Source organism: Lissotriton vulgaris, chromosome 2_1, assembly GCF_964263255.1.
Source record: "Lissotriton vulgaris chromosome 2_1, aLisVul1.2, whole genome shotgun sequence".
NCBI lineage: Eukaryota > Metazoa > Chordata > Amphibia > Caudata > Salamandridae > Lissotriton > Lissotriton vulgaris.
In genome coordinates this window covers 1,704,620,554-1,705,197,269 of record NC_141687.1, presented here as the reverse complement: position 1 = coordinate 1,705,197,269, position 576,716 = coordinate 1,704,620,554, and the positions used below count along the sequence as shown (strand labels likewise).

General features: G+C 45.9%; 1 protein-coding gene across 1 annotated transcript; it reads left to right on the top strand.

The window, feature by feature from the left end:
- Positions 1 to 203,538: 203,538 nt before the first annotated feature.
- Positions 203,539 to 535,026, top strand: LDLRAP1 (low density lipoprotein receptor adaptor protein 1). The gene is made up of 9 exons (XM_086957685.1): positions 203,539 to 203,812; positions 308,883 to 309,025; positions 385,021 to 385,133; positions 386,658 to 386,772; positions 390,072 to 390,144; positions 394,804 to 394,896; positions 470,714 to 470,841; positions 518,609 to 518,643; positions 532,813 to 535,026. Exons 1-9 carry the CDS (start codon positions 203,728 to 203,730, stop codon positions 532,955 to 532,957), a joined length of 930 nt encoding a protein of 309 aa, XP_086813811.1. The 5' UTR covers positions 203,539 to 203,727; the 3' UTR covers positions 532,958 to 535,026.
- The last annotated feature ends 41,690 nt before the right edge of the window (positions 535,027 to 576,716 follow it).

The following is a 576,716-nucleotide window of genomic DNA, read 5'->3' as shown; positions in this document are numbered from 1 at the left end:
ACGAATCCTGTCCTTGGGCCTTGTTTCCGTGAGCACATTTCATTCAGGCAAAGTCTTTTTATTCAGCAAATATTTCCATTACACAACGCAAGGCTCCACTCTGGACAAGGTTTCTTTCACGTCTGCATCTCGGTCAGCCATATTTTCCAGAGGCAAATTAGGTCTCATTTCGAAAACTATTTATTAAACAAACACAAGACATCAATTAATTAAAGAATTGAGACCCATTCTGTTACCCCCCCCTTTGCTAATTATCATGGTTAATTATGTTACCTAGCTTAGCACACAGAGCAGCATCATATTTACGTATCCTTAACGATTCTGGAACTCTTTGAGCATTTTGTCCCAAAAGACAAAACGTAAGCAACATAAAATAAGCACATGCCATTATTATAAAAATGCCGCATTTAATACTGACGAGAACAATAGACAAAGTTAGTTTTATTATTTTTCTTTTTGCAGTTGTAACACAAAGCATGTTAGTCCCTCATGTAAACCCATGATGAATGTATCTTTTAACTAAGTTGGTTAATGATCACACCACAAACTTATTAATATTATTACATTATTTGCAAGTCAGAACAAAATTTTGTTCTTCATCTTGCTCCATCAACTCCCTCATCTGGTGATTTCCAAATCATCAAACTATACCCAAAAATTTATGATTCTATCAATTTTCAATCAAAGAACATGTTTTGCACTTTCTTAGTATTAGTATTTCAAAATTTTAGATTCAGCTGTTCTTCTGCAACTATCATATTGAGCTCTACGAAACTCTTCTAATTCTATTTCTTTTCCTCTCTCCTCCCTTAGCTTGTAAATACTCTTCTTTTCTGCAACATGCTTTCTTCTTTTGTGTAACATACAACTGATTTTTAACAAAAGTATCACTAAAGCTATATTTATCAAAGGAAAAACTATTTTACCTATAATTGAACTACCTATCTCTTGAAACCAGTGTTTAATTGCTGTAAATCTTTTACTAAGACGTTCTGAAAAACTCTCATCTTCTAAAGGTTCTACCTCTTGGTGTAACTCAGTAATATATTTAATGTACATCTCTATATTCTTGTTTTTATCTAGGAATGTATGTGCAGCAGTGTTGAACATGTAGGATCCCACAAAATCCTCCCTCCTTAGCTAACAGGATATCAAGTGCAAGACGATCTTGCATTACCATAGTCCTCATGGCTATAAGTTCGGTATTCACTAATTGAAATCCACTTGCAGTGTCAGTTGACAGTCTGTCTACAATTGTTGACATTTTTCTGATTCTATTTGCATTCAGGGTTATTCCCACCATAGGTATTATTGCACCAAATATGTCTCCCAGAATTTCTGAAAAACTTTCTCTTTTGTATCTTTTTACATGTTTGCTAATTTCAAATGAACCTTCAGCATTTCTATCCACATTAAAAATTTTCGGAAAAACTAAACCTACATAGCAGGTTCCGTACCAGTGGTCCGGAAGGCTGTAATATGCTTTATCCCCACAAACAAAATAAATTCCAGGAAAAATTTGATCTTTCCCTCCTTTAAATCCCCATCCCCCTATAATTTGATAAATATCTTCACATTGACTAGCTCCTACAAAATAATTGTCATAAAGAGAATTATCTCTTCTTATACAAAATGTTCCACTAACAGGTTTATATATATGGATTGCAATATTTACATTTCTACCATTGAGCCTCTCATCCTCGATTTGCCAAAACTTTGATTTAGCAGTTTTCATTGCCTCATTCCGTTTGTTAATTGCCCTTCTCTCTTCCACCATACTCAAGAAGGATTTCTCCTCTGCTCTCAATTTGCATGTTAAATTATTTCTATAAGCGTATTCATAGGTGAGTTCATTAATTACTAAGAAAAATTCCCTCATCTGTTTAGCAGGTCTCACTTTATTCAAGTTATTTTCAACTTTTAAATTTGCAAAAATCTCATAAAAGTCAGAATAATAAAATTCTAAATGACCAGTTTTATAAAACAAACTAGCTATTACACTACACGTCACACCATATGTAAGAGGGAGCATGTTATAGGTTATTCCCTCAGAAACAGAAGCAGGTAATTTTACGCAGACATAACAATCTTTAGCATCCATTACTTTAACATATTCAGATAAAAGTCAAGAAAATGTATTACTAGAGAAATCTCCAACGGATCTATCTTGATGAATTTCTGGTTTATGACCAATAATTTTGCTAGATTTGTCAGTACTATCAGGTTTGACCTCAACTTTACTTGTCATGTTAGCTTTGTACATTACTTTATCAACACCTAAAGGAAAAATGACTGCTAAAATTAACCAGACTAGAATAATTAGTACCACACACATTGAAGACATTTTGCAACACCTCTTGAGAATAGAACATCTCGAATTTTTACTAGTATATGAGTAAGCCATTTCTTCTTCTCAGAGAGAAAAATAAAAATAAAAAATACAAATTGAAAAATCTATATACACCCTCCTTATTTTTTTGTTTTTTTTAAGTATCAGGTAAATCTATTCCCTAACAGCTTTTCTTCGCCCTTATGTCATACATAAAATGTATTTTTCAGCTAACACAATTTCTTCGACCTTGTGTCTCCTAACACAGTTTCTTCAACCTTGTGTCAATTTATTAAATTTCAATCATTGTCAGTGTCATTTGCTAAATCCTCTTTGCTACTATTAACCTCTACAATTGGTGGAATGATAATATAAGCCCACTCTGGTGACTTATATTTTTGATTTGGTCTGATTACTCTCTTTGCTATAGTACTTATAACTTCTATTTTCTTTTCTGCTTGTTTTTTCTTATCTAAATCTTCTTCTTTTTGACTTGAGATTTCATTCACCTGTTCTTTTGCTCTGTTTACTAATTTGAATTTTATGCCTTCAATTTCTTTCGGCCAATTATCTCCTTTTCTTGTCAGCTTCTTTTTTGGTCTCTCAAATTGTATTCTAGTCTCCAAGCTCTTTTTCTTGTTTTCTTCAAATTTGATTAATCTTCACTGTCATCTGTTTCAGTTGCTGATTCATCAATAAACAGTTTTTCTGAGTCAGATTCTTCATCAGATTCAGGTATTACTTATTTACTCGGCAGCTTCACTTTGTTAGGAACAGCATCCTTATAGCTGGTACTTGGAATTTCTTCTTCTTCTTCTTCTTCAATTACTTCCAATTCGCCAGTTTCAGAATCTTCGTTCCTTCTTTCAAAGTTTCCAGACTGCTTTTCAATACTCTCCTGATCTTAATCTTGAATCACCTCTTGATCAGTTTCCTTTTCTGCTTCTTTATTCATCTGATCTTCGTCATTTTCTTCTTCAGAGACTTGTATCTCAATTCCATCATTTTCTTCATTCAATGCTTCATTCGCATTTGAATCTTCCAGATGTCGACTATCTTGTCGATCTTCAGGATCTGGATTTCTTTCAGGTTCTTCTTCTGAATTTGAATCAGCTGTTGTATCACCTTCTTCGTCAGGATTCTCAGGTGGTGGTACTCTTATAGTATGACTTGCATGTATCCACCTTTTCAGTCCCTTACACTTAACTGCATTTGTAGTGACCAAGATCACCTGTCTTGCCTTTTGCCACCTTGGTACTAGGCAATTTCTTCTTCGATGAACTTTTGTCCTGACCCAATCTCCAGGTAACAGATCATGAGCTTGTTCTTTCTCTTTTGAGAGCACTTCAGTTCCTACATGATGTAACACAGAAGTCACTACGTCAGAAAGGTTCTTGCAGTAGTCCATAATGATACTGTCATTAATGGTCAGTAGCTTTTCAACTGGAACAAATGCTTGCCTCATGACCCTGCCCATTATTATCTCATGAGGGCTCAAACCTGTTTTTCTATCTGGAATGCTTCTCAAAGTCATCAAAACAAGTGGGAGTGCATCTGTCCACTTCATTCCAGTTGCTAAACACATTTTGCTTATTCTATTTTTTATTGTACTATTTACCTGCTCAACAACACCTGATGCTTCTGGTCTGTAGGCGCAATGCAATTTTTGTTTAATGCCTAATGCTTCACAAATTAGTTTCAGCAGTCTGTTTTCAAAATGTGTGCTGCGATCTGTTTCTACAGTCACTGGGAAACCATATCTTGGTATGAACTCTCTCAATAGCAATTTTGCCACAGTGATTGAATCATTGTGACGAGTTGGAAATGCTTCCACCCATCTCGAAAACAGACAGATAATAACCAAAACATATCTCAGTCCATTGTGACGTGGCATGTCAATGAAATCAATCTGTATTCTGGTAAAAGGACCACCCTCCCGTCCTATGGTTCCCATGCTTACATAGGTTTTTCTGTTTGGGTTCATCTGTTGGCAGATCAAACATCTCTGGCTAAAAGATTCTGCAGTTTTCAAAAGAGGGGAGGGTGATCAATCGATCAGCGGGGCACTCTTTACCACTTAGCAAAGTGGAAGGTCCAGTGTCAGCCAGTGCCCCCAACAAGTCAATGGAAACAAAGTGGGTAGCTGAACCGTTCCTGGTAGAGAGAATTATGTGTATTTGGCGTGACCGGGGGTGTACATGTGGCACCCTTGGGCATCCATTTTGTTGGATATATTTGCCTCACACACCCGAATGGGTGTCATGCTTCATCATTGGCGTTGCTCTTCGTTGGGGAGGCGGTGCAATCCCCGACGGGCTCACCTCAAAGAGGGGCTCTTTATCGGAGATCTTTTAATCCAACTGCCTTATGGTGAAGTGCGGGTATGTGGGAAAATAGAGCAAAATAGCCTAGAGAGTGATTAAAATGTAGTAGGGAGTACCAAAAGTACTACTTTATTCTGAGGGTCTCCCGCTACAGTTAAAACGTGAATCCAACTCACTGGGTACCACCTAGTTAGGTATGATGGCACTAGGCTATTTTGCTCCATTTTCCCACATACCCGCACTTCACCATAAGGCAGTTGGATTAAAAGATCTCCGATAAAGAGCCCCTCTTTGAGGTGTGTCTGTCGGGGATTGCACCGCCTCCCCGACGAGGAGCAATGCCAATGATGAAGCATGACACCCATTCGGGTGTGTGAGGCAAATATATCCAACAAAATGGATGCCCAAGGGTGCCACATGTACACCCCCGGTCACGCCAAATACACATAATTCTCTCTACCAGGAACGGTTCAGCTACCCACTTTGTTTCCATAAAAGATTCTGCAATCATTCTGAATGTTGGGTTGTACCATGTTTGTCTAAATAATCTGATCATGGAATCTCTGCCTATGTGTCCTGGACCATGATACATTCTTGCCATGTTTGAAATCATGCTGTCAGGAATTACTGCTCTGTCATCTTTATAAACCCAGATTTCATCCTCTTCTCTCTGTCTGCATCCTGCCTTTAACCAAGTGACTTTTTCCTCTTTACTTGCCTCATCTTGTAACTGTTTTACTCCCTACCAAGTTTCAACTACAGATATAAGCATAAGTGAGTTCAAAACATGTTAATTTTCTTTTTCCCGATTGACTGCTGCATTGTGCTTTGCAAAGAATTTTGCAATTTCATCAGCATATGAATTTCCTTTTGTCACATAATCATTTCCCTTTTTGTGAGCTGTGCACTTTACCACAGCAATTTGTTCTGGTAATTGGATGCCATCGATCAGTCTTTTGATCAGTTTAGCATTCCTGATTGGTGATCCCGCAGAAGTTAAATAACCTCTTTGAGACCAAAGCTGGCCATAGTCATGAACTACGCCATAGCCATACTGACTATCAGTCACTATGGTAATCTTTTTTCCTTTTCCCCATTCACATGCTCGAATCAAAGCAATCAATTCCGCTACTTGAGCTGAACGAATTCCTCTGAGACTCGAAGCTTCAATCACATTTTACACTGTACAAACAGAATATGCTGCACACAGAAAACCCTCGTCTGTTCTCAAGCATGATCCATCAACAAACAAAACATAGTCTGACACAGGCAATGGAACATCCTTAATATCCTGCCTTGGTTTTGTACAGTACTCTAATACATCCAGGCATTCATGATCAATAATTTCATCTCTGATTTCTGTCTCAGGAGTATCAGGTAACAATGTAGAAGGATTTAAATTAACACATCTTGCAATAGAAACATTATCTGATCCAAGAATAATTTTCTCATATTTGGTCAATCTGTTACTTGTCAAATGTTGAGTCTTGCTTCTGGTAAGCAGAATTTCTACTGAGTGGGGCACGTATACTTTCACTGGAAATCCCATTATTATTCCTTCACTTTGTTCCAAACTTACACTGATTGCAGTGACGGCTTTTAAGCAACCTGGTAATGCTTTTGCAACAGGGTCAAGAACTGCCGAGAAATAAGCTATTGGCTTTCTCATTCTTCCATGCCTTTGAATCAAAACTGACAATGCACAACCTTCTCTTTCACTGCAATACAGTTCAAATTCCTTCTCATAGTCAGGCATGCCCAATGCTGGAGCTTCACACAAACTTCTTTTTAACTGCTCAAAAGCTTCCAATTCAGTTTTTGTCAACACAATTGGGTCCTTTATGTCTGCTTTTGTTAGTCTTTGCAATGGTTTTGCAATTACTGAGAAACCACTAATCCATTGGCGACAATAGACAACCATTCCTAGAAACATTCTAACCTGTTTATGTGTTTTTGGGGGTTGCATTGCCTGGATCATTTTTATTCTTTCTGTTGTCACTTGTCTTGATCCTTTTGCAATTCTGTGACCAAGATATTTTACTTCTTGTTTGCAAAACTGTAATTTTGCAGGAGAAACTTTGTGACCCTCATCTGCCAGATGATTTAAAAGAGTAATTGTATCTGTTACACAATTATCTCTTGTTTTTGCAGCAACAAGGAGATCATCAATATACTGCACTAATGTAGATTTTCCAGGTAAATCCACATTTTCCAAAGATTTCTTTAAAAACTGATTAAAGATAGATGGACTTTCGGTGTACCCTTGAGGGATTCTACACCATGCTAGAATACGATCTTTGAATCTGAACGCAAAAATTTGTTGGCTTTCTGGATGCAATGGAACGGTAAAGAATGCATTGCACAAATCAATAACCGTATACCATTCTGCATCATGAGAAATCTGGTATAAAATTACCGCTGGGTTTGGAACAACTGGGCAACATGGGACAACAATTTTGTTAACTTTTCTCAGGTCCTGAACTATTCTGTAAGTTCCATTTGACTTTTTGATTCCCATAATCGGTGAATTACATGGGCTACTCTCAATTTATTTTAGAACACCTTGTTTTATGAATTTTTCAATTACAGGAATAGCTTCTATAATCACATCAGCTTTCATTTTATACTGTGGAATGTTTGGGTATTCTACTCCTTGTTTTACTGTAATTTGTACTGGGTATACATTTTTCATCAAACCCATTTCATCACCAGTGAAATCCCAAATTTTAATATTCACTGTGTCTTTTAATTATTCAGGCAAGTTATTTTTATCAAACACAGGAAACAATCGTTTTTCTTCTGCCTCAACCATTGACATTGTTAATTTGTAAAAACCATCTTCTTCTGAGGTTTGCAGCTCTATACCATCCGGTGAGCAATAAATTGCGCAATTCATTTTGCACAATATATCCCTGCCTAATAGATTTACTGGACTGCTATCACAAACTACAAATCTATGCATGTCTTTATATTTGCCAATTTCAACTTCAACTGGTTCTGTTAAATCTGTTCTGACATGCTGATTAGCTACACCTACTACTTGGATGGTCTCTCCAGAGAGAGGAAGGTTTTCTATTTCCACTGATCTAACAGTAGAACGGGTAGCACCTGTATCCACTAGGAAAGTAATTTCTACATCATTCACTTCACCATTTACAAATGGACCAGATTGATCTACCTCAAGAGTGGCTCCAATAACACACTCTTCTTCCTCTCTCAGGCACCGTCATAAGTAATCATCAGATTCACTTCCACCATTCAGGCAGAATTGTTGAGAAACATTCAACACATTCACTCTTTGTGATCTGTTTACCTGCGCACCTCTGCTGAATCCTGATTCTGTATTGTATCTCTGCAAATTTACACAGTTTGGAAGTGGCGGCTGTGGTATCTGTTGAGTCTGTTGTGGTAACTGACTTTGCTGAATCACTACCTGTCGCTGTAGCTGTTGCTGCTGATTTATCTCATTCTGCATCTGTGGATTTAATGATTGATTTTTAACAACATTTCTGTGCGGATTATTACATTCACGCTTCCAGTGTCCAATTTCGCCGCAATTAAAACATGGGAGTTTCTGTTTTAACTCCTCTATATTTCCTGTCAACTTTGGCTTATTATATTTACCTTTAAATATTCCTTGATTTTGATCAACATTTTTGTTTCCCAAATTTGTAATTGATTGCTCAGCTACTTTCACTTGTTCCCACATTGCCTTTTCTTTTAACTTCTTTTGTCTAGCTTCTATCTCATCACTACAGTATTTTGCCTTTCTCAGGATTTCATCAACTGTATTTGATTGCCAACCAACTATTCCAGTTCTTATCATTTCACTAATTTCAGGTCTCAAGCCATATACAAATCTGTATATAAAATGGCTCATATCCTTCTCACTCAGATGCTCATAACTACTGTATTGTTTAAATACCAGCAGTAACCTTTCATAGAATGAATGTACTGACTCTTTTGTTTCTTGTATTGTTCTGTCAATTTTAACCCAATCTACTTCTTTTGGGGGAATCTTGTTTTTCAAGAACACAATTACTTTATCATACATCTTCATTACATCTGATGAAGGAGCACCTGTTACCTTGTCTCATTGAGGCTCCTCTCTAGGCCAATCTATATAAATTTTACATTCTGTCCAGAGATCTGATGGAACAATTATGTCAAATAATCCATCTAAATCTATCCACAGAACTTTTGAGACCTTCACAAATCTTTCTACCTGTCGATATCATTCTACAGGTTTCTCTCTCAATCGGGGAAAATCATTTGTGAACAACAGAATGTCCTGTCTTGTCCAAGGAACATGCACAAAACCTCCACCTGCTATTTCCCTCATTGGAAATTCATTTGTTACCTTTTCTTTTTCTTTTATCAAATAATTTAGACTTACACTGTCTTCATCTCTTTTCTTTGTTCATTTTGCTCTCCATTTACTTAAATCACCCCATTTTCTTAAAACTGCAATTAAATCTTTTATGTGTGTAATTCTTCCTGATTTGTTAAAATTTTCAATGTCTTTATCAGAGAAATCCACCCTGTAATGTTTCTGCAAATTCTTTTGTTTATTTAAATCTACATCAAGTTCAAAAGCAATTTCCTCTAACTTTTCATTTCTGTTTTTTGTTTTCCATGTTATGCTTTTACAAATAAATAACAATTCATCATCCTGATATGCCTTCAGACTGTCAGTTCCAATTGTACCAATTATTAATTCCTCTAGATCTGTTTTTAATTTACTAACATCAAGTAATTTACATTCTGGAGAACTCTTTTCTGGGGTTCCAGGATCAGATTCTGCACCAACTGGAGTTTTACATGCTAGGCTTTGATTAAAAGTTAAGTCAGGCATCACTTTTTTCTCGATGCAACTCTGTTAAATCTAAATAAAATTTTTCAGTCACTCTGTATTTCAGTATTTAATGGGACTGTTAAAGCTGTATGTCTAATTTCTTTTTGATCAAAAACTGGAAGGACAGGTCCAATCGTTACTGGCACTGTAACTGCTTCCATGCTTTTAGTTAACTGCTGTATTAATTCATTTGCAGAACGGATATATTCTGAAGCATTTGTTAACGGCAGACCCTCACACCTTTCTGTTCTGAATTCGCTTCTCGGGGTTTCATTTCTTCGTATAGGAGTTTCAGAAAAATTACTATTTACTGGAGATACACTTGAGTTTCGTTCTATTTCTACTCTTTCAGGAGATTTACTTCTTTCAGGAGTTTTAACTTGATTTATTTTAGGAGATTCACCAATTATTTCTCTGGGTGGGGCACTTGGGGAAGTTGGGATGGTTGAGGTAGTCGGGGTTGTTGGAGATGTCGGAGCTGTTGGGGAAATCGGAACAGTTGGGGCAGTCCATGTACAAGCTGGACGATAAGGTGATGGTTTCTTAGTATAAATATCTTCTAAGACTACATCTTCTGAATCACTCTCTTCTTTAGTATTATTTTTCTTTTGGGAATGCCTTTTTCCAGAAGCCTCTTCAATTTGTCTCATTGGGTACAAGCCATTACACATATCTGCATTTCGCCAATGACGCATTCTATCCTGATGTGTTTCTGAATTTATTCTTTTCGGAATTCCCCTATTCTCTCGATCTAATTCATGCATCTCATCTTCCCACTCAACCAAAGCTTCAAATTGAGTTGGTCTTGGATTTGGTACAAGATCCATCATTCTTTCTCTCAAGTTTTTCAAAACTGCCGTATTAAATGAACCATCTTCTGGCCATGCTAATTCTCCATCGTCTTTTGTATATTCCGTCCAATTTTCCATCCAGAGAAAAGTATGGTAACCATATTGACCTAACATACAAGCTGCAGGTGTTTTGTACTTATGAATCAATTTTCCGCGACGCGTTTCAATTTTCTTGTCTGATTTAAATGTCTTTTTTAGTTTCTGAAACCATGTAGGCTTCTTTTCCCGTCTCATATAATAATATTTCATGTTTCTAAACATTTTCCTTTACTTTACTTCCGAAAAGACCAAGCACCCAACCTGGGCTTCATCCTGGACTCCTCCCTCTCCATGACCAGACAAGTCAACACCGTCTCCTCGTCGTGCTTCAACATCCTGCGCATGCTACGTAAGATATTCCGGTGGATCCCCACCGAGACCAGGAAGACGGTCACCCAGGCCCTCGTCACCAGCCGTCTGGACTACGGCAACTCCCTCTACGCTGGAACCACCACCAAACTCCAGAAGAGACTCTAGCGGATCTAGAACGCCTCAGCACGACTCATCCTGGACATCCCCCGTCGCAACCACATCTCCGGACACCTGAGAGACCTGCACTGGCTCCCGGTCAACAAGAGAATCACCTTCCGTCTCCTCACCCACGCACACAAAGTCCTACACAACCAAGGCCCAGGATACCTCAACAGCCGCCTCAACTTCTACGCTCCCAAACGCCAGCTTTGATCGACCAGCCACGCCCTCGCCACCGTCCCCCGCATCTGAAGAGCCACCACAGGGGGACGGTCCTTCTCCTACCTCGCCGCCAAGACATGGAACTCCCTCCCGACCCACCTCCGCCTGACCCAGGACCACCTCGCCTTCAGGAAGCAGCTCAAGACCTGGCTGTTCGAGCAGTAGCGGACCCCCCTCCCCTAGCGCCTTGAGACCCGCCGGGTGAGTAGTGCGCTATACAAATGCTTAGATTGATTGATTGTAACAAGGAAGTTGTATTTCCACAACACCAACCAATCCGTGCGCGAAACTCACCAACAAGCCAATCAGGTTAAGCTAGGTCAGTGCTTTGCTCAACCAATAGAATTTACTGTTTTTCTGGAAGAGCCAATCAGCTACGAGCTTGTTTAATCACGTGAGCCAATCACAGTGCGGCACTGATGACGTATGCTACCGCTGCAGACTTCTCTGCTCCGTTTCTCGCTCCTTACTCTGACCCCTCCCATACAAAAACATTTTTCACAACGCCATATTTACAAAACTTTCGATGTAATTCAGTTAATAACTTCACAAATAACAAACCATTTATCTGTTTCGATAAAATAAAGTGATAGTAAATGTAAATGTAAATGTACAGGAATTTATATAGCGCAAATCACCGAGCGGTTTCTAAGCGCTTGCTTAGGGAACCCGTCCTGGTATACCCCTGTGAGATAACCCCTGCAGGGTATCCGCAAGGTGAAAGCCAGGCATCCCGCCGCGAGGGGCCGTTGTGGAGATTAAGCAAGCTATTGCCCAGAGTCTCAGAGTGTGAACCCGTGAATCAAGTAGGCACCGGAGCGAGAATTGTCGAGTCCATGGACATTTTTTTTTTATAGGACTCAAGACCCCGCTGAGCCGGGAATTGAACCCTGGTCCCGGGCTGACCTCTGCTTCCAGGTCTGCCTCCTCTAACCAGTGAGCCACACTCCACTAGTTTTCACAAACACACAGGTATTCTTTGCGTGAAATAAACAACGCTATTCTCACAGAATATTTTATTTGCCGATAAACTAAGTAACTTACCCTACCCTTCTAGCAGGTAATATCAAACTCGTTTCCCTCCAAATGCACATACAGAGATTTTTACACCTCCTTAGAGTCACTTAGAGTTTCACTCGATCGAGTATTACAAACTCATTTACGCACTTTCATACAGAATCCCTAACTATGTATACATGAATCTTTAGCAGGACTCTAACCTACCAGAAGAAATCCTGTTTCGTCAGTAAGGTAGACAACCCTTCCTTACCCTTCACTCAAGCTCGGATAAAATTCTACTACTCTGTTCACAGTGAGTTTTAGAACGGAACAAAAGTAGTTCCTATACTCGAAAGCTACAATTTCATAGACAACCCTCACTACGCATTCTATCTTTCACACCTAAATTCCCAAAATTTGTGCTGTACGACCACAACACTAGTGATATACAACAATACCACTATTTTGAAACAGAACAAATGCACTGTGTAACTTCACCTGTCACACTATTCTCATGCCGTCACAACTAGGAGTTTTCACACTGCTGGAAAAAACCTTTCGACTACATATGACAACGAGACTAACTTAACATGTTTTAGACATGTAATCTTATGCAACTACCATGTAGCATGCCAGTTACCATAGAAACCGTAACTTTGCTACCAAGGAATTGATCCAGCGCTCCTAAAGAAAAACTGTCTCACAAACACCATCTGTCACCTCGATACTTACCACATATTTCTAAACACATAAATCCAGGCCCATAACACCAATGAGACAATTTTAGAGCGACTGAATCAGGTGGTTTTATTTAAAGACCTATTCGCAAAATATTTACATTTTATATTTACATACTGCAGTTTAAATCAAGCCACATAAGGTGGATGGATCAACTAATAGTAACTCGACCATGAACAAACAAGACCAGCTTGTCACTTCAAATCTAATTTTTATTAACTTTATTCTCATAAAAGAAAGACGTTTAGAATGATTTAAGATTTTATTTCAAAGCAAATGAGAAAGCAGCATTTTAATAAAGAAACAAAATTAGAACTGTCATAAAGAAGAAAGCTCAGAAACATGAATTTAACAATAAAAGATTGTTTCCATTTCCTTCAATCTATTTCCCTGTCTAACTCAAACTTCACCTAAAGGGAAGATTAATAAGTCTGCTGTCCTTACATGCGCCAAAAGTCCGACAGCATGTCAGCGTCTCAGGAATTCGAAAGCAAGAGTTTTTTCCATAAACGCAATGTCAGACTTTATACCTTTTTTACTAGCTTTTCTTTCTATATTTTGTATTTCTACTCAAAATTCTCAATCCTTATTGGCTGATCCAGGTCAGTCCACATTAGCTCATACGGCTTCTGACCACGTTCAAGCGTTACATAAGCTCCATTGTCTTTTCCTTCCGTGACATTCGGCTTCCTTCAAAATGTTACTTAACTACGAGCACTGTTCTTTTCGCTTCCTAACCTTGGCAAACATACACGAATCCTGTCCTTGGGCCTTGTTTCCGTGAACACATTTCATTCAGGCAAAGTCTTTTTATTCAGCAAATATTTCCATTACACAACGTAAGGCTCCACTCTGGACAAGGTTTCTTTCACGTCTGCATCTCGGTCAGCCATATTTTCCAGAGGCAACTTAGGCCTCATTTCGAAAACTATTTATTAAACAAACACAAGACATCAATTAATTAAAGAATTGAGACCCATTCTGTTACCCTCCCCCTTTGCTAATTATCATGGTTAATTATGTTACCTAGCTTAGCACACAGAGCAGCATCATATTTACGTATCCTTAACGATTCTGGAACACTAGAGCATTTTATCACAAAAGACAAAACGTAAGCAACATAAAATAAGCACATGCCATTATTATAAAAATGCCGCATTTAATACTGACGAGAACAATAGACAAAGTTAGTTTTATTATTTTTATTTTTGCAGTTGCAACACAAAGCATGTTAGTCCCTCGTGTAAACCCATGATGAATGCATCTTTTAACTAAGTTGGTTAATGATCACACCACACACTTATTAATATTATTACATTATTAAGAGAGGTTAACTTTGCAAGTCAGAACAAAATTTTGTTCTTCATCTTGCTCCATCAAGCTCATCTTGAAGGTACTGCAGAAAGTGTGTAACGATGGCGCATGGCTGATATTCATCACCTTGTGCTGGACGTGAAGGATGAGGTACACTGATCTGTTGGAACCCATTGTTGGCTTCCTCTTCCTCTCCAGGAGAGTGCTGGTCTGCTTTTGTAACAGGATGATCAGTTAATCCACCTCAATCCTGTGATGCGCATATTCCATGTGTGGAAACTGAGCAGTGCAGAGGTTTTTGTTTTTGTGTTGAAAATAGTAGATATCATTTTGGCTGCTTGAGAACTCCTCAACTACCTTGATTTATAGTGGGAAGTGATACAAAGTTCACTTTTTGGTGCCAATCTGTAGGTTTAGAACCTTTTTGACTCGCCTGTCAGATGTTCTGCACTTTGAGCTCACCCTCGCTCAGCAGGGTTTGACAGTCTCTACACTGTGAGGAATATTTATGAGCCCCTTGCGCTGCTGGAGCATCGCTTTTTGAGATGCTTGCAAAGCAAACTTCAAAATAATATCTATGGGTACATGGCTTTGAATGACCTCATATATATGGAGTAAGGCAAGGCTGTCAGAAAGTACCTGTAGTTTCAGAGCTCCGCGGGGGTACCAAACCGAAGGTGAAGCTAGCTCCCAATTCCCTTTCGCCACTGAGCCGGATTTCTCTTGCTACAGGGACGTCAGGGAAAGGGGAAGTGGATAAGACAAACAGAGAGACTGCTCACACAGATATCTTCTCCCGCTCTAGGATTAGTGAAGATTCATTCTGCAAAACATAAGAACAACATTACTAAGTTCTGACCTTCAATATGCTAATTCCTCAACTAATCACTTTAGACCTTATCCCAAGTACCTGTGTATGTGTGAGATTTAGCTGCTCTCTAGTAGGTCTCAAAAGTATCTGCTGTGTAGAATAGTCTTTGGAGCTTAGCTGGCAAAAGCACAGAGAATGCAGTATAGGTGGTACACAAGAATATATATATATATATTATTATCTACTTGTAGACTCTGTATGTAAGATTGATGAAATGTAGCTCCGGTTCTCTACACCAATAGAAGCCTGCCAAATGTTCAGTTCCAAAAGCAGTTGAGTTTAATGTCTTAAGCTGGCAGTGAATTAGATTCAAGGAATTCCACTGAGACTCCAATTAAACATATGAGGCTGAGCAACAGTACAAGTAATTTCCAGACAAAGATACTGGTTCGAGCTCACCAACTTCTTAGCTGCAACTGCCACTGAATGAAGAGCTGTCAGTGAAGAGTGCCGCTGCCGGTTGACAAGGGATTCAGCTCACGCCAACCAAGTTTTGTGGAGCTGGATATATTCGTGTCTGACGATAAAGGGGAATGATAACTAGGGAAGGAACCGCAAGGAAGCCTCGCTGAGGAAGTCCGTGAGGCTAGCGGGACTTGGAGGGGTGACAGACGCGGCCGAAAACTGCAGCTGGAGCTTCGGGAAAATGAACTGAAAAGAGGGGACAGGACTTAGTTACTAAACCTGACTGACAACCACTATAAATGTCACCAAAATAGCTAACTATGAAAAGAGCGCGAATGACACGTTCGCCTCTCGGAATATCTTCAGTTGAAGTGGGACGTTTGACAAACGCTCGAGCTCCAAGTACACAGAGCCAGCGTTCGAAGTAAACACTAGAACGCTAACTGACTAAGCTATCTCTGGCAACAGGGAAATGCCTGCTCAGTGCGAAGCGATAATTAGCAACCAGCTGAGTCCAGCTTGTGGGAGTGGGTGAAGACTTAATCCAGAAGGAAGACTTGGTAGTGGAGGACACCTGCAAAGAGCGGTCTGCAATGGGTTCAATCCTGACAGTACCCCCCACCAAAACCCCCTTCCTAGGTTTGTGTGGATAAGTCTTGTGAAACTCCCTCACCAATCTAGCAGCGTGAACATTAGAACTGGGTTCCCAAGATTGTTCTTCAGGACCGAAACCCTTCCAGTCCACTAAATAGAATAGTTGTCCCTTCCTAATCTTAGAATCCAGAATTCTCTTTACTTCATATTCCTCCGCAGAATCTACCTGCACTGAAACTGGTGGAAGGACCTTACGAAGATTAGGTGGATTTTTCCGAATCAAGGATACATGAAAGGTTGGGTGGATTCTCAAGGTTTTTGGTAATTGAAGTCTTACACTAACGGGATTTATCATTCTGTCCACTGAGTAAGGTCCCACAAACCTGGGTTGAAACTTTCGATTTCCCCGCAAGCGCATATGGCGCGTGGAAACCCAAACTTGATCCCCAGGATGAAAAACAGGATTCGCCTTGCGACCCTTATCAGCTTGTTTCTTGAAAGCAGCCTTTGCCTTGACCAAATTTGCAGTGGCTAACTGAAATGCTAACTGTAACTTTTGAATGATTTCCTCAGCAGCTGGGACGTCCCCTACAACTCTACCCACCAACATGTTGGGGTGCCTACCAGAATTCAAGAAGAAAGGAGAATAACCAGTGGCGGAATGCACTGAGTTATTGTAAGCAAATTCAGCTGGAGCTAGTAAAGAAGGCCAATCTCCCTCCTGATCCATTAGATATAAACGCAAGTACTGCTCTAAATCTTGATTTACCCTCTCAGTCTGTCCATCGGTCTCGGGATGATAACCGGTGGACAAACGAGAGTCCACCCCCAGACCTCTGAGAAAGGATCTCCAAAATCGGGACACAAATTGGGAACCTCTATCTGAAATCACAACCTTCGAGATCCCATGCAGTTTAACTATGTGCTGCACAAACAAGGTGGCTAACTCAGTGGCATTAGGAAGGCTTTTGAGAGGAATAAAATGACTCATTTTAGAAAATTGGTCGACCACCACCCAAATGACTGACTTCCCTTGAGACGATGGTAACTCAACAATAAAGTCCATGGATACAGTGTGCCAGGGATAGGGAGGTACAGGTAAGGGCATTAAAAGACCTTGTGGAGACTGTCTGAGACTTTTCCCTTTCAAACATTGTTCACAAGTGGCAACATACTGTCGAACCTGAGCTTCCATACCTGGCCAAAGAAAATTTCGCTTTACCAACTCCAAGGTCTTCAAGACTCCTTTGTGGCCGGCCAAGGGCTGATCATGGAACCTTTGTATGGTCTCCTCTTGAAGTTTCTCTCCGGGGACAAACATCTTTTCTTGAAAATAAGGTTTCCCATCTTTCACGGAACGGTCAGGACCTTCGTTCTCCCAGTTTGAGTAATCTTTCTTTTTGAATTCCAAGACAATCTTTTCTTCCAACTCATCCACTACTGTGACTGCCACAATCTTATCCGTGGGAATGAGAAATTCTTCTGTCTTCGCCTCAGGGCTCTCGCCCACATTTAATCGAGAGAGGGCATCTGCTTTTCCATTGGTTACTCCAGGTTTATACGTGAGGACAAAGTCATAATCTGCAAAGAAAAATGACCACCTGAGCTGTCGTGGAGTCAAAGTTCGCGCGGACTTAAGGAATTGCAAATTCCTATGATCCGTAAATACGGTTACCACATGTCTGGCTCCCAGCAAGTAATGTCGCCATTCGAAGAACGCTACTTTGACTGCCAACAACTCCTTGTCAGCTATGGCGTAGTTTATTTCTGCTGAGGTAAGTTTTCGAGAATAAAAGGCTACAGGATGAAGTTGTCCCGTCTTCTTATGGCATTGGGACAAAACTCCCCCAATAGCAAGATTGGAAGCGTCTGCCTCTACAAAATATGGTTCCAAAGGATCTGGGTGTTGCAAAATGGGAGCTGTGACGAAGGATTCTTTGAGGAATTGAAAAGCACCTTCAGCCTCGGGTCCCCATACAAACTTCTCGTTCTTCCGCAACAATCGAGTAATGGGGCTCACCTTTTCTGAAAAATTCTGATTGAATCGCCGATAAAAATTGGCGAAACCTAAAAAACTTTGGATTTCTTTTACTGAGCAAGGAGCTGGCCAATCTCGGATTGCCTTGAGCTTAAATTCATCCATGGAAACTCCCTCGGGGGAGAGTATGAACCCCAAAAACTCTACCTTGGTTGCGTGAAATACACATTTCTCCAATTTCACAAAAAGTTGATTCTTCAAAAGACCTTCCAAAATGGTACGAACATGCTGGATATGCTCCTCAGTATTTTTGGAAAAAATTAGGATGTCATCAATATAAACTACTGCAAATCGATCCAGAAATTCACGAAGTATGTCATTTACAAAATGTTGGAATGCCACAGGAGCGTTGCACAACCCAAAGGGCATGACCTGATACTCAAAAAGACCATAACGTGTTCGAAATGCTGTTTTCCACTCGTCTCCTTCAGCCATCCGGACCAAATGGTAAGCACCCCTAGATCCAATTTGGTGTAGATCTGAGCCTCCTTCACCTGATCCAAAAGTTCGGAGATAAGTGGCAATGGGTAACGGTTCTTTCTGGTCACCAAATTCAAAGCCCTGTAGTCAATGCAAGTCCTCAGGCTTTTGTCTTTCTTCGGAATAAAAAAAAGAGGGGAGGAAACTGGGGACTGAGAAGGGCTGATGAATCCATTAGCCAAGTTCTTGTCAAGGTATTCCTTTAAATGCAAATTTTCAGATTCCGAAAGAGCATATATGCGACTACAAGGCAGCGAGGCCCCAGGTTCCAATTCAATTGTGCAGTCATATTCCCGATGGGGGGGAAGTCTTTGCGCCTCTTGCTCATCAAAAACTGATTTCAAATCTTGATACTGCGCAGGAATTTCTGGGAGTTCCACCAAACAAATTACTTGCGGTTGATTTGCCAAACAGTAAGTTTCACTTGACTCTGTCTTCCGTGAGGGAGGATGAAAACAGTGTTCCAAACAAAATTCGGAAGTCAAGTCTACAGTTTTCTTTGCCCAATCAATCTTCGGGTTATGTTCTGTTAACCAAGGCAGGCCCAAAATGAGTTGGAATTGAGGAGCATCAATTAAACTGAATCGAAGGTAACTATAATGTTCTCCAGGCCCGATCACCGAGATTGTCTCTGTATCAAAAGCTATCGGACCTGAAGATAAAGGAGTTCCATCAACAGCTCGCACAGGCTCAGGTTTGTCCTTCCTCACAAAGTTTATTCCCAAACGCTTTGCAAACAAAATATCGCAAAAATTTCCTGTAGCTCCTGAGTCTATCATGATTGCTACATTAGCACTTTGATCTCTTCCAAAAATAATTTGACAAGAGAGTATGAGATGAGGAGCTGAAAACTGCATGGTGTTAGACAAGGACTGGATTAAAGGAGTTGACTTAGATTCGGCTTCCACCAGAGCAACTCCTTCTACTGGTGGAGCTTGTCTTTTACCCATGACGCTGTCTTTGGTCTACGTGGACACTCCTTGACAAAATGTCCCGAACCTCCACAGTACATACACAATTTGCCTTGCCTTCTCTTTTCTCGTTCCTCTGTACTAAGAGGTCCACGGACTGTCCCAATTTGCATTGGTTCTTCTACTGTGGCTTCTTCCTTGTCCTTAACACTCTCTGAACGCATACGGTCAAATCTTGGAGGAATAGGTCGAGTTTCCTTTCGCCGCTCCTGACGTCTCTCAGATTGTCTCTGATCAATTTGAAGAACCAGGTCGATAAGTTCAGAAACATCTGTGGGTCTCTTAGGGATCTGAGAGAGACCATCCTTCAATTCATCTCGCAGACCTCTGTAGAAAATTGCTGCTCTTTTTTCTGCAGGCCAATTTGTTTCAACTATAAGCTTGTTGTACTGAGCTAAATACGCCACCAACTCTCGATTCCCTTGTTTTAAATCAAGAAGCTCATTGTCGGTGGTTTGAGAGATTGCTCTCCGATCAAAAATTCGTAAAAATTCTGTCTTAAACTCCCGGAAGTTGTACAGCACTGGATCATTAGTAGACACCAAAGGCAATGACCAAGATGCGGCATCTCCACTCAGGTACGACAGCATGAACGCCACTTTGGATTGATCCTCTTTGAAAATTATTGGTTTACACAAAAAATGTAACGAACACTGATTGACAAAAACCTGTGCTTTGTTTGGATCACCCTGAAATCTTTCGGGAGGGGCAAGAGGAATTGTGGGAGACATAGCATGCACTACCTGGGTGGAAAACTCACTGGTGGCTGGAGAAGGATTAAATGTTTGGGACTTCTGACCCCTGAAATCTGGACTTGGGCTAACCGTGAGTTCATTAATCTTCTGACGAAGAAAGTTAGTCTCCTGATTAGATTTCCTAACCTCCTCTCTTGTTTCTATCAATTGCTTTTGTAAATCTTCCAGGATGGATCCCAGGGCTTTCAAATCTAATCCTTCGGCCATGATACTCAAGCGGAGGGCAACAGCGGGCACTTCAATCTGTCAGAAAGTACCTGTAGTTTCAGAGCTCCGCGGGGGTACCAAACCGAAGGTGAAGCTAGCTCCCAATTCCCTTTCGCCACTGAGCCGGATTTCTCTTGCTACAGGGACGTCAGGGAAAGGGGAAGTGGATAAGACAAACAGAGAGACTGCTCACACAGATATCTTCTCCCGCTCTAGGATTAGTGAAGATTCATTCTGCAAAACATAACAACAACATTACTAAGTTCTGACCTTCAATATGCTAATTCCTCAACTAATCACTTTAGACCTTATCCCAAGTACCTGTGTATGTGTGAGATTTAGCTGCTCTCTAGTAGGTCTCAAAAGTATCTGCTGTGTAGAATAGTCTTTGGAGCTTAGCTGGCAAAAGCACAGAGAATGCAGTATAGGTGGTACACAAGAATATATATATATATTATCATCTACTTGTAGACTCTGTATGGAAGATTGATGAAATGTAGCTCCGGTTCTCTACACCAATAGAAGCCTGCCAAATGTTCAGTTCCAAAAGCAGTTGAGTTTAATGTCTTAAGCTGGCAGTGAATTAGATTCAAGGAATTCCACTGAGACTCCAATTAAACATATGAGGCTGAGCAACAGTACAAGTAATTTCCAGACAAAGATACTGGTTCGAGCTCACCAACTTCTTAGCTGCAACTGCCACTGAAAAAGGGCTGTCAGTGAAGAGTGCCGCTGCCGGTTGACAAGGGATTCAGCTCACGCCGACCAAGTTCTGTGGAGCTGGATATATTCGTGTCTGACGATAAAGGGGAATGATAACTAGGGAAGGAACCGCAAGGAAGCCTCGCTGAGGAAGTCCGTGAGGCTAGCGGGACTTGGAGGGGTGACAGAGGCGGCCGAAAATTGCCGCTGGAGCTTCGGGAAAATGAACTGAAAAGAGGGGACAGGACTTAGTTACTAAACCTGACTGACAACCACTATAAATGTCACCAAAATAGCTAACTATGAAAAGAGCGCAAATGACACGTTCGCCTCTCGGAATATCTTCAGTTGAAGTGCGACGTTTGAAAAACGCTCGCGCTCCAAGTACACAGAGCCAGGGTTCGAAGTAAACACTAAAACGCTAACTGACTAAGCTATCTCTGGCAACAGGGAAATGCCTGCTCAGTGCGAAGCGATAATTAGCAACCAGCTGAGTCCAGCTTGTGGGAGTGGGTGAAGACTTAATCCAGAAGGAAGACTTGGTAGTGGAGGACACCTGCAAAGAGCGGTCTGCAATGGGTTCAATCCTGACAAAGGCAAGGCAGAGTAAATCGCTGCGTTCCCTAAATCTGTTTCAGGGAGGTTTTCTTTGGGCTTTGCAGTGGGTTTTCCCAAGCACCACCCATGGAATTTGATGCTTTCCCAGATATACAAAACGATATAAACATGGGGATGTGCCAAAACCTTATGCCTCCCCATGGGAGGCGCAACAAGGAGAAATTACTTTATTTCTCCTTTTTTTTTTCCTCTTTCCATGCGTGCTGCATTCTGCAGCCCACATACAGGAATACACCTCCAAGGATTGTTTTTGTGCACAAAAACAATCCTGCCGACAATACTGGCACCCTTGTACCATAGGCTGCCGAAACTGTGCCAGGGCAGAGGGAAAGGACAGGAATGCACCGTATTGGATAAATAAGGTGCACTCCTGCCCTTTCACTTTGACGTAGGGCAGCACAGCAAGCTGACTTGCTGCGCTGACCTCGCCAAAGCCCCATAAATGAGGCCCTGAAAGTGTACTTGGCTACATTATCTACTTTCCTGTCCATTCCTAACCAATCTTCTTTTGTCGTATCACTATTGATGGCGCAATTCTTGAACGGTTTGCATTACACGTTTCTACATCCATCTTTTGTTGTGTGCCATGGGAATTTAATTTAATCATGTAGCTTCTTCAAGGAATCTCAATTTAAATTGATGCTCAGCTGTTATGTTTTGACTCTTTTGGCTCCCAGAATTTACTTTCTGATGGCAATTACTTAACCGCATGCGCGCTAGTGGTTTTCCCGCTGAGCGCTGCGATTTTAAAAATCCCGTGTTACGTGACAAGGTCAACTCGTCACACGCACAGCGCAGGTAACACACATGACGAGCTGACCTTGTCACACGCATCGAAGGGGTTAAGCTGGTATGGTCGGAGGGTTGCAGGCTTTGCTGGATGGTCACAGTTTGATATCTTAGACAGACTTGTTGGTGCTGCATACTTGCCTCTGGTTTTTACCAAAGGTACTATCTGCCTTCTGTATGGGCCGGTCTATAACTCACCCATCTTTATTTTCTCCCTTTAGTGGAAACTGATGAATTACACTGGCTGCACCCTGAGTAGGCATTCACCAATTTAAATATTATTATGAGAACATTAAGCTTCACAACAAAATGAACATTTGCATCAATACATGCGTACTCTGTAATGTGTCACAGCCACTCCTCAGTCTTTCACAGCTGATGAGAGATAAAGAGACACTTTAAAAGAAGGAAGAGAAAGAAACAATCAGACTTTTAACGCAGGATGTACAGAATATTAATTAACAACAGAACAAGATTGTATCGGGGTGAAACTATGATTTAATTGGACCCTTTCAAGCGTCTATCTGACCCCTAGCACAGTCATACTGATAGTTTAACATATAGTTCCCATATATCCTTTAATAATTGCAAAAGGCCATTCAGGTTATGGATCTGTCGTTCATCGGTAGCCATCAGTGTAATGGCTTCTGTCAATTTTCCAAAAATCTAAGGTAGTCTTGACTTCCACCTTTTTTGTCCACGTTTATCTTAATTATTTCCTGTATTTCATGAAGGTGCAAGTTCCTATGTTGGGGTGATCGGCAGTTAACTTATTTCCTTAAGCTGCAGCTGGATGGAATCCTAGAAAGTTCTCCGAATCGAGCATGTCCATAAGATAGGCAAGCAGGCTGTTAATTAATACATCAATCAGACCGGACTGGATGAAGTAAATGATAACCTTTAGCTAGTATTGCTGCAGCGAAGAAGGGAAGCAGTAGTCAGGTGCACCATTTCTCATTGGCTCATTCTTTCTATTAAAATCTATTACACATTGATGAAGACCAGGCTCCACTGTCTCACCGCTCTTACCTACACGGGCCACTCCTGCCTGTATGCTGCGCCCGGGGCCTGGATTCCAGGAGCAGGCAGTGCAGTTGAGGGAGTTGTAGTGTGCGGATGTTGGACTGTCCTGCAGCCCCATTGAAGAGCTGCTGCGGGGATACAGCTGGGGTCCCAGCAGCATAATTCTGTCTCCAGATTCTCTGACAAATATCCAGCTAGCACCACCTACCACCACAGCCACAAACCTGTACTCTGAGAACCTACAGATGCAATTTCAGTGCAGAGATTTAGGAGTCCAGGTGAGATGGCAGACCAGGTGCAAGTGGGGTAGGAGAGGCTGGAAGGCAAACTTGAGGGGATCCGTGGGTGCTTCAGTCTCAATAGGGACCACTCTGCTGCTATCAGAGGCACCTACAGTCTGCTCTGTGAGCTCCAGCAATCCCTGGCTGACATTGCTGGTGTCATGACACAGAGGCAACAACAACTGTCCTGCCGAAGTGGCACCAGCGATGTGGCCAAACAGTTGGGGTCAATGAGGAAGATCTTGGAGAACATAAAGCGGAAGCAGGATTCCCACGTGGCTGCAATGGCTGCTTACCACAGTGATGTTGCTGGAGTCCTGCAAGCCCTGCAGCTCATCCTTGCTGCAGTGAGGCCTCATTTTGTGGCACAGATTAATGCTGCTGCACCTACAGCATCCACATCTTTTGCCCCTGATGTGTCTGTGTCTCCCTGGGCTGCCGCTGATCCAACATCTCCCTCACGGGAGATACCATACACATCAGAGGAGGAAGATGTGGATGAAACATCTCTCATAAGGAGAAGCCAGCGGTAGCATTCATATGTGTCAAATGGGCAGTTTTTGTTTCATATCATTTCTCGGAACATCACCATTCGCTGAACTCATATTGACTATGCTACGTTCGCCTTTTATGGACTGCCAATGTGGACATTCATCCTCAATGACACTGCAATCATCCCCCTGACTGAAGATTCCTGATTCCTCGACATGTCTCATGATAGGTTCCCCCAGAAGGACTCTGTCTGGCCATACCGTGGCTATGTATACAATTTGGTGGTTGCCATCAAAATAACTGTTCCAGTCTGACGATTCCAAAATCGCACATTAATTTTCCAGGATGTGTGTTATCAGTGACAATCAAGCTGGAGAGGTATCAACAATGCCGAAGCAGTGTAGCTACTACAACAAATACCTAGGACATTCTAAAAATTGTGGTCTGCTGAGTCTGTGTCCCTGATAAGCAGCGAGATGACAGAACATGTGTGATTGACACAATGGGTCAAATCTCAAAGGCACCAATGCCACTGGAATTTCACTTTTCCCAATCTTCATGTGTTGATAGGGCATTGGATCAATAATCAAGTTAGCGTAAAGCCATTTGAAGTGGCTTAACTTTGCCTTGCCAACAAGGCACAATTTGACCCTATACTTAGTGTCAATGTCTTGAACAATGGTGGTGTGATGGGTGTTTAGCCAAAACACATTTTAAGATAGATCTTTCACCCTATGCCCAAGGATGATGTACAAATGTTGCTGAACCATGGGAAATGCCCTGTAAACAAAATTTGTGTTTATACACATAGTTGTGCAGCATTTTGCTGGACACATCCAGGCAGGAAAACACCATGACTGTCAGTGTATGTGCAGGAAGGGGCACCTTACAGCACCTGACCCTACATTTCCCCTTTGCAGGCACTCTTGCATTATGGTGCAAGTGTGCCTGCATTTGCGCTATGCATCAATATATTACACACATCCATGGAGAAAAACAGTGAAGGTCTGTAATGTCTGAACTACCGCACAGCCCTGTGCTTCCATAGTGAGAGAACGCAGCGTTAGCCTTCTAGCTCTAACGCTGGCCTACTCCACTGTAGTTGTAAATATGCACAAATGGCTCACTTTCATTGACTTAAAGAAATAGTGGTACAATACATTGATGTACTGTCAAATTCTCATTAAAGTATACACACAAACAGTCCAACACAAAGTACAATGTTTAAACATGTCAAACATTTATCTACTTAACTTTTTGGTGAGAGGCAAATGTGGTGACTGACAAAGTTCAAGACGCAGGCAATTAAGTATCACCCAACATCGCTACATCAGGGAATAGATGCTGTGGGAGCTCAATGCCTCCATTACCTACAGTGGTTTTCTACTCAGAAATTTTGAAGATGGCAACTTATTCAGCACACTATCCCTATGCATTGGCCGAACTTACCTTTGCTAGCCCACATATCATGGATGTCTGTGAATCCCAATCAAACAGCAGTATGACAGTAACCTGTCCCTAGAAGATGACGTAAATCCATTTTTTTGATATCAAAAACCTTTTGGGGAATTAAACTTTTGTTTCAAAATTCTAACTCAAAAGTTCTTTGATTCACATTAACCCCTTTGCTGCGGGGGGCGGGGGAGGTGAGCATGGTGCTGTGGTGCTCGTGACGAGCCCAGCTCGTCATGAGGCACAGCTTCACTGTGTCATGAACACCAAAGGAGTTAAACATCATTAACACCAAAAATCAATAAACACTATACCTTTATTTTTTTTTAAATAGTACCTAAGCTAAGCGTACATGTAAAAAACTATACTAGCCTACACTATTCTGATTTATGCTAATTATAATGAACATTAACCTAAATACCTTAGCGTAACCTATACACATAACAACACATATGAAACATCAACCCCCTCTCCCCTTAAGGCACATCTGGAGATGGTTTTGTACGAGTGAAATGTCCTACTAACTATAACGCCCCAGAAACCTATGTTTTTTTCCAGTGAATTTCTAAGGTTTTTTAAATGCTCATTTCTAACTATAATGTGCCTGAAACCTATGTTTTTTTCAGTGAATTTCAAACGTTTTTTAAATGCTAATTTCTAACTATAACATGCCTGAAACCTATGCTTTTTAAAGTGAATTCCTTAGGTTTTTTTAAATGCTAATTTCTAAATATAACGTGCCTGAAACCTATGGTTTTAAGTGAATTTCAAAGGTATGCCTAGAGAGGTAGGACATGTGAAGAAAGAAGAAAAAAATTCACAGAAAGAAGCAAAAGAAATGCAGAAAGAAGCAACAGAAGTCCACAAAGACGAAGAAAAGTGCAGGAAGAAGCAAGACGTGTGGAAAGAACCAACAGAGGAGCAGAAAGAGGCCTTGTTGCAAAATCATCCTGTGCCCACAACTTTTTCAGAAGGGTACTGGTGGTAACTGACTGACTAACCAGGCCTAGAGCCAGTGCTATGCTAAAAGACACTTAGAATACAGTGAAAACACCTACATATGCTAGGGAACACTATGTGTTGGGGTACCCCTGTGATTAGCATGACCTCCTCTGTAAGGCAACTAGGACATAATAGGGCAGGGGAATTCAATCTACCTCTAAGTCAGAGGTCCAGAAATATGCTACTTTAACTAGTAGTCGCATTTGCAGAGTGGTGTAGAAAGGGTGCTGGGCGTCCAACCAACGCTCAGGAATTGCACTGCAAAGGACTTACAGGAGGCATCAGGAGGGATTCTTGGCTCCCAAACTCCCTCAGGACTAAATTGGACTTCAACCCCCATCCTGTAGTCTGTCACAAGGCACGTTTGCAGAGTGGTTAAGAAAAAGGGCCATGGCCTCCGAAGATGTCTTAGCAATCCCGAATCTATGACAAAATATCGACTACAAAAATATCTACCTACCAAAATATCGCAACAAAAATATCAATTACATTAATATCGAGATCCTATCTCTAACAAGGTAAGTACAAAAATATCGAAAAAATAATATTGATGTCAAAAATATCATTTTTTTAAAAATATTGTTTTTTTAAATTAAAAAACATAGAATATTAACAAAATAATACTTATAAATGTAATCAACATAGTTAAATATATATTATAATATTTAAAATTAATAAATAATGTAATAAAAACTAATAATAATAAAGATATAATACATAGTATATACTTAATTAATAATACCTCTAATAAACTATTTTAATAACTTATAAATAAATAAAAATATAATAAATTACAAATAAATGTATGTACATCAAATAATAATATAAATAACAATTAATAAAAATGTAAAACAAAAAAAAAATACATTTTGGATAGCGTACGGGTACAAATTACTATTCCCACTCCAGAGAGTGCAACAATAGGGAAAGTGTTGGATAGCGTAGGGGTAACAATTACTATTCCAACTCCAGAGAGTGCAACAGTAGGGAAAGTGTTGGATAGAGTAGGGGTAACAATTACTATTCCCACTCCAGAGAGTGCAACAGTAGGGAAGGTGTTGGATAGCGTAGGGGTAAAAATGACTATTCCAACTCCAAAGAGTGCACAGTAGGAAAAGTGTTGGATAGCGTAGGGGTAACAATTACTATTCCCACTCCAGAGAGTGCAACAGTAGGGAAAGTGTTGCATAGCGTAGAGGTAACAATTACTACTCCAACTCCAGAGAGTGCAAAAGTAGGGAAAGTGTTGGATAGCGTAGGGGTAAATATTACTATTCCAACTCCAGAGAGTGCAACAGTAGGGAAAGTGTTGGATAGCGTGGGGGTAACAATTACTATTCCCACTCCAGAGAGTGCAACAGTAGGGAAAGTGTTGGATAGCGTAGGGGTAAGAATTACTATTCCCACCCAGAGAGTGCAACAGTAGGGAAGGTGTTGGATAGCGTAGGGGTAAAAATTACTATTCCAACTCCAAAGAGTGCAACGGTAGGGAAAGTGTTGGATAGCGTAGGGGTAACAATTATTATTCCCACTCCAGTGAGTGCAACAGTAGGGAAAGTGTTGGATAGCGTAGGGGTAACAATTACTATTCCAACTCCAGAGAGTGCAACAGTAGGGAAAGTGTTGGATAGCGTAGGGGTAACAATTACTATTCCCACTCCAGAGAGTGCAACAGTAGAGAAAGTGTTGGATAGCGTAGGGGTAACAATTACTATTCCCACTCCAGAGAGTGCAACAGTACGGAAAGTGTTGGATAGCGTAGGGGTAACAATTACTATTCCAACTCCAGAGAGTGCAACAGTATGGAAAGTGTTGGATAGCGTAGGGGTAACAATTACTATTCCAACTCCAGAGAGTGCAACAGTAGGGAAAGTGTTGGATAGCGTAGGGGTAAAAATAACATACTTATAAATAAATGTATTTTTGTAAATAATAAAAATCTTAACTATTAAATAAATATAAACCATTTACAAATATCAATACATAATTATTAAAAACATGATTAGCAAAATATATTCAAATAAAAAAATATTAAAAATACCATTTATTAATATTTAATTACCAATTAATAATTAATTAACAATATAATTAACAAAACAATTAATTACATTTTTTTCCTTAATTACATTTAAATTACTTCCCACCCTATTCCTCTATAAACCCACAACCCGCTACAGAACATAATTATCAATTAATCAATTAATTAAAATGTTATTACCAATTAATTAAAAATAATTACCAATTAATTAAAATTAATTTATAATTCCTACTAATTATTAATTCATTTAACATAATTAAATTACTTCTCACCCTATTCCCCTATAAACCCACAACCCGCTACAGAACATAATTATCAATTAATCATTTACTTAAAATTAATTACCAATTAATTAAAAATAATTACCAATTAATTAAAATTAATTTATAATTCCTACTAATTAATAATTAATTTAACATAATTAAATTACTTCCCACCCTATTCCCCTATAAACCCACAACCCGCTACAGTACTAAAATACAAAATTACATAAAAATAAATTAAAAACATTATAAATACATAATAATATACACAAAAATAATATAAAAATCGATATTAGTAACATCGAAATTATTAACATTGATATTTAACACTTCGATATTACTAATATCGATATTAAATCTATTGATATTACTTACCTTCTATATTATGTCCCTTTGATATTTAAACTTCGATATTATTGTATATCGATATTTAAATATCAATATTTTGTCTGCATACCAGCAATCCCACTGTGTGGGACTTACTGGTGGTAACAAGAGGGGTAGTTGGCCCCCAAGGACATCCCTGGGGGCCAACTTCCCAAACTGTTACCTTCAGTCAGTCCCACACAGCAGCATTGGTAAGTACTCGTACCAGGCCACTGCCACTTTGCCCACCACTCTACAAACACACTCCCTGGCACGCTCTTGGATGGGGATTGAAGTCCCCTTTACTGCTGGGGGTCCTTTAGGGGCCAACTAGCCTACCTTTTACCTCATATAAGCCCCACGCAGTGGGATTGGTGAGAGGTAGACAAAGGCCATGCCCCCTTGAGGAAATATGAATTTTTATGATCAATTGTGTCCCCTATCTTAGACCCCAACGACTCCGTGTACGCGCTACAAGTACATGTATGTTCCCTCCACTTCCAGCTATGAAGACGCAAATACATTTGCGTCCAACGTTAACATGTCCTCTTTCAGATCCACCATGAATGGGTCGAATATTCCGTTCCTAAGTATGCCTTGCCAACGTCTTTATGTGGTGTACTTTACACGTTTTTCAGCTCTGGCGAAGTAGGCCCTGAATTCTGCCATCGAGCCTTTCCCTGCCTTCTGCCTCTGAATGTTTCAGCCGGGGCCTGCATCTGTATCCGTGACCTTTGTCTTACTCCCTGCACGGCTAACGGTGCTTGGCTCGGCCTGTTGCCTGCCAAGACTGTATTCAGCCTTCAAGTTATCTGCTCCGCTCCTCGAAAAATACATTCCTGTCTAGTAGTTCAAGTAAACATCCTTCCAGCTGCAGAGCAAAGGGCCCGGCCTCGCTGTCTCCGTGCAAATAATTCATAGCTCCTGTTACCATGGTAGGCCCATGCCCCCTCGCATCTCATGCAGACACGTAGAGGCTTATACACGCACTCACAGTTAGTATAGAATAGCCTCTGCCCGAGAGACCTTTCCTTCCAGATAATACAGTTCCTCAAACACAAGATATTAGATATGATTTGGGATTAGGTTGTTCTGACATCCCAGACTTCTGTCTCCTCATGTAGGGCTAAATGTCAAGTCCCCTTCACCCTCCAGTTACACGTCAATTACACGTCATGCTGCCTGCGCGCGCATCTCTGCCATGTATTTCTGCTAACACTGCAGGATTCTCTTATGGATCCACCCACTTGTGACATCTTCTTAATGACGTTTCTAGTACACGCCTTCATGCACGCCTATTGTAACGCCTTTTCATTACGTATGTGTACTCTTATCTCTCCTCTCAGCTGTTACACCTTCTGCATCTGTCTTTACTGTAATGCATTGACTATATATACGATTAACTGTCAATAAAGTATTGTCTGTCAGTCCCTTCCCGAACCTACATGGTGACGGAATGGTATGCTACCTTGGTTCGAACCAATACCAATTCCTTTTCAAGGAAAAAAACCCCTTTATAAACCTCAAATATCACGGATTTTGCCTCTTCTTTTTGACTGAGTTATTCTTATTGAACTTTACCGCATAAATTAGGTATAGGTAATTTAAATTTACCACACCCTTTCTCCAGCACCCTGCAAACACGCCCTCTTGGTGTGTTGTAAGTTGGGGGATTAAGTTCCCTTGAATCCTAAGGGTCCCTGGGGTCCATCTAGCCCACCAGCTACCTCCAGTAAGCGCCACAGAGCTGGGTTGCAGAGAGGTGTAAAAAGGGGCGTGGCCTGGACCACCTCTCTGCAACGCAGGCCTGTGGCGCTTACCGGAGGTTGTTATCAAGAGGAGGGAGGGTGATCAATCGATCAATCGGGCACAATTACCACTAAGGGAAGTGGAAGGTCCAGTTACAGCTAGTGCCCTCAACAAGTATGGGTCAACAGTATGGGGTGCTGGACTGTTCCTAGGAGAAAGGAGTGTGTGTATCTGGCGTGACCGAAGGTGAAGATGTAACACCTTTGGGCATCCATTTTGTTGGATGTATTTGCCTCACACACCCTTACAGGTGTCATGCTTCATCATCGGCGTTGCTCCTCGTCGGGGAGGCGGTGCAATCCCCGACGGGCTCACCTCTAGGAGGGGCTCTTTGGCGGAGATCTTTTAATCCAACTGCCTTTTGGTGAAGTGCGGGTGTGCGGGGTAATGTAGTATGTAGCCTGGGTGGTGATTAAAATGTAGTAGAGGGTACCGGAAACCACTTTATTCTGGGGGTCCCCTACTGCAATTAAAAACGTGAATCTAACTCACTAGGTGCCAGAAGGTTAGGTATACTGGCCTCTTGGAAGGGGATTGAAGTCCCCTTTACTGCTGGGGGTCCTTTAGGGGCCAACTAGCCTACCTTTTACCTCATGTAAGCCCCACGCAGTGGGATTGGTGAGAGGTAGACAAAGGCCATGCCCCCTTTCTCCAGCACTCTGCAAACACGCCCTCTTGGTGTGTTGTAAATTGGGGGATTAAGTTCCCTTGAATCCTAAGGGTCCCTGGGGTCCATCTAGCCCCCCAGCTACCTCCAGTAAGCGCCACAGAGCTGGGTTGCAGAGAGGTGTAAAAAGGGGCGTGGCCTGGACCACCTCTCTGCAACGCAGGCCTGTGGGCTTACTGGAGGTACCTGGTGGGCTAGTTGGCCCCCAGGGGCCCTCAGGATTGAAGGGGAATTAATTCCCCAACTTAAAAAGCGCCACAGGGCGTGTTTGCACACATGTCACCTCAGGCCCGCCCCCTCCCTTCACCACTGTGAAAACGCTTGAAGTTGGGCGATAAAGTTCCCTTGAATCCTGAGGGTCCCTGGGGTCCAACTAGCCCACCAGGTACCTTCAGTAAGCGCCACAGAACTGCGTTGCAGAGAGGTGTAAAAAGGGGGGTGGCCTGGACCACCTCTCTGCAATGCAGCCCTCCGGCCCTTACTGGAGGTACCTAGTGGGCTAGTTGGTCCCCAGGGACCCCCAGTGTTGAAGGGGAATGAATTCAATTTAAAACAGAGTGCAGAGTGTTGCTGGGAGGGGTGGGGCCTCCGGCATGATCGTGTGTTTTTTAATTATTTTTTTAGAAGGGGGCTGTATGGCCCCCCTTATTTTCACTTCTATTGGGTACTGGGAACCCCATCCCCCAAGGCCTGACCCTCATTTAAAAAAATATATAAATATATGAACGGGGAGGGGGCCGTGTCGGCCCCCCTCCCAAGCCCTATTCCAGTCCCGGGGACCCCATCCCCCGGGGCATAGCCATATATATATGGGTTTTTTTTATGGAGGGGGGCTGCGTGGCCCCTCTCCTGAGGCTCGATCCCTGCAGTACACATCTTGCACTCTCTACAATCCTTGGCAAGAAAAATCTTACCAGCCAGAGGAAAGCCTCAAGTGCCTCCTCTGACAACCTGATATCCCTACCCTCACCCAACATCTCCCACTACACAACTAACCCCACCATTCAATGAAAAACCCAATTAAATACCCAACCACTCTATAAATATATAACAAATGTACCCCATAGACAAAGACCCGACAAGATAATCACTACAACACAAAAAACACAGAAATTTAGCGACACAGGAGTTGACTGGGACAGAGGTTAGACACCAAACTACTCTCTCCCACCAGAAAATCAGCAGACACCTCCAATTACCTCCTCAAATCTCAATAGACACTAACAGTGTGATAACAAGTGAAAGTGAAAGTGTACAACACTCCTCCATGAAATAGGATGCATGCTGACATCATTTCCTTGCTATTTGCGGCCCGTTTTTGGAATCAGCATGAAATGTTTTGCCGCAAAAGCTTTAGCGAACATTTTCCATTGTCAACACAGGTACTTTGTAAGTGTTTTCTATAACGGGTAGGGAAAAATTCATGCTTACCTGAAAAGTGTTAAAAAAAATTGACGCGAAGTGCTAGGTGATCAGTAAATGTTCCATATTGCAGGATATTGCATGCCTAAAAACAGCATATCGCTATGGCATGTGATCTGTGTTGTGTAGGTGACTTTATTTATTCTGATATGTTCTGATATTAGAACTTCTGAGCTGTCAACATGCACTCATTCCTCACATGTATGCATATCCATATATTCTAATGTTTGTTAGTTAATGAATGCTTCAGTGGTAGTTATACTGATTACCATAGGTTGTGAGTGTGGCTATATATGAGTCTGTTACATAACACATTGCTGTAAGGTGTGTGTCACTGTAATGGCCTTACGACACACTCTAACTTGTACAACAAACATACACAACTTGTATTGAGGATTTATAAGAATGCATACAATGCAAATGTTAACTACAGGTTCTCATAGGAATATTTCTTAGGTGGAGGCAATGACATACGCATTTACACTGGTTTGTGCAAAGGCAGTCAATGTGGCTTAACGCTACATGGTCAATGGTATCCGTGCCACACCATTCAAATACAGTAACTGGTTATGACATAGGTGTGGATTAGGACAGTACAGCACAACTTTCATAAAAGTTGAGGCATGTCTATAATGATACCTCTGGGCCTGTGTGGACTTTGAAGACAATTCAACAACTGAAAGCCAAGAAAAGTTGACATTTAATGTTTCTTTGTAATCTACATAGATTTCCATGTATGCTGCATTATGCATCATACATTGATCTTGAAAATCTACTTTCATCACAATATTGCGCTCGATGGGGTCCCTCAATGCAAACACAAAGATAAAAAAGGCAGACCGTTCACCCTCTGTAGATGACACACATGTGCCGGAACATGGACTAACCTGATGGTTAGACATCACCACAAGGGAATACACATGCCAGCTCCATATATCTTTGGTACACATGCCTCATTCGGTTTTGTTAAGCCAAGTTAAAGTAATATGTGAATGAATGTTGCCCAACACCTGACTAAGACCTTTCCTCATAACTTGCCCCTAACAAAGTTTAATCTTAAGTTGATGTGTCACTGTGTGCAGCAACACGCATTCGCCATTGTCTCAGAATACTGAAAGGCGAATGCAATATTTTTTGTATTATATCACCATTCTCAAGACTTCTTATCTGAGCCATTACATATTTGGGTGCAGTCGTAGATGACTACATCTGCTTCGGCATCATCAAGCAAAGTATGTTGGAGCGCAAGAGCCACTGCAACACACTTTGCATCCCCCTCTCATTCGTATTGGAGCATGTGCATGTGCCTAACATTGATTCGAACATTATGTCACATTGGTTTGCTTAACGTCACTTTTCACTGGAAAATGTTGCCGATTGTTTTAGACAAACATTATTCCTGACCCTTTACATGTGATTGGATTTGGATAAATGTCCAGCATGCTTTAGCTATTTTTGGATTAGGTCTCACTATGAGTCTGCGGCAATGTGTGAGTAGATGGAGGGTTAGGATGATGCGACATACATGTAAAAGTTTAGTGTGTGTTCATGTACATTCCTAGAGAGATACAACTGTATGTGGCATGATCGTTTCACGTTTGATGTATAGTTGTATTTGTGTTCAACTGTGCTTGCAAATGTAGAGCTATTTTGACATGAGTAGTTGTAATGAATACATAGATTACACACATTATGCCATCTGCATCTTAAATGTTGTAGCGGTTTTCCAGAGGGAGGTCCTGTCACTTCATTGTGATACCATGTTTTTTGTCGTACATCTTGCACAGATACATTAACATTTGATGCTGTGATTCGTTGTGTGTTACTTGCATGTTTTGGACATACTTGTTGGGATTCCTGACACACTTTACTCATGTTTCTTTCAGCCTTTTTTGAGGGAGGGTTGTCAATACACAGTAAGTGTGATAGGATGAGGATAGTGGCAGTTCTCACCATTAATTACCATGCCACACTCATGTTGGTGGACATGGGACATTCACACATTATTGTCATTGGATTGCCATCTCAATTGGCCTATGTGCACAATAGTAAATGCTGATGCTTTCACAGTTGTCCCATGGCACGCCTATTTGTCAGTGTTTGTGATGCTTAAATTATATCAATGTAGGGTCAATGCAGTGTTGAAATATGAGTCATACACAGAGTTTGTGATCCAAGACATTTCCAAATTTGTCATCACAGTGACACATGTGTCAAATGTGGAGGGAGTATCACATGCAAGTGCAGAATATATGTGTATGATCATGTAAGATGCAGTCCCTACACTGTATTGCATTCTGGTAGTCTGGCCAACTATCCTTTGATTCTTCAGCCTCCCCACCGTCAAGTTAATCCTGATCACCATTGTCATGTATCTTTGTGAGTTTTGTCAGAATTGTTTTTCCAGTGCACAGTTTACACAGAGAGACTTTTGGTCTAAACTTGGATTTGAACAGTGTGGCCCCAGCTACATCAATGCAACATACACACATTGTTTTGACTCCTAAACTCTTATGAGAAGATGGACTTAGTCGTGCTTGGGGCTCAACACAATAAGCACATTGTATATCACAATGATGGACCATATGCATTCTGTCCTACCGATGCACAACACATTTTAGCAATCCCGTCAACAAGAGGATAACCTTCAAGCTCCTCACCCACGCACACAAGGCGCTCCACAACACCGGACCAGCGTACCTCAACAGTCGACTCAGATTCTACACCCCCACCTGCCAGCTCTGCTCCACCAGCCGCGCCCTTGCCACAGTCCTCTGCATTCGAAGAGCGACCTCCGGCGGCAGATCTTTCGCCCACCTCGCCGCCAAGACCTGGAACACTTTCCCCACCCACCTATGGCAGACCCAAGACCTGCTGACCTTCAGAAGATTCCTCAAGACCTGGCATTTCGAGCAGTAGCAGAACTCCCCACCCCCAGCGCCTTGAGACCCTCACAGGTAAGTAGAGTGCTCTACAAATGTTATGATTGATTGATTGATTGATTGATTGATTGATTGAATCCAGACCAGGGTTTAGTTAGTGTCATAAACCATGCTAGGTGATTGCTCTGTGTGACACTATTGGATGTAGCACATAAGTTTTCCAGATTGTCCACCTTCTGAAGGCACAAAGCAAGCATATTATATTTTGGTGAAGTGATAGTTTATTATAGTACACCATGATGTGAACATATAGGTGTCAAGCTATACATAAGCAATAAAACAGTGAGGTGACATTAGGTGAAGAAGTTGTTGATGATGATGTCATGCCTCCTCAATGTTACAGCTGAAGAAGTGGAAGGTTGGCTCGGATCCACTTCTTTCTCCTGCCCATCCTCAGGATTTTTCATCTCTTCTTGGTCTTCAGTCAGAGGTGTATTTGTCCTTACACAAATGTTGTATAATATGCAACAAACAAATATAATCTTGCAGACCAAGGGCAAGCTATACAATTTCAGGATGTAAAAGTTACAATTTGTCAGGAATGGACATGAAAGCAGATGTTTTTGACCCTGTGAGTTTTGATCTTCAGGTGTTAGTGATAACTGTCCATTTTTTGAAGAGTATACATTCTTTACTATGTGTGTATGGAGATTCGACTTTGACAAAGGAACAAGTATACTGCATACACTGAAAGGTAAGACACCTTGGTGCAAGTGTATACCATATCTTTGCCCGTGATTGTTAGCCATTCATTGTGTGTTTGTGTTGCCACCAGCAGTGCTGTTTACCATTTTGACACACACAAAATGCCCTTGTAGACGTAGATATTAGTCGTGATGGGAGATGTGTTGTGTGTATGCAATGCAACGTGTCATGCTGCACAGTCTGATCCCTTGGATGAGAGCTAAGGTGATAACTTTCTCTAAAATATTTTCTGGTTGTTTGCATTGACTGCTATTTATTTAATTATTTGTGTTGTGTTACGCAGCATTGTGTATCAGGACTATTGGAGTACTAGTGCCTGTGAATCATTTGCTTACTTATAGACGTGTGTAATGTCATTTCTCCTCTTGGCCATGGGGAAACCTCTGGGCTACTGAGTTCACATCAGGGAAGAATAGCTTTCTCATTGCCTAGTTGTAGCTGTTCAATATGAAGTGTGCTTACATAAATGTCCGGGACAATATCTAGATGTGCACAGGGCTGAACTAACCTGAATGTAGATGAAAGTGTCGGTATGTGCTTTTGTTTGACATACACAACATCCATGTTGTTCATGCTCAAACATAATTTATCAATGACATGTTTGCATGACTGAGCTGAACCACTTTGCAAATTGTGGACATGTTATTTTTCAGTGTTAAGCTGACATTAGGTTATGTAATGCATATGTCACAAACCTTGAAATGTAAGCTAAGCTACTCCCTCTCTCAATATGTGATAGAGGTTACAGGGAATAACAATGGTGTATATGAGGATGACCCCTATGCTTCTGTTTCCTCAGTTGGGATTCTGGAGGGTGGCACACCACTTGAAAACAGTGAACTGAAGGTAATGCATAGGAGGGTTATGTTGAGGTTGTGGTCTCACAATATCTTGAGTGTTTGAGGGTAACTAAATGTCCATGGAAGATAATGTTGCCATTTGCAAAGTGTACGATGTCCTTTCTATTGGTTTGTCTTACTGAGTATCTATTTATATTTTAAATGCTCAACATTATTTCTTCATATGACCAGGTAGTGGGACAGTGACCATGTCCTCCACCATATCATCATGCTAAATGACAGTCAGATGAGACACAATGTCTTATTGAAGTACAACATGACCAACATCGGGGCATATGGTAGCAGATGCAATACATAATTGAGCATGGGAGATTGTGACAGATGTGTTTGATATCCCCTTCTTAAGTTTCATATGTGGCAGGACTGGAATTGTAAAGGTAAAGGGACCTAATGACAGTGGCAACATTTTATATTAGGCTACGATTGTGAATCAGAGGGTTTGGGAACTATGACCAACAAAACAGAAAATACGAATATTTTGATATATAACCTTTTGTTAGTTACAAAGCCTTTGCAACAGCAGAGCAGAATGATGACAGACTGAAAATGAGTGTGAAAGTTAAGGTAATTGAAGCAGGATGGACCTTGAGTGCACATCCAACATAGGTTGGCTTTGATAACAGGGTTGTGAGGGATGTAAAGACAAACATTTTGAAAAGGGTTTAGAAAATCCACATCTTAGTGCAATTATGATTGTATACGATTACCAATCAAATTAGACTGAGTAACTTGGAAAGAAGACCAATCAGATTTAACATGGAACCGAGTGATGGGTGGAAAGGCACGGAAATGAAAGTAGGCAAAGTAAGATTGGATGAATTGAAGAAATACCAAAGTTGATGAAAAAAGGTAAGAAGGGACAATGGAAGGGCTGGCGGTAGATTATCCGACACAACAAGCCAAAGTGTCCAACAATGATAAATTGTGAAGCAGCTTGTGACATTTTTAACGTGTAAAATGAGCAATGCCGGAAGGTAGAATGTGAACACTATGTTGAGGGAATGTACCACAGTGAGGAATGACTTGAAAAGACATTGCGATGCACATCGAATTTAAGGACATACATATTTAATATAAGTGAGGTATGTAGTGACCAGATGTCACTGCTGAATGTGCACTTTTAGCACATTACTTAAAATGTACATCTGTAATATCCATCATTGTAAAGCAAACACAGGCACTTGCATGATAAATGTTGTACTCAATGGGGCTTAGTTACAAGCTGCTTCGCCTCAAAGGTGCATTACTTTTTGTGATGCAACGGCGGCACAACCTGCTGCTCTATACTTACATGGACATGTAAAGCCAACCCGCGTGGCTTTTCATGTCCTAGTGAATATGGCACATTTACATGCAAAACCTTTATGTGGAAGGTGAATGCCATGGGTGTTGCTGTGGGTGTTCACACGTAACACACATGGCTTCTTCCGCATTTCCAGATTTACAAGTAATTGCAAGCCTGGAAAAGCATCAGAATGATACAGCTCACCAGGTGCGGCGTAGGGAGGCACAAAAAGGATATATCTTGTCAAATGTCTGCTTTTGTTTCCTCTTTCTATATGTGCTGCTTTTCTGCACAAACACCTAGGAAGGTTTTTTTTCAGGAAGGTGACCCTTCATCCACAAAAACAATCCTCCCTGTGACGCAGGCACCCTTACACCATGGTGCAAGGGTGCCTGTGTTGGTGCATGGCAGCTAATTGGGTGCCAGTTCAGGGGAGAGCAGAGAGATCCATCATAATATTGTACATTTGACGCATCCTTCTGCTTCGGAATTGCTGCAGCATGGCACAGCTAAATAGCTTGATGTACAGCGCTGCATTAACTGATAGTAAATTTAGCCCAATTAATTTTGGAAGATATGTTTTCCTTGAGTGACAAAGTGCATTGTAAGTACATTTCCAGGCTACTCCCTTTGTGGAACAAGTTACATATATGTTGTTCTTCGACATTATATGATTGCGTATTACAGTTGGACCAGAAACTTTATGCACAATGCAAGTTCCTAGATGTGCAATTTAAATTAGTTGACCTACATGATTGAGCGGCTTGAGGTGTATGGTGTGTTCTTACCAACAAGCAGACCATTTCCATAGGTGCCAATCTGAAAGAAACAGGTTAGTATTAGATTCCTTATCTTAGAATATCCCCAGGCGTCAGACTGGATCCTGAAACTTTCGCGTAGCAATACCCTTGCGTGTCGGTAGGCGTCGTCTGCGGCTCCGCGTCCGTCGTCTGAGTCGTTGGCGCCGGGATGACGTCGCCGGAGAACTTAGACGCCACCCTCGCGCGCTGACGTCAGTTCTTCTTTTTTCCACACCAGCAAGCGCAGATCCGGAAAAAGTTGTACCCTTAGTCAATTTTTGACTAACTTTTTTGATCCTTTTTGATCATCTTTCGAAGTCGCTCGACTCCGACGGTGCCGGTAGGGATGAGTGGGTTCAAACCCTGCGTCGACTGCAACCGACTGTTGTCGGTTACCGACCCCCATCGCCGGTGCCTTCACTGTCTGGGCCCCGACCACGACGACAAGTCCTGCTCCGACTGCCGGGCCCTGACATCCACAGATAGACGGGAGCGGCCCCGCAAGCGACTCGAGCTCCGGCAGTCGGCCCCGTGCCGCTCGAGGTCCCGGTCCGTGAGGAGGTCGAGGACCAGTCACGGGGTCGGAGTCATCATAGCTCCGGGAGTCGTCACCAGTCTTCGGGCTCGAAGTCCTCAGGTAAAAGGCACAAGAAGTCAAAGAGGCGTCATCGCTCTTCTGACTCCCCCCCGGCGCACGCCCGACGCGGCAGGGGATTCGGGCGACACCGCCGCCGCGGCTCCACCGGAACCGCCGGCGTCGCGGCCTGCTCCATACCCGCCAGTCCCTGGGCAGAACGCGACGGCGGAGGAGATCAACGCCTTCCTCATGGCCATGAGGTCGCTCGCTCCTCCGTCGGGTTCCGCGGCGCCTTCGGGCCAAGCGGCCCCGTCTGGGTTCCCAAGCGGGCCGGGACGCCTCAGTGTCGTCGGATGCTTCGGCCCCGGCGCCATCGGCGACTTCGGTCCCGACGCCGCAGGGCCCCGCTGGATCTGGTTCCGGATCTGGGTCGTCGCCATTCGACCTTACGACCTCGCCGGCGCCGGCCCCCAGGGTGTCGCCTCCAGCGCCGTCCCAGGATGACGTTGTCCCTGGTCCTACCGTCGATTCAAGTCCAGCGTCGGAGCGGCGCCGCTCGGCGCTGCTCTCGACGCCGATGGGAGATTTCTATTTCTATGACCCGGCCCCATCCTTTGACCCTGAGTATAAGGAGATGGGTGGCGAGGAGGATTGGGAGGGGTCCGAGGACCCTCTGGCACGTGAGTGCCAGTCTTCTCAGGACTGGACAGGTGAGCTTGGGGAGGCCACTGGTTTTGTCTCCCCTCCTACCGTGGCTAGGGAGGAGGGGCTGCCTATACTGTGGTGTTGACGCGGGCTGCCAAGGCCTTGGGCCTTGATCTCCCCGTCGCGGCCGTGAGGACTAACCTCCTCACTGAGGTCCTTAAAACGCAGGCAAGCTCGGCCAAGCCTCTGCTGTCTTTTAATGAGGCCTTGTCAGACGCTCTTCTGGGCACTTGGTCCAAGCCCGCTACAGGTCCGCCTGTAGATAGGAACGTGGCCAGGCGCCACCGCCCGGCTCAGGGTGACCCTTGCTTCCTGTCCACCCACCCCACCCTGAGAGCCTAGTCATTCAAGCCTCTAACTCTCAGACCGCATTCCCGACGGCTCCCCCTGCTCGGGAATCCAAGAGGTATGAGCAATACGGGAAAAAGGTATTCTCCTCCCTGAGTTTGGGGTTGCAGTCAGTCAACACTGCATGCCTCTTGGGCCGTTACACCCACTCTCTGTGGGACACGGTCACGGACGTGCTGCCACAATATCCGGAGGGGGTCCGGATTAAACTTGCCCAAGCCCTTGTGGAGGGTCGAGATGCGGCACGGTATTCCATCCGGTGTGGGCTGGATACCACGGACTCACTGGTCAGAGCGATGGCAACGACGGTGGCGATTCGTCGCCACGCCAGATTGAGGCCCGCCAACTTTTCAGCTGATGTCCAAAACACCCTTATGGACATGCCGTTTGATGGCCGTTGCCTCTTTGGCGACAAGGCAGACCATGCGCTTGAGCGCTTTAAGGACTCCAGGGCTACAGCCAAGTCCTTGGGCCTCTCGGCCCTGCACCAGCAAACAGCTGCCTTTCGCTCCTTTCGTGGCCAAGGAAGGGGCGCCACACACATCCTGCCAGCCACGGGCTGCAGACTACCATCCAGCACAGTGGCGGACATGGAAAGTCGGGGACAACGGTGAAGCCAGTCCACACCTGCCCCTGCCGCATCCGCCTCAAAACCTTCCTAGCCCGAGCTTTCAGGCCCATGTGATGCCAGTGGGGGGCAGGGTATGCCATCACCACCTCCACTGGCGCACTGTCACATCGGACAGGTGGATGCTGCAAATCGTCTGGAGGGGCTACTCCCTCCCCTTCGAGGCGACCCCTCCAACCATGCCACCGCACTACCACCGCGTGTCGGGGGATCACTTGAAACTTCTACAAGAGGAAGTTATAGCCCTCTTGGCCAAGTGGGCCATCAAGCGCGTTCCTGGGCCAGAAGTAGGGCGTGGTTGTTACTCCCACTACTTTCTGATACCCAAGAAGGGCAAAGGGGGCCTACGCCCTATCTTGGACCTGCGGAACGTCAACGGCTTCCTCCGGAAGGAGAAGTTCAAGATGCTGACACTGGCTCAGGTCTTAGCTGCCCTGGACCAGGGAGACTGGATGGTAGCGTTGGACTTGCAGGACGCTTATTTTCATATCCCCGTCCTGCTGGCCCACCGGCGTTACCTGTGGTTCATGGTAGGCCACAAGCACTTTCAGTTTACCGTGCTCCCCTTCGGCCTTACTAGCGCCCCACGGGTGTTCACAAAAGTGATGGCGGTGGTCGCAGCTCATCTGCGCAGGTTAGGGGTTTCAGTCTTCCCCTACGTCGACGACTGGTTGTTGAAGGCGGGCTGCCCCAGACAGTCGTCAGCCACCTCCAGACTACGGCCGACCTCCAGCACCTGCTGGGGTTCTCCATCAATGTGCCGAAGTCACACCTGTGTCCCTCTCAGAAGCTCCTCATCATCGGAGCGGTTCTAGACTCTGCGCAGTTTCGGGGTTATCCTCCCAAACAGCGGGTTCGGGATATTCAGGCTCTGATTCCGATTTTTCAGCTGTTATCCCGAGTCTCGGTCAGGTTGACGCTGCGGCTTCTGGGGCTGATGGCCTCCTGCCTCCTTCTGGTGCATCACGCCAGGTGGCGGATGCTGGCTCTGCAGTAGGACCTGAAGTTTCAGTGGACCCAGCATCAGGGCAACTTGTCCGACCATATCTTGATCTCGGAGAGCACTGCAAGACAGTTGCAGTGGCGGCTTACGGACCGCGATTGGGTCAGCGGCAAATCCCTCTCCCTACCCCAACCGGAGCACGTAGTTGTGATGGACGCGTCCCTCCATGGCTGGGGGGGCCAAATGGGAGAGGTGGAGATCAGAAGCCTCTGGTCTCCGGCGGAGTCCCGGCTCCACATCAACCTTCTGGAGCTGCGGGCGATCCAGCTTGCACTGAAGGCATTCCTCCTCTCTGTCCGGGGGAGTGTAGTGCAGGTGTTCACGGACAACACCACCACCATGTGGTACTGCAACAAACAGGGTGGGGTGCGGTCGTTGACCCTATGTCAGGAGGCTCTGCGCCTCTGGCAGTGGCCGGAACATCAGGGCGTGACCCTGGTGGTTCAACACCTGGCAGGATCCCTGAATGCCAGGGCAGACAAACTCAGCCGTTGGTGCATGATGGAACACAAATGGTGTCTGAACTCTAATGTGGTGTAAGGCCTCTTTCAGCAGTGGGGAGAGCCTTGGTTGGATCTATTCGCCACAGAAGAGAACGTGCAATGTCATCAGTTCTGCGCGTTGGATTTTCCAAGGCGGCACTCGCTCGAAGACACTTTTCGTCATGAGTGGAGCTGCGGTCTGTTGTACGTTCTTTCTGCCTATACCACTTCTGCCCAGAGTGCTGAAGAAGATTAGACGCGACCGGGTCCAAGTTATCCTTGTGGCTCTAGACTGCGTACGAAGATACTGGTATCCCGAGCTACTCAGCATGTTTGTCGATCCCCCGATTCATCTGCCTCTTCAGGAGGACCTTCTGTTGCAGCAGCAGGGGACGGTCCTCCACCCGAACCTGTCCAGTCTCCACCTCCATGCTTGGAGATTAAGCGGCAACAGTTGAGGCCATTTGACTTGCCTCCTTAAGTTTGTAATGTGATTCTGGCAGCCTGGCGTCCCTCCACAAAGTCGGTATACGCCTGCAGGTGGAACAGATTTGTGGCATGGTGCACAGCAAAGGCTGTGGATCCACTCTCTACCCCCCTTTCTGAGGTTCTCCTCGTCCTTATTTCTCTTGCCCAGCAGAGCTCTGCTCTGGGCAATATCAAGGGCTACCTTTCTGCCCTTTCCGCCTCCTTAAGGCTACCTGATCAGCCTTCTTTGTTCAAGTCCCCTATTGTAAATAAGTTCTTGAAGGGCATCACTCATATGTTCCCCCCTGTTCCTTTCGTGATGCCCCAATGGGACTTGAACCTGGTTCTGACTTACCTGATGTGCGCTCCTTTTGAGCCGCTTCATAACTGTCCTCTCCGTCTTTTTACGCTTAAGACTGCTTTCCTGGTTGCCATCATCACCTCTGCCAGGAGAGTGAGTGAGCTCCAGGCTCTTTCCTCCAAGCCTCCTTTTCTTTCTGTCCATCTGGACAAGGTTGTGTTGCGGACAAGACCCTCTTTCCTGTCCAAGGTAGTCCCAGCCTTCCACATCGGGCAGTCCATCACCTTGCCCACCTTCTTTTCGCCTTCGCGTTCCTCTAAAGAGGAAGAGCAGCTCCACCGTCTGGACCGAAAACATGCGCTCTCATACTATCTGGATGGCACACGCCAGTTCCGGGTGGATGACCAACTCTTTGTTGGTTACGTGGGCGCAAAGAAGTGACGGGCGGTGCACAAACGGACCATCTCTCGGTGGGTCATGTTGTGCATGAAGGCATGCTACTCTTTGGCTAAGAATGAGCCTCCTGTTGGGCCGAGGGCCCATTCCACTCGGAATCCCCGTGCAGGACATCTGTCAGGCAGCTACGTGGGCCTCGCTGCACACGTTCGCAAGACACTACTGCCTGGACAGCCAAGTCCGGAGGGATGGCTTCTTTGGCCGTTCCGTCCTCCAGGACTTTCTGGTGTGATTATTGGTTCGCAGACCCACCACCGGGGTTGGTATTGCTGGGGTATCTATTCTAAGGTAAGAAATCTACTACTAACCTGTTTCTTTCAGATGCACAAGTTACTTACCTTCGGTAACAATATATCTGTAAGAAACAGTAGTTAGTATTAGATTCCTTACCGCCCCACCCATCCTCCCCGTTCTGCGAATCGATATCTAGGGTTAAGGTCATCCGCTTTCAGGGCCCTAGTTTCATGGCACCAGTGTTGGTTTTTATCATGGCTCTGCGTTTCTGGCGCGGAAAAGCTGTGTATAAGAACTGACGTCAGCGCGCGAGGGCGGCGTCTAAGTACGCCGGCGACGTCATCCCGGCGCCAACAACGCCGATGACGGACGCGGAGCCGCAGACGACGCCTACCGACGCGCAAGGGTGCTGCTACGCAAAAGTTTCCGGATCCAGTCTGAAGCCTGGGGAAATTCTAAGGAAAGGAATCTAATACTAACTACTGTTTCTTACAGATATATCGTTACCGAAGGTAAGTAACTTGTGCTTCTGGAACGGCTGGTTAATGACAGATTGGCGGAAGATAAAAGAATCATAGGCACTGCCATTGTACTTGGCCACGACATTCAGGAACACACCAAGATGGTGAAGTATAGCCTGCACATTCATGGAGTAGGTGTGCTTCCTGTTTCTTTAGATGTGTGCAGTGTCCACAGGAGGCACAAGTTGCACATGGGTGCAGTCCATTGCCCCCAAAACATGCGGAAAACCACCAAAGACATAAGAGCCTTGCTTGTTGGTGAGTTGCTCTTGCGTAGTGTTGGGGAAGTGGAGATACTGCGGCTCAGGTTCATCGTGGCAACCAGGAGTGTGAGGAGGAACCTGGAGAAGTATGCCTGGGAAACTCCGGCCACTCTGGCGGTGGTCGGCTGAAAAGTCCCTGAGGCCAGCATGCGCAGCAAGTAGCTTTGTTTGTGGAGGGATTTGGGTGCTGCGCTGGGATGTGGCCTGCAGCCATCTGTGTGAGGAGGCGGAGAATGGAGCCTTTTTCCAGCCTGTAATGAGCTATGAACTCCTCTGGCCTGAGGTGTAAGAGGGTAATCCTCTGGCAGTAGACCCGCTCTCTTCGGCGGCGCTGCCTCTGTGGTGGTGTTGGTGGTGTTCTCGGTGCTCCGAGTTGCAGTAGCAGAAGCTCCATGGCGTTGTTGAGGTTGTCAATGATGATCTAGGATTGTCTTCCTTAAATACAGGTGTTTTGCATAATTTTTAAAACCAGCTAAGTATTGATGTTAGAAAACTGCTGCTATTTGGAATTCGATGCAGTTGTTTTGGTTTTGCGATGTACAAGGGAATCCTTGTAAATATTGTGTTGTGTGTTTTACTGAAGTTTTTATGCAGGAACACCTACCTTGCATCTAATTTTCAGTAAGCCACGCAAACAGAAGTGGCGATATTGAAAACTCACGTTTACGCTACAAAAATAATGCTATGTAATTTGTTTTAATCAAAAGAATGTTTGTTTTAGGTGTGGTTTCTTTTCACACATCTCCAGTGGATGTCCTTGTTCTTCCAAGTCAGCAACGTGTCATATTTGTGGTATACAAGGGCATTTTGACAATGTTTTTCAGAGCAGTACATGAATAAGTTGTGTGTTGCATGAAGAAAATGACATGGGTTCAGATGAGAGGTCTACTAGAGAAGTTATTTTAGTTATTAAGGAAGATTCTGGTAAATGTGCTGATCCGTCTACCATAATTTCAGTGAATGATAGGAATCTAAGCTTATTCATTGATTCTGGTGCTAGGGTGACTATGATTGCAAAGGAGCTGTTTAAAGAAAACTGGAGCAACAAGGAGTTAGAGCGACCAGATAGAAGTCCTGTTTCATACAAAATTAAATTGCTGGGGTATTTTGTTGTTAATTCTAGAAAAGGTTTATGTTGCTAACAAGGGTTTGAACATTCTGGGTTGGTATCATCAAGGAATGCTTGGGATGACATTCATACCAGGTAGCAAAGAACAAGTGTCACTTGTGTGTGAAGAAAAAAAAGTGTGAAAACAAATGGGATTGACACTTACAAGGTTGTATTGTTAGACTGGCACAGAATTAAGGTTGAAGCTGGTGTCACGCCAGCCAAACATAAATTGAGAAATGTCCTGAGAGTAAGGAGAGATTGGGCAGATAAATTGAAACAGATGTGGGAGTGATGGGTATTGAGCCAAGTGAATTATCGTTGTCTCCATTGGCTGTGGCAAGAAAAAAATGGAGCTTTGAGAGTGTGTGTTGATCTACACAGTCTAAACAAAGAGAAATAGATTAACTCACATCCTCTGCCAAGGCTCTATGGTATTGTGACCACATTTGCTGGAGCCAAGTATTTTTCTTGACTTCAGCATACCATCAAGTAGAATTAGATCTTGTATCTAAGCATCTTACAACTTTTGTCTCTCCAGTGGGCGCTTTTCAATGCAAGAGTTTGCCTTTTTCACAGGCATCTGCTGTTTCAGTTTTTCAGAGGATTATGGAAAATGTGTTGTATGGTATTAAAGGTGCAGTGGCGATTTAGGATGACATCTGGTTGCAGGAAAGGATAAGTTTGAGCATGATGAAAACTTGAGCAAAGTCATATTTAGGTTGATATATATCAAAATATGTGTTTCCGAAAAACTACATTTGATATTTGGGACATGTTATTTTTCAGGATGGGGTTGAATCACGACCAGGATTGGTAGAAGCAATTGTTGAAGCACCCAGTTCTGCCAACATGGAACAAGTTACATAATTTTTGGGAGCTTGTGAATTTTACTCCAATTTTGTCCCAAATGTTGCTACAATAACTGAAAATCTGAGATATTTGCTGAAGAAAATAAGACTTTTGAATGGAGTGAAGTATGTGAAAGAGACTTAGTACAACTTAAAAAAGTGATCTTCCAAAAAATGTACTCTCTCCATTTGAACCTACCAAGGATTGTATTGTTTCCGTTGTTGCGAGTTTGTGTTGTTTAGAACGGATGATCACTTGAGTGTACCATTGTGAAGAGCGCACTGAGGATTTGCATCTAGAGACATTCGTCCCAGTGAGAAGAACTATTCTGTAATAGTGAGAGCTACTGATGTGTTGTGCTGTTGGAGGATTTAAGAGTTTTTTTTGTGGGGTATGCCTTTTCTATTGTTGATAGACCAGAAACCTCTTGTGTAAATACCAAGAGGTAACGTCATTAAGGATCCCACACCCAGAATTGCTAGTTTGTTAACTAAATTGCTTCCATATAATTTCAAGGTAGAACACATACTTAGAGGTAAGAATATTAGAGCAGATTTTTTTTATCAAGCTCTCCTATGCCTGCGATCAGGAACAATGATGTTAATGATGAAGAAGAATGTGTAGTAGCTGCCATTGATGCTTGTATAAGTGACGGATTTTCAGAAGAAGAATGGGTTACTGAATTGGGAAAAGATTATGTTTTGAGCGTGGTTGCTGACTAAATGTATGACTTGTAAAGGCATGCATTGTGAAAGCATGCATGAATAACACAGCAATACAACAAACGTGGTTACCATGAATTCCATTACAATGCAAGTCGTTACAACGACTTGCCTTAGGGAAGCGCTGGAGTTTGGAATAGTATATTTTACTTTTCCAACTCCAGTCTGTGCAACAGTAAGGAAGATGTTGGATTTAAAATCCAACAATGAGTTCCCTAAAGCAAGTCGTTGTAGTGGAACGTATGGTAACAACGCGTTCGTTATAGTGCCTGCGTTGTAATGGCACTGCATAGTTCTGTCTGCATTGTAAACGCTGTTTCCCTTGCTGAACACATAGTCAATGGTTGGCCAAAAGAAAAGTGTCTTCCATATGATATCCAGTCATTTTAAAAATATCTGATAAATTGTCCTTGGGGGAAAAAAACATGATAATGTGTGGCAATAAATTTATTCCAGCAATAGGTTTGAGAATGTGCACCATTAAGGTCAATTGGTCAAACTGTTACAAATAGAAGAATTCACAATGTATTTTGAGGGCCACCTATGGATACTCAGATATTGGAATTGGTTAAAAGGTGTGTGATTGTTCAACCAGTGACAAGCCTATGAAGACATACACTCATCCTGGTTAGCCAGTAGAGTTACCGGATGGTCCTTGGATGAAATTAGTAGTTGCTTTTGAATGGCCGTTCCACATGTTGCCAGTGAAATAAAATTTGCTGTTGGGTTGGCAGAATCTTATAGTAAATGGTGGTAAGTTGAATTCATGGCCAATCCCAGAACCAAGTGAGTGATAAAATGTTTCCAGCAAACATTTATTAGAGAGGGATTTTTCAATAGAAGTAGTGTCCCACAATGGAGTACGGTTTGTGTCAAGAGAAATGGTTGAACTTTTGAAACAGTCCCATATTGTACATCATAGAATTGGCCTTTAGCACCCCAAAGTCAATGGTTTCATGGAGCGGATGAATCATATGTTAGTTGAATGCGTACAATGGGCGGTGAACAGCAGGATGGATGTGGTAGAGGTGAAGGGGAGCATGTTGTGTGCACATCACACTACACCTAGGCACATAACAGGTAAGAGTCCTTTTGAAATTTTGAGAAGGTGATTTGCTACTTGTGATAGGTGTCCAGCCTGGATGAAAAAATTGTGTTTAAGAGTCAATTATAAAAGGGACATTGATGCAGAGATTAGGCCACGGGTTAAGGGGTTTCAGATGGATTCAAAAGAAAACTTTGATTTTATGACTAATGTAAGAAGTAGAATGCATAAGGAGAAGGTGGGTGATTGGATCAGAATTAAACATCGAGCAACAGTGCCCAAGGGTCTGTCTAAATTTGGTGCCCCTGTAAAGGTGGGTGCTGTCAGTAGTCAATAAATTAATGGGAATGAATGGTAGAATTTGTCCAGAATCTGCAAGGCGCTCTATGAGGAACCAGTTTCTCAAGGTCTGGATGAATGTACTGATGAGAAGGAATGTCAGCCTGATGGTTTCCGCAGGAGTGCCACGATGGCGAAAGTTCCCTAAAGGTCGCGTTGGGTTTGATTAGAATGAGTGTGAAGATGACAACTATTCCTTTACTGCGGAATGAGATGTATTTACCCAGTTCGTTTTTTCGGGGTGAATGGTTTGTGGTATTTATTTTTTCTTGCAAATATGTAGTATGCTTTGGGTTTTTATTTAGTGCTTGATGGATAGTGATATTATGTTTGTAAATATATCCTTTTTCTATGTTTAATAATCATAAGTTGTTATGGTTATATTATATTCTTGTGTAGATTGTTTTAAGCAGTTGCTTGTTCTTTAAGGGAAGGGGAGGGAGATGTTGTGGATGCAGGTTGTGGTGAATAGATAGGCACTCCTCCACTTGTTTTTGTGTGGCATAGTGTATTACTACAATAATTTAGGAACCTTTTGGACAACTTCAAATTTCAAATGGTGCCTCTCTCAGGTACTCTATCTAGGTACTCCATTCTTTTGACTCCATCAAAAGATGCTCACTTAATTTATTCTATATACACTCTATGAATGCTGCCTCTGCACCTCACCCCTAACTTTTTTTTAACAAAATCAGAAAAATGCCTAATTTATTTCCCTGGAAAGGGATGAAACCAAACATTCCACAAACCAAACTGCAACTTTTAAAAATATGAGTGGCCTCAATTCTCCAAATGTCAAAATATTCACTTAGTCATAGACTATTGCAAGCACAACTTTGGTTCCTTACCCCCTTGACACCACTACGAAAATCATTAATAATAACATGCAATTGACTGGGAACTTGTAAATATGGCTCCTTTACACGCATCACTTTACGTGAAAGGGGCGTCCAATTGGTGTTGATGTTGGTGTTCCCACGCAACACCCATGGCTTCTGCCATATTTCCAGATTAAGGAGAAATCGTAAACCTGGAAATGGGTCAGAATGCTACGCCTCCCCAAGGCAGGCATAGGGAGGCGCAACAAGAAGAAATGTATTCATTTCTCCTTTTTTTTTCCTCTTTCTATGCATGCTGCACTCAGCAGCACACATAGATCGAGGAAATCACCCCTCGTGATTGTTTATGTACAGGAACGTGTCCCTTCTTGAACATAAACAATCACTGAAAAAAATTATTTTTCAACTTCTATGTGTGCAGCATTAAGCATCACACAGAAGTTTAAAAACATCCATTTCAGATTGTTTATGTGCAGGAAAGGATACCTTCCTGCACATAAACAATCATTACCCTCAACACAGGAGCTCTTGCACTATGGTGCATGGAAGCAAATTGTGCGCCAGTGCAGGGAAGAGCAAAGGGATCTGTCATATCGTTGTAGATATGAGGCATCCCTGTACTTCATAATTAAAGCACGACTGCACAGCCAAATGGCTTGCGGCAAAGTCCTGTGTTAATTCCTTGTAATGAGGCCCTAAATACGCAATTGGCAATTTAATGCCCATGATTCACAAACAAATGACAGGCACATACACAGCTATCATGAAATCGAATCCACTTGAATTGCTGGCAAATTCCCTAAACATTTAGCTTTCACTGGATATGCAAGAATCATTCTGGAGAAGAGACAGTTGATGTGCAAAATCAGCCTCCTTATCATAAACCATTTTCTTTGTTTGGCACAGATCCCTATGGTCCTTCAAAAATGCACAAAGCAGGTCTTTCACCAAACAATAGTTGCTGTTGGTGCCACAAAGACATTGCCAATTTAGAACACATGCTCCTTTTTTGTGGAAAAGCTAATAACAGTGTTTTGGAACAAAGGGGGATGTGTACAAGTGAAGTGGGGCAGTGAGGTGTTAGCCATCATGGCTTAACGCCTCACTCCGCCACTTCTGAAACGCATGGCTGCAACATATTTACGAGGATATGGTGTAGCCTTGTGTTTCCCCCCTGCGCTGACGCTACACTTAGCAGTGTAGTGTCAACGCATGCACCCTTGCACCATAGTGCAAGGGTGTCTGCGTGCAGGGGAGGATTGTTTATGTGTAGGAAGGTGTCCCTTCCTGCACATAAACAATCCTAAAATGCCATTTTGTCACTCTCATGTGTGCTGCTTCATGCAGCACACATGCAAGTCACAAAACAGCATTTCTTTACAGATTGTGTATGCACAGGAAAGGGGACCTTCCTGTATATAAACAATCCATGGCATTTTGCTCTTTCCATGTGTGCAACAGAAGGCAGCATACATGAAAAAAGCAAAAGCAAGCATTGGCATAGCCAATAGGTCTCACTTTTGGGACCTTATAAGTATTTAGCTATGCAGCACAATGTCCTTGGTGCAATAACATCAACTGTTACATGGCTAAAAACGTATAAGGTGCCAAAGGTGAGACCTATTGGCTATGCCAATGCTTGTTTTTAGAGGCCTGGCATGCAGTTTTAAATGTAGGCTGGTAAGAAAAATGCCAACCCGAGGGGCAAGGTCTAGAGAGAAATAAGATAGGAGAGTAATAATGAGATAGCACAAATAGAAAGGTTAAGCACAGAATAACAGGTCAGGTAAACAAAGTAGTGAGGCAGAGAGGCAAGTAGAGCCAGTGGGATGAAAAATAGAAAGATATGAGAAGTAGAGAGAAAAAGGTGCCGATGAGGTAGAGAGATGAGGCTAATACAGAGGAAGGGAGAGGGAGAAGTAGAGAATGGTGAAATAGGGAGAGAGAGACAGAGGTAAAACAGATGTATTAAACGAGCGAGACATTAGAAGCAGAGAGAGTGAACGGAAACACTGAAGGAGATAGAAAGAGAGATGAAAGCAAAGGGAGTGATAGATGGAGTGGAAGAGGTTGAGAGAGCATTGTAGAGAGAAAGAAATAAAATAATGGGAAAGGTGAGGGAAAGAGGACACCAATAAAAAAAGAGGCATAGAAGGCCAATAGGTGAGATAAATTGTGAGGCTACATAGTGTATAAATTTAAATTTAAATTTCGCGATACTTATATAGCGCACGGCTACCCCTAACGGGGTGTCCCGGCGCTTTTGCATTGGGAACCCGTCCTGGCCTTTCCCTGTGAGATAGCCCCTACAGGGCATCCCCAAGGTGAAAGCCAGGCATCCCGCCGCGGGGGGCCGTTGTGGAGATTAAGCAAGCTAATGCCCAGAGTTGCAGAGTGAGAACCCATGATATAAGAGGTGGTGAAGAGAGCGAAGAGGCAGTGAGTTGTGAGGCAGAGAGAGAAATGTTAATAAGTGTTCAAAATAGCCCGAAACTGTTCAAGTAAACATGAAATGAGGCCTGGGGACATACCCTTTGTTTATCTAATTTCCCACTGTGCCGTCTAGTGTTCTCACGCGTTCTGAGTAGGCAGCGCCGTAACTTTTGCCTCCCCTACCCCTGTCGTCTTTTTTAGCCTCACACAGGTGACGTCACAATATGCAGTGTCGGCTTATACCGATAAAAAAGGAGTTTTGGTTGACATTATTATCCACCGCAAGCTTTTCTTGTTGCAAGTTGTTGCTTTTTAAATTTTCTAGTACTTAATGCTGTTTTTATGTAGCTGCTTAATAATAGAATGCCTTAAAATTGAATATGAATTTTGTTTGCTAGAAAGGCAGCCGCCTCACAAGCAAATAGTGTTAGTTTCTTCTTTTTTTCCGAAAGTGCAAATCAGTTTGATTAATAAAAACAGTGCTCAATGTCCTTTTTTTTAACGAGCACTTTAAGTGCTGCTGCAACGACACATATTGGATGTGGGTTATATAGAAAAAAGGCTCGCGCCATAACGCTCGCAAGCTTAAATTCTAGCAAAGTGCATCATGGGACTGAGTAGTCTTAATTCGCAAAAAGAAACTATCATGGGCTGTGAAAATACGTTCCTAATTAAGTCACAAACTGCCAGATTCATCAAAGACCCGTTTTGCGAGTCTTTAATAGCGATTCATAAGGAATCTCTATTACAGACTCGCAAAACGGGATTCATGTAGGAATCGCAAAATAAAATGCGATTCCTACACATTCCTTATTTGCGATTAGCAAATTGCTAATCGCAAATAAGGAATAACTCCCCATTCATTCCTATGGGCCTAAAGGCCAACATTGTTAAAATATCACAAGCCGCCAAAAATTATATACATCACCTCTTGGGACTGCTGTGTAAAGAAAACCCTACTTTCGAACTTTTGAAGTGTGTTCTAAATTTATCTCGGTGAATATTACCAGAAAAATCGTCTATGGCTCCATTTCTTGGCACTCTGAATTTAGCATGCAAGCCAACACATCTGATGCAAGTTGAAAACTCATAATTTATGCCTGGTTCTGTTGTGGTGTGCACGCAGGCGGTGACGCATGGTTCTATTGTGGTGTGCACACAGGCAGTGATGTGTGGTTCTGTTGTGGACACAGGCAGTGATGCGTGGTTCTGTTGTGGTGTGCACGCAGGCAGTGATGTGTGGTTCTGTTGTGGTGTGCACACAGGCAGCCATACCTGGTTCTACTGTGGTGTGCACGCAGGCAGTGATGCGTTGTTCTATTGTGGTGTGCACGCAGGCAGCGATGCGTGGTTCTAGTGTGGTGTGCACGCAGGCAGTGATGCTTGGTTCTGTTGTGGTGTGCACGCAGGCAGTGATGCTTGGTTCTGTTGTGGTGTGCACAGTTCTGTTGTGTTGTGAACGCAGGCGGCAAAGCCTGGTTCTGTTGTGGTGTGCACGTATGTAACCCTGCCTGGTTCTGTTGTGGTGTGCACGCTGGCAGTGATGCTTGGTTCTGTTGTGGTGTGCACGGTTCTGTTGTGTTCTGCACGCAGGCAGCGAAGCCTGGTTCTGTTGTGGTGTGCATATATGCAGCGATGCCTGGTTCTGTTGTGGTGTGTATTTGTAAGAAAAGCACAATTAGCACCGGGTTTTGTGCATAATTTTACACATCCTCAAGACGCATGATTTTATCTAATGTAACTCAAATGACAATTATGTTTCTGATTGTATTTTACTTTATTAAATATCTTTTTATCCTTTTTTCTTCTTTTTATATATTATATTTTTTATGTGCAACAAATCGAATCTTATTCACATTTACAAAATACAGTGATCACTTGATACAACAGTATTATTCATAGCTATATACAGAAAAATTTCCTTCAACGTGTTTCCGCATGGCCTTCCTCAGGAATTCTGTATATGTTCTGTACCAGTGATAGCTATAAAATAAAGAATGATTTCAATTCATTTATTGATGCTTATATACATAATCAGCGTCGATTGGATTGTGAGTTTCTACATCTATATCTACTATACATTATTTTAGAGCTCGACAGTTAACAAACTAAAAGGTCTGTTGTGGTGTGCACACAGGCAGCCATACCTGATTCTAATGTGGTGTGCATGCAAGCAGACCTAGTAATAAAATTAACAAATGTAATATCTTACTAAGAGAACCTTTAAAAGGATCTGCCTTCTTAAGTGCCACGAAATGTGCAAAACGGATGACTCATTACCTCAACTTTATTCCTGTTCTCGACTGATGAGCTGTATTCATTGTTAGAATGAATTGTTAAAAAAAATCATTCAACTTATTATTGCCAGAGAATGTGCAGCATAATGCTACATAATCAAGTTAATGCTGCCACATAATTTGGTCCTTCATTGCTGCATAATCCTAGTAACCCTGACAATAAGGAAGATCAACTGGGGCTAAGCGCTATCAATATAATGATGAAACCTATATTTTAAAGAGACATGTGAAATATTTTCCATAGTTCATGGAGGCCTATGAAACATCGATTTTTTTACAATGAATGTTGTGCAAAAAAAAACACACCCAAATGTGTAAAACCGTATCTATCTATCTATCTATCTATCTATCTATCTATCTATCTATCTATCTATCTATCTATCTATCTATCTATCTATCTGTCTATCTATCTATCTATTTATACACACACACACACATACGAATATTTAGATCGAACTAGTTATATATGTGTGCAAAGCAGAAAATGTTATTTAATGCCATTGCTGAGTGTGTGAAAGGGCCATTACTCAAGAGAAGCCTTGAGTGGGTCATGAGGCCCCTTCAGTTCCCTAAAATTGTAACAACTGGTATATTACAGTCCATGCATCTGCATATATAGTTTATGCCATGCTGTTTCGTCAAGAGCCAGGATACAAGAATTAAATGCATGTACTACTATAAAATCACACTGAATAGGCCGGCTGCCAATTAATAAAGTTGTTTCCCTCGGTTAAATCATTCAAAGGTGTATTGTGTAAGATGGTAAGAAGAGTTTTTTCATGCCTGTTAAGCTGTACAGTGGTAATAATATCGAATTCGAACTTTGCAAGGTAATAACAAACGTGCCAATGTATGTATATTAGGGCACTTGCTCTAAATAATATGTATTACTGTGCCTCTTACTTGTGTGATTTAGTATAATAATTTCAAATATATCATGTAGCATAACATTGACGTCGATGCGCAGAGGGTACATTTCTGTTAATATATTCAATATGTTCGAATAGTATACACAACTCTGTTGCTAACAGGAATATATTGACAGTAATTAAAAGTTCGTAATTATGAGAGTGATTTACGATCAGGCCAGATAAACATAATGACAGCTGTTCAGATCTCAATCCTATATTTCAGCAGCCAGTCAACATAAGTTCCACGACCGAAACATACCTTTAAATCACAAAATATCAGGCTACAAATCATACCGAACTAGTAAACATTTGTTTAGTAATATGCAAGTGTACATGACGAAAATGAACACAAACATCTACATAAACTAAGAAAACCAGCCCAAATGACATGCACGTTGATTCTATAGGATCGTCGAATCATTAACGGCACTAAAATTATTTACACTACTTTGTGTTCTATTTATGCACATTCTTTTCTCTTTTCGACGTGTTATCATACATGCTTAAAGCTTGAGTTTCGCACCATTATGTAGCATATCCTGGTTTGATTTCAGACTTTAGTGGTACTAAAGTTTTACTGTTTTGAATGGCATTACAATGCTAAATGTAAATGCATGGCATCCATCCATGCCATTTATTTTGAATACAATTCATGTGAAACGCTGAGTAATCGGGTCATTTGTATGTTTGCATATAAGCCTCGAGATGAATATAATGATGGTGGTTTACATGCCCAATTAGTTCATTCCTTGAGCTCTTGCTATGTAAGTGGGACTCTTTTGCTTTTGATTGTACCCATTAGCCGCCTTTCATTGTTTTGTGCTGCTGAGGCAGAGGGTGTTTCTCCTGTGCAGTGATAGACACGTCTGGAGTTTTAGAGGGTACTGCTGAAGTACCCACGTTAGTAGGCGCATGCATATGTGTAGGGATAGTGCAAACATCAGTGAACCTGAAGCACACTGCATATGACAACTCCTCCACACCTAATTTTCCCTACTGCATACCATCCCCATTCCCCACTCTTTCTCATGTCAAGACCACGTCTCTTGCTGAGCTTCGGGCCTTAAACCATTCCATCCCTAACAGCAATTTCCCCATATCACCATTCCGGTCAAACCTTTTTTCCGTGTTGGTCAAAACGTAGGTTTTTTTTTCATACAAGCATTTTAAGCACCTTCCACTATCTTGGACAAGAGAATTTTCTGAATTCTTTCACCAGGAAACCGGGGGGCAGATTTACAATAACTGGTGCATCCCTGCGCCAGTTATTGTGCGCCCCAGCTCCGCCACCCTGGATGCGCCGCATTTATAATGCGGCGCACCAGGGGGCAAAAACAGCACAGATGCGTCACGCATCTGTGCCATAAAATCGGCGTATTGCTGGAGTTGCGTCGCAAGCGCGACGCAGCTCCAGCAATGTTCTGGAGGGCTCTATCTCCACAATGCTGCATCAATCCTTACGCCTGCTTCAAGCAAGCGCAGGGTTTTGGCGCAGCATGGGCCCAAACGTGACTGAGTGAAATCTTGTAGGCTTCACTCAGCCACTTTTGGGAGGCGTTCCTGCGCCGGAACTCCCCCCCATGCGATGGAACGCCTCTTCTGGCGCAGGGCTTTACAACGTGACGCATCTGGGAGATGCGTCACGTAAATACCCTACACTATGGCACATCTTTTGCGCCGCCGCTGCGTCACAAAAATGACGCAACAGCGGCGTAAAAGAGGTGCAAGGGGCATGTGAATCTGCCCCCAAGTACTTAGCCTTACAACAAATCGAAATCCTTCCCCTCATTTTCAGTTCATAGTGTCAATTTCTCCAGTTCCTTCTCTGTGTAGTCAGGTCTCTGGTGTTCGCAGTCTATCTTTTCCCCAGTGGGATACAACCATTGTTTGGCCTTCAGAAGCTGCTGCAGGACTTGCTTCCCAACACAGCTGGAATTGATCCGTAATTGGGAAATCCAGTAAGATGACTTCTGAGGTCTTTAGTGGTACAATACATTGATTTCTTCTATATTTCCTGAACCAATTCCCAAAATGGCCCCAACTTAGGACATTTGTTGAACATGTGAAGCAACGTCCTTCACCTCCAAATCCTCTCTAGCATATGTCAGACTTTCACCTCGCGTAATCTTGCGAGAGTGTAGTACCAACAGTGCAACCGTTTAAACAGGGATTCTTTACCAGAGACAATATTGCCCATGTCCTTTGCCCTCAAAATTATTGTGTTTTGACGCTTCCTCAGACACATTTTCCCCAGTGGGATTATAAAGCCTTTCATGTTGCTCCTGTTGTCTACTGTCAGGATATTACATATTTCGGAGACCAGTCTGATGGTATGATCAATCACATGCAATCATTTCTCGATCTGCGTCAAGGATCTAATTGTCTACTTCTTAATGATACAATGGAATGTCAAGTGGCATATCTGGCTTTGCCCAACTGGCTTTGTCTCCAGTAGCCATAATTTTAATTTCACTCATACAAAAGGGTTTAATAGTCCATTCCTTATGTTCTCTATTTCTTTGCACAATTCCCTGTTCCATTTCTCAACTCCATTATTTCAGTTAAGCTTATCTCTGGGCTGGTGTCAGGTGAAGTCTAATGAGAGGAAAAGGTTGTTAAGCCTCTCCTCAAACCCACGGTATCATATATTGCTATTTTGGCTCTAGTTATATGTGAAATGTACAACCCTCTGTGATTACAATTTCCAGTAAACCACAGTATTCGCCATAGGGAGTCATCTGCTATTGTTTTCTCAATAAAGCACAGGTGCTTTTCAGTCTCCTTCTGACACCACCCAGTCAGAAAGAATAGTTGCTGCTTGCTAATAACAACTTAAATAAGGCACCCCGAACATGAACATTTCCGTTGCAAAATCATCTGTCTATGGAGATTGCCAGGATCTTTCCTTCCCAAATAAAATCAATAATTGCTTTCTTCAAGCTATTAAGCAGCCTCTGGAACCGCAAAATGGTTTGCGTAAAACCGGTATTCAGTTTTCAATAACAGCATCATTTAAGTGCACCAATCTTCTAACAACATACCCCAGCGTGCCAAGGCTGCATGTTTCTCATTAAGTTGTGCCCTAGAGCAGAATAAAAGTAATGCATTGTCTCTACCACCTGATTGGATATTGCGTGCCAAGGTCAGAGGAGCAAGAGATTTAGTTCATGTGATTTTCTTTATTCATTTTGATCTCCAATGCCCTTTGCTTACATTCCAAATCTCCAAAAGTGCCTATGCTGCCTTACCTGCCAATGAAATAAAAACATTGTATACATACCTTGCAATCTTAAATTGGTCCAGGCCGAACCACTAAAGGTAAAAAGTATAGAATTTTCTATAAAGATTTTGTTTGATAATATTGTTGTTTTCACTTTCCAAACCTTCTAAGAGCATGGCCTAGCTCACCAAGTCTGGAGGTATATGTTTAAGCCATACTCCACTTGGGCATGGGGGATAAAGCAACCTGGTCCTGTTATGTAGGAATGTGTAATGTTAACCCCAAAAATGAAATACATTGTCCCTGACACCCTATGAGGTACTGCAGAATATGGCCCCTCACAATCTTCTTGAGGAGAGACAAATTTAATACAAGTGTGTTAGAACCGGCTGTCTCTAGTTGGCAGAGGTATACACTTCTGACAAATAGGGACACTCCTTTTCTAGTCAGGGCAAGGGGATCACACCCTTCGATAACCCCTGCTCACCCCCTTGGTAGCTTGGCAGAGCAGAACAGGCTTATCTCAGAGGCTGTGCGTTAAGCAATTATGACCACATACAGTAATACAGTGAATACACTACAAATGGACACGACACCGTAGTATTATAAAAATAAGTATTTTTATATAAGACTTAGCACAAGACCAAATAACGGCAAAACTGTACACAATCGGAATAAATACGTTCGGGAAGGAAAAATGATAGTTCAAAGGTAGTTTCTTCTTTAGCACAAGAGTCTTTTATATCAAGCAAATCTTCTTCTTGGAAACACAGTTTTTAGCAACAGGGTAACTCACACGGGAGCTACACAACGCTGGGGCAAAGATAATCCACAGGTTCGGCGTCGACCGCGAGGAGCGCTGCGTCGGGCCTGGAGTCACACGGACCCCCAACAACACAGTACCTTAGGAAAATGAGCACACGATGATCAGCGGCGTCGAGCAATCCGGCGACGCGTCTTCGGTGTCGATCAGGCCACAGCAGGCGTTGTCGATGATGCAGTTGCACAGAGTGACCAGCGCTCACGGCGTCGAAGGGCACACGGTTGATGCGATCAGCAGCGGGGCAGACACGAGGTCCTCTGGAGTTAGAGCCGTACTCCTACTCACTGGCGTTGCTGCTGGCGTCGGTTGGGCCCAGCGTCCGATCGTCGTGGTCGCTGGTTCTTTCAGAGGTGCTGGATTCGCACTTCCAGCGGATAGCACTTTGTAGTAGGTGAAGTCCTTTAGCCCTGTGACTTCGGCAGGAGACTGGCACTCTTCCAGTCCTTGGAGATTTTCTTAGCAAGCGTGAGAGTACACACAAAGTTCCTCTCTCCTGGTTCCTTGGCAAAAATAAAGAAGCACGGCAGGATTCCCCCAACAACAGCACACCGGCAGAAGGGGTAAGCAGTCCTTTAGATCAGCAGGCTTCTTGTCCTTGGTTACAGGGTTCCTTGTCAGAAGTGATCTGATTTCCTAGTTCAGGGGTCCTCCTCTTATACCCCTTTTCGTCTTTGATCCCTTTGTCTATGCCGGGGATTTCCCAACATCCTGGGTCTGTGGTGGGTGGAGCTAGGCAGTCGCACCTGGCCTATTCATTGAGCCGGGCCGGGTCCTCAGACACCCCGCAGGAGGTGGAGCCAGCATTGACACTGGCAGGAGCAGAGCTATCGCCCTCCTGGCAGGAGGTGGGGCTAGGATCGTCCATGGCAGGTACAGAGCCATCAGTCGCTCGGCAGGAGGTGGAGCCAGCATTGTATCAGGCAAGGCAGGCTATCAACAACTACTCTCCCCCTACTCTCAACGTAATGTCCCACTCATCCCACACTGACTCATCCAGACCTCTTGGAGCCACCCAGCTCCTGTCACACACACGTAAGACCAGCAGAGACCAGATATGGTTAGACAAGAAAATAGACACTTTCTAAAAGTGCTATTTTCGAACCCAGAGTCCAAAAACCATCCACACCAACGGATGCGTAATTAAACCCCGAGTTCAGGGATACCAAACTCGACATTGCACCATGCTCCCCGAGCCAGCTAGGATTATAGCGTTAATAATCCCGGCGGCCCATTCTATCCAACGGAGAGCAGGCTACCTCGCAATAGTGAAGCCCTAAGATGGCGGCACTTCACTATCAGGACATGCCAACTTGGTCAGGCTTGTCCTACCTTACACTTACAATGCACCCTGCTCATGGGCCTACCATAGGGGTGACTAACATGAAGTTAAGGGAAGGTTGGAGGGGCTGGCAAGTAGGTATACCTGCGCAGCCGACGTGACAGTGCAAGACTGCACGTGGGTCTCGCAATGACCGACCCGTAGACATTCTTTTACAAGGCCGCTCCTGTGGGTGGCACAACACGTGCTGCAAGCCCACGAGCGGCATTTGTATTTACAAGCCCTGGCACTCCTGGTGCACTAGACTAGGGACTGACAGTAAACCAAATAAGCCAAACATGGATACAATAGATACATCATTTTAACAGAGGGAGCACTTGCGCTATGGCACTGATCAGCAGTGACACGGCGCCCAAAGCATATACCAGCAAAACATCGTAAAACAGTAGAGGCACACAGAAAAAATGGAGGAGAGACTCAAGCCAATGATGTCAGGTCTAACACGTGTCCCCTCCAGCTGAAATGTGGGGAGAACTACCCTTAACCTAGGGAGTCCTCATCACTAAGGCGGAAAAATCTGGACAGACCATCAGCATTGGCGTGATCTGTACCAGGGCGGTGTTCCACCGTAAAGTCCATCCCCTGTAGAGCAATGGACCACCTCAACAGTTTTGGATTCTCACCCCTCATTTGCATTAACCATCTGAGGGGCCTGTGGTCTGTCTGAACCCGGAAGTGAGTCCCAAACAGGTAGGGTCTTAGCTTCTTCAGCGCCCAGACCACAGCAATTGCTTCTCTCTCTATCGCACTCCACCTCGTTTCCCTGGGAAGTAACCTCCTACTGATGAAGGCTACAGGCAAGTCTCGGCCCTCTTCATTCACCTGAGCTAGAACAGCCCCCACGCCATGCTCTGAAGCGTCCGTCTGAACAATGAATTCTTTCGAAAAGTCGGGTGCTTGGAGTATAGGTGCTGTGCACATTGCAGTTTTCAGGGTGTCAAAGGCCGTTTGACAGGCATCAGTCCAGATCACGTTTCGTGGCTGCTTCCTGGAAGTCAGCGAAGTCAAGGGGTGCACAATGTTACCGTAATCCTTGACAAACCTCCTGTAATAACCCGTGAGTCCTAAGAAGGCTCTCACCTGTGTTTGGGTTTTGGGCGGTGCCCAAGCCAGGATGGTATCAATCTTGGGTTGCAGGGGGGCCACCTTACCGCTCCCTACTTGGTCCCCCAAGTACACCACAGAACCCTGCCCAATCTGGCACTTACTGGCCTTGATTGGGAGGCCTGCTCCGCGCAGGGCCAACAACACTTCCTGGAGGTGGCGCAAGTGTTCCTCCCAGCTGGCGCTGAACACTGCGATGTCGTCCAGGTAGGCGGCGCTGAATTCCTCCAGTCCAGCCAAGACCTGGTTGACCAACCTCTGGAAGGTGGCGGGGGCATTCTTCATCCCAAAGGGCATCACCCGGAACTGGTATAGCCCATCTGGTGTGGAGAATGCTGACCTCTCTTTTGCCCCATCAGTCACGGCGATCTGCCAGTACCCAGACGTTAAGTCAAACGTACTAAGGTACCGGGCAGCCCCCAACCGATCGATGAGCTCATCAGCTCTGGGGATGGGGTGCGCGTCAGTCTTCGTGACCGAATTGAGTCCTCGGTAATCCACGCAGAACCGGAGTTCTGGTGAAGCACCAGGCGCTGCAGCCTTCGGGACCAAGACCACTGGGCTGGCCCAAGGACTGCTAGAGGACTCAATCACCCCCAACGCGAACATTTTGGAGACCTCCTCCTTAATGTACGCTCGGACCTTGTCAGTCACCCTGTAAGCCTTGTGCTTCACAGGAGGGCTGTCTCCGGTGTCAACGTCATGGACACACCAATGCGTGACACCCGGAACCAAGGAAAACAGATCCGGGAATTGTCCCAACAGTTGGCGACAATCCTGTATCTGCTCAAGGGTCAGTGTGTCAGAGAGGACCACACCATCCACTGACCCGTCTTGCTCTTTAGCATACAGGAGGTCAGGAAGAGGCTCACTCTCCTCCTCCGTTCCATCATCTGTAGCTAAGAGCATGCCCACTTCGGACCTTTCTAAGTGGGGCTTCAAACGGTTGACATGCAGGACCCGCAAGGGGTTCCTGGGAGATTTCAAGTAGGTGACATCGCTCTTCTTCTCCACAACCTTAAACGGTCCAGTCCACCTGTCCTTGAGCGCACAAGGTTCCACAGGGGACATGACCCACACTTCCTGACCAGGCTGAAGCTCCACCAGAGTGGCATTCCGGTCGTACCATCGCTTCATCTCCTCCTGGCTGGCCTCCAGATTTGCCTGAGCAAGTTCTCTGAAGCGCCGAGTCTGGTTCCGAAAGGCCAGCATGTAGCTGTATACATCCTGGGGAGGTTTCCTGGGAGATTGCTCCCAGCCTTCCTTGACCAGACTCAGAGGTCCTCTTACCGGGTGACCGTATAAGAGCTCGAAGGGACTGAACCCTAGAGCCTTCTGCGGCACCTCACGGTAAGCAAACAACAGGCATGGCAAGAGGACGTCCCATTTCCGCCTCATTGGTTCTTCAAGACCCATAATCATGCCTTTCAGGGTCCGGTTGAATCTCTCAACCAGCCCGTTTCCTTGAGGGTGGTAAGGAGTGGTGAACTTGTAGGTTACCCCACACTCCTTCCACAGAGACTTCATATAGTTCGAAATGAAGTTGGTGCCTCGGTCGGACACCACCTCTCTGGGGAACCCCATCCGGGAGAAAACACCCATCAGTGCCCGTCCCACCACGGGGGCCGTCACTGTCCTGAGAGGGATGGCTTCCGGGTACCTTGTGGCATGGTCCACCAAGACCAGGATGAACCTGTTGCCCAGGGCTGTCTTGGGGTCCAGGGGCCCAACAATGTCAATACCCACCCGGTCAAAGGGGGTGCTGACCACCGGAAAAGGTTGGAGGGGAGCCTTCTGCTTCCTTCCGCTTTTCCCACTTGCCTGGCAAGTGCGACAAGTCTTGCAATGGATGTCTACATCCCTACGCATCTGAGGCCAATAAAAATGGGTGACAAGCCTGTCATAGGTCTTGTCCTGCCCCAGATGTCCAGCTAACGGTACGTCATGAGCCAAACCCAGTAGGAAGGCTCTGAAGCGCTGGGGTACCACCAGCACACGGGCTGACCCAGGCTCAGCAACCTTAGGCTCGCTATACAGGACGTCGTTCTCCCAGTACACAGAATGTGACCCTGACTGATCACCTGAGGATTGGGCTGAGGCCTGCTGCCTCATGCCCACAAGAGAAGGGCACTCTTTCTGTTCCGCACAGAATTCCTCCCTGGAGGGACCACCATCCTGCTGCCAGTGGGTCAGCTCGGGCAGATCTCCCAGCTCGGCAATTTGTTCCCCTGTGGGCTCCAGGGCATCCCCCTCAGGGTCTACCTCCTTCTGGACCACGGGAACAACGGGGGCCGGTTTCCCGCGCCTCCTGCCTCTTCTCTTCACAGCTGGGTCCTGGGCCGTACTTTCAGGCTCCGGGACCCCATCAACACCCTTACTTGCTGTCATGGAACAAGTGGTTGCACACACCCACTCTGGCACACCCAACATTTTCAAGTGCGCCTCTCTCTCCACCTTAGCCCAAGGGGAGTCTTCCAAATCATTGCCCAGGAGACAGTCGACAGGCATGGCGGGCCTCACAGCAACCTGAAGAGTACCTGAAACTCCCCCCCATTCAAAGGAAACCTGAGCCACCTCACACTCTTTCTGGGAGTTATCGGCAGCTATCACGGGGTAGAATGCGTGGGGAACCACCTGCTCTCTGGACACCAAGTGACACTTGACAGCTGTCACACTCGCTCCGGTGTCTCTGAGGGCTTCCACTCTATGGCCATTAATGGTCACCCACTGCCTATATTTACTAGTGTTACTAGGCAGAGGGGGTGGAGGGACCATTTGCATATCTCCTAGCGAGACCAGGGACATTTCTGCGGGACCCCTCCCACCATGGACAACCATCTCCTCCCCTCCCAAGGCTACACTTGCCAACTGACGAGGGGGTGCACGCGGCGGTGCATTCGAATCCTTCTTGGGACACTGGGGGTCATAAAACCGGTGTCCCACCTGCCCACAACCGTAGCAGGTTAGGGGGCCCCTATGAACAGGTTTACCCGTCGGGGCCCCTGACTTCTTCTCAGGGGGAGGCTGGGAACCCTTCCCTTGGTTCCCTTGGGGATTACTTTGGGGCCCTTTCTGAGACTCCTTCTGTTTACCCTTGTCCCCCCCACTCTTCTGCTGGGGACCCTGCCCACCTTTGGCTGAGTCTCCCACTGGACCCTTGTGGACCCTGGTACTGACCCAGCGGTCCGCCTCCTCAGCAAGTTGTCTAGGGTTAGATATCTTGCTATCAATCAGGTGCTGGCGCAGCTCTGGAAAACAGTTATTAGACAAGTGCTCCCACGCAAACAAATCATAGAGAGCTTAATAACTTTCCACTTTGCTGCCCTTTACCCAACCATCCATGGCTCTGCAAAAATAAGACACATATTCAACCCACGTCGTACCAGGCAACTTCTTACATTCTCTAAAAGCTTGTCTGTACTGCTCGGGGGTTAAACCATATCGCAACATTAAAGCATCTTTCATATGAGCATACGACATCCTATCCGCAACAGGCATGTCTAACAGGGTATCTCTTCCCTCATTCACAAAGCGACCCCACAACCCCGCTCCCCAATTCTTCTCAGGGACCTGGTGGGCCAACAATGCTAACTCATATGCTTTAAACCATTGACCAATATCTTCATTCTTATTGTAATCTTTGATCACATCTTTCGGGAAGTAAAACTTACTTTCTGCAGGCTCGGATGGAATGCTGCCACCAGAGGGATTCAACTCTAACTTTTTAGCTTGGATATCCAGTTCCCTCAACCTGGCTTCACGCTCCAAAGCTAACTTCTCTCGTTCAAACTCCAACTTTTTGATCTCTAAATCAGCTTCCCTTCTACCTCTTGCATTTTCTAACTCCAACTGCCCATTTATCTTTAGCCTTGCCATCTCCATGTTGTAAGCTCGCTCTTTCGCCCTTTCTTCTCTTTCTTCAGGGGAAAGACCTTTGGAGGAAACACTGCTTCCGGGAGAGGGCACAGGTCCATTCACTGGCACCTCCTCATCCCCTTCCTCTGTGGGTACCACCACCACATCAGAGGGATTTCTGGATTCCCACCAGGCCTGTAATGCTTTATAAAAATCATCTTTTCTCGAGAGGCCGGTGGTAGGAACTTCAAACTGGTTGCAAAAGTGTTTCAGCTCATTTTTCTTGTATCTTTTTAGCTTACTCCTCTCGAACTCTTCAACAACAACGATAGCAGGGGCAGTGACTCCGTTGTCACTCATGATGAAACTGGCAGTGTTCAGAATATCACGTTTCAGAAAAGCGGAGAACAAAAATAGGATCCTTCCGAATCAGATTGTGACTGCGTTATGGTCTGCTTTCACTACGTAGCGCACACTAATCACTGTACATGGGTCATAAATGCAAAGTCCAAATCCTCACCGCTGACCCACCAATGTTAGTACCGGCTGTCTCTAGTTGGCAGAGGTATACACTTCTGACAAATAGGGACACTCCTTTTCTAGTCAGGGCAAGGGGATCACACCATTCGATAACCCCTGCTCACCCCCTTGGTAGCTTGGCAGAGCAGAACAGGCTTATCTCAGAGGCTGTGCGTTAAGCAATTATGACCACATACAGTAATTCAGTGAATACACTACAAATGGACACGACACCGTAGTATTATAAAAATAAGTATTTTTATATAAGACTTAGCACAAGACCAAATAACGGCAAAACTGTACACAATCGGAATAAATACGTTCGGGAAGGAAAAAGGATAGTTCAAAGGTAGTTTCTTCTTTAGCACAAGAGTCTTTTATATCAAGCAAATCTTCTTCTTGGAAACACAGTTTTTAGCAACAGGGTAACTCACACGGGAGCTACACAACGCTGGGGCAAAGATAATCCACAGGTTCGGCGTCGACCGCGAGGAGCGCTGCGTCGGGCCTGGAGTCACACGGACCCCCAACAACACAGTACCTTAGGAAAATGAAGCACACGATGATCAGCGGCGTCGAGCAATCCGGCGACGCGTCTTCGGTGTCGATCAGGCCACAGCAGGCGTTGTCGATGATGCAGTTGCACAGAGTGAGCAGCGCTCACGGCGTCGAAGGGCACACGGTTGATGCGATCAGCAGCGGGGCAGACACGAGGTCCTCTGGAGTTAGAGCCGTACTCCTACTCACTGGCGTTGCTGCTGGCGTCGGTTGGGCCCAGCGTCCGATCGTCGTGGTCGCTGGTTCTTTCAGAGGTGCTGGATTCGCACTTCCAGCGGATAGCACTTTGTAGTAGGTGAAGTCCTTTAGCCCTGTGACTTCGGCAGGAGACTGGCACTCTTCCAGTCCTTGGAGATTTTCTTAGCAAGCGTGAGAGTACACACAAAGTTCCTCTCTCCTGGTTCCTTGGCAAAAATAAAGAAGCACGGCAGGATTCCCCCAACAACAGCACACCGGCAGAAGGGGTAAGCAGTCCTTTAGATCAGCAGGCTTCTTGTCCTTGGTTACAGGGTTCCTTGTCAGAAGTGATCTGATTTCCTAGTTCAGGGGTCCTCCTCTTATACCCCTTTTCGTCTTTGATCCCTTTGTCTATGCCGGGGATTTCCCAACATCCTGGGTCTGTGGTGGGTGGAGCTAGGCAGTCGCACCTGGCCTATTCATTGAGCCGGGCCGGGTCCTCAGACGCCCCGCAGGAGGTGGAGCCAGCATTGACACTGGCAGGAGCAGAGCTATCGCCCTCCTGGCAGGAGGTGGGGCTAGGATCGTCCATGGCAGGTACAGAGCCATCAGTCGCTCGGCAGGAGGTGGAGCCAGCATTGTATCAGGCAAGGCAGGCTATCAACAACTACTCTCCCCCTACTCTCAACGTAATGTCCCACTCATCCCACACTGACTCATCCAGACCTCTTGGAGCCACCCAGCTCCTGTCACACACACGTAAGACCAGCAGAGACCAGATATGGTTAGACAAGAAAATAGACACTTTCTAAAAGTGCTATTTTCGAACCCAGAGTCCAAAAACCATCCACACCAACGGATGCGTAATTAAACCCCGAGTTCAGGGATACCAAACTCGACATTGCACCATGCTCCCCGAGCCAGCTAGGATTATAGCGTTAATAATCCCGGCGGCCCATTCTATCCAACGGAGAGCAGGCTACCTCGCAATAGTGAAGCCCTAAGATGGCGGCACTTCACTATCAGGACATGCCAACTTGGTCAGGCTTGTCCTACCTTACACTTACAATGCACCCTGCCCATGGGCCTACCATAGGGGTGACTAACATGAAGTTAAGGGAAGGTTGGAGGGGCTGGCAAGTAGGTATACCTGCGCAGCCGACGTGACAGTGCAAGACTGCACGTGGGTCTCGCAATGACCGACCCGTAGACATTCTTTTACAAGGCCGCTCCTGTGGGTGGCACAACACGTGCTGCAAGCCCACGAGCGGCATTTGTATTTACAAGCCCTGGCACTCCTGGTGCACTAGACTAGGGACTGACAGTAAACCAAATAAGCCAAACATGGATACAATAGATACATCATTTTAACAGAGGGAGCACTTGCGCTATGGCACTGATCAGCAGTGACACGGCGCCCAAAGCATATACCAGCAAAACATCGTAAAACAGTAGAGGCACACATAAAAAATGGAGGAGAGACTCAAGCCAATGATGTCAGGTCTAACAAAGTGTTTTTTTTCTATTTAGTAATTTTGGACCCCTTTACCCTTTAGTAACCTTCCAATTCTTCAAAAAGTACTGATGCTGCCTTACCTAGCAAAGTAATACAATTATCATCCACATCCATGGAGATCTTCAATTCGTCCTGCCTGATTCATGGTTTTCTGGCATCAGGGTTTGGACCAATATCACCTGCGAATAATTCCATTGTCAGGACTAACAGGAGGATAAAGAGCATCAATCAATGATAAACATCCCGCTTCATCTATCTGCATTCCTAGATGAAATTGATCCAAAGTAGTCTAAGGCAATACATGTATTCAACATTATTTTTATTTAATAGTTCATAAATAATTTTTTCTACCAATTTTTCTTAGTTTCATATATTTCAATTTTTGGTCATCCTTTTTTTTCATATTATTCTGACAACCAGAAACTCATTCACTTATCCCACCGACAATAATAACAAAATCAAAACAGTACAATAAAATAACTAATCCACCCACTTGTAAATCAGTCTCCCATTCATCACCACTCTCATACCCATTCCATACACATATTCCCCATGTCCCCCAAAACAAATTTCTTCCACAAACAAAAAAGGAGGCTACGCGTCATTAATCTTACATTGTTGTGTCTTGAACTGGGGGTCTTCAAACAACATTGGCAAACACAGGTTTTGGTGGATAATAAAATTCTTTTAACCACATTCTTCAGGACCTATCACCCATACTTTTTCTTTTTTGACCCAATACAAGTGGGGTAAATTTGCTTAAGTTAGTCCTATCTCCCTGCTATATGGTGAGTTTTCAGTGGTGTTTTTTCTATATCCCCAAATTACTCATCCCCTGTCCTGTGGATCACAGAAGAGGAAATCTAACTCTTGATATGTTCCAACTTTGAGGATGCTGGTAGGCAATATTGCACAGTGGAAATTAGGCAATTTTAAGAGTATTCATCGTGAGAAGTCATAGAAAAAGATTCACAACTTTTTATGTTGATCAATGTACTAAGGGACTTGTGTAGTGTCATTTTGGGAAGGTGGGCCAACTTTTCGGGTGACTAGTGAATTGATTCCTCCTACTGTGATCAACTGGACACGGGGCAAGTAATTTGGGGATATAGAAAAAAACAGCACTCAAAACTCGCCATATAGCAGGGATATAGGACCAACATATGCAAATGTACCCCACTTGTTGCAATGGGTCAAACAAGAAAAAGCCTGGGTGATAGGTCCTGAATAAGGTGGTTAAAAGAATTTGATATCCACCGAAATGTGCGATGACGAACTTGTTTGAAGATCTCAGTTCAAGATGCAACAATCGGAAGATTAATGAGGACGGGCCTCTTTGTTTGCTTGTTTGTCAAATACATTTGTATTGAGTGATATGGGAAATGTGTGAATGGAGTGGGTATGACTGTGGTGATGAATAGGAGACAGTGATTTACGAGTGGGGTGATTAGTTATGTTATTGTACTGTATTGATTTTGTTATTATTATTGTATTATTGGTGGGATAAATGAATCAGTTTCTAGGGCTTGTTTTACAAATAATATGAAAGGGACAAAAAGATGGTTAAAAAATGAAATATATGAAAAGAACAAAAATTGTAAGAAAAAGTAATTAATGAACTATTAAATAAAACACATTCTGAATGATTTTTTTGTGTCAGACTACATCGGATCAATTCCATCTAGGAATGTAGATAGGTTAAACAGGAATGTTTTGTATTGATTGATGTCTTGTCCCACCTTTTTCTCTAACCTAAAATAGTATGTGCCCTTCTCAGAAGAGGGGGATAAAGAGCAACCCTGCCTTTTTCTCTGACAATGGAAAGCAGACCTGAAAATCAGCTATTCACTTGCACCTTAACACTAGGAGCTTCATCGCCCACCATTATCCATTTCCTCAAGTCTTGTTTCAAACCTACAATGGCCCTCCTTAAATCTCCACCTGGCTACATAGCTTTTTGTCACTTATGAAGTTCTAAAGAATCCATTCCTTTACAGGGAGCGACCATATTATCAATTAAGGTCACAATCGTCTGTTGCTATCCTGCTTGCTCCTGATACATCCAAACTCGTCTGGGTGAACCAGTGTTGGCATCAATAAGTTTTCACACTCTGACAATATTCCAACGAACAGCATTATGTCTATGTTGAGCAAGAAAAGCGGTCTGAATTAGCCACACAACTGCAGGGCTTTTTTGACTTTCTAAGAAGCCAAGTCACTGCCCCGGTATAGATGGTGTAATTGCTATTGACAATTGGAAACAACTGAACAATTGGATCTGTGTATATACAAGAGCGATGCTAAAGTTTTTACATAAGGCACCTGTAAATATATCCGGCCCTCCGACTTTGGCTGTCTTCAAACTCCGAATAGTGACCCCCTGCACAAGTGTTTTTGTTGAAAGTCTCCTTCCTCATGCCTTCCATATACTGCTCGGAGACATCCCACAAAACAGACGTGGCTTTTCAGTTCTGGATATGGGTCGTGCCTGACTCTATGCTTCACAATTCTGTCACTGTCATAGTTCTATAATAGCAGATATATGAGGTTGGGGAATGGTCTGCAGGAGCCTATTCAACTCTATGTGCTGCACACGTCACCGACACACATCTGCCCTGTGAAGCTTCAGACCGCAGAGTATTTGAATACAGATCACAGAATGTCGTAGAGCACCAACACGGCTGCTAACACTGCCTTCTCCATTCATCTTCATTAAGCTGAAGTTACAATGAGAGTAGCCTTTATGGATACCAGACACGCATGGGCTGTAAATCAAGAGAAACATTCAATCATTAGTATGCTAATTAAAAAATAAACATTGGCAACGCCTCTCTGCCAGTTTCTTGGCTTTATCAATGCTTGTTGTATCATGTTTTTAGGTCTCGCCTTTACCATTCCGCAGGAATGGGAAATGGGGAGAATTCAAGTCGGCTATTTTCTCTTCAAACCAAAGGGCTTTCAGCCCCGCGGTTTTCATGCTGTTCACGTGAACCACGTGATAACATGCACGCGCATTCAGGGCCAGCCAGCCCAGCACATCAAAGGGCTTCTCCTCCCCTAATTATTCATGGCCGGCCACCGGCCGCCGTACTTTCAGTTTTCCGAAAGGCTTCTCCTCACCTAATTAGGGGAGGAGAAGCCCTTTGATGTGCTTCACACCCTCATCTGCCTGAAGTGGGAGAGCATATGTCATAAGTACATATGTCCTGTTCTTTTGCCTCTGAGTTTTAAACAAGCAAAGCTGGTCCTTCTGTACTTGCAGCCACTCACACTACGCAACGCCACTCACACTACGCAACGCCACTCACACTACGCAACGCCACTCACACATGCAACGCCACTCACACATGCAACGCCACTCAACTACGCAACGCCACTCAACTACGCAACGCCACTCAACTACGCAACGCCACTCAACTACGCAACGCCACTCACACATGCAACGCCACTCACACATGCAACGCCACTCACACATGCAACGCCACTCAACTACGCAACGCCACTCAACTACGCAACGCCACTCAACTACGCAACGCCACTCACACATGCAACGCCACTCACACATGCAACGCCACTCACACATGCAACGCCACTCAACTACGCAACGCCACTCAACTACGCAACGGAACTCAACTACGCAATGCCACTCAACTACGCAACGCCACTCAACTACGCAACGCCACTCAACTACGCAACGCCACTCAACTACGCAACGCCACTCACACATGCAACGCCACTCACACATGCAACGCCACTCAACTACGCAACGCCACTCAACTACGCAACCCCACTCAACTACGCAACGCCAATCAACTACGCAACGCCACTCAACTACGCAATGCCACTCACACATGCAACGCCACTCACACATGCAACGCCACTCACACATGCAACGTCACTCACACATGCAACGTCACTCACACATGCAACGCCACTCAACTACGCAACGCCACTCAACTACGCAACGCCACTCAACTACGCAACGCCACTCAACTACGCAATGCCACTCACACATGCAACGCCACTCAACTACGCAACGCCACTCAACTACGCAACGCCACTCAACTACGCAACGCCACTCAACTACGCAAGGCCACTCACACTTGCAACGCCACTCACACATGCAACGCCACTCAACTACGCAACGCCACTCAACTACGCAAGGCCACTCACACATGCAACGCCACTCAACTACGCAACGCCACTCAACTACGCAACCCCACTCAACTACGCAATGCCACTCACACATGCAACGCCACTCACACATGCAACGCCACTCACACATGCAACGCCACTCACACATGCAACGTCACTCACACATGCAACGTCACTCACACATGCAACGCCACTCAACTACGCAACGCCACTCAACTACGCAAGGCCACTCACACATGCAACGCCACTCAACTACGCAACTACGCAACGCCACTCAACTACGCAACGCCACTCAACTACGCAATGCCACTCACACATGCAACGCCACTTACACATGCAACGCCACTCACACATGCAACGTCACTCACACATGCAACGCCACTCAACTACGCAACGCCACTCAACTACGCAAGGCCACTCAACTACGCAACTACGCAACGCCACTCAACTACGCAACGCCACTCAACTACGCAATGCCACTCACACATGCAACGCCACTTACACATGCAACGCCACTCAACTACGCAAGGCCACTCACACATGCAACGCCACTCAACTACGCAACGCCACTCAACTACGCAACGCCACTCAACTACGCAACGCCACTCAACTACGCAACGCCACTCAACTACGCAAGGCCACTCAACTACGCAAGGCCACTCAACTACGCAAGGCCACTCAACTATGCAACGCCACTCAACTACGCAACGCCACTCACACAGGCAACACCACTCACACAGGCAACGCCACTCACACACACAACGCCACTCACACACACAACGCCACTCACACACACAACGCCACTCACACACGAAAAACCGCTCACGTTGCCAATAGGTCTCGCAGTACGAAAGTTGGAGCCATTACAATTGCAAATAACAATGCCTTTCACTTTGGTTATCATTTTAAATACATAAAGGGCTTTGTCAATTACAAAACCAATAGCTCCAACTTTCCTACTGCGAGACCTATTGGCAACGCCAGTGCTTGTTTTATAAACCTATATTGTTCGTGGAGCCAGCAGGCCATCATCAATATAAAAAAAAAAATGAGCAAAACAAAACTTTTTTTGTATAAAAAAAATGCATTGTCATAGTGGTCCCCATCTAGGGAACTACTTTATATGCGGATGTGCTCCTTGTAAAAGAACAGAATGCCGCCACTCCCAGTGAAGTTAGCCAATGGCTGGACTGGGGGGAACCTTCACATAACATTGGATGAAGTGGGCTGGCTGAGAACCGTTTAAGCAAGTCCATTATATGTACAATTGTAGTAAAATCAAAAGGTATTAGCTAGCAACAGACCTAAAGATCATTGATGTAATATTAATCCACAGCTCAAAGTGCTGGACGGCTGTGCTCAGGAACAGGTACCCCTGTGAACATTGGTTGTTACGCGCCAGGATACTCGAGAGTAATAGAGCGCGCTATAAAATATTTTATATACATACATAGGTGACTGGGCCCAAGGGGAGAGAGGGTAGGCAGGGCCACAATAATGCGAAAAAAAGAATTTTTGCCTATGCCTCCAAATTTTGAATTAAACACTGATTAGTTACAGATAAACCACACTTTATTAGTTTATCCTGACAATGATTTATGTCTTTAAATCGTTATTTAATTTACAACAATTATCTTCATTCTACATCAACAGACATAAGATCGCCATCAACCTCATATCTGGCCATATACAGTTCGAGAAACAATTTGTGCATATATACAGTGCAGAAAATCAATAGTGAACAATTAAAGAAAAAGCCATTAGTCATAAATACATGATCATGGCATGGACAGAATAAGTCATAAACATAGTGAGAAAAATACACATTTCACAATAGAAAATCACAATCGTGGGGAGAGAGAGAGCAAAAGTTTTTTTCGAAAATCAACTCCCAACTCCTGAAACAAATTAGCTCGTTATGAATCAGGAAAAAATGCCCATTTTTTGCATCAGTAACGTGGACCCTTAATGTCAGAAAAAGTGCCGACGCGTTTCGAATCCTGTTGCATTATTTGCAGGATTCTCATCAGGGCGGTGTGATTCTAGTCCATGGGCTAGTGTGCCGGTATCAGGAATTCAATCTCTTTTCAGACGATTCTTTCGGACGATTCTGCTCGAGCGGGAAGGTCCTCGCTGGTATTGGAAATTTTCTGGTGATTTTAAATCAGAGTGTGCCGGGATGCAGTAGGATTGACAAGCGGAGCCCTCCGCACAGATTCAAGATCTGACACCAGAAAATTTCCAATACCAGCGAGGACCTTCCCGCTCGAGCAGAATCGTCCGAAAGAATCGTCTGAAAAGACATAAACAAGCCAGCATTGAGATTGAATTCCTGATACCGGCACACTAGCTGAAAGGTTGAGAACACTTAAGCCCAAACCCGTTTGGCATAGACGATCCTTCATTCAAACAGGAGCGACTTTGGGCAATACAATATAAGTTCCCATGGACTAGAATCACACCGCCCTGATGAGAATCCTGCAAATAATGCAACAGGATTCGAAACGCGTCGGATTCATAACGAGCTAATTTGTTTCAGGAGTTGGGAGTTGATTTTCGAAAAAAACTTTTGCTCTCTCTCTCCCCACGATTGTGATTTTCTATTGTGAAATGTGTATTTTTCTCACTATGTTTATGACTTATTCTGTCCATGCCACGATCATGTATTTATGACTAATGGCTTTTTCTTTAATTGTTCACTATTGATTTTCTGCACTGTATATATGCACAAATTGTTTCTCAAACTGTATATGGCCAGATATGAGGTTGATGGCGATCTTATGTCTGTTGATGTAGAATGAAGATAATTGTTGTAAATTAAATAACGATTTAAAGACATAAATCACTGTCAGGATAAACTAATAAAGTGTGGTTTATCTGTAACTAATCAGTGTTTAATTCAAAATTTGGAGGCATAGGCAAAAATTCTTTTTTTCGCATAAAATATTTTATAACATAACATAACATAACATAACTTACAAATGGAATAACAATTCCCTGATTCCTGGAGATTAAAATTGTTCTAGCAAAGACCATCACGGGGCACCAAAGTGCCTGATTTACGGATGGAAGTAAAGTGACATTTACCAAACATCAGTGGATACAACCCTGTTATTCTTCAAGGAGCCACCTGGTCCACCTATCAAGAGGAAAACTCAGGCTGTGGCAATGATACTCCTATAAATGGCATCAACCGGCTGCTCGCTTCAGGGCAACCTTTCCATTACCATTTTTGGGAACCTCACTTAAGTAACAAATTACGCTGGGATTAGTGCAAATGGGGGTCCAGGAAATGTAGCCCCAGTATCGAGATTTGTTCGCAGGATCAAAGTTTGGTCTGTGATATGGGAAAGGTGTACTAGGTTGAGGACATCAACAGATCCCAACCAGCAAGGGGGGACATCGAGGAGCAGGATTCCGCAAGGGTGTGGCAGAATGGAAGCGATGTATGGTAGTCAGCAGGGAAGAGGGCAACTGGAAGAAAGAGGCAGGAGTCCACAGAGCAGAAGTGGAGCCAGGCTAGATAAATATGCCCCCCCCCCCAATGTAACAAAAACATTAAATGTGGTTGCTGTTGTCCCACCACTGTGTTTCCTCTGCCACAGTGGTTGGAGAATGACTCGTGTGCAAATAAATAAATCAGGATAAAAGTGCTTGCAAAGATAAGCTTCTAATCTCGTTGCCAGCATATCATTTGCTACTTAAAAGGAAGTGTCTGTAGCACAATATTCAAGTTTACCACTCAGGACACTAACCTAGCCAGGACGACATAAAAAGCAAGAACACAAAAGATCTACAGAACTCTCCACAGTGTGCAATGGATACAAACTGGGCAAAACACAATGTGCACGGTTCTCCAACATTGAAAACAATTACTCTCCTTCATATAACAAAAGTTTATTTGCACGTGAGACCTAAAAACAGCATGAAGATGGCGCAACACTTTACTGCCCTGTAGCATATGGTATTCGGACAAAATGTCGAGTTAAAAATATTGAGGCACAGAAATATAGAGGGGCATTTTACCAACAAGTAGCGATATTTATCGCTAAATAGGCTTAGGGCGATTTTTTTATCGCTGCCTATCGCTGGATATGTTTGCGGAGAAAACATGCTATTAGCAAAGTTTTTCTCCATTGTGCACAAATATCCAGCGATAGCGGTGAAATGTGTGAATATCGCTGAGAATTCAGCGATATTCACGCATTAGCGACGAAATGCTCTTAGCCATGTTATCCACCTCCCATTGGGTAACATGGCTAAGAACTGGTGTGAGCAGGTGTTAGTTTTTGGCGATAGCGGGAATATTTCCATTGCTACGCCTGCCTTGATAATAGGTGATAGCGACGTTAGCGACTGCTTTCAGTCGCTAACAGGTTGGGTACGCCCACTTTGCATGTCATTAGCGATAAATATCGCTGACATGCGAAGCGGGCCCCAAACCGCTCGCTATCGCCCAAAAGCTGTCGCTAACATCAGTTAGCGACAGCTTGCTAATAGAGCCATAGAATTATCGCCGCTTAGCGTCCGAAAACGTCCTCTAAACCGGCGATAATTGCCTATCGCCCCCCTTGGTAATATGCCCCAGAGTTTTTAATATCGTGATACACAAATATTGTGATGCATGAATATCGTTGACAAAAATATCGTTTTTTAAGGTAAGCAATATCGATGTCAAAAATGTCTATGTTGTTAATATCACTAAAAAAATATTGTTTGTAAGGAATATTATTTTTGTATCATCTTTATGTATTTTAGTATATGTTTTACTTGTATATATTATAAATTGTTTGTATAATTATTGTTAATGTTTTTTAATATATATTGTACATTTTTAGTTGTTTTCAGATTAAATGTAATTGTTAATTGCAATTATTAGTGTTGTAGTGGGTTGTGGGGTTTGTAGGGTAATTGGGTGGGAAGTAAATTAATTGTAAGTAATTAATAATTCATTTTAATTATTATTTATTTAATTAATAATTATATTCATTGTGTAATTCATTTGTTTTTTAAGTTGTAATTGAGGTGCAGGTTGTGGGGTTTGTAGCAGGCGTGGTGCGTCAATTGGGGCGTGGGTTCGTAGCCACCCCGCACGCCCACAGCTCCCTCGGCGTTTCTGAAATTAAGTAAACTGAATCAGTTCAGTTTACTTAAGTTCAAAGACGCCAAGGCGGGAGAACCGACATTCCAGTCATGTCAGTCAGCATGACATCACATCGCCCACCCCCTTCAGAGTCTGAAGGGGGTGGGCGGGGTGGCGTCATGTTAACTGACATGATGATGTCACCAGGGCAAGCAACACAAGTGCGCATGAGTGGAGACGGAGGGTGAATTTTTTACCCGTGCCCACTCATGCGCACTTGCGTTTGCACTTTTTTGCGCATGCCCATTAGGAGCCCATCGGGCTCCTAATGGGTGTGCTGTGGGCGAAGAGAAACCTGTGCCCCAAGCCAATCCTGGCGCTGCAGCAGCGCCAGGATTGGCTGCGAGGGGCTGCCAGTCCCCATTTGTGACGTGAGGCGCCAAGGGGTCGGGGAGCAGAGGTGGCGCGGACCCGGACCGGCGGTGACTGAGGTAAGTTTTGTTTTTTTATATTTAACTAGCAGCCCGTCCCGACCTTGTCCGGGAGCAATCAGGCTTCCCCGACCCCCGCCTGCCCCGACAGTGGCCAGCAGCCCGGGCCCCCGTCCGCCCCGTCCCGCGGCTGCCCCGACCCCCGCCTGCCCTGACATTGTCCTCCGAAAGCTTACCTCACACAATTATGCCAGAGGCCCAGTGTTGCAGTGGTGGCCAGCAGCAGCGCCTGAGGCACTGGGGAGCTTTCTGGGTAAGTGGGGCTCTGGCGCTCTGTTTGCAGGGAGGTGAGGATGAGCAGAGGTTGCAGGGATAAGAGTAGGAGTTCACAGAGTATGGAGCGGCCGGCGGGAGTCGGGAGCTTAAGCACACTTATGCCAGAGGGTCCCCCACCTGTCCCGACCCCCGCCTGCCCCGACATTGTCCCCCAGAGCTTTTTTGTTGTAACTCCCCGTCCCCCGCGTGCCCCGACATTGTCCCGCGGAGCCTTACCTCAGCCGCCGCTCCTCAGTTCAGTGCTCCTCGCCGCTCCGCTGCTGCTCACCGCCTGTGTCCCGCTCGTCAGTGCTCCTCCCCCGCGCCATGTCCGCCGCTCCTGCTCGCGTTCCTGGGCGCCGCTCCTCCTCGCTCTCCTGGACGACGTCAGCACGCAGGTCGCGGCCGGCGCTACTTCGAGGGGACTACTTTTTTTTTAATGTAATTTTTTTAAATATAACGTATTTTTTAAATTTATATAGCCTATGTCCATCTGCACAACCTGAGGATTCCAACAATATATCGGGAATGTGGATTGGCGCTGTGATTCCCGAGTTTACCAGCCTCAAAGTTCTTCCTTTATAATAGTAGTATAGATTTTTCTAGCCCACTTTTTAGGTCTTGCTCATATTGCTCGCCAGAACCTGGAGAAGAGAATGATGTTGTTGGTAGGCATGACCTGCTTTTTGCACATGTTTATTCACGCCTTTTATTTGTCCGAGTACTTTAGGCGTGCCTAGTTCTATATATAGCACAACTAGAAAGGGTTTGGCACCGTGCTTCAGAGCATGGAGAAAAGCGCAAACCCTGAGGATCTGATTCATAAACTTTTTCGCACACCTAAGTTGATCTTACATGCTCAAACAGCAATTTCATTATATAAATTCCAGATTGATGGAATTTTACGTTTGAAATGTTTACGAAGGAATGCAGAAACTACCACTGTGTGGCGCAATTGCCACATTCACAGGCTTATGGTAGATAGCAGTATTGTGGGTCTTCTTGGGTGTAGCACCGTGCTAAAGTCATAAACACCTCTCAACTTGTAAGTGGATGTGTTTTCCGAACCTTGAGTCAATTTGAGTGATTGCTTTCCTAATTAATCTTCAAGGAACACCCCCACATTTAGTAGGAATTTATTTCTCCCAAGCAAAAATCACTTCCCCAGGCAGAAAAATTAAAAATAAAAGTTACAGCTGCCAGTGAGCATCTGTTTCATGTATATGTGCATGCAGAATTGTCCACTTGTTGGAAACACCATATGCATAATTTGCATGCATTTGAGCCCCGCAGGACAGGTACAACAATTGTAGTTTCCCTGAAGTAATCCCGGACATACTTTGTCAGTTCCAAAGCAGTTACCCATTTTACTCCAAGCATAAGAGTAAGCAGAGGGCAAGAGTATGCTAGTTGTCTTACTTGACTGTTTTTGAATCAGGCCCTTTCATTATATGAGGGGTCGAACATTGAGGGAAATACCTACCTTCCGAAGGTGGGCTTTAAAATCTAGGGCGCTGTGTTATACATCTAAACATTCCTGATCTACAGGGATATTGTGAGTTAGTTGGAGGATCAGTAGGGCACCCAATTCCGAGGTCACGCTTTAGAAGGCAGTTATGGTGGCAGTTATACGTTTCTCATGCGACCCAGACAGGTACAAGTTAAGGCATTGCGCAAGTCTCAACATGTAAGGCTGCACTGTTAGGACCATGTTATGTCCCTTAGTTAGACCTTGCAAAAGCCCCTTGTAGGTTGTTCGAGCTCGCTTGCTCGCCGTACTGCAGTACGACAATTTTATGCCTCACCACTTTTAAAAGTCACCAGCCACCACTGGTTTGTAGGGGTAAACGGTGGGCAGTTAATGCATTTTAATTAATTAATAATTTATATTAATATCAATCATTTATTTCATAATTAATTATGTAACTTGTGCAATTAATTTGTTTTTCAAGTTGTAATTTAGGTGTGGGTTGTGTGGTTTATGGGGTAAAGGGTGGGAACTTAATTAATTTTAATTAATACACTTTTAACTAATATCAATTATTTAATTGATAATTAGTTATGTCAATTGTGTAATTAATTTGTTTTATAAGTTGCGATTTAGGTACGAATTGTGGGGTTTGTAGGGGTAAAGGGTGGGAAGTTAAATAATTTGAATGAATTAATAATGTTAAATCAATATTAAGTATTTAATTGATAATTATGTAAATTGTGTAACTAAGATATTTTTTTTAAGCTATATTTCAGGTGTAGGTTGTTGAGCATGACCCGTTGATATGGAGGGCTTGATGTGTCAGACCTTTGTACATAATATGCTTACGGACCGGTAACCAATGCAGCTTTTCTCGAAGCAAAGATACCGAAACATGCTTGAGTAGTTTATAGAGTAGGAAGACTGCCACTTTCTGGACTACCTGTAGATGCTGAACCAAATATTCTGGGAGACCTAAGTACAAAACATTGGAATAGTCCAACCTAGAAAGAATCAGTGCCCTGACCACAGTGACTTGTGCATCGTGAGGCAGGAAGTTAAGAAATTTACTAAGCATGCAACTGTTAGTAATTGGGTTTCTGGATGGCTAAGGTATGCTAAGATATGTGCCTCTGCCAGGCAGAGCCCACCAGTCTAGTCAGGGTAAGCTAGACCCACTACGGAGATAGCCTGTGCTCACTCTCTGGTAGCTTGGCGCAGAGCAGGTAGGCCTATCAAAAGAGGCAATGTGTAAAGTATTTGTGCAACACAAACAGAGTAACACAATGAATACACCACAAAAAGACTCCACACAGGTTTAGAAATATATCTTATTATATTCTGAACAAAACAAGACCAAAATGACAAAAATATGATAAGTACTTTTCAAGTTATCAACAACTTTAAACAATACAGTAATTGCAGGGAAAATTACACAGCAGCCTCAGAAACACCTTCGCTTCTATCAAGCTCTTTACGGTAGATAGTCTGTGTGAAAACAATGATGCGGGTGCTTCCTGTAAGCGATTTACAGTAATGTCCCACTGGGGGTTTCTGGAGTGAGCACTTGAGGTTCTGGGCCTTGGTGCAGTCTTTCCAACCAATAAGTGAGTACCAACAGAGTTGAGAAAAATTACACAGGGTAGATCAGAGCTGCCATGCGGGGCCTCGCCGGGCACAATCACACACAGCTGAATAATACACGCGAGGCGACACAGAGCTGATGCACAGGGCCTCACCAGTATCGCTACCTCAGTGACAGTACCTGGGCTGGCTGGCATCTCGAGGGGCTGTGCTGACTCGTCAAGCAGCGAAGGGCTATGTTTCTTCTGGTGGCAGGACCCCACCCACAGCTGACTTCGGCGTAGTTCTCCCATTGTCAAGCAACTTTCTGGCTTCTCTAGGCAGGGCTTTCCTCTGTGCCACGGCTTTGTTGTTGGGGTGAGACACAGAAGCACTCCACATGTGCTGATCTCACAAAGTACAAATGCACTTAACACGCACTGGTCGTAAGGGAATTAGAACACCCTCAACATGCCCTGCAGAAACACGAAGTTCCCCACACATGCTGGCCTTTGCAAAATTGGGGAATATGAACCGCTCAATGCGCGCTGATCTTGGCAAAAGTCTGAATGCACTGCTGCTAGACTTAAGATTGACGGAGTCCCACAGCAGTGGTTCTTAGGCAAAATCTTTGCTGGCACTGAGATTTGAAAACAGTTGGCAAGCCAACAAGCCCTTATTAGTGACCACAGCACAGAGGTACCAGGCAGCAGGACAGCACAGCAGGCAGGTTGCAAAGTGGCAGGCCCCCCTGGCAGCACAACAGTTTATTCTGGCAATTGGCAGATTTAGAGCCAGCAATGTCTGGTTACAGATCTAAAAAGGTCTGATTAGATGGGGTCAGAGACCCTGACTTATATCCAAAATGCCTTTGATGGAGGGGGTGACTTCAAAGGGATTCTCTAAAGTGCACAAACAACCCTTTCAATCCAGCCCTGGCTGCAGACCTTTGTGTGAGGGCAAGACACCACATATTCAAATGTAAGTGTGAACCACCTGTCACTCTCCCTGCCTAAGAAGTCTATCAGTATGCAGATGAGTGCCCTATCACCCCGGCCCTTCCTGTGTTGTGGCGGTCTAGAGGGAATCCACATAGTGTAGCTGTCACCCAGCCCAGACGTGTACTCGAGACAGGCTGTCAGGCACACAGAGTCATAAGCACAGAGAAATGCCCACTTTCTACAAGTTCAAAAAGAACAATTGATGGACAGAAGCAGAACAATGTCATACATGCACCCCAGTACAGAGATCTGGGCCTAAATCCATTGTTATTTTGCTTTGCTTGCCATTCCAGTTTGGACACAGCCATATGCAAATCAGTCCAGCCCGAACTGCCAGGCCAGGTCCTTCCTGACACTTTCTAAAAGTGACATTTCTAAAATAGCAAGGTGAAATTCAACTTTACCAGTAAGTAGCATTTATTACTACCATTTTAAACATACCAAACATGGGAATGCTACCCCTTTCTGATAAGGAATTACCACTTAAAAATATATAAGGGAATTCCCAATGCTAGCCTATGAGAGGAGAAGCCCTTACAGAAGTGAAAAATGAAATAGGCTGTTTGTCACTACCAGGACATGCAAAACATCAACGCCCAGGTCCTACTTTTACCCTTAGTTAACCTACTTTTAACTAAGGTGAGCCTAAGGGCTCACCTTAGGGGTGACTTATGTGTAGTAAATGGGGAGTTTAAGACTCAGCGACTAGTTTTAAATGCCAAGTCAAAGTGTCAGTAAACTGCACATACAGACCCTGCAGTGGCAGGCCTGAGGCAAGTTTGAAAGGCTACTTCTTTAGGTGGCACAATCAGTGCTGTCGACCCACTAGTAGCATTTGAAGTACAGTCCCTGGTTAAATAGTATACCACTTTAAAAGGGACTTATAAGTAAATCAAATATGCCAAACAGGTGTAAACCAATCATGCCACCATATCATTCAGGGGACGGCTCCTTCCTATCTGTCTGAGTTACTCACTCCTTATCTCTCAACACGCCAACTGAGATCATGGGGGAGGGGTTTGGTGTGCCTTCCCGCTATTAAGAGAGCAAGGATGGGTGGGATCTCCTTCCGCTTTCTGGCTGCCCAGCAATGGAACAGACTCCCCTTGAGTCTCCGGGTGGAGATCCGGTAGGGCATCTTCAGGAAAAATTTGAAAACGCCTCTTTTCCCCCCGGGATAGTTATGACTGGCTAGGTTAGGCTGTGGCAATCTGAGCAGTTGCACCGCAGCGCAGAGACACACTGGCGAGTGTAATCATGCGCTTGATAAATGTGCCTATCATTATTATTATTTTATGCCATGTTTAGGGTGAAGCAGTACAAAAGGGGGTGGTGATGGACGGAGCATCTGAACCAATCAAACACTCACACCCAGTCAACAGATCTGGGTTTAATCCATCACCGTTCTTTAGCCCACTGTGCCACCCCAGTTCAGACATGGCCTTATGCAAATCAGTCTGACCCTGTGCCTCATGGGAACAGTCCAGCCTGAACTGCCAAGCCATGCCTTCCCTGGACTGGAAACAAGCTTCCTAGGACCGGTTTCTGGCATTACAGCCGTCTTCAGCCAGGCTTGCTTGAATCCAGTGGCAAAGTGAGCAAGGGACTCACGTCTGAGCATACCCTGCCAACTTATGGCGAACAAAACGGTACAAAAGGGGGTGGTGATGGACGGAGCATCTGAACCAATCAAACACTCACACCCAGTCAACAGATCTGGGTTTAATCCTTAACCGTTCTTTAGCCCACTCTGCACCCCAGTTCAGACATGGCCATATGCAAATCAGTCTGACCCTGTGCCTCATGTTTAGGGTGAGAGCACATGCACTTTTGCACTAGTTAGCAGTGGTAAAGTGCGCAGAGTCCTAATGCCAACAAAAAGGTCAGAAAAAAGGGAGGAGGAAAGTAAAATGTTTGGGGTAGCCCTGCAAAAAGAGACTTTTCCAACATGACCTCCGTCCAGCCTAAAGCCAGAGTAGTCTGAACAATATCTTGACGGTACGCCCAGAAATCAGAACTGTCAGGGTCCTTGTGTCAGCCGTCCTTCATAGTTCTCCCACCACTTCAGGGGTGCCTTCCTGCAACTGGTCATCCAACCTAGGATCTGTACCCGTAGGCTGAACAGGAATCAGGAATTAGTCTTTCCTACCCCTACCCCTCGATCTGGGCTTCTGCACCCTCCTCTGCTGAGTGGAACACCAGACACTAGAACTAGTTGGACACTTGTGCCAGCCGCCCCAAGCTCTCCTGACACTATGGGATCCCCCCTCAGTGGATAGTCTTCCAGTACAGACTAGACTCCCCTCCTGGTGCTCTCTCTGGAAACTATCCAGGCTCTGGGACTGGGTATAGGGCACCCTGGGCCTCTGCTCAGCCCATCTCTTCTTCCACTCTGAGAAGGAACATGGGACCCTTCACCCCCCTAACCTGCTCACTACACTGGGATCTGTTAGGGCTACTGTTGAACCTGAGCCACTCACTTTAGGATCATTCAAATGCCTTTCCAGTCTTTACCATGCTACCCTTCACCCAACCATCCAGTGCTCAGCAAACATACTCCGCAAATTCCTCCCAAGACTGGCGAGACTGTTTTCGGCTGCCCCTGATTTTAAACATACACTCTTCAGGGGTGAATTCATACTTCTTTACCAGGGATTCCTTTATGGGGGTGTATCTCTGCCTGTCACTCCTTTTTAGAGCCAGGAGCGCATCCCTCCCATCACCAGGCATATGACTCTACATGACAGTTCCCCAATCCTCCTCGGGGATTCTGTGCACCTCTAGAGATGCTTCATACTCCTGAAACCACTGATGTACATCATCATCCTCTTTGAAGCTAGGCACCAAGTCCCTGGGTATGTGGGTGGAATCTTTAACACTAGACACAATAATTTTGCTGCCCCCACTGGACTCGACTTGCTGTGCGTGTAAGTCCAGAACCTTCAAAATATACTCATGAGCCAATTTTGTCTCTTCAGGAGAATGTTTTTCCCTGGTGAAGGCCATTTATGCCTTTGCCATAATCTCCTCAGCTGGGGCTATGTCAGCCTCAGACCTTCTCTCCTCTACAGCCAGCTGCAGTCTCTTGTCCCTCTCAGTCTGTCTGTCCTTGAGCTCCTCAGGGAGCAGGGTGTGGGAGGAGACACTGCTCCCAGCAATAGAAGCAGCATTGAATCCCCTATCCATAGGGTCCCCTCTCTCCACTGGAGCCTCTGCACAGTCGTTTTCTTCCTCCTCCTCTAACTCCTCAGGGCCTCTGCCCTATTGGGGTTCTGGTTCGGAATCCTCCATGACATTCCAAGGTTTCGCATCCTTAAGAATTCAACAGGGGTTCTCCCCCTCAAAGCTCTCCCAAGAATAATCACTCTCTAGTAATCACTCTCTTGGTCCTCTGTGAAGCTGTTTCCCAGATTGCCCTTTCAAAAGAATACAGGACTTACTGAGGATCCAACTTGGTCGATTCCCCATTCACCACTATCCTACTTCCCTGCAGAAACCCTTGACTCCTCCCCATTGGGAAACAGCCCATACTATGGGAAGCCATTCACGTCAAAATTACAGATCTCCATATACCACACCTTCTGAAATGCATATCGTGATGCAAAATGATTATGACACACACCAGAATGAATATAATATGTGTCAGGGTAAATATGATATCTGGCAAAGTGAATCTGACTTGAACCAAAACAAATATGATACCTGGCAAAGTGAATATACTACTTAGTGATTAATATGAATAACACACACTCTGAATTGAATAAGAGATATATTGAAAAATACATCAATGATACTTTAATGAGTATGGCCCTCACTATAAACAATATAGCAATCAGTGAAACAAATACAATATGCATAAAAAAGAATGGGACATTCCTTGAAATGACTGACATATGCCAATAGGAATATGACCTACATTAAAATGAATATGACAGATTGAAATGAATATAAGTTACTGAAATAAATAAATTATATTCTGAAAAGAATATAATGCATATTGAAATTGTAATAGCATACATTAACATGAAAATAACACATGTTGCAATGAATATAAATTGAGTTGAAATAAATATTACCTAGATTGCAATGAATATGAGATATATAGAAATGAATAGGAGATGATTTCAAATGAATTTGGCTTGTGTTGAAATAAACATAAGCCACATTGAACTGAATTTGACATGCCTTAAAATGAGTTATAACATCTCTAGGTAAAGTGGCTGTGTGGCTGGTGCTAGAGTCCTTAAGCAGTTTGAGTTGGCAGTTGGAGGTCATAACCTGGCCACCATTCTCTGCTACTGGTATTGAACATACAACTTGCTTTTGTTGGGATAAAATGCAATTGAGACCCCTTCCGATGGCCTCCAACTGTACTGTCAATGAGGAAAGTTCTTTATGTAGATATTCTTTAATTTTTCCAAAACCGGACTCCATGAGGTCTACAGCCCAAGGAGGTGTAAGCATGGTCCCCTCTAGGCTGGAATTATAAGGGTCAATAATGTTCAAGTCAGCATATGGGCTAGCAAGGGCTAGAGGGAACTGAGATGTGTGCTGCTGTTTACGTCGTTTGGTGGCTCAAGAAGGTCGAGATGTAACTTTAAGGTGTGCCCCTGTTGGATTAGAAGACGAAGTTGCCTCCTCATCACTGGCTTGGTTCTTACCCAACCCCAAATGGTCCACTGCACTATTTGTACCAATTGTGCTGTATAATAAGGAGCCATCTAGCTTGAATCATTTGGGATTCCCAGAGACAATGTCCTCTCAGTGAGGGCTATTTATGTGGAAATTATGCCCATAGCCCTCTGCAACATTTTATCGATGCTGGTATTCTTAGACGGAGAAGGTGTTTCCGCCTCAACCTCCTGGTGTTTGGGTTTGCCCATTGTAATTTGGCGTTATCAAAACCTCAAGATCACCAGAGGCAGCATCCAAAGAATAGCAACCAGGATAGAGCTATACCCAAACATGTTAACAGATCCAAACTATTCAGCTCTCCAGTACAATATGAGAGAGCACTGACCCCAGGATCACGATGTCAGAGGGTGGTCACAGCCTCCTCCGGGCTCTGACTAGGCATAGGACATGCCCGTCCCCGGCCTGCGCTGCGGGAGTTTGGGATTGCTTTAAGCGCTAGATAGGCTCCTACCCCTAGTCGCAGATAGAGGTGCGCGCCTCCTGGAGCGATGGCAGCTAGGATGTGGAGTCCCCAAAGAGTAAAATTGGGGAGGGATGGAGGCATTATGGGAATGTGTATACACACTGATTCCAGGACAAAAGCTCCAAATGTAATAGTATCTGAAGTGCCATCTCGGCCCCATTTCAGCTTTCATGAATGCAATTATGCTCTGGAGGCGCCATCCTGATATGAAAAAAATAATTCTGAGTATGGAGGGAAACTGCTGGACTGTTAATCTATTGAATATATGCTGCCCCATGTGTTAAGGTGCTGTCATTTACTGTAGGCAAGTGTACTGTTTTGTATAGACTTGATATAACGCAAAGGCTCATTTAAAAATAAATTAAAAAATGAACATTCCAGAATGGTTTAAATATAAGAACTCTTGAAATTGATATAAATAACAGTGAGGCAAATAACACTGTTCTTGAAATGAATATGAGCATCACTGAAATTGGATATGAATCACATTGTGATACATAGAATGCTGAATAAACTGGATAAGGATGTGAATGAATTGGATACGGTGAATTGTGTGTATAACATGCACTGAAAAGCACGTGACACTGACAGCCAATCACAGTGGTCCTCCTCTGACGCCGCTTTTTGGCGCAGGGAAGGTACTGTTTCTGCAGCCGTTGGACGTGGGGTGAGGCTGATCCAAGGCCTTAGGCACTGTGGCCCATGCTCGCACCACATACCACAAGCTCCGCTCGCATTTATGAACTGCAGGGAAAGGCTGGAGGCCTGGGGTGTCCGTGACCTTTATCGCCACTCGGTGCGGAGCCTTGATGACTGTTGCTGTCAGCGGCTGGAGGAGTGAGACGGGAGTCGACCGGGCTTGCTCAGTGTTTGAAGTCTCTTTGGGCCCGTCATTATGGTGGTGTGCCTCTCACTGCCTTTGACACGGCGCATGCCCTATAAATTGTCATACGAACTGCACTTCCCACGGCTGTGAAGCACAGTAGCAGGAGTTGCGGGGCTCTCAGGTGTCCATCAGCGCCCCTCCACCCTCCTCACACCTGAGATCTAGCTGCGTGTCGCTGCTGCCTCGTATCGAAAGCCACAGCTGCCACCCAAAGATTCATATTTTTTGAAGGAGTACGGCTGCGGTGATGACCGCGTCTGGGGCTCAATCGAAAGTAGGGCAAGCATTTCTTTAAAAAATGCTCATGAGTAATTTAGTACAGCTAATCTGCCTTTAGCGATGAGCTTGACAAATGTAGACCACACATGAAAAGGTCAGAGTTCTCGTAATTTGTAAGTTTTAACTTTCTTCTGAGCGTTTTCAGGGGTTCGTGATTGCCACTGCCTTATATCTGGTGTCCACGGACAGTGTGACACAAATATCCTGTGTTCAAGCTGTGCTTGTTAGGTAGTGTTGCTTGGTGTGTGATTGTGATGTGTGTTTTGTTTTATGTCCTCTTGGAGCTTTAGGTTCTCGTGGACAGGCTGTGGTTGTCGGGTCACCTGACAGAGGCCTGGTGTGTGAGAGGAGTTTTCTCTTTGTGGCTGAATCACACTGGTAATATAAAAGAAACGTCACTGAAAATATTAATCTTATGCCATTGAACCAAATTCTGAATTGGAATAGAAAATAGTGTAAAAAAACATAGGTGAGGCCACATCGAGATTTGAACTCGCGATCCTGGCTTACAAGACCACTGCTCTAGTCCCTGAGCAATGGAGTCTGCTGTCTGCACGTCAGGGAATATAAAGCGTGTACAGAGCACGCGTCGAGGTGGCATGTGTGTTCATTGTGTTTCACTGAGGGAGTCACCAGCAGAGAGGCTCGTGTGAGTCCAGACGTCTCAGAGACAGTGAACAGAATGAACAGACGGCCCCACCTGACTGCACAGTGATTCACTCACTAGAAAAACACCCTGCTCTGTGCTGTGCAACCACGATGCTCTTCATTAAAATGCACATTTAAGAGTATTACACATTCGTACAGAAAAAGTGCAAGGCACGATCGGATGTACTTCGCAGTTAACAATAACAAGAATACATTATGTACCACTGAACAACCCTATTAAAAAACAATTACCATAAAACATGTCTTCTGTTATTTTTGACTTTGTAATGCTGGCAACCTCTTCCTGCCTGTTCTAATGCTTGTTATAGGAAGGTATAATACAGAAGACTGGCACAGTGAGGGAGAGATAGTGGGGACCGAAATTGGCAGTTTCGCGCAAGACCACAGCAAATAAGAAGATAGACAGATGACATTAAGCCATTTCGAAAAGTAAAACAGGCAGCAAAGGTGGAAAGTGCACATGGAGAGAGTCACTAACTAAATATACAGAAAGGGGTGACATGAAGGAAGATGCACAGGCAGATAGGCAGGCAGGGAGGAAGTCATGCATACAGCGAATGAGAGAAAGCCTGGCAGGCAGAGGAGGGAAGGACAGACAGAGGTAGGCAACAACAGTCACAGAAAGAGCAGGGACAGATTATTGGAGTGGCGTGAGGGACGCCCTCAAGCGGGTCTCGGGTGGGGGTTAGATTAAGTGAGGGTGTGCATTGCATTGCAACAGCATTGCATCATGTCTGAGCCCTCGGAGCGGCGCGGACTGCTGCGAGATAAAGCGTTTACACTTGTATAGCACCAAGAGGTGCTTTCAAGACGCACCCGGCACTAACCAGCACGGTAATAACTGAGCAACAAGTAACCTAGTTACCCAGTGGGGGGGGGGGGGGGGCACTGGTATCCCGAACCAAACATAAGTGGACAGCTACAACATTTATGCAAGGACGGGGTGGGGAAAATAATGAGGTCAGCAGTGCAGCACGTCAGATCATAAGGTTATACTTTATATAGCCATACGCTAGGGTGCAGCTGCTCCTGCACAGCCAAAACCCACTTTAAGAGCATCACTCTGCACGGCATGAAGGAGTTATTATGCTTCCCTAATCCATGAACGAGGGTGCCGCTGTCCTATTGTCACCAGAGACTTGTAGTTAATGCATGGCCGGCACTCACACAACAGTTAAACAATACAGGTCTCTTTACAACATGACAGAGCGAGGCTTCACAGGCCTGTGGACAACGGGCTGCTGTCGTGTGTCACTAGAGATTGTGATGAACGAATTTGAGGCTCTTCAAGGGGCTAAACATGAGACAGGCCTCGGCTGAATCAAACCGGCTTACAAAGGGTGGGGGTGCTCTGTTGCCTCCTGCGAAGCGTTAAAGGCATGCACAACAGAAGCCACGTAGTACGGCAGAACAAGCGTCTACCTCAGGTGTGTACCGAGAGGCGCCGCAGTCCTGTGTATTTATGTGGACGGCAAGGGCATGGGGGCATATCTTCAGATGTTAATGCACTCACATGTGATACACGTATGGAGCGAATGAATATCCCATCAAGAAAATCCTCTGAGATATTGCAGTGATGAATACACCACATTGTGAATGTACCACGGCAAACTTCTCTGTTTACTGTTGTTAGTTGCTGACAGCCGCGAAATTAAATAAATAAAAAAACACGAGTGGGTACGCGCGTGGTGTGCACACACGTCACCGCACGTGCTGCCTTCCCCACGATCAGCTTGCTATAATGCACATGCACGCTCGCGCTCTTGTGCGCGTTCTAGCAAGCTGATCGCCGGCAAAGTAGCATTTCTCAGAGCCCCAAATGTCTCGGCCGAGACCAGAGCATTAGCTGGATCAGGCCGAGACCTAAAAAGCACGATAGTATTTAGAGGCTAGCCGAGTCCTGCAGTGTGTACCTAATAAAATAAATCAGCAATTTGGAAGCCGTTTTTAAGAACCTCTGAAGAGAATAAAAGTAGATGCTTTGGCACCAAAGCTAAGAAAACGTATATTGACATGATGCCCGAGAACTATATTTGTGGTCTGGTAGTGGACTCTTGGCATACACTTTTGTAATGGTCCGTGGAGTGAAAAACGTTCAATGTGATCCTAATCAGCTGTTGTCCTTATTTCAGTTTGTAAAATGTGTACGGCAGCTCTGTGTTCAGAAAAGAGGTCTTTTTAAACCACTGCTTACGTTTTTTAATTATATAAACAGTGGAAATTGAAACGGATCCCTTCCAGGCTAAAACATTAATTAATTTCTGAATAATGAATGTAAAAGGGTAAAGGTAGCCATGTTGTTTTCGTTTCACATGCTTTACTTAATCTTGCATTCCCAGTGTGTGCTTTTTCCAAGATGGTGGTACTTTTCTTTTCAGGCAGCATATTACTCTTGTCTAGTGCATAATTTGAATTGAGTCGCATCCAGGTGTTTATAGTGGGGCACAATTGGGTTCTAGCTGAAAGCAGTGCGAGTTTTTCTGTGGGGCAGTATGGTGTTCAGTGGGGGAGAGGATGTGGCACTATGGCCAGAGCTGCCAAATTTACCTTCATAACCAGTCCACCCGACCACTCTCCTGTGGGAGCACATTCCCGTGCTTGACTTTAGAAGGCCCGCTAGACCATAGATGCCCTGGTGTCTTAGCACCAGCAGGGTTAACCTAGTGGTGGCAAGTGTGGGTTAACCTTGATGGCCTGTCCACCACAACCCACACTGAATTTAAGCCTCCAGTCTTGCGGGCAGTCCGAAGCATCAAACACTAGAGCAACTGTGACTCTGTCACTGAGGTCACAGGACCCTTGAGGCCAGTCCGCCTCACACATTGATACTTCCATTGGCCTTGTTTTATCAGTATTAGTGCAACTTGTCAGGGATCAGCACTGCAGGATTTGCACGCACACCAAACTAGGGGGCATATTTTCAAGCACCTATCGCCACCACAGCGTCACTCTCAGTGATGTTGTGATGGCGATAGTGGCCTCACCTTATTTACAAGGTAGCATTAAGCCACTTAACGTGGCTTAACGCTGCCTTGTAAATAAGGCACCCTTTCACACTGTATTTAACGTGAAAGGGGAGGGCAATGGGTGTTGCGGTGGGCGTTCCACCGCAAAACCCATTGATTTGGATGCTGCCCCCTATTTACAAGGGTTGCATAAATTGGAGGCAGCGCCAAAATTAAGACCAGGTAAAACCTGGTCTTAAACAGGCAAAACAAGACAAAATGCTTTATTTCTTCCAGTTTTTGCTGTTTCCATGAATGCTACCTTGTGCAGCACACATGGGTACAGCAAATTGCCTATGGTTGTTTATGTCCCTTCCTGCACATAAACAATCATTAAAAAAAATACATTTTATAACTTCTATGTGTGCCGCATTAAGTAGCACACATAGAAGTTACAAAACGGCACTCAAAGATTGTTTATGTCCAGGTCCCCCTTCTTGCACATAAACAATCTTCCCCTCAACACAGGCACCCTTGTACTATGGTGTAAGGGTGTCTGCGTTGGTGCTAGGCAGCTAAAGTAGGTGCCCACGCAAGGGGAAACACAGGACTGCACCCTATTCTACTAAATATGGTGCAGCCCTGCGTTTAATAGTGATGAAGCGTGTCGTTAGCCTTCTTGGCTTAACGATACGCTTCACCACATTATTGAAAATATGCCCCTATGTGCACAAACTTCATGGTCTCTCTGCTTCATGTACAATGTGAAATGCCAAACAAATACTAGAAATTGGGATTTTTTGCTCTTTCTGGCCGCACCCCTGACTCCGCCCACTGACCCAATCTTCAAGTTATTTCCTCCCTCTGATTCGCCACAGATCTACTTTTTTCCCACTTTGACCACTGCATAAACCCAGAACTCAGTGGCAGCTCCTCCCTGGCAGAAGTAGTGGACTGAGAGTGGGTTATAAAAAAGAAATCACTTATCTGCCGGCTGCCACCTCTCCTCCCTCCTCTTCCTTCTTTGTGAATCGCAAGCAGGACGCACCCAGGTTTCCCTATGCCAATCACAATGCTACTGTCACCATGACAGCAGCGTCAAGATTGGTCTGAGCACCATGGTTAGGTGCTCAGACAGTGACTGGGAGCCCAAGCATGTTCTTCACCCAGGCTGTAGAATACAGCTAGTGGAGAACATCAATCAATCAATCTAGGAATTTGTAGAGCGTGCTACTCACCCGTAAGGGTCTCAAGGCGCTGGGGGGGGGGTCGCTACTGCTCAAACAGCCAGGTCTTGAGTTGTTTCCTGAAGGCGAGATGGTCCTGGGTCAGCCGGAGGTGAGTGGGGAGGGAGTTCCATGTCTTGGCTGCCAGATAGGAGAAGGATCTTCCTCCGGCGGTGGCTTTGCGAATTCGTGGGATGGTGGCGAGAGCGAGGCTGGCGGAGCGGAGCTGGCGGGTTGGAGTGTAGAGTGCAAGGCGGTTGTTGAGGTAGCTGGGGCCCGCTTCGTGGAGGGCCTTGTGTGCGTGGGTGAGGAGTCGGAATGTGATTCTCTTGCTGACGGGGAGCCAGTGCAGATCTTTAAGATGGGCAGAGATGTGGCTGTGGCGGGGGATGTCCAGGATGAGTCTTGCCGAGGCGTTCTGTATGTGCTGTAGTCTTTTCTGGAGTTTAGCTGTGGTTCCGGCGTAGAGGGTGTTTCTGTAGTCCAGGCGGCTGGTGACGAGGGCTTGGGTGACCGTCTTCCTGGTTGCGGTGGGGATCCATCGGAAGATTTTTCGGAGCATGCGCAGGGTGTTGAAGCAGGATGCTGAGACGGGGTTGACTTGCTTGGTAATCGTGAGGGAGGAGTCCAGGATGAAGCCCAGGTTGCGTGCGTGGTCTGTGGGTTTGGGGGCGGTGCCCAGGGCGGGTGGCCACCAGGAGTCGTCCCATGCAGAGGGGGATGGTCCCATGATGAGGACTTACGTCCTGTCTGAGTTAAGTTTCAGACGGCTGAGCTTCATCCATTCCGCGACCTCTCTCATCCCTTCCGGGAGGCTGGCTCTGGCGGTGTCCGGGTCATTGGTGAGGGAGAGGATCAGCTGTGTGTCGTCGACGTAGGAGATGATGTTGAGGTTGTGTTTGCGGGCGATGGCTGCGAGGGAGCTCATGTAAATGTTGAAGAGGGTGGGGCTGAGCGAGGAGCCTTGTGGGTCACCGCAGATGACTTCGGTAGCCGCGGACGGAAACGGGGGAGGCGGACTCTCTGGGTTCTTCCGGCGTGGAAGGAGATGATCCACTCCAGGGCCACGCCTTGGATTCCGGTGTCGCCTAGGCGTTGTATCAGGGTGTGATAGCATACCGTGTCGAAGGCTGCTGAGAGGTCCAGAAGGATGAGGGCGGTGGTTTCCCCGTTGTCGAGCATTGACCTGATGTCGTCGGTAGCTGCGATGAGGGCGGTCTTGGTGCTGTGGTTTGCTTGGAAACCAGACTGTGACGGGTTGAGGAATCTGTTTGTCTCGAGGAAGGCGGAGAGTTGTTTGTTGACCGTCTTCTCAATGACTTTGGCAGAAAAAGAGAGGAGCGAGATGGGTCGTAAGTTCTTGAGGTCCATGGGGTCCGCAGTGGGTATTTTCCGGAGGGCGCTGATCTCTGCATGTTTCCAGCTCTCCGGGAAGGTGGCGGGTGTGAAGGAGCTGTTGATGACGTCCCGGAGCTGGGGTGCGATGATAGAGTCCTCTTTGTTGAAGATATGGTATGGCATGGGTCGGTAGGGGAGCCGGAGTGGATGGTGCTCATTGTGCGGGCAGTATCTTCGGTGGTGACCTGGGTCCAGGTGCAGAGGGTGGCAGTTGGATGCGCTGGTTCGGTGGTTGTGTGCTTGGTCTGTGCTCCGAAGCTGTTGTGAATGTCGGCGATCTTGCGGTGAAAGAACGAGGCGAGTGAGTCGCAGAGGTCTTGCGAGGGTGTGATGTCGTTGTTGCAGGCGCTGGGGTTGGAGAGCTCTTTGACGATGCTGAAGAGGTCCTTGCTGTTGTGGGTGTTGTTGTCCAGACGTTGTTTGTATGTAGTTCTCTTGGTGGTGCGGATCAGTTGGTGGTGCTTGCGGGTGGCGTTCTTGAGGGCTGTCATGTTCTCTGTTGTCTGATCATGGCGCCAGGTTTTCTCCAGGGAGCGGCAGGTTTTCTTCGAGTTTATGAGGTCGTCGGTAAACCACGAGGCTTTCTTGCTGTGGGGTCTGCTGGGTGGTTTCCTCAGTGGTGCGAGTTCCTCGGTGCAGTTGGCGAGCCATTGTGCGAAGTTGCAGGCCGCATCGTTGGGGTCTGTCGTGATGTTGGGAGGGTTCTGGCTGAGGGAGGTGGTGAGCTGGTCGGCGGTGATCTTGCTCCAGCTTCTGCGAGTGGCCTGTTGCGGGTGGTGGTGGGTCGTGGTTTTCCTGAAGGAGAAGTGGACGCAGCTGTGGTCTGTCCAGTGGAGTCCGGTGGAGTGGCTGAAGGAGATGTACTTGCTGGAGGAGAAGACGGGGTCAAGTGTGTCGCCGGCGTAGTGGGTGGGGATGTTCACCAGTTGCTTGAGTCCAAGGTTCGCGAGGTTGTCCAGCAGGGTGGTGGTGTTGCTGTCATTGTTGTTCTCCAGGTGAAAGTTGAGGTCTCCTAGGAGGATGTAGTCTGGGGAGGTGAGGGAGTGCGGGCTAATGAAGTCTGCGATGGCTTCGCTGAATTGACTGTGTGGTCACGGGGTCTGTAGATTAGGGTGCCTCTGAGGGTGGTTCTGGGGTCGGTGTCTATCTGGAAGTGCAGGTGTTCGGCGGCTGTGAGGGTGTCTTCCGAGTTGGTTGTGATGCGGATTGTGTTTCTGTGAACGATGGCGATGCCTCCTCTGGTTTGGTTGGTGCGGTCCCTCCGGGTGATCTTGTAGCCGTCGGGGATGGCTATGGCGATGTCCGGGGCTGAGGAGGCGTTCATCCAGGTTTCCGTGAGGAAGGCGACCTCGGGTGCAGTAGTGTCTAGAAGGTTCCAGAGTTCGACTGCGTGTCGGTGGACGGAGCGGGTGTTGAGCAGGATGCACTTGAGGTGATTCTTGCTGGTGGTAGGCTTGGCGGGTGCCGGCCCGGGATGGGTGCAGGTGAATTTGCATTCTTGGCAGGTGAAGGGTCCGTGGGTGCGTTTCGGGGTGGCCAGGTGGCAGGCGGGCTTCCGGCCGGTGTTGAGTGCGCGGAGGGTGGCGGCGTCGTAGGTTCGTCGGGTGCGTTGGCATCGTCGAGATCCAGGGTTCCTGGCGCTGGGCGCGGTCCAGGCGCGGACGGGCGCAGACGGGCGCGCCTTTGGCGCACAATCGGCGAGCCTGCTGCACGTGAACGCTGCGCGTACGCGCAGACTCTGCCATAAATGGAGAGTGGGAGGGAGGAGCAGCTGGGGGGTGGCGAATGGGAAGGGGAGAGGGTCCAAGAGAAAAGGGGGCGGGCCGCAGGGGAGCAGCGACAGGGAGCGGGGTGCAAAGGCGGGAAAAGCAGAAAACAACAAAAATCACTCAGTCAGGGGTACCACACGGGGAGAAAACAACAACTGCTGGCACAGAGAATGAACGAAAAACGGAGACACAGGAGTCACAGCCTCAGGGGCGGCGGCGAGCGGGCGGTGGTAGCAGGGAGACCTGGTGCACTCAGGAGGAGCCACGCAGCAGGTGGAGCGACCGGCTCTGACAAGGTCAGGTCAGGTCACCGCTCCCCGTCGCGTGGAAGCGCCTTATATGTCCAGTAGGAGGGAGGAGCAGCTGGGAGGCAGGAGTGGGGTGGTGAATAGGAAGGGGGGGTCCAATAGAAAAGGGGGCGGGCCACAGGGGAGCAGCGGCAGGGAGCGAGGAGCAAAGGCGGGAAAAGTGTGGCTCAATAGTATGACGTCATCCGCATACAATAAATTTGTAAGACGCTTATCAGTTAGTTTCGGGGGATGCGCATTCTCGTCATCCAATATTTCCGTTAGGTCCGCAAGAAACAAATTAAAACACAGCCTTGTTTCAGGCCTTCCTTTGCTGGAATCTCCTTTGATAGCGTTCGTCCATCCCCCATCCTCACACTTACCCATGTCTCTGTATATAAAAGGCGAATCAGCTTGAGGAGGGGGCGTGGGATATTCATTTTTTTCAGTTTATTCCACAGAAGGTCTCTTTTGACACAATCAAATGCTGATTTAAAGTCTATAAAACATAGGTACAGAGGTTGTTTGAGTCTGATTGATTTATCCATTAGTACTGCAAGAACCATTATGTTTGTTGTTGTTCCTAGGCCTTGAATAAAGCCTGTTTGGTTTAAGGGCAATTTCTTTGTTTCCCTCACCCATTCCGATAGTTTTGTTAACAAAATTCTTGCAAATAGCTTGGCATCCGTGTCTTGAAGAGTAATCAGACTGTAGTTTTCTGCAAGAGCTTTAAGGATAGCAGATCTATGGCCAGCTTCTCCATGGCCCCTTCTCAACCTCAGTCAACCTTCTGCCACAGAAGGGGTTTATAACCGCATTCATACCCCCCCAGCCTTTTCGTAGCCTTGGACACGGGTCCCACAGACCCTGTGGGAGAGGTAGCCAAAGTACACTGCCCCTAGCAGCTGCAGCCTCCAAACCCCTTTAGATTGCCCTAAGGCATCTAGTGGGAGGCAGGATAGGCCATCACCTCCACCACCGGAGTTTGGAAACATCCAATTGGAAAAAGGGGTTACTCCATCCCCTTTATGACAACTCCTACACCCGTGTCACCCTCTTACAAACAGCTGATGGAGGACCACCTCTCCTTGTTCCATATTAAAGTGTTGACTCTCTTGGTCAAAGGAGCAATCAAGAGGGTGCCGGCATCAGAAGTAGGTCACGGTTTCTGTATTGCTACTTCCTGGTGCCCAAAAAGGACAGAGGCCTCCGTACTTTCCTAGACCTGCGCCATCACAATTTATTTCTGATAAAGGAGAAATTCAAAATGCTCATGCTACTTCAAGTCCTGTGTGCCCTGCACCCGGGATACTGGTAGCGTTTGACTTGCAGGACACATATTTCCACATCTCCGTCTTGCATGTCCACAAATGTTACCTTCCATTCACGGTGGGCCAAGAGGACTTTTTAGTTTGCAGTACTCCCCTTCAGCTTTACAAGCACCCATTGAGTGTTATCCAAAGTGATGATGGTGGTTGCAGCACATCTAGGGAGGTCAGGGATAACAGTTTTCCCTTACCTCGAGAATAGCTGTTAAAGGCAGGCTCACAATAGGCAGTTGTCTCCCACCTCAAGACTATGTTGAACCTCCTGCACTTGGTGGTGTTCACTATCAATGTGCCAAAGTCACACCTGACTCCCTATAATGCGCTCCCTTTCATTGGAGCTGTTTTGGACAAAGTGCAGTTTTGGTGAGTCTAGGACATTCAGGCTTTGATACAAATGTTTCAGCCTCTATCCTGAATTTCGTTTTGAATGACACTGAGGCTGTTGAACCTCATGGCATCCTGTATCCTGCTTGTAACACATGCCCATTGACATACACAGACTCCGCAGTGGGACCTGAAGTTCCAGTGGGCACAGCATCAGGTGAATCTCTCCAACATGGTCCACTTCTTGGAGGAAATTGTGAAAGATGTTGTGAGAAGTTGGCCTGATATGTAGTGCTCACTATTCTAGTGATCTCTGTGTATCATTCCAAACGACCCTTATTGATGATTGGGTGTAAGTCAACCTTTTAGACCAGCTATCCTAGTAGCATGGACAAGAGCAGTCTTTAGGCTAAACGCTAGAGGGCGTGTTAAGCCAGCTGTTATGCCATCACATATACCCCTTGAACACCAAGTGAAAGGACACCACACAAGTTGTTATGAACATAAAAGGATATTTATTTAGAACACAACAGCCCTGGACTCTTTATGAGGACAGGGCGCTAAGCACAATACAAAGCTCTTAAAGAAATTCTGAAAGTTGCACAATTTACACCAATGCCCGAGGGGCACGGAAAACCATATACTACAAAAGTGGAATGCGAAATACTAGCAGGTAAGTAACTAGTCTCAAAGGCTTTAGGATCGCTAGGACTGGACTACTGAACCTTCAGATTACGAGCAGGAGGCCTAGGGAGATCGGGTGCAGAGTGTGCACTCTCACGCGGGATGCAGGACAAAGTCTATGGATGCTAGATTTCGTAAAGTTAGTGTTATCGGACGAATCCGACTAGGTAGAGCTGAAACGAAAAAGGATCTGGACACTTAGATAGTTAAGCTATGCTGGAGCACCGAAATGCTCAGGTTACCTAGCCTAGGGGCTGCGGCTGCATAGGGCTGAAAAGACGTCGGGAATCCTCGTTGCAGTCTATGGAGCCTGAAAGAAGAAGTTGCTGGCAGGCGACCAGTGATGAAGTTCGATGTGATCCAAGCCTGGATCGGTGATGAAGGATACCTGTAAGCAGAGGGGACCAAGTTCTGAATCACTAGCCAGTGATTAGATGGGCACCAGGATGGCACCGGGCGAAGTCACCTCGACCAGGTGAGTGGGCGACGCTGGGCTCTGCAGTCTCTCGGACCAGGAGGCGTTGTCGGCAACCAGGATGGAGGTGCGAGCTGTCCCACGAAGGTATCTGCTGTCGGCGATGCTGGACCCAGGATTGGGGCAACAACTCTTGGCAAATGCAAGCCCACACGGTGAACTCAAAATGGCGTCTGGAGTGGACCAGGAGGGTCCGGGTTGCTCCTCTGTTGGAGGGGAGCAAGGGCCAGTCTGGAGCAACCAGACCAGCGATGGAAGTGTCGTCGTGCGTCGTCGAGAAGGCTACAAGCCAGCAGGCAAGTGGCCGGACAACGCGGTGAGCAGCAAAGAGCAGAAGGGCCCCAAGCAGACCTCGTGGATGCTGGGGGGCTGTACTTCGGTGCTGGAGCTGCTTAGGGTTAGGGCTTCTCAAACCCCAAAGCACTCACTCGAGGATCCCTCGGCGGTCGTGCTGGATAAGCGTAGTGCAGTTCTGAAGATGGCCGGTCCCTCGAGGTCTCGTCACACCCACGAATCTCAGCTGGGCTGATGATGCAGGTAGAGGTCAGAGGTGCCAGGGAAGGCGGGTCTCATCGTGCTGGTCGGTCTGGTTCCGGAGGAAGGACGTGCAGCAAACCGCAGTGTTCTTAGTTGGTGCCCGCAGATGCAGGGTGACTACTCCTTAGTCACAAGGGAGAAATCTTAGGAAGAAGTTCTGAGTTCCTTTCGTAGAAAGTAGTTTCAGGATTCAAAGATGATCTAATTTGGAAGGGTCCCCGCTCCCACCTTTATACTAAAGAAAGGGGCTGGTACGGAACTAGGTCCTGCCCATGGGTGGGACCAGGAAGGGGGGTGGTTACACCCCTCTCCCATGCCGGACTTTCCCCAGCTCAGGGGCTGGTGTGCCCCTGGAACTGGTTCAAACTGGCAGATGCACAGTGAGCACCGGGGTGCCACTTGCAGTCACCTTCCTATTCAGCCCTGCCTACCTAGGATACACAAAACCCTGTCTGGGATGGTGCTAGCACCGCCCCTGACAGGAAACCCTTTGTCCAAGCTCCCCTCGCTGGAAGGACTCCCAGCTGCAGGGGGTCAGACTTGTGTCTGTGGTGGCAGCATCCATTTTGTGATGCTGATGCTCGAGTTAACTTTAACCAGGGTTTATTTATTTATTTATTTATTTACTGACATTTATTGAGCGCGAACGAATACCCATGGGTGTCTCGGCGCTAGACTGCAGTAATGTCTCTCCTTAGAGGTGAGTTCATGCGGGCTGGTATACTGTATTATTGGTTGAATAACCACGTCTTCAATCTTTTCCTAAACTGTAAGAGTGAGGGGCTGGATTTGACGTGGTGTGGTAGGGTATTCCAGATTTTGGGAGCCGCAACTAGGAAGCGGCGGTCGCCCCATGTGACTGTTCTGCTACGTGGGACCACTATTTGATTAAGTGATGAGGATCGGAGCTTTCTGGCTGGGTTGTAAGGTATTAATTGATCTTTTAGGAAACAAGGCCCCTGATCCTGCATTACTTTGTAGACTGTGCACATTGATTTAAACTTTATCCTGTTTTGGATAGATAGCCAGTGGTAGGTCCTCAGAGTATCCGAGATGGGTGCGAATTTAGGTTTTTTGGACAGCAGGCGTGCGGCCGCATTCTGTACCGTCTGAAGCTTTTTTGTGACTGTAGTTTGTGCATTCACAAAGAGTCCATTACAGTAATCTAGTGACCAGGGTCTTAGCGGCCGTGTCAGGCAGAAAAGGCAGGATTTTCCTTATCATTCTGAGTTTAAAATGGGCCGTGGACGCTACCTTATTGGCATGTGCCATAAAGTTGAGCTGGCCGTCAAAGGTAACTCCCAGATTTCTAACCTTGGAGGTAGGACAAGGTGGAGTGCCGAATGCTGATGGCCACCAAGTTGTCGGCCAGGATGGCGAGAGATTGCCGAAGATGACCACCTCCGTTTTCTCGGAATTGAGCTTCAGGCAGTTTCCTGCCATCCACTCACCGATAGCTGTCATGCCTCTTTGGAACCGTTCGGCCACCTCCTGTCCGTCACCCTTAATGGCCAGCACCAACTGCGTGTCATCTGCGTATGAGGTTAGGCTCATCCCATGTGCTTTGATGACACTAGCAAGGTCCGACACATAGATGTTAAATAGTGTCGGACTTAGGGATGAGCCTTGAGGAACCCCACACGGTAACGACAGATTGGCAGATTGGAATGGTCCCAGTGTGACCGCCTGAGTTCTATTAGCCAAGAAGGAGGCAAGCAGGTTTCTCGCAGTGGACTGGATACCCATTTTTTCGACACGGTCGACCAAGGTCTTGTGGTCAACCGTGTCGAATGCTGCTGAGAGGTCTAAGAGTACCAGCAGAGCTGTCCCTCCTTGGTCCCGGATGAGTCTGATATCATCCGCTGCTTTGATGAGAGCGGTTTCCGTCCCATGGTATTTATGGAACCCAAACTGGGTATCATCAAGCAGGTTGTTTCTCTCTATGTGTTCCGACAGCTGCTGGTTCATGGCCTTCTCCGACATTTTGGCTAAAAAAGGGAGACTTGCTATAGGCCGGTAGTTTTTCAGATCTTGTCTGTCAAGATTAGGTTTTTTAAGCAGAGGTTTAATCAGCGTGTTTTTTAAGGAGTCCGGATAAGTCCCAGAACTCAATATTGTGTTGCAGATGTGGGTGATAATAGGAATAATTGTGTCTGAAACCATGGCTAACACCGACGTGGGGCAAGGGTCCAAGGCAGAGCCTGATTTGATGGAACTCAGTATGATCTTTGTTTGATCGGTCGTTAAGGGTTTAAAACTCGTCATGGTATTGCTCAGGACAGTCTGAGAGGGGGGGGCAGAACTGATATTTGGGGTTCACAGTTACATACATGTCGTGTCCCTCTAGAAGGGTGGAATGCTAACCCCGTCGCCAGAATTGGCGAGGGGTTAGTATTCCAATTCGTATGACACCTTACTCGACATGTTTTGATAAAGCGATACCAAAGTTGGCAAATAACCACGAGGATTATAATGCACTTAAGAGTATATGGTACGCGTTATCATAGAACAGCTATTAGGACTTGGTTCCGCAGGCTGCAGACGGGCTCAGCTCATGCCAGAGCACCATCTCACATAATTCCAAGCACTCTGCCTTTAGGATTGTTAAGGCCTGCCATAGGAGTGACTGATAGGAATACATGTGTCTTTTTTTGGGTTAGATATAGGTATACTATATCTAAAGCAAAGGGTGATTACACCACTTTGCCCCAGCTGTCGTGCAGCCAGTTGTGTCAGATTTAGATGGCCAGCCAGGGGTGGCATAATACATGCTGCAGCCCCTGGTAGGCCCTGGGTACACCTATGCCCTGAGTTACAGGGTCTGATAAGGTGGCCCAGTACCAATTGGTAAATGCACCTAAGGTACATGGAATCCATTTTACAGAGAGAGCAGTAGGCCTGGGGTCCTGATTGGCAGGGTCCCAGGCCGACTATGTCAAAAACCAGCTAAAACACAAGGCAAAAAGTTGGGGGCAACCATAGTCAGGATCTACTTTCCTACAGATGTGCAGTGGTGTGTGACAAACCACGATTGGGTCAGGGGCAGATCTCTCTACCTTCCTCAAACAGAGCTGACCATAGTGACAGATGTGCCACTACTTGACTGAGACAGTGATGGAGATCAGAGGCCTCTGGTCTTCACATCAGTATGTTAGGGCTACGGATAATCCACTTGGCATTGAAAGCCTTTCTTCCTTCTAACAAGAGAAGACTAGTACCTGTGTTCGTGGACAATACAATTGCCATCTGGTACTGCAACAAACAGGGAGGAGTAGGGTAGTGGATCATTTTTCAATAGGCTCTACATCACTGGACATGGCTGGAACACCAGGGTGTTTTCCCTGGTGGCTCAACACTTAGCTGGCTTCCTAACGGTCAGGGTGGACAAACTCAGTCGAAGATGCCTAGTGGATCAATAATGGCATCTCCATCCAGAGGCGATGCAAGGTCTCTTTCAAGACTGGGGAGAGCCTTAGCTAGATCTGTTCGCCATCGCCAAGAATTTGCAATGTCTGCAATTTTGTGTTCTGGAGTTTCCAAGGTGTCTTTCGCTCATAGACCCTTTTAGTCTTGAGTGGAGCTCCGGCCTCCTGTATGTCTTTTTACCACTTCTGTCCAGAGTTCTCCAGAAGAAAAGGAATGGCTGGGTCCAAATCATTCTTGTGGTTTCAAATTGGGCATGGAAAGTCTGGTATTCCGAGCTGTTGAGTGTGAGCATCAGTCCCCCGATCAGGCTGCCTCATCAAGAGGATCTTCTGTTGCAACAACAGGGGAGGGTCATGCACTCAAACCTGCACACCTTTCACCTTTATGAGTGGAAATTGAGCGGTGACAGTTGACAGCTTTCAAACGTACTCATAAAGTCTGTGATGTTATTCTAGCACCAAGTCGGTATACGCCAGCCAGTGGGATACATTTGTGGCATGGTGTTCATATAGGAATATCAGTCCTCTATCTGCTCCCCTTTCTCAGGTTCTTCAGTGTGGTCTATCCTTGGCCCAGCAGAGCCTTGCTCTCAGCACATCTACCTCCATTTCACCATTTCATTATTTTTGTGGTTGCCAGACCAATCTTCTTTGTTCAAGTCACCAGTTGTGGTTAGGTCACTCAAAGGTTTGCAACATATATTTCCTCGCAGGCCTTTTATGATGCCTCAAAAGGACCTAACGGGCACATCATGTGAGCCACTGCACAATTGCTCTCTGTTAGAAATTGGGGACTCTAGTTGGCAGAGGTAGGTACCTTTGTCCAAGTATGGACCCTTGCTTCTAGTCAGGGTCAGGGAGTTTCATCCTTAGACAATCCCTGCTCACCCCCTTGGTAACTTGGCTTGAGCATGGCAGGCTTATCTCAGAGGCAGTGTGTAAAGCATTTGTGCACACATACAGTAATACAGTGAAGACACTACAAATGGGCACTGCACCAGTTTAGAAAAATAAGTAATCTTTATCTAAACCAAACAAGACTAAAATGACAAAAATCCAACATACAGTTATCAAGATTTGACTTTTAAAAGGTAAAAACAGTTTTTTCTATAGCACACTATAGATGCAACACTTTTAACACAAAGTGCCTAGGATGTGTCAAAATCATAATCAAAAATAGACGCAGGGAAGGTGATGCATAGGTTCCTTATGCACAGGAAAGGTGATGCGTTGATTCCTTTCTCCAGGGGAGGTGATGGGTCCGTTCCTTACAATGCGGCCCCGGTGTTGCTGTGGACTTGGCTCCCTGGTGCGATGCGTTGGTTCTCGATGGGGCCCCAACCGTGCTGCATTGATCTCTTCAGCCGCGGTCCCACAATGCGTTGGTTCTTGCAGCCGCACAGCAGGGTCTGTATCAGAGTCGGTGCTGTGATCTCGGACTTCAAGGATCGGTACACGAGACTCGGCGTGCTGCAATTTCTCCTGCCGTGGGCAGGTGCTGTGTCGGTTTCTTCAGCAGCACGATGGCAATGCGTGGAAATTCTTCCCGCACTACGGTGTTGCGTTGGAAATGGATGCTTCACGCTTCCATAGTTGCTTCTCTTTTCCCAGCTCCAGGCAGCAAGAACAACCCCCAGAGGCCCAACCCAAGAACAGACACCTCTTATCAGGTCAAAACTCCCAGCAAGGAATATCAGGAGAGCTGGTTGTGAAGTCTTTGTGTCCCTGAGACTTCAAAACAGGAGGCAAGGTCCACTTCAAGCGCTTGGAGATCTTTTTCAAGCAGATACACAGCACACAGCAACGTCTTTGTCCCCTCCTTGGCAGAAACAGCCACTGCAGGCCAACCCCAAACAGCACACAGCAAAGGGGCAGTACTTCTCCTTCAGCTTTCCCAGTTCTTCTCCATGGCAGATGCTCCTTTTGAGTCAAGAAGTAATCTATAGTCCTGGGGTCTGGGCCCCAATATTTATGCTCCATTTCTCTGTGTTCTCTTGTGGCAGAGGGACTCTGTGCTCAGTCAAAACCAGTTCTGTCCTCTCTGGACCAGCTTCTCGGCAGGAGGTGGAGACAGCATTGTCCAAGGCAGCCAGACCTTTTCAGTTACAGTGAAATCTCCTCCCACTACTCTAAATGCAACCCAGGTCTATTCACCCCAGCCCTGACTCATCCAGGAAAGGAAGGCCACACCTCACCCCCCTCCCCAGTGGCTGTCTGAAAAGAATGCACATCCCCAGCCTCTGTCACTCCAAGACCAGACAGTCAATCCCCAAACCAGCAGAGGCACACAGAATGGCTAAGCAAGAAAATACCTATTTGCTGAAAGTGGGATTTTCAAACACACAATACAAAAATCATCTTTACCAAAAGATGCATTTTTATATTCTGAGTTCAGAGATACCAAACTCCACCTTTCTACCTTGTCCCAACGGTAAGTTATACTTATAAGATATTATAAATAAACTCCAATTTTATCCTATGAGACAGATAGCCTTTCAATTGTGAAAGACGAAAGTCACTGCATTTCACTATCAGGACATATCACACATATTAGTACATGTCTTACCTTTCACCTACACTGCACTCTGCCCAAAGGGGTAACTTGGGCCTACCTTAGGGGTGACTCAAATGTACTAGAAGGGAAGGTTTGGGCTTGGCAAATGGATGCACTTGCTAGGTCGACAAGGCAGTAGAGACTGCACGCAGATGCTGCAGTGGCAGGTCTGAGCCAACTTTTGAAAGGCTGCTTGTGTGGGTGACACAATCAGTGCTGCAGGTCCACTAGCAGCAATTGACTTGCAGGCCCTGGGTGCACACAGTGCACTGTACTAGGGACTTAGTAGTAAGTCAAACACCAATCCATATGCACAATTTACATAGGGAGCACTTGCACTTTTGCACTGGTCAGCAGTGGCAAAGTGCCCAAAGCATCTAGACCAGCAAAAACAAAATTCAGTACACAGCAAAAAATACAGGAGGCAGATGCAAAAAGACAGGGGGAAACCGTGCCAAGATGCCAGGTCTAACATTTAATGCATTTATTAACTATGAAGACTGCTTTATTAATGCCTATTACAAATTGGCCAGAAGGGTCAGTGAATTGCAGGCACTCTCTGTACACCCTCCTTAGAACATCTTCGATCCAGACAATCTGGTACTCTGGACACATGATTCCTTCTTCCTGTAGGTTGTGATGCCTTTCCCTATAGGCCAGAATATTACACTGCCAAATTGTTTTCTCCATCTCATACTTTAAAGGAGGTGAGAGTCCACTGTCTGGACCCAAGGAGAGAGGAGTAGCACTACCTTGATCGCACAAAATAGTTTGTGGGGTGCTTAGGGCTAAGAAAGGTAAGGCTCTACTGAAATGGACCATCTCAAGAGGGATAGTGCTATGCATGAATATCTGCTATGCATTAACCAAATAGCAACCCCCTGAGGGCTTACGTACTCATTCCGCTAGAGCCAAGGTGACGATCACTGCGTTAGCCCAAGGAGTCCCTGTATTGAATATCCGTCAGACAGCAACATGGGCATCTCTGCACATGTTAACCGAGCATTACTGCCGGATGGACAGTCAGGTCCATTGTGACGGGCACTTTGTCCATTTGGTCCTGTTGGATATCCTGGTTTAAATCAGCTTTGCTACCCACCTCCCTGGAGGCATTGCTTGGGTTTTTTATTTTAAGATAAGGAATCTGTGGCTAGATGTCTCTATCAGATTAACAAGTTGCTTACCTTTGGCAACGCCTTATCTGGTAGAGACTCTATGTAGCTGCAGATTCCTTACAGGCCATCCCATCCTCCATGCTCACAGAACTGATTACAGTGTGAGGGTCACCCTTATAAGGGCTTTAGAATTTCAGTCTAGTTGTCAGTCTTCATTGTGGACCTGCATTCTTGCTGTGGACAGTTGCAAAAAGAACTGACATCAGTACTCCGGGTGGCATTGATATAGGCACCGCACATTCAAATTGCTGGCCCAGACAACACTGACACAAAGCTGAACGACGCAACCTATCGACACACAGGGGTACTGCTTGAAAACCTCTGGATCTAGTCTGATGCCTGGGGAATATTGTAAGGAAAGGAATTTGCGGCTAGATCGAGTCTCCAAAGATAAGTACGTTATTATTCTGGTAAGGAACAGACTACAATGGTTAGAGGGGCCAGGTAAGCAATTGCACAAGTAGAGGGGTGTGGCAGGGGAGAGATAGATACGGAGGCCAGATCTCATTGGGACCAGGTGATGAAAATTACATTATCATGAAAAAGGAAGATAGGAAGCATGAGAGTGTCTAGGTGTCTAGTCACAAAAACACAGCAAAGTAAGGACAAAGCATGAAAGGATATAGGGAGAAAATGGCACAAGCAAAGAATAGAGAAGGGAAGGAAAAAAATATACTGCATGCACAGAGCAACCTTGGCCGATGCCCGGTGGAGCTGTCCTATACAGCTATAGAGGAGTCTGGCCCCTTGGCCGTCACCTATCCAGCCGGTCATCTGACATTGTTTTTCCTCGTCTCCCCATTTGTGTCTCCTTCCCTCCCCCTCCTCCTCCCCCTGTGATTCTTTGATTCAAATTGATGTGACTATGTAACCTGTAACTCGCTGATTCAACTGATATAACTGTATCCTGTAACTCACTGATCCTCATGTAAAGCGGTCTGATACCTCCGGGTCTAGCCAGCGCTATATAAAACTTTGCAAATAAATAAAATAAATAAATACATACATAAAAATACCCAGTGTGTGCAGGAGAGCGAAAGAAAGAAATTACCCAATATTAACTGGAGGCCAGGAAGAGAAGTCTACTAGAGTTCATAACCTGTTGAGGTGGGTTGAAGCAACAATACCAGGCTGGGATACACATGGGAAGGAAGAGGACTAAATGCAGGGAATGGATCCAGGTAGGAAAGGGATCCAAGTAGAACTGGTACATGCAAGTGTACAAGAAAGCGGGGAAACGGACAAGTCAAAGTGGTCAAGGCTCTGTAGGACTGAATGGAAGAGGTAGCCTAAGCATACAGAAAACTAACCACAACACCAGGGAAGCTGGCACAAAAGAAACAACATGTTAAATTCAATGCCGGAGGCTGAAGGAAAAGGATACTCCCATAGGTTCCCCTCAAAATTGTCTGCAAAGCCTATTAACTGAATTGTCTTTAGCAAAGATGTGGGCTGTTTGCCCTTGCAAGTAAATTGAAAACAAAAATGTCATAAGACCTAGATGGATACAGGTAGTAGGAGGCACCTTCCAGTCATCATCCCACCCCACAATCCATGGTTAAAAAGGGGAAGAGACAACTGTGCCACAAGATCAGCAGGCTCAGGTCTAGGGGCAGATTTACTAACAATTTATGAATCACACTGCAGCAAGGCAAGATTCTATGCTGTTTATTGTGAATGAGAGAGAGCTGAGAAGGGCCATATTTAAACTATATGGCACTCTTAAACTCTCAAGTGCTTGCACACTTGTTGCTGCTTAGCAACAACGCAGGCACCCTTGCATTATGCTAGAAGGGGTGTTATGGGCAGGAATATTTATGGGCAGGATCCTAAAAAAAAACTAATCTAAGAGGCATTTTCTTCTTTCTATATGTGAATATGTGGGAAGAATTTGGTCTCGTTTCTGTTCTCATTGAAGCAGGAGAAAAGGACATCTTCCCTTGTCCTTTGCTCTCTTTTAGCTTAATCACCTGTGGAAGAAAAGCATGGCCCGTTTACAATGCCAGCATCAGTGCAAACAATGCCCTTATGACCTTACAAGAATTACACTTTCCCCTAGCTAGCTACATACTCACTGCATAAGTAGTACAGGGCATTGGAAGACATATGTGACTGTGTTGATTTCTAAATGCAAAAAGAAAAGATTCAGAACTATGATTGCTAAAGAAGTCTTTTCTGTCCCTCTCTTACCTAAAGTACATAACAGTAGACCCACAGAGAGCAAGAGATGGATGTATGATGTTAGAACGCGCGCGTTACCACGACCTACTATTACAACGCGGTCGTAACAACGAAAGTTGTTACCACGCATTGCGCTGGGGGGGCGCAAAATTAAATAATTTAATTTACTATTCCAACACCAGTCCCCGTGGATAGTAGGGAAGGTGTTGGGATAGTAAATTAAATCATTTCCTATCCTTGAGCGCCCCCCAGCGCAATGCGTGGTAACAACTTTCGTTGTTACGACCGCGTTGTAATAGTAGGTCGTGGTAACGCGCGCGTTGTAAGTGTTGCATACCGCAAGAGACTAGCCAACTATTGACAAACAGAGGCCTTCACAGGAGGGCACTGCTTTAAAAATCAGGGGCATTTCATCAGATAAAAAAATGTTGTACATTTTAATATCAGGGCCGCCTCACCAAGTTGGATACACCAAGTGGATTGGCCCTGCTCAGGCCTGGAAGTAGGGAAGTTTGAAACAATTTCCAAGTCCAAGGTATTTCGTTTTCTGAGGAATTTTAATATCACACTGTGGAACTGCCAATAAAATACTTTTTGCCGTTGGTCCCCTTGAAGCTTTGGAGCAAAGTTCCCAAACTTCTTTGGTGCCTGAACTACTACAGGAGGACAATTATAAAGTCCACAGGACCCCATGTGGAGTAGTTTTAGGTTCTCAGGGGCAGATTGATCAATGGGTTGCATTGCCTTTGCACCATGCAAGGGGGCGCAAGGGCGACACAACTACTAAAACAGATTTATCAAGCCATGCAAGGTCACCTTGCGTGGCTTGATAAATCTAGACTAACAAAATGCAGCAACATTTTCTGTGTTGCATTACTCTGCCCTAAGGAGGTGGTTCATGGCTGTGGCATGGGTTTTCCCATGCATCCACCCAAGGATGTTAGGACATACCCAGATTTACCATTCCTGGTAGACCTGGGAATGGGGCAAAATGATATGCCTTCCCAGGTCAGGCATAATGAGGATAAATATCTTTATTTCTCCTCTTTTGTTCCTACATAGAAAGAGGAAATGCCTCAGAGGATTGTTTTTGCGCAGGAAGGTGTCTGTTCCTGCACAAAACCAGCCTGTCTGCAAAGCAGGCACGCATGCACCATGGAACACGGATGCCTGCATTGAAGTTTGGCAGCACATTGTGCGCCAGTGCAAGCAAGTACAGGAATGTGCTATATTATTTTAAATATGGTGCAATCCTGCCCTTTCTCTTTCACCCAGCAAGGTAGCTTGCTGCACTGCTCTGCATAAAATAATGATAAATTTGCTGCTCAGGGTGACTGGCAGATGGAAACAGCAAAGTCCAGTTCAGGTCCAGTTGCCACTGGTCAACTAGCATTCTTCACAGGAATGTCCTCTTCAGCTTTTTTAGGTTCCTGGAGCCGCCCAGAGGATCAGCCTCATCATCCTTGGATACCTTTCTTAACTATTATTTCAAAAGGAAGGGGGTCCAAACTACTCAGGTCCTTCTTGCCGGTCACAAAAGCCAAGTGCAGCAGATTCCGTCTGCCAGGCATCCTTTTGCAAGTTCAGCATTTTTCTGAGCAATGACTAATGATGAGGGTCCAGACTTGTACAATTCATCGGCCTGAGGGGGGGACACCCTATGACACTCCTAGTTCCTCTATGACCAATGGAGTAAAGGATCCCAGGTCGTGACAAATCTATTTTTACCATAGTTCCTGTTTGCGTTACTCTAATAAGGCCAAAAATGCATTGTGTCAGGACAAATCCACTATGTCAAAGGTCTTTGGCCACACATAACTTGGGCTCTGAGGCTGTGGATATGAGTGGGGAGTGTACCATGGTAATCCTAGTGCGTCCCACATCTAACACTAAAATGCAGTTTGAAGCACTCTCTGTACCCACAACAAACCCAGAGACTGAGGCCTGATAGGTCACAACAAAGCACGGTCTTTCAGTAAAAGGCATTAAATACACAAGAATTGTCTTGGCATCTTGTTCTCTCTCTGTCAAGTGTTAGATGTGGCTCAACAGACCTGTAAAGCAGGATTGGACACTACAGTGTCAACAGGATGCTCACAGCCTCCACTGTGAATATTCTGTGGAATTCCGAGGGGTCATCTCTGCCCATTCAGGTCAGCCTATTGCTTGCTTCTGGGATGCAGTTCACACATTTTGCACACCTATTACCAGGCTTGAGAACAGTCTAGGAGTTGTCAAAAGTGAATGCTGTTTAGCCTGGTGACAGCTTAGGCAGATTAATGGTAATTTCTATTTATTATTTCTATTTAATAAAAATTTGAAATCACTATGGTTTTATATCGCGGACAGCAAGACCTGCCAAACCAAAAATAGCTTTTAGGGATTTATGGCTTTAGGGACTTTGTCATGTTTATTTTCAACATGTGACACTTTTAAAGTCTCCGAACCTTGTTGACTGCAACGCCAACATAGTAGTGACTAATATTTAAAAGGGAGGTTTTTACCGATTAAAAAGGGTTAGTTTAACAATTTGCTCGGCCCGCTTTACACTGCAGCAGTCAGGCTACAATGGTAGCCCTGATGTCATGTTTCCTTCTCGTACTGAGTGGAGTGTAGATCTCAGGTGACTTTTCCATTTCCATGCCTTGGATGCAGTTTCTGCATCATACACAATGGCCTTAGCATGTCAATCAATGATTAGCCAATGACTGAAGGTTTTAGGGTTCATAGCACATACACTGTGCGCTGACAGCAGTGCCATGCTGAGCCATGCCATCTTAGTCAACAGGCTTTCAGAGATAGGAATCAGAGGCACAGCCCTCAAACTGTTATCCTCTTTCCATTTGGATAGGGCTCAATCGGTAAAGGCCAGAACCTTTCCCTCAGAACAATTCACGCTCCCGTGTCGGGTACCACAGGGCTCGGCTTTAAGCCCTACGCTGTTCAATCTATATGTTCCCCTCTGGCTAAAATCATCAGGAAGTTCGGCTTCTCAGTGGTCTCATATGCTGATGATACACAGCTAGTCGTATCAATTTACAGCAACATTGAAGAGACAGCAGATGGTTTCAACCGCTGTATGAGTAAGGTCCCTCAGTGGATGAGTCAGAACTGTCTGAAATTGAATGGGGGAAAAATAAAGGTTCTCCTGTGTGGTTCGGACAACTCAATTTGGACACCCAGATGGTGGCCGTCCTGTCTGGGAGACCTTCCTGTCCCGGTGCAAAAGGAAAAAATCTAGGCTCTATTTTTGACGATAAATTGTCCTTTAAAACCCAAATCAGCTCCCTCACCTCTTCGATCTTCTTCATCTTAAAGATGATTAGGAAAATTCACCCCTTCATTCCTCAGATATCCTTAAAAACCCTGGTGACGGCACTAGCCTTGTCCAGGCTGGACTACGGAAATGCGATGTGCGTAGGGATCCAAACGCAGCACCTTCAAAAGCTGCAGCGTCTTCAGACTGCGGCTGCCAGACTGCTGCTGGATAAACCAAACTTTCAGCCAGTCTCGCCCAAATATTTAGTACAGTGTTAGTCATATTCATTTTGACACTAATCATATTTATTTCAACGTATCTTATATTTGTTTGAACATGTGCCATAATCATTAGACCATGGCTTGTATTCATTGCTGATTGTTTGACATTCAGTTCATGTGTGTCACAGTCATTTGAAAAAGTGTTGCATTCAATTTAATATGTATCATATTCATTCCAGTGGATGTTGATTCAGTTCAAAGCACTTCATATTCATTTAAGTGTAGGCCATATTCATTTTAATGTACATCAAATTAATTTCAACTGCAATCATATTCAAATAAGCATGTTTCATATTCAGTTCAGTGTTAATCATATTCATTTTGACACCAGTCATATTTATTTAAACGTATCTTATATTCATTTGTACATGTGTCATATTCATTTGAACATGGCTTGTATTCATTGATGTATGTCTGACATTCATTTAATGAGTGTCACAGTCATTTTAAAGAGTGTTAGATTTAATGTAATGTTTGGCATACTCATTTCAGCACCAGTCTATATCATTTCAATAAGGGTTATATTCACTGCAGTTTTTGTTGTATTCTTTTCAGCAACACCATATTTGTTTCAACATAGTTACTATACATCTCAGTATATATTTTATCCAGTTCAGAGTGTGTGTTATTTCATTTGCCTACTAGATAGTATATTCATTCTGCCATGTTTCATATTTGCTTTAACACATGTTACATTCATTCTGGTGTGTGTCAAATACATTTTGCCGCACCCCATGCATTTCAGGAGATGTCTTATATGGGGATCTGTAATTTTGACATGAACGGCTTACATCGTTCAGCTTTTACCACGCATTTTTAACAACAAAATTAGTGTTGGCATGCAAGTCTTCACATCGCAAGACTTTACCATACAATTGATCAGTAGGTGGCAGTGTTTCTCCTTGTGACTGTGTGGATGGTTTTTACGATTTAGGATTGGTGTGGGCTAGGGTCCCTGTGTTTAGGGATCAGAGTATGTGTTTGTTTAGTTCGTATAGGGGTTGGCTTCTTTGGGTGTGATTTGGTGTGTTTTGGCGCGTTTTTAGGTGAATATGGCTTGTTTTTTAATGGGTGGGGTGGTGTGTGTTTGCACTGTTTTTGCAATCTTTATTATGAGAAATGAGGAAAATAATTTTGCCACAAACACACTCCTATCTTGCAGTTCCGATAAGTTCAGATTTTTTTTTAAATTCTTAATATGGAAACAGGTAAAAAAAATAACCTGAAATCGGTTGGTGTCATCCGTTTCTTCACGGTTATGAAAATAACATGTGTAACATTCCTTTATACACACAACCAACAAAAATATTACAGTATCCTTTTTAGGTCTCGCCTGGACATCGCATCCGAAGGATGCGTCCAGGCTGGAGACTTAAAGCTGTCTGACACGGGGGAATGAGGGACAAGAAACTGTGACGAGCTTATCCTTGGCTGGATTCAGCTCCGTGCACGCGCACCAACATTCACGCATGCGCACATCACAGCCACACGCATACACAGCACTCACGCATGCGCACATACACACGCATACACAGGCACACCCCCGTCACCTACACGGATACACAGAGACCCCTCCACACACACCAGCCCCTCTCCTCTCGGCTCCACGCACACGCATTTACACTTACACAGACACGCAGGCACCCAGACAGGCAACCCCCCCCCCGTCACACACACGCATACACACAGACTCCAGGACACATACACATACACACACACATGCACGCTCACACACATACACAGTCCGCCGCCGCGCGCGCGCACACAGATGCCCCCCCAACAAGGCAAAGCCCCACTCACCGGCATCCTCAGTGCAGCGGCTCCCACCGGCAGCAAGACTCTTCTTCCCTTCTTCGGCACCGGGGCGCAGGGTAGGCTCCTGCCTGCCCCGGTGCGCCAAACAATCGCGGCTCTTCCGTGGGAGGCGGGGTAGGCTCCCGCCCTCCTACTTCCGGTTGTCCCGCCCGGCCTGCCTGACTTCCTGGTCGCAGGCCGGCGCAAAACGCTGCATAAAAAATGCGCGCGTCCCCTCCAGCAGACAGCAGCTGTCATCACATTGGAACAAATAACTCGGATTGCTCCATGTGAATTATTAAAACTGGTTCAGAACTGTTCAAGCCAGCAACTGCTCAAAATACCAGCCTGGTCTTAGTTCCCCGATAGTCCACTCTTCTACATGCATGTAGAGAGAAGATTTTATACAAAGTGGGGCACAAGACTTGATTTTTTGTGATCTCGCAAACGAATTTACAACACTTAACCCTTCTAGACCACTTAAAAAGTGTAATTTATAAGTAACAATTCATGAGATTAGCAACAGCCCTTGAGTTATTAAATATACTAAAAGTAAAAATGATGTATTCCCCCTTGGCAATAAAGACAATCCTATTTTAAATTCAGGCCATTATTCCAAAAATAATGAAGCAGTCCATACAGAAAGCCACTCCGCCAACAAGAGGCAAGACAGGTTTGAAGAATGCTGCTAAAACACAATCTTTAGCCCTAGTCCCCAACGGTCAATCACCCAGGAATTAAGTTGGATGAGTACTGACAGTACTCTGAACTGGTAATAATAAAAAACGGATACTAAAAAGGTTTCCTAAGGGGCTGTATGTCCATGTTTTAGCAAGTAAAAAATGAACCGAAACACAAAAAAAACCTAGAGTAAACTTGTCTGCAAATTATTTGGTGAATTTGTTCTCTAGAAAATGGAATATTAGTCGATTTTAAACGCTAACCTTCTGAGAGTCAACAAACCTCTGTGTTAAAGGCAATGTCCATATGTGCCAGGCACTGGCTACAATTCGCTAAAACTGAAACTAGGTCTGTGTCCTCTATTCAACAGCAATTACCATTGTCTCCAGGCAGGGATTGTTGTAGGTTGAAGGGAATTATGGGTCATCCATTTGTTTTTGCTTTCAGGTCTTAAGTAAGGAGGAGCCATTGCTGAGTGGAGGTGAAATGATTACTTAAGGGACTGCATTTGAAAATTGCTGGACACCAGATGCCTTACTCAGACTTCTCCAGCTTGGGGAGAGGATGTGGCCTAATGGTTAGAGCTGCTGACTTTGTAACTGTTTAACCAGATTTGAAACTCAGCCTCTGCACAAAATCCTGTGATACTGGGCAAATCATTTAATCTTCGGCTACCTCAAAAAATGTATAATGTGTGTTTTCATGTATAGGGCACTGATGCCCCCAGACAAGTTCCAAACCAATTGCAAAAAGTAAACTATCTAAACTCTCAGTGACATCTTTCGAATTTGAAACTGGTTTCTCATGCTCACCCTTGTTTACAAACAAATTAGTAAGAAATTGCATTCCATTGTGATATAAATAATTGCAAGCAATGCCCGGTTTGCCAAGACACCACTGGAGCTACCCTTTGGTGCTCATGCACATGACACCATAACAGGCAAGCAAGCCCCGGCTTGCATCAGAATGGACAAGGGCACACATCGTGTCAAGCCAGCACAAGTAGAACCACAGTGTTCTGTAAATGCCAATACAGTACAGCACAGCACAACACTTGAGACATGAGCTCAGGGCCCACATGCAAAAAAAATGGATCTATGGTCACTCTATTGAGGGCATCATTGTTTAACCCTCTTAATAAGGTGTTGACTGCTGTTAATCACTCAATTCAAAATTATGAGCTGAACAAAAAGCAAGGATGTTTAATGTGGTCAAAGGGCAATTAACAGTGGGCAGTGCCCATCAGAATATGGACTGCATGACTGTCCTGACACAATCACACACACTATGAGTAACAGAGACAATCTATCTGTCCTCAGCCTGTTGCAGATCACTGTTTTTGACTTTCGCATGATATAACAAAGGCTGCTTCTCAGTTTCCGCGACCGCGCTCCGGTTACCGGCGTCTTGTGTTTTTTCTTTTTTAATTGCGAGCCTTATATTTTCAACATTTTTCAGTCTCAATTAAGTGCATACTATTATATAACTGAGTTAAGCAGCATTTATTGAAAGTAATATTTATAACTTCAAGCATTCAAGTATCACCCCATGCCCTGGTGACATTGCCGCATGTTGCTCAAAATGTGTCAGTTTGCCATGTTCTCTGTTTACGCAGCCTGTATTATTCTTATTATACATGAATCAAGATTCGTTTATTTATGCTAACCTTCTATAACTGAAGTTTTTGTAAGGCACAGATCCACTATTGAATTAATTCAATGTGTTCTCAAACGGGATGGCTAAGGAAAAGTGAAGTGAAGCAATGGGCCGTGGAGAGTGCGTGCAGAGTGAGTGCAGAGTGACAGTGAGTGCGGAGTGACAGTGAGTGCGGAGTGACAGTGAGTGCGGAGTGACAGTGAGTGCAGAGTGACAGTGAGTGCAGAGTGATAGTGAGTGCAGAGTGACAGTGAGTGCAGAGTGACAGTGAGTGCAGAGTGCGTGCAGAGTCAGAGTGAGTGCAGAGTGACAGTGAGTGCAGAGTGAGTGCAGTGACAGTGAGTGCAGAGTGACAGTGAGTGCAGAGTGCGTGCAGAATGACAGTGCGTGCAGAGTGACAGTGCGTACAGAGTGCGTGCAGAGTGACAGTGAGTGCAGAGTGCGTGCAGAGTGACAGTAAGTGCAGAGTGCGTGCAGAGTGACAGTGAGTGCGGAGTGACAGTGAGTGCGGAGTGACAGTGAGTGCAGAGTGACAGTGAGTGCAGATTGACAGTGAGTGCAGAGTGCGTGCAGAGTGACAGTGAGTGCAGAGTGAGTGCAGAGTGACAGTGAGTGCAGAGTGACAGTGAGTGCAGAGTGACAGTGAGTGCAGAGTGACAGTGAGTGCGGAGTGACAGTGAGTGCAGAGTGCGTGCAGAGTGACAGTGAGTGCAGAGTGACAGTGAGTGCGGAGTGACAGTGAGTGCGGAGTGACAGTGAGTGGGGAGTGACAGTGAGTGCAGAGTGACAGTGAGTGCGGAGTGACAGTGAGTGCGGAGTGACAGTGAGTGCAGAGTGACAGTGAGTGCGGAGTGACAGTGAGTGCGAAGTGACAGTGAGTGCGGAGTGACAGTGAGTGCAGAGTGACAGTGAGTGCAGAGTGACAGTGAGTGCAGAGTGACAGTGAGTGCAGAGTGACAGTGAGTGCAGAGTGACAGTGAGTGCAGAGTGCGTGCAGAGTGACAGTGAGTGCAGAGTGACAGTGAGTGCAGAGTGACAGTGAGTGCAGAGTGACAGTGAGTGCAGAGTGAGTGCAGAGTGACAGTGAGTGCAGAGTGCGTGCAGAGTGACAGTGAGTGCAGAGTGACAGTGAGTGCAGAGTGACAGTGCGTGCAGAGTAACAGTGAGTGCAGAGTGCGTGCAGAGTGACAGTGAGTGCAGAGTGACAGTGAGTGCAGAGTGACAGTGAGTGCAGAGTGACAGTGAGTGCAGAGTGACAGTGAGTGCAGAGTGCGTGCAGAGTGACAGTGAGTGCAGAGTGACAGTGAGTGCAGAGTGACAGTGAGTGCAGAGTGAGTGCAGAGTGACAGTGAGTGCAGAGTGACAGTGAGTGCAGAGTGCGTGCAGAGTGACAGTGAGTGCAGAGTGACAGTGAGTGCAGAGTGACAGTGAGTGCAGAGTGACAGTGAGTGCAGAGTGACAGTGAGTGCAGAGTGCATGCAGAGTGACAGTGAGTGCAGAGTGACAGTGAGTGCAGAGTGACAGTGAGTACAGTCACTCAGCACCACCACATTATCAGTCAGAACCACCACAGCATCACTCAGAACCACCACAGCACCACTCAGCACCACCACAGCATCACTCAGCATCACTCAGCACCACCACAGCACCACCATAGCACCACTCAGCACCACCACTGCATCACTCAGCATCACCACAGCCCCATTCAGCACCACCACAGCATCACTCAGCACCACCACAGCACAAATATGTTCTCTCAATGTTTCAAGCTTTATTACAAATGTCACAAAAAGATGTTAATATTTCACTTCTGTTCTTGGATTTTGTTACAATAAAATACACTGAACATAATCTTCACAAAAGTTATTTACAAAAGTTTAAGCTATTGCCATTATAAATTACAATCACTTTTATTAAGTATTAAAAAAAATTAAAAGCCATTGTTATTTGTAATATCAATACATCTAAGTCACGTAAATACAAATGTTGCATTACAAATGCTATAGGTGTCACATTTGCGAAAGTTATAACTATTGGCATTGTAAATGACAAAGCTATTAATTTAGCTATTTTCAAAACCAACACATAAATGAACATTTGGTGAATTTCCATTAAAATATTTGACTTTTTTACTAAGATATTATTATACTGTTTTATGCAAACAAAATGTAAATACTGCATAAATAACTTTAATAAAACATATTTTATATGAAGCTTTTTATGTAAAAAAAAACTATAGCATAAAGCAAAAAACAATTGCCATTTACAATGCTAATAGCTCAAACTTAAATAATGCGAGACCTATTGCATTGCAAATGCTTGTTTGTTTTGCACGTGTGCGAATTTTGTGAAATTCAGTCTCATTTTATAACTCATTGGTGTTATCCAGTGAATGGGAGGAACTGACTTAACTTTGACAGTGTTAAAGGTCTGCACTACCCTACCCATCTGTAGTGTCCTGCGGGACACGTTCTAGTGTCTGGCAGGAAGCTGTACTCCCAGCCACTCCCTTGGGGGCTGGACACACTGCACCCCCACACCCATCCATCACGGGTGTCAAGAGTGACGTGGCCCCGCCAATAAAAGGGCCTGGGTGCACGTGCTCATGGCCAGTTACCGCACTACAATCGCCCGGTGTTCATGTCCATCATTTACATAATGTGGGCCTGAGGCCCGTCATTACAATGGCGACGAGGCGGATCTGACCCCGCGTGCCAGCTGCAAGATACTCCTCTGGAGGAGGAAATAAGCAAGATGATGTGACATCTGTGCTGCCTGTGGTTCCGGCAGAAGTAGGAGGGGAAAAGCACTCCCAATAAGGCACCAACATTGCGCTGCAACAACTGACCCCAGTGAGGGCGAGAGCCCCCCTGCTAGGCCAGCAATATGCCCGCTGCCGCGCAGGCTGTTAACGCTGCAATTGAGAGGCCCTACGACCCTCGCTGTTGGGCGACAGGCAAAGTTGTCCCGCTACTGCTGAGCAGAGCGCTGCACAGCCTGCTGAGATCCCCCCGCCTCACTGCCTCTCACCTGGCAATCGAGAATCCCTACAACCCACGCTATCGGGCGACAGGTAAAGTTGTCCCACTACTTCTGAGCAGAGTGCTGCACAGTCTGCTGAGATCCCCCACCTCACTGCCTCCCACCTGGCTAGCCCGAGGCGTCGGCCGGATTAGTGAAGTACAGTGGCCCGGCACCAGCCCTCAAGTCAGCCCCCGAGCAGCACTGGTGTGGGTGTGATGAACTGCAGCGAGTGAAACGCCTGCTGCGGACACCGCCCCCCCGGGCACCAAGAGGCGCAACAGAAGAAGCACTGCCATAAGGTAGTGTTGTATCTTTTGCTATAATTACTTTGCCATTCTTCCCTGACATCCTAAGTGTTCTGTATTCTATTACTGATGCGTGGGTGTCGTGTCATTATGTTCTGATTACTGGACACGACAGCATCGCATCCTGTTGTCTCTTCTTGTGGGTTTTAATCTTCTGTTTTCAACTTGTGAATAAACTCCGATTTTACCAAATCTAACTTATTATGTTGTCATGATTACAACATAAATATGGCGACGATGGATTGGGATCCGAAAAATTATTTTTAACTGAATTTTTTGGCAGTTGATTGGTAATAACCCACCGAGAAGCAAGTAAGAAATTTAATTTTTGAAGAAAATTAGAACAACTTCTACAGTCTTCGACAGAAGAATACTTTTGGTAAGATTACTTTACCTAATTTGTATTTGATCGGCTGAAAGAAGTTGGCTGCAGCGTTTGAAAAGAGTCTGGTGTTCCAGAACATCGCGTGACTGCAGCGAAGGAAAGGAGCGCGTCAAGGATTTCAGCGCGTGAATGTTATTGCGCAGAGCTGTGTGTGCTAAGCTTGAAGAGCGTGTCATCACGCATGGTCAATAGACTTGACCCTACGCAGCGGCCATTTTGTGGAAAAAAATAAAAATAAAAACATGAAGCAGCAGCTGTTCATAGAACGAGGAGAGGTTTGGAGTAAATCAAAAGATCGTAAATGGTAATTCTCGTTTATTAATTAATCGGAAGGAAAGGAGAACACTATTGAAGGATTTCAGAAAGTTTTTTTTTTTTATATTTTTGAGCAAGTTTTAAATGGAATACTTTTAATTGAAAAAGTGAAAAGTGAAATACATTTAACGTTTAACTGACCATGGCTTACCAAATACAGCCATATCAAATAAATCTTTTTTTACAAAATGCAGGAAAACCGCCAGTTAGGTGGCAGCAGTGGCATAAATCTTTTGAAAGCTATCTTATTGCCATAGATGGTAAAGATTATTCAAAGGAAAGGAAACAAGCTGTTCTATATGGTTTATTAGGAGATGCAGGTAGGGACATTTTTGACAACATACCTGAAAGTGAACCACCACCAGGACAGTTCATTCCTTGGGATGATTATACAGAGGCAGTAAAAAGGTTGGGAAAAAGGTTTCATGAACAGCCTAACATTATGGTGGAGTGGCATAGTTTTAATAAAAGGAAACAGTTAGCTGAAGAAAGTATTGAAGACTATGTTTCAAATTTACGCATTCTAGCATCCAAGTGTGATTTTGGAGACATGCTTGATATATATTTAAGAGACCAATTGGTATTTCATTGTTTCTCAAAAAAAGTACAGGAACGTCTCCTAGCATGCAGGAATCCAACATTGAGTGAGGTAATTGACATTGCAGTTGGAATTGAAAGATCTTCAGTATCGACGAAAGCTATATCCGGATCAGATAATTCAGAAGCTATATGTTCAGTTACCAATAAGACTAGAGTACAAGACAACAGAAGAGATAAAGGAATTTTTTCAGTAAAAAGAAATCTAGTATGTTATTGTTGTGGGTCAAAGAGTCACATTGGAAATAATCCAAATTGTCCTGCACAAGGAAAAAAATGTGCTAAATGTAAAAAAATTGGACATTTAGAAAGTGCATGTAAAACCATTTTTAAGAATAGAAATGTTTCGCAAACTAGTGTAAATGTAATAGATGACATGGAGGATGAAATTAGTAATCTTGTCATAAATGTAAATATAATTGATTCTGACATTACTTTTAAAGCACCTTTAGGTGAAGCTGTGATTGAAGGTGTTAAATTAGAAGTAATGGCAGATTCCGGATCCCCAATAACCATTTTAGATGAAATAACTTATGGTAATAATTCTTTTCAGAATGAGCTTTTGGTTGCGGATGTAAATCCAAAAGCTTTTGGTGGACATCTTATTGACATGTTGGGTTATTTTACTGGTTTAGTAGAGCTTTTAGGAAGGAAAATAACAACGAAAGTATATGTAGCTAAGAAAGGAAGAGATATTATCGGTTGGCGTGATTTAAGTAAAATGGGTATCATGTTGAAACCTGGAAGCGATACAACCATAATTCTTGGTGATATTACTATTGATTCAATTGATGTATGCAATGAATCTTTAAATTCTAATGATTTAGATTCTATTTTAAAGAAATATAAGGAAATCTTTGAGGATAGAATTGGTTGTGTGAAGGGTGTTGAGCATGAAATTAAATTGAAGAATGGTGCATCACCTGTGATACACAAGGTCAGAAATGTACCATTAAGCGTGAGACAAGAGTTGAAGGAACATTTGGATAGTTTGTGTAAAGATGGAGTAATTAAACCTACAAACACATCAGAGTGGGTTTCGGCCGTCGTTTTGGCTAAAAGGAAAAATGGAAAGTTGCGCATGTGTGCTGATTTGCGTTCACTGAATAAGAACATTTTGGTGGATTGCCACCCATTGCCTCTTATTCAGAAGATGCTGATGGCTATAGGTGATTCAACACATCTTTCGCTTATTGACTTAAAGTCAGCCTATCATCAGGTTGTATTGTCGGATAAGTCACAGGATCTTACTACGTTTGTAACTCCCTTTGGTGCCTTCAAATATATGAGACTCCCATTTGGATTAGCTTCTGCAGCTAGTGTATTTCAGAAGCTAATGGACTCATTATTTGGAGACATCAAAGGGGTGCAGGCGTTTCAAGATTATATTCTCATATTTGGGAAGGGAGAAGATGAACATAATAACATTCTGGACAAAGTATTAGGCATCTTGAGTAAAAGAGGGATGACTGTATCTAAAGATACGTGCAGAATTGGAATATTTAGGGCACTCAATTACTAAGAAGGGAATTAAACCAAAACAGAATCTTATTGATTCAATTATGCATGCACCGGCACCTGTTGATGAGGACTCACTAAGATCCTTTTTAGGACTTAGTGAGTACAATGCACGATTTGTGCATGGTTATGCATTGGTGGTTAAACCACTCAGATGTTTGACCAGAAAGAATGAGAAATTTGTTTGGTCATTTGTTCATGAAGAAGCATTTAAAAAAGTAAAAGAAATGATTAAGAATGCTCCAGCTTTAAAACCATATTCTTGTGGAGTCAAGTGTATTGTCACTGTAGATGCAAGCTCTGTAGGTCTGGGTGGTGTTTTAACACATAATGTGAAAGGAAAAGAGAATACAATTGCTTTTATTTCAAGAGGATTAAGCAAAGCTGAATCTAATTATAGCACAATAGAGCGGGAAGCTTTAGCTTGCTCACGGGAAGTCGAAAAGTTCAGGAGTTACTTATGGGGTAGTTGTTTTGATCTTTTGACAGATCATAAACCACTTTTATTTTTGATGAACAGAAATGGAACTGGTCAAGCTACTTCGAGATTAGTTAGAATTATTTCAAAATTGCAGGAATATAATTTTGAAGTTAAGCATATATCTGGTGGAGCAAACTTTAGGGCGGGTTGTTTATCAAGGATTCCGCTTGATAATGGAATTGAAAAATCAGATATCAATGATGATGAATGTGTGGTTGTTTCAGCTATAGATGCTTGTGATAATACCTTGGGATGTTTTACTGAAATTGATTGGTTGGATGGTTATAAGAATGATGAAACTCTTAATAAGGTCAAAGAATTTATCAGAAATGGATGGCCTCCATTAAGAAATCTTGGAAAGGGGGGAGGAGCCAAGATGGCGACTAGTGAAGACGTGTAGGCTCCCGGCTCCGGCGATCACCTTTCTTCCGCGCTGATTATCCTGCATCTTATCCTTCACTTTTGGTGGCGGACTGTGCACCACGTTGTGCCGACTTGTTTCGACTTTTCCGGGCCTCCCGGCTCGCCCGGCAACCGGAGGAATCTGAGTGACGATACTGAGCCCTGGCCCCGGGACTACGCCGCCGCACGTCCCCGAGTCTGAGAGGCTGCGCGGCGGCCGATCTGCCTGGGATCCGCTGCTGCTGGGAGGGCGACACTTTCCTCTCGGCTCGGACCCCTTGCTGTGCAGCCTACTGCGGAACACTGTGCTCGGCGCTCTGTTGCCCCTCAGGATGCAACTTGAACGGGGCGTCTTTTCCTGAGGCTGGTGTGGAGAGAGAAGGAGCACACGGCCATTTTGGGATGCTGCTTGCTGCCTGCCCCCTCGATCTGGAGAGCGGCCGGTAACTCCGCATTCCCCCTCGCTGCCGGCTCGATTTCCCCTGATCTTCCGTGTTTGGAGCCCTGCAATACTGCTGGACCGCGTACACCCACGCCGCAATTGGCGCTGTTCCTCGACCACCCGGATGGGGTCCGCCGCCCTGGAGAATGGGGGTGGACGCCCGTCCCTGTGTGCTGGCGATGCTGCTCGCAGAAGCCTGGGGGCCGGTTTGCTTGTTCCTCTCCCGGAACGTGACGGCGGGAAGCCCCAACCACCGCTCTCATACAAATCTATCCTGACCGCCCTGACCGACTTTAGGCTGGAAATGAGGGCGAGTTTTAGAGCATTGGGTGACTGCCTGGACATCATGGCGGCTGATCTACGGGGAGAACATATTGCGGTGGACCGATCGACCCTGGGACTGCCTCCACTTGCACCTATGAGGGGTACAGTGTCGTTTTCTACAGAAGGAGAAGCAGTGACTTTCCCTGTCATTGTGGATGTCTGCCACCGGCCGACCAGAGTGTGTGACTGTGATACTTTGTTTCCTTTGTCGCCGGGGCTCGATACTCAGCCGGCTGAAACAATGTTGCTGCCTCATGCCCGGGACTCACACCAGCTGGCCCCTTCGGTGGTTTCTCTTCTGTTGCCTACAGCCTGCGCTTCGAAGACCCCATATTCTCCTGATGGACTATGGAACTTGATGGCTCAGGACGAAGGAAGTACTGGTGACGCTCGATGGCCATTTTGTGGGATTGCTTTATTCTCCTTCAGTATGCGGCCATGTTGGTCCTTTGTCTGGGTGGGGGCGGGCCTTCTTTGTGTGCTTCGATCTGGGATCTGCATTAGATCGGGTCAGGGCTAGATTCTGTATATACGGTCGGTTGCTGGGCTGGTTGGACCGGGATTGGGACTGGTACATATCTGTTTAAGTCGCACACGCTATACTGACTTTCCCCTGACTGCTTTTGTATTAATGGTTGATTCTTAATGTCGCGAATTGAGTGGGGATAGTGTTCTTGACCGAGGGGCTGGGACTGTTTGGATGGGCTCCTCCTCCCGCTTCCCTGATAGTTTTTGGGAGTCGTAGATTGGAAGGTCTAATCTCACTCTCTATATCTCAGAGTAATATTTTTATTATTTTCCTTTCTTTTTCTCTTCTTCTCTTGCTTTACTTTTACTACATTTCGGGTTCTTTATGGGGCGACAGGCACATTGTCGGGGGGGGTAGGCCGTAGCCTCCGCATTGGTGTAGGGTGGGGGGGTAGATTTTATTTCTCTTATTTAGTTTCTATGGGCCTTTTTCTCACTTTTCTGCGCTTTCTTAAACTGTTTTCCTTTCTGGGTCTGTGGTAGAGGATGGTTGGGAGTGGGTGGCGCTGGGAGTGGCTTGTGCTCGATTCCTGTCATTTGCTTTGCTGTTATACTAAACTGCTACTCTGAAGGTGTACTTCGCGCAATTGTTGACATTATTATTGCTGCCTACTCATGTGGAGGTTAATGTACGGACTCGGATCTCCTTTGCACCTATCCTTCACTGCTTTCTGTTCTTTCGTAAAAATTGGAAAATTAACCTGTACTTCTCCTTCCTCCCGGCGATGTGATTCCTCGTTATGTACGTTAGTAATTGTTGCTATATCGCCTGACACCAAGGGGGGACTGTATTGTTGGCACCTGCGCTCAAACGTTTTGTGGCCGGCCGGATGGTTGTAGGCCCGTATTTGTCTTTCTGCATCATGCGCAATAAAGGTTTTCAAAAATTAAAAAAAAAAAAAAAAGAAATCTTGGAAAGGATTTGGTACCTCTTCAACAAGTTTCATCAGAATTATGTCTGGAAAATGAAATCATAACTAGATGTGGTCTTTTTGTACGCCTAGATCAATGATTGAAGGTCTTATAAATAGAGCACATTCAGGACATCCTGGTATGTCAGGAACAAAAAAAATATTGAGAAAATATTATTGGTGGCCAAGTATGGATTCCTATGTAGATCAGTTTGTTAACAAATGTCCAGAATGCCTTTTATCTGACAAGCATTGGAAGAGTAAAAAAACTGCCACTTCAACAAATTTATTGCCAGATCAAGCATGGGAAAAATTGGCAATAGATTTTTCTGGTCCATATAATATCTTGGAGGAAGATATGACATATTTGATAGTTTTGACTGACTATTATTCGAAATGAGTTTCATATGATTTTGTGAAATTTCCAAGTACAGAAGTTGTAATAGATTTTTTAGAAAAGATTTTTTGTGTTGAAGGGTTTCCAAAAAAATTGGTGTCAGATAATGGAACACATTTTGTTTCTAAAAGAATGATCGATTTTTTGAGTAGGCATGATATAAAACATAAAAATGTCCTTTGTATTTTCCAGCTGCAAATGGACTAGTTGAGAGGGCTAACAAATTTTTCAAGGAGGGAGTACAAACAGCTTTATCATCAGGCATTGATGTTAAAAAACATATAAAAGAAAAAGTTTGGAGTTATTTAAATACTCCACATTCAATAGCTGGTTTTACACCTTTTTTCTTAATAAAAGGTAGGGATGCAAATGATTTAATCAAACCTGTTTTTGAAAACAGTTTGTCTACTTTAAAAAAAGATGGAAAGGCAAACTTCTTCAAGATCTGTTGATGAATGTGTTAGAGAAAATTTTGAAAAAAGGTACAAATTAAAAAATAGGATTTTTCCTCAAAGTAACTGTGAGTATGAAACAGGAGATTGGGTAATTATTAGAAAACCTAAAAAAGTTATAAAAGGAGAATCTAAGTATTCTTTGCCTCAACAGGTCGTTAGAGTTTCTAATTCATCAGTAATGATTAAAAACAAAGGGTGGTGGAACAAAAGTGCAATTATAAAGATAGAACCATTTCAAAAAGACATTATTATAAAGAAAATGGTTGGAAAGGTTGTTTGGATAATTCTTCGTTTTTGTGTTATAAAGACATAATGAATGAGGAACAACCAGTACAAAATTCAGATGTTGTTGAGTCCAGTTTTCAGTCTTGTAACAGTTTTGAGAGGGGTGAGAACAGTAATTCAGTTTTAAATGAAAATTTGGATTTTACTAATGATATTGTGGAAAATTGTAAATTGCTTAATGAATCAGTAAATGGAGATTCTGTAAGTTTGGGAGAAGATACTAATGTTTTCTCTAATTCTGGATCAAATTTGAATCTTACTGATGGAAAGAGAAATATTGTAGTTCCTGCAAAGTTTAAGGATTATTATTTGTATTAATGTATATATATGTTTTTTGTTTTATTTCTTTTTGTTTATGGAAGGGAGATGTTGTATCTGGTACTTTAATTACTTTGCCATTCTTCCCTGACATCCTAAGTGTTCTGTATTCTATTACTGATGTGTTGCTGTCGTGTCATTATGTTCTGATTACTGGACACGACAGCATCGCATCCTGTTGTCTCTTCTTGTTGGTTTTAATCTTCTGATTTCAACTTGTGAATAAACTCTGATTTTACCAAATCTAACTTATTATGTTGTCATGATTACAACAGGTAGGAAGCGCCTGAGTACCTGACTCACCGCTTTGCAATGTGTCGAAGAGCAAGGTACTCCGTCACCACGAGGTAGAAGTGCCCTACGGCCCTCGCACCGAACAACAGCCTGCAGACACCGACCAGAGAGTGCGGCTCGACAATCTCTCAGCCCAAGGACGCCCCCTCACCCCGCCAGTAATGTGTAACACCGACATCTACAGCACCACATGTCATTGGGCAGTTCTTACCCTGGAACAGGCAATAAAAGAGTGGCACCCAACTGGCAATAACTTTCCCCGCATCAGCTCCTGTGACACTGTGGGGGGCGAACTGAAGCATGGCACCAATAGAGCCGTTCCGACTTCCGAGACCGGCTGCACCAGCCTGATGACTGCTCACAGCGCCAATTGGTGGCTATACAGCCACATAGCCTCCACACCAGAAACCTATTCATGCGGCTGCCAGGTCCGGGACTGAATTAGCAAAGAGGACTGTCAGCTGCAACTCTACAAAGATGGAAGGAGATGCGGTCCTATCAGGAAAGTACCTGAGAAAGCCATAATGGCCCACAGTGCCACCTAGCTGCTGTTTCGCCACACCAACCCCTCAGCCTGCTGCGAAGCGACTAGTGCTATAAAAGAAACAAGTGAGACCAGCAAGGCTACTGCGACACAAGCGCCCTCTGGTAGCCATCTGCAGCTATGGCCAGAAGAAATGTTGCTGCCTGCAGTAACTGCCCTCCGCAGCTCGCAAGACGAATAGGAAGTGAAAGCATGTTCACCGCCTCTGCTTACAGCCACAATTCATAAATGAGGGAGGGCACAAAAGGTTTGCCTGAAGTTGCCGCGATGGTCAACACCGCATGAATCCAGCCACAGACTGAGAGGGCATGTACCTGCATCCAGGAAGGGAACCCTAGCCCAGCACAGGAAAGACAAGCTGAAGAGACTGAGCACTGCTCCCAGCATGTCTACAGAGAGTAGCCAAGGGTTCTGTCAAATGTTTGAAGGGGAGATACTCGAAACCCACACCTAGCAATGGGGATACCAAGGGACCAGGACTGCCCCAGCACAGGAAAGTGCCAAAGAGCAAAGGACAGCAAAGCCCAGCAAGATGGCAAGCCACAAGAGAAGCACACGAAGACAGGGTGCATTGCGCGCCACCCCAATGGGCTGCACATCACCAAAGGCTCCCAGGAAGCCCAAAACCAGCAGCAACCAGGGCAGGCCATCAAGACGACCGCAGCACCACCTGATGGCTCATCAGGCACAACACACTGAGGGACAGACATTTTGCCGGGACAGACATTTTGCCGGGCCAGAGTGGCTAGCCTGCTCTGCCCCACGACCCTCAGCCCAGACAGCACCGTAGACCAGAGGAGAGGCCCTGACACCCCACTACCCTGCTGGAAGTGGCTAGATCAGCAAGAGTAGTCTGCTAAGTGATCTCAGCAAGGGGGTCCACACGCGATCCACATCCAACACACTGACTGCTCACTGCGACCGACGTCAGCAGTACCAGAGCACAGGACAGCATCCAGCTAACCAACCAGTGACAGCAGTCAACAGATCCCAGAGTGCGCACTGCCACTACAAAGCAGACAGCCTGCTCACACCCAGTTGCTGGAACAGGCTGCACCAGACACAGCCAAGACAGCTGACGAATGCACCATATGCCCCAACGAGCTGCCTACAATTTCGAAGGAGAATGACAATTGAATGCCACTAAGAGTCCCAAGGAGAGCACCCACGTCTCCACCACCCCAGCGAAGCCCCACAGAGGGCTGAAGACAATGCTGAGTGTCCTCCCTTGCACCATCCAACCCAGAGTGTCAGCAGTCTAAGTCAAACGGCAACCCTGCTCCTGACTACAGATGCCATGGGTGAAGATCAGCACAGAGTGTCTTTCCTCACACCGCCTCAAGACGGAGTCGGCAGTGGCCCCAGGCCAGGCAAGAGAGGATCCACAGACTCTACGTGTCATGCCACTACTGAAACTCATCCTCAGCAAGGCGGAGGCACAGGGCTGCCAAGTCCCTCCTGACATCTAACTCTCCAAGCAAGTCACCACCACCTGTCATCCCGAGTCACCCCATGGCTGGCAACCGCCATCACGCCAGCCATCAGCACTTTTGTTAAACACCACTCCCAGAGTATAGATGGACTGGAGTCCCACGCTGTTGCCACACCAGTCGAGAAAACAGACCAGAGGCTACCTGTGAACGGGCACACCCCTGAACCGCGGTAGCGAGAGCAAGCATCGGCCAAGACATCTCCACCCTGGAGGGTTGTGCATGCGACCAAGTAACAGCTCCGCTGTGGTCCTGCAGCTGCCCCCAGTCAGCACATAAGCAGCCCCAGCGTAGCCTTCCTGCAGTCCCGCAGCAGCAACCCCAGCAATGGGCCTCTCCAGGCTGGAGAGTGAAAAGAGATTTTGCCCCACCGACGAGTCATCGGTTGCAGCCACAAGGGTCCACCGAGACAAGTGATCAGGCTACACCTCCACGAACCGTCACCATGAACATCCATGCTCATGATGCATCCCATTGAAAGAACTGTTTGAATTCACCACTGTTACAAAAATGAAGCCAGTGTCTGGGTTCAGGGACCTGTCTTGTGTGTGGGCTATCTACCAGCAGTGTGTAGGTGTAGCCGTCCAGAAAGAAAAGAATTTTTCTTTCTTGTTATCCCCTCACTCACCGGAGTTTCCTCACGGTGACATGCTTCATCATCGGGGTCATCCCAGTTCTCTACGAAAAGGGGCGTGCTGCGACTCTCGAGCTACGAAGGAGCACTATGAAGTGAAGGACTATGTGTAGTGAGAGTAAGTGGAGTGGATGTGTGTGTGAGTGTTAAAAATACCGTGCTAGTGGGCCTCAATGTTTTATTCTGCTCCTAGACCGGTATGTTAAAAGTGGGGTTTGTACTGTGGACCAACCAGTGATGTGGGTTGGTTCAGTACCTGGTCGACATGTTTCACGCTACCCCTAGCGTTTCTTCAGGACCATACAGGGACCAGCCCTGTATAATACCACTCCTAAAAAACCTAGATTTAGGATTCAAATGATAAATTAGTGAGAAAAAATATATTTACAGTGATTGGCGCTGTCCCTACTTGGTACAGGCGTTGTTATGTTCATTGGTGAACATTTGTTGGTGCAATATGGCACATCATGGTCTCATGGGGGGCGGTATCGCCTCGTTGGAAACAATGTTCCTGATCAGCAATGCCGCATGGTTTTACCTAGCTGCTTCCCCTTGGACCGCAAGGGGAAGCAGCTAGGTAAAACCATGCGGCATTGCTGATCAGGAACATTGTTTCCAACGAGGCGATACCGCCCCCCATGAGACCATGATGTGCCATATTGCACCAACAAATGTTCACCAATGAACATAACAACGCCTGTACCAAGTAGGGACAGCGCCAATCACTGTAAATATATTTTTTCTCACTAATTTATCATTTGAATCCTAAATCTAGGTTTTTTAGGAGTGGTATTATACAGGGCTGGTCCCTGTATGGTCCTGAAGAAACGCTAGGGGTAGCGTGAAACATGTCGACCAGGTACTGAACCAACCCACATCACTGGTTGGTCCACAGTACAAACCCCACTTTTAACATACCGGTCTAGGAGCAGAATAAAACATTGAGGCCCACTAGCACGGTATTTTTAACACTCACACACACATCCACTCCACTTACTCTCACTACACATAGTCCTTCACTTCATAGTGCTCCTTCGTAGCTCGAGAGTCGCAGCACGCCCCTTTTCGTAGAGAACTGGGATGACCCCGATGATGAAGCATGTCACCGTGAGGAAACTCCGGTGAGTGAGGGGATAACAAGAAAGAAAAATTCTTTTCTTTCTGGACGGCTACACCTACACACTGCTGGTAGATAGCCCACACACAAGACAGGTCCCTGAACCCAGACACTGGCTTCATTTTTGTAACTGTACCTAGGAGGACGACCTGGTCTTGAATAAACCTCCTTTTCCCTCTACTCTGTTATGAATTCACCACTGACCATCACCGACGTAAAAAAATGGGAAGTCATGCAAGACATGTCATCCCAAGTGAACTGACGCTATGCAGCGGACATCACCAAGCCAGCGGTCGTGTCCTGAACAGGTTAAACTACGAGCGCCAACCGAGAAGGACCTACTGCAGGCAGAGTAATCAGCCCACGTCTGACGTCTTCCTGTCACCTGTCTCAGAAAACTGATGGACCCTGTGGTGTTTTAGTTAATTGTTTTTGTCCCCACAGGTTGGACTAACATTTTGTTTGTTCTTCAATAAAGTTGGGAAGGAATGTAGTGTCCTGCGGGACACGTTCTAGTGTCTGTCAGGAAGCTGTACTCCCAGCCACTCCTTTGAGGGCTGGACACACTGTACCCCCACAACCATCCATCACGGGTGTCATGAGTGACGTGGTCCCGCCAATAAAAGGTCACAAGTGCACATGCTCATGGCCAGTTACCGCACTACAATCGCCCGGTGTCCGTGTCCATCATTTAAATAATGTGGGCCTGAGGCCCGACACTACACCCATCGTCTACTGACGCCACCGGATCTCCAGCGCACACCATATTTAACAGATGTAATCTACAGAAATGAAATACAAAAACAGTGCCAAGCATGTTTAAACACACATCTTCCTTACTGTTCAGCATCACTTACTCGTTTGGTCGTATAATATACTGCAGGTGCAGATATTTCTTGACTCTTGTTCTGTGTCACATCAATAGTCCTTTTTTACTTTCAATAAATATTCCAGGATGTACGCGCTTGAACATCTCTTTTTACAGAAAATAGAGCACTTTGAAGCAGGACGGACAATTGGAACAGAGAATGCTGCGTACAGGTAAGTTTAGTTTATATTCTATAGCAAAATCAGCACATTTACAGCAGAAGTGGTATACGTGGCGAAATTGTGCGTGCTAGTTTGCATGGTAAGTGTGCTTTAAATGTCAACATTTCTACAAGCATGGTAATGGTATGCCTGGTTAAATATGTGATGTAAACATATGCAGGGTAAAACATCGCGTAGTAATGTCATACAACCTCCAACAGGTAAACAAGATCAAAGGTTAACTCCATTCTTGCGCGGTACTACTTGTGCAAACAACAAGAGTCCAAGGAGTAAGAGGATAAAGCAGGAGTAAATTAAAAAATGACTAATGTTAGAGAACAAGAGAAAAACACGTGTAATGGTCTTAGTGCATAGTTGTAGAGAAACAATGAGTTACTATGGTATCGCACAAAAGAAAGTCCTATCCTCACCGCTTATCACCAGTGTTAGAAATGGGGTTTCTGGTTGGCAAAGGGATAGGCCTCAGCCAGGCAGAACCCACCACTCTAGTCAGGGTAAGCTAGATGGAACATGTAGATAACCTGTGCTCACCCTCTGGTAGCTTCAAGCAGAGCAGACAGTCTTATCTAAAGAGATAATGTGTAACGTATGTGTTTAAAACTGTTGGAAATGGCCCTTTTTGCAGCGTTATCCCCAAACATTTTGCTTTTTCCTCCTTTCTTTTTCCTGACCTGTGATTGTTGGCTATAGGACTCTGGGCACTTTACCACTGCTGATCAGTGCTAAAGTGCATATGCTCGCTGTGTAAATTGCTATTCTGATTGGTTATCCATTATTGGTATATTTGTTTTACCAGTAGGTCCCTAGTAAAGTGCACTGAGTGTGACCAGTCTGGTGATTGAAATGCTACTAGTGGGCTTGCAGCACTGATTGTGCCACCCACATGAGTAGTGCTGAAAAGAGGTCTCAGTCCTGCCACAGCAGTGCCTGTGTGCAGTTTGTTACCTGCCATGTTGTCGTGGCCAGTGTCCACATTTGCCAGGCCTGATCCTTCCCTTTCCTTACACATTGGACACCCCTGTGGTAGGCCCAAGGTACCCCTCTGGGCACGGTGCAGTGTATGTGAAAGGTAGGACATGTTCTAATGTGAGTAACATGTCCTGATAGTGAAATACTGCCAATTTCGATTTTCAATATTGAAAGCCTATCTTGCCCATAGGATAGAATGGAGAATGTTGTGTAACATGTTTACCTGCATATCTTCCCATAGCAGCAAGATTGAAATTTGAAATCTGGTATCCCTGTACTCAGAATTTAATAACACGTCTTTTAGGGAATATGGTTTTTAAATTCAGTGTTTGGAAATAGCACTTTTAGAAAGTGTCTATTTTCTTGTTCAACCTTTCTGTGTGCCTCTGCCTGTTTGTAAATTGACTGTCTGGTTTGTGAGTGACAGGGAATGGGGGGGGCTCCAGCAGGCTGGGTGAGTCAGCACTAGGCTTAATAGACCTATCTGCATGTAGAGTCGTTGGAGGAGTAGCACCTGGGTCTGAACAGGGCCGTGCCTGGCTTCCACAATGCTGGCTCCGCCTCCTGCGGTGCGTCTGATGGCCCAGGCCCACACTCACAAGGGAAGAAGATGGGCACTGGCAGAGTGCTCCCAAACTGGTTTGGATTGGGTCCAGGACCCCTCACACTTGAAGAACAAAGACTCTTGGGGTATAAATATCTGAGCTGAAACCCCTAAACTTTAGATTAGGAAAAACTTTGTGATCAAGAAGGAATCCCTGCTAAAGAAGAACAGCCAGGAAGACTGAGGAAAAGGGCTGCCATTGTTGTGTGTATGGGAGCTGACCTGCAGTTGCTGTAATTGCTGAGGAAGAGGACTAAGGGACTTTCTGCTGTGTGCTGTGTCCCCCTTGCTTGAAGAGGAGCTGTGCTGTGTGCTTGTCCCCTCTGAAGTGTACCTTTCTCCAAGGGCCTGAGGAGAGCTGGGCTCCTGTTGAAAACTCAGGGATACAAAAGTTTTGCCAAGGACTTCTACAACTCGCCCTAAATCGAGCTCCGCTGTCCCTGCTGTCTCTGGGGCTAATTGTGTGTTCCCAGGACGCCGTTGGTGCCCCTGTGAAGCCTGGCTTGCTGACACGCTTGTCTGCTCTCCACAAGTACCGAGAGCACTGCGTGCATCACCGCCGCCAGCCCATGTTCAGAGACAAGCGCTGAGGGCTGGTATCTCTTCACCACCGGCCCCTGATTTCCAGAATTGCTGTGTGAACACTGTGGATTCACCTCCGCACCTTGAGCTGTGTGCCCGAGGCTGGATCCGCTGAGGAGAGGAGCCGCGAGAACACTTTGCCGACAATCACTGCCGCCGGCCCGGAGTCTGTCTGCGTCATCTCTGAGCCGTGCTGGGATTGGCCCCAGCGTTAAATGAATGAATGAATGATTACGCATTTGTATAGCGCATGGTTACCCTGAGGCATCCCAGCGCTTAAGTGGTCCATTCATCTCAGATGTATTAGCAGAACAGAAAGGTTTTCAATATTTTTCTGAACCTGAGGTGGTTCTCCTCCAGACGAATAGCATCAGGAAGATTGTCCAAAAGTTTTGCGGCCTGTAAAGCAAAGCGCCTACCACCCATACGTATTCTCCTAATCCTAGGGATTACCAGTAGGTTCTTATTACTGGATCTTAGGGTCCTACATGTTTGATAGGGGCGGAACAAAGGTAGAAGGAGATCCGGTCCAGAATTAGACAGGGCTTTATGTACAATAGTCATCGCCTTGAATTCAATCCTTTGTTGTGCAGATAACCAGTGAAGTTGTCTCAGCTCTGCTTTGGCAGAGGTTCTTCGTTGGATGTCCAGTAACATTCGGGCTGCGCAATTTTGGATGGTCTGTAAGATCTTAAGTGTCCCCTTAGGGGCCCCAAGATAGACTGTGTTGGAGTAATCCAGGCGAGATAAAATCAGTGCCTGTACTAAGATCCTCCTGGCCTCAAACGGGAGTAGCCCTATAATGTTTCTAAGTGATCTCATCAGGGCATATCCAGTCCCTGCTACCTTCCGAGCTTGAACCTGAAAATTAAGAGCTGGGTCCAGCCAAACTCCCAAACTCTTAAGGGAGCGGGGTCTGTCCCAAAGAATCCGGCCACCACTCATCCACAGAGGTAGGTGGTTTATGTCCCAGCATCATGATCTCTGTTTTAGCTCCATTTAGCTTCAAGAAGGACTCATTCATCCACTCATGGACCCTGCTGAGGCAGGAGGATAAGTTGTTCTGAGACGACTCCTGCCCGGACAGGGTGATGATAAGCTGAGTATCATCAGCATATGTCACCAATTGTACTCCCCAGGGTAACACCACCTCAGCCAATGGTCTCATATAGATATTAAATAAAGTAGGGCTGAGGGATGAACCCTGGGGCACACCGCATTGTAGATGTATTGGTGGAGATACAGCATCAGCCTCAAACACTGAAAAGGTCCGGTTGGACAGGAAGGATTGGAGCCATCTCAGTGCGGTCCCAGTGATACCTACATTACTCAATCTCTGAGTAAGAATCGTATGGTTAACAGTATCAAAAGCCGCAATGAGGTCTAATAGTAGTATGGCTGCACATTTCCCTCCATCTAAGATCTTCCTTGTTTCCTCCACTACTGCAATAAGGGCAGTTTCAGTGCCCTGTTTGCACCTAAACCCAGTCTGGGTGGGATGTAATAGATTGTTAGTTTCGATGAAGGTGGATAAAATGGAGTTAACGTGTTTTTAGGCAATCTTACTAATAGTGGGCAACAAGGAGATATGGCGATAGTTAGCCCAATCATCAGGGTTGAGGTTGGTTTTTTTTTAATAACGCCCTTACTCTTGCCTGTTTCCACGCGGGTGGAACTACTCCAGCTGCCAAAGAGGCATTGATCACATCCTGTATCACCGGAGCCACTGTGTCCGAGACCAGATTAAGAACGGTTAGTGGAGCTACATCAATTGGTGAGCCTGATTTCAAGTTCCCCAGAAGCACTTGGACCTTTACGCAGTCTAGCGGAGAAAATTCCTTGAGCAAGAGCAGGTCTTGGGCAGGGGGAGGGAAAAGGCCTACAGGAGTCACCTGGGAAGATGCGTAGATAGTTGCTACCTTTGCAGCAAAAAAGTTTGCCAACTCCCTGCAGAGCGGGTAAGCCAGATCTGGGTCATTGGAAGGGGCAGGAGGAGTGACTAAAGACTTAAAAAATTTCCCTGGAGGAGCTAGCAGCAGAAGAGATTTTCTCCTGATAATAGTTGGACTGGGTGACTTTAATAGCCCGTTTATAATTGCGTAAAGCTGACCTATAGATGTTTTTGCTATCTTCACAGTAGTCTTTCCTCCACCTTCTCTCCTTTGCTTACATATCTGTTTAAGGGCTCTCAGCTCTGGGGTGTACCAAGCTTTTTTATTCGCCCCCTTACGATGAGAAAGAGGATTGCTTAGCAACACGGAGGCTCGTCCCGACTGAGCCGCGCTGTGTCCCAAAGAAAAGTGAGTTGTCCCCTAGAGACCAGGGCTTCCCCAAACTCCTCGTCAAGAGTGGAGCTGTGCCCGAGGCCGAGGAGTGTCACCACGGAGGAAGCTGCCTCCCGGAAGACCGCAACACGGACCGCCCAGCTCCGTCCTGCTATCAGATAAAATGGCTCTGATTCATAACCAGAGCATGTGCCCGAAGTTGTTATTCTTGAGCGCGTTACTGGCAGGCCATGTCTTGAGGCGCTAAATGCTGGGATTGACTGGCACGCATTTGTGCATTGTGGAGGGGTGATTTACAGGAGGAGTGAAACTGAGCAAAGAAGGGCCAGCGGGCCATTTCTTGATAAGGGCACCATTTGGAAAGTGACTTTTCATACACTAGAAGCAAGAGTCATACAGTCATACAAGTCTCAACAAATATCTTTATTGTTACAAGTACGTTTTTGCTAAATACATTCCAAAGAACATTGCTAAAGTGAACCTTTAAACCAAAGAACATTACAAGAGAGAGATTATTTTTGTATGTCGGATTTCTGTCGTTATTGGTCTTTCCTAACCAGATAAAGATATTTATATTTTTATAAATACCTGTGTGGTGTCCATTTGTGGTGTTTCACTAGGTTACTGTGGGTGTTGGTGCAAATACTTTACACATTGCCTTGGGGATAAGCCTGTCTGCTCGTGCCAAGCTACCAAGGGGGTGCGCAGGGGTTATCAACAGTGTGTATCTGCCTTACCCTGACTAGAAGTAAGAGTCCCTATTTGGACACAGGTACTTACCTCTGCCAATTAGAGACCCCCATTTCTAACATTGGTGGTCAGTTGTGAGGATTTGAACTTGTATTTTTTACTTGACCAACAGTGATTGGTGTACATCACTAGATTAGTGCAGACCACTACACAACCATACTGTGTTTTCTTTTCTGGTTTTATTTTTGAGTAACCCTGAAAGTATCCACGCATCGTGTCTCACAGGGGTAAACCAGCAAGTGAGGTTGCGGAGCTGGAGTTTGATATTGAAATGTAAGTGATTACAAAGTAGGTCAACTCAAGCAGTTTTGCAGGAATTTTGGATGTCCCAGGAGGAGCAGCTTTAAGAAGGAGGAGCTGCAGAAGGCCTTAAGGGCCTGGTGGAAAGCCAAAGAGGCTGAGGAGACAGAGGATGCAGAATTGGATTGGGATGCACAAGGGGATGGTTTCAGGTCACAGGATCTGCCTGTGTCCAGTGCAGCCTCCAGGGCTTGCAGCAACCATTCTGCTGGAAGTTGTTTCCGAGAGGAGTTGGAGGAAGACCAAAGGGTTAGAGATCATGAGTTACAAGTCCTGAGGCTCAAGATGAAAATATTGTAAAGGGAGAACAAAAAGGCTGCAATCGAAAAAAAAGGGATTGCTTGAGGAGAGCAAGAAGATTTATGCTTTGGAAGAATTGAAATTGACCTTGGCGAGGGGAGGAGCCAAGCTCGCGACCGTGATGGCCGCACTGTAGCTCGGCTCCGTCAACCTTCCTGCCTGAAACGCATATCCTGTACCTCATCCTGCCCCGAGGAGACACAATCGGCTAAATAAGGGAAGGTGAAACATTGCTGGCACTTACCGTCCGTCCCGGGGGCTCCTGGGTGCCGCGGATCTGGAGTTGTGCCCTTGCTTGTTCCAGAGCCTCCGCGGCGTGCAGGCTGGGGACTCGCCTGCAAAGGTCGGCCGGAGTGGGGTGTTGACGCAGGCCCCCGGTGGAGGGGTCGGCTGAAGAGGCCGTTGTGCGGTTGTTCCGGTGGCGACTGACCGGGCCCGGTCTGGTGGCCCGGGGGCTCTGTGGCGGGGAGCGGCCCGCCTCGGACGGGGGTAGACCGTACAGGAGGCTTGTCCCCCCCTTTGTTGCCTTGTCCGGCCATCTTGAAGCCCTCCGCCCGGACTCGGCGGACGGCGCCTGTGAGACGGTGGCGCCGGCGACCCCTGTTTTTTGGTGGCCCATCTTTCTGCACCAAGTTTGCCATTACTGGGGCTCGAGGAGACTCCGGTGGGCCTTCTTCGAAAGCCTGGTCCAGAAGTTAATGAGCGGAGAGTCCCTGCTGCACTGACAAGATGGCCGCCGGCGCCCCGGGTCCCGGACCTGCTTGGGGCGGCGAACCTTGTTTGTCGAACTATACGATGGCTGAGGCTTGTGGGCGCGAGCCCACGATCAGTGATTTCTTTGCCGCCCTATGTTCTTTACGTGCGGCCATGGCCTTCAACGCTGTTACGAGAGATAGCGGTTCTGCCGCCGTGCCTGTTGGCCCGTCCCCCATGAATGCGGCTCGACTGATGGTGTGTGCTGCTTTGCCCCCCTCGGCTGCTGCGAAGAGTTATGCCGCCGTGCCTCTACGAGACTGTATGTTAGTGGCCCCGAATCTCCAGGAAGCTTCGACTGTGGCGAACATGTGCGAGGCCCCATGCCGGGGCCTGTCCATTCCAGTCTGGCTGGGGGGCTCGGCGGATGTTTGATTCAAACTGCTTTGGTGGGGTCCCGCGGCTGCCTTGCAGGGGTCACCTCGCTTTTTTGGATGGCGGGGCCGCACCCAGTCTATTTGCTGCTCCTGATGTTACTACTTGACAGTCTGTTCTGCCGCAGCCACTGCTTGCTTTGCTGTTTGAGACTGGGGTCCTCTGGACTGCACCCTTGGCCTGCCCTGTTTCGATCCTGTGGGCATTCCATGCCGAACTGCTTGCTACCTACCACTTTATTACGCACGAAAGCTATGATCAGGAAAGGACAGGGGTGAGACAGAATTGCCTCGGCGGACTACTGGTTATTGTACGTAGATGAGGACTACCCGCAACTGTGACAATATGGCCGACTCCTTTTCCTGTTCGTGATATTTGAGGTTGTGTCTTTCTCGCTTTGATGTGGGTTTCAGTTGTGTTAAGGCGGGGGGTAGGGGCTGAATATTCGATTGCAGATCTCCTCCCCCACTGGATTCCTTTCCCCTTACCCTTCTTTTTTTCTTTTGGTCTGTTGTGCTCTTTTTCTTACTTTCTGATTCTTCTATATTTCGGGTTCTATTTAGGGCGACAGGCACGCTACTGGGGGGGTAGGCCGTAGCCTTCTGCAGGGGTGCAGGGTGGGGTGGTGTGGGAGGGACCGGGTCTTTCTGTTGTTCGTTTTTCTTTTTTTCTTTAGTTCTATGGCTCTTTTGTATCCCTTTATCGGGACGCTGTGTCTGTGCTCGTCTTCCACGGAATGTTAGCTGGTGGTGCAGGGGTCGCTTTCCCGCATTCACGATATTGACTGCACATATATCATGTCTTACATGCCTTGCCCGATAGCGGGTCCTCCAGTTCTGTGTGCTTGTTCGCCGTGGGGCGAGTGCAGTGGCGCCGCGTTCTTTCTTTCCCTCTTTCTGATATTCTCCTCTCTACCCCTCCCCCTTTTTTTCTCTTTATTTGGGTTAGTATAGTGGATGCTACTGCGTTGCTGCTCTGATTCTTCTGATCCGTGCCAGCACGCATTCAGGTGGTGACGGGTGTGTGGCGGGCCGTGGTGGGAACTGATCTGAAACGGGGCTGCCATAAGTTGATTCCTGTCACTTGCTGCTATTATTTCCATTTATCAATGCCCCTTTGCATCGATGCTTTACATATAACCCGCCATGGGCATTCCGATGTTGAAAGTTGCAACTGATCCTGCTATACTTCCTATTATATTATAAAATTAACCTTATTTAATCCTGCTTCTAGCGGTCACGTTCGGCCTATTAATGTTTGATTGCTTGCCTGTACCCCACTGGATGACTGCCGGGGAACTTCAATGTTGACTCATGTGCGTTCATAATGTGTCGTGGGCGGCCTGATTGGTTGTAGGCCCGTATTTGTATGCTTCTAATCGCACAATAAAGGTTTTCAAAAAGAAATTGACCTTGGCACACGAGTTAAGAATGAGGGCGCTTGATTTGGAGCTCGGGAGGCTTTAGGCCTTGAATGTCTTAGCCAAGGAAAAGGAAATGTGTGTAGCTCAGGAAGTGAGCTTTGCTGAGTTGGAGGTGGAGCCCAGCTCAGATGGTGTGAGCAAGTTTGTGTTATCCTTTGCTGAGGGAGAAGTGCACACACCCAGAGATGTGGAGGGGGTTAAACTACACCAGGTGGTTCGGGTTTATGAGGTAGCTCCACAGGTGTGCAGTGTCCCTGAAGTAGATTGGGGAACTGACCCAGGGGGATCATATTTCTAGTGGTGGGAGGGACACTCTACTGACTCTAGATGAGAGGTGCAGGGAGAGGGGTTCCCTCATGATAGAAGTCCTGGCGTGTAAGTGTGGAGACCGCCCAGAAAAGTGTGGGTTGAGTGACAGAGACAGTAAGACACCGTCTTGCCAATCCCAGGAGAGTGGTGTGGGGTACTTGTGTGAGGCACTGGAGGGTGAGGCAAAGGGTAGCTTGGTTAACAACTGTGGGGGGGGGCTGTGTGATTCATTTGTTGGAGAGCATATTTTAAGTCCCTGTTTTCTAGAGCTATGCCAACACCCGGGGGAGTGTGTGTTCTCTGATCCCAGGGTGCTTGCGTTCGAGGCAGACCTCTTGGTGGATTCCAGAGGGCCTGCAGAGGCATTGGGGAGTGATCCTAAAAGGAGTGGCTCAGGTATCTTCCAGACCTGTGTGGAGGTTTAGAGTACCAGGGGCAGAGTCAGCACAGGGACTGAAAGCTGGTCCTCGTGGCAAAGACCACTCCTAGCGACTCTTCACTCCTGCAGAAGCCTCTAAGAACGCCTATTAAGGTGACTGTATAAGAAATTCCATAATAGCTATAGGAACCTACACAAGTTGTGTAAGTACCTTCTGTGTATGTATTTTTGTCTTTTTGTCCTGACGAAAGCTCTACAGACCCGGCTGGGCTCATAGAGCTGAAACATGATGACGCATCCATATATATATAGATATATGGTAATCTAGTTGCCCGATTACATATATATCGAATTTTTTAACAACAGTGCCAACCTTTTCATTAAAAATTATTTTTTGGTGACACACTGTTTTTATATTTTTCCCTTTCCTATTGTTTCTGGACACTTTTACCTGGACCAGAGGTAGCCTCGGGTGAGGCAGGCATACCGCGCGTTATTTGACTACCCTATGAATATGCCATGACGCCTGACGGGGCGGATAAAAGATACACCGCATCGACTTAATCAGGCTGTCTATGAGGGTTTTCAAAGACTAACCGAAGGTTTAGTAGACACCAGTGTCCATTCCCTTTTGATTAATTCAGTATCTAACTAGGGGAACTGAATGGACCTTGAATCCTCTTCCCTCCTTTTTGATAGAAGAGGTTTAGAGTAGCCCAGCTAGGTCCAGGTGTAGTGGGAGGGGTGTAGGGGCTCACTTCCTGTCTTAGTGGAGAAGGAGTAGGTGTGGGACTGAGTGTCCCAAGGTGCCCAAAACCCAGTCTCAGGGCCTGGAGGGTTCCCTAAGGGAACGCCAGGTTGGGGGCCTAGGCTGTACTGGTAGACCATTTGAGGGGGATCTCCTAGTGTCAGGAGAACTCAGAGCGTGTGTAAACAGAGCTCCAGTGGTTCTGGTGTCCGGCGGTGCCACTCCAGTTGGGAGGGTGCAGAAGTACAGATTATGGGGTGACAGGGGGATGGGTTCCCAGTGGGGGAACCAGTGGGTCAGGGGCCAGCCAGAAGGGGTGAGCCTCCTAGGAGTGACTATGGTGACACAACTTCTGTCCTGGGGGATCTTTGCGCAGTGTCAGATGGACAGGGGTCGGGAGATCTGTGCCAGGCAGACTGTCACACGACACATGAGTCATGTGTTACCCTCGGGGAATGCTGTGTGCATCCCCAGAAGCCCTGGCATGCCAGGCAAGTGTTCAACCGCAGGGTTTAGACCCTGGGTTGGGAGGCCAGGTTCAGGATCTGCCTGACCTGGAGGGAAGGACGTCTGTAACCAGTGTCCTGACCGGTCTGGCTTCCAGGGGTACTACTCTAGGTGGGAGGGTGCAGCACTCTGTATGGGGGTGCCGATGGCGGGAGTCCTTGCTTCTGACCCCGGTTTAACCTGAGGGTTTAGATTCCAGGTTGGTAGAGCAGTTGCAGGAGAGAGGTCCTGAACTGGTGGGAAAGTTGTGTTTTGAGGTTGCCTATTCAAAGAAGGGGAGTGCGGAACTCCAGAAGGAGAGGTAGGCGGAGGAAAGCCTCGCCCGTGACCTCTGGTCAGCCTGAGGGAACAGACCCTGGGCTGGCGGGCCAGTGTCAGGATGCCATACCTGACTTGGCAGGAGGTAGAGTGGAGGGCACCTGGGTCTACTGCCCCCCACGCCACAGAGGTTAGAGAGGCCTGAGAGCCATGAGGCCTGGCTCTCATCACTGCTGTCAGTGGCCACTGTGGCTAGTTGTCCTGGTGGACAGAGTTGCCCATAGAAGGGGGGCTGGAGTCACACCCTGAGGGTGGACTGGGCCACATAGCTGTGTTGACCAGGTGGGTATTGCCTACCAGTGCGGACATACCTGTGAGCAAAGTAAGTTTAGGCCCTGCACAGATGGGGCTCCCAGGTGAGAAGAAGGGTCCCCCATGGGTTAGCCCGGTGGGCCCTGAGAGTATAGATAGAGGGATCCAACTGGTTTCAGGAAGGCGTAGAACAGGAATAGTCCCCTGCTATTCGGGCCAGTTTCCATGTTCTATCGCCCCAAGCAGGGAAGGAAGCACATCGAGGTATCGGTTGGTCTGCCCTAGCTTTAGGCTGGAAGGGGGTTGTGTTTGAAATGGCCCTTTTTGTAGGGTTATCCCCAAACTTTTTACTTTTTCCTCCTTTGTTTTTCCTGACCTGTGGTTGTTGGCTACAAGACTCTGGGCACTTTACCACTGCTGATCATTGCTAAAGGTAGTTGAAGGTCAAATATAACACCCAGAATTCTGGCCACCACTGTTGGAGGGTGTGGCGGGGGGAACGTTGTTGGGCAAGGTTCCTCTCCACCCAGGGAGGGGTTTCAACCCAAACAATAAGATCTCAGTTTTGTCTGGGTTGCACTGTCATTGATTAGCCCTGAGCCATTCAAGCAATTAAAGCAATGCATTCATACAAAATGCAAAGGCTTCTTTTGCATTCGCTGAGTCCCTGTCATAAGTGAGCAGGAGCTGCGTATCACCTGCATACGATTTGACCTTGATGCCAAAGGATTCGACCCGAAATGCCAATGGGGGTCACATATATACTGAAAAAAGTAGGATGCAGGGAGGATGCCTTAGGCACCCCCTATTTAAAACATTTAGCTCCAGTGGCAAAAAGCTTCATCCAGACTACCTGCTCTCGTCTCTCAAGAAAAGAGCCCAGCCAGCCTAAGGCTGATCTCGATTCCCCCAGGTTTTCGAGTCTATGCAGCAAGATGGTATGGTCCACCGTATTAAATGCTGTTGGTCCCAACAGCACCAGAGTAACATTAAGTCCAGAATCAAGACTGGTCTTTCTGGATTCAGAGACCTCCAACAACATTGTCTCAGTGCTATGACTAGCTCGGAAGCCGGATTGGGACTGGTGTAACAACTTTTTTTCAGCCAGGAAGGTGGTAGGGTGGCAATTCACCCCCTTTTCCAGAATTTTAGTGGCTGATGGGATCAGAGACACTGGCCTAAAGGTCGCTAGTGTTTCAGGGTAAGCATTTGCTTTTTCGAGCAGGGGAATAACATTTGCTCTTTTCCAGTCATCAGAGATAACGTCAGAGTGGAGGGAGATGAAAAATAGCTCCTGGTAGGTAGAGGCAATAGTATCCACGATAGTCTTCAGGATGTGTGGTGGCATAGGGTTATCAGGAGAGCCTGGCCTGCAGTTCACAAACTGTACTGCCAGTTCCTCCATGAAGGGGCCAAGGAAAGATGACATCTTAGAGTCTGATGTTGGTCCTGCTATTCCTCCAAGGCCCTGGCTCAAGAGTCAGATTACTGAATCCCACTAAATTGGTCTGAAGTTTAGAGATTATATTCTTGAAAAAGTCACTGAGTCTCGATCATAGGACTTGATTGATCTGTGGTGAAGGGGGTCATAGTTTTTGGGTCCATGAAACAGGAGACAATTTTGAAGATCTCCTTCTCATTATTATCTTCCTCTTTGATACATAGGGACTGTCACTGATCTTCATTGGTGTAACGAAACTTGAGGAGGCCGTCCTGCAAGGTACGTGGGAGGCCCCCTCTGGGCTCAATCAGGGACTCTCCAGCCAGAGTGCTGTGCTGAGGGGGGCCCCTGGAGCTTGGGTCCCCCTGCTCCGCAGGGCTGCAGGGGCCTGTTTTATGTTCCTGCTGATATTGTCACTGATTCAAGGGTGAGGCAAGATAATGCAGAAAATGTTATAATGGGACAGATCAACAATGGTGTTTCTGTTGTTACTATGTCTGTAAAGTTGGCAGGTATTTCTGTTTACTTAACATGTTTTTGAAGTTACGATCCCATGGCAGGTGAAGTGTGTAGGCAGAATGTGGCTGGCTGGGAGAGGTAAAGATGTTTCAAGATAGACAGGTAAAAGCAAATCTCATTAAGATGGTTGTGCGATATTGTGAAAATGCTGCTGGTTATTTGTCCTTCAGCATGGGAAGTTGGTTATTTTCACTGTGCGTGGTATGGTTGTTTTTTGTGACGTTTAGGATCTCTGAGTTGTTAGGAATAAGAGGAGAAAGAGGAAAGAAGAGACAGCATATTATGGTGTCCGCAGATAAAGTGTGGTTTTGGCTTCAGAGGAGCATGATGGTTGGACCAATTGAGAATGTTTTGTTTAGTGCAGCAGAGAAGTTGTGTTGCTCTGTTAGAACATGCATTTCCTTTTCAGGGGAATTTTCAGGTTATATTTTCCGGCATGAAGATGGTTTGCCTTTGATGGGTTTTCATGTCCTAAGGGTTTTGACCACAGTATTGCTCAGTTTGGACGCCAATAAATCTGGTGCGCATTCATTCAGAATCGGTGCTACGACAGAAGCACAAAGGTTAGGCTTGTTAGAGAAGAGGTTGAAGCAGTTTGGTAGATGGAGATTTACATGTTAGAGGCGAAGTGTGTGTTTAGGTAATTTGTGAAGAGGTACGTTGTGTCGATGGTCATGTTTTAACACCTCTTGTTTTCTTTGATCCTAGGTTGCGTTGCTGGTCCTCATAATAATGTTGCATCCTTTTGGATTGTTTGATACTGTTTTGTTTGGTTGGCAACAAAGCAGGCAGCGGCCAGGCTGCTTGAAAGAAAGCCTGGGTAGTTTTGTGGTGAGGAAAAAGTGATATGCAATAGGGAAACAGTACAGTACATAAAAAGGTAGAAGCTGTCCAGGTTTATTAATTATTCACATGGGAGAAAGTAATTCAGTCTAACTCTTCAGCACTGGTGAACTACTGATCATGAAAGCGGACATGACTCACATAAAAGATCTGTGGTCAGTAACACATATTTTGGGGGCGATTTGGATGTCAGTCAGAAAGCCTCCCACCGCAGGTCGGAGGCTTTCCGACCGACATCCGTGTTTTGAATTCTGACCGCTGTATTATGGCGGTCAGAATTCAAGCCGGCTGGTCATTCAGCTGGATTCCGACGGGCTCAAGGAGAGCAGCCTGTAATTCCTATGGATGGCATTTCTGCCTTAGGGATTACGATGTTGATTTCTGACAGGCTTTCCATGTTGAGCATTCCGACATGGAAAGCCTGTAGGAAAGCGATATTGGGGCCACTAGCAGGGCCCCCTTCAACTGGTTGCCTATGGGGCCACCCTTTTAATCTGTGGGGTCTGCAGGTGGAAAATATACCAGTAATTTTCACATAGGACGCGGCATACAAAAAAGGTTTCAGTTTTATTTCAACCAAGTGTAGCCAGGACCTTATGGTCCATAACATTGAAACAGCTCAAAGAATTTGTCAGAAAGAAATAGAAGAACTAGGGCCCCGATGTAGGTAGGCCGTTACCGATCGGTAACGGCCGAAAATACCGATTTTGGGCCCTTACCGATCGGTATACTGCCATCGAGATGTAGGGCAAAGAAAAAAGTCCAAATCGGACCGAAAACCGATTCGGAATGAGTACCGAATGGAAAATAATCCGATACGTACATACCGAAAATCGGATATTTAACGAATCGGTAACACACCGAATCGGATGAAAATACCGATTCGGTCCATGTACCGAATCGGCAGTGACACCGAATCGGAAAATAACCGAATCGGTCCATGTACCGAATCGGTAGTGACACCGAATCGGAAATTATCCGATTCGGTCCATGTACCGAATCGGTAGTGACACCGATTCGGAAATTATCCGATTCGGTCCATGTACCGATTCGGTAGTGACACCGATTCGGAAATAAGCCGAATCGGTCCATGTACCGAATCGGTAGAGACACCGATTCGGACATAAGCCGAATCGGAGAAACTACCGATTCGGTAGAATCACCGATCGGGAAAGTCCCCGATTCGGACAGATGGGGAGATGTAGGGAAGCACAGAAACACCGATTTCGGCTCAAAATCGGTAGTATTCACTCGGTATTTACCATGGATTACAATCAGGTGGTAACCAACTCCAACCCATAAAAACAGCCCCAAAATGCATTGCAACTTGCAGGATGGCAGCTTTTTATGTCATTGCGAGGCGGCTACGGCTACAGCAGGAAGGACAGAGGGAATGGCAAAGAGATGAACAGGTCTACAGACAGAGGATAACCCTGTTCATGCTCACAGAGGCAGAGATCCTACAGAGATACAGGCTGGACTCTGACACCATTCTTGAGCTCATCAGGGACCTCAAACCATTGTTGGACCACCCCACCCCAAGGGCACACGCCATCCCAGCACACGTCCAGGTGCTATGCAGCCTACACCTGCTTGCGTCTGGCAGCTATCAAAGTGGAGTTGCAGCGGTAGGAGGGGTGACCCAGAGCAGCCTGTCAAGGTTCTTCCACACATTCCTTGACGCCATGATACACAGGATGGACCAATACATCTCTTTCCCTGCAACCCACGCAGAACTGCTACAAACTAAAGCTGACTTCTACCAGATGGCACAATTTCCCCAAATCATAGGCTGCATAGATGGCACGCACATTCCGATTTGCCCCCCAGCTGACACAGAATACATATACCGCAATCGGAAGTCTACGCACACCATCAACGTGCAGGTGATCTGCAATGCGAAGTGCACCATCACAGACCTGGTAGCAAAATTCCCAGGGAGTACCCACGACTCCTACATTTTCCAACAGAGCGGCATCTATGCACGGCTGATGGCTGGCGAATTTGGTGAAGGATACCTCCTAGGTGAGACACATCATCAGACCCCCATAACACAAAGTAGCTAGGTGTAACACATGTATGCATGTGTGTAATGTTACCCCTTTTCCTTCCAGGCGACAGTGCATATGCCCTCTGCTCTTTCATACTCACCCCCTACCTCAACCCCTCCACACCCAGCCAAAGGAGGTATAACCGGGCCCACAAAAGCACAAGGAATGTCGTCGAACGGACCTTTGGCATCTGGAAAAGTAGATTCAGATGCCTGCACAAGAGTGGAGGTGCAAGGCAGTATACCCCCATCACCTGCTGCAAGATCATAGCTGTCTGTGCAATGTTACACAACCTTGCGGTGAAGAAGGGCACTGAGGTGGAGTTGTCTGACTACGAGGACCATGACGACGACGATGCTGTGCCACTAACACAGCCAGCTGGGGTGTCTACGCCAAGTGATGGCAGATACAGACGTGAGGAGATTACAGAAAACTATTTCTGAGTGAGTACAGATGCACAGACAGGTAAATGGTTGTGGGGAAAAGCAAATTTTAATACTGTTGCAACACCGTTACTGCACTGATGTGCAACAAAATAAAATGTAAAAGCTAAGAAAACAAAAGTCTAAGGTCCGGGTTGCCTCACCCGCCCTGGCAAGCCTACTTCTTGGAGCGCTTGGCAGCCCCACTGGGGTGTCCCTCACCCCCTTCAGAATGTCCTGCGGCTTCTGCGGAGCGCCTGGTGCTCCTGCGCGGCTCTGACGCAGCACTGGCCGGGCTGCTGCGGCTGCTGCTGTCCCTAGCATCCCCCAGGTCCAGGGCTGGATTGGCGGCAGTGTTGGAGATTATCATAGCCTCCATTGCTGTAGTGATGCGGGCCATTCCCCTGGTTATCTCGGCGGTGTTTTGGGTTAAACTTGCCTCCATATTGGCACTGCGCTGACACAGTTGCGCCGTTGCAGCAGCAAGGCGGCTAATGGAGCGGTTTTGCACGCGGGCATCCCGCCTGCGCGAGAGCTCATGCTCCTCAAGTCTGCCGCATAACTGTGTTATGGCTGTGGTCAGCCTGCCAAGACCTGCAGCTACCTCCTTGTTAGTGTCTACGAAAGCCTTGAAACCTTTCACCATCTCGCCCATCTGCAGGTTGTGCTGGCGGAGCTGGCGCTGGCAGGCCATGATGGACTTCGCCTGCTGCCGTTGGATTTTCACCATGCTCCCTTCAAGGCCCTGGAAGACACTGCCCTCCGGTGCCGGCGCTGCAGTGCTGGGAATGGCACGCCTCCGGGTACTGCTGCTGCCGCCCTGCTGTGTGGGCTGGGGTGCCACTGGTGTGGGTGTGGTGGTGGCCGGGGCCTGACCCCCTGCTCCCAGGATAGGGTTTACTGGAGCCACAGCCATAATCGTGGCAGGAGGTGGTGTAGGTGCAGGGTGGGCCCTTGTCGGAGAGTTCTCTGGGGAGAACAGCAAGGGGGGTGTGCCTGGCATTTGTGGGGAGTGAAGTAAGTCATAGTCAATTGCCAGGTCTCCCTCAATACCCAGCCCAATGGTGTTGTCCTTCTCCTCCTCGGCAGCCTGACTCGTGCTAGGCCCTGCGACTGCACTGGTAGTTGGTGCTGGTGCCTCTGTTGCCTGTGGTCCTCCGCCTGATGGTGCCCCTAGGTATAAAGAAGCATTTGTAAATTGAGTGCCGATGTATTACAGTCAGTACAATTAAAGCATTGCACATGTCCTTGCATCTCCTTTGAATGTGTTCCACTGTTTCCTATCTTGTGATTCTGCACTGCCATATTTTGCTAACTTCTGCTGACTACATATACCATGATGCTTTTCTCTTGTATGTTGGTTACAGTACTGGGCTGGGGTTTGGCTGTGCATTGTGTCTAAAGGGGAGGTGTCTGGTAGGGTGTGTCATGATGCGCATGCTTCTTACCTGTAGCTGTGGCTCTGGCTGAGCTGTCCAGGGTCCCGATTCCTGTAACGCTCTCCCTCTCGATGGCGCTGGACACCAGTTCCTCCAGCTCAGTGAGGGGTGGCGCCGGGTTCCTGCCTCCACCTGTCACTCCAGCTTGCCTCTGGATCTCAGCCATCTTTCGTTTGGTCAGGCTGCGGATATCGTAGAAGCGTTTTTTAAGGTCATCAAGGGACCTGGGGGTGACACCTACAGCGTTGACCTTTTCTGCTATCTCACTCCAGAGCCTCCTCTTAGTGCTGTCCGGCACAGTGAGGGACAGCCTCCCGAATAGCTGCCTGTGCACCCTCACCACCTCCTCCACCAACACCTGCAGCTCCATGCTACTGAACTTTGGCTTTCTCTTCTGGCCAGCCTTCTGGCTCTCACTGGTGTTTGCCATCTTGCTCTCAACAGTTCTCTGTCTCCTGCTCCCACTGCTGCTCACTGTGAGTGTTCAGCTCAGGCTGGCTCTCCAGAAAGTTCTTAATTAGCTGCACCTGCCAGGGTTGCCACTCCCTGCTTGGGTGGGGGAGGGGGGATCCACCTCATTGGCTGTATCGGATTTTACCGATTCGGATTTTACCGAATCGGATTTTACCGATTCGGATTTTACCGATTCGGATTTTACCGAATCGGATTTTACCGATTCGGTTTGTTCAATGCATTCTTATGGGCTTTTTGGCCATGGGTGTGTTTTCAAACCTCCGAATCGGTAATTGCCGAATCGGATTTTACCGATTCGGTGGTAGCCGATTTGGTACTTTCCGATTCGGTCCGTGCCGATACGGTACGTAGCGAATCACAATACCGATGCCTACCGATTCGGTATTATTTCGTTGTTTTTTTCCTACATCTCGTTTTCCGATTTCAGAATACCGATTCGGCCAGCCTCGGTATTTTGAAATCGGAAAATCCCTTTTACCTACATCGGGCCCTAGATGCCTTAATTCAAGCCGTACATGATAATCATAATTTGACAGAAGAAAAAGACCAGTTAGAATGGTTGACCAAAAAATCAAGACCTTTAAAGACAATACTATACATTTTAAAACATTTAAATTTGAAAAAGATACAAAATCTTTGAAGTTCGATACAGTTTATCCATACTTGAACGAAGACTACTACACATAGGCAGAGGTACGGAGGGTTCTATCCCTTTATCAAGGTCGATCCAAAAATAGATTTCTTAAATTTTCTGAAACTTTGTCCTCAGACTCGTCTGGGGAGTCAGATCTCCATGAAGGAACATCCAAAAGTCAAAACTCTTTTTTAGAAAAGGACGTGCCGAGAAACCGTGTAAGGTTCAAACCCCAACCAAAACCATGGGAAATGCGAACCCGGAAAAACATTTACAAAACGTAAAAGAAACCACCATTGTTAATTTGTCTTTGAAACAACTGTCTAAACACGAAGAGTCTGTCTTAGAATTAGGAGTAAAATTTGTACCATTGATTTTGTCGATTTAAAGATAGAAGCATTGGAATTCTGTCGAAAAATTAGGCTTAAGGTATTCTTCCATGATAAGGCAAACCAGAAGCATCCTGAACCATCTGGATTAAAGTAAAAAAATCCAGTTTTATTCCACCAACAGAGAGTATCCCGAAAGAAGTAGTGGCCTATGAATAGGCAGTCCTGTCATCGATTACTCAGTTGAAAAAGAAAAAGGCTTTCTTTAAAAGAAACATCACCAGGCAACAACAGGCAGCATTAGAAGATTTACAGAACGACGATTCAATAGTAGTGAAGCCCGTAGACGAAGGGGAGCCCTTGTCTTGTGGTTCAAGGTCAAATATCGAGCTGAAGAGGAGAAGCTACGCGCGCGTCCAAGATGGCCGCATGAGCTTAGGGCTCAAGAGACCCCCGCTACCCCCGCTACCCCCGGGCATATCCTGTTATTAATCCTGTCTCCTGATGATCGATTGTCGCTGTGGAACTGAAAGTGCGTCGAATGCTGAAATCGGGATCTCTTTGAGCCTCCGGTAACCGAAGATACAGCGCCAAGAAGATTGAGGCCTGCTCGCCCCAGAAACCGGAGTGCCGAGTTGGGATTGGGCCCTGGCTGGAGTTTGTCAACAACGGTGGCTTGAAAACGGAAATCGCTGGCCCTTCCCCCATCTTGGGCCAGGTCCCCCACGAATCTGTCTAGCGGCTGTCCTGACACTACCCTGAGATCCGGACACTGGGTGAAGGACCGGAAGCGTACAACACTTCGAAAGTGGATATTGTCTGGCCCAACCGTCTGCTGCGGACAGAGGACTCGCTCTTTTATTGTACTTGTCGCACGTAGTTGGTGGCTCTTTGTCTGCTCCCCTGAAAATGGCGTCAAAATCTGACACAGACAAACAATCGCTTAAAACTACTAGAGGGGTCAGACAGACACAAGTCAATAAGATGGACAGATATACGCAATCTAAAGGGTCGCCTTCTGGGTCTGTGAAGACGCAGGAAAGTAGTAGTGAGACATTGATGACTTCGCCCGAGCCTACACTTCAGGACGCGATGACCGCCATTGAAGGGGTGAGGTCCTCACTTGGTCAAAAAATGGAATATTTGGACCATAAGTTGGACAGAGTCACTATCGAGGTCAATCTGATTTGAGCGGACCTCACTAAAACCAGCGAAAAAGTAAAATCGTTTGGCATTAAACCGACGAATCTCACAGAGGATGTGACGCAGCTGCAACAGGAGGTTCGTAATCTGAAGTCCTCGGGAGAGGCCACATGCCATAAGTTGGACGAATACGAAGGAAGGGCCAGATGAAACAATGTACGCATTATTGGTGTACCGGGAAAGGTGGAAGGTCAAGCTGCTGACCTTTTTGTGGAAGAAATTATCCTGAACCACATGAAGCCGAAAGGCTTGGGACATTACTTCACTGTGGAAAGGGCGCACAGGATCCTAGGCGGAAGGCCAAAACCTGGGGCCCCACCTCGGCCGATGATCACGATGGTTCTCAACTTCAGGGACAGAGACGCTATCCGGCAGGCCTCCAGGACAGGGGGCCCCCTGAAATACGAAAACTCCTCTCTTAGTTTTTTTCCGGACTTCACACAGGCGGTCCAGAGACAGAGGCAAAATTTCATGGGTGTCAAACGGAGACTTTGTGACAAAGGCATGAAATACACCATGTTGTACCCAGCCAAGTTGAGAGTGGAACATAATGAAAGAGTATACTTTTTTGACAATCCTGAAATTGCTTCGGACTGGTTGGAGAGTCTTCCCTCTAAAGGGGAACCGCGGCGACGAAGTGAAGTTGGAGAGAAGGGCTCGCAAGAGCAAGAATGAGTGCCTTGACTGTTGTTGGTACTGATTTCCGGGGCTGTGGTGGGCCAAGGACAGACTTCGGGAACTATAACATCCTTGGGGACAAGCGGGGATTCGAAGGGTCAGCCTCCTCCAAGGGTCTATCTTTTAGTTAGTTAGATCAGTTTAGTTGTAGGGCGACAGGCACACTGCAAGTTGGGGACGAGCGAAAGCCGTGCGCAGGGGTGCAGGGTGGTCTTATGTGGGGGGGGGGGGGGGGGTTGAGTTGTTCATTTGTTTTGTTTATTGTATTTTTTGTTGTGTTCAGCATGGGCATCGAGTCTCGGGCATTCTATTGAAAGCTAGCATGTTAGAATTACAGGATGCAGAGGATGACAACTTCCTTTTCAATTGTGATGATGGGGGTAGGGATCTAAGGGTTTTGAGCTGGAATGTTAATGGGTTAGGGGACAAGACAAAATCAAGCGCAGTGTGGTGCTTCAGTACCTCAAACGACATGCTCCGGATGTGGTGTTACTCCAGGAAACGCATTTGATTGGGAACACATGTCGGGCAATGCATAGAATGGGATATAAGTTGGTGGGTCATGCAGGGTTTACGTCTGGTTCTAGGGGAGTGGGAATCCTGATTAGGAAGGCGCTCCCGTTCATGATAGACTCAGTGTTTGAGGATGATAGAGGCAGATACGTTGGGGTTACGGGTCGTTGGGAGGGGCACACCCTCTCATTGTTGTCGATCTACGTTCCCCCTGGTATGCAGGCCACAACCTTCATTGATTTGGGGAGGCTCCTTCTCGACCTCCCCGAGGGACTGATAATTTTGGGAGGCGATTTTAATGCTGTTGTATCTGGTGCCATGGATAGATATCCTCCAAGGGACGTGGGTCGAGCTCACAGATGGTTATCTGATTTATTAGAGGCTATGGGGTTGGTAGACGGGTGGAGATTGCTTCAACCAGAACAAAAACAGTACACCTTTCATTCTGGTGCCCATAGTAGCCTTTCTCGTCTGGATTATTGCCTGGTGCCTGTGGCCCAGACAGCTTATATTGTAGAGGCAACGCACCTTGCTAGGGGGATTTCAGATCATTGTCAGCTCTGGCTCTGATTTTGCATTACTTTGGGGTTGGGAGGTAAAGTAGCCCCCATCAATCCCTGGCACATGCGCAAAACTAAGATTCGGAACGCACTGATCAAAGCTTTAGATCATTATTTTTTGGAGAATGTGGGGTCTGTTGCCTCCTCCGTTTCACTTTGGGAAGCCTTCAAGACGGTTATCAGAGGCCAGGTTCTTTCACTGATAGTGGGGGAAAAAAAGGACAGGAATAAAACCATTGTCGAGGCAGAGGTAGAGATAGCACGCCTTGAGGCGGGATTGGGAGAGGAGGTAACTCAATCTAAATTGCACGTCTTGAAGCTTAAACAACTCGAATATAGATCAATGGTAACGGATACTGCCAGAGCCCTAAGCAGAGAGCAGCAGGGTAGGTTATATGATGTCGGTGACAAAGCGGGGAAACTTATTGCCTGGTTGGACAAGAAAGATAGAGCAGATCGGGTCGTCCCGGAAATAGTGAATGCGGATGGTGTGCGATTCACGGACCGCAGAATATAGTGGACAGTTTCGCCAATTATTTTCGTACAGTGTACAGGTCGGTATCGGATCTGCCAGAGGATGACTCTCTCCTGCTCCTGCGGGATCTACGGCTGCCGTGCTTGTCTGGTGAGGACCGGGACCTCATGGATGCTGTTTTCACAGCCGATGAGGTGACTCAGGCAGTGCGCTCATTGAATGCGGGTAAGGCGTTGGGACCCAACGGACTCCCGATTGAGCTCTACAAGTTACGGCCGGATAAGATTGTGCCTTACCTAAGGGACATGTTTGTGGAGGCCCGGGAGACGGAAGTGTTGCCTTATGATCAGAGGATTGCCTCTATTGTGGTTATACACATGGAGGGAAAACCAAAATCGAGCTGCACCTCATATAAGCCAATCTCATTGTTGAACGCAGAGCCTAAGATACTCGCTAAGCTCCTCGCCAACAGATTAATTAAGGTAATCGGTGGGCTGATACACCCGGATCAATCGGGCTTCATTCCGCACAGAAACACGGCCTTAAACCTGCGCAGGCTACACGGTGTGATAGCTAGGGCACATACCCTAAGGGAGCCGGCCAAAATAGCGTCGCTCGATGCAACGATGGCTTTTGACACTGTGGAATGGCCATATCTATGGGCAGTCCTGGCTAAATTTGGTTTCGGTCCTGAGTTTATTCGATGGGTGCGACTGCTCTATACTGAGCCGCTCGCTAAGGTGGTGGTAAACAACCGGGTCTCTGCGACATTTTGTCTTGGGCGGGGCACTCGACAGGGCTGTCCCCTCTCTAAACTTTTGTTTTTGCTTGCCCTCGAGACTTCGGCGGCCTGGATCCTCTGGGAGCCCTTGATTCGTGGTATTCGATGGTCTTCACAGTGTGAAGACCGGATCTCGCTATATGCGGACGATATTCTCCTTTATCTGACCTCACCTCGAAAATCCTTTATTGTAGTGTGTGACATGTTGGCCTCTTTTGGCAGGAATTCGGGACTGTCGATAAATTGGGGGAAATCGCTGCTGTATGTTCTTTCCGGGGAAGCTCCGGTCCCCCCGCGAAATTGCCCAATTCAAATCGCCACAGAGGGATTTAAGTACCTTGGGATTTTCATCTCATTGGATTCTACAATCCGCTACACCAGGAACCTCCTCCCTCCTTTGTCCAGACTGAGGGCTGACACACTCGGCTGAAAGAAGCTCCCTCTATAATTTTTAAAATTATGTCTTTGCCCCGCTTCCTTTATGCCCTTCAAAACACGTTGGATGTGTTACCGGCTAGTTACTTTCGGGAGGTGGAAGGACTGCAGCGTAGTCTATTGTGGGAGGGAAGGCCCCGCATTGCATTGGCCAAATTGACGCTGCCCTGGTATGATGGGGGAATTGCCCTCCCTGATATCAAACGTTATTATTGGGCCTCTCAGCTGGCGGCCATCAATCACGGGACCTATGGGCCTGTGTCAGACCCTGGTTATGCAATGGACAGGCGGCTTCTCCCTGGTGGTAACTATAATAGGGCACTATACGACAGATCCTCGACTGTGAATCTCACTGGGCCTACTAAACACGCAGTACGTATGTGGCATGACGCCACAAACTCGATGGGATGGCGGGATCGCCTAACACTGGCTACCCCGCTATTTGCGTCGGGAAAATTAGGCAAGCTTTGGCATACAAAAGGGTTCGATAAGTGGGACTTGATTGGAATCTCGACCATTGGTGACATTTGGGTGAAAGGGAGGATTAAAACGTTTTAAAAATTACAGACAGAATTTGAGTTGGGGGGATCTGAGTATTTTAGATATGTACAAGTTACACATGCACTGAAGGCAGCTTTGCCTGTGGAGGCGGACCTGCCTGAGGCCTCTCCTCTAGAGGATAGGATTTTGGACGGTCACATGCCAGAGATGACTAGCTCCCTGATTTATAAAAAAATTATTAACCATAGGTCTGATCTTCTTATGGAGGTGAGGGATAAATGGATGCGAGATGGTCTTGTAATAGACGATGAAGATTGGCAGTCAGCCGTCTCTTCACCGAAAGAGGTCACGATCCCAGCAAGATTAAGGCTTATTCAATTAAAAATATTGTATAGGGTGTATGTCACTGGACCCCGATTGGTTCGGATGGGGCTATCTGAAACGGATTTCTGTAGAAGAGGATGTGGTCTTGTTGCGACGTTCATCCATGTCCTCTGGGAATGTCGATATATTGTTGAATACTGGAAAAAGATACACAACACGATGAGTGAGGTCTTGGGGATCACTTTGCGGGCGGAGGATAGGAGAAGCATACTCAATATTTGGGAACCGACAGATCTAAATTCGGCCCAGACCAAGTGGGTGATGTTGGGTGCCATGATTGCAAAACGTAATATCGCTCAAAGGTGGGGATCCGGGGGTCCGCCTACTCTTGTGGGTTGGAAAGAGGATATGGAATGATGCATGTTCCATGAAAAAACTGTTTATGTGGCAAGAGGCCGACCCCGTAAATGGTCTTCAGAGTGGGGTCCGTGGAATCGATACAGGGGAGATATTTGTGTACCGCCTGCCAATTCTAACTTTGATGTTCTGGGCTCACCCTGATCACAGTGTATTTATTCTTAACCCTTGTTCCCCCCTTCCCCCCGAACCGCATTCTCCTGTTTTAAATGCTGTAACATTGGACAATGTCTCCTCTGTATAATGCCTTTATCCTCATGATGCCTTGTTTTAAATAAAAAGAAATATAAAAAAAAAGATATCGAGCTGAAGCAAACTGCCAAATATTAAACATAGAATGGTACAGACAATTAACGGAAGACCCTACAATGCAAATAGAGAATGAAATCAGTACCAAACTCAAATGGGGACTGGAACAAGGGATTTTAAGTCCCAAAGAATTTGAATTTCTAAACAAAAAACATCAGATAATTCCAGTGATCTATTTTCTTCCGAAAATTCATAAGAACTTGGAACAACCACCCAGGAGACTCATTGTATCAGGGTGCGACTCTGTGCTTGAACCGGTAGCAAAATACGTTGATGTCTTCCTCAAACCTTTGCTGGACCAAGTACCATCGTATCTTAGAGATACTACAGACTTTGTCACTAAGATTGAAGTCCGACCGTTTGACTTCAACCAGCAATGGATGGTCTCATTCGACGTTAACTCATTATACACTCAGATCCCACAAGAGTATGGCCTGGATTCCATGGAGTTTTTTCTAGAAACACGACCAAAACCTCAAAGGGTTCCAACTGATTTTATATTGGATTTAGCAAGAATAGTCATAAAAAGGAACTATTTCAAATTTGAAGACACGTTCTTCATGAAAGTCAAGGGTACCCCCATGGGGTGTTTCTATGCCCCAGAGATGGTGGTCCTCTTCATGGCTCTGTTTAAAGACTGGTTCATCTTCAATCACAATCCATGTAGTGACAATGTTATATCATTGTACCACTACATTGACGATGTTTGGTGCCAGTGGGAAGGCACAGATGATCAATTGTTAACTTTTTTTGAGTGGCTCAACAGCAGACATGCTGACATTAAATTCAGCATGACAAAAAAATAAGACCCACTAAACGTTTTTGGACGTATAAGATCAAAAGTTTACACCGAAAGCCCACAGACAAAAATACAATCGTACATTATCGAAGCTTTCATCCCGGACGTTTTAAAGACAATCTGCCAATAAGCCAACTATTGAGAATCAGGCAGAACTGTGCCCGCAGGGAGGATTTTGTGGTTCATGCAGAAGTTTTGTGTGAACAGGTAAAAGAAAGTGTCAGGCTCAGCCTATGTCTCTTCGGAGCTGTGTTGAAAAACCCACACCTTCCCCCGAAGAACTACCCCAATGTCTGGCAGAGAACACAGACCATTAAGGCAGTTTCACCGGGGAGGGAAAGGAAGGGGACAGCGGGGAGGGAGATCTGCAATGACAAAAGAACAGGCTATTAGAATAAATCCCCCCCGTACCCACCGTGCTTTAACACTCCTCCTAAACACAAGGCATGTACTACATGCACTCCCTCATACCTGTAAAGGAAATCGAGGTGGTACCAGGGATTCTGTTTAACTGTATAAGAGACAAAAGAACTTGCATGAAACCTTGTTGCTAACAACTACGCTATTCACTCATAACGCTCCACACATGCCATCTCATGGATGCACACACAGCCGTACAGGATCCCTCGAACTTGATACCCCTCACTTGTTTCTCCTGCTTGGAAGAGAAATAAACAATGTTGTGGAGAAAACAAATACAGCAAACAGGGTTAATTCTTCCTTAACGTTGTCTGCATAATAGAAGCCTGCATGCCTCTATTCTTGTGTTAACCAGTCAAAATGTCTAGTAAATCCGGCTATGGATGTAGCCTCAGGGCAACACAGCACACCTGCGCCGTTTAATAGAAAAAGAAGCAATATCCCTGTTCCAGGAAACAACTCTCTCAGCCGAGAGAAACACGGGGAGTCCGTAACACACGCTAGCTGCGTGTTCAAGTCTGAAGCTCAAGAAGAGCCGTCTGAGAGTCCCCGGGCACAAGAGAACAAAGATCCGAGGGCTTACCGCATCCGCAGCTTACCGCTTACACCTCCAAACTATGCTGAATTATCGGCGCCGCCGCTGGTTCTAAATCGGATCTTTATTTCCAGGTTTAAGACGGGTCCAACGTCTCTTGCGTGACGTGATACTCGGCATGCCGGGAATTGTAGTTGCAATCCCGAACTTCGGAAGTCTGTTATTGTTCGGCGATGCTCAGCATACGGGGAGGGTGTTGTGGTTCCTTGCCATTTTGGGGCGAGATCTGACAGTACATCCCCCTTCACAAGGGCCACCGACCCTACCTGGGTTTGTCCGGACAAGACTTGTGGAAATTAGCCACCAGCCGGGGGGGCGTGCACAGCCCCAGCAGGCTCCCAAGAGTTTTCTTCCAGGCCGTAACCCTTCCAGGATATTAGATATTGCAAACGTCCCCTCACCCATTTGGAGTCCAGGACCCTCTGCACCTCATACTCTCTGTCATGGCGAACCCAGATGGGCAAGGGCAACCGACGTTGCGGGCAACGAGAAGGCTTCAAAAGGGATACATGAAACACCGGGTGTATCCTGAAATGCTCAGGCAGGCGCAATTGCACAGCCACTGGATTCACGTGTCTCACGACCTTGTAGGGCCCTATAAACCTTGGATTGAATACGCTGTGCCTCCTGAATCTAATGTGTTTCGTGGACAACCACACCATATCACCACTCTTGTACACCGGACTCGGCCTGCGATGTTTGTCAGCCTGCGTCTTATAACTAGCCTTGGTCTGCAAAAGATTATTGCGTGTGGCGAGGAGCACCTTGCGAACACGCAACAACCTCTCCCTGACGTCTGGCAGCTTACTGCACGTACTAGGCAGTAACAAAGGGGTGAATCTGGGATGGTGCCCATATGAACAAAAGAAGGGGGTATGCCGTGTGGACGAATGCTGGGTGCTGTTATAGGCGATCTCCGCCACCCACAACCAAACCACCCAAGCATCCGAGTTGTTCTGGACGTAACATCGTAAATATTGCTTCAGAGTTTGGTTTAGCCTCTCAGTCTGCCCGTCAGTTTGCGGGTGAAAACTGGTAGACAAAGAGGAGGTGATTTGTATCTCTGCGCACCAGGTTTTCCAGAAGCGGGCAGTGAACTGCCCCTCCCTGTCTGACACTACAGCTCTCGGGAGAGCATGTAGTCTTACAACATGAACCAAAAGAAGGTGAGCCAACTGACCAGCTGTAGGGACCTGCTTACAAGCCACGAAGTGACCCATTTTCATCAGGTAATCCACGACCACGATGATGGCGGTGTTCCCCTGGTCTTTGGGGAGGCCGACTATAAAGTCCACTGAAAACCTCTCCCGTGGGTATTCTGGCGTGGGCATAGGTTGTATGAGTCCCTGTGGTTGCTGTCGATTGGACTTCATCTGGGCACATGTCATACACTCCATCACCCACTTCTGTAAGTCCGGCCGTACCGAAGGCCACCAGAACTGCCTCAACACCTTCTCCAGCGTTTTCACGTACCCCATGTGTCCCGCACAAGGGGTATCATGGCACCAGGAATACACAAGCCTTCTCAGTGTATTTGTCGGAACAAGTACTTGGTTTCCTCTCATGGATACTCCATGTTTTATCTTCCATTCAGGATGATGCCTGATCCAAGTTCTCCACACACAGGTCTGTGCACCATTTCTCACTCCTGTGAGGAAATCCCTGGTTTGTGTAACGCCAACCACTCGAGAAGCTTCGATGATCGCTCTATCTGGTTTCAAGGTATGCATTGTTGGGTGTTCTTGTCGGGTTAAGGCATCCGCCTTCTTGTTGTTCATACCAGGTCTAAAAGTGACGATAAACCGGTATTCTTCGAAGAACAACATCCACCGCAGTTGTCGCGGTGTGAGATGTCTTGCATCCCGCATGAATTGTAGGTTCCGATGGTCGGTATATACAGTGACCAATAGTTTCGCACCCAACAACCAATGCCTCCATTCCAAGAAGGCATCCAGGATGGCCAACAGCTCCTTTTCAGCGATCGTGTAATTACACTCAGACGCGCTTAATTTCCGAGGCATAAAAGCGATGGGGTGCAACACGCCGGTGGTTTTGTTTCTTTGAAATAGTACTGCACCAAGCGCAACTTCTGAGGCATCGGCCTCCACGACAAACGGCAATTCAGGATTGGCATGGATCAGTATCGGTGCCGTAGAGAAGGAGATCTTCAACTGTTCGAACGACTGTTGCGCCTTCTGATCCCAAACAAAGGGGACGTTCTTACGTGTAAGTCGGGTTAGGGGGGTCACCATTCCGGAAAAGTCACAAATGAACCGCCTATAAAAGTTAGCAAACCCCAATAGGCTCTGGATGTCCTTGACATTACAGGGACGTGGCCATTCTTTCACCGCCTTGACCTTCCTTTCTGCCATCACCTGTCCCGACGGGGTAAGCATCACTCCCATAAACTCCACGGTGGTAACGTGGAATTCGCATTTGGTGATTTTACAGTACAAATGATGAGACAACAGGGCCTGTAACACCTGGCTCACGTGTTCCACATGTTCCTCCATGGAATCCGAATAGATCAGGATGTCGTCAATGTAAACAACAACATGATGGTTCAAGAATTCTCGTAGGACTTCGTTTATAAAGAATTGAAATGCGGCCGGGCATTACACAATCCGAAGGGCATCACTAGATACTCATAAAGCCCGTACCGCGTCTTAAATGCAGTTTTCCACTCGTCACCTTGATGTATTCTGACAAGGTGATAAGCCCCCCTCAGGTCTAGCTTGGTGCACACAGTGGCTGATATTACTTGCTTCAACAGGACCGGAATCAATGGCAAGGGATATTGGTTTTTTATTGTGATGGTGTTTAATGCTCTGTAGTCAATACAGCATCTTTTCTCGCCATTGGCCTTAGGGATAAAAAACAGCGGCGATGCCGCTGGGGACCTAGAAGGCCTGATATATCCAAGGGCCAGGTATTTATCCATATACGCTCGTAGGATTTCATTCTCTGGTTTCGTGAGGGCGTAGATTCTGCCATTGGGCACCACCGCTCCTGGAAGAAGGTCAATCCGGCAGTCATACGAGCGATGAGGAGGAAGCGACTCTGCTTTAACGTCGCTGAACATCGCTTTATATGCTGTGTAACAAAGAGGGAGGGATACGTCCTTCTCAGCGGCAGTGCCGATTTGTAATACCGAAGCCAATGCCCGTGAAGGGTTTATCTTTTCATAGCAGCAATGGTCTTGGCAGAAAGCAGACTGGAAAAGAACCTCGCCAGAGGTCCAATGGATTTGGGGTTCATGTTTCTTCAACCACGGAAGTCCCAGAATGACCCCATACTGGGGTGCCTCTATGATATTGAACGACATCTCCTCATGGTGTGTTCCTGCATAGGAGAGAACATATTCTGGGGTGTGATACATTATGGGTCCAGCTTTCAACTCTTTTCTGTCAACAGCATATACCGTTTCTGGATGTTCTTTGGCGATCAAACGTACTCCAAGGCGTTCGGCTTCCGCGAAATCCATGAAACAACCTGTAGCGCCTGAGTCGACCATCGCTATGATGTTCCTTTCCTTTGATGCGATTACTAGGAACATGTCTAAAAACAGGTGATTCTTCTCGGTTTCTTTTCCAGGCGTGATGGAAGGGATGGTTTTCCTGCTTGATGGTTCCCCTTCACCCACCTTCAAGCTTTGTAGTTTTCCTGTTCCTTTTCAGTGATTCCTGCGGCAGCCTGTCCTGTCCTGCCCCTGCCTGGCTTGGGTTTTACCGGACATTCTCTCAGAAATGTCCCTTCTTCCCACAATACAAGCAGAGTCCTTGTTTCCGGCGGTAGTTCTTTTCGCTGAGCGTCAACGAGGCTCGGACTGCTCCGATGTCCATTGCTTCCGGCACCGAGGAAGTCTTTTCCCCATGCCCTGAGTGTTCGTAAGGTAAAACAGGCCTTTCTTTCGTCTTGTGATCCCCCTTTCGCTCTTTCATCCGGTGATCCAGGCGTAAAGTGAGCTCAATAAGTGCGGAGCAGGTACGAGGCTGTGGATCAATTTGTGCCAACAAGTCCTTTAGGTCATCGTTCAGGCCTTGGTAGAAGAAGGCAGATTGTTTGGCTTCAGGCCATTCCATTTCAGCCACCAAACGACGGAAGTTATTCAGATACGTAACCAAATCTGAGCCACCTTGTTTCAATTTCAGCAGGTCCCTATCAGCCGTAAAAGTCTCAGCCCGCCTATCCAAGGTTTTTTCAAATTCAGCACGGAAGTCATCCCATGCGTATAGTAAAGGGTCATCTCTTCTCACGACAGGGACTGCCCATTGGGCTGCCTCACCCCCTAAGTGAGAGATCAGAAAGGCCACTCTGGCTTGGTTGGTGGCGAACATCTTCGGTTTGCACTTAAAGTGCAACAACACTTGTGTTATGAACACCTGTACTTTACTGTTGTCTCCTTAAAAACGTTCAGGAGGGGCTAGGGGTATCTGAGCGGTCTTCTCCACTATCACTGTGGTAGAAGGAACCTGATTCCCCCTCCCAGGGCCTGGGTCATTTGGGTTCTGTCCATTCTGGCTTTTAATTGGGCATTCTCGGCTCTGGAAGCCGCCACTTCTCTATTGGAGGTTGCAAGTTCGGATTGAACCTGTGCCAACGCTGCCAGCACATCGTCTAGAGTGGTCATGGTATATTCCAGCACAGCCAAGAAGAGAGAATATTCTTGGGCCGATAATTCTGTCAGTCTCAGCCTATGTCTCTTTGGAGCTGTGTTGAAAAACCCACACCTTCCCCCGAAGAACTACCCCAATGTCTGGCAGAGAACACAGACCATTAAGGCAGTTTCACCGGGGAGGGAAAGGAAGGGGACAGCGGGGAGGGAGATCTGCAATGACAAAAGAACAGGCTATTAGAATAAATCCCCCCCTACCCACCGTACATTAACACTCCTCCTAAACACAAAGCATGTACTACATGCACTCCCTCATACCTGTAAAGGAAAATAACGAGGACTAGTGCGAGAAGAAGAGACTCGAGGTGTTACCAGGGATTCTGTTTAACTGTATAAGAGACAAAAGGACTTGCATGAAACCTTGTTGCTAACAACAACTAGGCTATTCACTCATAACGCTCCACACATACCATCTCATGGATGCACACACAGCCGTACAGGATCCCTCAAACTTGATACCCCTCACTCGTTTCTCCTGCTTGGAAGAGAAATAAACAGTGTTGTGGAGAAAACAAATACAGCAAGCAGGGTTAATTCTTCCTTAACGTTGTCTGCATAATAGAAGCCTGCATGCCTCTATTCTTGTGTTAGCCAGTCAAAATGTCTAGTAAATCCGGCTATGGATGTAGCCTCAGGGCGACACAGCACAACTGCGCCGTTCAATAGAAAAAGAAGCAATATCCCTGTTCCAGGAAACAACTCTCTCAGCCGAGAGAAACACGGGGAGTCCGTAACACACGCTAGCTGCGTGTTCAAGTCTGAAGCTCAAGAAGAGCTGCCTGAGAGTCCCCGGGCACAAAGGAACAAAGATCGGAGGGCTTACCGCATCCGCAGCTTACCGCTTACACCTTCAGACTATGCTAAATTATCGGCGCCGCAGCTGGTTCTAAATCGGATCTTTATTTCCGGGTTTATGACGGGTCCAACGTCTCTTGCGTGATGTGATACTCGGCATGCCGGGAATTGTAGTTGCAATCCCGAACTTCGGAAGTCTGTTATTGTTCGGCGATGCTCAGCATACGGGGAGGGTGTTGTGGTTCCTTGCCATTTTGGGGCGAGATCTGACAGAAAGAGGGTGCCCAAAGAAGATGTTGAAACATGCGACAAAGAGAGCGTGGTACACTCCGCGAGAAGAATTATTGGTAAAAAAAACACAAGAAACCACTGGACAAGTTGGTATGTGTATCCACATTTGGTCCACACACTCACAAATTCCGCAAGGCCAACTTGAACTGGCATCTACTTACTGGTCTCGAATGTCCTATGGAAAGGCCACTTTTTGCAATGGAAAAAAATAAAAGCATAGGCCAACAAATCATACGTGCTGATTTGAGGAACACTAGAGCTAAGAAAGATCGAAGAACATTATGGAATTTGAAACAAGTGGAAGGCCACCATAAATGTGGCACTTGTTCTGTATGTATCAACACCGTGGAAGGTACCGAATTTACGCATAATTCCATCAAATGGGTACACAAAGAATTCACAAACTGCAAAACCAAGAACATCGTTCATGCTATCATGTGCCCCTGCCCAAAGCTGTATATTGGCAAAACAACCCAAAAAATCAATCAGAGGATTGTCCAACATCGATCTAGGATAAAGCAAAAAGTTTTAAATGCACCAATGGTACCATATTTTGTTGAAATGGAACACTCCGAAAAGGAGTTCGTCTGGACAGTTTTGTCAGGAATCAAACCATCACCCAGAGGCGGCGATGTTGAAACATTACTACAAAAAAGAGGAGCTTATCTAATCTTGCAATCCAATTGTGTTATGGAAAGCATGAATGAGATCTCTGAACTGCGCCAAATCCTTAAACAATTCAACTTGTTCTGACTGAGAAACACATTAACAATTGGAATGAGAATGTGTTCATCAGGCAGGGCTAGAAAAATCATAAAAAAGCACTAGACCTGCAGGTCTAGTAACCTACAAAATCTCCTCGACCTAAGTGAAATGCACTTAACCTCTGACTCTGAAAGCTGAGCCAAATGTGACAAGTTAACAAGATTTAAAAGCATTTTTATTTCTCATTTACTTTGTGAGCAATAAAGATGCCTTTGAATCTTCCTTTATGTATCCCGGAGTTGCACGCGTCAATAGTCTGCTTCAGGTAGCGGCCCGGCGTGGAAGGTCTGTTCAACACAGACCTTCCACGCCGGGCCGTGTTGTACTCTTCTACCTAACTGTCCAAAATATGGGACAGGGCGAGACTACACACCTATGAGCCTATTGGCTCTCTTCCAACGCGAGCGGGATTTACGCTAACCGGTGCCAACAATACCGAATTGTATGGCCCTGATCCAACAACAGAACCACTGTGTAACTCCCTGTGTACAGTATCCTGGGGTGATTCATCCTTGGGAACCGTGATTATTTACCTGAAGCAGACTATTGATGCGTGCAACTCTGGGATACATAAATGAGTTATTCTAAAGGACCAATGGATAGGACTTGGTCTCTCTCTTTTTTCATTGACGCTAATATTCCTTCGTCACACATTTCGAAAATCCTTGAACTTCGATTGAATTTTTCCTCCTACATTGCCTTGATATAAATGATTAACTTTTCTACAAACTTTTAAAAAATAAAAAAATAAATAAGGACTATTTTCATATAAATTTGCTTGTTTGGACTTTGATTCTGTGCACCCCCATCAGTATATAAAAACATTGTATGATCTGGAAACACAGTGACGTCACTCAGCAGCTGATGCAGGGGATGGTTGCACATTTAGTTTGATACACTTTTGGAACTGGGACTGAGGTGCGGCATTCTAAGGCCTGCTGCTGCCTTCTTTTAGAATCTGCGTGTAATTGAACAGGAGATGTGGGTATTCAATGCAGTCTAATTATTTTCAACAGAGAAATGGCTTGTTTATTTGAACAACGCAACACCGGACTACTGGCTGTCACAAGTGCACGTGCTCTAAAGTAAGTGCATTCATTTAAATTCTGTTATATTTCAACTCATGTAACCAACAGGCACGAAAAATAAAATGCGTTTATCGCTCTTTTATTGCAGTCAGCGCGGTATTTGTCCCACGAAGGTGAAAGCTTCACCAAAAGACTAGAGCTGTGAATAAATTTGAATATTCATCCTTCCAGTCTCCTCCCACCGACATAATTGTAAGTTACACGATAACAAACCTTGATAAATGTGGGACACAATGTTTTAATCTCTTCCATGCTCATGACGGCTCCCCGCCGTCATGAGTCACGTTAGGCATGTGCTCATGACGGCCGGGAGCTGTCACGACTGCGCCCACTATTGAAACACTGCGGCAGAATTCGCGCAACAGTGAAGAGGTTAAAAAAACAGTCACGCTGACAATAAATGTTCTGTTTTTTCCAGGTCCTGGACATACGACATTTAATCCATGTGAGAAGCACAACAAGTGCACTATTAAAACTTCAGGTACAATCAAAATAATGCGAATACAGCTATTAAATCGCACATAAAAGAAAGGGTCCATTACATTTTAGGTAACCCATCTTCATTTAATTTTAACCTGCAGGTTACACCGTGCTTTAGTCCTGATGAAAATCCTGTGATTGTTCTTCGGGATTGGAAACATGTCAGCAATTTCCATCCTCTTTTGGCCACAAAGGGTATTCAGAGAAGCTCTGGATCTCTGAAGAGGGTTTTTCAAAGTTAATGTACCCCACAGAGTAGTACTCATCCCGTGTGGAGGCAGTCCCACAAATTTTGCCAAAGATATAGGCCCTTACGGAATTGGTCTGTATTATTTGCACTAATATTCTGCTGGTGTAATTTTTGTATTATGTTTATTAATTTGTATATTATTTATGATTGCACAATTTTCATGTCACATCAGTTTATTTTATGAACCCATTTTATATGTATCACAGTTGTTGTGTATTGGAAGTGTATCTAACTCAGAGATGAGTAAAATGTTTCATAAATGTGTCTAACATTATAAAAAGAATGCGATGAAGATACCCAAAGCGCAAGAACTTAATAGTCTTAGCTTTTGTCCGCCTAAATAAATAGCGGCTTATAAATTGACAGCCAGGTTGTCTTTTTCTTCTTCACCCTTATAATCCCTGCACAGTGAGGCAGGCACCCTGAGGCCCTGCCGCGTGGTGCAGGGATGGTCAGATCTTCCCATTTGTCTATGGAACCTTGTGCTATGGACGGTTTACGGCCGCAGGACAAGCTCCCATAGACAAATGGAAGTATGCGACCGCACCATGTGCGGTTGCATTGTAATTGCGGTGTCTGGACTGCCAACCGGAGGTCAATCAGTCCGAGACCACGACCGTGTCAGTCGGAGGTAACTCTTACTGACATCGTAATGGGGTCCTTTGTGTATTGATTTAGTTCAGAGTCTTGTGTGGAAGACGCTTGTAAGGCAGGTGCTTTTGAAAAATGGAGAAAGAAGGTCAACAGGAAGATGCAGGAGTTTTGCAAATATCTGAAAATCTTGGTTCTGAGATTGTGGAAGAAGATTAGTCATTATATAGGCAAGACAGTGATGGTTAGGTAGTAATATTTGTATTAGTGAGGATACATTTAGTCTGTAAGGGTTTTTGTCTAGGTTTTTCATTTTTATAAGTTTATTGCAAACCTGTTCTATTAAAGCTGCCTTTTTCCCATATTACAGACTGCCGTTGTTACATTAGCACTGTCTTGACCAAAGGCTAATAGGTGCAACTCATGTACTAACTTATGCAGTGCCCTTGTGAGAGGCAGCTGCTACAGCCACCACTTCACTCTAACAAACAGCATCGAAAGTAAACAATAAAATGTGCAGCTTATTTCCCTACTAAGTCTGATTAGTAAGTGAAACATGCACTGTCAGAGTCAATAGGTCTCGCTTATGCAAGATCTGTTTGCTTAGTCATTTTTATATAGCCATGTTATCCCTTGTTCTCCAGCTTTCTTGATAGAATTTGCGGATCTGGTGAGTCCTGTGCTGACAGACATCTTTATTAAGATGTTCTCCTCTGGTAGATTTCCCACCTCCTGGAAGGAGACATCTATTCTCCCGCTTCTCAAGAAAGCCACTCTAGACGCCTCTCGGGCATCGAACTATCACCCGATTGCACGTCTTCCTCTCCCAGCCAAAATTGTGGACAAGATTATGAATGTCCAACTGATGCAGTTTATCGAAGATAATGGGCTGCTGGATCATTCTCAGTTTGGGTTCCGTAAAGAGCACAGTACTGAGACGGCACTCATTAAAGCGACCAAAGAAATTAGAGCGGCGTTGGACAGTGGTGGGTCTGCGGCATTGATTTTGCTTGATCTTTCTGCCGCATTCGATACTGTTGATCATGCTCTCCTGATTCACCGACTAAAAGCAGTAGGTGTAGAAGGTATGGCTTTGGCCCTTCTGGCCTCCTTCTTACAGGAGAGGAGATCAACAGTATCACACGAAGGGTTTAACTCAGAGGCCTATGTGCTGCCTTGTGGGGTGCCACAGGGCAGCTCGCTGAGCCCACTGTTGTTTAAAGTATATGTCACCGAATTAGCGTTATTAATTAGAGGCTATGGTTTCTCTTTAACATCTTACGCTGATGACTCCCAGATTGTGGTCACAGCTCACAGGAAACAGAGCTCCCCTGCTGTGCAATTCCACAACTGCATGACCGCCATTAACATCTCGATGGGTAGACGTTGCCTCAAGTTAAACTCCGATAAAACGGAAGTTTTGATTTTTGGTAACCTACAACCGGCTTGGAGCAACCTCTGGTGGCCCGCAGATATGGGATCGCCTCCTATTCCATCGGATAAGACCAGAAATCTGGGCATCCTGTTTGACAAAAGATTAACATTTTTTCAACAAACAAATGCTATTGTCTCGGCCTCTTACTTCCTTATAAAAAAAAATTAAGAAGGTTCTTCCTTACATCCCTGAAGAAACTAAGAAAGTGGTAATCACCTCCCTTATACAATCGAAATTGGATTACTGCAATGGACTCTATCTGAATGTCCAGAAGCAGTGTCTGAGGAAACTTCAGGCAGTTCAAAACTCGGCGGCGCGCCTTTTGCTGAGGTTACCACGGCATAAATCCATCTCGGGAGAAATTAGAAAGCTGCATTGGCTGCCAGTGGCTCATCGAATTAAATTTAAGGCGCTGTGTTTGGCCTTTAAAGCCTTAACACATAAGGGTCCATTGTTCCTGCAAGAACTCTTTAGGTGGTACGAGCCAGGCAGATCACTCCGGTCCACCGGTGCTAACCTTTTAACTGTTCCGAAGATCCGGACTTCGCACTGGGGAGGTCGGAGTTTCCACTATGGTACCTCTAAGTTGTGGAACTTGTTGCCACCTGATATTAGGAAGGCTAGCTCCCTTATTAGCTTTAGGAAATCTTTGAAAACTTGTTTTTTTCAGTGAGATGAGTCGCTTGAGGTTCTACGCTTGGTTTCGCTCTAGCGCCGAGACACCATTTTTGGTATTTGTGCGCTTTACAAATGTCATTATCATTATCATTATCATTATCATATAGCATCACAGCTGCTGTGCAGCAAGGCTAAAAGTAAACAAAAAGTGCTTTGATGTGGTCAACACCGGGCGCTTTATAGAACTTTTTTTGTTTGTTTACTGTTAACTATTCAACACACCTGTACAACATGTCAACAAAAAAACTGAAAAGCAAAATAGTTCTACAAATTGGCTTTTCCATGCACTTTAGCCATGTTGTACACCTGCATGGCTGCTGTGCAGAGTGGTTGTATAGATAGCATTGATTGCTTCTTAGAATTGTGTTTTTTAATTTTCAGCCATGCTGCACATTAAGTGGGCTTCAATAGAACATGGCTAAAACAACATTGACAAAGCGAATAGATCATGCACAGATAAGGCCAATTGGCTTTGTCAATGCTTGAAAACTAGTATATAGAGAGCTAGAAATTGAATTTTCAGAGCCAGCAAATATTCTGTGAAAAGATGTACTCCATTTTACCCATTTTCCATGGTGCAGGCGGTCACTGCCTGCAGGACGACAGCACTGGAATGGGTATCTCCGGTTCATGCGCACGCGCCTAGACATTTTAAGGCAGGGGCAAACTGGGCTCTGGCCCAGGGCCCCCACCTTTCAGGGGCCCCCTGATACATCCAGCACTGTCCTGCAGAGAGTCTTGCCTTGATGGCCATGAATAATTCTTAAACAAACTGTTGCAAATATCGTTTTCCTTTAATTTATATTTAATCTGGGTTATGTGTAAGAGTCTATTACAGACATTTTGCAGGCGAATATTGTTTTGTTTCATGAAACATCCATACAAAAATATCTCTTTCACATCCAAACAGGATCTCACATATGAGAAATTGGAGGATGTCACAGTGATTATTTGCAGTAGTATCAGTGAGCTTCGACAGCATTACAATATTGAAAACATAGATCACTATCCCTGAATATTAACTATAAACACATTTAGAATGTGAACCAGTGCATCCGTGCACTGTTTGTAATCTGGCTAAAGAGGACACGAGAGAGATGAAACTGGATCATAAGTTCAAAGCGCTCCACACTGGGACCCCAAAATACACTTGGCCCAGGGCCCCCCAAATCCTTAAGAAGTCCCTGCATGCGCCGCCTTGCTCTGACACTTGTGCCCTGTGTGCGAGCACCGGCTAGATTCACACTGCATTCTCTGGCCCAGGGCTCCCAGTCATTGATATGGGTGACACCCCATCTCTTTGCAATGCAAGGGCCACTTACTTAATGCCTGGCCCTCTTCCGGAACAAAAAAAAAATACTACTCCCCCATTATGCCTTCCATTTTTTTTTAAACCATATTTTATTGGCATTTGTATATTGGCAGTACATACAGTTATGTGTATTCTGAATCAGTCTTGGTGCGCCATCACCAGTAACCCGTTCCCAACAAAACTAACCCCCTTGAGATGTGTGCAGTGTGGTAAGTGTATACTAAGAGACGATCAGGCGCGAGGTCCCTAATAAACATGTGCTGCCTCGGTGTTTCCTCTGGATATGTGTGGCTGGTCATCCCTCTTTTCTGTCATCTGAGTCTGGTTCTGTTATCCTCGGAGTGTTTGCCTCACTGAGGGTGTCTGCGTCAGCCGCCATTAGTTCTCCTACAAGGTCCTCCCAGGCCCTGGCCCTCTCCATCTTACCTATGCCCTTATTGGCCCATTGGAGTAGCAATCTCCCTTTCGCCCCCGCCCATCTTTCAAGCTCTTTTCTCCAGGTGGGAGTCTCGGCCCGCACAGCGCTTTCCATTTCCTAGCTATCTCATGCTTGGCTAAAATATAGGCAAGGTCTTGGAACCTTCCCGTCACCCTATTTTTGGCTGTGTGGGGGAACCATCCCAAGATGAAATGTTCTGGGCTTTGCGGGAGTTCCTTGTCGATCAGGTCCCCTATTATTTGCCTAATTTCCCCCCAGAATGTTTGCAGTATGGGGCAGCTCCAGAACATGTGTAGTATGTGTGCCTCTCTCTCTCTGCACCTTGGGCCGGCTGCAGAGTCCACGCCAAAATCCCTCCTGATGCAAACAGGCGTTAAATATGCCCTATGCAGCTCATAGTAGTTAATTAACTTGGAGCGCATGTTCCTAGATATTTTCGGGGTGCGTTCTAGGATTTTGTCCCAGTCCTTCTCAGGTATTTGTTTACCAAGGTCTTCCTCCTACTGTGTTTGCAGGCGCTCCAGCGGTTTTTGCATATCCCTCCGTATCGCTTTATAGAGACAGGACACCGTCTTGATTCGTCCTGCTGACAGTGCAACATACCTGCATCCCGCTAGTGCCCTTGGCTCGGCTTCCCCACTCCTCTAGTGCATCCTAATCCTGTGCGTTAGAGCTCTATGTTTCAGGAAAGGACCCCCAGGTAAGTCATATGCAGTTTGCAAGTCTGCAAAGAGGAGTAGCGCGGAGTCTCGGTATAAGTCCCCCATCTCCCTCATGCCTGCCTCCACCCAATCCTCCCTCATGCCTAATGTTCCCCCTGGGAGGTATCACAGCATCGTGAGTGGTATGTCAGGGGAGTAGAGAATTGCAGCGCCCACTTTCCGCAAGTATCCTGTCCAGTAGCGCACTTTCACCCTGGTCTCTGTTGTGACCGCAACACTGTTGCGATGCACTCAAAGAAAGATTTTTGCCAGTGTGACAGTGTCTGGTGCAGTTAGACATTCCACCCTGTCCGGATTTCGATCCGCTGCCAGCCGCTGTATTAGCCAATATAGTTGTGCCGCTAGGTTGTAGGCCTCGAGGTCCGGTACAGCCACAGAGAAGGGGGACCCCACATCAATACAAGGCAGGTAGACGGGGAAAATACAGATTAGGGCAAAGGGGGAGATACCTGCCTATGGAAATAAAAGTGGCCTCAACAGAGGTCCAAATATATTTATAACAGCCTCGAACCACAAAAGAATTCTTGAACAAGTGAGTAGAAAAGTAGAAATGAAGATATTTTATTATTTTTCAAGACATTGATTTTCAAATCATGCACTTAATACAAATAGGTAGGTAGCAAATAATTAATAACTGTTCAATGAACAGAATAACACAACTACAATATACAGAAGAATTATTGTGTCCTCAGCATAGCCCACACAGCAAACCACACTCTCATGTCAACAAGCACACACATGCACACTTCTCACATCAACAACAGTGTACCTAATACATTCATAAATCATTCCGCAGACATGTTATAATCGGCGATCAATTGGGAACAGTTGGAATATTCTCCCAAGTGATTCGGTTGGTCTTCAGATGGTATAAATGCCAACGCGCGTTTCGGTGTAATGCCCCAGCCGGGGCTACACCTTCATCAGGGCAGGAGTGGATAGGGGGCACAGGGAGGAAAGACGTCTAAAAAAAAGAGAATAAATAATAGAATTTACACGTCAGGAATAATCGGATGCGGTTACACAGAGGCTAGGATTCATCACTAAGCATTAAAAAGAGAGACTTCCAGGGGTTATATTGTAGTTGTGTTATTCTGTTCATTGAACAGTTATTAATTATTTTTTACATCCCTATTTGGATTAAGTATATGATTTAAAAATCAATGTCTTGAAAAATAATAAAATTTCTACTTTTCTACTCACTTGTTCAAGAATTCTTTTGTGGTTCGAGGCAGTTATAAATATATTTGGACCTCTATTGAGGCCACTTTTATTTCCATAGGCAGGTATTTCCCCCTTTGACTCGAGGTCCTGTAACCCTAGCCCAACCTCTGCCTTGGGGCGTCTCAACATTGCCAATGCCACCCTCCGTCTGCCTGCTCCCCAGATAAATGACGTGATCCTTGAGTCTAGCTCCTTGAACATCGATTGCGGTATCCATACCGGCAGCATTCCGAAGTAATATAGTAAACGTGGTAGTGTCACCATTTTCAAGACCGCCACCCTTCCAGCTACTGACAGCGGAAGCGTTCCCCAAAAGTCTATCACTGTTTTTGCCGATCTCATAGCCCTTCCTACATTACCATCTAATAGGTCTGCCGCACCATGATATATTTTAACTACCAGGTACTGCAGGCAGTTGGGCTCCCAACGCAGGTGTTCCAGCGTAAGCGGCGGGGGGGTATCGGGCGCCAGCGGATATAAGCTGGATTTTTGCCAGTTAACCTGGAGGCCAGACATAGTGCCAAAGCAGGCCAACATGCTGCGCGCACCCTGTAACTCGTCAGCCGTGTTGGGTAAAAATATCAGGAGGTCATCCGCATAAAATGCGCTGAAATGATGCCCCACCCCATTATGCCTTCCATATCTCAAAAGCCAACTTTCCCCAGTTCTAGCAGTGTATTAGATAGCTTGATGGACTTGTGAACCTGCTAAAGAGGTTTGTTTCTCCTTCTTGACGGGTTGACGCAGCCTCTCATCCTTCTACAGTGTTGGCCTCATAACAACACTGTGTCATTAACAGTGCACCAAAGCAGAAAGCGACTTCAAATAAATAGGTCATCATTGTTGAAGAGGACCGTACCACTCCTGGATGTGGACCCAGGCACCAATGAAAAATAATAAAGCTTGTGCTGCTGTGAGAGACATGGGGGAGATACATAATTGAGCGTTGCATTTTTCAAGATTCCTCCCAACTCTACATGCTCTATTCAATACGGGAAGCAGCGTTTACATTGCATGTGGTACAATGCATGCAATTACAACGTGGTCCTTACAACAACTGCGTTGTTACAATGCTAACAAATACAACGCAAGTGATTTCTACAATTTCCTTTAGGGGGCGCTCTAAACTAAGGGATAGTATAATATACTTTTCCAACACCTTCCCTATTGTTGCGCACGCTGAAGTTGGAATAGTAAATTATACTATTCCTAAATCCAGCGCGCCCCCTACAGTAAATCGTAGAAACAACTTGCAATGTAATGGTTTGCGTTGTAACAACACTGTCGTTGTAAATGCATACGTTGTACCACATGCGATGTAACATCGCATATTCATTTAATGCAATGCATGGGAGGCAGGGCTGCCAGATTGGCCCCCACAGTCCCCTGCCCTGACTCTGAGACCTTATCAGCTCTGCTGCATCAATGGAATATGTAAGAGCTCTCAGGGCTGCAGAACAGGGCTCTATCCAGCCTTGGATCAAAGGGGGGGGGGGGGGGGCGTGGGAGCTAAGGTCTGCTATATTCTGTCACGGAGGGGGAAGGGGCATCACCATGCGAAGCAAGAAGGGGGCTCTCACTCACAAACAACGTACAATAATGCATTGCGTTTTTGAAGCGCGCCTAATTTATAAAACCTGGCTGGCCCCATGCTGAGGGCAGGCACAAGTAGGTTTTGTACTAGTGTTCCAGCACACCAGGTTACTCTAGTGCCAAGTAGGTGCTATATAAATGTAAACACAGAGTTTGAAGCTGGACGAGTACAATGCGCGCGACGTGCCACACAATAACGGAGCAAACTGGAGCAACAACTAATTATTAATTCTTCAAAATCCGGAACAGTCCATTTCCACACAAAACCTGAACAGAGGAGTGGGTGGTAGGGAGAAGCAAGGATGTGGCGCTGCGCGCAAACATGCAGACTGAAGAACCCGGCTCCAGTATCGGCATCACCTCACGTCCTTTGATTATTTCTGGGCAAAAAATTAATCTCCCTGTGCCTTAAAAAAATGAATGTAAAAATGTGCAGTGTAACTGGTGCTTCTGTAAAGCACACCAAAACTGTAAAAAAGAAATAGTACATCAATCAAAGCGAATGGAAACTAATTACGGGAATTCAATACGTACTTAGTGCATGCTCCACACAAAGAGCAGGAAGTGACGCCATTGTATGCGCTGCAGAATGAGGAAGCAGCGTATTAGAGTGATAATCATGCCAAATGGTAAGTAATGAACGGGCTAAAAGCCCCTTTTATGGAGTTTTTTTTTAGATACAATAGATCGTCGACATAGCAACAGCACATGTGCGCTGCCTGCACGCTTGACCTAATAAACATTACTCTAGAAAACTGATGTAAAAAAAGCCTTTATAGAAATAGGAATCTTCACTTAACTCTGGATTTAATTCTGACTCTTTAGTACCACCACTGTATATTGGCAGACACTTTTACTCCTTCCATCTCTGCTCTTTCAACAACTAAACGAATACCAAGAAGGAAACAGGAGTTGTTAAATGTACTTCTCTTTCTTAGCATTAAGCAGTTTTCACATAATGGCCCCACTTCTGATTTTCTACATGCGAAAAACATTTATTTAAATGGGATTTCATCCACGTAGGTAAATAACAAAAATCAGGAACATAAACATAATATATGCATGCATCATGCACCCCTAAATGTCATTAAACTCCAAATCTTGTCCAAACTCACTCTTACCTTAATCTTCAGATTTTCTTCAAGCTCAGTTCTAAATACCTCTTTATAAGAAACAAGGGATATAGCTAAGTGTCTGTCATCTGATGCATCATAAGATCAATCAAATGTTTTAATTAGTGCTTCTTTGAAGTAAAACTATTCAAATTGGTGGGAGTAAATGCAGGGACGCAGTTTGTCACCATTTTACTTCAGCACAAAAAGGCGCTCCTACAGAAGATGTAGAGTGGTGAATAACTTGCTTCTTCTGACTGTCATCCAGGAACAGAAGCAGATCCTTTGTTTTCTTTGCTGCTACTGCACAAGTCTCCCCAAAACTGACCCTCCACTCCTGTGGACCAATCAACAGCATAATTAAAGGAGCTATGAGGTGGGATCATGCAGGTGTCAGTAGTCTCATCCTGTGCAGTTCCCTCAACTTGCCTCTCATCATCATGTGCTGTGCTATGCCTGTTTTACCCTACCCTCCTATGCGACTTCTGGCCTGTGAAATCTTGAGCAAACTGTGCTGTAAATTATTACTCATCAAAGGGTTTTAATTTTGAATGTTGCCACACAGCCCTTAGGACAGTAGCCTTAAAAACAAACAAAACAATTATTGACTTTTAAACAACTCTAAGGCAATCAGTGTGTTCCCATTTGCTATTTTTTTTAATTTGCCGAAGTCCAGTGCCTAATTTGAATTCTATAATATTTTACAAAACAGAGAATACCTAGTTCATGTATTTCACCGCTATTTATTTTGTGCGGAGAAAAAACAACGACCATAAGGTTCATATGTTCAGTGTATGCAATTTACATTTTTTTGACACATACTAAAGGTACACATTTATTTCTTGTCTGAGAATCAATACAACTAACATCCACCAGGAAAATATTTTGATCAAGTGAAAATAAATTAATGATGCAATGTGACAATTTTATACAATGTGACAATTTTACACAAACAATATACAAAATTCAACCAATTGTTCCAAAAATTACACCAGCAAGACATTTTCATAAACAAAAGAACTCCATTAACCTAAAACTAGGTAATTATTAAGAGCTACTTTAGGCCACATGGACAATTCTTCTTATCCCCTACTGGGTGCATAAACCATTGTACATCCTAATTCTGGAGCATAGAGATTAGTGATTGCCCTAAGTGGCAGATATATTGAAAGGGCCAACGCGTTTCTAATCCCTGCGTTGACTCGCGGTAATATCATCAGGGCACTGGGGCACGGTGTAACCTAGAAAGTGAAATTAAATGAACTAATTAAAATCTAGACCGAACTCCTCTTCTTCATCTTTTTGCTTTTTTCTAAAGTGAAAGAGTTCTGTACCTGAGGTTCATGAAATCGCTTCAAAGGTGATGAATATGGCTTGTACCTCATCCAGGCAGGATCTAAAACTGTCAAGGACATGCCTGTTGAGTTTACAGGGTCAGACTGATTTGCATATGGCCATGTCTGAACTGGGGTGGCGGAGTGAGCTAAAGAATGGTGATGGATTAAACCCAGATCAGTTGACTGGGGGTGAGTGTTTGATTTGCTCAAACGCTCCGTCCATCATCCCTTTTTGTATCGCTTTGTTCGCCATTAATTGGCAGGGTATGCTCAGACGTGAGGACCTTGCTCACTTTGCCACTGGATTCAAGCTAGCCTGGCTGATGACGGCTGAAATGCCAGAAACCGGTCCCAGGATGCTTGTTTCCGGTCCAGGGAAGACATGGCTTTGGCAGTTCGGGCTGGACTGTTCCCATGAGGCACAGGGTCAGACTGATTTGCATATGGCCATGTCTGAACTGGGGTGGCGGAGTGAGCTAAAGAATGGTGATGGATTAAACCCAGATCAGTTGACTGGGGGTGAGTGTTTGATTTGCTCAAACGCTCAGTCCATCATCCCTTTTTGTATCGCTTTGTTCGCCCTAAGTTGGCAGGGTATGCTCAGACGTGAGTCCCTTGCTCACTTTGCCACTGGATTCAAGCTACCCTGGCTGATGACGGCTGAAATGCCAGAAACTGGTCCCAGGATGCTTGTTTCCGGTCCAGGAAAGACATGGCTTTGGCAGTTCGAACTGTACTGTTCCCATGAGGCACAGGGTCAGACTGATTTGCATATGGCCATGTCTGAACTGAGGTGGCGGAGTGAGCTAAAGAAAGGTGATGGATTAAACCCAGATCAGTTGACTGGGGGTGAGTGTTTGATTTGCTCAAACGCTCAGTCCATCATCCCTTTTTGTATCGCTTTGTTCGCCCTAAGTTGGCAGGGTATGCTCAGACGTGAGTCCCTTGCTCACTTTGCCACTGGATTCAAGCTACCCTGGCTGATGACGGCTGAAATGCCAGAAACTGGTCCCAGGATGCTTGTTTCCGGTCCAGGGAAGACATGGCTTGGGCAGTTTGGGCTGGACTGTTCCCATGAGGCACAGGGTAGACTGATTTGCATATGGCCATGTCTGAACTGGGGTGACGGAGTGAGCTAAAGAATGGTGATGGATTAAACCCAGATCAGTTGACTGGGGGCGAGTATTTGATTTGCTCAAACGCTCCGTCCATCATCCCTTTTTGTACCGCTTTGTTCGCCCTAAGTTGGCAGGGCATGACAGACGTGAGTCCCTTGCTCACTTTGCCACTGGATTCAAGCTAGCCTGGCTGATGACGGCTGAAATACCAGAAACCTGTCCCAGGATGCTTGTTTCTGGTCCAGGGAAGACATGGCTTTGGCAGTTCGGGCTGGACTGTTCCTATGAGGCACAGGGTCAGACTGATTTGCATATGGCCATGTCTAAACTGGGGTGGTGGAGTGAGCTAAAGAATGGTGATAGATTAAACCCAGATCAGTTGACTGGGGGTGATTGTTTGATTTGCTCAAACGCTCCGTCCATCATCCCTTTTTGTATTTCTAGTTGCCGGGAGTACTACACACGGTAATATGTCTTTAATGTACATTTTGCTCGAATGTGAGCATACATGCCGATAAACCCATTCAGACGGGAGACTTTCAATGCAAATTTATATGGAAAAAATCCATTAATAAATAAGGGTACAGAATGCAAGTGGCGCAATGAAGTGGGCGCTGAATTGTTCCTATAGACAGACTAGGGGGATTGAACTGGCGTGACCAAGGTGTAAACGAGACACTCAAGGGCATCCATTTTGTTGGATGTAGTTGCCTCACACACCCAGAAGGGTGTCATGCTTCATCATAGGCGTTTGCTCCTCGTCGGGGAGGCGGTGCAATCCCCGACGGGCTCACCTCAAAGAGGGGCTCTTTGGCGGAGATCTTTTTATCCAACAGCCTTATGGTGAAGTGGGGGTGTGTGGGCGGGATGTTGTATTGTGTGGTGAAGGAATTAAAATGTAGCAAGGGGTACCGGAATTAACTTTATTCTGAGGGTCCCCTGGCTGCAATTAAAAGGTGGGACTAGCTCGCTAGGTGTCAACAAGTTAGGTCGAGCGACCCTAGAGAAGGCTAGAAGTGAGACTGGTCGACATGTTTCTCGCTCAGGGTAAAATACCCGCGATTCATCAGGACCTTAAAAATAAATAAATAAATAAATAAATAAAAAAAAGTACAGAATGCAAGTCACATGAATACAAAAGTGATAGACTGTCTATACAACAGCTGATTTCTCATCAACACTCTTGTAATTGCCCATTTCAAACATTTTCGAATAAGGAGAACATCATTGATTAAACAATGAACATTTCCATGGAGTTTGTGTATGAAAGCGGGTGAAATTGTCGATGTTTCGGTCTTGTTGTGTGCTATCATCTATTGTAAGAAAGTATACACCGGTCTGTTTTTGTTTTTTGATTGATACAAGTGATTCCCTGAGTCACTTGTGCTCACTTAGCCTCAGTGAGATACATAGAATAAACGGTGGGGACGTTTTCAATAAGTATTTATTGAACCAGCATCACTCTAGTATAAAAAAGCATGCTGCAACAACCATTAGACAGAAACAGATATATACGATTACAAGCACCAACAGAGCAGATAAAAGGTAGATTTCTACCGTGGTGCTAAAACAGTGAATGTATGCAGGCATAAAGATACATGGCAGTAATCATGCGTACTCCTAAGTTGCTAACCCAAGCTAAGTGTAAATAGCATGTACGTAGGTGTGAAGCCAAGAATCCCCCTAGGAAAGAGACAGCCCCATTAACTGATGGGAGAGAACAAAGGACCACGTCTTGGTCTCGAGTTGGCCACCCAAAGGATAAGACCACTGCGTGCTGGAGTGACTGCGTGCAGGGACTTTAGCGTCTTGTGTCAGCATGGAAGCTTCTCCTCTGGTTTGCTCAGCGAAGATATAGTACGTATACACCCGAAAGGTACCCTCAGGGGTTCTACCTAGATGTGTTATGGTACTGTGGGCCTGTCGTCCAAGGATGATGATAGCAGTGACATTTGTACAGAGTTATTATACAGAAGATGGTAATCCTGCTGTGATACTAAGAATCCTCATGCATAATACATGAGGCTAGTTTTCGAAGAAAGACACATGGCATTTATTCGGCACCTAACTAGGTAAAAGGTCAGCGCCAGAGCCGTTTTGTAGATCAAGGTAGGACAAATATAGGTAAAAGGTTGTACAACTACCTAGACCTATATTTGGGTAGATTGGTGCTCACAACAGCAGCCGTACAGGAATCCAGTGCTGTACATTGGAACCAGCAACCCATGATTGCTTAATAAGAGCCAGACAGAGCAGCAGGGACACACAACTAACATCAAGTACAAATCTGGAAACAATATATTCTGTTCAAAATCTATATGAGTGGCTACAGGAAGCTTTTGACATCCTGATACCACTCAAAACCACACAACAGAACAAAAGAAAAATAGCGCTTTGGAGAAACATAGAAATAAAAGACATAAAACAACAAATTAGAAAGCTGCAAAGTAGATAGGTACAAAACAAACGCCAAACAAGACAAACTTCACCTACAGAAAATTAACAGATTATACAAGTCGGCTATCAAAAAAGCGAATAAAAGGTACTATTCAGAAATATTAAAAATGCTAAATGTGCAAATAAAGAATTCTATAAAATACTCAATGAATTTCGAAAACCAAATTGCCTAGAAGGGACTCATACTGTTACTCAAGATTTCACAGACAAACTGGCAAATCATTACAAGGACAAAGCAGACACGTTGGACTCATACTTAAAACAGAAACCAAGCACCAGCACTAACCCTTGTACAAAACAACAATCCAAGAATACTCTAACCAAGTCTCTCTGTTCCTTCCAACACATCTCACACTATGAATTTATGGACCTGGTCAAAGCAAGCAGGCCTGCCGGCAGCCCTTCAGACCCTTGCCGACCACAAACTTTCAAGACAATTCTTTCAACAACCTCTGCTGCCACTCCAGTAAGAAATATCATTAACGATTCCTTCACTATCAGAATATTTCCAGAAGAACTAAAAAAATCACCCATACGCCCTTTACTGAAGAAAACAAACTTGGACCCGCTGAACCCTGACAACTACAGACCCATTACAAATGGACCTTTCCTGGGCAAACTGACAGAAAGAGCAGCGTTCACCCAGATGTCACAATTCATTGAAGAGAATGACATACTTTCAGACTTCCAAACAGGATTCCGTCTGGGAAAAGGCACGGAATCTGCCTTCCTTGCCATCTGGGATGACCTGAAGAATACAGTTGACAGCAACTTGGTTGCTGCACTACTCCTCTTGGACCTCTCAGCTGCCTTTTACACGGTTGATCATGACACTCTGAAACAAAGACTCTATGACGCCGGCATAGAGGGAACTGCTCTAGACTGGATCCCATCCTACCTTCGAAACAGAACTAATGTCATCCATACCCCACCTTTCTCTTCCACACCACACTCCACAAAAGCAGGGGTCAGTCAAGGTTCTATCATCTCGCCCATGCTTTTGAATATCGACATGAAGTCATTACCAGTACTGATCAATCAATTTCACCTCACGTGCTATAACTATGCAGATGACACGCAAATACTCCTTCAATTGTAATGCCCCAAAGACATTGGGAAATCACCAATTTCAGCTGTCTCAGAGTCGTGGATGAGAGGATGACTTGGAGCCATCCAAAATTGAAAGCTTCAAAAACTGAAATACTCACGTGTGGCGATTGGAAACATTACAACCCGCTTGCCGCATGGCCTAATGAACTGGGATTACCGCCTAAAGTATCAAAGGAAGTAAGAAACCTCGGAATGACCATGGACTCCAAGCTGTCGATGAATGCCCAAGTGGACAAATTAGCAAGATCAAGCTTTGTCACTATAAAAACACTGCGACGATTTTTCTCATTTGGGATTCCCACACAAGGTCCAAACTACCATCTACCTTGTTCTGTCCAAACTCGATTACGCCAATAGCCTCTACCACGGATCACTTTTAACGACCATGAAAAGACCACAAAGGATCCAGAACTTGGCTTCCAGACTACTCTTGCATACCCAACCGCAAGACCTCATCTCCCCTGCCTTGAAAGCCCTTGCAATTCCGGTTGCCAGAAGATCCACGTTCAAGCTGCTTTGTATCACCCACAAAGCAATACATGGAATAGGACCGCTCTTCATCAGGAATAAAATCACCAAACACATTCATAAGAGGAACCTCTGCTCTAAAGGGGCATCTTGCCTCAAAATCCAAAGATACAAGAAAAAACACATGGGTGGCACCTCCTTCTCTGTTCAGGCAGCGAAACTATGGAACAGCTACGGCTACGGTCTGTTTTTATTGGAAGAACATTTATGAAATAAAGAATACACTACAAACAACTCCACTGAATTACTATCATCTGTATTGAATAAGCTCTGCTTATACATGAAATAATTGTTGTTATTGTTCGAGAATTGAGTTACAATTACAATCAAGTGTGCTGGACCACTGTATGTTGACACTAGTGTCTCAGGAGGTTTAGGGGTTTTGAATCTCCGGTACGCTGCACCTAAGCTTTTATATAAAGGAATCACTAAGGATAGGCGTAATTGTGCTTAGCCCCAAACCCCATTCTTCTTGTATTGCATACTTTCAATGTACTTATGGATCTATATATTTAGCACTTTCTTCGAATTTAGCATTTCCCATGCACTACCCTATTTCTCAGCCTATACTTCTCTCAATATATCTTCTAGCCCAACCTTCTGACTCATCTCAAACTTCTTTCTTCTACTCATTCCAATGCACTACCCTGTCTCTCATCCTATACATCTATCAACATATCCTCTACATCCACTCTCATTTATCCCAAACCCCATATCACTACTATTATCCCCAAAAGAACCCTTTATAGACTCTCTCCTACTCTACCCCTCCTTGCATCATCTGATACCTCTTTTACTATACCGATCCCCTAAAACAAACCTTTCTAAACTCTTCCCTCTGACTCCTCCCCTCCAAAATTTCTTTTTACTCATCCAAAAACCTCCTCCTACTGCTATGACCTAAAAAGCAAATCCTTTACTCTTTTATCCCTCCACTATCCATTTCAATCAAAGTACCAGACTAACATGTTCGCTTCTCAAATTCCATATTCCACTATACTAATTCCAGTTCCAGAGTAATGTGCTACTCGCCAATAAAGCGTCTCAACAACCCATCAGGGTTACAAGCTCTATATACATGCAAACTTTTTTCCCACTAATCCATGCTACTCGCCAGAAAAGCGCTTCAACCCCCATCAGGGCTAACAAGTGCTATATGAATGCAAACCTTTTCTTCCCATTTTATCCCTCCCCTATACTCACTCCAAATAACTGTCTAATATACACTACTGAAATTACTTTCATATTTCACCATACTAATTCACCACTAATCCTTTATGGGCTTCCGGAGTAGCGTGCTTCAACACCCCATCAGGGGTAACAAGCGCTATATAAATACAAGCCATTTTTCCTCCTCTATCCTTCTGCTATCATTCCAAATCCAAATAACTGAGTAACTTATCCACCACTTAAAATGTACTTGCATGTTTCACTATACTAATTCAACACTAATCCTCTATGGTTCCCTTAGTAGCGTGCTACTCACAGAAAAATCGCTTTGACGCCTCGTCGGGGGTAGTAAGTGCTATATAAATGCAATTACAATACAATACAATACATTCCAGAGGAAGACCAACCTCAAGCCCTATCCCAGCTTCTTGATAGGACTGAAAGCACCGTCCTATCAGAAGCTGGAACTGTGTTGGGGGTCCTGCACTTGCTGCTCTGTGTGACTCTTCAAGTTTCAAGTTTTAGTTTATTTGATTCAGTTCTCTTGCGAGAACAACACATTTTTAGCAATAAAATTACAATTTTGGTTTTAAAATTATCTATCTAATACAATTTTAAAAATGATTTTAAAAAGTTATACACTTTGATACACACAAATTCATTGGGTGGAGCATTGCAGAGGATAATCAAATTCTGAACAGAATTTATATTACATTTGATTTTGATCAGTGTTATGTATCTGTTCCTGGCAGCCACAATAATCGGATTTGGACAGGCAAAGAGAACATGGTCCAGATCTTCAACCCCACCTTTGCATAAGTCACAGCGGTTAGACCCTCCTCCTTTTGGCAACCATTTGATTTTGTATGATTTCAGGGGTAGTATTCCAAATCGTAGTAGAATAATACTTCGCCAGACTCCATGATTTAGATTAAAAAAATATATATTGTTGTGTTTTTTTTAAGACAATTGTATCCGCGTACTGTTTGTACATTGAGAGGGCAGAGCAATATTGCCTGTCGAGGGTCATGCTTAACCTAGGGGTAAGATGCTTCAGGCATAGTTTCAATTGGGCTGGTGACCAAGATTTTAGCATATCCAAAGTGACAGATGATAATTTGAAAGCTCTGCATAAGTTTTTAAAAAACACATACTTCGGAGAGTCTGGGTCAAGTGTTTCAGTTTTTAACAGAGCTCGTAAAGTACCTTGATCAGCATGGACCAGGGTATATATGCCCATCTAATTATATTTGTGATCCCTCTGGAAAAAGAGCTAACTAATGATAGTTCAAGCCGGAGAGCTTGAACCAGCACAGCTTGCGGCATCCTGGTTAGATTTTCCCTTCTTTGATATCAATTTGTTTCCATTCGTTGATTGGAATATGTTCTATTGCATATGATAGAATGGCTGGAATTTTAGAGCTATAGACCTGTAGCAAAGAAGAGAAGTGTCTTTGGCCGGTAGAGGTATATAATCTTTGGAGGGCTCCTAGGTGGACATCTACTTTTCGACCCATTTTTTACAAGTGAGGCAGGTTGTGCAGGGACTGGGTAAAAATTCACCCGAGATATATATATTCTTTTACGATTTCCAATGGTTTTCCCCCTAGTGTCCAGTTATATTTGACATGATTCTTCTTTCCTATGAATGGTACTATTTTTGTTTTGGTGACATTTGGAATTAAATGATTTTCTCCAGTATATTTAGTGAGTGCCGACAGATTTCTTTGGAGCCCAAATGGGGTCAGGTCTAGAATCGCTATGTCGTCTGCGTACATCAAACAGTGGATTTTAAAATTTGCAATCTTAGGTGGAATTTTTTTTACCTGATTAAGGTTTTCCGGTAGGTCGCTCAGATATAAGGAAAACAGCAAGGGAGCTAATAGGCATCCTTGACGCTGACTATTTAAAGTTGGTATTGGACTTGTAAGGCCCTTCTCTCTCCCCATTTGGACTTGGCACCATGTCCCAGAGTGCAATGAGATTATTAGGTGAAGAAGATTTTGGGAGGTTCCCATGTGTGACTCCTCAATTGACCTCAGGGATGCACTGATGTGCGTCCTGACAGCCGCATTTTATCATATATACTGTGCTGCCTGAGGATGAGCAGTATGTCTGCTGAATAAAAAGGAATGAGCCGGTGCTAGGGTATCAAAGTGGATCTAGCCCCACACATGCGCAATCTATCTATAGAGTGCTGTGTTTCTAAACAAGTCTGTCATTGGATTGTCGCTCGGCCCCTCCTCCTCCTGTCATCAGTAGCCTTTTGGAGATGCCAAGAGGGCAAACCTGCACACTGCAGATTTCATGTAAACACAAAAATCGTGTTTGCATGAACACCGCTAAAGTAAATTATTACAACTTTAATGACAAGGAATCACCCCTGGTACACAGATAATAACAAGGTGGGAAAAGTAATTGTGGATGGATACAACTCTTGATTCTGCTAGCCTTAGCTGCAAGATATGGTCATAAGGTTGCTGTAAGTACTAAGGCATCCATAGTGGTAAACATTGTTTGGCCTCAGTACGATGGTTAAGGACTAGGTCGCACTTTGCTTTCAGCAAAATGGCACTTGCTTGCAGCTTTTATGATGGGTCAAATTACCTTCTCATTAAATACAACATTACTAGAAATTAATTCACAGAGAAGGTGGGTCTTTTCTCCTCTCTTCTGGAGCACAAGTAATTCCTGGGATGACAGATTGGGCCAGGTCCAAATGCTAAGTTAATCAACAAGGATTACATCTGTGTAGCATATTGTGTGAAATTACCCTCATTTGGAGGTCTGATGGGATTAAAGTATCATACAAAAAGATGATGTGCACATAGTCCATAAGAGACCTCAGATTTTGGAAATGCATTGGTTTACTAAAAAAATGCCAATAGTATGGATGATGTGAGGTATACCAGCTATCAGAAGTGTGTCACAGGAAGGAACCTCGCTGCTCATGATTGGCCTTTTATTGCAGCATGGCATATTCCTACATTGCCATATAGTCACAGCAGTTCAGGTCCCACTACTTTTTCAATCAGTCAACTGCTTCCTTAGGTTACAATGATAAGAGGGCTGTTAACATGTTTTAAGAAGCAACACACCTTAAAGGGTACAGTTCAGTCCATGCTGAAGTCCAACAGCTGGTGCTCTAGAACTGGTCTATACAGTTACTGTAAGATGTAAACTCAAAAACCGAAGCAATTGGCATTATGTGACAAAGAAGCAGAAAGTGATACGTATTCAATTAATGTGAAAAACTTTCTGTGGCCCAGATAAGCAGTGCTAACAATGACAGTCACAGGGGTTCGAAATCTTCCTCAGTTGGAGGCTGGATCAGATTCTCTAATCTATGGATCATCCAGAGCAGTGGTCTCCAACCTTTTCTGTAATAAGAGCTACCTATATGCAATGAAATCTGAGCTACTAATATTATTAGTATTGGTTTCTCCATCATTAAAAAAGATAGAATTCCGCTCCTTGACCTTCTGGCCCCCCTGGTTTCTCCATCATTAATAAAGATAGAATTGACCAACAAGGTGGTGGCATTGCCATCATCCATAAGAACAACATCAATCTAGTTGAAATCAAAACCCACTCCTTCTCTACCTTTGAAAACCACGAAACACACATCATAACACGTCAAAACAACAAAGTAACAAAATGCCATCTCATCTACCACCCCCAGGTAACTCTCCTGCATTCGGAGAACAAATCCCAGACCTACTTACACACTGCTCCCTAGCCAATCCCGACAACATCATCCTGGGTGACTTCATCTTACCCTGGTATAACGAAAAGGACACTGTCATTCAGTCGCTAAATGAACTCCTTCTCACACTTGAGCTCACCCAACACTGCAAGGGTCAAACCCACAACAAGGGCTCCACCCATGATGTAATCATAGCCAAAAACAAAACAATAACCATCAATAAAATCCTCCCAATGGACTGGTCAGACCATCACATCACTATATTCAACATCAATCAAACTGCAACTCCTCCAGCCAACACTCAAATTACCCATCAAAGGAGCAGAAACCTCAATGCCCTCCACCTCCCTATCCTCGAAGAAACCATAACTTCACTTCTCCCTCCCTCCACTGACAACCTCAACACGATCAAGCTCACTATACTGTACAACAGGACAATGACAACTGCTCTTGACCAACTAGCCCCCCTGAAACTGAAAAGGGTCAGAGACACCCCCTCCAGAGGCTGATTCAACGAAGACCTCAACACCGGAAAAAGAAAAGTAAGAGCCGCTGAGAGACTCTGGAGAGGGAACCCATCCACAACCAACCTCTTCCAGCTCAGGAAAGAATGCAGCAATTACTAAAAAAACATAATCATCGAAAAAACTTTCTTCTTCCGGAGTGCACTAGACAAAGCCAAAAACCGCCCCAGAGAACTTTTCAACATCATCCAGAAACAGACCTCCAAGCCTTCCAAAGCAAACCCCCCTGCCTCTAAACTTCAGTGTAACAATCTGGCCTAATTCTTCAATGACAAAATCACCAATATCGAGCTCTCCCTAGACAGGCGCCCTCAACCCCAACACAGCAAATCCTCACCCACAACCAAACCTAACTCAACCCCAGTTTACGACATACTCCCAGAAGATGAGACCCCTCCTCTCTCAACCACCAGAACAAACCTTCAACCTAAACCCCCTTCTTCCCCCAAGTGTTGGAAGGAATTCAAACCTCTCTCTGAAGAGGACATCTCCAATGTGATTGCCAACTCCAAACCCTTCAATTTATTTATTTATTTATTTATTAAATTTGTAAAGCGCTACAGCTACCCAAATGGGTTTCCCGGCGCTAATTGTCACAAGTCACCTGACACCCATGAAAAGAAAGAATCTACTGGTTGCAGAGCCAGGTCTTAACAGCTCTTCGAAAGCAAACATAGTTGACCTCTGCACAGACAGCCAGCGGGAGAGAATTCCACAGTCTGGGTCCCAAGTTGGCAAATGCAACGCCCCCCATTCTGGACAACCTATACGTAGGAGCACAGAATAAGTGTTGAGAGGAAGAACGGAGCAAGCGGGAAGGAGAATAGGGCTTAACAAGTGACTGAAGATAGAGGGGAGCCACACCCATCTTAATCTTGTGCATGTAGCATAGCGCCTTGAACTTTATACGGCTTTCCACACGGAGCCAATGAAGTTCCCTCAGGCGTTCTGTAATGTGGTCTGATTTACGACATCCACAAAGGAGTCGTGCGGCCGCATTTTGAACCAATTGGAGACGGCGGGTGACCGCCTTGGTGGACCCCAGATAGAGTACGTTGCCATAGTCCACTCTGGAGGTCACCAAGGCGTCAACCACGGATCTCTGAGTGTCCAAGGGGAGCATCGCAAAATTTTTTCCAAGCCACCGTAAGATGGTAAAGCAGGTGGCAGACACTCTGTTGGCTTGGTCCCTCATAGATAGCGCCCTATCAATAATCACTCCAAGATTACGTACAGATGCAGACGGAACTGGCAGTGCACCCATAGCTGAAGGCCAATGACTCGGACTCCAAAGATCAGGTTTATTGCCCAAGACCAAAACCTCCGTCTTCCCACCATTTAATTTAAGGAAGTTCCTATTCATCCAGTTTGCTATGTCACTAAGTCCGATTTCCAGGGGAGAAGGTAGGGCAGGGTCAGTTTGGATAGGGAAAAAACAATCTGTGAATCATCGGCATAAGTAAATAAATTAAGACCGGCCCTTTGAGCAATATGAGCTAAGGGAGTAACATAAAGATTAAACAAAAGAGGACTAAGAATGGAACCCTGGGGTACACCGTGTAGGGATAGGTAAACTTTAGAAGTGGAAAGGTGAGAAACAATTTGGAAAGTCCGGTCTTTCAAAAAAGACGATAGCCAATCCAAAGCCCTGCCACCAATACCAAGGTGTGTGAGGGATCTGATGAGTATACTGTGTGATATATTATCGAATGCTGCACTGAGATCGAGCAGTATCAGTGCAGCAGTTTCCCCTCGATCCAGATGTAAACATAGATTTTCTGTCACACCTAAAAGAGTGGTTTCCATAGAGAATCCCGGGCGAAAGCCAGACTGAGAGGGATGTAGGAAATTGTTATGCACCACATATTGAGATAGATGCGTGTGGATATGTCTCTCCAGAACTTTGGAAAAGATAGGCAACAGAGAGATAGGACGATAGTTTGACGAAACATTGGGGTCCATGGTGGGCTTTTTCAAGATTGGTGTAACCATTGCATGTTTCCAGCAGCTTGGGACAGTTGCCGTATTCAAGGAGTGGTTTAGCAGAGTGCAAATAATAGAGAGCACGGGGGGCTTCAAAGATCGTAGGATGGAAACAGGTACAGGGTCCAACGGCGAGCCTGACTTAACTTTACCCAAGATCTCTAAAAGAGTAGAGGGAAGAAGGTCGGGCCAGGACAAAAGTGAAGCTGAAGACGGAGTGTGAAGAATCACCTCAGCAGTTGCAGGGGGCAAGTTAGCAGAGGTGTTACTGATGTTGCCAGCTCCCTGCGCAGTAATGTCCAGGTGAATATTCTCAATCTTAGAGATGAAATACTGAGCGAGCTCGTCACATTTATTGTTGGATAAGGGAGGAAGTATGGCCGTAGTTTTAGAGCCAGCAAGCTCCTTGACAACACTAAACAGTGTTTTAGATTTATTTGAAGCTTCAGAAATCATTTTATTCACATAGCTAGCCCTAGTCTTGGCACAGGCTTTGTGATATTGCTTCAACCACTATGATGTCCCTCTACGCGCCTCCCAGGCTAAGAACCCCAACCTCACCTTAACCCCACTGTGGACAAAGATCATCAACAGCTCCCTAAACAACGGACTGATGCCAGACTGCCTCAAAACAAGGCCAAGTTACCCCCCTTCTAAAAAAAACAGATGCTAACCAGTGGTGGCTGGTGGATTTTGAAAGTGTTGTGGGGCGAAAAATGTTGTACCCTAATCTAATAAGTGAGCAAGCGTGCTTGAACCTTAAAAGGAGGGTGCGGGGGTTTTCCCCCGCAAGAACATTTTGAAAAAATTTGATTCAAATGGCGGGTTTTACACCACATATTTAATGCACATTGTTGAAAAAGGGGACCCAAATATAGCATTTTGAAGCACAAGTGTGAAGAAAAAGCATTAGAATCAAATAAAAAATGTGCCCAATCCTCAAACTGGTCTGCTTGCAAAATGACCCTCAAGGTATCTGTAACACACCTCTGAACTACTTGTTTTCATTGTATATAATAATGGAAATGCTGCAGTTTGTTCTTATTTATGTTATGCAACTTACAGCCATTGACAAAGCCTATAGTCCTGGCTGGTTGTAGTTTTAATGCCACTCGTATGTAGCACAACAAGACAGAACATAGCACCCAGCAAAGCATATGAACACTTCACAGCTCAACAATATCACAACTCAAGGCACGCCTCTGCATCGCATCATAGCTCACTGCAACTCATCACAACATCAGAGCTCTAGACAACTTGTAACATCATAAGACACATCACACCACCACAGAGCAGCTCGTCACAGTATCAGTGGGCCATATACAACACAATGACAGAGCTATACCCACAAGATCATTGAAACAATCTGTGTGGAAAGGGGCCAGTGAACATGCATCCAGCTGTGCAAGGTTCTACCTGCCTCACATCTTACACCATCACTACAACTTTCACATTTCTTGAAGACTTTCTCTGAAATCACTATGGAGCTGGAGTTCTCCAAACATCACACAACTTGTTTGCAGTTTTGCATCGGAGGCAGCATTACACCCTGGCAATCCTAACAGCACAACACACTAGTTACCATGGTTGGAATGGCTATTCAAGGTCACCTATATGGTAATTTTCTTATGTTGAGAAATGAAAGCTAAGCTTTTGATTTTGCTCATGCCTCACCTGTCGACTTTGTCCCAGGCAAAGAGGCTTTTCTTAGGCTGTGCTTTAAATCCCCACAGTTCAGTATTTCCCACATTTATACCCCCCTTTTCATAAATGTGAACAACGACTTACTTTGGAAAATGAGACGCCAGTTGCAATTTTACAGATACAGAAGACTGCTGTGTTTAAAAGGAAGGCTCTCCTACCACAACTACTAGGGAAAAAGCACACTTAATAGTAAATTTCTCGATAATAGCAATCCGGTAAGGAGGGTGAAGACTACTTCTGTGGAATTTTGTATTTGGAAATCCACTGGAGAATGGAGAAATGCGGTAGGCCAAACGATCCTCGAGCGCTGTTTTTGTGAAGCGCAATTACTGTGACCTGGAGATGCCCTCTCTGTGTGGAGGGAGTGGAGAGGGGTGCAGAAGACAAAATCACGTCTTCACTCTGTTCTTTTTAATGAGGATACGAAAAGGAGCATATATCGATGAGGATTGGTGGGAATGTATGAGGAAAGCTTTCTTCAGTGGGAAAATGTTTTTAATTTGGAGAATAAAAAAGAAAGAAAATGTTTTTTTATTTACATTGGGCAGCCCTTCCTAATGTGCAGAAATGCACGCTATGCACAACTGCATACAGTAGGACTAGACAACCTAAAAAAATCATATGCAACAAGTAGCCCTGGAAACCGGCATCCGCTGTGGCTTTCTGTTCGTACTATTATACTGTTTTATGATTTTTTTAATACCTCCGTCATTTAATAACACTTTAATGACGGAGGTATCATCTGCACTTGAAAGGATCTCCGCCCTGTTCCCAACCTGGCTGTTAACCTCAGACTTTCCAGGTGAATAAGACACAAACAACAAATTATATTTAGGGCCATTTGAATTATGCGGCAGTAGAGGCCAAAATTATGCTGTAGGGTTAACAAAATCATGTGGCAAGAGAATTCAAATTATGTGGCACATTTTCTGCTCGTATTATTTCACGAGTTTGTCATTTGTACACTTGTTAACATTCCACACTGATGGGCGTTTGCCCATCTAATTGACTCATTTTGGCTTCGGTAGTCCCCCAATCCCTTTCCCTCCTTGCTCCTGCAGCTGCCCCCCTCTGCTCTGCTCCTCTATGGCCGCCATTTTGCTGCTGCTCTCAGCCGCTTCCTTCTCCTGACCCTGGCCCACCATCTTGTCCGTTCCCTCGGCCTTTACCCTTCTCCCTCGTTTCCCCTTTGACGATCCTCAAATGTTTTGATTTGCCTTTTTTCTATACCCCCAGTATCCCTCCCACCCTCCCTACTCCCACCCAATTCTAATATTTGTATATATATGTATATAGAGATAACTCTAATCACTAGTATATGCTGTAGGCCATTGTACTCTCTACTCTTGTGACTTTTAGAGTATATCCATCCGTATCCCTTCCCTATGTATATTGAGATAACTCTAATCACTAGTATATGCAGTAGACCTTTGTACTCTCTACCATTCCTATGTGACTCTTAGAGTATTTCCATTTGTATCTCTTCCTTGAGTGACTTTACTATCTGTACATTTGCAATTTTTCTGTTTGTATCTCTTCTTTGCGTGACTTTACATCTTGTACATTTGCAATTTTTTCTGTTTGTATCTTTTGTGTAACGCATGTAATCCTAAATCCTTATGTTTTGCAACTGGATCTTATGTAAAGCGCTCTGACACCTTCGGGTAAAGTTTGCGCTATATAAAATTGCATTAAATAAAATAAATAAATAAGTCAACATTTACGAAAGGCCTTTCACGCAGCAGTACGTGCCACTGTTTTTAGTAACTTTTGAACCGTTAGAGCTAGAAACAACATTTTTTAAAAATAAAATCTGCAGATTATGCAGCATATAATGAATTATGTGGGAAGTCTAGGAGATCCATAATTATGTGAAAAATGCTGCAGCTGCACAATTGCATAATTACACTGAGCCTGATTATATTGTATGTAGTTTCATTACATAGCGCTTTACCCATGACAAGTGGTAGAACGCCCTATATAAATGCAAAAAATGAGAGAACTTTTTTGCTCTTTTTTTTTAAATGGTGTTGCAAAGATTTGGTTTCCATTAAACAGTCTAGAATTTTTTTACCAGCAGCATCTTGGGAGCTGCCAACTTTGAGCTCAGAAACCAGGTTCCAGTCTTAATGTTACTCTACATCCAGTGAGTCTAGGCAAATCACTTAATCTCCCCCTGCCTATAAATAATGAATAGGCCCTTGTGTAATATAATTGGTCCTCATGTAAAGACCTTCAAAACAGCGGGGTCGAGTTTGTGCTATATAAAAACTACAGAAAAATGTGCCAAGAGGTGAAAACAAAGCATGAACTGAAGGAAAAACATATATACCCATCTACTGGTACAAAGTCAAATCAGAAAACATGGATAAATTGCAACTTTCCACCTAAATTGTGTGATCTTAGGCATTTTTTTATTTCACCACAACTCCTTTTTCTTTATTATGGGGTATGAAAGCCCTTTAAAATCTGCCACTTCAGGCTACCAGTTGTACAAAGACCTATTGTGTTTGATTTCTTAGGCAATAATGTTACTCTAAAATAATCGAGGCCACGTACAGAGTTTACATAAACTTTTTGTAAGAACTTCTAGTGCAGTTTTCAGGGCTCGGCCCATGCATGGGGTCTACGAGCCAAGCCAGACCCTTGGCTTGGCTTTCCCTGTTAATTTGTGGGCTCGCCCACCTCTACCTTATTTGCCAAGTAAATCGAAGGGAATAATAATAATGGTAAGATAACTCTGGAGGTTATTGCATTTGCTGGAGAGAGCTGTGCTTTATCTAGTCCCAGTTATGAATCAAAGTAGCATAGAGGGTTAATGTGTCTCCTGTAAAGCACATCATGTAACATGCAGATGGCACATTTTTATTTTACGTAGACAAGTGGGTTTCTAATTTTAACACAAAGATCCTTTTGTTACTTGCAGTTCATAAACTGTAATCCTTCAAATATAGCACAGTGAGCTATGAAGGACATGAGACTCCTACACCTTGTAACCCACACTGCCTTATGTAACACATCCTGTACATTGATTTGTAGACTTGCATGATGTATATTGTCAATGTATTTAGTATGTCTGATGTAAGTGCTCTGACACACTGCATTGGGACCAGTGGTGCTGTAACAGAAATAAAACACAATAGTGGTATTTAAATTGTCATTAGTGTAAATACCGAGACAGTCCAACACACTTGACATTATTACAGTGCATGCATCGCTCTTATATAAGGGGACTGAACAAATTTAAAACCATGCATCTCTTAAGTACCTTTGAAGTAATAACAAGCTGTGTGCCTTTTCTTCCCCTCCATTGCATTTGCATCTAGGTGTGAAGCTCCACATAGCTCCTAGCCATAATACTATAACAAAAGGAGGCCTGATAGCCCCTTACATTTGGCCTTTGTTTTGGGGCCAGCTGGAAATAAACATACCAAAGTTCCCTCGCTGCAGAAAACATGCAGGTGCCGCTAAATGTGTCTGTTAAGTTAAGGAAAACAAAGGTCCTGAGCTAAGCAAAATCATACATTGATATTATATAGACTACAATAGGCTGCTATATATTCTTTCCTTGTCCAGCCGGACAAGGAATTTATTATTCAGATCAAGTGTTAAGAGTTCCGATACATTTAGCAACAAAACATTTTATTGCAGTGAGGCACAATCCTGTACAGTACTGAAAAAGTAAGCGAAAATAGAAAGAAAGGTAGTAGAAAGGAAAGGTACTTCAGGCAAAGAAAGTGAGCAATCTGGGCACTGTCGGAATCAATGTTATCAGTGTTTCCCAGAGTAGCACATACAAACATTAATGTACAATGGTTAAACGTATGTCTACTTGAGGGAGTCGACGTTTCGATCCTGTGCTCAAGTTACAAAGGGATCATCTTCAGGACTTAACAAATTAATTGCCTGGTTTAAACAATATGTACGCCTGTTGGGAAGGAAAATAGGGAAAAAGAACAAAAATTACAGTTTGAGTTGGTTCCAGAAAATTAGGAGAGGTCAGCTGAGCCGCGTTTTTTACTGTATTCACAATTTTCGGAATCGCAGTGAAAAAAGGTGTTGCCATTTGGCGTGTTAATTGGATTAAAAACATTGGTGCTGGGTGCATTGAGGTAGAGGTAAGTTAACCCTGCTGGTGACTAGCTAGGTCCTCCGTGGTTGTGAGGAGAGAGCCAGAGTGAACATGTGCTGACTATGGCAATGGTCTATGACATTTCAGCCTGACAGTGAACTAGGGAGTGTGGCGTGCAGCGTGAGCTGGCATCTGGGGAGGGCCATAGCAGAAAGTTGGATGAATTAGACACAGTACATTCGATAGCGTTTCAGAACGGGCATAGATGGTGATTACCGCTAGACAGGCAGTGAGTGAGCGAATTCAGGCAAGCGCTTACCACTGAAAATAGAAAGAAAGGTAGTAGAAGTGTCTACCCGTGTGTACTGTTGACTGGCCCCCGCGGCCGCTCCCCCCAGCACGACTGGCCCAATCCAGCTCCCCTCCCTGCTCCCACCAACCACCTCACAGCTGCCTGCCCTCCCCGACCCCTACTTAATGGCGGCCGCTGCGGGGGGCAGGCGAGCAAGACCACCAACTCAAAGTCAGTGAAATTGTTCTCCCTCCCTCGCAGCTTCACCACTAAGTGAGGCCTTCCCTTGAGCCCCTGCACTCTCGGGTGTGGGTGTTTGAGGCCCTCCTCCACCTGCAGGTTATACCTGCGTCTCATCCCTGGTAGTCCAGTGGACCTCTGTCTCCTTTCTCTCGCTCTGCTCCGTTGCCACTCGTTTTAACCTCTTCTCTTTTTCTGCGCTTTTCTGCTTGGCTGCACTTTTCTGCTTTTTGCCTTATTCCTCTTTTATTTCCTTTTATTTTCAGCTTTTTGCCTTATTCATCTTTTAGTCCCTCTTTCCTGCACGCTTTCCCGCCGCTGATGCCCCCGTGGCCCCTCCCCCCCAGCTCGACCAGCACGCCCAGCCCAATCCAGCTCCCCACCCCTCCTCCCAGCTGCCCAGCACTCCCGGACCCCTACTTAATGGCGACCGCGCAGCTGGCGTGCTAAAGGCAAGCCTGTCTGCGACCGTCCGTGACCTAACCGCGACCAGCGCCAGGAACCGTGGACCTCTGCGACGCCAACGGTACGACCCAGCGACACTCCACGCACTCAACCCAGGCCGCAATAACAACTGCAAGCTAGCTTCACCAGCCGAAACCCACGGACCCTTCAGCTGTCACCGCTGCCGGCTCACCTACAGAACCGCAAAGAACATGGACTCAGCACATCCCGCCCAAGAACACAACCGAATTGAAGACCCTGCAATGCATCCTCCTCAGCGTCCGATCCCTCCACAAACACGCCACCGAAATCTGGGACCTCCTCGAAAGCACCACTCTGGACTTAGCGTTCTTCATCGAAACCTGGACCAACACCACCTCGGGACAGGACATCACCATCGTGATTCCCCAAGGATACAAGATCTCAAGGAAGGACTACCCCAACCGCCCAGAAGTAGGAATCACCATTGTTCACAAATCCACCCTCCGCCTGAGCACACTCTCCGACGAGCCCTCAGACCTGATGGAATACCTTCACTTCAAGATACTGACCAGCCCCACCACCACCCTCCGAGGAACCATCATCTACAGACCCCCTGGACCCCGAGGGGCTTTTTCCAACTCCATCAAGGACATCATCTCCCCGCAAGCCATCGCATCAACCAACTACACCCTGATGGGAGACCTCAACTTCCATCTTGACAACCAACTGAACCCCAACACCGCATCCCACCTGGACAACCTACGCAACATTGGACTCTGCCAGATCGTGACCGAACCCACGCACTCAGCAGGACATGCCCTTGACTCCCTCTTCACAACAGGAAACTCCATCCCCTTCAACCACACCACCGAACTCCCATAGACTGACCAGATGCTTCCACTTCACCTTGAGAACACCCACCATTCACAGATACCAGCACCTACTCCCAAGAAGAAACTGGACCAAAATCACTGATGGCCAGCTCACCTCCTCACTCAGCAACTCCACTCCAACCACCGCGGAAAACGAAGACCCCAACACCGCAGCCCGAATCCTGCACAGATAGATTTCCAACAGTGCCATCACCATAGCCCCCTCAAGAAAAACAACACCCACGCCAAGAAAGTCAGATGGTTTATCACCGAACTTTGAGAGTCCAGACACACTAGCAGTGGCCTCGAAAAGACCTGGGGGAACACCAAATCTACAGAGGCCCACAACGACTTCTGAGCCACCACCAACGCCCACCACCAACTCATCAGAAAAATGAGAAAAAAGGTGATTGAAGACAGAATCTCCAGACACGCACAAAACAGCAAAGAACTCTTCAGCATCATCAAGGAGTTCTCCCAACCCACCAGCGAGTCTACTGACATCCCCCCTCACAAGACCTCTGCGACAAAACTCAGCACCTTCTTCCCCCACAAAATCAAGAGCATCTACGACAACTTTGACGAAGACAACCAACACACTGAACCGTCACCAACCACCCCCGAAACCCGGAACCCACCGATTGGCAACTGGACAGCACTCACCACCGAGACACACTGAAGACAATGAAGTTAATCCATGCCTCCTCAACCTCTCAGCAGCGTTCGACACAGTCTCTCACTGCACCCTAATACGCAGAATCCACGACGCAGAGATCCAGGACAAGGCCCTCGACTGGATCTGCTCCTTCCACTCTGGCAGAATACAGTGGGTAAGGGTTTCCCCTTTCCTCTCGGACCCCACACCAACCACCTGCGTAGTCCGCCAGTGTTCCTCCCTCAGCCCCACGCTCTTCAACGTCTACATGGCTCCGCTTGCCCTCATTGTCAGAACCTATGGACTCAACATTGAGTCATGTGCAGACGACACCCAACTCATCCTCTCCCTTTCCAACGAACTCAACACCGCCAGACACAACTTTCGAGAAGGCATGGAAGCTGTCGCCAAATGGATAAAAAACAGCTGCCTACAACTAAACGCCAACGAAACAGAAGTACTCGTCATGGGCCCAAACCCAGTCACTTGGAACGACACCTGGTGGCCCTCGGAAGCCCGCTCACCCCCACGGACCACGCACGTAACCTGGAAATCATCCTGGATCCGAGCTCAAAATGGACTGCCAGATCTGCTCCGTCTCGTCCTCCTGCTTCCACAACCTCTGCCTCCTTTGTAAGACCTTCAAATGGATACCCTCGAACACAGAAAGACCGTCACTCATGCCCTGGTCACCAGCAGACTCGCCTACGGCAATGCACTCTATGTCGGGATAAACAAAAACCTCACCGCAAGCTACAGAACATCCAGAAGGCCACAAGACTGGTCCTCAACCTGCCAAGACACTGCCACATCTCCCAGCACCAGCCCACACTCCACTGGCTCCCCATCAAGGCTAGAGTCACTTTCGAGATGCTCACAAACGCTCACAAGGCCCTCCACGACACTGGACCAGCATAACTGAACAGTCGACTGACATTCCATGCACCCCAAAGGACCCTGCGATCAGCCTAGCTCTCCTAAGCTGTGGTCCCCCGCACCAGAAAGACCAGATCGGGAGGCCACTCCTTCTCCTTCCTTGTGGCCAGAGCCTGGAACGCCTGTCAGGTCCACCTCAGACAGACAACATCGCTCCCCATCTTCGCAAGAAACCTCAAAACTTGGCTCTTCGACAGACCCCCTCCTTGAAGGATTGGAACCTGCCCTCCACCACCCCCAGCGCCTTGAGACCCTTACGGGTGAGTAGTTCCGCTTAACAAACGCCTGATTGATTGATTGATTTACTTGTGCCCTGCCCTCCATGGGATAATAATTAGAGCTGAATGTAGAATTATCTGACTTTAGAGGGGTCGCGTGCTCGTAGGCTTCGACACCTGCTTTCCGCCTCCAGCGGAGAGTTTGAATTATCTCACACAATGGCAAGAATTGCCATTTCGCACCACCTTCCTCCTCCCGACGGCCCCTGCCTAAATGCTGGTGGCCCCAACAGTGCCTTGAAAATGACACCGCAATGGGAACGCCACACAAGGTTGCTGCAAGTTATGCCCCCTTTCTGCATCCACATGGGGAGGAGGGACAAGGGGGCCTTTCTTCCTCTCCGCCACCGTGTACATGGAGTGAAAACCGCCATGACACCACCGGCGGAGAGGAAACTCGTAATATTCTTGGCGGGACAGCATATTGGGGCCTCAGGAATGCTGCGTCACCTTCAGGGAACAGCAGTTCCCTGGCAGCATCGGTGGTCCCATGGCGTCCGACAGCCCATGTCATAATGGGGCAGTCGAACCGCCAGTGGCTGGACTGCCACCGCTGCGCATTAGTGTCTAAGTGGAAATCATTGACAAAACCAATAGATCTGGCATTGCCGCCGCGGTGCAGAGGTTTAGCGCAGTGGACTGGGCCGCGGCGGCCAATGGATGTGCGCAGCACTACGAAGGTAGTGTGCGCGACGGCCGTTGAAGCAGCGACGCATGAAAATACAGGCATGCACGATTGCTGTTTGCATGGGTTAGCACATTAAAGCCAAACATATTGGCAATGTGTGCTCTCATACTGGCTCTGAGGACCTCTCTGAATGACGTGTGTGAAGTGGTAGCCCCATCACTGTGGGTTAAAGTACTCCTCCCCTCCCCCTCCTCCTGAAGTCTAGGCCTGGATGCGCCCCTAGTAGCAATGCTATGTCCCCTGCATGGCTGCTCCAGTCACGTGCTTTACCTGACTGGTCTGCTCCACGTTTTATGGTGCGTCCTACAACTGACTGAGTGTAGCGTTTTATATCTTCAGTGCTTTTTGCTGCCTGCACACGACCCAACCTGTGAAGCCCAGCAGTTGCACTGACTCCGCCAGTTCCCTCATGCGCCCCTCGCCCTGTTTCAAGTGGTTCTCTGATTGCGTCCAGCGCTACTCCCGTACTCGGCAACGCCCTGCCTGTGAAATTTACCACCTATGCTACTTTTCAATGTGTACTGCTCCAGCCCCTGGCTCAACTCCGCCCCCTCACTCACCGCGCGCGGCGTGGAAGGCGGGAGGCAGGGCCAGCGGTCATGAGACGCACATATTTACATAAATACCTCCTCCCAGGCCCACCGACGCGAAAAGTCTTCGACTCTGACTGGAAAAGTTTGTGGGAGCTGATAAGTGCTAGCTCCCTGTGTTGAGATCTCGCCTTCCCTCAGACAGTTATGGACGCCTTAAAGTCTGCGGGCAGGGCTATTATCAGAAGCCCCAGCCTGGCCAAGCAGTCCTGGGGAGGCGGCAAGCACAAGAGTAAGTTTTCGAAATGTATTGAAATCTGCAAAACCGCAGGGTTTAATCCCCTCGCCCTTTGTGATACGCCGTGTTTATATTCGTAGAGGCTGTTTATGTACCTCGCTTATTCGAGTCGGTATGTAGTGCCTACCCCGCGCGCCAGTCTGAGTTGATTCCATTTGCATTCTGGTACTTGTAGTTCTAAAAAAAAACATACCCGTACTTAAGCGGGGAAAATCCTGAGGAGACCGAGATTTATAACATAGAAAACAGAAATTGGCTAACTGCTCACACCTGCCTTCTGACTGCTTAAGAATGACATCACTGCTTTTGTTCTATAATTATTATTTCGAGGTCTTGGCGTTTTTGCCTTTCTTTATGGGTCGAAGAGCGTTTTAGAACTCGTGACATTAGAGTAATTCAACTACTTGCCACATTTTAACTTTTACCTACTTGACACCGTACGTACTTTGTGACACGCACACTATCAAACGCTAAAGCTTCTATTTTTGCTTTCCCCCTCTTTACACCTCAAATACAAATGTACATTTTTTGCTGTTGCAAAATGTTCTCCTATTAAGGCTCCTTTTATAAAATATTCTTTTCTATATATTAAAGTAATGTGTTGTGCCACGTAAAACCCCACTTAAGCCGCTTCACCCTGCATTTTGGGACATGTAGTTTGTCGCAAACTAGTGGCAACGGCTTGGTGTAAACTGTAAAACATATGCTGGCAGGTGTCCCATTAGAAAACTGGCCACGTGGCTGCTGTATCATTCGACAAGATGCCTTTAAATCTATTGCTCTTTCATACGGTTAGTGAGAAAGCTGTGTATGCAGCTAAAGCTAGTAAACCTCTTTACCCTCGAATTAAATGCAATGACTAACGTTTCCTAACCATAACAAAGACGTGTTTAAAGGTGTATTAATGTCAATCGCGTGACATGTTGTGGTAGCTTTAGAGTCAAGTTTTATTTTTGTTATTTTTTTTTATCAACAATTATTTCTGGGACTTTCAATAGCTCCTGTATGCATAGTGCTGTTGCATTAAAAAGCAATTACTGCAATTTTCATATATATATATATTCAATTAAGGCCCGGTGTACCTGTGACATGTGCGGGTGACTTATTTTTCAGTGTTTAAGGTCTGCTTTGGTGTTCTCCGCAGTTTACCCAGCCCCCGTCTTTGTTATTAAATGTTTTCGCTTCATACACGGCCAGGCATCTTGAAAATCGCCGCCCACCGGGTTTTTTTGGCAGCCCTTTAACTCTCGCAGGAAACGGCTTGTCAGCAAAAGGGCGGAGCCGAGAAAAACAGCTAGAGTCGGAAGCACGCTTCAGCAGCAGCGCTGGTTAGGAAAGCAGCACATTTTACACCCACGTTTATTCTGAGATACTTAGTTACACTTCTTGTAATTTGCCTACAAAGTATATGTACAGATCTCGGTCAGGTCCCCGTGAAAGAGTGAGTGGCAAGACCGTTCTCAATATTTATTTTATATCTATTCGTTGACTCTTTTGTAGAGCCAAAGCAATGAAGCTTGTAGACTGCTTAGACTAAAATGTCAACATTGTAGGATGACGAGATTTAATACACTACAAATAGTCACGCTTCACTAACATAGAAGTAGGACTACAAGTTTACCCAGTGGCACAGAATGACTTGCCGTGTTCGCCAACAAAGTATTATCCCTGTTAAATAATATATAATTTTTTAAGGTCGGTAACTAATCCTAATCACAGTGGACACTGCAAACATTCAAGGAACTGCATCTTTTTCTTGCTGTGCGGACCACTGAAGGCTCTTGTCTTTCATCTGCTACGGGTTTTGATCTGAAACTGATTCAAGTAATAACTGTTTACGTTCTTACTAAAAAAAAAAACTCCCTGATAACTTAAGTTTGGTGGTAAAAGTTTTTTAAAATGTCATTTTATATAATCCAAGTTTCTGAAGACGGTCATCCGATTAGCTAGGCAGATGGGATAATCCTCACCTACCTGCCCTTAATAGAATTGAACATTGTTGGTTACTAATCTTAGGAAGGTTTCACTTCTATGTCACAAGTTCAAAGCTGATCAACAACCAAAGAAAATTGGTTACTTGCGTTAAGTAGAACTCCTTGAATGTAGAATATGAAGACCAGTCTGCCAAGCGCATAATGTCTTTAACCCGTGCTCCCAGGTTAAGCACTTCAGACTGTTATGTTGCCTCTTACTAAATAAGCTACAAAAATTGATGACTTAATTTCTGCCTCTTTTAAAGGATCCTCTGTGGCACTTTCTTTGGTGCAAAAGCGTAACTATAAAACGTTTTGGATCCCCTGTGAAGCCCAGGAAGAACACCTGCCTGATGCAGCCGTTCTTTTAGAAATGACAGAGGAGACACCCTCTGGAATAAAACAATATACCTGGTAAATCCAGTGCACATACATCAGATACTGTCATCACTCCTAATGAAGGAGTTAAGCCAATTTTGCTGAAAGCTGTATGCATCACAGCTCATCATTGGCTGCCCAAGATTGAAGGGGCATCAGAGCTACCAATAAACTCCATAGTGAGGAATATGTGGGTTGGGGTGGCATAGAAAATCTGACACCTTGTAGTAACTTTTACACTAAAGGATGTTCTCCCATCGGGTTATTTGCTAATGGAAAATGGCCACCCGAAACAGCTAAACAGTCAGTTTTTCTGTTCCAAAAGAGACAATCTGCTAATAAGGAAGCTAGAAAGGTTGCCACAAAGGTGGTATTTGCTGAAACATGAACCAGGTCCTGTTCCATGCACTACAGAGACCATCTGCCCCATGTGAAATTGTTTCTCTGATTGGAGTCGGAGCTTGCTTTGCTGATGAAGCCAAGAATTGTTACTGGAAGTCTTGACATTTGCCAGAGTCTCAAACGTTTCCATGCCTCTAACTCCACGTATTGATGAAGAACCTTGGATGTGGTTGTCCCACAGGGTCCAGGAAGGTATCTGGAAAAATCCAAGGTTTTTGAGTGTTACCAGCTGAGGGCAAAGCCCAGCTATATCCGGCCACCAAGTAGAATTCCGGAGGGAGATATCTCTTCCAAACGTAACCACTTCCATTTTACCGGTGTTTAACTTCAGGCAGTTGTCTTGCATTCAACTGATATGGCTCATGCAGGCATTAAAGCTTACTGCCACAGTGTCTGGTTTGGAAGATTAGGAATCTACTAATTGCTTGCCGTCTGCATAACAGATGGCCGTGAAGCCATGGGATCGTATGAGATTTGCCAACTGTGTGACGTACACGTTAAACAGGGTTGGGGAAAGTGATGATTCCTGGGGGGCCCCACCTGGCAACACGTATGGGTGCGATTTGTGGTCTTTCCTCAATGTGGATTGTTCTCAATCGGTTAAGTACGACTGAAGAATGTCTGAGGCTTTGTCTAAGATTCCTATTTTGGCCAGTCGTTAGATAAGTATGTGGTGGTCGACCGTATCGAAAGCGGCCAACAAGTCCATTAGAATCAGTATGGCTTCTCCCCGCCTCCCCGGGTCAAGTTGGACACTTATGTATTCTGTAGCGGTGGTCAATGCGGATTCAGTACTGTGCCTCGGTCGAAAACCGTGTTGCGATGGGTCAAGTATATTCTATAAATTTATGTATTACAATCTGTATTTCAATAAACTCCTTTTGAAACTTAAAAAAAGTATTTTGTTGATCTCTACGAATGATAGCAGTTATTCATTTTAGGGCTTTTTCCAAGATTTTTGATGGAAATGGTAGGCCGGTAATGGGACGATAATTGCTACTCTCGTTGGGTTCAAGAGTTGGTTTTTTTTTTTTTGAGGATGGGTTTAACCAGGGATTTCTTCCAAGTGGCAGGAAAGTGTCCTGAGTCAAGTATATTAAGAAGAGGTGTTAGGTAGTTAGTGATTATGTTTGGAGCCATGTGGAAAACTGACAGGGCCAGGATCAAGAGAGGATCCTGACTTATTTGAGAGTATAATCTTCTCCACTCTATCCGATGTGAGGGGGGACTTAATTCTTGTAAGCAGGCTTGCGTATTTTCCCTGTCCTTATTTGGCTCATCTGACCTGACTCTCTTTGAGAACTCGTCGTAGACCTTGACCACTTTGTCGTGTGAAATCTCTGCTAGTTAGTCACAGAACTGCCTTGTAGGACAGAACTACTGGCCATTTCCAAAATTGGCTAGGTTAGAAACTGTCTTAAAGTTCTCTGGCTGTATTTTTGGAGACCATAATTTTCTTGGAGGAGAAACAGGATTTTGCACAGATTATAGCTTCTTTGTACTTTTAGTCCCTCATTGCACTTTTTTTTTATTTTTTATTTTCCTCCCTGTTTTAGAGTATTACTTACTCCAGTACCGTGCTTTAGCTCTGCAGATTTTCTTTAAATCTTTTAGCTCCCCAGTGTACCAAGGGGCGGATGATTACCTTTTCCCAGTGAGTGTATGTCTTTCAGGGGCTAGTTTAATTACTGCCGAGTCAATCCAGCAGCTGAAATGTAATGCTGCTTGATCAGGATCTGTGTCTGAGGGGACTGATCGTAAAGTATCTTCCAGATATGGGCTATTTATATTCCTCCAGGGGCGTAATATGCCGGTCCTCTTACTGTTCTGGACTTTAATGGGAGAACCGTTAAGAAGTACTTCAAAAGACAGCATTGTGATCTGTTCAGGACTTTGAATTGTGTTTGTAAACTTGATCTGTGTAGTTGGTGTAGAGAACATCCAAAGTATGTGTTCCAATGTGTGTGGGCTCAGTGACAATTTTCTTTAAGTCCTAGGCCATTTATACTGTCTATTAAGATATTTGTGTCTGTACTATCAATGCATTCTAAATGGAAATTAAAAGTCCCCCAAAATGGTGAAATTGGAGTAGTCCATACAAGACTCCATGACTGTAAGTAAGGATTTTTCCACTCTAGGATATCCTTTCAGGGATGAAGTTATTGTGCATAAATAACATATTTCGCTGTACTTGACACTGCCAAAAAGAGAATGTTTATTGGAAGAGGAAAACCTTCCATCGACTTATAAGGCTGCTCTTGCATCCGCTAAAGCGCCCGATCATGTTCTCCTATATGAAAAAACACCTCTGTCAATTGAGGGGGGCTAATCGGGAGGGGGCGTGCACCCAGCCTGAAGGTGCCTCCGCAGTTGAGGAAGGCTGATTTGAGGGGAGGCAAGATTAATACGCTAATACGATGTGTCTCCGAGGATGAAGTTGACCAATCCCTCAGTGAGTAGTCCAGGGAAAGGGTAGCTGACACAAAGAGAAGAACCAGTCTGGGGTGGCGGGAGCACGTTTGCATAGTCCAGCACATTAATGGAAAGAAACGCAATTTATAAAGACCGAGAATAAAAGTCTATACTTGACGCGGCCACCGCTGCTATGGCAATGAGGCGGTTCCTTGAATGTTAGCAGCGTTGATTGAGGATTTTTCAATGTGATGCCCATAAATTGTGGGGCTTGCAGTGGCCTATGTTTTATTTAGTGTTTTACTTTAATCCTCCATTTCAGATATCGTAAAGTAATAATATATTTATTTAGCAGATTAATGGAAATCAGTGCAATTTACATAAAAGATCTGGGTAAGAAAATTGTTTAAAGTTTAAAAAAATTAATATTCTTAATTTCATTCCTGTAAAAAAAAAATGCAGTAGTCTCAACGTAGCTATAGTCCAAGTGCTCTGTGGATTTTATCAGAGGATTTATTTTTTTTTATTCAGCAATGCGAAGGGATTGAGGCACAGTTCAATTGGCGGGAGCCAAGATCCTCACTTCAAGGTTCCCTGTGGCTGAATTGATGGAAGTAAAGTGTTCACTTGTAGAATAACTTGGCAGCCCTGCAGGGAAGCTGAATATATTTGCTGTTTAGTAATGTCAGCACTGCAAAACGGCAAGATTGTATGTTAAGTGCCCGGAAAGTGAGGCAGAGTAGTTTCTACCTTTAGGAGTGTATGGCTGGGTAGATGCACAAGAAAATGCAACAAGCTTTCGTCAAATAGACCGCAAAGTTGGCAGAGTGTGACCATCTTTGTTCACAGGGTGGCACCTGGTCTTTTGAAAAGCGACCTGCTGTTCAGAAATTTGCTTGAATTGTAATGCACAATCTTCGAAGGCCTTCCGTCTTCATACAGAATCCTTTTGCTGGCGCTCATTAAACTTTGCCTACCTCTGTGGAGGGGTCCAGGGCAGGTGTGGGTGAAGGAGGTGGCGCGGGCATGCTGCATTCAGTTGACTGGTGGGCCAAATGATTATAACCTGAGACTTTTCTAACAAATGCAGGATGTCTGGTAACTACAATGGAAGCACTTGTCTTGTGACCTTGAGCTGGTTGCAGCAGACGCAAAAAGACAGGAAGGGCTTACTTAACGATTTTTGTCAATCGGCAAACTTTCCTGTCCTCAGCTTTCTCTTTACAAAGCATTCTTGTCTGGTGTCTGTCCATTTGGTTAACTTGAACTGGACCAAGACCACAACTTCGTTTGTCAATTTTTACCAGGTTATTGGTGGGGCTCATGTCATATGAGTAGGTCCAGTGAATCTAGAGGTTGCATGCGGCCTGTGTGATGCCCTGACCTGTATGCCTCACTTCAGTCAGAAATGACTGACAGAATGCAATAAACCAATTAACAAAGTGACTTATGAATTTTCTGTACCACCAGACTCTAAGTTTATCCACTTTTGAAGAGGGAGAGTAGAGAACAAGTCCAATAATGGTGTTGGGACTAATTAGCATGGACAATATCCCAGGAAGTCATTTCTCGTGCGACACCCTTCACCTTGCTGGTCCTGTCTCGGTTGTGCATCAAAAACAGTACACGCTTTCCTGTGTTAGATGACAAAAAGCAACTGCATACAGTCTGTACAAACCGCACATTCTTGTGTACTTTTTTTTTATCTCTGCAAAATGAATGTTTGAAGTTCCTATGACTGTACATTTAAAAAAAAAAGGAAAACAAAAAATTACGGGCGCAGTTGTAAACCTCCAATCATGCCCGACATGTAATAAAACGCCAGTCAAGGAATGGTACTACTGCATTATGAAGATGTGAAACTTTACACAATTTTCCTCTATTTGGAACTCCCCACAATATTATCAGTGACTTGTACCTTTTTAAATACAGTTTAATCTATTATATGTATCCTTTTCACTAATAGAGGTAATTGAACGTAGAATTTACTAAAGTGACATTTAAAAAAACAGAAGAGGTGTCTTTAGTTGCCAGTTTCAAATGAGTGATCTAAAATGATCTGGGTTTTTGTGTTCGTTGTTTAGGTCTCGCAGACCTAGCTCACATGCGCTCCTCGCTCTGCGAGGCTTATTGTCGTCTGTACGCTTTCCGAAGGGGACTTGAAGAAGCCCTGCCCATGTTTTTGATTGGGTGGCTAGACGCTGGCTTCTGATTGAAAAGGAAGCTTCTTAGTCCCTCCTTCTTACCGCCCTGTCTCCTTTTGGGACGGCCCACCCAGACTGGATCTTTCACTTGTGGCGTTACACAGTGGGATTCATTAGTCGGTAGGCACTATGTTTTTTCTGTCAGTCCTGTGTTCTCTTCCGGCCACCAGTTTCCATCCCTCGCTGCTAGTCTGGTTTTGTTCCTACCTCCCACCCCTGCACAAACGCTTGCAAGTCGGACACTGTCTTAATTTTAAACTTGCGTGCAGAATACCTTGGCCGAGCCCCTTTTCCCCTCCTTTTTAGGTTTTGACTGGCCATGCGCTTTGCGCATGTGCCAAAAAACCTCTTGAGTTGTGTGTGTGGGTTGGGATACGCCCCCTCCTCCGATTGGCTAGCTCCATAAATGGAGGCTAGCCATTGGACGAGGGGCCTGTCCATCAATGCCGAACCAGACACGGGGGCGTTCCCGAGATTCTTTGGCTTTTGCCGAAGTCACGAGACGTCAGCTGAAAGCCGGGAACGCCCCCGAATCTGGTCCGGCATTGCCGGCACCTGCCTTCCTGCTCTGCGTGTTTGTTCCCGCCCCTGCCCCCCCCCCCCCGCTCTCCGTGCACCTGCCTTCCTGCTCTCCCAGGTGCACATGATTAGGTCGCGGGGCGGAGCGGAGCACGTCTTTCGGGCCGTTCAAAGGGGAGGCAGAGTTCAGCGGCAAGCCTGGGAGTGGCACCGCAGACTTCCCAGCTCTTCCTCTAGGACTGGAAGAACCTGTCCTGGCACATTCTGCACATTCTGGGCACGAGGAAGCCAGAAAACATTCACTTGCGAGGCGCGCGTACCTGCATATCCAGGGGGCAGACAAGCAAAGAGACTTAACTTTGACGTGCCAGGGCCTGAGGTGCCAGGGCTGTTAAGACCGTTCACGAGTCTCCTAGAGAACCAGGACAGGAGGCACACAAGTCTGTGTTAACCTTTCAAGGTGCTTATCACTTGGTGCCTGAGGCAACTAAGTGTTAACGTTAGAGGCCCTAGCCCCTAGTGCCTTAGAACCTGGAGCATGAAGCCGGCGCTAGTATGAACCCTTGAAGCGCCAGTCCGCTGCAGCTTCTGCCACGAGGCGCCAAGGGCATATCGTTATGGCTGGACACTTCATGTCCCTCTGCAGCTAGGGCGCACTAACCACGAGGTACATTGGCCTGAAACAACTAATCAACTTTGCAATTACCTTTTCAGTTTTGAATAGTCCAGATGCGGAGTCAACCGATTCACATAAGTTTGAAGGGAGTGACCCCTATGGCCCAAAGCATGCGGCAACCTGGCGTATCATATGGCGTTTGTTCACAGCTGAGCACCTGACGCAGCCAGTAAACCTAGTCACTCTGTTGCACAAGGGATAGAACCCGAAGTTCACAAGTTTCCCAGAGTGTACTACATGGGGCAACAAAACCACAATAATTTACTGAGACACAAGTCCAGCAAAGACCATGACCTGAGGCAGTTCTTTCTTGCTAAGAGCATAAGATGTGACCAGGGGCAGTGCTCTGTATTTAGCTGAGATGGGGACGTTGCCTCAGAGAATACCAAAAGCTTAAATATATTTTTGGATTGACCCAGAGCCTCCATCTTGACTAATAATAATGCATACAATCCATGTTAACAAGAGCTAAGTCATGCTGTGTATGTTGCTATATGTGTACAAGAGCTAAGTCATGCTGTGTATGTGTGTATGATGCTCTATGTGTATGTGTGGGTCTGTAGCTGTGTATGCGTGCAGATGTGTCCAGGAGCTGAGTGATGCTGTCTGTGTGTAATGCTATGTTTGTATAATACTGTGTGTGTGTGTAACTGTGTCTGTCTGTATAACTGTGCATGTCTGTAGCTGTGTGTGTATGTAGCTGTGTATACAAAGCCTGTCAATGTGTGTAGAGGAGGAGCTCTGTGTGTGTGTGTATAGCTCTGTGTACATATACCTACAGGCTCAAAGCTTTGAAGACTTCTAAGAACATTATGGCGTCATCCAACCACATGCAGCCAGTGCTTATTTTGTAAAAGAATCGGTGCGGGCTCCCAAAGCTCTGCTCGGATGTCTGTGGCCTGCGCTATTAAATGTCGTTCACCAAGGCTTCGTAGTGTTAAATCCAGCTCATGCCTCTCTAATCCACCACGTGGCACTCCCGCCCCCTGTATCTTAGTCAGTATTTGTAAAGTGCAACTCTTGCAGGTTCCTGCTTTTATCCCTTTGCAATGTTTTTCTTTCTTTCTCTTCCTCCTTCTTTCCTTTTTGTGAATTTTCCCCTCTCTTGCTCTCAGTAAATGTCTGATGCAAGAAAATAAGTGCCGGTCTGCAAAAATGAGCCTGTGGGCCCCACCGTCAACCACTGGTTCAAATTAAGCATTGCATGCAGCAGAAACATAAATGACAAAATACATAAATGGTGCCCTGCAACCAGTAATTGAACGGCTTCTCCCCAGAACCGCAGAAGTGAATCGCCTTCAATGGGGAACACCCACTCCTTAGCTCCAAGCAGTCAGTTTAACTTTAAAAGGAACCTTGTTAGACAAATACCGACATCTTTTAAAGAATCATCATTCATGAAGAGGGGCAAGAGATTATTTATTTATGTTTACAAAAAACATAAATAAAAATAATGTCAAGAGCAATGCCAAAAGCTCTAACTTTAACAAAGGCAAAACCATTGCATTGTAAATGCTTGTTCCTTTTGTTACCTTTCCTGCCCTCGCCTGGTCATTTTCACCCCCTGTACATTTTCTAGGCCCCTTAAATCACTCCCTCCATCTTCACCAAACTCTGCTTTCCCCCCCTGTGCCTATTTCTGCTGTGTTCCCGCCTCCTTACTCTGCTTTATGCAGTTCATTGCCTTCCTCCACGTCGGTCTCCTGCCTTTGCTCCCTACTCTCGCTGCTGGGCTGTCTGTTTTCTTAGGTCTGTTTTAGCGTGTAATTTTCCCCAGACTGCCGCCCCCTCGCTGCTCACCTCATATGTTAATTATAGACTAGTGTAAAACTCCTCCCAGAATCCTCCACTCCCATCGGACCCCCACCCGTCACATCTATCTCGTTCCGTGGCAATAGGCATATCATTCTGTGTTCATTATAGAAGCAGGCCACCTACGAACTTCGTAGGCAGCACTTGTCCCTTATGAATGGGAACTGGAGGCCAATATTTGAATGGGCGTCTATCTCGATTTGCCGTTTTCTAGAAGTGATTAATTATAGTGAGGTGCCAGTGAGTGCTGATGGATCTTTCTCTTAAAGGTGCTCGCTGAGGCTTGTGCTATGGCTACCTTTGACATGGAGACCAGCTCTCCCCATCACCAAAAATGATCTCTGCAGGAAGGAGTCCAGTATCGAATGTTCAGTGACGCATCTCCCCTCCTCGACCACAAGGTCCCGTTCATTTATCTTGATGTAAACCATCAAATGGGCACGAAGTATAATCTCTACCCTCACCACCGGACACTACCCAGGAGTTAGTGAGAGAAGAATGAAGGGACAGTTCTTCCCCCTTAACCCTCCTTTAGGCTCACTACCCTATCCGCTGCCACACGCCTTTTCAGTCAGGAGAGTGGAGGGGACACCACCTGCCACCAACAGGAAGATTCTAGCTCTCTCGCCTTAAGTAACATTACTGCACTGTAGCTCTGAGTCTGTGCCACCTCCTTCCGTTGACATCAGGAAGCAACTAGGTTGGGGGCATGTGAGCGAAAGAGCTACGCAGGAAGTGTGCCCCTACCAACGGAACCTGTGCAAAGCCTATAGCGCTTGGATGTCCCTCTCCTCTTCCTCGGGCTTTAATTTTTGAACCACAGGACCGTGCACAATTAAGCAAAGATATCTGAAAAATCCTAATTAACATTTTTGTGTGTCTCTATTTGAATGTTCATTGGTGCTTTGTAAACCAGCTTGCATGTGCTTAAGATCTGCCTGTATAGCTGAAATATTTCGTATGAAACTGCAGCTCAGTGGGGTCCTCATGCATCGTAGCTCCATGTGTCACTTTCCTTTTTATTAAACGGTTTTCATTTTTAGGTCTCGCCTACGCAGCCCGCATGCGCTGCATAGTCAAAAAGACCTTTGGCTGTAGCTTCGGCTTTTCAGCCAAAAACGTGCACGCGTTTCATTGCCTTCAATGGCAACGCGTGCCCGTCTGGCTATTCACTTGTGGGAGCGAGCACTACCATATGGTAGCAATTATCGCTCTCGCAAGGGAATCGTGCAGCCCTCCCTGCCGCGCTTGTTTGTGCCACCTCGACAATCGTGGGTGCAGGGCTCTGCCTCGAGACCCAGTTCCCTTAATTTTCCTGTGACTTACCCCAACATCTCCTGCTTGCTGCTTCGGAAACATTTGTTGGTAATTGTTTGGTTTTAAGCGCTTTTATTTATTTTTTAACTGAACCGCTCTAACTTAAAATTGTAAGGCGCTAGCGCTGCACTTTAACACATGCACCGTTATATCTACACGGCACAATTGGGTTTGCCTTTGATATCACATTGTGAAGATTTCTAAATATCTTCCACCAGTGTTGCAGATGTTGTCAAACCTGCAGCCGTGTGTGATTAGCACTCCCAGTGTTTGTATCATTCCCCTCATGTGTTTTGCCCCGATTATAACGTGGTTGCTCTAGGCCCTCAGGCGCCATTCTAAAGGCACGAAAAGTGTGTTTTCTCGACATTCTGTGACTTGAGGGAATCGAAAGGTAGGCAGATTTTGTCCTTTGAGCCCAGTGAGGATGACTGACTTAGTAAAACGGGTGGCAGGTTGTGAGTGACTTGCAAGTCAGGCAACTACCAGTAATACATATGTACAGGGCTACTAGACTTATGAGGCAATAAAAGGGAAATTGTGTTATGTTTTGTGATGCTACGGCTGTAATTTTTATGCAGTTTAACAGTAGGCCAAGGTTTTACGTCACTAGTACCAGCCTAACATCCAAAACCAACCATATGGAAAAGGTAGGTGGCTAATCAATCGTTTTGAAGGGTTTTCCCGTGCACAGCAACATGGTTCACACATTTGTTTTTGTTAAAATCTGGAGAGTATGCCGCAGATAGTTTAAATGGCAAATTCAAAATAATGTACAAAATGCCGCAACCACAATTACGGTGGCCCTACATATTCCCGATGTAGTCACACACCTGCACTACACTGTTTTTATTTATTAGTTGAATTTGCAGTGGAACCAAAAGATAAGACCAAGGGTATGTGTTCTCATGCAGCCATAGGATGTTGGCCAGATACCTTAATACTAGAAGTGTAATCTAAATATTGTCTTTTTTTTAAATTTAATTTTAATCCCTCGCAAAGACTGTGCATTCTGGGATATCTTATCCTTCACCTGCATGGTTTTTGATTTTTACTATTGAGAGCAATACAGAAAAGGAGTTGAGTATTACCTTGAAATGTGCTCAGCAGTTGATTTAGTAACCTTCAATTCGAATATTATTTGAACCAGTGAATGAATATTTTGTGTTAAATAACGTGGACCATATTCTGTGTTTTAAAACATAGTTGTGTCATAAGAATTTCGTCAAGCAGCATAATTTCAACTGTTTACATTTCTCGTTGTAAACTTCTAACATTTTTATGTCGATAGAGGTGCATGCAAAGCATCAACAGTTTTCCAATGGCACTGAAAGCCTTTAGTAGTAAAGCAGAGAGAAGAGGCTCCAGGCTTTGGCCAAAAGAAGAATTATTGGCCATCATTAACATATTTTGCCGCTTATATGCTAGCTGGGAGTATGTGTAAGAGGGGAAGAGACTCCAAATATTCTTCAAAACCCCCAGCCACTTGTATACTTTTAATAGATACATTTAATAGCATAATTGTGAAATTCTGAGGGGGCCTGATTAGTTTTGTTTCCCCAGTGGGGGGGGGTGCTCCAATACAAAGTTTGAAGACCACTGCCCTAGGATACAGTAGTCCTAATTGTTGCTCGTGATTGTATATCAAGGCATGGCAGGGAATTTTCCACAGATTGTTCCACAAATGCCGTATGTGACAGATTTCATGCTATCAATTCAAGATACTCTTGCGTAAAATGAAGACCTTAATCTAGTCAGTGGTCATCCTGCAAATCTGGCTTGGATTGGGCTGTTTTTGGATCCTCTTGAACAACCAAATATTGTCACTTTACAACCATGCAAGGATAGTTAAATTTCCTAATCCTTCTTTACCTCTCATTCCCCCTGAATCCGATTAAACCAAATGTATCGGTTTGAGTTTTTTTTTTTAAAGTTTTTTTTTTTGTTGCAAAACAGAAATAGTATCATTGGCATCATCAGTCACATATCCATATACATTCGTAGGGTCTCTTCAGAATACAAAATAAATGGGAAACGGCAGATGGTGTAACATCACCCCGAAGTTACGTTGTGAACCCGGCGATCCGGGTGACTTGATGAAAAGGAATATACATGTATCGTAAAAATTACAGTTTGCATTTTGTGTTTTTTCTAGTGTTTTGCAATTAAGAAACTTAAACCAGTAAAAGTGCACACATAACTCGGCATGTAAGTGAGGTAGTGTCTTCAGTATCTTGCATCACAGTCTATCTATAGAGGGATCAATCAGACGTTCCTATGCCCCGCGCCCCATTCCACCCTCCCATGCCAACCTCCCAACGCAAGTCCATTCCGCTCCCATGTATATCGCCCAACAATCATCCTCATACCCAATCAGTGGTCTTCTTCGCTCTCATTTCCCTCAAGATCGTCCTCATCCAGTGGTTCACATATGTCCCCCCTATAGGAGTTTCAGGGCTGCCAGACCCCGTTCCATTTACGCGGATTATCCCTCAGTTTATACACCGCCCTTTCAGTCAGCATGAGCATGTCCATGTTGCGGATCCACTGAGCCAGTGTGGGGAGATCAGCCGACCCCCCACGTCTGTGCTATATCCCGTTTCGCCGTCACCAACCCCACTGTAGTCCATGTTCTGCATTAAAGGTGAGGTCGGTCGGCCCCCAGACATTCAGCAGGCACATCCGCGGGTCTAGAGTAAGTGAGGTGTGCAGTGTTTGGGCTATGGTGCGCAAAACTCGTTGCCAATAACTAACAATCAGTGGACATTCCCAGATCGTGTGTATAAACGAGCCTTCTGCCCCGCAACCTCTGAGACAATAAGGATGATCAGCCCTGTGCAGTTTGTGTAATGTCGTGCGAGTGTAGTAAATCCTATGCAGCATCTTTAACTGTACCAGGCGGAATTTGGAAGATATGCCTGCTTCACGTGGGGACGCCATGGCTGCGTTCCACTCTGTTTCGTCTAGATCACCCACCTCCAACATCCATTTGTCTTTCAGTTTCCCCAGTGGGTCAGGCATATTATTAATCAATTTACGGTATGTCATCGATGTCGCCCCTTCCTGTAAGTAGTCAGTGAGTAGGCGGTCTTCTAGAGGGGAGGATTCTGGTGGGGATGTGTCTGGCGGAATCGCCGCTTGTAGTGTGTGTCTGACCTGTATGTACCTGTAAAGCTCTGTGTCCCCCAAATCATATTGCTCCTGTAGAGTCGCAAAAGGAATTACTCCTTCCCTCGTCCACATGTCCCCCACGGTTGAGATTCCGATGTTGTCCCACTGCGTGAAGCCCTTGGAGCGCCGCAGGTGGCCCAATGCTTTTGCGTCCCATAGAGGTGTAAGTTTTTTGACGGTCTCATCCCATTTCAACTTTGCCTGTGCCTTGTACCATAGACGAACAGTGTGTTTCGTAGGCCCAGTGAGTTTTGCCGCCACACCGCGGTGGTACAGTGGGGCCAACAAACTGTTCGTACCCAGTTGTGCCCTGTCTGCTTTAAACGCTGGGTCCTCTTGCGGGGCGTGTATCCATTGATTAAGGATTTTAAGCTGGGCCGCCCAGTAGTACAGCTGTATGTTGGGCAGCGCAATGCCACCGTCGTACCACCCCCTATTCAATTTTGTGTGTGAGATCCGGGCTGGTTGGTTGCCCCAAAGCAGGCCTGAGATCTGTGCCGTTGTTTTCTGGAGGAAGCTATCCGGTACCAAATGTGGAGTGTTTTCAAGAACGTATAGGAAGCGCGGCAGAGCAATCATTTTAAAGAGCGCTGCCCTTCCCAGTAGTGTTAAAGGGAGTTCTTTCCAATGTTGTACATCACTACGGAGACGGATTAAGGGGGGCTGCAAGTTAAGTCGTGCGAACTCTGCCTCATCTCGGGTGATATGAATCCCCAGATACTTGAAGTGTGCGCTAGCTCTAGCGGACAGGAGTCCAGGAGTGGCGGAAGTGGTCCCCGTAGCTCAAAAATTATTGACTTCGCCCAGTTAATGGTGTAGCCCGAGACTCTCCCATGTGCAGGACAGAGAGCCAGGAGGTTAGGGAGGCTATCTTCCAGTTCTGTAAGGTATATCAGCATATCGTCCGCGTAAAGGGACACTCTATCCTCCCATTGGGGGGTCCATTGAATCCCTTTCAGGAGCTGCGTGGTGCAAATCGTAACTGCCAACGGTTCCAAAACCAAAGCGAAAAGGAGGGGTGAAAGCGGGCATCCCTGTCGCGTCCCACGGCCTAGAGATGTGGTTCTGGAAATGTGGCCGTTAGCCACCACTTTGGCTATGGGGTCTCTGTACCGCATGCGTATCCAGGAGATGAACACCGGGTCAAAACCCATACGTGCGAGCACTGCAAAAAGATAGTTCCACTCCACCATGTCGAACGCCATCTTGGCGTCTAGCGAAAGGATCGCGGCCGGTTCCCGTAGTAGCGGGATTCGTGCCACTATCCCATGCACCCTGCGGAGGTTTAAGGCGGTACTGCGATGTGGCATGAAGCCGGATTGGTCTGGGTGAATCAATTGAGGTAAACACGGCAAGAGCCTGTTCGCCAACACCTTAGCGATAATTTTGGCCTCTGGGTTCAGCAGGGAAATAGGTCTATACGACGAGCATTCACTGGGGGGTTTACCTGGTTTCGGTATTGCTACGATAGTTGCCATCCGTTGATCCGGCGGCAGCATTCCCTTCACTCTAGATTCTTCATACATATGAAGTAGGGGTGTGCTCAGGGACTCTGTCATAATTTTAAACCATTCAATGGGAATCCCATTGGGGCCCATGGCCTTACCCGGATGAAGGGCGCCGATGGCCAGCTGAATCTCTTCCACCGTCAAGGGCGCGTCTATGTCTTTTGACGCCTCCGCCGTCAATTCCGGCAGGGGAACGTGCTCCAGGGCAACCCGGACCTCACCCTCTCCCACCACCGTCTCTGGGGTATATACTTCAGTAAAATAATCCGCGAGGACTTCCACTATCTCGCCGGGGCGGGTGTGGACGATGCCGCACGAGTCAGTGAGTTGTAGGATGTTCCTCCCTCCCCCCTGCCTCTTGTCCAACCATGCCAAAAGTTTACTAGCTTTGTCCCCGATGTCGTAGACCCTGTGTTGCGTCGCCGCAATGTCCGACACCGTGATCCTCCTTAGGTGGTCGGTGAGGCGATGCTGATGGACCTGGAGATCATGGAGCGTGTCTTCCGAAGGACTTGCCATATGGGCGGTATTGGCCCTCTCGAGGCCCAATTCGAAGTCCAAGGCCTCTCTTCTGTGTGCCTTTTTATGATTTGCAACAACGGCAATGGCCTGGCCCCTAAACACGGTCTTGTACGCTTCCCATAACGTAGAGGGGGAGTCTACCGAGGACCGATTTTCCTCAAAGTAAAGCCGTGTAGCCTTCTTCAGGACCTTGTTGATCTGGGGAACTTTAAGATAACCAGGGAAGATCGGAAATAGCCTTTGTCGTTTAGTGTCTGTGGTAGTGATCGTCAGGGTGAGCGGAGAGTGATCCGAGACGCCCGTGGCTGTATATTTGTCTCGGCCACAGTAAGATGCCCGTTGCTCAATGTGAAGAAGTAGTCTATCCTAGAGAGGCTGTTGTGTGTGGCCGAATAATACGAGTATTGCTGCTGGTTAGGGTGTAGCGTGCGTCATATGTCCACCAATCCCTGTGCATCTAGAAAGGTCTGGAGCCTGCTGGGCCCTTCTATGTGTGTGCGTGGGGGGAACCGGTCAAGGGTGTTCGTGAGTGCCATGTTGAAATCCCCACCTATGAGTAGGTCCCCATCAGGGTCGTTCAGCAGAAATTTACCGAGGTCCGGCAAAGCCTCAGAATGTAGTGCTGGTGGTATGTACACGGAGACTAAGTTTAACTGTTTCCCCTCCCACTGTCCATGAACTGCTGCAAAGCGGCCATGAGCATCGGTTGCTGTAGACTTTACAATAAATTGGGATGACTTCTTCTGCAGGATACCTGTACCACGGGACCCTGAAGTGAAGTCCGCGTGTACTATCATGTGATGGCCTCTCCTATCTAGAACCTTCGTGGCCGCCCCCGTCAAGTGTGTCTCCTGTAGGAGAATGAGAGCAGGCCCCTGTCTTCTAATCCCCTGCAGCACCAGCCCCCTCTTAATCTTATCCCCTAGACCTCTGACGTTCCATGACATGACAAGCAGAGGGTTTGGTGTGGTGCGACTATCTGTTCCAGCCATAAGAAAAACAGTGAGTCTTCATGAAGCCCCTTCGCCGTAGGCGAGGCGGCATGCGGAGGCAGATGTAGGGCAAGCGTGACTTTATCCAACATTCCATTCTCTCATTGGCCCGAATAGACCAGATGCTCTCAGTTACGTGAAACATGCCAATAAACATACGTGTGCTTAGAATATGAACTTGCAGGACCAAAAAGTCCCGTAGTGCAAACTTACCCAACTCCCGTTCCCCCCCCCCCCCCCCCTCCCTGCCCCCCTGCTGCACGGACTCAAAACTGCCCGCCCCCCCAACTGAGCAGAGTGCATTCCCCATCCCCCAAACAGTGTACTTGCGCGTTGGGGTGAGGGACTCTCCGCTGCCGGCAGTCTCTCAATCACACCCTCGGAGGCCCTTCACCCAGTGTCCAATGGCGGGAAGCGCTTACGCAGCATTAAAGTCATTAACAAAAGAATGTCAGATGATCATTGTTCCTCGAACTCTTCCCGGCCGCCTTCTGCTCCCAAAGAATCACTGTTGTCTGGTCCCCCTCCCGAAGCCTGGGAGTCCTGGCGGTGACCTCCAGTTCGATCCTTCTTGGGACGATTTGTCCGTCTCTGGTTCTGACCCGGTCTCCAGCCCTCCAACCACTCCTGTACGTTTTCAGGGTTGTCGAAGAACCACGTTTTGTTCTCCGCTACCACCCGCAATCTCGCAGGAAAGAGCATGGAATATGGCAGCTCTCTGGACTTCAGTTCTTTTTTCACCTCATAGAACGTTCGTCACCGACTGGCGACCTCCGCTGTGTAGTCGGGGAAAATGGCGACGGTAGCGTTTTGGATCTTAAGAGGAGGAGAGGTTCTGGCCGCCTGCAAGACGGCGTCCCGGTCACAGAAATAAAACAAACGGGCCACTATGGGTCGTAGAGCTGCCCCCGGTTTTGGTTGACCTCCCGGCACCCGGTGGGCCCTTTCCACTGAAAAAAAGTTGGACAGCCCTTTTGGCTTCAGTTCATCCGTGATCAGGCTCTCCACGAAAAGGTCCATGGCCTTTACACCTTCTGATTCCGGCACTCCTATAATGCGGATGTTTCGCCTAGAACGTCCTTCCTGTTCATCCAGTTTCTCCCGGAGCATTCTATTGTCCTGCGCCATCTTCCCCATTTCCCGTTGAAGTTCTGAGACGTCCCCCACAAGAGATTTTGTGACCACCTCCATGTTAACTTTCTCTGACATTTTGTCGAGGTCCGCTCTGAGTAGGGTGACATCCGTGGAGATTGCGCCAACGGTCGTTTGTAACTGGGCCAGAGCGTGCATGACATTGTCTAATGTCGCCTTCTTTCCTCCTGGGGTGTCGGTCATCTTCCCTCCTTGGTCTTTCCCCGCTGGGGAGACGGTGGACTTGTCGGAGGTATACCGTTCGATGCGGGTCTGTGTGACGCCACCCACGGGGCCTTTCCCCGCCATACCGCTGATTGTCGCGCTCCTCGTGCCCCTACACTCCAGGATGTGTGGAGCGGTGCGGACACCCTGCCCAGTCCAACTCGACAAAGATCAGGTCTCAGTGGCGTGCTCCGGAAGGCGAGAAGCGTCGATTATCGCCAGGTGCGTAGCGACTTCTTCGATCAAGAAAATGGCGGACGCACTCTTCGTCACCGTCTCCTTGACTCTCGGTGCCGCTCGTGTCGACCGCAGAGACGGTCGGAACGCCAGCGACTGTGCCGTTAATCACCACTCCCCTGGTCCGTGCGGGTCTTTGCATCCGACCGTCCAGTGTGCACTCGTTCTGTCGGCTCCTTCGCCCCACGGGCACTTCCGGTCCAGGTCCCCAGGCCTGCATGTACTTCATGCTGGGTCGACAACCAGGGGAGGTCCCGGCTCATGAGGTCGGGGTAGGCCGATCCGAGGCTTCGACGTATCTCGGTCAGCAGACGTCGGATCTCTAAGCCGCTTACTCCACCCGGTCCTGGGTTCTGGTACCCTCCTGTAGGGCTTAAAAAAGTGACGGATTTTATGTCGGATCGACGAAGAGGCCGCTTCAGCTGCGGAGCTCGTCCCTTGTGCTGCCGCCATGATAGGCTGCTAGCCACGCCCCCCCATCGTTTTGAGTTTTGATTAAATCATTGCTTAAGGAAGGAGTGGGTGAGGTTTTAGCATTCCTTTCCAGACATCTGAGCTGCTTTGCTCTACACAGCCGATGACTGCTTGTGCATTTGCTACAGCAGGGCTGTTCTGCAAGTAAACACATTACGAGACTCCACCCTACGAAACATTACATAAACACCAAGATTTTCCTTGCTTGTGGTGAGGAACGTGTATAGTAGTTTGGAAATATTCCCAGCCTCATTCCTGCATTATAGTAAATCGTAAAACAAACATGTACATCCTTAATAAAATGCACATTTGCCCTGAATAAAATGCACATTTGCCCTGACAAAGATCGAATTTCAAATCATACATGTTCTTTTACGCACCAAGTTTGATTTCTGCACTCCTTTCATATCTCATTGGCACATACTCTTGTTGAAGAAAACTATTTTTAGCCCAGAATTTATTTATTTTTTGTGGTATTAAGGACCTACTTTTTAAAGACAAAGGTCTCCATCAAAAGACAGTGTATTTTTAAAAGTTGCATTTTACACACACTTCCCAGTAGTATCAAACTGCATGAACCACTGTGTAGCAATTGTATAGATATTCAATCCCTGGCTGCACCACCCCAGGATAATGTGCTGCATATCTAAACCCTCATAAGGTTCCAAAGACGAGACCTATTGGCTATGTCAATGCTGTTTTTTTTTTTTTTTTTTTTTTTTTTTTTTTTTTATTGGCTACTGCACAACCGTTGCTAATAACCTTGGAGTGATTTTGAATTCTGACTTGGGAATTCGGACACTCTTGCCGCCTATGGATCCACCGGTTCACTTTATGTATTGGGATACGGATATAACTATGAAAGAATAATGGAGACCATACATTTTTGCGGTAAATATGTTTAATAAAACCTGTTGAGTTAACTTGTAAGGAGATCTGGATAGTCAGTTGACCCTCCTTCCGAGAAAGCAAGTGGATCTGGATAGTCTAGTTTGGACAGGAAAGGGCTGAATAGACCTTGGCTGCAATAGGGGGAGGAGCTTTCCTTGCACCTCAAAGGGCCTGGTCGGCCTCTGACAATGCAGTCTCCAACTCTTGGCAGGAAGTCGCACCAGAGAAGGCTGAACCGGTTCTGGCTGGGCACAGACGCCCTCTGCCTTAGAGATCAAAGGATTTTGGGATAGAAATATTGGGGCCCAGACCCAGGGCCGGACTGGGAACCAAAACCAGCCCTGGCAAAGTGCTCGGCCGGCCCCCCCACCCCCAGGGGGGGTTGAGGATGCAACCGCGCTCTTTGCCAGGGCCGGTTTTCGGCCGATTTTGTTACTGGGCCGTTTTTTTCAGCAACGCTGCGAAAACGGCCCTGTACAAAAAACAGCCCCCAGTGGCCCAAAACCGGCCCCCACCCTTGTGGTGGACTGGGGGATTATCCGGTGCCCCCAATGAACAGTCCGGGCCTTCCCAGACCCCTGAACTTTACAACTCTTTTGGACCAAGAAGACTGCCAAGAAGTAGAGCCGGACAGGCTGTGAGGAGGAACCACCGCTTTGCTGTGTTGGCCTGCAGTGGCTGCTTCTGTCTTGGGCAGTGAATGGACTGGACTGAACTTTCTGCAATCTACTTTGTGAGTTTCTTTAAGGGCTTGAGGTAGAGCCTTCCCCTGGTGAAGGAGTCTCGGGAACAACAAATACTTCAAGCTTTTCTGCCCTCAGCACTGGGGACTGTGTAGTTTGTGCCGCAACAGAAGAAAAGCAACCTGACACCACTGCCGACTCCGTGTCCTAAAGGCAATGCCGCACCGTGACCCTGGCCTCACCAATGCCTACTGATGCCGCCACCGAGCTGCTGCTCGCACTGTGACCTGTGGGCACCGCACTACCTTGCATCACGATGGCGCATTGGTATCCCTGATGCCACACCACGCCAAAATCGATGACGCTGCTTGCACAGTGGTTCGAGGGCACTGCTCGTAAAGTTACACGACTCACCGCAGCCTTGGCCTGCCGGCGCCATCGACTCCAGTTCGTCAGCCGACAACGTTTCAATGACTACGACGCTGCTTGCACCATGACCTGCCAGCACCGTGACTAGCACCGCATCCATCTCGCACCGCGACCCTGGCATCTGACATCGCCATCTGATGCTGCCACCGATTCGCTGCTCTCACCGCGACTGAAGGACGCCACACTGCTGCACTTCGCACTGCAGCACCCAAGGCCTGCCGACACCAGCGCTCCTGACTTCAACAGAGAGGAGATATATCTGCACCACGTGTGACTTCGCAGGCCCGACTATTCCTGCACGGATGCTGTGCTTTCGGAAGCCCAACGAGAGGTTGCCGTTGCCCTGCATTTCTAAAAGGTACTGTTTGCGGGTCTTCTAGACGCCGTAGCTGGCCAGCAACGCTGTGGTCAGCCAGAACTGTTTGAATTTGTTTGCTCACGACGCCGTGATAGTCCTGGATGGAGCTATCTACATCAAGGAACTATTTTCTTTCAAGCATCTACTGATAACTGAAGATTTTTAAGTACAGTATTTTGTTTTTTTTAAATCGTTTTTGGGCTTGTCTTATATATATATATATATATATATATATATATATATATATATATATATATATATATATATATATATATATAAAAAAATATTGGATCTTTTTCTAAACTGGTGTTGTGTCCTTTTGTAGTGATTACATTGTTTTACTGTTTATGTGCAAATGCTTTACACACTGTAAATCGGCAACTGCTTTTTTAAAATAAAAAAAGTAATTTTTTTTTTTTTTTTTTCCGGCAATCCTGCACTTTGTCTGTAGCGCTAGCTGCGCACCTTTAACTGCTGCTACACCTACTTCAGGGGCATTTTTCACACTCCACGGTCCACCTCAAGCTTGGCTTGATTGTTGTGGAGGGAGTTTCTTCACTTTCCCTTTCTGCCAGCCCTGCGTCCCACACTTCCGGTTGGGGTGGAGGAAGCGGTCTAGTGTTCACACCGCACTCCCCCATAAGACCCGATGTGCTGGCCAACGCGCAGCGGGTGGACCGGCGGCGTGCCAAAGGCAAGCCTGTCTGCGGCAGACCGGGGCCAGGGGCCAGCCCCCATGCCCGGATCACCACCTACTCAGCAGCCCAACTAAGATCCCTCCAAGGGACCTACTAATTGGATATGAATTCCAAAAGCGTTTAGTACATGGGGCCATACTGGCTCGTAACATCAATTCAGACTGCCCGGGCAATCTCCCACCACAGAGTACCGATCCAGCATTTACTAAATCAGGTGTGGAACAAGTGCCTCTGCCCTGCACGAAGAAACCCTGTGATCTGGAAATCTATTATTTAAATACCCGATCCCTTGGAAAACACCAGCTAGAGATATTTTCTCTGATAGATAATCATAGGCCGGATATCCTATTTTTGGCAGAGACCTGGCTGTCCCCTGACTCAATCCCTGACATCCTACGGCTATCCCAGACCCCTATTATATAATTCATGCAGATAAAGAAACCGGAAAAAAGGGTGGGGGCGTGGCGGCAATCATTAACCAGAAATATCAATTTCCCCCGCTCACAACCAGACAGATACCACTCACAGAAAATCTGGAATCGGCGCAAACCTCCTTGGCTTGCATAACTATATATATCGACCCCCCCCCCCCCAATCGCATGCCCTCATTTCCTCATGAATTCGGCGACATGATTGCACAATTGGTGATCAACCATTCAAGAGCCTAATATTAGGGACTTTAACTACTGGCCTGAGGACAAAAGAACAACTCCTCACGAGAATTTACGGAAGCCCTTGCCAGCTTAAACTGCATGCAACATGTACAAGTAGCCACGCATATCAAAGGTCACTCCCTTGACCAAGTGTGGACTCCAAATGTGACCATCTCTCAGCTGACAATCTCTCCCTGTACCTGGTCCGACCACTGTCTGATCACCTTTACAATCTCTGATATCTCTGCTCCCCCCCCCCCCCCCCCCCATCTTAAAGCCAGGTATCACGCAAGCAAGAAACTAGCAGAGCCTGCCTTAAGTCCTTTCACGCCATCTTAGTGGACACGGCTCCCCGACCCACATTGGATCCCTCTCTACCCAAACTAGGAATCTTACATCTTGGTTAAAGTTGGCCAGCGATAAAGTAGCTCCCCTGAAAAATATTAAAATAAAAAGAGATCCTGATGCTCAAAGATGGTTTTCTTCTAGCCTAAAGTAACTCGAACTGAGACTCTGACAAGCTGAGCGAATATGGAGAAGGAACTATACTCCGGAACTCTAACTTTATCTGGCCCTCCTCAAAGAGTTTAAGCTCTCCATCCTCTCTTGCAAAACCGAGTAATTCATTAAAAATTAAAAAATCTGCCAATAAAACTAAAGAGTTTTTCTATCTTGGACGAATTGACTGGCCCCCGAGAGTCACCGCGCAACCAGTGCACTCTCAATCATTGTGTGACTCCCTAAACCACTACTTTGATAAAATGGCTACAATAAAGGCCAGCATTCCAGGGAACAACATCCCCACGGTGCAATCTATCATATGGCAAAAACAGTAATTTCATAACCAGTTCCCCCCCCCTATCTCCACGGAAAACTTTCTTAATCTGATTAACAAAGGCAAATCGTGCTCCCCTCTCGACAGTGGCCCACATCACATGCTGCATGAAGCCTTCCGCATTTGCCCAGACCCTCCTATCTCTCTCTCCCCAACACCTCTATTAGTAGTGGCACGGTACCCTAAACTTTTAAAAACGCGGAGATACTTGCCATCCTAAAGAAACCTGCTGCCAACCCTCAAGTGAACTATCGACTGATCTCCCTATTGCCCTATCTGAGTAATATATTGGAGGCCCACGTGGCCGGCTGTATGAGCTAGTTTATAGAGGAGTCTCTCCATCTTGATCCCCCACCAGCAGGCTTTAGACCAGCCCACTCGACAGAGGCAGTCATTTTGACAGTCTTGGACTAACTAAGAGTGGGCGCAGATCAGAACTCTCCCCAGGCACTGATACTCCTTGACCTGTCAGCGGCATTTGACACGGTCGATCACAACATCTTGATTGTCCGTAGCGCGTGGATAGGTGGCCAGGTATTGAAGTGGATTCAATCCTTTCTGACAGACCGATATCGATCAGTTTGCCTGGGCAACTTCTGCTCAAACAAAGGTAAACTTCAATGTGGAGTCCCTCAGGGATCCTCTTTATCCCCTTTTATTCAACCTGTACCTGCAGCCCTTGATCCATGCATTGAAGGAAATGGAAGTTCTGGTCTTTAATTATGCAGACTACCTTCAATTAATTTTCACCATACAACCGACCAGCTCCTCTGAGTCCATCTTGAAGGCTGTCATGTTATACATCAGCAACTGGATGAGCGCCTATCAGATCAAGCTGAACCCTGATAAAACAGAGCTCATTCTGACAGGAGGCACCCTCAATGCTTTCAACACCAATTTTTGGCCAACCTCTTTGGGCTCCCCGCCTGTCCCAGCACTTAAAGTAAAAAGTCTGGGGATAATGATAAGCAATGTCTTATCTATGAACCCCCAGATTAGTACCGTAGTGTCGACTTGCTTTTTTCTCCTACGGAAAATAAAGAAAATAAGATTTATTTCAAGAGAAGCCCTTACCTTGGTTATCTTGGCGCTCATTATCTCCCGACTAGACTATGCCAACTCCCTTTATGCCGGAATTCCGGTCTATCAAGCTCGGTGTCTGCAGCTGATCCAGAACCACGCGGCCAGACTTATTCTCAAACTCCCTGTGCGTCTACATGTGAAACCAATGCTGAAACAACTCCATTGGCTCCCGGTGAGTCAATGCAGTGCCATTTTAGCTGGCCTGTATGGTTCACAAGGCGCTCCTTGAAGGAGGGCCTACGTTTATCTCCAACATAATCAGGAAATAAACCCCCCGTCCCGCACTCTACACTTCTCCAGACAACACCTACTGATCATCCCCCCCCCAAGTTTAGGCACGTCAAACACTGGGGATTGCGGTTTTCCACTCAAGATTGGAATAAAATTCCTCTGCCATACGGACAACAAATAATCACCTTCAGTTTAGAAAACAGCTGAACCTGGCTGTTCACACAAGCACACTCCAACTAACCACTCCTTATAATTAGAGCCCTGCCTTCCGAAACGCCAAGAAACCTACCCGGTGTACGTAGCGCTATACAAGCATCTTTTACTTTACATTACTGCTTCTAAGATAAGCCTGACTGCTCATGCCAAGCTACCAAGGGGGTGAGCAGGAGTTATTTTAGGAGTGTAACTCCCTTATCCTGACTAGAGTGGTGGTTTCCGCTCGACTGTGGCACAGGCCCTAGCCGACCAAATCAATTTCTACCAGCTATCCTGACTGATTGTTTTGGCCCAGTTGCCACACTAATCAAGCATTTGCCTGACTAAACAGGGTGCTGAGCTACAGACCCATTACACTAAGGTTTCATATACAACCTTTTGGAGATTTTAAATGGACATATTGGAATTTGACTAAATTGACTAGCCGGGTCAGATACTTTTATTAATTTTAGCTGTACTCTGTGGGGCCTGTAGTCCATACAGTAGCAAAGTTCCACTGTTATGTGCATGCTCCACACCTTGCAGTGGTAGCCTGTGTCGCTCCCACATTCACAGTAGTACTGCTGCATGCGTGTGAGCCTGAATAGTGAAGCCAGTGGGTTGGTATAGCACAAGATTGAAGACCACTTTCCAAGAGAATGGAAGTGGGTAAACGCAGTTTACAATGCTGCGTTTACACCGCACAACGTGTTTACTACCACTTGCGCTGGATGGCGCTGTTTAAGTAATATTGTAATTTTATATTCCAACACCTTCCCTACTGGTACGTGAACTGGTGTTGGAATATAAAATTATAATATTCCTCAATCCGTGCCCTCCAACGCAAGTCGTTGTTGTAATAACCGCGTTGTAAAGTACTGCGATCTAAAAGATCGCGTTGTACTGATAGACATCCATTGAAGTGTATTGCCTACATTATCATGGGTGGCAACGGGGCTACCATTTGACATTTAATGAGGACTTTTGTTAGCAAGGAGCTGCTGAGTAGCTTTTACTGAGCACGGCCATTGGGTGAATGGCTGCTTCTGTTGTGATTGGTGAGGACATTTCTTGGTCAGGCCTTCCCTTTTATTTATCCCTGATTGGTGCTTCAGAGAGGCTGATGTGCATGTGCAGTAACTTCACCTTTCGTTGGGGCCTGTATTGTGGGTGCTCCAGTCTGGGCATTACCCCAGTGCCACCTGCTCCAAGAAGCCTCCCTTTTCATAAAGGGTGTATGGAGAGCAGCTTCAGAAGACCATTCAAAAGGAAAATCACTGCAAACTGTTTGAAGTTTGAGGCAGTGGCTTTGTCATATGGTTACTACGTTTCTATATATTGTGTTAAGTTTGCATGTGCTTATTAAATGTTTAAATGCCATATTTTCTTTCTGCTTCGGTTTGCACACGACACCTAATTGTTATTGTAGCTTCTAACCTAGACGAAAGATGTGATTTATTTGAGAATAATATGTTATTGCACTGGTATCAGTCGTACTTGGTACAACTGTCTGCACACTGAGAACTGCACACTCTAAGAATAACCTAACACAAGGTTGCTGAAGGCCTGATCCTCGCACCACGTTAGTCATAACACAAATAATGTTGTTGCCAATATTGGGCTCTACGCGGGTTTAAGATACAGTTACAGGGAATGAATCAACACACTTGATGCTTCGCATGCTGAGAGCTGGTAGCGGTTGATGTGATCTCCTCCTACTGAGAATTAGAGGTATGGGTCCGCCCTGCTAAGAACCCAGATGAGACCTTCTTAGATATAATATAATATGCTAAATAGGGTGCGCGAAATATAGGTGATACATAATTCTATAGATTTTTGCATCATAACATGCTATCATCTTTTGCTTATTATGGATTAGTGACTATGCTGCTAACTCTGATTTTTATATTATGTATGTTGATATTATACAAGATACTGCGTTTGAGAATGTTGCATTGAAAAATAAACATTTCAAACTTGCACGTGTGTTCTCTGCCTCCCAGTTTCGGTTTGTAATGATTATATAAAGAAAGAGTGTTCATGTGTTCCACGATACCTGAGGTATTCTAAGTTCATGTTCTGGATTGTCTAAGTCATTGGTAAGTTATTACTGCCGATGAGACACTGTAGCTAGCTTGGTAAGGGGATTTCTGAAACAAAGGTGAGTTTTGGGTCACCCTAACTCACTGAGGTTCTAGATCTCTGTGCACAGTTCTGTGGGAGAACGGAAACCCTGCTACATGGCGCCCATACGTTGGTTGGCCTTATATCATGACACTCGAGTAGTATAACATTCAAACCTTAACGCCTTCATTCCCGTTTCCGGAAAACGGCAGTGTAGGAAAAACCTACCTATTTTTGAAATAGGTCTTATTCAAGCTTGAATCTGTCTTTAAACGGTTTCTTTGAATTACTACCCAGTTGTGCTACAAAGTACTCTTTGTATTTTCAATTTCCTGTGCTGACATGGCACAAGCCAATGACATCCCGCAGCATAGTCGCATTGCGGTGAGTGACCATTTGCGGATGTATGATGATCCTGTGGAAGGCTTGGCGGTCGTCCTGGTAGTGAGTGCGGAACATGCTTACCCGTACGAACTTTTTTATTCGTGGGTGACATTTCCGGCGGTGGACGCTAATTCTGGAGTGTTCCATTCATACACTGCTTCAGCTGTACCGGCTGCGTATGCTCCGTACAGAGCACTGGAGGTTCCTATTGATGCTTGGCAGCATGGAGTTTGGTTTGGTGGCGCCCTACCACACTTTATCCGCTTCGAGGTTAGGTCCTTTGTCCATTCCGGGCACACCTTGTCCCGCTTTGGCTGGATTCACTCCTCACCCTCAACGCGCCACTTGTAACGTGGCTGATCTGCGGCGGCTTCATGAAGTCGCGGTGGCAGTGATTAGAGCGCTTGTTCATTACACTAGCCGTAATGTTCAGGACGCGGCCCCTAGGGGTGCACAGCTTCGTGCAGAACATGCTGGTCTGAAAATCAATCCGGTCATGGTGAACTCCGTGATGGGTAAAAAGCCCCAGGAAAAGGATGATTTTCCGTTCTGGCTTGCTGAGAAATTCGGCCAGCTGGAAGCTGTGTTTCCCAATACGAGTCCGGGTGATAAACACCGGATTCTTACACTAAGTTTGCCGAAAGATCTGGCTCCTGACCTTGTTGACTGTGAGACCTGGGGCAAGACTTTTGCAGCGGTCTATTCGAGGTGCTATGGCTCCCCGTCTGTGACCAATCTAGGTGGGGTCCTTAAACGTGTTCAAGACGAACACGGACCAGATCAGCGATCTGATCCATGTGAATGTCAAGGGGGATGCAGTGAACTTTCAGGTGGCTAACGCATTGGCGTTGGTTCAAGAGGCCGACCGACCCCGACAGTTGGCAAAGATAATTGTAGCTGCTTACAAAACGGTTGGCCGCAATGCAATGGGGGTTAAAGCTTTTCCTGATAAGGAGAAGAAGCAGCCCCAGGGTCAGACATCGGAAGCTAGTGGTCAACGAAAGTCCAAGAAGCAAAATTGGCCTAAAAAGCAGAATCAGGGTAAGCAACAGCAAACACAGGTTTCTGCTCCTGCGTCTCCGTTGCCTGCGCAGTCGGATCGTGTTTATGATTTGCGCGACCGCGCAATGATTAAATCGCCTGAGAGGTTTCAGGCTTCTGACCAACGCTCTCCTCGTTCCTTTCAGGACTCATCGGCTCCGTCAACCGGTGGTGGAGGGGGCGGCAGGGGCCGGGGTGGCCAGCAAGGACGTGGTTCGCCCCGCCCGCGAAACGGTGGAGAGCAGCAGGAAGGCTCTACGCCCAAGAGACCTCAGTTTGCCACGAAGAAAGTAGCCGCCCTGACAGCGCATCGTTATGCCCCAGATAGTGAGAATGCGGCTTCGGAATCTGACGTGGGCTCTGACCTTGCTGGACAGCGCAGCAGAGATTACCATAGTGAGAGGCCCTCCGTCCACTGTTGAAGGTGACAGCGACTGATACTTATGTTGTGATTGAAACTGCTGATACGCATGTTGCTCCCCCTGAACGTCTTTTTGAAATTGTCCTGTTAATTGAAGGTGACATGCAGCGAACTGTAAAAGGGGTATTTTGGGAAAATCTCTCGTCTACGTATGACATTTTGCTTTCGGAGGCTGACTGGCCCCCACCTTCTGTTCTCGCAGCTCCACGAGGGGAGGAGGTAATTCTGCCCAGTCTCGCGCACACTGTGCCGAGAGTGGAAGCGCTGCATTTTGCAGAAGAGTGGGCTCTGGCGCTTGCGCCGACTGTGTACCGCAATCAGTGTGGCTGGGATAAATTGTCACCCTGCCACGAGATTCCTTTACAGTCACAGCCACAGCCTCAACCTCAATATCCCATACGGCGTGAAGCCAAAGCTTCAGTCGCGGCTATCCTTGAACAATTGGAATATCAAGGTGTAATTGAAACGTGTGTGTCACCGATGAATAACCCCCTTTTTACTGTAAACAAACCGGACGGCTCATATCGTTTGGTTTTAGATTATAGGCATTTGAACTCGCATTGCCGTAACTGCGCAGTACAGAATACTCATGGCTCTGCGTTAGTGAATAGTCTTGAGCGTAAAAGGTTCAAAACCACGCTTGACATTTCCAATGGTTTTTATGCCCATAGATTAGACGGTCTCAGTTCCCAATGGACCAGTTTTACATGCGGCGGTGTGCAAAAAATGTTTCGTCGTCTTCCAATGGGCTATAAGAACAGTCCTGGAGTATTCTCCGCCCGCATTGTCTCTCTTTTGGAGAGCTTCGACCCAGTTGCTTGTTCGTATGTGGATGACATTTATCTCACAGACGACTATCTTTGGGAGCATCTGTGTCGAGTAAATAGCATAATTTGTAACTTTGCTGACATAGGTTACAAGTTTAACTTTGCAAAGTCGCACATTGCAGAGTACACAGTGTTGTTTCTAGGTTACGAGCTTAACAATGAGGGGAAGGGTTTAGCACCCCATTTCTTGGAGAAGTGCGCACAGTTGCGCTCTCCGACAACACTGAAAAAATTACAATCTCTGTTGGGTTTTTTGAATTTCGGGAGAACATACATTCCGGAATATGCCCAGCGTATCAAGCCTTTGTATGCTTTGATACAACCATCTTTTTCCAAATCATGCTGGCTGCCTGAGCATTCGGCCATTCTGCAGTCTTTGCAGGCTGATTTGATCGCTTCTGAATACTTACAGACTCGTGATAACCATACCAACCTGGTGATAAGAATTATCCCTGGGGCGGTGGGTTTCACGTACCTGACTTTTAATGAGGGTGATACAGTACCTATTGCTTACAAGTCACACTTGTACACTTCGGCTGAACTGCGTTTTTCCACTGTGGAGAAAGTTTTAACGGCTGTGCAGATGGCGATTCTTAAGGAACGTGCCCTGTCACAAGGAAAACGCATGTTGGTTGTTACCCCGTGTCCTGCCTTAGAGGCAGTTACGAAAGCCAGTGTACCAAATTCCAAGGCTTTGCACCCTCGGTGGATTCAATGGGCTGCATCCTTGACGTCACAAGATGTCACGTTTATTTTTGACGCCACTTTACGGTCGCAGGAGTATTTACAGCATGAATTTGTTCATCCTGCTCCTTTAGCAATGCGGCCGTTGGGGGATTTCCATTGCATCATTTACACTGATGGTTCGGTGCAGGTTGCGCATGGCTCTAAACATGCCTACGTTTCCGCTTGCGCCATTGTGGTCGGTGCCATGGTGAACGATGAGTTCAAGTCCAGTGTCGTGCACACGCAGACGCTTGGGGACTGCACCACACAATTAGCAGAGCTTCGTGCTCTGATGCTTGCATTGGAGTACGCAGATCCTAGTGTGACGACTTTGATCGTAAGTGACTCTTACTACTGTGTCCAGTCTTACAATGAAAACTTGTTCTTTTGGATTCAGAATGAATTTCGTGATTCCAAAGGTAGCGCAATAAAACATAAAATGATCTGGGTCCGAGTGGCGGAACTCAAAGAGAAGCTGCCACTCGTGTTTGTGATTCATACTCTCGGTCATCAGCGCGTGGGGGTCCACGCTGTTGGCAATTCGCTTGCTGATGAAGCAGCGAAGTCAGCAGTATCAAAATACTTAGTTGCAGCAGTCACGAGGTCCAAAAGCAAAATAGATGATGACATCTTGGCAGCAGTTGCTGCAACGGAGAAGGGAAGTAAATATCCTGCGGGGTTCGCTTCTAAATACACATACCACCTAAGTCCCGATAAGGTTCCTTATGTGAAAATCCCTGAAGTTGGCGAACATCTAGTTCCCAACTCGGATCGCAGGGCTGCTTTGATTACAGCGGCTCATGAAGGTGTGGCGTCTGCGCATGCGGGCGTCTCAGCCACTGTAACTCAGCTACAACAGAGGTTCTGGTGGCGGGGACTGTATAAACAGACGCGCGATTATGTCCTTCAATGTGACATTTGCCAGCAGATTAAGCCTTCAACTGCGGCGCGTCCGCCTCAGACACAGTTGTACATCTCGAATAAACCACTTGGATGCGTTTATTTGGATCACTGCGGTCCATTTTCTTCTGATACTGCATACAAGTACATCTTAGTAGCAGTAGATTCATGCACACGCTTTGTGTGGGTATGGCCACATCGAAGCGCTGATTCACGTACTGTCATTAAGGATTTGCGAGTCTTTGTGGGAATTTTTGCCTGTGGCACCTTCCATTCGGATCAGGGTCCGGCTTTTGCCTCTAAGGCATATAAGGATGCTATGGTTTCGATGGGGGTCCAAGTCAAGTTTTCGAGTCCCTACAGACCCGAGGGTAACAGTGTAGTTGAACGAATGAACTGAGACTTAAAGCAATCTTTGACAGCTCGAGTTATAGGCACTGGCAGTAACTGGTTAGCCCACCTCATAGGCGTGCAGCGTGCGCTTAATAATCTCCCTAGAAGGTCTCTGGGTGGGCGGACCCCATACGAAATGCTCTTTGGTATCAAGATGTATGTACCTGACCTCGATGGGCTGGACTACAAGGCCCAGGCCACGGCCTTTGACGTAGATGAACATTGCAATGTTTTACAGAATCTACAAAAGACCAGAGACAGTCTTGCAAAGGAACATTTGCCCTCCACATCGGATGATGCGCTGCAGATCCCGGTAGTTGGCTGGCTACCCCAAGTTGGAGAACTGGTTCGAGAGAAGATAGATAACAAGAAAGAGTTTGGTCCCTCATATCGAGCACCGGTTCGAGTTCTTGGAGTGAAGGGCACAAGAACAGTCATTTTACCACCACTTCCAGGTCGTAAGGAAAACAGATTTATTTCTATTGACAATGTCAAGACACACAGGGTGGCCGATTCTTCATAGTATGACACTGGCTGTATCCTGTCCTTCCATGGTGAGGCACTCTGTACTAGCAATAACATCTGGCGCAGAACAGGAGGTGTCCCTCGAGATGCCGGTCATATCCAGTCCTTTATTAAATACTATTCCTGCTACTGACATTGATGAGTTAAACTACACTTATCCTGCTGATTTATCGATGCCTGATTTGCAGACCCGTTTGGCCGACCAGTCCAGATTCTCTTTTGACTGTGTTTCGGAACCTTTAAAGAAAACCTCAAACATTGCAAGATATGCCACGTTGTTTAAAAAACATTTTTTGATTCCCCCTTGGACATACATTTGGTTGATCCTATTTTCATTATCTTTTTATGTCAATTGGTTTTGTTTTATTTTTTCCGTCTGATTGATGGTCACTACGTTAAAGAAAGAACAGGAATTCGGTACCTTAATGGAACATTGGCCCCTCTTTCCTCTTCACATTCAGCGCACAGACTGAAACGAAACTTAAATACAGTTAACATTACTGCTTGGCCTGTCCTTGATGGGATTGTGTGGGATGCGGTTAGGTTTCAGATACATGGGCCCACTGAAGTGATTAATGTTCCAAATGTGCTTAGAGTAAACATGGGAGATGTTATTAAACAGAATATACGTTCTGATGATTGGGATATTCAGGCCGTAGAAGCATCATTCTCTGATTTGAAGTATTATGCTGCCTTCGATGCTGAGGATCTGTACACAGATTCTATTAATTATGGTGATTTGTTTTGTTTTCAACACTATGGTAATCATTTTTTACATAAGACAAATTTCAGGAGGGTTGCTGTAAATTATACACAATGGGAACATTGCCCAGCTCCATTCGGTGGCAGTTCCAATACGTTTCTGAAAAAATAATATACCTATTTTACAGACTTTAATCAGTCTAATCCCGAGTCATTTTATTTTAAAATGACACAAAAGCCCATGTCCAAAGTTAGACTTACCGATACAAAATTGCTGTATTCGAAGTCCTTTCTAGACAGGTTGGCTGTAGATGGCTACGAGTTTTGGAAAGGAACAATTGACCTTAAATCGGTTTGGGGTACCAAAGATTGGCAGGTACAAGGCACTGAGGCTTTGCACCGTGAGTGTCTCATCCCGAATCACATGTTGTTTTTAAATTCGACCATTTTCCAGACAACATGCTTTGGATTGGCTACTTCTAAAAAAGTAAATACACCGACCATCCCAGATTTAGATGAATATACAGGTTGGGGTAATTTTACTGAGTTCTCCATTCATGAGTTGCAAACTTTTTTACACAATTCGTCCTTTAACATTTCCAGTTTGGATTCCAAGGGTTGGCTGGTATGGCAAGAGTGCTGATTCTTGCCAACGCCGTTTTCTGGGTTTGGCTAAAGGGTTCACAGGAGTCAGGCCCGATCCGCGTTTTGAAGAAGACTATACTGTCACAACTTATTCTGTGGGGAAGCTGTGTCAAAATTGGTTACAACATTCCACATTAGCTGCAGTTAAACTACATCTGTCAATTAAATGATAATGTGGATTTGAACGATTTTATAAAAGGCCCGGCTAAAGGTAGATCTAAACGATGGCTGTATGCGATTTACAATGAAATTTGGAAAGTTACCCAGGTTGAGGCTGCTAAACGCCTGAGAGCTATTGATCAAGCAAATTTAGAAAAGGTGCTTGCAGTTGTTAACAGTATTAACACGCTTTCTTCCCGAATTTACACGTTAAACAATATTGTGTCTTCTGTTGTTGACATTGTACATGATGAAGTGTCCGTGTTATATCATGGTCAAAATCAATTACGTTCTGTGATGCCGTTTGCTTGGACACTACAGACTCTTAAGTCTGGTCGAGTGCCTTGGAATTTTATGAACGTCTCATCACTATTTGCCCCATTTAATCTGACTGAAAAACAGCGCATGCTATCAATGAGAGATGCGACATTTTCTATGTTACACATTGAAAAATTAGAATCCTTGCCTTTTTCTGTGGCTGAGGTGACTGCTGCTACATGGCTTATCCATGGTGTTATTACCTTACTGCTTTGTATAAATTTACAAATTTTATGAAATATATAGCTATAGGGCGATATGAACCATTAGGCAGTGCTTTTCTCCATGAGACATGGTCTTTACCATACACTTATAGATGCCTAAAAGAGGGAAATGAATGGTGAAGAATGTACACAGTCACCTGACCGCTCACTAATATGCAGACACATCCAGTTGCATGGTTCTTGTAATCAGGACAAACGTAATTTGGCCTGTGTTTTGAAAGGGACACCAGTTCCTGCAATAGTTCCCACGTTCACTTTGTTGTCCAACGGTAGTTATTTGCTTTTGAATAACGAATTTTGTTGTGGGTTAGAGGCCGGTATCGCATATGTGGTTACTGTGTCAGAAAGGGTGGTTTGCTGCAAGAATGTGTTATATCCACCCACGCATGGAAATTCAGATGTTTTAATTTGGCCAAGAATACCAACCTTGAAAGCGGAGTTCAATGGTTTAGGCCGTATAAGAGCCCTATTGTCTCAAAAGCAGGTGGCCCTGAGCTCTGCCCGCGAAACTTATGTCCTTCACATAGCAAACACACGCACAGAAGTACAGGCACTTTTAAGTACTGGTTTGCCGTTTCATTTCTGCGAGCTTGTTCATCAAATCTTCAATGCCTCCTCCACAACGAGCCTGGCTCATTTTTTTTTTTTAAATGGTTAGCAGTGGTCTCGTGGCTACATTTGAAAAAGTATTTGGTATTATCCCTGCGTTCTTTCATTCTATATTCGCTAGCCTGTTTGGCGGATTTCCTGTTTTGCTGGCTTTGGCTGCAGGCGTTCTGGTGATATTTTACTTTATAAAACATCGATGCCCATCCTGCGCAAGGAAACGCTCGGCCCCTACTGATGCAGTTTCGCAACCGGATGCTTGATTACTGTGGCTCCCTGCCGCTTGCGACTTTAAGCACGGCTTTTGGATTATCCTTCAGATTTTCCTATTTCACATGTGTCCAGCCCGTTTTTCATTGCCTGAGCTGTGATTTCGACTGGGCCATTGATTTGTGTCTCTGTTTACCGACTTCTCCTGACGTCCACTTTGATCAGCTGATGAACCCCGTAGTGGCTCACGAGCTGGTCTGTTCTGGCGAAAGGGTTATGGCTGTGGCAGCGATGCATGGACTAATGGGTCAGTGGGACATATTCGCAGCGGCGCATGACTTTCTGGCACAGAGCGTTCTCGAGAACCCACTGAGTTGTCCTCTGATGTTGCTAGAGGAATCGGTGTTGGAGGAGCACGTATGTTCTTTCCCATTGCTTAATTGGATGGCTGAACTGTTTTCGAATGATGACAGTGATTTCATGTTGGAAGCTGTAGCTACATATTTTGCATATTCATTCAACCATGAGTGACTTTGAAGACTTCCATCATTATGGCACGTGACTTTTTAGTAATTCTGAATGGTGCCTTTTTTCAGTACGAACATTCAATTTTTTTTTTCATTTGTTCTAGGCCTATTAACTGAGAGTAGGCCTTAAGTTCGACTTTTTATATTTTGTGTGGCCACTATATAGGCATTCATACATACATTTTGTTTTTGAATTTTACATACATTTGCATACATTTAGCTTGGCTCAATATCATTGAACTCTGCTTTCATGTCTTGCCTCTCATAGAGTATTGACTTATATTTTTTGGTTTTTAACCGTCCTCGGATCATTGGGGGGGGGGGTGTCATATGGTTACTACGTTTCTATATATTGTTTTAAGTTTGCATGTGCTTATTAAATGTTTAAACGCCATATTTTCTTTCTGCTTCGGTTTGCACACGACACCTAATTGTTGTTGTAGCTTCTAACCTAGACGAAAGATGTGATTTATTTGAGAATAATATGTTATTGCACTGGTATCAGTCGTACTTGGTACAACTGTCTGCACACTGAGAACTGCACACTCTAAGAATAACCTAACACAAGGTTGCTTAAGGCCTGATCCTCGCACCACGTTAGTCATAACACAAATAATGTTGTTGCCAATATTGGGCTCTACGCGGGTTTAAGATACAGTTACAGGGAATGAATCAACACACTTGATGCTTCGCATGCTGAGAGCTGGTAGCGGTTGATGTGATCGCCTACTGAGAATTAGAGGTATGGGTCCGCCCTGCTAAGAACCCAGATGAGACCTTCTTAGATATAATATAATATGCTAAATAGGGTGCGCGAAATATAGGTGATACATAATTCTATAGATTTTTGCATCATAACATGCTATCATCTTTTGCTTATTATGGATTAGTGACTATGCTGCTAACTCTGATTTTTATATTATGTATGTTGATATTATACAAGATACTGCGTTTGAGAATGTTGCATTGAAAAATAAACATTTCAAACTTGCACGTGTGTTCTCTGCCTCCCAGTTTCGGTTTGTAATGATTATATAAAGAAAGAGTGTTCATGTGTTCCACGATACCTGAGGTATTCTAAGTTCATGTTCTGGATTGTCTAAGTCATTGGTAAGTTATTACTGCCGATGAGACACTGTAGCTAGCTTGGTAAGGGGATTTCTGAAACAAAGGTGAGTTTTGGGTCACCCTAACTCACCGAGGTTCTAGATCTCTGTGCACAGTTCTGTGGGAGAACGGAAGCCTTGCTACAGCTTGTTGTAGGGTAACTTTAAAAATGAAGACCAAGACCCTCTTTGGCAATTTAAAAACGGCTTGTTCCTGCCGTGAATGTGAGAGTGGCAAGTCTGTACCGGGGAACAGCTGATCTCAATCTGCTGCCGCTCAGTCAGCTTCTTTTATACGGAGTTGAACAATGAGGTTCCAAAAGTTCCGAAAATAGATTACTAGAAAGTTGCACATTGGTACACATCAATAATAAGAGGAGACCCTGCGTTTTAACACCATTCTCTAAAACTTTATTGCAAGTGTAACAAACTAATACTAATTTTAAATTCATGCGCATTTTGGGTTGAATGCGTGTTTGTTGGTATGTGGGCTGCGGGGGTGGGGGGGAAGGAACTGGGCTGCACTAAGGTGATAGTTAGCAAGAGGATGCTGAGCAGATGGAGTGCCTTCAGGGAGAAGTGACAATTAGACAATTGACATTTCCGGAGTTTAGTTTTGTAGTATTTACTAGTCTATGATGATGTCATTCTTTTTCCCAAAAAGCAAAAGCCGGGCTGAAGTCCTTGTTTGAGCTCTGAGCTGGTGTGCTCCACACTACCCATCTGGGAAGGGAAGCCTGTGACTTGATACCCAGAGTCTAGTACAGAAGGGTTTATACTTTGCCAAATATCTGGAGCTGTAGTAGGACAGGCTCCAGGACATCAGTGGCAAATGCCCTCAACCACCACAGTTGGGGCCCAGTTACCCATGGCTGCCCTATGGCCTACCGCAGGGGTCTGACCAGTGCACCATGAGGGAAGGTGAGATCTGACATCAAGAACACTTCACTTACCACAATGACCAGACCGTATTTGGCTAGAAGACTATGCAACTCTCCCAGATAACTCATTCAGAGGTTGATATGCATATATTTGAAGTCCATGGGAGTTATTCTTTATTTTGAATTGTCTCAAAGTCCTACAATGGAGAAGGGCTCGCAAAAAATCTAGAAATGTTATCTCCTTCGAGGCCACTACATTCAATGAGTAAGCCCCCCCCCCCCCCCCCACACTGTTTCACCTTTAACGTAGACATCAGCCAATGGCAGATCTTGCCTTTTGGTAAATGGGCCTAGTTAGTTGCTTAAATAGATATAGCAATGAATGAATCTTAGTTAATTAAAACCATAACCATTCCAATAAAATGAAACAGTCTGCAGAGGAAAATATGCTATACATATTAAAATCTTGATTACCATTAATAAAATTTACTGCTTTTGATACCCACATATCAAGACAGTATTAGCACCAATGTTAGACTTATTGGTTGTCCACTGAACTAGTTACAAATAGATAAAACAATATTAAATAGATCAGATTTCATCTCTTTAGTAAAATACCATTTAAATATAAATTCAAATTTTTCATATTAAAGTAAACTTTACCAGTCTACAATTAAGCTGCGGGTCATATGATCAAGACACTTTAATATAGCAGGTCTACAGGTGCTGATGCCCTGTCTTTAAAAGGATTTTTTAACAATTAAAGACCATTTAATTTTAAAACAGTACATATACAGATCAGGTGAACAAAGTCCTGCTTCGGAGCACCACATAGTGTACATGACAAAGGACCACTATATTTCCAGAGGGGTTAATCAGTATTAGTCTGTAGTGCCCCAAGACTTATTGCTAGCAATTTCCTTTTTAGATGTATGGAGTACGTTATATCCAAGTAAGCCGCTGGTTGTAAGATCGTGTATGATGGCAGTACCATCCAGGCATGAGGGCGCTTGCTGAATATAATTTTGTCCTCTGTTAACGAGTCTTTTTGCTGCTTTATTTATTAGTTGTCAATGTTGTGAATGGTAAATTCAGGTTCCATTACTCGGACACCTTCGTTAACTTTATTGATACAAGTTAATACTTGTGATAAACTGATCGTAAATTATTTTCTTTAGCTTCCCAAATGGCACTATTAAGCGGATTCTAGCAGTTTAACTTGATTTTGTACCATAGTTTTATTGTCTCATACGTTCTTGATAGACGTTGTTGCAGTAAACCAAATTCTAGGCAAATCTGCGCAGGAGAGGAATTTCTCTGTAAAGCAAATGCGGTTCTATATGCCTTGATTTTGCATTCTCTCAAGGACTGCTGCTTCCTTGGCATGTTGAACTTCAGTAGCATAAGCTAAAGTCAGCAAGATTTTCGCTTTAACAGCCAATAATGGTTTAAACAATGTATTGATTTAACTCTTTGCTATTGAGTAAAAAGTATATATCCATCCGTTTCCTTTCTTGATTAAACCATTGTGTTTTTAAAATTAAATCTGCTGTAAATATTTAGGCCGAGGTATTTATATTTTGTGACTCCCTCAAAGTTCACATTGCCTATTTTGAAATATCGTACCTACAAGCGGTGACTTGTTGTCATGACCTTAGTTTTCGCTATGTTTATTTCTAGTATGTTGTCCTTTGTGAAATTGCTCAATATGTCAATCCCTCTTTGAAGCCCTACTTTCGTTTGTCTGAACAAAACTATTTCATCTGCATAGGATAGATGCGTTAATTGTAGGAAGCCTAGGCGTGGAGGATGTAAGTTCACCTGGTCCAGCTTAGATGAGAGATCACCCATAAATAAGTTAAACAGCGAGGGGCTTAAACGCAACCTTGTTTCAGGCCATTTTCTGCGTGTATTTTCCTCGTCAGTCTAGAGCCATCTGCTAATTTGACTTGCATCCAGGTGTTGGTGTACAACTGCATTATGTCTCTGAGGATGTGCGTTGGAAGTCCCCACTGCCTTAATTTGTTCCAGAAGATACCTCTGTTTATACGATCAAATGCAGCTTTGAAGTCTACAAAGCATACATGTAGACTTTTCCACTGTTGTATGATCTTATCTGCAATTAAGCCTAGAGCTAGGATGTTTGTAATTGTGCCTGAACCCCTACGAAATCCAGACTGATTTATGGGGATTATGATGTTAGTTCTGACCAATGTACCAAGTCTCTGAGAACTAGAGGCATAGTATTTAGCTTCCGAGTCCATTAGCGAGAAGTCTATAATTTGTTGGTTCATCCAGATTGCCTCCTTTTTACACAGGGTTGAATATGGTGCCTCTCCAGGTTTAAGGTAAAATACCTGAGCTGCTTACCTCGTTGTATAAATGTGTCAAAGGTGTAGCCCAAAAATCCGGGTCCAATTTGAAATTTGCCTGTGGGATGCCGTTTGGTCCTGGAGCACTATCAATTCTTATTTTAAGAACCTCATCTTTTGTAAATTGTGAAATGGGAGTTTAAAATCGTGCTGTTTACAGTTGCTTTTATATCATGGAATATTCCTGAGGTCCTGCCAGCAATATGAGGTAATTTAATATGTTCAGTTTGACTATGTAAAATCAGATATTTACTGTCATTAGTTCTAAAAATGCATAGTCATCCATTACTGGGAAATATTTAATGATTTTAGCTTCTTTCCGCTTTATATCATTTGCCCAAAGGTGCATATTAAATGTTGCATCCAGACATGCTCTGAGCAAGGAGCATTCAAATTTTTTTATTAACCTGTTCCCAGAATGCTTTTGCATTTAACTGATTCGTATTAAAAAGCAGCTTAGATGCAGACTTTGGGAGGCTGGGAGCCTCCGATTCTGGACTGCTGTATTTTTCATATTTGTACCTTTTTGTATTGATGAAAATGCAAAATAGTTAAAAAAAAAAAAAGCAGCTTGGATCGGATCTGAAGTTATCTGTTTGCATCTTTCTGTTCTTCCAAATTTCCTTTTTATGCAGTTTTAAAAAAGATTACATTTCTTTTTCCAGGTACTGGGAGTTTTTTTCCTTTGTAGATGTTACCAATGCTCTCAGTTCTTTCCTTGTCTTCCAAGCTTTATTCCCCATACATTTAAGAGGCATCTGCAGCGCTTTCATGGCACAATTCCTTGTAGGAACCTCATTTAGCATGTTTCTTTGGAAAGTTTCCCAATGGGCTATCGGAGACCCTCCCCTGGGATAGTGTCACCAACTCCTTTGCTTTGACAACTATATCAGGGAGTGGGTCAGTCGTCCATCTTATATTCTTCAGATTAATTGTTGCTATTTCTCCTAATGACGGCAGGGCTTCCATAAGCCTTGGTGGGGAAATTAATATTTCGAGGCGCTGATATGAACGTTCACTGCTTTTGATGGTGTATTTAATGGAAAAGTCCTCTACTAATGCGAGCAGTGGCCGGGTGAGTAATTTGTAGTATATAGTGGACCGTGCCTTCACCACATAGTATGTAAGGTTTGGAGGAGTATCACGGAGTTCTTCCATTAATTACTCTTACCAAGGTGTTTTAGATTTGTCACTGAATCGAAATTTGCCTAGCTTACGTAACGGTAAGTTTCAATTCTATTAAGGACACGGAGGCGAGGATTATGCTATATCTTCCTTCGCTTTATTAACATAAAGAAACCACAGCAGCTCAGGAAAAGATATAATAAGAACACAAGATGCTTTAAACATAAAGCATTGACGTAATGTTCAACAAAAAAATCAACAACTCCCAAGAGTCTCTTTGCTTATAATAATAGTCCATAGTCCTTTGTCTCTGTCCATCGTCCCTATATAACCGAACTTCCCATCATCTTCCTCCTCTTTCTTCGCGCAGATCATGCTTAAGCCTCATTGGTCCTGTTTAGCACCGTCGTTGCCTGCCAAAAAAGGAACAGCATCAGCGAGGTGGCCCAGGAAATGCGACAACAAGGCGAGGAGCATTCAGTGAACAACACAGTACTGACAACGTAAAGGAAAACGATTTACTTACTGCCATACGGGTGGGTAGAGACACCACTGTAGTCCGGGTGGGATAATCCTCGCCTCCGTGTCCTTAATAGAATTGAAACTTACCGTTACGTAAGCTAGGCAAATTTCGATTCTATGTCAGGACCGGAGGCTTCAGATTATGCTAGTTTAAAGCTTACTTACCACCAACTGAGCCAAATCCACCACCAGCTTAAAATAAAACCTCTTGAAGGTGGAATCCGAGGACCAGTCCGCTGCTCGCATAAGGTCCTCCAGACGAGCACCCACCGAGAATGCCTTAGAGGCCATGGCCCCCCTGGCGGAGTGTGCTCCAAAGAGAGAAGTATTGATGCCCGCTTCCTGCATGACCCAACGCACCCACCGAGCAATAGTGGGGGAGGAGACAGCTTTGTGTGGCTTCCGCAGGGCAATCAACAACTGACGCTCGCCCGGAGGGCGCAGATCCCAAGTCAGGTCCTCATATGCTTTGAGGCATTGCACGACACACAACTTAGGAGTGTCAGTAAAGGCTGGATAAGAGATGGAACGCGACGACGTCTTAGTGCGTCGACCCACCGTAAAAGTAACCCCATCCGGGGAAAAAATGCGTGCAGAAACATCCAGCGCGCGCACGTCCGAGACGCGCCTACAAGAGACCAGACATAACAACATGGCTAATTTCGCCGAGAGCTCCTTAAGAGACAGATAAGAATTCGCTGGCCACGACAGGAACAGATTCAGAACCAAATTGACGTCCCAAAGGACGGAGTACCTGGGTTCCGGCGGCAGTGCGAGGCGAACCGCTCGCAGAAGCCGGCACACAAAAGGGTGTTCCCCTACCGGATGGCCATCGATGTTATCATGGCCCGCAGATATCGCCGACCGGATAGCATTGATCGTCCTATACGCTAAACCCTTGTCGGCCAAATGAGCCAGGAAATTCAGCACGGCAACAAGGCCGGCGACCATGGGATCCAAATCCCTTCGTAAACACCAACGCATCCACTTAAGCCAAGCGGATCTGTAACGCTTCGTCGTACTATCGGCCCATGCTTTGGAGAGCAAGTGCGCAGCCGACCCCGAAAGGCCCGGGAGCGTCCAGCGTCTCCTGAGAGCCTCCACGCCACGAGGCGGAGAGTGTTCTGCATGACGAGAGGGTGAGGTTCCTGATCCGGGCTCGTCAGGAGCAGAGGAAACAGGGGGAGTAGGATTGGAAAATCCCAAGAAAGTTCCAGAAGAACCGGAAACCATACTTGAGACCTCCACAGCGGTGTAACCAACACCAGTTCCGCACCCTGGTGGCGTATTTGAGCCGCCGTTCGCATGATCATGGAGAACGGGGGAAACGCAAACGACTGTTCCCGACTCCAATCCTGCAAGAACGCGTCCGTGGCCTCCGCCAGAGGGTCCGGCCTCCAGCTGTAGAACCGCGGCAGCTGGTGGTCGAGACGGGACGCGAAGAGGTCCACCGAGAAGGGGCCCCAAAGGGAGTGTAGCCACCGGAAGACTCCCGGATCCAGTTTCCACTGGCTGGCATCCCTGAGATGTCGAGAGTGCCAATCCGCTACCTGATTGCGCTGGCCTGGCAGATACTCCGCCGTCACCGCAATGTGACGAGACAGGCAATAATCCCAGAAGTCCTTCGCTAAGTCCGCCAAGGCGCGGGACCGAGGACCTCCTAGGTGGTTCACATACCGGACCGCCGAAATATTGTCCATCCGTAGCAGGACACAAGCCTTGACCGAATCCTTGGTCCAACAGCGAACCGCGAAGGAGCCCGCAAGGAGCTCCAAACAATTGATATGCAATTGTTGTTCTTCTGACGACCAGGCGCCGCCGGTGGAAAAATCCCCGCACCGGGCGCCCCAGCCCGACCTGCTGGCGTCGGGCTCTATGATCAAGTCCGGAGCCGACCCGAAGATCGCTCGCCCATTCCATGCCTCCATGTGAGACAGCCACCATGACATCTCCTCCTTCACTTCGTCTGTGAGGGGAACCCACTGGTCGTAACACATCCCACGGCGCAAATGCTGCGCCTTCAGGCGCTGAAGAGCCCTGTAGTGCAGCGGGCCTGGGAAAATCGCCTGGATGGAGGACGATAGAAGACCCACCACCTTGGCGACGTGGCGCAGTGACGTACGATCCCTCGCGATCGTCTGCCGAAGCAGGTGTCGTATCTTTGCGACCTTCCGACCCGGTAGGCTCAAGACCGCCTGTACCGAGTCCACCACGAAACCTAAAAAGGTGATCTGCTGAGTGGGAACCAAGACCGACTTGGAGCCGTTGACGACGAACCCCAGTCTCTGAAGCAGGCCGACAGCTTGACGCAGCTGTCCTGCCAGCACCTCTGGGCACTGTCCCATGAGGAGGATGTCGTCTAGGTATACTATCATACGGACCCCCTGGCTTCTGAGAAACTCCACCACCGGGTGAAGGACCTTCGTGAAGCACCACGGGGCCGAAGAAAGACCGAACGGCAGGGCGGTGAATTCGAACACCTTGCCGTCCCACAGGAATTGTAGGAAACGACGATGAGGGGGGTGGATGGGAACGACCAAGTAGGCATCCTTGAGATCCAGTCGCACCATCCAATCCCGAGGGAGGAGCACGTCCCGAAGGAGGTGGATCCCCTCCATCTTGAAGTGACGGTAGACCAACCACCCATTGAATTCCTTGAGATTGATCACAGGCCTCTTGCCCCCATCCGTCTTGTCTACCAAGAAGACGTTGCTGAGGAACCCATGTGGGTGGCGCGTTGATAGACGGATGGCTCCCTTGCGCAGCAAGTCTGAGACCTCCCCGTCTATCAAACGCGCGTCGGATTCTGAGAAAACCATCGGGCGCGGGGGCCTCACCTGAGTTGGTTGGTCGTGAAACTCTATATGGAAACCTCTCACAGTTTGCAAAACCCAAGCATCGGCAGTGAGCAGTTCCCACTCCCCGTAAAAGCTTGCCAGCCGCCCCCCAATCGGAACTTGATCCAAGCAAAGTACACTCACCGGGGGCATTTCCTTGTCCGGAGTTCTTCTTGAATCCTCTGCCACCATAGCGCTGTCCCCTCGTGGGGTAGAAATTGGTGTAGTTGGCCGAGGTCTGGTACTGACCTCTTCCGGAGCCTTGTCCACGGTTGTTGGTCTGCTGACCACGGCCGATCGCGCGGCCCCTGCCGCGACCGGCCCCTCCAGAAAAACGCTGGTGGAACACCCTCTTGATGCTGGACTGGGCCTTGTCCAGCGACGTGAAAGTGTTCACGAACTTTCCAAGCTCGCGGATGAAAGGCTCACCGAAAAGGCCCCCCTGGGCCACGGCACCTGCCTCCGACGAGGCCAGGTCCCCCAGCTTTGGGTCCAGCTTGATAAGGAGCGACCGCCGCCGCTCCGTGGACAGGGCACAGTTGGCGTTGCCCAAGAATACTATCACCCTCTGGGCCCAGTTGGAGAGCACCTCCGGTGAAATGGCGGTGCCATTCGCTCGAGCCTCCTCCGCCATATCGAGGATCTTCGTGGCGGGCCCGACCGCATCCAACAGCTTGTCCTGGCAGGCCCGCCAGGACCGGTCGATCCCCTTCCTGGGGTCCTTCATGAATTTCGCCAGGAAGGTGGCCATCTTGGGGTCCAATTCTGGTGTCATGGCCACTTCCCCTTCAAAGTAGGCCGAGGGCATTCCCCGCGCGACAAACTTCGCCACCGTCTCCCCCGGGGCCCAGGCCGCGGAACGGGGGTGGACGATCTCGTCCGGGTCCAGCATGCCCGACTCATCTCGGGGCATCTCCTTCCCTGAAGGCGCCGGGAGCCAAGAACGGGTCGACTCCCCGTCGTCATCCGTGTCCGGAGAGTCGTAGATCGGGGAGGCGGGCGCCGTCGACAGACCGCCCGAAGTGCCAGGCTCCACCAAGGGCGTCGGAGGCACCGCCGTCGCCTTGGCCAGGAAGGCGTCACGAAGACGCTCGAAAGCGCCCTTATCCACGCCTTGGGCATCCGATGAAGGCCCTTCACCCCGGGGTCTCTTTGGAGCGGGCGGCAGCCCGCCGGACGTCCCCGGGAGTTCGGGGGACGGCGGCACCTGCGCCGCTGCCAGCTTTGCACACTCCTCCACGATGCGGGCCGAAAGGCGGTCCTCCATGGGCCCTACCACCTCCGTCACACAACGATAGATGGAGTTGTCCACCGCTTGGTAAAACTCATCATCCTGCAGATAGGGGCAGGCCTCTTCCTCGTACTCCCCTTCCATCTCGGAACCAAGGGGCAAATGCGGGGCACCCAAGAGGGCGGCAACCGAGAAAGTTCTCGAATGTGGGCAGGCCCAGCGGCTGCGATCACGTTTTGGGCCAGCTGACGTGGCAGGTGGGCTGCACCAACCCCCAAGCGCGCAGACCCTCCTCGCCGGGACCGGGTCTACGTACCCCTCAAGCGCGCTAGGCCACACACTGTTAAAGAGGTGCACAGATCTCGCCCGAAGGCGATTCACGCGGTCAAAACCGCTATACAGACCCCAGAGGGCGTCAAAATTGTGAAAGTACAGACCCGGATCACCAGGTGTCAGAGGGGTACGCGAGGGTCGGCCCCTGCGCAAGCAGACCCCACGGCGCGGCTCCTCGTACTGCGGAGGCGCGCCGGAGGGTCGGCGAGGCGACAGGCCGCCCCCTTGCGGTCTATGTACACACCGCACACAAGTGGGACCATGCAAGGAGTCCCCAAAGACTGCAAGACAATCAATCACAATAAAAGAAGACAAAATAGAAAAGCACTTATCTGGCTGCGGGAGCAGCGAAGAAAGAGGAGGAAGATGATGGGAAGTCCGGTTATATAGGGACGATGGACAGAGACAAAGGACTATGGACTATTATAAGCAAAGAGACTCTTGGGAGTTGTTGTTTTTTTTTTTGTTGAACATTACGTCAATGCTTTATGTTTAAAGCATCTTGTGTTCTTATTATATCTTTTCCTGAGCTGCTGTGGTTTCTTTATGTTAATAAAGCGAAGGAAGATATAGCATAATCTGAAGCCTCCGGTCCTGACATAGAATTCTGCCCTTGCCGATCGATTCGCCTATGGTGTGGTGCAGCTTGTTTTCACAGCCCAGATTTCATTTTCCGCTTAAAGTGACCATCTTCTTCTGGGGTAAATATTAAGTTAGAATTGAAATCACCTGTAATGATATGGCAATAATGGATTTTTTTAATGTGCTGCATGCAGAACATGGCAGTTTAAAAAAAAAAAATGTCTTTAATGCATACACAATGAATCATAAACGCATACAATAAAAACACTGAGTTGCATCATTAACAAGCATTACATAAAAGGTACGTCCTCCTGATCAAAGAAATACAACAAAAATAGCAGCATACGGGTTCATGTATCTTCCGACCATGCCGGAACGTCAGGTACGGTAGGTGGAGCGCATAGTTCCCCCCCCTTTACACATTCCAGGGCCCCAAAAATTTACCCCATTCTTGGGTCTCCCCCTGGCCACATACCGCCCGCTCTCTAAACCTACACCAGTCCAGGTCTTCCATCAATTTCCCAATAGTAGGCGGCTGAATCACCCCCCACAATTGGGCAATATTACGCTTAGCAATACCGCATGCCAACGTGTCCCACACCTTTCCGTGGGATGTAAGGTCCGTTGGATCCCAGACATTCAGGAGACCACGCCGCACCTCCAACTCCAAGTTCACTCCCCACACCTCACGTACCTTGACAGGAACTGCAGACCAATACACCCGAATGAGAGCACAGTCCCATAGCGTATGGAGAAACGTTCCTGCCTCGCCACATCCTCTCCTGCAAACGTCGCTCGCAGCCAAACCCATTTGCACCAGTCGTAACATAGCAGCGATGGAGGATCTTTAATTGAACCAACCGGAGTCTCATTTGGATTGCAATGACCCTAGGAGGCCACCGCCTCCCTCCAGTCTTAATCCAGGATCAGTACATCAGCTGTCCATTGGTCCCTAAGAACCGCTAGGGGATCCCCGGTGTGGTTAACTAGCTTTTTATAAATTAAGGAGATAGTCTTTGTAGGAAGATGACACTCCAACACTCGATCCTCCAGCTGGAAGCCTCCGGGAGAATCACCCCCCGGGGAATACCGGCCATCAACGCATATCTAATCAGGAGGTAGCGAAACCTCACTCCCTTGCAGTTGATACCGTTCCTGCAAAGTTTCAAACGGGAGAATTCCATCTTTGGCCCAGAGATCTTCTCGGGGAAATCCCTATGAGGTCCCATTTATCAAAACCTTTGGACTTCCATATGCTTCCCAAGCATTCAGCGTTCCAGAGATCTTCCCATCCCATTTAAGGGAGCGGGTAGCCTCATGCCAAACCTGAACAGCAATCGCAGTCTGCCCCACCATGTCTGGCATACAGTGCCCTGGAAAACTCGCCACCGGGAACCTGACTGCAGTCCATAAGATAGCCGGGATCTAGTGGCGGGCCATAGATGGCATGATTAACCGCCGCCAGTTGTGACGCCCAATAATACTTACGGATGTTGGGCAGGCCTATCTCCCCCGTCATACCACGGCAACGTCTATTTCGTAAATGTGATTCGGGGCCTACCATCCCAAAGAAGCTGTCTCTGGAGAGACTCTACCTCCTTGAAGTACGACGGGGGAACCGTGTCATTGAGTTTTGAAGCATGTATGAGAAAAGAGGCAGAGCCATCCTCTTAAACAGAACAGCTCGACCAAGGAGGGAGAGCGGAAGCGATCTCCACTGGATCACATCTCACCTGAGCCGGACCAGAGGCGGCAACAGGTTATTGGAGTACCTACTCTGAGGTCCAAGGATATATGAATGCCAAGATATTTGAATCCCTCCGTTTCCAATTTAACGGGACAATCGGTAGGAACCTCCGGGGATCGCCACTTAAGACAAAGGACTGACTTCGCCCAGTTAATGGCGAAGCCGGAATATCTCCCGAACACCCTCAGGACGTCTAAAAATGCAATGAGCGAAGATCGGGGGTAGGTCAAATACAAGATGTCATCAGCATAGAGCGAAATCTTATCCTCTCACTCGGGCGTCCAATTAAGTCCCCTAATCGTTCTGTTCCAACAGACCCAAGCCGCAAGCTGCTCTAGTGCCAAAGTAAATGACAGCGGGGAAAGAGGATTTCCCTGTCTGGTGCCCCTCCCCAACGCAAAATCAGCCGATCTATGATTATTAACAACTACTCGGGCCATTGGATCGGAGTATGAAAGACGGACCCAAGAAACAAACTCCGTGCCAATGCCCATCACGGCAAAAAGCTAGGGCCATTCCACTCTGTCAAATGCCATAGTGGCATCCAGGGATGACAAAATTGTCGGCTCGTATGTGATGCCCCTCCCAGAACCCCTTGCAACCTGCGTAGATAAAAGCCGTATTCCGACAGGGCATGAAACCTGATGAATTAATGACCTTCACCAGTCGGGTCGCCAGCTATTTTGCCAAGACTTTGGGCTCTGCATTCAACAAGGAGATCGGACGGTATGAAGACCATTCAGTCTTCAGCTTGCCTTCCTTATGTAAAACTATGATATTTGCGACACGCTGATCGTACGGAAGCTGACCCCTCTCCCTACTCTCCATGAACTTAGCTCTGAAGAAAGGAGCCAACTTATTCGCGTTCACTTTGTAGAGCTCAACGGGGAGCCCATTAGGGCCAGAAGCCTTGCCCGAACGAACCCCTCTATTTGCCTGCGCCACTTCGTCGTGTGTAAATGGAGTCAAGGAATTCCCTGTCCTCATCCAAGAGATTGGGTATCGGAATGTCTCTAATCCAGTCCGCATTCTCGGCCTCCGAGTATTTACATTCAGCCACATACACCTTCTTCTTATAGTAACCAGCAAATGCTTCCACAATTTCCTGCGGGTTCGTTATTTTATATGAACCAACGTGCTGCAGCACCGGTACCAACCAGACTCCCAATCCCCTTTCTCCAACCAGTTAATCAGCTTCCCAGCCTTATCCCCGTGTTCGTACACCCTACTCTGGGTATCTGCCAACTGCGTCTTCGCTTTATCTCGAGCCAGGCTCCGATACTCTTCCTTAAGGAGGCTCAAGCGATGCAGTCCCTCCTGGGTGGAGACAAGTGACACCTCCCGTTCCAGCGCAAGCAGCTCCGATTCCAACCTGTTGATCTCAGCATGCCTCACCCTCTTCTTGCCAGAAATAAATGATAGCAGTTCCCCTCTAAGGACAGTTTTATAGGTTTTGGAGTCCACCGAGTCGACGTTAATCAGCCACACGCACGATCTCCTTCCTAGCCGCTGGCTCTTGGAACCGCCAAGCGCTAATAGGTGCGACCCTGGCCACATCACGCCCGCCAAGGTCAAAACTAATCCAAATAGGGGATCAATACATAGTCTATCCTGGAAAAGGAATTTATGTGCAGCCGAAACCTGTGTATTGAGAGTCCCTGGGGATTTTAAGTCTCCAGCCATCAACTAGGCCAACAGTTTCCACAAAATCAGCCAACCACCTCCGGGACGGCAACAACTCTCGAGCCGGGCACCTGTCAACCTTACCGTCCATAACTGCATTGACCTCGCCACCAACAATCCACAACCCAACAGGCAACGTCAACAAAATCTTACACTGATCATGAAATGTATCAGTCTGAAGGGCCGGAGGAACATAAACAAACCAAAAGGTTACAACCCCGAAATACCAGCATATCTACCCTTATCGATCCATGTGGCCTCTATGGCCAGCGGGAAGGAATTCTTAATCAAAATCCCAACCCCTCTCGATCCAGTCGTAAAACCAGCATGTGCAGCCAGTTTATACCCCCCTCTGTGGAGTGCCAATTTTATTTATTTTTAAGAAACTTAATTAATGAGCTCATTGGAGGGGAGAAGAATACACTGGTTGGCATAGCCTCAGTTCTCCCAGATGCATTTTGGTGGATGAGGTTCAACATTAGGCACTTTAAAGGCAGTAAAATATTTACCACGTGTTGGCGCAGCCATTGTATTGTACTCCTAGACATGTCTTGATTCTTGTCCATCATGTGCAGAGTGTAAGTCGGTTTAGGTGTGCTTGAAAAACTACTGTCTCGGGTGAAGTACCACTCCACAGAGCAGCTGGAGTGGTTCTTGTGCTGAGACTATAATCATTTCAAGCACACCTGAAAGCTACTTGCCACTCTGCATCTCTTGAGACCTACATTTCTGTTGTGTCCATCTTTCATCAAACACACTTCAACCTGTATTTGAAAGTGACTGTAATAACTATGAACTTCATCTTCCATAAGACATCTTGGAGATCTGGTGCTGTTATAGCAGCAATGTGCTCCCTACTCCGGAGGTCTGCTTTGGCTGAACATTTTTCAAAAGAGCTCATATCACAAGTGAGGGATGGCTTGTGATTCCTAGTATCTGAAAACTGAGTGCTCTGCTTTCCATAGTAAATGTATAGGCATTTGCCACATAGGGGATTGATGGATACTTCGAGGGAACGAAAGGGTCATGTGCATATATTAAATGGGGTAAAAAAAAACTTGGTTCGTGCCTTCCATAAACTTGATTGAAGATATGGTGCAAAATAACAGGAGAAACTAGTTGTAAGCACATTCTAACTTGAAATATCTCTTTGTGCAGGACATCTGCTTAGAGGCCTATCTGTCATTTCGGACTGGAGCAATCTGTCCATCTAGGGGTCATCTGGGCTATCTTGGGTACATTATTTGAAGTATTGAAAAGTGATAGTGTGCTAAAGAAAGCGGAAACCTTCTTTTTTTTTTTTTCTAAAAACCTTTTTTAAAACCTTTTATTTGCAGGCAAACATGCCCTGCACATGTCACCAGGGTTCTAGCAATACTTGAAGAAACACCATTGGAAAACAGACTCCTGTAGATTTGAGTAATGTGGGAATCCATTTGGCTGACGCGCATATTGATGCACACCTATACAAATAATTAGACACTTTTAGAACTTGTTGGGATAAGGATCTAGGTACAGTGGAACTATATTAAGTGGTTAGAGGGTCTGGCACATCCATGATAACTGTCCAAAGCACCAGATTTTTTGACCAGTCCAAAAGTATTGAGACAGGTGTTTACTGGGAAGGCAGAATGCTGCAATACTAAAGTTCACCCTGTGGGGCCCCTGAGAATGGGGTACTACCTTACAATATCCAGCTAAAGCACATTTCTGTGGCAAGGACACTTTTTTTCAAAAATATTTTTTACTCTCCCGTGCTGAGACTTTATCAACTTTAGCGGTGAATTGAAGAGTACCGTTTTCCTGCATGTCCTGAAATTCCAGGCCCACTGCAAACAGTGGGCCCAGCCAAATTGGGAATTACACTACACTTGTAATGGAGGACATAGAGTGCCCATTGAGCCTATCGTTTTGAAATGCCATTAATTCTACTACTCAGAGCAATGAAAGAGGCATTTCAGGTTTCCATAATTTCAAAACTGATTCCCAACACTTAACCAGCATGGCCTGATTTACAAGTTTATTTTTCTCTGAATAGGTGTGGTTTAAACATTCCTCTGTAGCAATTTTACATCGACTCCGTATAGAAAGCTCTGTGAATCTGCTCTCCTTCATAGAATGAAATCCATTGAATGTTCCTATAACCCCGAATAGTATATTGACTAGATTTCTGCTTTGAGCCTCACTTTAATTCTAACCTTGGGAGACGTTCTGTTCCTGTTGAAGAGGCAGTGAGGAGGGTTACATGACAGGAAGTATAACAAATTCACACCCACCATTTTAATTAGAAAAAGTTGATACACCCATTGTAGATCAAGAAATAATTGGCATGTTACATTTTACGCTAATAGTCGGATAATTAAGGTCTGCACTATCAATTTTTAGTACCCATGGCAATTGAACTGGTGTGTGGTTATTTTGTGTGTGCGCGCGGCACTCTGGCTTGGCAGTGTGTAGTAAATGTCCTCTCCGCTGTTCTTCTCTGGATAGACTGTACTATGATATCTGTGACATCATAGAATGCCTGGGCGTCCCTCTGGCTCACAGTGCCTCTCTAACTTACTGTGGCAGTTGGTCATCTCAGGCTGAGCTTCTAACAGCTGGCTCCTGGTGGGGTTTACTTCTGATCTTGACCCGTCTACCTGACTTGGAAGGAACTTACAATAAAGGATCTTAACCTACACAGTGGACTGTGCATCATTCCTTTACCACACAGTGCAGCAGTCCTCAGTCAATTGTGAGGATCCTTAGTGAGGGGTTTTGACTCTGCCCCCTTGTTGGGAGCCAGCAGTACCCGTAATGCTATGATTGGGCCGTCTTTGTGCTTCCACGAAGTCCTTGCACTCCACGCATCTGTGATCATTTTGTCTATTTATCTAATTGGCTTCGCTTTAGCATGCAGGGGCATTCTGCTGTTGTAGTGCTGTTAAAGTGTCTTGGGTAACTTGTTAATTTAGGGTGTTTGTGTTCCTCTGGCAGCAGCACAAAATAGAGGAAAGCAGTCCTTAATCTACATGGATGTTTTTGTCTGGCTTGGCAGTGCAACTGTCTCCTGAGCTGTTAACCTACACTTATGTTTCTACATACATATTCAGTCCCATGCTATCTACTTGTAATGGTCCCGGTACCATACAATAGTCCTTTGAAGTCTGGGAATGCAGATTGGTCTATGCATGACTGCCTATCGCAGCACGAAAGGCTACCAGGGGCCTCCTGAGGTTCAAATGTGATCTGCACGCTACATACAAATCTCTGCAGCTGCTTAATTTGTAGAAAATTGTGGAACTGGGCCCACGTTATTTCAGTTTCACTGCAGCGGGCGCTACCCATATGCCACTTATTAAATCGTCAGTTAATCCTGGTTTTTAAGAAGTTTTAAATACTTTCATGCTTAGCTAATTTACTGCTGTTAAAAAATGCACTCAAACGCACACAGCCATCATGTGGTATCTGCTCAGAAGTATGTGCCGGGGTTTGCAAAGAAGTGCTGGTGCTGAGCACTGACCAACACAGCAATTAAGCACTATTGAATTACATTTTTTTTTTATTGCATGTAGTAAATTAAAGCCATTACAAAAAGACAATGAAATTTGTCAATAAAAAATGTTGTCAATAAAAACACAATCTGCATTTATGTAATAAATAGCTAGAGGAAAAGAGGAGGGTATGTCCATTTCCCAAAATTGAGAATACATCTTAATTAGTCAGCATGATTGGGAGCGCTTACTCTATTTTTAACAACTTTTGTCCTGTTTCTAAACGTGTGATATTTTGTTTAATACCAAGTTTTGCTGGTTTGCTGCATCATGGCTGGAATCGTGCATTTAAAGTGCAGTCCTATGGTGCAGCATGTTTCTCATTGCAGGTGGTCATCAAATTTCATTGCGGCTGTTATATATGAAAATTTCAAGCGTGCATGAATCTGACTACACTGCTATGATCATGGACAGTGTACAGATATGAAATTGGTGTTACAAGACCGCAGATTCATGTGCGGTAACATGTGCATTGGGAGTTTTAAAACCAGTTGATTTCTAGAAGTTCCCAGTCTTCTAGCTCCTGTTTGAAAATTATTTGCAAATGGCTAGTATACTTATCGCTTTGGTGCCAATAAAACACATATGCGTGGCGTTATGTGTGAGATGTGTCAATGAGCTGACTTTCTGCAGAAATTTGGTTGGCGTACAAAAGTGCTGAAGTGAATGGCAGTTCAAAAGTTGCATGATGGCCGGTCGACATGCACTAATTTGCAAAGTGCATGGAGTATATATTGCCGTCTCTGCTTATTCATGGCGGGGCAAATGCACACTAGATGGATGAGACTCATCAGCTTGGCCACAAAGTCTGCAAAGCATGGTTGGCCATGACCGTTTCCATTTTGGAACCTGACTTTTTGGTGAAAGCTCCCAACCTGATCAAAAGTACCTGGTGCTGGGTTGCAGTGATATGCTGTACGAGATACGGTTGTGGCAATCGCATCTCATGAGGATAAGACCGTCCAGCCATGTTTTTTCTTCAATAGGGCAGCTTTATCCATTATCCAGGACTTTTGCTTTGCTGTGTTTATCTTTTTTTAAATGCATTGGAACTATGGTCTGTGATCCAAGCATCATGCATTTCAAGCGTTGTCAATGCTTATTAGAGTACGAGTAGTATAGGGACATAGCTTTCATCACCATTCATTTTTTGACAGGTGGGAACGCCCCCAGGAAGTCCCGCCCCAGAGGGGCAGCCCCGGAAGTGGGACAGATGTAGTGTGTGAGGCCCCTTCACACAGGAATTAATGGATGTGTGTCATAGGTGTAGAGTGGTGGTGTGGGGGTGGTTAGGGCTAACAGCAAGACAGCTAGTAGGGCCTACAGGTGTGTTTAGGGTTGTGGGATGGATGAGCAGAGACTTACCTGTGTGCGCCATGCTTGTTGTACCAGCAGGGACATGTCTGGGCATGCAGAGACCTGTCTGGGCATGTTCAGCGGGGTAGGTGCGACTGCAGGCTGGTGTTGCATGAGCAGCGTCGTGGTCCATCTGTGGAATGGGAGCCCTAGAGTGTTGCCGGGTCTTTTTTGGGAGATAGGCCAGCCCCTAGGAGGCGTTCCTGATGCCGATGGCGTTCTTGAGTGGTGGCCTGAGGTGTGGGGGCGTGCCATAGTCAGCAGAGGGCCCGAAAGCCATTGGTCCTAAAAGAGGCGGGAAGTTAGGCCATTGGATTGCGATGGTGGTAATTTTGCCGCCTAATTTTAAAGTCTATGGGCGAAAATGAAAGATATGAAAATAAAAACAAGGGGTGTGCAAAGCTGGTTTCTTTTTAAGTGGAAGTAATGTGATGGGGCTGATCATTTGAAAATATGTAAATCAAAAGTTGGGGTGCTTTGCAGCATGTCCAGGCAATGTTCTGTAACATGCTGGACTGTGCTACATCAGCCCCAGACTGCTAGGGTGCCTGTGCAATATCTTGCACAGCCTAAGTTTTAAAGTGCCTGGTGTAACATGATTCCTGTTGTGAAAAGGAAAAAATAAATACATACATATTTTAAAGGTCTCTGATGTAAATGATGTCTGTTATGGAGACCAAAATAGGGGAAATAAATAAAAACACCCTTTGTGCAATTGTCACTTCTTTCTAAAGGAACTTGATGTTTGAGGGATAATAAACAGGGGCCTGTATGTAATGCAACTGTGTGGGCTGTGTATTAGGACAGGGCATGGTTCTTTAATAGGAGCAAAGTTGATGCCGCAACATCATGCACAGCCAAAGTTGAAATGCACGATGTAAGTGACAATTACTAAAAGAAAAAAATAAAATAAACCTTTTTAAAGGCACTGATGTAAAATGATACAAGTCATGAAAAGGAAAATAAATAAATACATACATAAAGACATGTGTTGTGCAAGTGTGGTTTATTTCTAAGTAAGGGTAATGTGTTGGAGTTTATTAATATGGGTCAGTATGTAGGGACAGCTGGGGGCTGTGAAACAGGGTAATGCATGGTTCTTTAACAGGGTACTGTATGGTCACAAACCCAGACTGTAATCTTTGCTGGTGCAACATTGTGCACAGACAAAGTTGAAAGTCTCTGAAGCAAATCACACCAATTACGAAAATAAAACCAGTGTTATGCAACTGAGGTTTTGCTCTACGTGGGTGTGTGGGGACATGGCTGAGAAACATGGCATTCTTGTACAGCATGCGCTAGGTTTATCAACCTGTATAGGAATATTTTTGTAATTGTAAAATAGGCTGCTGCAGCCCAGAAGGGGCTGGATAGTGCAAGTTCCGCAAAAGGCGGCAAACCCGTCCTGGAGATGTAACATGATGGAAAAATGTAAGTGTGCTGATGTAACCTTTTCAGTGCCTAATTTTAAACCCCCTAAAAGACTGCTATGACACGAAGAGGCTTCTACGTAGAGAGGTGCCGTGGACTGATAAGCATGGGAGTCTTGCAAAAAGTGACGCAGAGGGTCTGGAAATATGCACAGTCATGATGTGCTTAGACGGGGAGAGGTCGGTGAAAGTATGACATTTTTTAAGGCATGCTTTTAACACCTTGGGAGTGTGTAGAGAAAAAATTGAAATGGGGACGTAACTACACTTGCACTCTGACATTTTGTTGGAGCACCCAATTATATCTTTGCGGGTAAACAGGCTTTGGCAGAAGACTACAGAGTTAACATGGCATAGAAGGTAAACCGCCACGCTGATGAAACACTCTATACTTCATGTAAGTAGCTATGGATATTGTTTTTATTCTACAAGTCCGTTCTGGTATTTGTTAAACTTTAGACAAGGAATAACTGTAAAATAAGGATGCATATAGGTATTATTGTAGTACTATGTCATAGAGACCTAACCGCTTTAAGAGTAAAAATTACGAAATACAACAATGCCTTAAGTGTTGGTGGTCTCTGGCGTCTGCTGTATTACAAGGGGCCAGTTGTGGCAGGTGCGCTGGCTGCTGCTCTGTGCACTTGTTCTACCCCAGACACTACATTTTATTGACTGCTTGCCTTCTCCTGCTGCATCTTCTGGGAGCACACTCCTCCGCATACTGATACACGATCTTTACTTAACACAGCTAGCATTCCAGTACTTGTAGTCCTGGCTATTCTCAGTCTCCTGTTTAGGGGCAGTACAGTAATGTTATTGAGAAATCAACAATGACAATACTGCCTATCAACATTCTATGCATGTTTGCATTCATTTGAGAAGACTACTGATGTTTTCAGGGTGAGTGTGCCATGATGCTGTTAGTCTAGCATATTTGTATTTACAGCAGCCAGGATACAAAGTGCACATCCGGGGGGCTCAGACAACACTATTGCATTTAACAATTACAGACATGGAATTACATTCCTCAGCACCCTGCCATTGTATCCCCTGATTTGGCACCGCTGATAGTCTCCTTGTGATTGTCTTCTGTTCAATCCACTGCGGTATTGACAACACTTGTTTATTGTAGTTTTACTGATTTGAGTCCATGTCTCATGGATACACAGGTTTTGCTCTTTTGATCTCAGTTGCAAAAATTGTACTCTGTCGACCATTCTTTGCAGTGGTTAATTTGTAAAAAAGAAGTGCTGGGGCTCTTGTCAGGAGGCAGCTTGCACCAGCCAATTTCTCCTGTTAGCACAGCCTGAAACAGAACCAATGATCATCCACGAAAGTGGGGAGAGGATGTGGCAAAACTTTATAAATAAATAAATGGCCAGAGGGGAACCAGGTTTGAGCCACAACATCGGCTCAACATCCTGTCATTCCGGACAAATCACTTAATGTCCCTATGCATAAATGAATGTGTCCTTAACTGGTGCTAATGAAAAACACTGGTGTTGATGATTAAGCGCCTGCTGAGCACTGGAAAGCACCGGCTCAAATTAAGCACTGATTCTTCTGCTTCTTTGTGCTAGAGCTAAAGCATGGATGAACCTGTCAATCTGTTGAAGCTATTCCTAAAATAAACTGCCGTGAAGTACATGTGCTGAGGCAGGAGGACAGATCCATACTCCCATACACAGAGTATACTCCTTGTGTTGTACATTCCCAAAGGTCACAATAAAGATGCGGATTGCGCACTCCCGGTTTCAATCCTAAACTGAAAGTGTGGTGTGCTCCAGGGATATCACTCCCTGACCTCAGAAGTGTGGTAATCAGATTAATGTCTGTGGCACTTAACGTAAGTGCCAGCTCCTTGGGCACAACCTTTTAGAACATATTCCTCTGTTATTCCAAAATAAAGAAATTTTTCACATAGATTCTTGTTTCAGATTCTTCTTTTCATTTATTTCATGTTGTCTTCACATAAACGATTTTTCAAATGATTATAATCAACAAATTTCATGCTTTTAGAGCTGATACAACATCACTACCCAATGCATTTCGGACGGTCTGTCCTTCGTCAGGGGTATTTTGTGAGGTAGTATAGACCCATGGGTCTACTTCGTTCGCCCGCGGCAAACTAAGTAGACGCATGGGTCTATACTACCTCACAAAATACCCCTGACGAAGGACAGACCGTCCGAAATGCATTGGGTAGTGATGTTGTATCAGCTCTAAAAGCATGAAATTTGTTGATTATAATCATTTGAAAAATCGTTTTCATGTGAAGAGAACATGAAATAAATGAAAAGAAGAATCTGAAACAAGAATCTATGTAAAAAATTTCTTTATTTTGGAATAACAGAGGAATATGTTCTAAAAGGTTGTGCCCAAGGAGCTGGCACTTACGTTAAGTGCCACAGACATTAACATTCCCAAGGTGCCATCCAGTGTAGATAGAAAAACACAACCTTCTTTTTGTCCACACCTATATCAATAGCAATTACCAACAACTGGTGCCCCGGGTGTTGGAACTAGGGGTGCAGCAGGTGGTACAGCACCCCCAGACCTGGAACGAGTTAAGAATGGTGATGGAAAACAGTGAAGCCTTTCAATCTGAAGGTGTGCCACTCTTGTGAGAGGGTGATGTCAGATACAAGAATGAGGCACATGAAAGGCACTATTGTAACCAATAGCTCCTTTTTAAAGTTTGCCAACATCGCAAATAAGAATCATTTGAGTGTTTTAATTGGGAAATTTGGAGACAGACGTGTTAAAGTAGGGTGCAAAAACAAACCAATCCACAAATTTTTACCTTTTTGTGCATGCATGGCTAAAACCACTCTGATTTATTAATGGTCTCTTCTAAGTAACTCACTACTTTAATATTTTTTTAAAATAAATTGATAGAATGTATTCACATGTTTCATAATATCGCACCAAAATGCAAACTGAACCACATTTTCACTAAAAAAGGTCTCGGACTATCATTCACCCGCTTCCATCCCTTCAGCTCCCCACTTAAAACTTTGACATGCTCATTTGATACACTTGCTTGTTCAGTAACAGCAGGATGCTCTTAGAATACCTACAGTTTTAGCGTGCTGACGCCCCTGGCCAGCATTCTGAATGAGAAATGTGTTCTAGCATCACTGATGGCTTTTCAGAGTTCCTGTGACATTGTTCACCAGATGACCCCTTTCAAGCTCCCTGGGAAGCAGATCCTACATTGGTTTATGCCGTAGAGCACTTCTGCGGATGAGTCTAGACCTTCCATATTCTAGATGACAGGATATTTTTGTTTGCCAAATATTCGTGCAATTAAAAGTGTCTCAGGCCACGGTAGACATCCCTTCATCACCACAACTACCTTTAAGATCTACATACTTAGGGTGTCAAAATAGGACTTTCTGTGGTGTATTGAGCCCAAGAAGAAAATGGACTTGGATATCCAGAAAGCGAGGAAGTAAACCTGATACTGTGTTAGTAGCAACCGTGCAAATAGGAAATAACTCTTTGTTATTTTATGGTAGGTGTTTTTATTTAGCCACCCTACACTGTTTACATGGTCTGTTAACACCCTTATGTGTTATGGCAGTTTGCTCTCCAACAGAAGGTTCATTTATTGGGGAAATCAGACTTGTGTATTCCTTATTTGTTGTCAGTGTGTTTGTGGTGGCTTTGCTCAATTTCCACTGTGGTGGTTTGTCTCTATCCCTGAGCCTCGAGTTTATCGTTTGTCCATTTGTGGACGTAAAACAGCAGATGCCTCTGGGTGAGGGCTGTGTGGTTTGCATTATATTTTTATATTCTACTACAGCTCTGTTTGGACCAGCAGTGTGAGGTTTTGCTGGAAGAGTTTTGCCATAATAGATAGATGGTTTATTCTAGATGTTGAACACCCTCATTTTCTGTGTAAGACTGGTCTCTTGCTGTAACTTGTGTAAAGAAGCAGGTTGGTATGGTTTAGACTGATGTGGTGTTGCAGTGGGGGATCGTGTGGTTTTGGCTATTGTACTACAATGAATTGTATAGTAATTACATTGCAATTTAGTGTGGTAAGGCATGGTGGTATGAAGCATTGGTGATGTGACACACAGACCTTTAAGGTGAGATGTAATGATATGGTGTGCCAAAGTCTGATAGTGTGGCATGGTGTGGTATTGAGTGTGAGAGTGGTGTGGTGCTGAGAGATGTGGTGTTGAAAATTGGTGATGTGACATACTGGCATATGCTGAAGTGAGGTAGACTGGAGTGGTGCAATATGAGATTGTCTTGTGTGGTATGTTGGTGTTCGGTGGTGCGGTGTGGTGATATGTACTGAGTGAACGTTGTTGCCGTATAGTTCTGCTGTGCTGTGATGTGCAATGTAATTGCTCTTATATGATAGTTTAGTATTGAAGGGCATTGTTACTGCATCGTGTGGTTTAGTCTGATGTGGAACCATAGGGAACGATAGGAGGGGTTTATTGAGGGGTGGGGTGCAACATGATAGCTTGTGATGTGGCTTGGTGTAAAGTGTGGGATGTTGTAATCTGGTAGAAGTATACTTGTATCCGATGGTGCAGTGTGTATGATGTTGCATTTTGGGGTGGTGTAAATTGGTGTGGTGTACATTAGTGTGGTGTTAGATTTTGTGGTGCTATGTGGCATATGTGGTATGGTGAACAGGGAGGTGTTTGTGGTACAGTAGGGTGTGTTGTATACCATACAATGTATGGTACTGTGTGGAGGTATTAAGTCAAGGAGGATGCTGTGAGGTGCAGTAGCGTGACAGGAAGAGTTTTGCCATAATAGATAGATGGTTTATTCTAGATGTTGAACACCCTCATTTTCTGTGTCTGACTTGTGTCTTGCTGTAACTTGTGTAAATAAGCAGGTTAGTATGGTTTAGACTGTTGTGGTGTTGCAGTGGGCGGTGTAGGGTGGTGTGGGGAGTCTAGTGTGGTTTTGGCTATTGCACTACATTGGGTTGTATAGTAATTACATTGCAATTTAGTGCGGTAAGGTGAGGGATGGTGTTATGTGGCATTTGGTGATGTGATACACAGACCTTTAAGGTGAGATGTAATTATATGGTGTGCCAACACCTGAGCTAGTGTGGTAGTGTGTTTGTTGAGAGTGGTGTGGTACTGAGAGATGTGGTGTTTGAAAATTGATGATGTGACATGATGGAATATGTTGATGGGTGATATGATGTGCTGTAATGAGGTAGACTCAAGTGGAGTGGTGCAATATGAGATTGTCTTGTGTGGTATGTTGGTGTTTTCGGTGGTGAGGTGTGGTGATATGTACTAAGTGAACTTTGTTGTTGTATAGTCCTGCTGTGCTGTTGCATGTAATTGCTCTTATATGGATAGTTGTGGTATTAAATGGCATGTATACTGCGGTGTAGTCTGATGTGCAACCATAGGGAACTATGGGAGGGGTTGACTGGTGCATGGGGTGCAATATTGCATGTGATGTGGCTTGGTATAAAGTGTGGGCTGTTATAATCTGGTATAAGTATACTTGTATCCGTTGGTGCAATGTGTAGGATGTTGTGATTTGGTGTGGTGTAGATTGGTGTGGTGTGAGGTTTTGTGTTGCTATGTGGTATGGTGAACAGGGAGGTGTGTTGTGGTACAGTAGGGTGTGTTGTATACCATAGAATGTATGGTCTTGTGTGGAGTATGAAGTCGGCGAGGGTGATGTGAGGTACGGCAACGTGACTGGGTATATGGTTGTAGTGAGTGGTTGCAGTGTAGAGTTGCTGTGTGAGATGAAGGGTGGTGGTCTCATTTAGGATTTCACCCTTGTTCCCCAGCATCTGGGTGCTATCCGGTAAGGTGAGAATTGATCTGGACTAACGTTTTGTGATGAGAGTTGCTTTGTGCTGAACACATTATTGTGTGGGGTTAAGCTTACCTTGTGTGCCAGGTGTAGTGATGATGTAGTATGGTATGGAATTGGCTGCGCTGGTGATGTTTTGTGGGAGGCAGTGATGCGGGTTGATATTGTATAGTCTTTGTGGTGCTTTATAGTGTGCTGGGGGGAATGCTGTTATCATATAGCAGTACAACAAAAACCCTTTAACTTATTTTAGGATCCCGGAAAACATAGCAGTCGGAGTACAAGACCACGTTATACTGGAAACAGAGTTAATTAATTATATAATTACATTTATAATTGGTGTCACCCCTTCTACTCATGTTCAGGTAGTGGTAGAAGTGGGATTGAAGATACTTCCGTTGTGGATCCAACAGTGCACCAAGTGGCAGTAGGTCAAAGACATTTTCAATAGCTCTTAAATAGTATTCTCAAAATGCCCTACAAGAAAGCAAGCTTTTCACATAGCCTTCATGGCCAGACTGCTAGATATGCACAAAATGGCAGTGCAAAAAAATATTGCCTTAGACTAGCAGTTGCTAAACCCAAAGTACACCCTAAAGTACCATCTTCCAAAAATAGGTTCCAAGGAAGTACTTACTTATTTATTCATTCATTTTGAAGGTGTGGCTGAGAATGCAGCCTCTTAGGTCCCATTGTGGGGCCAGTATACCTCCTTTATCAGCAGAAGTCCAAACCTCAAGTCGGGCCGCTAACCCTGTGCGTGCTACACCTTATGAAGAACTTAAATAAGACATTTTAGTGGAAATTGGGCTCAATAAAGAGAATTACTGAGTTGTGCTCAGAGAGAAATGTGGGTTTATAAGGATCCCTAGGCATTATTCTTTAGAGTCAAAGACTGAGGAGACATATGGTACAGATGGGTTTGGCTAGTGAAGGTTATCGATAACATATATATGGATTCATTCATAGATATTTTACCTTCTAGTACGGTAAGATGAGCAAAGCAACATACCAGGGTAAGCCTACAGGAAGCCATTAATATAGCTTCCGCCAATCCTTGTGCTCAAGATTGGAAATTGGGAAATATTTTAACTTCACACCCACTCCTAATGTCTGTAAAGGCCCACTCATTTCTCCAAGAATAGATTTCTTTCTAATGGCTCAATATTTACTTAATGGCGCAGTGAAGAACACCTCCAAAAATAGGCCACCTTTAATGTTAATCTCTCAAGGACCACAAAGCTTTTGATTGTGGTGAATTGGTCATCTTGGTTGTGTGTCTTAGGAAAACACTAGCATAAACATTCAAACATGTTTTTCAGGAAGCATTGTGTTTGCAGAAGCAAAAGCTCTTCCTTTCAAACAGGCTTTAGATCTATCAGGAGACAAGTCCACGCGCTAGTAGATGCAGGAGATAAACAAACTGTCACCTTATAGTGGCTACACCCAACAAAGAACGGAACCAGGAGTCTGTGTAACCGTGCTTATGGAGAGATGATCCATTATTAGGCAGATTTTATTACTCTGCAAGCAGGAAGGCACACCAAGGAAGCTTTGGGAGGGGTAATAGATAAATCACTTGAATATATATTTGAAACCAACAATCCCCCGATTCAGCTGCCGAGGCCAATGGCTTTGCCATTAGGAAAACTACACCATTCCTTCAGCCTAAATGAGAAGACATGCCACAACAAAATGGAGACTGTTCACCCTCATCACATCTCATAACTACCACCTCATTTAGGTTGAAGGAATGGTGTGGATTTCCTAATGGCAAAGCCATTGCCACACCAATTTACACCACCCCAAAATGCAACATCATACATACTGCACCATCGGATACAAGTATACTTATACCAGATTACAACATCTCACACTTTAAACCAAGCCACATCACAGGCTATCATGTTGCACCCCACCCCTCAATAAACCCCTCCTATTGTTCCCTATGGTTCCACATCAGACTAAACCACACGATGCAGTAAACATGCCCTTCAATACTAAACTATTGTATAAGAGCAATTACATTGCACAGCAGAACTATACGGCAACAACGTTCACTCAGTACATATCACCACACCGCACCACCGAACACCAACATACCACACAAGACAATCTCATATTGCACCACTCCACTTCAGTCTACCTCACTTCAACATATGCCAGTATGTCACATCACCAATTTTCAACACCACATCTCTCAGTACCACACCACTCTCCACACTCCATACCACACCATGCCACACTTTATCAGACTTTGGCACACCATATCATTACATCTCACCTTAAAGGTCTGTGTGCCACATCACCAATGCTTCATACCACCATACCTTAGCACACTAAATTGCAATGTAATTACTATACAATTCATTGCAGTACAGTAGCCAAAACCACACGACTTCCCACGACAACTGTACACCCCTACTGCAACACCACATCAGTCTAAACCATACCAACCTGCTTCTTTACAGAAGTTACAGCAAGAGACCAGTCTTACACAGAAAATGAGGGTGTTCAACATCTAGAATAAACCATCTATCTATTATGGCAAAACTCTTCCAGCAAAACCTCACACTGCTGGTCCAAACAGAGCTGTAGTATAATATAAAAATATAATGCAAACCACACAGCCCTCACCCAGAGGCATCTGCTGGTTTACATCCACAAATGGACAAACTCGAGGCTCAGGGATAGAGACAAACCACCACAGTGCAAATTGAGCAAAGCCACCACAAACATACTGACGACAAATAAGGAATACACAAGTCTGATTTCCCCAATAAATGAACCTTCTGTTGGAGAGCAAACTGCCATAACACATAAGGGTGTTAACAGACCATGTAAACAGTGTAGGGTGGCTAAATAAAAACACCTACCATAACATAACAAAGAGTTATTTCCTATTTGCACGGTTGCTACTAACACAGTATCAGGTTTACTTCCTCGCTTTCTGGATATCCAAGTCCATTTTCTGCTTGGGCTCAATACACCACAAAGTCCTATTTTGACACCCTAAGTATGTAGATTTTAAAGGTAGTTGTGGTGATGAAGGGATGTCTACCGTGGCCTGAGACACTTTTAATTGCACGAATATTTGGCAAACAAATATCCTGTCATCTAGAATATGGAAGGTCTAGACTCATCCGCAGAAGTGCTATACGGCATAAACCAACGTAGGATCTGCTTCGCAGGGAGCTTGAAAGGGGTCATCTGGTGAACAATGTCACAGGAACTCTGAAAAGCCATCAGTGATGCTAGAACACATTTCTCATTCAGAATGCTGGCCAGGGGCGTCAGCACGCTAAAACTGTAGGTATTCTAAGAGCATCCTGCTGTTACTGAACAAGCAAGTGTATCAAATGAGCATGTCAAAGTTTTAAGTGGGGAGCTGAAGGGATGGAAGCGGGTGAATGATAGTCCGAGACCTTTTTTAGTGAAAATGTGGTTCAGTTTGCATTTTGGTGCGATATTATGAAACATGTGAATACATTGTATCAATTTATTTGAAAAAAAATATTAAAGAAGTGAGTTACTTAGAAGAGACCATTAATAAATCAGAGTGGTTTTAGCCATGCATGCACAAAAAGGTAAAAATGTGTGGATTGGTTTGTTTTTGCACCCTACTTTAACACGTCTGTCTCCAAATTTCCCAATTAAAACACTCAAATGATTCTTATTTGCGATGTTGGCAAACTTTAAAAAGGAGCTATTGGTTACATTAGTGCCTTTCATGTGCCTCATTCTTGTATCTGATATCGCCCTCTCAAGAGTGGCACACCTTCACAGATTGAAAGGCTTCACTGTTTTCCATCACCATTCTTAACTCATTCCAGGTCTGGGGGTGCTGTACCACCTGCTGCACCCCTAGTTCCAACACCCGGGGCACCAGTTGTTGGTAATTGCTATTGATATAGGTGTGGACAAAAAGAAGTTTGCGTTTCTCTATCTACACTGGATGGCACCTTTAGGAATGTACAACACAAGGAGTATACTCTGTGTATGGAAGTATGGATCTGTCCTCCTGCCTCAGCACATGTACTTCACAGCAGTTTCATTTAGGAATAGCTTCCACAGATTGACAGGTTCATCCATGCTTTAGCTCTAGCTCAAAGAAGCAGAAGAATCAGTGCTTAATTTGAGCCGGTGCTTTCCAGTGCTCAGCCGGCGCTTAATCATCAACACCAGTGCTTTTCATTGGCACCAGTTAAGGACACATTCATTTATGCATAGGGAGATTAAGTGATTTGTCCGGAATCACAGGATGTTGAGCCGATGTTGTGGCTCAAACCTGGTTCCCCTCTTGCCATTTATTTATAAAGTTTTGCCACATCCTCTCCCCACTTTCGTGGATGATCATTGGTTCTGTTTTAGGCTGTGCTAACAGGAGAAATTGGCTGGTGCAAGCTGCCTCCTGACAAGAGCCCCAGCACTTCTTTTTTACAAATGAACCACTGCAAAGAATGGTCGACAGAGTAAAATTTTTGCAACTGAGATCAAAAGAGCAAAACCTGTGTATCCATGAGACATGGACTCAAATCAGTAAAACTACAATAAACAAGTGTTGTCAATACTGCAGTGGATTGAACAGAAGACAATCACAAGGAGACAATCAGCGGTGCCAAATAAGGGGATTCAATGGCAGGGTGCTGAGGAATGTAATTCCATGTCTGTAATTGTTAAATGCAATAGTGTTGTCTGAGCCCCCCGGATGTGCACTTTGTATCCTGGCTGCTGTAAATACAAATATGCTAGACTAACAGCATCATGGCACACTCACCCTGAAAACATCAGTAGTCTTCTCAAATGAATGCAAACATGCATAGAATGTTGATAGGCAGTATTGTCAGTGTTGATTTCTCAATAACATTACTGTACTGCCCCTAAACAGGAGACTGAGAATAGCCAGGACTACAAGTACTGGAATGCTAGCTGTGTTAAGTAAAGATCGTGTATCAGTATGCTGAGGAGTGTGCTCCCAGAAGATGCAGCAGGAGAAGGCAAGCAGTCAATAAAATGTAGTGTCTGGGGTAGAACAAGTGCACAGAGCAGCAGCCAGCGCACCTGCCACAACTGGCCCCTTGTAATACAGCAGATGCCGGAGACCACCAACACTTAAGGTATGTGTATAAAAGGCATTGTTGTATTTTGTAATTTTTACCCTCTTAAAGCTGTTAGGTCTCTGACATAGTACTACAATAATACCTATATGCATCCTTATTTTACAGTTATTCCTTGTCTAAAGTTTAACAAATACCAGAACGGACTTGTAGAATAAAAACAATATCCATAGCTACTTACATGAAGTATAGAGTGTTTCATCAGCGTGGCGGTTTCCCCTCTACGCCATGTTAACTCTGTAGTCTTCTGCCAAAGCCTGTTTACCCGCAAAGATATAATTGGGTGCTCCAACAAAATGTCAGAGTGCAAGTGTAGTTACGTCCCCACTTCAATTTTTTCTCTACACACTCCCAAGGTGTTAAAAGCATGCCTTAAAAAATGTCATACTTTCACCGACCTCTCCCCGTCTAAGCACATCATGACTGTGCATATTTCCAGACCCTCTGCGTCACTTTTTGCAAGACTCCCATGCTTATCAGGCCACGGCACCTCTCTACGTAGAAGCCCCTTCGTGTCTTAGCAGTCTTTTAGGCGGTTTAAAATTAGGCGCTGAAAAGGTTACATCAACACACTTACATTTTTCCATCATGTTACATCTCCAGGACGGGTTTGCCGCCTTTTGTGAAACTTGCACTATCCAGCCCCTTCTGGGCTGCAGCAGCCTATTTTACAATTACAAAAATATGCCTATACATGTTGATAAACCTAGCGCATGCTGTACAAGAATGCCATGTTTCTCAGCCATGTCCCCACACTTGCACGTAGAGCAAAACCTCAGTTGCATAACACTGGTTTTATTTTCGTAATTGGTGTGATTTGCTTCAGAGACTCAACTTTGTAATCTTTCCTGGTGCAACATTGTGCACAGAGTCTGGGTTTGTGACCATACATTACCCTGTTAAAGAACCATGCATTGCCCTGTTTCACAGCCCCCAGCTGTCCCTACATACTGACCCATATTAATAAACTCCAACACATTACCCTCACTTAGAAATAAACCACACTTGCACAACACATGTCTTTATGAATTTATTTTCCTTTTCATGACTTGTATCATTTTACATCAGTGCCTTTCAAAAGGTTTATTTAATTTTTTTAGTAATTGTTACTTACATCGTGCATTTCAACTTTGGCTGTGCATGATGTTGCAGCATCAGCTTTGCTCCTATTAAAGAACCATGCCCTGTCCTGATACACAGCCCACACAGTTGCATTACATACAGGCCCCTGTTTATTATCCCTCAAATATCAAGTTCCTCTAGAAAGAAAGAAGTGACAATTGCACAAAGGGTGTTTTTATTTATTTCCCCTATTTTGGTCTCCATAACAGACATCATTTACATCAGAGACCTTTAAAATATGTATGTATTTATTTTTTCCTTTTCACAACAGGAATCATGTTACACCAGGCACTTTAAAACTTAGGCTGTGCAAGATATTGCACAGGCACCCTAGCAGTCTGGGGCTGATGTAGCACAGTCCAGCATGTTACAGAACATTGCCTGGACATGCTGCAAAGCACCCCAACTTTTGATTTACATATTTGCAAATGATCAGCCCCATCACATTACTTCCACTTAGAAAGAAACCAGCTTTGCACACCCCTTGTTTTTATTTTCATATCTGCTTTTGTTTTCGCCCATAGACTTTTTAAAATTAGGCGGCAAAATTACCACCATCGCAATCCAATGGCCTAACTTCCCGCCTCTTTTAGGACCAATGGCTTTCGGGCCCTCTGCTGACTATGGCACGCCCCCACCCCTCAGGCCACCACTCAGGAACGCCATCGGGAACGCCTCCTAGGGGCTGGCCTATCTCACAAAAAAGACCCAGGAACACTCTAGGGCTCCCATTCCACAGATGGACCACGACGCTGCTCATGCAACACCAGCCTGCAGTCGCACCTACCCCGCTGAACATGCCCAGACATGTCCCTGCTGGTACAACAAACATGGCGCACACAGGTAAGTCTCTGCTCATCCATCCCACAACCCTAAACACACCTGTAGGCCCTACTAGCTGTCTTGCTGTTAGCCCTAACCACACCCGCATCACCACTCTACACCTATGACACATCCATTTATTCCTTTGTGAAGGGGCCTCACACACTACACCTGTCCCACTTCAGAGGCTGCCCCTCAGGGGCTGGACTTCCGGCCCTGGACTTCCGGGGAGGGACTTCCTGGGGCGGGACTTCCGGCTCCTACATCATTTCCAGGGGGCGTTCCCACCTGTCAAAAAATGAATGGTGATGAAAACTATGTCCCTATACTACTAGTACGGTGTGCCAAGCTTTTCCTCCTTTCGGTTGGTTCTTTATTTCTGTCCAGCAGTGCCCCAACAAAGAGTCCTCTGGTGCTGCTATTTAATTCCCAGCACATCTTTATTACTGCCACTTGTATGATCCGATATTGTTTTAATACCCCGAATTTCCAAGTAAACTTGGGCTTGAGGTATACTGCGGAATCCGGAAGACTTGTTTAAATAATGCTGATTGCAATAGGTTCAAGAAGTTGGCATCTGGTCACTTTTTATAGTTCGGAGCCATGTGAGAGTTGGAGGGAACTTGGCAGAAATAACTTTTAGTAGATGGGCATTAGATAAACACTTTAATTTCAGTTTAAAATGTTCGGTGCAAATCGTAATTTATTTGCTTAGGCTTATCTGATAAAGTGGTCTTTGAGTGTGAACCTGGTGTCAACCACTACTCCTAGGTATTTATAGGAGGCACTCTGCTCAATTCTATTTCCTGTTGCGTACCACCGGGGCTCCAATGGATCGAAGGTTTTTTTAATGACCTTTTCCACCTGGATAGTTCAAATCCAGTTCTCCTCAAATGGATTTTCTAAGTTGTCTTTTTTTTTTTTTGGTTGATGCACTAAGTTAGTCCTGCATTTACGACTTGGTAATTAATAATTTTATTCATGTTGCTTTTTGTTAAGTGGGCTATCCAATCTGCCTCTAGGATATTTTATTTGTGTTGGCTATATTTATTTCTGCCCAGAATGTCTTATTTGATTTGCATATTTCCAATCATTTGAACCAGATTTAAATTTTTTTTTTTTACTAATTAATTCACTAAGCTACGTCACTGGGATTGGAACTTGCGGAGATGCGTGTAACGTCTGCAACAGTAGCATGGCACCTTTGAACAATAGTGGCATCGGAGAACTGGACTTGTATGTTACATCCAGATCTCTGCAGCAGTAGTGTTAATCAGCCACACTGCCTTACTGTGACAGGAAAACGTAACCTGCAAACAGAGCCTGTAGTCTGCCCCCAGATCCATAGTATTGGAATCTGATGTGTACCACGAGGTAACTGCCTCAATGTGTACTTAAAATGCGCCCACAAAGGCCTCCATGCTTTAATGCAGTCCCTCAGGTATTTGTGTATTTTTTTTTTTTTATGTAGCTCATTTAAACCGATTGACCTTTCAGATGGGTTACATGTGTTCTAACAAACTCAGTGGCATTAGTCTGAGATTAGAACCTGTGAGCTTGAAAGTTACACAGATCTCTGCTCTAGATTCAGTAGCCCCCTCAGCTATGTTATCAAATATTAACTTGCTTTATCATACTTTGTGTTGTGATGTAGATGAACTTCTTAGCCAGAGGGCGTGCTTTTATTGGAAGGATGTTAAATTGTAATGAGGCATTAGAGATGAATGTATTGCTGTTGCATTTGGTGATCTAAGGTTGCCCAATCCAGTTTTCTCGCCTCACTTGAGCCTGTCCTGGAGCAGAGAATGGAACGCTTCTTGTTTCAAGAAAGTGGGTTGCTATTGTGGCCTATGATGATGTGTGTTGATTAAGGAATTGCATCTCACAGCTGTAGTTGTCTCAGTCCTCCTATGTCTTTTAGAAAGTAGTTGTACCTACCATCTCTTGAGGGGGGGGCATTTTCTAGTTATTGGGTGGGGTATGATGTCCAGTCATCTGCTGGCCATTTTTCTCTACTTGTGTGAGTGATGGCTTTTTTTTTCTTGCTGTCTGGTGTGATCCTGCGTTTCGGTTGTGGGTCGAAGTCAAATTTCTCTCGTTCCTGAAATGAAAATTGTTGTGATTTTATTTCGAGTTTTATACAGCGCGAACAAGACCCTTGTGGGTATCTGAGCGCTTTACATGAAGTGTCATTGTTACCATGCACATGACATGGAGTTCAATACTAGAATAGACCCATTCTTGTAAGTACATAGCAAAGTGATCACAAAATAACACGTATCATGTAATTACAGTAGCTGGGATACGTAGGTAGACCGTAGACATTCTAAAGTTCCAGATCAAATATACGTAGAGTCTTCTATTAACAGTGATCCAGGCTCAGGTGCATTTCTCCATGGAGCGATTTCACTTTTTTTTTTTTTTTTAAGATGCAGTAGAGAGGGTTGAAGTCTAATTTCTGGGGGTAGAGCATTCCAGGTTCTGGGAGCCATCCCTGAAAAGGTTCGCTTATAGGTTTTCTTGTTGAATCTTTGCGTCTTCAGTAGCAAGTTTTTGGGTCTTCTTGAGGATCTGACACCACAAGAGGGCGCCAGTTTCTGTGCCGGATATCATGGTGCATTGTGATGTATGGCTTTAAGTGCATACATGCTATTTTCAAATGAATTCTGGCTTCCAAAGGTAGCCAGTTGAGGGATTTTAGGTCCTGCGATATGTGGGAGCTTCTTTTCAATCCCGTGATTAGCCTCACTGTGGCGTTGTTTGATGCTCTTAGCGGGGCTATTGTGGCTTTGGGTAGGCCACAGACACTCCTGTAGTCCACTCTTGAGATAAGTAGGGCTTGTACTGCCAGCTTAAAGTACTTTTTCAGCAGGAATGGTATCCGCTTTCTCAACGCATTTATCTGAAAGTGTGCGCCTTTTGAGGCTGCGCTGATGTGTTTTTGGTTATTGAGGTTTCTGTTTAGTGTTCCCATCGATTTCGCTGAGTCCACAATGATAGGCTGGCAGTTGAGTGCATGAGGTGTTTGATCCAGTCTTGCCTTATGGGTACTTGGGCGGGAGGGGCGATTTAGGTCGAATTTGGTTTTGAAGGCCTTCAGTTGTAGATGGTTTTCTGCCAGCCAGGTCTGGGTTTTTCCAAGAGTTGTACTGAGCGATTTGATGTTTTCTAGAGTGTGGATCTTAAAGTATAGTTGTCATCGGCGTAAATGTAGTATTGCACGTTAGATGTGTGGAGAATTTGGATGAGCGGTTCCATGAAAGGATTGAACAATGTCGGAGATAGTGAAGACCCTTGTGGGACTCCTAAAGTGACTGGGACTGATTTGGACAGGGATTGGTTGACCTTTAATCGTTGTGATCTATTTTGGAGGAACGAGGAGAACCAACTTAGTACTGATCCCGATAATCCCATTCTGAGTTTCAGAAGGTCTAGAAAGAGGAGTAAGGCTCCATTTTGATCTAGAGATTTGTAGTGCAGCGTCAATTCTATGGGTCATGGCTGATTCTGTGCCTTAGTGAAATCCTTAATTGCGCTGTTAGTACGGCATTCAAGGTGGTTGCACCTCTGATTTCTCGTAGGGTGGGGATGATCATTTAAGGCTGTAGTCTGTAGTCTGTGTACTGAGTGGAGGTCTTGTTGCTGGCTCTGCAGTGGGTAGTGAAAGTTAAGACTATGCATTCAGAGACCTCTACAAAGTCTTACTCCGATGGCCATACAGGGTGCAAGTGAGGATGGATATGTACCGCAAGCTTTATGAACGTATTACTGGGAGATCTGTTTATGTTGCTGATCGATGGAACCTGAGTTGCACTAGTGCTGTGACCTACTGGTGTAGCAGTGCAGGGTACAATTGTGGGTGAAAGTGCACTGCAACACCTTTGAAAGTTGCTGGCAAGGCTATACACTGCCATTTTCCTGAGTGGAGCCTCACTGTAGGATTTCTGTAGAAGTAATAATGACATAAAAATGCAGGGTAGAAGTAAGGGAGGGGGCATGTTTTAGAAGAATCATGTCTATCTGCAAAGTGCAGGTCTGGCTTCAGCTGCATTGAAAGCTCTGGAATCTCACTGGGATAGAAACACATGGGGCAAGTGAGGGTGGAAATGTACTGTAAGACCTGTGGATTTCTTAGTCATGAGGTAGTTGAGCATAATCTGGACCGATGCATTGAGGGCTCTGTAGAAATGCAAGTCCTCTATCTGTGTAGGGTGCGAGCACTGGTAGGGATGCATGGTGACCGTTCCGGGCAAGTACTATGCCAGTACAAGAGGCTAGAGTGCCCTGTGGCATTCTTGGTCCTGGGTTACCAATGCCTGATGTGTGAGTTGCAATGCTTTGTGAGAGCCCTGTGAAAGCCTTTGTCCTGGGATCTCAAAGCCTGTTACTAGTGATGGTAAAGATGGTTGGGGAGGGCGTTTACTAAGTCTTGGCCCTAGGGAAGCAGTTCATGGTGCAAGCTAATGATGCATATCGAGAACTCTGTCTGTACATAGATAGCAGTGCAAGTTTTAAGTATGAGAATTGATCACCTTCACTTTCTATGCCCCTCCCTGTACAAGTAAAACTTCACAAACTGACATCAGTTTCCAAGAAGGGGCTGGAGATTCCCCACACTAGGCATATGCAATTTTGTGATTTTTCCTGGGGTGAGTAGATGCGCCAGTTGAGGTTTTACCTTCCTATTCGGTTTTTAAGTCTCGCCTGTTGAAAGCCGGGCATGAGCTGCTCTCGCCAGAGTACCTTTTTGGAATCCATTTCTCCCCATGAGCTCATGCACACGCCTGCATGGACCAAGATGGCTGCTCTCGCCATCTGTCCAAAGCAGACCGCATGCACGTGTACTTGGGACAGTCCGCCATATTGTTCACGCTGGCTTCCTACAACTCTGGCTCCGGCGTGCTTTCACCTTAAACAGTGCACGTGCGCGCAACCTCTTTAGTTCATGTCCTGACCTTCCAGATTAAGACAGGACAGATCTCTCAGGAGGGAGCTGGCTGTGTGCAGTGCACGGAAATTTGAACCTGCCCTGAACGGCCAAATGACTGCTGTTCTGGAAGAAGTCCACAGACTATGAAATATCTTCTACACAGATTAGTCCATAGAGTGAACCCTATAGCTTTTTAACCAATGCAGTTAAATTGAATTATTAATTTTAAGATAAACCCTGGAAGGGAAGAGGCCTCCGCTCTGTCTCCTGAAGGGGCCGGACGTCTTGCTATGCCCGCAGAGCAGTGTAATATGGGTATAGTGTAAACACATTGTCCAGCACTGCCATTCTAAGCTAGGCCCAGTCCTTCTTGTAAAGGGAGATCTGGCAATTCCCTAGTCAGAGAAAATACATGATCACATATGTTGCCTTGTGCATGCAGCGCACCATTTAACGTAGTCCAAATTTTACCAGGCACATTTTAGCTCCAAAAACAAATTATGCAAAGTTTTTGTTTTTGGTGTTCAAGAAATGCCAGAGCTAATTATGTACAGTGGGTAGTCGGGTGCAAAAATGCCCGTGCTGTCTGTGGTGCAAGCAGTTCACGGTCAGCTGACCAGGACTTCACTGGCCGCATCCCAGCATGAAGGGTCATTGGAGCTCATCCGCCGATGCAATCAAAACGTGTACCCGCCATATTTGCAGACCAGCCACTAAACAAACTGAACTGCAATATAATAAGAAATTCAGGCAAATGCTATAGTGAAGTGAGAATATAGAATTTGTTACTGGCTATGGAAACCACAAAAAACGTGCCAATCGAAAGAAGCATGGGAAATGTCTCGAATGTCACCCGAAAGTAAGTGAAACATTATTAAATCTTTAAGTTACTGGTTTCACAAAAATGACATTTGTGATAGGATTACACAGTAACCAGCAGAATACATGGCGTGTTATACTGTTCGTTGCACTCTTGTTTTAGATGGTCTCTATGGTGCATTAGTTTGCGGTCCTTTTTTTATTTTCCTGCGTAAAAACGATACTGTGTTGGAAGTGAAATAAACCGGTTTCAAAAAGCTTTTACACCTTAGTTAAACTGATTTCTTGTACTTGTGAAGGCTTTCACAGAGAAATGAGACGGGTAATAAGAAGCCCATGGGCCGATTATATTTTATTGGGTTATGAGGTTATCGCTGCAGCTATTGTAGATGTAACCTGCAACATGATCAGTTACATCTACAATAGCTGCAGTTACAAGTAGGACCTCCCTTTTGATGTACATGCATGTGTAACCAGGCCTTTAGAACGGCTGGCAGGAGAAGAACCACTGTGATTAAATCGTAGGGGGAGGGTTTTCACTTCTGCTCAAAACACCTACAACGCGATCTGATTATTATAAGACACAAGTAACAGACTAATTATTTGCTTGCATTTTTTTTCCAGTTTTAAAAACAGATTTGTTTTACGGCTTCGGGGAGAAGGCAATATATCTTTCATAAAATATAATGCCCCATTGCCATTCAAACTAAATTGTAAAGCAGTCAGCATTTTGTAATTTAGTTCTTTAGTATGTCAGCACTGCTATCAAGGGCCAAGTAACCACGAAAATCCTTCAGCAATCAAATGCGGATTTATGCATTTCATAAATCACATTAGTTCCTGTTTTTTTTTCTTTCTAAATTGTTTTTATTGATTTTCAGGGAAGCTTACACTACTCCGAGGGCAATGGTTATACATTGTAGTATGCTGTCGTAATGTAATATGTATATCTGATACATTCATCCCGGTCAGATTTGGTATCTGTGTTGTAATCTCTTCCATTAGTTCATCCGGATAAGTTATCACATTACGGTGTCTACATTTACCGACAAGATGGAGGCTTCTTAAAGTTCAGTTATATGTAAAAAGCATAGCATTTTCTATCATTTGTATGAGACCGTATGGCTTTCGGTGAAGCAATCACTTAAAAAAAAATATATAATTTTACAAACCTGCTTGCAGATTATTGTCCATGTAGCCTAGAAGCGCCATTACAAGTTTTTGCTTTGCTGATGTGACATTTCCCTCTTTACAATGTGCTTATGTGTCACAATTCAGTACCTTATGTGTAAAACACATTTGCAGACATTTTACTGCAGGGCAAATACTGAAAGTCTCTCGACGCCATTGTTTGCCCCAGGATGGTTGTCGTTTTGTCTTTTTTTTTTTTTTTTTTTAATGGGGTACTTTTTTATTTAAGCCATGTTGCTTTGCTGTGCAATGTCGGAACAAGCAATGGCCTAGCCAATAGGTCCCGCCTTTGGGACCTTATAAGTGTTTAGCCATGCATCAGTTTGTTGTTTCACCAAGAATATTGTACTGCATAACGAAATACTTATAAGGTCCTAAAGGCGCGACCTATTGGCTATAACAATGCTTGTTGTAGAAATGTTTTCCCAATTTAATTGCTGGACTTGGCCTACTGGAGGTAAAGCTAAAACTTGAAATGTATAAGCTTCCCGGTCCTTGGCCTGGGACACCTTGAGAGCTCTGAAAACGGCATAGCAAAGTGTCCACTTCAGCTAGTGTGCTCGTCTGACTCCTGCCGTTGCTCAGGGATGTATAGTGCTGCATCCCCTTTGAGGTCCCAGGATGGTCGAGTCTCTGTTCTGGTGGAAGTAATGGCGCAGTTCTAGGGCTAGGTTTATTAGGATTAGGCATGGTGTGTGGGCTGTCTGTTCTGTAGCACCCTAATCCTGTGGAGTCCAGGTGCCAGCTACCGTGCGAAAGATGTCGAATAACAGCGAGCAGGCACTCTCACAAATGTTTTTTTTTTTATGCAAAATTTCACAATAACTGAAAATAAGCAGCTTTTGCTTCTGTAGAAAAATGTGGTTTGTATGTATGCTTTTATTTTTTTTCTTTTTTTTTTTTTTTTTTTTACCTGAACACTTACCTTACATTTAAACCTCCAGAAACTGGTTCAAGCAGAGAATGCCTCTTGGCAAGATTTTTTGTGAAACTGGTGTCTCGTAAGACTCTGCAGGGTGGGCGTCCAATTAAAAGCTATGGCGGCGTAGTTTAAAGTTCGCCTAGTACTGCATAACCTTGCTGTTCTGATTGAAGGTGTGGGCAGGGAGGGACCCACCACTTCCAACGCGGAGCCTGTGTCAGAAATGTAACAGTTTCACCAGAAAGTAGTCGTTCCAAAAGGCGAGTCGTGCCCTCCAAATTGCATCCTGCTGCGATGTTTCCATTTGCCCACTTTGACTTGAATTGATTCTAGAGCTTCTTTTCAGGAAAGATGAGACTCCTTCAAATCGTTTTAACCTCCATTTTAAATGGCAGTGAGCCTTGAAGCAGGCTGTGTGAATAGAAAAACATCGAACTAGTGATGTCTAATGTTTGTTACATGCTCATTAGTACATTTGCAGCGATGGCCCTGTTCAGGAAACCAGTCTGGGTATGCCCGCTGCTCTGTGGGGACTTGTGTGATGTCGCTGCACGTGTTATTTTGCGGTCTCCACTGTAGGCTGCTTCCTTCTTTGCCAGCTGGTAGGTACTCGTGCTCAATCTGCTCATTTTCTTGTCCATCTTTTATTTTTCAAGGCCCCTCCCCCCGCTTCTTGTTGCTCTCCTGCCCCTTGACCAATTGCTCTTTGCAATATTGATTTGCCTTACCCGCTTTTCCTCGGTTGCTGCACTTGAAACATGCACTTAACTAGATGCTCTGGTCTGCACCAAACTACTATTAGTTGCACGATTACAATCTGAGGACATTTATGAGGGGTCCATAAGTAAGTGGGTACTTTAATATACTTGCAAATGAAAATGTATATATTTTAGAAGGCTTCCCAGTGAAATGAAGCTTTTCAGAAGTTAATCTTGTTTTCAAAAGTAGTTTCATATAGCCAACCACCCAATTTTCTTAAATATACTGAAAGTTAAATATTGTATTGTATTGTATTGTAAATGCATTTATATAGCGCTTACTACCCCTGACTAGGTGTTAAAGTGTTTTTTGTGAGTAGCACACTACTCCGGAACCCATAAGCGTGCTGCTCTCTAAAAAAAGAGCTTAACCACCCAGTCCAGGGTAAGGAACGCTCTATAAATGCAATTTCCCCTCTTCTCTCCTTCCGCTACCCTTCTGAATCCAAATAACTGACTAACCTATCCACCACTCAAATTACTTTCATATTTCCCCAAACTAATTTTGAACTATTGTAATTCATTGCTCTGATTAGCTACGTGGCCGAAACGTCCACCCCATACACTGCTCTTGACCTCCCTTACCATTTCATCAGGGACATAATTGACCACGTCGCTGCTTAATAGAGGACATGTAGGTTGCCTGTTACATGCCTTATGTTGATTGGTCACAATACTTGCCCTGTGCCAGCAACATACAGAGGCATAGCAGGGGTGTGGAATTTAATAAAATATCTACTTGTCCATGTGGCAGATGTTTCATAAATCTACTTGTCCTGTAAAAAAAATCCACTTGTCCCTTTGGTGCCATGTAGTGGGGGGACAAATTATGGCAGCAATCTCATTATGTACGGGCTCTGAATATGCCAGGACTCCTATCATAGTAGTGTTTGAATACTTGCAAACCCCTTATGTTAACAATTTCCGCGGATCTACTTACTGGGGCTGAAGGTCGTGGTAAGCAATAGTTCCAGGGTTGGAATGCCCTTTTTCAGTCTGTGCAAACCTACTGCTAACTTGCATCTTTTAAGGGTTTTCAGCAACTGTTCTCTAATCTTTTCCACTACTGAGAAATTTTGGAAATTTGCTCTGGACTATGGCAGATGTAAACCTCTTTCCAGAGTTGGGGAAAAAAGTGGTTGGAGGCAAAGTCAACTTTCAAACACTCAGATTTACGCATGAGCAAATCTAAACAGGCATATTTGCACATGCTAAAATGGAGTTCACAAATATTTTCTAGGAGTACTATTTCTTGTCCTACTTTCGTAAATTATTGGGAATCGAAATTTGCCTAGCTTACGTAACAGTAAGTTTCAATTCTATTAAGGACACGGAGGCGAGGATTATGCTATATCTTCCTTCGCTTTATTAACATAAAGACTCCACAGCAGCTTAGGAAAAGATATAATAAGAACAAAAATGCTTTAAACATAAAGCATTAACGTAATGTTCAACAAAAATAAACAACAACTCCCAAGAGTCTCTTGCGCAACAATAGTCCATAGTCCTTTTACTCTGTCCATCATCACTATATAACCGGACTTCTCATCATCTTCCTCCTCTTTCTTCGCGCAGATCACGCTTGAGCCTCATTGGTCCTGCTTAGCACCGTCGTTGCCTGCCAAAAAAGGAACCGCGTCAGCGAGGTGGCCTAGGAATGCGACAACAAGGCGAGGAGCATTCAGTGATTAACACAGTACTGACAATGTAAAGGAAAACGCTTTACTTACTGCCATACGGGTGGGTAGAGACACCACTGTGGCCCGGGTGGGATAATCCTCGCCTCCGTGTCCTTAATAGAATTGAAACTTACCGTTACGTAAGCTAGGCAAATTTCGATTCTATGTCAGGACCGGAGGCTTCAGATTATGCTAGTTTAAAGCTTACTTACCACCAACTGAGCCAAATCTACCACCGGCTTGAAATAAAACCTCTTGAAGGTGGAATCTGAGGACCAATCCGCCACGCGCATTAGGTCCTCCAGACGAGCACCCACCGAGAATGCCTTAGAGGCCATGGCCCCCCTGGCGGAGTGTGCTCCAAAGAGAGAAGTATTGATGCCTGCTTCTTGCATGACCCATCGCACCCACCGAGCAATAGTAGGGGAGGAGACAGCTTTGTGTGGCTTCCGCAGGGCAATCAACAATTGACGCTCGCCCGGAGGGCGCAGATCCAAGGTCAGGTCCTCATATGCTTTGAGGCATTGCACGACACACAACTTTGGAGTGTCAGTAAAGGCTGGATAAGAAATGGAACGCGACAACGTCTTGGTACGCCGGCCCACGGTAAAAGTAACCCCATCCGGGGAAAAAATGCGTGCAGAGACATCCAGCGCGCGCACGTCCGAGACGCGCCTACAAGAAACCAGACATAACAACATGGCTAACTTCGCCGACAGCTCCTTAAGAGACCGATAAGAATTGGCTGGCCACGACAGGAACAAATTCAGAACCAAATTGACGTCCCAAAGGACGGAGTACCTGGGTTCTGGCGGCAGTGCGAGGCGAACAGCCCGCAGAAGCCGGCACACAAAAGGATGTTCCCCTACCGGGTGGCCATCGATGTTATCATGGCCCGCAGAAATCGCCGACCGGATAGCATTGATCGTCCTATACGCTAGACCCTTGTCGGCCAAATGCGCCAGGAAATTCAGCACGGGAACAAGGCCTGCGACCACGGGATCCAGATCCCTTCGTAAACACCAACGCATCCACTTAAGCCAAGCGGATCTGTAACGCTTCGTCGTACTATCGGCCCATGCTTTGGAGAGCAAGTGCTCAGCCGACCCCGAAAGGCCCGGGAGCGCCCAGCGTCTCCTGAGAGCCTCCACGCCACAAGGCGGAGAGTGTTCTGCACGACGAGAGGGTGAGGTTCCTGATCCGGGTTCGTCAGGAGCAGAGGAAACAGGGGGAGTAGGATTGGAAAATCCCAAGAAAGTTCCAGAAGAACCGGAAACCATACTTGAGACCTCCACAGCGGTGTAACCAACACCAGTTCCGCACCCTGGCAGCGTATTTGAGCCGCCGTTCGCATGATCATGGAGAACGGGGGAAACGCGAACGGCTGTTCCCGACTCCAATCCTGCAGGAACGCGTCCGTGGCCTCCGCTAGAGTGTCCGGCCTCCAGCTGTAAAACCGCGGCAGCTGGTGGTCGAGACGGGACGCAAAGAGGTCCACCGAGAAGGGACCCCAAAGGGAGTGTAGCCACCGGAAGACTTCCGGATCCAGTTTCCACTGGCTGGCGTCCCTGAGATGTCGAGAGTGCCAATCCGCTACCTGATTGCACTGGCCTGGCAGATACTCCGCTGTCACCGCAATGTGGCGAGACAGGCAATAATCCCAGAAATCCTCCGCCAAGGCGCGGGAACGAGGACCTCCTAGGTGGTTCACATACCGAACCGCCGAAATATTGTCCATCCGTAACAGGACACAAGCCTTGACCGAATCTTTGGTCCAACAGCGAACTGCGAAGGAGCCCGCAAGGAGCTCCAAACAATTGATATGCAATTGTTGTTCTTCTGACGACCAGGCGCCGCCGGTGGAAAAATCCCCGCACCGGGCGCCCCAGCCCGACCTGCTGGCGTCTGACTCTATGATCAGGTCCGGAGCCGAACCGAAGATCGCTCGCCCATTCCATGCCTCCATGTGAGACAGCCACCATGACATTTCCTCCTTCACTTCGTCCGTGAGGGGAACCCACTGGTCGTAACACATCCCACGGCGCAGATGCTGCGCCTTCAAGCGTTGCAGAGCCCTGTAGTGCAGCGGCCCCGGGAAAATCGCCTGGATGGAGGACGAAAGAAGGCCCACCACCTTGGCAATATGACGCAGTGACGTACGCTCTCTTGCGATCGTCTGCCGAAGCAGGTGTCGAATCTTCGCGACCTTCCGACCCGGCAGGCTCAAGACCGCCTGTACCGAGTCCACCACGAAACCCAAAAAGGTGATCTGCTGAGTGGGAACCAAAACCGACTTGGAGCCATTGATGACGAACCCTAGTCTCTGAAGCAGGCCGACAGCTTGACGCAGCTGGCCCGCCAGCACCTCCGGGCACTGCCCCATGAGGAGGATGTCGTCTAAGTATACAAGCATCCGGACCCCCTGACTTCTGAGAAACTCCACCACTGGGTGGAGGACCTTCGTGAAGCACCACGGGGCCGAAGAAAGACCGAACGGCAGGGCGGTGAACTCGAACACCTTGTCGTCCCACAGGAATTGTAGGAAACGACAATGAGGGGGGTGAATGGGAACGACCAAGTAGGCATCCTTGAGATCCAGACGTACCATCCAATCCCGAGGGAGGAGCACGTCTCGAAGGAGGTGGATCCCCTCCATCTTGAAGTGACGGTAGACCAACCACCCATTGAACTCTTTGAGATTGATCACCGGCCTCTTGCCCCCATCCGTCTTGTCCACTAGGAAGACGTTGCTGAGGAACCCATGTGGGTGGCGCGTTGATAGACTGATGGCTCCCTTGCGCAGCAAGTCCGAGACCTCTTCGTCTATCAATCGCGCGTCGGATTCTGAAAAAACCATCGGGCGCGGGGGCCTCGCCTGAGTTGGCTGGTCGTAAAACTCGATATGGAAACCTCTTACAGTTTGCAAAACCCAAGCGTCGGCAATGAGCAATTCCCACTCCCCGTAAAAGCTTGCCAGCCGCCCCCCAATCGGAACTTGATCCAAGCAAAGTACACTTACCGGCGGCATTTCCTTGTCCGGAGTTCTTCTTGAACCCTCTGCCACCATAGCGCTGTCCCCTCGTGGGGTAGAAGTTGGTGTAGTTGGCTGAGGTCTGGTACTGACCTCTTCCGGAGCCTTGTCCTCGGTTGTTGGTCTGCTGACCACGGCCGATCGCGCGGCCCCTGCCGCGACCGGCCCCTCCAGAAAAACGCTGGTGAAAGACCTTCTTGATGCTGGACTGAGCCTTGTCCAGCGACGTGAACGTATTCACGAACTTTCCCAGCTCGCGGATGAAAGGCTCACCGAAGAGGCCACCCTGAGCCACGGCACCTGCCTCCGACGAGGCCAGGTCCCCCAGCTTCGGATCCAGCTTGATAAGGAGCGAACGCCGCCTCTCCGTGGACAGGGCACAGTTGGCGTTGCCCAGAAATACGATCACCCTCTGGGCCCAGTTGGAGAGCACCTCCGGCGAAATGGCAGTGCCATTCACTCGAGCCTCCTCCGCCATGTCGAGGATCTTCGTGGCAGGCCCAACCGCATCCAACAACTTGTCCTGGCAAGCCCGCCAGGACCGGTCGATCCCCTTCCTGGGGTCCTTCATGAATTTCGCCAGGAAGGTGGCCATCTTGGGGTCCAACTCCGGTGTCATGGCCACTTTCCCTTCCAGGGCCGGCCGAGGGCATTCCCCACGCAGGCAACCCCTCGCCTCCTTTTCTAGGGGCTTGCGCAGCCTGCCCGCGACAAACTTCGCCACCGTCTCCCCCGGGGCCCAGGCCGCGGATCGGGGGTGGACGATCTCGTCCGGGTCCAGCATGCCCGACTCGTCTCGGGGCATCTCCTTCGCTGAAGGTGTCGGAAGCCAAGAACGGGTCGACTCCCCGTCGTCATCAGAGTCCGGAGAGTCGTAGATCGGGGAGGCGGGCGCCGTAGACACGTCGCCCGAAGTGCCAGGATCCACCAAGGGTGCAGGGGGCACCGCCGTCGCCTTGGCCAGGAAGGCGTCACGAAGCCGCTCGAAAGCGCCCCTGTCCACGCCTTGGGCCTCTGATGAAGGTCCCTCCCCACGAGGTCTCTTCGGAGCGGGTGGCAACCCGCCGGACGTCCCCGGGAGTTCGGGGGACGGAGGCACCTGCGCCGCTGCCAGCTTTGCGCACTCCTCCACGATGCGGGCGGAAAGGCGGTCCTCCATGGGCCCTACCACCTCCGTCACGCAACGATAGATGGAGTTGTCTACCGCCTGATAGAACTCATCATCCTGCAGATAGGGGCAGGCTTCCTCGTCGTATTCCCCTTCCATCTCGGAACCAAGGGCAAATGCGGGGCACCCAAGAGGGCGGCAACCGAGAAAGTTCTCGAATGTGGGCAGGCCAAGCGGCTGCGATCACGTTTTGGGCCAGCTGACGTGGCAGGTGGGCTGCACCAACCCCCAAGCGCGCAGACCCTCCTCGACGGGACCGGGTCTACGTACCCCTCAAGCGCGCTAGGCCACACATGGGTAAAGAGGTGCACAGATCTCGCCCGAAGGCGATTCACGCGGTCAGAACCGCCATACAGACCCCAGAGGGCGTCAAAAGTGGACAAAAGTACTGACCCGGATCACCAGGTGTCAGAGGGGTACGAGAGGATCGGCCCCCGCGCAAGCAGACCCTACGGCGTGGCTCCTCGCACTGCGGAGGCGCGCCGGCGGGTTGGCGAGACGACAGGCCGCCCCCTTGCGGTCTATGTACACACCGCACACGTGGGAATAAAGTCGCGTAGGAACGAAGAACGTTCCCGCAACTGGGGACTCTGTAAGGAAATAAACCATGCAAGGAGTCCGAGTCCCCCCCTCCCCCCCCCCAAAGATCGTACACAAGACAATCAATCACAATGAAAAGGTAACAAATAGAAAAGCACTTATCTGGCTGCGGGAGCAGCGAAGAAAAGAGGAGGAAGATGATGAGAAGTCCGGTTATATAGTGATGATGGACAGAGTAAAAGGACTATGGACTATTGTTGCGCAAGAGACTCTTGGGAGTTGTTGTTTATTTTTGTTGAACATTACGTTAATGCTTTATGTTTAAAGCATTTTTGTTCTTATTATATCTTTTCCTAAGCTGCTGTGGAGTCTTTATGTTAATAAAGCTAAGGAAGATATAGCATAATCTGAAGCCTCCGGTCCTGACATAGAATTCACGAAAACCGTATAGCTGCGCTTAATGCAAGGACCTATACAGTGGGTTCCTTTTTAGACTTCCTTTAATAATTGGTCCGCAAATGTGGTCTGGCATTGACCATGACATTTTGCGTGTATTAAAGTTTTGTCTCTGTATCGGCTGGCTTCACTGTGAATGACCGCATTCTGTTCTTTCACAAGGAGCATATCTGCACAAAAAGTAGTTTGATCTGTGCCAGTAACTACTGTGGCAGTGTGCATTTTGAGACCAAATACTATTTTTGATTTTGCCAGTGTTTGTTAGAATGGTGAGTGCCCGGCAGCTCCCACACTAAAGATTTTACAAGAACCATGCCAAAACAGTCACACATTGACCAAACTAAAAAGCTGACCACCAATTTCAGATCTACTGGTTTGCCAATGCTTGTTTATTTGTTTCCCATAATCTTGTTGCAACTGCTTACACTGATTTTCAATTATGAATATTTTTGGCAGATTCTAGCATGCATCAACACATGTTACTAAATGATGCTGCAAAGAAATGGTACCTTAAATTTTACAGTAGTTTAGCAACATTTTTTTGCCTGATTTTCATTTTTTTGTGAACATTTGATTTTGAAAGCAAAGAATCATCAAACTTGCTTTCAAGCTTCTGTAAATATTTGCATCAAATTAGGGAGTATTCTGTACACATTTGTATACTGGATCCACTGTCAGTAGTGCAGTCAGAGCTTACAGCCTTTACTTGGAGTGCTCACCTTAACAATAAAGATTTTCAATAAATTAACCATAAATACAAGTTTGAACAGCATTAACATAACATTAGCATTACCTTAACTGCAGACTTTGCCCTTCCCTGATCCATAATGTGGTACTCTAAACTGTCAGCTAAATGGTTTGTGCTGCAGGGGATTGAGCCTACTTGTCCTAAGAACAAAATTCACATGAACACTTGTTGCCCTTGACCCGAAACAATATGTCCTGGGCATCGGGCTGTAGGAATTTCACATCCCTGCATAGGGACCCTGGGAACAGCTGACCGGCTAGCTCTGAATGTAACATACCAATAGTGCTCCTGTATGTGGGGGGTAAAGGCATGCCCTTAAGCTGCCTGTGTTGGCTCACGCTGGGGCAGTGGTATAGTTCTATTGGTGCTTCATGAGTGCATTATGCACACTACATATAGTGATATTGAAGTAAGTGCTTGGTATACATCATTGTGATAATTTGTGATGGGAGAGTATTTAAACAGGGCATTTATTCTGGAGTAGTAATGGGCTTGTAGGCAACCACAAAGGCTAGATTTCGGTATTTTGTAGATCATAAAGCTGATGCTCCTCCATCTCAGATGTTAAGTGAGTTTAGTATGTTAACTTTGATCTACCAAAACAATGCATATAATTTATCAATGTGCGATATCATTTGAATTCAGTGGACTCTGTGAATAAGTTCTAGCAGCCGTGGATCCCCACCTAAGCAATTTTCTAGTATTTGAATCCAAAAAATTCTACAAAAGCAACTATACAAATTAAAGAAATGATTGGATTCAGAACCCTAAAAATGTTAATGTTGATGAGATTTGGATCTTGTCAATCTAGTTTTTATGTAATATTTTTTCAAATGTGCAGCCATATGCTAGGGTGAAGCATACCAGTTTCTTTTTTGCTCTATCGGCTCATACCATTGCTGCTACCAATAGTCCAACTAGGTACATTTTTGCAGTAATTGCTCTGCCCCCACAAATCAAGATAATACTAAGTTAATTTTTAGCTTCAAATTTCTTCACATACAGAATGTTACTTTTTAAGGTTTGTATGTATGTCATGTGTAGATGTACTGTACCGAAATTGAAGTACAGACCGGCACTCGGAACATTTTTTTTTTTTTTTTTTTTTTTTTTACCTTAACACGGCAAAGAATGATGGCATCAAATGCTTTTTGGCTTTCCCAGCCTTTGTCACGAAAGTTGAAATGCATTTGATGCTGTAATTCTCTGCGGTGTTAGGTGCTAATTAAAAAAACCCCACCGCTTGGAGTGCCAGTCTGTACTACAATTTTGGTACGGTACTTATTTCTGTTTGAATATGCCTGGGCACGGGTTTTGACTAGCACCCCTGGCTTCCTGGATGCATGTCAGCTACACACTTTTAAGAAGATACAAATATTTAATTATATGAACAATCAAGGACCCTCTGAATAGGCTTTGGACCATCTTGGGATCCATGCATCAGTACCCATTTGTGTCCCACCACCGCCCCATAAATTCTTACCACTTTGTAAACGGTGATACCTGTCTTCTCTGTGACTTAGCAGCATAATTACAGATACCGGATACAGCTTGCTTGCAAGCCCTGTGCCCACCTGTCACTAGAGCATGCACTTGTTCGCACACATGTCAAGACATAGTCCTTTTTTTCTGGATCACCCTAGTCCCAATTGGCTCAATTTTCTGTTGTACAGAATATTTTTTTTTGGTCTCGCCTGAGGCAGCGCATGCACTGGTCAGCGAGACATTTAGTTAGATCTTTTAAAAGTCCTACCACAGCTTTGTGTGGCTTTCTGAGTGCAGTTACACGCACAGGCACGAGCAGAGGAGCCATCTGGCTTTCCTCTCGCTCTCCTGCGTGCCTTGCTCTGCACCCTTACAGCTCGCCTCGCTCTGCACTCCCCCACCACAGACTGTCCTCGCGATCACTTTCACGGCTGCGCCAATGCATTACTTTTTACAGCTGCGCGGCCAATGCTTGCCCAGAAGGGGTGGGCTGCTGCGGAAACTGGTTCAGCAATGAGATGATTTTGCAGCAGAGGGTTTCGTGTGACACTCATTTACATGTTTCAACTGGTTCACACACCCATCTGCCGACTGCCCTCCTGCCAATGACATGAAATACTTCCTGCGATCGTTTGTTTCTTCTGCCTGGCGGTTTCACAGAGCGGCTCCTTTTCCCCTGTGCTGAGGAAATATCTCCAGTTTGAGCGACCTCCGCAGACATTCCCATGTAAATATCTCTCGGAGGAAGTGATAAACTTGCTGTAAACCGTTAGGTGGTTTTCCGAGGGGTTGGTATAAACTTTGAATAACTTGCAGTGCTCCCTCTCTGCTCTTTTCTTTCCAGTCTAGCAGGGGTGTGTCCTCGCGTTGAAAATCTAATCTACTTTGTAGCAGAAGAGTTATCATGGAAGGGCAGAGAATATACAGTGAATATGCAACTTATTTTTCAACTTTGGCCAGTGCCTTAATATTGAATTCAAATGTGCGCGTAAAATAAAGTTTTTAATTCTGAATAATTGCGATAAGAACATGTCAAATCGAGTGTACAGGCAATCGGTGAGACCACATGGGCTGCTAGAAGAGGGCATCAGAGAATGCAGTGGGTTCCTACACTAGAATAATGCAGACTGTTTCACGGTGGGAACGGCATTTCCGTTGCTTTTGCTGAACTTTTAACGTCATGCTGCGTTAGTGCACACGCCTTGAAGCACAGACATGACACTATGTGAAACCACAAGTTAAATACTTTTTCTATTAGCAGCTCTTTAACAGGGTATGTGGCAAAAGTCACAAAAACGACAGACAAACGAGAGCGGAGGAGCACCATTGGCTTGTTTTCTGTTTGATTTAAATTTTGCTTTAAGACAAACCGTTTTCCAACATCTGCAGAGTTTGGTTCATTCTGCCTGACCAAACCTAGGTCTGTTTTGGGGATCATAAATACCTGAAAGTACGCTAGTTAAACCTGTTGTAGATGCCTTTGTTGTCATTTCTGCAACCCAGCAGAGCGCTGTCGCAGGCTGAGTGTTACAAAGGAGGGCATTAAGTACCCCGAACCACAAGTTCTGATGTAAGTTTAGATTGACGTGGGCTTTGTCTCGGCTGAGGCAAGTTTTCCTGTGATCACCATTACCTAAGAAGTGACATGTCTTGGTCAAAACTGAGCAATGAAATTGCTTTCTTGTGGCCCTGACATCCCATTAAAGAAATAATTCACATTCTTAGCATGGACGTCGGTTCACCAAAATGCCTGGGCTAACGATAATTGACGCCATGTTCCCTTTTCACACCAATTTGTGCCATGGCACCGCATGATGGAGGGAATCTGAATTAATTAAAGATTCATACACAGTCTAGAGATCTGGGTTAAATGATTTGTTTTTTTGCTCACTATGCCCAACCCCAGTTTGGACCCAGTCGTATGCAAATCAGTCTTGACCCTGCTACTCATGGGAACTGTACAGCCCGAACTGCCAAGCCGGGTCCTCCCTGCTTTGGAGACAATCCTGGGACTGTTTTCAGGGTAACACCCCTCATCTAATCTGGAATAGCATGGCATGCAAAAAACAATGGATTCAACCCAGATCTGTGTATGGGGGTGAATGTTTGATTGGTTCTGCATTCTGTCCAAATGTTCTTTTTGCTTTTCACACCATTGACATCCTATTGCCATTGATTTGATGATTTAAAAGACTGTCACATTACATCTAGGATGTGACTTTGTTAATGTTAAGAAATGAGCAATAAGTACAGAGTCAGTGAAAAGACCGCAGTTATAGAAGCAGTTTGTCTAATGTAGTTACTTCTGGATTTTCACCTGAGTCCCAAGATATGGCAACGGTCAAGCCACCACCTACCAAGGTAATACGGTCATTAGCAATATGGTTTAAAGTGCTTGAGCACATTTATTGTATGCTTGTGCATTAATCAAAATTGCTTTCCTTCCCAAACTAGCAATTTCCTTACCTACATGGCATTCATAACAACAAGCATGGCATAGCCAATAGGTCTCGCTTTTGGGACCTTTATAAGTATTTAGTTATGCAGCACAATATCCTTTGTGCAACCAACTGTTTCATGGCTAAACACTTATAAGGTCCCAAAAGCGAGACCTATTGGCTATGCCAATGCTTGTATCTCTTCGATTGTTCAGGAGGTCTGAAAGGCATTGGGGCTCGAAATTGTGGTTCCTTTGTGGGCTGCCTGACTCAGTTTTTGTTTGTTAATTAAATTATTTTGTGGTTAGCACATTAAACGTAATCCATTCAAGATGTGTAAAATGCATGCACTTTCATTTTTTTTTTTTTTTTTTTTTTTTTTTGAAAACCTTTATTGAGTCTCCACAGATTAGTACACAGCACGTCGCCTACAACCCAACCGGGCCGGCCGCTAACATAGCGTATAAGCAATAAATATGCAGTAACACATTACATGCTGTCGTGAGGACTTGAGGATAAAGCACCAAAAGGAAATTGTGAAGAAGGAGTTGCGAATGGTCCTTGCCAAATTATGAGGTTTTCGTTTTTTGTTTAATACCTAAAAAAGAAAAACATTCAAACTTCGGGAAATCACGTTGCCATCGACACAGGAAACTGAATGCCATTCAGGTGGAAATGTGCCTCTGAGTCCATTCAAATTGCGCTTTTCACATTTTGGTAAATACCGTAGCAATTGCCCCATTCCGTTATATCGCCCCCACCCAGTGCAACCCCTCCTCCCACCATCATGCCCTCCCCTCTCAGTCACTCATCCTCATCCGACTCCAGTGTGTCCCCTTCAGGGAGTGGCTCACAAATCTCACCCCGGTAAACATTCCACGGGGACCAAACTTTGTTCCACTTGGCCGGGCACCCCCTGGATAAATACACCGCCCGCTCCGTGACCATGGTCCTATCCATATTCACACACCATTGGGAGGCCTTCGGCAGATCTGCCACCCCCCAGCGCTGCGCGATGTCCCTCTTCGCCATCATCATACCAATCGTCACCCAGAGGCGACCATGTCGGGACAGGTCAGTTGGTTCCCACACATTAAGAAGACAGCGACGTGGTTCAGGAAGCACGGAGACCTCTAGGACTTGTGAGACGGTGCGCATGACCTGACACCAGTATGTTTGTATGAGGGAGCAGTCCCAGAGTGTATGGAGTAGTGTGCCCTCCTCCCCGCAGCCGCGCAAGCAGAAGGGGTCAGGGGCTCGCTGTATGTGATGAAGCAATGTCCTGGTGTAGTATGTCCTGTGCAGAACCTTGAGTTGGATGAGTCTCATTCTAGAGGATATGCCCGCCTCTTTAGGGGATGCCAGTGCCTCGTTCCATTCGTGTTCATCCATCTCCCCCAAGTCCTGCTCCCATTTTCCCTTAAGAGGCACTAGCGGGTCTGGGGAATTATTCAGGAGTTTCCGGTAGGTAAGGGAGGTGGCCTTCTCCACCATATAGTCAGTTAGGAGGCGATCCTCTAGCGGGGACGACTCTGGGAGAGTTGACCCCACCGGAATAACCGCCAGCAGAGCATGACGCACTTGAACATACCGATAGGTTTCATGTGGTCCCATTTCGTAGAGTTCCTTCAGGCGGTCGAACGTGATGACAGCCCCATGGTCCCACATGTCTCCCACTGTTGAGATGCCAATGTCATCCCAGCGGGAGAACCCCTTGCTGGTCCGAAGGTTGCCCAGAGCACGTGAATCCCAAAGCGGGGTGAGCTTAGTGATAGTATCTTTCCAGCCTAGCGCAGCGGTGGCTGCGTGCCAGACGGAAACTGTGATCTTAGTGGGCCCCCTCAACAACCTGAGTTTACGCTTGTCATAGAGCGGGGCCAGCAGGGTACCCGCCCCTAGCTGGGCCTGATCCGCCTGGAATGCAGGGTCCGATTGTGATGCATGCAGCCATTGATTAATCGGTCTAAGCTGAGCCGCCCAATAATAAAGTTGAAGGTTAGGGAGTGCGATGCCACCCTCGTACCAACCTTTACAGAGCTTGGCGTGAGCTATCCGTGCCGGGCGATTGTGCCATAGTAGACTAGTGACCACTGCCGCCACCCTTTTGAAGTACCTGGGGGTCACTGCAAAGGGGGTGTTGTCCAGAATATACAGAAAGCGGGGCAGGGATTTCATCTTAAAGAGGGCTGCTTTTCCCAGCATCGTTAGCGGTAATCCTGCCCAGAAGCTCGCATCTCGCCTGAGGCGGTCCAGCGGCGGCTCCAAGTTCAACTTTTCAAATTCCGTCGGGTCACTCGTAACATGAACACCAAGATATTTAAAGGACGTGCCGGCCAACCGCAAGGGGCAGTCAGAGCCAACCGTGGGTGGGCCGCCCGCCAGGGTGTATAGTTCAGATTTAGTCCAATTAATTGTGTAGCCCGACACCTCCCCATGGGCATTGCAGATACTTAGAAGAGCCGGGATGCCATGGTCAGGATCCGTCAGGTATACAAGCATATCATCCGCGTAGAGCGAAATGCGGTCCTCCCAGCCCTCCCTCCATTGAATCCCCTTGAGCAAGGGGGTGGTCCTAATGCGGATTGCCAAGGGCTCTAGCGACAGTGCAAATAGTAGGGGGGAAAGAGGGCAGCCCTGCCGAGTGCCGCGTTTGAGCGGAAAGGAGCGCGAAATGTGGCCATTCGCCACCACATGCGCTACCGGCATAGTGTACAGCAGTTTAATCCAGGATATGAAAACAGGGCCGAAACCCATGTACTGGAGAACCTCGAAGAGATAGGCCCATTCAACCATGTCAAAGGCCATCTTGGCATCAAGGGCCAAGATGGCCGCTGGTTCGTCGAGTTCATCCGTTTTGGCCAACACCCCATGCACCCGTCGTAGATTGAGTGAGGTGTTCCTGTGGGGCATGAACCCGGACTGGTCTGGGTGAATTAGATCAGAGAGGTGGGGCAGGAGACGATTTGCCAGCAGTTTCGCCAGGATTTTACTTTCTGCGTTGAGTAAGGATATAGGGCGGTATGAGGAGCAGTCCTCCGGAGGTTTGCCAGGCTTAGGGATAGCCACTATCGTGGCCGTTCGTTGGTCTAACGGGAGTACCCCCGCCGTACGGCACTCCTCATACATTCGAAGCAGGTATGGGCTAATAACAGCAGTGCGGTCTTGGAACCATTCAATTGGAATGCCGTTTGGTCCGAGCGCCTTGCCCGTATGCAGGGCCCCAATGGCGATCCGCAGTTCGTCAGCAGTGAAAGGCGTCTCAAGCTCAGCCGCCGCCTCGGGCAACAGCGCCGGGATGGGCAGATCATACAGTGCGCTTTGGGCCGCAATGGCCGTGACGTCCCGCTCCGGGGTGTAGACTTTCTCGAAGTGGGCAGCCAGCTCTTCTACTATCCGAGCTGGGTCCGTGTGAATGTTCCCCAGGACATCCCTGACCTGTTGGATCCCCTTGGCACTCCCGCCTCTTTTGTCTAGCCAGGCCAGCATTTTCCCTGCTTTGTCCCCCAGATCATACACTCGGTTTTGTGTGTCAGTGATGTGACCTTGGGCAATGTGTCGAGCATGGTCTGTATAGAGACGCTGGGCCAGCGTGAGCGCATGCAGTGTGTCGTCAGTGGGGCCCGTTTCATGGGCTGCGGTTGCGTCGCGCAGTCGTATCTCGAGCGCCGAGTGGTCCGCCGCCTGTTCTCGCCTATACGAGGTTATGGAGCTAATGGCTTGCCCCCTCAGGACAGTCTTATAGGCCTCCCATAGCACCACAGCCGAGGCTGCGGTAGGCTCGTTCTCCATAAAGTAATGTGTTGTGGCGGTCTGCAGTGCTTTCCGGACCTTCGGCACCTTAAGATATGAGGCATGCATCGGGAAAACACGGTGGCGTGAGCGTGTTTGTGAAGTAATGGTGAGAGTCAGTGGGGAGTGATCCGAAATGCCCCTTGGGTGAATGAGCACCTCTTCTACGCGCTGCAAACCATCCCCGAGCGCCAGAAAGTGGTCAATGCGGGACAGGCTATTGTGGACGGTGGAATGGAAGGTGTACTGTCGTAATGTAGGGTGGACGTGCCGCCATATGTCTACCAGCCCCAACGCCTCAAGGAACCTTTGGAATCTGGAGGGACCCCCGGGGAGAGCGGGTGTGGGGAACCTGTCGAGTAGTGGGTCGGCAGGGGAATTAAAGTCCCCGCCCAACAAGGTGTCACCCTCGGGGAGGGACAGTAGGAAATCGCCCAGGGCAGGCAGCATCACAGAGTGTAAGGACGGCGGGATGTACACTGATACTATTGTCAGGGGGCGCCCCTCCCATTGACCACTCACTGCCGCAAAACAGCCCTGTGAGTCGGTTTTTGTGCAAATGGTGATAAAAGTTGAGGATTTTCTAAGCAGGATACCTGTGCCCCGGGACCCAGTGGAGAATTCGGAGTGGGCCAACATTGAGTACCCCCGCCTGTCCAGGGCCTTGGTGGCAGTACCCATTAGATGGGTCTCTTGAAGGAGTATGAGGTCAGGTTTATGTCGCTTGACCTCGGACAGAACAAGGCCTCGCTTCACTTTATCACCCAATCCACGCACGTTCCATGCCAGAAGCTTGAGGGAGGAGCCGCCCAATCGCGTCTCACCCGCCTGCATCACGTTACGCCGCTCACCCACCACCATCGAAAATCAGGGGCCTGAACCCGCAGCACATGGCCCACCCTCCCAACATCGTTCCAGTAAACAGCACAGTACATTCTACATTGTTCATACAATAGCATGAATTTCCCGTAAAACCAAACAAGTCCCCCCCCCAACACCCCCCACCCTGCCTCCCTGCCAAACGGACTCAAAACTGCCCGCCACCCCAACTTAGCAGAGCGCTTAACCCATAGCTGAAACAGAGTACTTGCACGTCGGGGGAGAGTGTCCCCCAAAGCAGGCGGTCCCTTTGCAGCCCTCGGGCGTCCGGGCCAGTGTCCATTAACGGCTCAGTAGAGAATCAGTGGGAGTAGAGTTCAGGAGTAACTCGATAGTCCCTTGTGGTATCTTCATTTGCCGCCAGCCGCTCCCAAGTGGTCCTGTGGTGGTGATCCATTCTCGCTGGTCCTGGATGGGGAGCGGGAGCCCCGCCGGCTCGTCCCCCCCGATCTGTTGCGTCGACGGTTAGAGGTGCGGTCCACTGTGCGCCAGCCATCCAGCCATTCCCTGGCATTCTCTGCTGAATCGAAAAACCAGACCTTCTTATCCGCCACCACTCGTAGCCGGGCCGGAAACAGCATGGAGTACGGCAGTTCTTGGTCGCGAAGCGACTTTTTAACTTCGAGGAAAGTCCTCCTCTTGCGGGTGACCTCCGCCGTGTAGTCGGGGAAAAATGAAATCCTTGAATTCTGGATTTGGATGGGCGGTGCCACCCTAGCGGCCTGGAGGACTGCATCGCGGTCTCGAAAGTTGAAGAGTCTCGCCAGGATGGGGCGCGGAGCTGCACCCGGGGTGGGCGTCCCGCCCGGGACCCGATGGGCCCGTTCTACTGTGAAGAAGTTTGATAGTCCCTTCGGGGCCAGTTTGGTCTTTATAAGGTCTTCAACATATAGGTCCATGGCCCCCTTTGTTTCAGACTCCGGGACCCCCAAAATACGGACGTTGTTGCGTCTGGAACGCCCCTCCTGGTCGTCCAGCTTACTTTTCAAAAGTTTATTGTCCGCCTGCAGCCTCTCCATTGCCACCTGCAGGTCCGAAACGTCTTCTATCAGAGATTTGGTCACTACCTCCACCTGCTTCACCCTTTCGCTCATTTTCTGGAGGTCGGCTCTGATCAGGGTAACCTCCGCCGCGGTCGAACCCACCATGGCCTGCACCTGCTCCAGTGTCCGTAGCACGTCGTCCAGCGTGGCCTTTTTTGCACCGTCATTGTCAGAACCCTTCCCCAATGATTTGCGCTGCTCAGATTGTGTGGCCGACTGGCCCTCATAGGCATATTTCCCGAGCTTCGCTTGAGCAGCATTCTGTCGCTGTCCCTTCCCCGCCATTGCTGTCCAGTGAGACAAAGTCCAAGCTGGAACGGGCCGGAGGTCCGTCGCTGTCCACGGGGGGGAAAAAGGGAATGCAGGGGGGGTTCAGTACTGGTGGGATGCCAACGTCCGCTGGTACTATGCAAGTGTCGCCGGCCGCCGCGGAGCTTTGGCGGCCTCGGCCAGTTCAGCAAAATGGCGTCTGGTGCCGTGCAGGACCTCCGGTCCGCGTCGAGCGCAGCCAAGGGGCACAGATGCCCAGCGTCACTGTGTATTCCACGGGAGGGGTAGAGCAGCCGGCGGGGAAGGATCGCCAGCCAAAGGTGTCGGGCGATGGCGTCGTCGGCTACTTCCGGATGGTTGCGCCGGGGAGGATGAACTTCCGCCCGGCCTCAGGATTCACTTGACACCGATGCTCGCCTCGTGTCACCAGGCCCGTCTCGCCCAAGGGATGGAGATGAAGTTTCGCCCCGAAATCGGGGTCCAGGCACTCCCAAATTTTCTGCGCCGGTGCCGCTCGGTCACCGCACCCAGTACACCCTCTTCGGACTGAATAGTGCGCGGATTGGCATGCGGATTGTTGCGGGAAGCCGCCTTGCTACGGGAGCCTCTCTAGGTTGCTGCCGCCATCATCGGCTGCTAGCCACGCCCCCCTGCACTTTCATTTTTGAGAACTTTCTCTTCAGTTTATGGTTTGCTCATGAAAGTCAATTGGAAGAGCATCTTAACTGGTTATGCTAGATTTTCCACGCTGACTTTTTTTCCAGTAAAGATAAGCTTGTAACCCTTAATTTGGATGATTTTTATACCCATAACACACCTGTAATTATTGGTCCACATAGCAGACTAAAGGAGGGTTTTACTACCTGGGGTTTCATTGTTTCCTGACCAATGTGAACTGCATGCATATAATTTCAGATATTTATGCCTCACCGAGGCATCAGAGTTGTAATGACGCTATCAAATTTTATAACCTTAACATTCGAGGTCATCTACTGATTTGTACTGTTGGAGATGGCAATGCACCTGCAGCCATGGATGATGCCCAGGGAACTAATGAATATTTGGAACCTGAAGACCTTGTTTCCGTTATTTCCTAAAGGCATGTAGTGACGCCTCCCCTCTCTATTGTGGAAGTCACTTGAACTGTTCTCGGGTCTTTAAAAAAAAAAAAAAAAGTAAAAGGTTGGCCTAAGTCTCCTAAATGAGTTGTATGTCTGTCAGGCCATGAGCCTCCATTTTACTAACTCCAAAGCTAGTACGTGATGACTATGCTGTAATAAATGCTGAAACTTCGCACATCATTTGGGACATTGTTGATATTTTTATAGTTCGTTGTGCTACTGTTAGCCAGACCCAAGTCCGACCTCGTTACTAAGTGCACTCTGACTCCTCCAAAAAATCCATTCCCCACATCTCTTCAAATTTTAGTGATCAAGTCTGTCAATCAAGTTTATAAAGTGTGTGCAATCACCCGATTGGGTATCCAGGTGCTTGCAGGCCCCAGAGACCTATTGTAACGGGCAGGTCATGAGGGTCATTTGGAATTCCAGAAGGGAGGTGATGGTCCAGAGGTGCGCTGAGAGGCTGTTCCAGGTCTTTGCTGTGATGTAGAAGGAGCGTCCTCCACTTCTGCTCAGGTAAATGAGGGGAGTATGGGCAAGTGGGAGGTAGGCAGAGCGTAGTCTTCTCAACGGTTGGTGAAGTTCAGTCTGTGGTTAATGTATGGTTGTAGGCTGTGTAGAGCCTTGTGCTCATGGGTCAGCAGCTTGAATTGTCAGCTCTTCTTTATGGGGAACCAAGGAGTTGCTTGAGGGGGGGGTGTAATGTGGGTTCATTGGGGAAGGCCTAGGATGAGTCTGGCTGTATGGTCAGAAGTCTCTGTAGGAGGTGTTTGGCAATTACTACCTGGAGTGCCTTGTCCTTGTCCTAGTCCAGTCGGATGGTGAGGAGGGCCTGTGTCATGGTGCGTCTGTAACATCTTCAAGTGGCTACACTTAAACTCCAAAGCATGTGCAGAGTGAGGAAGCAGGCCGAGATGGTTTTGATCTGTGATTTCAGTGAGCTTGTTGTCCTGTCAATTGTGGTTAGGTTTCTAGCATGGTTGTAGGGAGTGGGTGCAGTTCCTAGGTCTGACAACAGCATTACACATGGAATGACTCCTGGTGGCCATCAAAGATCAGTACTTCAGTCTTGTCGGTGTTTTTCTGCAGGCAGGTCTGCATCCATTCAGCAACACTTGTTGTTCATCTGTGGAAGTTGGTTCTGGTGGTGGGATCGTCGGTAAATGAGAAGATGAGTTTGGTGTAGTCTATGTAACAACTTATGTTGAGACCGTGGGATCTAACTATGTTGGTTGGCAGGGTCATATATGAGTTGGAGAGCATGGAACTGAGGGGCGATCCCTGAAGGACACTGAGGTGGTTCTTCTGGGTCCTTCCAGTGAGTAAGGAGGGGGATCATCTGAGCATGTCTCCTTGGATGTTGATGTGGTGGTCTTTTGATCACCGTGTGGTGTGATATGCTGTTGAAGGCTGCCAAGAGGTCGAGGAGCATCAAAGCTGCTGTTTCTCCTCTGTCGAGGTGGGTTTGGATGTTGTCTGTGGCTGCGATCAGGGCAGTTTCTGTGCTGTTATTGCTGCAGATGCTGGATTGGGAGATGTCCAGGCAGCACAAGTGACCTTGTGTTGCTCATTACACTAGCTTGCCGGCTCTTCCACCACGGATTTACACTCCAAGTTTAAGGGATCTCGAAACCAATTGTGCCAAAAAATGGAAGCAGTTTACTGGGTGTGGGTTTTTTTGCACTATCAGTGTAAAATGTCTCCTTCAAAACTTATTTGGTAACTGATTGCCTGAGACGAGAGGGTGGCAACTCCAAACCAAACCTTTACGAAGTCAGGAATCACAACTAATATTCTGTGTTATGTACACATTACTCCTTCCATGGGACTTAATTATTTCCCTTGACATGAATATTTGTTATGCTAGAAGCCCCATTTGCTCTGATTGAACTGAGGAAAGCTGTGGGTGCCCAGCGTATAGTTATTTCTCTGGCCTAGGTTATATCTTCGTAGGTAGCTGTGAAATGCAACTAGAGGGTTTGGTGCTATGCTCCATCTTTAATTAGTCTTGAACAATGGTATGATCCACTCAACTGGAAAGAAGCAGAGGTTGAATGCTCAGGTTCCCCCCCAGCTAATTGTAGCCAAATTTAGGTGAATAATTTGGCAGCTAAAACGTTTGATGAAGCTGACCTCTTACACATTGAAGTAGCGTTAAAACTGAGAATCGGACAGACTATCTCACCATGCTTCCATGAGTAGGTTGGGATCCTATAAAAATCTCTAATGTTACACTTGTTTCATGTAAACTATATCCAGTTAGAGGACGTCTTTTGACTGGGCTTAGTTGGCCCAAGATATTATCTCTGGAATTGGCAAGCCTTTGGTAGAAGCAGCACTGATCGTTGCAAGGGTAGTGTTTTTCCAGAATGTAGAAATGGCCTCCCCTTTGTGTTACTCTTCAAATATTTTCTTAATTGTCTGGTGGTTAACAGAAATGTCTCTGTTGGGGCGTATGCCTTGTGTATTTTTTTTTTTTGTTTCTTCAGACTTCAATACTGATCCATATTAAGAGTAGTTTGTATGTTACTTGCAGGTCCTGCAAAACTGAAATACCGTTGATGGTGATTTTATTCCTAACTAGACCATCCAGATAAGAATATGAACACTCATCCATTCATTATTTGGATATTGGTTTTATGTCGTATGGATCGTTGTGACTGCTGGTCAAACTGTAACCTGACTCTAACCTAAACAGCTGATGTTTTCAAAGCTTCACCACTGCTTTGGCAGTTGCTCACCACCAAATAAACTGGTGGTTACTAGGCTGCTGTCTGTGGAGCTGAAATATAGGGGTATGTAATGAGATTGGCGGAAAACATTCTAATGAAGTCCTTCTTTCACCTGGATGGCAGTCCCACTAAAGTTGCTTACCATTACTGGTTTTTGGATTGTTAACGGGGTCTCTAGTCCCTTTTTGTTTTGGGATAGTTTGCAGTCTAACCACTATCCCTGTATTTAGCTTCTATTCTCTTGTCCAAGTACAGTGTTCCATATGGGAGATCTCCACTTGAGCTATACACTTCACCCCAGGGCACATGTGGGTTGTCACTGGAGTTCTAAAACCAGCCTATTAGGACAGACTGTGATTTGTGGTCACAGAGCTCTAATTAGCAGTTCAGTAGCACCAATGGCCAGCTTCAAAGCTTTATCGGTGGAAAGCTTCATCAGTGGAAATCCTATTTGGGCGCAAAGTCTCCTTCCTTTAGCCTTTTACAAAATCTTGAGATTGTAAGTTTTACTTTTAGCAACAACTGCACACTGAAATGGGATGGTCTATTGCAGAAGATATTTCAACACCCCTCCTTTGGCTTTAAGCCAATGTCTTGTCTTGTAATGGTTTAAAGCAATCTTTAGTGAAGTGATACCTCTCATGAAGTACACAAATGCCAGACTGTTTTCTTTTTTCTTTTTTTTGGTGTGGCAAAATGATTATTGCAAGATCGCCATGCTTTCTTTAATGGAAACTATTGGTAGAGTTTAGTACCCTTTTTATAGTTTTGATATCTTTTTACATTATCAGAATTGTTTATGCACGCCCAATGTGGATTGCCTTTATCCAGAGCATTCCTGCTATTTATAAATTAATCTCCGTGCGATCATGCAGTTCTTTTATATGCTCCTATTTTTAAGGTCTGATCCAAACAATTGACACCGTGCTGAATGAATTGAAGGTCTGTAATTCTACTGAAAATTGTTGGCCAGCATTTGGCTTTTAGTTTTAAAAAACGCGGTTTGGGGTGATTTTAAGCTGCATTGACAACTTTGGCTTTTATGTATCTCCACAGCGCCCACCCTCCCCTCCACCTCTTCTAAAATTATTTGGGCCAGGCTGAATTCTTTTTGGTCTATGGTCCAGTTCATAGTTTGCCTTTACATTTTTACAGCTGGGTATTAGCAAAAATATGTGTATAGGAAGTGGACTGAACTTTAAGAATTAGGAAGCCTTGAGCTGGTTTGAAACGTGATTAGGCATGTGTGAAATAGATTTACTTGAATACACTTTTCTTAATCATAGGAAATGCATTTCTATTGGAAATCTGAACTTGAAACGCAACAATCCCTAACAGACTTTCCCCCACCCCAATCTGCAATCAAAATGCCATAACTTCCATCAGTAATAGTCATTTTAAGACCCAATTTCCTAAGTAACTGTTCGCGGAAGCGCGTTCTCGCCTGAGACCTTTTGTCGGCGTGTCTGCTTTCCAGGAGACAATCCTAGCTGCGCGCATCTCCTTGGAGGCGATTTGAAACTGGCATGTGCACAAGTACGAGCGCTCAATTGACTTTGTTGCAAGTTTCTTGTTTTTATCATTGCATACTTTTGTACTTACCGCACGACTCCGCCCCTTTCTAAAGACCTTTTCCACCCTACACCACTGCAAGGGACCCAGGGGAACGTTTCCCGTCTGCTACTATTACAGTGAATGCGCGCTTGTAATTGTATCTATCGTCAAGATAAAAATAAACTGAACACGTAAACCGCATATGCTGATCTGCTAAAGGTTCAAGGTGCATTCTAGTAAAATAATTTGAACGTTTCAGTCTAATCAAAAGGGAAGAAAAACCTCGCAGAGACAATCCGTGTAAACAAAGACGAGCGAGTATAAAGCCCAACTCGGTTTCACTTTCTTTGAACATTTCTGATGAAGCCCATGAAGCACCAGATCAAAGATCGACAACGGTACCATGAATATTGAACTAGTTGAACTCGCCATTAGGGTAACAAAATACAGCAGACACATTCTTTCTTCATCGTGTCGATTCCAAGGTGGAACCTTGTTCCGTTTAGGGAGGGACTAGGCGAAGGGAGGAGATTGTGGAACGTACTGTCATTTTCTATCTTCGTAAAACCAGTGGGATTAGCACCAGAATACATGAAGAGTATTTTGAGTCACGGAGAGGTTAAACTTGTTTTGCCCCGCCTGTACTTCCTCTATTGAAGTCTGCAGCGCTGTATTTTACCTTCCAGCATATTCTCTAGAGCGGAATAGCTGATGCAGCCTAAGGTTTTTACTTTGCGTACTGGGGGATTTGTAGTATGGTTTAATCTATTGCAAAAGTATTGGGGGGATATAAGTCCGAAAATTCAAAGAAAACATTTGCAGACTATCAAGGCTTGCTGGTGTTCAACCTTCCACTTGGTTTCGTTCGTATTTTTTTTACATGCAGGGTTTTCATTTGTTACAGTTTTCGTAGTTTTTTTGTTCCTCCTATGTCCACCTTTCAAGTACACTATTGGCAAATGAGGCCCGCGACCCCACATATTTTACTGCCTGTTGAAAGACCTTTTTTAAAAATAATTTTCTATAATGCTGATTTCTTAGTTTTCTTTTATATAGCACGAACTCGACCGGAAAGTATTGGAGTGCACCTGTTACACAAGGGCCCCTACGCACCTTTTAGGTTTACAAAATGACCCCTTCATTTTTGGTAGGCACAGGAGACATTAAGTGATTTGCTCAGAATCACAGGATGACCGGAAGACTCCCTCTAGTTCCAAACTCAGCAGCTCTGGCCGTTATGCCACATCACCACCCAGTGAGTCGCTAAAGTGCATAAAACATTTTGGGAACTGACCCCCAAGTGCAAGGAGTAAGGGAGCAGGGGCAGAAACATAGCTAAAAAACAAAATATTTAGTTTTTTGTTGATCTTTAACATCCCGGTGAAAACATTTAAAGGACTACACTCCGTCTTACTTAAAAAATAAATGTAAGTTAAACGTAGAAATTCACTCTTCTTATGTACACTCCGTTGATTAATGATCACTGCAGTTGTCTGTGTGTAACTAAAGAGTCCCAGAATTTAATTTTTGTTGGCACAGTCCGGCATAGTAACATGTCCATTGAGTGCCAGGAGTTCCCAACCTGCGATAAAACGTTCTGTAAATAGCAAACCTGCCAACTAACACGGCACCAGTGTCACACAATATCCCCTCCCATCACACGGCCACTTGACTTGGTAAGAATCTGATGTTACACAGTGGCAGGGAAGACAAGCTATCCAATGCTTAATTTGTAAAAAAGCAAGTGCCAGCCCCCTCGGCAGGCCGCTGCAGCTTGCATCACCCATTGCCCGTACCAGCGCTGCCCATGACAGAACCAACACAGCTACTAACCATCAAACTCCTACAAGTTGACAATTTAAACTATCCCAGGGACCCATAGCTATAAGAATGACTTGGGCGTCATTAGTACATTTTAATGTGTATTGCACTAATAAACCAACTGATGTTTATAAATAAAACAAAGATAGCCTCCGTGTGGCAGACTGTCATAAGTGCTAACAATTAAGTGCTGGTGCCGAGCAACAGAAACCACTGTCTCAAATTAAACACTGTTTACACCCCATGCACTAAGTGAGTTTCTAATTTGTGTTTTTGAGGCTCTGATCAGTCATTTTCCATTCGCGGGCATAAACTCCCAAGAACGTTGGTGGCAGCCGTAGCAAGTTTTTTTCATTTTTTTTTAAGGTAGGGTGGTTGGTAGGAGGAAGAGGCAGAAGTGCCTCTTAGGCAGCTCCCTCCACACATGGCGATTTTTAGGTCGAGGCTACTGTCTCACTGCGAAGCAGTGGGCGGAGCTGAGATTTTATGACTTCTACTGTGGGGCTTTAACTTGCCTCTCTTCCATTGGCTAGCTTCATAAATGGAGGCTAGCCATTGGAAGAGATGTGTGTCGGGGCTGGAGCAGATTTGTGGGTGTTTCTTGCTTTTTTTGTAGGTGGCTCTGTGTGGGTGGCTCTGTGTGTGTGGGGGTGGCTCTATATGAAGGACTGTGTGGGTGGCTTTGTGTGCGTGGCTCTGTGTGTGGGTGCAAATCCAATAGGTCTCGCATTAGCGAGCGATTAAGCTATTGGATTTGTAAATGACAATGCCATTTATTTATGTTTTGAGAAAAAAAGTCAGGAGCAATGCCAAAAGCTCTAACTTTAACAATGCCAAGACCATTGCATTGTAAATACTTACTTCTGGGACCCAAAGGGTTTTAAGTCCTTTGAGGGGAAGTTTTAAACCAATTTCAGCAGTCGCTTGAGGGAATGATCGCTTCTTGGAATCGTTGTCCATTTTTGTCTCCTTTAAACCATTTTATCCAGACTTTATGAAAGCGTCCCATAATGTAGTGGAAAATTTAGGGCTGATTGTTACATATGGTAATTTAGGACGTCTAAATCTCTGCGGGGGAGGGGGCTCTGACTTGTAATGTGAGCAGCTTTGTAAAGATGTTTTAATGGGCTTGTCCGTGAAAAATAATAGATCTACAAAAAGTGTGGAAAATATGCACCAGTCCCAATTTCAACAGAAAATTCCAAGTTTTTCTATGACCAGCTAAGTAATCATTTATCGGCATGATCCCGTATGTCTTTAGCAATTTTATAAATAACCATACACGCCCGTTAGTTTAATTGGATTTCTTTTTGGCTTTCTCTAGAGTTACCTGAAAACTGGACTGACACCAGAGAAATGTTGTTGGAAGGCATGATATTTCATCTTAAGTATTTGGGAATGACACTGGTTGAGCAGCCCAAGGGAGAGGAGTTATCAGCAACTGCCGTGAAAAGAATTGTAGCAACTGTGAGTATGTGTAACAAAATATGCTAATTTCAGTGTGTCACATTGACTTTCACAAACCAGTATGTTCAAAAAGATATCCAATGGATTAGAAAGGAGGGGTGCACATTCAATACTTTGAGAAAAGTACATGAGGTGATGAGCTGGGGAGAGAACTAGAGGGGAAAATGAGCTGGACCGAGAGTGATGAGCTCAAGAGGTAGAGTACTATTCATGTACGCACTGTAATCCTAATTAGAGCAATAGATACATCAGCATTTTCTTAGTCGGTAAAGTGGTCTGTTTTCTTCCCAATCCCTTACCAATTCTTTTTTTGGAGGCGATTTCTGTTTTCCTTTTGGGGTGACTTTTTCTTTTTTTTTTTAATGTACATTAAAGACCTTTTTTGCGTCTGACTAGACAAAATAGTATTCTGCATAACTTGTGGCCTTTGGCTCCTCTTGGAGTAATTTTCTCACCTATTGCTTTGTGTTGTAGATACATTATTCCTCTTCCTATTGAGTGCTTGCAGATAGGGTGACCAACTGGCACAGGTGCAAATTCCGGTCAGGGAGTGTAAAAATTCAGGACAAAGGGTCAAATTCATTCCAAAATTCAGGACCTAGATTCAGGACAGAAGTACAAACTTGGGGCAAGAGGTCGGGAAAATAGGTACATTTAACAGACCCATCAGAGGAGGTCGCACAATAGTAATTAAGTAAATAAACCACCAACATAAGTAGACCTCAAAATAAGTTTATATTAGGTTGAGACAATGGTGCACCTCACTGTGTCAGTTTTTGGCTACTTTGGTACCCTTTAGACCATCCCCACAGCTGCATCATGGTCCTTCTGCTGTTTGTTATTCTGTGTTATGCTGAACTGGGAGCCACAGATCAAAGTCAGAAAGTGCCAAGAAACACTTCTGACCTAGTGACGCCCCCATTTAAGCAGATCTAGTGGGTCATTTGGCCCATTGTCATTCTTTGTGATAATCCTCCACAGCCCGAATGACAATGGGCCTGTCCACAGTCTGTGCGAGGATGGGCAGTGGCTGCTGCAACCTCTAGAGTTCAAAGAGAAGTGCAAGCTGGCTCAGATTGTCCCAGGGGGTAGCACAGCTGGCTCCCATCTCCAAAATTACAGACCTAAGACATCTGTGAAGGAATCCTAATGGACATGAGCCCCAAATAATGGGCAGTCAGTGAAATGTATGGACGGTTGGTCCTACTTGCAGTGCTATACATGAGGGACCACTTTGCATCTCAAAAGTACACTAAATCCTCCCACAAATCCATTACCTCGGATGCATTTTGTACAGCAAGCTATCACTTTCACACCTGTTATTTTAATGGTTTCATCGGTAACTCCTGTTGGTTTTGCCAATAATAGTTTTTTAGGTCGAGCTATTTACGGCTCTGAACTATTGTAGGGGAAACACTCCTTGAACAAGCGGATTCCTCCCAATGCATGTGATCTATTGAAGCGTGAAGCTTCGCCAGCACGCGCTTGGCCTCACTCACACCCCTTATGCTGGTTCCCTCACCCTCGCTCCCCTGCTCCCCACCTCCGCCTCGCACACCATGCAACAGCTGATGTTGTTGCACCAAGGATATTGTGCTGCAAAAATAAATACTTATAAGGTCCTAAAAGTGAGACCTATTGGCCATGTGATCTACTGAAGTGTGCCGCTCCGCCAGTGCGCGCTTGGCCTCACTCACACTTCATATGCTTGTTCCCTCCCACTCTTGCTCCCCTGCCCCCCCCCACCCGACTTGAAAGGAAGCCTCGCACACCAACATTTGTCTCTTACACCACCAGACATCAAAGGCTGCTGCTCCTCTGCACCCCGCACCCCCCCCACAGCAATGCCGAGAGCTTGTTGCTATTGCCTCGAGTGTCCTTTAGGAGCTGCCCGCGCTTGCTTTGCACTTTGGCCTCCTGCTGCCCCATTGAATACGATGGCGCAGCACAGGCTGGATTACAAACAATAGCCCCAGCACTCAAAGCCATCTGACAAAATAGAGTCCGAAGCAGCACAGGACCAAGCGCAGCCTCTGCTCCTCTTCCAAAACAAATAAACCACATCGCTCGTCGCCACAGCATCGCTCGTCGCCACAGCATCACTCAGCGCCACCATTCAACAACAACTGATTCTAATATGTTCTCTCAATGTTTCAAACTTTATTACAAATGTCACAAAAAGATGTTAATATTTCACTACCGTTCTTGGATTTTCATCACAATAAAATACACTGAACATAATCTTCCCAAAAGTTATTTACAAAAGTTTAAGCTATTGCCATTATAAATTACAATAACTTTTATTTAAGTATTAATTATTTAAAAAAATAAAAGCCGTTATTTATAATAGGTCTATGTCATGTAAATACAACACATGTAGCATTACAAATGCTATAGGTGTCACGTTTGCGAAAGTTAAACTATTGGCATTGTAAATGACAAAGCTATTCCGCTATTTTTAAAACCAAAACATAAATAAAATATTTGTCATTTACAATACCAATAGCTCAAACTTTCCTAATGGCAGACCTATTGCATTGCAAATGCTTGTTCTACTCTGCCAGTGCACTTTTTCTTTTTGTGTCCACTCTATTTTGGGTATAGTTACCCTAATTCTGAGCCCTCTTTGCTTTATCAGTAAAGAAGCTGGTGTGGGGTACTCTAATTCAGTTACCTGATGGTGCCACCAGCCTCCATTCAACTGCTGCGAAGGCACCTCAGAGCAGTTGTCTCTGGGCATAAAGATTGACATTGGCCAGCCAGATATTTTCTGTTGCACCCATGAGCTGATGTGATTTTATGTAGCTTGCAAATTCCAAAATTTTGAGGTCGGAGGGGGAATAGCTCTACCAGCTCCATGGCTGCTGCTGCATGACCAAGTTCTAAACTTTCAGGTATATTCACAATTTGGAAACGGAAGGTATTGACCAGGGTTTAACTTGTGCCGGTTTCCAGGGCTTGGCACCTTCACTTATTTCTTAGGGCACGGTCTAAACACGCTATGTTGGATCACAAAGTTCAGTGTCTCCCTGGAGGAGAGCTGATATGCCTTCCTGGGTTTAGTGTTGCCTGATTGGTCTAGATTCATGCATGAAATATTTAGATATGTACTCTGTGGCCATCTACCTTTTCATGATGCACACTGACACACCGTCAAACTGTCTGGATGAGGTCCGTGCTACATGACTAACTGCAATCAAGGTAGCGCTAGTGCGATACCAATGACTGCGTATAAATAAATAGCCTGCCCCGTCCCTCCTTGCTGTTGACTCGTCAAGTGTTTCCTCCCGAGTGAGTCTGACCAATGAAGATCAGTGTCCTCCCACTTTCGCCTGCGTGCTGCACAGCTGAGTGCTAGTCAGTCGACTCAAGATCAAGCAGCGTGTCGTACAGTAGCCAGCAGGAAGCCTATAATTAAAACCAAAAGGCACGGAGGCAGTAAGTAAATAATTAAATTTTTGGTAACATGCACCAGCGTGAAGCAAGTAAGCCATGTTTAATGGTTGAGGTACGTCATGTGCCTCAAAATGCAACCTTCTATCTTGTTTTTATGTAAAAGTAGCATATTGTAGTTACCAATGAAGTGGGTTACCCAGTAACTGAGCCACGAGAATAGTTCAGGGAACATTTTAAACTAGGTGTGAAGAACTCTCCCCAGAGCAGGCTTTGTTCCTGGCCTCAGTGAAGGCTTTCACCTCAAGAGGTTCGAAACTGGTCTATGGTGGGTGGCTGGTCGAGACCAGTTAGTAAACGCACTAGTAGTCTGTAGGTTTTCATGAGGCACACCTGGATGAATGTATTAATCAATCCAGCACTGACATCAGTGGGGTTTATTAAGATGCAGTGTTTGGTACCAAACACTTTGTCGTACAGTTAAGCTGTCATTTAGCTAGGTAACTCATATTCGCTAGTGTCCAGTCCATGCATGCATCGTGGCTTCCCTGTACGCTCGAAATGTCCAAAGAGTAACTTTGGTATCCCGGGACCACATCATTCATGTGTGTATATGCCCAACATGGGTGTAGTTCTCCCTGTGTTCTGGCTGTAAGGTTTGCCGTAGGAGTGACTTAACTATACCACATGAAGTGTTTTGCTGGCATGGAACACTGGTGTGCCATGGCGACTCTTCGTTTTTTCTCTGCACTAAGACACGGAGGCTGCAATGCCAGTTTGCACAAGCTTGGTGAGGGGTCCCTTAGGGAGGCACAATTTGTGCTGCAGCCCTTATGGGCCCTTTTTGTTCTAAGGCCTTGGGTACTCTGGGTACTAACTACGGACTCACAAGGATCCTAAAGGGGTGCAAATTTTGGAACAATGGTACAGTTGGGGAATGAACGCGATTGCTGGGGACCTGGTTAGCAGAGACACACTAAACTCAGTCAAAGTTGCACCAGATACCAGTGAAAAAGGGCCGAGGGGTTTATCATGTCAGAAGGGGCACTTTCGTACAGGATCCCATAGAGTTAATAATTCAAGAGGTAGAGGCAAGGGTAGTTCCCCCCCCCCCCCCCCCCTCAAAAAGGAGCTACACCCACCACCGAATAAGGACTTCTTCTATTACGGCCTAACCATATAACACCGATCGAAGGATGGTTACAAGATGTTCTACTCGCACACTTGGCCCCTAGCCAACATGGCTAATGTACGGAGCTCATTACCACACCTCACAACAATTTACCTTGCAAAACACAGGTGATCATTGTAACATCAAATAATACTCAAATAGTAGGTCCTATCTTCCCACCATAAAGGAGATGTATAGCCCATCCATATAAATCACCAGTGTACACAAGCGCACTCACTATACTTCCTATGACTCAAAAAGGACTGCTTATTACTGCCAATTCTGGACCTCTGGTCCCTAAACCCATTCATCCTGTCGGAGCACTTACACACTGACTCTACAGGATGTAATCCCACTTCTCCAATAGGGCAACTTTATGGCTACACTAGACCTAAAGAACTCCTATTTTCACGTACTGATACATCCAACATATCTCAGGATTGTTACATTTGGGGTGACTACTGCACCTTGGGGATTAACAAAATTCCTTGTAGTGCAATGCCTAAATATAGAAAGTCCATGTAGTCCCATATTTGGATGATTGGCTCATCGAAGCAGACACTCTTTAACTGCGTCATGACCACACGTCGTCGTAGATCTTCTGCATTGCTTCGGGTTCACCATCAATTCCACAAAGTCCCACCTTCAACACCTACAGATCCATACTTAGCTATGGGCTATTTTAGTACGGCCAGGATCCAGTCATTCCAGGCGTTAAAACCCCTGTCTCAACCAAATCGGCAATTAATTCAGGACAGTCATGTGCCTCTTGGGCATGATGTCCTCCTGCATTGGCATAGTACCTCATGTATGACTGCATGCCTCCATTGCAGCAATGCTTGGCTCAACAGTGGTCTTAGACAGGGGTCACTGAGAAGATCTAGTGTTGCTAGGCTGCCGCACTCTTCACTCTCTGCAGTGGTGTAACACCAACAACCTATTACAGGGGCAGCCTTTCCTTTATGCTGTTGTGAGTGCACACTTACAGGATCTCACAGTACAGAGCTTGTGAGAGACTAAATACATGGGTCTCCCCATCAATTATCTAGTGCTTCAAGCTGTTCATATAGCTTTGAACGTTTTCCTACCTCACATAATCAGCCCAGTTCTAGCAACAGATGACAGCCATGTACTACCTACAGAAGCAAAGGGGTGGCAGACACGTTCTCCACAACTGTCTCACTATTTGCAGACCATTTAGTGCTTGGCTCTGTCACAACAGCCACCTGTTAACTTCCAGGTATAGACGGAGACTTGTTGCAGCATCCTCCTGAGGAGGACAGCAAAATCAAAGTGTAAACTCCACCCGCAAGTCCTCCTCCAATACTTGTGCAAATGGTGCTTTCCCCTTAAGTACCCCTTGTTTGCAACCACGCTCAATGTCAAATGCCCAAAATTCCCCTCCAGGTTCCTAACAACCCCCCTCCCCCACCACCCACCCCAATCCAGCAGCAATGCAATATTGATGATTTGGTCCGGTTCACTTGCCTATGCAAGTCCTCCTCTCGCTCTCCTTCCATTTCTGGCTCGGAAGCTCCAGCAAATGTCTCACTCTCATATTAGGAGCTCCCGCATGGTCTCGCCAGACCTGGCTCACAACTTAATATTACCTCTATAGTTCCCCACAAGAAGCTCCCCAGCAGGTTGGACCTTCTCACTCAGAACCATGGCCATGGAGAGATCTGGCAACCAGATCCCAAATCTACCAACCTAGTGATCTGGCTTCTAAGTTCATAGTTTGGATACCTCACTTTCCTACCGGAGTGCTTGACCATTCTCAAGAAAGCCCATAGGCCTACCACTTGAGCATGCTATGCAGCCAGATTGATTTGTATGCTATTGTTTCAAGCAAATTAACTTTTAATGTAATGGTGTAAAACATTGTCTATGTCCAGATCTCTGGTCTAGCATTCACCTCCATACAGTTACATTTGTCTGCAGTCGCTGCCGATCTTACATGGGCAACAGATTTCTTAATTAAAAAATCCCAGTAATTAAGGCCTTTGTGGAAGGTCTTAAAGAAGTAGTTCCTCTTTGAGTTCCTCCTGTACCCCCATGGAATCTTAACATTGTCCTTGCACAACTCATGCTCCCTCCATTTGAGCCCCTTCATACCTGCCCCTTCACTTTCTGTCTTGAAAGATGGCATTTTAAATTTGCATTACCTCACTCCCAGATGTTGGTGAGCTTCAGGCATTAACCTTGGAGGAACCCCTCTTCCAACTCATGACAGGGTTGTCCTCCACACCAACCTCCAATTCCTTTCAAAGGTCCTCTCACTTCTACTTCAATAGTTGACTCCCCCCCCCCCCCCCCCCCCCCCCCCAACAAGACACTGCTGCGTAAAGAGCTCTACATACATTGTATGTCAATAGAGCCCTTATGCACTGAATTGATGGTGCAAAGACTTATAGAAAGACTCCACTTTTTGTAGCTTTCTCACCGCATCAAAGGCCGGGCATTGTCTGGTGAATAGGTGTGCATTCAAACTTCGTGTACTAAAGCCAAAAGAACTGTACCTACACTTCCTACAGGACACTACTTTAAAGGAAGGAGCTTCTGTGGCCTTAATAAGAGATCTTAGATTAGCTGACCTATTTGAAGCGGCTACATTGTCTACACCACACACTTGTACTAAACCGTACAGTGTGGATGTTCTAGTACGCAAACCAGTTAATGTGTCAGGCACTGCTAAATACACTTTTCCAAACTACTGCAACACCAACAGGTTGGCCACCGCTTCTGAAGAGGACTGCTTTAACCCCTTCGACGCTCATGACGAGCTGGGCTCGTCATGGCGTAGCCTCCTCGCACGCTGATGACGAGCCCAGCTCGTCACGTAACATGCGCTTTTGAATATCTCAGCGCAGGAGCAGAATTCCACTAGCGCGGATGCGGTTAAGGTCTGTGCAAAGCATGCATATCTACAGCAGCACATGCCTCACACTGAATGTTATTTACCCTTTAAGCGTCTATTCCGGCATGTAGATCTGTAGATTCACAATCACCCACCAGTGCTTAATCTGTAAGAAAAAAAGAATTCTGTCAGGGCTCTTGTCAGGCGGCCACTGCAGCTTGCACCATGCATTGCCTCTGCCATGCCGCCACAGATTGTAACACAACAACTAGCCCTCACACTCCTAAAAGTCTGACAATTCTGACTATCTCAGGCCCCCAAATTTATAAGAATGGCTTGGGTGGCAGGGAAAAGTATATTTGATTAAAAAATAACTGTTGTGGATCTATCTAAATTAGCCAGAAAGCGCCACTTTGTGGCTGACTGTCACAAGCTCTGGTGTTAACAATTTAAGTACCAGTAACTACTGGCTCAAATTAAGCACTGGCGCCCACACTCCTCCCCAGATACCTGTGGCCATTGCAGTTTCTTTTCTCTTGTATGCATGGACAGTTCTTTACTTACCACTTGCTTTCACACTCCACTCTCACCCACCTTGCGGGAAAACAATCTAACAATGGAGTCTATGCTCACCATCATCCAGAGGAGTCCCTCTACGTAAGGACTTGAAAGACTTCTTTGAAGAAAAACAATTTGCACACATCCGGATCCAATACTAGATGGCAGGAGTATGCAAAGCATGCCTTGTAGTGCTATATTCACATGAACAGATGCTTGCAGGGTAAGTAACCTATTCCAGGGATGGGGAATTCCTATAGTCCGATGCCCAGAACATATTGTTGGGGGTCAGGGGCAACAAGTTTTAATGTGAATTTTGTCCTTGGGACAAGCAGGCCCAACCCCTGCAGCACAAACCCTTTGGCTGCCAGTTTGCAGTACCACATTAAGGATCAGCAAAGGGCACTGCCTGCTGTTAAGGTAATATTTGTGTGCATATGTTGTGTGCATATTTTAATTCTGTTCGAACTTGTATGTTCGAGGCATATGGGCTGCAGATGGTACATTATGAATAGATCGCCATCTGGTGTTGGGCTCGGATGATTGCACTTTGTTTTTCTCTTGGAGAGTCTTTTGTATGTTGGTGACTCCTCCCTTAGTTGGTAGTGCGCATGGGCATCGGCTCCATCCTTAGATTGTTTTTTTCCGCCATCGGGTTCGGATGAAGATCGAGACGCTCCAGATCAACTTCAGAAGAAAGTGATTTTTTGGCGCGTATTCCCTTTCCAATTCGACGGTATTGTTAGCGAACGCGTTCTTTTCCATTCCGACGCGTTACAAATTCAAAATAGAAGAGAAAAACTTGGATCTACGTCGAAGAACAGGAGACCTTTCTCGACGCAGTCAAGCCCGGAGTCCATGGAAAGGACTCCATTCAAAAATTGTCCATCGTGTGGTGCTAAGTTCCCACACAAGGACCTACACGAGGTGTGCAACCTCGGTCTATCGCCTGAACACGAATCCAGGGACTGCGAAGCCTGCGCAGCATTCTCCTCCAAGCTAACGATTAGAAATCGTCGAGCACGAAGACACGAGGCTTCCAGAATGCAGGCGGAGGCAATCCCGGAGCTGTTCGGAGACGAACAAATCGAGGAAGAAGAGGACCAGTCGGGGTCGGAAGGGGACCAGTCGGAGGTTGAAGAACTCTTCGAGCAACAAACCGTGAGTGACGACGTCCCCTTACCGAAAAACCGACCCCGTGCGGTAACGACCCCGCCCTCGGGCCCGGTCAAACCGCTGAAAAAAGTTTCCGACGCCCCGCCTTCGGGCCCGGCAACGAAACCGAAACTGAAACCGAAACACTCGGAATCCCACCACGTCGGATCCGAGAAAAGGGCGTCATCGACTTCGACACCGAGGCTGCATACAAAGGAGAGCTCGGTATCGAAACATTCCATGTCGAAAAAGAAATATGATGTATCGCCCAAAAGACACTCGATACCCAAAAAGTCGGAATCGAGCAGACATTCGGTGTCAAACAGAAAGATCTGAAGATCGAAAACAAAAACAGCTCTCGGAACCAGGACCCTCGGTACCGATTCAAGAGCAACAAACAGATCCCAAACAAAAGATCTTGTTTATTGACCCACAGACTGGGAAAGTGGTCACGAAGAAGAGAAAGAGTGAACAGTCAGAAGATAAACCTCTTCCTTCAAAAAAGAGAACAATGGGGACGAACATAACTCCTCCTGCTTCTCCTCGTCCTAGAGACACACCCTCTTCTCCTATTCCTCACAATAGGCCACATATTCCTACACCCTCCACACCAAGACCAGCTACACCTCAATCAGATGTAGACAGTGATATAGGGGAGGGAGAACCTCAAGGGGATGACGAATCTATCCAAGATGAGGAAGATCCATGGGAAAATTACAATGTAGGGTCAGATGAGGACAACGACCCAGAGCTATACCCCTCAAAGCCTTCACCACCTGATGATAACACAGGTTTTGTGCAGCTCATTAATAGGGCAGCAAAATATCACAAACTAGATATGCACACAGAACCTCAAATAGAGGATTTCTTGTTAGAGACTCTACCTAATGCACAGAGAACATCAGGTACTCTTCCTATGCTAAAGGGTCTTCTCACTCACACAGAAGAAATATTCGAAAACCCAGTGAGAGCCAGGGTGTTAAACCCAAGAATCGATAAGAAATACAAAGCGGCTCCAAAGGACCCAATATTTATTAGAGGGCATGTACCTCTAGACTCGCTGGTGGTCTCAAACGCTCGTAAAAGAGCAAACTCATTATCTACAGGAGAGGCTCCGCCACCAGATAAAGAGTCGAAGTTAATAGATGCATCAGGCAAAAGAGTAGCATCACAGGCAGCGAATAGCTGGCGTATAGCTAATACACAAGCACTACTCGCACGTTACGACAGGGCACATTACGATGAGCTAGAAAAACTTCTCACACATCTTCCAAAAGAACATCAGAAGAAGGCAGACCAATTAATACAGGAAGGTAAAATAATAACCAATACTTCCATTAAGTGTGCATTAGACGCAGCAGACACTGCAGCAAGGTCTATTAACACTAGTGTCATGCTAAGAAGACACGCATGGCTTAGAATCTCAGGATTCAAACAAGAAGTTCAAACAGCCCTACTGAACAGACCATTTGATCAGAAGACATTGTTTGGTTCAAGTACAGACGAGACATTAGAAAAGATGAAGAAAGATACGGAAACGGCTAAGTCAATGGGAGCATTGCAACAGCCAACGCACAGAGGTTCCTTTCGTAGATCCACCTATAGAGGGGGCTCAAAAAACACAGGAACAAATCAGCAATCCACATCTTTCACACCAACATCACCCAGAGGTAATTCAAGAGGTAATTACAGAGGTAACAACAATAAGGGTAGAGGCCGCGGAAATAATAACAACCGCAACGCCTCAACACCAAAACAGTGACTTCATAGATCTCCCCCCAGACCACATAACACCGGTCGGGGGATGTCTATCACAGTTCCTACCTGTCTGGGAAAACATCACGTCAGACAAGTGGGTGAGACAAATTATCCAACATGGTTATTGCCTAGAACTCACAGCTACCCCACCAAACATCCCCCCCCAAACAGCGTCCAATGAGTCAGGATCATCTGACATTGTTAAGAGAAGAAGTGCTAGCACTTCTACAAAAGCATGCAATAGAGAAGGTCCCAAAGGATCAACAAGGAACAGGAGTATACTCTCTATACTTCCTGATCCCCAAAAAGGACGGGTCCCTACGACCAATATTAGACCTCAGACCTCTCAATGCTTACATAAATTCGGAACACTTCCACATGGTCACGCTCCAACAAGTACTCCCTTTACTGAAGAAAGGGGACTTTCTTTCTACACTGGATCTAAAAGACGCTTACTTTCATATCCCAATTCACAAAGCCCACAGAAAATACCTAAGGTTTGTGTTAGAAGGACAACACTACCAGTTCAAGGTCCTTCCGTTCGGTGTCACAACAGCACCGAGAGTTTTCACAAAATGCCTAGCTGTGGTGGCAGCACACCTAAGAAGACAACAAATACATGTCTTCCCATACTTGGACGATTGGCTAATAAAGGCCAAATCAAAGGAGGAATGTCTTCACAACACACAGAAGACAATTCAACTGCTGCACCACCTAGGGTTTACGGTGAACTACAAAAAATCACACCTGCAACCAAACCAGATCCAGCAATACCTGGGGGCTACAGTAGACACAGAAAAGGCAATAGCATACCCCAACCCAATCAGAGTACAGACAATGGTCGGGTTAATACAAAGATTTCAACCACAACACTCACTACCAGCACGAGTGTTTATGCAACTATTAGGCATGATGTCCTCTTGCATACTGCTAATACCACATGCCAGACTACAAATGCGCCCACTACAAGAGTGTCTAGCGACACAGTGGAATCAGGCTCAAGGTCAGATTACAGATCTGGTGTTGGTAAACGACCGGACGTATCGCTCTCTGAAGTGGTGGAACACAGAAAACATTTCCAAAGGACGGTCGTTCCTAGAGCCAATTCCACAAGTAATAATAACAGCGGACGCATCGCTCTCCGGATGGGGAGCGCATATGGACAAATACACAGTACAGGGGAAGTGGAGTGCGCAGCAAAAGAAACTGCACATCAACTACCTGGAACTATTAGCAATATTTCTAGCACTAAAAGCTTTCCAAATGCAAATAACAAACAAGGCAGTCCTGATCAGAACAGACAACATGACTGCAATGTATTATATTCAAAAACAGGGGGGGACACACTCTCTCCAACTGTCCAAACTAGCACAGGACATATGGAGATGGGCCATTCCTCAAAAAATCTACCTGTTAGCGGAACACCTACCAGGAATTCAAAATCAAATAGCAGACATCCTAAGCAGACAGTCAGAACAAGTTCACGAATGGGAACTGCACGACCAAATACTACAGCCATTCTTCCAAAAATGGGGGAAACCAGAGATAGATCTGTTTGCAAATCATCAGAACGCAAAATGCAAACAATTCGCATCCAGGTACCCACACCAAAGGTCCCAGGGCAATGCACTGTGGATAAATTGGTCCAACAAATTTGCTTACGCGTTCCCTCCTCTACCACTAATTCCATTACTGGTGAGGAAACTGCAGCAACACTCAATGACAATGATACTAGTGGCACCCACGTGGGCAAGACAGCCGTGGTTCACCACGCTGCTACAACTCTCACAAGTACCACATCAAAAGCTAAGGTTATTACCCATGCATCTTACACAGAACCATGGAGAAATAATGCACCCAGATCCCAAACAACTGAACCTAGCGATCTGGCTCCTGAGGTCATAGAGTTTGGGTATTTAGATTTACCACCAGAATGCATGGAAATCATTAAACAGGCAAGACGTCCTACCACCAGAGCATGCTATGCAGCAAAATGGAAGAGGTTTGCTATACACTGTAACAGTAAGCACATCAACCCTCTGGACGCATCCACTAAACAAATCATTTGCTATTTATTACACTTACAGCAATGTAATCTAGCATATACCTCTATTAGGGTTCACCTAGCAGCCATAGCGGCGTACCTACAAAACAGGCAACACCTGTCACTGTTTAAAGTACCAGCAATTAAAGCTTTCATGGAAGGACTCAAAAGAGTCATTCCACCAAGAAGACCACCTTCCCCAGTCTGGAATCTCAACATAGTGCTTACCAGACTAATGGGGCCACCCTTTGAACCTATGCATAGGTGTGAAATACAATTCCTCACATGGAAGGTGGCCTTCCTCATAGCTATCACGTCACTTAGAAGAGTAAGTGAACTGCAGGCTTTTACGATTCAAGAACCATTTATGCAGCTACACCAAAATAAAGTGGTTCTTAGAACAAACCCAAAATTCTTACCAAAGGTTATCTCAGCATTCCACATCAATCAGTCAGTGGAATTACCGGTTTTCTTTCCAAAACCACAAACAGTAGCGGAAAGAGCCCTACATACACTGGATGTTAGGAGGGCCATATTGTACTATATAGAGAGAACACAAACTTTCAGAAAGACAAAACAGCTATTTGTTGCGTTTTCTCCCACACATAAAGGCAATCCCATCTCCAAAGCGGGCATTGCAAGATGGATTGTAAAATGCATTCAAATATGCTACTTAAAGGCAAAGAGAACATTAACTGTTCCTCCTAGAGCTCACTCTACACGTAAACTAGGAGCATCTATGGCATTTCTGGGAAACATTCCACTAGATGACATATGCAAAGCGGCTACCTGGGTTACACCGCACACTTTCACAAAACACTATTGTGTTGATGTGCACGCAACACAACAAGCTAGAGTGGGACAAGCAGTATTAAAAACATTGTTTCAGACAGTTGCAACAGACACGGGCGACCACCGCTAGGGAGAGAACTGCTGTATAGTCTATTCATAATGTACCATCTGCAGCCCATATGCCTCGAACGGAATATGCTACTTACCAGTATGCATCTGTTCTTGGCATAGAGGGCTGCAGAGTGGTACATGCCCTCCCAGCCTCCCCGGAAACCTGTGTCTGTTCCAACATTATCTTATTTAGATACACTTACATGGGCACTCTTATCTGTATTCTACGATACTACTCCATCTAACCCTACTATGGCAAAACAATCTAAGGATGGAGCCGATGCCCATGCGCACTACCAACTAAGGGAGGAGTCACCAACATACAAAAGACTCTCCAAGAGAAAAACAAAGTGCAATCATCCGAGCCCAACACCAGATGGCGATCTATTCATAATGTACCACTCTGCAGCCCTCTATGCCAAGAACAGATGCATACTGGTAAGTAGCATATTCCTTATGGTTCATTGAGAGCCTTTATTAGGCTGAGCGCTCTCAGTAAATGTAAGTTTGGATTGCACTGCTGACCGTGGTTCCAGTATAAAAATATGGACACGGTTTCAAAGTTTAGCAATATGAGGCTATGCATAATGATCCCAGAATGCTCTCTGATTAGATGCAAATATTTGCAGAAGTTTGAAAGCAAGATTACTGGATTTTTTTTTGCTTCCAATATAAAATGTTCCTAAAAAATGAAAGTAGGAAAAGTTTTTTGGTAAACTACTGTAAAATTTCAGGTACCATTTCTTTGCAGCATCATTTAGTAAAATGTGGTGATGCATGCTAGTATTTCCCCAAAATATTCATTGCAGCATCATTTAGTAAAATGTGGTGATGCATGCTAGTATTTCCCCAAAATATTCATTGCAGCATAGTTTAGTAAAATGTGGTGATGCAGGCTGGTATTTCCCCAAAATATTCATTGCAGCATCATTTAGTAAAATGTGGTGATGCATGCTAGTATTTCCCCAAAATATTCATTGCAGCATCGTTTAGTAAAATGTGGTGATGCAGGCTAGTATTTCCCCAAAATATTCATTGCAGCATCGTTTAGTAAAATGTGGTGATGCAGGCTAGTATTTCCCCAAAATATTCATTGCAGCATCATTTAGTAAAATGTGGTGATGCATGCTAGTATTTCCCCAAAATATTCATTGCGGCATCGTTTAGTAAAATGTGGTGATGCAGGCTAGTATTTCCCCAAAATATTCATTGCAGCATCATTTAGTAAAATGTGGTGATGCATGCTAGTATTTCCCCAAAATATTCATTGCAGCATCGTTTAGTAAAATGTGGTGATGCAGGCTAGTATTTCCCCAAAATATTCATTGCAGCATCATTTAGTAAAATGTGGTGATGCAGGCTAGTATTCCCCAAAATATTCATTGCAGCATTATTTAGTAAAATGTGCGGATGGATGCTAGTATTTCCCCAAAATATTCATATTGGAAAATCAGTGTAACTAGTAGTTTCAATAACATTTTGGGAAACTTAAAAATAAACAACCATTGGCAAAGCCAGTAGGTCTGAAATGGTGGTCGGCTTTTTAGTTTTGGCTATGCATGACTTGTTTTAGCATGGCTTTTGTGAAACCTGATTTTAGTGAGCGCTGCCAGACCCTCACCGTTATAACAAGCATTGGCAAAATCAAAAATTGTTTTTGGTCTCAAAAAAGCACCCACTGCCACATTAGTTACTGGCACTGAACAAAACTACTTTGTGTTCCGTATGCTCCTTGTGAAATAGCAGAATGCTGTCACTCACTGTGAAGCCAGCCGATACAGAGAGAATTAAAAAGAAAACACAAAAGGTCCTGGTTAACGCCAGACCCAATTAGGGGCCCATTTATTGAAGAAAGTCTCAAAAGTGCACCCTTGTTATCTTGCATTAAGGGCAGCTATATGGCTTTTGTGAATTCCCAAGAATTTACAGCAGCAGGGCAAGAAATAGTACTCAGAGAAAATATTTGTGAACTGCATTTTGTATGAGCAAATATGCATGTGTAGATTTGCTCCTGCAAAAACCGGAGTGCTTGCAAGTTTATTTTCCCTCAAACCATTTTTTCCAAACTCTGGAAGGTTTGTCTGCCATTGTCAGGAGTACATTTTCAACATTTCTCAGTATTGGAAAATATTAGATAAGAGTTGTTGAAAACCCTTAAAACATGCAAGTTAGTAGGTTTGCACAGACTCAAAAGGACATTCAAACCCTTGAACTATTGCTTACCACTACCTTCAGTCTCAGTATGAAGATCTGTGGAAACATAGCAACATCAAGGGATTGCTAGTATTCAAACAAAACTATGGTATGAGCCCTGGAATAATAAGAGGTTATATAGGAGCTCTTTTATAATGCGATTGCTGCCATAATTTGTTGCCGCACAACATGGCACAAAAGGGACCAGTGGATTTTGTTACATGACCAGTAGATTTATGAAGCAACCTGCCCCATGGACAAGTGGATATTTTAATAAATTCCACACCCCTGCTATTCCTTCTGGTAGACCCTAATGCAGATTCCTGACCAATCCTCCCTGGTCTGTGAACTGGACTCCAAATCCATTAATAGATTCCCAAGTCTAGGAGTCTGCTCATTGTTGACGATTAGGGCGCTGTATCTGGGGGCGCAGAGAACCTAGATAGCAACTGACTGCACACAGGAGTGGCTCTCCTATAGGCTTTGCATGTCTCTTCCGGAGAAGAACGGTGTCCATGCAGAGCTGCATGGCACCATGTACCAATGCACAGAGTTACTGCGGGAAAAGTTTCCGGATCCAGTCTCGCACCAAGGAATATTCAAAAGTGAGTAATTATAAGCTCATGATTTAACTCTTAGTGATGTGTTTAGAAATTGGGGTTCTCGTTGACAGGTATGCACCTTGTCCAAGCAGGAACTATGCTAGTCAGTTATAAACACACTAAATTAACCTGTGCACACCCTCTACTCTTCAATCCCTCCATTATCCTATTCATTGCAACTAACCGACTCATGGCCACCACTCATAACACAATTCACTAACTAACCCACCATTTATCCTTTTTGGGTTCCAGAGTAGCGTGCTACGCAGTTAAAACTGATTCCACACCTGGTTATACTATTAAAACTTTATTGAACAAATCCAAATAGTAGAACTGGCGACATGAATTTTTTAAGAATGGACTATAAAATAGTGCTGAAAGTGCCAGCCAGCGGTATCTGGCCACAGTAGATGGGGTAAAATTCAAATGTTCAGGCTTACCATGATGGAGTACGGGTCCGATACAGTCCTAGATAAATCAGCTGAAGTGTCACCTCGTTTTGTGCCAAGATTCCTGTATGCACGGAAGACTTTTCCAAGGAGAACATCTCCGATTGGTGTGGCACGAAGAGCCACCAGGCGTCTCAGACAGGCTGGAGCTACGCATTTGCGACAGACAATACTTGCTGTGCAGAGACCAACTTACACTGGCTTGTGCTGATCCTTTGGGCGAGTGGCGTTGGAGGGAACGGGCCTTTTCACTAAGAGCCCATAAGCTTAATTTCAGGAACCAAAACACCACTTGCAAGGGCCCAGAAGCTGAGGCATGCCCCTGGGGGGGGGGGGGGTGGGGTGGTAGTGCACACGTGTGTCAGATGCTCATTTACTTTAGCAGCACAACCGTCCTTGGCAGAGTTTCCACAGGTACAGATTGCACTGAAGTGGTAGTGTCTGAGGTCCGTTTCTTGTATTCAGTGGTGCCTTTAAAGTGAGAGAGACTTCAAAGAAGCGTCTTTGAAGTACACTGAAGTCTTCCCTTCCTGCCTGGACTCCTGACTCACTACGGTGAGTGTGGGGGGTGGTGGTATGTAGCCCTTTGTGTGGGGACAGGGCACAGCCTATTTGGGTCCAAATGTGAAGGTGTTTTGGCTCCTCCCTCCTCCCAGGAAGGCCCATCAGTCACACCTAAGCTCTTGTGTATCTGTCTAGATGGAATACGCAAGGCTCAGCGGTAACCCTCCCCCGATGGGTACTGGAGACAGGTAGCATTTCTCTGGGCTAAGAACAGAAAAATACCATCTTGCCAAAAGTTAACAGATTGACTGACCACGAACAATGCAAAAAGTTGACTGACCACGAACAATGCAAACCTCTGCCCACAGTCAACAGATCTGGTTTTAATCTATTTTTATTTTGCCCAACACGCCACCCCAGTTTGGACCCAGCCATAAGCAAATCAGTCTTGATCCTGCTCCTCATGGGAATAGTCCAGCCCGAACTGCCACGCTAGGTCTTCCTTGACCGGCAACAAGCATCCTGGGACCTATTTCAGGGTATCACCCCTCATCAGTCAGGCTACCTTGAATCCAGTGGTGCAGAGAACACAGGGCCTGCGTCTGGGCATACCTTTACCACTTAGAGAAGCAAAGGAATAAAGAACAGATAATGGACTGCCTCTTTCGCCACTAATCTTAAAGTGTGGCGAAAGATTATCTCCAGCCAACTATCGCATCATAGCCCTAAATGGAAATGAGGCCAAGTATTTTGCTGGAACCCCGCTCTAGGACCTCCAGTGACACCATTATCCTATTTAATCAGACGGATTTTCAAAGTCCAGTACAACAAAAAACAAATTGGCAATCTCACTCCTAATGGATGCCACCGAGGTTCCAAAACTGTTTTCCAAAACAATAGTGTTTATATTTTTGTTTTTGTTTAATCGATCCCAAAGCAGTACTTGATGATTGACCGGAAAGTTGGGGGGGCCAAGTTGGAAAATTCCTCAAGGCTTGACTAATATGCTAATCCTGCTACTTAAGGACTCATGGGTGTGATTTAAGCTACGGAACGGAATACATCTTTCAAGGAAATTACCAACTATGCATGGCCTAAAGCAGGAGTGCGTCCTGACACTCTTTAACCCCTTCGGTGCTCGGGATGAGACCAGCTCGGTCACGGTGGAGCTGTGCTCCTGACGTGCTATTCTCGTCAAAACAGTATCGCCGCTTGCCCACACGCAATTAATTCCCCGCCTGTGCGGGTGAATTAATAAGTGGGTGGGGTCGCAACGAGATCTGCCCGTCATGAGCACCGCTCCGCCGTGACTCATGATACGCTCCTCTTGTCACAAGCACCGCTGCGCCGTGCCCCCAACCCCCCGCACAGTGGGGGAATTAACCCTGCAGCGAATGAGTTAATCTTTCTGGGATAACTGACTTAGCAACTGCAAAACAGCAATTCCCACACCCCGAACCTAGGAGGCACAGCCATATCCAGCTTCCTCTACTCAGACAACGCAGTCATCATTTGCCCGCAGGTGGTGCTTTAGCAGTTGCTAGACATTACAAAGGCCTTACCCCCCCCCCCCCCCCCCCGGCCCCCTCCACCCCCCACCCCCCCCCCGGCAAACGGCCTGACCATCAATCTTTGTAAAACCAAGACCATTGCGTACACATAAGAAACTAACGTACTCATGGTTTTTGGGAAACACTAGAAAGTTTGGATGAATGCCAATATCTAGGTGTCATCGATCAAGACTCCTTCCTAGCCCAGAAGCAGGCAGTATAAAGGAAATGGTTGAATCTGGCTGTAACCCTCAAACTTTAAGAAATTGTCTGTGCCCTTTCTAAAGCCCCTTCTCAAAGTAGCACAAGCAAAACTCTTACTGGCCATCTCAGACGGGAGTGAAATGCTAATGGGCTAGGACTCCAGAACCCTGTACAATGTAGTGGTATGCGTCTACAGGATAATCTTCTTACTCCCATGTCTCACTTAACCGGACCAGATTTGCCTGGAATATGGAATGCTAAAACTGGTGCTGGCCAGGCAAGGGGCATGCCTAATATCTTGGAATAAGAGAAAAAAAATCCTCTATGGAAGGAGCTGCAGGAACGCGATCTGTCACCGGCAAGGGCCTACTACAGGAATCGCTGGAAGGTACAGAGCTTGCACAACTCTGGGACTCCTACACCGGACCTCCATTATTCAAGCAGACCATCTGGAAGGCCTTACAAATCTGCTCCATTATCGAGGTTAAGGCCCCACTATCAAAAAGAGCACTGATGAATTACATTAAACCACTATAATTCTCCAGTATTGGGGTGTCTTTCATAGATTCACATGCATAAATATTCCCCGTCTAAGTGGGAGCCCCACGGTAAATAAAATAGCAAACCAAACCAATCTTATATGTATTTAAAACATAATTACATACATTCTAAAACCATAAATACTCATAAGTGCCAAGGTTGGCATTAACCCATTAGAATACATTAAAAGGAAAAAGCACTTTCCTAGCATATCCATGTCATTATGCTAGCACCCCTCTAGAACCTTCTCCTCTGAGGCTCAGGCCCTCAGATTGTCTACCGCACGTCTTGGGAAGGGAGTCTCCCTGTGCTCTGCTCCATTTCTTTGTGGATTTATACAGTTTTCGGAGTGTCTTCAAGTAAGAAGTCTGTTTCGACCATGTGCTTATAGTGGGAAATTGCAGCTCTTCTCAGAGGACCCTCACAAGAAGTGTATTTACTGCCTCTATCCTGACCATGAGGTAGGCAAATGTAAAATTTGCAGGACTTTCTCAACCAAGATCCTTCAGGACCGGGAAGGGTGTCTCCTCCTGTGGTTGCAGAGGTTGAAGGATAAGGATTCACCTCTTTCTTATGCAGAAAGCCTTGCGTCAGGTGTGTCTAGAGCCACTTCTAAACGTGGACGTGTGCAGGACTTGCAATCTCCATTCCTAAAGAAGAGGAAGCTTCAACTCCTGCTGTTTCTCCACCACTTCCTCTTACGCCTTCGATCTGACTCTGGTGTCCACGGCTCCTTCTACGCATGTTTCCACTAAAAAACGTGCTAAATAGTAGACTGGAGCATCTACTGTCTGTCCGATGACGGGATCTGCCGTCTCTAGCTCTCTGACGACAACCGGGACCACGACTTGTGCCAGCGGGTCGTCGACTGCTGCATCAACGTCCTCTGTCGACGATGGTGTGTGTGAGCTTTAAATCGGTCTCGACTATTCCAATCTCGCCGACGTCAAAAAAGGGTCTTGTCAACGTCCATCTTTGTCGACGCCTTCTTGGAAGAGAGCCTCTTTGGTGGCGGCGGCTCCGTCAACGGTGGCTCAGTCAACGGTAGCTTTGTCGACGGCGGTGGTATCGTCGTTGTCTGAGTTACTGTCATTGACTTCTACCTTCGCATCATTCCCTCTGGTGCCAATTTCATCTGGCTCTGGGACTCCTGCTGTTGACCCTCTGCTCCAACGCTGACATGTGTCTTTGGATCAACTTCCAATTCTGAGCCTGACTGGTTCGGATCGGATGAGGAGGAAGATGATAGATTTTGGGCAGCTCGAAGCCCTTCGGAGCTCGTCATAAAATGTCAGGACGATCCGGAAGATCATTACTTCCATGAGGAGGAACCGTCTACTCTGGCTCCCACAGCACAAATACCGCTCTCTCTCATTTCTAATCTCCAATACATGTTGGAGGACTATAATAGGCTATTTCCACTGTCTCACCATGGATCTCCTCAACCTACGGTGCATGTAACTACAGCGGCTCCTACCTCTACTGCACAGCCAGGGCCAGCTGCCCCATCGGCAACATCTATTCAGATTCAGGCAATGGTTTATGAGGATAATGACGTTTGCCCAGATCGGGAAGACTGCGAAGTTGATGATTATGCTGGGACCATGGCGTATTGGGACGATTATCAGATCCAGACACTGTCGCCGCCTCTTCGGGTCCAGGGCATACCCCGGTGTTGATATAGCTAGTTTTCACCAACTGAGAACGAGCTGCGCTGCGCTTCAGACTCCCTATGGTTCTGAAGGATGAGTACTTTTTTCTTTATGATTTCAATAGTCAACCTCTTAAACGGGTCCGTGCTGTGCCCATATTCCGTGCTGTGCCCATATTCCGTGCTGTGCCCATATTCCGTGCTGTGCCCATAATTGACTGACTTTATCTGGAATGAGGGTGTCAATATGATGCAGACGCCCGATACTATTCCGGTGCTTCTTTCTTGTTTGGAGAAGGAATATAGAGCGCCCCAGGGTTTTCCAGCTTGCCTGGTAGCACAGCCTAAACTCGATTCTGTGATCACCCAGGCCGCACAGCGCCGTTCCAGGAATCTGTGTTCTCCAATTACCGCACCTCCTGACCATTAAGGACGTTGTCTTGATGCCATTGGGCGAAAATGTTCCACTATGGCTTCTACCACCGCGAGGGCTGCAAATTCTCTGGCCATTCTGTGTCGCTACAACCGCCAGATGTGGTCGGATATGTCTTCTTTTATCGACCTCATTCCTGAGCCCTCCAGAGCAGAGGCTCTCAAGATTCTTCAAGAGTCATCAGATTATAGACTGCTCTGTGGACATTGCATGCACTGGTTTTCATCAGCTTGCGGGGTCAGCTGTTTTACGTCGTTGGGGCTGGCTTCGTTTCACCTCTTTTCACCTCAGGCGACAATACTTGACATGCCCCATGACTGCGAATCACTTTTTGGCCAGCATGTGGATGACTCCCTTCAAACCATCAAAAAGGGCACCGAGACGGCTCGTGCCCTAGGCACTTTGCAGTTTCGCAAACCACCTTTACGTGGTGCATGTGGACACTGCACCTCCTTCTTTGTGCGGCAGATCCAACCAGTACCGCTCCTTCAATAAAGGAAATCGTAGATATTCCTCCCAGTCTCAGCAGTCCTATCGACAACAGTCTACCAAGTCATACAGAGGAAAGTCTTCCTACAGAGGCTCCGCTTTTAAGAAGCAATTACTTGCCTTCCCCGCTCAAAGTGAGGTTGAGTCTCCCTTTTTTCTTTTCCAATTGGTCTTCAATCACTTCGGACAGTTGGGTGCTTGACATTGTGTCAAAAGGCCATGCTTTGGAGTTTGTCAAGTTACCTCCAAACACTCCTCCAACTGGTCCACCTCGGGCTCACCTCAGGGAGCTCTTTCAACAAATTTGACTCATGATTCAGAAAGGTGCCATCAAAGTGGTTCCCAAGTCTCAGAAGGGGATGGTGTTCTATTCCCGTTTTTTCCTAGTCCTCAAGAAGTCCGGCGAATGCCATCTTATCCTAGACTTAAGGGCCCTAAAGAAGTGCCAATCCTTCCGCATACTCACGCTCGCGGAAGTTCTCCGCCTTCTCTCGAAGGGTGATTTCCTGGCCACCATCGATCTCCAGGACGCCTATTTCCACGTGCCGATACTTCCAAGACTCCGGGTGCCGATACTTTCAAGACACCGGAAGTGCTTGTGCTTCAAGGTAGGGCGCAGAGATTTTCAGTTCAAGGTTCGGCCTTCACTCCGCCCCTCGCATCTAAACTAAAGTCCTGGCCCCGGTGGTTGCACACCTACGTTTAAAGAGCGTTCAAATCTTTCCCTACCTGGACAACTGTCTCATCAAGTCGCCATCTCGTCATCAGGCGTCTCTGGACCAGATTCTGTCACTCTATTTCACTCCCTCGGTCTATCCAACACCAAGAAGTCTAAGTTCGATCCAGCTCCCTGCAGGACCTTTCTAGGCACCACTCTGGCGAAGGCATTTGTGTCTCCAGAACGTCAGCTGCGGATTCTACGCCTAGTGGCGCTCCTCTGTTCAAAAGGGTCAGTTTCAATTTGTGTATTGAAATCTTTTCTCGGGATGGCATCCTCCTGAAGCTCCCTGATCCCAAATTGCAGGCTCAAGAGTCGCCCAATTCAGGAGGAACTGGACAAACAGTTGCGTCAGGTCACCGGCTCTTTCAACAATTTGGTCCTGGTGACTTCTCGGATGAGGTCCGCTCTCCACTGGTGGGTTCAACCGTCCCACATTGCTGCTGGTACTTCTTTCCTAACCATTGCTCCAGAGCTCGTCCTTACCACGGATGCCTCCCTGGAAGGTTTGGGCGCACATCTTCAGGGGCTATCCATAAAGGGCAAGTGGACCCTGTCAACGTTCCTGGCACATCAACAGACTGGAACTAATGGCCATTTTCCTTGCGCTCAAGTCTTTGTCTTCTGCTTCAGGGAGAATCAGTGCTCATTCAAACCGACAATCCTACCGGTATGCACTATGTAAACAAACAGGGTGGCACTAAGTCACCGCTCCTCTCAGCTGGCACAGAGCATCTGGGACTGGGCACTCCGTCACCAAATTACCCTGACAGCTGTTCACCTACCAGGCATCTCCAACATCCTAGCGGATTCCCTCAGCAGGTCCACGTCCTCGACCCACGAGTGGGAGTTGCATCAGCCAACTCTGGACTTTATCTTTTGGCTGTGGGGTCGCCCGAACATGGATCTTTGACTCCTCCTCCCCCCAATGCGAGAGCTCAGTCCACAGTAAAGACTTACAAGCTAAAGTGGAAAAGGTTCTGTCACTGGTGTGAATCTGCCAACATCTAGCCCGTGCACTCTTCTCCTGCTGCTCAGCTTCTGCTGTTCTTTCTGCAGTTGGAGCAATCAGGACTTTCCCACTCCACTTTGAAGGTCTTCCTAGTGGCAATATCTACTTTTCGGCAGAATGGGTCTTCCTCTTTCCTCTTCATAATCATTCGGCAGTTTTTCCAGGGGCTGTTCAGGATGTTTTTGCCCATGCGGCGTCCTCCTACCTGTCATATCAATGTTTTTGCGCAATTATGAATGCTCCTTTTTGAACCCATCCACAAAGCGGATTTGAAATATTTGACCTGCAAGGTTGCCCTTCTTTTCACCTTGACGTCTTCTCGCCGCGTGAGTGATAGCCACGCCTTACCATTCAGCCTGCTTTCCTTCAATTCAAATCGGACTGTTGTGCTTCCCACCAACCCGGCGTTCATGCCTAAGGTGCCAACTGATTTTTCACCTCCATGAACCAGTGTTCTTAAAGTCTTTCTTCGCTAATCCCCAATCTCCGGCGGAGCAACGTTTGCATTCATTAGACGTTAGGAGATGCCTTAAATTCTACATCGACAGGACAGCGCCCTTTCATAGGTTCAATCAACTGTTCGTTGCTTAAGAGCGCATGCGCAAAGGGTGTGCTGTTACCAAGCCAACTATTGCACGTTGGATTTCCTCAGCAATCTCATTTCATCATCAGAAGGCCGGCAAGCCTCTTCAATCTACAGTGAGAGCTCATTCCACCAGGGCAATGTCATCCTCTACAGCCCTGTTTGCTGGTGTGCAGATTCACTAAATGTCGAGCAGCCACGTGGTCCAGCAGGCATACTTTCACAAAGCACTACTGTCTTGAGACGTTCAACGGAGCTGATGGCAGTGGGCCAGGCGGGGCTTCGAATCTTTTTAAATAAGGTGAGCCTCTTTCTTTCCCTCCGCCTGTATGGTTTTTACTATGTCTGGCAGCATTATATCATTTTCATTGCATGTTTATGCTAATGCACTGCTATTTTGTCTTGCGGCCAGCTATTACTGCTCACTATTCTATTCACGCATGTGAATCTATGAAAAACACTCTAATACTGGAGAAGAACAATTGTTACTTACCTGTAAACTGTGGTTTTCCAGTATTGGTGTTTTTCATAGATTCACATGCGACCCACCCCCCCTCCCTTCAGAGGCTCGCTTTTCCTCCTAAACTCTTTTGTCACTCTTGTGCTACGAAGATCTGAGGGCCTGAGCCTCTGAGGAGAAGGTTCTAGAGGGATGCTTGCGCCAAATTGGCTGTAGTTTGGACTAGCATAACGACATGGATATGCTATGAGTGCTTTTTTCTTTTAATGTATTCCTATGTGTTGATGCTAACCTTGGTACTTTTGAGTATTTATGGTTTTAAAATGTATGTAATTATGTTTTTATATACATATGATTGGTTTTATTGCTATTTTATTTACCGTGTGCCTCCCACTTCGACTACTGGAAATATTCAGGCTTGTGAATCTATGAAATGTAAATGTACATGTATTTATATAGCGCAAATCGCCCACATCGCAGGCATCTATGCGCTTGCTTAGGGAACCCGTCCTGGTATTCCCCTGTGAGATACCCCGGCAGGGTATCCACAAGGTGAAAGCCAGGCATCCCGCCGCGAGGGGCCGTTGTGGAGATTAAGCAAGCTATTGCCCAGAGTCGCAGAGTGTGAACCCGTGAGTCGAGTAGGCACCGGAGTGAGAATTATCGAGTCCGTGGAATTATTGAGCCCAACCCCCGTCGGGGCGGGGAATTGAACCCTGGTCCAGGGCCGATCTCCGCTTCTGGGTCTGCCGCTTCTAACCCCTGAGCCACACTTCTCCTGAAAGACCCCAATACTGAAGAACCACCGTTTACAGGCACGCAACAATTGTTCATATCTTGTGTCACAAATTTCACTACCGAATATCCAACCATAGTCTACGTGCAGTTTTTAATATCTCGATTGGGTTTGTTACCTTCTAAGCTCCACTTGCCGTACTAGTCATGAGGGCCTTTCAGCCATCTGTCTGTCGCCTATGCAGGGGTTGGGAAGCAAGACCTACCCCACTTAGTCTGCTCCCAGTAAAGTGATTCACGATGAAAGGAGACAGTTCTGGAAAACTCCCATTATTCAAAGAGAATACACTTCAAGTCAGGCTGTGCTGTCCTGCTTCGATCCAGTGGACCTTTGGTTGACCTGTGGTCGTGTTGCATTCATGCAGAAGGTGAAGTGGTTGCCCCCCTAACACTCCAGGCTTATCGAGTCAAAAGCTGCCCACCAGAGGAACGAATCCTCGTCCTCGAGTGGATAACATCAGAAGCACTCTTTTGCACCTACACTTTACATACATATTAACGCGTTTAACCAGAAATAAGAACAGGCACAGCCAGAAATGGTGGGGCACCCCATTAGTGGATTCAAATCTCCTCACTTAATCCTGATCACAAAAGAACATCAGCCGCATCTTTTTCTCAGCTGCACTTTATATTATACACCATCGTAAATAACTTGGACCAAGTATCCAACACAATTTACCCCGGAGGGCACCGATCGAGCTGGCGGGGCTCATAGTTTTTCTATTTCGTTTTTTTACCTTCCATGTGTGTTTTGAACTTGAGATCTAATACTTTTATTCGGGTTTCTATGGAACAATTTGTCTATTAAAATTTGTCATTTTATTTCAGTGGTTTTAAGTAACCACGCAATTAACTAAAAAAAAAAACCTAACCAGGGACATGATGAACTGTTTGATCAGACGGAAAATCCAAAGTAATTACTAAGCAATCATTGACTACAATCTTGACTTGCCTGTAGGCTTGTAATTGCACTGCAAGTTTCGTTTACTCTGGAGGAAAAGTAACCCAGTTATACATGTTTATATTCTTGTTTTACCGTCGTTATTGTCTTGAGTAGAACTAAAACTTATCAGGTAGTTAATTTTTGGAGCCCCCCTCCCTTATTTCACTTTCAGATACAATTGTGAGCTCTTTTGTTTCGGCAACCAGTCCGTCATTTCCTGAACAATTTCAATCTTAGTTGAAAGTTTAAAAAAAACATAGAACTGATCTCATAGTTGATCCAACTGAAGTGTTTTCCTCCTATCCACCCTTTGCTATTATTTGCTATAGCATATTGTAAAATGAATCACTTTTTGTAACCAAATGTTGGTACGGTGCAGACATTGTGCCTTCGTGAACTTTGCATACACTGCTGGCGCCTGCAAGGTTCTGTTTCACAGCTTGGGGTGTTAACTCCTCCACATTGCACCGTGGTTAAGTAATCGAAATGACGGACTGCAAGGGCATGCAGACGCACGACCTGCAGGGCTGGAGGCAACATTTCATGGAACAGGAAGTCCTTGAACGCGCCCCTTCTTTGTTAGTGTCGCTCTACAGTCTCGTTAACGCTAACGCCCTAGATTTTTATTTGATGATTGGGCTTGTTTTGAGCCTCCAAGGCCATGAGCTGCTGCAATAGAAGCTGTGTATTTTACTACACCTCATTTTTGACCATGAAACTCCTTCGTTTTGGACTCTTAAGCATCCTAGTTGCATGGTTTGAAATAATTCTGCCAGGTAAATCTGTCGCCTACCATTGCCTCTTCATGCCTTTGTGTGCTTCGAATATCAATCACTTGTCGCTTTACATGTCGTGGTTCAATGATATTAAAATGGTAACTACAGCTTTTTGTTTTGTTCAGCAAATGATTCGTTTGGACTAGCATCCCAGCGCATGTATGGATTTTTCTGCTATCCTGTTTTTGTGTAGCACAGCGTTCGTCATTCACGTGACTCGTTGGGACTGGTTGTAGTTTCTTAAAATGAATGGTTTGGGAGAAGATTTACTGGGAGTTGGGCTAGTAATTGATACAGCTGAAACTGTGCCTGAAATGTTTTGAAATGTTGCCTACCCTTGCTACCTGGAGTCCCAGGCAAGGGAGTAGCCAGAACATTAAAACGCCACCCACTTTGAACCAAGACTCTTATGGCACCAAGCAAGTGAATAGTCACTGCAACCCTTAAAGAAAAGGTTGCTACATCCACCATTGAACCTGTATATTTTGACATACATTCAGTCATTCATTTAATATTCAGTCATCATTCAATATTAAGTCATCTTTCCGTGGGGGGCGTGGCTTGGACGCCGATCGGGATGGCGGCGTGAGCTCGCAGCTCCGTGCGGAATCCCGCTAATTCTCCTGATTTCAGCACCCTGGGCGACCCGAGGTCGACACTCCTTCCCTACGAAGTATAGAGGGACCGCTGGGCGTTGAGTGTTGCCGGGGGACTGCTGGCCCCGAGGAGACCAAGTTGGGCGACGGCAGAGGTGTCGCCGAGAGTGAGAAGAAGATGGCGGCGGAGCGGTCGGGCAGCTCCGGACACCGAGATTGAGCTGCTTTGGCACCGACCGGCGGAAGGCTCTACTGCTGAGAGATCGAAGCGTCAGGGACTGCGGTGACAGTCCCGAAGGTCGGGGGACAGGGACCCGACCCCGCTTGGACTTTGAGGACACTTGCTGGCCACTATCCCTCCCTTATCCCATCCTCATTCAGGCTCACGAGGGGGAAGGTCGAACAGCGCTCACCCACTTGGCCCCTGGAATTGAGGGCACCGGCGGGGGCACTTGATCCTGCCCAATTTTGGAAAGCTTGCACCGACCCACGGGTGCGGGGACTGGACGGGTTTCCTGGCCTGTGACGCAGTACCCTAAAATGGCGGCTACGGGAGGGCCGGTGGCCGTGGAGCGCGGGCAGGGGGACCTAGCGGCGTCGTCCCAGATGGGCGCGACCCCCCCCCCCCCCCCCCCCCAACGGAGTTGGACCAGGAGCAGCGACTGCATCGACGTCTGGATGCCATATTAGATGCAATTACCTCAACCAAGGAGGCGTTGCAGCAGGACATCGCGCAAGTGGCCACTGGGCTGGGGCTATTGCGAGCGGACCATGTGAAGCTGGCGGATAAGGTCAAGGACCATGATCAGCTGCTATTAGATCTGAAACCGTCGGTGGTGACCGCGGAACATAAGATCACAAACATACTGGCCCGGCTGGACTCGTTGGAACGACGGGCGGAGGATGCCGAAGGCCGCAATAGGAGGAATAACGTGCGGGTCGTAGGCCTGCTGGAGCGAATTGAGGGGGAGGATGCGGTGGCCTACATGGAGGACTGGTTTCGGACTGTGGTGGCGCCGGAGGGGCTCACTCCTTTCTTTACCCTGGAACGAGCCCACAGGGTGCCTGCTCGCCCGCCAGGACTTGGCTGCCCCCCCCCCCCCCCCCCCCCCCCCCAACCGATGGTGGTACGGCTCCTCCATTATAAGGACCGGGACCTCCTCATCCAGAGGGCTCGGATGTCGGGCCCGTTTGAGGTGGAGAACAGCAGGGTCACAATCTTTCCGGACTACACCCAGGCGGTCCAAAGGAACAGAGCATCGTTCCTGGCGGTGAAGGAGCTGCGAGAAGAGGGCATTCAATACTCCTTGCTCTTCCCGGCCAAGCTGCGGGTCATCTGGATGAGACCACGCACTTCTTTCAGACTCCGGACGAGGCATGGCAGTGGCTGGAGTCGTATAGAGCGGGGACGGACAGGTCGCACAAAAGTAGGCGAGATCGGCCTAAACAACCACAGGTCAGACAATCGCAACGCATCAGGTCCCGCAATAGGCGCCAGCGGGAGAAACAGGAGGTTCAAATGGCTGCGGAAAAGAGATGCGCTCGCAGCGACGGTGGCCATCACGGGATCGCAACAGGGAAGTGAACTGGTGGAGACTGACTCTGGCGGGGAAGGCAGCAGGACTGGAGAGGACCTCTCGGAAGCGGAAAGCTCGAAGGGGCCGGTGGTGACCCCCAGACTTCTGATGGGATATTTCACGGTTAAGGCTGTGTTGGGACTTGGACTGGATCTAATGGTAGGGAGGTATCCTGTTGGTGATGGGTGGGTTGCCGGATTGGGTGCCACGTAGGCTGGATGGGAGCGCGGGGCGTGGGCTCCGCTAGCTGGGGTTGGCGATAACTCACCCCCCTAGGGCCCTTAAGGCCTTCTGTGGTGGAGACCACAGGTTAGGAGAATGTGTGGTTGGTTTAAGGTTTCGATCGGGGCTGACACTGGGTTTGTAGGCTCTGTCCTGGGGAGTGGGGTTTGGGATGTTTTTCAGTTTAGTTTGTTTCGGGGGAGGCAACTGCTGTGGGGGGATGTGAACTGGCGCTGTTTGACCTGGACTGATCGTTGCTGGTATGGGGACGTTACCTAACTTAAAATGCCTAACGTGGAATGTCCGGGGACTACGAACCATGGTCAAACGCCACAAGGTGCACGCATATCTGGTGCGAAGGGGGGTCCAGATAGCTGTTACAAGAGACCCATCTGACAAGAGTGTGCTGCATTGCAAAAACGATGGCGGGGCCAGGTGTTCGGCACCACTTACTCAGCGTATGCCAGGGGGGTATTGATTTGGGTGAGAGCAGGGATACCGTTGCAGGTGCTGAACCAAGTAGTGGACCCTGATGGCAAGTTTGTGGCGGTGGAGGGGAGGGATGTGGTTCTCTGTTGTGTGTATGCGCCAAATACTGATCAGGCCCGATACTTCGATGGCCTTTCCGGGTCTTTGGCATCTTTCCTAGCGGGCCCCGTGGTACTAGGGGGGGACTTTAACTCGATTACGGATGTGGTTCTGGATAGATCTCACCCCCCCTTGTTGATTCCCCGGTTCGTAAGTTGGCCACGCACAGGAAGGATTGGCAGGACAGGTGGGGGTTGCTGGATGTGTGGTGGGAACAACACAGGGACACCAGGGACTATTCCTTTTACTCAGCTCTCCATGCACTACATGTGAGGATAGATTCAATGCTCTGTAGCGGATCCCTGGCCACATTGATTTCACACTCTGAATATCTGGCTAGAACTATTTCGGATCATAATCCCCTGTTAGTACATATCCAGTGGCAGCGGGAGCGCTCGGCGATACCAACATGGCGGCTCCGGCCGGACACGCTGGAAGACTCAGTGTTTAGTGAAGCTGTCCAACAGGGCATTGATAACTACTTTGGCGAGAACGAGGGTACGGCCACGAGTAGGTACACTGAATGGGATGCGATGAAAGTAGTGGTGAGAGGGGTATGTCTGGGTCGCTTTTCGAATGCTCGTACGACTGTGTTGAATGCTCTTACGAAAGCGGAGGAGAATCTGAGAGACTTGGAGCGGCGCAGGCCGGCCAGGCCAGACTTACAGGCCCGGCTGTTGGAAGCGAAGGAGGTAGTCGCCACCGGAACGGCTGAGGTGTTATGACTACAGGCAATACGCCATCAGAGCGCATGCTGAACGGGATAAGGTGGGCACGCTCTTGGCCAGACTCGCTAACCCTGAACTTAGGGGCTGCCCGGTCCTTAGCATTAACAACGCACAGGGGGAGACGGTATATTCCCAGGCGGCGGTTTTGGAGTGCTTTCGGGTGTATTATGAGGAATTGTACCAGTCGGTTGGGTGCGGAGACACAGGAAATTGAGGAGTACTTAGGGGCGAGGCAGCTTCCGGTCCTGGATGAGGAAGACTCTACAGAGTTGGGCGGTCCGATCACGCTTACTGAAATACGGGCGGCCATTAAACATATGGCTCGGAATAAAACACCCGGAGTGGACGGGCTCCCAATAGAATTCTACCAACAGTTTGTAGACCGCTTGGCGCCCAGGCTGCTGGTGGTGTACACGGAGGCTTATGAGTCAGGGGGTTTGCCTGGGTCCATGAGGGAGGCATTGATTGTACCGCTCCTAAAGCCCGGCAGGGATGCAACTGATGTGAGGTCCTATCGCCCGTTGTCCATGTTGACGGTGGACTACAAAATCCTGAGCCGGATTCTGGCCGCCAGACTGGCCCCACACATGACGGGCCTGGTACACGGGGATCAGGCGGGGTTTATCCCTACGAGGAGTACGGCGCTGAATATCCGTCGCCTGGTGGGGATAATGGACTCCATTTTGGATGAAGATGGGACCCAGGCGGTCTTATCAGTGTACATAGAGAAGGCATTCGATAGTTTGGAATGGGCCTTTCTGGATGGAGTGCTGGACAGGTTTGGCATAGGTGATGGGTTCCGCCGGTGGACGAAGGTCTTGTACTCCTCAGCGACGGCGCGGGTACGTTTGGGTGGTCTGGTGTCTGCGGCATACCCTGTGGGCAGGGGCACGAGACGGGGGTGCTCCCTTCCCCCCTCCTGTTCGCTCTGGCGATGGAACCCTTGGCGGTCCACGCTAGGTCGGGTGACGGATACGCGGGGATAAATAGCGGCGGGAGGCTACATTACATCTCTCTATATGCGGACGACCTGCTGTTATACCTAGACGACTCAGAGCGGGCCCTGGAAGGAGCGATGGACCTGTTATCGGAGTTTGGCCAGTTGTCAGGCCTTAAGGTCAACTGGGCGAAGACCTGTGTGTTCCTGCTGAGAGCGGAGTCGCCCAGCCCTGCTCGTGACTTAGGGGTCGTATGGGAGCCATCTTGTTTCACTTATCTGGGAGTCCGTATTTACCACGTGACCACGGACCTATTGGAAGGCAACATTGGTCGGTGCGTTCGGGTGCTGAGGGGCAGTATGTCCTTTTGGTCTACCCTCCCGCTGACGGTACTGGGTAGGATTGCTCTCTTGAAAATGGTGGTGCTCCCCCGCCTCCTGTACTATTTTCGGACGTTGCCGATTTGGATTCCTCAGAGGATCTTTAGGGACCTGAGGACGATGATTATTAGTTTCCTGTGGGGACATGGCCGCCGTCGAGTGGCTTTGAGTACGTTGCTACGCCCCAAGATTGAGGGGGGGATGGCGGTACCTGATTTTGAATTGTATTACCTGGTGGCGCAACTACAGGTTCTCACGCAACATGTGGCCCGGGTGTTTAGGGGACCGAGAGCTGGGGATACAACGCCATGTGCTGTCCTATATCGTTATGCAGCAGAGGCTGGAGCTGCGGGGCCTCACTATGGAGGAACGAACGCTCAGGCTGTGCTCGCAGAGGAGTCTTAGGAGAGCGAAAGCGACTCGGCCTTATGCGCCGGAAATTCCGATCGGCATGCTGACGGCCCTACCGCACGCGGGAGACTGGTCCCCGTTGCTGGAATGGGAGGGGATGGGCCTTCAGGTGGTGGGAGACCTGTACATAGATGGGACTTTGGTGCCCTTCGGAGTGCTTCAGGAACAGTTCGGGCTATCTGACGGGGGGTTCCTCTTGCATGCAGCGGTGGTAGCGGCTATACAGAAGCACTGGAAGGGAGGGCTCATAGAACCTGACACAACTATGGCGTGCCAGTATGTAGTGATGGCAGCGGGCACCTTTAAGGCTGTGACCTGCCTCCATAATAGGATGTTGCACGAGGGCCTGGAACCACTCCAGGGGCTCAAAGCTAAATGGGAGGAGAGTGTGGGTAGGCCCATTCCAGACACGGTGTGGAGCCACATTTTACGGCGCGGAGCCACATTTTACGGCGCACATGGAAAGGCACGAGGAATGCACGTTTCCAACAAGTGCACTTCTTTGTGCTGCATAGGGCCTATCTGACTCCGGACAAAATACGGCGGTACTTCCAGGTGCAGGACGCACGGTGCCCGAGGTGTTCGTCTCCGGAAGCGGACATGGATCACTTGTTTTGGGGTTGTCCGCATTTGGAGGCCTACTGGGCGGAGGTGGGGGACCTCCTAAACGATGTGACCGACAGGGAGGTGGACTTCGACATGGCGGCGTGTTTGTTGCTCTGGTTTCCACACACCAAACACACTAAGGTGACGAGCAAATTTATTGATTTGGGTCTGATACTGGCGCAAAGATCTCATGGCATTGGAAGTCGAGGAGCGGGCCGTCAGTGAGGAGGTGGAAGAATGAATTGTTGCGGTGGTCTGAATGTGAGTGTGCTCCGAATGAAACAGGCTGTCAAGCTTGGTAATGAGAGCCTTGGATGCAGCGCGTGCGTGGGAATTGGTGGTGCAAGCATTGCGTGACTCTTTAGTGGAAGATGAGGACTGAGTGAATGGGACCTGTGGACACTGCGAGGCGTACTAACTCAGAGTTGTCATTAACACTGTAGCGGGATCCATACTACACTTCAGGACGGGACACACACCATTAGCAGTTGCCGGGGAGGGGACACTGGGGGACTGTTCAGGGGGAGTTCGGGGTGGGTCGGAAGCCAGGAGGTTGGTTGACCGCGATGGCGACTCTGAGCTAAGAAGGGCCAGTGGGGCGTAGGCGATGAGCGAGAGGCGGTAAGGGGGGCGCGCGCCAGGCATGGGGGGCCCTACAGTGCTCGGGGCGGGTCCGGAAGCGGCTAGTAGTACTGACTGCACATGTGGGATGGCTGACTATGTTATTTGTTGTGGGTGGGGGGGGTAAAATGCAGATACGCAAAATGATCATTCGACCATTGTCCCTAAGGGACATTCACTGTGATGCCTTCCTACTATGTAGGGTAATATGCCGCCCGGCCTCCGGGATGCGGGCTGAATGGCTGTGTATGGTACACGATTTCATGATTGATCGGGGGGACATTACGAGTGGACTGGTTGAACATTTGTAATCTGTGGTTTCTAATTCTGCAATAAAAACAAATTTAAAAAAAAGTCATCTTTCCGTCCAGAGGTGGATCACAGGTCTGGCGGGCTGGTGGAAGTTCATTAATGGTTGATGTATGCTGGTCCGTGGTTATGTAGTGCTGTAGTTATCCAGTATTTGGGTGTCTTTCATAGATTCACATGCCTGAATCATTCCCCGTCGCCGAGACGGGAGCCTCCGGTACATAAAAAAGTAATGTCCTAAGGACATACATAGAGAATATAGGCCGAAGGGCCTCCCCTTTGGGGCCTTTCCACGTCCTTATGTAAAAAGGACCGAACTCTCATCGTTAGCCAATGAGCTCCGACCTCCCTCTAGAACCTTCCCGGGAGGAGCCTCAGCCCCTCAGATTTTCTACCGCACGTTGTGCTAGGGAGTCTCCAACCTGAGCTCTTCAGGTTTTCCTGGCTTCGAAGTCTCAAACTTCGCTGAAGTTCAATTTGTACGGAAAGGATATTATCCTATCATCAACTACATGTCGGAATCTAATACGAAAGCTTCGTCCATGGCGGACTCGCAGAAGAAAGCCCTTCTGAGGGCCTGTTCCTCCTGCGGCAAGCAGCGGATTCAAGCGGAGGACAAGCACGACCTGTGCTTATATTGCCTGTACCCTGACCACGTCACTGACAAGTGTAGGGTGTGTAGAGCCTTCCCAAAGAAGACTGTTAAGGAAAGGGAAACTCGCCTTCGCGAATGGCTCGACAGGCTTAAGGTCCGAGACACTCTGGAATCTTCCGAGGGTAGTGTCTCCGCGACCTCCAAAGTCTCCAAGAAGAGACCCAGGGTGCAGTCCCCTGGAGAGACAGACACTCCTCCTAAGAAGGCGCACAGGAAGCCTTCGGAGGCACGTTCCACCACCTCCTCCGTGTCTGTTAAGGATGGCCAGAGGTTCAAGAAGCCCGCTCCATCTATTAAGCGGACCACCTCAGTCACGACCACTGTGTCTGCCACTACGGCCTCATCGCCCTCCGCGACGGCCACGACGACCACCACTGCGTCCTCAGGCGCACCGGTCTCATCGACCATTCCTCTGAAACCTTCATCCAGTACGAAGACGGCATCTTCGTCACCTAAGAGGTCTAAATCTACAGGTACGCCTTCGCCGAAAACACCTCATACCGAAGGCTCGTCACCTAAAACCTCGAAGTCAAGTTCAAAAAGCACGCCTTCGACAAAGATATCTCAAGTCCACGGCCCTACCATCAGTAAGACGACGAAACTCTCCTCCACAAAAAATCTGATGCCATCGACCATTACGGAGGTGCCCAAATCACCAACACACACGGCGGGCGCGCCATCTTCACGCACGTCGTCGGAAGAGACCCCGGCGCCATCTTGGAAAGAATCGACATTGGTCGAAGTGTCTATTCACTCGATTCCTACGCCCTCGGTTCACCCAACGGTGGAGTTGGCACCCGAGCAAGAACAGGAGACACTCCAAAGTGAGGAGTCAGACGAAGAACAGGAGGTTCACGGGGAACACCAGGACGTCCACGAGATCCGGGACGAAGTTACGTATCAGGGCCGCTCCCTGAACGTCGACACGGTGAACACCCCGATGATCTGTTTGCCACTGTCTCTGGTCAACGATTTGAAATCCCTGGTGCAGGACTATAAACAGCGCTTCCCGGACGCCGACAGCGGCACCCAGGTGCCGGTCACCCAAGCGCAACCATCGGCCTCGCACCCTTCCGCTCCCCAGGCCCGTCCTCGGAACCAACCCCAACCTCGCGCTCGACCGCAAACTCAGGCGGAGGACTCATCGGACAGCGAGGAGGATGAGACGGACTTAGAGGAAGGCGAGGTACAAGACGTCGCATCGGACCACAGAGACGACGATGCCGATGCTGCGTCATCACACCATTCGTCTACCCCGGCTTCCCCGCGACCGCGCCACTCCGAAGCGGCGGACGTGGGAGGTTTCCACAAACTGGTGGACAGAGCTGCAAGGAGATTTCACATGGCAGTGGAATCCGCGGAAACGGAATGCTTCCTCCATGATTTCAAGGAGCACAGCCAGAAATCGACCAAGTCTATTCCTCTTATAGACTTTCTATGGGAACAGGGCAAGAAGCTGATGCTCACGCCTGCTTCGGTGCCAGCGGTGGTTCCGCGCCTAGACAAAAAATATAAGGCCCCGAACTCCGCACCTGCCTGCCTGACCGGCCACCCCAAACCGGACTCGGTTGTTACTCAGGCGGCCCAAAAGCAATCCCGCAACCCCTCCTCGCCGCTGTCCGCGCCCCCGGACAAGGAAGGAAGGAAGCTGGACACCATAGGCAAGAGGTTCTCTACCACGTCAGCCATGTCCATCAAGGTGGCAAATTCCATCGCCCTCCTTGGCCGCTACAACCGCCAGCTCTGGGAAGACATAGCTCCCTATCTGCAAAGTCTGCCAGCCGCGGTCCAGGACGAGGTGAAAGCACTTCTAGCGGAAGGACAAAACTCCGCGGCGGAAATTATCGACTGCGCCATCGACGCAGCCATGACGGGATTCCGCCAGTTGGCCGGGGCTGCCGTGCTCCGCCGCCAAGGCTGGCTCAAAGCGACGTCTTTTCGGCAGGAGGTCCAATCTAAGGTGCTGGATATGCCGTTCGATGGCCAATTCCTCTTTGGGGAGAAGATAGACGAGGCACTCCAGGCCATCAAAAAAGACACCGACACGGCGAGGGCGCTGGGCTCCCTCCAGTCCCGGAACCAGTCCTTTCGGGGGGGCCGCTCCAGAGGTCAGTACTCCTACAGAGGTTCCTACCAAAATCGGTCGTCCTATTCCTACGGCAACAGGAACCAGCCCCAGCACAAACAACAGTCCCGACAGTCATCCTATGGGAGGTCATCCTTCAGAGGCAAATCCGCCAAGAAGGGCACTGGCGGCCGCCAGTGACCATTTACTCCAGCCAGTCCCACCACCGTCTCAATCCTTTCGAATTGGGGGAAAACTGACCCACTTCCTCCACAATTGGCAAAAAATCACTACGGATCGGTGGGTACTGCAAATAATTCAATTCGGACATTCCCTCGAACTGGTCAACACCCCTCCCAACACCCCTCCGCTGAAGCGTGCTCACAAACACCTGCACCTCCTTCTCAAGGAGGTCTCCGCCATGTTGGTCAAAGGAGCCATCGAAAGAGTCCCAAAGTCCCAGAAGGGGAAGGGTTTTTATTCCCACTTCTTCCTAGTCCAACAGAAAGGGGACAAGTGGAGGCCGATCCTAGACCTCCGGGCGCTCAACGCCTTCCTGCGGAGTCAATCCTTCCGGATGGTCACAATCCAGGAGATCCTGGGAGCACTGGAAAGAGGAGACTCGATGGTCTCCCTGGACTTACAGGACGCCTACTACCATATCCCCATCCTCGTAAGGCACAGGAAGTACCTACGGTTCGAAATAGCGGGCAGACATTACCAGTTCAAGGTCTTGCCATTCGGCCTCAAATCTGCGCCACGTATCTTCACGAAGTGCTTAGCGCCTGTGGCAGCCTTCCTGCGACAAAGGGGTCACCAGGTTTTCCCCTACCTGGACGACTGGCTGGTGAAGGCGCCTTCCCCGGAAGGCGCGACGGCTTCATTCAACGCCTGCAGCGCTCTTTTTCAACAGCTGGGTCTGACAATCAACCTCAAAAAATCCTGCATTACTCCATCAACGAGGATCACCTTCCTAGGGGCTACCCTGGACACGAAGCGAGCGAAGGCTTTCCCCTCAGAGGACAGGACCAACAAAATACTGTCCCTGGCCGCGGCGGTGGCCAAGAAGCCTCGCATCAAGGTACGGACATTCACCTCCTTGCTAGGGATGATGTCTTCATGCATTCTCCTCATACCTCACTGCAGGCTCCGCATGCGTCCACTGCAGGAGGCGCTGGCGAGACAATGGAAACAGAGTTCCGGCTCCTTCGAGGACATTATCACGATCACACCGGCCATCACAAAGGCCCTTCTGTGGTGGAGAAACCGGACGCACCTGACGGCCGGCTTGCAGTTCCTCCTGCCACCGGCACCACTGGTCATCACGACAGACGCCTCACTGGAAGGCTGGGGCGCAGTACTGTTGGACCTTCGAGTCAGCGGCAAATGGGACGCCCAGGAGAAACAACTACACATCAACCTACTGGAACTGAGAGCAGTGTATCTGGCTCTACAGGCCTTCCTGCCACGTATCGGCTCTTCCCCGGTGCTCGTCAAAACGGACAACACCACGACGATGCACTACCTGAACAAACAAGGGGGAACGCGATCTCTCTCTCTCTCTCACGAGAATCGCAAAAAATCTGGAACTGGTTGGTGGCGCACGGGCTCTCCCTCAAAGCGGAGTACGTTCCCGGGAAGGACAACACTATCGCGGACGCCCTCAGCAGACAGACCTCTCTCTCCCACGAATGGGAGCTGAACGGCGACACGGTGGCCCACGTCTTCTCGCATTGGGGGACCCCGAGGATCGACCTCTTCGCGACGGCAGGGAACGCCAAATGCCAAAGCTACGCAAGCTGGCATCCCCAACGGGGGTCGCTGGGAAATGCTTTTTCCATCGGCTGGTTCAGCGTGTTTGCGTACGCTTTTCCTCCGTTCCCGATGATACCGAGGCTCCTCCGGAAGATGAAGACGGAACCGTGCACCCTGATACTGATTGCTCCGTACTGGCCGAGACAACATTGGTTCTCGGACCTGCTTCGCCTGTCCATCAGGCCCCCGATTCACCTGCGACAACACCCGAACCTCTTAACGATGTCCGGAGGCCAGGTACACCACCCGAACCTCAGTTCGCTCAAATTATCGGCCTGGCTCCTGAGCACCGAGAGTTCGGAGACCTAGAGATCCCGCAGGACTGCTGGGCAGTACTAGCCAAAGCGAGGGCGGGCAGCACGAACAAGACCTACTCGCTGAAGTGGAAAAGGTTCTGCCTGTGGTGTTCGGAACACGGCTTACACCCCCTCCGGGTCACCTCGGTACAGCTGCTACCGTACCTCCTCCACCTGGCTCAGTCGGGGCTGGCTCACGCCTCCATTAAGGTTCATCTGGCTGCGATTTCGAGATTCACCAGGACCCCATCGGGACCCTCCCTATGGTCCAGTCGACTGATAAAACAATTTCTAAAAGGGCTCTACAGATCCTTTCCGAGGCCTCGGAAAGTACCTCCAACCTGGCAGTTGAACTTGGTGCTCAACCAACTCATGAAACACCCATTCGAGCCCATACACCGGGCCTCACTCAAACATCTTTCATGGAAAACGGCACTCCTGCTGGCCCTGACGTCGGCCAGACGGGTCAGCGAACTTCAGGCGCTGTCTATTCAGGAGCCGTATCTCCAATTCAGGCACGACCGAGTGGTACTCAGGCCAAACCCAAAATTCATTCCTAAGGTGCCGTCGGACTTTCATCTAAACGAACCAATTGTCCTTAAGTCGTTCTTTGCGAACCCTTCCACGGCGGCGGAAAGGGCGCTGCATTCCTTGGACCTTAAAAGGTGTCTCAAATTCTACTTGGATAGGACCAAAGACGTCAGGAAGTCTTAACTCTTTGTAGCCTACAGCAACCCGCGCATGGGGTTGCCCTTGACGAAACAGAGCATCTCCCGCTGGATTTCTTCAGCGATTGCTTTCTGCCATGATCAGGCCGGACGGCCTTTGACGGACCGAGTGGCTGCCCACTCTACCAGAGCGATGTCAACGTCAGCGGCGCTCTTCGCTGGAGTGACGATCCTGGACATCTGCCGAGCGGCGACCTGGAAGTCCCCGCACACCTTCTCCAGACACTACTGCCTGGACATCGAACTGCAGAAGGACGCTGCAGTGGGACAAGCGGTGCTGCGCCATCTCTTCCAATAAGGTGAGCCTTACCTCGTCCCGCCATCCAGGTATGCACATTCATCATGGTTTTTATGCTATATGCATGACTGTATGTTACCATGTTTCTCTCGTGTTGTCTGTAAATTATGCAGATCTGCTGGATGTGAGAATGTGCTTTACCGCTATGCATGTATAACTGCTGGCTACTCTGATTCAGGCATGTGAATCTATGAAAGACACCCAAATACTGGATAAGAAATGCGTTACTTACCTGTAACAGCAGTTATCCAGTGTTGGTGTCTTTCATAGATTCACATGCACCCTCCCGCCTCCCCGGTAAGGACTCACGTACCTCTATGACTACAGTGCCGACACCCTAGCTGGGTGCGTACGAAAATCTGAGGGACTGAGGCTCCTCCCGGGAAGGTTCTAGAGGGAGGTCTGAGCTCATTGGCTAACGATGAGAGTTCGGTCCTTTTTACATAAGGACGTGGAAAGGCCCCAAAGGGGAGGCCCTTCGGCCTATATTCTCTATGTATGTCCTTAGGACATTACTTTTTTATGTACCGGAGGCTCCCGTCTCGGCGACGGGGAATGATTCAGGCATGTGAATCTATGAAAGACACCAACACTGGATAACTGCTGTTACAGGTAAGTAACGCATTTCGTGTGTGTCAGAAGATTAAACGGTCAGCTCTTCTTGACGGTGTGCCAGTGGAGGTTCTTGAGGTGGGGGGTGATGTGGGTGTGGTAGAGGAGGAGTCTGGCGACTGCGTTCTGCTTGGTCTGGAGTCTCTTGATTGGGTGGGTTTTGATGACGGTTTCGGGTTTTTCCATAGTAGTCAGCATGCGACGACTATATGGATGACTGTTTTCATGATATTGATTGGGAATCCATTTGAATTAAAAAAAAATAATAATTTTGGAGCATGTGGTGTGGATGCAGGAAGAGACTATGTTGGTTTGGCACTTCATGGTGAGCTTGCGGTCAAGGATTGTCTAGGTTGGAGGTGTAGGAAGCTGGATCTGTATATACTATAATAAAATGAGGCATAATGTGCAAAGTCCAGTGTATCCCTAAAGGTTGGCAGAGGTAAAAGTAGATGGCACCTTACTTTCTATTTGTGGTTGTGTGGGCAAGCTGTAAGGCTTTATCAGAGGGTAGTGTCAAGTATTTGAGTGTACAACAATCGGCAAATGATGTCACACGCTCGAACTAAACTCAGACCAATTTTGTTTGTATACAAATATTAAGTCATTTTATTTCTATAACCATTATGCAGTGTTTACAAGTGAATTGAAGTTCAAATACAGTTGTTTAAAATATAGTCGAGGTATTGAAATTACTGTATAGATTACTTTTTAGTTACTTTGTAGATTACTTTTTAAGTAACTTTCTGTACTCTGTGTGATATCACACTGGGACATTTCCTAAAGAAAAGGTAAGTCAAATCAGTTTGACTTGGTAATAAGTCTGCTATTTGCTTTTGTAGAGCTGGTTTTTCTTTTTGTACAAGCGCTTAAAGACCCTGGGGTGATCATGCGCTATATAAATTGAAATAAAGAAAGAAATCAGTTTTGCACAATTATAATTTTTCAGGTTTCCATACAAATCCACTCCACACATAAACCTTTTTAGAGAAAAACAGTTAATGGGTTCCTATGGAGAGAAATGAAGTTATTTCTTACCAGGTAATTACTCTGTATGGGGTTGAGTTTCTGAGGTTAGAACAAGTATTCCCCCAGGGTCGAGGATGCACTCTCCACCCTCAGCAGCACTAGGGCTGCCGGGTGCAGAGTGCTGAAGCCAATATTATCCAATGCGGGATAGGGGCCTCCGGTTGGTGGCTGGTTACAGGCAGGCTACTGGGTGGTGTGAGCAAAGCTCCTGGTGTTAGGCTTAGGCCAATGGGGGAATCCTGTTAGCACACAAAGTGCACCTGTAGCGGCGCAAGGGCAGCTGGGTGCAGGGTGCTTTTTTATGTCGGGTGCCCTGTTGGTTTCCATGGGGAATCTTTGGTTTCAACAAACCGCAGGCTCAGGGCAAAGATCTTCTAGTGGTGACCACTGGTTGGAGAGGTAAGTTGGGATCCCTGGCAATGCTGGTACACTGTCTGTTGGGCTACCCAAGGCCATGGGACTTCGGATGCAGAGGTGTCTTTAGGCGTTGGGTTTCTCTTACCAGCTCTGGTCTCAATCGGGCGGGGGATCCTCCAGAAAGAGGCTGCAGGCTTAGCTGGGAGATTCAAGGCCGGTTAGATTACCAGATCTCTTGTCGGAATCGCTGGGGAGAACTTTTGATGTTGGCCACTAACTCTGGCCGTGGGCAACTGGTGCAGGCTCACGGATTTGGCCGGAGACTGAGTGAGGGTTAACAAATCCGGTGTTCATGGGAGACCGTCTTTTCTTTGGAAGGCAGGGCAGGTCCTCTGTTCTGGAGGTTGCTGGCCGCAAGAGACACTGGTTTCGCTTCTGCAGGTTTGAGGTGGGGACAGGCTGGTAGGGCTGGGGTCCAGTCAGTGGGTGTCCTCTTCTTAGCTTCAGCACAGCTGTTTGGTCCTTCTTTTCTTCTTTGTGGTTTCTTGTCTGTGGAGGCAAGGTTCAGGGGTGCCCCTAAATACTAGATTAAGGGTTAAGGGGCGTTGGAGGTAAGTAAAGGTTGGGACCAATGGGTCCCTTCCTTAGGGAGGGGGCATATGCCTCACTCTGGTTGGCTGGGTCCCCCCATCTGCAAGATGACTAAGATGCAGTTGAGCTTCACCTTGCCTCCCCCACCTGAGTGGTGGTGTTGGCAAACCCATCCTTCCTCACTTGGTTTACCTGCCGGTTCTGCAATTCTCAAAGTGGGGCTCAGGACTGGGGGACCGGTTGCTGGAAGCAGCAAAAGGCCTGGGGAAGCTCACAAAGACGGCAAGCCTTTTAAGCTTCCTCTTTGTGGACCCTGCCCATCCTGGGGGAGGAAGCTTGGCACCTCGTCCACGGATGTGCATAGTTTCAGACCCTCGAGAGCAGCAGGTTCTTGACCCAGGAACCGGTCTGGTGGTGGAAGCTGGTGAGTAGACACTCAGCCTGGACACTAGCTTTGGGTTATTGTTCTGGGTGCATTTCTAAGATTTTTCATTAAATACCACACTCATCAGTTTAACTTTAATGTACTGGGAAGCTTCATACCAAACTTCCCAGTTTTTGGTAAAGCTATTATGGTACTGTGGAGTTCGTAATGACTAACTCCCAGCACCATATACTCTTAATGGCATTACTCCACTTACAATGTCTAATAATTGGCTTAGACACTGTAGGGGAACAGGGCTCATGCACCTGTACACTCACCACTGGTGTAGGGCACCCAGTGCCAAGTCAGTGGGCTGTAGGCATGACACACAGGGATGTGTGCCATGTCGACTCTTCACTTTATTCTGCACCAAAACACTCCTTCTGCAAAGACTGTGTAAAGGTACATGGCCACCAAAGCCATGGCCAAAAAGTCGGGTATGGTAGCTCAGTGGACTAATGCGTCTACTGCAGGGGCCTGTATTTGACCTCCTGGTCACAGGTTAAAATCCCGGTGGGTCCCATCAATCTTTAATCCACCTGAGGTCGATTAAAATGAGTACCATTGAGTTGGGTAACAACAAACCTCTGTTATTCAGCGCCAACATACCTGTAGTGGTGAACGTGCACTTTACAAATACACATGTTATGTTAAAGGTGGCACTGAGTGCTGCCGCACTTGGAGGCCTCCTCCTGTCACTGTGCCCTGGGTACCTGTGGTACCATTTACCAGGGGCTGACCTGTGGCCAGAGAGTGCCAATTGGGTTTAGTTTCTGGTGCAGTTTTAGAAAGAACATAAGCCCTGTGCACCTGTTTGGCAGGAGCCCAGGGCACACACAAAGTACATCAGCAGTTTAGCAAAAAGTTGGGGCAATCATGCAAAAAGAGAGCACTTTCCTATAGCAGGTGTGTCCGTGTTGAGGTTCAGGCCTTTCATCCTCATCTAGTCTGTCGCTGGTCATGGAGTTGCAGAAGTTTGTTCATGTAGGTGTTGGACAGGGACCTTCCTCAGTGGGGGGCGGGGGGGGCGGAGGGGGTTGGAAGGGGCAGATGCAGCAGATAATGGTTTTGGATTTTGAGGTGGTGGTGGCAGGTGGATTCCGAGTTCAACCCATGAAGAATGCGATACATCTGATGGTGTGCCCACAGCCCCAGATGCAAATGTTTGAGTCTGTTAAGGGTGTGATGGCATATGGTGTCCAATGCTGCTGAGAGGTCAGAGAATCGGGCTTCTGTTTTGCTGCGGGTGAGGATGGATCTGAAGTCAAGGGCAGTAATTTGGGCTGTGTCAGTTCTTTGAGTTGCGCTGGAGTCTGATTGGGAGGTGGTGAGCAGGTTGTTTCCCTCTAGGTATTTGAATCTGTGGTGGATGGCCTTCTTGAGGACTTTGAGTGAAAGAGTAAAGAATTACCACCCACTCCATATTCAGCCACTCTTAATCCATCCAACCTTTCCCTCCATCCTCTTTGCCCCTCCAGCCACTTTCACTCATCCATTCCTCCCGCCGTTACTGAAGGCTTAATAAACTAGTTACGTTTCACAAAGAAACCGGTTTCGGAGCCCGAGGCTTACAGACACTTCTGCTTGAGATCTTAGTTCATGCGCTCCCTGGATATCGCCATTCTCGATTGTGGGACAAGTCCAGGTCAAAAAAGGAAAGTCCGGTCTGGTTAAGAGATTCCTCGTTAACTGTACAGGTTTCACCTTTGTGCATCGGCTGTCCACAGTGGGGCTGCAGGTAATGGGACCCTAGTCATTTTCTCAAAGGTCTAAAAATGCACCCCTTGCCCAAAAACCCCTTTCTAAGCACTCCAACATGGTGTGGCTTCTGATGAACACAAGGTACACTTGACATCTTGCTGTGATTTCAGACTCACTGCTGGGTTCTCCAAGCACATTTAAAGCTTCAGGGTTAGGGAATACTAACCATTTTTAGATGAAGCGTTAGCCAGTCCCTTTTTTATTTTTCGTTATACTCCTACTTCACTTTAAGTCCAGCAAACCTTTAGCCTTTTTCCTTTCCATCTTGGTAATATTGATTATAATATACATACTTGTATGGGCTTTGAGCCAACTATTTTCCTCTGTTGGTCTGTTCACATTTTTCTTCACTCTAAAGCGTATGGCCTGGGGCAGGGTCACCTTACTTAAGCCATTGACTAACTAAACTGTGAGTGGCATTTTGCTCTTTCACAAAGAGCACATCCACCCACAGGACTCTTCAGTGACAGACTACAATGGCAATATTTTTTTAGACCAATTGACCGCAGTTTTGCTTTTATTTTTTTATTTGTAATTTTTTTTTTTATAATGAATAAATGCAGACCAAAACATTTCTTTTTGAAAGTAGATAAAAGCAAATGTTTTTTTTTTTGGAGTGATTCTAGATGTGGATCAGGCAAAATAACTACATCTTATAAAGCGTTAAAGTTTTATTATAATCTAATAATACTAATTTTATGTATCAGTAGATGTTTACCTCAAGCGAGGTCTGAATCAAATAGTAGTAGAGTGATTCCATATGCAGTTGTCGACTGTTAAGACCATGTTGTGCGGATTGACGTGATAATGGGTAAAGAATTTTAGTAAAGAGACTAACGGATACATGCAAGGTTAATACTAAAATTGACATGCTTTCTTTCATACAAGTCCATTGATTTATTTATAGGTGTTCATATAATTGAAACCTGTTTATCGGTTAAATAGATTAGAAATATGGTATTTTCAGCTACTTTTTTTCACAGCCACCAGAATAAATATGGGTACTTAAAATTAAAATTAGCAAAAAATGATGGTTAAATAGTCGGAAAAGTCAACAAATAACATAAAATCATGTACCCTGTTTATAATGCATGGGATTCTTCAGTCCCTTTATTAAAACCCGATTTGAAAGACCGGGCTTTAATTTCTTTGTAAAAGGTAGTTTGTGACCAGCCAGTTGCCGCTTTATAAGGAAATTGTGGCCCCAACTTTAATAGCCTTTTAGTTCTTACGTCACAATGCCTGCTGCCAGATCCATCAACCAAAGGTAAATGCAGGTCTCGTCACAAAGCATAATTAAAGGAGCAGTTTTTTATTTTTTCCACTTCTTGGGTAATTGTATAAAAAGTAGATGGTCTCTGCACGTTTTTACACATTCTAAGCTACTGCACCTTTTCCGTTTTTTAAAAAGTCGAGCCTATTAAACGGAATATATTAGATAACAGCTTTTTTCATGTTTAATTGCTCATTCTAGATTATATTGTTTACTTTTGTTTGCAAACCTGGTCGCTCATATGAAAGATGCACTAAGGATTGAAGTGCTCTGTGACGATGTGTTTTGGATCAGTACCCCTGCCATACATTATACAGATGTTGCAAATCACCTTAGAGTTCTGTAAGCTTAGAAAGGAACCCTGCCATCGACTTTGTTCTCTATATGGTCATGGACCTTTGCGGTGACCGAAGGCGTGCCAAAGGCAAGCCCATCTGCGCCAGACAGGGCCCTGGCATCAGGAAATTTTGGAAGGCCAGAGGAGGAAAGCTTACTCAAGGGAAGACCTAATGAGACTGAGTAAGCCTACCTTGCATAACTGTAAAAATAATATAAATGTTGATGGAATATTCCTAAAATGCCAACACTGCAACTTCAACCCCACGTACAAGAGTCATACTCGCAAGCAGGTCAGAAAGTGGTCATTAATGTTACTAAACTGCCGGTCTATGTCCAAGCATAAATATGAAATTCATGACCTCTTAAAAGAAGGAAATCCAGAAACTATTCCTCACAGAAACCTGGTTAAATGACAGTTCAGACACGGACATCATAGATACACTCCCGAAGGGTTATGAGATCCAAAGGCTAGACTGAGAACTTAGAGGAGGGGGATTCGCTATAATAAAGCCTCCCTGAAGTGCAGTATAACAGAGGCAAAGATAAAGGACTGTCAATCACTTCTATTTAAACTCGCTGCAGCTGATGTCACAATAGCGGGCTTTTTAATATACCGTCCAGCAACAGTTTATAGAAAGCCTAGGGGAACAAACCATGCAACCAGCCTTACGCTCTGAGAAGTTTTTGATACTTGGTGATCTAAACTTACATTTTGATAGAGATGGAACTTCTTTGTTGTCTTTCTTATGTAAAGATCTTGGGCCAATGTATTTACTTCCAACAGGTAAAGAGCGCAACTCACCAGGGGGGCCACACTCTTGATACCATATTTACCAACCAAGAGGGTATAGAAGTAGAAACACCCCGGCAGATCCCCTGGACAGACCACTAGCTAATCCCTTTCTCAATAGCTGTGCCTGGAGCAATGACAGAGGGATCCAGTATTAAGACGACACATAGAAAATGGTCAAGCTTTAACCCTAACCCCTTTTTACAAGCACTGAGGAAAAACAAACCTGTTTTAGGGAAAGATATAAACATGGCCAATGCTCAGTTTGAGGAATGGATAACAGATGCTGTCAATGAGATAGCACCATGGAGTACTAAGAATCCAAAGAGACAGACGCCATCTGTACCATGGTTTAATGAGTCCCTTGCTAAGGCAAAAAAAGTGCAAGAAGCTAGAGCGAAAGTGGCGAAAGTGGCGAAGTTCTGCAACATGGCCAAGGTCTGTTATAAAATAGAACTAAAAAAGTATCATGCACCAATTAGGGAAACTAGGTGCAAATTCTACACAGCAAAGATAGAAAGCGTGAGCGAGTAGCTCCTCAAAGGAAATATTTTCCATACTAAAATCTCTGAAAATCCATGAAAACCACAAGGAGGTAACTTCCTGCTGAATACTTTGAAGGAAAGGTGGCCAAAATATATAGCAGTTTTCCAAGTGAAGCACGACAGGGGACTAATGTAGGACCTATGAAGGAGTTTTCAGGAAAAAGACTCAGGGAATTTAAAATGGCTGAACTTAATGAACTTAAAGTAATTGCTAAAAAAAATTAAATCCGGGTCTCCATTAGATCCGGCTCGCCCAGATAAATTATTGATGGGAGCAGATCTGATCTTACCATATATCTCGGAACTAATCACCACCTCCTTTCAGAATGGTGAAGTCCTTAACAAATAGAAGCAAGCAATAGTACGTCCCCTGAAAAAGAAACCATCTATTGACATAGCAGTCCTAGAGAACTTGAGACCTATATCGCTGCTGCCGTATGTCACAAAAATTGTGGAGAAACTACTCCACAAACAGCTAGCAACCACATATACAGGAAAATGGCTTACTACACCAATCTCAATCTGGCTTTAGAGCTGCCCACTCCAGAGTCAGCTTTGCTATTAGCTACAGACACAATGAGACAATGGGTGGATGAGGGGCAGACAGCTGCAATAATCTTATTGGACCGAATTGCAGCCTTTGATACCGTCTCACATAAGCTGCTTTTGCACAGACTAGAAGAGTGCCGTGTAGAAGGCCTTGCTTTACGATGGCTGACTTATTTTTTTATCATCGCGAAGTTTCCAAGTATTACAACAATCGCAAACATCAAAAAGTGTGGCACTATCCCAGGGAGTCCCACAGGGGTCAATCTTGAGCTCCACGCTCTTCAACCTTTGTGGGATCTCTAGCTGAACTGGTAGAAAAGCATCCGGTAAACATCGTATCATATGCTGATGATACCCAGCTGATGGTGACACTCTCCGGAAACAACAATCAGAAAGCGCTCAACTTCTCGATGCTTGAAAGATGTGGCAAAATGGATGTCTAATCATTGCCTGAAGTTGAAAGGAACTAAAACTGAGGTGATGATAGTGGGTAAAACCCCTAACATATGGTCCCCTGCGTGGTGGCCAGATGTACGAGGTCCCGTACCCACTCCAAAAACAGAGGGAAAAAAATGTGGGTGTCTGGCTAGATACTAAACTATCTTTTGATGCCCAGATACATAAAGGTAGTGGGTAAATGCTTCGGTACCCTAAAAACGTCGAGGAAAATATTAGACCTCCTTCCATCCAGCACTAGGAAAACCATAGTGCACGCCCTGGTAACATCCTAATTAGATTATGGGAATGTATTATAACTGGGAGCGTCAAAGGGTCTAACCAAGCTACAGGTAGTGCAAAATGCTGCAGCTCGGCTGGTACTGAATCACCCTAAAAGATCATCTGCAAAAAAAGCGTTTAAGGACTTACATTGGCTGCCGGTAGGAAAGAGTACAATTTAAGGCACTGTGTCACTGCCATAAATTTCTTGTGAAAAAAGGACCACAATACCTACACCCTTTAGTACACTACATCCCATGACGCAAGCTGCGATCAGAAGGAAGGGCACTGGTAAAAATCCCTAGAATACGGACCACCAGAATGGGGTCATGGTCCTTTAGATACATGGCGGCAAAATTGTGGAATAAGCTCCCTGAAACTCTAAGAGTAGAGCAATGTGAAACAACATTTAGGAAAAATCTGAAAACCGTGCTCTTCTCCTCTGTACTATGATGCAAATAAAGACCTACTCTCCTCCCTCGTGTAAGCTCTGGGAGATGTTTGCACCTCGTTTCTAGTAACTAGTCCAATTCAGCGCGGGGACACGCTGGGTGGCGTAACCATGCGCTTTAGAAATGAATAAATTAATACATAATAAATAAATATCCTTCGAATGTATGTCCGAGGTTACTTTATCTCGTATTATATTGAAGTCCCACTAGCTCCCACAAGGTTAGAAAATCCATGGCAAAGCAAGCATTGACTAGGCCACAAGCCTGGCAGTCAATGCAAGACAGATTGTCTTTGCGAGTGCTTTTTGAGATTGAGAAAAGCATCAACTATTTTCTGTGATAAACCACTGTTTTCTAGAGCCCAAGAGATCATGGAGTTAGAGGCTATTTTTACTGTACTTATTTTTGTGGTCTCTGATGTTGGGCTATCGATGACAAATGGCTGCATGAAATCAGACTGAGCCTGACTTTAGTGTGGAGAGCTGGTATGCGCAGCATGTCCTAAGGCACGAGAGCCATAATGAGGCGAAAGGCCTGAGTGGGGTAAGGGGGCGCAGGAAATTGGCACCTGCACCTTTCCCAAACTGGTGCCCAAAGGGCAGGCAGGTGCAAGTAAAAGCTAGCCAAAAGACCGCACCTGGGAGAGGGTAGCATAAAAGGTGGCAGCCAGTAGGGGCAGCAGTACCAGATTTTCTTGGGCAGTAAAACATGTGGGTCAATTTTGATGACCGTCTCTACCTGAAGAATCGAGGTAGAGGTCTGAAAAAGCAGCTATGGCTAACAGATAAACGTGCTGCTTTCCCTCCCTGGCCTGCCTTTCTTTTCTACTAAGTTGTATGCATTATCCCAACAAAATGAGGAGTAAGTTGGAATTCCGCCTGTATTTTTGAAAGGCTCTAGCAGGTAACCATGAACAAAAAGGGCAACTTTATGTTCCTGTAGGTACAAGTTGTTTGCACTGGTCCTGGTTGCAATTGGTGCTGGAGAGGGGGAGGATCAACTTCCTCTTTCATGGAAGTGCTTAATCTGAGCCAGTTTGCTGAGAACACAGCTCTTTGGAACTTATGACAGTCGGTCACACAGTGGCGCTGTCAGTCTCATTTAGAGACTAGCACAACAGCTGCATATTACTTCAATATAAAAAATACCTACTACCCAGGCTGTTCTGTATAGCTTTGGGGGCCTGGAATTGTCACACTTTAAGTGTGTGATTGGTAGTGTTGGTGATGTCCTGGGCAGCTCTGGCAGTGGCAACGGCTGGTTCAAGCTGCTGTGGCCTTGAGGGCTCTGGCGCGTATGTTTTTTGCAAACTAAGCACTGACTGCGCCCTTTGCCTCCATTTTCCGTTCTTCTTACCTACAAACATTTAAATGATTCTGACCCATGGACGTGTTCATGTCTTTCTTGGACTACTCGTAGTAGCACAGTCACATGTTGGTGAAATTCGCTCTGAAGGTACGGTGCCTCTGAGCTCTAAGTTAGTCATAAATATTCTAGGTCTTGCCTAGGCAGGGCTTACTGCCTCTTCAAGACATGCTGTAGTCTGGATATGGGAATGATGCTCCATCCACTTTCTGCTTATCTTTTTGATTGGCTCCTGTCACTTGCCTTTGTAAATGGTGACTTTTCATTGGTCAATAGATTTGGTAGTCCCTCCTTAGTACCATCTTTTCTATTCTTGTAACCTCCCATGAGGACACCCCCATTACGTCTGTTACTTGGCACATTTTAATTTCAGCCTTGGAGAGCTATTTTCTTAAATGGCTTTCTAATGCCTGCTGTTGCAGGCAGGACACTCTCCTGCAGCTCCATTTTCTTTGTATGTACCCAGCGCGCCACTCCTCAGCTGGAATAATGACCACTCCTTTCTTTTGCTACTAGCGGCTCCGAACTTAGCAGCATGCGTTTTTTCTGTTTATTTACTTTTTGTTACAATGGCAGCACCCACACATAAGCTTTAAAGATCTAAAGCTAAACCACAGGTGCTACGATTGCTTCAAAAGTAAAGAAATGGGAATATTCTTTTCCTATTTCTTTACTTTTGAAGCAATTGCGGCACCCTTTAACTTAAGATCTTGAAAGCTAAAGCGCTGGTCCCATGATTGCTTTGCAGTGCAATAGCTCTCACATTACTGAATGTTTGAGCTATTGGCGTGGCATTATTAGCAACACTAATAGCTCAAACATGCAGTAATTGGAGACCTATTGCATTGCAAATGCTTGTCTAAAATGTGTAGTCGGTGGGAGGCACATTTTCATTACCCTATAAGTTGGATTTTTACCTCTGGTTATGCCCTCCCGTACTTGATTACTATCTCTCTGGATTCTAAAGGCACAGACCAGATTAGATTGTTAATATGGAAATTGGAGGTGCTTGAGTCATTTATTTGGCAGTGGGAAGGACCGCAGTTTGGTCTCTGGGAACTGGGATTAGGATGCCTCTCGTGCAGTCTTCAGACTATGTTTGGTCTAAGTCCAAACTGCTGATTAACAAATAACAGCATTGGATATAAACTGCTGCTTAGTCTACCTACTTGGGGAAAGCTGGTTTGGGCAGCAGAACTTGGGTGTTCTTTCTACAGAATTTCTCCCTCCCATACAAGAACCAAAGTCGATACACACTGTGCTAAAAAATGTTTTATCTATCGGTGTAGTACTCTGGAAAGCGGGGAGGAGTGTGAAGGTGAGTATGTGTAATGGATCATTTGGAATGAGGCAGTATCTCAATGGGTATGTCATAGTTTGTGATTGAAGACTGGGCAGGGAGGTAGTTTTGCAGTGCTTGTTCGTTTTTTGACTTGGAACTTGATGCTGATTTAAGTGGGCTGTTCCTACACCCTGGACTGCAGTTGAGAAATTACTAAATATTTTCAATTGTGAAAATGGTTTTCTTGCCTCAACAAACTTTCATAAAACGACTGTCTCAGGTGGAAAGAAAATTCATAGTCCACATTAACATCCAAAATGTAACCGGTCTCAAACTACTTTAGATCCCAAGAAGCATATGGTCACTGGAAAATCCTTCTATCTTTCCTTATGGCTCTACCTACCCTGGGCCTTTCAGCTAGGTACTGACTGAGCTTAATGTTCTTTCGACAATTATGCACTGATCATGAGGGCTTTGAGCCTAGGTTTGGGTTTTGTGTGGTGGGCTTGCAAGCTGGCAAATAACTTTCCATGTGGAAAGGTGTGCAGTGACCGCTGTCTCACTTAGATTAGTTTGTTCCGACACTGCACCCTGCATCAGTATAGTGGCAGACTTGGAGGGGCTCTAACTCAGCAGCAAGACCATCTTTCTTGGAGGCCCACATAATAGTTTAGTGTTTTCATTGTCCTAAAAGGACTCTTGCATGGTTATGCAAATATGCTGGAGTGTGTTTGCTTTTACAAAGAGGTTGATTTTAAAATACTACTTTTTTTAGGACTCTCCTACGAAGCACGCATACGCTGCGCAGGAAAACTACCTTTAGTAAATTAATCAGTTTTGGCCCCAAAAAACGTGCATGCATTGAATTGCTTTCGATGGCAACGCTTGCAGGTTTGGCGATTTCCCTTACGGGAGTGAGCTTTGAAACCATCTGTTTGTAGTTAACATATGGTTCCTGCTCGCTCAGGCGCAGGACCCCCCCCCTACCCCCCTCCCCCCTCCTCTTACCTCCCCCTGCTGCCTCTCGTCAAACTTTTTTGGAGATGGTCTGACCAAAACAAGAGTTCTCACTTCTTATGACTGGCGAGGAAGAGGATGAGGAAGTGATGGCAGTCACACGCTGTGCCAAGTGCTCTAGGAAGCCTTTTACAGGTTCCAATTAGCGCAGCATAAAGGTTCAGCTCCATTTCCCTTTCTTCCCTGTGCCACAAGGGTGGTAATAGCCATGTGCAGAGCTCCTGTTTTTCAGACTCGAGACCTAGAACTCACAAACAAAATAGGATTGTTAGCGAACAGCTTTAGAAAGCGACCATTTCTCCTGTAATTACCCCTTTGGAAATTCCAGGCCAGCGTTCAGTTCATTGCAGTTCAAATGATGCCTTATCACCTCTGGACAGATAATCCGACTGCAGAGCATATTATGAATTTTATATATGCACCTGAAGTATTAATGCGTTCCCCCTCCCAACCTTGCGCCAAAATTTATTTCTTTACAATGAGGCAAGTTAATCTCTTCAAGGGAGAGACACTGGCAGAATTGGCTTCAATATATGCAGGTGCTGAACAGTTTGAGGGTGAGGGAAGATCCATCATGGTTGACTCTCAAAAGCGAAGACACATGATTAAGCTATTAATCTCGCGAGACTCACCTGCCTTCGTGACCGCGGAATGGTCTCTGGCTTTGTGGTTGGAAGCATACCACAAAAGAGAATGACCGGTCAGAAGTGTCGCTGCACTAAAGACTGTGTAGGCTGTAGTGAAACTGGGCTGAACATTGGGGCTCCAGGTTCATGGTAGCTATAAGTATAAAAAAAAAATTCTTAGTTTGATTTCTTTATGCACAATCACCCTTTTTTGTTGCAGTAGCTCACCATCTAAAGGTCCTGACGAAAGCCGGACAATATGTCCTATTCGGCTGAAACATGTTGACCGACTATTCTGCACAGCGCCATAGTGTAGTCATAGGTTTCAACTACCTGGCGTGATTTTAACTTTAGCACTCAGACAATTTCAATTAAATACAATTTTTGTCTGAGTCGTTAATTTTAAGTTTTCACTATAGCACTGCACCACACACCCTGAGCACCACCCTATGAGTAACAGTTTGGCTAGAGTGTACATTCTGCATCCATATCCGCACCATCAGCCGATGGTTTGGGCGGTTGGATGTTCTTACAAATATCACATATGATGAAATTCTGCCAAATGGGTGGTCTGATGGGAATATCTCAGCCAATTGATACTCTAGGAGCATTCACTACAGCCTACTCTCAGTCTTTAGTGCGGCAACACACTTCAGACCGGTCATTCTCTTTGGTGGTATGTAACGTTTGTTGGGGAAGAGAGATGACGGGTCGTTAAATATATTCCCTTGACCCCCTCCAAATTCAGGTTTCGTTCAGGTTTGTGGTTGGAAGTGCAGGCACGAGGGAAGTCTTTTACTCGTGACACTGTGCGACCTGCGCCACAGGAAAACACTTTCCCCTCTTGTGTCTGGGCTGTCTTGGATACAATTGGGTAATACTAGAATGCTGGCTCGCTTGCGCATAAAGCATACCACCCTCTCCACGGTAAACATTTTGTAGAGTAACTGCGGAGCACTGGGTTGTTAATGTCAGCACGTCTGTGAATGACGGTGGACTGGTAGGACTAAAGTTCCTTACCTCGGTGGTAAATGCACCTGCAGCCAACTCTTTCAAATCTAAAGTACAGATTCGAGTCACAGCATTCCTAGGTGTGTATGTTTCACAGCAGGCGATGGTGAAACGTAGGCTGGGGAATGTATGTGTTGTGGGTTGGCCATATTCTCCTAGGGCCTTGAAGTGAGTGCATTCAAGATGTTTTCACCGAAATGAAGAATTTTGATAAAAATAAGTGTTGAGGAGTATCCACGCAGTTCATTTATATAAAGTTCCTCCTGTGCTTTTAGTATGCAGCCGCAGAGAAGCTAAGAACATTTGAGTATTCCCTGCATGCAAGCTGAGTAACTTGCTGGTTGCAGGTTCCAGGCCTAAGGGTTTTCTCATCTTGTCATCCATCAGAGGACTATATTTGTGCCACTGAGCTGGAATATGATAACATAGGTTACTAAAAGCGCAATGAAACCAGACTTTGAATAAAACAAGTTATTAGTGCATCTTAATGTACATTAATATAGTATTCAGTTCACAGATAAAAACACAATTATAAATATACTGTGCCTCTCAGGACAGACCTGCATACTCACATTTCCCAGTGTATGCTGGGTCATCCTAATTAATGGACTTAATCTCAATATCCCGCTTTTTCCAGCATCTCACCCTGTGGCATATTGTGGATCATCCAGTTAACATGCATGTTAGAAAGTCTTCTGAGGGGGCTGGTCCAAGACCAGGTAGGATCACCTCAATGATGGTGAAGGATAACAGTGCTGTGGTACACCAACCATAGTGCTGGAGTGCCTGGTTTCTTACACACTGACCTGAGTTGCAGTCAGTGGTGGCTCTCAACATTTCTACCAGTAGTAGGGCTGTGCCTGGCATCATAATCTCATGCTGAAAATCTACAGAGATGGGGGAGTTTATGCATAGTTTAAAGTGGCAGTAAAGTGTGTGGGTGTATGAGACTTGCAGTGCCGGCAGTTTTTTATATCGCAAACTAAGCCTAAGGCTATTGGAGCACTTTTCAACGAAATCCAGATTACTTTACATAAGGTCGTATTCCATTTTTCACGTGATCTGCCCGAAATCATAGGATGTTGGGCCAATGCTGAGATTAGAACCTGGTTCCCCAGTTTCAATGTCTGCAGCTCTAGCTATTAGGTCACATCTCCCCTGTGCCAGGCTCTTGTTTAGGCATACATGGCTTGATCACATGGTGAGTTTGGTTAGCACTATTTTAAAGCATGGTCTACTCAAGGACTTCGTTGTAGGCTGATTGCAGTCCTGCAACTTTAAAGAGTTGGTTTGTTGGTATGCTGCCACTATGGATTTGCTATCCCGCTGTTCTTCACTGGTACTAATATAATGTGGTGTTTTGGTCCCAGACTATATCAGATATTGACGTCTGTGAATGAATCTGCGTAACACAATAACAGAATACAACAGCCAGTCTTGATTTGAGCAGGTGGTTTCCAGTGCTCGGCACAGCACATAATTGTCAGCACCGTCACTTATGACAGTCCGCCATATGATGGTGCTTTTTATCTCATTTTGCTGCAAACACGACAATTGTTCATTAATTAAATATAGACTATGAATGACTAATACCTGGTGCCAAAGCCATTTTTAGGTCTCGGACCGACGGCTGGCTTGCCAGCCGGAAGTCAGAGAATTAATGTCTTTCAGTGGGTGCTTAAACCCGCCTCTCTGCTCTCTCTCCTCCATTGGCTGGCTTCCTAAACTGAGGCCAGCCATTGGAGGAGAGGCGTCCCTTTAAAGAAGCTTTCTCTTTCGGATTCGGGGGCGTGTTCGTGCTGTTTTTCCCACTTTTTAGCCACCCCCATTTTAGAACGGCGAACACACCCCCGAATCCGAAAATTTTCGGATGCTTGTGGCCGCCATTTTGTTTTTGTTGTTTCCTGGAACAGCCTCGCTGTCCAGGTAAGTTTTCTTCTGATTGTGCCGGCCCACAGCTCTCCGTCGTCTCTCCTCGTCCCCCCCCCTCACTTCCCCTTCCCTCTGCCTGCAGCTCTCCTTTGTCCCGTTCTTGCCCCCCCTTCCCTCTGTCCGCAGCCCTCCTCCGTTCAGGCTGGCGCAGCACACCCAGAGCCCCGGGACCGGCGGCACGCAACTCCCAGACTCTGACCGCTGTGACCCTTGGGAGGAGAGGGGCCGCGCCCACAGCCCCAGGTGAAGCTGAATAAAAGACCCGGCACCTGGTGTATGTGCTGCCCCTTCATCTGTAGCATAGTACGTCCTGGCGGTGGCCTGCAGTCCACAGGTGTGATCCTCCCCTCACCCCCCTCTGCCCGCAGCTCTCCTTTGCCCCGTTCTCGCCCCCCCCTTCCCTCTGCCCGCAGTCCTCCTCCGTCCAGGCAGGCGCAGCACACCCAGAGCCCCGGGACCGGCGGCAGGCAGCTCCCAGACTCTGACCTGCGGGGCACCTGGGCTGAGGCAGACCTGCAGGGACCGGGCATCGGAGGAGGCACGGTTTGCGGATCCGGGAAGCGCAGAAAGATAATTTCAAGTAAGTTCATGTAAGTTCGACATGAGGCGCTCTAATCTGCACTGTGGCGCAAGTGTCGTGCATAACACTGTTAAATAAGTAATGGGCAGTGTCACCCATCCTTGCCTGTGCTTTGAGGCACCCGACCAGAGTGCTGGCTTTCAGGGCCCTCTTCCACCTGGATGCTGGTCTTGGTTTCACCACTGTAGGAATGGAAGGATGGTGACGTGGACAGGAGGTCTGATGTACCCATCGAGCGACTTGGGAGCCCTGGGGCACGTACCCAAGTTGTATTGTGGGCTTCCAAGAGCCAGCGTGCTTCAGAACATCCAGCACCCATAATGTTCAGGACAGAGGTGAGCAGCTATGTCAGCGGTGTAACGCCTGCTTTGGAGGGGCCTTACATAGAAGGGGCAGAGGGGCCTATTGCCCACAGATTTAGCTAGTACGCTCTTGGAAAGAGGCCTTGCGAGTACCACTACATGCAGCCTTGTACTGCTCGTGGGGTGTTTGCACCGGTGGCTGCAGTTAAATCCATCGAATACATGGATCCTGGTTCGGGGCTCTGGTGACCGGGTGGGGCTCGGCTAGAAGAGCCCAGTTCATCCTCTGTGTGTCTTTGTTTAACCTCCATTCAGAGATGCCTTTTTCCACTTATTTTGCACGGGCGCCTGGGGGACCGGGCAACTAACAATGCACAGTCGGTCTCTAAAGCGTTGTGACATTAAGTATGCGAGGGGGCGACACCACGGCATTTAGAGGGAATTCTAAACTCCCTCGTGCACATGAGTGACTGGGGAAGCGAGGTCATGTGACTGCAGTGATTAATGAAGAGCGCATTATCCGGAAGGTAGTGACCGGTGCCAGGTCCGTTTAAACAATTGATGACATGATTAAGTGCCAATCTGGGCAGAGCTTGCAGCTTCAGCAGCTGAGGAAAGTTTAACATATATTGCTTGAAACCTGGAGTTTTCTTTAATTTACAAGACTTCTGCAAAGGCTGCAAGTGTGCGTGTGTGTGTGTACACACAATGTGCAAGACACCACAGTGGCGCTCTCTGACAGCCAAGGGCATGTACACAAAGTAGCAATCTCCCAGTGGGAGTTGTCCCCCAGTGCACCGCGTTATGTGATACCCGTAGGTATGATAAAGTTCAAATAAACACCAAGTTCATTCCAAATTGTTTTGTAATTGTAGTATTCAAATTTTCATTACAAATCCATTTGTTTTTCCTTGTGGTACAAGTATTCCTTAACCCCTTCCACACTCATGACGAGCTGGGCTCGTCATGGTGTAGCCTCCTCAAACACTGATGACGAGCCCAGCTCGTCAAAAAACAATGTAAAAAAAATTTTCAGCACAGAGGGGGAAAACGCATAGCAGCCATGGAGTTAAACATCAGTAAATACATCCAGTTTTTCTTTCTACATCCCTATGCATTTCGGGCTTGTCCAGCCCTTCTTCAGGGGAAAAGTCTGTAAGTAAAAAATAAAAACTAACTGTTTTCAGGGATGATATTTCCTGTAAATAATTAGTCTCAATGGCAAATATCCAATGAAAGTCGAAATCTCTGTGATTATTAAACATGCAAGATGTGTCAAGAGTGACAGTCAAGAACTGTGCCAGTGATTCAATGATAATCAAATTTAAAATATCGCTGTGAACTGTATTTCGTGCAACCAATAAAATAGAAAATCAAAACCACAGTGAAACGCAACAATACCGTTATATACAAGGTGTGATTTAAAGTGGTGACTGGCAATACCATACTGGGAGTGCCAATGAAGTTAGAGACGGCGTCCTAGGCAGATACTCGCTAGAAGCGTGATAACTTGCTGAGTATCACTGATATTTGCTTGTGTTTACCAGTGAATTAAAAACACCACCCAAAGCTGGGCATGTCTCAGTAATGGGGTGGGGCAGCTGTCTCTGGTCAGGACTGATGTGCATGATAGGATTTCTGCAAAGGCGGCAAGTGTCTGTATGTGTACACCCAATGTGCAGGACACCACAGTGCATGTAGAATGTTTTATGTTTTAGAAAAAGTTAGGTAACCTTGGATTTCGGCTTTCTGCGCAATGCAGGTACAATTGAATTCCAGTGACGTTAACGTTGTGTTTTAATAGGCGTAATTTATTAGGAGCAAATGTGTTGCTCACACAAAAATGGCAATTCCCGTAGGTTTTCAAATAACCTCTGTCACTTAGTGGTTTGTGGTGCTTCACCCGGTATCGTTCCGGTCTGCCCAACATGACCAGTGTCCTGCTGTTGCAAGTGACAAGCCAAGGAAGTTATGCCCCCACGCAGGACCAGGGTGCTTTTTGTTCCAACTGATTGTCTCTTTTCCTTCAGAGGAATATTTCTACCTGCTAGGGGGCAAATTTCTAACAGACATTATGACATAAGCATAATACAACAGCACATACAGTAAGTAGATCTGCGTGCTGAGGGGCGAGTTGCAAAACATGAAGGCACGGAGGGCATGGTGATAATATTCAGTGCTCAACGCCCTCTGAGTTGTCAGGTGTGAATTTCTTGGCGAGTAGTTACTCCACATGGTGGTTGCTATTTTGGAAAATGTATCTCAGTTGCTGGGTTATATATCTGGATGCAGACACTTTAACTACTGCTTCTTGCTTTCTCAAATATGCTTGAAAATGCACCATTTGCCCGCTATGTTTTCAAACTTTTCTCAGGGGAAGAACCCACCCCCAAAATCCCTTTATGATGGTGTGCTCACAATGCTCGCTTGCCACCAGGCGCTTACTCGATCTTTTATGCCCCACCACTTTCAAATGTCACCAGCCACCACTGTGTAGCTGTGTGTGTGTGGCTCTGTGTGGATAGCTTTTTTGTAGGTGGCTCTGTGTAGTGGCTCTGTCTGTGTGAGGGTGGCTCTGTGTGTGGCTCTGTGTGGGTGTAAATGCAATAGGTCATGAATTTGCGAGCGATTAAACTATTGGCATTGTAAATGACAGCCATTTATTTAACAATTACGCTATTGGCAATGTAAATCACAATGCCATTTTTTATGATTTAAAAAGTCATGAGCAATGCCAATAGCTATACCTTTAATAATGCAGAGACCATTGCATTGTAAATGCTTGTTTTATTTAGCTTGGGGAGCCTGGAATTGTCAGATTTGCCTCACTTGTAGGAGTGTGACAGTTATTGTGTTACTGGACAGTGGCAATGGGCAGTGCAAGCGGAAGTGGCCTCCTGACTAGGGCCCTGCCACATATTTTTAAACCAATTAAGCACTGAGACAGCACAAAAATACAAGAACAATAGGCTGAAAAATGCGATCATTTTCAGTAACCTCCTCTCGAATCTCTGTAATACAAGTGAATGATAGAGATTTCGAAGTTATTTAATATGGAAAATGCATCTTACCAAGTGCTAGTCCTAGTGCAAAATTAACCAGCATTGGCATAGCCAATAGGTCTTGCCTTTAGGACCTTTTAATTGTTTAGCCATGCATGCATCAGTTGATGTTGTAACAAGGATATTGTGCTGGATAACTACACTTATAAGGTCCCAAAGACGAGACCTATTGGTTATGGCGATGCTTGTTTTTTAATGCACTTCACTGATGCACAGGTTTTACAGATTGTGCCGAAGTACATGTCCTTGTGCAGTGTAGTACACTCACCCTATCCTCATAAAAACAGGAAATGCAGAGATGGGTGTCCCACATGCCACCCACATTTTATTACTCACAGTAAATGTTTATTTTCCTGCTTTTGAATTTCCAAAGCTGTGCTGCCACTTCATGAAGTAAAAGTGATGGGTGGGGAACACTTTAAATGGTCTTAGCCACTGGTAATTACTCGGGCCATATGCAAATCTGGGTTGATCCATTAGGAACTGTGCAGCCTGGACTGCCAAGTCCGATCCCCTTGAAACAAAAAAAACACAACAAAAAACGAGATATAAACTTATATTTTGTCTTCGAAGCCAGTAGTTTTCAAATGTCATTTAACTGAATGAATGTTTCGCCAGCCTGCAATTTAGGAAGTGCTGTGAATTCCATAGGCCTTGATACTTAGCATAACTTCCATTGCTGTTTCACTTTTGTTCTCATCAATAACACAGAAATCAGCACTCCTAGTTAGTTATTTGCTGTCTGCATGTCTCCCAGGGCGCTCACGTTTTGTAAGCTAGGTCAGCACTCTAGTTCTTTAGTAGATGAATCTGGACTGCTAACACTGTGCATGACACAATCGGTGTACTGTGTATTGTGAATCTGTATGTCTGGCTATTGTAAAACCGTATATATTTGCTTTCTACAAAGATGAAGCCAGCCTTTCTTTTCAGTTTGGCTAAAGTCAGCTCGGCCAGTATTCCATGTTGGAATTGGGCAGCTGTAGTAATGAGGCAGGAAACTGGTGATGTCTTCAGTATATTTATTATAGGCTACATGGAAGAGGAGCCAGCTAGAAGGCAGCCAGCTCTAACAGACACCAACTCCAGGGTGAACAATATACATTCTATTGTTACTAGGCATCAAACATTCTAAATGGTACGAAGTCATTACAAGAGCTAGTTAACACATAAAATAAGATATAATGAAAATGAGAACCTTGAGTTGAAGGAAACACAACACAGATTATTACATTACCTTCCCTTCTTCTTAAACAACAAAAAAATTAAACTCTATATCTTGTGGGTTACACAATGACCCAGGAACTCCTCTTGGTATTCCCTTGGACTGATTCTGTATTAACAGGAGAACTCCTGGAGGATAGATGAGGAATAGAACCTTGAACTTTGGCAACCTTGCTTGGGTAACACCAAAACCCCATTCAACCTGAACAGCATTTCCCACCAACTTAATTACTTTGACCGGTGGACCAAATTTGCTTTCACCTTTTTATTGACAAGGTAAGATTTTTATTTTAAAATTATCACCAACCTTAAGGATTGAAGTCTTAGAACCTCGGAGGCAAAACACGTTTTTTGCTTAGCTTGAGTAGAAGAGACCTTACCTTTCACAATAGACATCAATTTCAAGACATCTGACTCTGTATTTACCCACTTAGACATTCGCCCAGGACCAAAAGAAGTATTAGCCTGCCTTCCTTGTATCAATTCAAAAGTAGACACCTTGGTGGATGAATAGGGGAGTGGTTCTATAAAACCATATCCTACTGTTCAGAGCTTTCAAAACATTATGGTTGCTGGCTTTAGCCCATTTTACAATCTCCAACACGATTTATCCTTTCCACAAGTCCTTTCCCTTGGATGATAAAGGGAACTTTTCACATGTCTTACACCAGAAATAGACCAGAATGATTCAAAATCTTTACTAACGAGCTGTTTGCCATTCTCAGAAAACAGTATGTTGGAGGCATATGGGCTGCAGATGGTACATTATGAATAGATCGCCATCTGGTGTTGGGCTCGGATGATTGCACTTGTTTTTCTCTTGGAGAGTCTTTTGTAGATTGGTGACTCCTCCTTTGGTTGCTAGTGCGCATGGGCATCGGCTCCATCCTTAGATCCAGATCGACTTCGGGAAGAAGTGATATTTCGGCGCGTATTCCCTTTCCAATTCGACGGTATTGTTATCGAACGAGATTGCATTTCCATTCAGACGCGTTTCGACTCCAACATCAAAGAAAAACTTTAATCTACATCGACGAACGAGATGCCTTTCTCGACTTAGTCAAGCCCGGAGTCCATGGAAAGGACTCCATTTAAGAAATTTCCAACGTGTGGTGCGAAGTTCCCACACAAGGACCTACACGAGGTGTGCAATCTGTCTATCACCTGAACACTAATCCAGGGACTGCGAAGCCTGCGCAGCATTCTCCTCCAAGTCTACAATTAGAAACCGTCGAGCTAGAAGACACGAGGTTTCGAGAATGCAGTCGGAGGCAATCCCGGAGCTGTTCGAAGACCAGTACCTCGAAGTACTGTCCCTTATCAAAAACTCACTTTCTCACATCACTGGCCAAATACAAAACAGCAATCCTCGCCGCAAAAACCACCCATTTCTCAACAAAAATAACGTCTGCTGAAAATAAACCCAGGGAAATCTTTGGCATAGTGAATGACCTGGCATTCTCAGACCGAACCTCACCCCAAATCCCTCCCTCCCAGCTTCTTTGTGATCAACTCAACACCTATTTCTTGGATAAGATAGTTACCATCAAGGCCAACATCCCACCACCCTCGCCTGCTTTTGCTGATCCCTTCCCCCCCCCCCCCCCACCGTTCAATGCCTTCTCACCTCCATTCCCCCCCTCACTCAGGAATCATTTCTGGAGATACTTCCCAAAGTGAAGTCGGGGTCTCCAGCGGATGTCTGCCCGGCACGAATCTTGCAGCAAATTTACTCCTGCTGTCCTGAACCCCCCCCCCCCCCCCATCGCCTTCCTCAATAGCTCCCTACGCTAAAGGCAGCCACCATAGTACCCATCTTAAAGAAAACTGGCGCGGACCCTTCCATCTCGGCCAACTACCGCCCCATCTCCCTGCTGCCCTTTCTGGGCAAGGTGATGGAACGCCACGTCACCGCGGTACTTAGCGCCCATATTGAGGCTAATGGGGGGGCTGGCATCCCGCCAGGCTGGCTTCCGTCCCAGACATTCGACCGAATCGGTTGTGGTCTCAGTCTTAGACAACCTCAGAAAGGGTATGGATGATAACAAACACCAGGCACTGGTCCTCCTTGACCTTTCCGCCGCCTTTGACACGGTGGACCATACCATCTTACTTTCCCGTGTCAAGGCGTCCGGAATCGGGGGATCAGCTCTGGTTTGGCTCTCCTCCTTTCTGAGGGACCGCACCCAGGCGGTCCGGCTAGGCGACTTCACTACCACTCCTCTCCCTGTCACTTGTGGTGTTCCCCAGGGATCCTCTCTCTCTCTCTCCCTTACTTTTCAATCTTTATATCTTTCCTCTTATCTTCGCACTCCAGCAGCTGGAGGTCACCGTGTACAATTACGCGGATGATCTCCAGCTCATCTTTGACCTGTCCTCTTCTTCCCTCTCTATCTCTAACTTCCAGTCAACAATGACTTTCATCAGGGACTGGATGAACCACAACCACCTTAAGCTGAACCCGGACAAAACCGAATTGGTTCTCACCGGTGGTTCATCCAGCCCCTGGAACTCACTCTTCTGGGCCCCCCTCTCTTGGTCCCGCACCCTCCCCCTCAACCACGGTCAAAACACTGGGTGTCAAAATGAATAATCAGCTCACCCTCCATTCACAAATCAGCTCCGTGGTCTCCTCTTGTTTCCTCACTCTCCGAACCATCCGCTCTGTCTCCCGCTTCTTCTCCCCTCAGGCACTTAAGATTATCATGGCCGCCCTGGTGATATCGCAGCTGGACTATGCCAACGCTCTCTATCATGGCATCCCAGCATACAGCCTGCGAAGACTCCAGACGATCCAGAACCAGGCGGCCCGGCTGGTCTATGGCCTCCCACGCTATCACCACTCCACCCCCCTTCTCAGGGAGCTCCACTGGCTTCCCGTAAAGGAACGCTCCCTTTTCAAGACCGGCTCCATGGTCTTCCAGGCCCGCCAGGGCACTGCCCCGCCTTCATCTCTTCATTAATAAAACCTTATGTTCCCGCAAGAGAGCTCCGGTCTTCCTCTAAGTCCCTTCTTCAGATCCCACGCTTCACACGCAAAAAGTGGGGTGGGTCCAACTTTTCCACCCTGGCTCCAACATTTTGGAACTCCCTCCCTGACCATCTCCGTTCTGCTACCCAGTATCTCTCCTTTCGCAAAGATCTAAACTTTCCTTTTCAATCAGGCCTTCCCCGCTTAGTTTTCCATACCTTTCCCTCTTGTCTTTTCCCTCAGCTGCTGAACCCCCCACTAGCGCCAAGAAACCGCATGGTGTACGCTGCGCTCTAGAAATGTTTTAAATTAGAAATTAGAAGAGGAACACGATGAACAGTCGGGATCGGAAGTGGACGAGTTGTATGTCGAGGAATTCGACGTTCAACAAACCGTGAGTGACGACGTCCCCTTACCAAAAAACCGACCCTGTGCGGTAACGACCCCGCCTTCGAGCCCGGTCAAACCGCTGAAAAGAGTTTCCGACGCCCCGCCTTCGGGCCCGGCAATGAAACCGAAACTCTCGGCCTCCCATGTCGGATCCGAGAAACAGTCGACATCGACTTAGACACCGAAGCTCCATGCAAGGGAAAGCTCTGCATCGAAACATTCCATGTCGAAACCGAAACATGCTTCGACGTCGGAAGACTCACTCGACACCGAAAAAATTTGAATCGAGCAGATCCTCTGTGCCGAAAACACCGAACATTGACGATCGGAAGCAAAGGCACCTTTCAGAACTAAAGACTTCGGTACCGACACAGGAGCAGCAAACAGATCCAAAACAAAAGACTTTGTTTATAGATCCACAAACTGGCAAAGTAGTGACATAATTACCAAAGAAGAGGAAGAATGAACAGCTAGATGACAAAGCTATTCCTACTAAGAGAACAATGGGGACAAAAAACTCCTCCTTCTCCTCGGCCTAGAGACGCACCCTCTTCTCATATTCCTCACACTATGCCAACTATTCCTCCACCTTCTACACCAAGACCATCTACACCTCAGACAGATGTAGACAGTGATACAGGGGAGGGAGAACCTCATGGGGATGATGACACTATCCCAGATGAGGAAGACCCATGGGAGCATTATGACGCAGGGTCAGATGAGGACAACGACCTAGAGTTATATCCCTCAAAGCCTTCACCAGCTGATAACACAGGTTTTGTACAGCTAAATAATAGAGCAGCAAAATACCATAAGGTAGATCTACATACAGAACCTCAAATAGAGGAGTTCCTATTAGAAACACTACCAACTTCACAAAGGACATCAGGCACTCTACCTATGCTGAAGGGTCTTCTCAGTCACACAGCAGACCTATTCAAAGACCCAGTGAGGGCTAGGGTGTTCAACCCAAGAATTAATGAAAAATGTAAGGCGGCTCCAAAGGACCCAGTATTTATCAAGGGACAGGTACAGCTAGACTCGCTTGTAGTTACAAACGCTCGTAAAAGAGCGAACTCATCTACAGGAGAAGCACCTCCACCTGATAAGGAGTCAAAATTAATAGATGCATCGGGAAAAAGAGTAGCATCACAAGCGGCAAACAGCTGGCGCATAGCCAATACACAAGCGCTACTTGCACGCTATGATAGGGCGCATTATGATTTAGAAAAGCTCATCACACATCTTCCCAAGGAACATCAAAAAAGGGCAGATCAGCTTATACAGGAAGGAATGATAATAACTAACACTTCCATTAAGTGCGCCTTAGATGCGGCAGACACTGCAGCAAGATCCATCAATACCAGTATCATGATAAGAAGACATGCATGGCTTAGGGTCTCAGGGTTCAAACAAGAAGTACAAACATCTTTATTGAACCAACCTTTTGATCAAAAGACACTTTTCGGCTCCGGTACAGATGAGACTCTAGAAAAGATGAAAGAACACAAACGGCTAAGTCAATGGGAGCATTACAACCGCCAACACAGAGGGGTTCCTTTCGTAGATCCACCTATAGAGGGGGCTCAAAGTACAGGAACAAGTCAGCAATCTACCTCTTTTACACCAACATCACCCAGAGGTAATTCAAGAGGCAGTTACAGAGGTAACAACAAGGGTAGAGGTCGCGGAAATAATAACCAACTCCCCAACCCCAAAACAGTGACTTAATACAACTTCCCCCAGATCACATAACACCGGTCGGGGGACGTCTATCACAGTTCCTACCTGTCTGGGAAAACATCACATCAGACAAGTGGGTGAGACAAATTATCCAACATGGTTATTGCCTAGAACTCACAGCTACCCCACCAAACATCCCCCCCAGACAGCGTCCAATGAGTCAAAACCATCTGACATAGTTAAAACAAGAAGTACTATCACTGTTAGAAAAGCATGCCATAGAGAGGGTTCCAAAACATCAACAAGGGACAGGAGTATACTCTCTATACTTCCTAATCCCCAAACAAGACGGGTCTCTAAGGCCAATCTTAGACCTCAGACCTCTCAATGCATACATACTCGGAACATTTCCACATGGTCACGCTTCAACAAGTACTTCCTTTACTGAAGAAAGGGGACTTTCTTTCTACACTGGATCTAAAAGACGCTTACTTTCACATCCCAATTCACAAAGCCCACAGGAAATACCGAAGGTTTGTAGTAGAAGGACAACATTATCAGTTCAAAGTCCTTCCGTTTGGGGTCACAACGGCACCAAGGGTGTTCACAAAATGCCTAGCAGTGGTTGCATCACACGTAAGAAGACAAAAAATACATGTCTTCCCTTACTTGGACGATTGGCTAATAAAGGCCAAGTCACAAGAAGAATGTCTTCACAACACACAGACCATTCAATTGCTGCACCACCTAGGGTTTACAGGTAACTACAAAAAATCCCACCTACAACCAAACAAGATTCAACAATACCCAATCCAATCAGGATACAGACAATGGTCACGCTGATACAAAGATTTCAACCACAACACTCACTACCAGCACGAGTGTTTATGCAGCGGTTAGGCATGATGTCCTCCTGCATACTGCTAATACCATATGCCAGGCTACAAATGCGTTCACTACAGGAATGTCTAGCGACACAGTGGAATCAGGCTCAAGGTCAGATTACAGATCTGGTGTTGGTAGACGACCGTGCGCATCGCTCTCTGAAGTGGTGGAACACAACAAATATTTCCAAGGGACGGTCGTTCCTAGAGCCGATTCCACAACAGGACATTTGGAGATGGGCCATTCCTCAAAGATCTATCTGTTAGCAGAACACCTACCAGGAGTTCAAAATCAGATAGCAGACATCCTAAGCAGAGAATCAGAACAAGTACACGAATGGGAACTGCACGACCAGATACTGCAGCCATGCTTCCAAAGATGGGGGCAACCAGAGATAGATCTGTTTGCCAATCATCAGAACGCAAAATGCCAACTTCGCATCCAGGTACCCACACCAACAGTCCCAGGGCAATGCACTATGGATAAATTGGTCCAACAAATTTGCTTACGCTTTTCCCTCTCCCACTAATTCCATTAGTGGTTCGGAAACTGCAACAGCATTCAATGACAATGATACTAGTAGCACCCACATGGGCAAGACAGCCGTGGTTCACCACGCTACTGCAACTCTCACAGGTGCCACATCAAAAGCTGAGATTATTACCCATGCACCTTACACAGAACCATGGAGAAATAATGCACCCAGATCCCAAACAATTGAACCTAGCGATCTGGCTCCTGAGGTCATAGTTTGGATACTTAGATTTACCTCCAGATTGTATGGAAATCATTAAGCAAGCAAGACGTCCCACCACCAGAGCATGCTATGCAGCAAAATGGAAGAGGTTTGCTGTATACTGTAACAGTAATCACATCAATCCTTTGGACGCATCCACTAAACAGATTATTTGCTATTTACTACACTTGCAGCAATGCAACTTAGCATATACCTCCATCAGAGTTCATCTCTCAGCTATAGCGGCGTACCTACAAAACAGACAACATCTTTCACTGTTTAAAGTACCAGCAATTAAAGCTTTCATGGAAGGACTCCAGAGTCATTCCACCAAGACTGCCACCTTCCCCAGTCTGGAACCTCAACATAGTACTTACCAGATTAATGGGACCACCATTTGAACCTATGCATAGGTGTGAAATACAATTCCTCACATGGAAGGTGGCCTTTCTCATAGCTATCACTTTACTCAGAAGAGTAAGTGAATTGCAAGCGTTTACAATTCAAGAACCATTCATGCAGTTACACCAAAACAAAGGGGTTCTTAGAACAAATCCAAAATTCTTGCCTAAATTAATTTCAGCATTCCACATCAATCAGTCAGTGGAACTAACGGTCTTCTTTCCAAAGCCACAGACGCTAGCGGAAAGGGCCCTACATACATTAGATGTCAGAAGGGCAATATTGTACTATATAGAAAGAACACAAACTTTCAGAAAGACAAAACAGCTATTTGTGGCGTTTTCTCCTACACATAAGGGCAATCCCATCTCTAAAGCAGGCATTGCCAGATGGATTGTAAAATGTATACAAATATGCTACTTCAAAGCAAAGAGGACATTAACTGTTCCTCCTAGAGCTCACTCTACACGTAAACTAGGAGCATCTATGGCATTCTTGGGAAACATTCCGCTAGATGACATATGCAAAGCAGCTACCTGGGTTACACTGCATACCTTCACAAAACACCATTGTGTAGATGTGCACACAACAAGCTAGAGTGGGTCAAGCTGTATTAAGGACTTTATTTCAGACTGTTGCAACAGACACAGTTGACCACCGCTAGGGAGAGAACTGCTGTATAGTCTATTCATAATGTACCATCTGCAGCCCATATGCCTCGAACGGAATATGCTACTTACAGTATGCATCTGTTCTTGGCATAGAGGGCTGCAGAGTGGTACATGCCCTCCCAGCCTCCCCGGAAACCTGTGTCTGTTCCAACACTATCTTATTTAGATACACTTACATGGGCATTCCTATCTGTATTCTATCATACTACTCCATCTAACCCTACTATGGCAAAACCATCTAAGGATGGAGCCGATGCCCATGCGCACTAGCAACCAAAGGAGGAGTCACCAATCTACAAAAGACTCCAAGAGAAAAACAAGTGCAATCATCCGAGCCCAACACCAGATGGCGATCTATTCATAATGTACCACTCTGCAGCCCTCTATGCCAAGAACAGATGCATACTGGTAAGTAGCATATTCCTTCTGGAAACCCCTCCCTAGACCAGACATCACTCAAAAAATCCACAACACTTTTGGTATCTGCCTCCTTGACAAGCTTGTACTCTGGGCACTTTGAGGCCTAGTCGGCAAGCATATATGGTCCCATGACATCCACACCAAGTTTAACCCAGCGAAGTTTTAAGGGATTTGTCAGATGACCTGCAAACACACAGTTCACCACAAACTCCTCAATCTCTGGATCCATTCCAGGCCACCAAAAAGTATCCTGTATGCGATGTTTAGTAAAAGAAGAAACTAAATGTTCTTCATGGGTGCTTTCAATAATCCCTTTCCTGAATACATGTGGAGGAACAAGTGTCATTCCGCAACAAAATCCCATCTTCTAAAGAAATCTCATCCATTTTAGAAAATGGTTACAGTGAAGTGGAAAGTACTTTCTCGGCCACCCATTCCTAACAAGGTTACAAACTTCTTGACGGATACAATCCTTTCAAAATGCGGTTCTCCATTCATCTTCAGAACAAAACTTAAGTTCAGGAATATCCACCCCTGCAACAAGACCATCTTCTCAATCCTCTTTGATAAGATCAAAAAAGGAAATATCCTCTTGAATTTCAGTGGCAGGATAATGAGACAAAATTCGCCCTCCCATTCTTTCCACCAGAAATGTGCCTGCCATCAAATTGGTACTGGAGCAGTTTAGTAACCAGCCTCACTTACTCCAACTCCCACCCAAGAGATTAACAAGATGTTTATGATCAGTTTGAAGTAAAACGTTTTACCTATACCTATAAGGGGAACTTTTCGCAGGCCCAGGAGCAGGCTAACAGCTCTTTCTCAATAACTGAGTATTGCAACTCAGCAGCCCTTCAAACTCTGGATGCAAAACATGTAGTCTTCAAGACCATCCTCCACTTGTCAGTGGCACCAAGTCCTACTATACTAGTTAAACAGCATGGTAAACTGGGGTCAAAATGCTTGAGTACTGAGCTTTTCCCAAGAAGATTTTTATCTTTACCAAAAGCAGATGCACACTCCTCACTCCAAACAAACTTTTTTGAGGAGATTACTAATGGAACGAACTATTGTGGCATAATGAGGAATAAATCTCCAATATTCAGAGCCCCAGTAGAGATTTGACTCCAGTTTTATCAGTGGAAGTAGAAGCATTAGTAATGGCATCAAGGAGACCAGGTCTTGGTTTAACACCTTCATGAGAGCACATGACCTAAGTACTCCAATTCGGTACAAAACAATTTGCATTTTTCTAGTTTCAGTACACCACTATGTTGCTGAAACAAACTTAACACTTTGTGAAGAATGGAATCGTGCGAAGAAGCATCCTTTGCAAAAATGAGATCATCATCTTGGAAGACTAATACACAGTCAACTCTCTTAATGTTGTTCATCGCCCTCTGGAATGCCGATGCCAGTCCGCGGCATGCTTCAGTACTGAAAAGTGCCTAGAGAGACACAATCCCAGTTAGGGGACGGGAATCCAGATGTAACTCCAGCTGGTGGTAAGCACTGGCAAGGTCGAGCTTGGTAAAGAACCTAGCCATTTTAGTAGAAGCAAAGATCATTGATTTTCGGAAGAGGATGTGAGTCAACCAAGATTTCCGTTGAGAGATCTTAAATCAACAAATACCCGGAGTTGACCACACCTCTTCCTAGCAACAACCAGGGGAGAAAGCCATAGAGATGACTCAGCCGGCTCAGTAACCCCTTTCTCACACAGTTGCAACCATTCTTTTTCCAGGTCGTTCCTCACACTGTAGGGTACCCCTCTAAGTTTTTGTTTTACAGGAATGGAACCTCTTTAACAATTCTGTGCTTAAAACCATGAATTTGACCTAAATCACAACTAAAAACAGAGGGAAATGTTTCTTTAAGCATTTGAATTTCATCAGGATATCCTACAACAAGGACTCCCTCTTTTATTCCAGGTCTTTTATTCCAGGTTTAAGGATCATACCAAATAGGCCTTGATGGAACCACCTAAAATGTTAAGCCCTTTAAGTGCAACATAAATCTTACCTTTTATTTTCCTCCCTTTGAAACAAATCTCCTCTTCGAAAAATCCCAAAAGATCAATTTTACAACCCTCGTATGACAGAGGAGAATGATCTGGAGGAAGTAGAGGCTGACTCCCTTTCCAGGTCTCGATCAAATAGTTTTGCATTATCCTAGTTATTTTTGCACCAGAATCCACTAAGTTTCATATTCTTGCTTCCCATAGTAATGTCAACAATATGATCAATGCATGGCCCTGGATCTCCTTCAATGACCATGTGTGAACCAGGGGATTCACTAATGTTAGTCAGTAACAACTGAAACTACCTCAGTCAGAAGAAGAATCTGAGTCAATTAGGCATACAACAGTTATCTTTAGACCTTTTTGACCTTTCAACTTTAAATAAACCTTCGCAAAATGTCCAATTTTTTTTTAACAATAATTACAGATCACATTAGATGCGGACAACATGCACCTTTAGAATGAGGTGGGTTTCCACATCTCAAACACATTAGATTCCCACATTAATCGATGTTCTGGACTTGGTTGACTTGCTATGGGTGTTAGTATTCCCTTTAAAAGATTTCTTGACAGATTTCCCGGAAGAATTTAGGTTTGACATTTACTGGTTCTAAAACCTTCTTCTCTAATTCTTTTAAAGAAACCATAGAAATTTCTATGCTCTTGGCTTGTTTAATAGTATCATCGATAGACTGATCACCCATAGTGAGGTTTTTGTCTATACAATGACATACAAATTGGTCTGAGTTGGCCTATAAAGTTCTCAAACCTGCAGTCCACTGCCAATCTGTGTAGTAAGCCTCTACATCTTCACTTTCAGATGTTTCCTCTTAAAAAAATTATGCCTGAGTACCGTGAGACTTGGCTGTTTGTTAAAACTAAGTTTGAGTTTTTGTACAGTTTCTCTGTATTCATAGTTTGGTGCACCTTCTTGTGGTAAATCTGGTAAGAGTTTAAATACAGATCTCCCTTCAAATCCAAGAGAATGCAAGAGTAAACCTTTCTTTCTATTAGCACTAGATCTAGCTGCACCTATGGCACCCAGATAAGTTTCAAAGGTACCATGCCAAACCTCCCATCTGATAGCCAGTTCTTCAGGGGTGTCCAGAAACGCCGAAGGAGGATTGACAGACGCCAAGGTGCACATTTTTAAGACTAAAAATGAGTAATCAACAAAAGAATGCTAAAGAAAATGGAATGTGTCTCCGTAGGAGGATGTACACAGGCACAAAATGAAGAATTGAAATTGAGCAGGTTGAAGAAAAAAATTGGCTTCGGAGCATCGTTGCGGGTGTTGATGCTGAGCAGATGGTGGTGTCACCGTCGAGTGCACACGCTATGTGACTGAAGTGATGTGTGTATCACTGCGTGTAATACACAGGAATTGTAGAAAATCGAAACTGTTGGAGGTGCAAAAGGTGTACATCACCGTAGGATGTCCACAATATCAAGTCGAAGGTTTGGAAATGAGCCTGTTCGAAGATTGCTCCCAAGCGTGATGACTCATCCCGTTGCATTGGAGTAGTACGTCACAAGGGTGAAGTCCAGTCTGCATAGATGCGAGACAGCAGGTAACTAGGGAAAGAGCGCTGCGGGTGGATGTTGTCAGGTGAGAGAACGTTAGTAAGCTCGAGGCAATTGAAAAATGCGCGAACTGTGCGGCGCAAGTAGTGAGGATACCAATATGATAAATTGTTAAATATAAGATATGCAAACCACGCAGAGCAATAAGGTGGAATTAGGTGGGTAGGATGATGAAATAAAACGCCCTCCTGTGTCAGTTGAAGTCACGAGTCCAAATAAAAATAAACTTCCATGTTGCTGAAGATGGATAAAAGCACTGCTGTAGGTAAATGGCTCTTTTGAAGAATAAAGGGAGTGAGGATGTCCTTTAGAAGATGCACAGGCTTGACTGTAGGTAGAGCTCAGATGTGAGATGGCTTAATTGCAGGTAGATCTCAGACATGAGATATCTAGCACGCTGGGTGGTCCATGTAGCCAGGATCATCGCCAATCAAATGTAGTAATGAAGCAGGAAACCTGTGATGTCTTGACTATATTTATTATGGGCTACATGGAAGAGGAGCCCGCTAGAAGGCAGCCAGCTCCAACAGACACCAACTCAAGAGTGAACAATATACATTCAAATGTTACCAGGCATCAAACATTCTAAAAGTAACAGACATTACAATAACTAGCTAACACGTAATAAATAAGATAATGAAAACGAGACCACCTTAAGTTGAAGGAAACACAACACCGATTATTACAGCAGCCCGCCCTTCTTGACTAGTGACTAGAACAAAGATCCAAAAGTGAAGCAAGTTTTTTGCAAGTTAGTAAAATAAATTGGAGGAGCATGTGCTGCGAAGTTTGGGATTTCCTAAAGGTCTGCGTTCAGTCACAAGAATGGTTTCGTATTTGAGTGCAAGGGCGAACATGGCCCTCTAACAAAGTTAGGCGGTAGGAACCACCTCCCGCATACGTTATGTCGATGATGGAGGGAAGTTAGTTGGAGGGCTGTTAAAAATGGAACCTTAATGAGGATACCGAAAAGCGGGGGGGGAATGGGTGGAGGGGGGATGGAGGGGAGGGGGGTTGATGCCCGATCAATGGTGTACAGAATTTGTTTGACCTGCTCCTGAGTTGTTAAATCTGCACAACCCAGCAAAGTTATGAATGTGTTCAATTCAGACGTCCAGCACTTTCAGGATTGGAAGAGATTAGATTTGCCATTGATTAGTTTGCTAGGCTGATTACGTTTGATTAGAGTAGACCTTAAATGGACCTCGAATCAAAAGCTAATTCTGGAAATCTCACTCAGTGCCAGGGTTTGGGGTGTGGTAACAAAAAGTAATGGGTGTAGTAGAATGGTGGGAAAGCGCAAATTGGGACATTGGAAATTCCGGAGAGTCTTGTTGGACTCCCACTGGTCGATTCTGGGGCACCCTTTTAAAGTCTGCTTGCCTGCTCCCCCTCACCATTGACATATTTTGTTAGGCATTGACTTTAACACTCCTTTCTTGCTCCAAGCTCTTATGTTGAAATTGGACCTGTGGTGTTTATCTTGCGTCCTGTGCTGCTATTGACCTTTCTGCCAAAATACACTTTCTAGAATTGTCATGGTGTGCCATATAATGTTTTCCAAAACATACAATGATCTTAAATCTGCTGCAAGCCAAATGTACTCAACATTTTGAAAATCTTCCTTTAAATTACAGAATTAACGTTATCAGTCATCTAAAGATTATACATTTTGATTTGAGAAATGTCTTCTATCGTTACTCATATGGTTTCAGATCACAAAGATTTAGTAGGCCATCCATCTGTAGACTGGATAACCTCCAAATGCATTCCTATTAAACTTAAACCGTGTTATTCCTTCCCCTCTGTGCTTTTGTAGGCTAAAGCAAGTGGGAAGAAACTTCAGAAGGTTCTTTTAAAGGTGTCACCGAGAGGAATTATTCTGTATGACAGTGGAACTAATGAAGTGATAGAAAACGTCACAATATACAGGTATGTCACAATATACAGGTATGTATTTGTTGATTATAAATTTTGATTAAACTGGGTCACTTTTCCCACTTGCGTATAAGCTAGTTTATTTCTAGAGAAAGGTTGCTTGTAACCAGGTGGAATAAAAGTATAGCATACAATTGCATTTAAATGAAATGCCTCAAAATGGCAACTTTGCGGATGTTAAGAAACCAATCCCACTAATAAGCGGAGGTCATTTTTCTAGACCTGTTTAGTTCAGCTCTAAAGATGATTTCATTTTATTAAGAGGGTGTAACTAACATCTTTTCCTAATTTGGGGCTTTAACTGGTATCCTGTTACTTTATTGGATTACTAATGGAATATTGCTAAAAGCCAATCCTTGCAACGGTCTTTGCGTCCCACCTGTTGTGAAGCAGCTACTTACCAGGACTTTCCCAGATTATAGTCTTGGCTGGCTTGTTTATCTCCCTATCCCTGATACAGAAGCAACAGCTCTGCACTTGGCACTTTTTGGTTCACGATCTCCTGCACTTGCTGCAGCTTCAAGGGGCATATTCGAAACTTTTTGCCTCGGGATCCCTTGTACTTTTCATCTTGGCACTTGCACCCAGAGTCTAGGTGCAGAGCGTGGGTCCGTGTCCTCAGTTAATGCAAAGTAGTTTCATTGGGCCCTTAAAGGAAGATGGAGCCCTGAACAGAATCATAATTCCATTTGTACTGTATTTTGGCTAACTTCTGGGTGCCCTCTTGGGGAGCCCACAAACCCTGGGTACCTTTAGAATCCCCATGATGTTGGAAGAAAAGGACACATGTGGCGTGGATACCTTTATGTGGTCAAAGTTACAGGGGCCTAAGCGTAAACTACCCCAAATAGCTTAAAAAAAATAGGCTTAGCAGAATAGTTTCTTAAATACCTTTTCAGAGTCACCTGTGCAGTGGATATGCAGGTGCTGCCTGTCACGGTCAGACTGGACTGTGGGGGCACCCGTTCAGGTGATGGGTGTGGCTTCTATCCTGATGAGGGGCAGGTCAGCTGGAAGTGCCCAACTAGCAGCTGCCAATTATGAAGTTGTCAATGGGCAGCCTGGGCAGTGTGCGTGCATATCACATAACAAACAGGTGTCCATGCTGTTCTGCAAATCCTATTGCAGTGCCGGTAACTACAAGGACCACAGTAGCTGTGCAGTGATTGCCGAGGTGCTGCCTTCATGGGTATGTGCACTAACGAATGAGGCCGCTGTTGAGAGCCTTCACATACGCTTGGCGGGGCTGTCTGAGGATCCGTGCACGAAGGGAGATGTGCACAGGCTTCATTTGCACATGCTACCTTTGTTTCTGATCGGCTAGACCAATTACGTTCTGCCCAGTGGTGGAGCTATTGACTGTTAATTGGGTAACTAAGTTTAATACCCGAATTACTTTATTTTCACTCCGTGCATGCTTCGATTGTTATTTTTCTATCACAATGTAAGCAAGTACTATTTTGAACACCAGATGGCGAATACACCACAGTTCATTTTTAATGTTTTTTTTACTTTCAGGATATCATATTGCACAGCAGATAAATATAACGACAAGGTGTTCGCATACATCGCACAAAGTCAGCAGAACGAAAGTTTGGAATGCCATGCATTTCTCTGTACGAAACGGAAAGTGGTTGGTATATTCTATCTTTATAGATTTTGTTTTTCTGTGTGCAATTGCACATTATTTTTATATGCAGTATATCTATCAAGGGGTTTTGTATTCCTCTTTAGTTTGTGCTGACTATTTGTTATGCCTAATTTGTACTGTTGGTTGGTTTAGCTTTCAGGTGTGAATTTGTGTACTTTTGAATTGGGTCTATCCGTAAATAACAGTGAGCTGTCCTGGTGATCCAACCAATTTTGTATAATAGTTTGTTTGGAGCTTATTTCCAAAAAGAGAGCGTTTGTTTGCACACCCTTATTTAGATACTTGACATTGTGGCATTGAGGAGCCAAACTCTTTAAGGTTCTTACTTATTGATCATTCCAATAAGATGAGAATATGGGCGACGAGCCACATCTGATCGTAAGTTTTGCTTTAGCCAAGTTTCGTTGTTGAAAACAGCTCAATGTGGGAACCTAATTTAATTACTTAAATTTGTTTTTTTGTAAATCCACTAACTTTTGGGATCATTCAACAGCTTATTAAAAGGTGTGTTCCTGTATTTTTTTTCCAACCAATTTCAGTGGCAGCACTGTTTGTTTTGCTTTGTGCACGTTTTCCCAAGTGGGCTTGGGTGTATCCTCTGGTCTTCCATGATCTGAAAAGGCGATGAATGTTAGAAGCCGGAATCTGACTCCTCATGAAACAGCTGGGGCCTTATTACGAAAGGTGCCCCGGGGGCGCAACAGGCGTTTTTCGCCTGCTTTGCATGCACCCAGGGCACTTTATTATAGAAGGCGGCGCAGATGCTTTTGCATCCCCTTCTATAATATCGATGGCACGGGTGCACTTAAGTGCCAGTGCCATCTTCAGAGGGTGTTCCCTCATTTGCATAGGGTTGTACCCTATGCAAATGAGGGAATTCCTTTGAGTCTGCACCCGAGCTACATTATAGACGCAAGTGCAGAGTCCAAGAAGCCCTTAGGAGGTGCACTGACAGTGAGCCATTTAAAAGGTGGTGCACGCTCAGCGCGCCCACTGAGAGCCCACCCCCCCCCCCGACATCCCCTTGTAGGTATGAGCAGTCACTGACTGCACCCGCCTGCAAGGGGATCTCTAATCCCCTTTGAAAGTGCAAGTGGGTGCTGCCTGCATTATGAAAAACACAAAGCGGCTGCTCTGTGTTTTCACATGTATGCGCTGTCTTTGCGGCTGTCCTGGGAGCAGCACATACATCACAATGTGCATTGTCATTGTTTGCACCCACCACACCTTTTGAAAGGTGTACCGGGCACAAATGAACATGTGTAATATGGCCCCAGGTGTGGTAGTTAATTTCAAAACCGGGTCTGGACCCTCCAGCCGGTGGTGTTATGAGGAAAGCTTGTTAGTTCGCTCCCATGGCATTGACTTTGATGGGCAGGCTACCCTGGAAACTATCAGGCCTTTCTTGATTAAGGGCATTCAGGGCAGCAGCCTCCAGCCTGGCTCTGCCATGCCTCATTGGAATTACCCAGAACAGTTCAAACACACCCTTTACTTTTACTTTACTGTCTTTAACATGATTTTGTTTGTCTGCAGTAGGTTAGTTAACTACCAATATATCAATCCGTAATCTTGTAAAGCGCAACTACTCACCCCGTGAGGGTCTCAAGGCGCGAAGTGGGTGGGGCAAGGTCTGCATTTCAGTTGAAGAGCCGGGTCTTGAGGTCCTAACTGATTTGCAGCTCCGATGGTGATAGCGTGAGGTGCAGAGCCAGGGAGTTCCAGGTCTTCGCAGCAAGGTATGAGAAGGATCATCCTCCAGCCATGGTTTTGCGGATCCGTGGGATTGTGGCCAGGGGCTGTTGAGCAGAGCGAAGATGTCTGGTGGGTGTTTAGGAGAGGTTGTGGTGGTGGAGGTCTGAATTTCCCATGTTGTGGATGGCTTTGTTGGTGTGCATAGCACAGTTCTAATACTTCATAATAACATTGCATTTCCTAACCTTATAATTTTTTTTTTTTTAATAAAACATGTCTGTAAGCTGCAAAGAAACTTTTATTATTCAAGCAGGAAAACATTAGAAACATAAGACATTTTGAAATATGTTTTCTGTTCTTTATGGCAAATAAATGCAGCTGTAAGACCGTTATGATTAGTGCTCTGTTTAAGTGATAACATTTTGCCAGCAGCAAATTTGATGTTACATGCTCAAATTTATGTAAGGCAAATGAAAGGCATTCTACTGTTATCTGGAAGGTCCAGTTCGTCGAGCAAGCTGCATTTCTACAATCCATTAATTTTAGTTAGCTGTCACTGTTTTCTGCACCTTTAAATGTCATGTTAATTTAAAACAAACTGTACATTATTGCAGCACACTTTTAATAATAATTGTCAGTTAAAAACACACATTCTATTAAGAGGAATCTAAACTAGTCAGTCAAAATATAAATTATATTTTGTGCATGGTTAAAGGCCTTTGACTAGCAAGCCTTGTTTTCAGCACCAAATGTCTGCATATCAGGTTTGAATCCCAAGGCAGATTGTCATTAGTAATGATTAATTTTCAGGATTCTTTCATGCTAAAAAGCAGGGACGTTTTACTACGTGTCATTTTATATATGAAAACCTTTCTGCAGCAGTTTTAAACTCCATATAATTTCGACTTGTAGACAATATTAGAGTTGAAGCTTAGAATAAGTTATTTCCCACACGCGTGTATTTAACTTTGTGAATAAGGCTCAACAGATCTCGGTTAATTAGGCCATTATTAGTTTCAGAGGTTCATGTTTGGGATTAAATATTACTCTAAAAAACATTCATCATTTACCAAGAAGGGTGTAAATCCACTTTTTATATGAAGAAAGGGACGATTGTGTTAAACACTTGACTATGTTTTACTGAGGGCCAGGCCGTCTAAGATCTTTAATTTTTTTTAATCCCTCTTGGTGTGAAGGAACAATTAAGTAATTGTCTGTTTATAGGTTAACACTATACAAAGTCGAACTATCAGTTCTAGTTGAATGTATTTAAATGAGCAAACTGGGTCTCAAGCTGGTTCGTATTCATCCAATGGTTATAATCTAATTTCTATTAGTTTTTAATTTCAAGATTTGTAATTAATACCATTATGTAGACAGAATTAATTCTCAATTTCTCTGCAAAAAGTTGGATGCCAGAAGAAAGTTTTTTTTTTTTTCCAGAAAGGGATAACTGCAATTATGCCCATGCATAGATTTAATTTCATCTGAAACAAAATGGTAAAAAAATGTTAAATAATTGTTTATATGATTTGCTTTGCCATCAAGGAATAAACATAAAGTAAAGAAAATTCTCTTTGTTTCAGGCACAGGCAGTTACATTAACTGTCGCTCAAGCTTTCAAAGTAGCTTTTGAGTTCTGGCAAGTTTCAAGAGAAGGTGAGTGACATTTGTTTTTGTTGTTCTCAAATTAGAAAAACGTCATGACCGTTTATGGACCCGAAGATCTGATGGGGTCAAATATTGATGTATTAGAGGAAAATATATGTTTTCACCATGATAGGTGTTCCATACAAACTGTTTGGCCTTACCTTATCTTTTTAGGTCCAGCATTCAAGGCCTCTTCTATAAACTTTAGTATATACTTGTGTATGTACTTTGTGGGCTCTGGAGATCAGCCCTAGGACTTGTCTGCTTCCGCGTAGGGACTTTATTCTGTTGAACTGCCTCTATTTAACTGTCTTGATAGAACATGACCAGCAGAGGTCAGTAAAATGCCAGAATCACTCTAGCATTCTCGAGATTCCAGTCCATAGAAATTGTCTTCCACGAGCACCCGTAGACTATTTGTTTCAAATCTTGTCTTTTCGAGGATATTACCCCCAAAAGGCCCCCATTTTATATTAAAAACGGTGCTTTGAACTAAACCATTTTATAGCTGAAAACTAATATTTCCCTCCATGTGTTCCCATACCTGCTGTGTCCGTTTGGTGCTTATTTCCCTCCTTATTACAGAACAGTAGATGTTTCAGCACCCAGGCTAATTTGCTGCATGGCTAAATACATATATGGTCCCAGTGGCGAGACCGATTGCATTGCTAGTGCTTGTTTTTTCTCTATTGTGGATGTAAAATTTACTGACTTATGGTAACGAGTTGCACCTTTGTGTTGATGAGTAATAGGCTTGCGAGTGTGGTTTGTGCTGAAATTGTGACCAATCTGTTACTTCAAAGTGTTTTTTGGGTCATAAAAATGCCTCATCTCTCCTCCCAAACAAAAGGCCAGATCTTTGCTCTTTTTGTTTGGAGAGTTAAGGCCCTTAATGTTCAATGATAACATCTTTAATCATTTAGTAACAGTCATGATAATTCTTAGATGGCAGAGTGAAAGAATCCGCCCTTGACAGGTACCCCTGTGGAGCTCCTTAGCCCTTGATAGGTACCCCTGTGGAGCTCCTTGTCCCAATTGGACTAATAACCAGTTTCAGAGATCAAAACAAACTGAGATGGCATGGTGTGCAAAATAATGATGGGCTGGGATGCAGCCTGAGTAATTACCAGTCACTGAGATTAATTCAAGCATTCCATCCATCACTTTGTGAACATTCTTAGTAACTCCACAATAACCAGAATATGTTCCCGCTTACCATTGAAGGCCTTTATAGGGTCTTTGTGAGATTTCAACTTAACCTTGCTTCATCTTGGGTGAGGGCATTCAAAGCCTTTAAGATTCTTTCCAACGTGCTTCTCTTTAGACCTGCACCTTGACCTGAAAGCGGTATAATTTTGCTAGAATGTCTTTGGTTTCCCTTCCTACTCCAAACTTTAGGCCTATTCTGTGCATCCCGTTGAATGATCAGGATGTGGTCATAGTCTGCCATTGCAAAAGAGGCATTTCATAAAGGTTTCTAAATCTTGTCCTTCTGATCTTTCTCAGCCCTCTCCCTTTTATTTTCCCTGTTTGCACAATTTTCAAAGTAATCTTCATTTAATTCAAGTGCATCTGTATGTTTTTAGAAGAATCACTAGTAATGTCTGTGCGGATTCCAAATTTTAAATTTTGTTTTCCGTATTAAGAATTCTAGCTCCCACAGAGTCAAACTCTTTGTCACAAGTTACATAATTATTGAGAGAAGAACAAGAGGTTTCACAAAACCCCTAAAACTTTTCCTTTAGTGCTGTATGTGGACCATTCTCCCATCAGGAAACTAGTATCAACACCATTGATCAAGTGTGAACACTGGTAGTGGCCCATTATAGTAGTGAAAGCACTGATCAATGCTCCATGTGTTCTTCAACTGTGCCACAGGCACTTCTGCACTATTTGTCATGAAAGTGATGCAAATGTTCTTGTGAAATGAACCTGCATACAGCTATGCCTCCCTTAGTTTGGCTGAGGCTTATTCCAAGTGTAGACTAGACTTAAAGTACATTCAACTCAGATTCTTAAGGCTGCTTGCTTGGCATATACGGATTGCAGCTGTGCAGGATCCAAAGTATTGTACTTAGTAACTTTCAGCTCCGCTTCTCTGACTGCTGACTTCAGAGGTCCGGTGAACCAGAGGGATATCAAAAATGGATGCAAGAATGCTTCTCCATTCACCAGGCAGGATGGGAGAAGTTGGAAGGAAGCCCACCAGATAAAACGATTTACGATTCAAATCTCATGAATCATCAAATGTTTAATTGTGCTTATGCTCGCCTTTTTAAATGTAAATTATTCTGTAATGACATTAAAGCTGTCTGAAATTTGCCGTCCTGGACATTTCATATCCTGCATTCTCAGGCAGTGGTTTTTGCTAGTGCACATACCACTTGTTCGGGTTCCTCTCATTAAAGCTCTGGATAACTTTAAAACCGTTCCTCTGAAGGTACTTGATCCCTCTTCAAATGAGTCGTTTTTTCCCCTACTAAAAGACTTTAAAACGTTTTTTTCACTTACTTTTTTGCACAGTAGCTCTTCCTGCACGTTTGGTTTCAAGATCACGATTTTAAGATGACCATCCTACTTGCAATTTTGTTTCAGTTGTTCGTTCATTTTTGTGCAAAGTGGAATATTGGAAATTTGATGGGAAAGCAGGTCTTGTGTTAAAAAAAAAAAATCAAAAACATGTGTTCGTGGCATTAATGGCAGACTTGAGAGCCTTATTGGCCACAAACAGGAATCGCTCACTTACCCACAAACATTAGGGGGATTTTCAAACCTGACCACTCAGGTGATTATGTTTATAGAGTTGTTCTTGTGGACCATGCCAATCACCAGAGCCCAGCACTAATAATACTTCAGGATCTCTTTTTTGCATATGAACTTGTATTTCCTCTTATGGACATGGAAGCACAATAGAATATGATAGATGAACCCGAAATAAGAATGATTATACCTGCAAAACACTTCAGCTGTGACTTTGTGGTCCGAATTAAAGGTTAAGCTGATTTCGGGTATTTAGTTTTTAAAAATTACAAGATCTTTCCGATCTTTGGTTGAACTGTATGGTATGATCACTTTTAGATCGTAGATCTACAATAAATCAGGGTCTGGGACATTTGAATAAGAGCTGAAGTTACTGTTACCATAGTGATACGTCATGATGCTATATGAATCGAAGGCTAATGCATTTTGCTCCCATACACCTGAAAATTGTTCTAAAAGTACATTATGCTTATGTGGGTTGGTTCTCAAATTATCACATTATTTTTGTATCTTTGGAAACCAGCGGGCATTGGAGCTGTGCACCCAGTCTCCGGGCCACATTACTTCCTACATAAATGATATTCTGGAAAACCAAGTTATATTCTTGAATCTTACGTGTGTGTGTGTGGTGGAAACTATACGAATACCCAAAGAATGCTTTCATGGTACTTTCAATTTCCTCCCCTTACCACCCCTTCAAAATTGTGTTTGCACTCCTTTGCCCACTGCCGCAGTCTCCTGCCAAATGTACTTTCAGTGAGTTGAGCGGCAGCATGTGCTCTCATCCCGCACCTGTCCACTGCCAATCACCAGAATGCATCAGTGAAACCATTTTCCTTGGCGTCGGAAGCTTTTTATTCAGTTTGTTGTTTGTTGTAAAGAACATATGTGCTATGAAGCTTTGTCTTTCAATTAGTGCGCTAGTGAGTTTTGTTTTCATACTGGGAGTTGTGTAGTATCACCTGAATGTATTTTCAGGTCTGTGGCCACAGCAATGTTGGTGTGTAGTGGTTTAATTTTTGTAATAGTAGACTGATTTGTCTTGGTTTTGTTTAAAATATTTTTCCAAACGAAATAGTCTTTGTAACCTGTACACTTCATAGGAGTGTGCTGAAAGGCACATACGTGTAGACAAAATGCACATCTCAACTGTGGTTTTATGTGCTATGCACTCCTTCATAGCCTCGGCTACTGTTAAACATTATGGTTAGTTTTCAATCTAACTTTGATCTTGCATCGGTTTAAATATTAGACTTCCTGTTGGTGACACCAGCTCACTTGGAAATTTCTGCCATCTCATTACTAGGCCAGTCCAGTGTTGATCACCTTTGTTCAATATTATACCACTACTGTAGGAGATGCTAATAATCCTGGTCTTGGTGTAAAGTTTCAGACCTTCCAAGTTGTTCCTGTGAGTTTCTCGCTGACATCCTTTACATTGTTATGGTATGCCCTAGATTCATCTATAGTCGCCATACATTCATCAGACCTCTCCTTTTGCCTATGAATTTCAATCAAGTGAGGCCTGCCTGCCTTCAAATGCTAAAATCGCCTACCATTTGCTTTTAGTAGACTCTTTTTTAAAAAAGTTATCCAGGGTTATCAATGGGCGGTGAAATGATCCCGTTTAAATTGAGTTTTGTCTTTTTTATTTTTTAAGCTTGATTTAATGCTCCGATTTTATCAAATTGTTACAGAAGATATTTTGCCTCCATTTTCTTTCATTGACATCCCTCTACTACAAATTAGAAATAATTTTATGTTATGTATTTTATATGTGTACTTTTGTGATTATTCGATTTCTCAAACGTTTTTACCGAACTAATCTGTTAAAATTGGTATTAATATCCACTTTCCCTTTCTGAGTAGGCTTAACAATAATCACAATTTTAACACTTTCTTTTAAAGGAAAAGATAAACGGGCTAAGTCTGGTTCGGATGGCGATGGTGCTAGCAGTTCTCAGTCTGACGGCTCTGCAAGTCTTACTAGTCTCAAGGGTGGTGAGTTTGAAAACCAGTTTTCTAATGTTTGAAATCTTCCTAAAGTGTTTCACATGGCTTTGTTTGTTGCAAAAGCTGAAGCTCTAGTTATGGCTGGCGCTGATTGTTTTTGAAAAACGTGGTCTTGGGGTGACGGGAACAAAAGGTTCGAGGCATATAAGCTATAGATCGCCATCTAGTGTTGGGTCCGGATGTTAGCACTTAGTTGGTCTTCAAAGATGTATTCCAATCATGAGGTAGGGGATTCCTTTCGGCGATAGTGCGCATGGGCATCCACTAGATTGTTTTATTCCGCTATCTGGTTCGGATGTGAATTGCTGCGTCCAGTATCTTTTTCAAACTCCTTCAATGCACAATCCTCTAACCTAGAAGGTATCGTCATCGACCTAGTTTCCGCATTCAATGCGCATCGTTGCAACTGAAACTTCAATCGCGGAACTCAACGTGGCCGTTGGTATACCTGTGCCAACCATGCTAGTAGTCAATGGAACGGACTCCATTTAATTTATGTCCCGGGCATCGTGCTAAGTTTCCAAGCACCGATTGGCACGAGGTCTGCAACTTATGCTTATCCCCGGAACACAACAAAAAGGACTGACTCGGGTCTATCGTTCCGATCGAAAGACAATTCGTGATTGTTGGACCTAGGTTATCCAAGTCTACATAAGGTAGGAGGCGCTAGGGGGCGCACAGCGTGATGGCTGCTTGAGCAGCAGCTCCGCCGGGTGATCGTCATCTTTGGTGGATTTCTCCGGTGCCGCCTCGGCCGCCCGCGCCCCGGTCGCATCAGCAGTTGGGGGAAATGATGCGGCATTAGCTGAGGTGCAGAAGGCCCCCCGGCCGGCACAGATTGCAGGTTTAATCGGTGGTGGAGGTCACGGAGCGTCCGAGTGCCTGACAAAATGGCCGACGCTAGAGGACGACTACTCAGCGACAATGGAGTGGACGGACTTCCTTCGTCCACCTCTGCTAAAAACGGCGTTTCGAAGGTAGGATTTTAATCCCTGGACCTTCCGATACCACTACCTCTCATTTCGCGCTACAACGTGCAGGGGGCCCCATAATCACATCGAGGCGGATGCCTGACAACATGGCGGCTGCCTCGGAGACGACGCGGGCTTAACCGACCCCAAGGCACAACGCATATCTCACATACTTGCTGGTCCTACGGAGTAACTGTGGAGGTGCTTACTGGCTGAAACGCAATCAGCGTGGACTGCAGGACTGGTCTCTGGCTACAGTGGGGGTGCGTCTAACGGTTACCTAGCGCTGGTGGACAGCAGCATGATCTGAATGAGGCGGACAGTCTGCGCTAATCAGTCTGTGCTGACTGCTACACTGAAGGAGTATAACCCTGCTTCAGGAGCCTTCTGCTGTCCTGACCCTGCGGCCTGCGAGAGAACTGTGCACCTTCACTGGCGCCCGGGTTGGGGCCTGGCGCAGTAGCGCTGCCTTGCTGCCTAACACGTGTGTATCTGACCCCCTCTCCAGTCGACGCGCAAAGGCCCCTATACCTGCAAGGAGGGCACACGAACTACGCTGGATGCCTAGGGACGTGGGGCGCAGAGTGCAAGTGTAGTGCCTGCTGCGACCGGGCGCCGCACCGGGGGACGGTGAGGCCTGGGAGCTTGTCGACGCGGTGCGCTGCCACACCATATCGCAAGTACTGCACTGCTGAGGATCCAGTTGCTTGGGACTGCGGTGCGGCGGAGCGGCCAACATACGGCCACGTGCTCGCACAATAAGGCGAATTTCAACTTTGGCCCCCTACGAAACGCAGTGACGGTGCAGCCAACGGCGGACGTATCGTTTGAGCGGATCACCGCGGCGACGGCCTCCAGAGCTACGAGGGCGTCGGGGCCCAAGGGAAGGAAGACAGTCTCCCCAACAACCACCATGGGTAAGCCAGACAAGCAGCAACAGAAAAAGTCATTTGAGGCCAAAAAAGCGCAGAAGTCAACCGACGGAGTGGTGGAGGATGGCGATGGGGCAGGGACTGTGCCCAACAACAACATAGAAAAAATCCTACTGGCGATTCAGTCGAATCTGCAGGACATTAATGGCAAGCTGGACAACCTAACTTTCAGAATGGACGGCATGAACAGCATGGCGAGCGCCTGGATGAGGCCGAAACGCGCATCTCCGCGGTTGAAGATGAGGCACGAGCCTCCACCTCAAAGTGCGCAGACATGGAACGACTCCTGGAGGTGATCAGAGCGAAGGAGGAGGATTTGGAGGCGCGCTCGAGACGCAACAACGTACGGATCGCAGGCCTGCCGGAGACCACCAACACAGGTCGTATGGAAACCTACGTGGAAACGCTATGTAGAGACCTGTTCGGTGCTGAGGCCTTATCGCCCCTATTCATCGTGGAGCGTGCACATAGATCGCTGGCCCCAAAACCACCTCCTGGCGCCACGCCGAGACCGATTGTGGCGCGAATCCTCAACTACCGCGACAGGGACACGATCCTTCGTCTGGCGAGGGAAAAGGGGAAGATTCAGCATCAAGGCAACTCCTTAGAGTTTTATCCTGACCACACGGTTGCTGTCCAACAGGCCCGGAAAGAATACACCACAGTGAAGGCCAAATTACGCGATTTGAACATTGTGTATTCAATGATGTATCCGGCGCGCCTCAGGGTGGTGTGGAAAGAGAAAGAGGTTGTACTGGCGACACCGAAAGCAGCGCAAGAATTTGTTAAAAAGGTGCAACGCGAGATGAGGGACAACTCGCAAAATGAACAGCATCGTGACTCGGACTGAAGGTATGGAGTTGATCATTACTCTGCTAATGGTGAGTTTCTTGTTCTATCCGAATACATGCGTTCCAGCATGGCAACTGTTGTCCGCATTTGGTGAGCCCACGTGGCACTGATCTCCTGAGTGAACGATTGTGGTGTTGGTACAGCATAGACTGCGTGACTGGATGGAGGGGGCCTATTGAGACACGGGGATTACTGTTCAATAATGTGCGGACAATACTGACTTTGGATTGTAAATGCCCCGAGATCCTTGCCCCTTCGCTTGTGCTGTACTGACCAACACTGCCAAGCAACAATGGTGCCATTTGGCGGTTACACTGTGAAGCTCAGTTCACGCACAGTGGGCCACTGGACCTTGAGTGATACGCTCTGATTACCATGAACTAGCGTTGCCACGCTTCACTCACTGACTATCATTGCGATTTCCGATACACTGTGTAGCGATTTCCTGGGAGAACGACTGTAGTGTTGGCACAGCAGAGACTGCAGGTTTGATTGGAGTGGGAGTGTTGGGGCACAGGAACTACTGCTTGGTAATGCCGGGATACTCCTGACTTTGCATTGTATGTGCCACGCGCCCCATGCCCCCTCATGTGTGCTGTACTGCCCAACACTGTCAGGCTACATTGGTGCCATTTGGCGGATAAACTGTGAGGCTCGATTCGCATACAGTAGATCACTGCTCCCTGTATGATATGTTTTGCTTACTACTCAGTAGCTGTCCCGAGCTTCAGTCATGACCTGCCTTTGCGTTCTCCAACGCACTATGGGTGGCAACTAGCACATGTGGGGGGTGGAAGGTGTATTCTTTACAGGTGTCAAAATGAAACACCGTTGAGATCGAAATGTTATGAACATGCTTAATGTTGCGGCACTGTTGATTGTGATCGGGGGGCGGTGGGGGGGGGGGCGGCGGAGAACCACCTACATTGCATCTCACACAGCGTTTTTAGTATCACCCACGCCCTTACACCGGGTGGAGAGTTGTGCCCCTGGCGGACCTCTGTGTGGGTATAACCCGATATGAGTTTGGTTCTGGGCACTATAGTTATGGTTGTGAATTTTATGGTATGGTGCACTGAATGGGGATGGCTTCGGCAGGTTGGGGTTGCTGGAGTGGGTGGGATAAGGGGTGGTGGGTTGTTTGAATGTATATGTAGACCGACAGAGTATGATGTATCACTTCATGCTAGTTCACTGTTGAGTCGGACCACCGAGGTGCCACTCAGGACTCCCGCTGGGAAGCAGCTGACAAGTCCTATACTGTTGACAAGGAGCACATTGTCATGCATTGTACCACTCAAATTTAATGGGGTCGAGGGATTCGGGTAGAAGCGGTCTGAACGTTCTCACTTGGAACGTTAGGGGCTTCTCGCAGCCACGTAAAACAAGGCAGATCTTCGCTAGCCTGACAAGGTGGAATGTGGACATAGCATTCCTACAGGAATCTCACCTGGCACCACACACGCATGCTCAGTTAGGGTCACGGTGGGCGGAAGGGGTTTACAGGGCCTCCTACTCTTCTTACTCTAGAGGGGTGCTCATTTTGGTGAAGCGTGGGGTGGGGTTTGAGACACACACTGTAACACAGGACCCATCTGGTAGATTTGTGCTGGTGTCGGGTACTTTGAGGGGTCAGCGAGTAACGTTGTTGAACGTGTATGGTCCGAACACGGACGCCCCGGACTTCTTCCGGGAGGTGTGGGAACACTTACAAAAACACAATAGCACACACATATTATGTGGGGGTGACTGGAACATGACTCTCCGTGACGGCTTAGACCGATCAACTAATTCCATAGAACAACACAAGCAATCACGCATACTGGTGGGTCACATGATGAAAGATCTGGGTTTAGAGGACCTTTGGAGGTTGAGAAACGCTAACGCATCTGGGGCTACGCACATAACAGCTTCACATAACAGCTGGTCCAGGTTGGATTACTGGCTTGGCACAAAGGACCTGGCACTATGGGTCCGTCACCTACAGGTGCTGCCCCGCACACTTTCGGACCACAATCCAGTACTATTACAGTTGGATATCCCTTGATATGTACCCCCTCCCTTTCAATGGCGCTTCAACTCGCGTGCCCTAACTGACACGGTTTATGCAGACACCATTAAAAAGGCGATACAGGATTATTTTGACCTTAATGCTCCGTCAACTGACGACCCCTGCATCCTATGGGAAGCATTCAAAGCCACGATTAGGGGGGTCTGTATTGGCACCACTTCAGGGGTTCTTAAAGATATTCGGGCCCAAATACGCAGATGCGAGCGGCAGATGAGAGACCTGGAATCCCTATATGAGTCCACCCAGGATATCTCCCACCTAGCCAAACTGCGGGAAGTGCACACTGAGCATGCGGATTTTCTTGAATCCGAAATGAAGTACCTGAACCGTACGCATGTGGCTAGAGCCTTTGCAGAAGGGGGTAGGCCGGGAGCATTTTTGGCTCGTAAAATATGTACAGGTCGAGGTCCGACTACGATACTCAGGGTGAAGTCCAAGGAGGGAGTCCCACAGACCCATGCTGCAGACATACTCAAATGCTTTGTTCATTCCTTTGAGTCACTGTACAAGTCCCAACCCACAGCCCCAGCTGCTGACACGTATGACTACCTACACGATGTGGCAATTGGATGGCTGTCAGATGCGCACAGGGAATACTTAGCTAGGCCTATCTCGGCGGAAGAGGTAACGGAGGTAATAGGTTCGCTGCAAAATGGCAAAGCACCCGGCCCGGATGGATTCACCTCGGAATTCTATAAACAATACGCGGACATTCTCGCACCACACTTAGTAGACATGTATGGCACCTCATTTGAGAAGGCAGTGCTCCCCCCCCTCGCTGCGCGAAGCCATGATCATCACTCTCCTCAAACCATCTAAAGATCCGGAAGAATGCGACTCATACCGACCACTATCCCTAATCAACGTGGACTCGAATACTTGCCAAGTTAATTGCAAAAAGGCTGTCGCCCCTGATGACAAGTTTAGTCCTGCCGGACCAATCTGGCTTTGTGCCTTCCAGATCGACCACACACAACACTAGGACTCTGTTTGCACTCTCACACTACCTACAGCCCTCGGTCAAAGCGGTGGCGGTCATGCTTGACGCCGCCAAAGCTTTTGACTCCATTGAATGGCGATATATGATCACTGTCCTGAATAGAATGGGGTTTCCGAAGCGATTTGTGCAGTGGGTCTCCCTGCTTTACACCAAACCACGTGCCAGAGTCAGAGTTAATGGATACGTCTCAGGTCTATTTGAAATTGAGCGGGGGACGAGGCAGGGCTGCCCACTCTCACCGCTCTTATTCGCGTTGGCACTGGAGCCGCTGGCCTGTCTGATAAGACAGAACTACAAAGATTCGGCACTACACTTCATAGCCAGGCCGCTTCATATTTCCTTATATGCGGACGACATGCTACTGTATGTCCGTGACCCTGAGACCCACTTGAACACACTACTCCGGGAATACATCCGATTTGGGGGCCACTCGGGTCTAGCTATCAATTGGTCCAAATCATTTATAATACCCCTCACTGACACCACCTCTCCCTTTGTGGTAGATTTCCCGCTAGAATGGCAACAAGACCCGATCAGATACCTGGGGGTCATGTACCATAGGGATCCAGAGGAGGTGCTGAGGGCAAACTACGGCGTGGTGCTCTCTAAACTGGAAGACAGTATTCAGCGCTGGATACATCTACCCCTCTCAATAGCAAATAGGATAGCGGTCGTTAAAATGAACATACTGCCCAAACTGCTATACCTGTTTAACAACATCCCGATCACCCCTCCGCAGGCTATATTCCGGCGGATACACTCCCTGGTAAGCACCCTGATTTGGGCTGGCAAGCAGGCCCGTGTGGATCTGCGGACTCTTACACTGCCGCTGGCGCAGGGTGGTTTCAGTGTGCCTGATTTCCTCCTCTACTACCTATGTGCGCAGGCGCAATACGCGGCGTATTGGTACCATGCAGTTCCTTACCTCACCCATGTGGCTGTGGAGGAGAGTGATGCGCACCCTGTTCCCCTCACGGCGATTATCTCACATACACGCCCCCCGCTGCATGCTAGGGATATTAACACAGTGGACACTACGGTCAAGGCTTGGCACAGACTGGGGCAGCTGGCTCATAAAACCCCACTGTACGCACCGGCCATGTTGCTGCACCATCATCAGAAGCTATCAGTCACTGGGGAGGGGGTCGGAATGTCCCTCCTGCGCAGAGCTGGAATTGACAGGATGGGGGACGTTTTTCAGGGTGGCGAATTCGTGGGCCTTGACAAGCTGGGATATGTTCAGAATCAAACACCCATGTTTCGCTTTACATATTTCAGACTCACTAGAGCCTTGAAGGAACACTACCCAATGTTCCCTGCGGAACCTGAATCCCTTGCATCACTGCAACTATTGATCACAACTAACGATTTGTCACACCTGGTGTCCCGACTTTACTCGACTGCACAACTAGAAATAGCTGGACACACATCGAAGGCAAAGGGGAGGTGGGATGCACTACTAGACACGCCATTAACTGATGAAGAATGGGCTAGCGCTTGTGCCCTGACACAGATACTGACACCCAGCGGCAATTTAAGGATTATTCATTTTAAATTCCTTCACCAAATTTATTATACACCGTCGAAACTGCTTCGATTTGGGTTACAGGAGGAAGATAGATGCAAGAGGTGCAACAGGGAGGGGGCGAACTTTGCACATCTGGCATGGGACTGCGCTAAGATAGAGAGTTACTGGGTAGAGGTCACTACTACATTATCTGTTATTTTGGAGGAGGAGGTGCAGTGTACGCCTAAGGTCTGTCTGCTAGGAATAGTGCCGCAGTTCAGGGCATTGAAGCGCAAGTTCTGTGCCATAGCATTATTACTGGCGAAGAGGCAGGTGGCACAATGCTGGCACAGTCGAAAGGTGCCTAAGGTGCAAACATGGTTACATGACATGTCCACATGCCGAGACAAACTACAAACGTATGAGGAGCTGCTACCGGCGAAATCCAGGTCAAAAAGTATTTGGGGCTATTTGGAGGAGTATCTCGCTTCCCTGCAGACTGATGAGGAGACCTGACACTTGCATTGGTTTGGTCGAACAAAAGGGTGGGACACCGCAAGTATATGTGCAGGGTGGTGGCGGGCTTTTGGAGGGACTTGTGTTATCATTACAACTGAAGAGTAGCATGTGAGGTTCAACTGTACGGTCTAAGTTGGGGAGTGTTGTTATACGGTTTTTGTTATAAAAAGTGAAAATGTGAGACTCATTTCCTTTACCAGCTAGTGGCCATACATAAGACACGCGACGAAGCACTGCATTGTAATGCTGAGGTATTAATGCGCAACAATCATTGTCAATGTTGGTTACTGATATTAACGTAGCGAGCCGGCCCCAGGGTTGTAGGCTCATGCTGTGTCAACTGCTTTATGACAAATAAAGGTCTTACACAAAAAAAAAAAAAAAACATAAGGTAGCTTGGCACAGTAGTGGCTACAGCTAAACTCAAGGCGTTGGTTAAGTGCTTACAAGTCTCACTCACAGTAACTCAGTGATGAACCACTAAAATAAAAGACACAACACCAATGTTTGGAAAAATACCATTACCTTTTATAAAAATAATATGACTCTTTTCTTGATCTGCTTTTAGACAGGAATAATACACAATTAATTTACACCTTGTTCATGAATCTCAAATCACACTCAATACTTTTCCTGGTCAGATTATAAGAATCAAGGGCACATTAGTGGTCAGTTGCTGTTCAGGTTACAATACACTTCTCTACTATATGGTTACAGAAAGGAAAGTGCAGTCTACAATTTCAATATGTCTTTAAACCATTCATAAACAAGTACATTACCCCACAGCTCCTAAGTATCTGCTCAACTCAACAGACCTCTACTGGATGTAGATCTTCACAGCATAACCCACCAGTTATGTAGCTAAAAGGAAGAGACAGTAGAATTAATAAGGCTCCCCTCTAGTTAACTTACAAGTTACACCTTTCTGGTGGAGGATCTACTCCCTCAATTAACAATAGACTGTAAGGGTTTTTATTCAGGAACCCTGTTGTCCCCTGCACACCTTTCTCCTCTCTCCTCTGAGCTACTTATTAGTTATTTTAACGTGGGCTGGGCGGGTCACTAGCCCACTTCCTCGAGTCAGGCTTCCTGGGACTTAACAGTTAATCACCTGGGGCTTAGCCCCGCTGTCCCGGTTCTTAGGCAATCGGCGCTGCCGCCTCCCGCTCCCTCTCTACCCGGCTTACTTTGGGTTTGTAGGCGTGTTAGCGGGTGTGTCCTCCTCGCGCGGCGACGAAGGAGTCTGGTAGCAGTCGGGGCGGACGGGGGAAGACAGGGAAGGCTATCCCAGCCCGAGGCTCCCCTCTACGACGTCCGTTGCGGCGCTTCTGCCTCCTTCGAGGGGTCGGCTGACTGGAGCTCCGACGCGGCGCTCCTCCGGTGACGCGACCGGCTCTTCTCAGGCGGCACACTTCACCACCGGGCATGCGCGGAAGCGCTCGTTCTTCTCCAGCCTCCTCTAGCGGCCGCTCACAGAAAGGACGCTGCTCACCACGCAGTCGCTGCTCTTCTGGGCCTGCCCGACCCTAGGCCCCTCCTTCCTCCACAGTAGTGATCTCGCTGGGGACATGCGCGGAAGCGCTTCCTTCCCGCCACAATCACGGGCGGTGCCCCTGGGGTCCCACAGACGATCGGAGCAGCGCCGCTGCTCTTCTCCAGTCACTTCCCTCACCGGCTTCACATGAAGGAGGTTTTCAAGCTGCGCCCACGCTCATTAGGTCTTCTAAGGCTTCACAGACCCACAGCTTCACCAGGGCACGACAAGGCACTCCAGCCACGTCACGGGGCTCACAGCTGTTCTCCCACGCTGGTAGGTGAAATTGGAAATGTGGGAAATCCTCTTTTAAGAGCTCCCTGACAGAGATCACTGGGGCTCAGGTTAAGAAGGGTCTTCCTTCACACGCAGGTTTCTTTTCTCCTTAATAGTTGATGTATGGGGAGGAATTGGTCAGAGGCTGAAGGGGGAACGTCTCTCTGAAGTGACTGTCTGCCTCCAAGACAAACTAGCTGCTCTCAGTGCGTCCACCTCCTCTCACCACTGCCTCACTCCTCCACCTCTTGGGTCAGCACAAAATGGCTGCTGGTCACTGGCCTTATATAGGGTGGCCTGAGACCTGCAGAAGTCTCTAGTTGATTCTAGAAAGTTCCCTAATGTTAGCCTATGGACCTGTCCTCCAGTAGTGTCCGTTATGGCAGTTGATGGACACCATTTTAGGTTTTCTGGAGGTCCCTAGATTTTCAAGGGGCCTGACTAGGCCTCACAGGTTATGAGGGAAAAATGGCGTCATAGCCAAGGAACACCTAGCCCCCTGACAGCATTGAAAAATCCTGATGGACATATATGTAAAAATAAAAATAGAAACTCTGGGAGGCTAAGGGGGACAAAAATAAATAATAATGGTTAGAGTATCCCCAGAAGCAGACGGGTCTAACAGTGATCGTCTGGCTCAACACCACCAGATGCAACATCACAGCGACTCCTTACCGGATATCTTCAGCGAATATCTTCGGCGAAGATCCCAATATCCAACATTCAGTTGAAGAAGCCGAGGAAGAACAGGTCTCCATGTCCGAAGCAGACTCCGACATGGAAAAACAGCACATCACTCCGGGTCAGCATACCGGGAGTACTGATGCCCCTGTGCCCAGTCAACATAAAACAAAGGCTCAAGTACCACTTTGCCTTTGGGCTCAGGTTGGCACAACAAAGTTTCTGATGCCTCACCCCCCAGCCCGGCTAAGAAACCTAGAGAAGCCTCCGAACTCAGTTTGGCACCAGAATGGGGCCGGGTCGAGCCCAACACCATCAGCACTGAAACAGAAGTCGAAGCATTTAAGTCCCCACACCACCTGGACAGAAGACTACACCTTCAACACCAAAGACTTTGGAGCCGGAAGTCTCCACACCTACAGGTTCGGAGCCAAAATCTTTAGCATGGAAAGGCTCTGAGCCGAAACCTAACATGCATAAGGACTCTCAGCCTAAACCTTCAACCCCAAAAACGTCGGAGCTGAAACCTTCGGCACAGAAAAAAGGACACTCCATCCAAAGCCTCAGTCTGATGAATCACCTTTGGATCCAAAACAGAAAAGACTTGTCATTAACCCTAAAACGGGTCACAAAAATGCCACTCTTCCGAAAAAACAGAAGATTGATCTCTGAGGACTCTCCAATACCTCTTAAGAAAAAGGACATGGGTACTAACCCTTCTCCACCTTATCATTTGCATCGGAACACTTAATTTTTTTAAGTGTTCCGATGCAAATGATTGAACGCAGCATGTGCTTGTTTTCACTTAGCTTTGGTTGTCTTAAAATAGGAATTTATTTGTAAACCTGAATGAATTAATGTGTTAATATCCCTTGTTTTGTGTATCTGTGTTTCATGAATTGTTCTTTATAATTGTTTATAAGTTGTGCAGACATTGTGTTTTTGGTGTATCTTTTTTCTGTTCCTAAAATTTCAGAAATATAAAAAAATACGAGTAATGGGTATAAATAAAAGTACCTATACAGGTGCCATTGATTTACACTTGTCATTTTTCTAAATAATCTCAATCAATGAGGAGTGGGCAGTCTCTATTGTTTCATTATATTACGGTCCAGCCCCCCTCAATCCCGCTACGGACCTAACTCCTTCTGTTTCAAGAAAGGCATGATCAAGCACACAGATGAGGTATTTAAAACCCAGTTAGGGCAAGAATACTCGCACCCAGAGTAGATCAGAAATATAAACCTGCCCCTACTGATTGCTTACATAAAAGGTCAGCTGCCTTAGGACTCTCTTGTAGTCTCTAATGCTCGTAAGAGAGCTAACTCTCAAACCACTGGTGAGGCTCCCCCTCCTGACAAGGAGTCCAAGCTCATTGATGCCTCATGTAAGCGTGGCTACACAGGCTGCAAATTATTGGCGTATTGCAAACGCCCAGGCTCTGCTATCATTGGGTTTATTACGATGAGTTAAAACTCATGCAGCACTTACCCAATCAGTACAAAGCAAAGGCTATTGACCTTATCCAGGATGGCAAACGCATTGCAAATTCTTCCATCAAATGTGCTCTAGTTGCAGCAGACACAGCAGCCCGTGGAATTAATACTAGTTTGCTATTGTGCAGAGATGCTTAGCATAGAATTTTTGGATTTAAACCGGAGGTACAATCTTCCATACTTAACCAGCCATTTGATAAAGAACATCTTTTCGGGCCAGCTGTCGATACCTGGCTAGACATAATGAAGGACTCTGAGGTTGCAAAGTCTTTGGGGGCTTCACAATTCCCTACTAATAGGGGTTCCTTTCGCCGCTCCTTTTACAGGGGTGGTTCAAAACCTGTGTCCACCTAAAATCCCTCCTCCTCTTGCAAGGGTAACCACCAATCCCCCTCTTCCGCAAGTTATTTTCAAAGAGGTTATAGAGGAAGCGATAATAAGGGAAGAGGCAGAGGTAACTCCAAATGCACTTCCCCTGTCAAAACTGTGACTTCCCACTACTCCTAGATCATTCCACTCCTGTCGGGAAGTCTCTCAATTCCTACCTGTCTTGACCTCCATTACCTCAGACGAGTGGGTACTACAAATTATCCAATATGGTTACTACCTGGAGCGTTGTGTAAATTGCAATTGTAAACCCGCACTTGCCCCTGCCTGCACAGCTAAGTAGCAAAAAACTTTGCTGTATAAAAGAATCATTCACTGTCAAAAATATGCAAACTATAGAAATACACGGACTATATCAAACATAAATGTTCGCGGCATATGGGCTGCAGATGGTACATTATGAATAGATCGCCATCTGGTGTTGGGCTCGGATGATTGCACTTTGTTTTTCTCTTGGAGAGTCTTTTGTATCTTGGTGACTCCTCCTTTGGTTGGTAGTGCGCATGGGCATCGGCTCCACCCTTAGATTGTTTTTTTCCGCCATCGGGTTCGGATGAGGATTGAGACGCTCCAGATCGACTTCGAAAAGAAGTGACTTATCGGCGCGTATTCCCTTTCCAATTCAACGGTATTGTTATCGACGCGTTTCATTTCCATTTCGGCGCGTTTCGGCTTTAACATCAAAGAAAAAACTTTGATCTACGTCGACGAACAGGAGGCCTTTCTCGACTCAGTCAAGCCCGGAGTCCATGGAAAGGATTCCATTCAAGAAATGTCCAGCGTGTGGTGCTAAGTTCCCACACAAGGACCTACACGAGGTGTGCAACCTCTGCCTATCGCATGAACACAAATCCAGGGACTGCAAAGCCTGCGCAGCATTCTCCTCCAAGTCGACGATTAGAAATCGTCTAGCTCGAAGACACGAGGTTTCCAGAATGCAGTCGGAGGCGATCCCGGAGCTGTTCGGAGACTAACAACTTGAGGAAGAAGAGGATCATGAGGATCAGTCGGGGTCGGAAGGCGACGAGTCTGATGTCTAAGAACTCGACGTGCAACAAACCGTGAGTGACAACGTCTCCTTACCAAAAAACCGACCCCGTGTGGTAACGACCCCGCCTTCGAGCCCGGTCAAACCGCAGAAAAAAGTTTCCGACGCCCTGCCTTCGGGCCCGGCAACGAAACCGAAACTGAAACCGAAACACTCGGTCTCCCACCATGTCGGATCCGAGAAGAGGTCGACATCGACTTCGACGCCGAAGATCCATGCAAAAGAAAGCTCGGCATCGAAACATTCCATGTCGAAACAGAAACATGATTCGACGTCGAAGACTCACTCGACACCGAGAAAGTCGGAATCCAGTAAACACTCGGTGCCGAAAACACCGAACATTGACGATCGAAAACAAAGGCACCTTTCGGAACCAAGGCCTTCGGTACCGATACAGGAGCAACAAACAGATCCCAAACAAAAGATTTTGTTTATTGATCCACAAACTGGCAAAGTAGTGACAAAGAAGAGGAAGAATGAACAGATAGACAAATCTCTTCCTTCAAAAAAGAGAACACTGGGGACAAATACAACTCCTCCTACTTCTCCTCGACCCAAAGTCACACCCTCTTCTCCTATTCCTCACACTATGCCAAATATTCCTGCACCTTCTACACCAAGACCATCTACACCTCAGTCTGATGTAGACAGTGATCCAGGGGAGGGAGAACCTCAAAGGGATGATGAAACTATCCCAGATGAGGATGACCCATGGGAAAATTATAACGTAGAGTCAGATGAGGACAACGACCCACAGTTATATCCCTCAAAGCCTTCACCACCTGATGATAACACAGGGTTTGTACAGCTCATTAATAGGGCAGCTAAATATCATAAGGTAGATATACATACAGAACCTCAAATAGAGGACTTCCTATTGGAGACGCTACCTGATGCACAAAGAACATCAGGTACTCTACCTATGCTGAATGGTCTTCTCAGTCACACAGAAGAAATATTCAAAGACCCAGTGAGGGCTAGGGTGTTAAACCCAAGAATTGATAAAAAATATAAGGTGGCTCCAAAGGACCCAATATTTATCAAAGGGCAAGTACCTCTGGACTCGCTTGTAGTTTCAAACGCTCGTAAAAGAGCGAACTCATTATCTACAGGAGAGGCTCCTCCACCGGATAAAGAGTCAAAATTAATAGATGCATCAGGCAAGAGAGTAGCGTCACAAGCGGCAAATAGCTGGCGTATAGCCAATACACAGGCACTACTTGCACGTTATGACGGGGCACATTATGATGAATTAGAAAAACTCATCACACATCTCCCCAAAGAACATCAGAAAAGGGCACATCAGTTAATACAGGAAGGAAAAATAATAACTAATACTTCCATTAAGTGCGCCCTAGACGCAGCAGACAATGCAGCAAGATCCATCAACACCAGTGTCATGTTAAGGAGACATGCATGGCTTACAATCTCAGGATTCAAACAGGAAGTACACACATCCTTATTGAATCAACCTTTTGACCAAAAAACACTTTTTGGCTCCAGTACAGATGAGACCTTAGAAAAAATTAAAAAAGATACAGAAACGGCTAAGTCAATGGGAGCATTGCAACAGCCAACACAAAGAGGTTCCTTTCGTAGATCCACCTATAGAGGAGGCTCAAAAAAATACAGGAACACATCAGCAATCCACCTCTTTCTCACCTACATCACCCAAAGGTAATTCAAGAGGTAGTTACAGGGGTAACAACAACAAGGGTAGAGGCCGCGGAAATAATAAAAACCGCAACGCCTCAACCCCAAAACAGCGACTTAATAAAACTTCCCCCAGATCACATAACACCGGTCGGGGGACGTCTATCACAGTTCCTACCTGTCTGGGAAAACATCACATCAGACAAGTGGGTGAGACAAATTATCCAACATGGTTATTGCCTAGAACTCACAGCTACCCCACCAAACATCCCCCCCAAACAGCGTCCAATGAGTCAAGATCATATGACATTGTTAAAGGAAGTACTATCACTGCTACAAAAGCATGCCATAGAGAAGGTTCCAAAAGATCAACAAGGGACAGGAGTATACTCTCTATACTTCCTAATCCCCAAAAAAGATGGGTCTCTAAGACCAATCTTAGACCTAAGACCTCTCAATGCATACATAAATTCGGAACATTTCCACATGGTCACGCTCCAACAAGTACTCCCTTTACTGAAGAAAGGGGACTTTCTTTCTACACTGGATCTAAAAGACGCTTACTTTCATATCCCAATTCACAAAGCCCACAGGAAATACCTAAGGTTTGTAGTGGAAGGACAACATTATCAATTCAAAGTCCTTCCGTTCGGGGTCACAACGGCACCAAGAGTGTTCACAAAATGCCTAGCTGTGGTGGCAGCACACCTAAGACAACAAATACATGTCTTCCCATACTTGGACGATTGGTTAATAAAGGCCAAATCACAAGAAGAATGTCTTCACAACACACAGAAGACCATTCAATTGCTGCACCACCTGGGGTTTACGGTGAACTACAAGAAATCACACCTGCAACCAAACAAGATTCAGCAATACCTGGTGGCTACTATAGACACAGAAAAAGCAATAGCATACCCCAATCCGATCAGGATACAGACAATGGTCGGGTTAATACAAAGATTTCAACCACAACACTCACTACCAGCACGAGTGTTTATGCAACTGTTAGGCATGATGTCCTCCTGCATAATGCTAATACCACATGCCAGACTACAAATGCGTCCACTACAGGAGTGTCTAGCGATACAGTGGAATTAGGCTCAAGGTCCGATTACAGATCTGGTGTTGGTGGACGACCGTACGCATCGCTCTCTGAAGTGGTGGAACACAACAAACATTTCCAAAGGACGGTCGTTCCTAGATCCGATTCCACAAGTGATGACAGCGGACGCATCGCTCTCCGGATGGGGAGCGCATATGGACAAATACACAGTGCAGGGGAAGTGGAGTGTGCAGCAAAAGAAACTGCACATCAACTACTGGGAACTATTAGCGGTATTTCTAGCACTAAAAGCTTTCCAAATACAAATAACGAACAAGGCAGTCCTGATCAGAACAGACAACATGACTGCAATGTATTATATTCAAAAACAGGGGGGGGGGACACACTCTCTCCAACTATCCAAACTAGCACAGGACATTTGGAGATGGGCCATTCCTCAAAAGATCTATCTGCTAGCAGAACACCTGCCAGGAGTTCAAAACCAGATAGCAGACATCCTAAGCAGACAGTCAGAACAAGTACACGAATGGGAGCTGCACGACCAAATACTGCAACCATTCTTCCAAAGATGGGGGCAACCAGAGATAGATCTGTTTGCCAATAGTCAGAACGCAAAATGCCAAAACTTCGCATCCAGGTACCCACATCAACGGTCCCAGGGCAATGCACTATGGATAAATTGGTCCAACAGATTTGCTTACGCTTTTCCCCCTCTCCCACTAATTCCGTTAGTGGTTCGGAAACTGCAGCAGCACTCAATGACAATGATACTAGTGGCACCAACGTGGGCAAGACAGCCGTTGTTCACCACGCTACTACAACTCTCACAGGTGCCACATCAAAAGCTAAAATTATTACCCATGCACCTTACACAGAACCATGGAGAAATAATGCACCCAGATCCCAAACAATTGAACCTAGCGATCTGGCTCCTGAGGTCATAGAGTTTGGGTATTTAGATTTACCACCAGAATGCATGGAAATCATTAAACAAGCAAGACGTCCTACCACCAGAGCATGCTATGCAGCAAAGTGGAAAAGGTTTGCTATACACTGTAACAGTAAGCACATCAACCCTCTGGACGCATCCACTAAACAGATCATTTGCTATTTACTACACTTGCAGCAATGAACTTAGCATACACCTCTATTAGAGTTCATCTCGCAGCTATAGCGGCGTACCTACAAAACAGACATCTTTCCCTGTTTAAAGTACCAGCAATTAAAGCTTTCATGGAAGGGCTCAAAAGAGTCATTCCACCAAGACGACCACCTTTCCCAGTCTGGAATCTCAACATAGTACTTACCAGACTAATGGGGCCACCATTTGAGTCTATGCATAGGTGTGAAATACAATTCCTCACATGGAAGGTGGCCTTCCTCATAGCTATCACGTCACTTAGAAGAGTAAGTGAGTTGCAGGCTTTTACGATTCAAGAACCATTCATGCAGGTACACCAAAATAAAGTGGTTCTTAGAACAAATCCAAAATTCCTACCAAAGGTAATTTCTGCATTCCACATCAATCAGTCAGTGGAATTACCGGTTTTCTTTCCAAAACCACAGACGGTAGCGGAAAGGGCCCTACATACATTAGATGTCAGAAGGGCAATATTGTACTATATAGAAAGAACACAAACTTTCAGAAAGACAAAACCGCTATTTGTTGCGTTTTCTCCTACACATAAGGGCAATCCCATCTCTAAAGCGGGCATTGCCAGATGGATTGTAAAATGCATTCAAATATGCTACTTAAAAGCAAAGAGAACATTAACTGTTCCTCCTAGAGCTCACTCTACACGTAAACTAGGAGCATCTATGGCATTTTTGGGAAACATTCCACTAGATGACATATGCAAAGCAGCTACCTGGGTTACACCGCACACCTTCACAAAGCACTATTGTGTAGATGTGCACACAACACAAGCTAGAGTGGGACAAGCTGTATTAAAGACTTTATTTCAGACAGTTGCAACAGACACGGGCGACCACCGCTAGGGAGAGAACTGCTGTATAGTCTATTCATAATATACCATCTGCAGCCCATATGCCTCGAACGGAATATGCTACTTACCAGTATGCATCTGTTCTTGGCATAGAGGGCTGCAGAGTGGTACATGCCCTCCCAGCCTCTCCGGAAACCTGTGTCCCAACATTATCTTATTTAGATACACTTACATGGGCATTCCTATCTGTATTCTATCATACTACTCCATCTAACCCTACTATGGCAAAACAATCTAATGATGGAGCCGATGCCCATGCGCACTACCAACCAAAGGAGGAGTCACCAAGATACTAAAGACTCTCCAAGAGAAAAACAAAGTGCAATCATCCGAGCCCAATACCAGATGGCGATCTATTCATAATGTACCACTCTGCAGCCCTCTATGCCAAGAACAGATGCATACTGGTAAGTAGCATATTCCTTATTTTTTGTGGATAAATCTCTGCAATCATGCTATGATTAAACACACTATACAATAGTTATGTGTTGCATCTCGATAAATCATGTACACATCATACTTTATATAAACAAACAACGATGAGTTTCAACAATTGTTTCCCTTCCTGGCGCTTACCAGCACTCCTCCCAACTATTCTTCCAAGACCACATACAGTGTCACCAGAACATATCACACTGTTAAAACAAGAGGTTCTTTCTCTCTTGGAAAAACAGGCGGTAGAATCCATCCCATTACATCAAGGGACTAGAGTATACTTTTTTTTTTTTAATTCTTTATATTAAACATCAAAGAAAAGCATCATGTGACATTACCATTCCTATGTTTCAAAAGTACATCTCCATACATTCAAATAATAAATACAAAATATGGTTCATAGATCAAGGGGACACATACGCTTCCACCTTCAGGACACGCGGGGGTACACGTATATCTCCTCTGTAATGATTCCAGGCCTCCCAAACCGCCCCCCCACCCTCCCCAGTCCCCCCTCCCATTTCCATGTATACCGACCTCTCCCTGAACATGCACCAATCCAAGTACTCCACCCAATTCTCGATTCGGGCGGCTGGCTGGCTCTCCACAACTGTGCAATATTACGCTTGGCAACCATACACGCTAACATGACCCATTGCTTCCTATAGGCATTCAGGTCTGTGGGTTCCCAAATGTTCAGTATGCACCTGCGTGCCTCCGGCTGTATCACTACCCCCAAGACCTCTCGTAGCGTGTCGTGGATCTTACCCCTATACTCCTGCACCAAGGTACAATGCCAAAATATATGCATAAGCGTTCCAAGCTCCCCACATCCCCCTCCTACATTACCCACCCTCTGAGCGACCCATGTGGACCAGACTGGGCCCTGTAATGTACGACCTATCGAATCTTTGATTGTACCAGCCTAAGCCTCATCTGTATCGCAACCACCCGTGGAGGAGAGGAGACTGCCTCCTGCAAGTCATCGTCCAACTCTATCCTATTCTCAACCCATTGTGTTCTTAGAGGTATCAGTGGGTCCTCTGTATGATTAATAAGCTTTGTGTATATTAATGAAATGGTCTTCTCAGGGACGTGGCCGTCTAATACCCGATCTTCAAGGGGGGAGGTGTCAGGAAGTGTTGTGTCCTTGGGGATGTTTGCAAGCAGGGCATGCCTGATCTGGAGGTAGTGGAAGTGTTCAGTCGTGAAGGTGATACTGTTGCTTGAGTGAGCTGAATGTGTACCGTGTCTTTCCCCTAAACATATTTGATCTGTGTAAACCCAATTAGGTCACACTTATCAGACCCCTTAGACTTCCATAGGCTCCCCAGTTTCTCCGAACTCCATAACTGGGTTGCAAGCGTGAGCCTTCCTTCCCACTTAGCCGCGTGTCACACCTGAACAGCATGTGCTGTTGGCCCCGCGAGGGGATACCGGTGAGGTCCAGCATAAAGCGCCCTAGTGAAATCTCCGTCCGGTACTTGCCAACGGTCCATAGCATACCCCGGGGGTTCGTATATAGCATGATTCACCCCTGCTAGTTGGGAGGCACGCTCCCTGTATTTCTTAATTCCCAAAAAGGACGGCTCTCAGGCCTATATTAGACCTCAGACAGCTAAACCTCTTTATATAGTCAGACCACTTCCACATGGTCACACTTAAACAGCTGCTCCCTTTGCTTCAGCACAGTGACTTTCTATCCTTCTTCGATTTAAAGGACACCTATTTTGATATCCCCATTCACCCGGCTCTCCACAACTGTGCGTTATTACGCTGGGCAACCATACACGCTAACATGACCCATTGCTTCCTATAGGCATTCAGGTCTGTGGGTTCCCAAATGTTCAGTATGCACCTGCGTGCCTCCGGCTGTATCACCACCCCCAAGAAATCTCGTAGCGTGTCATGGATCTTACCCCAATACTCCTGCACCCAGGTACAATGCCAAAATATATGCATAAGCGTTCCAAGCTCCCCACATCCCCCTCCTACATTACCCACCCTCTGAGCCACCGATGTGGACCATGCCACACCTGAACGGCATGTGCTGTTGGCCCCGCGATGGGATACCGGTGAGGTCTAGCATAAAGCGCCCTAGTGAAATCTCCGCCCAGTACTTGCCAACGGTCCATAGCATACCCCGGGGGGTTCGTATATAGCATGATTCACCCCTGCTAGTTGGGAGGCACGCTCCCTGTATATCTTCTCAAAAAGGACGGCTCTCAGGCCTATATTAGACCTCAGACAGCTAAACCTCTTTATCTAGTCAGACCACTTCCACATGGTCACATTTAACAGCTGCTCCCTTTGCTTCAGCACGGTGACTTTCTATCCTTCTTAGATTTAAAGGACGCCTATTTTGATATCCCCATTCACCCGGCTCTCAGAAAATATCTCAGGTTCGTGGTCGACGGACGACAACATCACTTCAAAGTTCTCCCATTTGGGGTAACTACAGCACCCAGAATCTTCACCAAGTGTCTGGCAGCAGTCACAGCTCATTTAAGAAGACCACACATTCATGTCTTCCCTTCCTGAGACAACTGCCTAATAAAAGCCAGTTCGCAACACAGTTGCCTACGCCACACTCCGAAAACCATTCAACTACTTCACAACTTGGGATTCATGGTTATTTGCACATCCGGCCAGGCTGCACACAAGCATATCTGGGAGCCTCAATAGATACTTGCAAAGCTCTAGCATACCCCAACCCAGTCAGGATATGCAACCTGCAAAATCGAATATCAGTTTCAGCCTCAACACTCATTACCAGCCCGAGTTTATGCAATTGGATCGGAATGATGGCTTCTTGCATTATATTTGTTCCTTATGCAAGAGTCAAAGCGTCCCCCATGAATGCTTAGCACGGCAGTGGAACCAGGTTCAAGGACCGCTGACAGATCTAGTGTTGGTGGACGGCCACACCATCACTCTGCAGTGGCAGAACGTGAAAAACCTTTTCATGGGGCAGCCATTTGTCGCCCCGGTTCCACAGATATTGCTAACATCAGACACATCACTCATTGGATGGGGAGCGCATCTTCAAAAACCTACCATTCAGGGCATGTGGTCTGCACAACAAAAACTCCACGTAAACCATCTAGAACTACTAGCAATTTTTTTTAGCATTAAAAGCCTTTCAAGTGCATCTAGTAGGCAAAGCTGTCTTAGTTCGTACAGACATGAAAGCAATGTACTACATACAAAAACAGGGGGGGGGCACACACACTCCAGCTTTCACAACTAGCTCAAAGCATCTGGAGATGGGCCATACCTAAAAAAAAAATAGATCTCCTTGCAGAACACCTCCACGGAGTAAGCCACCAGATTGCAGATGTGCTCAGTCGTCAGCAACAGCAGATCCACAAATAGGAACTACATCCTCAAGTCGTTCTCCCAAATGTGGGGATACCCAGCAATAGATCGGTTTACCACACAATGCAACATGCCCAAGCTTCGCATCCAGGTACCCACACCCATTGTCCAAAGGCAATGGGCTATGGATTAATTAGTCAGGAAGATTTGCATACACTTTTCCACCTCTCCCACTAATTCAATTAGTGGTTCGGAAACTCAAACAGTACTCCTTGACACTGATCCTAGTTGCTCCCACGTGGGACTGACAACCCTGGTTCACAACCCTGTGGGGAAAAATCTGTAGTTCCTCACCAAAAACATAAACTTTCTCCAGGTTTCTCATTCAGAACCATGGACAGATAAGTTATCCAGATCCCAATCATCTCAACCTTGTGATCTGGCACCTGAAATCATAGTTTGGCTACCTTAATCTTCCGCCAGACTGCATGAATGTCATCAAAGAGACTAGACACCCTACCACAAGAGAATGATATGCAGCAAAGTGGAAACTGTTCGTAGTTTATTGTAACAACAATCGGATCAATCCACTAAAGGCTTGTATACAAAACATAATTTATCTGTTACACCTACAGCATTCTAATCTAGTGTATGAATCTAAGATTATATCTTACTGCCATAGCTGCATACCTGCGAAACAGACAACACTTGTCTCTGTTTAGAGTGCCCGCTAATTAAGCTTTTTTGGAAGGAATCATTCATCCTAGACTTCCACTGTCTCCAGTGTGGAACCTAAACACAGTTCTTGTAAGACTCATGGGCCCACCCTTTGAACCATTGCACAAATGTGAACTGCGATTTCTCACATGGAAGGTAGCCTTCCTTGGCTCCATCACATCTCTCTAAGGCCAGTTTGGTGAGCTTCAGGCACAACTATACACAAACCATTTGTGTAAATACACCAAAATAAAGTGGTTCTTAGACTGGTTGATATGAAAGGCAGAGACCACTTTGGGATTAGTCTGGAGTTGCCTGTATTCTTCACTCAACCAGATTCAGTGGCAGAGCATGCTCGTCACACATTAGATGTCAAAAGAGCATTACTGTACTACATAGAAAGGACAACCCCCTTTAGGAAAACCAAACCACTTTTTGTTGCTTTTGCACCACCACATAAAGGCCATTCCATAAAAGCAGATATTGCACGGTGGATAGTTAAGTGTATTCAAATGTTACATTAAGCAAAGCGCACATTAACAATTCCCTCCGCCCCCCCGCCCCCCCAAAGAGCACACTACACGCAAACTAGTGGCTTCTATGGCATCCTTAAGGATATACCCTTAGATGACCTCTGTAGGGCTGCAACATGGTCTACTCCACACACATTCACAAAACACTATTGTGTAGATGTTAGCAAGACAACCAGCTAGTGTGGGCAGGCAGTTTTAAAAACACTATTTCAAACCACTGCAACAGCTACAGGTTAGCCTCTGCTTTGGGAGAGAACTGCTCTAAAGTCTATGCTAAAGCGTATGATCTTCAGCTCCTATTCCTTGAACGGAAAAAGCTACTTACCCAGTATGCATCTGTTCTTGGCATATAGAGCTGTAGAATCATATGCGCCCACCAGCCTCCCTGGGTACCTTTACCTGTGGCAGTACCATCTTACTTAGATTATAAATGGACATCTTTTACTACTCTTGCTAACACAATCACCCTTTACAGCAAAAGAATCTAGGGAAGGAGTTGATGCCCATGCGCACTGTCACCAAAAGGAGTCCCCTACCCCGTGAATAGGAAAGACTTCTTCGAAGAAAAACAAAGTGCAAACATCCAGACCAACACCAGACGGCAATCTATGCTAAAGCATGATTGTACAGCTCTTTCTGCCAAGAACAGATGCATACTGGTTAAGTAGCATTTTCCTTGCTCTCAATGCCCACCACACTGGAGAGAACGTTAAACTGGGGATGGCAGGAAAAGGTGTTTTAAAGGTCAATGTTGTCACGTGGCTAATGAAGGCATTTTGATAAACTTGAGATCCGAGTCTTTAGGGGGGAAAGAATATTGGGTCGAGCAACTGTAAAAGGTGGAGTTTCACAAGGGAACTAAATATCCTACTTTGTCAGTTACAAGCAAAATTGAGTGCTGGGACATGGTCAAGTATTTGTAACGGTGGTCAACTGTTTGTAGACCCAGGATGGTCACACCATCACCCAACACGATGATGGTGTAAGTCAAAGGGTCAACTGGAAAACGGCGCCATTTATCAGTCCCTTTACTAGGCTTAGGTGACACAGAAGATCAATTTTTTAGGCATTTATTAAAGGGAATTCTGTATTGATGTATTATGTGAAAGTTCGATTAATGTAAACTTTTGTCTTTACAGATTTGCCAAAGACTAGTGGATCACTCCTAAAGACTTACCAAATTTTAGAAAAACATGAGGCTTTTGGATGCATCTGTGTGTTTTTCCCTTTGATATGTCACTGCTGGAAACTAGAAAATTGAGAACTCTGGCCGATGTTCCTAAAGTGCTATCCCTTACCTTTCTTACAGGCGTCTATTATCCTTATCGCAGAACTAGTGCATTACTCGGTTTTGTGCTTGGCTAATTTCTGTTAATGAATTTATGTGAAATTCACAACTCATCTTTAAGATATTTGTACTGCAGCTGCCTCTTGGCAAGGTTTGTTTGGAGTATACATTTCTCTAGCTTTTAGGAACCGGCGTAGTCTAGTTCTAATGTACTATACATGTAGTAGTGTTATTGTACTATGTAATGTAGATTATTTGTATAGTCTTTCACAGATATATATGCCCTGAAGAGGTACGTTGTGTGAAATATATTACTCTAATCAGTGAGTGATATCTAATGAAGCCCTTTTAGTCAAACCAGATGTCTTGTATTGGCCTATGAATACAATCCAGAGTGAAGCACGAAATATGTACAGTGCTGAAAATGCAGTTTAGTGCTTGATGTATTTATTTTTTGATTATAAAAAACAAATATTTCTTCCCCCCCCTTTTTTTTTTTTTTTTTTGTAAACGGTCTGCTTGTGCATGGACCATACCGATTAAGGTTTGGTTTGAAGACTTTTAATTTTTTCCCTTCATGTTACCTGACTTTTGTAGTATCATCTAGAGGGGGTCTATTATTGTAGAGCACTAACTCCGCTTACTTGACCATGTTGACTTTACATGCTTTGCAAAATTGACAAAAGTGGGTTGCGCTATAAAAGTTTTTACCATTTTTCAATTTCTTTTCAAGACAGTGGAGGTCACCACAAAACTCAAGTGGGTGAGGGGCAAAAGATTAGGGACATAAAAAAACAACATAAAAAACATACCTGTCCTGACTGCTGGCTGCCTCAGTCATCCTCTTTCCTGCTCCTGATGGTGTCCCAGCAGTCCCGGGGAAACCAGCACAGGCTCCCCACCCATTTCCGGCGCTGCTCTCAATAACATGAGACAAGTGCCAGGATTGATCTGAGCGGCTTGGTTTGCCACTCAGACATTGCTTAAGTGCGCATATCTGTTTGGCAGGCCTAAAACAGACGGCCAAACAGACATGCACACTTTAATGCACATGGCGCTCCTCCTTCCTGCCATGGCCATGCACTGCTCAAGTCTCCCTGGCTAAGTCAGCGGAATTAAACAAATTTAACTTTTTCTTTTTTTTTGCTGAATATTTGGGGCGACGCTCCTATCACAGCAGCTCGCCCCTGTTACAAAATAAATTCATCTACAATTTAATACCGTCACAACACTTACTTAATAAGAATTCACCCCTACAATTTACCTAGGCGAGGAGCCTGGAATTACTAAAATAATATAACCTTCTTGTACAGTTTTTATTGTATGTTTAGCTGCAGATTCAGCCGTGTTTTCTGATCTTGTGACTTCCAAACCCAATAAATGTTTATTTTTTTGACGGAATGCAGTCACACGAATAATTGAATGGTCTGTGGCTGAATCCTGTTTAGAAATATACATTAATCTGTTAAATTTTGGGAGCGTTTGGAATACATGCAGCACTAACCTGAATTTCCTTAGTCTAAACTACTAAATTAGCCAGATTGTTTGTTTGTTTATTAAATACAAAGTACACCCAAGCAACCAAACGTTTCCACAAACCTAAACCAGACCACCCCCTTTGTCCTTCCTCTCAGGTAGCAGCATCAATAGGAAGTAGCTTAAAAGGAATTTTGGTTCTTAAGCTGGCATCCGTGGTGCTTGGCGACTAAGGTGAAAGATCAGGGAAAATGATTTCTTGATGAGCTCTTGAAAGCAATAAATGCTAACATGATCTCTCAAGCAAGTCCTCGGTTCTGTGTTCATTTGCTTAATCGGTTGTTAGTCTACCAGCTTTGACTCTGGATGACATTCACTGAAGGGGGAAATAATCATGAATTACTGTTTATTGAAACCTGGCGCAATGGGCTTTTCCAGATCTGGACTTGTTGTTTCTGAGTTTCAAAGGTTCAAGTTTTGCAGTTGAAAGCTTAGGATGTCAAATATTGCTCAAATTTCTTTATTCAGGATTAACTCTAGGTTTTTGCACTCTGGAAAACCAACTATCTTTAGGGTCGGGTGTTGAGACATTAGAATCGGGGGAGAAAAATCCCTAGAAATAAAGACATTAAAGATAAAGGGGTCTCAAGAAAATTAGGAGATAAAATTGTCATTCCAAAGCAATAAAGGAAATATCTCTACTTGCAAAGTTAAAGCTTGCCATTCTAGACCGGTATAGACAAGTATGTTGAGTTAACATACACTAGGAAAGCCACAAAGTAGAATTTCAATATTACCTCTGCGAAAGGTATCAGTTTATGAAAATGGAAATCTTTACAACGTAATTTTAACCATGCGGTGCCTTTACCATGCTAATCTTTATAACGCATATGCCTTTACCAAGCATGGCAAATATAGTTAAGGTGTGTACCTATCTACCTTGGGTGTAATGTTTAGATACATAACATTTTAAACTCTATAGTACTGTAATTCACTAGTTAGTTATTTTATGTAACTATAATTTGCGCCCTGCCATGAACATTGATATTGAGGTCACAAGTGATGTAATACGCAGGGTAATTAGCAGTGCATGGTGAGGACGTGAGTTAGTTACCTTAGGGTATCAATTATAGTAACTTGAGAACTGGTGAATTTCAGTGTTTTTTAGAGTTTAAAACTTCGTTACTGATCATTTCATCCAACTAAAACTTTACTTTAACCTTTGTGGGTTATTTTCCTTTTACAGTGAATAACATTTCTTTTAGCAAAGTAATATTTAACATACTTTATTCCAACCCCCCCCCCCCCCCCCCCCCCCTCTTGCAGGCAGCCTACCCTACCCTGTGCATGGCATTTGGTTGTGCATGGCAGGGTGTTGGCAACAGGGCCATACCCAGAGTACAATCCCCCACATGCAGCCAACCCTATGTCTTTGGCCGTTAGCAGTAGGTGGTGGCCATAAATCCTAGCCTGCAGCATTGCCCTGTGGCCAACCCCTCCGAAGGCAGTTGATCTCACTTGGCCTTTGGCTGTGTGCAGCTGAGAGTTGGCCACCGTGCCTGATCCTGCGGATCCCAGGGCCTCTTTATTTACTTTGATACGGGGGGCTGAGTGTCTCCCCTAACCTATTGTGTCCCTGGGGACCCATTATCTAGGACATCTATTTTAAAGGTAAGGGGGGGCCACATGCCCCCCCCCCCCGAGTCCTTAGGCTTGGTGACCCCCTCCTCCAGGGATATGTATGTATGTATGTGTGTGTGTGTGTGTGTGTGTGTGCGCCTTATTAGGGGTCCCATCCCTCCCAGGGCCACCAATTAAAATTAAAGGTGAGGGAGCATGCAGCTCCACCCTCTCCCGGCCGATATTGCCCCCGGGGACCCCATCCCCCTGGTCCGGCCAACTTTTAAGGGAGTGGCACGTGGCCCCCCCTTCCCGGGCCACTTTTGGCCCCAGGGACCCAATCCCAGGCCTGGCAGCATATGCAAGGGGTAGGGGTATACTTTCTCCCGATCCAATTTTGGTCCTGGGAACCTAATCTAACAGGGCCTGGCAAACAATGGATGGGTGCCCACCCACCGCACTATTGTTGGGGGCTATGGGGAGCCCCAAGGCCCAAGTCAGATCCCCGCATCCAGCAGGAGCCAGAAATTGCCCTGCCTACAGGAAGCCACTAATGCCGCTTCCTGAGGGTGGGTGTGATATTTAGATTGTTTTCCCCGTCTGCAGTGATTCGGGCAAGAAAACTAATCTATGAAGGATGCTCCCAACATGCAGGAGCATTTTACAAGTACCGCTAGGTGTGGACATAATGTTTGCTCCCACCTGGAGGGAGACTTTAAATTGCTTCTGCCAACCGAGAACAAACGGGTTTCCTGCCAGTGCAGGTAGGAAAACTCCCAAGTCCTGGTGTGGGCACCCTGGGACCTACCCTGTAAGCCAACCCTGGAGTTGATGAGGTCCCCAGGCCAATTAATTCAAGCCCTCCCATTTGCACATAGGTCCCGGCCCTGGGGAACAGGTTCCCTGGGGCCGGAACCTGCCCGGGGAGGGGTGTGGCATGCCATCTCCTCTCCCCAACCTCCTTTACAACATGGCTTCGTCCTTGGGAATGAGTGCTCTGGGTTCACATGCTCCCCACCCCAGAAATTATAAATGTTTTGCCTTCCCACCCCACAGGGACGAGGCCCACCTGGGGGGCTAAAAAATAAACTAGCACGATTTTCCCCCACCTCTTGCAACCAGGCCTAGAGGGTCACTGTATTCTTACCCTACCCCTTGTTTGTCCTAAGTCCTTATTATAAAAAAAAATCCTAAAATGGCAGCCTAGCAGATATCGGTTTGAGATCTGTCTGGATCCGCGGAGCATCTGAGGCCATAGATATACAACATTTTTTAGTGTACGTTTTCAAACTGCTGAACGAATTTACACCAAAGCACTCTTTTTTGACCTAGATCTAGCTTTCTGCCTGGTTTGGTGTAAATGCGTTCAGTGGTTTAGGCTGTAGCTGTGTCTAAAGTTCCAATGGGAAAAGCTTGTTTTGGGGCCCCCCTTCCTCCTTTGATCTCTGCCCTGCTTTACAAGCCGAATGGACAATTGCAACGCCCTCTACTTAGGAATCAACTCGTACCGCATACAGAGACTTCAGAACGTCGCAGCCAGACTCCTCCTCAGCCTTCCCCCGACAAACCCACATCACACCCAATCTCCAGAAACTCCACTGGCTCCCGGTACAGAAGAGTTGCCAAATTAAGCAGCTGGCCCATGCACACAAGGCTCTGCACAACCAAGGACCTTCATTAACCACCACCTGAACTTCGTACCACCATCGAAGACTATGCTCCACCTTCATTTCACTTGTTCATACTCCCTGCATCTACTGAAGCAGATGCGGAGGAGGCTCTACTCATCACAGAAGTCCTGGAGCAGCCTCCCCGTGCTCCTCTGGACCATCACTTAACTTTCGTAATTCCGAATGACCCTCAAGACCTGGCTTTTTGAATAATCCTCTGGAACTCACAAGCGCCTGGGTACCTGATCAGGTGATTAACCGTGGTTTAGAAGTCCTAATTGTCAGATCACCCAGGAACTTTCCATGTGCCTAGGCAGAAAAGAGCACTTTCTTTGGAAAGTTTTAAGGAGATTTGTCAAAAGGCGAAAAAGTTGTCAGCAAAACAAAATACATTTCCTATGGTAACCCGATCCTAGCTATAACTACCCAGTGGCTACTGCCACTGGTGTATCTATCTCTGTAGCACTGGGAAAACAAAAGGTTACAGAGGCGTTAGTTTGGTTTACATTTCAATCTTACAAAACAAGTGAAATTCAAAATGTTACCAACGAACTTTAACTTGCGTCTCCCCAGAAACGCACTTCTTATGACCTCCCATGACCACATTCAGTGATTGTGAGTTTTCTATAAGTTTGTGTGTTAAACATGTATACTAAGGTATCCCAAAAGTTAAATTGGTTTACTTGGTGTTCTACTAGTGAGTGATTCTATTTGTTATGTTATGTACTCTTTTATAGCGAACAAATTCACCCGGGGGCATCTCAGCGCTTGCTTAGCACTATCTCTGAAGATGGAGGGGAGAAAAGGTTAAAGTCTTAGAACAAAAAGGCTTTCAGCTGTTTCCTGAAGATACTGCAAGTCTCCATTTTACACAGATGCTCGGGTAACTCATTCCAGTACCTTAGCGCTAGGTATGAAACCGATTTCCCTCCCGATCGGCAGTGCCTGATCCGTGGTACTTGTAGGAGACCCTTTTCTCCTGACCTAAGATGTCTGTTGGGAACATACTTTAGTCTTTTCTGGAGATATTTAGGGCCGCCACCTCCAAGCGCTGTATAAGTGAGGCATATTATCTTGAAGAAAGATCTTTTTCTCACTGTTAGCCAATGGAGTTCCTGCAATAGAGGGGCCGAAGGGGTACTGTTAGAACTGGGATTTCTGGTTGGCTAAGGCTAGCGCAAAAGCCAGGCAGAAACCACTGCTCTAGTCAGGGCAAGGGAGTTGAACGCCAAAGATAACCCCTGTTCACCCACTTGGTAGCTTGGCATGAGCAGACAGGCTTATCCCGGAGGCAATGTGTAAAGCATTTGTGCACGCACACAGCAACATCCCAGGCACATTACAAAAGGAACTCCACACAAGGTTATATAAAATTAACTTTTCTATTCTTAAAACACATCAGATGGTAATCACACAATATACATTGTGCCAACTGGCACGGGCAATATTCACAAGGGATTATTTACACAGGACAGGGCCACGTGGGCCACTGTCTGGATCGGCACTTAGTAGAAATAGCACTTAGAGTAACTGTAACACCAAATAACAATCGTAGACCACAACCAGTAACCACTGGCAAAAGGTAGGTGCACAGTACGCAATACTAATCACTATGGCGTGGAGCACGCAGGGACACAACCTCACTAGTATAAACTATACTAGGCAAAACAACCTCCTAAGCATGAAAACACATCTAGAGGTATCACAGGCATAACGGCATTACACATCTATACTACTATAATAAAGGAAGAACTTTCAGCCTTTGAGGCGGGTAAACTCTGGACCCACAGTGCCAATCCACACACCCGATACACCGTTGGAATCGTCAGGGTGTAGATAGTTATAGGCTATATAAATTTTAAAAAAAACGTTATTTAAAAAATTTACAGAAAAAAAGTAGTCTCTCCGAAGTAGCACTGGCTGCGACGTGCCTGCTCACATCAGGAGCGGGGGGAGGAGCGGCATCCAGGAGCGCAATGAGGAGCGGCGGACATGGCGCGGGGAGGAGCGGTGACGTGAGGAGCAGCGGACAGGCCAGGGGCGGTGCGAGCAGCAGACAGGCGGGAGGAGCGGCGGCTGAGGTAAGGAGACCCATGTCGGGGCAGGCGGGGGGCTTCTCTTGCGGCGGCGGTGTGCGCCGGACTTCCTTCTAGAAACCGGAAGTCCCGTCGGGCGTCTCGCTGCCTGACTTCCGCCCTGCCCGGGACTCGGGCCGCCGTGGTGATCTTCTTTGGTGAAAAGAGGGGTAGGCTCCCTCGAGTGCAAAAATGACAGTAGGAGCCGGGTGGGCACCCGCGCTAGACCCTAGTAAGCGGGGTAGGCTCCCACAATTGTTTTCACCTTAAAACGAAGCTGCAGGGTGGGCACCTGCTTAAGGACCTCAAACAAATCACTAAAATAGGCAGCCAAGTGGCAGGCTGCCAAGAGGCGCGTGGGGCAATCGGAGAGGCTCTCTGCAAGGAAAATACAGTGCTACCTCAGTAGAGTATAGCCACAGCGCTCCTAAGGGATACATTGAAGGCGCTCTAGGGATACCAGCCCAGCACTCCCCCAAGTGCTATAATCTAAGTCCAGGGACAAAGAGAGGGCCCATACAGCTCCTAGGCAGGGGAAGTCTTCCAGCATCCAGGGGCTGGGCAGTGCCCAGGGAGGTAAGCCTTCCCCTGGGCCCCAGCAGCAGCACGCCCCTGGTAGATTAAAGTATCAGGACAGGAATATGTTCATCGGGTCACAGCCCCTCTTTTATACACCTAAATCTTTTGTTTCCAAAGGTGTGTGGTAAATTTAAATTACCTATACTTAATTTATGCGGTAAAGTTCAATAAGAATAACTCAGTCAAAAAGAAGAGGCAGAATCCGTGGTATCTGAGGTTTTAAAAGGGGGTTTTATTCCTTAAAAAGGAATTGGTTCGAACCAGGTATCATGTTCCATCACCACAAGGGTTCAGGAAGGGAATGGACATGGACATGTACAATGCTTTATTAACAGAACATCATATATATAGTCAATGCATTACAATAGTGACAGATGCAGAAGGCGTAACAGCTGAGAGAAACGAGATAAGAAACATGTGCGTAACAGAAGGCGTGCATGAGGGCGTACACGGAGGTGTGTGCTAGACAACGTCACATGAAACGTATCACAGATGGGTGGATCCATAGAAGAATCCTGCAGTGTCAGCAGAAATACATGGCAGAGATGCGCGCGCAGCAGCATGACGTGTGATTGACGTGGAACTGGAGGGTGAAGGGGACTTGACATTTAGCCCTACATGAGGAGACAGAAGTCTGGGGTGTCAGAACAACCTAATCCCAAATCATATCTAATATCTTGTGTTTGAGGAACTGTATTATCTAGGAGGAAAGGTCTCTCGGGCAGAGGCTATTCTATACTGACTGCTAGTGCGTGCATATGTGACTACGTGTCTACGTGTAAAGCAAGGGGGCCATGGGCCTACCATGATAACAGGAGCAGGGAATTACTTGCACGGAGACAGAGAGGCCGGGCCCTTTGCTCTGCAGCTGGGAAGGATGTTTTCCTAAACTACTAGACAGGAATGTATTTTCGAGGAGCGGAACAGATAACTTGAAGGCTGAATACAGTCTTGGCAGGCAAGCAGGCCGAGCCAGGCACCGCTAGCCGCGCAGGGAGTAAGACAAAGGTCATGGAAACAGATGCAGGTCCAGGCTGTAGCATCCAGAGACAGAAGGCAGAAAGGGCTCGATGGCAGGAATCAGGGCCTAACTCGCCAGAGCTAGTAAAACATGAAAGTGCACCATATAAAGACGTTGGCAAGGCACACTTAGGAACGGAATATCCGACCCATTCATGGTGGATCTGAAAGAGGACATGTTAACGTTGGACGCAAATGTATTTGCGTCTTCATAGCTGGAAGTGGAGGGAACATACATGTACTTGGAGCACGTACATGGAGCCATTGGTCTACGATAGGGGACACAATTGACCATAAAAATTCATATTACCTCATTCCCTCCTTGTCCCCTACGGACCCTTCATGATATATCAATCCTCATTAATCTATCAATCTGTTCATGTAACATCATTTGCTCTTCTTTCTTCTTACGGTGTTTTGAATGAGGAATACACGATGTGGCGCACAAGCCGCAAATTGCTGGCCCACATTGCAGACATAGGCAGCAACTGAATACTATGAGAAGGGCAATACCTAGGAAGGATAGGACCTTCCATCCCCAGGCTGACAACACGCTCCAGAACCAACCGGACCAAGTCCAGGTGCCTGGATTCTGGTGTATCTGACTTGCAATCTTGTGAAGACGGGTTATGGCTCTATATACTGATGGTGCGTTTTCTGGAATGAAAACACAGCAGCTCGATCCGATGACTCTACAAGCTCCGCCCCTATCGGCCAGGATGACGTCAAGGACGAGACTATTTTGAAGAACAACAACCCGCATAGCAGACGGCTCCTCTGTTAAGTTACCTAGGGCGGAAGTAGTTTCATTCACTACTGCTTCGAGGGTTCTGGTTAATTTACGTATCAGTTTACTATTAAAGACAGCACCTAAGTAGGGAAAGAAACCTTTATTGAAGTCTGTATATTGTTCCCATGCCGTTTCAGTGTAGTCGACAATCGGGAGATCTCTCTGTGGTCTATTGTGCACTAGATGGGTGTCCCTATGGTAATCAGGAGGGGCTAGGAAAACAGGTGGCAGAAGGAATGCAATGTCACAGGTGCCATCCCAATCTAGAGGTAAGCGTATATATGCGGTATGACCACAAATGAAGTAAGAATGACGTGAAGCTTTAAATGTAGACTTGCCCTGATCACTGAATTCGATCACAGTAGTACATTTACTATGACCCAGATGTACTGAACCATTCTTTCTGACACATAATTCACCTTTGACTGGTAGTACGGACATAGCGGGCAAGACTGGTTCGGTTTCGGATTCAACATTCAGAATCATGAGGTTAAGTGTAAAGTTACCTAATCCATATACTTCATTTTCTAGATCAGTCCCTGTCCTTCTTGGTAGACCCTCCTTGTCAGGGAAACATACTTTATGCAGAACTGTGTTCAGATTTCCCCATACCCAGTTGCCCTGGTAAACTACGGAATTGGAATCTAGTGAGTTCATTAAACTAAACCATGCACCAAAGGAACCATTGTGCGTGAACGGGTACGGGAAGAGGGGCAGAACTCCCTTGTATTTCTGATAGGGAGGGAGTCGGCCACATATCCAACAATTGGTAGCATTGCTGGTCTGATGGGAATGATGTAACATACTAATAAATGTGTTGTTGCGCAGCGCAAGTCGGTAAGATAACTCATGCGGGGGTAGTTCACTGAAAGAGTGCTCGGCAGTGACATTGAAGGAAGAATGTGCACGCTTGAAAATAGGGTAATACATATGCAACAGTACACTTGCAGCAATAATCAAAAGACTTAGAAAAAACATAATCATTAGTGTCACGATGCAGTGGCTGCGAAGAGATTTACAATATTCACGTTTCTTGAGCTGTTTCTGTCTATCTCTCTCTGTTGGTGTCTAGGGGATACATGTCAGAAACTCGTCTAACCGATTCACCTAGGGGAGGACTTAAACAATTAAACTGTCTGACTTGCTATTTATTTTATTTATTTATTTTTTTAATTTCTAAAGTGCGCAAATACCTTTCGGTGTCTCGGCGCTGGAGTTTGCAGATTGCAGGGGTTCCACTGACGTCTTACTGGTTAAAGAGCCAGGTCTTGAGGTGTTTGCGAAATGAGTAGTGATGATTGATTTTTGACAGAGGGGATCTGATTCCATAATTTTGATGCTGCCACTACAAAACGTCTGTCTCCCCAAGATACTTTTTTTGTGCATGGGATTTGGAGCTGTTGGGCCGAAGAAGAGCGTAGTGTTCGACTGGGTTTGTACAGTTTGAATGCTCTTTTGAAGAAATCAGGTCCATTATTGTTTAAGGCCTTGTGAATGATACACATGGCCTTAAACTTTATCCGGCTTCTTATTGGTAACCAGTGGAGCTCACGAATTGTGGGAGAGATAGAAGCGTGCTTAGGTATACCCATGAGCATTCGTGCAGCAGCGTTCTGGACAAGCTGTAATTTGCTCAGAACTTGTTCTTGTGCGTTAAGCAATAGACCATTGCAATAATCCACCCTAGATAACACCAGGGAGGACATTAAGGTTTTGCCTGCGGTTGGGGGAAGAAAAGGGAGCAGTTTCTTCACCATTCTCAGGGTAAAGGAGGCTGACACCACCGCGTTGGCATGGCTTAAAAACGTAAGCTTATTATCAAAAAGCACGCCCAAGTTTTTCACCTTAGTTACAGGTGATGGGGAGCTCCCAATTCCGAGGGCCACCAGACCGGAGACCAAGACTGAGTCAGTTCGCCAAAAACCATCACCTCCGTCTTGTCGGAATTTAGCTTTAAGCAATTCCGGTTCATCCATGAGCTGATGGCCTTCATGCCCTCCTGAAAGTTCGCTGCCACTGCTTCACCGTTTTTGTGTACCTCCAGGACCAGCTGTGTGTCGTCAGCATAAGATGTTAAGCCAATGCCGAACGACTTGATTACCCTCGCCAAGTCCGACACATAGATGTTAAAAAGTGTCGGACTTAGCGAGGAGCCCTGGGGAACGCCACACGGGAGAGTGAAATCAGGAGAGCAGAAGCATCCCATCTTAACAGACTGTACTCGGTTGGCCAGGAAAGATGCCAGTGTTGCTCTTGCCCTGCCCTGAATGCCTAGGGCGGCGACACGGTCGATCAAGATGGTGTGATCGACCGTGTCGAAGGCCGCGGATAAATCTAGGAGTATCAGGATGGCTGCACCACCCTTATCCATGATTATCCTGACCTCCTCGGCAGCTTTTATCAAGGCAGTCTCCGTCCCATGGCCCTTCCTAAAACCAAACTGCGTGTTGTCAAGTAGACCATTCTGGTCAATAAAAGTCGACAGCTGTTGGTTCATGACCTTTTCAATTATTTTGGAAGGGTAAGGGAGAGAGGCGATAGGGCGGTAATTTTTTGGCTCTAAAGGGTTTAGAGCGGGTTTTTTTAAAAGAGGTGTCACAATTGCTTTTTTCCAGACAAGGGGAAAAACACCTGTCTGGAATATGGAGGAACAGATGTTGCTGAGTACTGGGGCTATTGGGTTGGGTACTAATTTAAGGATACGTGGGGGACATGGGTCCAGTGGCGAGCCTGATTTAACATTACTTATGAGATCCACCATGGATAGGGGTGGAGAGAAGACCTCAAAATTAGGATTTGACGGCAGAAGAGGGGATTCCGGGATGGTAGGGTCAGTGATCGTTATTTTAGTAAAATTATCAAAAATATCCAGAACCTTGGCCTGAAAAAAATCTGCCACCTTGTTACAGAATATTTGGGATGGTTCAATTGGGAGGGGGGCTGGAGGATTGGCTAAATCTTTTACCACCTGGTACAATTGTTTATTCGAATTAAGAGCACGTTCTATTTGTGTGCTGTAGAAGGTGCATTTTTCAGCAGTGAGCAGCTTTCTGTAGCTAAGCAAGGCACTCTTATAAGTGTCTCTGTCATTGTTGTTATAGTATTTACGCCACCGCCGCTCCAGATTTCTGCAGCGTTGTCTCTCGAGCCTAAGTGACTCCGAGAACCAAGCCGCAGAAGGTTTGGTGCGGTTTGGCTGCAATTTTTTATTTGGGGCTACATGGTCAAGTGCCATATGTAGCCATCGTTGGTAATTCAGGGCAGCCTCCTGAGGAGCGGATAATTCTACCGGTGTCGTGGATTCCAAGATATTTTGTAGAGCGGTGACATCAATATTTTTCCAATCTCGACTTAGGATCGGAGGGCAAGGGCCGGTGGACGAGTTCTTGGAGTAGTTGGCTGAGATAGTAAATTTAACAGCTAAGTGATCCGTCCACGTGAGTGGGAGCACTGTAGAGAAAGTTATATGGGCATTATTAGTAAATAAGCCATCTAGTGTGTGTCCAGCTTGATGAGTAGCAATGTTAACCTGTTCTAAGCCTGCTGCCAGGAGGTCAGAGATAAGAGTGTGCGAGTCCTTATTATCATTCTCCAAATGGAAATTAAAATCGCCCAGTATAGTGTAGTCCTGGTTAGCAGGTACTGGCTCTAATAACTGAATGAGAGAGTTCAGAAAGAGTGTGCGTGAAGTGGGTGGTCGATAGAGGAGGGTTCCTTTGAAAGTTTGTATAGGGGAGACAAAGATCGTAAAAGCAAGGGCTTCCGCAAAGTTGTAATCAAGGGGTTCAGTTTTTATGGCAAGCTTGTCTCGCTATATAATAGCTAGTCCCCCCCCCTCTTTTCCCTGATGATCTATCTAGTCTTGTTACCTGATAGCCATCTGGAGTGGCGATGTGAAAGTCTGGGCCAGATGCAAGATCTGCCCAAGTCTCGGTAACAAACATAACGTCAATATTTTGACTGGTTATTAATTCTGCGACATCGTATCTGTGTTTTATGAGGGAGCGTGTATTTATGAGTACGCAGCTTAAATGTTTGACACTTTTGTCTCTGGAGGATGGGGTGCAAAAGGGTTTAAAAAGGGGTGATGCGGTCGTAAGCGCACAATTTGGGCAAGCAATGTGAGCATAATTATACAATGATCCAAAGTCAAAGTGAGAGCAGTTCTTATCACGTAATGTATTTCCTATACTCAGGAGCTGTGTTCGTGAGTAAGACAGTACCTTTGATATGTGTTGGGGACGGTGGAGGCCAGAGAGACTGGCACGCAGCACGGTCCCAGCGCGGACTGGCGCAGACTGGCACTCCTTAGGCGCGGCTTCTGCGCGGAGATGGCGCTCCCGCTGCGCTCTACCGCTGCGCTTCCGGGTCGCCATTTTATGTCTTGAGCCCCGCCCCCAGCTGAGACACTCCCTCCGTTCCAAGAGGTAACCTCACGCTGCAGCACAGTGGAGCTGACCCTGCCCTCCACGCAAACGGCTAGACCTTAATTTCAGTTTATATTCTTGAGGAAGTTTTCTCGACCAGGGGGAGTTTTGAGTCAGTCTGTGGAGGAGGGCCGGGCTGGGAGGCTAGATCTGGCGTTAGTCCATGACATTTTTTTATATGACTCGAATGAAGCCAGCCCTTGCGGCCATCGACTTTTATCGCTGTCCTTGTGGTCAAAAGTACTAGTCTCGGTGCTTGCCAGCGGGGCTCCAGCGGACTTCTCCTGTCGAAGTTCCTGATAAAAACGAGGTCTCCCGGAACCACTTCATGCGGCTTCACCTCGGTGTTGTCGGGAAAGGCTGCAGCAACTTGTGAACGACATGATTGTAGTGCAGACATCAAAGAAGCAAGGTAATCTGTCAGCATATTACAGTCAACATCAGTGATTTTGCGAGGCAGAGGCGTCCCCCACATATTCGGTGGCCTACCAAAGACCACCTCGTACGGGGATAGCCCTGTTCTGGAGTGTGCGACCATTCTCATGTAAAAGAGTGCGACTGGCAAAGCTACTATCCAGTCGACTCCTTTCTCTCTACAGATCTTGGCAAGACGAATTTTCAGAGTCTGATTATGGCGTTCCACGAGGCCTGCTGCCTCGGGATGTCGGACACAGTGGAACTTCCATTTGTAGCCGAGCAGGAGAGATACCTGCTTCATAAGCTCGGACGAGAATGGCTGACCGTTATCGGAGTATACGATGCGGGGCAAACCATATCTGGGGAAGAATTCACGAACCAGCTGCTTGGCAGTGGTCGGAGCAGTGTAATCTGGGACTGGATATGCTTCTGTCCAACGGGAGAGTGCACATACAACTACGAGGACATATTTGAATCCTCGACAGTGTTCCATCTGGATATAATCCATCTGGAGGACTTCAAAAGGGTGATCGGGAGGATGAAATCCACCTTGCTCTACGGGAATGCTTTTACCTGGGTTGAACTGACAACAAATCATGCAAGTACGTACTTTCTGTTTGGCTGCTGCTCGTAAATGTTTATTGAACCATAGGTTTTGAATACTGTCTAACATGGCTTTTTCTCCTAAATGTGCAGGACTGTGTACTGTGTTAATGATAACTTGGACCATAGTCAGGGAGAAACCATGTAGATTTTCCCTTCGTCATCCATCCTTGATCTGTTTGGACCCCTCCTAGTTCAGTCCATTTCTTGATTTAGTCTGGTGTAGCATGTATCTGTATGTCAATTACATCTAGGGCGGGATCCTTAACTGTCATGCAATGTGTCGGTGTCTGGACTATTGTCTTTGTAAGATCAGTTGCGTGAGTCTGAGTCTGAGCTGTATGCTTTGCAGTTCGGTCTGCCAGGTCGTTACCCTGGGAAATTGTATCTGTGACCTTCGTATGTGCCTTGCACTTCATGATGGATATCGCTGTAGGCAGATGTATAGCGTCTAACCGAGCTTGAATGAGGGGACCGTGCTGAATTTTGGCACCGTGAGAAGTTAAAAAACCTCTCTCTCGCCATAATACACCGAAGTCGTGTACAACTCCGAATGCATAACGTGAATCTGTGTATATATTAACTCTCTTGTTCTTTGCTTGAATACAGGCTTGAGTCAGAGCGATGAGCTCTGCTGCTTGGGCTGACAGGGTGTCAATACAATTTGTTTCTATGACTTCAGTTTCTGTCGTGACTGCGTAGGCGGCCACTAATTCTCCTGTACTTGTTCTCATGCATGAACCATCCACATAAAGTGTCAGGTCTGGGTCTGATAATGCGGTATCGGTCAAGTCTTGTCTGGGTTTCGTCGTAATGGTAATGACTTCAATACAATCATGTGCCAATGGGTCTGTCTCACTTAATGGCAAAAGTGTAGCAGGGTTCAATGTGTTGCAACGTCTGATTTCTATGTGTGGCTGAAACAATGTCAATTCATAGCCTGTCAGTCGTGCTATCGTCAAGTGCTGGGTCTGTGTTCGGTTTAAAAGAACTTCCAAGGAGTGTGGAACTTGTACTGTCAATTGATGTCCTAACACTATGGAATCACTTTGTCTGATTGCTAGAGCTGTTGCTGCTACTGATTTCAAGCACGCAGGCAGAGCCTGGGCTACTGGATCCAATGTACTAGAAAAGTAAGCACATGGTTTGTGTGGACCTGCTTGATCCTGAGTGAGTACTGACAATGCGGTACCTTCACGTTCTGTGACAAAGTGTAAAAGACTTGCTGTAACATGGTGTCGCTAAAACTGGTGCTTGACATAAGGCTTTCTTTAAGTCGTCAAAAGCTTGTGTATGTTCCTGAGTCCATGGGAGGGCAGTCGATGTTGCTGCCTCCTGGGTTGTCAACTGTTTAAGTGGCTTTGCTAGAAATGCATACTGAGGGATCCATTGTCTACAGTAAGAAGTGAGGCCTATAAAGGCTCGTACCTCCTTTTGTGTCTTGGGCTGTGACATATTTACAATTAACTGGATGCGGTCAGGTGTTAGCTGTCTCCCCCCTTTGGACAGCAAGTGCCCAAGGTAAACAACTTGCTGAACACAGAATTGCAGCTTCGAAGGGGACACCTTGTGTCCCTTGTCAGCCAGGAAATGCAAAACCGTCAGTGACGCTTGCTCACATTCAGGTTCGCTGCGGGCGGTGATCAGTAGATCGACATACTGAAGTAGGGCAGTGTTGTCAGGCATGTGAATACTGTCGAGTTGTCTTTTCAGTGCTTGGCTATAGATGCTGGGGCTTTCTGTGAATCCTTGAGGTGCGCGTGCAAATTTGAAGCTTCGACCATTTAAACAGAATCCGAAAAGGTATTGGCTTTCTGGATCAATTGGGACACTAAAGAAGGCGTTCTTCAGATCAATTACAGTAAAGAACGTTGCCTCAGAATCAATAGCTGTCAATAGAGATGAGATATCTGGGACCACAGGGTACTGCGGTACAATGCATTTATTCAATTCGCGCAAATCGATAACTAATCGATAAACTGGAGGTGCATTTGGATCAGTACGTTTAAGAATTGGAATGATGGGGGAGTTACATAAATTCGAGTCAGTTTCTACAACCACTCCTTGTGCAATGAGCTCGTCAATGATTTTCAGTAAAGCCGCTACAGCATCTGGAGGTAACTTGTATTGTCGGATTCGTGGTAAGACTACTCCTGGTCTGAGTGTGACTCGATATGGCGTAATGTGCATACAACCTACATCAGTGGGGCCTTGTGCCCATAAATATGCAGGAACATTCTGTAATCTGGGATCAATATCTCTCAACACATAGTGACCCTTAAAGTCACGTAAGAACAATCTTACTCCTTCCGGAGAACAGCAAATAACAGCTCCTAGAGCTTTCAGTGTCTTGATACCTAACAAGTTTTCTGGACATGATTTCGTTAATAACAAATCTGTAGTGCGAGACAATGGACCAACTACAAGGGGAAGTGGTTGTGATACTTCATTAATAATAGGCTTGCCTGAAAATCCAAGGGAAACGTTCTGGGAGCCTGAGAGGGGTGCCCCTGGAACCTCATCATGACTTATCGTTCTGCTTGCCCCTGTATCAATCAAAAACTTTCTATCTTTTCCTAACACTTGGCTATGTACGTAAGGACCCTCTTGATCTACAGGAACCTCAATAAGAGGCAAGCCAACTTCCCTCTCTAGGCTGTTTCATGTGTATCGCTGATAATCGGGATAGTCATTTTGTGCATACTGGTACATGTGTTGCGTTGCATGTTGCGTTGCGGCAATGGGTTGTGGCTGTGGTACTGCTACGGTCTGTACTGTCTGTTGTGGAGCTTGCATAGGCTGGATATTCTGTGGTACTTGTTGTTGGACCTGGTCCTGTCTAGGAGGACGCGGTCTTTCTTTAGTTTTACCTGTAGCTATATTGTGTTTCAAAACTGCACATTCGTTTATATAGTGACCTGGCTGTTTACAATAGTTGCATGTCCCTTTAACAGGAGCCGCCGAATTACTGGACTGGGTCACACCCTTTTTCTGACCGTCAGCTGGAACTGACTGAGCAACTAACATTTTCATTTTCGTGTCTTTCATACGTCTTTGTTCGTGATCATGTTCTTCTCTAATTCTGTTCTGGTGGTACTGTAACATTTGTGAAGGGGTATTAGCTTGCCATGTGCTCTCGACTTTTAGAACACGATTCTTAACTTGGGGCAGGGAATTCTCAACTAATTTTGTTACAAAAAGATGTGGATATGACTCGCTACTTGCTTTCAGACCACTATTAATACCAAAACATTTCTCAAATCGGGAATAAAAATCACTAGTGTCTTCATCGGGTTTCTGTTTGCAGGCTGAGATTGCATCCCAGTCCTCCCTTTTCGTTGCTAACAAACGTGGCAATACTTGTACTAACAATCCTGGTAATGCTTTAGTTTTGTCCCCAAGCCCTAGGCCTGGGGTTCGAGTATTTTCTTCGTTCTCTAATTCAGCCCAATCAATCTTTTGCTCTCCCACCTCCCATTCTTTTTCTTTCAGTTTCTCGTAAATACCGGCAGGCAGTAATACTTTTAATATTTTCATGATTTCGGGATAGGTATAGTCACCCATGAGTAACATGTCTTTTATTTCACGGTGAAAACCTGCTGGATCTTTGTCATGACTGGGCACTAATTTCTTCATTTCTAATAGTTCCATTTTCGTTATGGGCGTGTACACAAACACACGTCTAAAGGTATTATCATTCCTAACTGGATGCACTTCTCGCAAGGGATTCTGTCTGTCTATGTAATACGTTTTTCTTTCTACCGGTGGAGCTGGAACAAACTGTGAACACAGGAAGGCACTATATCTGTGCCGATGTTCTAGAATTACTTTAATTAAATCGGTACCTAGGCCTCTCCATCTATTCGAGAGTAGTTCTATTAATATATCAGGTAGGGGACCAGGATCAGAATGTTGGCTTTTATACAATATAAGGAGGTGTTGTATCATGTACATACCAGCTAGACGCTGTTCATCTGGAGAAAGATTCAAAAACGTTTGTGCTAATGTGTCATCACTATATTTATCAGAACTGTCAGCCCATTGTACTGCTGACCTGGCTAATTCTTGTTCATCCATGGAATCGAGTACATGGTACCCCATTCGTTCTTGAAGTATTTTATCGGTAGCCTGAAACATATGTTCAGGAGTTTTCGGATTTGACATAGCAGCTTGAAAAAGTCTCTTACTTTCTGGACGTACCGGACGTATTGAATTATTAAAGGGTCTCCCCTTACCTACATATGCTATAGTTTCTCTAGCTGGCAATTGCAATGCCCCTGTTGTCGTTTCTGGTTGTTCCTCCTCCGAGGATTCATTTTTGTCTATCTATTTCTCTTTCAAGCTGTCTTTCGTGTATTTTTAATACTGCTTTTCGGATCCTTCGGTACATGTTGTCTATACAACTCTGTTTATCATGTTTTCCGTCTGCTATATTCTGACCCCATTTGTTAAGTGCAATCATTTCTTCCTTGTCTACACCAGGCCTATCTTGGTCTCTTATCAAGCAGTTTATGAAGAAACGTAATATCATACTTTGAGTGTCAACTTTCTGGTATGCCATGGCCTCGCCAATACTTTCAGGACCTTCCCCCGTTTGGACAAAATGATATATTCTGTCTAGATCAATCATTCCTGGTAGTAACATTAAATAGTTTGCAACTCGTCGTAGACGTACTGATGCTAGCATCATTCTGTCGTCTTTACCGGGTACTGGATCATATCTACAGTCTGTAAGAGGCTCTTTAAGTATGCCGTAACTCGCTGTTCGAGGTGTACGTTGTTGTGCTAAATCCCTATAAGTCAATCGATGTGTTTGTGGTGGCGTTTGAAAACCTCCTGCCGCACCTCCCGAGGTGCCAGGTCCAAAAGGATTTAGTGGGTTAATGCCAGGAATAATAGGTGCAGGAAGGGCGGGAGGAGTAGGTGCAGGATGTGGAACGGGAGGAGGAGTTTGTTGTTGCGGAAGTGGGTGTAGATTATCTCGGGGTGGGGTGCCGTCAGCGGGTGGTGCAGGGACACGTGGATTTGTATATTCGGGAGCTACGTCTAAATAGGAAGAAAGGAAAATATCTGCTGAGGTCTTGTGACGTACTTTAGTCGGGATCAATGGAGGGGGCAGATCCTTCGGTATTTCCGGGGTGGCCTTAAGTAAACCCTCGGCCAGGAGAGGATACATACCATTCATAAGAGTTTCGTTGTCGGTCTACTTGTTCTGTTTTAACTCTTATCCCCTCTTTAACTAATACGTTTTCTCGGGCTTTGTCTGAATCCTCTCTACTTTTCTCTGCTTTTCTGAGTGCTTTCTCTGTCCGTCTGTGTGATTCTTTACGCCATAATTCAATGGCATCTTTCTGTGACTGTCTGGCTTTCTTTTTCCATAACGCTTCTTCTACTCTCATGATGCACTCGGCATCCCATGTGCCAGTAGCGGGCCATCTCTGATTCTCTGCTAAATCTTTGGTGTAATCCACCCACAAGTCGAGATATAACACAGCATCTAGGCCGTGTTTGTGGTACATAAAATACCCTGGAGTGTCCCTAGGTGGAATGGGAACAGCTTCCTCTAGTATCCCTTTTCTAGTTCCTATCTGTCTTAGTTTGGAGAACAGCGGCATGTTTCAGCCGTACTACTTGGGACTTGATACTTACTTGGACACAACTAATACAGTAAACACGATAATGTAGATCGAACAATCACTCAAACCACGACATTAAAACACATTTAAACATTTTGAAAAACGAACAATAATAACCAGAATAAAACTAACTACCTGCATACTCGATATACTGCTAAACAGTACAGATACACCGCTAAACAGTGCAGACCGGATATACTGCTAAACAGTACAGATACACCGCTAAAACAGTGCAGACCGGGTCTGTGTACCCAAACCCGTCTTGACCGGGCACAAATTAATGCACCCGTCTAGATGCATCCCCAGCAACGGTACTCACCGGGAAGCACGGAACGGAAGGCCTCGGAAACTCGACACTGGACTGGACCGGACTCGACTCGACTCGTGACGTAAGCACTTCGGAACTTCGGAACTGGTGGGTCTCCGAATACCTCGGACTTTGCTCTCTCAGCTAGGCTCTGGTCGGGATCCTCCGCACTCCTCACCGCCTCGTCTGGGTGTCGATCGCAGCCTCAGTCACCTCCGTTGGCCTGAGGGAGATACAGGAAATCCTGCGGGTACGCGCAGTTGTCCGTCAGCGCTGTGGCAGGGGACCGGGCCTGCAACGCACCGCCGGCGCGTAAGGTGGGGGAGGGTCCCTATTCGGGCGCCAATTATGTGGTAAATTTAAATTACCTATACTTAATTTATGCGGTAAAGTTCAATAAGAATAACTCAGTCAAAAAGAAGAGGCAGAATCCGTGGTATCTGAGGTTTTAAAAGGGGGTTTTATTCCTTAAAAAGGAATTGGTTCGAACCAGGTATCATGTTCCATCACCACAAGGGTTCAGGAAGGGAATGGACATGGACATGTACAATGCTTTATTAACAGAACATCATATATATAGTCAATGCATTACAATAGTGACAGATGCAGAAGGCGTAACAGCTGAGAGAAACGAGATAAGAAACATGTGCGTAACAGAAAGCGTGCATGAGTGCGTACACGGAGGTGTGTGCTAGACAACGTCACATGAAACGTATCACAGATGGGTGGATCCATAGAAGAATCCTGCTGTATCAGCAGAAATACATGGCAGAGATGCGCGCGCAGCAGCATGACGTGTGATTGATGTGGAACTGGAGGGTGAAGGGGACTTGACATTTAGCCCTACATGAGGAGACAGAAGTCTGGGGTGTCAGAACAACCTAATCCCAAATCATATCTAATATCTTGTGTTTGAGAAACTATTATCTAGGAGGAAAGGTCTCTCGGGCAGAGGCTATTCTATACTGACTGCTAGTGCGTGCATATGTGACTACGTGTCTACGTGTAAAGCAAGGGGGCCATGGGCCTACCATGGTAACAGGAGCAGGGAATTACTTGCACGGAGACAGAGGCCGGGCCCTTTGCTCTGCAGCTGGGAAGGATGTTTTCCTAAACTACTAGACAGGAATGTATTTTCGAGGAGCGGAACAGATAACTTGAAGGCTGAATACAGTCTTGGCAGGCAAGCAGGCTGAGCCAGGCACCGCTAGCCGCGCAGGGAGTAAGACAAAGGTCATGGAAACAGATGCAGGTCCAGGCTGTAGCATCCAGAGACGGAAGGCAGAAAGGGCTCGATGGCAGGAATCAGGGCCTAACTCGCCAGAGCTAGTAAAACATGAAAGTGCACCATATAAAGACGTTGGCAAGGCACACTTAGGAACGGAATATCCGACCCATTCATGGTGGATCTGAAAGAGGACATGTTAGCGTTGGACGCAAATGTATTTGCGTCTTCATAGCTGGAAGTGGAGGGAACATACATGTACTTGGAGCACGTACATGGAGCCGTTGGGGTCTACGATAGGGGACACAATTGACCATAAAAATTCATATTACCTCAGGTGCAGCCAAAGCGCGAACCAGATGCAACTGGTTCCTGAGCACTTTGTTTTGCTCATCCCCTCTGCCTATTCACAGGGTGGGTCAGGGACATCCGACACACCACAGGGGGTGGAGCCAGCATTGTGGAGGGAAGCCCCAGCCCTATTCAGGGCCCAGGTGCACTCCTCCCTCCCATCAACATGCAGATCTCTCCATTCACCACCGGGGCAGACCCATACTGACTCCTGGAGCCAGGCACACCAGCCAGCTCCAGCCAATCACAAGCCAGACAGTCTATTCACATTCACTGCACAGACATGCCAACTTATAGAAGTGGCACTTCCACACTGACACAATAAATCCGCGCACATCATTGCGCAGCATTTATTCTCACGAGTACGCCCATACCAAACTCAACCCTGTAATCCCCACACATCAGGAACTACCATGGACACACATATTCCCCATGCATTCCTATGGGAGGGCAGGCCACTCACCACACATACACATACACAGAGCGCACGCACTTAACACCTGAACCACAGGGAAAAGTGCGCAGAGGCCTAAAATCACCTACACCAGGTTACAGAAACCGGCTAGGCAAATGCAAAAAGTTTTGGGGTGAACCTGCCTAAAAGGGCCAAGTCCAACAGGTACCCTCTGTGCGATTCAGTAGCATCCTAGCTGCAGTATTTTGGATAACCTGCAATCTGCTCAACAAGGTTTCTCCTATTCCTGCTAGCAAAGCATTACCATTGTCCAGGCGACTGATAACCATGGCCTGGACCAAGGTTTTACGACGGAAGATAGGCATGAACGGAAGAATTTTCCGCAGCAGTCGCAGACTGTAAAAGAATGTGCTAGTCGTTGCGGCCACATGATCTTTCATGAATAAAGACTGGCCCAATCTCAACCCTAAGTTTTTTACACATTGGGAAGGGACGGGGCGCCCCAATTGGGCAAGCCACCAGTCGTCCAACCAACTGTCCGAGGCTTTGCCCATGAGCATTAGCTCAGTCTTACCAGGATTCAGTTGGAGACAATTGAGTCATCCAACTGAAGATCTCAAGCATTCCTCTGGTAAAGCGAGCTTTCTCGGCTCCTAAATCGGGGCCAATCGAGAATAGGAGCGGAGTATCGTCCGCGAGGATATGATCTCAAAGCCTTATTGTTCAAATATCCCTGCCAAGGGGTCCATGTACAGATTAAATAGGGTCATGGCTCAAGCAGGAGCCCTGAGGGACACCCTTGTCAAGGCTAAATGAGTCTAACCAATGTGGGCCCAGTATAACTGTTTGAGTTCGGCCGGACTGAAATTTTGCAACCACTTCAAGCCAGAATCCTGAACACCACACAAGACCAATCTCTCCACAAGCATTTCATGAGTTATAGTATTAAATGCTGCGGAGAGATCTAATATCTGTATTGCCGCACCCCCATTATCCATTTGTGTACTTTCCGAATCCGTGACTGCTAATATAGCAGTTTCTGTGCTAAAACCCTTTCGAAATCCTGATTGGGAGGAATCCAGAACTTCGTTAAACTCCAAATATTGGCTAAGTTGTTTATTAATCATACTCTCTAGTGTTTTAACCAGTAACAGTAGGAGGGAGATCGGCCGATAATTACTGAATTCTTGTGGGTCTGCTGTAGGTTTTTTTAGGATGGGGCGTACATAGGCTTCCGTCCAGGTTCTTGGAATTACCCCCAATTGTATAGAAGAGTTAAATAGTTGGAGAATCGCGGGAGCACAACTGGAGGCTAGCAGAGCCATAATCTTAGGTGGCCAGGGATCAAACGGTGCACTTGATTTGGCTGAGACAAGTGCTTTAGAGACTTCCTCCAAGGTAATCGGTTTAAAACAATCCAAAGTACTTTCAGTCCTTTTTTCAACTTCACCTGCCTGTTAGGGCTAACAGGAGTTTGTAAACTTTTTGAAGGAAAATTAGCGCAGATTATTTTTTTTTTTTTTTAAACTCGCAAATTGGTTACAAAACACCTTTGTTTCTACAAGCGATTGCCTACAGGCATGGGGAGATACAAAGTCTTTTACAATGTTGAAGAGTGCTCTGGGGGTATTATCAGCACCTTCGATTTGACGCCTTGCTTGTTTCAAATTCGAGTGAACAGTTATGGCCGGTTTAGATTGCGTCCTATCCTGTGTTGCCCTACTTGTACGCCAGACTCTTTCCATTCTGTTACATTTGTACTTTTCTATCCTAAGCTCATTAGTGTACTAAGGGGCTGAGGGTCAACTATGCAGGTGAGCTCTGCTTTTTTTCTGGGGGATCACTGCATCGAAGGCAATGGTAAAAGCCTCATTGAAGTCCTCCAGGGTTAGCTCATTTCCCTGCTCCCTTTTCACTATTTCTGATAGAAAGACCTCCTCAAAGTCTACGACCGAGATCACTCCAGGACCTGAACATACTAAATTTCTTAGCCAGGTTTGGAAATGGGAACTCAGGAGTGCGCAATTTGATGGAAAACATTAATTATTGCATGGTCAGACATGTGAGGTTCTGGGGGTTACAAGCTAAAAAATCAATATTAGAAAAGACAAGGTCCAGCATGTGCCCTGCAATATGGGTTGGGCCGGTCACTCTTTGAGACAGGCACAGCATATCAAGAGTGGACACGAGTTTGTTCACCTCCGGGCATGTAGAGTTTTCACCGTGAAAGTTAAAATCCCCCAACAGGTGGAACTTTTTTGTTGCAAGCACATGTATAGCAATCATTTCGGTCAATTTATCTGAAAAACCTGACTTGGATCCCGGAGGGCGATCTAATAAAGATCCATTTCATTTATCAGTTTGGGAGGTTGAGACCCTAAAAATACCCAGTTCCATACTATCATTACTAACTGTAGCGATCCATGTAATTGAGAAGTGATTTTTTAAAAGCTATCGCTATCCCACCACCTGTCTTTCTTTCCCTCTCCAGGTGCAAAAAGGAGTAGCCATCGGGGATCGCCACCTCAATCAGTGGGTTGTTAGTAGAGTTCAGCCATGTTTCTTTGAGAAAACATATATCGGGGGTATACAATATCATATCCCAGATTTCACACTGATGCTTTGCCAGCGACCGCACATTGCACAGAATACCCCGGAGATCATTAGCATTTTGTCCTATACCATTTTTTTCCATCTCTGTGCCCCTAGTTGTCTGGACACCCTGAAACTGGCAAGAGCTGCACGCCACTGATCCCTCCAATGTACTTGGGAACTTCGGCTGAAAGCACAGATAAATCTGCTGGTTACCTGACTCTCTCTTCCTAAGCCTCCCTAGCGCCGTACTAGAGTAGGAAAGGGGAAGGAATTACCTCGATTTGGGCAGGGGTTGTGGCCTCTGGGCTCGGTCGGGGGCGCGGACGGGCGCAGACTGGCTTGCCTTCGGCGCGAGCGCGCACACGCGTTAATTTATGTCGACAGCGCTCCGACAACTAGCCTGCCACTTCTTTTCCCTCAAGATGTCCGCCCGTTCCCCAGGCCACCTCCGGGGTTCCTGTAGTAGTTTCTGCCCAGCACCTAAATCGGCTGAGTCAGGTAAGTAGAGGGGTATGATATCCCTAGCACAGTATACCGGAGAACAATGAGGGAAGTTATTTAAAAATGAAGCAGCAGCCAGATTGGTGCGGTCTAAGTATCAGGAATATCACAATTTGCAGGGGAAGTGATTTAGCAGCCCACTTAAAAGCAACACATCACACAATATGCAATTAGCAGCAAAGAAAACCAAAATAACACTTCTCCCGGCTTTCCGCCTCAGGAGATACAACCAAGATTATGTAAGTGGGTGTGTGCTTTCTGGGTGAGTGAGTGGCTGTTTGTGTGAATGGGAGAGATTGGTTGTGTTAGTGGTGTGTGGATGAGTGAGTGTGAGACTGTATAGATGAGTGAGTGGTTGTTTTTAGGTCTTGCCTGAGACAGCGCATGCGTTGTCTCTTCGAGACATTTAGTAAGTGTCTTTTAAAAGTGCCACCAGAGGCTTTTGCGGGCATACAGCTTGCGTTCACGAGCTCCACAGCTGCCATCTGTTTTTATTGCTGTAATCAGGCTCCTCTGCTTCCTCCCTTTTCCCCCTCCCGGTCAGCTTCATTTGTGTCTTCTAGCTGTGAATCCTGCTCTTCTTCTCGCACTTCCCCCTCCCCCCCCGCACCACTTTCCCCCCCACTTTGTCAGTTTCATTTGTGTCTTCTATCACTGTGAATGCTCCTGCTTTCACCGGGTGCACACACCACCAGCCGTCAGTGCATGCATCCACCAGGTGCACAAACCACCAGGCACACACACCACCAGCCGTCAGTACACGCTTCCACCGGGGGGGGGTGGGGAGAGACACGCACACACACGCACACACACACGCACACACACGCACACCCACACACACACACACACACACACACCACTACCAGCCGTCAGTGCACGCTTCCCACCAGGCACACACACCACCAGCCGTCAGTGGAACAGGCAGACTCTTCTCAGAGTTTCTTGGTAAATGTGTTCGATGCCTGGGAGGGAGTGGGTCAAGTTTTCTTACTGCATGCTGAGTATGTAGGGGCAGTGCATGAACTCCTGTGTGAGTGAGTCATGCTGCCTGGGGCTCACTCACTCTGCACTTATCCTGCACCAGGCTTTTTTTCATTTGCAAAGTTAGGCGCGTGCGCACAGCTAGGCAGCCCCCAACCCCCGGGAATGACTGATTCCTACAGCCAGAACGGAAACCACATTCAGATCAATGAAAACCAGTTCATTTGATGCAAAGAACTGTTGACAAATACCACATCCAGCTATTGTAGATCTGGCAACTTAAACAAAATAGCAAGAAAAAACAAACCATTATTGGCATAGCCAATAGGTCTAGCTTGTTGGACCCTTTAAGTACTTAGTTATGCGGTAGAATAGCCAGGCAACAGTTGGTGTTGTTGCACCAAGGATAAACACTTATAAGGCCCCAAATACGAGACCTATTGGCAATGCCAATGCTTGTTGTATGGGTGAGCAAGTGGCCTTGAGTTGTTGAGTGTGCTGTATAGGTGAGTGGGTGTGTAAGTGGCTGTAAATGGTGAATGAGTGGCTAAATGGGTAAGTGAGCAGGTGTGAGTGGCTGTATGGGTGCCTGAATAGGTGTCTAAGTGGGTGTATGGGTGAGTGAGTGCCTCGGAGGGTGTGTGTGGGGGGGGCCTGTATGGGAGACTAGGTGCAGTCTCGGTGACTGTTTAGGTGACTTAGTACAAGTCAGTATCTATGTGAGTGGGGGTGTGAGGCTCTATGCGTGAGTGGGTGCATGAGTAGTTGTATGGGTTTTTGAATGGTTGAGAATGGTTGCATGGTGTGGTTCTGTGGATGATGTCAGTGATGTCACTGACCGTTCATGAGTAATGTAATATGTGAGGTCATAAGCAGTGCATTGCAGGAGCGTAAGTTATAGTTTGCTCAGGTAGAGTGGAATCTGAGCCGAGCTAATGTCCCTGTAACCGTCGCGGTTTTTTTTTTTTTTTTTTTTTTTTTTGTAGTCTTGTTGGCTAGGAGCTGGTGGTAGGCCCTTTCTACTTTCTCCACCACTCTGCAATCGCACTGTGTGGGACTTACTGGAGGTAATGGGAGGGGTTCTCTTCCCCCAAAGACCCTATGCATTCAAAGGGTCTTGATCTTGCAACCATTATTGCACCTGGAGGTATTTGCAGAGTGGTGGAGAAAGTGGTGGGATCTCCGACTTCCCAGGGTTCCTTCCCTGTGCCGATTTTGGCAGTGGGGACCCCATACCCCGTCCTCCTTTCTGGGTGTCCTGGTCCCACCCGGTGACTTTCGTTGGGGACCACAGGAGGAGGTTGATGACCCGTGTGGTCCCTGCCTCCTGCGGGAGGTAATATTGCTTTCTCACATGGGGAGTTGTTGGAAAGGCAGCTCCCTGTGTAAAAGCAATCTGCTCCACTTCCAGCAAGCAAGAGCATAAAAAATGCACTCGCTTGCTGGAAGTGGAGCTTTTGCTGTGGCTTGGCAGGAGCGGTAAAGCTAACGCCATGCCCCAGCAAACAGCCATTTCACAGGATGGGCAGTAGCTGGCCCTAGGGGGGTGGCAGTTCCCAGGGCTGTTGCCCTACTTGTAGGGCCTGCCTGGGGGAGGTGGAAATGGTCAACAGGGTATATGGGGGGGAGGGGGTTTGTCTGTGAGTGCCCCCCACCCCTGGTTTTATTGCATTAGTATTTGCCCAGGGAGGTGGTGGTCCATGGAGGGGGGAGTAGGGTGGGGGCAGGGAGATGGGGAAAGGGTGGGGGTGTTAAAGTGCCCCGGTGACATAGCTGTCCCTGGGGTTGTAGCAGTCCCTCGGTTTTTATAAAGCCTTCGAGGAGGGGCCCCCATGCGCCTCCCTCCTTTAAATTTCTAATGCCTGCATGCCCCCCCCTCCACAAGATTTGGTAAATGTAGTATACTTGTAAAGCGCGCTGCTGCCCCAGCAACGGGGCATCCCGGCGCTGTATAACGCTGTGGAACCCTTCCTGGCTCTCCCGGTGAGATGCCCCTCCTGGGCACCCCCAAGATGAAGCCAGGCATCCCAGTGTTGTTGGGGCAGTTGTGGAGATTAAGCAAGCTATTGCCCAGAGTTGCAGCATGGGACCCATGATTAGAGTAGGCGCTGAGGCGACAATTATCGAGTCCGCGGACATTGAGCCCAAGTCCACTGGAGGGCTTCCTTACAAAGATGCGTGAGAGACTGCTATTTCAGTTTTGCCTCTGGTCCACTTGTGATGTCGCAGCAAAATTAATATAACGTTTTTAATCCTCGTCTGGGTCGGTCCGGGACCCCCCCGAACAGTTCTAGGTGTAAGGGTAGTACTACCCTCCTGCCCCCCTTTGTGTTTTTTGTTTTTTGGGACTCCGCTCAAGCATAGTCCGAAGATGGCTGCCGACACTTCCTGGTTGAAGTATTGGCAGCAAATCCAATTTCAACACTTGAACTGTTGGACCCGTGCCAGATCTGGATATGCATGTGTATTTTATTTTCTAGTTAATCTCCCAACTACTTAATGTATTTACACCAAATCCCAAAAATGATCTGCATACCAAGATCTAGCTAGCTGCCAAATTTGGTGTAATTCCATTGTGATGTAGGCTTGTTCAAAGGTCCTTTGCGAATTAACCAGGCAGGTTGGAGGCAATTGTTTTTTAGGACCCCTGCCTGATGAACCACCCTGAAATTCCTCAGTGCCTGAAGTACCATGAAAATTTGATGACGATTCATCAACCAATGCCAAAGATGTAAGACACTGAAAATCACCTTTTTGTTAGAAACTAGGTCTGATAGCACGGAGCTAGTCCTATGCTTAAAGAATTTAACCCCTTGCATGCGGCCGCGATTCTGCGCCTGTGCGGCAAAATGGCAAGTGGGCGGGTTCATGACGGCCCCCAGCCGTCATCAGCACATGAGCACCGTAGTGCATGACGGCTGGGGGCAGTCATCAGCATGCAAGGGGTTAATAGAGAAGATGACATTTGAGGTAATAGAGTGCTGCTGGTGTTGTAGGGTGCTCTATACAGGAGCTGCTCTGCTTAAACTTTGGCATTACTCGGAGCTCTGCTGCTTTTTTCTTAAATTATAAATTACTCTATGCCTGGAAGGGTATTGTTGTGTGTATATACACTGAAAAAAACAAAGGTTACAGGGGTGTTATAGTTGGGTTCAGATTTTACAAAAAAAAGTCTGCAGTTATAGTTACCTGAGCGAAGTACAACATATGCCCCCTCAATGCACTGGTTATGACCTCACATGTTACATCACTCATTACATAGTCTGTAACGTCATTTGAGATTTCCTCATCCAGTGATTGAGTGTTAAAGTTTGAGTGTTAAACCTATATACTGAAGTACTACAAAAGTTGATTTGGTGTACTCTGTGTACTACTGAGTGATACAATTTCTAACATCCAGTCACACACCCATACATCCACTCACACAGATATTCACCCATACAGCCACCGACACATATGAGTGGTTGTGTGACTAAGTGGGTGTCTGATGAGCTGCGTGGGTGTCTGATGAGCTGCGTGGGTGTCTGATGAGCTGCGTGGGTGTCTGATGAGCTGCGTGGGTGTCTGATGAGCTGCGTGGGTGTCTGATGAGCTGCGTGGGTGTCTGAGCTGCGTGGGTGTCTGAGCTGCGTGGGTGTCTGATGAGCTGCGTGGGTGTCTGAGTGTATGAGAGGTTGTATGGGAATGTGAGTTCTGTTGATTGACATCAGTGTTATCGGCGATATCACTGACCAGGTCATGAGTGATGTAATATGAGGTCATAAGCAGTGCACTGAGAGGGGCACAAGTTATAGTTAGCTCAAGTAACTAGAACTGCTGAATTTCTATGTGCGTACAATCTAAACCTAACTATAATGTCCTGGTATCTTTTTCATTGAATTTATAAAAATGTTTTAATGGTTTTTCCAAACTAGAATGTCCCTGTAACATTTTTGTTTTCTTTTCATTGAATTTCTAAGGTTTTTTAAAAATTGTATTTACTAGCTACAACTTACCATGTCCAGCATCAGAACAAATAAGTATCATCAAGACTCTGGCCCGAGACCTGTTTAAAGGGTTTTTTGTTGGGTAGACTAAGGTTGCTAGGAGTGTCAGTACTTCGGTACATATCGGAGTGTATCAGCCTCTCTGTGGACGTGTCACTGGATGTGTAAGTAACTGTTGCTGCGACTGGCATTCTTAGTAACTCTGGGCCCTTAAATGTGTACGTAAGTAGCTGTATGGGTTGCTTACTGTCTGTGTTGGTATCTGTGGAGTGTGCAACTAGCTTAGTTACTGGTGGATACCGAAGTGCTGTTTGGTTGTGAGAGTCAATGTGAAAGTGCCTCTGTCGCTGTCTGGGTTTGAGTGTCTCTATGGTTTTGTAAATGGTAAGTCAGTTGCAGTATGGGTAAATGACTGGCTATGTAACTGGGCGTATGGCTCTCCAAATGAACGTGTAATTCATTGAAACTTCAAAATGCATGTCTTACCTTGTAAGAACATAGCACCCTGCCCTATGGGCTACCTACGGCCTACTTTGCTGGTGGTTTATATGTAGAAAAATAGGAGTTTGAGGCTTGGCAAGGGGTTTTAAATGCCAAGTCGACCAGCCAGTAAAATTCCGCACACAGGCTATGCAGTAGCAGACCTGAGACCTGTTTAAAGGTCTACTTCTCTTGGGGTGGGGGGGTTTGACTAGGATGTCAGTACTGGAGTATATATCGAAGTGTATTAGTCCCTCTCTGGGTGTCACTGGATGTTCAGGTTACTATGTCGCTGTGTTCCTGGCTGGTATGTTTATTGGTCTGCATATGTGTATGTAACTTGCTGTATGGATTACTCACTAGCTCTATTAGTGAGCACAGGGGTATGTAAATGTGTGTGCAACTGGGTCTGTTACTGCTAAATACTAGAGTGCTGTGTGGGCTTATGACTGAATATGTAAGTGCTTCTATCTCGGAGTGTGAGAGCAGCTCTATCCTGTTGTGAATGGTTATGTGAGTTGGAAAAGATGTATAACTGGGTGTATGGGTCTGTGTGTGTGTTTAACTCACAAACTTGAAAGTACATGTCTTCCCTTCTAAGCACATAGCACCCTGTCCTTTGACCTACCTACTATCTTAGGGTTGTCTTGAATGTAGTAGAAGAGGAGTTTAAGGCTTGGGAAGACCTATCCATGCCAAGTCGCCCTGGCAGTAAAACTACACACATGCTCTGCTTTACCAGTCTTGGTGCATGGTTAAAGGTCTCCTTGTATGAATGGGTAACTAGGAGTGTGTTTGAGTGCACATCTAAAGTCTTAGTATCTCTATGGGACTGTATATGTAAGTGGCTGTATGGATTGCTTGCGTGTACATTGTACATTTGTTTGATTGTGAGTGTACAGCAATGTAACTAGATTCATTGTTAGTGAATACATTGTTAGTGATTTTATTGATGTCCCTCTGTGTGGCAGTATGTAAGACTCTTTGTACGTCTGGGTGGAAATCCTATACTTTCAAATTATATATTGTAATAAATGACTGCATCTACTCCCAAACACTTTCATTAGAGCGTAAAAAAATAAAGATTTTCTGTTCAGATGTTTTTATTCCTCCTTTGGTGCTCACTACAGCTTTCTTTAATATCATCTGCTCTCTTTTTTATTTTCCCTTTTACTGTTGTGTAAACTATTTTATTGCACAATATATACTCCTCTTTTTGTATACATATTCTTTTTAACCGTACACCTCAATTGACTGACTTGTGAAACGTCTTTGCTGTTCACCTATTTTTTCTTTTCCCAGTTTCACTTAGGATTTCTTTTCAGAGATAATCTGGAGGCCAATGGTACAGGAATGGTAAACCACTCAGTATATAGGAACCATTAATGGCAACCATCCCCATTCTGCTTTCAGTGATACTGATGTTGATAGCAAATCACAACCTTCCTTTCACATTTTACTTTTGTTATACCACTTCTAAATGGTCACTGTTTTTAACCCTTTGTAAGACTCCTTTTTGAAGCCCCAGGTATAACATGGTGGATTTGCAAATACACTGAAGCCCTTAAACCCTCTTAATCTATTGTTAAAGCATGGTATTTATACTTCACTATATCAATAGGACTGAATTACAACCCAAACACTCCATAATGTGCAGTATTTCCATACCTCTCAGCTTTACAGCTACGGACCCCCTCACTTTTGGTTTCATTTCCATGGTAACGATATTTAGCACAGACTTCAAGCACTAGGTTAAAAGTTTATAACCCTTTCTCTGACCACCATATTGCCTTCCAATTGAACTGTAGCAGATGTGGTTGACTGTTTAGAATTATAAGTGTATCCCAAGCAGCATAACGTGTTTCCTTATTTCTCTTGAGCCAGTCACAGAAGTAATTACTTTTTTTCAAATCATTACTTTTATATACTTGCCTATATACAGCATCCAATCAATTTTTTTAATTTTTTTTATTTGGGCGTTGTCCTCCAAAATGAAAGGCAGTTAAAAATGAAGTCTCTCATTCAGCTCCTGCCTTCTGCTGTGTGCTACTATTCCTTGCCTTAAAATGGTTAGCATATGGGTTATAGCTTTGTGTTTTGGGCCAGAGTGTACTAGAAAGAGCGGCATTGACAAGGACTTAGGTTTACCTAATGCGACCATTACGTGGGTTGGCGTGAGGATTAAAATTGCATCAATTGCATCAATTGCTGCCTTTGGTTGAAGGTATTGCAGATTGCCAACATACAGACCTCATGATTGTGCACTGTGGTGGCAGTGACCTAGGGACGCTTACGGGGTAGGACTGGAAATCCTGATGAAGGATACCTTTTGTCAATTAATGGCACTTTCCCTCCCACTGCCTTTATGTTCTCCAACATTTGCCAAAGACAGAAATTGAAGTGGTGAAACTAATTTTGTCCAGAGACAAATCCGGAAACATGTAAAAAACAGTTTCTGCATTCCTCCGAGAACACATGAGTTCTCTATACCACAACATATTACGCTTTGACATGGACACAAATTTAGTAATGGAGTTAATTTCAGATGCGCAGCCAGGTGTTTCTCTACAACCTGAAAGACTGCATCCTGTTTTATGTGTAGTTATCATCTGCACACAAACACACAGGCTCTTCTCGGAGCAACCCCTTTTCCCAAACACTGGTTCATTTTCGTAATATGTCCCTTTTTTAATGTCTTATTCAAACTTGCAGATCAGTCCCGAATCCACAAACCAAAAGTACACGCTCCATACACAGCAGCACATTTTGGATTCGCAATGGTGTCACTGTCTGTCTCCTTAGTGGGTCTGTGTGTAGATGAAAGATTGAGTGGGTCTGTGAGTGGCTCTCCGTGTCTGAGTGGCTGTGTGAATGTCTGACTTTGTGAGTGGGTCTGCCATCTGAGTGGCTCTTGTTTGTATGGGTGTCTCAGTGGGTCTCGTAGTGGGTGCATGAGTGTCTGAGGGGCTCTGAGTGGGTCTGGGGTGTCTCAGTTGGTCCTCCAGTGGGTGGGTATGTATGTGTCTGATACAGGAACTGGCCAACTCACTCGGTGTGAGTAAGTGCATAAGTGTATTTGTGAGTGTGCTGGTCTGTCAGTGAGTTTGAGTGGTTGCATGTGTGTATGTATATGTAATATAGTGTGTGAATGTGTACAGGTGTATGTATATAGTTGATAGTGGTTAAAGTTTTAAAAAAGTGAAGTTTTAACCTGCCTGTGATTGCATCATTTGTCACCTGTTTTGTGTAGACTCTTGGTATTTATTCCAGTGACTGTTTCAATTACCCTGTTGAATTGTGGGATTTGCAGTCTAAACTGTTTTTTCCCCTCACGTTCCCTGACTGTCCCCCCTCCTAATTTCTCATTTGCTTTGTGCACAGACCTGTTAACCCCTTCCCAATTTCTCATTTGCTCTGTGCTCAGACCTGCTAACCTCTTCCCTGCTGGGCACATTCCCCCACTGTGCTGGGGGGGAACTGAGCTCGCCATGACCACACCGGTTTCTTTAGAACGTTCGCACAGCGGGGGAATTTGCCCAGCGTGCGAGCGTTCTAAAGGTCATGACGAGCTCAGCTCGTCATGAGCATGGGAGGGGGTTAAACAAGCCACCCCCAGCTCGCATTTTGTGCTTGCAAGTGAGTGATACCAGGAACCCACCTCCTTCCTTTTAGCACCAGGGAGATTTATCTGTGAACAGAGGGTGCTCGAGACGGCAGTAATCTGCTGTGAGCTGTGTAAGTTGTGTTTTGTAGGGATTGTGCACTCGTTTTTTGGCTAAGAGAATGAGCAAAGTTTTATACAAACAGTATTGTTAGAGGACAAAGTTTGTTAGGCCCTTAACTGCAGAAGTATAATTTGTGGATCGAGCGGGTCTGTCTCCTAGGGGATTCTGGATAGAACTGCAGCTTCGAACTCACTTTCCAGGAAACCTTGACTGAGTTTGCAGGGACCTTTTATAGTCCGCTATTGGTGATACATGTGCACTTATTGGTGGTTGCATCCGGTGTTTCTGAGGAATTGGGGTTAGTGTTTTCATTGGCTGGTTATTTGAGGGTTCCAGGGTCCGTGATCCTGTTGAAGTAGGGCTTGGGGTTAGTGATCTGATTGGTGAATTGGTTTAGGGTTTCAGATTAGTTCCTGGAGGTGGGCTTTCTATTGGACGTAGGGCTTAGGGTTTCCTGTGTTATTGGCTGCTTGGTCTAGGGTTGGGATTAGGTTTAGGTTTTCTATGGATATAGGGCTTAGGGTTTCCATGGATATAGGGCTTAGTTCTTGTGTGATCGGTTGCTGGGAACAGGGTTGGGACTGACGTTGGAATAGAGGCTTTCTATTCGACTTAGGGTTTTGTGTCTGATTGGGTGCTTGGACTAGAGCTGCAATTGGTTTTAGGGCTTGGTCTCCTTTTGGTTTTAGGGCTAGTGTTCTGTTTGGTTAGGGCTAGGATTCCCATTGGCTGAAGGGATCACCTGATTACTAGGGCTATATAAGGCCTTGGCTTAGGGTGTCAAGAATAGCAGCCTGATTCATGAACGGGCCGTTTTGCGAGGCTCAAATAGCGAATCATAAGGAATCGCTATTTGAGACTCGCAAAACGGTATTCATGTAGGAATCGCAATAGTAATTGCCATTCCCACTGATTCCTTATTTGCGATGAGCAAATTGCTAATCGCAAATAAGGAATAACTCCCCATGCATTCCTATGGGCCAGAAGGCCCATAGGAATGCATGGGGAGTCATTCCTCATTTGCGATTAGCAATTAGCTAATCGCAAATGAGATTGCGAGTACAAGGGTGCCAGGGGTGTCCAAAGGACACCCTGTAGCACCCATGCATGGAAATTAACACAGGTGTTGCACACATGTCCAAAGGACATGTGTGTGTGTGTAACGTGCAACTCAGAAAAATGCATTTAAATGCATTTTTCTGAGTTTTCGCAATTTACCGCGAGGTTTGACCTCGCGGTAAAATGCGGCCCGAAATTGCGATTTCGCAATTGTAAAATGGATGATGAATTACATTTAAGGAATCTCAAATAGAGATTCCTTAAATGTAAATCCTCGCAAATATGCGAATTAGCAATTAGCGATTTTTGCATTTGGGATGTTGAATCCCAAATGCAAAAATCGCACTCGCAAAGGGCCAGATTCTCAGAATCTGGCCCTTTGCGAGCCGATTCAGCCTTGATGAATAAGGCTGTAAGGGTGAAGAGGATAAGGGAGTGCCTGGTCTAGACTGGATGGCACTAGGGACAGAAATGCTACCCATTTTCACATTCACCAGCACCCACCCTACACCACCCACCTACTGAGTTCTGAGACGCACCAGATGTTCTCCACCCATTTACTACAAACCAACCCTGTGCACAAATCAATGTACTCGCACACACTACAAACCCACACCTATATACCCTTTTATCCCAGGTACCACACATTTCTATCCTCACCTACAAAGAGTACACAACTGTATCCTATACCACTAACCAATCCACTCATCACTAACACAACCAAAATCCATACAGTGCTTCACTAAACACCATCCAGATGCACACTCCCCACTCTAGTTACTCTTAACCGTCCCCTTTTATCATTTGTCCAACCAACACCCTCCTTTCTACTACAATAACACACTTACACTTCACAGCACCACACATTTTAACTCTTGCAGCTAACAAGTCTAAGACAAACACTCTTAATTCTACTTAATCCCCTCCTACACACAACACACTACTCACAAACACATCACACCCCCTTTACCTTACAACTTCCACTCAAACAATTCTATACAAACAAATCCATCTCATAAAACCTACATCAGCACCTCTTTTCACTACTCCCTATCGTGCACCACAAAATCTCTCTCAAACTCAACCCCTCATAATACTTAGTCAAAAAATGCAATCCTACACCCACCTTTCAAACTTCACAATTGAAGACACTACAATGCCAAGTTTCTCTTCCACCATACTTAACGCACATACAGCTACACAGCAACTCTCTTCTAAGTGCCTCTCATCCTTTGGACAATTTAGAACCTTACTACATGACCCACATACTGCACCACCATCCCTAACGCATACACCTTCCGCCCTAAACACATGCAAACCATATAAGCAACGTGCCACACATCACAATTTTGCTTCCCTAAGCATACTACACAACAAGGTCACACCACAAAAACACAGCACACCAACTCGCTCTCCAACAGTCTCCACCACCTATGCACACATCCATCAAAATCCTTCTTAGCCTGCTGGACAAGGATCACGTTACAGAACAGCTACACAACTGCTATCCTAATACAGCCAATACCAGCACTAAACACACCTGCAACAAACCCGCACAATACTGATAACTCTTCTGCAAAACAGTCTCACTGTCACCAAAGCACATTCTGTAAACTGTCTACTAATAAAGGATCTGAATCTGGCTGATTGGTGGCCTGTCCAGTTGAGGCTTGCTCCTAACCCTTCATCAGTAAAGAGCCTGGGAATACAATCGGATGACAATTTGACTATGAAGGATAACGTCAGTAACATCATGGGCTCCTGCTACTACAGTCTTCGACTACTTCGTAGAATCATTCCATACTTGCCAGTAAAACATCGCAGAACGGTGGTCCATGCGATGGTGGTGAGCCGACTTGACTACGGAAACGCCCTACTGGCTGAAGTGGGTGAGACCTTGGTAGCAAAACTCAGTCATCCAAAACAGCAGCAAGGATGGTCCTAAACCAGCCCTCGGGTTCGCCATCCCTCCCCCTGCTAAGAGCTCCACTGGCTACCAGTAAAAAAGAGGTCTTTTTTTAAGATTTGCTGTTTCACTTTTAAAGCCACCAATGGAACAGGTCCTGGATACTTGCAAAACAAACTTTGTAAGCAGACCTCCTGCCGCAACCTGAGATCTAATAAAAGGGCCAATAACAGAACATAAATGCTCAATCGTGCTCTAAAAACAAACATCACCTCTACGACCTTCTCACCGACGCGAAACCAGACACTATTCATAACTGAATCATGGTTGGGAGATAATATGGCTCCAGTTCTGCATGAAGCCGTTCCTGTAGGCTATCAAACAATCACCCAAAATCGTATAGGTAAAAAAGGTGGCCTAGCTGTTGTGTTCAGGCAAAAAGTGCATGTCACTAAAGTTGACATACCTCTTCATAAAGAATAGTGAGGTTCTTCTCACTGTATGCAATCCTACAGACTTCCCCTTGTAACTTCCTGCTCCTTTACAGACCTCCACCTAGCAAGGGGTCATTCTCAGACTTCTAGACAGTGTCAAACCTAATGACCATAAATTCCAAACTATGCGTTCTTGGTGACCTCAACATTTGGTTTGACAAACCCAATATGCCCCATCCAAAAACAATCACTGGCCTAGACTCAAGGAACCTGCATCAGATCGTCCACAAACCGACATCCTAGATGTCATTTTTTCTAATACTGAGCTAGTTAGATTCAAACTAGAACTACAGTCCCATGGTCAGACCACCATTTGCTTGCTTTCCTACATAAAATACTAAGCGGCTCACCTAAAACCACCTTACATGCATCCACCTATTGACCGTTGAGCAAACTCAGTTTGGAACACTTAGAAACACAACTAACATCCAGTACAGATCTGGAAACAATAAATTCTGTTACATGGAGTGGCTACAGGACCCTTTTGATATCCTGATATCGCTCAAAACCATATAACAAAAGAAAACAAGCACCTTGTAGAAATACGGAGATAAGACCTAAAACAAAACAACAAATTAGAAAGTTGCAAAGCACCTGGCTCAAAATAAACACGACAAACTTTGCCTACAGAAAATTAATAAAGTACACAAGTCTGCTATCAAAAAAGAAAAGGTACTATTCAGACAGAATTGAAAATGCTAAGTGAGCGAAAAAATTCTAAAAGATAGTCCATGAATTTCATAAACCAAATTACCTTGAAGGAACTCATCCCATTACTCAATATTTCAGACTAACTGGCAAATCATTACACAGACATAGCCTCCTACTTAAAACAAAGCACCAGCACTGACCTTATTCTAAAACAAAAATCCAAGAATACTCTAACACAACGTCTCCGTTCCTTCCAACACATTTCACACAATGAATTTATGGACCTGGTCCAAGCAAGAAGGCCTGCCGGCAGCCTTTCTGACCTTTTGTCCACCGCAAACTTTCAAGACTATTTTTCTAACCACCTCTGCTGCCACTCCAGTAAGAAGAATCATCAACTATTTCCTAATTACCAGAATATTTCCAGAAGAATTCGGCCATACATATGCCCATTACTGAAGAAAACAAACTTTGACCCTCTGAACACTGACAACTACAGACTCATTACAAATGGACCTTTCCTGGGCAAACTGATAGAAAAAGCAGCGTTTGCACAGATGTCACAATTCATTGAAGAGCATGCCATACTTTAAGACTTCGGAACAGATTTCCGTCCATGAAGAGGCACAGAATCTGCCCTCCTTGCCATCTGGGATAACCTGAAGAACACAGTTGACCACAAGGCGGTTGCTGCTATACTCCTCTTGGACTTCTTGGCGTTCCTCTCCACCCAGACACTTCGGCACCCATACAGATACTCAGACAACCAAACAATAACCCATATAGAGACCCATGTAGCTACTCACCAACCCATGTGGCCGCTTACACACCAACTAAAACTGAGACATTCAGTTTTCTCACTAACCCATGTATTCAGTAAGATGCACTTAATCAGTCACTTCAGTAACACATCTACTAAATCATCCATTAACACACTCCTATACCCACTCATTCTTCAATACACCTTGGCATATATAAAAAACATATTTACACTTTATAGCAAGTCACTGGATGATGTCATCAGTGATGTCATGTGAGATGTCATTTGTGATGTCACTGACCATGTCATGAATGATGTATTGTGACATCTTCTCCAATGAACAAGGAAATGTTAGGCAGCATGTACTGTGGCATAACTAGCCGTATTTCACATTGTGCCCCGGGGTGCAGCTGACGAGTGCTCTGATTTTTTAACCCCTATGGCACATTGGTATTGGAGAAAGGGCAGATGCCTGTGCAGCCCCTTCTGTCATACTGACAGCCCGGGCATGCATGTAGCACCAATGATATCTTAATAGTTACAACTTCTGCATGCGGGCGTGGCCCCATCCAAATGAGGCAGTCACTTTGCTTTGAACTGCACCGTATTATGTATGAGGGCACAGAGGTAAACTGGCTCCTTAAACCAGCCCTCTGGAGGGGGCAAGGCGCTTGCATGAACCCCCTTGACCCCAGAGATCCCCCCCCCTTTACAGGCAGGTACAGTAACTCACTGCACCTGCTTACAGGTAATCTTGCGCGCATTCTTCAAAGTGCAGTCGGCATGCTGCCTGTGCTGTGAAACACGGAGTCTCTTGTAAACAGCTGCTCTACATTTCATTTAATGCACAGCCCCCAGAGCAGGCGTGGGGACACTGGTGCCTTGAAGGCAGCGCATTAATTGTAATGGGGTACACCGTCCCCATTTGCACCCGGCACACCTGTTTGAAAGTGCAGTTTGACACAAACAAGGACATAGCTCTGTATCTGTAATATGGACCCTGGTCTTCTAACTTTTTATGCAGTAACTGTCTGTCGGCTTTGGAGACCATGCAGGGTCTTTGTGTCTAGTTTTGTCCTTGCAAGCTTGATTGCTGCCATGCTTGTCCTAGGCCAATGTCAATCCCTCCTATTCTGCTGTGAGCACTGATTTTACACTCTGTATTAACCGAATAGTGCTGGGCATAGCGTAGCCTTTGTGGCAACTAACAAAAGAATACAAATACAATTGTGTAGCGTTTTGTGTTTACTTATGAAAGTAGTGTCCTTAACCTAATTAAGCGCCATTTGCATCAATCTAGCAAATGCGTACATGACAATCTGTCATGGGCTTCTTCCTTTATGGTACATGCTTCAGATGTGAAAGATTAATCCAATCTTGGTGCCCAAGATAGTTGAACCAAGACTGCCTTCGTAAGTCTCAAGAACCTCTGGAGCAGGACATCGGACCTTCAACTTCATTGGTCAATAGGAGCTGGTCCTTTTTGCTCCATGTGGCATTGTAAAGTTCCCCCTCTTGCTGTCCTTGTTCTCTCACTAAAATAAACCAAAGTAGAGCCACAAATAGTCAGGGTAAGCGGAGCTGTCCCGTCAATCTCCTTCTGCTCCCAGGGCATCAAGCTCCCACCATGGAGAGAGAACTTTCCTTTAATCCTTTAAAAAGTAAATGCCCTGCCTGACTTAAGTCTGGTGCGCAAAACTACTAATACAATTGCACCTAACATTTAAATATGATCGAAAATGTGCAGGTGCTTTTGATTCTGTAGAACAAACTCTTAGTTTGTCCCATGGCCTTCTGTGAATTTTATTGGTTTTGAGTTTAGAGAATCCCACAATCCTCTTAATTACCCACTCCCTCCAAACATTTTCTCGTCTCTAATGACTGGGAGGGTGGGGGTTCCTCTGCTGTTAGACTGCCTTCCCTCCAACCTCCTCCCAGGACTGGTTGGTAGAGGGTGCTGGTAAATGCTTCTGATCTTGAGAGCCAAGGAGTGGAATCTCCTAAGGATTCCTGCCTCTCTGGCCTTGCGTAAAGGCTGCAGAAGGGGGTTTGTGTTTTCTGCTGGGGGTGTGCGCGTGTTTTTTTTCTTCTTGGTGCGTGTGTAACAAATTCAGAATTTTACATGAAGTACAGAACATAATGTGTTATTGACCCGTTACCATCGCTTCCTTGGGGACACCAACACATGGACCACATTTACTTATAGAATATTCTTGTAATTTGACCAGAAAACTTATATACTGCCTTTCGTCCAGGGCCCTACACACTCAGTTTATTTTTGACTTCGCTAAAACAGTAACCAGCAAAGTGCCTTCAGACATTCGGTAGGTTAATCACAGAGTAAGTATGCAGCCCATTCCCAGTGGACACCTTGGTGGTCCAGGGCAAAAGTACATGATTACAAAATCTCAAAGCACTTTTTAAAATGTAGGTATGGTACTTTAAAGTCCACATGATTTGGGGGCGTAGCCAAGATGGCGGCTCTGTAGGACGTGTCTTGTGGTCCCTCCGGCCTTGCCGAGCACAGTAGCCTTGTTGATGCTCACCATATAATCTGCTTTTCGGGCAGAGGGAAGCAGTGCTGCCCCTAACCCATGCCAGGCTTCCCTTGAGGTGAGAAAGAGCTGCAGACTCTTCCAGCCGGCAGCCTCCCACAGCAGGTGGCGCCCTGGGCGGCCAGTGACTGCAGCGCACAAGCATTGTGTGTCCGGCCTTGGAGCTTTTGAGTGGTGGTGTTCCGACCCTTCCCAGTGTGGACAGTGGTGGGCTCCGTGATACGGGGAACGACAACACAGCCTATGTGGCAGAGCTCCAGAGTGTGTGGCCAGCCTGCTGGGGGGGGGGGGGGGGGGGGTTTGGAGGCCGGCGACAGGCAGCGACGATTGGCGCGGGTCCGTGGAGACAGGGTTGCACCTGAGAACCCTCGGCACTTGCGGCAAGCCCTTTGATCTTCGGAGGGAACCTCAGATGCCTGCAGTGGGGCCCCCAGTCGCCGGTTCACTCAGATCAGCCTGGGCCTGAGGACACAGCCTGCCCCTCCTGGACAGCTGAGGTAGGCCCAGGAGGGGTTGCTTGTATTGGCGTGTGCTGCCGCCTCTGACCCCTTTCACGGGTGCATGCGCACATAGGAACACCGCATCAAGTTGCTGGCATTATAAGCACCACCATTGGAGGGCCTATAGAAATTGCTGCTGGGGCAGAGCAACGGAGGCAGTTGGCGGCTACCCCACGGGACAGTGGTCAAAGACTGAACTGGGTACTGACACACCTGCCACCTTAGTCCCTCCTGCATAGCTCGGTGACCCTATGCATCCGCCCCTGCTACGCTTGATGTTTGTGTCTACACGCCAATAGATCGCTTGTCCACGGGCTCACTTGGCCGGGAACCGAGGCATGCGCCTGAGACGGAGGCGCCGGACCTACAAGCGGTCCGAAACATCCACATTTGTCAGGCCACAGTACCCAGCGCCAGCAGAGGGGGTCCAGGGTCCTAGCTGTGGCCCAGATGGTGAGCACTAGGCTCAAGTAAAGGAAATGTTGCTGAAGGCCCCTCCACTGGGTGTGGCTGGGCGCATGGAGGGGGATGCCTCCAGATTGCTGGAGGGGTCAGACGTGCCCAAAACTAATGCTTTTATGATGTTGCTCTTCACCACCATGAGAGAGGACTTACAAGAGCTTAAACGCCAACTGGCCACGGACCTTACAGTGGTGAGTTGCGATGTGGAGGAGATCTGAGATCTTGTGGTGACCTTGGAAGACCACGAGGCAACCCGCGATGAGATGCAGCAGGAGATCCTGAATCTCAGGGATCACATCGAGCGTCAGGGACACAAGGAGGACTGGGAGAACTGGTCACATTGCAACAACATCCGCATTCGCGGAGTGAAATCTGGGGCTGAAGGCAGCGACATCAAGGAATTTACTCAGGCCCTCTTCTGCCAGGTGCTGGGTTCGGAGCACACGAGCGACATCCAGATTGATGGGGTCCACCGTGTGGGGCTACCATGTCATGGAGCAGCCCCACCACCGGACATTGTTGTATTTCTATCTAGGACCCTAATTCGATATTCCTGAGTCACGCCCTTGTGCGGTTATAATCAATAATATCCTTACAAAAGCATAAGAATCATATCCATATTCAGTAATAGCCCATGCAGTCCAAAGCACAGCACGGCTACTTCCATCAACTCCTAGAAAGCACAACGTGTTCTTTAAACAAACAAAGCCTCCAGCAGCCCGTGAAATTCCTCCCCTGCTTTTGTTTTGAACAAGAACTCCTGGAGTTCAGCAAGAACTGTTGGTTCTTAGTGACGTCTTATGTCCAACCTTATGTCAAACCTGGCACCTTTCAGGTATAAAATACCAACAGTTGCCTTAAGCAAACACACAGTGGTTTGGAGCAGAGCGGCTATCTACTTGCCCGAGATCCCAGCTGATGCGAGAGCCCACGAAAGCCGCCCCTCCCCTTTGATGCGCTGGAGAAGCTACTTTTTCTCACGCAGAGAAAATCCAGCTCCGGTGTTCCTGAGTCACCCTTGCGGGTTGCTGGGAGATCGTGTCCTGAAGAGATACCAGACCTCTCACATTATATTACTAAGGTACGGAGCTGACTAAACCCTTAAAGAGAATTCTTGAATCAGATCCTTGGCAAAAACAATCTTAACCAACTTAACTTAAACTGCTACTTACTCCTTCCCAAGTGTTAGGCTTAGGTCAGGTACATCGGGGTAGGCGTAGTTAGAAGCACCAGTTGAGTACGTTAGTCAATGGTTTTATGTAGGTATATATTTTATCTATTTTAAAGTATCATATGGCTAAGAAACCGTATTTATGCTTTTACAGTATTTCGTAATACTACTTTTACTGTACGCACTTTACTTCATAATAAGTATTGCAATTGTGGCAATTAATTTCTCTTGCATGAGAAAGAAGACTGCTCAATAAATTAACCTCTTTTTATTGAAAACGCCCGTCTCTATTTCTCTGCACTCTGGTGAAACTAAGTATGCACGATTGAGTGAAATAGCTGCCTATTGTTTTCACACGACTCTAGAGATGCACTCTATTCTGAGGGAGCAAAGTTGTCATGTTTGTAGAGTTGTCAGAAGCTAATTCCTTGTCTAATCCGGAGAGTTAACTCTTTCCTGAACATTCGAGAAAGTTTCTAGTGACCTCTGAGCTAGCTGGCGAAACTAATTAAGTCTAATATAGTCAGTAGAGACCTAGTCGACCTCAGTCCTACGTCTACACTGCTGTTTATATTATTCCAATGCACAGAGCCCTTTGGGAATATAGGAACTACACTACAATATTGCCTTGCTTCCACGATTTTCAGCTAAAAGAGCTCATTCTGCGGGAAGCACGAGAATCTAATCCCTTGCAGTCAGTGGTCACTCCCCAACGCTTTACCAGGACCTAGCGGCTGTCACATTGATCAAACGGCTGGAATTGCGTCCAGTCACCCTCCACCTGAGGGAGAAAAGGATTGCTTATGCCTGGGGACATCCCTTTCGCATCATTTTCAAATACAAAGGCAAGCTGAGACCGCTTAGTGCGCTGCGAGAGGCCAAGGCAGTCTTGGGGCTGCTATCCCCTAATCAGGACAGGCCCTCTGATCGACCTGGCACCGTGTCCGGGCAATGGCAGATGGTGGGAAGGCTCTCTGCTACCCACAAGCTGGATACTGAGACTATGGTAAAAAAAAGGGAGGGTATTTCTCTCCTTTATACACCAGCCCAGTGCACTCGTCCCCTGCTTGTTTGTGAGGCGACTTTATCCCATTATGGTTCTCTCTGATGGTGCCAGAGGGTGCCGCTCCTGGACTATTGTAGCCCAGATTGGAGTTAGTCGCCAACCCCTTCTCTGGATGGGAGCGGGCTAGCTCCCTTGGTGGACCCAGACTGTTACTGACCTTCTTTGGGTTGGACTTCTTGGGCTTGATGTAGTTAATATTCTGTTGTTCAAGGGGTTGCTTTCTACTTTTCTCCACCCGTGAGCATTTTTTCTTTTCTTTGCACATACTTTTTGTCCAGCTATGCCCGCTTTCCTCCTCCCCAGTGGCCCCCCTTTACGCTCTGCCCCTCAGCGCACCTCCCGTGGCCTTCACGGTAGCAATGGTAGGTCCGTCTTTCATAGTTGGAAATAAAGGTAGTTGGCTTCAACGCTCGGTCTTCACAACCCCACCAAGCAAAATGCGGTCCTGTCCAATGCTTGAACACTCTGGAGGTGATATTTGTCTTCAGGAAACACACCTACTTCATAGCGACACACACTGCATGCGCCATAGTCGCTTACCCTACCCAGTTTACTATCCCCAGAGGACCAAAACTGCAGGGGAGCTATTCTGCTCTCCAAGTGCTTCAGGGGTTTGGTGGTGGAACCATCGCTGGGATCAAAGGGTGCAAACTAGCTTTGTGCTTCCGAATGGGGGTCTCATCACTTTATTGTAGCGTCCATCTACTCCCCAAATGAATGCCTTGAGAAATTCCTGCTGACATTCTTCATACACCACTTTCTATGGTGGTGGTGGTGAGTGGCGACCTCAACTTGGTGATGGATGCTGGGCTGGACTGTTCTGGCTTGCGGTCTGGGGTGCGGGAGCCTTCTTGGTGGCGATTGGCTGCACGAAGCAGGAATCAGAGGCCTGGCACTACTAACACCCTGACGTGCGTGACTAATCATACTAATCGGTGGCCCATAATACCTATTCCCGCCTGGACCACTTCCTCAGTACCCCAGCCGCTGTTATAAAGGGGGCTGCATGTTGGCCCATTGCCTTCGTAGCCAGCGTGCATCGCAGGCTATCTAGGCATTACAAGGTGGGAACTGGTCAGCGGTTACGGATGATGCTGGAATAGTGGCGGCCTTCTGATCTTTTTACAAAACCCATTATTCCACGGACCCCTCTACTCCGATACCAATGAGTACTTTCAAGGTGCAGCGGTCACTCGTCTCCTGCCCAGCGAGACTGAGGCCTAGAGACCACCATACGATTGGAGGAGGTGATCTCTGCTATTGCCTGGTTGAAGTCCCTTAAGGCCCCGGGCCCAGTCGATAAGGTGCAACGGTCTAAAGAAGAAGCTCTACTGCTAGCTGTCGACGCAGAAAAGACTTTCGACCACGTGCATTGGCCATATTTATTTCCCACTCGAGCACTTTGGATTGCGGGCCAGGTTTTGGTGATATGTAGTGAGCATCTACAGCGCTCCTTCAGCAGCTGTGCGGGGTCAACAACTTGCTCTGACAGCTTTGCGGTAGGGAGGGGGACAAGGCAGGGCTGCCCTCTCTTCTCTGCTTTTCGCTATATATATATATATATATATATATATATATATATATATATATATATATATATATATATAATTATTGCAGCTCCGAGTTTCTCTCGTTATTAGCAGAAAGAAAATCCGGCACTCGCAGGGGAAGTGTTCAAGTTGGTTTTTAATTAGAAACACTCAGCAGACCGCGTTTCGGTTTTCCTTCGTCAGTGTCTACCATTGACACGGAAGGAAGCAAGTTTAAAAGCTCTTCGTCACATTTTTGGCATGTGTGTAGAAAGAGGACTGACGTTAAGCCCCGTGAGAAACAATATTACATAGTATATTACTGTTACTTAACATTTAAGGATCACATAAAAAGGCATTGTGAATGAAGTACAATTATACTTTCATACATTGATTTCAGGCGACTTAAATGCACAATTCCTGAAATTATTTACATTATGTATCGTTTTAGTTTGAGTTGCCCTTTGCTGTGTTGTGGGTGTTATTAAGCCGTGGATCGGCATTGCTCACGGGGTATAGTAATTCTCATTCGACATTATTTACAGAGTCTATGCTTTTCCCAAATGAGATGTTAATTCCTCATTCCTGTTCAATCCTAAAGGGGCCTTTGTCTGGAGGTCTATTATGTAGCGGGATTCAAGCCTTCTTAATCTCCGCAACCTGTCTCCACCCCTTGGGTCCACTGGTATGTGGTCTAACGCAAAATATTGCCAAAGTTCTCTATTGCTATTGTGCTTCAGGGCAAAGTGTTTCGCTACGGGATAGTTGAAGTCCTTATTCATGATAGCACGTTGGTGCTCCAATATGCGTAGCTTGACTCCATCACACAACGAACCAGAAGGATTGGTGTTGAACAAGAAGCACCAAAAACAAATTATATATATATATATATATATATATATTGGAGCCCTTTGCCCAATGGCACAGGGTGTCCCGTTTGGGCAAGATCACCATCTCATTAGCCTTCATGCCGATTGACGTCATCTTCTCGGTGGCTCACGCCCTGTTCTCATTACCAGGTATTGTGGATGATCTTCAGGCCTTCAGCCAAGTCTCTGGCTTTGAAAATAAACATGCAGAAGTCTCAAGTACTCTATCTTACTGCTGCGCAACTAACAGTTGATGCCTTACAGGCCTGCTTCGCCTTCGATTGACAGACCGTATTTACTTTGGGTTGGTCCTCCACAAAAGCATAGCTAAAACAGCAGACGTTAACTATACAACTCTCCTCTCTCGCATCTGTGAGGATCTAGCCCGCTGGCAGCTCCTACCTTTGATGTGGTTAGGGGGTTTGGCTGCTGTGAAAATGAACGTTCTGCCGTTGGCCTTGTATCTTTCAGACGCTTCCCTTGGAGCCCCCGCCACACTTGCTCTGCGACATCCAGACTGCGATTGAGCGCTTTGTGTGGAGCCCGATCTCTCCTCGGCTGCAGAGGACTTTGTTACTACGCCCTAAGAAAGAGGGCGGCCTTGCCCTATCTAACATTATACGCTACTTCCAAGCCTCATTGGTACGGTACCTTGTGGAATGGAACCGTCCTATGACCGAAATACTGGGTCTTCATGGACCAGATGGTGGCGGGCCACTACATCTGGCGAGAGGCCTGGTTGCTGAAACCTGCACGCGCCTGTGGGTTTTACTCCTCAACAGTTACCCACCCACTTTCCTTGTTTGGGACAAGGTTTCTGCAAGGGCTAACCTGATTACATTCCCCTCTCCAATGACCCCGATCTTTTCCAATCCTGACTTCCCACCTGGGATGGACAAAAAGGTTGCTTCGCGTTGTTTGGAGGGGGGTTTCAAGCGCTTCGGGCATCTTTTTGCATCCAAGGTCTCATCCCCTTCAAAGAGCTGCAGGGGGACTATGGCCTCTCCGGCTCTTTTCACATTCACAAATGACGCACTGGGTGTCTGGTGCCACAACGTGACCCCTGGTTATTAGACCGATGCAGCCGTTCAAGAAATGGCTCATCAGTAAGGATGATCACAGGTTTATTACTGAAATCTACTCCTTCCTCACCCAAGGCACCAGGAAGGCCCGCATGGTTGGACAGAGGCTTTGGGACGCACACTGGATATTTTTATTAGGTCTCACCACAGAGCACATTCCATGGGTCACGCTGAAACTGTTTTTAAACGTGCATCCTACTGGTACTATAACCCAGCCCGCCTATCCAAGTGGCACTCTCAGTGTGATGGCCACTGTTGGTGTGGCTGCGGTGGCCCTAGTACCCGCCTCCACTTGTTATGGAACTGCCCAAAGCTCACAAGATATTAGTAGAGAATACTTAACATTGACAAGGCCTTCAATACCACCATTCCCAGGCTTCCAGCTTACACACTTGTGGTTGCCCAATGCGCTGACCTTTCCCCTGCGCTCTACTAGATACAGATGGCGCTAGTGCTGAATGCCGCGCATCATGTGATACTGGTGGGGTGGAAATCGGACCAGATTGCAGAGCACACACAATGGTGCATCAACTATGGTATCTCTTGTGCATGGAGAAACTATCAATAGCTACATTGGGCAACAGCACAGACTATGCCAAGATCTGGGCCCCCTCTATATCCATCCTTTCCACTGAATTCCGTGAACTGTCCTCTCCTAGTTATCTTCGGATTTTGATTCCTGAGGACAGTGTAGCCGCCAGGTGGGGTGGTCCCCCGCTGGACTTCCAGACCCCTTCGGACACAGCGCAGTTCCGCATTTAAGAGTGCCTACAGGCTGGTTCCCTTTCTTTTTCTTCATTGCTTGCTCACTGGGAGGGGGTGGGTTTTGGGAGTAGACTCCTTTTTATTCCGTTTTTTCTTTTCTCAAATGTAGAATCATGAACACTACATTATTTGTTACAGGCTTTTGGCTCATTATTGCTCACAAGCTTTACAGCACATTTGGCTTTGCAGCTATCCATCTGTAGTGGGATCGGCTTACAGGTTCCTTCCTTTCTATAATTGCGGCCGGCCCTGTCTGGGTTGTAGGTGACCTGTGATGTTAAATACCGGTTTAAGTATGCTTTTACTTCAATGTCGCGCTATCTTGAACTGACTAGGTGTTTGCTGGCCTGCTGGGTTGTAGGCGACGCTGTCCTGTATTGCCATGCCTTGTGTTCTGCCAGTAAAATCGATTTAATACTAAAGTTCACATGAGTTTATTAAAACTATAAAATGTTTCACTAGAAAATGGCAGAGAAAAGTCTGTTTTAGTTATTCCCTGCCCCAATACTCAGGCAAAAAGCTGATGTGTTCCCTCCATGTAACCCAAACTCACTGCTCATGACTTCTCTAATGTGACCAGCAAGATCATAAAACGTATCTCAATCTTATAACCTTCCGTGAATTTTATTTGGTAGCATTATTCCGCAACTTGGACTTGCTCTGTAACATGGCCCCCAAGCAGCTGAAACCTAACTGCTCTGGAAATTCCACACCATCCAGCACACCACTGCCAGGCTCTTTCTCGGCATCCCACGACATGAACACATCACGCAGCACCTACAAGTCTTCCACTGGCGCCTCGGCGAGAAGAGTAACCTTCAAGCTACTCAGTCACACCTACAAATCTCTCCACGTCACCAGACCCCAATATTTCAATGAAAGTCTCTTTCCACGCACCCAAGAGAAACCTCTGCTCTGCCGACCTCACCCTTTCCAAAACCTTGTGCCTCCACCGAGCCAGAATGGGTGGAAGAGCCTACTCCTATATTGTGTCAAACCTGGACGAACTCCCGCTGTACATCAGATGTTAACCCACTCTGCACACCTTTAGGAAGAGCCTCCAGACCCTGTTCCTTTGCTGATTCGGAACTACCCTCCCCACGCCTTCCCCCCCACGTCTTGAGACCCTCCAGGGTGAGTAGTGCGCTTCACAAATCCCTGATTGAAACACCTTGTTTACAATTACACCAGAACTTCCCTGTCCGTATGGTAACAGCCAGTACACACTTCCATTCCCCATGCCTGTTGTGTTTTACTTTGGAAGTAAAATGGGTATGTGGAGTGGCCACGTCTTTTGACACTTCTAAATCCTTTTTATATAGCTACAATCTGTGTCGGACTGGCCCAAAGGGCAGGTAGGCAGCACCTGATGGGCTGGTCTGAAAGACTTACCTTTTTTTTGTTTTTTTTTTTGTTTTAGGTCTAGGTTGACTTTATTTATTTTTTCCTGTTGATTTCCCGGATATTACAACAAGCATTGCAAAATACTTCTATAGTATCTTTACAAATGCGAAACAGCCCTCATTTGGAAATGCGAGCTACTTTTTAGCGATCTGGTTAGCTAATGGGGGCCACTTTTATTTTGGTTCCCGGACCTATTGGTTGTCCCAGTTAGACCCTGGTTATAATTTTTATCATCCATAGTGTTATGGTCTCTTAGGGCCATCAAAATAAGATGTTTATTCATTCATGGATGTAAAATGCAATGCTTCCTTCCTCGAGGTATTGGACTTGTTTTGTTTTAATTTTTCCTTTTTCTCCAAATAGCTGCCACAGGAAATCTGCTGGACATCGAAGACTGTGAAAATGCTTCATTGGCTGTATTCAGTGGAGATCCCAAGATCTTTGAAGACCCGTTCAATTCAGAAAATGCAACCAACAACAACTTAGTATGGGTATGTGTTTAATGCTTAATTGGAGAATTCTTAAATGATGGAATTTGGAAGCGGATGAATGGTATTCCGTTGACTCTGCTATACCGCATGACATTGAAGAACACATATACAGGTACTTGCTATTCTACAGTGTATGTTCACTACAATCAATCAATCAATCAATCAATGACATTTATAGAGCGCACTACATACCCGTAGGGTCTCAAGGCGCTGGGGGTGGGGGGGGTGCCGCTACTGCTCGAACAGCCAGGTCTTCAGCTTCTTCCTGAAGGAGAGGTGGTCTTGGGTCAGGCGCAGGTCGGTCGGGAGGGAGTTCCAGGTCTTGGCGGCCAGGTAGGAGAAGGACCTTCCTCCTGTAGTCGCTCTTCGGATGCGGGGGACGGCGGCGAGGGCGTGGTTGGCTGATCGGAGGTGGCGTTTGGGAGCGTAGAAGTTGATTCGGCTGTTGAGGTAGCTCGGGCCTTGATCTTGTAGGGCTTTGTGTGCGTGGGTGAGGAGGCGGAAGGTGATTCTTTTGTTGACGGGGAGCCAGTGAAGGTCTCTCAGATGTCCGGAGATGTGGCTGGTTCGTGGGATGTCGAGGATGAGTCTGGCTGAGGCGTTCTGGATCCGCTGGAGTCTCTTCTGGAGCTTGGCGGTGGTACCGGCGTAGAGGGCGTTGCCGTAGTCCAGTCGGCTAGTGACGAGGGCCTGGGTGACGGTCTGCCTGGTCTCGGTGGGGATCCACCAGAAGATCTTCCGTAGGATGTTGAAGCACGCCGAGGAGACGTTGTTGACTTGCCTGGTCATGGAGAGGGAGGAGTCCAGGATGAAGCCCAGGTTGCGTGCATGGTCTGTCGGTTTGGGTGCGGTGCCCAGGGCGGGAGGCCACCAGGAGTCGTCCCAGGCGGAGGGTGAAGAGCCCAGGATGAGGACCTCCGTCTTGTCTGAGTTCAGTTTCAGGCGGCTGGTCGTCATCCACTCGGCTACCTCTTTCATCCCTTCGTGCAGGTTGGCTCTGGCGGCGGCGGGGTCGTTGGTCAGGGAGAGGATCAGCTGGGTGTCGTCGGCGTAGGAGATTATGCTGAGGTTGTGTTGGCGTGCGATGGCCGCGAGGGGGCTCATGTAGACGTTGAAGAGGGTGGGGCTCAGTGAGGATCCTTGAGGGACGCCGCAGATGACTTCGGTGGCCTCTGACTTGTACGGTGGTAGGCGGACTCTGTGTTCTTCCGTCGAGGAAGGAGATGATCCATTCCAGCACCTTGTCCTGGATTCCGACGTTGCTGAGGCGCTGTACTAGGGTGCGGTGGCAGACAGTGTCGAATGCCGCGGAGAGGTCTAGGAGGATGAGGGCCGCTGTTTCTCCGTTGTCCATCAGGGCTCGGATGTCATCGGTGGCGGCGATGAGGGCGGTCTCGGTGCTGTGATTGGCTCGGAAGCCAGACTGTGAGGGGTCGAGGGATCCATTCGTCTCGAGGAAGGCGGCCATCTGCTTGTTGACGGTCTTCTCGATGACTTTGGCTGGAAACGGGAGGAGCGAGATGGGGCGGTAATTCTTGCGTTCGGTGGGGTCCGCTGTGGGTTTCTTGAGTAGAGCGCTGAGTTCGGCGTGCTTCCAGCTCTCAGGGAAGGTGGCGGTGTCGAAGGATGTGTTGATGATGTCTCGCAGGTGGGGTGCGATGACAGCGTCGGCATTGTTGAAGACGTGGTGAGGGCAGGGGTCGGTCGGTGATCCGGAGTGGATGGAGTTCATCGTGCGGATGGTGTCTTCGGTGCTGATCGGGGTCCAGGCGTGGAGGGTGGTGGTGGGGGGTGGTTGTTCGGTCTTGGTGTGCGTTGGTTGGTTGTTGAAGCTGTTGTGTGTGTCCGCGATCTTGTTGTGGAAGTATGAAGCGAGGGAGTTGCAGAGGTCTTGCGATGGGGTGATGTCATTGTTTCCTGCGCTGGGGTTGGATAGCTCTTTCACGATGTTGAAGAGTTCCTTGCAGTTGTGTGCGTTGTCCAGCCGGTCCTTGAATGCAGTTTTCTTGGCGGCGCGGATCAGTGGATCCGCGCAGTGAATTATGGTTCTCTCCCATTGATGGTATTGCATTGGTGGTATTGCACCCTGCTGAGAGGTACTGGTGTGAGGTACAGGTCCTTTTGGTTTACCAGTACCTGCTGATTTAAAGAACTAGCCAAAAACTGAAAGAACTGAAGACTCACCTCAAAGTTCACTCATTGTATGTCCTGAAGTAAGTTTTCCTTGCATTGCTTCACTAGCTCCAATTAAAGTATTGGTGTGTTTTTTAATGGGTTTTTTTTTATAACCAGTCTCGTGTTACTTTTTTTTTTTTTTTTTTTTTTTTATATTGGCGGGTGTTGCTAATGCATCGGACTAAGCAAGTCATTCTCTTCCTGAAAAGCTACCTAGATGAGTGTCTTTTACCTCTGTAGGTGTTCTGAATTTGTGTAGTGATGAAGGATGCCATGCCTTCATACATTAATAATTAAATACATTAATTTGCCGTTGGGCTCGGTGTAACGTGACTAGCCATTTCTTACTACAGAGAATTTGATTTGGTGACGTTCCAAATGGTGAAAAGACTATGTAGCTTCATAAAAAATTGGATTTTAAAATGCATTCGGGGCATTTGGGGTCTATATTCCATGCAAAGGGGATGTAGTTATCTGCCGTTCAGTTAAACATATACATTTTAGTATGGACCAGTTTGGTTATATGGGCAAGATGACAAAACTATCATTTTTAAAAACACCAGACTTCCCTCCATGAAAACAAACCAAGCGCTTTGTATAGTGTTGTGGGACACCCTGGATGCAATCCATTGGAAAAGCCTAGTGGCAGACAGTATGTGAACTGAGGGTTCTCAAAGTTGTACTTGCAAAGCTGTTGTCTGTTCAGCCAGATCACCTTTAACGCCTGCCTACCCCTGCTCTGTAATTTACACAGTAAGATATCTGATGGTAAGCAGCATGTGTTGGGGAAGTTTGTTGCTCCGCCTTACATGAAAATTTAAACTGGGCAAAGTACGTTCTCTGTGGGATCCTGCAGTCAAGTTGTGGGAGGAGGGGTTGGTGACCTGATATACAGTGGGTTTGGTTTCAATTTGTTGACCTTACAAGAAAGAGAACTTGTGCATCATTCGTCCTTTGTTCACTTTGCTGCTAGACTTATGCTACTTGTAGAAGCTGGCCATATACACCTTTCAAATTTACAAATAATTTTTGTCTCATTTCGAGTGAAGGATCTACTGCATTCTGTAACTGGGAGACCTCACTACATGAATGTTTGCACTAGGCTGGCAGTCTGGTTTCTGTTCTCCCAACAATTTAATTGTAAATGATCTGGCCTTCTGAAAGTTTTGCCAGAGAAGCTAAGCCCATTGTCATAATTGTGCATAATGATGCTGTTGGGAAATCAACAATTGGGTGAAGGTATCCTAATTTGGAGCCACTAGGTGTGAACATTGCAAGCCGCCTCTATGGCGGACAAAGTTATCCAGTCATACCATTCAAAGCTGCATTTCTCAGGACATGACTGATAACAAAAGTAACTATGACCAATAGCTGGGACAGAACCCAAGGGATGCAAGACTAATCTGTTCCCAGATCACCACTGAAAGCAGAGGAACGTGTCACCTTGGGAGTTGGTCATATTTCAACAACTCATGCCGTTTAACTGATTTTTCTGGCTGAATCCTTGAAGACTGTTCATTCAGGTGAGGCTCATGAAAGACTACAAAGCATTAGTTGTGAAGGATGTGAAAATGGCTATAAACCAATACAATGCTCTCTTTGCTTTAATTCGCAGGTCCAGGATAAAGGCCCATGTGGACCATGTAGATGGCCGTGGGATGTGCATCAATCTTTGTTTCAGTGGTGTTCTTGAAGGGCTTTTTATTTTTTTTAACATTTGCACAAGCTTCAATCGCCCCAATAAAAGTTGAGTTTGGCATGTGATGAACCAAACGGATTGAGCAAAAGTTGTCCTTCATTTGTTCAGGATCTTAGGAATTAAGGTGATGGCATGTTTCAATACTTCCAAGATTTCTGGAACTTTGAGAATTAAACCAAGTTATTGTGTCATAAATTAGATGTCCAGTATATTGAGCCAGTAACTCACTCGTCGCCATTGGACTATAAAGTTGACTTTTCAGAATAATTTTGGACCTGGGCATCCTGCTGTATTTCAAGTAGTGGAAGGCATGTACTCAGGAGTTCTAGTCATAGTGGGTCTGAATGAGTGCATGAGTCTGAGTGCATGCATAAGAGGCCAGGTCAGATTTGAATAGTTGTGCAGACCCCCATCCTAGGCTGATTTCAGCCCCGGAGACCCCATCCCGCAGGGCAAAACCATGTGCTGGGTGCCCTGGTCCTAGCCAGCACACCCAGTGTGCACGATGGGGACCGCAGGGGGGCCTCAGAAGACTGAACACTAATTCTATTTTTTTTACCATTTCATTTTTGGTGCAAATTTCGCTGAAAATATGTATATTTTTCCCTTAAGACCAAGGCTTGAGGGTCAGGGTATTGCTTCCCTGTCCATATTTTTTGTAAACTCTATTGAAGCAGAGTCCCAAGATGGCTACCAACACTTCCTGGTTGAAGCTCTGCAGTTCTCCGTGCACGAGCGTGTCATTATCGAAGACTTAACAATCTCAGATATAAAACTTTTGGATTTCCTTTATTATCTTACAAACTCCTGTTGTGTAGCATTTTAGAATCCAAGCGTAATTTACCGCTTTATGCCCTTTTATAGCTATAATTCACATTGCCCTTATACAGGCATACAAATCATACCCATATTTAGACATAACCCATCCAGTCCAATACAGGCATGGCAACTTCAACTAGTTCCAAAAAGCCCCAACGATTTCTTGGAAAACTCTGCTTCAGCAGTCAGGGACAGCCCCTTACTTGAATATTGATTTGTTCTAGAAATCATGGAGTTTTCGAAGAACTACCATTCCCTTGGGGTTCTTTGACTTTATTATATCCGACTTTACGTCAAACTAGGCACCTTCAAGGTTTACGTCAAACTAGGCACCTTCAAGGTATAAATATGCCTACCCTTGCACTAATAAACACCTGGTGGTTCGGAGCAGCTAAACTATCTACTTTCCCGACGCAGCCTTGCTACAGCAAGTGCCGAAGGAAGCCGACCCTCCAGCTGATGCACTGGCAGAGAAGCTGTTCTTACTCTCCCTGAGAATCCAGCTCAAGTGTTTCTAAGCTCCCCTCGCGGGGTGTTAGGAAATAGAGTCTGAGACAGAGATAGCAGACCTCCATTCTAAAACCAATGTACGGTGCTGATTAGACCCTAAGAAACCTTGGTTAGATTCTTGGCAAAGAAAAACTAAACCTATGCTACCCTTACTTACTTCTTCGATCATACTAGACTTAGGTTAGGTACATTGGGCAAGGCGTATTTTAGAAGCACCAGTTGAGTACTTTTAGCCTTTGTTATTTATATATGTATTTATCTATGGTCTATGAACCATACAATGCTTTTACAGTATTATTTTATAATCTTCTTACTGTACACATTATACTTTGCAACCAGTATTACGATTGTAGCAGTTTACTTTACTTGCTTGAGAAAGAAGACTGTTCAATAAACCCTTTTATTGAAAACGCTGTCTCTATTTCTCTGCACCTCTGATGAAACTAAGCATACACGATTGACTGAGTAAAATATCTATCTATTGTTTCCGCAACTCTGAAGATCAGTTTTATTCTTGGGGCAACAAAGTTGTCATGGTAATGCGGTTGTCAGAAACTAATCCCTTGTTTATTCAAGAGTTTCTAGTGACCTCTGAGCTAGCTGGCACTCACAATTAAGTCTAATATATTCGATAGAGACCTAGTAGACATAAGTCTTACGTCAAATCTATAGGATATGTTATTCCAATGCGCAGAGCCTATTGAGAATATAGGAACTACACTACATGGCGCTCATCTTTTGGTAAGGCACGAATTTAACGCTAGATAATGGAGTAACTCAGTTATGCTTTTCACAGAGACCCCTTTTTTCCTGTAAAATAGTCCAATAGACGTCTGGAGAGGGTAAAAGGATAAAATATCTGCCATTACTGAGTAGGACGAAAATCCCATGTATTCATTTTTGGTTTGATTCAACATTGAACGTTGAAGGATACAGTGTTCCAAAATATTGTGCACCTTATCTTTGTCTCCTTGAAACTTGCTCTGCAAAACTTTCAACAAAATGGCCGACTAGGATAATCCTGGGGCCAGTGGAACTGCAGCGTCTACAACCCAACCGGGTTTAGACGTTACAGGTTTCCAAGAAAATGACCCGGATGCTATAATCATCCCGGAAAACTTAAGGAAAACCATCACTATAAATCTTATAACAAATGGCCTATCATCAAGAGGTGGTAGGGTAACTTTTGTCATGTAGGCACACTAATATCTGCAGGCAGTTATTCTATTCATGGATAGTCTTCCCTGAAGCAAATGCAGTATTGCATGTGTTTCACTTCTACAAAGTAGAGGATAATACAACGGAATACGTTCCTTTCAAGGACATTGAAATTCCACTAACTTACCAAAAGCATCAGCTCTGGTTTAAAGGCGCCCTATAACCTCAAAATCACTACCAGGCTCGGTCCACTAGGTAGACCAGGAGCTACATGGCCGGTACTAGCCAGCTATACACCACACCCTGACATTGAAGAAATGTCGGGTGTGGAACTATTATTTCAACTAAAACTAATAAAAATACATAGACAATTGGTTCAATAGGTCATGCAGACTCTAACAGTCCAACTTCCAATAAGGATTCCACAACACACCCCTCACCAGGGGAACACAAATAAAATCACACCACAGACTATACAATCAGTCATTGGTAAATTGCCCACAAAAAGGGAACAAATTCCATTCGGGATAGCTCAAGAAATGACTCAAATCGAGGCATTATTTCCTGACAGTACACCTCATGAGAAACACAATTTTAACAATCTGTTTACCAATGGGGATCGCACCACACCTGAAGGACTGCGACACTTTGGGTACAATCTTTGCTGCAATGTACAGAAAAACACATGGTGTTCCTATGGCGGTGATAACAGACGTCCTGAAACAGATTCAAAATGAATACGGGGCAGAGCCTACTTTAAATCTGGGTATGAAATTACTGAAAGATTTCAAACAGGTCTCAGCTATAATAGCTAATATTAAAGGTGAAGCAGCATCCTTGGCGATCCGCCAGGAAATTGATATAATTGAGCAACCATATGAACTGGCCAGAATAATTGAAAAATCCTACAAAGAACTAGGAAGAGATAGTTTGGGTGGGAAACCAGTAAAGCTCCTACTAACAGTCCTGTAATGGTCTTTATCAATAACACTCTTGACTACTCCGAAATAGAAGTGGGAAAATACTAAACAAACTTCTAATGAGAAGCGCTCTCAGTGCCAAGGGAGGTCTCCTCAAAAGGAGCCCTCTGAAAAGAGGTATAACCTCAGGAACAAGAATAATCTGAGAAAACCTGATAGATATCAAGATACTCATGCACGTTCCTCTCGTACCTTTCAGACTTCCTCACATAAATCGGAAAGAGGGCAGTCAAAACACAAGGAAGAACACTAAGTCCAAAGACGATCAACACATTCCAAAAAATATGAAAACCCAATTCACCAAAAAGAAGGTAGCGGGTCTAAAAATCAGACATGCCGAGCATCTTGAGGACACAACTCCAGAACGGGAGTGGGCCCAGACAATGCTGGACAGCGCAGCAGAAGTCACCATAGCTCGCAAGATCTTGAAGGATCATCTGAAGACAGTGGACTTGAATGAGTACATTCAAGTTGAAACTGCCGACACCAGGGTTAGTGTACCCCATAAGTTATATGAAGTAACGCTCTGGATGGAGGGGCACATAACTAGGAAAGTTAGAGCACTCTTTTGGGAAAAACTCTCCAAGGGTTATGACATTCGTCTAGCCAAAAAAGACTGGCCACCAAAATTTGTCAGGGAGTGCCCACACGGCGAAGACCTAATTATGCCAGCCTTCTCCCACCATATTCCAATTCACTTAAAATACACCTGTGCCAGAAAATGGGCTGCAGCCCAGGCTCCAGCAATATATAAAAAATCATGTTGGATAGGATGAGGATTACCCTCACCATAAAATCCAGTTAAAACTCAACCTTTTGCACAGAGGCAGTATCCAGTTAAGCAAGAAGCTAAAGAACCGGTCAAGGAGATCTTAGATCAACTTGAATTACCAAGGGGTGATTGAAACATGCACCTCGTCCATGAACAAACCTTTGTTTCCTGTCTCCAAACCAGACAATACACATAGTCTCGTTTTGGACTACAGACATTTAAACTCTTGTTGCAAAACCTTTGCAGTACAAAATGCACACAGTACAAAATGCACACAGTGCAGCACTGATGAATAACATCGTGCGCAAAAAATATAAAACTAAATTAGATATTTCTAACTATTTCTTCTGTCAAAACATTGCACCTGAAAGCAGGAACTTGACTGCTTTCTCAATCATGGGGACACAGAATCACTTCTGTCGTCTCCCCCAGGGATTCAATAATAGTCCGGGGTTATTTTCAGCCAGTGACAGTTACTACAAACATATGATGATGAGGCATTATCTTATGTCAATGACATCTATCTAACAGACTATGACTTAGACAGGCACTTGAACAGAGTGAATACCATTATACTTGGATTCTCCTCTGAAGGGTATAAATGTAACTTTAAGAAATCAAGAATTGCCCACCTCAACGTCCTATTCTTGGGATAAGAGTTATCAAGTGAAGGCAAAAGCCTGGCAGCCAACTTTTTAGAGAAGTGTGCGGTGCTCCAACCTCCAAAAATGCTGAAACTTATTCAATTCTAGGTTTACTGAATTTTGGAAGAACATGCATTCTAAACTACGCAGAAAGTGTTAAACCTCTCTACGAATTAATCAAACCTCATTTTAAAACAACTAATTGGAATCAAAAACACACAAATATTTTGCGTTCAATGCAAACCGATATATTAGCAACAACACATTTACAGACCCCATTGTTCGACAGCATTAGGCTTTCTACACGCAGACGTTACTATGGACGAATGCGGTCCCACAACTACTAGGACAGATTCATTTGGATGTGGCCTCCGCGCTCGGCTGACGCCCGAACTGTTAAGGATTTGCCAGTCTTTATCGGCACATATGCAGTCGGCACGCTAAATTCTGTTCAGGGTCCTGCCTTTAGCTCCAAAGCTTACAAAGTGGCCATGGCCAATCTGGGCGTTGCATTGCGGTATTAGAGTCCATTCCATCCTGAGGGAAATTCTGTAGTGGAAAGAAAAACCGGGACATAAAGCAATCTATAACAGCTAGGGTATTAGGCTTGGGTGGGTCAAACCTTTAATAAGTGTCCAACGTAGTTTAAATCTGCCAAGAAATTCTCTGGGTGGAATCACTCATATGAAATCCTCTTTGGTACCAGAATGCTTGTCCAGGATCTCGATCGTCACACTTCAGTGGTGGAACAAAAACCCTTTGATATCAAAGACTGTTAGGCTGTTTTGCAGGACTTAAATGAGAAAAGGAGAAGTCAAAGCAGCACAATACAGAACCCAACTACCACTGAAGGAGAACCACCAGTCCCAGCAAGGCCTGTCTGGATTCCAAAGATTGGGAATCTAGACTGAGAAAAGATCGCGGATAAGAAGGAATTTGGGCCTTCTTACAGAAAAGCAGTACCTGTACTAGCAATCCACGGATCAAGAACAGTGTTACTGCCGCCCCTTGCTGGAAGAAAAGAGAACAGGTTTGTATCCATCGACCTAGTCAAACCACATGTGGCCAATTAATAAGTAGTAGGCCCAGTGGACTACAACGATGTAGCAGAAGACCAAATCTTGCTACTATCCAAGAGGTTTCAGACTGAGAGACTAATAACATTTGAAGACTCTGCAGCACAAAACAAAGGACTAAGCAATAAAGCAATGGAACTTGTGCCTCTTGAGACCCAAATAAGTTTGTCAAGAAACTCCTGTCTACAATGATGTAGCATCTGACCACACTAACATGACAAAGGATCCGGTAGCCCCAGTGATTTCAAAAAATCATGATGCATTTCCAATTATTGACAGAACTGCCTCCAGCTATTTCATCAACTTTATTACATTGTCTGAGGATCCCAGTGAGCCTGAAACTATGCCAGCAAACCACTTTTAAAGATCAAGTAACTGAACTCTATCAGCAATTTGAAAAAACTTATGTGGTTTTACCATGGGTGGAACTTTGGATTGTGCTTGGCATACTTTCCCTCCTACTTTGGCTAATCATGGTATTAACTTTGGAAATGCTGATAAATAGAAGATGTAGTAAAATGGACACCACAAGTAAGAACATCAACTTGCTCCTAAAGCCACACAATTCATCTCCTCATGAACAAAGACTTGACATCAGTGAACATCACAGCTGTTCCTATTCCTGGTGGTATAGCATGGGATAGAAATGATTATGATATCTATGGTCCTGCAGAGCTGTTGAAGATTCCACATCAATTTAAGGTTTCCTTGAGTGACTTTGTTTCACCCAGCATGTTTTCTGATAATTGGGACTTATAGACTGTTAATAATATGATGTTAGATTTATAGATGTCTGCAAAATTCACAAAACATGAATACTTAGACGATTCATCAGATTATGCACAAATGTATTGTTATAATCACTATGGTCCTAATTCTGTGCACAAATCTGCAAACCCTAGAAATGTTTATATTTTCAATCAATGGGAACATGGTCAAACGCCACCAAAGGGTAGCTCAAAAACATTGTATGATAAATTTCCATACTTCTCAGGTTTTAATACCACAAATCCGGAAACGTTTTACTTTAAAAATGTTAAGACTGGAATGAAAAGTATGTTGACCAATACAAAGCTAATTTATTCAGCAGCCTTTTATGCCCAGCTGTCCTCGTTAGGTTTTGACTTTTGGAGTGACAACATAGAAACAAACTGGGGCTCAAAAGACTGGCAGGGAATAGAAGCTTTAGTTCGATCCTGTATTAGCCCTGAACAAATGTTTTTAAACGACACTGTTCAACAGACATCCTGCCTTGGCCTGGCCAAGATAAGATTTGAACAAACCGTCCATACCTACACCGGATAGTCAAAACACTTCAGAAGGAGGTGTAGACGTAAAAACTATTTTACTTAAAAACAGACCTGACCCTGATTGGAAAAAATGGTTGATCTGGCCCACCGACATAAATAACTGTCAAGATAGATTCCTGAACAAGACACAAGGGTTTACAGTAACTAGGCCAGATCCAAGATCTGTCCAGAGACAACATCCAGGGATAGTAACAACATACAGTGTAGGAAAACTGTGCCTGGAGTGGCTACAAAAATCTAAACTTAGAGGTTAAACCACTTATCTTTACTTAAAGATGGCGTTGATTTAAGGGACTTCTTACTAGGTCCTGCGAATCGACGTCCTAAAAGTTTCATATAGGCAGGTATATACGCAGGTATATATGCCATTTATAATGAAGTTTGGACAGTGACAGGCAGAGACTGCAGAAAGAATACAAGAAATTGATCGTATTAATTTAGAGTAAGCACTCTCTGTAGTTGATGATGGGTTAACAACCCTGTCATCCAGAATGTATTCTTTGGACAGCATAGTATCCTGTCATTGACATAATGGAACAGGACTTGCTCATGCTACAGCATGGGCAGTCTCAATTACGTTCTATAATGCTTTTAGGCTGGACGTTGCTAAATCTTCATTCAGGATATGTGCCATGGCGTCTAACCAACGCCACGTCATTATTTTCTGTATTTAACCTCACAGATAAACCAATCACTTTGGCACAGAGGAGCAGACTATACGGTGCTGAGCATTGAAAAACTGGAAAGATTACCATTAACTGTTTCAGAAAAAAAACGTGCAACAGAATGGATAATACACTGGATAATCACTCTGCCTGTCACAATTTTCAATACTGTTTAAAACCTATACCAGTGGCAGTGTATGAAAGGTTGGGTAAGGAATACATAGTCAACCTGGGAATTACCATACACACACAAACGTTGGAGTGGGGGAAAAGAAGTATTTCTTAGTGGTACACAATGTAAGAGTGCACTAAGCGGTACACTTTTATGCCAGGGTATTAATTTACATGGAACCTGTGAAGGTTTTTCGAATAACTTATCCTGCCACCTGCAGGGTTCTCCAGCAACAGTGATAGATCCAATTTTTAGGCTGCTTTCTGACAGGAGCTGTATAATGTTGAATGATCACAGCTGTTGTGGAATGATGCCAGGAATAGCCTTTCTCGTAACTGTGTTAGCCAGGGTCACTTGTATGCAAGTATTGTTTCCTAAAGCTAAGACATACGGGGAGTCGCTGTTATGGTTTTCACTGACCATCTCTTCTATTCAAATTGATACTTTAAACAGAATAAAAGCCATTCTTTTACAAAAAACTGTGCCACTGACCTCGTCCAAAGACGTATGAACTACAAGTTGCAAGGTCCTCTGCAGAGATGCATGCCCTTTTATCCACAAACTGTCTAATACATTTCGTAGAAATGTTAGGTCGTAGCTTAAACCTGTCTGATACCAGTGGTATTGTACATGTATTTAAGACAGTTTTTTCGAGACTGTTAGCACCCTTTGAAGCAGTCCTCTGCATTTTTCCAAACTTCGTGAACTCTGTTCGGCGGCCTGCCTCTCATTTTGGGACTCGTAGCAGGAATACTCAACTTGTTCCTTCTGCTCCGATATGGAAAGTCCGGTCAGCAACGACCCCCAGATTACCATCGAGAACACTCTCCTTGCAATGAAGTGTCGTGAGCGCATGATACAGATTCTGGGCCTGGCTCGTCTAAGAGACCTGAATACCACGTGGTTCATATCATTCCGACCAATCTGGCAAGATTGCATCTTACCTGTTCTACAATGCCTGCTTTGTGGAGAAGAATGCGTGTTGGAAGTCTATCTAACACTTCCATCAGTACTGCCAATGGATGTTGATACCTTGCTTGGTTCAGTAACTGCCCATGCATCATGTTGTCCCCAGTGGCTACCAATCCTGATGACTGCATTAATTGAGATCTCACAGACTCAATCTACTGACGGTGAGATACGTGGATCAACAGGCACACAGGTACCATCTCCATCTCCGAACATTGCTAATGCGGCTAACGCTGATGCTTCACATTTTGTGCTATCCGTTTACTTCATGAAGTGGTCCAACTTTCTCATACTGTGGTAGACTATTTCTTTGCCAGATTAGATTTAATGTATTCTCCAAACAATAAGAATAACTTTTGAAGTTGGCACGTAGCGTTCTATGGGACTCTGTATTCGACCTTCACTTTTCAAAACAAAACTTTAGGAAATCTATCTTTTTGCGATTTGACTTTTTTCCCCAATTTCTTTTTTTTTTTTTGGGTCACAAAGTAATCTGCTTAAAGTAGAACTATTCTTAGAGAACAAGAATTCTTTGAAACATTTCCAAATGTTAATATTTGATCTTGTCCACAACCGGAACAGTTTATATATTATGACATTGAATGGTCTCGACTTTTCTTATGTATTGAATAGCCATTTCTTAAATGTTCACTTCATGACTCATTCTGATGAGCATTTTCAATGTCACACTACATGCTTTAAATGAAAATCTTGATTTTTAAAATGCGTACAGCACAACTGCTCATCTTTCGTGTACAGCCATTTCGAATGCATTTTATGTATTTTGAGAGGGATTTTTACACATCATGCTTTAGATATGTTTAAAAATGCTGAGAATTTAGTAATATCGAACATAATAAAGTGGAGTGGGTGTTGTGTACCATTTTAGAATCCAAGCTTAATTTACCGATTCATGCCCTTATATTGCTATAATTCACATTGCCCTTATATAGGCATAGAAAGCATACTTATATTTAGACCTAGTTCCAAAAAGCCACAATGATTTCTTGGAAAACTCTGCTTCAGCAGTCGGGGACAGCCCCTTACTTTAATATTGATTTGTCCTAGAAATCATGGCGTTTTCAGAGAACTTCCATTCCCTTGGGGCTCTTAGGCGTTATTATGTCTGACTTTACATCAAACTAGGCATTCAAGGTATAAATATGCCTATACTTGCCCTAGCAAACACACGTTGGTTCGGATCAGCTACAGCAAGTGCCGAAGGAAGCCGACCCTCCAGCTGACGCACTGACAGAGAAGCTGTCCTTTCTCTCGCTGAGAATCCAGCTCCAGCGTTTCCAAACTCCCCTAGCGCGGTGTTAGTAAATCGAGTCAGAGACAGAGATACCAGACCTCCTTCATTCTAAAACCAAGGTACGGAGCTGATTAGACCCTAAAATCTTGGTTAGGTTCTTGGCAAAGAAAAGCTAAACCTATGCTACCCTTACTTACTACTTCCCTCGTTCTAGACTTGGGTTAGGTACATTGGGGTAGGCGTATTTTAGAAGCACCAGTTGAGTACTTTAAGCTTTGTTATTTATGTATGTATTTATTTATGTTCTAGGAACCATACAGTGCTTTTACAGTATTTTAGAATACTCTTCTTACTGTACGCATTATACTTTGCAACCAGTATTAAGATTGTAGCAGTTCACTTTACTTGCTTGAGAAAGAAGACTGTTCAGTAAACACTTTTATTGAAAACGCTAGTCTGTTTCTCTGCACCTCTGATGAAACGAAGCATGCACGATTGACTGAGTAAAATATCGATCTATTGTTTCCACGACTGAAGATCATTTTTATTCTTGGAGACAAAGTTGTTGTTTATGCGGTTGTCAGAAACTAATCCCTTGTTTATTCTATAGTTTCTAGTGACCTCTGAGATAACTGGCACTCATAATTAAGTCTAATATATTCGATAGAGACCTAGAAGACCTAAGTCCTATGTCAAATCTATAGGATATGTTATTCCAATGTGCATAGTCTATTGGGAATATAAGAACTACACTACACTCCTGAATGGATTTACATCAAGTAACCTGCACAATCGGCAGTCCAATTCCGTCCAGCAGTTAGATCTGCAGGCATGTCTGAAGAGTCTATGGGAATTAACCTGAGAAATGCACAATCATTGCTCCCCCTTTTTCTAAGACCCCTCTTGATGTATCACCCCGGAATTTTCCATGCTCAAGATTTACCAGGGCACATTTTGGGGAACATTTTGTGCAGATTCGTCAAACGGCGCCAAAGACATAGGCAAGTCATCTGTTCCTATGGAACCATGGTCTTAACTAAAACTACTAGTCACAGCCTGTAGGTAGTGTGTAAAGAATAAAATATATAATGTGTTTTTTTTTCTTTTTTTCTCATAATGTAATTGCCTTGGAAAAGTTGTCCATTTTTGTGGTATGTCTCCCCCCTACCACCTCCCCCCCCTCCCCTCTGCACTCCGTCATGCTGTGCCCAATGCAGAAACAGAAACAACGTTTCAACATCCTTCTAATCTAGTGGAGTTATTTGTGTGCTGTTCCCTATTTATTTTTTATTTTTTTTTTCTCCCCAGGATACTCTTGTAAATAAGGTGACTGATTAAGAGTTTCATCATCCTGCACATTTCTTTGCGTCATATGCACTGCTTTTAAAACTGATAATTAGTTTTTAAAATACTGCACATTTTTAAAATACGGTTTCCTCACCAGCTGTCACTCTAAGGGCAATTCTCCCCGGTCCACCACGAGATTTCTCGTTTGAGTGGAGGGAGAATTGGCCTGACGCACTTCCGGTGGAGCAGGAGTTGGCGTTCTAGTGCTAAACTCCCCTACCCATAAAAACAGATGCCACTCCAAGCCCGCATTGGGTGAGCCAAAAGTAAGCCCGTCTGCGCCCAAATGTGACCAGGGGCCAGAACTCCTGCCCCCGACACATTGCCAGCATAAGTATACCAGTACTCCGATGAAATCCCTGAATAGGCCTCCGGAGCCACAATGCACGCATTCAATCTCGATCCAAAGCTCCCAAAATTCCTCCAGTGCCAGTTTGAGATCACCTCCTCCCTGCTGCAAGACAACATACAAACTCCTCCTGCTCAACTGCAGATCCCTACCCAAACACACAAGCAAAATATCCATCCTTTTAAATGACTAGGCCCCTGAAGTTTTCTTTTTGACAGAAACTTGGCTTAATAATAGCTCTGATCCGGACATAATCCAAACCTTACTACCAGGCTACTCAATCCAGAGAGTGGACAGCGGGACAGTAAAGGGTGGGGGAATTGCCATCATAAGGTCCACCTAACCTGCCGCCTAATGGACAGCTCGCTAGCAAACTATGAAAACATCCACTTTGTGATCGATTTCACCCCCCCTCCCTCACACTTTCTGGTATCCATCTATCTCACTCCTGGACAACGGGACGGTTTGCGAAAACGCTGTTGGAAACAGCAGGGATCCTCGCTAGTCGCGTGCCCAATTTTACTGTCTTGGGGGGATTTTAACCTTCATTTTAAAGACCCCACAGCTGCATTCGCTACAGAGCTAGCTCAGGACCTAGCAACATACCGACTATATCAAAAGGTCTCACTCCCCACTCCTGAAAGGCAATCTCCTGAACCCCATCTTTTCCAACCTAGAAAATCTGGTAGGAAATAACCCCACCCCCCCTTCCATGGTCAGACCATTTTTTTAATACCTCTTCTCTGGACACACCCCCATAAAACACCACACACCCCTCCGCCGTGCTCACTAATCCGACCCTGGTCCAAACTACTTGTGGAGAGATGGACATTTGAACAGATCGCATCCTAGCTCTGCCATGGACCCTGTGATTAACAACAAAACGTTTCATAACTGGATCGAGGGGGTCTCTCAATCTGGTGCTCCTGAAAGTCTTGACCCAGAAGAAAACGTGGCCCCATCCGCTCCCAATGGTATACCCCTAACCTACACACACTAAGGCAACAGTGCAAAAGAGGAGATGGAAGATGGAGAGACTTCTCCCCCACAAAAAGATTATAGGGCATCCATACATCACTGTAAATCAGAAATTAAAGCGGCCCAGGCCTCCTATGAAGAAAGATTTTAGCAGCAGGTAAATATCCCAGAGAAATGTTCCATATTGCTTCTAAATTAATGAAGAATCCTGATCCCTTGGGTCTTCTCTCCCCTCCCCCCCCCCCCCCACCCCCCTCCCCCTGACACCTAGTCACCGCTACACTGAATTGGCTAACTTTTTTTCTCATTAAAATCCAGAACATCCTCGAACACTTGCCCCAACAAGACCTGAACATTCCAAGTATAAACACAGATGACAGCTTACAAGCGGACAAACCGGAATTGAGGACTTTCCTACCTATAACCTAGGAATCCTTTCCCTCCTTACTGTCATCATTAAAAAGTGGCTCCCCCTCAGACCCCACACCCCCAATATCCTGTCATTATTCGGACCTACCATTTCCCCATGGCCACTCAACGAATTAATACCTCTTTCGATTCTGGCAAGGTACCTTTCGAGTAGAAAAGGTCAATGGTCTGCACGCTGCAAAGAAAAAAACCTAACCTAGAGCCTACGGATCCAGGCAACTACCGACCCATTTCACTCCTGCCGGGCAACCGCGCACATTGAAAGGGATGGAAGGCACCATTATTAATGTTTCAAATGTTTCAAATGGAGGGCACCATTAGTTTCGAGAGGCAAACCGGCTTCCGTCCCAGCCAGGGACATAAACTGCCATACTATCAGTGGTGGAGGAAACGAGAAATTCTGGATGCAGGAGGTACAGCCGCAATCATCCTCCTCGACCTAAGCACGGCATTCGACACTGTTAACCACTGTGTCCTGGCCTACCACCTTAGGAGGGCAGGAGTGTTTGGAACAGCGCTAACATGGCTGCAGTCCTTCTTGGAAGACGTGGAAAGATCTTCCTTCTAAGGCAACCACACTTCACGAACCATGCCATTGGGGTGCGGAGTCCCACAGGGCTCCTCCCTGAGCCCCACCCTTTTTAACTCCTCTATTGCTTCACTGGCAGAAATAGTATTTCCATTTGGAATACACGTGGTGAACTAAGCAGACAACACTCAACTGGCCGTAGCGCTGAGCCACCCCTGCCAACAAGCTAAGGGCCTTCTACCCTGCCTGCAGGAAGTAGTAAAGTGGATGAGTCTCTCCCACCTGAAACTCAACGGCGAGAACACAGTACTTATGATTCTGGGTGACCATCCGAGCCCCTGTCCAAATACCCTCTGGCCATCTTTGATGGGATCACTGCCCTCCCCCAAAAAGGAAATAAAAAGCCTAGGAATATGGTTAGACCAGAACCTCACATTTAAACCCCAGGCAAGAAAGAAAACTGCCTCATGTTACGGCCTTCTCAGAATTATTCGTGAAGTCCTCCCTCTCTTACCTCCTCTTGCTAAAAGATTAATCACCCAGGCCCTCATCCTGTCCAGACTAGACTATGGCAATGCCCTCTACTTGGGTGCCCCTAAAGAGGTCATCCCAAAACTACAGGTCATACAGAATTGTGCTGCAAGGTTGCTGACTGATACCTCCACCCGTTGCTCAGCAAGACCAGCCTCCGCTCGCTCCACTGGCAACCAGTACAGCAGAGCATAAACTTCAAAGCCCTTTGCATAGCACACAAGTCCATCAGTGATCATGGGCCACTAATCAAAAGGACCATGATTCGTCCGTACAGAGCAAATAGGGCACTCTGTTCAAGTGAACTCCATCTAGTGATGATTCCCAGGACAAAAAAGGCCAGAAGCGGTGGCAGGCTCTTCTCACTAAACGCCTCCAAACTATGGAATGCCTTCCTATTACATCTACAGTGAACCTAATCATCTGAAATTCCGTAAACAACTTAAGACCTGGCTGTTCTTATAGAGCCCTATTTTCTCCCCTCATATCCATGCAGCGCTGGGATGCCTCCGGGCAGCCATGCGCTATCCAAATAACGATAACAGGAGGGAAGCCGTTGGCTCCTTTCATGTACGTTCTGTCCTGCATGCCTGACAGCTGAGTTGTCCAGTCTGTTAGGGAAGACTGGTAGATCGGTGGTTTCTTTCTGTTCAAATGTGTTCACTTTATTTTGGTAGACTACAAAAGGCCTGATATTTGGGTGTTCTCTGGGCCATACCCAAAACCTTTTTTTAGAGTTACTTTTTTCCAGTGTCTACTAGGGTTTGATTGATATTATGCTAAAATCGGTCTGCTGATCTCTTAAACCTAGTAGATTCTGCAACATTTGGGGGATAATTATCCCAGATGAAGTTCCAAAGCTCGTTGTGAGTGGACTTCAATAACCATCACCACTCTGTTTGATGGACACGGTGAACAGTCTAGCCATATAGTTAATTTTTTAGGTCTTGAATAACTGCGTGAATGCGCGGTTGCTGCGATGGGTATTGTATGCAGTAAAGGTCTTGGATCCTGCCCATTACTTACCATTTGCTGGCTTGAGCACAGTGACATCTAGTGGATTCTAAAAGTGGGGAGGCAGAAAGGTGAGTCTCGATTTGATGAGCGAGCCTAAACCGAAAGTGAGGTATGGGAAGTGCATTCTCCCATACAAAGTATTTTGAAAAACATGGGCTTAAATGGAGTTTTTTGTGCCTCGTACAACCCAATTCTGCTAGATTGTCTCCCCTGGCCATTTGGTATAAAACAAATGATCAAGGAATCAACAAACGTCCATGAACTATGCAGCTTTCTTCTTTCAAACACTCCATAGGTCAGTTTAGCTGCCTATCATGATTTTAGTGTAGCAAAGCCCTGTGTCTGAGCCACCTGGGTGCAGCTAATGACCTCGGTGAGAAACTAAGCAGATGCTGCGAGACAGGCTGGGCGAGTCGCAGATACTTTTTGGGGGAGGGGGGGCTCCACTGCTTCTTCTGCCCCTCCTGCTCCCCCTTTGCCTTTAGTCTTTTCATTGTCTCCTGACACTTGTATGAAGTTCTGTCTTCATAACTGGCAGTGTATTCTTATTCTGCATATTCAATGCGCGCCACTCTCCGTAGGCCAACTAAGGTCTGTCACCCTGACCCCTCAGAACATGTCTTGTTGCACTAGTGTTCCGTTCTTGGGGTTGCTCTACAGTGTCATCTAACATCACCCCTCTTGAAGCTCAGCGGTTTGGTGGGGGTGGAGTGTATGTATGGCTGTGCGGCTAGCCATAGCTGCTTCCTTCATCTGCCCTAGTGTGCCCTAATAAACTATTAGCAGCTTTGTCCCCTCCTGCCCTCTTCTCCCTGTAGAGAGCCACTCTGGCTCTCCCAAACAATGTTGCCACTTCACACGCATCCACGCATACCCCGGGGCGGGCTCGCGCTGGGGTATAAATAAACAAGGCGGAAGACCGCTTGGGGTCTTTCCGGCTAACCCCTACATAGTGTCTGTGTCCCTTATTCTGGGATCTGGGGACCACGTGTCGGGCCTTGTAGCGGCCTTCTACATTGGCGACGAGGCCGGTCTGGGCACACGCGTGCCGGATCGCCACCCCCTGCCTGCCGAGCGGCAGCGCATTGCTGTACCCGTGGAGCTGTCCTGTATCGCTCCCTCAAGTGGCAGAGTTTGCGGTCCCACTCACGCTCAGGCTTGAGACCCGCCCACGCGTCTCGCCATCGGGAGCGCCTTCAGCTGGCGGGACTCGCCGAGCGTTGCCCAGCAGTGAGTGGAGTCATCAACCTAAGCAACGATATCCAAGTATACTCTGCGACCCTCGGAACACCACGCACATCTGAGGTCAACCCTGCAGAGACTAGTAGACAGTGTACTGACCCTACATAGATCGAAATGCTCTTTCTACCAGGAGTCAATCGACTTTTTTGGATATACCTTCACACGGGAGGGCCTGAAGGTAGACCCCAAGAAAGCAGAAGCAATCAAGGCCGCCAGCACCCAGCGAAACCCCACGGAAGTGCGTAGCTTCCTGGGCATGGCCACATACTGTGGCAGTTTCATCCCGAACCAGGCTGCTCTGGCGGAGCCACTGAGAGCGCTCACACGGCAAGATCACAAATGGGAATGGACAGTAGCGGCCAACAAAGCGTTCCAAGACATAAAGGCAAGTCTTTTAGACACGACAACGGCGTACTTCCAACCCTGTCGCAAAACTGAGCTCAGTCGATGCCAGCCCGGTGGGCCTAGTGGCAGTGCTGCTACAAGAACATTGACCGGAGGTGTGGAAGCCAGTGGCGTACGCCAGCAAGGCTCTGTCGGACACGGAAACCTGATACGCATAAATCGAACGTGAAGCACTCGCAATAAAGTGGGCGTGCTGCCATTTCCACCTTTACCTGTGCGGTCAAGAGTTCAACGTAGTGACGGATCACAAACCACTACTGCCTCTGTTCGCAGGATCTGCCAGGCTTGCACCCCCGCGGATTGAACGCTGGGCTGTCCAGCTGCAAGGATATAATTTCAACATTGTCTTCAGGCCTTGGGCACACAACCCAGCTGACTACCTATCCCGGCATCCGGACAACACCCACCCGATCCACACACTAGAAGACTGAACGGGAGCTTAAGCGTTCACCCATATGATCTCGCAGGCGGCGTGCCCGGAAACAATGACACTGAAAGATGGAGAAGCAACTGAAGTGGATGAAACGCTGTCCAGAGTCCGCCACGCTCTAGAAGGAAACCAATGGCCCCATTCCTAGAAGGAGCGCGGAAGTAAGCCACATGCGCCAACAACTGTGGCAGGTTAGGAGTGAGCTGAGTGTGGGCGACTAAGGAGTTGTCCTAAGGACACGTGATCGTAATTCCTGAAAATCTCCAGCCAAGGATACTGGCGCTAGCACACGTGGGTCACCAGGGGATGGCCAAGACAAAAGCACGCCTGAGGAGCAAAGTCTGGTTTCACGCGATGGACAGCTTGGTAGACGAGATTGTGCGTTCCTGCCACGCCTGCACCATCACCGGAAGCCAGCCAGCACCTGTGATAACAGAAGAGACCCCCCAGAGGCCGTGGACACACCTCAGCATTAACTTCGGGAGTTTCCCAGATGGCCGACATACACTCGTCCTGGTCGACTCATTCTCTAAGTTCCCGGTAGTGGAAATGATATCCTCCACAGCGTTTCCGCAGGTCAAGAAAGCCCTGAATCGCATCTTCGCCACCATGGGGCTCCCGGAGGAAATCAAGTCAGACAATGGACCACCGTTTCAAGGTAGATTATTTCAAAAATATCTCCAGAAACCTTCAGATTGCACACCGGAAGATCACCCCACTTTGGCCCCAGGCAAATGGGGAGGTGGAAAGACTGATGAGGACCCTCAACTGCGCTCTGAGTATTGCTGTGAACGGGGGGAGGATCCTGAAGCTGCACTTGACCAGTTTCTAGGGGCATATCTGCAAACGCCACACAGTACAACAAAATGTGCCCCTGCAAACGTACAATTCAAGAGGGCACCCCGAGACAACATCCCGACTGACCACACGTGGAGGCCTGAGGACAGGAACGACTAAGCCAATCGAAGAGAGTGAGGCTAGACACGCCCAAGAGCCGACGTTGCAAGTAGGAGACACTGTGGTGCTTCGAGACAGGCACCCGGGCTGAAAGTTCCGAACCCCGTACGAGCCAGAAGTGTGGATAGTAGACAAAGTTCAGGGCACAATGGTCACCGCCTGGCAAGGCAGACAGTTGGTCACCCGCAACGTGTCTTGCTTCAAGAAGACAATACCACAGGAAGCCCGAAGAACGATGGAGGACCAAGAGGCTGGAGAGGAGTTTGGTCAGGAGACTGAGGTCTCGTTCTCAAGATCACCGCTGGCCAGGCAGAATGGAGAAAACTCACCCCGGCGGGTGAGTCCAAACATCAGAGCTGAGCCCAGCAGCCCAAGGCCGGTTCCCCGGAGTGAGGGTGTGGAAGCCGCCCCGGCTGGGGTGGTGGCGTCTCCAGTTGCACGCAGCCAGAGATACAGCCTGCGACCTAACCTAGAACCCAGCCGGAGGCTGCGAGACTTTGCATGGACATCACCTTAAGGTGAAGGTATATTTGAAAGAACGGACTAAATTGAAGTAGGGATGTAGAGCCACTCGGGCTCTCCCAAACAATGTTTCCACTTCACACGCATCCACGCATACCCCGGGGCGAGCTCGCGCCGGGGTATAAATAAACAAGTCGGGAGACCGCTACATACTGTGTCTGTGTCCCTTATTCTGGGATCTGGGGACCACGTGTCGGGCCTTGTACCGGCCTTCCACACTTCCCACCTGCACGTGCTGTCACACGGCAGTAAACTGTACCACATGTGCCCCAATAATCACCATGGTCTTTCTCAGACTCCTTGCATCCTGTCTGCAAAAATAAAGTGTCACTCTGCTACAGTACAAGATATTTTCTGGATGTTGGAGTCTGGCAAGTGCCGATATCATGCAGAATGTTCGTGTGGAAAAAAGGCATTAATCAATTACAATTACCGTGCCCATCGTAACTGTGGGCATAGATTCCTCATCAGCCTGAGCAGTTTCAAGGATAGGGGCGCAAGCATGCAGAGACTGTTCGAGGGGAAGCCATATCTTTAGGTAGAGGCCGGAGTTCCCAAAAGGCAGTGAGTTAATCTTGGCGATTGACTGCGTCCTAAAGCCAGTCGGTCACAAGAGGCAGGGTGCGGCCGCCACACCGCATCGCGACTCTACGTTTTGTGAGCAGGACAGGAGTAGATTGCCATTGGCTTGCGCACCTCAGCAGGTACCTCTTTAACGTAGCCCAACAGCGCACCTCCGGGGGAGTGCTTAAGAGGATGTCCTGAAAGGCTAACGGATCTGGGCAACGCAGTTCTGCAATTGTTCATCAGAAAACGGTTGGGGGAGGTGGGGGCGTTATGTCATATCCTAAGCGCTTTTGCTAGTTGGTGTGTATGGGCGCTGAAGAATGCATTCCTGTGTATAACTGAGTTCTACGTTTAGGTGAGGGGGTAGTTAGAAACAGGGGCGTAGGAGACACTTAATTTCTGGGGGGGACAGGGACAACCTTTTGGACTTTCCAGTGTCCCGATACAAATCGACCATTGTCTGGAACCGTACACTCCGTTAAAAGAATACAATTGCATCGTTTTGTAGTGAAACATTGATAAAGGCAGGCATGTAGTCACAGTTTGCAAGTATGCTTCGATTCACAAAGTAATTAGACCAAATGAAGATTACTCTAAGGCCCAAGAGAAAGGTGGGGAGAAATCTAAAGAAAAGAGTCTTCTGAAGGTCCTCAAAAATCTTTCTCTGGGGGTAGGTCCCATTCCGTTTCCTACTCTAACAAGAACCTTGGTGCTATTTGTGTAAGGAAAACCGTAAAAGAACAAAGATGCCAATTGCTCTAAGTCTAGCACCAATACTGCTACTACTACTCCTAAACCTCCTAGTGCCACTAGCAATAGCAATGGTTGTAGTAGGGCCCCCAAGAGTTTAGCTGGGTTAACCTTGTGTACTAAAGTGGGTTCTGGCCTAGTCAGGACACCCACTCAGGCTGTTTTAGTCTGTGATGGTGGCACTGAGCTCCCGACCCTTATTCTAAGTCCCACTAACTTGGGCAAATACAGACAATAGCCTCTCATCAATGGTCAGGAAGCTGTGGCATACAGGGGCCAGTGTGACTGTGGTGACAGAAACGCTTGTGTTTACCAAGCAGATTCTACTTAGACAGATTTACCAAGTGACCGATGCTAACAATACCAGGACAGATGATTCCATGGCAGATGTCTTTCACAGCTGGGGAGGGGTAACTGACCCAAAGAGAGTTGTGGCATCCCCCAACCTACCTGTGCACTGTCTACTGGGCAATCATTTGGAAACATCAGACTGGTGTGAAGTGGAGTTCAGGACTCATGTAGAAATGATGGGAATTTCAGCCAGTGTCTTTGCTGTCTCTAGGGCTGAGGCCAAGAAGTTAGGCACTGAAGGAGCCCTGGATCCTGAAGAAACAGACCAACCAGCTCCCAAGAGAAGGAGCAAGAAGGATAACGATGTATCCTCCTCTCAGACCTACAATGAGAATCAGCCTCCTCAGGGAGATGATCTCAGTATTTGTGAAGGAACTGTACCAGAGGAGCTTGGGCCTGACAAGGCAGAGAAACTGGGGCCAGTGGTCCTTCGAGGGAAGACCAGTCTGGAGCAGAAGGCCTGCCCCTCTCTTGAACATCTCAGACATCAAGCTGCTGCTGAGGAAGCAGGACATTTCAGAATGGTCACACATGACTTATCAGGAATAAGGGCTCCTGTTTTCTGTAAGTAGAGACCGCAAGCCTAGTGCAACCAGGAGGTTGGTCATACCTATGAAGTTCAGGGTTTCTTATTGACCCTGGCACACAACATTCCCCCTGCAGAACATCTTGGGCAAAGCAAGACTTGGTACAGGCTTGTCCCTTACTTTCATTGGCCCCACATGTCTGAGGACACCAGGAGGGGTTTTGTCAGTCCTGTGTCACCTGCCAAGCCAGTGGTAAGTCAGGTAGCACTACAAAGGCCCCCTTAATCCCTCTGCCAGTGGTTAGGTTTCCCTTTGAGAGGGTAGGGATATGCGTTGCAGGTCCCTTAAACCCTCCAACAGCATCTGGACATAGTTTTATCTTAGTAGTGGTAGACCATGTCACTAGATATCCAGAGGCTAGTCCCCTTAGGACCACTACAGCTCCTGTAGTGGCCAGGGCACTCCTGGGAATCTTTTTCAGAGTTGGGTTCCCTAAGGAGGTATTGTCAGACAGAAGTACTAACTTCCTGTCTAGCTACATCACTGCTATGTTGAAAGAGTGTGGTGTGAACTATGTTTGCCACACCCTATCATCCACAGGGCAATGGGGTTGTTGAAAGGTTCAACAAGACCCTCAAAGGTATGATCATGGGACTCCTAGAAAAGCTGATGGGAAAATGGAATGTCTTACTACCGTGCCTTCTCTTTCCCTACTGAGAGGTTCCTCCGAAGGGGTAGGCTACATCCCATTTGAACTTCTGTTTGGAAAATACAGTTAGGGGTCCATTATGTATGGTCAAAGAAGGATGGGAGCAATCTCTCAAGCCTCCTAAACAGGACATAGCAGGCTATGTTCTGGGTCTGCGTTCACACATGGCTGAGCATATGAAGGCGGCCAGCAAAACCATTGAGGCCAGCCAGGAGCTTTAGAAAGCTTAACATGACCAAAAGGCTGTCCTTACTGTTTACTGGCCAGGACAGAAAGTGTGGGTGTTGGGGTCTGTGTTCCCAGCCGCTCTCTAGGACAAGTGGAGTGGCCCCAAGTTGACCTAGGTACTCCAAGAAGTCCCCACAGGGTACTTCATGTGATTCGCTCGAAATCTTTTGTTAACAGGGCTGGCATGAGCTTGCTCATGGCCACTGATGAGAGACAGGAGGAAGTGATCTTCTCCCTAATCTTCTCCTCTCAGGACCCTGACGACGGATCATTTGAAGGAGTAGCCTTGGCAGACAGCATCACTGATCAACAGCAAGCTAATTGTAGACAGGTTCTCAGTTTTCTGGTCTCTTTTCTCTGACACCCAGTCAAACCACCTGGTGTACCCATGAAGGTGATAGAATGCCTGTGAAGAGTAAAATGTACAGACAGCCTGACCTTGTCAGAGACTGCATCAGGACAGAGGTTCAAAAGATGCCTGAGTTGGGAGTCATTGAAGCTTCAGATAGCCCTTGGGCTAGTCTTGTAGTCCTTGTACCCAAATCTCACAGCTAGCATGGTAAGAAAGAAATGAGTTTTGGTGATGACTATAGAGGTCTCAATGCAGTCACTAGGGCTAATGCCCATCCAATTCCACGGGCAAATGAACTGATTGATACTTTGGCCCCTGCCAAATATCTCAGTACATTTGACCTGACTGCTGTTTATTTTCAAATCAGACTCAATGAGGATGTCAAACCTAAAACAGCATTTTCAACCCCCAGTGGACATTATCAATTTATGGGGATGACTTTTGGTTTAAAAAATGCACCTAACACATTTTAGAGGCTGGTGAATAAAGTCTTAACAGGTCTGGAAGCTTATAGTGCAGCATATCTAGCATTTAGCTGTCAGAAGGCATTTCATAACCTGAAGCAAGCATTGTGCTCTGCTCCAATTCTGCAAAGTCTAGACTACTTCAAACCATTCATTGTCCATACTGATGCCTCTGAGATAGGGATAGGGATAGGTGCAGTATTGTCACTGTTTAATGCAGAGGGCCAGGGTCAACCAGTAGATTTTATAAGCAGAAAGATGACCCCCAGGGAGAAGCATTGATCAGCTTCTGAGAAAGAGACCTTTGCTGTGGTCAGGACCTTGAAGAAGTTGAGGCCATACCGGTTTGGCACTCACTTCATTGTTCAGACAGACCATAAGCCCCTCTTATGGCTTAAACAGATGAAGGGTGAAAAACTCAAACTTCTGAGGTAGTCCATTTCCCTACAGGGGATGGACTTTTGAGAGGAACATAGACTTGGGAGTAACCATGCCAACAAAGATGGACTTTCCAGATATTTCAACTAAGACAAAGAAGCCTCGAATAGGCATGGTTAGCCTCATCTTTACGTTTGGGGCGGGGTGTAGGAAAGTAGGATCTGCTTTCATGGTTACCCCCAATTTTTTCCTGGGGCCAGTTTGTTTTGACTGTAGTCTGCTGGGATCTTACTAATCAGTACGCCAGCAACTGTGCTCTATGCCCTAAATTGGCTCTGGTAAGTACTTTGGTACATCCATAATTGGCTACTGGTGTAACATTATACGTTGCTAGTATATGCCACAAAGGTATGCAGCATGTTTTTTGCCACCAGTGGGAGTCCACTTAAACTTGACTACAGGCCTGCCATTACAGCCTGTGTGAGATGGTGCTTGCACCTCTTACAACAGATTTAAGTTCCTTATATCTGCGGTCACTGCACTTAAAAACGATGTCACTCCTATGGTAGGCAGGATGCTTGGTTACAAATGTGAGGGTGCCCCTACATGAGCAGGACACCTCTACAGGCCCCGGAGTTGATTCTTCAGGCTTTGTAAGAGCGATCAGCCATTTTAAGGTGTATAGTGGACATCAGTTATAATGAGATGTCTAACTGAATAATGGCTGCACTGGACCTGGTCATGTTTTGTATCAAACGTGTTGGAATCATACCCCAACACTGACTCTGGTGCTAGAAGAATGATCCCAAGTACTGGGGGCTCCTTAGATGACCCCCTTGTACTCCAAGTAACAGCCTTTCAGGGTCTGCCAGCAACCTAGTGTTGCCGACCACAGACACGATTCTGCCCTCTTGCTACTGAGCTCAACTTAAGCAAGGGAAGGTAGAACAATAGGTTTCCTGTCACAGGGAGGTGTGACCACCTCCCAGACAGGACTTATTATATTGGGCTGGGGTGGGGGCGCTTGCCAGTGGCACCAGGCTACTTTGAAGGCCCAAAATTGTGCCTGTCTTGCATACTTCCGTTTGAGACAGTTCCGGAACCCCTGGTTTCCACTTTGGCACGAAAATTGACAAAGAAAAGGGGAGTATCCTCCCCTCTGTCTAGCCCCGCCTCTGGGAGGGACCCCAAAGTCGTTGCAACCCTTTCCCTAGGGTACTTAAGGGCTCCCCCGTGGGTAGGTCCTCAGATTCTTCTTGGAACAAGACTCGCCTTTGAAACCAAGACACTCTTCTATCGTTTGGGCACTTGGACTTCGCCGAACTTTGACTGGACCCGAGACTGCATCAAGGAAGGCTTCTGTTGTTCCTGGTCCCTCTGTTCTTCAAGTCTTCTGCGTCGTCTGTGTTTGTGCATCACTAAAGTCCTCCAGAAGGCCTGTGGGCATCAAGGACATCCGAAGTATTCTCCCTTGCCACTCCCCTGTATCTGAAGGCACTGCAACAAAGCTGACCGGTCTGCTGCTCCTGTCATCCAATGGACTTCACGTGGCCCAGCAAAACAGGTTCTGATTCTACAGCCCCTAGAGGCCTGAACTGTCATCTCTGCAATTTTGAGGACAGTATATCTCATCGAAGCCGCTGGGACCACTCATGTGCACTGCGATGAATTGCTGTTGCCAAGGCTTGTTGGCTCTGCACTCCAGGGATATTTGGGCTACCAGACCCTTCAAAACCTCATCCCTCAAATATCAGCATCCTCACTGCATCCTCTGCACTGTGGGCCTCCATCTTTCGTGAGCTGCCTGAAGTCCTCTTGTGACTCCTGTGCCTTCGGCATGTGGGTCCTCTTGAGGGTCTTCCTTTGCTTCAGTGGGCTCCCCTGCTTGCTCAGGCCCTGCTCTGACTCTCCTGCACTTGGTGAGTCGCTTGGATCTTACTGGTCCCAATGTTTGCATCTGTTTGCTTTCCATGCCATTTGCGGCTACCAAGGCTTGTTGGTCCTCCTGCTAGACACCGACCACCTGAACACCGACACCCAATATGGGACAGCTCGTGCATGCCTCCTGGTCTGCCTCAGCATCTCCTGGTCCTCGCAGCTGCAGCAGCACGGTCACCGCTTCACTTTTGAACCTCCCAACATCGGTGGGGAATGTGCTTCCATGCCTCCTGGTCACTTCAGAGTGGGATAGACTCTATCCCCTCTGCTTGCAGGTTCTTTTCTTCAAGAATCCATTCTTGGATTCCACTGGACACCTTCACATGCTTCTTCAGAGGCATCTTCTTTGAAGTCTTCCTTTGTCATCTATGGTAGGTTTCGACGTCAGTTCACCCCTACGCACCTGGCTTCCCTGGTGAAGTTAACCTGGTTCCTGGGGCATCCATGGGTGGGATTACTTCTAAAGTGTTTTTTCGGGTCCTCTGGGAAGGGTCCTTCTTCTGTAAAACTGCAACCGCAACTTCTCCATTGGCGTCCATCAGGCATGCAGCTGTGTTTCTACTCTGCACACCGCCCCTTGGGGTTCCTGGGTACTTACATTGGGTAGTTCCTTGTGTTCCCATCTCCTATGAGTTTTCTGGTCCAAGTCCCATTCTCCTTGAAGTTTGCATTGCACTTTTTTTCGCATATGGTTTGGTCTTCCCCTGGACACCAGTGTATATTTGTGCTACTTACCTAATCATTTTGAAGTATTCTTGTGTGTATTGTTGATATCTCTGGGTAGAAGATATACCAATGTGTTAGTGATTGTGTTGCATAATAAAAAGCCTTTATTTATAAACATTGTGTGGTTCTTTTTCATCTAATCTACACTGTTAATTAAATGTGGTAACACCAGCTGCTTTACACTCCTTCAAGATAAGTCTGAAGGCTTCTCTCCACAGCTACCACTTTGAGAGCTTTATATGGGTATCAAAGACCACTAAAATCACCATACGGGTTGCCTGTATTAGTGCAAGGTGCATCTTTCCTGAGAATGTGCAATGTGCCCCTTATCCTAAGCCAGCCTCCCACAACCGCCAACATCACCTCTCTAATATACTTCTCCCAAAAGGGCACAAGTCCTAAAAAAAAGAAGTGGGGCACTAACCAAGCTAGGCAGTATGTAAGAGACATCACAGCGCATGACATCGCACGTGACATCACAACACATGAACTCACTGGAAATGATATCACAAAAAATAACATCAGATTCTAAGACCTCGCATATGTTAAGCAGGTCTATCATGAGTACATTTGAGCGCATTACAATATTTAACAAATTAGAGTTTGCGTCGAAGTTGTGCCAAAAAGTGATGCAACCCTGGTGCAAGGACTAGACCTTCACTTATACATTTATTTATTAAAACTCTGCAAGAAAGAAATTGTCAATAAGGAGAAACATGGCTGTATGTCTGTTCTGCTTAATTGGTTAGAAATTCTGCATTGTAAAATATCTTATGGGGTTAAGGCACCTGGTGCAGTGCTCTTTACGTACCCAGTAAATCTCAGGAAATAATGATAATAATGGTAAGATAACTCTGGAGGTGAATGCTCTTGCTGGAGAGAGAGTTGTTTTGTCTAGTCTCAGTTTTGAATCAATGTAGCGTAGAGGGTTAATATGTGTCACGCAAAGCACATAATGTGATATACAGATGATGAATATTTCTTTTATGGGTTATTATTTTTAACACAGATATCCTTTATTTATGTGCAGTTCATGAATTGTAATCCTTATAATACAGCACAACGAATTATGAAGGAAAGGACATGTGACTCCTACACCTTGTAACCCTCACTATCTTATGTAACACATCCTGTAAATTGATTTACACACATATGGTTTATTGTGAATATATCATATATATGTGTGATTTAAAGCGCTCCAACAGCCTGGATTGAGTTGAGTAGCGCTATAAAAGAAATAAGACAAAATAGTGGTGTTTAAATAGTTATTTGTGTAAATATTAGGACAGACCAGCACATTGACACAACATAATGCAAGATAGCTTAGTGTTTGATGCTAATTGTTCTCATGTTCCAGAGAAAGGTTCAACTGCTCAAAATAAACATTCCAACAAAACATTAGGCTTTGAGTGGCTGAATTGCTCAGTGTGAAACAGTCAAATGAGGTAGGGTCTGGGCTGAGGATGGACAGTATGCAGTCCGCCAGGGCCGACTTTAGGGTGGTGCGACCGGTGCCACTGTACCAGGCACAAAGCTCAGGGGGTGTCATTTGCCTCTGACCAAAATGCATGCACTGTCCTCTTCCATTTCCACAACATCGTGAAAATAGAAGATGGACAAATGCGCTCACGTGGTTGCAGACGGATGTACACAGACAATAAGTATGACCCTCTGAGGATGCTTCCTCTGCCGCTGCACATGCAGCAAGTGCTGCTGCTGGGCCCCGAGTCCACCACTGTGCCAGTGCTTGTGCTGTGTAATAACAGCTAGTCTAAGCAGCCGTGCACCCTCGGGCTTCTGACAACAAGCCCCAAGGGCCCTCGCAGGGGCAACCCTCAGATACAGGAGAGGAACATCACTGGCCTTCACTCGCGTGTCCATCACAGGAAATTGAGGCAAAGCACTGTGGCTGAAAACACAGCTCTTGTCTTTTGGTATGAACAAACCTTCCTTGTCTCGCCCTTTTTCATGCCTTTATGTTGTATTGTGAACAGTCTGCTTGTCAATGTTTTTACTTTACAGTCTGCCCCCTTAACACAGCTGTTCGGATCCACACTGTCTTACTTTTCAGTGGTAGACAGTCTGCCTGTGCCTATTTACACAGCTCTCCTGCTACCAAAGGCCTATCAGTGTGTCATGGACCCCAGTGCAAAAAAGAAAATGGGCCCTTCAGTCCAGTGGTTCCCAGTGACCCTGTGTGCTGTGTCCAGTATGCCCTTATCTCTCTTTACGCTACTCTTCTGGTGTATAGCCTACTTGTGTGTCTAAACTGCTGTCCCTTATATGCAGTCTATTTTTTGACCCTCTTTACACTGCTGTAGCTTGTGCTGCTCTGGTGTGTCCAGTCTACCCGGTACCAGTTTTCAGCTTCTGTCATGGTGTGTACAGTCTGGTATGGACTGTTTTTTACACCGCTTTCGATGCATACACAGTCTGCCATCCGACGAATTGAAGTGGCTAGGATACCAGATGTGGCCTAAAGCATAGAGCTTCTGACTTTGCAACTGGGCACTTAGGCTAAAGTCCAGGCTTTGGCTCACTATGCTGTGACTCTGGGCAAAGTATTTAATTTTCCCATAGCTGGAAAAAACATGAATCTGACTAGTGTACTATAATCTGGTCTTCACATAAAGCACTGTGATCCCATTCGGCCAAGTTTGCACAATATGAAAACTGCAAAAGTGGATAAAATGGTGGGTGGGCACCCTGGCCTAACCTGCTAATACTTTTTCTTTGTGTTTTATAGAGCATCAGATGTCAATTTTTTGCATTTAATTTTAGAAGTCTCATTGGTTTAAGAACCTTACAGTAGCTGTGCTTCACGTAGCCTTGCACTTGTCACTGTGTGTGCTGCACAATGCCTTTCAGCAGTGGGTGCCTATTGCATTCTAGACACTTCTTTCTATTCCTTTCCTTTGCGTGCCTCTAGTCCAAATACCGTTATTGTTTTCAGGAAATTAGTAAATAGCACATTTACTTATCATGTGCTCAGAGCGCCGTAAATCTGAGTCCCTTAACAAACATTACACCAGCATTGTTTTCCCGCATAACTTAAAATTAAAAAGTTTGTTGGGGCGCCCACAGAGATGGTCGCACTGGGCACCACCAACTCTACAGCCGGCCCTGCACTCAGCAATCAACAAACTGCCTCATCCTTGATCTGGAAATGAAATGCAGACTGCAGGCAGCGGGTGTGGCGAGGAAGAGGTGTGAAAACATTCCTTAGCTTTGCGGCAGAACAAAAGGGAAGGTCACAGGTCAAGTACAGGGCCATTAGCACGTCAAAGCACTGGCGCTTTGACATACCAATGGCCCTGCCACAGACAGAAGAGAGAGAGGGGAAAAACTTTCCTCCCCTCGTCCACCCACCCTGGTCCCCCTCGTCCCCCCCACTACAAAATCTGGGGGGGATATGTCCCCCGCGTCCCCCACAGTTCCTACGCCCATGGTTAGAAAAGATTCAAGCACAGGAAATGTGGGTGCTGCATCTGGGAAGAAGTATGCAATGCTCAGATCGCGGCACGTAGTTGGTAGTACGTAAAAGAATCGAGGCACTATGAGATTAATTGATATGCCCATGATCAAAGTATGTTGAGCGGAGGCTGACACTCGAACCTGGTTCCCCAGATCTAAAGTCTGTAGCTCTGGCTGTAACGCCACATCCCCAGTCCAAAAGTCAAATTCAGTCCGAAAGCTAAAAAGCTGGACTGCACTGGTACAAAAAAACAGGAACTGAAAGTCCGTGGTAAAGCAGAAAAGGCACCCTCAATGGTTACACATCCGTGCTCCACTGAAAGTCAAGTAGCGAGCTGGTACTGACTGCACGTGGTCTGCACTGAGGAAGTCTGTAAATAACATTGCTGACCACACCTCCCCAGCATCCAATCTCACTGTCCTTCACCATTCACAACATGGTACTACCCACCTACTCAAACTTGGATTGTCATCCCGCCATGCTCTTTGCTCATGCATGCCGCGACTTTAGTGCTGATTCTGTCCTGACCCAAAGGGTTCTAAACATCCCAGCCATACATTCCCCACAGCACTGTAGAATGGCCATGCCCACTATTTATATCTATTTATATAGGCTATCTGTCCTTTCCAATTGGGGCGAGAGAAACCTCGCCCAGGCACACGCAACGCCAAACCCATCCCAAATACACAATCTGTAACTTGCTTCATCAACAGTCAGCCCTTTGTGAAAGATGCACATTTCCTCATTTACCTCCCCCACCCTACTCCTTTAATGGTGGGTGCATGCCCGTATTCCCATGCATACCAGCCGCCCCTGCTTGATTGTAATTTTTTTTCTTTATTTTCATTTCCATGTTGCACATTTGGATTGCTCTCAACTGCTGTCCTACAGGTTTGTGTGTTGCCTTCATTTATTTTATGATTTGGCACTTCCTTTTACAGCACCAAACAAATGGCATGGAATAAGCAGTCTGCGTGACTTCATATGTTTGCAGGCTGTGCCTCTTCTCTGCACATGCAAAATATTTGAAGGTGTAAAGTGTTGACTGTAACCAGACTCTCGTAATCTTTCCAGACCAGCAGTCCAGTCACATGCTTCAGGCCAGGCTGCCACTAAGCAACACACCTTTTGGACAAATCTGTGCTTTTTCAAATACAAAATATGTGGCTTTTTAAAGTGCCTAATTTGTGGGCAGCACTGCAAATAATGTTTCTCATTAAACTTGTCCTCAGTTTCGTATGTATTCCATCTATTCTCTGCACATATGAAGTAGGTCTGTTTTTAAAGCGCTTCAGTTGTGTGCAGTGCAGGCAATAACTTAGCCATGGTGAGCAGCATGCACTTGTGTACAACATGGCTTAAAACACATTGTTCAAGCCAATGCTTGTTTTAGAAGTTCTCTTCAGTATCTATGTGCGGTCAAGTTGATCTGTGGATACTCGCTTGCTTTTAGCTTTTTGGTAGTTGACCTTCAAGTCTGAGACTTTGCAAATGTTTTTTAATTCTGTAAACTGCGCAGGGTCCAGAGTTGCTGCCTCCGGTAAGATTAACGTCCGCAAACAAAGCATATGGCCCCCAAATACTTTGATTGGCAGGGACATTCTCGAAGGGATGCTCCAGTGCCAGTGAAGACAGCCCTGCCTCCCCCCTCTGAATAGGGTAATGAATGTTGACAAGCAAGACCCTTGCTTTCATTGATGGAACAGCATTTAAAGTGGACTTTGAATGGGTTCATTCTTGGCCCCAGATCGAATTTCTTCAGCGCCTCATGCCCTCTCTGCTTAAACCTAGCTTACCTTCAAACAATGTCTTTCCCCTTGCACAGATATGGTAACTCTTTCCATTTCCAGACATAACACATCCCTCTGGAGGGATAAAGCACCATTAGATGTAGTCTGTGCAGGGGCGTAGGAGACACTGAAATTCTGGGGGGGGGACAGTGACAACCTTTTGGACTGTCCAGTGACCTTTTACAAATCAGCCATTGTCTGAGAGCCGTACGCTCTGGTAAAAAAATACAATTGCATAGTTTTGTAGTGTAACTGATAATGGCAGGCATGTAGTCAGTTTGCAAATATGCTTTAATTGTTATTTACATTCATAAAGTAATTAGACCAAATGTGAAAAAACATGTTTTTGAATCTTACACCATCATGCATCAAGCAAACAAAGGTGGGACGAAAAAAAGGAAAAATAAACTGAATGTTCTTTACGACATTTCTATTCTCAAAATGCAATTGGACTAATATTGAAGTGTTCTGGAGTCAGGCTGCATGCACACAGAACTGTAAGAGCAGATAAATGTCCACTTTCTAAAGGTGGCATATCTTAAATAGTAATGTGCAATCAGTCCTTACCAGTAAAAAGGGTTTACCATTGCCATTCCAAAGTTATAAAACCTGCATCTGCTCCTCCTTTCTAACCAAGAACTCCACCTTAAAAGAGTGTATTGAGGAATTCCCAATGTCAATCCATGAGAAGAATAGGCCTCACATTAGTGAAAAATGAATGTAGATGTGTTTCACTACAAGGACATGCAAAACATACAAGTACATGTCCTACCTTTTAGCAACATAGCACCCTCCTCCATGGGCTACATAGGGCCTACCTTAGGGGTGACGTATGTATAATAAAAGGAAGTTTAAGGCTTGGCAAGGGGATTTTAATACCAAGCAACCTGGCAGTAAAACTACACACAGGCTCTGCAGTGGCAGGCCTGAGACCTGTTTAAAGGGCTACTTGTGTGGGTGACAGAATCAGTACTGCAGACCCACTAATAGCATTTAATTTACAGGCTCTGGGTATATGGTGTAACACTGTACACGATATTTACAAGTAAATATAAAAGGCCAATCGTGTATACACCAATGTTCACATTTTTAAGGGAGAAGAATGAATTAAACTAAACTTATATCGCGCAACTATGCCCTACAGGCGTCAAGGCACCTAACCAAATATAGTCCAGGGTCAGAGAGCATACTTACTGATAGGCCTCGATGAAAAACCGTGTTTTTAAGACTTTCTTAAAAAGGGCCAAAGAGGGTTGAGTTTTTAACTCTGAGGGGAGGGCATTCCACAGTTTAGGGGCCATAGAGGAGAAGGCCCTACTGCCCCATCTGACTGTTTGTTCGAGGGACAGATAGAAGGCTCTTAGAGGCAGAACGTAGGCTTCTGCTAGGAGTAAGGGATCAGGAAGGAGCTAATAGCTTCAGAGCATCTGCCAGATAGGGCACTGAAAACCAGGCATAAAATTTTAAGAGATCCTGGACTGGATCGGCAGCCAGTGCAGGCTCTTCCTGGCGAGAGTGGCTGAGGAGGTATTAGGGACATCCAGGACAAATCTAGCAGCCGCGTTCTGGATAGTCTGGAGGCGTTGAATAAGGCTCTTATTAATGTCTGCATATAGTGCTTTGCAGTAATCCAGCCGTGATGCAACTAAGGCAACCACAGTCTATTTGCGGGCTTGAGGGGAGAGATAATGGGCGATTTTCCTGAGAATCTTGACTCCCCAACAGGTAGACACGGTTCTGTTGACATGCTGTGTCATGGCCAGTGACGTATCGATAATCATGCCTAAATTCCGGGCTGATTTTACGGGCACAGGACAGGCTCCCAGAGAGTGGGGCCACTAGTCGTTGGACCATATGTCTTGATCTTTGCCAAAGATCAAGACCTCGGTTTTATCTCCATTCAGCTTCAGTGAGTTTAGAATCATCCATACGGAGACTGCCTGCATGCAGTTCCTGAAGCTGAACGCGGAGGTACTCACCGAGTGGGAGAGGGACCCCATGATCTGGGTGTCATCGGCGTATGACACCACCTCCATCCCGTGCGATCTTACCAGCCTGGCAAGTGGGGCCACGTAGATGTTAAAGAGGGTCTGGCTCAAGGCTGAACCCTGTGGGACCCCACATTGCACAGGCTTAGCAGGGGTGGGGAACTCTCCTAGCTTGACCCTCTTTTCTCTTTGATTGAGGAAAGAGGTCAGGAGGCTCAGTGCTGGGCCCTCCACCCCTATCTCCTTTAGCCGAGCTGTTAAAGTAGAGTGAGACAGGGTATCAAAGGCTGCGGTCAGATCGAGCAAGACCAGCAAAGTAGTCTGACCTCGGTCTACCTTTAATCGAATGTTGTCTACCGCTACCGTGAGAGCCGACGCGGTGCTGTGGATTTTCGGAAGCCATGCTGAGATTGATCCAAAAACCCAGAGGCCTCAAGAAAGGAAGTCAAATGCTGATTAAGATGGGATTCAAGCATTTTTGCTGGGGCAGGCAGCAGCGATATCGGTCGAAGTTTTTAAGGGTTTCGGGATCCAGAGTCTTCTTTTCAAGTAGCGGCTTGACTATGGCCTTTTTCCAGGCTGCTGGGAAAATGCCCTGAGTCATGGCCTGATTCATTACCTCCAAAATAGGGGGCAACAGGGTTTCCCTACAATCTTTCAGGATCTTCAAAGGGCAGGGATCCAGTGGCGAGCCTGACTTGGTTCTATTTAGGAGAGAGTCTAGTTGATCGAGGATAAGGGGAGGGAAGTAGGTCAGGCTCTTGGAGGGAGCTTTTTCCCAGCATTCTAAGATGGGTTGGGAAGGGAAGGGGACTCATTAGGACTTTCTGTGCTTCAAGAGTAAGATAAATGTCCGCAATTTTAGTGTGGAAGAACTGCGTGATACTGTCGCACTGCTCTTGGGAACCTATGATGGGATCAGGCGTTTGTAGAGAGCATAGAGTCAATGATCTTAAATAGGTCCCTAGAGGAAGTAAGGGACGTTGTGAGCTTAGAGAAATAGGCCTGTTTTTCTTTCATGACCCTAGCTTTGTAGTCTACAAGCACAAGCTTATGTCTTTCTCTATCTGTAGGGTCCCAGGTTTTCCGCCATAGCCTCTCCTGCTTTTTACAGCTCTGCCTTAAGAGCCTAAGAGGCTCAGTACACCAGGGGGCTGATGGTTTACGCCTAGCTGAATAGCGATAGGAGGCAGGGACCAAAAGATCTACTGCTCTGGAGAAGCACATGCACTTTAGCACTGGTGAGCAGAGGTAAACTTCAGTCCCAAGGCCAACAAAATTAATCACAAAAAAAGGAGGTAAGCAGGCAAAAAAGTTTGGCGGAAGTCCATCCTAAGGCTGACCGGTCTAACAGTATGGTGTAGGATTCTGTGTGTCTGTTTGAGTATTGAAGTCAGTCTGATCCTTTATGGAAGTCTCATTTAGCAGGGCACTAGGAGAGCGAGAATAGTTTCTCAAACACTAAGTTTATCGCCTGCATTCCTGAGGCTGGAGAAACCCTCAATGCTTCTCAAAGTGTACAACGCAATACAAAAACATTTGTTGTCTAATCTGTGAGAAGCGCTATTGCAGCTGGATGACATTAGTGTAGAGTGCACTCAAACCACATTATCTTGCATAGGAATATAAGACACCCTATAAGATAAATTTGCAATAAGAATTATCCTTCTGTGGGATGTCACATAAATTAGATTTACAGTGTTTGTTTTACTTTGGTAAGCATCTCTCTTCCACACAGCCTGCTGTGAGACACACACATGAGATTCTCACAGAAGATGGATATAGTTCGAAATGCATAATGAATTGTGTGGCAAAGCTCAGATATGAGGTGTTAGTGATGAACACCAGAAACAATGTTTGTTTGTGAAGCTTACACATTAATACAGTGGGTGAAAGGTCACAAATGGGAAGTGAGTGGAATGCAATAAAGCACAAAAACGTTACGAGAGGCTCACAAAAACTATAAAAATGACCAAACTAGCATATATGCCTCATGGTAGAATTTTTCTAGTCAACATATTGAGCATTTAATTGATACAATAATTGAAGGTGTGGAGGCCTTGCTCAAGACTATGAGGATTTATTTACAAGAGACATTTGGAGGGTTGGGTATTAACAGCGAAGTCCTCTTTGGGGAACAGTAATTGCTACCAAGAAAAAAGGTCAGATGGACAGGGTGACTTGGATATGGATGAGGATGCTCCTGAAGATGAGGCAAACTCTGCTTCTGAGCATATCCAGGAAGGAGGAGTCTGGAGAACTCTAGTCCCCCAGATAATAGTTCTAGTGACACAGAGGGAGGCCCTAGAGGTATGACCCCTGTTCTTCCTCCTGGGAGGGGTACAGAAGGTTCAGGGGAAGTTCAGGTCCTCCTCAATTAATTCAGCCTCCTCTGACACTTCAATAGGGACTTCCATCCCTGGCAGGAAGTGGGAAATGTTTTTGAAAGGAAATACCACCTGCTCAAACTTTAGCGAGACAAGCTCAGAATCAAGGAGTTGGCCCTAGATAAGGGCCCCCTAGAAGTGCAGAGGGCTAGGAAGAATTTAGTATTATAATCCCATGGTGGCAGGACTAGTGAACCTAGAGTTAGGGAAGATCCCTTTGACACTTGGACTGGGGCAGGATAGTCCCTTCTTACCAGGAGGGTGACATCCAGTGGGTTACTGCTTTAGAGAAGGCCTGTAAAGTTCAGAAGATTCCTCAGGGGCAGTGGGCAGCTATCCTTTGGCTCTCCTTTGCAAACAAAGGTAGAGAAAAACTCTTGACTGTAAAGGGAGAAAATACAGCTTTTCAAGACCAATGGAGTGCCCCTTAGGTCACCTCCTTAGTTGACCCAAGTACTCCAAGAAGTCCTCACAGGGTGGATCATGTGAATCACCTGAAAACGTTTATCGATCAGGCTTACATGAGGATGCTCATGGCCTCTGATGAGGGTCAGGAGGAAGAAAGTGACCCTGTCCCTGACCTTTTCTCTCAGGACCCTGTTGAAGGAGTAGTCTTAGCAGACAGACTCACTGATCAACAGCAAACTGATTACAGACATGTTCTCAATCAGTTTCTTGGTCTTTCTCTGACACCGAGTCAAACCAAAATGGTGTAGCCATGAAGTGGACACAGGTGACAGTCTGCCTCTGAAGAGCACCATTTACAGACAGCCTGACCATGTCAGAGATTGCATCAGAAAATAATCCCAAAAGATGCTGGAGTTGGAGGGGCTCATTGAGCCTTCATATAGCCCTTAGGCTAGCCCTGAAGCCATTGTACTAAAAGTTCATATCCAGGATAAGAGATTAGGTTTTGTTTTGACTATAGAAGTCTCAATGAAGTCACTAGGACTGATGCCTATCCAATTCCCGAGACAGATGAACTGATTGATGCTTTGGACTCTGCCAATTGTGTCAGTACATTTGACCTCACTGCTGGTTATTGGCAAAACAGACTTTATGAGGATACCAAATCAAAAATAGCATTTTCAAACCCCAGTGGGCATTATCAATTTATTGTGATGCCTTTTGGTTTGAAAAATGCACCTGACACATTTCAGAGGCTGGTGACTAAAGTCTTAACAGGACTGGAAATCTATAGTGCAGCATATCTAGATATATATGTTTTAGCTCCACCTGGGAGGATCACCTGGTCTACCTCAGAAATGTACTCGAGGCCCTCCAGAAGGCAGGCCTCACTATGGAGAAGACAAAGTGCCGGAAAGGGCAGAGTAAAGTTGTGTACTCGGGCCACCTTGTAGTTGGAGGCCAACTTCCAACATTGGAGAGCAAATTTTAGACCATCATGGACTTGGTTACTCCCACTACTCTGACTCAGGTCAGAGCTTTCTTGGGCCTAAGTGATTACAACAGAAGGTTTGTTAAGGGCTATGGATCCATAGCAACACCCCTTAATGATCTCACCCCCAAAAGAATGCCTAAGAAAGTTCAGTGGACAGTTAGCTGTCAGAAGACATTTGATGACCTGAAACAAACCATGTGCTCTGCTCCAAATCAGCAATGTCTGGTGCTAGAAATATGATGCCATGTACTGGGGGGCTCATTAGGAGACCCTATGTACTCCTGGTAACAGTTTCTTAGGGTCTGCCTGCAAGCTAGTGCTGCTGCCAACCCCAGACATGATTCTGCCCTCCTGCCGCTAAGCTTAAACAATAGAACAATAGGTTTACTGTCACAGGAATTGTGACCCCCTCCCAGACAGGATTTAGTATATTGGGCTGGGTTGGGAGCGCCTTCCAGGCATCTAGACTGTTATGAATGGCATACTGGAGTCCCTCTTTGCGTACTCAAGTTTGAGCCAGTTCAGGAACCCTTGTTTCCTGCTCTGGCAAGAAACTGGAGAAAGGCCAAAGGACAGAATCATCCCCTCTGTCCAGCCCCTCCTCTAGGAGGGACCGTGGTGAAGTTCTAACGCTTTCTATATGGTATCAAAGTTCTCCACTGTGGGAGGGTCCTCATACTCATCGTAGAACAAGAATCACTTCTGAAACCAAGACAGCACTCTTCGACCATCTGGATACTTTAACTTCTTTGGGCTTTGACTGGAACCGAGACTGCATCAAGGAAGAGTCCTGCGGCTCCTAGTCTTGCGGTCAAGTCTTCTGAGTAGTCTGTCTGTGCTTCATCCCGGTTCTCCAGAAGGCCTGTAGGCATTAAGGACAGCCCTTGCATCTGCAGGCACCGCAACGAAGCTGACTGGTCTGCTGCAGCTGTCGTTCTGTGGGCTGCCAAGGCCTAGCAACGCAGGTGATGATTCTGCAGCTCCCTTGAGGCCTGACCTGCCTTCTCTGCAATTTTGAGGACACTATCCCTCGTTGGGGCCGCTGGGACTGAACTCCTGTGCACCCAGTCTTCTTGCCATTGCCAATGCTTGTTGGCTCTGTATTCCAGAGATCTTCAGGCTAAAAGAAGCTTGAGGCTTCAGTACCTCATCCGTTGAAGATCAGCATCCTCATTGCATCCTCTGCAACCTGGGCCACCATCTTTGCTGAGCTGCTTGAGGTCCTGTGGGTCCTTTCAAGGGTCTTCCTTTGCTGCAGTGGGCTCCCTTTGCTGCAGTGCCCCCCCCCTGCTTGCTGAGGGCCTATTCTGATTCTCCTGATGTTAGTGAGTCCCTTGTACCTTGCTGGTCCCAACGTTTGCATCTTTTTGCTTTCTATGCCAATTGTGGCTACCAAGGCTTGTTGCTGCTCCGGCCAGACACCAGACACCAGACACCTGGACACTGACACCTGATGTGGGCCAGCTCGTGCACAACTCCTGGTCTTCAGCATTGGCTGGTCCTCACAGCTGCAGGGACAAGGTAATTGTCTTCACCCCTAAACCTCCAGGCATAGGTGGGCGTTGTGCTTCCATGCCTCCTGGTCACTTCCAAGTGGCATAGACTCTGTCCCCTCTGCTTGAAGGTTCTCCTCTTGAAGAGTCTACTCTTGGATTCCCCCAAACTCCTTCACAGGCTTCTCCAGTAATTTTCAAATTCTTCTATTTTCGTCTACGGCAGGTTCCGATGTCACTTCACCCTATGCACCTGGCTTTCCTAGTGCAAGTAACCTGATTCCAGGTGGGGTGGGTCTACAACTTCCAAATGGTTTCTTCTGAGGCCTCTGGAATGGATTCTTCTTTAAAACTGAAACTGTGACTTCTCTATTGACTTCCATTGGGCATGTGGCTGTGTTTCCACTTTGCACACAGCCTCTTGGGGGTCCTGGGTACTTACCTTGGGTGCTTCCTTGTGTCCCCAGCTCCTCTGAGTCTTCTGGTCCAAGTCCCATTCTCCTCTGCAGTTTATATTCCACTTTCTTAGTATGTGGGTTGCTCTTACCCTGGAGACCAGTGTATATTTGTGCTACTGACTTCATTATTTTGAAGTATTCTTGTATGTATTATTGATATCTCTGGGTAGCAGATATGCCAATTTGTTAGTGATTGTGTTTCATAATAAATAGACCTATTTTTATAAAGACTGTGGTTCTTTTTCATCTAATCTTTACACTCCAAGATAAGCCTGATGGTTGCTCTACACAGCTACCACTTTGAGAGCTTTCTATGGTTATCAAAGACCACTAAAATCACCATAAGGGTTGTCTGGGTAAGGGCAAGGTGCATCACTCCTGAGCGTACACTGTATACTAAACCAGCCTCCTACAACCACCAACACTAATTCTCCATTGTACTTTTCCAACCAGGATGCAAGTCCTAAAAAAAAAGAAGTGGGGCACTAACCAAGTTAGGCAGTATGTAAGTGATATCACAGCATGTGACATCACAACCCACAACCTCACAGGAAGTGCTATCACAAAAAATGACATCGGATTTTAAGACATCCTATATGTTAAGGAGGGATGTCATGAGTACATTTGAGCATATTACAATATTTAACAAATTAGATCTTGTGTCTGAGTTGTACCAAAAAAGTGTTGCAACCCCAGCGCAAGATCTAGGTCTCGGATTACACGTTTATTTATTAAAACTCTGCCAGAAAGAAATTTGCAACAAGGAGAAACGTGGCAGTGTATCTGTTCTGCTTAATTACTTGCAAAGTCTGCATTCTAAAATATCTTATGGCGTTGAGGTGCCTGCTGCATAGATCTTTAAGTACCCAGTAAATCTGAGGGAATAATAATGGTAAAATAACTCTGGAGGTTAATGCACTTGCTGGAGAGACAGGTGTTTTTGTCTAGTTCCAGTTTTGTCAAAGTAGCATGGAGGGTTAATGTGCCTCCCACAAAGAACATCATGTGACACACAGATGATGGATCTTTGTTTTATATGGATGGGTAAGTAGGTTATTGCTTTTAACACAGATCCTTTCGTTACTTACAGTTCATAAATTGTAATCCTTCTATTATAGCACAGTGAACTATGAAGGAAAGGCTGTGACTCAAATTGTAACCCTGTCTTATGTAACACATCCACTAAATTAATTTGAAAACATATGCTTTATTGCCAATGTGCATGTGTGATGTAAGGTGCGCTGTGACACCCTGGATTGGGTTCAGTTGTGCTATAAGAGAATTCAGACAAACTAGTGGTATCTAAATTGTTATTTACGTAAATATTAGGACAGACCAAAACATCTGACACCCAACAGAAGTGGGCTCAGCCGGTGTCTGATACTAATGGTTTTCATGTTCCCTGGCGAGGTTCAGCTGCTCAAAATATACATTTCACCAAACATTAGCCTTTGAGCGGCTAAATGACTCAGTCAAAATAACTAAGTAGGGTAGGGTAGGGTCGGGTTGGGGATGAGGAGGTGTAGCATGCAGACAGCAATTATCAAACTGTCTCTCCTCCTTTGTCACAGAAGTGCAGAGTGCAGACAGCCATGACTGGGAGGACGAGGTGTGAAAATTCCTGGAGGTTTGCAGCACAACAAAAGGGAAGGGCCATCGGCACGTGAAAGGTTTTGACAGATGGGAGAGGGGAAATTCTTTTGTCAATCGCAGGGCCATTGGCACCTCAAAGCACTTATTGGCACCTCAACGCAATAGTGCTTTGAGGTGCCAATGGCACTGCGACTGACAGATGGGAGAGGGGAAATTCTTGTGTCCCCCGTGTCGCCCCCCCACTACAAAATCTGGGGGATATATCCCCCACGTCCCCAACACTTCCTACGCCCATGTCTTTGTGCTGGGCACCGTGGTTTTCAAGGGAGATACTGTGGGTCCTATTGAAACCAAAAACCTGCCATCAAAGTAAAACGACGTGTAACGTTCTGAACCCAGCTCTGCACTAGAGGCCGTTGTGGGCCTAACGCTGCAGCCGGTGTTGCGCATGTTCCAAGCAAGACGCCGGTCTCTGAAGTTCTGACGCACGCTTTTCAGTTCTGACGCAGCGTGAAACACGTACGCACTTCAGAGAAAGCAACAATGCTCTTATGGTGACTTCGAGGTCAAACATGAAGACCACTCATTTGGTTTCCGCCCCTTTCACGTGGCAGGTATGTTTTACTCACAAAATCCCATTGATGTGCACGTTTTTTATTGTAAATCTGCAGCACGTGTCTCCCCAAATATGTCCGATGGTGCGTATAGCTGAGCAGTTCATACATTACAATCCTAACCTAGCACAGTGAGCTAAGAAAAGGCATCAAAGAGCTACATGGATACAAAGTCTAAGGTTTAGAGCCATATTCATTTTTATCGATCTTTTGTTATTCCAAGGTTGCTGAAATGGTTTGTTTTGGGTACAGATGCATTCCTATTGCAGTCACCCCCAGTCACTGAGGTTTTAAATCCTGAGGTTTGTGGGTCTGGTTTACTAACACTTTACACCACGTTTACGTCACTTTGTTCACACACGCCTGGTGAAGTGTTGTGGAATTTACACCATCAAAATCCAGATGTGTATTGGAATGTAGTCCTATGTGGTACTTTGTGTCAAGGGGGGCATACTATCGGTGATAAATGGGTGTTCCCAGGGCTTTAAGTGGGATTAAATTAACTAGGGTGGCCTTCCATAGGGGCATTGCCAATGCAATTAAGGGTGTGGCTTAACACTTAAGCTAAAAAATCCATACCTAGCATAGTGTATTGCCCCACTGGTATTTTGCTGCTTCTCTCCATTCATCCAGATATAGAACGCACTACATTATAACACCCCAACTGGATATTTCGAGTGGTTCCAGGTCAACAAGAAGCTCCGGCACACTGCTGATCAAGCCCAAGAAATATAAGAAGCTTTAAACGTATAATCGTACATTCTCTGGCATCACCCTGAGCATTTGGAACTACCTTCCAGTGGATATAAGACTCATTCCTTCTACTCTTGCCTTCAGAAGGGAAGTCAAAACTCTGCTTTTGAACAAACTGTTCTAATCTATGCCCTGAACATTATGCTTTGCTCCTAGTGCCTCTAAGTTACTGATTATGTACAGTTTGCTCTTGATTTATACGGTTTGTTCTTGATGTATATTGCTCTTCCGTTGCCCACCCCATTCTCTGCCTTAACCTGTTGTCCATTGTCTCGCTGTTTCCATGTTTTCTCTAACCTACCTCTTTTCCTCTATGTACTTATATCTATGTAAAGCGCTCTGTAAAGCGCTCTGATACCCTCTGAAGAAATGTTCGCGCTATACAAAACTTTTCAAACAAACAAGTAACATTACACCTACAACAAGCCAGGACTATTGGCTTTGTCAATGGTTGTTAGTTGTACACAATAAATATGCAACAACATTGACTTCGCTGTATATAATATTGAAAATGCTTTAGTTCTTGTGGGCGAGGTTGTGGCTAAGGTTAGAGCTACCGACTTTTGAGCTGAGAAAGCAGGTTCGAGCCTCACGTCGGTTCAACATCCTGTGATTGAAAACCTCAATATGTCCTTGTGTAATGTAACTGGTGCTTCAAGTTTGCGCTATATAAAACTGAAAATTGAGACTCTGAAGTTGCATCAAAAACAGTAACGGGTGGTACTATTGCAGATCTAAGCTAAGCCCCCCCACACCCCCGCCCCCCCCCCCCCCCGCCCTAAGGTAAATTGACATATTGCCGTAGTAGGCAAGGTTTTTGGTGGTGATTCCCCTCTGAAAACTCTGGAGGTAGCAGATGTATTTGTTCTCTGCTTATTCTTAACTTCTCATAAAGCAGTTATATATTGTTTTGTACAGTTATCTTTTGCATATTCGCAATTGTATGCAGGTAGGCCTGTTGGCTGCCTTGTGAAAACCTTTCAGTATCGTAGGACGGCGCTGATTGCAGTGGCAAGCCAATAACGGGGTTATTAGCTTCGTGTGTCCCTTGGGAAGAGATATTCGAAACCACGGGTCTAAATTGTTTATTATAAAAGGTTACGACAAAGGCAATAGGGATGATAGATTGATTGTGAGTAATACAAGTATATCGCATAGGTTTGTTAGGCTAGGCTGTTATTAAACTGGGTTAAAGACTACATACAAGCTTCCTATTACTTGGAATCTTCTCCTAGGTTATCATATTGGGCAAGGGGTTTGGTATTTGTTACATTCTCTGACAAACCCAGTGATAAGCCTGGTCAAGGCTTCCTAAATGGGTTACGTTTTTGTGATTCTGGAACTGTATGCCCAACTATGGCTGTCTGAAATCGCATTCTCTAATGAAACGATAATGCCTTTAGCAGTTTTTGTTATTTTATTAGAAAGTTATTTCGGGCATCATATATGTAATATGTTTAAACACATGCATACTTCAGAAATCTTTGGCCTACTGCCTTTGCTGTAATCATGTATAGACTCAAAGGGTGGATTATGTGTAGATTAATTTGCGTCTATGAAATTTGAACCGGTTATAAAGCAAATAACCTACAGCCATGAAAATAATTAGGATGTTTGTACTTGAATGCCATTCCAAAGTTTGTCTTGGTGCTGCCCCTGTTCAAAATGTTGAAGCTACCAATGCAGCACTAGATGGTGGTAGTAGTATGTGCAGTTGTACCTACAGTGCTCCAAGATGTAAAACGCATTAATGAGAAGCAATGTTTGCCATACTGCTTGCCTTGCCTGTCCGCGTTGCATGCATATGCTGAAGGATGTGTTTTTTGTGAAATGGATAGGTTCTTTTCTATGTATAGCAGGCTAAAACTTTTTTGTTTTCTCTAGGAATTGGACGATGGTCTTGATGAAGCGTTTTCAAGGTAATTATATGCTATGAACTGAATGCATTTGTACAGCTCCTTATGTCACAGAAGATTTTGTACGTTTGTACACAATTTTGATGTGTGCCTAGCAGGTATGTAAGAATGAGTTTATACTGAGAAATTACTAAGCAATTTGCAGCTTTCTTCACATTTTACATGGTTGCAACTGGCAGAGTGCCTTATCTGAGCACTTTCGTGCATTGACTTGGAAAGCCGCCTAGTGTTTTTTTGTTTTTTCTTTTGCTTCTTTGTTCTGGTTATGCATGCTTAATATCCTGTTAACATTTCTGCATCTATTTAGCAAACTTTTTTTAAGGCTTGCCCTCTGTAGCTGCTTTAGGAAGGTGGCAAGGCTTATTGACCATCTTGTTGGATTTCCAGTCTCTGGATTTATATGAACTTTTTCCTTTGTTTTATCTCGTTACAGCATTGCCCATACCACTCACATTTTACACAAGGTGACCATCTTGTCACTGATTTGAGACCACCATGTCCTTTGTAAGAAATTATTCCAGATAAGGGAACAACTTATTAAAATACTTTTGTGAGCCCCCAGTGTCTTCCCTGGCTTGGTCAGTCCTAATTGGCCAGTTTCAGCCTGTGGTCAATTAGATCCTCCTGTTTGCTGGACCTCTATACTCTTACCCTCTGTGTCTCATTGGTGCAAGTTCGTCCAGTAGTTCCTGAAGACCTTCACTGTATTGTCACAGGCAGTTCAGGATGGTATTGATTCGGCCAAGTTCACAATTTGTTGTGGCTTGGTCACAGATTGCCTGGTAGGCTGTTGGCAACAGTTTAGTCCTTTGTCCAAGAAACCAAATGATCATAGCCATGCATGGTGACTATGTCCAGTCCTCTCTGATGGACATGCCGTTGAATGGAGCGGTCTTGTTAAGGGACTAAGCTGATTCTTCCTTTCAGTGTTTCAAGGAGAGTAGTGCTACCACTCGCACTGTGGGCCTTTCTACCCAGGCTTGCCAGCAACCACTTCGATGTTGCTTCTGTGGCTTTGGACGAGGCATTCCTTACTTCCAGCCAGAGGATCTCTAGCAGGGAGCTTAGGTGTTTTGCAGGAAAAACCATGCTGTCTGCCACCTCGGCAGCAAAGGTCCGCGTGCTACTCAGTCCACCCAAATCTCTTCTCCTCCCCTCCCCAATAAAATCCGCAAAGTCTGATTAACGCAAACAATGTGTTTGCCTAATGGCCTCCAAGTTGATCAGGACTAGGTTCTGCCAGTAAATGAGTCCTCCAAACTGAAAAGTTTTGGTTGTTTCCTTTCCAATTAAACCTGTGGTTAACTGCAAGGGTGATGGTGAATGATTACATATTGTAAGAATGTTTGCCTTGAGCGTTGGCACAAACCTTTTCCTATGCAAACTATACATAAATATCCAGAGTGTGAAAACTGGATGTGACCCGTTATACCATGATTGGCATTTGGATTACAGGATACATTTCCAATCGTAATGACCACAAGAGCTCATAATTCCTATCTTCATACAGGCCGATCTAATTATCTGTTATGCCACATGCAGCGATTTTATTTTAAAAAAAAAATTTCTATCACGGTATCCTGCAAAATGTTACAAGGCTGGGCCAACGGTTGTGTGACCATTTTATCTCTACAGTTTAATATATACTTAATAAATGCTTTATAAACTACCACCTCACTCATTTTGTATGAATTTTTCAGTTGCCCTAATAGCCTTATCTACACTATAGTCATTTGGCGGTTATTTGATAAAGTGGTCCATTTTGAGATTATCAATTGCTTTAACTTGGTTTGTCTTATGGTAGACAAATTTGCTTAATCAGAGTATTAACTTGTAGTTGGGTCACACATTAACCATGTGGTGGTCCTTCAGTGCTGAAGTAATCAGCTGGTGCATATCTCAGAACCTCGGTACCATAATTGTAATCTGTATCTCAACCAAAGTGCCTGACGTGATTGATGGCAGTGTTAGTCACTTTTACGTGAAATGGCTCCTCTGGTAAGTGTGAGACTGCCACAATGGCAGTAGTCTAGTAAACTGTCGCTAGACTGGGGAGAGTAGTAGGGCAGCGCTCAGAGGAGCTAGTGATGTAAGTGACCTATCAAATTACGAAAACCCTACATGGGCAGTAGATGGGGAATGATGTTTGATGTAATAGTGGAAAGCTAAAGGATTCAAATCTGTGACAATTGCCCATTTAAGCACCATCTTCACTCGATTACATTAAGAGCGTATGGAAATCTTTTGTTACGCACCTTGTGGCTTGGATATTGCAGCTATCCGAGTATGCTCAACCTGGAACCCATGGAATGCATCATTCACTTGATAAGAGGTTTGTGTCCATATACATCCTTTCTCGCCTTCTGGATTTCGGGATAGTTCATCTTGCTTAACCAAATTTTGCAGAAAGGTCATACAGTACTCCCCAAATTATATCATTTTAATACTATTTTTGCAAAGGATCCAGAAATAAGACCAGAAATTATCGCTTGATTGTGTTTCTGAACCGCATAGTGAATTTGATTTGTATTACCCATTTTGGAAAACTAAGTTGACTATTAAAATGGGTTTTCTTGGTCCAGATGGTCTATAGAGCCAGTTTTAATACCATGGGAACGTAATGGCCTGAAGCCTTGTTGCCAAGAAAGCTCTTGGAAAGAATGCAAGACAACTTTAACTGCTATTACGTTAATAGGCCAGCTGTTCTGCGTGCCGAGTCGCGCCGGTGTGTGGGTATAGGTGCCTAGAGGTAACTACTTCGCACTGATCAGATATTTACCTAACAGCGCAGGTCCCACAAGAACAGTCTGTGGGGACCAGCACCAGAGACGGAGGGGTTGATTTCCTACGCAGGACACCTACCTGCCTTGGTCTCTGACCCCTCGGGTTGTATATTACACACTTCCTAGCCCGCCCCGGGCACACCATGAGTTTATGAGCACGACTTAGGTCCTGAAGAATTGCTGATAGGGCATCAAACATGTTGACCTGACCATAGGCGAGGGTTGAACGAGACCAATCTCCATAGATTTTGAGTCCCGGTACCCCTCCCTTCACCATTTTAACAAGGTAGTTAGCTACATGAATAAAGGTGTCTTAGTAGACTATACTAACCTTTTTTCAACACACACTTTCACGCTCACTACTTAGGCCCCTCACACACACTCGATCAATGGCCAGGAACAAAAGAACTCCACAAAAGTGTAGCACTTACTGCTGCCCGTCAGGCATTGCAGCGCCGGCTTGACGCTGGGGCAGGAAGCCGATGATGAGACAAGACAACCATCTGGCAGTATGACAGCAGTCATCAAGCTAGTGAGTTGTGTGAGGCATCCTTCGTTCCGACAAGAGACCCCCTTTTCCCTGACGCTTTTGCACACATCCGTTCAGAGAGAGACTGTTCAGCCATACTAACATTACTCCCTGGGGAACTTTGTACATCATTTGGTTACAGGCTTATAGGACACGTACACTGGACCCCCATAAATATTGTCCTTTTTAAGTCCCTCTTTGTTGTTTAGTTAATTGCAGTATGGCATGCGCTACAGTGAACTACACCCTGCTTTGGTCTAAATTAGTTGCAAATGGAGGCGCCCTTCATTGCTTTTATTAAATTTAGTTAATTAGCTATATGTTGTCTCAGTGGGTGAGAAATCAAATAAGCATGTTTGTTCAGATGATAAAATAAATGTAGACCAATGCATTAACCTAGGTTGCGTCCTATACCATATTATATTCTATTTTTTTTCTCCATTTTATATAGCCCAGGTATGATCCTTGGGCTTTAGAACTCTTTATGATGGAGCACATTGAGTAGAGAGTATGCATTTCTGTGAGGTTATAAGGCAAATGGAGAATATGAAGGCCAAGGATGACTGCGTTGTTTAAAGAGTGTAGAAATTATGTTCAATTTGTATGTGGTCTGACTTGGCTGATTATTTGTAGAGGGTGCTGTTTTCCACCGAAGTTAGCCACACAGTAAGTGTCCAATCTTGCCTTCAAATCAGGTGATATTCTGGTTGATAGAACCCCAGTTAAATTGCAGAAGTTGATTAAGCTCTTGGTCGTAAAAAGGTGGCTTCTCTCAAAAACTTGGTATACAAGTATCTAACAGGAAATTAATCATGCTCGTCAGTGGGGTTAATTTCTACTCCACTGTAGAGAATGCGACTATATAATCTTGCGACTTAAGGAAACACTCTTGAATGGAATTTCAGTGCTTTGTTGTATTAGTGTCTTGTGGCCCGCCTCAAGGACCTTTTCTATGAAGATTTCTGCCACATTGCTGTATTGTGCTCTTATTTTTAGGGGGAACTGTTAGCATCTATACATAAAAAATGCAAGCAAACACTAAATGCCAAACAGGCAAGGAAGTACTTTGCTTGGAGATAAGTCACAAGATTGAAAAGCAAGCTGGTCAGTTCGGCAACAAGGTTTATCCTCTGGATGAAATCCTCCACGTTCAGTATTGAAATGTTCAGTTAGTGCTTTCATTTGGGAAGAACTACTGTCCTGTCAAAACAACCCTTGGTTTATTTTCTTTGAGGGCTTACTTGAAAATTCTAATTAAGAAATATGGTTGGAATGCCTCATTATCTTGACTGACCGACTTGAGCTATGTAACTGCTCCAAACGGTAGTGCTAACTAAGTGCAATTAAGTAGTTTGATTATTTATATGTAATTTATTTGTGGCACTACAGTGCTCTACTTCATGCTATTTGATGGTATCCCAATATCCCTTCACTCAACACATATTTATTAAACCAATTACAGGTGGACCTTTTTACCTACTCTGACAAATGGCATATGTCAGAGCTCATGTGCGTTTGTTTGATCGATCTTGCTACACATACATTCCCTCCGCCTCCCCTCCTGAGCTTTCCTTCCACTACGTTGCCTTGCAAAGAATGCTCTCAAAAGATCTTCCCACAAAGCAACATAGGAAGGCAACAACTTGGTAGAGGAAACATTCACAGGACTGTTTGCTGTCTCTGTGCCATTCCCCATTGCCAGATACAACTCTTGAATTCCAGCAAACAAAATTAAGCTGTAGTTCCTGACTCAATCTCCTGACCCTGCACAGGTTTAGTACCAACAGCTGGCTGTTGGATTTGAGTGGCTTAAGTAAATACCTTGTGGCTCCCTACCCAACACTATGGCAGCTCTGATTCCTCCACACGTACCTAGGGCCTAAGGAGGCCATACCCACCCGTTCACTGCACTGCTTTAGTAGTTAGCTGAAATAATCCATGTGGCAAAAAAAGGTAAAGACATGTTCTGATGATGTGCACTTGGCAGAGCCACTTCCCAGGAGCTAGAAATGTGATTTATTGGAAGAAATATTTTGGTAGGACTCAAATGTCCTTACCATGCTTGATAAAGTTTATGGCTGTAAAGTGGACAACCTCATTCTACATTTCAGTTTGGATGCTGACCTGTTTTCAAACTGCATTAGGTTTTGGATACCTCTCCAATGGGTTTCCGCTTACCGCTTTCCTCAGAAGTTGTTACTTCATTCACTATGGTGGTATGAAAAAAACAGCAACATCTTTAGAGTCTGCCCTCTGCGGAGGCAAAATGTAAAATGTTGACCAATTTCAATCTTCCTTTAAATTTGCTACTCCAGGGACAACTTTTTGTAGCACAGGTTTTGCAAGTACATGTACCTGTAAGTTCTTTGGGTAGAGGCTTTAGACGTTTCGTTGGCTTTAGCATCCCATCAATCTTCGAGACCAAATTCACACTGACCGATCTCTGCATATGCACGTTCCAAACATTTTGTCTATCTAGTAGACAACTCTTCTTTTTTTTTTTTTTGTGTCCACATACAGAATAAGACGTCGGTAGAAGGTCACTTAGCAGGTCTGATATCTTGAACTCGTGTAACGAAGATTGTGGAAAATGAGTTCTGACTCACACATTTGACAAATGCACAAGGTAGTTTTCTACGTCTTTAAAGTCATTCTTCTGTCTCAGTCATTTTAGAAAGTTCAGCAGTCAAAGTTCTAAGCTTTGTTCTAATTTTGCTCATTGTGTGATCAACCTTAAGACTGTGCCTTGATAAGAACACTGGGTCAAATTTCTTGTGCAGAATATGAAGCAGGATGAAGTCTTTTCTCACTTGTTCAATACTGCATCTGTAACTCTGACAATCCTTGATTTGTTATTGTTACTTAGATTTGTTGCAAAGTTAACACCAGAGTAGTTACTCCATTGGAACTATTTCTAACAGCCCACTCAACATGTAGCACAACCTGATGGTCTGCTTCCTCCAACTTGTTGTTAAATTCTTGAAAAATATGGCCTGAATATTTTTTGAATAGCTCTCTGCTGGCACCTACTCCTCAATGACATGAATTCCACTTGAATTCATTGGAAATTCGGTGTTCACTGAAGCATCAGCAATGCTTTGGCAACTTAAACTCTAAACGCAGGAATGATCTATTACACTTCTAGACATTTGTCTGATTCTCGCACGCTCTTTGACAGTTCAAGATAACTGTCAAAGACCATGTGTAGTTTGATATCTGTAGAACAATCTGAACGACCTCTCCAGTATGCATGGATGACATTTTGGCCTTTTTTTTTATCCACTTTATTTTCGATCACAAGGATCTTATAAAGTGCAAAGTTCTATACAATATAAAAAACAGTACAAGCAATAAAAGACTATATTTACAAAGTGAAATCTACATGAGTAGTTAAAACAAGGCATATTTAAAATACATGTTCCTTTAGGTGGCCCAAGCTTCGATATAAAAAGATGAAAAAACTATGATTTTTTTTAAAATATTGGATCCATAATGCATGCCAAGCCAAAGACCACCCACCCTGCGAGTGTTGGTAGCTAAAATTCTCATAAACTCTAGGTAATGTCCAGGTCCGATCAGTTTACACAACGGCACAATCCACTTGGCCCGCAAGCTCCTATATTAGGGGCAAAAGAATAGCAAGTGGACTATTGATTCTGAGCATGTCTTACATGCAGGATACTGATCATCTATGGTAGCCTTTGTACTCCACTTTTACAAAATAGTTTGGTGGGTAGGGTTTTAAAGCAAAATTGTATAAACCATTTCCGTGCCAGTGGTGCTACAATTTCATCAATTGTTTCCTCCTAGTGGGGCAAATTTAAAACAGATAAAATCCGGAGTCAGAGTGCCCACCAGTTTGACCATCTTCTTCACCATAATGGTATCCCTACATTTTGGGATAAAGCACAATCTTTCGGGATTGTACCAATATTCCTCCATTCCGAGATGCTTCAATAACTTTTTCAGAGAGCTAAACCACGGGTTTGTTAACCTGGGGTCGCTTCAGGAGATCCATCTTCTTTCCTCTGTACAGAGTGAGATCATTCACAGACCACAGACGGTGCCAAAACATTAACTGCTTATAGCACAGCTTGTATGATAACGTTTTTTGGCCCAGTTCTAGAAACAGTGGAGCCAAAGGGGTACTAGATGAAGGTTTAACATTGAGCGAAGAAACCAGTTCTCTACAACCGTAAGTTTGTATTTCCAATACCCCATAGTTCGGCACCATAATGGACTCCCCCCTCCCCCTCCATCCCCTCCTCCGTATTTTGGTGTTATACATTTCTAATTCTGGGGCCACTTTCCTTGTTACTGTTCTGTGAATTTCACTTAGGTGGGCTGTTTGTTGTACTAATGATATTTGGGCCTTTTCGATATGGGGCACCCAATTTAGCTTTGAGATTAGGTGAATGCCCGCATAGTTGAAGGCATAAACTTGCTCTAGGGGACTATTTCCTACATACATTTGCCTTTTTGGTGGCTTAGAAAGCCCCTTCGAGAAGATCATATATTTTGTTTTAAACTAGTTTAGTACCAACCCATACTCATTGCTTAGTTACATAAAATTATTCAACAGTTGTTGCAAACCATGGGGGGTGATTTAGAAATTAGTAGGGTGTCATCCGCGTAAAGTAGGGCTGGTGCTCTTCTCTCCTCCACCCTTTGGTGCATCGCATTCATCCCGATCTAATCACCCAATTTATAAAAGAACAATGTGGGTGCTAGGACACACCCTTGTCACACTCCACATTCGACAGGAAAATGCTCAGTGAGTTGATTGTTACCCCCCCCCCCAACCTAACTTGTACTGTATTTGAAAAGTGCAGCCAGATTAAAATTTCTAGAAGGTTATGAGGTATACTAGTCTCCGCCAGCACCCTCGTACTTTTTCCTTGGTACCAGGTTGAATGCAGTGTATAGGTCCCCAAAGGCAACCTCGTTTTCCCCCTTTAATACAGACCTCCCTCCAGTAAATGCACAAGAAGTGGAATACCTGATCCAATGTGCTGAAATGAGCACAAAAGCCTGCTTGGAAGTCACTCAGTATGTGGCGCTCTGAGATCCAAACCTGGACTTGTCGCAACACCTGCTTGCAGAACATTTTCTGCAATGAGTTGATTAGGCTAATAGGCCTGTAGCTGGCCGAGGGGCTGTCACCCTTCCTAAAAATAGGGATCATCGCCACTATATTCTATGAGGGGGGTAATATTCATGCCTGCTGTAATGACAATCATATTGATTTATACAAATAGTTCGGGATTCCAACAGGGCTGGGGCTCTGGCTGCGATTCTAGGACAGATTGCTACCAGGGTTTGATCCATGGAGAACACCAGGTCCTCCATAGCATCTTTCTGGTTTATCTGCCCCCCCCCCCCCTTCAAAATAGAGCCTCCCCCTCAACACTACATAGTGAATAAAGCCCCCAAAAAGATGTCACCTACTCCTCTGGCTGAACAGTAAACTCCAATTTCGGCTTTCTACTGTGTAGCCAGTAAGCCGCTTGTTTCTAAAACGTTTTAGAATCCTTAATTGATGATGCATTTTGGAGGGAGGACCAAAGTGAGTCTTTCCATCTTTTAGGTAGCTCTAGAGCTGTCCGCAGCTTATTCTACATGCCACTAGATCAAGGTGAACGTTGGATTTGCAAGGTCAGCCGTAGCTTTCCTATAGTCCTGGTTACACCAGGCTTCTTGGGGTTCTTGATTGGTCTGGATCGGACTGTACTAGGGTTTCTGCTTACTACATGGTTTGGCCAATAGAACCCTAATCACCTTAAATGTTTTGTGCCTGATGGGCATCTTCTCGATTTATCTGAGCCTTTGGGAGTTTTGGCATCTCTACCACATTTTGGCATACTATGCATTTCGCTAATTCCAGTGCCTCAGGATGTTCTTCATCCTAGTCCCAGCTAATCGTTCTCATATTATTCGTGATATAGTTCTCCCAGATCCTTCTTTCCCAGGCTACCTGATTCAATGGTGTTATCACCCTAATTTGTTGGAGACAGGGAATTCTGGTCACTGTCTAAGCGATTGACCACTGCCATATCATGAACTAGTGGCCAGAAACTAAGTGCAACCAGACAATAGTCAATCCTAGTGGCTTAGCCAGGCCAGTTAAAGGTTAGCTCACATGTTTTATCTGATTTTGCCCTCCCATTTGTGGCTCTTAGGTCATGTTGCAATGAGGGGGCCAACACCTGACTGTCTTAGTCCACCTGACAAGGGGGCTGATCTAGCTGCAGGACCTCTCGGACACCATCCTACTGCTCGGTCAGATCTATTGGGATCATGGCTAGGGGTTCAAAGGTACAATTTAAATCCCCTGGTACCAGGGCTGGGGCATGATCAGCAGTTTCAGATAGTACACGGTCTAAACTTTTGATGGTGTTTGTAACTTCAGAGCCCCATACAACTCTATTAAAGACATAGATACTGATTTTCAAATCGCTGTGTTTTCAGATCTATAGCTAATAAATCGGGACAATCTATACGGACCAAGTTTATTTTTAAACAAAGAGCATTTCTGACCCAGATAGCCAGACTTTCCGATTGCCTCCCTTTCTCTTTCCTGGTAGCATTTACGCCGTAGGTTGAAAACCCCCTTCTATAGGGGGTATGCAGACTCCATATTTCTTGGAAGAGTATTACATTGTGAGTCCACAAAGGAGCCCCAATCCAAATCTGTCAAATGTTTTAAATTTCCTGCCACATTCCAGACAAATTCTTAATTGGCTTGGATAGGGATTTGTAGGGATAAGGTTAAAGTTCCTCAAGATACTTTCCCTAACACTGTATTGGGGAGACCACTAGCCACCTCCCCTTCTATGTCCACATTTAAATGCACACCCCTTCCATCGATGGTTGCAGGCCCCCTAAACCCTTCAGGAACTTGCACTACAGACCCCTTCCGATTTTGACAAGGGGGTGGGTGGGCGGGCTTACAGACATCTGGGAACAGCGAACCTCCTCCCTGCAGTCATGCCTGTACTCCTAGGCCACAGGTTTTGTTTCAGGTCCCCCTACTTAGGGTAGACACAGGAATCCTTGGTTGGTAATTTTCAATTTCTGCTGGCGGTCTGTGATTTTAATAGGTGTTGGCAATAGGAATAGTACAGGAATCAATTGTAATTAGACCATCAACAGGGGCTATGCCCATCAGAGCTAGTAAAAGGCAGGGCAGGACCATACCTCTTGGTCCATTTGAACCATTTCGAACAACCCACTGAACATGTGGCACATCATGAAGGTCTGCTTCCTCCAATTTGCTGTTAAGTTCTTGAAAAATATGGCCTGTCTTTTTTTTTTTTTCTTTTTTTTTTAATCGCTCTCTGCTGGCACCTACTCCTCAATGGCAATCATTCCACTTGCATTCATTGGATATTATGTGTTCACTGAAGCGTCAACAATGCTTTGTCATCTTTTTTGATGAACATAATTTATCCAGGTGCACAGGTATCTAATTAATGATGCAGGAATGGTCTATTGTTTCACTTGTAGACCGTAGTCTGATTCTCGCACGCTCTTTGACAGTTCAAGATAACTGTCAAAGACAATGTGAAGTTCTTGCAAGCTACACACTGACTTTATCTGTAGAACAATCTGAAGGGCCGCTCTGAAGTTTGCATTAAGGAAATTTTGGCCATTTGTAATTGTAACCTAGTTCACAAAAACATCTCTTTTCAATAAGAAACACCTTCAAATTGTAATTCTTTAGGTGAAGGTTTTTTTTTTTCCTTCTAGCTCTTGTACTAGTTTGTGCTTCACTGGTTTGATTGCAGCATCTCCATCAAATAATGCATTTGATAGAAGGGCTTGTGACGGAGTCCTTGATAATTCACCCCTTTCCTGTGATTCATCCATCTCTGTGCTTGCGAAAGTTGTCTTTTGTAACCTTTTCTGCAGTGGTGAATTGTGCGAAACTTGCAATGGCAATTAAAGTATAGAAGTTTAGCTTTAGTGATAATGTCAAACTGCTTTTTCTCTTTCAATATAAATCTCTTCTACTTCAACATAGTTTCGATCCATGTTCCAGTGCATCTAATAGATGTCTTTATTGTTATCCACATTGTTTGCTCGAAGTTGTGTAGTGGCACAGGCTGTCATTTCAAAGGGATTTCCTTGCTGTTGCATAAAATGAAGCCTGTCACCATATTTATTAAAATATTCCCCTCTCAACCCTCCCCCCCCCCCCCCAAAAGTTTGTGGTGAGGAACAATTTCATGATATAGCGTTCATTTTGAATTTGTCATCTCTGAAATTGTTGCAAATAGAAAGGACTTCATGGTAAAGTAGTTGCCATTGAGCAACATTCACTTTTACGTGCATGACCAACAGTTTTCTTGTAGCTATTCTGTAATCTCTGGATCATCTGTTCCAGTTTCATATTGGGAGCTTCAGCATTGAACATTGCCTCGGTCTTTCACCACAATGTCTTTTGATAAATTTTCAGCAGAGGTATGGTTTTACCTCCTTCTAGCGTCTTCTCTCTTTCCAAATACCAGGACCCATATCTTGGGTAGTTTATGCAATCACATTTGCCAAACCCAGTAATCTGACTCCACAGCCTTCCCATACAGCTCCCAATCACTGTCCCTATCAGCATGTACCAAGTTTTTCACTAGAGCGATCGATGTGTAAAATGTTTCCCCAGCACTTGCAAAGTTCTGATTTTTCTTCATATTCTTGTAAAAACTCTATGAACTTTGTTTCTTGGTTTTGAACTGAGTGTATTGAACATTGCCTGACTTTTTATTATGTGCTTTTGAATGAAGTGCGCCTTGTGCCTTCACTTCTGAGAAGATGTGCAATACCTAATTTGTCATTCTTGTTCAGCAAAGCATTCCAACCCAATGTTTCTATAGCCTGATATAATGAGCACACCTTTTAACTAGAAGCAAAAAAAAGTCCAGTCAGTATGGAGCAGACCTTGTAGTGAAAGATTTCAGCCACGCATGTACAGTCTCTACCACATCCAATGCTTATCATTGGATAAAGAAAAAATTCTACTGGATTTCTCATACAAATGTCCGCTACAATACAGGAAACACATTAATTGCAGAAAGTTGGCCAGAGATGCTGGTCTTTAAGCTGAGCACCCGCGTTTTGTATTATTTTGTTAGAGCGGTGTATACTGTTGCGTAGTTTGACTGGAGATGGGATTTTTGGTAAAAACCCAACCTTCAAAGGTACGGTGTTCTTGTTATTCAGAGCATGAATTCCAGTCCATTGAGGAAGTGTCTTTTCTTAATCATTCAGTCCTTATCAAATAAACTATTCAGTTCAGTCATCTTGCGGACAGCAGCATCAGGTAGAAGATCCATGTCCTTAGCCACTTAGTCTTTCTCGTAGACTGGGAAGTGTTGATGGCTTGTAGTTATTTTGCACACTATGACAAGGCAGTTGCGTTAGAAGTTTGTAACTTTGTTTGTGCCTACACAGGACACAGCTTGCTTTCCAGCAGTTACTTCATTGGTTCTGTTTTGAAAAATCTTTGCTTCATTGTTATGGATCAATACAGTTTCATCCATGTTGAGTATTTTCTATGGGCTCAAGGAGTGTGCACCCGTAGCCAGCACTCAAGTGGCTTTACAACTATCTGCTTTTTCAAAGAGTCAAACTTGACTGAGGGCTGGTGTTACATTGCTGATGGGAGCTCACTGTACATTCATATTTTCAAATCTATACACGCATGCAGTTCAGGTGTGCATACAAATCCGCTGCTAATACATTCTCCTAGTCTAGATCAGCTACTTGGCTGAAAACTACATCTTAGGAGAAACTAGCTGCAGATAAAAACCTGTTTCCTTTTGAGACTCGCATACTCTGTTCCTTCGACAGTCCCTTTGGTTCTTGTTCACCTTTAACTGATCAGAACTCAGGATCTTCAATGTGGTTTAGAAAGAACGAGGGGTAGCCATCGATCTAAGTGCATTGGGTTTGGTTGTCATCACCTTCTCAAACGGATTCTTTGTGAGAGTCACTGGGTCCTGCTATTATTTAATAAATATTTTCCATGCTTTTTTTCATTGGTGTTTGTTGTGCTGCATTTCTCATGTGAACTTCAGACCGAATTACACTACATCACCCATGTAAAAGTGGGCTACCCGGCAGGATATAAGTGTGCATTATCATACAGCCACATGGTAAGTAACTGCAAACCTATATTGAGGCCTGATGCCAATTCATGTGCGTAAACCTGACTATGCCACATCGGTGTGAATACCAGGAGTGTTTTACACATTACATACTTTGATTAGGTTGCTATAGGGATTGTTGCTGTTTGCCTTTTCCTTGTATGTACCTCAAAGGTTTTGAAATTCAAAAGTTAGCCTAAAATAAACAGAACTTGGCGAAGGCCATTCCCTGAACAAGGATATTGTGTTACACATAAATCTTGTATTATGTGCACATTGTATTACTAGTGTTCTCGGGTTAGGGGAAACTCTTTCTATATTTTTCTCCTCCTTCATGACTCATTTAGCTTTCCATGAAGCTTGATAGACCTACATTCTGTTGATGTAGAAAGGTTCTCTTTTGGGGTCTTTCCATTGAAATTTTTGCCAGCATGGAATATCTGCTGATGTAGTGTTGACAGCTGAATTCTGATGCTCCCATTGGGTGTGGATGCTGTGGTTTTCTTTAACGGGTCTGCCACTTCCTGGTGCAAGGATTAGATATTTGCTGCTTCTCCTCATGTCATTGCAGAAATTATCAGTAACCTGAAGATACATGTCCATTTTGGTTACAAATGTTATCCCCTTTCTGTTCAGTAAAACCGACGTCCCCTCTGATGGGATCATACTCTTATGTAATATATTACAAATAATCTGCTTCTCCTTTGTGTGCATGTAGGCTTGCTGAATCAAGATCAAACCCTCAAGTTCTGGATACCGGTGTGACGGCGCAAGATTTTCAGACGGAAGAATGCTTATCGCCAACAGATTGGGACAAAGCGGACTTGAATTCTACGGAGAGAGATGACTTCTTTGGCTTTTGACAATTCCCAATATCTTCCAATAAGTTGCTTAGTCTCCCTAGTGTAAAGGACCTAAAGTATTAAAAGCGAAGATGGTGGCCATTTTCTAAAATTGCGTGATTGAACAGTCTTTGAGAACTAGTGTTTTTATGACCTACTGCACTACTTAAATTCCGTTCCGACGGCAAAATCGCTTGCATACTGTGCACATGAGTGATTAACCTTCCTTGGGCTCAAGATGCATGAAGCTAATCTGCCCCAAGTGCTTGGAAGGATACACTGTTATTGAGGTATATTTTCTAGACTGAAATTGTATTGCAGTACAAAGGATGAGTGATTGGAAACATTTTGAAACTAGTTGGAGTTATTTTAAAGTTGTTTGAAGGATGTTTGCATGTGTTCTTTTTGCAAGGGTGCAGTGAAAAATTAAGCCAAAGTTGTATGCTTGGTAGATGGTAAATTCATGGGTTTTCACCTTTGATTCCATGTTCACGTAGAGTTGTCTCTGAAGAATCTGTCACAAGTTTATGCACGTGCAGTAGATACATTATTGCATTTCGTTTTTTTCATTTTACATTGTGTACCTAAATTTACAGAGCTATTTAGAGCACTGCTTTTTTTGTACATCTTGAATTTACTTATGATTAAGTGTTACACTTCGTGGTTGAAAACATACTGACATTTCAAACTCACCATTTTGTTAGTCCGTGTTGGTATAGACGGTGAATAGTTTTTTTAAAGTCTTATTTATTCATTTCCCTCATTTGTCATTTGAAAGTTATGAACTTGAAAGGGAGTAGGTTCAAATGTCAAACCTTTGGAGCGTTCTCTTTAGACATTTGAGAAGGCTAAACCAAAAACTATGGACAAACTATAAAATGCTTTCACAAAAGGGTTTGCGTCCAATGTACATTAATATAGCAAATGTAGACATAGCAGTATGTATTTTTTGTGACTTCCTTTACTCATGAAAAATGGTTGTAGGTGTGCACATTTCTGATTAGGTGACATTTTTCCATCGATGCTCTTGGATTCAGTATTTAGTATTCATAAAGCAAGTAAACAATGTTTGCTTACTTGTAATTGTGGACTGACATTAACTGCCCATTTAGAGAATTCCTTTAACATTACCTTTTAAGGTGAGCGGAAAAGGTCAATGGCCACGACCAAGCAGAAAAAAATAAATGCAAAAATATATATATAATTGTCATTACTATTTTGGAAAGGTGTGATGGTGCAGGGCCTTGGCTTGCGAGTCTTAATATTCAACATGGTTGTAGTTACAGCAACGTAACAATATCTGACTCGCAATGCTGGGTTTTCAAGCAATAGTGCCAGAATGATTTAATAGAGGGACCGGACAATTTCAGCTAGGTGTCAAAAGTTCATTTTTCTGAATGCCTAACATTTTAATTTATTGCAAGTATGTTTGGTGCTCTCTTGGTATATAGTTTAATAGTGTCTGCTTAATTCTCCAGTAGGTGTTAAAATATTTAACTGTAGACGTTGCAGTTTAGTCTGTTCCATATTTTGAAACAAAACTGCCATTCCTCGATGGAGCTCCACGGTACCCATTGGCACAATTTATGTGACAGTTAAAATGCAATTTTATAAGCTTCAATTAAAATGTGTGTATACAATTATACCCCTTGTTGTGAAGGGCAAAATGTACAGCCATTTTCAAGAATTTATATATTTTTCATTATACATAAATTATATTACTCTGTAGATCACTTACTGGTTTCAATTTAACAAGAATTTATGTACCGAACAATTTGTATGCAATACTTTGCCAGGTCAAACTGTATAATAACCAAAGACGACAATTGAATAGAAAGGCGAGCAATCATTTGGCCATGTCTTTATGGGACTGTCATAAGTTGATGAAAGCACTTAACTTGGACATATTGCTTGATACAGTATTTGGATGTTTTGTTCTCCCAGATTTCTGGTAATAGTTTGAATGGGATTTGTGGTTGCTCAGCCTGTGTTGGTATCAAAGAATATATTTCTAAGATTAAGAATCTGTGGTGTGTAAATAATATTGAAACTATGTTCATTTCCCAATAAAAGAACGGGTTTTGAAATTTCTTACTTGTGGACATATTTTACTTTTCTCAAATCTTATTTTCAGTTAAACTCTATTGCAGCAGTGGTCAAAACATTGTCACATTATAAATGTGCTCGTTTTAGGTTTCATGGACCAAGTTGTTTTATGGTCTCGTCTAGTGCACACCTTTTTGAAGCGCTCTTCCTCCTCACCCCACATCTCATATTCTGGTTTGCAACAGAGTTCAATTTTTCCAAATATTTTGATTTGACATTTTGGAAAAACAGTAGTACAAAACATGCATGGGTCATCTGTTCAGAAAAGCTTGGGAGCCATCAAAAGCTGTTCTCTTGCCTCATTAATGGAAAAATATCTATAGGACCTGTGTGAATCAATTCCATAAAATATCAATCTGTAAATCTGCAAAATTTCTTTTCATTCTGTTTAGAACAGCACATTCTGAAATGACTAAATTTGTTAAATATGTAGTCACTACTGTAAATGAGTTACAATGGAATGAAGTGGAGAAGCGTGGCTCAATGGTTAGAGCGGCAGACCTTGATGCAGAGGTCTGGCCTGGGACCAGGGTTCAATTCCCGCCTCTGCGGCTCTTGGACTCTATCTCCCCGGACCTGATAATTCTCACCTCGGTGCCTAGTCTAATCATGGGTCCCACTCTGACTCTGGGCAATAGCTTGCTTAATCTCCAATGCCCCCAGCAGCGCTTGGATGCCTGGCTTCACCTTGGTGGTGCCCAGGAGTGGACATCTCACAGGAAAGCCAGGAAGGGTTCCACAGCGGTATGAATACAGCGCTACGCGACCTATGGCTAGAAGGCGCTATATAAATACAAACATTTACATTACATTACATTTGGAATGCTTCAAAGTTTCCTGCGAGGAAATGCCCAACCTACAGTGCGAATCGTTCTAGGCCAATCCAAGTATCTAACCTTGGCACATGGTGCAGTCTACTTTTTAATTAATTTCTTCACATTCGACAGACTTTAGTACTTCATAATTTCTTTATAAAATATTGACAAACGTACCTCCTTTATTATAGATTTTGCCTAACCGTGATTTTGAAAGGCCACTGAAGGTTTGTGCAATAACATGTTAATTTAAAAGAATTCGTAGCTACAGGAAGATCAACAAAGTGCTAATCAAATTCAAGCAGGTTACCCACATCATCCATAATCCAAAATTAAACTTCCTCATCTTGGTATTTATAAAGAAATTTGAGTGTCTAATGTTACTTTACACATCATGAAAAGCTAAGGAAAGGTCGGTATTGATGCAGTTACCCAACTGTCTTAGAACCAACTGTAATCTTAACTGCAATGGTGTATTTTCTTAAATCCTATTCGCCTCCTCCATACTGGTCTTTCTACAGAGTCCACTGAAAATGTGGCCATACTGAGGCCACATATGTTGCCACAAGCTTTTATTTGAAAAAAGCAAAATATCTGTAAAGATACAGGACAAACTAGATTGAAGAGGGGCAGCTTTATTTGCCAAAGAACTGCAGTTGAGACAGCTCGCATAAAAGACTGCAATGATTGATTCTTCTGTGTAATCCAGTCTTTATATACAGTTGATAACCTTCAGACATGTTAATCATTAACATCCGTGGGGTGAGCATTTCTCAAATGTCCACGTATGCTTTTGCCTAATCAATGGTTACAGTTGAGCATGTCTACATGTACATTTGCTTTACAGCGATTGCAATGTCGCACTTGATAGTGCTAATGTTAGCCAGTTTTTAACGCTACTCCCTCCTGAACTACAGTTTGAACCAGGTATTTTTTTTCGTCAAGCATGGTTTGATCTAGTCAGCAGATGCCCGTTCTTTCTGCTTCCTATGCACAACTTCACCACATGATTGACATAAACAAACACTTTATCCAAGTAGGCGCAGAGCAGATTGACCTGTTCAAATGGGTTATTTCTAAGAATCAACTCTGAACTGGCTTTTGCACACATGTGAAGGTTAGAGAGCCATTTCTCCGATTTGAGCAAGGACTGGCAACTGACACGAACACTTCATTTTCAATTCACTCATTTCTTGCTGAATTTCAGACCATTTATTTTAACTGTGTAACATAGCTGTACCTGGTAAGTGGGAACCCCATGCGCTAAGGAAGTGCCGAAATCCCCATGTGTTTCTGTACCCATGTTGTGTAATCTTTTTATTGCTTCCCTAATGGTAGCAGAGGAGTCTGGGATGTTAGTGCAACAGGACATGTCTATAATTGTATGGATTCCTCCTTTTTCTGCCATCCTGTCCAGAACAATCCTGTTTTGTAGGGAAACTAATCTCACAACCTGAAGTTCTAATGTAATGTTTTCTAGTATACCTGCTGATTTTATAATGGTGGCTTCCAGTAGTCTGGATAATTTACGTGTATATTCAAGGAGTTAACTGGTGGACCAACCCATGGTACCATCCCTTTAAATATATCACCTGCTATGTCTGATGCTGTATCTTTGATCCACACTTTTTACCTTTACATGTTGCATGTCTTTGTAGCTCCCTTTGTACATCTTTCTTCTTTTATTGCTATTGTAGGTAATACAAAACCTTGGTGACAACAACCACTCCAATCTGTTGGAAGCCAGGTATAAGCTTTTTCTCCACAAATACAATAATTTGAGTCCCCTACATTAAGTGGAATCTTATCTTTATAAGTTGTCGTATCGAATGCCATATTATAATTTGTACTATGGCCCACCTGATGGGTACCATTAATTTTCATACAAATATTCCCTATTTTTTTATTTTAAAAAACTGTATGGCCTCGTTAACATTTTTTGATGGGCCTGCTATCCTTGTGCTTCTATTTTTGTATCGAAAAGGAGTGAAGATATCAGAGTGGATATGTCACATTTTGTTCTATTACTTCTGTTCAGTTCCCCACTGTCAGAATATCTACCATATATTTGTTAAATACTCCTGCAGGCAGCTCTGTAGGTACTCCTGCACCAGTCGTCCCTTTTTTGTATTTTGCAAAACAGCTATCTCCATCTTTGCTATTGTTATAGAGCATAACTGGATGCTTTAAAAGGTAAATTAACTTGAACCCAGGGTAAGCCTTGATCCACAGAAGCTGGGAATTTCAAACATATCCCGCAATCTCCTCTTGTCAACACCTTATTGGTATGATGCAACAAAGTCGCACAGGAATTGGTATACATTTCCTCCCTGTGGGCAATTTCTTTGGGTGATAGTGTGTGCAGGTTTGATAGCAGGGGGTGTTGGGACCATCTGTCTCATCGGATAGAATGCGTTCAATAGATGGTGATTAATGTGAGCAATAATAGGTAAAATATTTCACCAGGTAAGCATTTTTGACAGCCATTTTTACTTTTTCATTTTCATAGTTTTATATTTCCAATGCGTACCTAAGTAACCTTCATCTCCTTACTTCAATTAGCTGTAGTACTATTAATGACACTTGTGAATTACTGTAAATCTGTGCAATAATAACTAAATGCATTAAAAGCTTAAACACATATAGGGTGAGACTATAATAAACAATGTGCTGTGACATTACGTTTTTAATATATCAGAGGGCATTTGACAACCCCTTGGTACTGCTTCTTCCCTCAAAGATATTCATGCAATTTTTGTAAGGGACGACCCTTTGGTCATGTATATCGACCGCTAGGGCAGCCACACTTATATTGCAGGAGTGTCCACTGCACCTCATCCCAAAGGTAGTTCTTTAAAGTTGGCAGTCTTGACCACCTGAGAAGTTCTTTTGCTGTATTCTGCAGTAGCACAGGTGCTCAGTGACGGGAAGGCTCACAAATACCTCCAGGATCAGTTTATCTACTTATTGCTGCAGTGGCACTTGCAGTGACAGGACTCTCAAATACCTCCTGTGTCAGTTCATCTACCTGATGCTGTAGTGGCACACTTTTGTTGCGCAGCTTTGTTTCGACTAATCACTCCTTGATGAATATTCTTACACCTTGCAGTTATGTGAATGAGAAATTACCCCTGGTGGTGGTGTGTGAAATATTCCCTAGTTGAATTCTCCTTCTGAAAGTATTCTATCCAAAGCGTCTTGTAATTCTATGCTGTTAAACTCATTTTTTTTTTTTTTTTTTTTAAATATATTTTTATTGCAGGAATCAGTAAATCGTTACAGTATCGACCAGCTTTGTATCATAAGCAGTATCAACAGAATGAGACCCATTGGCCCCCCACCTTCAGTCCCGAACACAGCCATCCGGCCCACAACCCTGGGGTCGGGCGGCGAAATACAGAGGGGGATCAGTAGGATGCTTGAGCTGGTCCGGATGATTCACTGTCCGTCATCTGCTTTTCTAAACAAGCCTATAAACCCAAAAGAAAAAAGAACCCCCACCCACAAAGGACTACTAAACAAAAGAAAACCCACCCAACCCCACCACCAGCGCCAGGGAGCCACCTACACAGGATCTGCCTTGGGACCCACGGGGAAAGCAATAGGACCATCAGTACAAACGTTTACCGGGACTCGGGGCGAGTCGCTTCTACACTTTCAGAGTCGCTGGGGGCACAATAATCCCTGAGGGCCTGCACCAACATTTCCCTTTCCAACGCGGCCTCCTGCGCCTTCTCATTACGCTGCCTCCAAGCTAGTTGATATCTCAGCGCGCTCTCCCCCGCCGCCCATTTCAAAAGCTCACTGTGCCATCTGCTGCCTGTCGGACCAACCCGTGCCTTCCAGTTCCTGGTCACCTCTCGCTTAGCCAGGAGGAGCCCTAGGTCGATGAATTTACTAGAAATTTTATTTCTGGGGGTATGGGGGAACCAGTGCAGGAGCCCCACCGCCGCATCGAATGATAAGGTTCTCCCCGTCACCTCCTCCAGGGTCGTCTCTACGTCCCGCCAGTAAGATGACAGACCTGGACAGGCCCATAACATATGTAGGAGGTCCGCTTCCGGGGCCGGACACCTAGGGCATGCCGCCGAATTCGTGGCAAAATATCGCCTGATTTTCACCGGGGTTAGGTACGCTCTATGGAGAACGTAATAGTGTACCAGCTGGAAACGGGCGTTGCGTGTGCCCTTCCAGGCTCGCCGCACCAACTGGGACCAAGTCGTCTCCGGGATCTCCCTACCGATGTCCTCCTCCCAACGGTTTCTGAGAGTGGTGAGAGGCGCTAACCCTTCGTTAATCAACCTGCCGTAGAGGCAAGTGACCGCCTTCACCGTGCCCGCCGACATCATCACGTACTGGCACACTTGAGATAAGGGGGGTTCCTCCTGCCCGTTCTTCCAGTGTGCCTGGATCGCTCTCATAATGGCAGAGTGTAGCAGAAAGTCACCACGGGGGATCTCGAAGCGGTCAATAAGATCTTGGAAGGACAAGAGCGCTCCGTCCTCGTACAGATCCCCAACCAGCTGTAAGCCGGCATCCTCCCAGGCCGCCAAGCGTGACCAATCCCCTCCGTGGGGGAGGGCCGTCAACATCCCCAACGGTATTTCAGGCGCATACGGGATCCTCAGTTGGCCCCGGGCGTGGGCCGGGTTCCAACACAGGCGGACAGTCCGCTCCTCCATCGACAAGTCCCGAAGGGCCAATCGCTGTCGCAGCGCTATAAAGGATAAAACATGCCTGGCCATGCCCGTTCCCCTCCCGTCCTCCGGGCCCCGGAATTCCCTGGCGACCTCCTGGGTGAAGGTCTGGAGCTGCGCCGCCAGATAATACTTTTCAAAGTCCGGCACCGCGAGCCCCCCCCTCGTCTTTCGGCCTCATCAGGGTTTTGAGGGCTACCCGCCGGCGGCCCGATCCCCAGAGGAATCCGACCACCATGGAGCGTAACAGTCGAAACGTGGCCGGTGGGACCCAGATCGGTAGAGTCTGGAAATAGTATAAATGCCGGGGAAGCGCCACCATTTTAAGCAGGGCGATCCGTCCCGCCACCGAAAGCGGCAGCGTGGCCCAAAAGGCCATGCAGCCTCGGAGTGTCCGAATGCTGCGGGCAATGTTCCCATCTAGGAGGTCAGGTTGGTCGTAATAAACAAATACCCCAAGGTACTTAAAGCAATCGGGTTCCCACCTAATCTCCCTACTTAGGGCAGGGGCAGGAGTGCCCTTGCGTATCGGAAAAAGACAGGTCTTGGGCCAATTCACACGGAGACCCGAGACCTCCCCGAACTCTGAGCGCCACCGCCGCTCCACGTAAAGCGTCGAGCGGGTCTTCCAGGAAGAGCAACAGGTCGTCCGCATACAGTGAAACATAATGCGGGCCCGCAGGCGTCCACAAGCCCGTATAATGGGCTCCCGATCGAAGGTGCAGCGCGAGTGGCTCCACCGCCAGCGCAAAGAGAAGTGGGGACAATGAACACCCCTGCCGCGTGCCTCGTTCTACCGGATACCGCGAGGAGATCAGTGGTCCCGCCCGGACCCTGGCCGATGCAGAGGCATATAGAACCGTGGTCCACCTGATAAAGCCCTCCCCGAGGCCGAATCTCCGCAGCACCGTGCAGAGGTAGTCCCACTCCAGGCTATCAAAAGCCTTCTCTAAGTCCACCGACAGGACGACCGGGGACGGGGCATCCACGAATGGTTCCCCTAGCAAACGGAACAACCTGCGGATATTCATAGTCGTGTTCCGTCGTGGGATGAAACTAGCTTGGTCCACATGCACCAGGGAACTCATGTGTCCCAGCAGCCTCGAGGCCAAGATGCTGCTCAGTATTTTATAGTCCACCGTCAGCATCGATAGGGGACGGTAAGACCCCGGGTCGGACGAGTCTCGGCCTGGTTTAAGGAGAGGAACCACCAACGCCTCACACATCGAGCTCGGGAGTCGCCCCAGCCTCTTCGCCTCCCTGTAGACCACCAATAGTCGAGGGGCTAGGAGGTCAGCGTAAGCTGCATAAAACTCCACCGGCAGGCCATCTAGGCCCGGGGTCTTGTTTCTCGCCATCCATTTGATGGCCCCGCGGATCTCCCCCAGCTCAATGTCGGATCCCAGGGCTTTCGCCACCTCCTGCTCCACCGTGCGGAGCTCCAGTGGACGTAAATAATCCTCAAGTCGGTCAGGGTCTCGTGCGGAGCGACTACGGTATAAACATTCGTAATAATGCCGGAAGCAGCTAAGAATCTCCGGTTGGGTGTGTACCTCGGTGCCGTCTGCCTGTCGCATACTTGTCGTCGATTGGGATTGGCGCGTAGGGTTCGCCAACCACGCCAACAACGCGCTCGATCTGTCCCCCTCTGCGATGGATCGGACCGTGTAGGCCTTATAGTCAAAACAGCGGAGCCGTTCGACCTCTGCCGCCACCTTCTCCCTCGCCTCCGCCGTTCGTATTTGCAATTCCGGGTGTCCGGGGCGCCGAAGTTCAAGCTCGCGGAGTTTCCGATCCGCTGCATCTAAGTCAGCTAGGATAACACGCCTCATGCCCACCTTCTTAGAAATACAGTAACCCCTCACCACTACCTTAAAAGCATCCCACTCTAACGCTCTGGTACTCGCGGTGCCGCCGTTGGATGCAAAAAATTCCACCACCTTGTCCCCCAGGTCCGCCCTGAAAACACTGTCCTCAAGGGTCTCGGGTTGCAGCTTCCAGGTGGGCACCGCCGGCCTCCCGGGGAACCAGCGAAGGTCCAGCAGGAGGGGGTTATGGTCTGAAATGGTCCTGGATAAGTACTCGGATCGGAACGCCGCCGAGACCAGTTCGGGCGACCCAAGAAAGCCATCCAGTCTGACATGTAACTCATGAAGGCTCGAGAAATATGAATAATCCCGAGCTGCGGGGTGATGTGCCCTCCAGATGTCCGTCAAACCCCAGCGAGTCTGCCAATCCTGACGACCCTTAGCTGTGCGACGAACCGGAGAATCGGGAAGCGGTGGATGCGAGCGATCAATGTCTACGTCCACTACGGAATTGAAGTCTCCGCCAAGCAGAAGGGGCCCGGAGAAGAAGTGGGCCAACGAGCCCGATAACCTGGAAAGGAAGGCAGTCTGGTCCATGTTAGGAGCATACACACAGCAAACGTTCAAGTCCCTCCCTCCTAAAGTTCCCGAGATGGCCACGTATCGCCCCATCGGATCGATCACTGTCCTCGTGACCTGGAAGGGGACCCACGCCCTGATCCATATTAGCGCCCCTCTGGCATAAGCGGAGTACGAGGTGGAAAAGACCTGCCCCTGCCATCTACGCTGTAGCGCCGCCCCTTCCGCCTTGTTCAGATGAGTTTCCTGCAGCAGCGCCATTTGCACTCCCCTACGCACTAAATAAGCGTGGACCTTGTGGCGCCTGGACATAGTATGAAGCCCCCTCACGTTCCAAGTGACACATTTCAAGTTAGCAACATCAGCCATTGTCCCATAACGTTCTCGCACAATCTCCCCATCCGGGTCCCCACAAAGAAAAGACATCATTCCTCCCAGCACTGATGGCGGCCATTTCCCCCAACCAAAACCAAACCACCCAAGAACGAACCAAACCCTCACCCACCCACCCCAGAACAGGACCCAAACTATACCATCTAGATCCCATCCAAACCTCGCCTTCTATCAACCCAATAACCCCTACTAATCCCACGGTCGCCACCGTGGGAAGGCCTTAAGGGCCAGGTGCGGGCCGGGCGGAGGCAGTGGGCCCTCGACGCTTAGGCCACCAGGACCATAGCAAGCCCTAAACAGTGTCGACAACCTCTCCCGGGGCAGAAACAGGGGCACCCCCCCCCCTCCCTTGTTGTCAGCAGCTTATGGACGGCAACCGCCTCCCCCCTGCCGGGCCCCCACCCAAAATAAGGCAGCACACCCCGTTACCCTTGTCCATCCAAAAGGTCCTCCACCGATTTCGGTGTGATCACCAGTGTATGGGCACCATCAGTCACTGAGTCCTCCAAGTCCGATGGTGCCACCTCTTCACCCAGGTTTTCCTCCTCCTCGATGGCTTCGTCCCGTGCACCCGACAACTCCGACAACACTTCCAGCACTCCCCTCCGCTCCGACGACGTCTCCGCAGTGGAGGGCCCTCCCGTGCGGCCGCGGCGATTCCTGATCCTCCTGGATCGCCGTCTCTGTTCCGGCTCATCTGCCTGTTGGGACGAGGAGCCGAAGCCATCCTTCCCTGTCCTATAAAGCTCGAGCCAGGCACAGACGTCCTCCGGGGTGTCGAAGAACTGAGTTTTGTCGTCGACTATGATGCGGAGCCTTGCAGGGTAGAGAAGCGAGTACTGGATGCCCTCGCTCCTGAGCTCGCGCTTGACCGCCAGGAAGGAGAAACGCTTGCGTTGAGTCTCGTAGGTGTAATCCGGAAAGATGTTCACCTGACTGTTCGCTACTTTGAATGGACCATTATGCCTGGCGGCGTTGAGGATTAAATCCCTGTCCCGAAAGTGCAATAATCGCGCCACCACCGGCCTCGGGGGGCGTCCCTGTTGCGGCGGCCGCGCCGGGACTCTGTGGGCACGCTCCAGAGTGTAGAAGGAGGATAGCCCCTCCGGGGCCACCGTGTCACGGAGCCAGGTCTCCAAGTATGTCACCATGTCGCCATCTTCGATTTTTTTTCCGGGAGGCCCACTACACGAATGTTCCGCCTGTTGCGGCCTTCCGCATCCTCCGCCCTCTGCTCCAGGGTCACTATTCTGGACAGGGCATCCTTCATCGTCGCAGCCAAGGTGCGCTGCGCCGGCTCCAAGGTTTTCACCGAGCTCTCCACTTCTTTGACCCGGTCCGAAAGTTTGCCATGGTCCGCTCTGAGGAGACCTAGGCTCGTCGCCACCTGGGCAATGTCCTGTTGGAGGGCCGATCTCGTGGTCGTTATCGCCTCTAGGACGCGGTCGGACTGCCGTTGCATCGACGCGCCATCAGAACTCTTTGGGTCTCCAAGCTCTTCTTTGTCCTGGGCTTCCGAGTCCGAGGCGGTCGGGGTAGGCCCCTTGGCTCCTCTAGGTTTCCCCATATCGCCGGGGGCACTCCGTGAAGGTCCCGGAGTAGGCGTCTCCGGGTGCAGACGTCGAGCACGACCCTCCCGGCTACTGGTCCTCAGATCGAGTATGGGAGACCTCCGTCTCCAGGGCCTGTGGAGACTTCTCCGCTTCGACTCACGCCACCGCCACGGCGTCCGAGGGCACCGATGAGGGGGCGGAGACAACCGTCGCCGTGTCGGGCAGGCCCGCTCACCCGCTAGAGATCCAGGGTGAGGGTCTCCAACTCCACCGGACGATGTGTAGCGCCAAGGTGTCGCGCCTCCCATGGAAGTGGGCTGGCCGGGAAGACGTAGCTAGGTGCGTAGTCGCGAGACGGGCCACCGCCTGGATCGCAGGGCGTCCGCTCCCGGGGTCCCCTATAATGTGGGCATCCGCCCGGCCACCCAACCGAGTGCAAACTCGTCGTGAGAAATCCGATCCAATAGACAGCCAGTGCACAGAGCAGTCGGGGATGGCGAAGTCGGGCGCAAGTCGCTGCTTGCGACGCTCCTCCAAGTCAGTGGGTCCGACCAGGGGTACAAAGAAGTCTGGGCGCCATGTTGGGCCGCACTCCGCGACTCCGCAAACTTCGGTCGCACTCCGGAGCAACCCTCGTCCGAGCCCCACCAAGGGCCCCGGCAGGTCTCCGTCGGTCCGCTCAGCCGAATGCGGGGTCTGGGGTGCCCCGCAGCCTCCGATTTACAGGATAAATCCGGGCTCAGTCCCGGAGCCGAGCTCTCAGGCGACCATCGCCATCGGCGCCCAAGCCACGCCCCATGCTGTTCAACTCATCATTTGAAATTTTAGCTAGTCAAAGACTTCTGAAGGTATGTAAGAGTCTAAATTGTTTATCTCTCTAGTCTGGTCGAATTCGAGGATGGGTGTAAAAATATCTGTTAGGACAATATCAAGCAGCAATACTCAGTATTTCCTGGAGGGGATCATTCACCGGAGTTAGACATTTTATCTCCTTCTTTGTGGACCTTAAGTTATATATTTTCTTCTTTAATCAGTTCTGTTGGCTTGTCCTGAGTCTTTGCTAGATGCTATCTCAGGCGGTGCCCTCTTGAGGTGACTGCTGTGTACCCCGGATTTGTGGATGGGGCTCTTCACCGCAGCTTGTAGTTTGCAGGACTTGCTCCAGACCCTTCCAGCGAGCTTTAAGACAGACCTCTGGAATGACTTAATTAACACTCAGTATCCTGGCTTGTGTATATTTGTGCACCTCGCCCTGCAATGGTTCTGGAAGGGCCCCCTTCACCTGCTGGTGAATAGAAGCAAGAGTACGTGTACGTGACATGCAGTAATCCTTCAGCAATTCATTGGTCATCATAGGCAGAGCATTTTTTTGTGGCACTTCCCACGCAACCATTGACCATTTCATGTGCACTGAGTTTTCTTGGCATCTGGTGTGCTCCTCATGCTGATGAGAGCAATTTAAGGCATCTGTCCAGGTCGGTTTTGTTTCGGCACACACCTTTGCTATTTTATTCTTCATTATGGAGTGTTTTTCTTTCTACTGCACCTGCGACCTCTGGATGATGGAACAAGTTTCTGCTGTATTCCGAGAGCTTTGTATGTCGCCTTTATCATTTCATTGCAGAAGTGGCTGCCATGGTCTTACCATATTGTCTTTGGGACCCCAAAGCGTGGGATCAACGTTTATTAGAAACTTGGAGGTGGAGATGGCATCATTTGTTTTTACTGGATATGCCTCTATCCATTTTGACTACATACACCCCACCACCAGAATATACATATACTTGTTGGTAGGTGGCATTTCCGCATAGTCTATTTGCAGGGCTTCGAATGGCATTGTTGGTTTTTCAAAATGGCCCTTGCGTACTGGAGCAGTCTTACCCACACTGTGCTATGCACATACCATACATGTTTGACATATTTCCTAAGATTTTTTTCTTGAATTCTTGTCCACCCATATTTGTAATTCACTATGGCATCCCTGCATATGTGGGCCAGGCCATGCATGGCCAGACACATGGAGTAAACCGTTCCATCTGGTAACATGTACTTTTCTTTTGCCTTGTTCATCCAGCACCCTTGAAAAAATTATCCATTAATTGACCAGTTCTTCCGCCGTTGCCCCTTGTTGCATTAATCTTCCACCTTCTTCTATTAGATCTAGTGAATTCACTGGTTTGGGCTGATTATGTTAGTGTTGAACATCTGTGTGCTGTCTGTTTTGCTGTTGCATTTGCAAACTACTTTCCCTGGCCTACTGTATGTCACCTTTTCGTAGGCACTGCATTGAAGTATGGCCAATTTCTTTGGAAGTGTCAAGGAGTTAAGTAATTTGGTGAGAAGTACACCATGCTGTATTTTTGTTTGTTTTGGGCAATAAAACATTTCCTTACAGAGCCTCCCAAAGGATTGTGCAGAGTTGAATGCATATTGGCTGTCCACAAGCATGCTAACGCACCTTCCTACAGATAATTCACAAGCTCGTGTCAATGCCACAAGTTCCGCTGCTTGTGCGGACAACTCATATTTTACAGGTCTCACTACAGTGTTTATTACATTTGCATAGGCTGCTGATGTACAGCCAACCTCTTTTCTCAGGCAGGACCCATCCACCCACAATTCTCCTTCAGCATTTGCATAAGGTCTCAGTCCTATCAATTCTACCTTGTTTGTTCTTCCGTTTACAAAATACAATCATAGTCTTCATTCAATAAAACATCAGTGGGAACAGGTGGCAGGGTTCAAAACAGTGTTTTCTGAAGTTTAACATGATGCGAACAAACCGATATCCTACTGCATGAGCCTGGCATTTGTGAGAGGGTGAGTACATGTTTTGTTCAATATTCGCCCCATATCATGTGGGGGGAATATTGAAAACAAATTGCACATTATAGTGATAAAGCAGTTGCTGCAACTGTACTTGTACAGAAAGGTAAAGCCTTGGCTACAGAATTTTAGGTGGCAGATAAATATGCGCATGGTCTTTTGTGGTCACCGTACTGCTGGCAGAGGACTGCAAGAGCCTACTCGTCAGATTCATGAACACAGAGTTGGAAAGACTTCGATTAGTCTGGTAGGCCCAAAGCAGGAGCAGAGAGCTTGTCTGATAGCAAGGAAGCGATGTTCATGTTCTGGCAACCACTGAAGGGATTCAGGTGTGTCCTTGTGGGTTAGTCAATAGTTTTGAAAGCAAAGAGGTTAGTTATCCAGTGCCAGCAATAGCTAGCCATGCCTAGGGAGGCTTGCACCTGTTTTTGGGTGCATGGCGCTGGTGTCTGTAGAATCATTTTAATGTGCTTATCATCCAATCTTCTCTGCCCTTTTTACAGGATGTGTCCCAAATATGACCCTTGCTGTTGAACAAATAAGTCTTTTCCCTCGGGGAAACCTTGTGACCATGTGCATCTAGGAAATTTAACAAATTTACAGTCAGTGGTACACTGATTTGTTAATTGCCAATACCCCGGAGGAACAATGTATTAAATTAACACATAATTAATGACAAATTGAAAGTATCTAGTTCTCTTTTCAAGGCCTGATTGTAGATACTTGGGCTCTCTGCGAATCCTTGAGTAATTATTGTAAAATAACTGTCTTCCTAAGGAGAAGGAGAACGGATGCACAATACCCTAATCTACTGGAATTGAGAAGGCCTTTTTCAAATCGATCTGATAGTGTGCCATTTCTGGTGACTATGTTGACCATATCGATACTACATTGGGAATTACCGGGATCTGTGGCATTACAATCCTGTTTATCTCTCTGAAATAAACTATAAATCTGTAGCTTTTTATCTGTATTCTCATCCCCTCTTTTTAAGACCAATATCGGACTGCCTGCTATTTCTTTCACAATCCCTTCCTTTAGAAAGTCAGTTCCTATATCCTGCAACCCCTTAAGACTTTCTGTAGCGATTTTGTACTGTGGTATCCTTGGTAGTTTCAGTCTGCCTGACTAATTGTTACAGGTGTGATGTTCATTCTCCCAGTGTCATTCTTATGTTTTGCCCAAATCCTTGATTCGATTTGATCTATTTGTTCTGCAATGTTCCTTAGTCCTATTGACACAAAAGTTACCCATTTCCCCTGTGTGGCCGATCTACTTCCAAGAAAACTCAATCTGCACTACACGTAATTTTTGCTTTCATCTTCGTTCAGTCCAAACACAACAAATTAAATGCACATTTGTCTGCTATTAGAACTAATGGGGTGTCCTGTATTGGGCCTATATTGTATTTCAATGATGCAGACATTGGACTTGTTATAGGCATGTGAGTCAATCCCACTAATTTTTTTTTCCAGAGAGGAACATCTGGAAATTTGTTTGGTCGAGGAGGAATTTGTGGCCCCTGTATCTATTAATTCTACAGATGTGCCGTCAACCTCGCTCTTTACATATGGTTCAGTGGGATCTACAGACACTACCATGCTCTGTATTAACTCTCTCAGGCCTCCCTATTCATAATAATCCCAATCCCCTTGGGCCCTTCCTGATATATTATATTATAGGGTGGTGTACCTGCATTTTTGGTATTTATACATTATCAAAGATGTTTGTCTGGAGGGGGGTGTAATTGTGTTGGGCCAGGAAGTGAGTCACGCCATTGTTGAAATCCAGCTTTTTCCATACTACCTGATATTACTATCCCATCCCCTCTTTGTGACTGGGGGTGTGTGGGCACTGGGCTCTCCAATGATCTAGTTCACCACAGTTAAAACATCCATGTGTGTCTGCTCTTTTGTGGCTTGAAGTTGCAGCTGTACTGGGTAGCCCCAAATTACCTTTGTGGGTCTCTGCGTCCCCTTCCTCTGCCCTCAGGCCCTGTACTGTTGCTTCTGCTGAATTAGGAACTTTGTGTTTAGGCCCTTTATTTTTAAGTTCCAATTTCTTTTTTCCTAGAGTTTCGTAGTATTGCACCGATTGCAATATTTCTGTAAGTGGCTTGCATGCCCATGTTGGGTTGTATTCTAGAATCCCTTTTTGTATTGCAGGCTTTAAATTGTTCACAAACCAGGAGACAAGTGCACTTGACTCATTTTCACTGTCTAATCCACTTGAAGCTGTGAGCATCTTCTGCATTCTAGCGAAAAAGGCAGACCCTTTCTTCAGTGTCATGGAAACATCCATTAATTTGGATCCATCTATGTATTTCCTTGCTATAAGTAGATTTACTTTGGCATTAGTTTAGCAAGGACTTTTTTTATTTCGTCCGTAATGTCCTCCCCTTCTGTCCAATTTTTTTTTTTTTTTTTTTTTTACGTGTTCCCAATTTAATACAAAACTAATCTTTTCCTATTTTCACCAAATATCTGGTGGTAATACTATAGAAAACCTTTGTTCTATGTCTTCCAGGGTAAGGGTGCCAACTCATAATATTTCTGTCGATACCATTCTTCTCTATCCTGTCTAGTATCGGGGAACTGAAGGGCAAATCAGTGTAACACCACATTAGACCTTGGTGTGTGAATTTTAATAGTGTCTTTCCCCTGCTGACTTTCTGGTACTTCCCTCAAGGGCATGTGTGTAGTAGAAAGCTTGTTTTATTACTACTTTAGCGTGTCTCAACTTGCATTTTTTTGTAGTAGATGTGTATCTATCCATTCATTTAAGACTCTGCTGGTGGATATCGTTCCTTAGCAGGGCAAAGCTCACCCCAATTCTTAAACTTGTGAGAATTTTTTATGTAAACCCCTCAAAGCAAAATGTTGGAGTGCTAATGTGTAGTTTGTTGGGAATTTGCACTTTTCATTTCAATTCAAAGAAGTCTTTATTTCGATAAACATATCATGAAAGACTATACATGTTAAAAAAAAACTACATATTAAAGAAGTCATAAACAATACATTATCAGTGACAGGGCATCGCTCCCAGAGAGTTGAGCCTTCAAGTTAATCCATACAATGATTAAAGTTATTCGTAAAACAAAATATAAAAGCTTATACAATAAGTTAAGTATATAAAAAGAGCCTGAGGTCCGAAAACGAGTGGAATCACAGAATTAATCATACCCAGAAGTTGGATAAAACAGTTTTAGTTCTGGCGTAGCTTTCTCCTCCGGATTACCCACATCCAGTGTAAACCTTTCGTAACTGCAATTACAATACATTCTGAGCAGTCAGTTTGGAGAATCCTTAATGCCTCTGCCCCAGTGGTAATACCCCTCAGCAAACAAATGGGCTTCAGCCACTTGTGCCGGGGATGTTAATACTCTGGGCAGATAAACAAGATATGGGCTATACTTTCCGGCTGAGACAGACAAAATGGACAGGATATATTATTCTTAGCTTGCCATTTGCCAGTTAAGGAAGAAACCGGAATGGTGCCCACCCTATATTGGTGGTACCGTTTCCTGTCTTCGGGGAGTGTAATGTCCCAATAGCCCTCATAGACAGATTCTTGTTTAATCTCTAGGAAGTTTCTTTTGAGTGATGGGCCAATGCAAGTTCTAAAATTTCGCATTGACAATATTGACCAATAGAACTCCCTGAAAGCCTTTCGAGGCGGAAAACAATTAACAATAGGGTTCTCCCACAATAAGCTCAGACCCATAGCGGTGTAAACAGCCTTAACCTCTCTCAGCCATGAAATTCTATTGGCCGTATCTGCGTCTCGGACTTCGAGGAGTGCCTGCGCGTACTGGTAGAGTTCTGGTGTAACCCAGAGTCTCCCCCAATAGGCCACAGGTCTAAAACGTGCCACATCCTCTAGTCATTGGCAGCCCAAATCATAAAAGCAGGACAAAGAGGCGTAGATGGAGGAAGACCAGCTAATCCCCCCCCCCCCCTCTCAAACTTGTTTTGAGAGCGCGTGAGTTGTGCTAGATCACTAAACCCCCATAGTTCTGCCCCATATAGTATGGAGGCGCTTATTTTGGTGCTATAGATTTTCAGCGCTGGGTCAATAGGTTTGGTGGCCGAAGGACGCAACTCCTTTGTTTGGTGGCCAGCTGATTGATGTGAGGTTTCCATTCTAACTTGGAACCCAATGTAATACCAAGATAGGAAAAGAGTTGGGTCTGTTCTAGCAATTCACCATTCATGGCAACCCTCCCTCTCACAAGCTTTTGCTTGTGCATGACCATGAACTTAGTCTTGGTCACATTGATGATAAGACCATAGTCCTTGCAGAACACTTCAAAACCCCCAATAGCCTTCTGTAGGCCTTGCTGCGTTTTCGATATTAACAGAGTGTCATCTGCAAACATTAGAAGGGGGATCTGTTTTCCATCCAATTTGGGAGCATCGGTAGGGTGGTTCTTATAATACTGGATAACCCTGTTAATATACAATGAAAACCTTGTTGGGGCCAGGACACACCCTTTCCGTACCCCTCTGCGGTTAGGAAACCTGTCTGTAACTTTGCCTTGCTGTCCCCACCAGACTTGGGCAAAATGTGCTTCATGGAGTTTAAATTAAAAAAGCCAGTACATCCTGTGGCATGCCTTGTTCTACAATAACACTTCACATCTTAGAGCGCGGTATCAAGTCGAATGAAGACTTAAGGTCGACAAATGCCGCAAATAGAGTGCCACCTCTAAGGATTACCACCTGCCAGTAAATTAAAACAAATCTAAAAACCTGATCTATGGTGCTCATGTGTGTACGGAACTCGGCCTGGAGAGAGGACCGAACATCTTCCTCTTAAATTCAGGCTTGGATCCTAGACAACACGAGCCTAACTACCACCTTCTGGATGCAGTCTATCAGGCTTATAGGCCTGTAGTTGGCTGGATCCGAGCGATCTCCCTTCTTGAAAATGGGATAATCTCTGCACCCTTCCAGGTATCTGGTATGGGGGAACCTGTTGCAATAGCATTTGTGAGGGACTGGATGTAGGGTACCCATACTCCCCTCATGTATAAACAGGTCAGCCGGAACACTGTCCAGCTCAGGCGCTCCATCCTTCGGGACAAAATTGAGTGTTCTATCAAACTCATTTAAACTAAAATGTAATGGAATAGTATCTAGGGCAATGTTCGGAATGTCAAAGCACGGCACCTCATCAAAAGACGGGCGGGCTAACAGTCGTAAAGTGCGAGACACACAGATCGGGGGAACATAGTTTTGCAGTTGGTCCCTGGGGAGCCCCTCCCCCCACCCCCCCCCCCCCCCCATTTCACCAGATCCCAAAATACACCCATGTTCCTATCTCTGCTAGCGTGATAAAACTCCGACCAGTACTGTTTGTCCCAAGCCCGCTTTGATTCATATTGCACTTTCTTGTACATCACCCTTGCATTTTTTTATTTGGTCCCTGACTGTAGATCTTATTGCTGAAGCCAAAGTATTGTAGGCAACCCTACATGATTTGCCATACCATGTTTCCACCCTAGATTTAGGCCTGTTTCGATTTTTGTACCTCTATAATAAAAAAGCCCTAAGCTTATTAAAAATTAGTATGGATTGGAATAACTTTTAACATCCTGTCCTGCTCAGTGACACATTTCTGGAGCTCTTTTGTGGCTTCTGCCGCCATCTCTCATTGCTGCTATATGGTCCTCTTTAACACCTTCCATGCTCATGATGAGCTTGGCTCGTCATGCAGCACAGTGCTCCTGTGCTCATGACGAGCTGAGCTCGTCATGACCACACCAGTTTTTATTGCTGTCCAGCACAGCAGGGGAAAATCTCTAGCAGGAATGTGGATAAGAAGAGTCTGTCCATTTTACCCTCCTAGTGTCGTTAGTAAGAGAAGTGTCAATTGTATCAGTACTAGGTTCTGACAATTTACTTCCAAACTCAGCGGATAGAATAAGCGGATTATGGTCACTTTCCACGCGTTTTAAGACAACCATATCCTTAATAGAGGACCAATTCTCTTTATTAAAAAGAATAGTCTATGCGACTGCTACATATCCCATTACTAAAAGTGGGATCGCCCTGCTTATCTGACTTTGTTCCATTTGCCGTCCTGAGCCCCTGTTCTAGGCATAGAACTTTAAGCCGTAATGCAGTTTCTGACCACTTTTTAATTGGAGGTATGGTCAATTACGGAATATCCCAGACAAGATCTTCCTCCAATGTAAGTTCAATGTCGTTATTATCTAGCGGTTCGATACAACAATTAAGGTCTCCTGCTAAGTGTAATCCCCTTGCTATTATATAGATCAAGATACGAATCTAGCAAGGTAATCTCAGAGGCTTTACGCCCAGGCTTACCCCTTGCATAGATATTAAAAATGTATAGATCCTTGAAATTGGGGATTTGGATTTTGATTATTAAAATATCGCTGCTCTTACAATCCAGCTGGATGACTTGGTAGCTGTCCTCCTTTCTAACCCAAATAGTCAGCTCCCCATTGGTCTACCCCTCGTGCTCGGGGTGGCCAAGTTGTAAAAGTGTAGGTAACCTAGTCTATACTGAGGTTCCGTTTGCCAGGTTTCCTGGAATAGTAAAACATCATGTTTATCTATAAATGTTAGCCAGTCTTGGAAATTTAATGTGTTCTTCAGCCCTGCGATGTTCCAAGAAACCAGGGATTGTGCTGTAGGATCAGGACTGAGGTACCCACGTTGCTGGGATCCAGTAACTCTAGGAATAACATTAGGAGTCATTGGACCTAATACTAGGCCATCAGCTGACCTTGGCGTAAGGTGAAAGCTACTTGTCCCTATGTGGTGTACTCCGTTATCGATGCTATTAGTATCACTGTTGCATTCATATGGGCCGGTGAGCGGTAGAGCAATAACTTCCTCTCTGATTGGAACTGGAGGTTTCGGCATCACCATGCCATTGTAACATGCCTGCTCCAGGAGTCTTAAGGTCTGTTGAGGGGGGCAGTCAATCATTGGCATCTAATGTGCTAAGCACATCAAATCGATTCGACACCAAGATTGCACTGTTAGTATCTCTCGGCCAGTTACTTTTTGGCATATAACTTTTTAGTCGTTGGTAAACATCGGGTCGGTAGAAGAAACCCAGCGGCAGGACATTGATACCCTCATTACTTGGCCTAAAATAAGCTGCCTGATCCAGTATTAACTGGACCATATTTGGTAACCTAAAGCTAAGCACAACACAGTCCCCATCTGTGTTTTTAGGTCTCGCCTCTCAATGCCCATGCGCATTGAGCGGAGCGAGACTATAGGGGCTTAAACAGAGGTTTAACTAGACTGGCGATTTGATGCTGTGCCCATGCGCTTTTAGGTCAATGCGCAAGCGCATTGACCTAAAATGCGCGTGCACATCAAATCGGCAGCCACCTGTTCCCCAGCTTGGCGCCTCCGCTCCTGCTCTCTCCTGGCTGCTCCTCCCTTAATTATTGCCGGCCGTACTTTCACTTTCATGGCCGCAAGGCCGTGTCTCGCGTTTTATTGTAACTTTTTTTTTTAACTTGTTTTTTTTACTGCTGCAGCCAGTTTGATTTTTAAAAAATCGTTTTTAGCCTGAGGACACGAGACCTTAAAGATACAAGTGTTTTCCTTAACCTTCGTTAGACCGAAACTGCTTAGCAATGATTGACGTTTAGCGTGACGTCCAAGTAAAGATTCTTGGGGTGCAACGCACAATCTAGTGAAAGAAAGAGCTGGCGTTCTACTGGGCAAATTAATAGCCAAGTTATGTGTCTCGTTTGTGGGTCGCACATACTTAAACTGCACTATTCAAAGTATCAAAATGTAACTGCTTCTTAACCCCAACATACATAAAACCACTGCACACAATCCCATTGAAACCTCAATCACCAGTCCTTCGTCTCTTGCAATCTCTGATAATAGCAGCCTTGCTAATAATCACGCCTTGATTTAGAGACTAGCCAATCACAAAAGAAAATGAAGATGCGTGCCCCACCACAACTTGTAGAAGGTGTTAGTCCTCACGTAGAATCAACCATGCTCCCTACCCCCCTCTCACTGACTCCTCCCTTTACTCAGTTTTCTTTAGTTACGTCAGCTGTCCTAATCGTTTCAAGATGGAGGAGTACGCACGTGAGCCCTGCTAGGTGATACAGAATTGCTACTTTTCTTAGGGCATCAGAACATAGGGTGCAACACATGTGGTTGGTTAGTGTTGGAGTCGTGGCGTTCTTTCCCTGCAGCGTAATGTCTTATGTGCACCTTATGCTTCCTCTCTGTGAGAACCAGTGCCGGTATAAACTTGTAATGAATGGACAAGACTGGGGTGACCTTGTCACTGCCCAATCTGTTTGTTACCATGGAGGGTGGCGCCGGAGATAGGGAATGCAGCCATAGCGACTAGTTTAGCATAAACCAGGTTATCCTCATGTTTACTCTGTAGCATAAATATGTTAATGTCAGAGTTGCACGATTGCATTTCTCTTGTGGTAGGCCAAGAAGCTGCACGACCAACGATGTGTATATATAGTCGTGGATATTTTTGGTATCAGTCAGTGCTTCTAAACCACTAGGAGTCAGGCAAATTTACAAAAGTTAAACCGATTGCCATTATAAATTACAAACACTTTTATTTAAGTAATTATTTAAAAAGTTAAACCATTGTAATTTGTAATATCAATACATCTAAGTCACGTAAATACAAAACATGTTGCATTACAAAAACTATAGGTGTCACATTTGTGAAAGTTATAACTATTGGCATTGTAAATGACAAAGCTATTAATTTACCTATTTTAAAAAACACATAAATAAAGTCATTTATAAGACCAATAGCTCAAACTTTCCTAATGCGAGACCTATTGCATTTCAAAGTTTGTTTGGATAGTGACCAACCCCTGCTACCCTTCTAACCATCTTAAATTACCGAAAAAGGTGGTTTCCTAGCCCTGTTTTACTATTCAGGAAGTGGAGTGCCTTATTCTTAAGAGAACCAATCCTCCCCTTCATGATGTGGGAGTTTCGGTAAGTTGGCTAGGATTATGGTATACGGGGTTGCCTCAGGTGGGAGATGTAATGAGGCTCCCAGAGGCAGCAAGTTTCCACGGCCCTGAATTCTACCTGTAGGGCCCTGTGGTCCTGCACTACCATTATGTTCAGGCGGTATTGGATGATTCCATGGCATTACCGTTGGAATTGGGGGGCGACTTACCGACCCGCTACCCTGGGAGCTAGGTGGAAATCTTGATTCTCTCATTTGGCCCAGTTTCTTGTCTGGTTCCCGGGATGACAGGTGGATCTTTAGATAGGTGCTTCTCTAGTGTAATTAACCTTTGAGCAATTGCGTCAAGTTTCACCATAACAGGATTGATCAGTGCTAATAACCTTTCTTCAAGCTGCTTTAGGAAATCTAATGTCACCTGGAAACAATTATGGCCTAGCACTACCGTAGGTGGACTAGAACTATTTTCACCCCCCCCCCTTAGGGCGATCTGAGGCCGTAGACCTAACCGCAGGCCCTCCCTGCTCATGTGCAACGTTCCTATTCTTAGCCTGCTTGGAGGTCTGGTAACTCGTTTTAGGGGCGCTATGCATTTTTCTTTTCTTTGACTGATCTTTCCCTTTGAGGGCTTGCATAACCTTTGGTTGCCTAGTGTAGGTATGTGGTGAAGAGGGAGGTGGTATTGAACAGAGAATTGTCCGATGTTAGTGGTTCAGGAGTGCCCTGCTGTGGGTTGGATGCAATACTTTGTGATACTCTAGGGCTTGTGACTCCAACTACATTGGGCTATGACAAATGAGCTTGTGGTGGAAATCGGTTTGTTGGTTCTAGGGATAGCCTCCGCTCTGTAAGCTGGATTTCGTGTATTAACACAGACTCAGCCCTAGAGAGTGTCATCTAAGGTGCCCACAACACCTACCCCATTACCCCCCTTGCGTGAGATCTTACTCATAGCCTAAGTTATCACGCTTTCTTAACTGTAAAGTACTTAATTGCCAACAATAAACCACTTGGTGACACAACTTGGTCTACAACAATTATCCAGCAGTTAATATTTCTATTCAAGTAGGAGGTTAAGTGTCCCCTTAAATCCGGAGTCATGAGTGATAATTCCGCTTACTTCAAATCTAGTTAACAAAGTTAGGTGGGTGGCCCAGCCTCTGCCTGCCGCTGTCGGGCGGGCTACACCCAGGCAACAACTGCGCGCGTCCCGCACTGCGTGGGGCCTCCCACGGTTATGAGCGCCTCCTGGCGCAAAGCAGTGATGCGATGAAACTGCGCCACAGGGGGCTTCTGGGTAATGTTGTCCCCTCAATCCGCAGTGATGGCGATTTAGGCGATGAGAGCAGCAACAGCCGCGAGTTAACAGCGTTCCCCCTCCTGGCAGAGAAGTATCACGGAAGGCAGGAAGATTAGCAGCGTCCCCACTTCATTTGTTCAGAGGACCCCTTTTTCATAATGTCTCCTAACCACCTTTCTACCGTAGTCGTATCTTCCTGCAATGGTTTAATATCGGATTGCCGCCTCCAAATACATGTGAGGGCCAGGTGTAGAGAATGCATCTCTTTGTTGTATATGTGTTGTCTTTTTATCTGTGGCATGTGTAGTAATGAACACACCTGTGGTTGCGTTCTATATTGTGGTGGTGTAGGTAATAATGCTTCTATAACTATCTTCTGTATCCTCCTGGGATAGGGGAGCAATGAGTACCATGGGATAAATACCTGGTATAGGTTTGAACTGTGAAACATTTGTCTATCCATTTTTAGGTTTTGCCTAGCAAATGCGTACGAAGTACGCATGCGCTAGGAAAACCTGTTTTTCTCTGTGGGGTCGGGTATCCGCCCCCTCCTCCCATTGGCTAGCTCCATAAATGGAGGCTAGCCATTGGGAGAGGGCTCTGTCCGTCAATCCCGGACCAGATTCGGGGGCGTTTCCGAGAATTTTTCTCTTTTGGCTACGTCAGCCGAAAGCCTGTTCTCGTTAACGCCCCCGAATCTGGTCCGGCGCATCCCAGCTTGCCCGGAGGGTGTTCCCTTTGTGTTTCATTTTTTGTGTCCTAATTGTTGCGTTGTTTCCTTACTGTGCCTCTGGTTGTTACGCTTCTGCTCCCCGCTGTTCTGTTGCTTGTCCCGCAGCGCTTTTGTTTCTGTTAGCGCCTGGGAGGCGCTCTATCATTTACAGCCGGTGCCCACCCGGCATTGCACCAGATTGTCCCCGTCACCGCCGCTGCCCGGAGTCAGCAGGAGAGGCGCTGCACCCACCTCCGTATCCAGGGCCGCGCTGCCATTGGCGGCCCTGGAGAAGCATTGCCGCCCTGTCATTGGTCCCGGCCGCCGGGACTCCCTCTGCATCATTGCTGGGCCACGCAGGGATTGGCCCGACTCTGAGGGCTTCCCCACGCGCACCCGGAAAGACTGAAGGCCCTGCCGTCTCGCCGGAAAGCCTTGAAACTAATGATCCTCCGGCGAGGCTCTTTGATTTGCTCTTTGATTTGCAACTCCGTTATTATAAAAAAAACTCCTCCGATCCGTCGCTAAAATGGACACTCCAAGCCCACGGGCGGCGCTGCCTCCCGAGGACGAGCTTGAGGACGATGACGAGCTTGCCGAAACTTTGTCTGAGAGACTCTGGGGACTGACCGAGATGTTTCCTGAAAGCCTGCGTTCTGTTGCTGGCGTCACCTGTGAGTTCTCAGTCGCAGCAGCAAAGAAAATGTAAATTTGTGGCAACTTCCACACCCTAGTGGTGGGGCAAGCACTAGTTTAAGCTGTTAACAAGAGCCGCGTATAACCTGTACCAGGAATATTTATTCAGGCTTCTCACATCTGTATATCTGTCATTGTCCACTTTTTGTCCTCCGTGAAGGAGTGAACAGACCGTGCTTTCACATTTGCTTGCTCGAAGCAGGTGGAGGTAAATCTGTTGTGTGTGTGAGTATTCATGCATTTAGTCGGTGAGAGTGGCAGCTTGCTCATTGTTCAGGCCCTTTAACGGTCAGAGGGACAGCAGCACCAGGTTACTGATGGGTTGAGTGCCAGGTCAACAACAAAGACAAGTACACATGATGATTGCCACAGTACAGGTGGGTGAAATATGGGAGATAGGGTTGTAGCTGTGTTATAGGTAAGTAGCCAGTCTCTACAGAGCAGAAGGAGTGAGGGGATTTGTAGATATGTAGGAGCTACAGCTGTATTAGTAATTGTATTTGTGTGATCCTATTATTCCTCTGAAAGGGCTTCTAAGCACTCTGTTGTCTTGTAAATGAGGGCACGGGTGAAGAAAGATGGTTTGCTTGAGATCATGCAAATTGTTGAAATCAGCCTTTCACCTCCAGAATCCTGTTTCAAACCCACGGTTTTAACCACTACCAATGCCTTCTGTTTGAATGCGCTGTTCCTGCTGTTTGAGTAGATGAGAGTTGCAGGGGGGCACTCTCGGGTGTGCGTGGACTCCCTGCTGTTGACTTACTATGAGGCTGTACCAGAGCATGACCAACCTGAAGCAAGAGAAAGGGCGTCCCCGCAAATCTCAGAGTAGAATTCATTATCCCTTTGCCATGTGTGCCTGTACCCTTGTTGTGTCCTTCTTCCCTCTGTCTGCCTGTTTTTTGTGCCAATCTGCCCTCAGTTATAATTGTTTCCCCTCGTTTTTGTGTCCTTCTGCCCTCTGTCTGCCTGGTGTTTTGTGCCATTCCTCCACCTGAACTGAGCCCTTTAAAATAAGGCCATGCTCCAAAAAGTTCCACAGCCCCCTGCCTTGAACCATAAAAAAACTGCCCCCTACCTCCGTGAAGTACTCAGACTCTGCTCCCTACCCTCAGCGCCTAAAACTCTCCCCTGTCATGCACCCTACAAAGCCTCGACTTAGGAAACTGTCCCTTCTCTGTGTGCTTCGAGGCCGTAAAATGTAAGCCTAGGCACAAATGGATGGTTGGATTTGTGGGGTTAAGTTTTATTTAATGTGATTTTATGTAGCGCGAACTTTACCCGAAGGTGTCAGAGCGCTTTACATAAGAACCAGTTGCCAAACCTAAGGACTTTTATTTACATGCGTTAAGTAAAAGATACAAACAGGAAAACAATTGACATGTACTAGATGTAGTCCTACAAAGAAGAGACTGTTGTTTCTCGTTATATTTCTATATACATATGGAAGGGATATGAATGGATGTACTGCAAGAGTCACATAGGAATGTTAGAGTAGAAAGGTCTACTGCATATACTACTGAATACAGTCATCTCTATATACAGAAAAAATGAGTTCTATTTAGAGGGGTCGGAGTGGGATGCAATGGATGGATGGATAGATAGATAGATGGATGTATGCATGGATGTATGGGTGGATGCATGGATGGGTTGTTGGTTGGATGGGTTGCATAAATTGTTGAGGGATTGGCTGTATATATATGCATCTATCCATCCACCCATCCATGCATCTATCCATACACCCATCCATGCATGCATCCACCAACTCATCAATGCAAGCATTACAACAAGAGCCTGCAGCTCTCCTTCGTCTCTCCTCGCCCCCCCCCTTGCCTGAGCCCGCATCTCTCCGTCTCTCCTCACCCCCCTTCCCTGTGCCCTGCCCTGCTATTGTAAATGACAATGCCATTTATTTATGTTAAAAAACATAAATAAATAAAATGTCAAGAGCAATGCCAATAGCTCTAACTTTAACAAAGGCAAAACCATTGCATTGTAAATGCTTATTTCCCCCTGCGTTTGACCATACATCATTATTCTTCTGCACTAATGTTATCGTATCTTATAGCCTTCTCTTATTGTTTTGGCCCCTCTGACCATCTTCCAGCTGCATATGATCGCAATGATTGAAACCCGTCCCATTATAATAAATGTACTTTCTTTCCTTTCTTTTCCCTCAAACATTCTTCTAAATAAAGCAATGTATCTCTATCCAGCAAACCCCTGCAGAGATCGACAGTTCCAGCCGAGTCACAGTACCAATTTGAGAAAGCAAAATATCTGTAAAGAGAATGGGCGTACACACACTAGCTTTAAGAGTGGCTGCTTCATTTGTCAGAGAACTTCCGTTGACGCCTGCAGTAAAGACTGCAGGGATTGGAATACATAAAGAAGTCTTTATATACAGTTGATAAGCTTCAGACATGTTAATCAGTAACATCAGCACCGTGGCGTGAGCATTTGTCCATGTGTGCTGTTGCCTAATCAATTGTTACGGTTAAGTAGGTCTACGTGTACATTTGCTTTATACGTCATCGTAGTGACGCACATGATCGTTCTAATATTAGTAACATTTTCTACACGGCCTCCTAACCTACAGTTTAAGCCTGTAATCTTGTTTTTGTCAAACAAGCATTATTTGTGGGTAGGAAGCAGAAACGGGCATCTGCTGACTAGATCAATTTCCTCACATATTTGCCATAAACAAACACTATACAAGCAGGAGCAGAGCAGATTGACCTGTTCAAATGAGTTATTTCGAAGAATCAACTCCCTGAACTGATTTATGTACAGAATTTGTGGTATGCGCTCTAGCTTATGGGCGCTTACGCGATGACGCGTCACGTCATAAGCTAGAGCGGCACGGCGCACGCGCAGGACTATGAAAGGGAAGGCGCGAACAGAGCAGTGTCAGTTGGCGGCTGGAGATGGTCATAGCCAGACGCTCGGCGCCCTTAGCGATTGAATTTCTTGTTGTACGAATAAACCTGTTTCCTCTACAAGAAGTCTCCGTGTATACTGTGGGGGAGTAAGGAACATTACAGTGGCGACGAGGCTGGGATCCGAACACCACCTGGTGCTTGGAAAAAAGAGAAGAAACGAAGAAGATCACAGGATACCTCCACAGCCCACATCCACGGGCCAGTGAGGCACAGGTACTACACAGGAGCAAGGGCGTGGCAGCAGCGCAACAGCAAAGGAGGGAACGTTCCCAGGCATAGCAGAAAGTCGTGCGATCCAAGCCTCCAGGACCCCCAGGCAGCACCCTGGCAACCAAGGGAGACACCCCCACTTCAGAAGAAGGGGGGAAGGACGCACAGGCAGCACACGCCACAAGGGATAATACCCCGGGCAGCCCAAGGGGTCCAGGCGACACGGCAGGGAACGCAGGAGCGTCCGGTGAGCCTACCCAAAGACCCCAGGAAGGAGGACCCAGAGGTGAAGCCAGAATGACGAGTCCAGCGTCAACACTAATGGCACCCGTCCCGTTCCTGACCAGACCAGGCGAACCCCAACTAAAATGGGAAGATTGGAAAGAGTACTTCCTAAATTACATGGAGGCGCTGGAAGACGAAAGCGAAAGTGAATACAAACCGGATAGAAAGAAAAGACTATTGCTCCACAATTTAGGCCCAGAAGGGGTACGGGTCTATAAGAACTTGGTGCCCAAGGAGAGGGGTGCAGATGAAACGGATGTATTTGTGAATGCACTGGACGACCTGGACAGCCACTATCGCCCAGCGGTCTGTGTCTCGATAGACCGCTACAACTTCCAGCAGAGGAAGCAAGAGGCGGGAGAATCGATCGACGACTATGTGGCTGCCCTTCGCCGACTTGCAATCACGTGTAGGTACGGGAACCTGCAAGACGAATACATCAAGGACCAAATCGTAATGCACACCACCAGCAGGGCAGTCCAAGACAAGCTGTGGGCAATGAACGAGACCACCCTGAAGGAGGTCGTGGCAATGGTCAAAAAGGCGGAAATGTCGAAGAGAGGCGCAGACGCGGCGAAGAGAGAAAGCGCGCCAAAACAGATGATCAACAAAATAGACGAGGCACCCCACTCCAGCAAGCAAAGAAGTGCCAGTGGAGACCTGAGGAAGGAGGCGAAAGGACCGGGGAAGCAGATGCCTCGCTCCAGCCAGGGGACGAAGTTCGCATGCTACAGGTGTGGCAGCGCCGCCCATGCAGCCCAGGACAGACGTTGTCCCGCGTTTCGCGCCAAGTGCTCTTATTGCGGAATGACGGGGCATTTTGAAAAAGTCTGCCGGAAGAAAGGGTTGAAGTCTACGGTAAAGTGCATTGAAGCAGCCACCGCAGAGGCGAGTGAAGAAGAGGAACCGGATGAGGACGACCTGGTACTATGCATAGAGGACCAAGTGCTGGACGTGTCGGGGAAACGTAGGGACAAGCCACGCACAGACATGCACATCGGAGGCGTCAAAGTCTATGTAGCGGTGGACTCAGGATCCCCCTGGACGATAGTGCAGAGGTCAATATGGGAGGAAGATTTTGCCCCGGTGTTGGGACCCGACCTATGGCCACCTGACATTAGACCCATATCGTACACTGAAAATGCCATTCCCCTGGTGGGATGCAGAGACCTGGAATTCGAGTTCAGAGGAAGGACGGCCACGTGCACGCTATATGTGGCGGAGAAGGGTCCGTCGGTGTTGGGATGGAGAGATGCGGGTGCCCTGGGCATCGTGCTCAACCCAGGAGGGAGAGAACAGATCTTGCTGACAGAGGAATGGCCCCTCTCGAAGGAGGAAGACTGGAAGGCAGCATACTCCAAAGTATTTGAAGGCACAGTGGGCAAGCTGGAGAAATTCGTGCACAAAATGGTCCTCAAGGAGGGAGCAAAACCGGTAGTGCACAAAGTTCGGAACATTCCAATATCCACCAGCGAGGCCGTACGCCAGGAACTACGGAAACTGGAGGAGCTAGAAATCATCGAGCCAGTGGACAGCGCGGAATGGCTATCGCCCTTGGTGGTAGTAAAAAAGCCCAACGGCAAGGTCAGGCTCTGCGTGGACCTGAGGGAGCTCAACAAAAATCTTATTGTGGAGAGGTTCCCACTCCCCAGAATAGAGGAGATGTTGGCCAAGACCAAAGGGATCACGCACTACTCTACCATAGACCTCACGTCTGCGTACTACCAGATAGAACTGCACCCGGCGAGCAGGAAATACACGGCCTTCATAACGCCATTTGGGTGCTACCAATTCAGGAGGATGCCCTTCGGACTGGCGTCCGCCGCGGCCGTATTCCAGAAGCTCATGCACAGGCTATTCAAAGACATCCCGGGAGTGCAATACTTCCAAGACGACATCCTGGTGATGGGCTCCGACAAGAATGAGCACGACAAGAAACTGCACCAGGTGCTGGGAGTGCTACAGAACAAGGGATTGACAGCCGAATGGAGCAAGTGTAAAATTGGGTCTCGCTCAGTGACCTACCTGGGGCACGAGATAGGAACGCATGGCATCTTACCTAAAGAACTAAATGTCAAGGCCATAAAGGACGCCAAAGCCCCAGCGACCAAAGAGGAGGTGCGGTCATTCCTCGGCATGGCCGAATATTATAGTAAGTTTGTGAGACATTTCGCCACTAGGACACACCGGATGAGGCAACTGATCAGGCACAACACGAAATTCGAGTGGGACAAGGAGGCCCAGTCGGAATTTGACTCCATCAAAGAATGCATCAGCCAGGCCATTCCATTACAGGGATATGTACCCACGGGCAAGACCATCGTAACTACGGATGCGAGTGACAAGGGCTTGGGGGCGGTCCTGGCGCAGGAGAGAACGGATGGAACGAAAGAAACAATCAGCTTCGCTTCAAGGGCACTATCCCCAACGGAACAGAGGTACAGCGTGATAGAAAAGGAAATGCTGGCCGTCACATGGGCGTTGAGTAAATTTCGCCAATTCATATGGGGCACGAGGTTCAGGCTCCAAACAGACCACAAGCCCCTCGTCAAAGTATTGACGTCATCCGGCCACGACACTGCCACCCCGAGAATAGCGAAGATGTCCCTGAAGCTGCTAGACTACACCTACGATGTCGAGTACCTTCCGGGCACGCAGAACAGGGTGGCGGACTACCTCAGCAGGGCGGCGGCGATGGAAGAAGCCCCGAGTGCCACCCCCGAGACAGAGGAGATGGTCGCTTGCATGGAGGATCACGAGACAGCCATCAGCGCTCAGGAGTGGCAGGAGGCCTATGAACTTGATGAGGAGAAGAGAGAGGTCAGGAAACACCTCACGTTGGGGTGGCCGGACAAAAGGAAACTGTCGGAGAATGTCCGCCGCTTTTACGAAATAAGGGAAGAGTTGTCCTTGAGTGATTCGGGGATATTCTTATACCGAGGTGAGAGAGTAGTACCCCCGAAGTCATTGATACCAAGACTGCTTAAAACACTCCACGAAGGCCATCTGGGCATAGTGAAAACCAAGGCGTTGGTCAAACAGACGTATTGGTGGCCAGGAATGGATGCCCACATCGAGAGGCAAGTCAGGGAGTGTGTGCAGTGCCAAGGAGCGGACAAGGTGCTCCGACCACTCCGACCGGCGCTGGGGAAATTTGACACGCCACATGGTCCCTGGGAGGATGTGGCGATAGACATTCTGGGGCCGGTTCTGGACAACCAGGGAGTGAACAAGTATATCTGCGTGCTGATGGACAAGTATTCCAAGTGGCCAGAAGTGGACATACAGGAGTCGATGGATACGGACACGATCTTGAAATTCGTTACAGAGGTGTTCCTGAGGGAAGGAATACCCAGAACGATCCTCAGTGACAACGGGCCACAATTTGTGTCGGACAAATGGGGAAAATACATGAAACGAAACGGGATTGAAGTGAGACACACGGCGGTGTACCACCCTGCGTGCAACGGCCAAGTCGAAAGGTTCAACAGGGTGCTCATGGGATCCATCCAGGCAGCCATTTCTCAAGGCAAGGATTGGGAAGTGGAGATAATGAATATGATATGGGCCTACCGGATAACTCCCTCGGTGGTAGGGTATAGTCCCTTTCAGGTGCTAAGAGGACGGCATCCATTTACTAGGGACAATGTGGCATGGAGGGAAAAGACCATCACCAGCAAATGGTCCCCAGCGGTAGTGCAAAGCAATCTAGAGAAGGCCCAGAGAATATATGCAGCGCACTACGACAAGCGACATGGCACTAAAGAAACGTCGCTGGAAGAAGGGGAGTGGGTCAGGATCAAACTGCCCACCCTCCAAAAGAAGGGCGACAGCAAGTTCAGTCAACCGCTCCAAGTTAAGGAAGTGCGGGGCAGAGCAGCCCTCCTTAGTGATGGAAAAGTCTGGTCACAGGATCGCATGGCCAGGGTCAACAAAATATTGGTCTGGCCGAGGACGGAGGAAGCAAACAGAGACACTGATCACCCAGAAGAGAGACTGCATCAGGAGCAGAGCAGCCAAGGAGTTGAGGCAGGCGAAGTCTGTGAGGAGAGAGCCCAGGGAGCTGGGCAGGCCGAAGGAGGAAGAGCGCAAGAGAGTGCAGAGCAGAGATCGGTGGTGAGAGATGTGGGGATATCCCAGGCACAGACTGAGACGAGGGAGAACGTGCCGGTAAGACACACCCGCAGCGGAAGGGCAGTAGTGATGCCCTCTCGTTACAATGACTTTGTGGTGGAAAGACACTAAGGTACATGGCCCCTGGCGCCTCACATAGACTGTGGGTACAGAGGTGGACTATGCCTTTATAGAAGAGGGGAACGTGCTTTCTGTGTTTTATAAAGGGGGGAGATATGTGGTATGCGCTCTAGCTTATGGGCGCTTACGCGATGACGCGTCACGTCATAAGCTAGAGCGGCACGGCGCACGCGCAGGACTATGAAAGGGAAGGCGCGAACAGAGCAGTGTCAGTTGGCGGCTGGAGATGGTCATAGCCAGACGCTCGGCGCCCTTAGCGATTGAATTTCTTGTTGTACGAATAAACCTGTTTCCTCTACAAGAAGTCTCCGTGTATACTGTGGGGGAGTAAGGAACATTACAGAATTGAGCAGGGACCGGCAACTGACACATGCACTTTACACTTTCAATTAATTTGATTCTTGCTGAATTTCAGACAGTTTCTTTACTATTTAGAGCTGTGCCTGGTAAGTGAGCACATTATTTCCAAGCAGGTTATACACCGAAATGAATGCATAACAATGGTTCACTTTATCCAGTCACCAAAGTAGCTTATTTTTTCATCTTTTACAGATATGGTAAGGAACAGTGGCAGCTGGTGACTTTTGAAAGTTATCCGGTGTAAAAAGTTCTTTCAAACTTTGCAGCACGAGCAAGGCAGCCACATGTTTCCAAGGGGTGAACTGCGTCATTTAAAAGCAAAAATCTAATTAATTCCGGCTTTCCCACTTGACCAAACTGTGTGCTCTTAAGCAAATACTTTATTTTACCGAGCCTGACTTTTTTTCCACTATAAGTGGACCTTAAAATATGCAAGTTCTGGATATGCTTTCTAAATTAGATCTTAGGTTTTACTTCACAGATTGTAATGCTGATTAAGGTATTATAAAAAGATGGCAACAACTCACTAATAGCATTGTTAGGGTGAGGACAGCTGGAAAAAATCGGTGGTTTTGCATTGTTGGCCTGTGTTCAGATGGTACGCCTCTCTGCAACACTTCCTAAAAATTGACAATGTCTTTGGGCTGATTGCACCAAAGGCCAATTCCCTTTCTGGCTTTCCCGTGACACCGCCTTGGATTCGGAGTGGAGTAAATATTGGAGTGATTTAACGTGCGGCCACTTTAGTGCTGTACTGTGTCCAGACTGAGCAAGGAGTTTCCTTTTCACTGCCTCACGTTCATGGAAAACAAATATCCAAAATTAGAGGCCCGCTAAGCCTCCAATCTGTTTAGGGGCAATCTAGAAACACAGGGAGCACTGTATCTGATGGGCACACAGTGGAGAAGTGTGGCTCACTGGTTAGAGGAGGCAGACCCTGAAGCAGAGGTCAGACCCGGGACCAGGGTTCAATTCCCGACGCGGCAGGGTCTAGAGCTCAAAATGTCCACGGACTCGATAATTCTCGCCTCGGTGCCTACTCGATTCACGGGTTCACACTCTGCAACTCTGGGCAATAGCTTGCTTAATCTCCACTCAGGCCTCCTGTGATGGGATGCCCAGTAGGGGTTATCTCGCAGGAAAAGCCAGACGGGTTCCCAAAGCAAGTGCTAAGAGACCTGTTGGTGATTTGGCGCTATATAAATCGAAATTAACATACCATAACAACGCCTTTGTTCTGTGATGGGAGGGCACCCTGAGGAAACACAAAGGCCCAATAAAATGCCAGGCTCACGATAGTAAGTTACGGGGAACATTTTACACCATGAATAGACTAACACATTCCTGAGCCTTATTAATTTGGGTAACCAGCCACAAGAAACGTTTTGGTTGATAAATATAGCATATTTTACAAATTTATTGAATTGCCATATTTCATGTTTTTCCAGTTGTGATTAGTTTTGAAGGGGTTTGGGGTTCGTTTTTAGGGGGTGGGAGCAGTTGGGTTAAATTTTCATGGGGTGGAGGGTTTAGGGTTAGTTTTTAGGGGGTGTGAGTGGTTGGGTTTAGTTTTTAAGGGCTGCAGGGTTTGGGGTTAGTTTTTAGGGAGTGGGGTTTTGAGGTTAGTTTACAGGGGGTTGTTGATTTTTAGGGCGTGAGGGGATCGTGTTTATTTTTAGGGGCGGATCGGAGTAGTAGTTGCTATGCATTTTTTTTTACCATGCATGTTTAGATCACGAAAAATCGTGGTAAATGCATAGTAAAAATAAATTGTGGTTTAGGTTAGGTCGTGGAAGCAACCTTGTTAGGGTAGTTGTTGAGGAACTCGTTGTTCCAACGTAGAAAAACTAGACAGTGCACTTTTACCTCCCTTCACTACCTCACGGTTTTATAAATTATGTGATGATTAAAGGAACAGAACGAAAGACTCAGTTTTTATTAATCCTTCTTGTGAAATTCATGGTAAAGCTGAGCAGAACGAGCCAGCCTGCAAATTATAATTGCAAACGACCAAGCATACTCTTCCAAAGATATATTCACCTGCTAACACTGTTGAAAGCTAGAGCCCCAGAATTTTATGCATGCTTATTAATTTGAAACTGTTTCTAAAATAAAGCTACAGAATACCTTTTCGGCTACAGTAATTTTGTTTAAATGTAAAATACAATCGTGTACTCTCGCCCTTTCCAACATTATCAATGTGTTGCACATTCTGACATTCTCAGGAGTTAGGGAACATTCTACACCTTTTTTGGTTCCTTCATGAATTGAAATGACAACAGCTCACCTAGGCATTCCCAGAACTCACCTTGTTATATTTCCGTTCAAAGCGGAGTGCCCTAGCCTGCCCAGTCTGCTAAATTGCCAGCATTCTTTTGGTGCGCGGTCCTCTGGATGTCATGGATGGCACTTAAGGCACAGAGTACAGACTGGGCAGAACGGACCACCATGCTCTGCTTTACTGAGGCTGCTACCCTACCAGATCAGTGCCAAAAGCTGCTGCCACCGAGGAGCACCAGGTTGTGGCTGAGCCAGAGTGTAGCTTGCTGCTGGCGCTGAACCCGGCAGACGGACCTCTGGAAACCTTCCCTCCTTTCCCAGTTCTCCTAAAGGTCTTGTTACAACTAGGCATAGCAGGCGAGGTGGTGCCAAAGTTCAAAGCTAAAGTTTTGCTCGAAGTGTCTGGTTTGGAGCATCTTGTCATTATCCTATGCTAGCTGATGCCTGCAAATAACTGCCCCCCTCAGCCCTCCCCCGCCCCCCCCCCCCCCCCCACACACCACCAAGCCCCCACGGCAAGAGCAAGGCAGTGTTCCGATGCCGACCAGCCAAACACCGCAGGAGTGAAGAACGTCCCAATCCCCTACCCTCGCCGTGACCCAACACCCACGAATAAACCGGGTGGTAGAGAACACGACACCGGGAGAAGGTGGGTAAACAAAACCAGGGAAACCCAAGATCTTGGGGAAAACAGCTAGTCTCCTCCAGCTTCTCGGCAGCTAACTGCTTGACCCAGACGAGACAGCTATAAAAGATAAAGGGGGGGACAAGGTTAGACACACCCCACTAATACCAGTGCCAAGTACACACACAAACCACCGATCTCCCTGCTTACCCCAGTTAACAAACAGGAGTGGTTTGATACGAAACAGGAATAACTCCACTGCAATCGTATTGGTTCTTTCTTGTGTAACCTCAGACCAACCACGCCCCCACGGGAAACACCGAGAATGTCAAAGGGCGTGGAATTCACAATGAAAAGACAAAAAAGGGACGGAGGAAAAAAGGCGTCGAGGGAATTTGAAAGACACCCCAAAAACCCCTGGACTTTAAAAGAACACTAAGGTAGCGCAAAAAACGGCAGTTCAGCTCCTTCGTGAAACCACCCAAAAGACACACAACAAGATGGTTTGAGTACAAAAAAGGGTAAATAGCGGGACGCCAGAACTCATAGGAAACGCAGCCGCGAATCCCAACACGTCACCGAAATATCAAAATGGGTCCCCAATAAAGGTTCAGTAATGCCCAAAGGTATAAGAAACCGGGTAAAAGGGGAATCAAAATCCAGCCATTGGAAGGACCGCTGGAATAGAGCTCAATGGAAAGGGAACAAGGTAGAACAGGAAACACATGGCAAGGGACCATTCAAGAAACCAAGCACCTGTTTCCTGTAGGCAGGCCCTTTTAAAGCGAGCCTGAGGGAGCGTCCATAAATTCGCATATGCACTTGGCACCTTAAGCTAAAACCAATTACCGGGGAACTAGACGGAAGGCACCGGCCCCCCTGAACCCCGACAGTACCCCCAAACCCTTCCTACCGGCCTAGGTTTCCCAGGGTGCAGGTGATAAAACAGACGAACCAACCGGGCAGCATGACCAGACTCGCCATAACCCAAGAACGGTCCTCTGGGGGATAACCCTGCCAGTCAATAAGGTAATACAGCCGTCCCTTTATCCGCTTGGAATCCAATACAGTATTAACGTTAGCAACAATCAAAACAGGAGGAGGAGGTGGCAACTCTTGAGTGGTGGTGACATATGGCTTCAACAAAGAGGTATGAAAAACAGGATGAATACTATACTCGACCGGTAAAGTCAACCTAATCGCAACTGGATTCACCACCTTCTGGACAGGAAAGGGACCCACAAACCGAGGCTGTAATTTCCTTGGTCCTGGCAACCTCAGATTTTTTGTTGCTAGCCAAACCCTATCGCCAACTGCCTACAGGGGAGCTGGCAGTCTATGCCGGTCTGCCTGTACCTTCATGACCTTCTTGGACTCAAATAGCTGCTGTTGGGCTTTCTTCCAGATTTAAATCAAACCCCTACTAAGGAAATCCACTGCTGGCACCCTCTCAGATGGCTGAATGGGAATTGTCTTGGGATGGAACCCCATCGAACAGTAAAACGGCGACATACCTAGAGCTGAGTGCATACTGTTATTATAGGCAAAGTCAGCCACAGGAAGGGCTTGTACCCAACTGCCCGTCAGTGACTTTAGCAAACAACGCAAATACTGCTCCATGGTTTGATTGGTGCGTTCTGTTAGCCCGTCGCTTTGTGGATGGTAAGCTGTTGACAAACGTACATCCATCTTTAATGACCGGCATAGGGCAGTCCAGAAATGTGATACAAACTGTGCTCCTCTATCTGAAACGATGGCAGTAGGCACCCCATGCAATCGGATCACTTGGGCCATAAATACATCAGCCATTTCTCTAGACGTAGGTAACCCTGGCAAGGGAACGAAGTGTGCCGTTTTAGTGAATAAATCCACTACAACCAAAATGGTCGTAAACCCTGAATCAGGCGGCAAATCGGTCACAAAATCCATACTGATCGTATGCTAGGGGGAGGGAGGCACTGCCAAAGGGTGCAACAACCCAGATGGTGACATGTGCGAGGACTTACTGACAGCACACACCGGGCATGAGGCCACAAATACCTGCACATCATGGGCCAGAGACTTCCACCAGAACCAATGCATACACAGCTCTTTGGTCTTATTGACCCCGGGATGCCCAACCAAGGACGATGAATGACAATAAGTAAGAACCAGTGTACGCAACTCAGGGGGCACTAATAACTTCTTTGCCTGATACAACAACCCATCCATTAACGTAAACCCAGGTTCCGACAGCCACAGAGCCAGATCCAACTGTTTCATTTCATCCTGCACTTTAACCATAACGTCATCTATGGAGGCACAACCAACTATCTTATCTCCTCTACCCGCCCTCCTTGTGACGGATCCGCATAAATCCGAGAATGCATCAGACTTCCCCTGTTGAGCTGCTGGCCTATACGTGATGGTAAAATCGTGTTCATTAAAAAACAGCACCAATCTCATGTGCCTGGGAGTCAAAGCCCTGGCAGACCGGAAAAACTCCAAGTTCTTATGATCCGTATAGATCGTAATGGGGTGACGAGCCCCCCAAAGATAGTGGCGTCATTCCTCAAAAGACAGCTTTATGGCCAATAGCTCCCTCTCGGCCACAGTGTAATTCTGCTCAGCAGGTAGTAAGTTTTTTCGAGAAACTCTATTGGATGCATCAACCCAGTTTCACTATCACGCTGAGACAACACTCCCCCAACTGCTAGCTGGGACGCATCCGCCTCTACATAAAACGGAAGGGCAGGATCAGGATGCATCAACACAGGAGCAGATGTAAAATGCTCGATTAAACTTTCCAAAGCCAACTGTGCTGCAGGCGTCCAATCAAACACCACTCCCTTCTTCAACAATGAAGTCATACGCGAAACAATATCGGAGAAATGGCTGATGAAACGCCTGTAGAAGTTGGCGAATCCAAGTAGCACCTGTATATCCTTGACACATGTGGGTATGGGCCAATTGATAATGGCTTCAATCTTCCGGGGATACATCTTAATACCATCCACCGAACTCAAGAATCCCAAAAACTCAACATGTCGCACCAAACGTGCACTTATCCAGCTTGACAAATAAACGGTGTTCCAACAACTTAGACAAAACCTGCGAAACATGAGCATCATGTTCCTCAAAGGACTGGGAAAAAACCAAAATGTCATCAATGTAAACAATCACACTGATATCCAAAAACTCACGCAAAACCTCATTAATAAAAAACTGAAAAGCAGCAGGGGTGTTACACAAACCAAAAGGCATAAGACAATACTCAAACAAACCAAAGTTGGTGCGGAACGCCGTTTTCCATTCGTCGCCCTCTCGGACGCGAACGAAATGGTAAGCACCTCTTAAATCAAGCTTTGTAAACACCTTGGCATGTCGCAGCTGATCTAACAACACCGGTATGAGAGATAATGGGTACTTGTTCTTTATCGTAACCTTATTCAATGCTCTGTAGTCCACACAAGCGTGGAGATCACCCTCCTTCGGTATAAAAAAGATGGAGGATGATACAGGCGAAGAAGAAGGTCGGATAAACCCATTCTTCAACATCTCATCCAAATACTGCCGTAGATGTTTCTCCTCCGGCTCAGACAACTCTTAAACCCTACTACAGGGCAATATGGCCCCGGGAACCAAATCAATATGGCAATCAAAAGCCCTGTGTGGTGGCGAAACACACGCCTGTTCCTTATCAAATACCTCCTTGTATGCCACAAACTAAGAAGGCAAACTGTTCTGAACGCAACCACTCGCTGCACAAGACAACGGAGACACCCAATCAGTCGCCTCACAATAACAGTGAAGAAGGCAATACTGCGAATCGAGCGTGACCAACCTCCGTGCCCAATCGATCCTGGCATTATGGGCCTGTAGCCAGGACACCCAGAGTACCAACCCAAATGCTGGTGCAGCTATCAGATCGAAACAGACTGTCTCAGAATGCCCATTATCGAATGTCATCAGCAGAGGTTCGGTCTGTCGAACGATCGACCCAGAGGATAGCTCTGTGCCGTCAATGGCCCTCACTGGTTCAGGTTGTTTCTTCAACACACACGGAACCATCAACTTCTCGGCCAAACCGATGTCCATAAAGATCCCTGTGGCCCCACAGTCCAATAACACCGACAAGGAAGCTCTACCACAAGATGAATAAGCAAAGCAAGCTGTCACTGTAAAATGGTTCGGGACTCTTTGAACCGCCCCTTGTACATCATATGGATTACAATTGCTCTCAAGGACAGAAGGCCTCTCACACCCCCTTCCCACGAAAGCCACACCCTTATTTACTGGTAACCGGGACGGTTTCACTGGACACTCTCGAGCGAAGTGTCCACCCCTCCCACAATACAAACACAACTGCAACAATCGCCTCCGCTCCTTTTCCTCCTTAAATAAGGGACTCGCACCCCACCCAGTGGCATAGGTTCGGGATCTGTCTTCACACTCCCACTTTCCGGTGTTTCTCTCTTGGTTACAGTTGTCCTCGTGGGTTGAAACCTGGTCTTTTCCCCCTTCCTCTCACTCATTCGATGGTTGAGTTTTACAACCAAATCGATAAACTCAACACAATCTTCGGGGGGGTCTACAACCTGTGAGACAATGTCTTTAAGTCCTCGCACAAGCCCTGATAAAATAAAGATGTTCTTTTTGCCATGGGCCATTGTGTCTCTGCTACTAAGCGGTTAAAGGTAGCCACATAAGCCAGAATGTCCTGCTTACCCTGCCGTAGCTTTAGCAATTCAGCATCACTTGCCTGCATAAAAGCATGCTTAGCAAACAGGCTATGCATCTGGAGCTTAAAGGCCGGAAAACTACTTAACACAGCGTCATTATTTTCGACTAAGGGGACTGCCCAACCAGCAGCAGTACCCGAAAGATATGAAATCACAAACGCTACCTTAGTAGTGTCGTCGGGAAAAGCAGCTGGTCGACACAAAGTGCAAATGGAACTGGTTCATTAAGATAGCATATCTGCTACTGTCCCCGGAAAATCTCTTGGGTGCTGCTACAGGCACCGGCACAGGAGTGTTTACAGTAACCGACAAAGGAGAAGGAGACCCACTCTGCCCCCACTCCTCTCCTATTTAAATGTAGCTGGCTGAATCACAGGGGTATTAGCCTTTACTGAGGGATCCCTTCCTCTTCTCTTGGTGTTTTCCTTCACCTCACTCAGTGTCACCCGTAACTCATGATTCTCCTGACGAAGGGATTGGACTTCACCCTGCATAAGTGCTAAGGCCTGCATGAGTTCCTGCATCGAAGAAGCTCCTCCCGCTACCTCCTCAACCATTCTTCACTCGGTGGTGTATCAATCGTGGGCTTGGTTTTCTGTTCCGATGCAGACCCGCCAAACACCGCAGGAGTGAAGAACGTCCCAATCCTCTACCCTCGCCGTGACCCCCAACACCCACGAATAAACCGGGTGGTGGAGAACACGACACCGGGAGAAGGTGGGTAAACAAAACAAGGGAAACCCAATATCTTGGGGAACACAGCTAGTCTCCTCCAGCTTCTCGGCCGCTAGCTGCTTGACCCAGACGAGACCCCTATAAAAGAACAAGCATTTGCAATGCAATAGGTCTCGCATTAGAAAAGTTTGAGCTTTTAGTATTGTAAATGGCAATGGTTTTTTTTTATGCAGTAGTTAAGTTTTGTTTGTATAAAAATGAGCACCTTGAAGGAGTGAAGGATTTCAAAGTAATAATAAAAGCATATACAGACAATAACTAACACACACAAATGGGGAACGGTGCTGTCAGGAAACTGCAGGTAATTTATATACATGCCTTGCAGGGGCACCTTCAGGATGTTTAACTTCAGTGCTCCCGGGCCCCAGGCAGCTTTAGCGTGCTCATTAGGAGGTTATGCCTATTTCTTGGTGCATTTCCACAGAGCACTTTGGTATTCCCCCGCAGCCCTACAGGCCTGTATGCTGCCCCAGGTTGTCTCGTTTTAATTGTCTCACCTTGGCTGCCCCTCCCTCTGACCCAACCGCAGTAGGGGAGCCCCCTACTTTACGACACCCCCAGCTTCACATTGGTCACTTACTTCTGGCTCTATCAGCCCTCATACTGGTCCCTCTCTCATCAAAACAGCCTTTCACGTGAGGATCAGAGCCGCTTGGTAGATTATGGCGGTGCTCCAAGCACCTGCATGAGACCCCGCAGAAGGGACTCTGGGGTGTGAATTGAGGGGCCGAGGTGGGAAAGGGACATCCCTGCATAGTGCTGCACAGTACAGGCAGCGCGATGGTGCGGGCCTGAGCCCGGTACAAACGGAACATCACCGCCGGCCTGCGACCAGGAAGTCAGGCAGGCCAACCGGAAACAGGAAGTAGGAGGGCGGGAGCCTACCCCGCCTCCCAGGGAAGAGCCGCGGCTGTTT

Coding starts and splice junctions, on each gene's coding strand:
- LDLRAP1 (XM_086957685.1), top strand. CDS start 203,728: ATGGACGCCTTAAAGTCTGCGGGCAGGGCTATTATCAGAAGCCCCAGC. Junction 386,773..390,071: donor TCTGTACGAAACGGAAAGTG/GTTGGTATATTC, acceptor TCTTTGTTTCAG/GCACAGGCAGTTACATTAAC. Junction 518,644..532,812: donor CTTGATGAAGCGTTTTCAAG/GTAATTATATGC, acceptor GTGTGCATGTAG/GCTTGCTGAATCAAGATCAA.